The sequence below is a fragment of the Trichosurus vulpecula genome, chromosome 1, assembly GCF_011100635.1.
Source record: "Trichosurus vulpecula isolate mTriVul1 chromosome 1, mTriVul1.pri, whole genome shotgun sequence".
Classification (NCBI taxonomy): Eukaryota; Metazoa; Chordata; class Mammalia; order Diprotodontia; family Phalangeridae; genus Trichosurus; species Trichosurus vulpecula.
Window position 1 is genome coordinate 551,703,454 of NC_050573.1, and position 538,935 is coordinate 552,242,388.

General features: G+C 40.0%; 7 protein-coding genes across 12 annotated transcripts; 3 read left to right on the forward strand and 4 right to left on the reverse strand.

Moving 5' to 3' along the window:
* The first annotated feature begins 10,660 nt into the window (after positions 1–10,660).
* On the forward strand, positions 10,661–113,099 carry GPRC5B (G protein-coupled receptor class C group 5 member B). 3 transcript variants are annotated; one of them, XM_036741680.1, is made up of 4 exons: positions 10,661–10,972; positions 32,657–33,670; positions 39,148–39,260; positions 40,769–44,116. In XM_036741680.1, exons 2-4 carry the CDS (start codon positions 32,665–32,667, stop codon positions 40,811–40,813), a joined length of 1,164 nt encoding a protein of 387 aa, XP_036597575.1. In that variant the 5' UTR covers positions 10,661–10,972; positions 32,657–32,664; the 3' UTR covers positions 40,814–44,116. The 3 variants fall into 3 exon arrangements, with proteins under 3 accessions (XP_036597575.1, XP_036597573.1, XP_036597574.1); XM_036741678.1 differs by lacking the exon at positions 40,769–44,116 and adding an exon at positions 112,882–113,099 and having other exon boundaries at positions 10,901–10,972; XM_036741679.1 differs by having other exon boundaries at positions 10,901–10,972; positions 42,817–44,116.
* Positions 44,046–193,741, reverse strand: IQCK (IQ motif containing K). The gene is made up of 9 exons (XM_036741681.1): positions 193,432–193,741; positions 167,488–167,552; positions 162,295–162,433; positions 156,478–156,575; positions 124,369–124,421; positions 124,150–124,227; positions 105,675–105,759; positions 78,946–79,057; positions 44,046–45,026 (listed from the first exon to the last, which is right to left on the reverse strand). Exons 1-9 carry the CDS (start codon positions 193,709–193,711, stop codon positions 44,944–44,946), a joined length of 993 nt encoding a protein of 330 aa, XP_036597576.1. The 5' UTR covers positions 193,712–193,741; the 3' UTR covers positions 44,046–44,943.
* A 28-nt stretch (positions 193,742–193,769) lies between these two features.
* On the forward strand, positions 193,770–217,018 carry KNOP1 (lysine rich nucleolar protein 1). 2 transcript variants are annotated; one of them, XM_036741676.1, is made up of 5 exons: positions 193,770–193,859; positions 201,808–202,754; positions 207,779–207,847; positions 209,152–209,229; positions 212,153–217,018. In XM_036741676.1, the coding sequence occupies exons 2-5, from the start codon at positions 201,810–201,812 to the stop codon at positions 212,462–212,464; spliced, it is 1,404 nt and encodes a 467-aa protein (XP_036597571.1). In that variant the 5' UTR covers positions 193,770–193,859; positions 201,808–201,809; the 3' UTR covers positions 212,465–217,018. The 2 variants fall into 2 exon arrangements, with proteins under 2 accessions (XP_036597571.1, XP_036597572.1); XM_036741677.1 differs by lacking the exon at positions 207,779–207,847.
* A 4,046-nt stretch (positions 217,019–221,064) lies between these two features.
* On the reverse strand, positions 221,065–343,081 carry VPS35L (VPS35 endosomal protein sorting factor like). Its single transcript, XM_036741682.1, has 31 exons — positions 342,948–343,081; positions 334,471–334,570; positions 333,727–333,894; positions 330,951–331,073; positions 330,431–330,455; positions 329,033–329,109; positions 326,727–326,855; positions 320,879–320,963; positions 315,943–316,002; positions 309,123–309,219; positions 308,199–308,246; positions 305,582–305,675; positions 302,072–302,149; positions 300,979–301,101; positions 295,137–295,183; positions 293,223–293,334; positions 292,367–292,483; positions 287,474–287,527; positions 286,458–286,538; positions 285,276–285,338; positions 279,466–279,551; positions 278,462–278,542; positions 276,589–276,652; positions 270,476–270,574; positions 268,986–269,063; positions 268,357–268,471; positions 260,668–260,807; positions 250,170–250,335; positions 244,422–244,540; positions 222,334–222,480; positions 221,065–221,761 (listed from the first exon to the last, which is right to left on the reverse strand). Exons 1-31 carry the CDS (start codon positions 342,962–342,964, stop codon positions 221,663–221,665), a joined length of 2,892 nt encoding a protein of 963 aa, XP_036597577.1. The 5' UTR covers positions 342,965–343,081; the 3' UTR covers positions 221,065–221,662.
* Positions 343,082–352,443: 9,362 nt separating this feature from the next.
* Positions 352,444–380,308, reverse strand: CCP110 (centriolar coiled-coil protein 110). Of its 3 annotated transcripts, none has more exons than XM_036741684.1 (15): positions 380,087–380,308; positions 376,012–376,167; positions 372,576–372,704; positions 365,906–367,553; positions 364,350–364,480; positions 362,506–362,683; positions 361,818–361,957; positions 361,457–361,573; positions 360,925–361,026; positions 359,764–359,880; positions 358,991–359,064; positions 358,340–358,402; positions 357,525–357,584; positions 356,916–357,001; positions 352,444–354,473 (listed from the first exon to the last, which is right to left on the reverse strand). In XM_036741684.1, the coding sequence occupies exons 2-15, from the start codon at positions 376,150–376,152 to the stop codon at positions 354,421–354,423; spliced, it is 3,039 nt and encodes a 1,012-aa protein (XP_036597579.1). In that variant the 5' UTR covers positions 376,153–376,167; positions 380,087–380,308; the 3' UTR covers positions 352,444–354,420. The 3 variants fall into 3 exon arrangements, with proteins under 3 accessions (XP_036597579.1, XP_036597580.1, XP_036597581.1); XM_036741685.1 differs by having other exon boundaries at positions 380,104–380,303; XM_036741686.1 differs by lacking the exon at positions 356,916–357,001.
* A 1,126-nt stretch (positions 380,309–381,434) lies between these two features.
* Positions 381,435–397,108, forward strand: GDE1 (glycerophosphodiester phosphodiesterase 1). Its single transcript, XM_036741860.1, has 6 exons — positions 381,435–382,019; positions 388,680–388,855; positions 390,681–390,786; positions 393,073–393,165; positions 395,721–395,932; positions 396,431–397,108. The coding sequence occupies exons 1-6, from the start codon at positions 381,759–381,761 to the stop codon at positions 396,576–396,578; spliced, it is 996 nt and encodes a 331-aa protein (XP_036597755.1). The 5' UTR covers positions 381,435–381,758; the 3' UTR covers positions 396,579–397,108.
* A 12,097-nt stretch (positions 397,109–409,205) lies between these two features.
* Positions 409,206–485,743, reverse strand: TMC5 (transmembrane channel like 5). The gene is given in 27 exon segments (XM_036749301.1): positions 409,206–409,336; positions 410,989–411,031; positions 412,364–412,375; positions 416,324–416,377; positions 423,185–423,289; positions 424,020–424,098; positions 433,242–433,415; positions 436,405–436,538; positions 436,744–436,819; positions 437,858–437,953; positions 444,430–444,527; positions 446,927–447,005; positions 448,972–449,123; positions 454,739–454,894; positions 458,051–458,251; positions 459,756–459,776; positions 461,068–461,226; positions 465,169–465,417; positions 466,532–466,619; positions 470,606–470,705; positions 472,573–472,665; positions 477,117–477,182; positions 483,622–483,782; positions 484,513–484,618; positions 484,697–485,053; positions 485,583–485,608; positions 485,610–485,743. Coding segments are annotated over 27 exon segments (3,150 nt in total).
* Positions 485,744–538,935: the final 53,192 nt, after the last annotated feature.

Consider the following 538,935-nt stretch of genomic DNA (forward strand, 5'->3'; position numbering starts at 1 on the left):
CGCTGAGTAATTCTCCTTGACTCCAAAAAGCCATGAATGCTCTTGCTTCATGTGCATTTTCTGGGGCTCTGTGTTGCTTTTGATTGCATTCCTGTGACAGGAGTACCTTGTTTTTTTCTCCTCTCTTCCCTTCTCCCTTTACCCCCTCTCCATCCACTTCCAGTCTCCATTCCCCACTTCTCACTTTATATAATTGTCCACATCCAAGGAGCCCTTATGTAACCACAGTCACTTCAGGCTCCCCTCCCTCCCCCTGGCTGCTTGTCGACAGTAATCTTTCATGCTTGGCTGGGCCATGCCCTCGGCCAGAAATGTAAAAAGGGGGAAAGGCGAGCTGCCCATCCCTAGCTCTTATCACTTGTCCAAGTAGGAGGATTTCTTTCCTGACTGGGATGGCCCCTTAGGATTGCCTCAGTCAGGAAAAATCATTAATAAATCCTAAATCTAGAAAGGGCTTTGGGAGGAGGGTGGGTCATAAAGGTCCCAGCTCATAGCTGTTGTCATAGCCATCCCTAAGGTGTGACAAATCAGGCCATTGATGCTACCCAACACTTTGGGTGGCCTTGCTCCTGTAGTGACTCAGGAAAGTAGAGCAAGAGGAAGAGAAGGGGACATCAATATAATTAGTGTCAGCACTTCATCCCAGCCCCTGTCCCAGTTGGTGGCAGCCTCACCTCGGGCTACCACTACTGTTTCCTTCCCTTTCTTGAATTCACCCCCATATCCATAATGTTTATTTGAACCACATTTTGCTTGCATAAAAATGGAAGCAGAGATGAAGAGGGAAGCGTCCCATCCAGCCCCAGAGATGACTCTAATCACTGACCTGGGCCTTGTCCCAGTTCTTTTGATACTGCTGGCTTCCTGAAGCTGCTCAGTTATATATTACAAATCCAGAATAGATTACAGGTCAGAAAGCCCCAACGGACAGCAAACCAGAAGAACCTGGCTACTATATGGAGAGAGATTTCGGGGGGTCCCTGAATTTGGATGGGGGTCAAGGAGATTAAATCTCTATTTTCATTAACCTCTAGCTGAGATTTAGCATTTCTTCCAATTATGAATTTTTTTAGGAGAATGTCCTTCTGAGAATGCTATACATAGGTTTCACCAGACTGTCAAAGGGATCTCTAACACACAAAAAGGTTACTGACTTCTGATGTAGAATAATCACTCTCATGCTGTAGATGAGGAAGCTTTGACCTGGAAAGGGGATATTGGGGCATTGAGGTACAGTGGGTAAATCACTGGATTTAGAATCAAAAGACCTGGGTCTGGTGAATTACCTATATAACATTAGGCAAGTGAGTCAGTCCATGGCAGCTAGCTGCTTTTTTGAGATTTCCACAGACAAAGGCAATCAGCCAATGAAGCTTTATTACAGGCGCATTGTACTTCACACAAGAGAAGACTTTGCGGCTTAATTTGAGTTATTTACTGAGTGAGGGAGTAGGGGGAAGAAAAAGTAGGGAAGGTGGTGAGAAGGGGGAGGAAAAACACACAGAAAGGATTTATCCTTATCATAGTCACTAGAGAGACAAAGCTACAAATGGATCTCTTGAAAGTCAAGGTATACCTGTGACTTAGAGAACAAGGGAGTACAGGCATAGGTGAGATCATCTTCAGTAAACAGGATGGGAAAGAAGTCTATGACACATCCAGAGCCTCCCTCTGGACTCAGGCTAGACCAGTCTCCCCATCTTGTAGTTTGGAGGGGCTCATCTGAGTTATGCCCATAAAACACAGCTCTTCTGATATATGGAAAAGAACCAGATTTTTCATAAGGTGGGGGCATGATCTCATTCAGGTGCATCTGGTTGGTTTCTTACCTCTGGTGTGACTCCCTGGTGTCAGGGATGCACCAATGAGCTAAGAAGCTGGACATTTTCTGGCAAGAAAAAATTTCAGATGTAGTGGGCTCCAGAGAAGGGACCAGTAAAGGGTTATTAGGCAGCAGGTGGAAACATGTCCAAAGAAGAGACAGCCTGTCACAAAAAAGTTTTAAAACTATAAAATTTTAAAATTTAAAACCATTGTAATGGCAAGCACTTTTGGCTGTTTTTTCTTTAGGAATGCTACTCAGTACTAAGGCAATCAAGTACCTTTGACTGAGTCTTGCCTTTGTTTCAATCAAGCGTCTTTGATTGAATCAAGAGTCTTTGATGACCTGCTTAAGTCACAAGAAAGCCTAAGTCATATGAGCTTGAGTCACATGGTTGTGATGCCCTCTGACCCTGAAGAAGTTTATATATACTCTGAGGTTAGCATTTTACTTTGGGGCTCACTTATTAGAAGAATATTCCTGTGATTTCACCAGAGGAGATTCTGGGTAGCCATTAAGGAGCCTCCCAGTTTTGAAAACTCAGATCTTGGTGCTCCTTTCTCTGGTAACTATGTATGTATTGCTATGGACAGACAATCAGAAACTTTGTCTGCTGATTTGTGTTATTTGCTCTGTTTATATAATTTTTGCTTGTAATTTCTGTTTTTGTTTTCTCTGAAATTCAGAGTGCTGACTTTTTGCCCTGAACTAAGTGAATGATATATGTATGTTTAATTAAAGTGAGATTGTAAACCCCTTAAAGCTGCTTTCCTTAGAAAAGCAGATCAAAGAACCTGTGCTAGCAGCCCTGCTGTGTGCTGGTGTTACTGATCTTACATCTCCACAGCAGCTGCTGGTAACATTGTTGTTACAACCATGAAATTAGAGGAGTTTTTCTGAAGTACTGGAGTAACCTCTCTGGCAATATTTCCCTGTTCTGTAAAAGTAAAGGAGATAGACCAGATAATCTCGATGAGCTCTTTCAGTTTGTAATTCTGGGTGGAACAATGAGAAAGAACACTAGCTCTAGACTCTAATCAGTCAGAGGCCCTCGGTTCAAACCCTACTTCTGATACTCACTACCTGTGTAACCTTGGACCAGTCACTTGACCTCCTCAGACTTTGGGTTCCCTATATCCAAAATGAGGAGGTTGGACTACTTGGCCTCTGTGATCTCTTCCAGCTCTGGTACTATGGTTTAACAAAGGTCACACAGGTAGATACTAGTAAAGGTGAGAACTCTGGACTTACACCAAATTCAATGTTCTTTCTACTATTACCTCATTATGGGTGCACTTTTATGAGAATTAAATGGCAGTAAAGTTTATTGACAGATGGTTCCTGAAAAATGTCTCATAACTAAAATCACCAGCACTTGAGCCAAGTCTTAGAGCATGCAGAGGTGTGCATACTTATAGGTCTCCTCCTTCACAGATCTGCTTCTTTATCAGTCTCCCTCTTCAGCCTAAGATAGGAAGCTTCATAGGCTTGGTTCTGCCATCATGGCCTTGCCAAGAGTTTTTGGTCTAAGAACTCAGCCCCTCACATCAATCAGAACCTTAGAAATCATAGATTTAAAGCTGAATGGGACTTTAAAGGTCACCTGTCCAATTCCCCCATCTTGTAGCTGAGGAAACCCAAAGCCCAAAGACTGTGTAACTTGCCTAAGATCCAGTAGACAACAAGTCAGAGAGCCAGGATTTGGGACAAGGTCCTGAGGCACCAAATCCACTCTTGTCCCTCCCTCTATTGTCTGACCCTGACGAGAAAGACTTCTCCACATGATAAGAATACTGACCACTAACATTAATATGATACTTTAAGGTTTTTAAAGTGCTGCTTACAAGGAACCTGTGAGAGAGACAATGAAACGTTATCATTCTCATTTTATAATGAGCCAACTGAAGCTGAAGAAGGTGGGATTTTCCCAAGGTCACACAGCTAATAGCAGAACAGGAATTTGAGCCTAGGACTAGCAAGTACACAGTCTGGTTTAGTCACTATACCACATCTATGGAGTTTAGATTCAGTCAAAGGGCCACACTCAAGGACGTAGAGGGCCTTCCCAGGAGGAGTCTAAATCTGCAATCAGGATTCTCACTCCAAGTTCAGTCCTCTTTCCACTCTACCAGGAGTGGGGAACCTGTGGCCTCGAGGCTGCAGGTGGCCCTGAAGGGCCTCAAGTGTGGCCTGTGCTGCTTGGAGAAGACTTGGAGGTGGGAGAAAAGGAAGAGAGAAGCAGTGTTGGTGGGCCTCAGAAATCCCACTTCCCATGATCCAATGGCCTAGTATTACATGTATGTGACTGGCCTGCTGGACAGAGCTCCTCTGTCCTTGTCATCTAGGGCCAGAAGAATTACTGGGTCAGAGCTTACAGGGACACAGAAGCAGGCATATTTTTCCCCATTTGTTCCAATTCTTTCCTGCCAGAGGAATGGGAAGATGACATGATGGGAGAGCTGGCGAGCCAATCAGCTTTTACATCCTCAACTCCCTCCCCTTTTGTCTTTTTTCTCTGATCCTCTTCAACCAATTCCGAAATTGCCTTTGTATCCCTCAAAATCCTGTTCTGAATCATCAAATGTGGTTGAGAAAAAGGCGGAGGGACAAGTGGAGAGGAGAGCAGGCTTGTCTTTTGTCCTCAGACTTGATCTCCTATGATTTCCTTTCTATATCAGTCTTAATGATGTCTCTGGCTTGGAGCTATTCATGTCTCAGAAACATTTTCATTTCATTTCACCATGTTAACACCTTAGAAAATTTGTATCATCCTCTTCTTCTCCTTGCCTCTCCCCAGTCCTCTTCTCTGTGCTCTCCCTGGCCCCCAGCACATTAAGAATTGTGCTTAAATCATATGCATTCCTTTCTATCTGGCTTTCATTTCTGCTCTTGTTACATGGATAGCTTTCATTATCTCCCTAGCCTGCCTTTTAGTCTTCCCTGTAATCAGTACTTAGATCTCCCACTCCCCTTGTGAAACTATTTTCTCTCGAAAGACTCAAAGTGGGTTGTTTTGGAAGCATTCTTTGCTCTCACCAGGGTTCAGTAAGAGAATCCTCCAAGTCAATAAGATGGCTTGTTTCAGAACAAGATTCACAGTAAAAATGGTCCTATTGGGGCAGCTAGGTGGGGCAGTGAGTAGCGCACAGGCCTTGGAGTCAGAAGGGACCTGAGTTCAAATCCGACCTCAGACACTTGACACATGTACTAGCTGTGTGACCTTGGGCAAGTCACTTAATCCTAATTGTCCTGCCAAAAACAAAAAAAAAATTATCCTGTTTTTCTTCCTTCTATGTCTGGCACCTTGGAAAACCCCAAGGTTGAAAACACTAAAAGTTTAGAGCCCTAAAGTAGCAATTAACCCAGTGACTGCCACAGCAGCAGGGCCCGATTTTTAATTCCCACTGGATCCAGCACCTACCCCATGAAGTACATGGGACTAAACTCTGGGGGGCATGATCACAAATGACATTGCAAAAGAGTCCCCTGCCTTTGAGACACCTACAGATCTCCTTCCACTTAGGGGCAAACACTGCCCAAACAGCCCTCTCTCTAGGTCAGCTATCTATCCCCAGAAACTGAAGGGACTTCTCAGTGGTGGCTTTGTTTTGGCCTGGTCTGGTTTGGTTGTTGCCTTTTTTTTTTTTTTTTGCATTCCCAGCACTTAGTAAATACTTGTTGACTTTATTTGGTAGTTGATACTCTCCCTAAGCACTGGTCACAGGAGACTTGGAGACCCAGATTTATGTCCTCCTCTTCTTTCCCCCTCCCTTTGTCCTCCCTTCCTCTCCGCTTCCCTCCCTCCTCTCACACACATGCAGAATCACATCTTCCAAGAAAAAGGCTCCTAAAATGAGGCTTGCTGGCTCCCTGCAGTCCGGTATGTGTCAGGAACACCCTTGTGTCTTTCTACTTCATAGAAAACTAAAGAAAAACACACCCCAGAAATACTCTGGCTCATGAGAGTTAGCACTCTTCCTCAGAAGAAAGGTGTCTGGAGTCCGTTCCTGGTCTGTCCGGCGAGTTGGCTTCCATCATCAAGGAGCCGGCTTTCTTCTCCACGTCTCCTCTCCACCTCCATAACTAGCAGCGACAATGATAATAATATGACAGGTGATATTTACATAGTGCTTTACCAACATTATCTCATTCAGGCCCCAAAACAATTCTGTGTTGAAATTACTTCCATATTCTTAGTAGTCCCATTTTACAGATGAGAAAACTGAGCCTCAGAGACATTAAGCAACTTGCCTATTTATCACATAAGTGAGGTTTAAATATAGATTTCTCTACTCCATGAACATCTCTAAATCTATGCTGTTTGGAGAATGGTTCATACACAATCAGTTTCAATTATATGCCAGAACCCCTATCCAAAAATTCTCAGAAAAGAGCCACTTTCCTAGCTAAGTATTATAATTTGGGCCTAGGGAAGTACTTAATTCAGTATCATCTAACCCTAGAGCCAGGGAGCACCTCAGATGGGGGTTGAAACTGCTGCAGAAGCATTTGTATTTGTAAAGTAAAGAAGTATTTTGTAAATTTGTAAAGAAGTATTTGTAAAAATGCTATAAATGCAAGCTGTTATTATAATATGCTAAGACAGAACCTGATGTAGTAGACAAAGAGCTGATCTTGGAGCCAGGAAGACCTGAGCTTAATTAAGTCCTCCTCCTCGCAATCACTGGCTCGGTGACCCTGAGAAAGTCTCCCTTATCCATTCAATCTCTTAGTCAACACTCTAAGGCTCCCAGTTGCAGAGAAGGTCACAATCTGCATTGCTAGAGTTTTCCCAAACAGGAGTTTCCCTATACAAATGAAATCACAGGTCTACTATTAAAATAAACAAAAAATAGCTCCCTCCAGGGCAGAGGTTCTTGGCACAGAGCCCTTTGGCAGGGTAGGGAAGGCTATGTACTCCTCGTAATGTTGGTGTTATTATTTTAATCATAACTGACAGCATTTTTTAAATCATAATTGACAGAGGTTAGTGAAAATAAAGATGCGATTTTTTACCCATGCAAGTTCACTGATCCCCTTAAGTCTATCCATGGACCTTTGGGAAGGGGGCGGCTGCTTCCACAGATCACAGGTTCATACCCTAGAGTTTTTTTTTCAGTTGTGTCCAACTCTCCATGACCCCATTCAGGTTTTTCTTGGCAAAGATAATACAGCAGTTTGCCATTTCCTCTTCCAGCTCATTTTACAGATGAGGAAACTGAGGCACAGGGTTAAGTGAGTTTGCCCATGCTCACATACTCTCGGGCCAGATTTGAACTCAGGAAGATGAGTCTTCCTGACTCTAGACCCAGCACTCTGTCCACTGTATCACCCAGCTGCCGTTAGGTCTGATTTTTAAAAGTTGACCAGACAGGTTAGCTATCGCCAGAATATACAGAACTCTGTAGGACTAGGACAGAGAACAGCTAAGTTTTGATGAGGAATGGGAAAAGAAGGGGTTGGAGTGTTGGGTTTGGTAATAGAGGAGCCTGAGGCTAGACCACAAGGAGGTGGAAAGGGGGTATCATCTCAAGGCCAATGTCATCTGCTTCTCAGTTAGATTCTGCTACCTACATGAACAAGTGAGGAGTTAACCCTGTGCAATCAGAACCAAAGCCTTTTATCTGATGTAGCTGCTGAGGCTACTGGCTGAGGCTATTGTCTGGATGCCACAGCTGTTTCCAAGCACCTCAATCAGCCTCCTCCCACCTCCAGCTGTGGGTAATAAGGCACAGATCTGCATCACACTGTCATATTTTCCTGATGAGTTTCCTCACTGGAAGCTACCAGTTCAGATGAACCGTAAAGAACACAAACCCTGCAGCTCCAATTTTGGTAAAAGAGGGGCAGCAGCCCCACCCTCCCCACTGTCTCACCTCAGGGATTCAGAGGGTGTACAGTTACTCTATGGAGGTCTCAAACTGTGGCTGCTCATTTGGATAATTTTACTGCCCTGGGGCTTCCAGGGTTTCCTTGGGAAATGCACCTACTCCATCACCTTCCCTTAGACTTTGACCACTTTTATTTCTTTTGGGCCTACCCCACTAATGGTCTTGCCTTTTGGAAATCTGCAGGTCACCCCAGAAACCTGCAAAGATCATAGATTTAGAGCTGGAAGGGTGATCTTTAAAGGTGATCTAATCCAACTTTCTCGTTCTACAGATGAAGAAATAAAGTCTTAGGTAAAGTAAGCGATTTGCCAGAGGTCACACAGGCAGTAAGCATTAGAGGCAAAATTTGACCCCATGTCCTCTGACTTTTTCTACCCTGCACCCTGATGCTTGTGAGCAAGAAAGCAAACTCACAGAAACATAGATTTAAAGCTAGAAGGGATCCTCAGGGTCACCTGGTCCACTACCCCTCCTTTTACAGATGAGGAAACTGAGGACCAGAATTATTAAGCAATTTGCCCCAAGGTTGGAAGCAGTTAAGTGGCAGAATGAAGATTCCAACCCATGTCTCTGATTCCAAATCCAGCACAGTTTCCAGTACCCCATGGCGCCCCTTTGGAGCTCAGAGAGGTGCCTAGGTTCAGCCTGTGGCTGGTATCTTTGCCACTTGGGAAGCGAGGACTATAAAAAGTTGGCCTAGATCTAGTCTACTTTTTTCCATTCCTTTTTTGTTGTTGTTTGTTCAGTCGTTTTCAGTCCTGTCTGACTCTCTTTGACCCCATTTGGGGTTTTCTTGGCAAAGATACTGGAGTGGTTTGCCATTTCCTTCTCTAGCGTCACATAGTTAGCAAGTATCTGAGGCCAGATTTCTACCCAACCAAGATGAGTCTTCCTGACTCTAGGCCTGGTGCTCTCTTCACTGTGCCACTGAGCTGCCCTTCCACCCCTTAGGCACTATCATGTCACCCAATCCCATCTGCCTGGCAAAAAAGGACTTTTAGAAACCATCTCAGGAGCCAAATCCCTCTGTCCACCAGGAGGTGGTGGTGTCTATCCATTTACTATTCCAAGTCAGGAAAATTGTTTAATGGAAAACTCTCTTCTCAAAGAATCTTTTCCCTTATTTAAAAAAAAAAGTTTAAGTGAATATATGTAGATAAAGAGACGTGTGTGTGTGTGTGTGTGTGTGTGTGTGTTGTGCAGATATCCCCAGTCTTGCACCCATAAGGGAATAAACTTTAAACCCTTTCCGGGTGAGTTCCCTGAGCTGTAAAACAAGTGGGGGGGGGGATTTGACAACCCCTAAAGTCCTTTTCAGCTCTAACTACAAGCTCTTTCTCACTACTTTAGAGTGGTACCACATACAAGGAGTATGCAGAGCGATAAACAAACAAAGAAGTCACTGAAAAGGAATGGGGGCAGGAGGTGACTAGAAGACTGGAGGACTTAAAAGACAGAGCTGGAAGAGACTTTGTAGCTTGTCTAGTCAACACTCCTCACTTTATAAATGAAGAAACTGAGGTCTGCTGAGGAATGTTCTTTAAAGACCCTCCCCGTGTCCCACAAAAGCTAATCCCAAATTCCCACTTCCCCAGCCCTGAGGGAGGCCTTTTCCAATCCCTCCCAGCGTTTAGGCCTTACCCTTTCGAGAGTACCTCCCCTCTAACTCCACTCGGTTAATATCTAGTTATTCACACGTCGTCTCTCCAAAGGAATGCTCCTTGAGGGCAGGGGCTACTTTTAAGCTTTTCTTCCATGCTCCCTACCCCAAACTTAGCACAGCACCAGGAACACAGGAAGACCTTGATAAATTCTTTTTGCTTGATAGATTGAACAAGAGTATCTCCACCTCATTCAATAGGTTGTTCAGCATCTTTAAACAACTCTAGTTGGGGTGGCAAAGGGAAACCAAGAATTATACTTTTTTTTTTTACCCTTAAAGTCTGCATTGGGAGTAGCAGGAGAAGGCTCAGAAAGAATGTTGGACTGCTAGCTTCTGATTCGAAAAAGGCATTTTCTTTGGATCCGCAGGCATTCTCTTTGATTTCCCATCTCTCATGCCCCTGGCCACTGATCAAAACATATCACTGCCCACTGCTCTCTCCTCCGAAGCCAAAGCCTTCAACTGCGCTGAATTGGTTTAGAACAAGAAATTCTTGGAATTCTGGAGCTACAAATGATTGCAGAAGAACACCTGACCTATCCACCTTGCCTCCAAACAGATGAACTATCCAGGACCGACAGAAGCCTAGTCTAAATAATTCCGGTGACTAAGCTCCCTGACACCTCCTTTCACTTTGGGGTCCTGACACAGAGTGTGAGGTACGGATGGGTATTAGAGCATAGAGCAGGGGCCCTGGTTTCAAATCCTTTCCCCTTGCTTATTACCTGTGTGACCTTGGGCAAGTCATTTTCCTCATTTGTAAAATCGAGAGCAAGGGAAGTGAATTATGAGCTGGCCTGGCCTCTAAGGTCCTGTGGGCACGTGTCTGGACTATGTGCGTTCACGCTTTGTGTAATTCATTCAAATTGTTTTCTCAATCGCTAACGCGTACGAGTACGTGTATTAACACTCGTAGGTGTGTGCTCCGTGTGCCCCCACGCGCGAGTTTCTGGGGATGGGGAGGGGGGAGCGGGGGAAGTGCATAAGGATACTTGTGGGTCGTTGTCCTCTGAGTGTGCCCGTGCGCTGCGAGATCTACATCTACACCCTTTGTGTGTGTCGGTGCCTGTGAGGACGGCGGTTCACGCGCCGAGTGCACACTAGGGGCGGCGAGAGCAACGTGGGGGGAGGGGGTCAGGGAGTTTGCAGCAACATTAGACATCGGGGGACACCCGGACCGCGCTGGGGCTAAAGAAGGGCTGGAGGGGGAAGGGGCGGCCGTGGGGGTGGAGCTGGGGCTGTGGGAGAGCCAGTGAGCGAGCTGGGCTTGGGGCCCGCGGGGCTGAGCTGGGAGGGAGGATCGGGGGTGGGCTGGGTGCAGGGAGGGGACGGGGCTGACGGCGAAATCTGGGACCGCCGCTGGAAAGGAGCTGGAACCGCAGGCAGAGGCAGACCCTAAGCCTGAGCCTGCGAGGGTCCGGGCGGCGCAGGGGGCGCCGTGCGCGGCGATGCAGTGAGGGCACATCTGGGGGAGCCGGAGCAGGGACTAAGGGGGTGGGGGGAGGGGAAGGGGGGACCGTGCTGCAGAAATGTGACTTCGGTGGCGGCTGCTGGAGAAGCGGGAGAATCCGTCCGGCCGTGGGGCTGCCGGTGCGGGTGAGTGCGATGCGGCTGCGGAGAAAGGGTTCAGCCCAGGCGGGAGGACGCGAGTGATGGCGGGGGAGGGGGGGGGCGGCTCTCCAGGCCCCAGAGAAACTTTTCTCCAGCGGGAAGAGCTCTGTGCAGGGTCCCCCATCCCGGGGGGGTGTTGATTTCTCTGTGCGGTCCAGGGACCACCGCAGGGACTGTGGGAGCCAGACGGGGGTGCGGGAAGGATTATTAGGGAGCGGGGAGGAGGCCCCCGAACGGCAGCGTCCGGACAGGAGCCGCAGAGGGCGGAGCGGGGCCAGGCTTGGGGGTGATTGTCTCAGGAAGGGGGGGGGAAGCTCGAGCGGAGGTCAGATCCTTGAAGCTCTAGGAGGAAATCAGTCAGATTGTCCATCCTTGGACATCCCGGAGAGGAGGCATCCTCCGGCCTGCCTGGCCCGCACCTGCAGAAGGAAGGCTGCTGCGGGACGTGTCCGCACTGTCCAGAAGGGAGACGGTGCTGACCCGAGACAAGTGGAGAAGCTGGGGCCGTAGAACAGCAGGAACCCGGGGCTGGAGACGGACTAATGCAGAATTGGAGAAGAAAGCGGGGAAAGCCGAGCTGAAGGCTTTAGGGATTGTCGTGGTTAGAGGAGCACCCTGGGGAGGTGTCGGGGAGAGTTAAGGAAGGAGCTTGTAAGGAGACTGCAGCCTACCGCCCGGGCTTGGGGGCTGGCGGCCTGTCGCCAAAGCCCCGAGCCCAGAAAGACCCCGGGTTAGGAGTGGGGAGGCTAGAATTCAAACACATGTGGCTGTCTTAGGTTGTTTGGTTTGGTTTGGTTTGGTTTTTTTGTGCCTTTCCAGATAGCCTAAGAAGAGGACGATTAATTGTTGGATGGAGGGAGGGAGGAAGTAAGGACTGGGCGGGGGGGAGCGTGGAGATAGAAGAGACGGAGGGAAGAGAGAGGGAAGGTCATTGAATACAATAGTACATCTGGTCAAAGAAAACCGTGGCTGGGAAATGTTTGCCTGCAGTGGGAAGGTCGGGACCTTAATGGGGGAGGGAGGGAGTACTAGCCAACCTCAGCTCTTTAAAAAACCCTGCTCCTTTGTAGGATTGTTGACCCCAGGGACTCCCACCAGCCCCTACCAGCTCAGTTCTGCGTTTCTGTTCAGCTCCCCAGGTTTGGGGTGGGAGGAGATACGTGGGCCAGAGTCCAATGCAGCTTCAGTCCTCCCCATTCCCTTTAAAAGTTCCTTTAACTGGCTCTAAGGAACCTGGCAATATAGCTGAGATTCTCTTTGGATGGACCATAGGGTGCTCAGGTCCTTTGACTCCTTCATGTAGCCATCTCCTTAACATCTCTTTGGAAAGCTGGCTTCTCACAAGGAAATTCTCACATGGAATAAATTGACAAATACTGTTTGATTTCATTTGTGTCCAGCCTCCGGCTAATACTGGGGAACTGGGAGAATCCCTAGAGATGATTATCTCTGAAATGGAGAGGAAACTTGCCTTCCTGCCTGGAAGCACAATATTCCAGATATCCTTTGACAAGGGCAGAGGACAGTGGAACTATCAGCCATGAGATTTTGAAAGAGCCGGCTTTCCTGCTTGTGATCTTAGACATCCTATTCTAGTCAGCCCAAAGCCTTCATTTTGGAGCTCTGAAGCTCTTGAGAAGTTAAATGACACCCAAGGTCACGAAGACACCAAGTAGCTGTGCCAGGGTTTGATCCCATGTCCTGGGACTCCAAATTCCATGCTATTTCCATAACACAAAACTATCTTACTAAGTGTGCTTTGGGATGTAGAGAAAGGGGAAGGATTCAGGTCTGGCACTCATTCCTTAAATTATCTTGAGAGGGACGAAGAAATAAGGAGAGAAAACAGCCATATGTGAGTTCTAATCATCTCCCTACCTAACCTCAGTCCCTTTAAAAAGACCCTCCTTTCAACAAATTTTTATTAGTGTGAAGTAGTGGATGGAGTTGGCTGTATAGCCAGGAAAGGCCCCCTTCAGGTTTATGACCCTGGGCAAATTGCTTAACCTCCTCTCAGTTCAATGGGCCTCTGAACATGACCTGGACCTGTAGCACCAAAGAATCCGAGGGTATTTTTTTTAAATGGGGGAGGGGGGAGGTGTTGGAGAATTTGGGGAGTCTGTGTATTTTGACTGGAGGCAGTCTAGTGTGCAGTGATATGCAAATTTGAGTCTTATTATTGAGTCAACAGTCCCTAACCCATTTTGTATTCTAACCACTGTGCAAATTGTTCTTCCTCTCTATTCATTGCCCTGGGGCTTAAGTCAGAAGGGATGGTTCCGTGTGCTAGAGCCAGATGGAGTGCTGGATGCCCAGGCAGAAGTATGGCACTTAGAGGGGGAGGGGATAAAAAGAAATATCAGCACTTTGAGGCACAGATGTTAAAAAGTGTTTCAGAAACTACGTGCTAAAGATTGTGAGGAATTTTCCATCCGATGGCAGACTATTATTGTATAACTGGAGGACATTTTTTTCTGCAATTTGTCCCCTTGTTCTGGCCTCTGTTAAGACCTGAAGCTCCCTGGGAGTCTTCTATACTTCAAAGCAAGCAATCCTGAGTAGCTGTAGCAGTGCCCTGGGAACCTGGGTACCGGTTTTATACAGACTTGCCCCACTGCCTCCTCACTGCTCTGTGCCAATTGGCGTGCTGTCTGGATGCAAAATTAATGGGCTTAAACCTCCATCATCTGAGGAGGTGCTCAGTTGGCACTAATGGGTGAGGTGCAGACAATGGTTGGGCACCTCTGACTCCAGTCTGGCTGATTCTTGCCCTTCCCAAAGTGTGCTCCTTGCATCTTATAGGAAGCCTGGACCCAGATGCCATGTCAGGAGTTATTTAGAACAAATTAGTGTCCCCTCCCAGAACTGTGTGATTTCATAACCACTGTTCAAAATTGGTAGAATTTTCTCTATCGCAGCCTAGGGAAACCAGCCAGCTCTGAATGGAATGGTCTGGAATATCATTTGCATTTAAATGATTGCTTTTATTTACAGGCTCCAGGCTGTTTTGCATATTCATGGAGACATTCTCACAACTGTATTTACATACCGAAAGGGATTTCTTTGGCGTTAAATCTAGGAGTTGAGTAGGTTAGGCTCTGTCTATGTTTGAGATAAATTGGTTGTGAGGAAGCTAAGCTATGAATGGCAGGAAGGGGTGGAACAAATTCTCGCGATGATTCAGCCCAGCTATTTGGGCCCTAAAGCCTTTGGCTGACTGTTATCTACACTGACAAGTAAAGACTAAAACCACCAGACTGAAGTGATAGATGAAAACACCGGGCCCTCCGGAGGAGAGATGTGCCTTAACTCTTTGTTCTTTCTCTGGAGAGCTGGTGCTTCGGGGTTGGTGGGTTGGGTAGTTTACCATTTGCTACTAAATATTTCAGCCAAGTAAAGTCAACAAGCATTTATTAGGCACCCATTATATATGCCAGGGATTGTGCTAAATGCCGAGGCTCCAAAGAAGGCAAAAGACAACCCTTTGTTCTCTTGGAGCTCAGAATAACAAGGGACACAACATGGAAGCAGCTATGTTCAGGCATGCTATAGATAGGCTAGAAGGGAGGTGATCTTAGAGGGAAGGCACTGGTGTAAAGTGGGATCTGGGAAAGACTTCTTACACAAGGTAGGACTTTTTGCTAGAACCTGAGGGAATTCAGGAGGCAACAAGAACACTCTGGAGTATATAACCTTCTTGGGTGGGGGAACTCTTTTGTATCTCCAACACATAGCCCCTAGGATCATAGATACAGAGCTGGAAAGGACATTGGAGAGCATTTTACAAACGAGAAAACTGAACTGAGAGAAATGAAGTGACTTGGCCAAGGTCCCACAGCTAGTGTCTCAGGAGATTCCAAACTGCTCTCCCTGACTCCAAGTACAGGGCCTGGCATATAATGAGCTATTAACAAATGTTAAGTGAATCAAGGATTTTTATTATTGTTTCCTTGTATCTGACTCTTCCCGTCCTCATGGACCATAGCATGCCCACACTGTCCATGAAGTTTTCTTGGCAAAGATACTGTAGTGGTTTGCCATTTTCTTCTGCAGTGGATTAAGGCAAACAGAGGTTAAATGACTTGGCTGGGGTCACACAGTTATTACTTGTCTGAGGTCAGATTTGAACTCAGGTCTTCCTGACTGCAGGACTAGCTCTCTATCCACTGATCTACCTGGCTGCCTCTAGTCCTTTAATCAAGGCTTAAAATACTTGAATTTTTGAATGGGGCTGAGGTTATCAGGCCTGAATTGTCACATTGACTCCTAGTGAACTAGGAATCAGGAGACTTGGATTTCAATTTCCTCTTTTGTAAAATGAGAAGCATGATATTAATCAGTCAATTGGTAACCAATGAACGTTTATTAAGTATGTGCTGTGTACCAAGCACTGGCACCAGGGATACAAAAAAGAGGCAGAAGACAGTCCCTCCCCTCAAGAAGCTTATAATCTAATGATATCAGCCTTCCCTTACTGGGTTATTGGGAAGATCAATATGATGGAACTTTGAAAAATTTTAAGCACTATAGAGATGCAGGGAATTGTTATTTCTTATTGTTAAGTATCATTTTTCCAAACTAGGCGTTAAAAGTGTGGCTTCAACTCTTTGAAGAATTCGTTTTTTCTAACTTGGAGCAGAAATTCCTGGTCCTAGAAGGACACATGGGTGAGCTAGGAACTATAGCTTTTGCTCCAGGTAAAGAATTCATCAGCCCTGTGGGGGAAAAGCCTCTCTGGAGACACTTCTTTACCTTTGGGCAATATCACTTATGGGGAAGGAGGGAGCCTAGCACATAAACATTTAACCTGGCTCCAATCCTTGTTTCTTAAGGGAAAGCTGATATCTGGCTTCTGTTACTGTTATTCTGGGTGGATTGGTCTAGATCAAGTGTTCTTAACCATTTTTGTGTCCTAGGCCCCTTTGGCAATCTGGGGAAACATACAGGACCCTTTGTTGGAATGTTTTTGTTTTTTAATTGAAAGAACTGATAAATTTCAGATAGAGGTTAGTGAATATAAAGATGCAATTTTTTTTTTCCCCATCCAAGCTCATGGACCCATGAAATCTATCCATAAACCATCTATGAACCTCAGGTTAAGAGGTCCTTCTCTAGGCATGGAGGGCCTGTGTCAACTCAGGATGCCCTGTGTCATCCTAGGATACTACATATTTATCTACATAAAGACATAGCTATGTATTCATCGTAAAGGGGACTTGGAAGTGAGTTTTTGAGGTCCCTCGGCATATAGATCCAGAGCTGAAAGACAACTTAGGGACCATCTAGTTTTTATCTAAGAGGGAAGAAAATGAAGCCTTGGGAGATTAAGAGATTTAGTCTACAGGGTCAAACAGGTAGTAGGCATTAGAGACAAGATTTGATTCCAGATCCAGGACTCTTCCCACTGGACTTGGACTTGGGGAAGCTGAGTTTGAATCCCAGTGTCTGCACTAGTTTTGGGGCCTTGGGCAATTCGTTTAATCTTAGTTTCAGTTTCCCCACTCTGTAAGATGGGTATAAAAATAAATATCTATGCTTCTTAGGGTAAATAAACCTTAAAATATTATGGAATTGTACTTTAATAGCTCATTGAACTAATATCTATAGTGTTTAGCACAGTGCTTGGCAGATAGTGGTTACATATTAAATGTTCCTCTCACCACTTAACCCTGTTTGCCTCAGTTTCCTCATTTGTAAAAATGAGCTGGGGAGGAAATGGCAAGCCACTCCAATATCTTTGCCAAGAAAACTCCAAATGGGGTCACAAAGAGTAGAACACAACTGAAGTGACTAAAACAACTTCTTCCTCTTGCCTTCCCCTTTCCATGAATGTTGGTATTTCAACAAAACCAAAGGTACCACATCCATACCTACCTATCTTTCAGTATTCTAAGATTCCCCAAAGGAATATCACCTTGTTTCCATCCTTCTGCTGGGACTGGTTAGTAGCCATTCTAGGGGAACATGTTCTCTTAAAGCTGGGGTTAACCTTTTTTGTGTCCTGGACCCCTCTGTCAATCTGGTAAAGCCCATAGACTCCTTTTTAGGAGAATATTTTTAAAATTCATAAAAATACACGAGATTACAAAGGAAGTCAGTTATACTGAAATACAGTTATGAAAACAATTTTGTTTTTTAAAGTTCACAATTCTCAGGTTAAGAAACCTCTGCCTTAAAGGGATCTTCTATTTCTATTGGCGAGTCCTTGTTTGCTTTATAATAAGGCGAAGGATTGGAAACAAGAGGTGGACTGACATCCTGGTGGGTTATCCGTATAACACCATCTCCATGGTAACTGGCCAGCCTAGAAGAGCTCAGTCACATGAGGGTTACATGACATGAATGAAATATACTATGTGTGCATGTGTTTGTTGGGGAGGTGGGGGTGGAGATGGGAAGTTCAGAGCCTCAGAACAGGGAGCATTTGCAGAGCCAGCAGGCAACAAAGGTTGTTGTCCTGAAGCCATCTAGCATGCTCAGAGGCATCATTTGGGTGTCTTGACAGGGCAGTTAAAGGAGCCCTCTTCTGAAGGATTGTTTACTGCATTTCTTACAAGCTCAATGAACCACAGCTCACTAGAAAATTGAGTTCTCTCGTGTGTGACCTATCATTTAATTGTGGACCTTTCTTTCCAGTGTGTATGTTTAAATCAGGATGGTTAAAGCAGCTTCAGCTCAGTTCCGGCGTCTAGGAGTTTAGGTCATACCAAAGGTAATTGAATACATTAGCCTGGCTTTCCATTTTAATGTACCACACCTTTTGAAGCTCCATAGGAATACTCAGTTTTGTTGCTTCATTTGCCTTCCATCACCAACTACAATTGCCTGCCATTCAGCTGACTCCAAATCCCTCATTGGGCACAAATATAGGAATTTAGAAGGGGTGGGGAATGGGGGGAGAACTTGTCCCTTCCCCCCCATTTGGGGTAATTCAAATATCTCTTTTGGGATGGTGGGACTTCTGTGGGGGTGGGGAAGCTGTAATTTACACTGCCTCCTGACTTCATTCTCCAGCCTTTGATCTTCAGACCTTCATGGATGGGTGATGGTTATGATTGTTAGTAATGATACTGTAGAATGTGGCTATTCTGTACAGTATTAATAACTGGTATTTGTAGAGCATCTTAAAATGTGCAAAGTGCCTCATCTCATTTGAGCCTCACAGACAGCCCTGTTACTGTCCACATTTTATGGATCAGGCCACTGGGGCACTCAGAGGTTATTTGCCCAGGATCACAGAGCAATTAAATGTCAAAGGTAGTAGTGGACTCTCCAGTCATTGCTTTGATCCTAGGGCTGGTTCTGCCACTGGTGCTGACCATCACCTGGAACAAGCCACTTCATCTCTCTGAGCCATAGTGTCTTGAGAAACATGTGACCAGCCCTCCCTTCCTGTTTTATTGTAAGGTGAAGTAGGACTAGGAAAGTAATAAACACTATAGAATTGGAGTGTATTGTTATATCCCAAAGTTAGGGAAGGGCCCCCCATAACCTTTAGAATCAAACCCAGGATTGGACTTTTGTAACATTGAGCAGTTCTGCAACTCAGCTCCATCCCAAGCTCACAGGTATAACAAAAACACGAACTTCTTGTGTCATAGAAAGAGCGAGGGACTCGGGATCGGATCGCCATAGAATTAGAGCTGGAAAGACTCTAGAGATGTTCTTTTTACAGATGAGGAAAGTGAGTCGGAGGGAAGTTAAGTGACTTGCCCAGTGTCACGCCATCAGAGGTAGGATGTGAACCCACATCTGGGGGGTTTTGTTTGTTCTTTCATATGCAACTCATTGTGACCCCATGGACCATATTGGCAAAGATAACTGGAGTGGTTTGCCATTTCCTTTTTTAGTGGATTAAGGCAAGCAGGTTAAATGACTTGCCCAGGATCACACAGCTAGTAGTAAATGTGTGAGTTCAGGCCCTGGGTGGGTACAGTCTGCCGATCTGGAAGCCTCCCCAAACCCTTCCCAATTCCAGGGGCTTCCTTCTGTTAGTTCTTTGCTATTCTGTCTATAGCTTGCTTTACCCGTGTTTGTTTGCTTGTTGTCTTCCCCATCAGACTGTAAGCTCCTTGAGGGCAGGGTAGGTCTTTTGCCTCCATTATTTGCACGGTGCCTAATACATATTGTTGTACGAGGAGGAGGAGTATTAGGTGGTCTCTAAGACCCCTTCCATCTCTCTATGACCTTGTGATCATCGTTTTACAGATGAGTCAATTGACTTCCAGGAATGGCCCAGATCCTCCGACCCCCAAGTCACTGCTCTTTCCGTCCTGTTCCATGGCTTGAGCTCCCACACTTAGTAGCCTCCTGGCCCTCCCTGAGCTTCCTCACTTTCCTCATCTCTAAAAGGGCATAACATCCTACCTAATTAATCATTTTTGTGAGGCTCAAGTGAGATGATGTAGGCAAAAGTGATTTATTCCAGTGTCCACATAAGTGTTAGTTGTTATTTGTCGTGGATAAGCCAGACCAACAAACAACTGAAAGAAATTAAGGCAATGGTAGCAGCTTCCTGCCTCATCAGACTCTTCTTCTCACCGTTACAAACAAGTAACAGTACATGGACTGACCTGAATTTTATCTGCTGTTTTTGACCCCTGCCAGAACTATAGGGAACTAACACAAGGTAAATTACCTCATGTTTACTTTGTATCCATCTTGTCTACATTGTAATTTACATTTTGTTTACTTTGGTAGAATGTATTTTCCTTGAGAGCACATTTTGTTTTCTTTTTCTTGGTTTTTTCATCCCCAATGCCTAACTCAGTACCTGGCACATAGTAGGTGCTTAATAAATGCAATTTGATGGATTAATAGGGAGGAAAGGTTGTGGCAGGAGGCAGATACGAAAGAAGATGCAGGTAGTACTTTGTTGTTGCTCAGTCTTGTATGACTCTTCATGACCCCATGGACCATACTGGCCATAGGATTTTCTTGGCAAAGATACTGTAGCGGTTTGCCATTTCCAGTGGATTAAGACAGAGGTTAAGTGACTTGACCAGGGTCACACAGCTCGTGTATCTAAGGCTGGATTTGAACTCCGGTCTTCCTGATACCAGGGCCAGCGCTCTATCCACTGAGTCATCCAGCTGCCTCCAAAAGTCAGCGCTTTACACATTGCATATGAGATGCCCTTGCAGCTCTCCCACAAGTGGCTGAACTGCTAGGACACATAAGGGAATCAAACAAGGCTATAGCTGTTGGTGGACCCTTCATTCACATGGGTCTATACTTGGCAGGTGAGGAAGGGAAGGCACAAGAAGAGGTAGTGGAATAATGTTGGGGTTGAGAGTATCCTCGAGAGGTGCATTGTGGCTGTGGTGGCAGTAGGTCCCCCATACAACGATCATCATCGTCATAGCTAATGTTTATATGGCACTTACTCTCTGCCAGGCAATTACTATCTCATTTGAATCTCACAACAACTGCCAACTGCGGGAGGTAGGAGCTATTATCCTCATTTTACAATTGAGGAAATTCAGGAAAACAGAGGGTAAGCAAGTTGCCCAAGGTCATACAAGGAGTAAGGGACTAAAGCAAGATTTGAACTCAGTTTCACCTGCTTCCAAGTCAGTCGTTCTGTCCACTCTGCCACCTGTCTGCTGCAAAGGGTGCTGCATAGAAGACTTTGGACAAGTTTAAGGGAGCAGAGAATTGGCTGCCCCCTGGTGGCAGTGTGGTGCAGTGGAAAGAACCCTGGATTTGGAAGCAAAGGTCAGTGCTTTCCTTGGTTTCCTTGGTTGATTATCTCGTTTGTATACAGTTGTGTGCACATTGTCTCCCCCATTAGATTGTGAGTTCCTTGAGAGCAGGGACTGTCTTATACCTTTCTTTTTATCTATAATGTTTAGCACAGGCACGGAATATACTAGGTACTTAGGTGATTCCAGTGCCTGGCCTGAAGTCAAGAAGTCCTGAGTTCAAATCTGGCCTGTGTGACCCTGAGCAAGTCACTTAACCCTGTTTGCTTCAGTTTCCACAATTGTAAAATAAGCTGGAGGAGATGGCAAACTTCTCTGGTATCTTTGCCAAGAAAACCCCAAATGGAGTCGTGAAAAGTCAGACATGGTACAATAATATTTATTGGGCCTCCCTTTACCACCAACCTTATCTACTGATTATGGAAAGATCTTAGGGTCTTCAATCCTGGAAACAGATCTGTACCCACCTATTTTCTGAGACTAGAGAGTGGACTCGTTAACCTTTCTTGGACTGTGTCCTTTAGTGTTTCCAACCCTGCATTGTAACTCAATTCACCTTTCCTTCCACCCTGACTAGTGGCCTCGGTTATGGGATATTTGTTCTTGGCTGGACTGTGGAGGATCTGAGTGGAAGAAGGAATCCCTGTGGGGCATGATGAATATTTTGTAGAAAGTTTTGGACCCTGTTTAGGAAAGGACCAGAGGTGATGAAGTTTCTATGATTGGTGTGAGGAAGGCAGGGAGCAAAACCACTTGGCAGGATTCTTCTTTTCCGGATAACCTGGGAGGTCTCATAGATAGGTTTGTTTGGCTCAGTGACTGACTGGAATGCCAGAAGAAGGGATGAGCTTTGAAATAAGAGGAGGGAAGAATGTGGACCAACAGGTGCAAATGCCCTGAGCCTATGCAGCTGGGAGACCTTTGCAATGTTAGGGATCTCAGGCACATCCTGGCCCAGAATCATAGTGCATTATCTCAGTTTTATCCACACAACAACCCTGGGAGGTAGGTGCTATCATTATCTTCATTTTACAGAAGAGGAAACTGAGGCAAACAGGCTAAATGACTTGCCCAATGTCATGCAGTACCTGAGACCAGATTTGAACTTGAACACTATTCTACCCACTGTGCCAGCTAGCTGTCCCCTCCAGCATGTGGGGAGAGGCTCATCACTCCAAATCCCCATTCCTGGAAGGTGAGTGTCCAGAACATTGGCACACAGAAATCCCAGGGAGCAAACTCCAAAGCAGTCTGCTTGGCAATTTACAGATTTAGTTGCCTGGGACAAGGGATTTTTCCTGGGGAGATATTGTCAGTCCCTGTCAGAGAAAGCATTTGAACCCACATCTGAGGCCCACTGTACCCCACACTGCCCCTATGAAGGTGATACAGTCATTCTTATAAGGAGGATGGTCCACTGTCTGGAGTAAACATAGTTAAGCCCTGCATGTGGAACTCACAGAAACTTCAGGAAACTGAATCTGGTGGTAACTGGTTGTACCCACAATTCCACAGAAGTATTTTTAGGACACAGAGAAAGGGAAGGTGACTGGTTTATCCTTCCCTAAAACCAGCCTGTACTTGGTTGTGAGAAAGCAAGCACTGAGTCAGTGGAATGTTTGCTGATGAGAAATAGGCAAAAGTTGGGATATACTGTGTAAATCCCTTTTGTTGTTTGATTCTGGGTCTCTTCCCATCATATTATCACCTTGGAGCCATGGTAGGGTTGCATAGGTATCTGTGTCAGACCAAGGAAGGGCATGCATGGCTGCTGCTGCCCATACAGCAAACAACAGAATTAAAGAAGCAAGAAATGTTGAAAGATGTGGTCGGCTCCAGTTGAGAGGAAGCATGAGAGCTGGATCTAGAAGCTGGAAAACTTAGAAGTAAATTCTGCCTCCACGGCTTTACCCGCTGTGTGATTGTATCACTCTGAGCCTCAGTTCCCAAATCTGAAAAATGGTGATTATAATAAGAGTTGTTGTTCGGCTGTTTTCAGTAATGTTTGACTCCTTGTGATCCCATTTGGGGTTTTCTTGGCAAAGATCCTGGAGTGGTTTGTCATTTCCTTCTCCAGCTCATTTTACAGATAAAGAAACTAAAGCCAACAGGGTTAAGTGACTTGCCCAGGGTCACACCACTAATAAGTGTTCGTTTATATGGCTCTTCCTCTGGGCCAAGCACTATACTAAGTGCTTTACAATTATCTCATTTTGATTCCTTTGTAAACTTGGGAAGTAGGTGCTATTATCTGCTTTTTATAGATGGGGAAACTGTGGCAAACAGGCTAAGTGACTTACCCAGGGTCACACAGCTGGTGTGACTCCAGACCCTACACTGTCCACTGAGCCACACAGTTATCGATCAGTCAAGATGTTGTGTATAACTGTGTAAACTTTAAAACTGTGTAAACCTTAAAAGAACTATATAAATGTGAGTTATTATTTACCTCTTGAGAAGTGTGTGCCATACTGGGCACTGACCATAATAATCCCATTGGTCCCAATAAGCACCAATAAAATGGTGGTGCTTTCTCTCTAGAATTCCCAGCAGGCAGTATCTTCTTCCCCAGATGACTGCATTAAACACCTGCCAGAAAAGAAAGAGATTCCCAAGGTGCCTCCTCTTTTTGGATGTAGTTGAAATAAATGCTATTGTTTGATCATTCTGGTCCACCTGGGAAGGTGGTTAAAATGTTAGGTTTTCCTCCCAGCAGCTGTCAGTCAACATTTACTAAGTGCCTGTGCTAAATGCTTTACAATTATTATCTCAAGTACCTACTATGTGCCAGGCACTATGGCAGTGCTGGGGATACAAAAAGAACAAAAAGCCATCCTTGTCCTCAATGAGCTCACAATCCAATTTGTTTGCAACAAGCAAACAAATACAAATAATCAAGCTATATACACAGGAAAAATAGGAAATACCTAACAGAGGGAAGTAACTAGAGTTAAGTTGAGAGTATAAGATAATATTTAGGACTAGAAGTTCAATACCCCTCACTTTCTAGATGGGGACACAGAGGCTCAGAGGTAAAGTGACATCCCCACAGTCCTACTGGCAAGACCGGGGGGTCTATCTCCAGTTGTCCTGGTGAATATCAGGCCACTGGACCCAGATGGCTCTGGAGGAGAAAGTGAGGCTGGTAACCTTGCACAGCCCTCCCTCACTCAAATCAAAGTCAACTGCAAGTCATGTCATCATTTCCCTGATGTCATGGTCCTCTTCGAGAATGAAGGACAAACAACTGGCAAGTCCCTGTTACTTCCAAAGCTAGAGCTCTTTCCACTGCCCTTCCCTGCCTCTCACTTTGTAATAAGCCAGCCCAGAGTCTGTACCCACCATCCACCTTAACTTTCCAGCTTTCCTGAGAAGCTTGGGCTGCCTGTTTACATTAGACTGGCTTAAGTCGTTTGCTTTTTAATGATCTTGTTAAGCTTTAATAGCTTGAAAAATTCCACTAAGACTTTTGGGACACCCTATAGAAGGGATAGGATAATTTCTTTATGTTACATCCCAGAGGCATATCTGAATTAATTTGCTGTAATGTAATTTTGTTCAAATGAATCCATTGTTTGAAATAAAATTCCCATTTAGTTGGACCTAGAAATAGAGTTACTACCCCACCCTGTTCAAATATAAAGGGAACCCAGTAAAAGTAGGGCATTAAGGTTAAGTATGACCAAGCTTTACCTCTGTTGCTTTCCTTCAATCTCTTGGTGGGGGGAGGGGGAGAATGAATTTGAGTGGGTTATTTGGTTGATAGAATATTTGCAGCAAAGAAGGAGAATAGAATGGCAGCTAGTACCTGAGAGCTAGACAAAATAAGTAAACCACAGTCACACCTTCTCTAATCTCTCCTCATAGTATAAACAGTGAACCCTCCAGTTAGCTCATTATAGAAAATGGCTGTCAGAGGAATCAGTCCCAGAGAAAGCATTTGTTTTATGTAATTGTATAATGGATCAGAATTTCCATGAGTGATGCAGATAGATAAAGCTTGAAGAGAACTTTAGCTATTCTAGACCACGTCCAGGGCCACACAGTGGCAGAATTCAGATTAGAACTCCAATCTTTTTATTCCAGATCAGGTGTTCCTTTCACTCCCCCTGAGCGGAGTGGCTCCTTCAGCTGGACTACAGGATTAGTTTTGCCAGGAGGGTTCCTGTGTGATGGGATTGGGCTTGTGAAGCTTCCAGCCTTCCACTTGGTTGTGAGCTTGAACTGGAATTCTCTGAACAGGAGCCAGGTTTGTAAATGTGGTGAATCCTCCTCGGTCCTCTTGCCTTCCCCAAGCTTTCTTTATTCTGCCTTTACCCTATAGCTGGGTGCAGCTCTGTGGCACAGTGCATAGAGTGCTAGGCGGATTCAAGAAGACTCCTTTTCAGGAGTTCAGATCTTGCCTCAGACACTTACTAGCAGTGTGACCCTGGGCACACTCACTGAGCCCCATCTGCCTCAGTTTCCTCACCTACAAAATGAGCTAGAGAAAGAAATGGCAAACCGCTCTAGTATCTTTGCCAAGAAAACCCTAAAAATGGGGTCACCCAACAGCTGGACACTATTGAATGGCAACAAACCCTGTAGCCAGTGGAGGAACCCAAGGTTACTGTAGGAGCAGAGAAAGAAGAATAAAGACAACACTTTAAAGGGGAGCCAAGGGATTATGGACCTTGAAAAATCCAGCTAAGAGTGTTACTGCATGCATTTGTAGGCCTTCTACAGGTTTGGGCAGGAAGGAACCTTAGAGATCTTCTAATCTTTTTCACACAGGAAAGGAAGGCCTAGATTGGGAAGTGACCTCATTCACAGTCACACAGTAAGGTAGTGGTGAGTCTGCTCTAGTCACTCTGACATCCTCAGATGTGCCTCACTTGGGATTAGTGCCATCAGGCAGAGCCCAGAACAGAGGCAGGGCACCCAGGGCTTTGCCCCAGTGGTACATTTACTGCTGAGCTCAGTACCTACAGTAACAAGAACAGTGGGGTGTTTGTCAGCTGTATCCCAAATAAACCCTTTCCCCAATTAGCAGTGTCCTTTAATGATGATAGTGATAATAGCTAACACTTTACATTACCTCATTTGAGCCTCACAACAACCCTGGAAGTCACTGAGGCAAACAGGAGAAGTGACTTTTCCAGGGTCAACAGCTAGTAAGTGTCTAGGCAGGATTTGAACTCAGGTCTTCCAGACCCCAGGCCTAGTGCTGTCTCTGCATTGCCACCCAGCTACAATAGGAAAGTCCTGGGCTCATATCTGACCTTTACTGTATAACAATGGCCAGTCACTGAACCTAGCTGCCTGGGGCATCAACTAGTGGGGGAGGGGGTTCAGTCTTTCCAAATAGAAAAGCTTGCTTTCCAAGGTCTACTATATTTCCCTTCCTCCCTACCTTCCACCCCCACCCTGCACAATAGCTTTTCCTGCTTTCTAGTTTTGGCTCTGCCTTCAGTGAGAATCCCCCAAAGCCCTTGACCCTTTTTAGTCTAGAAATTAAATTCTATAGGAGAGTTGACAAGTCATTTACAATAGGCCCGGCAGAGATGAGAATTATTAAATGGAGTCTGCCCTAGTGACTTCTTCATTTGCTGAGAAAAACTTTAATGGAGTTTCCTCAGTTAGGGACCCTTTCACCATAGATAGTGGAAAACTTGGGAAGAGATTGTGGGAGCATGGACCTAGAGCTGGAAGAACCCCAGAAGCATCTAGCCTAGGAATGGGGAACCTGTGGCCTCGAGGCCACATGTGGTCTTCTAGGGCCTTGGGTCTAGGCCTTTTGACTGAGTCCAAGTTTTACAGAACAAATCCTTTTATTAAGGAGCTTTGTTCTGTGAAGTTTGGATTCAGTCAAAGGGCTGCACTTGAGGACCTAGAAGGCCACATGTGGCCTTGAGGCTACAGGTTCCTCACTCCTGATCTACACTAACTCCCCAACTGAGGCCAAGGAATATTAAATATGTGTCAGATGTCAAATTGGGCAGCTAGGTGGTGCAGTGGATAGAGTTCCAGGCTTGGAGTCAAGAGGACTCATCTTCCTGAGTTCAAATGCATCCTTAGACACATAACTAGCTGTGTGATCCCAGGCAAGTCACTTAACCCTGTTTGCCTCAGTTTCCTCATCTGTAAAATGAGCTGGAGAAGGAAATGGCAAACCCCTCCAGTATCTCTGCCAAGAAAACCCCAAATGGGGTCACAAAGAGTTGGACAGAACTGAAAACGACTGAAAAACAAGTTCAAATGGCTGGTAAGCATCAATGAGTCAGGATTTGAATCCAGGTCCCTTGACTCCAGAGCTACCACTCTTTCCATTGAGCTGCTCTTTTCAAGGTAACTCTTGAGGTCTTTTATACCTCTAACATTCTGTGAATCCCACACATAAGATACTGGCAGAGGGGAAACTCAAGTTTGTGTTTCGGGTAAGGCTAGGGTGGCTCCCAGAGCTGATTTGGTTCTGAATCTGTGATTTCAACATTGGGGGTGGAAACTGCTTCCACCAGTGCACTTCCCCTGCAAAGCAGGGTCTTAATGAGATGCCCGGGGGCACTGAGAAGTGAAGTAAATTGCTCGGGTTCATTGTCTGGGTTCATTGTCTTTTGTCTCTGCTGGAGAAGAACTTGAGATTAGCAGTATTCCTGGTCTCAGGGAGCCATGTGATGAGGTTTGGGGTTGAGGGGTGCTTGAGACCCCAAAATACCGACATGCCGGGTCCTGCCGAATGAATCTGAGTGCCTTCATGGAGGCAAGATGAGACTTATATACAGAAAGATTATGGGAGGGATTGAGGGATGATCTCGAGTAGTCTGGAATGACCAGAGGAGGTGTTTAGAGCAGACTGGGGTAACTGGAGTGAAGTCAGATGGTAGGGTGGGAAAGACTATGTGGAGATGACAGACAATAGAGGGCTAGGCTATTTGAGCATAAAAAGCCAGATCAGGGTGGGAGAGGGGTTCCCACAGTCTAATCCTCATCATTCCCCTCTCAAATGAATGGGACCCAAAGTCTTTTGGGGTCAGGTACAAAGGTCTCAGCTTCTGAAATTGCTTCCTGCTGGCAAGGGGTGTAGAGTTGTCCCTGCCTTGATGGGTCCCATTCAAGGGGTACATAGTCCAAGCAGTCATCTGGAAGTTGATGGTTTGGAGCCTGGAGGAGACAAACCTGGCAAAAAGGTTAAGCAAACAAGAACCAAACAGGCAGTATAGGAGTATAGAGAAAGGACAATTTCCCTGGCATAACCCAGGGGGCCCTCTATGACCTCTTGACCTCTATGGTATGGTGAAGAATGACTATTATGTACCTAGCACCCCTAACCACTTGTTCTGTGTACCACACTACTTCAGGCATCAGGAGTGTGTAGCACACCTGAAGAATTAGGTCAGGGGTATCTAAGAGCAAGGCCTGATATTTGGTGAGCCTGTTGGTTAGCCAGGCACTGGTGGCCCTCTGCTTCCAGGATGCTCTGAACTCCATAGGGAGTCAGAACTTCTAAGGGCTGGCCAACTAGAGGTTTAGAAGCTTCCTCAATTAGAATGACTGTAGCAGCCATGGAGTCTAATTGTTTTGAAAAACAGGCAGCCTGGGTTTAGGTCCTAAGGACTGGGTTAAGACTCCCAAAGCCTGTCCTCTCCTTTCTAGATTAGGTAGAGCTAATGCTGGAGTGGTGGTCAATTTAGTTTTCAAAGTCTCAAAAGCTTTAGCTTGTCAGGGAGTGAGTCAGGGCCTTGAGTGGAGTCATAAAGAGGTTTAGCAATGAGACCAAAATTAAGGATCCAGAGTCTACAAAATTCAGCCATGCCTAGAAAGGTTCGAAGTTGTTTCTTAGTGGCTGGAATAGGAATAGACAGTATTGTCCCCTTCCTCTCCAAGGTTAAGGAGAGGTTAAGGATCGAGAGAAAGGCATTAGTTCGTGGCCCAGATACTTCATGAATTGGCATGCTATCTGGACTTTGTTTGAAGAGACCCCATAGCTTCGAGTACCCAAGAAGTTAAGGGCTTCTGCAGCAGCCAAAGATGCCTCCTGAGTGGGTCTACAAATAAGAATATTATCCACATACTGAATTAAGCTACTGTCAGCTAATTTCAGATCCCTTAAATCTTTTCCCAAAGCCTGGCCAAATAAATGAGGGCTATCTCGAAACCCTTGGGGCAAAACTGTCCATGTTAGCTGACATGAACTTGATTCCCCTAGAAGTATCCGTTCAAAGGCAAAAATAAATTGTTAGTTTGTGTGCAGAGGTAGACAGAAAAAGGCATCTTTGAGGTCCAGGGTGGAAAACCATTGCATACCCCCAGGAATCTGAGTTGGGTTGGGGACTCTACACTGTATAGGAATGACAGCTTCATTAACAGCCCCGAGATCTCGGACCATTCAGTACTCTCCATTAGGCTTTCTTACAGGAAGGATAGCAGTGTTGCAAGGAGATTGACAAGGGACAAGGATTTTATACTTAAGGAACTTTTCAATTAACTGTTGTAGTCCTTCCCAGGCCTTGGACTTAATTAGTTATTGCCAGCCATGGGGGAACTCTTTGGGATCTTGCAGGGGAACTATGGCTGGAGTGGCAGTAGCAGCTCACCCTGGAATTCCCTGATCCCAAACAATTGGCTCAACTCTCTCCCACACTTCTGGGGGAACATGGGGAGGTCTGGTAAACAGAGGGAAAACAGAAATGTGAGGTTTAACTAGAGAAAATTGGCTCCCCAATTTCTCCATCAAGTTCCTTCCAAACAAGGGGGCAGGGCCAGAGGAGAGCATAAGGAAGGAATGTTCAAACAACAGATCCTCAAGTAGGCCAGGGAAGGGGTATGTCTGGAGATATCCCTTAATTTCCCCTTCAATGCCCATGACCCATTGGGTCGAGGGGTGGGTAGGGCCAGAGTAATTGGTTAAAACAAGAAAACGGAGCCATGATAATAAAGTGTGTAACCTTACCTTCAGCCTTGATTTTGCCCAGGGCTCAGCAAGAGAGGTGGAGAAAGTGGGAGTGCTGCTAAACCCCAGGCTCCCTCGTCCTTCCAAGTCTTGAGAAGACTGGAGGACAGGGTACTGGGGGGGGGAGGCTCCACCACTTTTCCAGCCTTGGGGACAATCCTTCCTCCAATGTCTCTCCTGGCCACATGGGCATAGTCCTAGAGGCATAGGTCTTGAGGGCTTCCTCTGGAGGGGCCCTTCTTGGACCAGTGACCCTCCTTGTGGCATTGAAAGCAGGTTTACCCCACTGCCCATGTTTCCAGGCTTCCTCCAAGGGAGCATCCTGGAGGGGTGCTCCTTGGGTCTTTTCCTGGCCATGGAAGCAGCCAAGAATTGAGCGTGTTCTGTCTCTAGCCCTTTCCCTGAGTTTTTTTTCCTCTACTGCAACCAGGTCTCTCTTGTTAAAGACTCCAAAATCTGTCCCCAGTAATTGGGCCGGAGGTATTTGGGGTCCCATTGCCGATTTCTGCAGTTTTCTCCTAATATCTGGGGAAGCCTGATTAATGAAATACATACTAAGGATTGCCATCCCTTCAATAGAGTCAGGATCCAAATTTGTATACTTCTTAATAGCTTCTACTAGCCGATTTTGGAAAAGGGCAGGGTTTTCCTTTTCTCCCTGAGTAGTTTCCCTAATTTTTTTGAAAATTTGCTTTTGAAATGCTGTTCTTAGGCCTTCTAATAGGCAAATTACCATATGATCTCTCTTTTCTCTCTCTTCACTCTTTTGATAATTCCATCCTGGGTCACTATTGGGAATAGCAGCTGTACCTGGGGGATATTTCGTGGGGTCATCCTAGCTAAATGATCCTCGAATTTTTGGGCTTGTTCCCAGATCCTCCTCTTCTCCTCAATGGTACAACTGGTAGAGAAGAGGATATGCAAATCACCCCAAGAATGCTCAAATTGTAGGGACAGATCCCTAAAACCCTCAGTAAACTTAGTGGGATCTTCTGAGTATCTCCCCAGTTTCTCTTTAACCTGAATGAGATCTGAAATGAAGAATGGAACATGCACTCTGTCCCACAGGGTGAGGCAGGCATTTCCCTCGGGGAAAAAACCCTGAAGGTGCTGTGGGGACTGAGGCTTGGGGAGGGTTATAGGTATAGGAAGTCCCACTTCTTGTGAGGGAGGGGCTGGGGAATGCCGACTGAACTAGATTAGACTGCAAGGCCAGGGGATCAGCTGGTACCTGAGGAGGGGGGTGAGGGTCAGAGGGGAAGATACTCCAGAAACTGCCATGGGACCCAAGGCCCAGACCTGAGTAGGGGTCACCTCGGGGGTTGGGCCCATGATACTGTAGATACTGTAGGGCCTGCAGTAGGGGGCAGGCCCGGAGACCAGAACCTGAGTAGGGACTGCCTGGGGGAGAAGGGCTGAAGGGGGAGTTGCCTCAGTGAGACCTGTGGCTGGGACCTGAGCAGGAATTGCTGAGGCGGGAGGGGCCGGAAGCTCTGGGGGTCATAAGAGGGTCATCCAAAATGTCCTGTTGACCCCCATTCCCCCTTTGTGGGGCAGCTTTAGCTACGAGCATCTTACAATCTTTTCTGAGGATGGGGTTCCAAGAAAGCTCCATGAAGGCCATCAACTTCTATCCATTTTCCTTCGTGGTGATAGTACAATTCTAACTGGCAGAGAGTATTATGTTTTAAAGTCCCCAAAATGGGTCAGGCGTCATGGCCCTGTAGGTGATACTGAGGCCAAACAGTGTTGCAAAAGAACACCAGCTTTTTCTTTTTAAGTTCTTTAGAGAAACTAGATTTTTCCCAGAGACAAAGGCCAGCTTGTAGGAATTGAAAAGGATTGACCCATTACAGGTGTTTGGGCTTGAAGTCCCTTCCTTTGTAATAAAGGAGAAGTTAGGAGTAAATATCAAGAGACAAACAAAACAAGACCAAAAAAAACCACCAAAAGTACCTGAAGTCCATGTCCTCCATGCTTCAGAAGCTGTGCCCGGGTCCATGGACTCCAGCATAACGACTGAATCAGGCTGAGTAAGAGACCGGTCTCCTAGCTGTCTGACCTACTAGGACCAAAAAGGACCTCCAAATACTTGGAGAGTGAGAAGGGGATGGGGAGAGGGGGAGGCTTACATATCTTCCAGTCTTGGCTGGAGAAGAATTTGAGATTAACAGTATTCCTGGCCTCGGGGAACCACATGATGAGGTTTGGGGTTGAGGGGTGCTCGAGACCCCAAAATACCGACACACCGGGTCCTCCCAGGTGAATTCGACCCAAGCCTTCTCAGCCAAGGAAAAACAAAGTTTGTTAAAGATTTGCCGTATCAGGTAGACTTAACGAGCCTGAGATCTGTGGCGCTCATGCCAGTGGGCCAGATTAACCTAAACTGAGCTAGGTTGAATCTGAGTGCCTTCGTGAAGGCAAGATGAGACCTATATACGGAAAGATTGTAGGAGGGATTGAAGGGTGGTCAAGTAGTCTGGGGTGACTAGAGGAGGGGTTTAGGGAGGGTCTTGAGGAGGAGTCTAAGGAGGATCTTGATAGGACTGGGGGTGACTAGAGGTCCAGACTCCAGGAGTGAGATTAAGGGTGGGAAATAGCTGAAGGCTACCTGGAGATGAAGGACAATGGCTCAGGGAGACTTCAGAGACAAATAAAGTGGTCGATACTGTATTTACTTATGGAAACTCTTGGGACTGAAGCTATTTGGGTAGCTGGAGGGCAGGCGAGAACTGGGGCAGCTGTTGTAGGGAGCTCAATACAACTGGGGACACAGACACAGGTTGAACAGGCTCACTGTGAAGAGCGATTGGAAATGCTGTTTAAGACAATAAGCTTTGAGGTCCAGCAAAGCTCCCGGCTCCTTGTGGGATGGGCCTTCCTGAAGGAGCAAGGAAAGTTTGAAATAAGTAGGAAACCTCCCTCCCTTTAACATAGTCCAATTGTTGCACTATTTTTAAAGCCGCTTGTTTATTTATAGGATGTAGTCTTTAATTGATTTTTTTCTTTCTTTTAAAAACATTTATGCCATTTCAGAGAGAAAAATGAGAACCCAGGTGGTGCTCTCATTTCTCCTCTTCTTTGTGATCGGCTATGGCTCCTCGGAGAACGCCAGCACCTCTCGAGGCTGCGGCCTTGACCTCCTCCCTCAGTACGTGTCCCTGTGCGACCTGGATGCCATTTGGGGGATCGTGGTGGAGGCCGTGGCAGGGGCAGGGGCCCTCATCACTCTGCTGCTGATCCTGATCCTCCTGGTGAGACTGCCATTCATCAAGGACAAGGAGAAGAAGGGGCCCCTGGGCCTGAACTTTCTGTTCCTTCTGGGGACCCTCGGGTTGTTTGGACTGACTTTTGCATTCATTATCCGAGAGGATGAGACCATATGCTCAGCCCGTAGGTTCCTGTGGGGGGTGCTCTTTGCCCTGTGCTTCTCATGCTTGCTCAGCCAGGCATGGCGAGTCCGAAGGCTGGTTCGCCATGGGAAAAGTCCCTCAGGCTGGCATCTCGCTGGCTTGGCCATATGCCTGATGCTGGTCCAGGTCATCATCGCCACAGAGTGGTTGGTCTTGAACGTGGTCCGGGATAAAAAGCTAGCCTGCAGCTACGAACCCATGGATTTTGCCCTGGCCTTAATTTATGACATGGTTCTGCTGGTGGTGACCCTGGGTTTGTCCCTCTTCACTCTCTGTGGGAAATTTAAGAAGTGGAAGAAGAATGGTGTGTGCCTCATCCTTACCAGCTTCCTCTCCATTCTGATCTGGGTGGCCTGGATGACCATGTACCTTTTTGGCAATGCCGAACTGAGCAAAGGCGACGTGTGGAGCGATCCCACCCTGGCCATCGCCCTGGTGTCCAGCGGGTGGGTGTTTGTCATCTTCCATGCCATTCCTGAGGTACACTGCTCAATCCTTCCGTCACAACAAGAGAACACACCCAACTACTTTGATACATCCCAGCCCCGGATGCGGGAGACAGCCTTTGAAGAGGATGTTCAGCTTCCCCGGAGCTACATGGAAAACAAAGCTTTTTCAATGGATGAACACAACGCAGGTAACTCGAGCCAAGCTTTGTCTATGGCTTCTAGCTTCTATGGGCATCTGTCAGCCAGACAATGAAGAGCTAGGCCCTGCTCCCCATAAAGCCCACTTGCTGACCAATCTGAAGTGGTTCCAAGTCCTTTAGTTAAATAAAAGTAGAAATGAGGTCACCAACTTGTGAATGCAGTTAGACCTCAAATCCTTGCCTGATATTCGATGTATGTTAGCTGGGAATTGCTTCCTGGGCATCCCCGTAGGAAGGAGAATACTCAGAGATGAGTTCTGTCCCACAAGTTGCAGAGGGCTATGCTGAGTCAGCCCATCAGAAAGATCATTTGTTCTTCCCAATGGCAGAGCCCACGTTGTTGGATCTGCTTGGTGAGCATTGGGGAACTGTGTATCCAGTCATGGGAATAGGTTTGTAGGAGAGGGCAGGTTCCTTCCCATCATTCCTCCCCAACCCAGCAAATCTTTAGATTCATTTTAGAATGAGAATGTATTTCCTGGCATCCCTGAGCTCAGTGTGGCATAACTTGTAATCAGGAAGAACTAGGTTAAATCCTGCCCCAGAAATTAGTTTTGGGGGACCTTGTGAAAATCATATAACCCACCTGAACCCCACCTTTTTCACAGCTCCTATTTCTCAGGGCTGATGAGAAAGTCAAATGAAATAATGTGTATAAAGTGCTTGCTTTGCAAACCTAAAAGCACTTCCTAAACATGAGCTGCTACTGCTGTTCTAAGAGTCAGCTTGCATGATGGAGAGAGTGTTGACTTAGGAGTTGGGAAGACCTGGGTTCGAGTCCTGCTTCTGACGCATTTGTACCTGTGTGACTCTTTGAAAGTCACTTAACCAACTTCTCAGTGTATCTCTCAAAGACTAGAAGTTATAATTGCATTGCTGTGTTATTAGTGCAGGCAGAATATGAAGAACTAAAGATCCCCATTCTGTGATTGAGATGGTGGTAGGGACCCTCTCTTCCTTTGCTTTGTTTTCGGTTTGGTTTTTTGGGGGTTTTTTGGGTTTTTTTTTGGAGAAAATGGCTTTATTCTCTTTCATATACTCTGAGAGCTAAGTGATAGATCCCCACAGTGCCCGGCTCGATTCTTCATTGCTCATCCTGCCCGTTCTGTATGAGTCTGATGTGTCAGACTCAATGCTTTAGTTCTCTTAGGGCCATGGGAGACCCAGATCTGCTACTAACTGTCTCATTGTGTCTCCTTGAGCAGTCACGACACATCTGAGCCCTAGTATTCCACTGTAAAAAATGTGCATGATGTCTAAAGTGTGTTCTCAAATTCCATTCCATAAGCCTGTGATTCTGATTTACATGGGGAGCCTCTTCTCATCCAGTATCCATAGTCTTCAGGGGCCAAGCCAGTGAAGGCCACATGTGGCCCTCTAGGTCCTCAAGTGACTGAATTCAAACTTCACAGAACAAATCCCCTTAATAAAAGGATTTGTTCTGTAAAACTTGGACTCAGTCAAAAGGCTGCACCCAATGACCTAGAAGGCCACATGTGGCCCTAAGGCTGCAGGTTCCCCACCCCTGGACTAGACAAAAAAAGGAGTAGATGTCTTGGTATGTGTCCTCCCCTTCCCCTGTCTCGATTCAAGAGCCAAAGAGATTGGATTTTTCATTTATTCTATGTTAAGGATCACCTTGTATCTTTAGCAGTGCAAATGACTGCCAGTTGGCTATGTGCAAAGCTGACTTCCTAAGGTGGAGGGTGCCCCTCAAAGCATGCCCCAAATTGTGTCCTGACCTCTAGCAGAGCAGACTCTCCCTGCAGGCATAAATCCATGAAGCAGAAACTTTATCTCACCGTGGCCAGGGCCCTCCTGCACTTGTCCTCCAGCCACAGTTGAGAACAGCTGTTGGAATTCTTGGCATAAGCCCCAGGGGTCTTGAATTTCAGGGAGCCAGGGCCCAAGTCCTCTCCAGTTGGGCCCTTCTCGGGCCAATGAACTCTGACCTAAGAGAATCATGCAAGGTCTGTTTGATTAAACCTGGTCCTCTCCTGTTTCAATCTTCTTGTTTCACTGACGTGATACAAGTGATAGAGGACCACTTGCCCTCCCTTGTCACCTTCCCCGTTTGACACTTCAGTGTTGTGGTGGAGAGGTTCTCAGGGCAAAGAGTATATTCCCGAGCAGCTTATAGCCTTTTGGGTATGTTTGGTGATGAAGCTGATTCCAGTAGCCTCTGTCTCCTTCCTTTTCCCCGAGAGGTATTTCGTTCAGACTTCTGCTTATTTCATATCAGTGCCAGCATGACAGAAGTGATAAGAAATTAAAATGCATTGAAAAATCTAGCACCTCAAGTCACAACTTCGAAAGCCTTGGAGATGTGTTAAACCTTTTAGAGGAATGAGAAGTGCTTTTTTCAAGAGAGAGTACCTTTTTTAGGGGTCATGGTGGATGGAGTATTGGGCTTGGAGTGAAGAAGTCCTGGGTTAAAAATCCCTAAGATAATGGATATGAAGGTCTTTGCAAATATTAAAACTTTATGAAAAAAATGGGAAAAAAATCCCTCCTGATGCTTACTAGCTGTGTGATTATGGGCTAGACTTGTTTCTTCACCTCTAAAATGGGGATAATACCTTTTGTCTACTTCAGGGGGAGGTTGCTGTGAGCTTCAAATCCAATACTTACATATTTAGTTCCATGAATGTCAATTGATCAGAGGCCAGAGAGATTTGGGGATTAGGGAATGACGATCCCACTGGACCATAGGCTACTTTATGTTTATACTAAGAAACTAGGCAGCGTAGTGGATAGATGGGGCTTGGAAGGACCTGAGTTCCTATCCTGCATCAGATACTTACTAGCTGTTTGACCCTGGATAAGTCACCTAACCTCTTTGCCTCAGTGTCCTCAACTGCAAAAATGAGGATCATAGCAGCTACCTCACAGGGGTAAGGATCAAGTGCTATATAAAATGTGCTATTTTTATCATTAGTCTGTCCGCTCTGCACCTGCCACCTCAGCAAATTCCCTAAAGTGATGCCCAGAGATTCAGCAGTTGCTTTCGAGGGCTCCATCCTTCTGTCATGGATGTGACGTATATATGTATATATATATATCAGTGATGTCTACTCAAATAGAAACAGATCCCTGCAGGCGCCATTGACTTAGAAAACCACAAATTCACATTATCTATGTTGTATTTTTATTTCTTTCGTTAAATATTTCCCAGTTACACTTTAATCTGTTCTAGGCTGCACTTGGGGGTTTTGTGGGCCACTCAGTATCTCTGATGTACATCATTTCGCCTCTGTGGGTCTCACTTTTCTTGTTGTAGTGAGAGGTTTGGACGTAATGACCTCCCACTTCTGCAATACCATTATTCATATCTCTCACTGTAGAGGAAGCCAAGGGTTTGCTCATCTCTGCCATTTAGTCCCTGGGCTAATTCATTCCTTGGAGCTTTGGTTACCAACAAGTTACAAACAAACTCTGGGCCTTGCTCTTTGGGTGTGTCTGGAGAAAAGGTCTCACTCTGTTATTGTTTTAGGCAAAGGCAATACAGGGCTTACTTGATCCAGCTGGGTTTCAGCTCTCTGGTTCCTGTGGGGATAGCACTCCAGTTCTGGAAGGGTTGGCATTTCAGAGCCACCTGGATGGCAGCAGGTGCACCAAGGCACTGGGATCAATTTCAATTCAGCAGTTCCTGAAGAATCCTCTAAATCGAGCCTACACAACTTGTGGCCCAGCGGGCTGCTTACGGCCCTTGGACTGCTTGCCGCATGCCAGTGGATTTTGAGAGGACCGTGAAAAATGTGGAGGGCCGCAAGTGGTGCAGGCATGTTCTGAATGAAAACCACTGGGCTAGGCTCTGGAGACAGGGATAGGAATGACTGTGATTTCATCCGTATGGGGAATATCTAGCCCTGCTTCCCAAGGGTAGGAAGTTTTCAGGTGAGAGCATTCTTTCTGCCAATGTTGCTTTTGGCATGTAGAGAGGTTCAGTGACTTGACCAGGTCTTCCTGGTAGTCAGGCTCTGGAGCTATAGACATACTTCTCCGGTCATTTGATCCAGTAAACAAATAAGAAAAATGCCTGGCTCTCCCTACAGCCCAACAGAGACTACCTTTCTGAATAAGATAAGTGGAAGTAGGGACGGCTAGGTGGCCCAGTGGATAGAGCACTGGCCTTGGAGTCAGGAGGAACCGAGTTCAAATTTGACCTCAGACACTTAGTAGGTAAAAGATAAGTGGAAGTAATTCTTAGGTTCATGTTCCCCAATCAGTTGCCCCCATTTCCTGGTTTAGGGAGCAAAGTAAGAGCCTACCATTTGGCCTTCTGTCTCACACTTAAGAGCAAGCGTGAGACCTGGGTTATGACAGACCACATACATAAGAATTTTTCCATGGGAAGGACATTGGCAATGGCAAAGTACTTTCAAATTTTCCTCTGGCTTGAGCGATGCCTCCAGTGCTGGTTCCCTACCTTCAGAGGTAGTTAGTTTCTCAGCAAATGCTTAGGAAAATCATCAGGTATTTCTTGGGCTGGGTCTCTTTTTCCTCAGCTCCTTGACCCAAACCTAAGTCTGCTCCCTCTGAAGTTCAGGTGCTTCTAGGGATAATTTGGGCCCTGGTAGAAATAACTGCATAGCATTCATTGTGACCCTGAGCTTGTTCCTAGGCTCTCTGGCTGTAGGATAGGATTTCCTTAGCAAAACAATTACCAAATGAGGATGATGATGAGAATTGCTGACATTTCTGCATTTTACAGAAAAAGAAACTGAGACTCAGGTTTGGTGACTTGGCCCATGGTCACATAGACAGCATCAGGTGGGATTTAAATCCAATCCAATCCAACAAGCATTTATTTAGTGCCTACTATGTGCAAGGCAGTATACTAGATACTGAGGATACAAAGGTCACATCAAAATCAGTCCTCTCAAAGAACTTAAGTTTTACATGGAGCCTAGATCAGGCCTTGTGCAGGCCTGGCCTAGATCTTCTTGACTCCAAGCCCAGCATTCTGTCACATGCCCGAGGATGGTGGCAACAGCTCCAGAGCGTCAGCTCCTTCAGGAGGTTGTGAATTCCTTCAACACAGAGAGACTTTAGGGTTCTCTTGTCTTTGCATCCCCAGCTTCTAGGACAGTGGCAGGCACATAGTAGGCACTAAAAGACAGTATCTTTTGTCGACACTATTCGGGAAGAGACATTATCATCTTGCCAAGGCAGAACCAGAATTGAGTAGAGTTGTCAGCAAGTAATGAGGACTGGGAGTTCAAGCTTCTCTCCCACAAACACCAGGCAGTTTACTAACTTAGGGACAAACTTTCCAAACCCCACAAATGCCTGATTAGCTACAAAGGGAGGCTAGGAACAAAGCTCCTTTGTGATTTTTGTTTTTAGCCTGGCATGTGACGAGGGGAGGGCACAGTGTGGGGGCAGGAGCAGGGTGTTGATGCATCAGGAAGAAAACAACCACTAAAAAAAATCTGTATCTCCCTTTTTTCTCTTCCCCTCAGCTCTACGAACTGCAGGATTTCGAAATGGTAGTTTGGCAAACCGCCCCAGTGCTCCGTTTAGAAGCAATGTTTATCAGCCCACTGAGATGGCAGTTGTGCTAAACGGTGGGACTGTAAGTATCAAAATGTGATGCTATGGCAGGAAGCTTACATTGGACAGTTCTGGGGAACAGCTTCATTGGGGATGGACGGCACCGTTTAAACTGCTTGCTCTTCTTAAAAAGACAAAAGCTAAAAATGACCTCACTTGCAGCTAGTATGCATGCACTGCTTACATTTTCTTCTCTCCCTTCGCCCCATAGAGTTAAAATAAAATCACCCGAATTTAGTCAGTTTGTAGTTTAGTTTGAGAATCCTGTTTTCTTGAGACTATTCCGCATCACCAGTGGTCCCTGACAGTATAAGTGAGCCTGTAGGCACCACCTCCCCCGAATTTTTCCTTTACCCTCAGCCATGTCTGCTGATTCACCTTTTGAGAAAGGCCAGCCAATTGAAAACTATAATCTCTTCCAGATTTTGTTGATGTTCAGCCTAGCTCCGATCTCCCCTTTCTTCTCTGTCAACCTGTGTGCCCCAGGGTCAGCCCAGGGAACTCCCTGGAGAGAGATCCCTAAAGGCTTGAGAGCTTGCTCACATGGAGATCACCATTTCCTCCCCTCAGACACGGTTTGGCCTGTCAGTGTGTTAAAGCCTTGCTCTGTTCTCATGGCAAGAATGGGTTAGCTAGCTGGTGCCAAACAATCTTTCAAGAGAATGGTCATAGCCATTTTCCTTTTCTGGAATGGCATTCTTTTTCTGTAGCAATCCAGAGAGGAACTCTTCATCTCCACATTTAATTTCCAAACATGGCTATGTGCTTCTTTAAAAAAAAAAAACAACCATTCATAAGCCTGTTTACACATGTCAAGTACATTTCCATTTTTTATATCATGTGCCGATTCCATAACTCAGCCTGATCACAATGGGTCACCAATAACATGAGCCAATGATTGGGATTCTTGGTGAATGTACATCAGGCACAGGAAACCTTAGATTTTATTTAGATGTTTTGCTCTTTTACTTTTCAGTGGGATGTCACAGATTAGTTGGGCAGGAGATCAGAAATAAACAGTATCATAGATTAGCTTTTATGAGGTGTAGGTCCCTTCCCCACAGTATGCACAGGGCCAAGCTTTGGCCCTCTGCCAAACTAATCTATGTCATGAGTGTTTGGTCTCCATGCTGTCAGGAAATATGATTTGGAATCAGGCCTAGGATACCTTGGTTGGTCGATGACTGTTTTAACCTACCTGTTCCTATCGAGTGTGGGTAAATATGCCACAGAGCAGTAGCTCAGAATAAGGGGAAAGGGTTTGTGGATGTAGAACTAAAAGTCATTTAGGCCATTTTCATGGTGGGGCGGTGAGGTTATGCTTTGTTATTAAAGGATGAAGAAGCTGCACTGAATAAGAAAGTCAGCCGTTCCCACTGTGCTGACATTTATTTCGTGAGCTCTGCTTTGTTTGGCCAATTTGAAAACGACGGCTTATTCTCCTAATAACTTTCTAACAGTGCATATGTTGACATTGACTTTGGAAAAGCAGCGAGTTCCTAGTTATGGATTTGCTATCCTTATTTCCAGATCCCAACCGCTCCTCCAAGTTACACCGGAAGACACCTCTGGTGAAAGGCTTTTCCAAAGTTCCAGAGGATAAGAATCTCTGTTACAGATTTTATTCCCTGGCTGAGTCTTTCTGGGGGAGAAATCACTAACAGTGGCGGAACAAAGTCACCTGGAGCTTTCAGAATCCCAGATAATGGGCTTTCATGTAAATGTGAACACTGGTGAACTGATGAGCTAACCACCCACAAAATACCAAACCAACCAATGAGTTTGCAAACTAAAGCAAAGCTAATTTCCTGTAGAATTAGGCTTACTCTTAAAATGCAACTGGGCAGACTGTACCCTCCAAGTGTAGAAGAGCCAAAGTCACGGTGACTGCTGAGCAGGCCTGATTTGCTTTGAGTGCAGGTTTCCTTGTAGGGCCTCTCCCAATGGGATCCAGGCTGCCTCCCTCATAAGGTTGGCACTTTATGGCTAAAGCCTACAGAGGGGCTTTCCCACTTGGTTGCTTGTTGGTGTACGCTTTGCCAGGGGTCAGAAAGTAATTTGGTTATCAGTTTTGTAAGTGTGTGTCTGCGGACATACTTAGATTATGTGGCGTTTTATTGAGGGTGGGGGCCCTGTTTAACACTGAGAGGAGCATTGCATTGCCTGTGAAAAAGCAAGAAACACTATTAGTGAAGGGCCCCCTCCCATTCTGAAGAAGTGAATGGAATCTGGTTGTGGATTCGTGGATCACATTTAACGTGGTGTTGGACTGGTGTTTGTTTTTTATGCCCCTACCTGTGATATTCCAGTTAGAACAGACGGGCCCAAAAATGGAGCCAGAGGGAGACGTGACCTGTGTCATGTGGTACCAGACTGACGTTCTCAGTGTTATCAAGCTTCTCTCTTCCCATCCCACTTCCCCAGAAGCCCACTGAGGACCTGGTGGTCTAAGGATCTTTCTGATTTATCTAGATTTTATTTCCAAAGGTGCAGATGGGGGCCACCTGCCCAGAAAGCCAGAGGGATGAGCCGTGGCTTTCCCAGAGTCCTATAAGATGGCATATCAAGGGTCCTACTGCTTAGTAATGCAAAGACCTTATCTGTTCCTCATATCAAGGTAGTGGGATCTCTAAGAGGAGGAACATTTTTGTTTGTGGATTTTTTTGTTTTTTGTTTTTTGGGCTTTGGAGTAGAGAAGACAAGTTTGTTAGATGTTTTTATCTTGGTTAACTGCAAGTTCTCTGAAAATAGTAGTTTCCAAACCCATTACTTCTGCCATAGTTTCCATCTGTCTTGAGCAAATCATCCTGTTATTTTAAATTTAACATTTATTCAGTGCATATCCAGCATTAAAAGCATCATGGTCTCCTCATTGTTTAGCCAACATGATCTGCAGCTTTCTTCGACGCCTAAAGCAAGATTTTAACCTGACAGTATTGGATATAGAAAAGAGGATGGGTTCTTTTGCTATATAGCACAAGCTATAAGAAATCTATTTTCTAGTCTTTTAAAAAAAAAGCCACAAAGAACATGGAAAAGGTCAATGGTTGGGGAAAAAATGGTAACTGACTTTACAAATGGAATACATCTATGCCGAATAATTCTAACAAAACCTCTAATTCTTTCTCCACCTGACTTTTGGCTGTGCCCTATATGCCCTCCACCCTCTGCATAGCACTGGGGGAAAAGGAGGTTGATATCGCCATTCTTGCCGTGATCATCTTGCAAGTTATTTTCTTCCCCTCTCTGCAAGTTCATTTCCCTTTCTGCCATGCATGTGAAAAGAAAGCATGGCATGTGAGTGCCTGCCCCCATCATATCTCATCTCCAGTATCAGCCCTGGGAGCATGCGCTTGCTTTTAGAAAACCAGACATCTGACCTTAGCCCTTAGTGTGTGTTCGGGAAGGTGATTGATTATTAGATGGTTTGGAAATTTAAGTATTTGGGGGAGGGGGGATGTTAGGAAAAGGGTGGGGGGTGGGATGTTGCATGCAGAACCCATTATTCTAAAAATAAAGAAATCTCCTAATGCCTCAATCTAATCCAATTAAAAACAAGTTACACATTCTTGTGCCAGGAAATGGTTACTTATCCCAGCTCTCTGAAGTCATTTGGAGTTGTAGAATGCCATCAGTGACATTTGCCTGCAAAAAAAAGTCTCACTTTCTGAAAGGAACCATTAACGATGTAACTTTCCTCTAAGCTGTTATCAGAATGTCTAAGGTGACTGTGGCCTAGATGGCAGGAGTGGTTTCTCTTTGTAAATGCTACTGCTGGAAAGCAATATTCACTACAATAAAAATGACAGTGTTTCTGTTCCTTGGACAATTTTCTTTCAGACAGTTATCAGATGTGTTTTTAAGGTTCTGTTTTTGGCAGGGCTTAAAGATGGGAATGAGCTAATAAACTGTAATTTGGGGTAGAGGAGTGGTAATCCCAGAAAAGAGAGGATCGTTGTTTTCCTAATAACCTCACATGACTCCAAGATCTTTGCCTGGCCATGTCACTTTGCCTGTGACAGTGATTGGCCCAGAGAGCAAAATGTGACAAGGCACCTCCGTTTATTATTTGTGTAAACAAGATGTGTTTACTTTTAACTTTGAGTAAAAAGGCTTACAAGTAGCACATCCGTGATTAAAACACACAGTTGTAAGCACAAATTATCAATCTCTCAGCATTAAGTTATCAGAAGCCATTCTGGGGCCATAAAAGCCACCATGTCCCTTTTTGGTATAAAACTGGATGCATCTCTCCGCAGGTGGGGGGGTGGGGAGGGGACAGGGCAGGGAACAGCAATTGTGAAACCCTACAGTGCTTTCAAACTTTGTATTTAAAAGGTGGCTATTCCATGGTTTAAGTAAGAGAAATCAGATGAAGCAGTGGGTTCTGCGCACACCCCAGGGGCCTCTGGGCACCCCCTTGAAAGGTGCCTTTTTCACTCAGAATTAACCGGGTTGTCTCTTGGTTGGTGACAGCAGAGTTTGGTGCCTCGGGCCTAACCAAAAGCTGGGCAAAAAGGGAACATTGTAGCTTTTATAATCAAATGATTCGACTATTATTATACCAGCTTACAGGATTACCCAGCAGGTGCTTTTTATTAATTGATTAAGAGCAGAAGCTCACTTTTGATAGATAATATATATTTATTAAATGTATTAATGTGTATTTTATAATGTACTTTCCTCCCCCCCCCCACCCTGCTGCTGACCATTGCATACTTAAAAAGAACACCTTTAAAGAACTTTCAAGACAATCAATGTGTACCATAAATGACTGTATATAAGAATACAAATTAAGAAGCTTGTAAAGCATGGGCAGATATGTTTTATTTTCAAAATGCTGTTCTTAACAAAAATAAAGGCTTTACTATTTACGTACAATGTTTGTTGTAACTTGTTAAAATGGCCTAACATTTTCCTTCATAATCTGGCCCTATGGCTATTCTGAGGACTTTAGATTCAGTGACCACAGATACTGCAAATCGGAGAATGAATGTGGACTTGATATTAATTTCAGCAGGAAGCTAAAGACCTCTCTACAATATTTCTGGCCTAAAGGTTTGAGCTGAAAACTCACTCTGGCCTCCCCTTTTTGTTGCTTGCATTCGTACTCCCATGGGTTCTAGTAAATGTTAAGGATTGTTATGACCCAAAAAATACTGTTCTTCTTTGAAATTAACTGCTGCAGTAGCAAAAGAATTTAAAATGAGCAAATACTTGCAAAAGACTGTCTGTAGCTTCAGATAAAGAAAACCCAGAATTCCCAAGTTTGGGATCTCAGTTTAAAAAGGAATCTTTTAAATTGCAACTGAGTAGTTCACAAAAGGTGGGAAAATGGATTTGAATGCTTAGGGAGAACCAGAAAATAGTGCATTACTATTGGGACTAGGGAGTGGGCAGCTAGAGAGCCACTGCCACCCTGCATTTCAGAAGCAGTTTTGTACCACAGGAGGGAAACATCTAGACCAATGACTGAAAGGGAAATGTACTGTTTGCAAGAACTCCAGCCTGGTGCTTTTCTCCCAGGTAGAGTGGATTATTGGGGAAAGCTCCAGAGAATAATGCGAGTAAGCTTGTATATAATCGACTACACCTGCCTATGAAGCTGTTTTTTGATGTGTTGTGCACCAGCGACTCTTTATTTTGCCAGCATACAAAGAACTTTCATCGTCTTAAGACTTAAGAATGCAAGAGGCAGATAGCATTTATTTGCTCGGGGCATCTATGATGGTGCTTGGCTTAGGCTGCAGATTGGGAGGCTGTTCTTCATCCTCTAATGTGCATTTCACTGTAACAGAAAGAAGATTCATTAAAAGAGGGAAAACACTCTAACAAGGACACTACAAATATAATGGATGATTCTTAAGGTATGTTTGTGTATTGGGAATGGGAACTTTATTTTTTACCATCAAAAGTTTAAAACATCACCATATCCCAAAACCCCAAACTGAGTTTGTTTCCCAGATTCATTTCAAGTGAAAGTCAAAAGTGTTATTTTCAGGTTTTGTAGCTTTGAGGAATTTTACTGAAAAACTGGCAGATTTCAGTTTCACAGCTCAACACACCCCACCCCCAAAGAGTCAGAATCAGGATGTTGCTGAGGACAACAGCAAGGTCAATGGAGATTCATTTCTTGTGTGTCACAGTCTGGGCAAGAATATGGTCCAGGTGATTTCCCCTGTTCTGCTAAACAGGAAAGACAGCTAAAGACAGAGCTGGGTTGTCTGTGAAAGTAATCAATCCTAAACAGATAAAAGCCTCCTCCCAACCCCCCAAAACAGGGGGAAAATCTGAGAAAATGAAGCCCATACGAAAATTAACTCATTAGTCTGTACTTCTGGTACCATCTTTGCCTTCCAATTACTGTTAATACACAAAACTTACTGTGTCCCCTTCTTTGTAGATGAGGGCACCATTTATAAAGACAGAGTATTTATTTTCCCCCAGTAAGGAGAAATCATGCTTTAGCTATCCATAGTGTCTGGTTCCCCTGCAGGATGCAAAATTAACCTGGCTTGGGCGAATGGGCCTGGCCCACGGCTACAGAGCATAGGTGAGGGGTACTGATTTTTAGCCTGGCAATAGTGTCAGCCCTCTATGGGGTTCAGACACCTAACATCAGTGTTAACAGCACCATAGGCAAGTCCACTGAGCTAACTGACCTCAACAAATAGCTCTCTGCAGCGCTGCAGGGTTCAGAAAAATCTGCCTTGGAAATAGCCACGCTGAGAGGACAAACCGGGAAGAAAATGAGTGACCCAGGTTCTGAATGCCTTTGTTACTATGATTTATGTGTCATGTAACTGGACATTACCCTGAACTTTTGATCTGCGTCACTTTTATTGAAGTCATTAGGAGTTCCACTCCTAAGTTCCTGCACAGCTTTTTTTTCTGTGAATTTGTTAAAGTTAATAGAGTTAAAACATCATCTTGGACATTTTGGACATTGTTATCCAACATATATTTAAAGACAGTCTGACACAAACACTAATATCCGCTTCTTAGTTCTCTGGTCAGTCATCTTTATACAGTCATGTATAATCACAAGCTTAATCCGCAATGCAACCCTCAGTCCAGCTGGCCTTTCCACATCTGCTTAACCAATCCCTAATTTTCTCAGCTTGTGTACAAGAATACAGGCAGACATCACATTGTCTAGGGTTCTGAAGAATTGATCTGCTTTGGGAAACAAGCAGATAGCAGATAGCATACTTAGGATCACGCTTTATTTCAGAGAGATCTGTATTCAGGTCTTTGCCAAGCCACAGAGTCAGAACAGCAAAGCTATAGGAAACTATAGGAAAGAAGAAGAATGGGGAAAGGGGAGGATAATGAATGTTAAATTGTCATTACACATGGTCAGAAAGAAAATATACCAAGAGAAAGGTAAGAAGCACATTATTACGTAGGATCTCCCAGTGGTGTACCAACGTGCACACATCTATTTTGGCTGATCTTCTCAGACGTGAATATTGCAAAATCAAAACTGAAATGTATTTTAGAGCTTATTTAGTCTGGAGGTGTCAAAATGAGGCTTGAACATTCCGCAATGAAGCCCAAACCAGATGAAAATGTAATTGGGAGATGTTTAACAAAATAAATAAAAATATAAAAAGGCCAGATAATATTACATTTTAAAACTAAGTGTGTGGCCCCCAGGGATTCTTATATTCAGGTTAGTGGCTCTCGTTCCTATTTGAGTTCGATATCACAGATCTAGTTCGACCTGATGCATGCATCCGTTTTACAATGTCCCCTTCAAGTGATCCTCCAGCTTCCACTTGGATACTTCTAATTTCAAGAAATGTAGGCTCTCTGGAAGAAGCCACTGTTGGTATTTTTGTTGTTATATAGCTAGACACACCAGATTTGGAAAAGTCTTGAAGTGTTTGGGTCCTTGGCACTCCTCAGCTAGGCTATTTATCATACCTTTTACTCTAGGAAATAAAAACTGACTGCATCAGGTATGAAAACTAAAAAACAAAACCAACTGTGTGAGCGGGTCAGCAAGTTCCCTGGTTCATCCACGTTAGTCTCTGGAAAGTTTCCCTTCCACACTGGAATCATTTGTGTTGTCTTGAAGGTATCCCAGACTTCTTGGGCCAACTCCACCTCTAGAATTTGGGGCCATGAGTTGCTACTTGTCTTTTCTTTGAACTTTGGAATCTTTCCCCTAAATCTAGAATGTGCAGCAAGCTGACCACTGTTCCCTTTTTCATTTGTAACATAATCTGAAATAGTCACTTTCTCCCAAGGTTCCTGTCCTTTCTATTTTGGTCATTGTGTTCTTCGTATTGAGCAGAACCAGGTCCGGCAGAGCAGTTCCTTTGGCCTCCCGCTCTGCCTTTGAAGTAGGAAATTATTCTTAATGCGTGCTGAGCCTTTATCAGCGGCTCTGGTTCTAACAGAGCACTCCAGCAGAGAAGAAGCTAAAGAACAGAACATGGAGGACAAGCATTTTTAAGAAACAGGAGGAGGATGAGAAGACAGCACGGCAGACGAAGAAAGAGAGAGGTCAGAGAAGCGATGTGGCATAACAGAACAAGTACTGGCTTTGGATTCGGAAGGCTTCCAAGTTCAAGTTCTGTTAGTTTGTTATCACGTGACCTCAGGCAAATCACTTCACCTTTCTAGGCCTCATTTACCTCAAGTGGAGAGCTGGCCTAGCCTAGGACCAGTCCTCCTCCTATACCACAGGCAAGGGTTCTTTCAACCTTAATCTGTTATTCTGTGAAAAAGGAAATGTCAGCACCACATAGGTCTCTCACTATGACACCCAAGAAACAGCTAAATGTTATTATTAAATAATAATTGTTATCATTAAATGTTAGCTATTAAGTGACTGGAGGCAGCTAGATGGCTCAGTGGATTGAATGGTGGGCATGGAGTCAGGAAGACCTGAATTCTAATCCAGCCTCAGATATGTACTAGTTGTGTGACCTGGGCAAGTTCCTGAACCTCTGCTTGCCTAATGCACTGGAGAAGGAAAGGCTACCTACTCCAGTGTCTTTGACAAGGAAACCCCATGGATAGTATTGCGTATTGTCAGGCCCAATGGAGGAGCCATTCTTGATGAATCATGATTGATTCATTCACAATTCACAATTGCAAAGCATTGTGCTAGGCACCAGAGGAGATACACAATTTAGATAAGACAAAGTCTTTGCCCTCATGAAGTTTAGTTAAATCTAGAAATGCTTCTCTATTAGGAGCATGTTTTAACATCTCACTGCAGTTTAGGTGCCAACATCTGGGGAATGGGGTGCTTCTTTCTCTCCCTCCCATGGGTTCCAGTCACATGACTGGCTCACCCCTCACACACCCTTTGTGCTGCCTTGTCCCACCCTAGAACTACCACTCCCCATGTTGCCAAGGCCTGTCTCACTTGGCCTGAGGAAGCAGCAGAGCTAAGAGTGATAGATGTTGGAGGGAGGAAGGGAATCAGCTGTAAAGGCAATATAGTGGTGGCTTTTATTCCTTGGGTCCCCTGGAATCCTCTTCTATTATCATCAGACTCCCCTTCTCCATTTCTTATTCTCACGTTCCTTTCTAGCAATATTTCTCCTGAAGACGCTCTATCTCTTTTCACTCTCCAAGGTTGGCTGCATCTTTTCTCATACCCGCTAACTCACATAGGGCCAGAGAGAGGAGCTGGCATATTCCTTGCCCTTACCTCCACCTCTCATTCAGCAACTACCTTTGCTCCTTTAAATTACGCTCAACATAAAGCTGAGTCCTCAGGACACTCGACTTTCTTCCCCTTGGCCCTTAAAGATTACAGTAGAGAAGAGCAGTGACTTTTCACACCAGACACTCCCATCTCACCGCTTGGAATTTTCACTGGCCATCCCCCCAAGATGGAATCCTCTCCCCATCTCTACCTCTTGATTTCCCTGGCTTCCCTTAAGTCCCAGCTAAAATCTTAACTTCAGGAAGCCCCTCCCAATCTCCCTGAATTTTGGTGCCTTCTTTCTGTTAATGCCAATTTTGCCTGTTTCTTGTCTGCACATAGTTGTTTGCATGGTGTCTCCCCTCATAAGACTGAGCTCCTTAAGAGCCAAATTCGTCTTCTAACTTTCGTTGTGTCCCCAGTGCCTGGCCCATAGTAGGTCCTTAACAAATGTCTATTAGCTGCCTGACTGATTAGATCCTTGTTATTTATCATCTGTGGACTGCTCCTCCCCAACAAGTACGATAACAGTCGTCTCCCAATCCCTGCAACTAGACTTCCAGGTCCTCAGCCTCCTCAATTCCCATGACCTCTATCTTCAAACTACTTTAACCTTCACAAAAGAACCCTTTCCCCCATCCCCAGCTAAATTGGCTTCAAGTGCTGAAATTCCTAGTTATAGACAGGAAGGGACTGATTTGGTCATTCCCTTAGTTTTCTATGAAGCATCTGGAAAAAGGGTTTTTAAACTTTGTCGTGTCATGGACCACCCCCCTTTGGCATTTGGGTGAAGGCTATGGGCCCCTTCTCTCAATGCTTTTAAATGCATAAAATTAAATACATAGAATCACAAAGGAAACCAAAAGTTAGCGAACATAAAAATGCAATTTTGTTCCTATCCAAGTTCACAGAGACCCCTGCTATGGACCCTGGACTACAACACATCATTTTGATGCAAGTGTATTTGTTGCCTTCCAGATGAAAAGCTTCTTTGCCATCAGAGTGAAGCTGTTTTCTTTCCTGGGCACACAACTGCCAGGAGCCACTAGCCATGGCATAACCACATTAATAATTGTGGATGGTGAACACTGAACATTTTTCTTCAATTTTCCAGGTGCTTCCTCCCACCCTGTAGGCTTTCATGTTTACATTTTTTTTTAATTCATGCAATAATCCTTAGGGGACTAAAAATCATTTTGGCCAATAGTCTGTCAGCGTGTAGAACCCCCTACATTTCTTTGTTGCACTGTAGGCTTCGGCAGGACGCTTCACATTTAGAAGGACAGGTGCCATGCTTTCCTTGCTCCATGTCTTGGTGCCATCCTATGGGCAATGACAAAGCCAATTAAAGAAGGGCTGTGATGAGAGGAGAGCTCAGAAACGCTGAAAGAAGAGCCAGATGAACAGCTGAGACTACGGGGATGTGGGGGGACGTGGGGCCTACCACCACGATGCATGACACTAAGATGAGAACAATAACTAAATGATTAAGGCCATTATTTGCTCTCAGCTCAGTGTGTAACCTGTTAATTTCCATTAACTGCCTGCCCCCCCAAAAAAAGCAGAGTCATAAATAAAGGCCACTTCAGTCTAGTGATCAGAGCAGAAATTCAAATGCAGAAGGTTCAAAAGCCAAGATATCAATCGTTTAGAACGGCAGGGAAGACTGACTGAGCATTAAAGATCCAACCCAAATATCCCCTTTCCCTCAGAAAGGTGAGGAACTTGGAAAGCCACATGTTGCATATTTTGGCAGCTACAGTCACTTTTCCTTATTTGTTTCTTCTTTAAAAGGAAGAGTTAATGGGTGTGGGGTGGGGGGGGGGGGGCAGGGAGGAAGGAGGAAGATATCCAAAAATAACTGATAAAAACACAATAGGTCCTAATAAAACTTATTTTCGGAATTTAAAAAGAGATTAAAATACAAAATACTGTCCAGCTAAAGAGCAAAGGGGAGACACTAAAAACAAATCAAAAGAGTGGCTAAAATGATCTCGGTGCAATACGCAGTTAGGTGAAAAGGGAGGGAGTTAATTATATCTAAACTATCAAATCTGTCTGGTAAAAGGTTGGGAGAACCTGTAAGTAGGTCCACCTGAAAGGTGAAGTCAAACAGTTTCGAACAGCAATAATAAGATTTTATACGAGATTATTAGTAAAATGTCTTGCTTCATAAATCCCTGGAATGTGTATTGCCCCAAACGAGAGGGCCAACTATAGATATGTGACTTGTAGTAATATTAGTCTTCTCACCAGGGGTGGGGAACCCTCCAGGCCCCAGGTTCCCCACCCCTGGTTAGCCTAAGGGCCAATGGACTTTTTTTTTTTTTTTGAAACTCCTTCTTTTCCCTGGGCTGGAAGTGCAGCAGCCTCTAAAGGACTGACCCCACTCCCGATTGGCACATGAACTTTGACCTGCTGGTTTCCAACCTCGGACAGGTTGGCTCCTCAGGTGGTGTGGTAGCTCGCCCTTCACAGGCACTTGGGTTTACAGCTGTTACCGCCATCCATGGAAGGCCTCCTTTTTTCTTTCTGCTTGAACTAACCAATCACTCTGTCTTCTATGATTTTTGTGCCCTTTAACAAATTCAGTTCAACAAATATTCCATAAGATGTGACAAAATAAATACTGATATACCGCAGAGACTGGGATTTCCTGACATTAATACGACAGGTATTTATAAAATCATTAAAGAGTACATTGCCTAAATATGTACATCAATAAAAGAGAGAAATAAGCAGATCAATGAATTGGGTATGCAAATAAAAAAGATAAAAAAAGGCAAAAAAAGAACAAATTAAAAATCCCAAATTAAACATCAAAATAGAAATCTTGTGTGAGAAACGTGGTTTTGGGGATCACTGGACTTCCTAGGCAGGGCCAAAGTCCTGAGGAAGAACCCCGTGATAATCCCTAGGGAAGGGTACAGACCACAGGACTCCCAGAGGAAGACCAAGTGGTAGCCATCCCTTAATCCATGGGGATCACAGGGCCTCCTAGGGGTCAGACCCTAAGGAAGACCCAAGCGATGGCCCCTTAGGATGGCGGTAAGATCACAAGGCTCCTGAGACAGGGCCGGAAGTCCTAAGTGAGGTCCCCTTAAGAAGGCCGTGCAGACCACAGGGTTCCCCAAGGGAATCCAGAGTGGTAGCCCTCTTAATACCGCAGTGGGGATCACAGGACACCCCAAGACAAGATCCAGGAGTAAGCCTGGCGAGCTTCCGCCGCCTGTTGCTTCCCTTCACTTGACCCTAGGAAAATCCATGTGATTTGCTCATTCACACCCAAAGAACTCAGGACCAGAGTGGGCAGAGGAAGGCATTTTATTATGCTCCCCGAGAGAGCGGGTGTAGTGCTCACAGGAACACTCACACCAATACAGCTGCAGGAGCAGGGGTAACCATTCCCTCCACTCCTGCTAGAGTCATGGTTAGTTTACAATCTTTGCTTTTTACATAGTTTTCCTAGGTTATACAGTTTATATAAATAGGATAATAAGGATACAGAAGCAAAAGTGAGGTTAATTAGATTTTCCTTGTATTAAACTATATTCTTTTACTTCCCCTACTTTCCCTCTTTAACATATGCAAATGATACAAATCAGTAGGCCTAGATTCTTGACCAAGACCAGACCCTAGATAAGCTTGAACAGGTTCAAGTGGGTTTGGCCTCTCTAATTTCCTAGACTGCCTTCTCAAAAAGTATGCACATGCGTACAAGCCTCTGACCTCTCACCTGACCGACCTTGAGGCCTGGTCTCCGCTAAAGCTGGGGTGGGGGAGGGCAGGAAAGCACACCTTTAGTTCTGTGGAAACAAAACTCCTCCTCCCATTTCTTACATCTTGCAAATCAAAGGTGAGATTAATAAAATTGAAAGTAAAAATAATAGAACTAATAAACTAGGAGCTGGTTTTATGAAAAAAAAAAGCAATAAAATAGATAAACCATTGTTTAATTTAATTTTTTTAAAAAAGGGAAAAAGAAAACCAAATCACCAGTACCAAAAGTGAAAAGGGATGAATGCCCCACTAATAAAGATGAAATTAAAGCAATTATTAGGAGCTATTTTACCTAATTATGCATCAGTAAAACTGACAAAATGAATAGGTGGATATTTACAAAAATATAAATTGCCCAGATTAACAAAAGAAGAAATAGAATACTTAAATAATCTTATTTTAGAAAAAGAAATTGAAAGCCATAAATGAGCTCCCTAAGAAAAAATCCCCAAGACCAGATGGATTCACAAGTGAATTATACCAAACATTTAAAGAATAATAAATCCAATACTATGCAAACTATTTGAAAAAATGGATAAAGGAGTCCTACTAAATTCTTTTTAAGATGCAAATATTGTTTTGATACCTAAATCAGGGAGAGCAAAAACAGAAAGAAAGCTATAGGTCAATTTCCCTAATAAATATTGATGCAAATTTTTTTCACAAAATACTAGAAGGGAGATTACAGCAATTTATCAGAAAGATCATGTACTATGACCAGGTGGGATTTATACCAGGAATACAGGACTGGTTCAATATTAGGAAAACTACAAGCATAACTGACCACGTAAATAACAAAAAACAACCACAAAATCATATATATCAATGGATGCAGAAAAACTTTTACAAAATACAACAGCCATTCCTGTTACAAAACACTATAAGAATAGGAATAAATGGAGCTTTTCTTAAGATGATAAGTAGTATCTAAAGCCAAGAGCAAGCATTAGTTGTAACGGGAATAAACTAAAAGCCTTTCCAATAAGATCAGGAGTGAAGCAAGGATGCCCATTATCACCACTATTATTTAATATTGTATTAGAAATGCAAGCTATAGCAATAAGACAAAAGAAACTGAAGGAACAAAAATAGACAATGAGGAAAGAAAACTATCTTTGCAGATAATATGATGGTATACTTAGAGAACTCTAGAGAATCAACTTAAAAACTAGTTGAAACAATCAGTAACTTTTACAGAGTTGCAGGATATAAAAAAAAACCCATGCCAGCATTTCTGTGTATTACCAACAAAAGCCAGCAAGAAGAGATAGAAAGAGAACTTTTATTTAAAATAACTGTAGGCAATATAAAATACTTGGGAGCCAAGACAAAACCAGGGACTACAAGAACACAATTACAAAACACTTTTCACACAAATACAGATCTAAACAGCTGGAGAAATATTAATTGCTCATGGGTAGGTTGAGTCAATATAACAAAAATGATAATTCTACTCAAATTAATTCACTTATTCAATGCTATGCCAATCGAACTACCAAAGAAGTACAGACATAGAAAAAATTACAAAATTCATCTGTGGAACAAAAGGTCAAGAATATCAAGGGAATCAATGAAAAAAAGAGGTGAAGGAAGGCAATCTACTAGTATCAGATTTCAAAATACATTACAAAGTGGTAATCATCAAAACAATCTGGTGCTGGCTAAGAAATACAGTGTGGATCAGTGGAATAGATTAGGTCCACAATACACAACAGTAAGTTACCATAATCTAGTGTTTCATAAACCCAGAGATCCAAGCTTTGGGTGCAAGAACTTACCATGTGAAAAAAATTGCAGGGAAAACTTAGAAAGCAATTTGGCAGAAATTAGGCATAGATCTCACACCGTGTACCAAGGTAAGGTCAAAATGGGCAGAGGATTTAGATGTAAAGGGTGATGTCATAAGTAAATTAGAGGAGAACGGAAAAATGAATCTGTTGGAAATATGGAGAAGGGAAGAATTTATGACCAAACAAGAGATAGAGAGGATTCACAGGAAATAAAATGGATAATTTTGAGTACATGAAATTAAAAAATTTTTGCACAAAGAAAACCAATGCAGTCAAAATTAAGAGGAAGGTAGAAAACTGGGGGTTGGGGGGAAAGCTTTTCATCAAGTTTCTCTGATAAAGATTCCATTTCTCAAATATATAAAGAAATGATCCAAATTTACGAAAATTAGAGCCACCCTCCAATTGATAAATGGCCAAAGGATAGTTTTCAGAAGGCAGGATGAGGCAGTTTTCAGAAGAAATTAAAGCTATCAATAGTCATATGAAAAAAATACTCTAAATTAGAGAAATACAAGTTAAAAAAACTCTGAGGTAACACCTCACACCTATCAGATAGGCTAACATAACAGAAAAAGAAAATGACAAAATGCTGAAGGGATGTGGAAAAATTGGGACACTAATGCACTGTTGGTAGAGTTGTGATCTGGTCCAGCCATTCTGGAGAACAATTTGGAACTATGCCCAAACAGCTATAAAACCCTGCCTATGACCCATGCCAGCATTTGACCCAGCAATACCACTACTAGGCCTCTATCCCAAAGATATCAAAAAAAGAGAAAAGAATATATTTGTACAAAAATATTTATAGCAGTTCTTTTTGTGGTGACAAAGAATTGGAAATTGAGGGGATACCCATCAGTTGGAGGAAAAGCTGTGGTATATGCTTTTGATGGAATACTACTGTGCTGTAAGAAATGACAAGCAGGATACCTTTAGAAAAAAAATGGGAAGACATATGAACTGACGCAAAGTGAAATAAGTAGAACCAAGAGAACATAGAACTCAGTAACAGCAATATTTAAGGATGATCAACCATGAGAGACTTAGCTACTCTGATCAAGACAAGGGCAATTCCAAAGACCCATAATGTTTGACTCAGCAATACCACTTCTAGGTCTGTATCCCACAGAGATCATAAAAATGGGAAAAGGACCCACACATACAAAAATATTCATAGCAGCTCTTTTTGTGGTGTCCAAGAATTGGAAACTAAGGGGATGCTCATCAATTGGGCAATCACTGAACCAGCTGTGGCATATGAATGTTATGGAATACTATTGTGCTATAAGAAATGCTGAGCAGGTGGATTTCAGAAAAACCTCGAAAGACTTACATGAACGGATGCTAAGTGAAGTGAGCAGAACCATGAGAACACTGTACACAGTAACAGCAACATTGTGCGAGGACCGACTTTAATAGATGATTCTTCTCAGCAATTGAAGCATCTAAGATAATTCCAAAAGAATCATGATGGAAAATGCTATCCACATCCAGAAAAAGAACTCTGGAGTCTGAATACAGATTGAAGCATACTTTCTCTCTCTCTCTCTTTCTTCTTCTTCTTTCTCGTGGTTTCCCCTTTGGTTCTATTTCTTCTTTATAACATGACTAATGTGGAAATATGTTTAATATGATTGTACATGTATAGCCTATATTAGATTGCATGGCATTTTGAGGAGGGGGGATAGAGGGAGGGTGAGAAAATTTAGAACTCAAAATCTTATAGAAGTGAATGTTGAAAACTAAAAACAAATTAATTTTTTAAAAGGAGCTGCTGTAAATATCTTTGCACATGTGGGTCCTTTTCCCTCTTTTATAATCTCTTTGGGATACAGATTTAGTAGTGCTATTCCTGAATCAAAGGATATGTACATACAGAGGTATGCCCTTTGGACACAGTTGCTCTCCAGAATAGATGGATCAGTTCACTACTCCACCAACAATGTTTCCATTTTCCCACATTTTCTCCAACATTCATCATTTTCATTTTTTGTCATATTAGTAAATCCGATAGGCGTGAGGTGGCACCTCAGAGTTATCTTAATTTGCATTTCTCTAATCAGTAGTGATTTAGAGCATTTTTTTCATGTGACTATAGATAGCTTTAATTTCTTCATGTAAAAACTGCCTGTTCATATCCTTTGATCATTTGTCAATTGGAGAATGACTTGTATTCTTACAAACTTGGCTCAGTTTTCTATATATTTTAGAAATGAATCTTTTATCAGAGACATTGGCTATAAAAATTGTTTCCCAGTTTTCTACTTCCCTTCTAATCTTGGTTGCATTGGCTTTGATGCATTTTGTTAAAAAGTTCCACCAATAATGGTTAAAATAAAACAAGTTCTGGTGCTTATGAGATGCAGTATGGCACAGTAGAGGTAGCTAGGTAGCACAGTGGATAAAGTGCTGGGCCTAAAGTCAGGAAAACTCATTTTTCTGAGTTCAAATCTGGCCTTAGACACTTACCAGCTGTGTGTCCCTAAGTCACTTAACCCTTTTTGCCTCAGTTTCCTCATCTGTAAAATGGTCTGGAGAAGAAAATGGCAGACTACTCCAGTATTTTTGCCAAGAAAACCCCAAATGAGGTCATGAAGTGTCAGGCACAACTGAAATGACTAAACAACAACATGGCACAGTAGACTGAGAGCTGGCCTTGAAGCCTAGAAGACTCGAATCCATTTCAGACGCATAGTGACTGTGACCCTGGGCAAGTCATTTACTCTCTGAGTGCTCTAGGCCGGTGGTGTCAACCTCAAATACAAATGGATCTTTGGCCTAAAACTGACCTGGAAAACCAACAAGTTAACATTATGTTGTATTGTATTTTTATTTAGCTTGTTAAGCCAGGACCCATATTAAAATGTAACTAGGAAATGCTTAACAAGCCAGTCCATTGTGGCAGTGGGCCCTGAATTTGACACCCCTGCTCTAGGCAATTCTCAGAGCCTGTAAATTGCAGAGAACTTGCTGACCAACACTGGGGGAGGGAGCTTCCTCATCTGGGAATTCCCTGTCCTGATGAAATCATAGAAGTCCAATTTCTATCTTATCTCTTGGTGTTTATCAAGGAAATCAGAAGTTAACCAGAAAATTCACCTATGTGGAACACCCTATTTCTTGATGTCATATAAACTTACTGTAGTGTTATTTTAGGAAGAAAGTCTCAGTATTAAAAAGCCTTAATAAGTTCCTGGGGAAAATTCTGACCTGACCATTCACTGACAGTCGCCATGTTTAATTAACGTCCAGACAATACTACTAATGTAAACTCTCTGAGAAACATCTTTAAAGGCAACATTACAGTTGTTGCCACTTCCTTTGTTCAGGAAGAGTCAACATCCATAAGGTCAAAAAAAATCATAGAATTCTGGAAGCCTGAGGGCATCTTAGCATTTAGTACAACCTTCTCCTTTTACACAGAAACTGGGGTTCACAGAGGCTGTCACTGGCCAAAGGTCATACAACTAGTTGGCACAGAGCTGGGGCATGAGCCCAGGTCTGCCAACCCCAGAGCTCTTTCAGGAACACAACACTATTACTTGGGATTACATTAATTTGGTTAACCTTGCAGCTCTATTAAGAGGGACTTTAAGGCTGAGGTTTTATAGCTGTGTTTTAAAACAATCACATCTGATGTGTCCCAGTCATTGGCAATATTTAAAAGTTTCATGCCTTCAAAAGATGTGTGAGTCATGGGTGTGAATGAATCCTGCAGAATCACATCAGTAGTGTCTCATGACTTTTATTTATCACTACATTCTCAGCTGTTGGGCTGCCAAGGTTAAACTTTCAAAACATCCAGAGCATTCTGAATTAGCTTGAGGTAAACAGTTCACATCCAATTCTAATTGACAATAGCTTTGGATTTAAATGTTGTTTTTAAGAAAAAATAAAAATTCGGTTCATTTTTGGACTGCTTCTCTTGACCGTTTAATAAATAGGTTTTCATAGTTTTAAAATATGCACTTAAATAACTGATGCAGCACTGACTGGTCACTAAAATGAAGTCAAAACAGTAGAGATAAGCTTCAATTTATGAAAATCCAGTCTACAGAATCCCAAATTTATAGATGGGGTTAAGTGGGGGAGGGGAGATGATGGAGAGAGGAATGTTCACATTCCAGAGGATTTGACCACAGAGTTCCTTTCAATAGCGGCTCCTGTGACACATCTAAAATATATCTCAATCAAAACTACCTCAAGTAAATTGAGATGCTGTATACTAACACAGAAACAAATGGGAGAAAAACAGCCTTTTCAGAGGAGTCTCCTGTATTATCAAGGTCAATATTAAATCTTTTCCATGGTTTTCTTCTGGAAACCTTAAAAACACCCATTAAGCAATACAGGGACAGAGATTAGACCTAGGATAAAGAACTCTCAGGTGAGGAAACTCCCCCTACCAATGCAAACAGACAACTTGCTCTGCACCGATCAACTGTAGCTGATTAGAGCACTGAGTAGATTGCTATTGTTTGTCCTTAGTTCTGGAAGAGGATCATGGGGGTGATGCCTTGCCATGCAAGGGAACTGGATTTAAGTGATTTAAGTGAGGGAGGGCCATGCAAAGTCACCAGCTTCATTTTCTCCTCTGGCGCCATCTGGGTTCAGTGGCTAGATACACATCAGGATGACTGGAGATGGCCCCAGATGGGGTGGAAAACCTTGGCTTTTTAATACTAAGGTCTTTAGCAAGTTTCAATTTGACTGAAGCAATGCCTATTTAGTGATTAAGGGTAGGCCAAAAAATGAGGTTTTAAAGAATGGCAGCTTTTAAGGTAGTCCAGGAAAAAAAAAAAGAAATTCCTCACGGTTTCTGGCCAAAACAGAAACAACTACTATTTACATTCACTCTGAGTGGATCAGGGCCCAAAAAATGAGCAAGTTTGGTTTGGCCTGGAACCTACTGTTGGCCAATCATTGGGAGCCAGAGTGATTTGGGTTTAAGGCATGGTCTTTAAGACAGAAATGTAGCCTGTAAACCTGAAGGAAACGAAAGAGGGAAGGAAGGAAGAAGAAGGAAGGAAGGAAGGAAGGAAGAAAGGAAGGAAGGAAGGAAGGAAGGAAGGGAAGGAGGGAGAGAGATTAGAAGCAAGGAAGGAAGGGAGGAAGGGAGGAAGGAAGGTAGTTCTAGTTGGGTCCCCAGGGTCACTCAGCCAGTATGCATCACACATAGGACTTAAACACAGATCTTCCTGGTTTGGAGATTGGCTTTACATCCACTATGACACACTGCCTAACTTTACAAGTTATCCCTTCCACATTGCAGGGGTCAGGGGTGTGGCAACCCCATGACCTGGAAAATCTGCCTAAGACTTTTTGGTCCTCCCTTCACCCCAGAGAAGAAGTCTGAATTTTTTCTTTTTCTTTCATGGGGTGTCTACAATACCTTACTGTAAAATTTGAGTTGATATGATACAACACTATCCATATATTTTATGCATTTCTGCGTTTCTAAATTTTTTCTGTGCCACCTGCCAGTCTTTGTATATCATCTGTGGCTTCTGCAAAACTCCCTAAAAATTCCTATTTCATTTTTTATGCCGACCTGCGATATATTGAAATCACAATGGGGAAAGTTGAGATATGGAAGGTCGAGCCAAGATGTGGAAGGGACAACTTTACAAGGATACGTCCAATAAGTGTCTCCACTGATGTTGTGGACAACAGCCACATTAATATAGTATACTGAAGCCCTACTGGAGCAAAATAAAACCTCACTGTAAATTAAAGTAGATCTCTAGAGATGAAAACTCCTTCCTCCTTCTGACAGGTATAGAGTCCCCACCCCCCGCCAGGATCCAGTAACGCTTCTGCTAATCAGAAACCTCGATGAGGGGCAGCTAGGTGGTGCAGTGAGGAGAGCACCGGCCCTGGGGTCGGGAGAAACCTCGATGAGCAGGCCCAAGGAAGCGCCAACCAATCAAAGAGTTCTCTCCTCCAACATCATATCAACTCTGTCCCCTGCCCCAACTGAAGAGAATGAGTAAGGTGGCATTCATTACTTGTCTTTGTTCTTGGGGAGAGATGGCAGTGAGCATGAAAATGTGTAGAAGTCAACCCCCTACATCTACCATGACTAGGAGGGGCATGTTTGAGGCAGTTCCCCTTCACCCTGCCTGCCAAACAAGAAACCTCAAGTCTCCACAGCAAAAGGAGGGTGAATTTGTAGAGAGCAGAGTAGGTATGACTGACTGGAGCTATAACTAGAAACTCTGGTGCCTTGAGCCAGCAAAATGGAACACATAGGGACAAGTACAAAACATGTGACTTCAATTAACTTTTAAAATAAAATTCAGATAGACTTGAATGGATGGATGCCTGTGAAGAGATCCTAGGACATAAGTCCCCCTGGGAAGAAAGACTCCAAGACACCACCCCTGTGATGAGGGGAAAAGAGTAGAACAAAACCAAGTCAGGGAGGAATTTTCCTGGGGTTTGCAAAGGCCTCAGAATCCCACCTTAGACAGCAAAGAGCAGCCTTCCCCTTCACTATGCTACAGTAAAGACTGCACTACAGGCTTCTACCTGCCCCAGCTCTTCACTCCAGCCCTGGAATTCACAGATTGGAAGTACCCTCCATCCATGTGGCCTTTCCCTCTGAATGAATGCCTCCTCCCAGAATTTCCCTATCAGGAGAGAGCCCAGGCCATCCTCTTCAGGTTGCACTCTAACACTCTAGATTTTCTCTACAGTGTCTCCACACTGTGTAAAGGAATGCTACCCTCCCCACCTCCACTTTGTAGTTTCATTCTCCATCCTCGCCAGCAATGCCACTTTGAAGGAAGGCACTGGAAAAACAATGTAGTCAAGGCCCACTGAGAAGAATCTGCTCTGGCTGGTCGCAGTCACTTAGAGGAGGGATGGCCTGTCCCCCAGAAAGTCTGGCACACTCCCTCTCCATATGTACAATAATCCCTGCCTATCCAACTCTCAAGAAAAGGTGGGGACGGAAGTGACAGGTAAGGGGCACAAGGATCAGGCAGGGTATGGCCATAGTTATCTTCCTTGAATCCAGGGAACGTCAGAAACATGCTAACTATGGGTTGCAGCAAATGATTGGGCCCCAGGAGCAAAGCCTAACAGGAACAGGACCATCTGAGATGTTGGCCTGAGCAAGGGGCAAGGGCGTCTGGATACAGAGCACAGGGACACAGAATCAACAGAATTTGGAAGCGCCACAGACCAAAGGATCTGCTGGAAGGGAGAAAGAAGGCACTCCCTTGGCTGGGGACTGTCCTGACCTGTGTGCTAGAGTAAAAGTGCTGGCTTTGCTTTGTATATATCAGTACCTTGGAGTAAAGGTCTGGTTGTTCCACCCCAGTTATATCTCTTAGTATTACAATTGCTAATATTGTATGGAGACCAGATTTGAAGTTTTGTTAGTATGAATTTGGGGTTCTCATATGTTCCCAGCACCCCAACCCTTCTCTGTTTTCTAGCACTTGCCCTGGGAGCTATAATTAAGTCAGAATTACCATTGCTACTGGAAAGTACGTGCCAATAAACTTCACTCACCCACTCCTTCTATGTGTGGTCTTCCTCCTTTGGAATGTCAGCTCTTTGAGGGTGGGGACAGGTTCACTTTTCTAAGGATATCCTCAGCGCTCAGCATAATACTTAGCACAAAGGAAAGGCAGCTGGATGGTGCGGTGGATAGAGCACTGAGCTTGGAATCAGAAAAGCTCCTCTTCCTGGGTTCAAATTGGTGCTCAGATACTCACTTATTTGCTGTGTGACCCCGGGCAAATCATTTAACCCTGTCTGCCTCAGTTTCCTCATCTGTAAAATGAGCTGGAGAAGTAAATGGCGAGCCACTCCAGTATCTTTGCCAAGAAATCCCCCAATGGGGTCCCAGAAAGTCAGACACAACTGAAAAATGACTGAACAAGAAGGGCTTAATAAATGCTCTTCCTTTTTTTCTTCCTCCCGCCTTTCCTCTTTCTTCCTTTTTTCTTTCTTCCTTCCTTCCCTTTTTTTCTTTCCTGCCTTTCATTTCTTTCTTTCATTCTGTAATACAGTCTTCCAGATACTTGAAAATAGCAATCACGTCTGCCCAGGCCTCCTATTCTTGAGGCCAAACCTCCCCAGTTCTTTTGGTGAGCCATGCTGCATGATTTTGAGGTTGTTCTCGATGGATGCCATCCAGCTTAACAACATTTGTCCCAAAATATGTCACCCAGAAGAAATCAGAGCAAAACCATTTAAGGCACAAGTCTGTGCCATACAAAACCGAGAGAAGTCTTGCAACAAATGTTGGTATTAATGTTAAAAATCTTTAGTCTGGAGTTGGCTCTTGCTCCATATAGACTATGGCCTCTTGGTGATACCCTTACTTAATACACCTCTGACATGAACCAACCATCTTAAACTAGCAGAAATATCTTAAAAAAGGCAACTGTTTTCTAAAAGTCCAGCATATTTGTAGTAATTATCACAAACAATTTAAAACTTTGGGATGAAAATACTCATCCTGACATCTTAAATGATCCACCTAGTATATCAGAAGAGACTAATGGACTTACAGTCAGGAAACCCTGGCTTCCCACCTTTGACCCTAGTCGTGTGAGCACAGACAAGTCACTCCCTCTGCCTCAGTTTGCTCGCACATAAAATTGGAATAAAAAGACCTGTCATACTTATCTTTTCAGTGACTCACATGAGACAACGGCCATAAAGTGCTCATAAATGTCAGTTATTACTATGCACAAGGCTCTCACTGTGCTAGAGACTAGGAGGGATATGAAGATGAACAGAACTGGGCTCCCTGTCCTTAAGAAGCTTACGATTTAGTAGCAGATATGATGTGAACAAAAAGTAACTATCATACGAGCCACTATATCTGAGTGTATAGAAGAGGCACAGGTGAAATCAATGCTTTAAGAACTCAGATGAAGGAGAAGATGAGGAGAGAGGTGTCCCTTAAGGTGGACAGGATTTCAAGAGGCAAGGATGGAGATAAAGGGCATTTTAGGTAGAAGAGAGTGAAAAAAGGTGCTGAGTCTAGAAAATCCAGAATACATTGATCAGGAAGTTCAGAAGAGGTTTTATGAGATATGCTTGAAAGACAGACTCAGGTTGAGTGCCGGCAGTTCCCACATGTCATGTTCCAGAGTTTACCCTCTATAGCGTAGGCCAGGGCTGTCCAAAATACAGCCTTGGGCCACGGCCGCAGTGCAATTTTATGCGGCCCACCTGTGGGTTTTAATTTTCATGAGCGAAAAAATAAAATAATAATTTGCACGGAATGTGTATTAGATTTTTTAATTCCATCGCTAATAAATAATCTCATTGATGTTCATTTTCTTTGGTGTTTTTAAGCAGTATTACGGGTGGACCATATCGCATGGAATTTTCAGTCAATCTGTGGGATGCGTTCCATCTGTACGATGCATACTAGTCAGTGTTCACCTACCTTTTATGCTGTTGTGTTGTCACTTTGTTGTTTTGTGTTTGCTTCGCGTGATGATGCGGGTTCCCCCACTTCCTATTAGTGTACTGTATTTTTTATTCTGGGTGCGGCCCTCGAATAGTTATTTTATTTTAATGCAGCCCTAAGATAACCTAAGATTGGACAGCCCTGGTGTAGGCAATAAGAAACCATTAAAGGATTTAGATTAGATTGTCAATTCCACTACAGCAAAATTAACTGCTACCTTACAGGGACATTTTATTACCTGAAGCTTCATCTGCATGGATTTCTTGACTTTAATTTTATCCAAGTAACACTCATTCTGATACTTCCCATTAAATCATCCAAGTGACAGCAAATAAGAATGAAAAATGCATGACATATTGAATGCCAGATCTGGCCCCTCATTTCTGAGAAGGTCCTCAAACAAATCAGACTTAATCAAAAGATAAAGCAAATGGGTGTTTAACAATATGAAGAACAACCATATTAGAATATTTCTAATTCTAATTTCCCGGTTACTAGGAAGAGGCACTAGATGTCTGCACAGCACGTTTGGATGCACTCCTCCCCTGGAGAGGCACTTTTCCCTTACTGCTGCCTGTTGGAACTTTCCATAAGGCTACTAATTTTAGCTTCACTTGGTGACTAATGGGATACTCCAGGGTGATAATATCAGGGTTTTAATTAGATGACCACTAGATGGGGGGGGGGGAGGGGGGTAAGGGCTGAGACACTTTCAACCCATAAAAAGTTTTTTAGTATCATCGCAATTAGGAATTGAAGAACTTTCCAAAGTAAACATCCCATACAGAGCTGATTAAACTCTTCACATTTAAGTCATAGCCAGATAAATTAAAACGGGCAATCATTCCACAGGCAAGCAGTAGCCTAACACATTGCCCACCTTGGAATCCTCCAAGCCTCTTAAAACTGAGAGGCTCTGGATAGGTTTACATCAACAAGCTGCCCTAGAGTTCTGAGGATTCCTTATCACTAAGGGAAAAAAATAAAAATGATTCTTTGAAAATGGAAGCACTGAAATACCTGCAAAGACATTCAGCCTCCACTAACTTTGGGGAGAGAGCTTTGAAAATGTCCTTCCAGCAAACCCAGACTTCAGCTACTTGGTTTTATAGCACTAATTTTCTCTCTATTTCCAGTCTAGAAAGAGTCAAATCTGAAAACTGGCAGAAAGCACAGGGCACTCAGGCCCTAAATATAGATCAGGGTGGTGAATTTAATGGAGCAGCAATGTTGGCTTAGTGCTCACGAGTAGAAAACGTGCCAATTAAATGGAATGGCTTCTTCAAACGGAAAGACTTAAAGAAACACATGGTTCCCCCCATCCCCCACCCCTTCCTCATTGTGGGAAAGCCCCTTCTGACTTTAAAAATTCTACCACCATTCTAAAAAGATTAGGTCCTGGTGGACATCAGACAATGCATACAATCTCATTCTTTATGACAGACTTCTATGCAGTCCTGATTGGGCTTATCTACAAAGCATTTATCAGTAACCTAACGATATGGAAAATCTGTCTTAACATCAATTGCATTAAGAATGGGGCCATTGCTATGTTCTACACAATGCCCTCTGTACTTTTGGTGAATAGTAATATTTGGGGTGGACTTTTCTTTGAATGGAATGAAGTTTAAACCCTTATCCTATAGTAACACCAATATAAATGAATCAAAGGGGTGATCCAGGAGAACAATTTATGGTATAATAGCATTGTAAAGACAAACAACTTTGAAAGGCTGAAGAGCTCTGTTCAATATAATGGTGAACCATGATTCCAGTGGACCGATGATAAATAGCCCACCTACCTCCTGACAGAGCACTGATGGGCTAAATACACACAATAAGATACACATTTTTAGACATGACCAATATAGAGATTTGTTTTGGCTATGTATATTTGTTAGAGAAGGATTTTGTTTTTCTTTTGGGGGGTGGTAGGAAGGGTTTGAGGGAGATGAAAAAATACCTGTTTATCGAAAACAATAAAATTTAATTATAAGAGCTGGATGAGCCTCTCCTTCAGGGCTGTACCAAATTCATTTTGGTTGCTAACATTTGCAGAGCACCTTTCTTTATATGAGTATTTGTCCTTTTATCTGCAGGGCTATAAACACTACAGATTCAGGATAATTTGGGATAATTCTCTCTTTTCCTTTGGCTGGCTTAGAAATGTTAAGCCTCAGACCCTGAGGTCTGGTTTACCTGTTCTCTTTGATAAGAAAATAGCTTCAACAGGGCAGAAGTTGGGCCATGGCACATGTGACACACGCCTGAGTCCACTTATTTCTTGTAGTTTTTTAGAAGTCATTGATAATAATCCTAATCATAATTGTAATAGTTAACATTTATGTAACAGCAATGGTGTAGCAGATAGAGTGCTGATCCTGGAGGCATGAAAACCTGAGCTTAAATCCTGCCACTCAGCCCTGTGCAAGTCACTTCACCTCTGTCTACTTCGGTTTCCTAATCTGTAAAATGGGGATAGTAACAGAACCTACCTCCCAACGCTGCTGTGAGGATTAGATATGATAGTACTTGCAGAGGACTTTGCAAAGCTCAAAGCGCTCCGTAAATGCTAGCTATGTGTCAGTACTTGTAGCTATATGTTAGCAGTCTACAAAATGTTAGTGACAGAGCCACGCTTTCCCCCTGGAAATATTCCCAATGTTTGGGCAAAAAGTAGCAAAAATCCTTAGATTTAATAATTCACCAAATCCTTGGATTTCAGAGATGGACCTGAGAGATGATTTTGTAAAAGCCTCTACGTACAAAAATAGATGAAGAAACTGTGTCCCGGGGAGGAGGAAATGATTTACCTAAAATCACATAGCTCACTATTTGTAAACCTAGAATCAGAACACAGCTCTCCTAACTCATAGTCCAAATAAAATTCCATTACAATGAATGATATTTCAAACAAGCGTAGCATCCACTAAGAGATATGTGATGGAGGGGCCCTTCTCCACTATCCCTCTTACACACGCACACACTTCAGTATAAGCACAGATACCTTCTGATTGACCTCCTATGAACCATGATGATAATTTTTTCTGGGTGCTGAGCCAAAACTCCATGGAAATACTAAAGTGGCAATCCTGACCTAAAGGCCTATCTTTCTCAGTGGCTTTTGAGGGGAACAACTGCTGTGGGCTGCTGGGTGAGAAAGTTCCTCACCAAACCAGGTGCCAGGTGGCTGTGAATGCATACCTCCTCTGTTTCTCTGCCTTGGTTGTGTTGATTCTTTCTTGATCTTAGATGAATGAGTACTAGAGACTGAACAGACCAGGTTATGAAGCTTGTCAGCCTTGAATGATTGGACAAGACATCAACAACCAGTGCCAGGGAACAGTCGGAGCTGAATCCAGTGAGAAGTCAGTCCTCAAGAATAACCTGCTTGACTCACCCCAGCAGTGGATTTACCCAACTGCTGAGATGCTGGGCAAAGCAAGCCATACACCCCAAGTGATGCCATGGCATCTAGGAAGCAGAAGATATATAAAGAGTCTAAAGCACTGGGGTGGAGGGAGGGAAGAAGGATCCCTTCATCCTGTATCCCTAAAGGGGTGCTACAGAGGATTTTGTATGCAAAGCTATTCCATCCATGTTTCTGCAAATAATTTACAATGTCAATGATTTTTCTCATATGAGAACAACAAATTCTCCCCAAAGGATAATCCTTAATAAGTGATTTCTCTACTTTTGTTTCTGTTTGTGTGTAAATTCACTTGGTTCTGCTTTGTTATAAGCTCAGTGTTTTACTTAAACTTGACTCCTTTTTTTTTATATGTTTACTTCATTTGTTTTTGCTTGTGGTTATTACTTTTATGTTTTTTTTAAAAACCTGAAGGTTTTTTAAAGCACTCATGATTTCTTAAATTGGATTTCATTTCCATTTGAAGCAAAGGAGCAATGAAAAATACCATCCCCTGACCCTGATATGACATGACATTTTACCATAATTTTTAGTATAAATAAAACATCACTGTTTGACTGGGTGAGTTAAGAGGGTGGAATTTTTAATTAACTTCCCTGAAAAGAAAAAAAAAGTGTTTTGTGGAAGAAACACAGGAGGGTATAAAAAATTTAAAGAAATTTTCATTTTGTGTTCTAGGAGGGAAACTATGCTTTCATTGTAAGATCTGGCCTCTCCCTCCATCATAGGGTGATCACCTGGTTTACGGTCTTCTCAATGCACAAAAGAGAAAGGAGTGGGAAGGAGGATGCTCAAATCTGCATGACTTCTGGAATTCATAGAATGGTAGGGTATACATATAAACAACTGGATTACTTGGCAATGCTAGTCTTGCTGCTCTCATTTTTGGGTTAATTGTTGTGTTGGCGAGGCTGTGATCAATCTAAACACGTCTTTCCATTTCATGTATGCTGCTATTAGCATGCACAGATACAGAAAGCCACAAAGTATGGCCACTTTCTGAGTCATACCACAAGTAACCTTCCTTCCCCAGCTTCCCACATCGACCAGTCTTGTGCACTCAGCAAGGATGGTTCTTATTCCAGAAGAGTGAATGGTAAAGGCCGGCTGTGGATTCACACTCTTGCATGGAAATTTCAGTCATGGAATACAGAAGAATCTTAGAACTGGAAGAGACCTTAGAGATCACGTAACTTCATTTTACATCTTACGGATAAATAACTAAGGCTCAGGGTGGTCATAGAAAGGCTTACGAGACAAAATGTGATGTTACAGGAGTGAGTTCATGGGAACAACAGAAACAGAACAAAAGTCAACATGGAAGCTCAAAAGGGGAGGGGGCCAAGAAGCAAGCACAGACACAAAGAGGGGCAAAGACATGAGGACAGACAGAAAGGTACCCATTAAGAGAGACAGAAATATGCAGAGGATAAAAAATAAAAAAACTAAAATGAACTTGAATAAATTGAGGGCATAGGCCCAGAGTAAACAGCATTGTCTAGTGTGCCTCCTTCTAAATTTTATACAGGCGAGATCTCGTTAAAATTATTATAAGGGGAATACCGGTCAAGATAACTGCCTGAACAGGAGATGAACCACCCAGCTTCCACACACCTACTCTAGCAAAACCCCAAAGTTCACATTAGACCAAAGGAAGATCAAGAAATCCAATGAGAAACTACAGTAAGTGACTTCTACCGCAGAACTGAACAAAAAATCAATGGAAACCTCCTCTCCACCCCCTGCTCCGGCAAGCCAACTGGTGCAGGGTGGCCTCACAAAGTGACCAGGGATGGGGCCAAGGAGATGTAAAGCCTGAAAGGCTCTGTATCTGAAGGCAGCCAGAGCTATGAATGTAATGAAAGATTATTGTGCCATAAGAAGGGACAAAAGATGATTTCGGAGAATCCTGGATAGTGAAATGACCCAGAGTGAAGAGGCAGAACCAGGAGAACAATTTATACAAGGGCAGGAACATTGTGAAGAAAAACAGTTTTGAAAGACTTAAGAAACCTGACTGGCATAATGACCACATCGTCAGAGGACCTATAAGGAAGCCTGTTACCCACCTCCTTACAAAACACTGAAGGACACATGGCACAGAGATATACATACTGTGTGCATTTATTTTGCTTGACTATGTTTATATGTTACAAGGTCTTTTATTTTTTGTTTTTGTTTTTGTTTTTTTTCTCTTGGCTTTTAATTGGGGAGGTAGAAGGGTGGGACCTAAGAAATAAAGATAAAAATTAAGAGATTTGTAACAACTTTTTGTAACAACTTTTTAGAACTTATTATATATTTTTTAAAAAACAAAGCAACATGACATGGATATTTATGGTTCCATACAAAATCCTCTCCTTGTGTTCTGCTGTGCATATAAAATTTCTCTTTTTGTGTTTAAGTTCAATTTTTTTTTAAAAAAGTAAGTATAAAAAGGGCAGCCTAAAAGAAAAAAGGGAAAGGAGAAAGGACTGTTCCAAATTTTGTTGTCTGACAATGTATGGATAGGCGGCTAGGTAGCGCAGTGGACTGGCCTCAGGAAGACTTGAGTTTGAATTTGACCCTAGATGCTTACTAGCTGGGTGACCCTGAGAAAGTCACCTGACCCTGTTTGCCTCAGTTTCTTCATCTGTAAAATGAGTTGAAGAAGGAAATGGTGAACCACTCCAGTATCTTTGCCAAGAAGAAAACCCCAAATGGGGTCACGGCGAGTCGGACACAACTAAAACAAATGAACAACAACAAATATATTTATAATAAGCTTCAAGTTTGGGGATTTTTCAAGGTCCCTTTAACTTCCTTTGGCTGCCTCCCTAAGTTACTGACCATCCACTAGTCATTTCATGGGGCCCAAGATAGTCGTTCCTATTTTCTCTCCCTTAAACTTTTCATAGAAAAACAAGCATATGTGAAGTGAACATAACATTCCTGATGATTTTATCGTTGGGACAGGAAATGGGATGTTTCAAGCTCACACAGATAGGTATAAGAAGAAGAATTAGTATAGTCATTTTAATGTAGAGCAACAAAAAAAGGCCCTCCACAACATCCTCTAAGCATAAGTTAATCATATTTATTAGTCCTTAGCAGCTAAACAATAACAGCAATGAAACATGCACTTCAAAATTAATAATTCATTATAAGGAAAAAGTTCTCTTTCCCAATGAATTGCATGGACTGTTGTGAGCTATCACGATGTTAGTTTCACTTCTTCTGAAAACATTCTTTGATCACTTGTCTATTGGGAAATGGTTCTTGGTATATTTGTATCAGTTTCATATATTACATTTATATACATATGTATATGTATAATCTATCTGTCTTAAATTTATCAGACTTTTATCAGGCAATATTCAATGCAAAGATTTTTTTTCTCTTCTTATGATGACTCTTCAGCTGTTTAGAGATAATTCTCATGTCCCTCCTTTGTCTTTTCTTCACTGTATTAAACATTCTCAGAGTGCTCTATCAAGTGTTAAGTGATGTCATAATCTGTCTGGATGTACTCAGGGTAGCAGATAAACAGACCGATAGTAAGTGGTAATGGATTCAGCAAAGCTAAAACCCTTCTCAGTGAGACCAGCCAAACAGTTTTTCTAGATTGGGTGAAACTAAATTAAAAAAAAGTACAGGGGCAGCAAGTAGGCAGAAGAGAGAGTATAAAAATGAGGGGTTTTGTAGGAAACAGATGGTAATCTCAGGGAAGGAGCAGGATTTGGGAGATTGTTTCCTAAACTCATGTTAAGTGAATATGTCAATTATACACAATTAATATGTGTATTTGCAGTCACGAATGTGAGAGTCAACGCTCCCAGAACAATTTGTAAAACAACAGCAGCGTCCAATTATGGCAAGAACCTTTCCGGGAACAAGCTTATTTGAGTGCATTTTAATAAAACACAGATTTTAGTGAATTTATAGGTGGCCATCTGTATTAACTTAAGCTACTTTGGTTGGTATCATGCAAACCTTTCAGCTAAAATTATAAATTCTGAGGAGCATTTCAACAAACAGACAAAAGAGATGAATTCCTGAAAAGGAAAGCTTTCATTTCTTGTTTTCCCCATTCCTGAGATTTTTCAGACATTTAAACAGAAAATATATTCTGGATATGTAGCCTTTTGTACCCTTTAAGTGAATTCTATTAATGTTTAAATTACTGTCATCAAAGCATCACCATGTTGTGGTGTGTACCTTAACAAAAAATATCTTAGATTAGTATCAGTGGCATGAGGAAGATGAAGAGATGTCAGAAGGCAAACCGGTGTCAGAAGAGAAGTAATGTGTAGAAAGTGTGGGGAAGGGGTCTTGTGTTTTTGGTTAAGGAACTAGAAAGTTCTAGACTTTGGGGAGCCAAGAGTATTAATGAGACAGAAATGAAAGATAAAGAATATCTTCTATTTATAGACATTTTTCTTCTCAAGGACTCAAATCATTTTCACACAATGACTTCATTTATTCTCTTTCATGAGGCAAAATTATCCATATTGTGCAAATTGGGGAAATAGAGGCAGAGAGATTACACTAGTGGTCAAAAGTCACACAATTCATTATCTAAATGGAAGTCGGTAGGTCAGAGTGAGAAGCCAGGAGATATTCACTGGGAAATCCCGCCAGCAAGGTGGGTGTGGACGTAGTACACGCGTAATCAGTAGCATTTCACCCTTGGAAACGTCTGACCCGGATCGGTGAGGGCTGTCAAGGACCCTCTCCCTGTAATCTAGAGAATTTCCAAAGTCTACAGGGAGGTAAATTCACTGTAGTGTCGGTCTGGCTTCCTATGGTTCAAATTGGGACTTCAAATGTTTGGAGGCTAGCATGAAAGCAATGTGGCCAGAAGTTGCAGCTTCTCGACCAATCAGATTAGGTTTGCAATTACACACCTTCATAACTGTGTCAATTGAACAATATGGCTGCAGAGTCAATGGTCCCCATCATCTTTCTCTGTTCACTATTACATATAAATGTTGTTACTATGAGTATATTAATAGTGTAAGAAGCATAAATGAATCTAAATTCCAAAGCTATCAAAGAGCTAAAACATATGGAGTGTGGCTGGGCTGCACATCCAAATTAAAGGACACCCTTAAACTGCAGATAAAGCAGCAGAAGGAGTTAGGGTTTATTTCCAGATACTCCAAATTTAAGACTTTCAAAGTATTTACTTGTTTGGGGAAAAAATCATTTCTCTTAATTTTTTTCCTTTTAAGAATTTTATCTTGTACAAGACTAGTATGTCTCTATCAGTTTCATCTTCCCTTTCAAACAACTATGGTAAATGGTAAGGTCAATGCATTAAAATATATAAAGTACTTTCAGAAAGTAAGCTCTGATGTTACAGAAACACATGAACATTATTGATAGTAAGAACAAAGCATATATAAATATATATATATAATTGAGTTAATTATGCTATCAAAATAGTTTCTTTATCACTCCCTCGATACCCTTCCATACCAGTCTTCACATAAAACATGGGTATTTAACTACCTAATTCATTTGAAAACTGCCCTATCATTAGATCTTAAATAAACTACTGAACTAGAAGGGGCAACTTGAATCATCTTTTCAAGAGATTAGCTAGCTGTGATTCTCAATACCAGCACTTTAAAATTATTAAAATGAAGCATTAATACAGGGTATCCCAAAAGTTCTAGTGCAGTTTGGAGCTTTAATCACTTAAATGTGTATTTTAAATAATTCATACGAAACAGCAAGGCATAGTGAATAGAGAACAAGTCTCAGAACAAAGAAGACCTTGGTTCGAATCCCACCTCTGACATACAGTTCCTTCTACATAATGACTCTCCCCATCAAGATTTCCATATATTGCAGGTCATCATAAGAAATTAGATGAGAATTTTGGAGGAGTTTTGTGGAAGCCTCAAACAACACGCAAAGGCCAACAGACAACACAGAGCCTATGACCAAATACTTAACTGAAACTTTACAGTAAGATACTGTAAACTCCCCATTAAAGAAAAAAAATTCAGATACCTTCTCTGATACAAAGGGAGAGCTAAAAAATTTTACAAGGGTTTTCCAGATTTCATGGGGGGAGGGAGGGGAAGGAATTGGGGGCATAGGGTGGACATCTTGCCCCTAACCTAACCCATCTTTCCCCACCAAGTGGAAGAGATAATTACTAGTTCTGTGTCCCAGGCAATTACAAAGCAGGCTCGACTCAGCTTTAGGAGAGGAAGTTCTATACCAAGAGTACTCTAGGCAGAAACAGAGGTCTTGTAAAAAAAAAAACACAAAGTCTACAAATGAAGGCAGCTAAGACAACTTCACACCATCTGTCTGAGAAGAATTACTACTGGGACAGGTTCTGACTCAGGGTAATTTGAGAATGTCTATACTATACCACAATTCCACTTCAACTGCTAAAAATACTCTTAGGCCTCCTTATGTACAGCAAGGCTACTGGGGTGGGGGTGGGGAGGGAAGAATTTAATTATTTTTTCTACACTATAAATATTTACAAATACCTATAAATAAACAATGCAATTATAATGGTTTCTTTTGATTCTGGAATTTTCCTTTAAAAAATTCCTGTTCAGTGTACTGTGTTTGAACAGGGAAATATTTTACAGAAATGTGGTTGAACAATCATTTTAATTTACAGCCCCTCAACTAATTATTGTTTGCATATTCTCCATCTAACTACAGCACCGGCAGCTGTCTAACCTATTTTCAGATGCCTTTATCACAGATCTTGAATCTAATTGCAGTGTCACCTTGGCCAAAGGATTTCTTGTCAAGACCTTGCATTATACAGATTCATAATGTTTAAAATGAAGAACAATTCTACAAACGTATACATATGATTTAGTGATGATATGTGTGTATATATATATATATATATATATATATATATATATATATATATGTATATACACACACACATACACACACACACACATATATATAATGATTTAGTCCAGTGATACTTGGGGGAAGAAAGCAACAAAACACTTAAGGATTTCAGCTTTGACTTGGCGGGCAGCAGTCATAATTTTGGCACAGGTCTAAAATAGCCTTAATCAATGCAGATCACAAAGGAATTGGGAACTGGGGAAGGGGGATGGAGGGGTGGGAAGTACCCTCTGACACAAGGTGCCTGTGGTCTCTTGGCAGAGAGGCCAAAGGAGTATTCTAGTCTCCACTGAACACCTAGTATAAAAAGTACAGTATAAAAGCTTTCATGTCTTCTGGGTAACACTTACATAACCTTCCCATAAGTCTCCTTTCTAATTAACCTCAAACTTGGCTGGGACAGGCTTAACAGGAGAATTTTCCCTCCCTTGATTGAATTCTCTTTACTTTTAGACTGAGTGTGATAGGCCAAGAAGCTTTACCCAATGTCAAGAATAAGCATTTGAAGAGATAAAGAGAGAAAAGAAGGAAGGAAGGGAGGGAGGGAGCAAGGGAGGAAGGGAGGGAGGGAGAGAGGAAGGGAAGGAAGGAGGGAGGGAAGAAAAGAAGGAAGGAGGAAGGGAGGAAGGAAGGGAAGAAGGAAAGAAGGAAGGAGGAAGTGAGGAAGGGAGGAAGGAAGGAAGGGAGGAAGGAAGGAAAGAAGGCAGGCTATCATGGAGCTGCATTACAAGAGTCCTGGTGAAAACTCAGACCTGTTCAAGACAGAAGAAAACTATAGGGTAGAGGTAGTCAATGCTGTAAAAAAAGACAACCTTATTCTCTAGACCTAGTTCAATATTATCATTATTTTTATTATTAGTGAAAAGAAGGTATTATAAAACTATCTTCTATATATGATACATATATACTATATATTATATTGTACAAATTATATTATATATTGTTTAATAAGAAATAAAAAGGTAATGATAATTAGTAGCACTTTCTTTGGCATTTCAAATGTTAAGGCCTCGCTCTCATATTTGAAACTGTTAGAGAAATGCAGCTGTTCCACAGAAAAGAGACCCGTGCAAAGAAATCACCAGTGACTGAAAAATAAAGGATCACAAAATGTCACAGCTGCAAAGAGCTTTGAAGATCATTGAGTCCAACTCCCTATTATACAATGAGGAAACCAAGGCCCAAGGGATGCGGTGGCTTCTGTCGGGTCGCCTGGCTCCTCGGTCTGCCTCACCAGCACCCACTGCAGATCGTTACACACACCGGACACCAGACACACAAATGTCTGCTTCTGTAAAGAAGCTGAGGTCACGCAGCATTTTGGACTTCTGGGCCTTCTCTATGCCGCCCCTTCATCTCCACCTCCTCCCTACAAGAACACTGAACTCCACACCTGGAACTTGTCTGGCACAAATGTTCTCCTCGTTTTGCCCACTTCCAAGCTTCCAGCTCCATTCCTGACACCTCCACAACATGTCTCCTCCCCTCCCTAAACTTCAAGTATGTTGCTTTGCTTTTAATGCCAAGTGAATAAGGACGTGGTCGTTCAGCAAGCATTTATTAAGCACCTACTATGTGCCAAGAACTGAGAAACAAAGACAAGAATGAAGGAAAAGACAGACAGCAGAGACTATCCCTTTGCTTCCTCTCTTTGTTCTGACTCAATCTGAAATGATGGATTTGCCACAAGTGATAACGAATGCTGTGGGAAGCACATGGCATCTCATGATGCTTGTTATTGCGGGATCTATGGGCAATTCGTTGTACAACAAAGGGATTTGGATTTCTGGACAACAGACACGAGAGTGATTTTCCATTTTCTTTTCCGGCTTATTTTACAGATGAGGAAACTGAAGTCCTCACTCCAACATGCCAAAAATTAGAATAGTGTGGCAAATGGGGCAGCTAGGTGGTGCCGTGGATAGTGTTAGGAGTGAGGAAGACCTGAGTTCAAATCCAGCCTCAGACATTTAGTAGCTGTGTGACTCCAGGCATATCACTTAACCCTGTTTGCCTCAGTTTCTTCATCTGTAAAATGAGCTGGGGAAAGAAATGGCAAATCACTCCAGTATCTTTGCCGAGAAAACCCTAAATGGAGTCACAAAGAGTCGGGCGTGACTGAAAATGACTCAACAACAAGAAAAACCTAAAAGCATATGATGCACACTTTCCAGAGAGCTGGTTATTAAACACGCACCAGCACACCCCTAACCACAAGTCCTGCTGCATGGAGGCAGAATTTTATCACCAAGGCTTGATGGGGTGACACCCCATAACTGACTAGGAGATGGGCATATTTTATTCAAAAGAAACTGGATGGATAAAGGGGAATGGCATTTTCTATTAAGAAGTTATGATCATGTGAGGAAATCCAGGAACCAAAGAGATAAAGCAGGGCGAGAGACCTTGGGTAAATAGTAATGGAAGAAGAAACAAAGATAATTTGGTCATTGGATGCAGTATAGTGACAACCAGGACAGAACGAGGACGTGAATCAGGAATCTGTAAAACAAGTCGTAAGGAATGACATAAAAAGGGTGGGGAATTTCAATTATCCAAATATATTTTGGAGAGCTTCCTCTTCAAAAGAACAAGCGATTGGTAACTTAGTGAATTAATTGCTTTAATGGTAATTCTGTTCCTCAAATGATGAAGGAACCAACAAGGCGAGAGTCGATTCTAGATCTGATGCTCACTAATAGGAAGGAACTGGTCTCTGGAAAATGATGGGAATCCTACTAGAGTTTGTGATAGAGGAGTGGAGGAAAGCCAGAGATAGTCTGGTATGCACCCTGGATTTAGGGGAAGTAAACTTCAAGTAGCTCAGAGAGGGAAGAAATAGGATTGCATGGACTAAAATTTGACAGAGGAAGTCAGCCCAGGAGGAGTGGAGAAACTCTCCAGAATGAAATTCCAAAAGCAAAAAGAGAAACAATTCAGTGAAAAGGAAAAAGAGAGCTGCCTGAAGAGACTGATGCAGATGCCCAGGGAACTCCCTAACCAAATCAGAATTTTAAGACAAGGGAATGGAAACATGGGCCAGTAACAGAGAATGAACATAGAAGGGCAGCACAGCGTTGTAGGGAGAGTGCCAGAAGGGCTAAAGCAGAATAAGAAAAGGCTAGCCAGGCAATTTAGACAATAACAACATAAAAAAAGTATTTTTTTTTAAAACCTATATTGAGAAAATAAGGGGGAACAAGAAGGGATAAAACCCTCACAGTGTAGATAGGGCAATAATAACCAAAAACAGGAAGAAGACTAATACTGCGATTCTTGTTTTGCTTCTGTTTTCTTAGTCAAGGAGAAGAAATGGCCTTTGGACCGAGGAGGTTGAAATGAAACAAAACCACAAAAAAAAGGGTTAATAGTTAATACCCATTACAAACTAGAAGACAATCAGGAAGCAGCTAGCTCCCCTCAATGAATTCAAGTCATGTGGCCCAAATGATCTACATCATGGAGTCCTTGGGGGGAAAAGTACCTTGGTAGATGTGACTGTTGAGCAACTGTTAGCAATAGCTGAAAGACTATGGGAAATCGGAAAGGTACCACAGGACTGGAGTGCAAGTGTTGTCATACCTTAAAATCTCCAATGACACCAATGCATTAAACAGAATAAAATTTATATTCAAATAGATGACCCAGAGATGTATTTTTTTTTAAAAAGGCTAATTAACATTTTGGTTGTTAAAGGTATATGCTTCAGTTGTCTGGAAAATACTGCATTCGGGGCAGCTAGGTGTCTCAGTAAGTACAGCACCGGCCCTGGAGTCAGGAGGACCTGAGTTCAAAAATGGCCTCAGACACTTGACACATGTACTAGCTGTGTGACCTTGGGCAAGTCAGTTAACCCCAACTGCCCGGCCTTCCCCCCTCCCCCCCCCAAAAAACCAGAATACTTTATTCTCTGTTAATACTGAGAAATTGCTATCTGTAAAATCAAGCTGCCAAAATACAGACAGAACTTTTCATTTCTACAATGATGTGAATGGGGCCTTTTTAATTAATTTAGTCTCAGATATTTTTGTATTTTACTTATCCACACAGTTATTAAACACATTATCTCAGGTAACTATTTACTGGCCAGGTGTCATTTAACTACTTTATGTCTTCTCTCCTTATCTTAGAATGGACACTTTCCAAGGTCCCTTTCAGCTCTAACATATGATTTTTTAACAAATATTTCCTGTTTCGTGTTGGCAAATATAACAACTGCTTGTCCATCCTGGGAATTGGAGGAGACATTTTTTTAAAAAGCCAGAATACATTTTCCACATATATTCAATTTATTTTGAAGTATTTTTCATGACATTTAGGGGTTCAGACTGGGATTAGATCAACAACTCATAAAAAGTAACTTCTTATCAAGTTAAGTAGTATTGTCTGTGCTAAATTATAGGCTCCACTGAATGCCTTATCTCACAGCCTGTAAAACTCGCCACAGCTGTCAGCCTAACAGAAACACGGATTCATCTCTGAGCAGGAAAATTGCCAGATTAATTGTAACTCATCACCTTAATCTTTCTGTAGCTGGATTTTCACATTTAGTCATTTCCAAGTTGGAGCATTTGAGGCCCAAGAAGAGTAATGTTGTATGAATGACCCTTTGAATTCCAGAAAGAAAAACAATCTCTCTTGGGGTTGGCAGAGGAGTAATCCTGTTGTTTGAGAATAAACAACTCAGTTCTGAATCAGGTAAGGACTGACCTTTTTTTTCTTGTTTAGCCCAGAATTCTTTCACTCTCTGACGAATGTGATTGTCTTCCCTCAGTTGTTTCTGCCACTGTCGCAATTCTTGGATCTTAGGTTCACAACGAACCTAAAAAAGGCCACAAAAGATTTTATTTAGTTTCTATTTGTTCCCTACACTACTCTACTCATTATTAAAAATTCACTAAAAACCCTTTTCAAACATATATCACTAACCCTTAATGATCAATCAATCGTCTTAATGTATCCTCTCTGTAAGATGTACAGACTCTACAGCAAAGAGTCTAGTATCTGTTAGCTCTAAGTGTTTGGTGGTCCTTCTCATTCTTTTTCTCTTCTATCATTTTTTTCCTACCCATCAACTTCCTAATACAGGTCAGGATTCCCCACCGCCTTTTCAGAAGCTTTTGTTTCTTTGTTTTCATACTGAAGCCCTGCTTCCATTTTTAGTAAGAAGCCCTGATCTCGGTGTATTTGAATTACAATAGATGAGCCAAAGATGAAAGGAAATGTTGTACAGTTGATAAGAGAGTTGACCTCAAAGGCATTAAAATCTGGGTTGTAGTTTTGCCTCTACTCAGCCGTGTGCCCCTGGGCAGATCACTTGAGCTCCCAGTATTCCCGGTAGTGTGGGGTTCAAAATTATCCGATCTGCAATAAAAGAAACTGAGGCAGAGCTCTGAGCCAACAGCACTTTATTTAAGGGTCCACGGTCCTCTCGAGTGAAGTGGGCCTCAGATCTTCTTCATAACGAGATGTCCCTTTTCCTTATAGCGCTTCCTACCCAGATAATACAGAAGAGGCAAAGTAAAAATAGTCTTGTTGGCTGATAGGCCTACGTCTTGACCTTCCGGGGGAACCCTCAGCTCATGCTTGCACACATCAGCCGGTAAAAGTATCCAGATACGGACAGAGATGACGGTCTTTCATTGGCCCCATGCTGGGTCACAGCTTGGGGAACAGATGTGCAGGCAGCTCCTGAAATGGGAAGACAGGGTCACCCGCTGCTGCCGAGTGCCACAGGGCCTGCTGGCCAAGTGAGGGGATAACAAGGGTGGGGGTACAATCAGAAACAGCTAGGGGAATTTCCGTGCCATTGAGTCACTTCTACCACACTGGGTGCCGTCGCTCACTCACCAGGCATTGGTTAAGCAAGTAGATGCACTAGGGGGCCGCTAGGCGGCGCAGCGAGTAGAGCACCGGCCCTGAAGTCAGGAGGACCTGAGTTCACATCCGACCTCAGACGCTTGACATACCTGCTAGCTGTGTGACCTTGGGCAAGTCACTTAACCCCAATTGCCTTGCCTTCCCCCTCCAAAAACAAACAAACAAAAAAAGTAGATGCGCAACAGTAATAATCGCTGTCCATATGGAATCAAACTCAACTGAGTAATACTAACCAAGGGTCTAAATTAGTTATTTCCCACATTTCTTGAAATTTCAAATTGCTGGACAGGTCCCAACTTGGATTGATAGGAGCTTCCTATAGCGATGAATTTACAGGTACAGTGCCTATCTCCTGTAACAGAGGCAACTAATTTGTTTTTTGTTCTTGCAGAAGTTAGGCATTTTAAAATTGGGGCAGCTATGTGGCACGCTGAATAGAGTACCATGCCTGGAATCAGAAAGAACTGAATTCGAATCCAGCCTCAGACACTTACTAACTGTGTGACCCTAGGTGAGTCACTTAACCCTGTTTCCCTCAGTTTCTTATCTCTAAAATGAGCTGGTGAAGGAAATGGCAAACCACTCCAGTGTCTTTGCCAAAACAACTTCAAATGGGGTCACAAAGAGTCAGAGATACGAAACAACTAATTTTAATGAAAATTTAGTGAGCATCCCCATAACTTCCAGTTCTTTGCCACCACAAAAAGTGCTGCTACAAATATTTTAGAACACATAAGTTCTTCTTCTTTTTCCCTAGTCATCTTTGGAAACCAACCTAGTAGTGGCATTACTGGGTCCAAGGGTCTGGGCAGTTTAATAACTCTTTGGGCATAATTCCAGGTCACTCTCCAAAATGGTTGGATCAGTTCACAGTTCCACCAACAGTGAATTCGTGTCCCAATTTTTCTGACATTTGTTGTTTTCCCCTTCAGTCATTTTAGTCAATCTGAGAGGTGTAAAATATCTCAAGGTTGTTTTAATCTGCATTTCTCTGATCAGTAAGGCTGTAGAGCATTTTTTATATGACTATAAACTGCTTTGATTTCTTCATTGGAAAACTGCCTGTTCATATCCTTTGTGCATTTATCAATTGGGGAATGACTCACATTCCTATAGGTCTGATAAAGTTCTTTATACATTTGAAATATGAGACCTTTATGTGAGAAACTCCCTATACAATTTCCTCCCCGATTTTCTGCTTTCCTAATGCTCCCGGCTACATTTGTCTTATTTGTACAAGATCTTTTCAATTTAATGTAATTGAAATTATCCATTTCACACATCACGCTGCTCTCTATCTTTGGTTTATTCATAAATTGCTCACTTATCCATAAGTCTGGTAGGTGATATGTTCCATGTTCTTCAAATTTTCTTGTAATCTCTCTCTTTACACCTGGGTCATGTATCCACTTTGACTTTATCTTGGTAAATGGCATAAGATATCAGTCTATGCCCAATTTTTGCCAGACTACTTTCAAGTTTTCCCAACAATTTTTAACAAATAATGAATTCTTATCCCCAAAACTTGTTTTTACACTTGGCAAAAGAGTAAAAATAGAGAAAGAAAATTATAGACTAATTTTGTTAATGAATATGGATGCAAAAATCCTAAATAAAATTCTAGCTAAAAGATTACAACAATATATTATACAGATTGTACATCATAACCAAGAGGGATTTACACCAGGAATGCAGGGGTGATTAAACATAAGGAAAACTATTAACATAATTGATTATATCAGTAATAAAAGTAACAAAAATCACATGACTATATCAACAGATAAAGAAAAAGCTTGTGATAAAATACAACACACTGTTTTTACTCTTCCTGCTTTAGGCATCAGCATTATGTTTGTTTCCTAAAAGGAGTTTGGTAGGACCCCTTCTTTGCCTATTATTCCAAATGATTTATTTAATTTGTTTCTGTCAATTGGGGAATGGCTGAACAAGTTGTGGTATATGACTGTGATGCAATACTACTCTACTATAAGAAATGATGAGCTCGATGGTCTTAGAAAAGTATGGAGAGACTTGCACAAAATAACAAAGAGTGAAGCGAGCAGAACGAGAGAATGTTCTACACAGTAACAGCAAACAACTTTGAGCGACTAAGTCATTTTTACTATTATAAATATTCAAATTAACTACAAAGGACCTATGAAAGAAGATGTTATCTGCACCAAGAAAGAACTGATAAATAGAAGTATAAAATGATTTTACACACACACACATACACACACACATGTACACACACATACATACACATTTGTGTCTAATAGTAGCCATCTCTAGGGTGGGGAGGAAAAAAGCACACAAAAAAGAAAGTTACATGATAACTATTATATATTTAAAAGGAATAGCAAGTTATACATAATAGATTTGCAGTTTCATGTGCAATCATCTTTTTTTCCTATTCTGCTGATTTATGGAAATGCTTGTTTTATTTCTTAAGTTCAGAATAAAATAAATAAATTTTTTTAATTTAGTGAGAAAGAATTGTTCTGAAATTTTAAAGAAGAAAAGCAAATTAGAAGAAGGCCTACAATCCCCAAAAGAAAAAAAAAATCCAGTTTTGGTTGTTTTTTTTCCCTTTTCTACTTAAAATGTTGTGACTTGTTTTGTTGTTGTTAAAAAGGCGGGGTATTCCCCCTTGGAGATGACCTCCAAGCTGGGAACGATAGCTAACACACTGGATGACAGAGACGGGATCCAATCAGATCTTGACAGATTAGAACACTAAGCTGAATTTAATAGGATGAAATGCACTAGGGATCAATGTGATGTCTTGTATTTGGGTACACTCAGACTAAACGAATCTGCTATCAGCAGAGAGAATTTCGAACTCTCTCATCCCACTTACATGTAGAGTAGCAAGAAGAAGTAGGGGAGGCTTGAATATCAGAAAGCAGACTTAGGATCTGGGTATGGATTTCATAGGTTATAGACAGTTCTGACTATTTGAGGTGTGAGCAAAACACATACTGATGCTTCCACTGAGGTTCTTCTAAAAGATACCCTAAAAATGCTTTCAAAATCCAGCTCAATCAATAACGTACGTATTTTCTAATTTAAAACGATTTCTAATCTTAATTTGACATACTATTAACATGTACAAAGGAAGGCATATTCAGTAAAATGTTCTTATTTTTCTGCTCCTACGCCCTTACTCCACTCAAATGTAGTAGATATATAATACCAGGATCCAGGAAGTTATAGGGACAAACATTATCTAGCAATGAACTTTACTTGGATGACTAATTAATGTAAGGAAGGCTGGTTTGGGGAGAGCAATCTAAAGTGTTTTAGTATAGTGACCTACAATCATTTTCCAGGTTGGGCAATAAACCACACTTTCAAAATTGCCCCTCAGAAGAATTTTCAGATAGCTTTCTGCATCTTCAATCTCCCCTCCCCCTACTTTGGTGCCCATTGCTCCTCCTGCTCCCCAGGGCCCTCAGGCTCTCATCACCCTCTTCCTTATCAAAACTTGCTACTAGGAAAGAATCTGAAATTTTTCCCTACCCAATGAATCAACAAGTATTTGTTAAATACTATGTGTATGGTACTGTGTGGTAGGCAAATGAGGCATCAATTATTGATAAAGTTTTATGTATGGCCCTTTCTAAGGTTCTATGCATTTGAAAACTGAGTACAAAACTTTCAGGCAAAGGAATGAACATAATGTACATAATGCCAGATATCAGTCAGTCAACAGGACAGGTACCCAGGTTGGCCAGCCCACAACACTGACATCATTCAGTCAACGAGCATTTATTAAGTGCCTACTACGTGTCAGGTACTGTGCTAAGTGCTGGAGTTTCAGAAAAAGACAAAAGACAATCCCCGTTCTAAAGGGGCTCTTGGAGTCTAATGGGGGAGACAACATGGGAACAACTATCCACAAACAAAATATGCTGTATGCAGAATTAATTGGAAACAATCAATACATTAAGAGAGATTGAGAAAGGCTTCTTGCAGAAGTAAGGCTGTAGTGGAGACTTGGAGAGAGCCAGGGAAGCCAGGAGTGGGGAGAGAGTTCCAGACATGGGAGACATCCAGTGAAAATGCTTGGAGGCAGGAGATGCAGTGCTGTGTTCAAGGAACAGAAGGCCAACATCAAAGGATCTCAAAATGGGGGTGCTAGAGGAAGCCTGGAAAGGTAGGAAGGGGCCAGGCTATGGAGGGCTTTATAGGCTAAACAAAGGCTTTCATATTTGATCCTAGAGGCCATAGGGGACTACTGGACTTGATTGAATAGGGGATGGTCAATGTTGCACATTAGGAAGCACTCATTGATCTTCATGGAAGGGAGACCTAACTTACTAAGGCAACCAAATGGTGCCCTGTAGTATTTATAATCTCTCCAGAGGAGGGCATTTGGTACACTATAGGTGACAGCAAGATGTTGAGCAGGAATCTTAGGGGCAGTTATGTACTCAACGTTGATGAAAAAGAATTTACTCAGATCTTGACATCAGACATTTCATGTTGTATTCATTAGGATCATAATCATAGGCCTATAGATGCAGACGATGAAAACTACGTAGCGTGTGCTCATGCCTGAGGATTTTTTATAAGAACTTTGGAAAGTTGAATTTAACAGTAATTTAACTCTACATACATTTACAGAATCCCTATTTAATGAACTAATAAAATATTTGGAATAAATTCTTTCACAAATTCCTATTCAGCCTATGCAAATAAATGATTTTTTATATTTCTCTTCCAAATAATTATGGATCTAGGATAAAATATGTTTCAAATTCTAAAGATTAGTTATGTCCACTATGATTTTAATAAAACATTAAGAAATTTCAAGCCATAATATTATATAATACCTTATATTCTTATAGAGTTATGCTATGTATAATATGCAATATTGTTACCGTAAAAGATACTACGTACTTGATAAAAACAATTCCAGTAACCACCATAGAACTCTCCCATTGAAATCACAGCTCAGATGGGCAGAATCGAAATGAGTGATAGCTAAAAGTTAAAAACTATTACTCACGCATTAATATGAGGTCACTACAAGTTATCTGTGTGCCTCTTTTGAGCAGCAGCTAGTTTTTTAGGTTTTGGAGGATCTTTTTTTAAATTACAGGATACATGCAGGCCTTTCTACAATAATAATACCATTTTTATATTGATTTAAGTTTTGCAAAGAGTTTTCACGCATATCTTACTTGCACAAGTAGTCATACCTTATCAATACCCCTTTAGTAAAGGAGACGCATCGCTACTGGTTCAGATGAAAATTGCCCACCTTTTCTCGGTCCAGGCATGCCCAAGCAATCAGGAAATGAACCTCACCAAAGCATCAAGGGTACTTGATGCACTTCCTAAGAGCTTGCTGACTGAAATTAAGGGCGAGTTTTACAATACTAATGACCACTCCCTTTCAGTGGCTTCCCGTCCTTGCTAACAATGAAGGCAGAACTGTTGCTAGTGACCTTATTCCTTGCAGAAATATCAATGCTTGTTGTTGGCTGAGTGCTAACAATTTGAGAATGTGATCTTTGTCAGCTGCCCCGTTAAATCTAAATGTGCTCAAAGGGCAGGAAGCAAATTCTGGTGCATGTTGAAGTGGTGAGCTTAAGAGAAGGTCAACCACAGCAGTCCTAGCTTCCCTACTCAGACTTAGAAACAAGGGCTGGGTCTTTAAACATATGTCCACTTTCTAGTCACACTAGTAGTGCTAGAAATAAAAGTAATGTATAGACTCTACAAGGTTCCTCCAGCTGGCAGAGTATTCATTTGACAGGTTTTCTTCCTCTCTCACTCATTCCTCTCCCTCTAGCCCCAGGAGGATTTAAGGTGCAAATTAGCCAGACACTCAAAGATGTTTTTGTTAAAAATAAAATAGGATATTAAAAAACACAGACTCTGAAAAATAAAGAATTTAAATAAGGATGAAAAATATGATATGTAATATTGGTACCATACTCAAATTTACTAATCATCAGATAAATCTCATTTATGACAAGAATGAAATTTATGGGCTGTTGGTTAGTATAATATTGGTGTGCAAGTCATTTTATTCTTATTTAAATTTCAGTTAAACTATAACTGAAAAGAGGAAGTGGAAGGAATTACTAAAAATTCGGAAGCCTGATAAAACTTTTTTTAAAAATCTGATTAATGAAAACTATTGGCAAATTTAGCCTAAGGAGTATTTAAATATGGCTTTTCCTTACTCAGGAAAAGTCATAAACAGTTCAAAGTAACTCTTTAGAGTACAATTCCTACGTAGTGTGTTATACTAGACATAATAACCCCTCGCTGCTAGGTCATATCAGAAACATCAGTAAAAATTATACTTAAAAATTATTACATAGATCACAATTGGATACTTAATAATTTTCAATGAACTCAAATCGGTTTTAAAGAGCAAGATTTTTATGGCCTCTGGAAAAATAAATGTGTTTAATGAGGAGAAAAACATCAAAGTATGTAGGAAAGTTAATGTCAGTTTTCCTCATGAAAAATAAGGGGGTCAAACTAGATAATGCCAAAGATTCCTTATCTAATACTGTATAATTCTATTGAAAAATTAGCATGAAAAATTCCACAGGATAAAATTAATCATGTCGAGTAACTATTGGGTTGAGAAAAGTGATGCCAAATTAAGTTATGGCCTAAAATCACATTTTATTCATCATTGTCTCTACACTGTCCCATCAAGCATCAGAACTTATCAAACAACATAACACATTCTGTGCCTAAAAAGGGAAGTGTTGTTTGAAATTACACTGGTACACCTTTTTCAGTAGCAGCCCAAAAGGAAAGCAACAAAGATGGCTTATAAAAATGCACAAAGAGAGGAAATGTATCCTCTTTGGCCTGGAACAGCTGCATTGAACAGAAGACTCCATCTCTGGCTCCCAGGTGGAAAATTCCGGAAAAGACGAAAGGAAGCTTCGACAAAATGGATCACAGATAAACAATACTAGGGAAGTTGAAAACCGAGAGAAAGTAGGGAGAGGAAAGATAAATCTGGAACTTATACTACTGTATATCGGAAAGTTAGGAGGTGATAAAAATGAAAAATATCCTTTATAGACCTTGTGCTCTAAAGTGTTCATTTTCACTAAAGCTGAAAATATTTAAAATTAGAAAATACTTGGGCAGTTTCTACCAAGCAAAGTTACAAATACTCAGCTTTTTTTCAGCCATATCTAATAGCCTTCTTTGTAATGCTTTGGTGTTTTTAATATAGCATCAAAATACTAAATAAATCATTTCACATGATGTTTTTCAGTGATAAAAGTAATTTACTTGGGCTTCACCACAAGGTGACCAGGTTCAGTGATGTAATTGCATTCTTGGCTCCTATCCTATGTTCATTTTCTTTTCCCAGTTACATCATTGTTTATTTTTTGCTCATCTATTGTACAAAAGAACCATGGACTGGCTCTAGCCTCCCTTCTGCTGATATCACCACTATTTTCCAAGGGACTTATGTGTCTTCAGAGTTTCCGACTCCCATTTCTCGACTGCATGGGCTTGATAGCATATCAAAGGTATTTGTTACTTCACATATCAAGCAATATGCTCACACTTCAATCATGCAGGGGTCTGTGACTTCAGCATTGTCTGCAGATTCTCCACCGATGCCGATTACAACCTCTCTCTGTTTTAGTAGAGACAGTAATGGTTGCATTGCTCCAGCAACCAAAATAGTCACCAGGTGACCAACCTTCTGATGACCCACTTCTCCAAGCTCAGGTGAGCTGAGTGGTTTCTTTCTAGTATCAGGCCTTGCTGTGGAAGTGGCTTCTTGGAATCCAACTTAAAACTAATGTTGCTCAAGGGTAAACATAAAGATGATTAACAAGGACAGCTGTGAAGTAAGACTCTCTAGAAACACTCTGCTAACAGACATACCATTCTTGGAATTCTACCTGAATCTATTCTAGTTTGGCAGAATCCACCAGAGGTACCTGCCATCTTGATGTCACATAACAGTATGGCACAGAATTGAATGTCTTTTGTGGGGTGGTCTTTAAAACCACATTTATTTATACAGGAGATATTACTCGTTAGTCAGGCTAATTTCCAAATAGACGACACTAACCTACCCGCCTACCATCAGCACTAACCTTTTATCTGTCTCTGTCTATCCATCTATCTTTCTATCTAGACAATGCATACATGTTTACATTAATAGCTTATAAACACTTTCTATATGCTGCAAAATTCTTGAACAGATTTCAAATACGTGGCTTTGATCAATATAATTAGAAATCGAGTCTCATAATATCAAAGTCAGACAAAAATAGAGCTTTTCAAAAATGGAATTTTCTGGTCTGGGAGGAAATTTGGTAGACGGCATGACTGAAATTACATTTATAAAGCAGCATGTGAATGTGACGAGTATTGCACTGCCATTCCTCTACTTATGCATAAAGCTAAATCCTCTATACGCCACTCCATAAAAGGGGCAGTATGACTAGTTTGCTCATAAACTATGCGAAGCATATAACAAATTGCCATGTGACTGCCCAGGGCATGTGCAATATAGACCATGCAACTGGATGTCACTTGATATGATGTCTCGTTTTTAACATTCCTTTTGTGCAATATAACGTCTGACTTTTGTAGGCAAAGTTCATCACTTCAGCACCTGCCAGCACATATCAGTTATATGATAAAGAATAAAAAATTAAGAAAACTTCTGGCATAAAACATGTGATATGGTGCAAAGGTCACTGGACCAGGAGCCAGGAGACTCGGATTCTGGTGTCTGCTTGCCTCTAGCTAAGTGTGAGAGTTTGGGCTCCTTACCCCAAGACTCTTCTCAATTTTAATGTATTCATTTGGGATTGAACTTCATGAATGGTCCCTCTGTGGTCTCTTCTAGTTTCAAGATAAATTTAAATACCTATTCATTGTAAACACCATCAAGCCATGCCTCCCATGTACCCCTAGGGTTATACTTCTCAATTACATGCTCTGTTTCTTTCTAGTATCAGATCTTGTTATGGATGTGGCTCATTGTAACCAAAATTAAAACTAATGTCACTCAAGTGTAAACATAAGGAGAATTAACAAGGATAGCTTTGAAGTAAGATTGTCCAGCTCTAGAAGTTTTTTAAATTAAACTACCTTGAAATATTGCTCAATTTCTCCTATTCTGTGATTCTTTGGCAAAATATTTCACTTACGGGTTGGCTTTGTCCTAATTGTTGAGGCAATTTATAGGATTGACTTTTTGAAGTAGCTGCCTCAATTTGGTAAATGAAATATTTTCTATGTAGTTAAATATTTTTCTATTATTTCATTAATTTCAAGATCAATATAAGATGGTACTGAGAAATCAAAATAGAAAACTAGAACCTTTCTTATAAAGATATAGATTAATATACCTTGTTCCACTGGACAGAGACACAACTGACTGTGCCTCTGACAAAAGCAGTACAATAAGGCGTACTTTTTCAGAGGTGGACAGTGTGTCAATTTGTTTGGCTTGAATATATCTTGTTATAAGGGTAGCGAGGTGATGTGACAGATAGTTCCGCTGGGCCTGGAGTCGGGAAGACTCATCTTCCTGAGTTCAAATCTGGCCTCAGGTACTTACTAGCCATGGGACCCTAGGCAAGTCGCTCAACCCTGTTGGCCTGACCTCTTCTGTAAAATGAGCTGGAGAAGGAAATGGCAAACTGCTCCAGCATCCAGCTAAGACAACCCCAAATGGGGTCACGAAATGCTGGACATGACTTAAAAACAACTGAACAACAAAAAACTTGCTGCAAGCAGTAGGACGTTTCTATTGGAGGGATGAGTTAGTAGGCAGTGATAGAGATGTGGGGGTGGGGTGGAGAAGAGCATCAATGAAACCTTTAAAATGCACAGTGCAGAAGGGGATACATTTATCTCCTTGTTAAATTTCGTATATACTTTTTAAAAAAAAAACTTCCTAAGTTCACACATTCTGATACAATTTTTATTTTTGATCTTTGTGTAATGAAATGTTTGTTGATTGTTGCATTCATAATAGAAAATTTAAATATACAGACAGCACAGTCATATTTGTATATAGTTCAATTGATAACTTAAGACTTGTGATTCTACTCTCTAGCTTTAAAATAATAACTGACACTTATATAGCTCTCTCTCCTCATCTCTGCCTACTGGCTTTCCTGGCTTCCTTTAAGTCCCAGCTAATATCCCATCTTCTACAGGAAGTCTTTCTCCACCGCTCTTAATTCTAATGCCTTCCTTTTCTTAATTATTTCCTATTTACCATGTATATAGCTTGAACATAAATTTTGTTTGTTATCTCCATTAGATTGTGAGTTCCTTGAGGGCAGGACTGTCTTTTGCCTCTTTTTGTATCCCCAAAGTTTGGCAGAGTGCCAGGTACATAACAGGCACTCAATAAATGTTTATTGACTGACTTTAAAAATAAGAAATGTAGCACAGGAAGGGCCTGTAGGTTAAGTAGATGCAAACCCTGATTTTACAGAGAAGGAAGCTGAAGCCAGGGAACATGAAGTGATTTGCCCAAGGTCACACGGGAGACCAAGTGCTATCTTTTCTCCTACTTTCTAGATCTTTGCATTCAGGATCTTAGGCATCGTAATTGGCTGATGAGTAGAATTTGAACTCAGGTCCTATGACTACACGTGCAGTGTTCTTTTCATTATCTCATTTGATCTTCACAACCTTGTGTACTGAGAGACAAATTACCACATAAACAAATAATTGTTAAATCTATCAAGAATTTGGATCATACATGATTGCAGAGTCCACTGCTACACAGGGCATTCTAGTGAAGAAAGTATTTGTATTAAATAGCATACATATATGTGTGTATACATACATACAAATATATGTGCAGAGAGAGTGAGACAGAGATAAGAAAAAGACACAGGAAGACAGAGAGAGAGAGAGAGAGAGAAAGACATACAGTGAAAGAGACAGAAAAAGAGTCTTTTATTTTCTTATTACATTTCTAGACTTGCAAGGGGCTTTGTTGCCAAAGGATCCACACATACTCTGTATATACAACATAGCTGCAAGGCTATGTAAGCAGCAGCCCACCATATTGTGCTGTGTAAGAAAAGTTCGAAGGCCAACCACACTCAAGGCCAACCCTTCTGTATCTTCATCAACCCATTAAGATACCCTTATCACCTACAATCCCAAGTAAAGATTCAGAAGTAGGGATTTGGAGATCGTATTCCATGAGCAGAACCACCAAAGGATAATGGCACAAAAACTGGCCCATTTTGCATTCTGTCATGGATGCCTCATCATCAATGTGGGACAGCATAGGGCTTCTTTCTGGGAAGAATTGGAAAAGCACTTAGGAAGGGTAGAAAACAAAACAGTCAGATTCCTAAGTAGGGGCAAACATCTTTGATGTACATTGATGAATCAAAGGAAAGCCAGGACCCACACAATGCTGAAAGACAGCATTGTCACTGCACATAAACTGAGCAGAGAGGGACTGATCACCCTTATTAACTTTGACAAAAGCTAAGCATTGTAACTGCTCTTTCTGCATGCAGCGGACCAGTTTCTCATCAACCTGGAACAGCTTGTGAGGTCATTACTACAGGCATTATCAGTATCATTAACACCCACATTTTACAGATTGGGAAACTAGTTTAGAGAGATATAGTTACTTGTCCAAGGTCACACAGTAAGTATTAGAGGTGAAACTTAAACCTAGTTCTCCCTGATTCGAAGTCCAGCACTCTTTTCCCAAATCATGCTGCCTCTAAATTCAAGAAGAAAAATTAGTTTAAAGGAAATAGGAAACTTGTCTTGGTTTTATCTGAAAGTCCTTTTTGTTGTTGTTGGGTTTTTTTCTCCCCATCAATGTTTGAATGTTGGTTCTTCCTGCTGACGGCTCAGTTCATGGTTCTGGCCTTCCTGTAATGTAGCTTTATGAGACTACTCATCTACCTAACCACATAGTCCATCTCAGCAAAAGAGGAAAGTGTTGTTAGAACAAAAACAAAGCTAAATCAAATCAAAATAAACCAAAACACCCACCATCCTTCCTCACCCAGAGGCTCGCACACGAAAAGTGCTGGCATTTCAAGCCGTGACATTTAAAACCTGAAGAAACAAACGCTAGTTTTCTAATGAAGCCAGACTAATACATACTGTAAAAGTAGTTAGGCTTTCTGCTTATGAAATCAAACAGTTGTTCACATTCAAGAGCTGCTTGCAGCATGTTATTTCTTGTCTTTCAAAATGTAATAGAAGAAGTAAAAGCAAAGTAATAACCAGCTTCCTCACAATGCAGGCTATCATTTGAACACAAGCCAGTTTTAGTTTAGAAATCAATATTAGCAGACTGCAGGGCAGAAAATAATGGATGTTTTAAATTTCAATTTATTTTTAATATATAAGTAAATGTAGCCAACTCAATAACACATTTTCTGAAAAGTTTTATAATCCTCTCTCAAAAATTTTTTATAAAAATAGAAGAAATGTTTGAATTTTCTTTCAAATTTTCTTTCAAAAAGTTTTTCATAAAAATAGAAGAAATGTTTGAAAACCCTAATACATACACACACATATATTGTAATGAGTCTAATGTTTTGAAAGAAAAAAATAAAAAAAAACTGAATGGACCATGCCATTGTTTTTAGTTAATGTTTGTTTTGACCCAACAATTACTTCCCAATAATTCCCTTCCCCTCGGCCTCTTCTCTTAAAGTTTAATAAAACATCTACTACACTGATTTTAATTGAGAGCACATGGACTTTCTGTTCCTATAGTCTGCCACTCGTAGAAGAAAAGAAGGACATGTATTTTAAGCTTGGCCATCTAGAACCAATATTGACTCCTGTATTTGATCTGATCTGTTGTCTTTGAATGTTGGCACTATTTACATTTACATGATTATAGTCATCATGTAGATTGTCCTTCTGGTTCTATATTTTTCACTCTGAACATGTTTAGAGCTGGCTTCTCATCTTTCTCTGAATGCTGCATACTTATCATTCTTAATAGCAGAATAACATTCCATTCCATTTACATACCACAAATTATTTTTTACTTTTTTGTACTTTAAAATATTTATTCCATGTGTATTGATATATGTTTCCCTTGTTAGAACATAAGATCCTTACAAATAGGGAATGTTTTATTTTTCATTTTTGCCCCCAGCCTCTACAGTACCTGGCACATAGTGAGATGGGGGAAAAAGGGTTGTACACTGCAAATCTCTATTTTGTACAGTTTTTGCTTCTCTTTTAAACTATATAATAAATCCAGCATGTCACTTTCAAAGCTGACCTACTTCTCTGAAATTCTGCTGATTAGCTTGAATTTATTCTTCATATAACTTGGTTAGTACATAGTGATTTGCACTGTGTCTCCCCCATTAGACCCTGAGCTCCTTGAAAGTGGGGACTGTCTTCTGCCTTTCTCTGTATATCTCCCATGCTTGGCACAATGTCTGGCATATAGCAGACTACATTAATAAATAAAATAAATCTTAATTGACTGACACTCTGGACTTCTTTCTGTCTCTGTCTCCTCTATTTTTCCCATCCTTTTACAGCCTCTTACTCAACCTAAATATAACTGTGGTTCTGGAACCTCCACACTCTTCCTTTCTCTACTTCCATTTTGCGAATCCCCAGTCCCAGAAATGTTAATTCACAAATGAAGCAATATGGCATTTTCAAGAGATATCTAGATCCAAAATGCGAGGATCCGGGCCAAATCCAGGGTATTTACCCCCTGTAGCCCTCTATAACACTACCTGAACCTCAGTCCTCATTCCCACACACCCCTGCTAAATATGGGGGGTTGGACCAATTAACCTCAATGGGCCCCTCCCTCACCAAGTTTACACTACTCCTTTCCACCTTTCATTCCTTTCAAACTTTAGAATGACTCCTATTCTCCCTTCATGAGATTTATCCATAAATATTCTTTGTTCTCTTAATGATGCCCAAAGTATGGGATATGATTAGGGGCTGGAACTGTGATTTCATCGATATCGAACACCTTGGAAAGAAAGCACCCTCTATAAAAGTGGCACCTTCTCTGCAAAACTCAAAATTTTAGAGTTGCCTGGGGATAGAAAAGGTTAAGTGACTTACCCAGGGTCAATATGTGTGGGAAGCAAGACTTGAACCCAAAGTTCTAGAAAGAATTCACCCTTCTTAACCTCACTTAAGCTTCTCAAGAAAAGTGAGAGTTCAAAAAATAACAATAGCCACGCCTGTCCTTAAGGAATGTATCTTGCTTGGTCTTTTCTAAACACCTACTATGACCTTGTATAAGTTACTCAATCTCATTGAGATTCAATTACCTCATATTTAAAGGAAGGGGGTAGATTCCATAACTTCCAAGGTCTCTTCCCCATCTAAATCTATATTAAGTGTGCTACGCTCTGAAGATGCAGGACAAAAAACAGGACAGCTCCTGTCATAAAGGTGCTTACAGTCCACAGACTTGTTCTTGATGGCTCTTGGCTTCTTTCATGTCCCAGCTTAAATTTTACCTTCTGAGTCTTTTCCTATCCCCCTCAATGTTAGTGTCTCCCCATTGTTATCTCCAGTTTTTCTCGTATGTATCCTGTGGGTACATCATTCTTTGTATTTTGTCTCCCCTATTATACTATAGGCTCCCTGAGTGCAGGGACTAGGGTTTTTTGGGGATTTGTTTTTGGTCTTGCCTTTCTTTGTATACCTAGAGCTTAGCACAGAACTTGGCAGACAATGTTTTTTTTTTAAATACTCTGTCATCTATTTATCTATCTCCACTTATTTGATCATATTTCTGTGTGAGTTAAACTTGGAGTTCCTTTCTGTCGATGAGAAGCAGATTCTAAGTCTGTAGTCTGCCCTCATTTTTTGTGGGATTTCTTGAAGTATGGTCCTCAGGACGCTCATCCTATATTGTCCCTGGAGACAGTTCTCAGAGTATCTCATCACAGTTTATGCTGAAGGTCAGTTGCTTTGGCTTGCAGAGATTTTTACTATTATCCCAATCTTGTCACTTTATTTTGTTCTGATATTGTCTATTCTGTCTCAGGATTTTTGAAGGCTAAATCCACTTATCTCTTTTTTTCAAAGAATTCACTAGGTTTGAGATTCTCCATTGTTTGTCCTAAATTATTCATTTTTGTCTCTTTGAATTAAGAGTTTTCATTTCTATTCTATTTTTTCCCTTAATCAACTTTCTAACATTTACTCAGTCAGTGGTTTGGAGGTTGGGTTCTTACTGTTAGTGTTCTGCCTCTCTACTATGGTTTTTACTTTATTTTCCCTCTAGTATTTATAATATTTCATTCTTTTTGTGAATATTCGTTCATTCATTTTTTTCCAATTTCCACACTGGCTTTTCAGTGATGTTATTTGTGACTAATTTCTATCCTCTATTTTTGACATTGCTCTTACTTTCCTTCGTTAGCATATTTCTTGCTCTTTCAAGGTGATGAAAGGGAGCTTAGCTTATACATAATCTTTCAATTAGACATAGTACCTTAAGTCTGCCATTAATTATATACCCATTACCCTACTTCCTATCTAGACAAAACTGGAGACTGGAATTTATCTAGAGCTGATCCTCTTTCACACCACCACCATCCTCATTTACAATCATTGCTATCTGGGCTCCTCTTAGCTCTAAATTACCCCATTGCTGGCCAGTACCCTCGCCCTACAAGAACCTAAAGGAAGTACTTCATATGTAAAACGTTTTCTTTCTTTCTCCATCCCATAAAAACTTATTCGGCCTATGGCCCATTCCTTCTGGGCCTCCTCTTTACTAATGAATAAATTCTTGTTCATAATTTAACGTTGTCCCTCCTAGGTAACACAGTTGCCTTTAAAATAGGGCCCATGCCATGAGTTCAACTTCTTTGTTATATGCTTTTGTAGAACTTCTTGATAATTGAATAGTAAAGGATAGAGTAGTAAGATTACCTGCAGCATTTGGGAAACCAGGGTGGGGAGAACAGAAGATCTGATTAATTGAATTTTCCAAATAACTGAGGATAAACCAGGATAAAACCTTTCTTTTCAATTGTTTTAGAACATCTTTCTAAACTGTATTATGTTTTTCTACTTTAACAGAGTTATATGATGTTATACAATTTAAGGTCACTTTTTTAATATCGGTGATCATTGTACTATAGAGTTAAATCCAGAAGGTGGCAGATACCAAATCTCTACCGAAATTTTAAAATTAAACATCTGATAAGAGCTTGTCTTATTATCCCAGACTTCATTCCACACTCCCTTCCTCCCCATAAAGTGAATTGATTCCAATTAATTAAAGATTACAGTTAGATAGCTTAAGGTTATTTGGGGATTTTCTGTATTTTCTCCAATCAATAATATTAGACCCTAATATATATATATTTAAACTGAATTGAAACTGACCAGAGTGGACGTTTCTTTGGTGACAAATGACCTTTCAATATTATGGTAGTTTGCTTACATATCTTTCAGTTTTAAATAAAGCAAGTCAATTAGTTTAAAATGCATAGAAACTGTGAATGTGGTAGGTGCATTGATTAGTTTTCCAGAACTTTTTTTTTTTAACAAGAGATGACTGTCTGAGAGGAGGGATATATTTAGAAATGAAGATGATATGAAAACCAAAAGATATCAATAAAAATGTCTTTTAAAAAAATAGTGCCCACGGAGGCACAATGCCTATATACAAGGGAATGGTCAAAGTGCCTAATAGTTGAATGAGCTACTTTACAAAGTGGTGAGCCAGCCATAACTAAAGACAGAAAATGGATGACTGCTTATGAAAGACATCATAGAGGTAGTTTCTTACTGAGGTATGAGTTACAATAAATTATCCCTGTGATTATGTCCAACTTTGAGATTATCTGACTCTACTAGAGTGAATTTCAAGCAGTGTGGCAGGTCAATGGGGGAGATGTCTTAGACACAGTGGTCCATCCATGCCCCTGTTTCAACAATCCGGCTAGCAGCTGTTGTGGGGGTAAAAGACCAACACAAGCCCAACAACAAGAATGCTACCAGCACGCTGCAAAAGTACAGGTTCTTTTGATCTGCTTTAGTAAGGAAAGCAACATTAAGGGGTTGACAAGCTCATTTTAATTCAGCATACAAATACCATTCACTTAGTTCAGGAGAAAAAGCCAGTATGATGTCACATCATACTGTAGAGATGGATGACTATTCGAACTATGTGAAGTGCAGTAGTCTCCAAGATAGAGGTCATGTATTCAAAGAACCTTTCCTCACCTGGTCTTCATATCCATGGAGAATGATTGTGATAGTGTTTTATACCTGGCACATAGTAGGTACTTAATAAATATTTGTTGAGATAAAATTAATTGAATTGAGGAAAACCTCTTCAAAGTTGAAGCTGTGTCCACTTACCAAAGAGGTAAGTGATTAATTAATCAGTAGGTAGGAAGATTGATCACATTTCAACCTCCTGATGATAGCCAATCATGGGGCTTGTCTCAAACACAATCACATCTATCCTTATTCCTTAACATTTTCCCATTGCACTCCTTCCTTCTATTCTGCAAGCTCCCATGTTTCTCCTTTCTGAGCCAATACTGGCCCTTCAGGACAGTTATATTCTAGCCATAATTGAGGTACCTACAGCAGTAGCTTTGCAGATGTCATTGGGAAAATTCACATCTCCTTCTCCTTCTCCTCCTCCTGCTCCAGCATACCTATCCCGCCTCCCCTAGATTACCTCAAGAATATGGCCAGTGTCCCTTAGGAGGGTGAAGTCTGTTTTCCGAGGTAGTGTTAAAATGTTCCTCCTTATTATAAAGCCAAATGAGACTCTCTGTAACTTCTACCTATTCTACCAATTCCCAGTTCCACCCTTGTAATTATACATAATATCTACTCCCTCTCCCACATGATAAACATTCTCAAGATAGAATCTCCGTCCCTATGTGTATTAGCAAGGCAATAACCACAATATAGACGATAATTGTCAAAATACCTATGTGATTCTGTATCGCAAAATATAAGAGACTCTCCATACAGAAGGCAGAAGTAAACCATTGATTCAGACACCAGAGAACCAGATCCTAAAACCTATAGGCACAATCCTTCACAGCAGCAAAGAATTCAGAGAACCACTCCATCCCATAACCTTCCTGCCCCCTGCTGGGGCCTTGCTACCAACAAACTCACAGCCACCACACGTCTGTTCTCTCACTCAATTTCCTCTGACACATTTCCCTTTTCCTATCAGGAAGCTCCTCCTGCCACATGTGACTTAAGCAGGTCACATGGTCTGTTAATGGGTGGGAAAGATCTTCAAATCTACATTGCTATTACACCATGAGCCTAAAGCTAAGGAAGGAAATGAGGAAGGTAAACATCATGGTTCTGGTTAGGAAATAGCACTGCCTCCTATTTATATAATGCCTTAAGGATTACAGAGCATTTTACACATATTACATCTATCTCAGTGGATCCTCACAAGAGCCCTCCACGAAAGGAACTCTCATTTTCATTTTACAGATGAAGAAACCGACTTTCAGAGAGATTAAGTAGTTGCTCAAGCTGACGTAGGATTCAAACTCAGGTCTTAACTCCAGGTCGGTCCAGCCTTCTAATTGCTAGACCACAGCGAGAGGATATTTTTAGGGATTTGCAGCTAAAGATAAACAGCCTGATGTAGTGGAAAGAACACAACTTCCAGGAAGGAGACTTGGCTCAGGGCTAGCTGTAGAAGATCCTGGGCGAGTCATCCACGTTTGACTCCTGTTTAAAATGGGGACAACAAAACCTGTTTAACTCATAGAGTTATTATGAACAAAGCGTCTTGTAAACCTTAGTGGTACAGAGTGTAAATGCGAGTTATTAGTGTTATTCTCTTTTGTCCAGACCTTCAATTTCATTGATGCAAGAAGTCCATGGGTCTGGGTCTCTAAGAGGTCACATCACTTACCCTGCCTGGGTCACAAAGGCAGTAGCACTTAACCAGGCCTTCCCAGCTCTGAAGACAGCTTTCTCTAATTTAGTTTATCAGCTGCTTTTCATAATAACAGCAAAAGGAAATTCAAACACTCTCAGAATAGCGTTACAAGTAAACCCAAACAAAGTTGCAATGTAAATAAGGGGAAAAATTGCTGGAAAAAAAGCAGAACTGAAAGAACACTGACAACATCAAGGCAGCAAAACAATAGGTTAGAAAAAATAGAAAAGCAAGGATGAATTGCTAGCTACAACCAAACACTTTTTAATATTGTTTTTTCCTTAGCTGTTTATGGTGCTGAAAAAAGGAAAATCCGAATCCTGTGAAATTAAGCCCTAGGCTTAATTGAAAACCCATGGGTTTTCCCTGGCATGAAAGGCGAGGAATAATTCTGTAGTTCTTCTAGGGATGGTATAAAATGTGCTAAACCAACACCTCTGACTAGAAATGAGCTGTCATCTCTCTCCAAATACACACCTAATTAATAATGCTCCAACTAATTAAAGCACAACATGAAAGTTCTTTTCACAAATGGGTAAAAGGTTGATGTATTCAAAAGAAACAATTCAGCATTCTTAGCCTCAAAGTTTTCTCTCTCTCAAACCCTAGCCTACACAAAAATGCATTATTCTAATGCTGCTATAAAACCATTGATGCTTTATTTAGATCCAGTGGAGATTATCATTTTTACAAAAGCAAAATAAAGGTGATGCTATCCCCTCGTGTACAGATAAAGCAGATATCTAAACAAAAAAAGTGTAAGCCTTATTAATCTGTGACCTTGAGGTACAAAGTAGAGAATCCCTGAATAAGAAGGGAACTCAGAGGACCTCAGAGTGTAAATAGGGTAAATCTCTCACTTTACAGACTAGGACGCTGGACACCAGTAAGACATAATGACTTTCATAAGGTCACTTAGACAATAATAATAGCTAATATATATATATATATATATACACATACATACATACATATATATGTGTAAGGTCTGCAAAGAGAACTTTACATACATCATCTCATTTGTTCCTCACAACAACTGTTTGGGTTAAGCAGCAGAGCTGAGATTTGGACCCCATGTCTCTCACTCCCCATTCAGTGCATATGCCAATATAACACACAAGTGACTAGCTGGGTCCTAGAGCTCCAACCCTAGTCCTAGTCCTCTGTCACCTTAAAACTCAAAAAAAATTTAAGTCAGTTTGAAAGTCAATGTGTTCATACAGGGTTCCTCACCAGATAATAATGTAAGCTGAGACCAAGAATTCAAGGAATCAAGGTGGGGCCCGACCAAGAGAATACTTCCTGCCCCAGAGTCCTAGCCTGGCAAGTGGCCCTGTATGAAATACATAGTTTGCCCGGATCACTTACCACTAGTTGGAACCTGAATCATTCTTGGTCTGGAAGACCCCAGAAAAACTGGAGTGCTTCCTCTGAGCTGTTACAATAAAAATGTCCACTCCTGGTTCAGTCTGTGAGCCCCAAATAGGCGAATTAGCTTCGTGCATTTTTACTACTCTATAGTGTGCTCCACATCTCCTAGTTAGTCTTTCAATGAGCAAAGTATATTGAACACCTACCAACCCTTGGGTGAGTTGTTTAATTAATGTCAAACATTGATCTTTTCAATTTTGATACTTCAACAAAGACATCATCTTTTAGACCAATTGGCAAGAGCTGATTAGGTAAGATGGTGTTGGAAAGTCAACATATGAAACTTAATGGAAATCAGTAGTTCTCTGATATTCACAACTCAGAGTGGAGAGGTGGGAAAAATCATTGATCCTAATTAATCTCATTATGAGTGTCCACACTTAGGTCACGGAGAAGGAAAAGCAAGGAGAAACAAAAAGAAAATAAATTTTCAAAGGCATTTGTAACTGGAAATCTACATTCAATGGATTTATTTCTCCTCTTCCTTGGAATTTCAAACCCCTGAGCATCATGAAAATCATATCTGAATTTAATATTTGTTGTTGTTCAGTCACTTTTCAGTCATGTCAGACTCTTCTTGACCACATTGGGGGTTTTCTTGGCAGATACTCGAATGGTTTTGCAATTTCCTTCTCCAGCTCATTTTACAGATGAAGCAACTGAGGCAGACAGGGTTAAGTGACTTGCCCAGGGTCACATGGCTAGTAAGTGTCTTCAGCTCAATTTGAATTCAGGAAGTTGAGTCTTCCTGACACCAGGCCCAGCACTCTATCTACTGTGCCTCCTAGCTGCCCCTTTGAACTTAATATAGAGGCATTGTTTTCCATGCCAATTATTAGGTTAGTTCCCTTCATCTATTTTTAAATACATTTACTAATATCTTTTGTTTTAATATCACCTTCCATACCGCTTCCATATCATCTCTTGTAAAAAAAATAAAGAGGAGAAAAGCAGTTCAGCAATAAGAACCAAGTATGTCAGTATATGCAAAGTTCCCCGTTAAGTCACCCACCTCTGCAAAGAAAGGAGGAAGCTGCTTTTTCTCATCTCTTCTTCATTACAATTACACAGTATTCACTTTAGCTTTCATGTTAGTTCTCATTCTTTCTTTTCACATTGTTATAGTTACTACTGTCAAAGTATTAGGAGACGCTGTGTTTTCCAGAGGTAAGGCCTGGCGAGCAGGCTGTGCCCTGAGCTTGGCATAACAACAATCCTTTGCGCTCACCTTCTGGATGATCTCAGCCACAGAAGAATCCCAGACTTGTTTCTGGTCATGAAGCCCTGCTATCAATCAAACTTGTCACACTGTTGCTGTTACCCTTCATTGTCAGGGCTACTGCTCACTGTGCAGCCATAGGTATAAGTACTGAGATCTCCCCACACTGCCTTGGGCCCCCCTCTAGGGGCAGGGCTCTGACACACGAGTCCCTCACTTTGAAATTAAACTTCTGTTTGATTCCGGACTCACCTGTCTCTAGCCCGCTTTGCTCGGCTCTGGCCACTTCCATCCAATTGATATCATTCATATATGTGTGTGTGTGTGTATGTGTATGTGTGTATGTATATGCGGGTATTATATGTACATGTGCATGTATGTGTGTATGTGCATATGCATATGTACACAAACATACACATTATTTTCCTAATTCTACTTACATCAGTAAATTACTCAAAGTACATCAGTATACTGATACAGTTAGTAAGTGTATCAGTAAGTTAGTCAAAAAGCATTTATTAAGGACTTATTTTGTGCCAAGGACTGGGCTAAGTATCAGGTAAACAAAACAAAAAAAGGCAAAAAGAGTTCCTATCCTCAAGGAGCTTCCATTCTAATGGGGAGGCCAATATGTGAACAGCTAGAGATACTGCAAGATATAGACAGAGTAGATGGAGGGTAATCCAGAGGAGCAGCAGCAGGAGGGCTCCACATGCAGAAAAGGCCTCTTCGATATTCTTCACATTCATTATTCCTTCAAGAGTAGTGATATTCTCTTATATTCATGAACCACAATTGGTTTTGCCTTTCCCCAATCAATGGACATCTGCCACTACAAAGGTGCTACTCTAAATACCTCTTTACTTCATGGCTTTTCTATCTTTAAGGACCCAGTCGGATATCTGGGTCAAAGGGTAATGGATATTTTAGTGATTTTTTTAGCCTAATTCCAAATTACCTTAGAGAATGAGCATCCTTCATTTTAAGTTTCTCCTCATTAGAGACCACTAAGCCTTGGATGCAGTGAAGTGTGATAAACGCACATCACACTACTGAAAAGGTTTTAAAGGAACAGATCTCATTCATATGCTATAAATAGATGGGAACATAAAAATTGATATATTAAGGCAATCTGGGTTTCCAGCAGCTAGTTTAGTACCTGGATAGAAGGAGGAAGCACATGTCTAAGTCCATTATGTACAAATGTCTAGCAACAAATATCTAGAATACACTTACAATACTAGTTATAAAATCAGAGCTGCAATGAAACATTCACTCAAAATAGCCTTTCACATACTGCGATATTTCTGTTAAAATATACTTTGCAATTGGTTTAAATGGTTTCATACCAGACAAGTTAGGACACTGGGTTTCTGGATGCAAAAGCAATCTGATGCTCTCAAGTAATCTCTGAAAGTCTAGAAGAATGGAAAGGTTAAGCAACTGGTTGGTGTAAAGTCACTGTTACGGATAACTGAAAATTACTTGTATCAGGCCAAAAAGAAGAGTGTTTCTATACTTGGAAAAGTACCTTAAAAACATAAAACCTCAAGACCTAGCAGCAGAGACATTAAAGGACCGCAGGTCTTAGAATACAATATATTGAAGAGCAAAAGACCTGGGGCTCCGGCCGAAAATATCATACCCTTCAAATTTCAGTATTATCTTGAAAGAAAAAAAAATGGACATTTGACAAATCCTCAGACTTTCAAGACTTTGTTAAAAAAATCCTCAACTTAATAGAAGATTCGACATACAAGAATCAAGAGAAACATAAGTTACACACCAAAGACTGACACAAGCTGTATTATTTATCATACGGGCTTTCTAGAAATAAAAATTTATTGTTACATATTTTGAATCCTCTCCTATGTTCTGCTATGCACATGACATGCTCTTTTTTCTTTCTTACTTTATATTTAAGTTTATGATATGTTTTTGTTTCTTTTCTCTATTTTGTATTTGTGTTTTGGTAAAATAAAATTAAAAACTTAAAAAAAACCCACAAAACCTCTACTAGAAATAAGAAGAAAAAGGCAAAACACCACTACTGCTGAACAATCTTCCATGTCTTTGCAAAGTGCCTTGATATAACTGCTCTCTAAACCACATTTTACATAGGGGGTGATGGGGAGAGAATGTACAAACCAGGGACCTACCCTGCCCAATAACTAAAGGATAAAGTCTAAATTCCAAAAGTCTGGCATTCAAGACCACATTTGGGTCTCCAAACCATACCTCCAACAACGTCTCCCCCAGCTCCCCTACATAAATTTTCTAGTCCAGACAAATTGTCCTACTGATTGTGCCCCTCAGATCCCACTGTGTTTGTGCCATTCTGATCATGTCACTTTCCTTTCCTGCTAATAAGTCTGCTGTCAGGACCACCCACCCCCTCCCACCTTTTTCATTTATCTAAATCCTCTTCGTTCAAAAGCTTGCCTGTGGTACCACTTGTCCAGTGAAACTTTCCTGTCTACCCCAACACCCAGGAAACAATCCCTTCTCTAGATTCTTTTTTTTCCCTCCCAGACCTGATCTACAATTGTGCTGGTATAGAAAACTCCTCTAGCTATACAGGTGGGCACTTGTTTTACAATTTCTAGTCTTGGAGAGTCACTTGGAGCACCAAGAGGTTAAGTGACATGTCCAGGGTCGCATGGCCAGTATGTGTCAGAAGTGAGCCTTAAATCCAGGGTTCTCAGGCCGACTTTCTACCTACTATTATGTTGTGGTGACTCTGAATTCTTACAGCACTCATCACCTAACAATCACACTGCTGTGTAGCTTAATGGAGAAAGCAGACCTTTATTCCAAGTCCACTTCTGATGGGAATTGCCTGAGCCTCAGAATCCTCTATAAAACAGTGATACTTATCCATGCACAAGTCACATCACTTGCCCAAACTGCAGTTTCTTCTTGTGTAAAATGTGGATGCATTTGATACTTGTACTATCTACTTTATACGTACCCTGTAAACATCAAGGTGCTATCTGACCTGAGTCATAATTATTATTTAAGCTGTTAAGTCATCCTTGTGTCAATATATGTCTTCTTTCCAAATATACTGTGAATTCTTCATGGCCAGGGAGCATGTCTCATATTTCTCTGTATCCCTAATACCTTGCAGAGTACCTCAAACCAAGGATGCAAATCTTCATTGTCTGGGATTATAGAAAGAGTGCTGCATTTGGAGACCAAAGGCCTGGGCTTGAAGCCTCCCACTCTGCTACTTATTATTATCTCTAGGACAAATCATTGACCTCTGGGGCCCATCTTCTTCATCTATAAGATAAGGGAATTGGACTAGATGACCTTAAAGGTTTCTTCCTACTACTCTTAGCCTAATCTATGTTACTATGATTTACTGGTTAGAGCTAGAACTAGAATTCACATCCACTTGATTTCCCCATGCAGTGTGTATGAATGCACTCTCTAAGACAAGAGAGGAAAGAAAATCCTTATCAACCGGTTCTGTGGTGGGACAGCCACATTTGTCCATATCCACTTCTATTCACGGAGGCTTTCTCTATGCTGGTTTATGCCACATTGACTTTTCATCTGTGAACTGGTCTCATGAACATCTGCCAGACTAGAGCAGAGTTCAGCTACTTCTCTAAAAAGATCAGAATAGCAACTAGCATTTACATAGCAAATTGATAGTACTTACCCTTTAATCTGAAAAAATAACCTGCAAGGTAGAAAACTATTATTATACTAATTTTAGCACATGCTACACATTTCAATTGATTCAACTGTAAGTTCAGAAGTACTTTAAATGAAATAAAAACGTATTTCAAAAAAAGTCAGAATTACTCTTAAAGATTTCTTTTATATAGAATTACAGCTACTACCCAGGATCTCTAGAGGTCTGGGTGTTATTTATAGTATCCTCTGTTTATAGAATTTATTTAAAAGTTTTATCATGTGCTTTCTGAGTCACAAAGATTCAACATGAAACCAAATAGGGTAATTGCACATTAGTCTCACCAGATAGCCCCTCCAGAATGACTGGATGATGAGGGTTGCTTCTTCTTCTGATAGCAAGAGAGACAGAGGAATTGGTGGCCTAGGACTAAAAAAATATTAAATGGTTACATTCCCATTTATCCTTCATTTCCTGAAATACCTTTGACAGCGTAATTGTCATTCTCATTAAGTGCCCTTATCCATTTCTTAGAAACTAACAATGCCATTTTTGAAAGAAAATTGTTATGCTTATGTCACTGTTGTGTGTTTTTTAACTCGAAAACAAAAGGTGGAATTTTTGTGACATTTTTAAACCAATATCATATTAGACAGCTGAAAATATAATTTCCTTTAGAGAATTAATGAAGCTAAAATTCTATTTCCTTGCTTTGTTAGCTGAGCAAGAAAATGGCTATTTACACAATACTATGTGGATAAAATTCAATAATCAAATGAAATTGACTTTTCTAGATAGTCTGAAACCAGAAGGACTCTGAACTCATTCTAAATTTCTACTGAAGGAAAATTAATTAAGTAGGCAGTCTCTTTTCTGCCAATACTAAAATAGAACTGTCTATATTATAATAGCTTGGATGTTTTCTGGATGGAGTGATTTAAATTCTTACATATTTATAAGTTAGGATCCATTTCCACATTTTAATAAGCAATAAAGCATCTCAAATGCTGTCTTAGTTAATAGTGTTAACTCACAAGGGGGTATTTATCTTAGCTACTATACCATTAGGTAGCCATAAAATATTTTTAAATCACAGTTTTCTCTTGAGTTTTGTTATAAAAGACTTACAGGAGCATTCATCATTGAAATGCTATTCTACATCTGATTTAATAAGGTATTAAATTAAGATCTGAAATATTAAATTTCATTCATGAATACGACACATATCCACAAGGGCTGAGAGAGAGAAATAAGTGATCCAAGTTCCCAAAGTAAATGGAATTCAGAAGATACAATTAAACACGGGATCTGCTGCAACAGACACACAAGCAAGTTATTTCACTGCATCCTAGTTACAAAGCAGCCTTTGACCAAAGAACAAAACCAAACCAAAACCCAGCTGAATTGGTCAAAGAGATGGACAATTCCTGGGCTGTGCACATTGGAGCAGGTGACTGTTTTCCACTTCACTTTGACTGAAAATTTTTTAAGAATTAAAGAATATGTAATTTGCATATTGAATTTGGTCCATTCTAGAATCACAGAAATCAAAAACAGGAATGATCGAAGAGGCTATCTGCTGTGTGTGTGTGTGTGTGTGTGTGTGTGTGTGTGTTACTAGTCCCTGACGTCTATGACTAGTCAAATTATTTTAAAATGACTGAATGATGGGATTTCTCTGCTTCTTTTAGAAAAGTGCTCCACATCTGAAATAATCTACTATACTTAATTCTTCCCTCTTCCTTTCCCACTTCCACCCACTCACAAAGACAGCCAACTATATACAAACAAGAAGGCTCACTCAACAGACCATTATGGGGAGACGGAGAAGTGAGAGGGCGGGAACAGCAAGCCAAAGAGGAAAAACAGAAGCAATCTATTAAAAGCTTTTTTCCTCATTTAAATGTTGCCATGCACTCCTAGCACTGTGCATATTTTCCTCCACCTCTGCGAAGACACATCAGTTTGGTGGAAGTGGTATGAGGTCCTTCTGAAGTCTAGTAGTAGCCAAAAGGACAAAAGATCCTAGCTTTCCTCTTGCCTCCTCTGCCTTTGCTTTCCTTCATTAAGACCATATTCTTGGCAATGCAGCCTGAGTTCTCCTCAAATATGGGCCCCTGAAAGCTATACCTAAGATAAAGGCACACTTTGAGTTAGCATCTATTCAGAACCATGCTCTCTATCCCACATTCGAGGCTGCTGCTTCATTTTTTGTCATTTAATTTAATTTTAATTTTAACATAAGTTAATGTGTTTTTGTTATACCAAAAATAATGCATTAAAAACTTAAAACACAGATATTTAATTAAACAGAATAGCAAGGTAAATAACAATAAAAATCCCATCTTGTGCACAGAGGGACGCAGTTTCCCCCACAACTACTGGGAAAGAGCATATATTAGGCTGCATAACTCCTAGTGCTGGGCCCAGCTGGAACATCTGGCTATCCCCTAAAACTGCCATTTCTAGCTCCTCTGCCAGGCTGCGGATGTCATCTGCTGACCTCTAGTAGATACCATTTGACGACTCGCTGTCCCCACTGAGCCGTCTTCTTGCTAGTTCTCCCCATCACAGTCAGTCGGTTCTCCCCCAACTGCAGTCGCTGTGTATGACTTCTTCACAGGGTAGTGTTGATGGCTCTGAGTACAGCTCACACCCTCAAGACTATTTCAATTTTTTGGAGTCAAATCGACAGCCACACAAAGCATAGCAAACATCCTTTCACGTCGAAAGTCAAATGGGCACAGTGGGAAGACTGTTGGATTTGGAATTGGGAGACCTCAATTCAATTCTAGCACTTAGTACCTGCGTGACCTTTGTGTCTAAAACTAAAACACAAACAAGACTCTTATTGGAGTATCAAAGTCAGATCTCTCTTTCATGCTTTCCCCTTTTCTGTCATTCTCCTAGAACTGGGAGTCATCCTTGACTTTGTCTTTTCTCTCCAAATCCAGTCTGTCCTTTAGTTTTGCATGCTGTGGTGGGAAAATCACTGGCTTTGGAGTGAAAGTACTTAGGTTCAAATTTCATTTCTCCTAGTCAATTAGTCGGTCGACAAGCATTTATTAAATGACTGCTGTGTGCTAAGCACAGGGGACACAAAAGTAAAAGACAGTCCCTGTTTTCAAGGAGCTCACAGTCTAATGGGGGAGATAATATAGAGGATACATTTGCTGATAAATAGTATAATGTTGGATAAATCATTTGAACTCCCTAGGCACCAATTTCCTCACCTATAAAATGAAGGGATCGGACAAGATGTTCTCCAAGGTCCCTTTCAGCTCTAAATCTATGACATGTGGGAGGCAGAATTTGAAGTCAGCACTTCCCTGTCTCCCACCAATTACATTCACCATTCTGCTTCTCAAAAACAAACAAAAAACCCTAACTGCTATCTATATGAAACCATTCATTATTAACTCTGCTATTAGCTAGTCTATGAACAAGAAAAAAATTTAAGATTGAACAATGAGTCTGAAATAAAGAGAATGTGTTAGTGTTCTTTTTTCCTGAGACTTTCAGTTTTCCTGTTTAAAATGTTTTTTGGTATCTGATCATTCATAGAGGGCAAAAGTATTATTACTTTATATGATTAGAAAGAGAATGGGAACTTCTAAGTGCTTTCACTAGTAATAAAACACTGAAGTCTCTTGCATCATAAGACAAAGCAAAAGACTTTTAGAAGCTCCCACTATTGACAACACTGCTTTCATGGTTAAATAATGGAGAGCTATTTAGTTTATGAACTAAGAATAAATAAGGGAAGACCGATGTAAATCAGGCAAAATAGAAAGGACTCAATCTACAGTACAGTAGCCACTAACAACTATCCATCATTTCAGCAGGCCAGCTTGGAGTAGAAGTCATGCCAGTTCTGGATTTGTCCCTTGGAACATTTGCAACTGGCTTCAGGTCAAATAAAAAAGAGTATAGATAATGTAATTCATTGACAATGAAAGCAATGGGGGTAGGGGGGGTTGGGAATACATCACAATCAAGGCAGAGGGCAGCTATAACTCTAATGACAACTGACAGTTCCAAACCAAAAATACTTGCATGGTCATACAATTTCACAATACTGCTGAGCATGCTTCTACAAAAACTATTTTAGTGGTATCAATCTATTTTTGAACACTTTCACATCTTTAAACCATTTCCAAATGTAATTAAAACAGGAACTGACTAGAAAAATCAATAATATCAAAAAAGATGGGCTTTGATTTTTGAGTGAAAGCACTACTGAGCTAGCTGGTCATGATTGATTTTTAATTTATTTAAATCTTTCAGCACCTGTGGGCATACAGCTGATGCTTAGTAAAAGCTGAATCGATTGGTCTATTTCTATAGTTTTTAGAGGAAAAGTGCCATAGCAAACATGTATTGTATTAGAAAAGAATCAGAGACGTTAGATTAAATCTTCCCTGTCTAGCTCTAAATCAAGTGAAGGATTTCCATTCAAAATCTTATTTAAAGAGAATAAAGAAGAAAAAAAAACTTCTTTCAGGATCCTGATTCTATGCAATTTTGTATACAGTTAAGTAGGTGAGATTGCTTCCTTCCAACTTCTAATCAAAACCAAGATGAAAATCAATAACTGGAAAAAAATAAGCTTCTACAACAACCCAAATCAACAATCAATTAATAAAGTCTTACTCTTGCAAACTTTTACAAAGTTTTTATTTTTACAATTACACTTTGAATATTTACAATTAAAATGAACATTTTCCACCTATCATTTATTATTCACTAATAAAAATGCTGCATAACCATTGTACTCATTCATGACTTGTTTCTCAGTGTAGTATGTCTGAGGTTTTCTATTGTTGTGTTGCATTCTGAGCTATATGAACCAAACATTTGTTGTAAGTATAGTAGAGCCTATCCAAACTTGTCTTTCCAGATATTGTAATAACTGATCACTAGAATACCATAACAGGGATCTTTCAGTTCCAGCTTTCCAGTGCATGCAGTGAGAAGAGAGTAGCTATTAGAGATCTTAGATATGAAGAAGGGATCTTCCCTTTTCCTTTCACTAATCTCCACCCTTGGAGATTGTCAAGCAGTTATTACCCCAGCAGCAAGCTGAATCATTCTCCTAAACAAGAGAATAGAGTACCATTTTATCAATCCTAAAATTGGAAATAGTTTCTGTATCCAGATAATAGTGTTTAGTAAATAATGTACTGCACACCATATGATCTCTCCACAGCCTTCAGGTATTGTGGTCTTACAAGACATGCCTACAAACTTGACAGTTTGAATGAAAAGCCATGTAGGCAGAGCCATGAAGGGGGCAGAGCCACTGAGGTTTTGATGAGTATAGAAAACATCAAATTTAGAGGGCGCTGGCAACACTCGTAGTCCTTTAGCAGCTTAGTTAGCAAGAATAATTAGTTCCGATAGAAAGCTACCAGGTAGTGGGTTGGAAGGAACTCCTTCCCTGACACATCGTCCTTCTCCCACCCTGTACAGCTAGCTGGCATACTAGGATCTCTGTTTCCCACTTGACCCACTTCTCTCAATTGAGGATACATTCCATGCTGCTGGCCCTGGGGCAATAACTACTAGTTACAGCTCAGCACATAAATATCAGAACATTTCCCTTTCTAGTAACTGGTTAGCATATATTTCCTTTAACATTTGACTTAGGAAAACACTGGTAGGATATTGTTACTATGGCTTCATCTAGTTCAATAAATATTGCAAGAAATTATAGGGTCTTCTTGAGAAATATTACCATGTTTTGGGATGTAGAGGCTAATCACACCTAATGTAGAGGCTTTTAATCACATGCAAAAAGCTTTTAAAATGTGTTCTTGAAAATACGGAAATAGGAGCAGCTAGGTAGCACAGTGAACAGAGCACAGGCCCTAGAGTCAGGAGGACCTGAGTTCAAATCCAGCCTCAGATACTAGACACATTTACTAGCTGTGTGACCTTGGGCAAGTCACTTAACCCCAACTGCCTTCCCTTCTCCCCTCAAAAAAAAAAAAGAAAATATGAAAATATACCCTGTTAAAAGGTATTTATAAAAACCTGCATAACTTGTGAAACTGTTGTTTCCCTGAAAATTTTTTTCTTTGTTTATAAAGATGCCACTACTGACCCATGTAACAAAAATGTTACTTGCAGCTACTGTGGTTGTGTAAGGCCAATAACACCAGCACACAGCAGGGGCTGCGAGCACAGGTTCTTTGTTGTGCTTTTCTAAAGGAGAACAACTTTAAGGAGTTAACAATCTTACTTTAACATACAAATACCATTCACTTAGTTCAGGGGAAAAGCCAGCACCCTGAACTTCAGAGCAAATACAAACAGAGAAAATAACACAAATCAACAGACAGGCTTCTAACTGTCCGGCTATAGCAATACATACATAGTTACCAGAGAGAGAGGCACCTACATCTGGGTTTTCAAAGCCAGGGGGCTCCTCAATGGCTACCTGGAGTCTCATCTGGCCAAATCACACAAACACTCTTCCAATGAGTGAGCCCCCAAAGCAAAATGCTAACCTCAGAGCATATATACACTTCTTCAGGGTCAGAGGGCATCACAACCATGTGACTCAAACTCATGGGACTTAGGCTTTCTTGTGACTTAAGCAGGTGATGAAAGGCTCGTGATTCAAAGACTCTTGATTCAAACAAAGGTAAGGCTCAATCAAAGGTACTTGATTGCCTTAGTGCTTCGAAGCACTACAAAAGAAAAAACAGCAAAAAGTCCCATTTTGTTTGCCATTACAATCCAATATAGTAGGACATGCTTAAAGTTGTTTTTTTTTTTTTAAAAAGTAATGGAAATAGGTGTTTTAGAGAGCCATCTATGTTGTATGCTTTAGTTATTAGTTATTTACCCTCCAAAACTCACCCCCTTTCTACTTCTCTGGTTCTTTCCAGGACACCACAATCCTTCTCATCACTCAGGTTTACAATCCACATCATTCCCTGAATTCTCCCAGTAGAATGTAAACTACTTGAGGGCACATACTGTTTTTCCTTTTGTCTTTGTAAACCCAGTATCCAGTACATTACCCTGGGTGGTATTCAATAAATGCTTATTAGATTTTATGAACATCTGTGTGGTGGTCCACAGCATGCTGAATGGAATGAACCAAAAAGCAGGATTGCACGGTAGCTTCTGCAGTATTACCAAGGTAGCTGTGGATCACGTGTGCTAGTTCAATCCTCCGGCACTTTGGGTTTGGTGCAGTCCTTGGCTGCTTCTGGGTAGCCATGTGTGGCTCACAGCTAATGTATTTGGGAGCTCTGAAGAAGAAGAAGCTATTCCCTTATTGGTCACTGAGTAGGTAAATGACTCAGTGGACCTTTAAAAAGGAAATGATTCTGCCCCTCTCTTCTTCCACTGACTTTCTATGGCAGATTGTCAAGCTTGGAGGTGATGAACAAAAGGGGCTGCCCTTCCCACCCACCCCCCCACCCAAGCAAAACAGAAAATGGCGGGTATGTGACAAGTAAAGCTCATGCCCTACCCATGTGGGTTTGACCTGGGTTGTGACCTACTTCTTCTGTATTTGTTCTTTACTGACTATAGGTAACCAAACAGAATCCCAAAATGGCTGAGAGTGGTCTTCGTGGCAACCTTATGAGAGGTTCATAGATCCTGGTTGTTTCTGGCTGCACATTGGGAGTAGTTTCTAACAACTCCAGGGGATGACCACTGGCCAGAGGATGATCCCAATCCCTGGGCCTGGAAATCCAGAAAACATGGACTTTGGAGGAATCAGTTCAGAGTTCTGGAGAAATATAAGATGCTGTTCAACAGTCCTGCAAACTTCTTCATGTTCTGATGTTTATGTCTTGATCCCCCGGGAGAATATAACTGTGGTATTGTTGCTTAAGTCTCTGTCATTGCGCATGTGTGATGGCCTTCTGTATGTAACATTTCTTTTGAATGGAGGAAATAAATAACTTTTCCACACCTAACTTACATTATAAAGTGAGTGCCTTTTTGGGGAAACTTTAGATATGAGCCCAAACTAAGTTTTAAGAGATTGTTCCCTGGAGGTGCTAGGGTAGGGGATATGGAGAGCCAAAGCACGTAAGAAGTTGATGCTGTGCAACTAGAAAATAAGATACACAGGCAATGGGGCACAGAAATTTATCTTGCCCTAAAAGAAAGGAAGGGAAAAGGGGATGGAAGGGGAGTGGGGTGACAGAGGGGAGGGCTGACTGGGGAACAGGGCAACCAGAATATACGCCATCTTGGAGTGGGGGGAGGGTAGAAATGGGGAGAAAATTTGTAATTCAAATTCTTGTGAAAATCAATGCTGAAAACTAAATATGTTAAATAAATAAATTTAAATTAAGAAGTTGATGCTGACCCTTCTTTTAGGTGGCTCAACTTCCCCCAGGACTAAACCCACGAAAGACTGCATGGCTGGGTCCAGAGCAGATAGGCCCCTTAGTGTAAAGACAGAGGGCCATGTCCCCAGCCGCTTGAGCCCAGAAGTGATTACAATGGTTAGATGAGCATATTCCTTCCCAAGAAGATTTCCATGGTCTGCAATGTCCTTAGCAGTATAAGAATGCACCTGTTTCTCCATAAACTCATCCCCAACGAATTCTGCCACTTTTTACTAGAGGTCCCTAGTATTATTTTAAAACGTGTTTTGGTTATGCTGAAGGGAATTTTCTAGGACAAGCATCCTAAATTGGCTCTTAATGGTTGACATCTTTAATATTTTCCTCAGTTCTTACATAGGGTGGGGAGAATGTAAACCAATCCCTCCTCATACAGCATAAGTGGACTAGAAACTGTGGGTGTTACACGAAGATTGATGGAGAGAACTAGAGATAGCCTGGAGAAAAGGAGACTCAGGGGAGATGGTTGTCATTGCAGAGATGACAGAGGACAGAACCAGGAAGCATGCATGGAAGTTGCAGAGACAGATTTAGCTCCATGTTGGTTGGCTGGTTGTTCATTCTTGAAGAGGACCAAAATGACATCACTATGCTACATTCAAGTGACAGTGTGTCTGACTGTGGCTGATCAGACCAATATGAGCTCAGGATGTTCTACCAGAGGTGTGGATTCTCTAAATTTGCACATCTTGCATTTCTTTTGAGCTACTTCAATTCTGTTTTGCTCACAGAGCACAGCACCTTCTCTGATGTGGGCATGCCATGCTGAGTAATCCTGTGCCAGTGTCTCCCATGGCACACAATCAATTCCAAAGTTCTTAAGAGAGACCTTGAGAGTGTCCTTGTATCACTTTTTCTGGTCACACACCTGCCCTGTGTGAGTTCTCCATAAAATAGGCTTTTTGGCAAGTGTACGTTTTGTATTCGAACAACGTGGCCAGCCCATCGGAGTTGCGCTCTCTGAAGTAGAGTATGAACACTTGGCAGTTTAGTTTGAGAAAGGACCTCAGTGTCTGGTACCTCATCCTGCCAGGTGATCTTCAGAGTCTTCCTAAGACAATTCAAATGGAAGTGATTCAGTTTCCTGGCATGGCGCTGGTAGACTGTCCAGGTTTCACAGGCATACAACAATGAGGTCAGCACCACAGCTCTGTACACCTTCAGTATGGTAATCAGTCTAATACCTCTTCTCTCCCATACTTTTCTTCGGAGCTAGCTCTGGCAGTGCATGTGTCAACCTCATCATCAATGTGTACATCCCTGGAAAGTACACTACCAAAGGAAGTGAACTTATCCACAGTATTCAGAACTTCTCCATTTGCTGTAATTGATGGTTCCACATATGGATGTTGTGGTGTTGGCTGATGGAGCACCTGTGTTTTCTTGGTGTTAATTGTTAGGCCAAAATTGTCACAAGTAGCAGAGAATTGATCCATACTTCACTGCATTTTAGCTTCAGAGGCTGCACTGAGTGCAAGATCATTTGCAAACAGAAAATCATGCACCAACACTCCCTCCACTTTGGTCTTGGCTTGGAGTCTTTACAAGTTGAAGAATTTACCACCAGTGTGGTGGCTGGCCTTGATGCTGTGTTAGTCCTCATTGAAAGCATTTGACAACATGGCTGAAAACATCATGCTAAAAAGCATGGGAGCGAGCACACAGCTTTGTTTCACTCCACTGGTGACTGGGAAAGCACAAGCCCATTATCCACAACCCACGCAATATGAAACTGATGCACAATGCTGATGAACTTCTCTGGGAAACCAAATTTTGACATAATTTTCCATAAGCACCCATGACTGACAGTATCAAAGGCCTTAGTCAGATCTACAAATGTATACAGACTTCTGCTCTGCTCCTGGTATTTCTCCTGGAGTTGTAGGGCAGCAAACACATATCAACTATTCCTCAGCCCTTTCTGAAACCACACAGGTTCTCAGGTGGATGACCATTTTCCAGTGAAGGATGAGCCTATTATGGAAGACTCTAGCAAGAATCTTGCCAGCAATGTCTAAGAGAGAGACTCCCCTGTGATTGTCACAGGACAATCTATTCCCTTTACCTTTCTAGAGATGGACAATGGAGGCATTCTGGAACTCCTGGGGGATAACCTCCTCCTGCCACCTAACCTGGAAAATCTCAGTCAGCTTTTATATGAGCCATGGACCCCCTACCTTGTAAATCTCAGCTGGAATAGAATCAGCACCAGGTGCTTTGCCACAAGACAAGAGGCCAATGGCTCAAAACCTCTTATTCAGGTGGAGCTTCAGCTAGGGAGGGACTGACTTCAACCTGAGGTGAACGGTTTAATGGCTTCAGCATTGATTAATGATGTTCTGTTGAGAACGCTATGGAAGTGTTCAGCCCGTCTCTCCAGGATCATGTCCTTATCACTAAGCAATGTGGCTCCATCAGCGCTGAGTAGCTGAGATGCACCAATAGGTCTTTGGCCCATAAATAGCCTTCAGGGCATCATAAAAGTGCTTTGGATTGTTACTATCAGCATAAAACTGAATTTCATCTGCCTCTTTACTGAGCCTTTTAAAAGTCCTGCATTTCTCTAAGCTTTGCTTGTACTTTACTTTTGATGGCGTGAAATGCCTTCTTCGAGATGGATGAGCCATCCTGCTGGTAAACCCTGTGGAGTTCTCATTTTTCATTTAGCAGCTTCCGAATTTCCCCACCATTTTCATCAAACCAGTCTTTGGTGTTCGCATGTGTTCTGACCCAGATGAGCAATTGTAGTGTACAACCTAATCTCTGAAAGCTTCTCACTCCTTTTCTGCTCCAGTGTTGTCAACTGTGTGATGGCTTAATTTTCCCTCCAAGTTAGCAACAAACTGTTCCCACTCAGAGAAATGCTCTAATCTGTTGACATTAATTCTTCTGGTGGTCATTTTGCCTTGGGGGCACCACTTTTGTTGAAAGCAAAATTGTGCCACACATTGCCTTTGTCATTCTCACATCCTGTCTGTCTCATCTCCTTACAATCACATAGTCTGTTAAATGCCAATGTTTGCTGAAAGGGTGCATCCACAAAGTCTTAGTGTGTTTAGGTAAATGGCAGACAGTGTTGGTGATGAGAAGGTCATGAGATGTGCAAGTCTTCAGTAGTAAATGACCATTACTGTTGCTGTTTCCAACTCCATTCCTCCCTAGGACTCCCTGCCATGTCTGATAGTCTAAGCCTACTCTAGCATTAAAGTCACTCAGAATTATAAACTTGTCTTCTTCTGGAACATTGATGATGAGGGTCTCCAGGTCTTCATAAAATTTTTCTTTGACCTCATCAGGGTTCGTCATGATGGGAGCCTAGGCACTGATGAAAGTGGCGTGATGTTTTCCTGCAAGTAGCAATCGCATTGTCATAAGCCTGTTCTTAACTCCTTTTGGTAGCCATACAAGTTTGTTGGCTGGATTAGTTTTGATTGCAAAACCTACGCCAGCTTCATGGTGCTCCCTTCACTGCAGCCATTCCAGAAAAATGTGTATCCAGCTCCCACTTGAGTAAGCTGGCATTTATTTGCCAGCCTTGTTTCACTCAGGGCTTCTATTTGGATGCGATACCTGCTGAGTTCTCTTGCAACAAAAGCTGTTCATCTTTCAGGTATACCAGAATTTGATCTTGTGTTGTCTCTAAGTGTGCGCACATTCCATGTACTGATGGTGAGTAGAATCATCTTTGTAGACATTTTTGTACATTTTTTTGGTGTTTTGACTGCAGGGTAGGATCCCCACCCACCTGCCACATAATCAGGCCAGGGCTGGGTAAGCAGGCATTTTTGGGGGGACTTTTTCTAGCCCCTTCCTCACCACCTATGTGCAGGATTGTGACTAAAGCTCCCAGTATATCCACATCTGCTGCTTTGTCACTTGCCTGTCGCCACAGGAATTTGAGATAGGTAAAAGTGGTAAAATGGTATGGGTGATGACTTTTGATTCGTACAGAAGTTGGATTTAAGTGAGGCAGATTTGCATGAAGTTGTCGGCCTCACTCTGTCCTCCAGAGTCATCACAGTCCAGTGGCAGGACAGAGTCAAGAAGATGGTGATGGCTCAAGATGTAGTGGTATGACCCTGGCATCTGATGTCTAACCAAGTTCTAAGTGCTCCACAGCACCTGCTTCAGTTGCCTTCATGGCCGTTGGAACAGATTATTCTCATCCACTCATTCCACCAGGGGAAGTCTTCACATGCTTGGGGTAGACACCCCCCTAACTCACCAACGGGTTTGAGACCCCTTGGTTACCCTCAACCTGACTTAGCTGTCTGCCGAAATAGTTTCCCAAGTTGTGGCTGCTGAGCATGCTCCAGCTTCTTGGAGCCACAGGTGAGAGAGTTGGGTGGAACAGGTGGACACCAGGAAAGCAGCCCTGAAAAGGGCTTGGCAGCCTTCACACCAGAGGTACTCGTCGTCCCTGAACACATCCTACACCAGGCTCCATGTAAGGAAAGACTGAAGTGCAATCACAGCTGTCCACAAGGCTACTGTTCCCCTTCACTGAAGGTATTTAATCAGAAACTGGGTGGCCATTTTTGAAGGTAGAAGGGATTCCTCTTCAGCTACGTGTGGGCTAGATTGAGGCCCTTTGTAACCAAGGTAATGTGATGTTCAAGGTATATATGCTAGATATGCCTATGCATAGCATAATATCTCAAAAAAGTTTTGGTATTTTCTGTTTAATTTTTAGAGTTTGCATTTTAAAGTTTAGTTGTTACCTTTTTTTAAAAAAAATAAGTTTAGTTATATTTTAGTGTTTTTTAGTTTGGTAAATAAAAAGAATACCCATTATTGAGTATTCCATAAATGTTTGCCTTAAAAAAATAATAAAATTCCCTGGGGGCACGCCCTAATGAAAAGAGTCATACATGCCTATATTGCACACCTGTTTTCAGAGGTTCCTTAAACTAAAACATCAGCAAAAGAAAATACAATGTGAAGTGTACAAGAAGGGACCACCCACATCCAGCTTCTTACATGAATGCGAATGCAGAGGAACTTTACATTTCAGTATATTCTAGTTCTCAAAACAATTTGTTTCTTCTGTTTCATCTCAACATTCCATCTGCTACTTCTGTGCATTCCCATAAGCACTCTCCCAGCCTGGAATATGCTTCCTCCTCATCTTGGCCTTTCATGCTCTCTGCATGAAACTTTCTGAAAAGTTTCTTTCTGAACTTTTCAAGATTCCCCTACTTTTTGATGCTCTTTTCTTCGTCAGATGACTTTATACATTATACTTAGCTGTAAAAGTATTCTTCCCAGAAGAATATGAGCTACTTTACAGGGAAACAGTCTCACTTTTGTCATGCCCAATGACCAACTCACAGGAGGTATTTACTAAATGTTTGCTTAATTGAATTGAATTTTTAAAAGGATGTTCAAATTAAGATATCAAACGTTCGGTCTCCTGAGTCACTCTAACCTCTAAAAAATACAGACAGAAATCCACACACACATACAACACAAGAACTAGATCAATGTTCTGAATTTTTTCATCAACATTGCATGACAATCTAATGTCTTACTCTGAGACTTTTTAATTATGGATTTTAGAGGAAAAAACATTTTTAACACACATGGTTTCATTTGTGATCCTGGAGGCCCAAGATATCTCCCTGCTGTTATAAAACTGAACACAAGGATATTATCATTATGATGGGCTCATCCTAATATACAAGTGCTGTTTTAATTTTTGCCTCTGTATTTTGGTTTTTAAAAAAATGCCACTGAGTGATGCAGAGGACTTGGCTGGAAAGCCATTTCACCATAAGTGATCTTTTCTTCTTTCTTCTAAAATCCAGTTTTTGTTTCATTGAAGTTATTACTTTTAACAATGTCTTTAATGAATCTTATCCCTTGGGACATGAGACTAGAAATCCAGCAGTAGACCTTTGAACTTTGTGCCTGTTTTTCTGCAAGTGAATCTGAACAAATATCAAGTCTGTTGTTTTTAATCCATAAGAAAAACTAAAGTTTACTCAGCCTTAAGATTACAGGCAATGGTTTCAAAACTTCTAACTCCATTTGGAGTACAAAATGAGCTTGGAAGTGGGTTGTGCAATTAGGAGCATAGTATATAGAAGAGATGAAGTAAGTCTCTAGCTATAAGAAATACCACGACTACGTACAAGACATAGAATATAGGGAGTAGAAAATACCACTTAAAGGGAAATAAGTAAGCAAACAATTTCTTCATTTTATAGCTGAAGGCTCAGAGTGGTTTGCTCCACTGCCCATGGTTCCCAAAAGAACTCTCAATCTTTCTTACTAAATAAGCCCTCCTCCAAAGAAAAAGGAACCATCTGAGGAATACTAGCAATATGTTCTCTTCCTAGGGGGAAAAACACCATTTCTTTTCCTTACTGCCTTTTTTAACATGATAAATTATAATCTCCAACAATATGTCCAAGAAGCATCTCAAACTCAACACAGCAAAAACAGAAAACTGCCTCCTCCTCCTAACTTTCCTATTTCTTTTGAGGACATCAACCTCAGAGCCAGCCTTTACTCTTCTCTTCCCTAGCCTTCAAGTCTAGTCAGTTGCCAAGTCTTGTTAATTCCACCACTATAATCTCACTCCCATTTGCTTTTCTGTACCAACATACCTGCCACCCTAGTTTAGACCCTAATCCCTTCTCCCTTGCACTATTACAACACCCCCCCATCTCCCCTCTCCAAATCATTCTCCAAATAGCTGGCAAAGTGATAATCTTTTTAAAGTAATTTTTAAAATGTCTTGGCATTCTGTACTTAATAGACACTAATTAAGATGAGCATTTCCTCATACAAAGAACAACAGAAAGTTTGCATGAGAAACTGTGAATCTCTATTATAAATAGCTTGCCTCTTTAAAAAAAAAAAAGTTAGCTTTAAAGCTATCCTACTTGCTTGTGTCTCCCTCCAAACTTCCTTCTCTTCTGTTCTGTTTTTTAAATGCTTCACTACTATCACTCTTCTCTTTTTCCTCCTAAAACTTTCACTTGACATTAAAAAGAAAATAAAAGTCCTTTTTGTGTCCATTAAGTCCAGTTAAGCAAAGAAGATCTGCATGTAGGTCACATCTAAAAAGTATATCTTATTCTGAATCTCATGTCCATGAGACCTGGTAGAGGTACCTCTAGCAGGAGGTGGGTGGCATGCTTTCTGTTGCTGGTCCTCTGGAGTTAAGGCTGCTCATTGCATTAATCATAATTCTTAAGTCTTTCCACATTATTTTTCCTTCCAGCAAAACAGTCAATGTATAAATTGCTCTCTTTGTTCCAGTCGCTTTGCTCTGTACCATTTCAGACAAGTCTTCCCAAATTTTTCCAAATCCATCCCTCCTTATTTCTTATGGCAAATAACATTCCATTACATTCATGCTCCATAACCATTCCCCAAGTGATGGGCACCTAAGTATTTTCTAGTTCTTTGCTACAACAAAAAGTGTTGCTATAAACAACATTTTTTTTTTAATATATGAGTCCTTTCTCTTTGCATTATACACCCAGGAGTGATATCACTGGGTCAAAGGACATGTGCAATTGGTAACTTTCTGAGTATAATTCCAAATTGTTTTCCACAATGGCTGGACCATTTCACAACTCCACCAACTGGGTATGGGTGTGCCTGCACTCCTCTATCACCTCCAACAATTGTCATTTCCTTCTTTTATAAGGAAAGAAGTATTAGTAAAGCACAGGCCTGTCCATGTCATGATCCTACTCAAGAAACTCCAGTGGGATTTCCTCTTGCCTCTAGGACAAAATGTTACCTCCTGTTTGGCTTTTAAAGCCCTTTGGAATCTAGCTCCAGGCTTTGCAATCTCCTTCATCTTCTCTGCATTCTAGACACCCTAGACACAGCAGGTATGCTGTTCCCTGTAAATGACCTTTGATCTACCTCTAAGTGTGTGTCCAGGCTGTCCTTCACGCCTGACTGAAGTCCTCCCCCATCTATACCTCAGCTCAAGTGCCATTTCCTACATGAGACCCTTCCTTATTCCCCCAGTAGCTACTGCCCTCCCCCCAGAAATGATTTTGTATACATTTTGGATTTAATTTTCTATTAACACTTTTCTTTTCAGTAGACTGTAAGCTCCCTGGGGGTAGGAACTGTTTTTGTCCTTATATCCACAATTCTTAGCACAGTTCACATATAGTAGGCATTTAACAAATGCTTGTTGAATTGAAGTTTTAAGCCCTTCTATTTCATGATGGAAATAAAATTAGGAATATTTGTAGAATCAAAACAGGAAACAAGGATTTTTAACATACTCCATTTGGTATGGTGACACGCAAAGAAAACCACTTTCTTCTGGTTTTCCTCCTACCTATCTGACCGCACCTTCTCCAGATTATACCCTCTAACCACAGATGTGCTTCAGGGTTCTGGCCTGGGGCCTCTTCTCTTCTCCCACTGTACTACTACACTTGATGATCTCATCTGATCCCATGGATTTAATCACCATCTCCATGCTGATAATTCCCAAATCTCAAATATTCTGCCTAATCTTACTCTCTGCTGATATCTAATCTTACATCTCCAGCTGTCTTTCAGACTTATCAAACTGGATGTCCAACATGTCCAAAACCAAACTCATTATGTCTCCCCCCATGCCCTTCCCCCCTCCTACCTCCCCTGTTACTGTAGAGGGCAATGCCATCCTCCCAGTCCCCCAGGCTCACAACCTAGGGGTCATCCTGGACTACTTACTATCTTTCATGCCCCGCCCCCCACACACATCCTAGAGGTTGCCAAGGACAATCAAGTTCACATTTGCAACATCACTTGAATATGCCCTCTCATGTCATAGTCTGCTGGTGGGCCTGCCTACCCCACGTCAGTCCCCACCCCAAACCATCCTCGTTCAGCCACCAAAGTGATTTTCCTAAAGAACAGGTCTGACCATGTCATCCTCTTACTCAATAAACACCAGTGGCTCTATATCACTTCCAAAGTCAAATATGAAATTAGTTTTGGCATTCAAAGCCCTTCATGTCCTAGCCCCCACCTACCTTTCCAGTCCTCTTACACTACACCTTACTTCTGGACACTTACTCTTCACTCTAGTAACACTGCCCACCTTGCTATTCCATGAACAAGACACTTCATCTCTTGGCTTTGGGCATTTTCTCTGGCTGTCCCCCATGCCTGGAATGTTCTCCTTCCTTCTGATTCCTAATCTCCCTGGCTTCCTTTAAGTCCCAACTCAAGTCTCATCTCCTGTGGAAAGTCTTTCCCAACTCCTAGTGCCTTCCTTCTCTTAATTATTCCCTATATATAGCTTGTTTGTACACATTTGTATGCTTGTCATCTCCCTCACTGGGCTGTGAGCTCTTTGAGCACAGGGATTGTCTGCTGCCTCTTTTTGTATCTACAATGCCTGCAACAAAGTAGGTGCTTAATAAATCCTTGTCCACTGACAAACTGTCTGAACACTGGTCTGGGAGCCAGAAGAACCAAGGTAGAATTCTGGTCCCATAGCCCATTCACCGTGTGTCTTTGGATAAATCACTTTGCGTCTGTTTACAAAATAACGTAAGCTCTATAAAATGAGGAAGGCAGAAAAAGACCCTATGTGAAAAATACAGCAAAGCAATGTACTCAGGATTTATCATTTCTCTAGGTTTGTCAATGACCTATCTTTTATGCCACCTATGATTTACATACAGAGGTTGTATACAAAAATATTGAGAAAATGCATCAACTAAGATAAGGCTCAAAAATAGATTTGTATTTCATTTTTAAAAATCTTGCTGATATAATAAATGAGTGAAGCACCTCCAGGATTGTATACAAAAACCCTCTGTTTGGCATTCAAAGCCCTTCATACCCTAGGCCACCCTCCACCTTTCTGGTCTTCTCATCCCTTACACGTCCCCCATGCACCCTTCAATCCAATGATAATGATCTCCTTGCCATTCCATGAAAAAGACACTGCATCTCTCTGCTCCCAGCACTTTCCCTGGGTGTCCCTCATGCCTGGATTGCTCTCCTTCCTGCTCTCTACTTCCTGGCTTCCTTCAAGTCCCAGCTAAAATCCCACATTCCACAGGAGGTCTTTCTCAATCCCTCTTAATTCTAGTACCTTCCCTCTATTAGTTATTTCTGTTTATCTTGTTTCTACCTATTTGTTCACTTGTTGTCTCCCACAATGGACTGTGAGCTCCTCAAGGGCAAAGATTGTCTTTTGCCTTTCTCTGTATCCCCCCCCCACCAGAGGTTGGCACAGTGCCTGGTATGCAGTAGACACTTAATAAATGCTTACTAGCAAGTAGAGATGTGCTTACACTTTACTAAAAATAAACTCAGAGAAGCAAAGAAACAAATACAATTGATTTGGGCACCTAGTTGAATTTCAGCAGCTAGTTCACCTAAATCAGAAAGTTAGTTTTAACACCACTTTACAATTAGGTATAAGTTACTCAAAAAGACATGTGACGGTACTTACTGAACCTTTAGCCAATCTGCCACAAAGGGAATTGAGAAGAATTCTGTGAATGGTTCATCTATCCTCTTTGGATTCTGGCTGATCATTGTGCCATAATATTTGGTTGAAATGAAAAAAAAACAAACAAGTATTCACCTTAATTGTTACAATCCACATTACAGATTAACATTGCAGAAATATTAGTAACTATGATGATATTCAAAAAGATAAAGAACTTACTTGTATAACCACTCGGTCAGATAATCACAGGCAATAAATTTTGTTTTTTTCCGCTGAAGAGAGAAGAGAGTTTCACATTATGTACCTATTGTGATTAATTACATATCCATAAAGTGCAAAGGGAGGAAGGCTGACTGATTGCTTTTGTTAGATGGAATATGCATGACAGCCTACTTTAGCTTTGTAAGTACTAGGCCTCAGGAGAACTGAAACGAAGTATCAAATGTTCAAGATTTGCAGAGCTAGGTCTAAGTCAAAACATCTTCTAAACACAACTGGTATTTTTTTTTTAAAAAATTCAGACTATGAAGCTTTTTACTGAGCAACTGTGCTCAATCCTTTTTTTCCAAAAGTCATTTTAACTTAAAAAAATCAAGGACTTCTAAACAATATATTAGGATAATTCAATTAAATTCAACAAACATTTATTTTGTTAGTTGATTTTTTCAATTATTGAGCATTTATTTTTTTTTCTCTCCCACTTCTTTTTCCCCTGGGAGAAAAAAGAGAAAAACAAAATCCTAGTAACAAATATGCATGGTCAAGCCAAACAAATTCTCATACTGGACATGTCCAAAAATGTATGTCTTACTGGTGCACCATGAGTCTATCAGCCCTCTGTCAGGAGGTAAGTAAAATTCTTTCTTTTGAGTCCTCTAGAACCAAGGTTGATCATGGCTTTGATCAGAGTTTTTAAGTCTTTTAAAACGGTGTGTTTTTACAAGGTTGTGTTATAGCATAGACTGTTCTGTGTCTACTTCACTCTGAATCAGTTCATACAAGTCTTCCCAGGTTTCTCCAAAACCATCTCTTTCATCATTTCTTACAGAGCAATAGTATTCTATTACATTCATAAACCATAATTTGTTCAGACATTCCCCAAATGATAGGCACTCCCCTAGTTTCCACTTCTTTCTCTCTACAAAAACTGCTACTCCAAATGTTTGTATACAAAAAGGACCTCTCTTCTTTCTTTGATCTCTTTGGATGTAGGCCTATTAGTGGTATACCACTCATAATATTCTAGCATCCTCCTTCATTATGTTTTACAATTAATTTTGTATTTTAAGCCAGTGATGCTCTTGACTGCTACTTCTTTCCACTTCGCAAGGAGATGAAATGTTTGCTGCCTAAGGTAGGCGGTTTCTGGATTTGTTTGGCCTCCTCATTCTAGCTATTACTTTACATTGGTTAAAATTTTGTAAGAAATGATGATGAAGCCAAGTTTGGTTTGCTTGCTTTTTGTCTCTTTTTCATTTCTTAATTTTTGGCATTGATAGATTATTTAAATTGGGGAGGCTGAAGCTTTCTGCAATTATTTATGCTGCCTGCTTCTCATTTTATCTTTTCAACTTGATCTTGATTTTGCCTTGCTTTGCAAATAGTTGGTTTTCATGTGACTTCCATATTAGTAACTAAAAATCCTTACGTGTAGGATAATGCTGGCATAGTAGAAAAAACACTGAATTTGGAGTGCTGGACTTGAGAGTCAGAGAACCTGGCTTTAAATTCAGGCTCTGCCACTTAGTACTTGTGTAACTTGGGCAACTTATTTGATCTTTCTGAATGTTTCTCAGTTTCCTTATCTGTAAGTGAGGAAATTGGACTAGATGACCTCTAAGGTCTCTTCTAGCTACAGATCTCTGATCCTATGATCTTATTTTTTTAATTTTTAATAAAATTTTATTTTTCCCAATTATGTGTAGAAAGAATTTTAATATTCAGTTTTCAAAATTTTGAGTTCCAAATCCTCATCCTGAGAGGTAAGCAATTTGATACAGGTTATACATGTGCAATCATGCAAAACATATTTCCATATTAGTTAAGTCAAAAAAAACCAGGAAAAAATTTAGTGAAAAATAGTATACTTCAATCTGCATTCAGACTCTTATCAGTTCTTTCTCTGGAGGTTGATAACACTTTTCATCACAAGTCCTTTGGAACTGTCTTGGATCACTATATGGCTAAGTCATTCACAGCTGATTATCATACAAGGTTGTTGTTACTGTGTACAATGTTCTCCTAGTTCTGCTCATTTCACTTTGTATCAGTTCATGTAAGTCTTTCAAGGTTTTTCTGAAGTCATCCTGCTTGTCATTTCTTATAGCACAACAGCATTTCATTACAATCATATACCACAACTTGTATAGCCATTCCCCAAATCATGGGCATCCCCTCAATTTCCAATTCTTTGCCTCCACAAAAAAGCGCTGCTATAAACATTTTTGTTCAAATACATCCCTTCTCTTTTAAAAAAAAATCTCTTTGGGATATAGACCTAGTAATAGTATTGCTGAGTCAAAGAGTATGCACAGTTTTATAGCCCATTGGGCATAGCTGCAAATTTCTCTCCAGAATGGTGATTCTATGATCTTATACCAAATAAAAGAAATTACCCAAAAAGGATGATCAAGAGAATACCAATTTACAGAAGAAAGGCTTACTTTCTCATATTTATTAAATTTTTATGAAAATTATTTACACATGCTTCAAATGTATCCTTAAAATTATGAGGTGGTTATTGGTAGACTTTCACAAGTGATTTTCTATAGCCAATCACATTTTTAGTGTCATGCAGTGGACAAAAAGATAACGCGAATACAAACACCACTGCAGTTGTTTTCTGTTGTGGTTTTTTCTAAGTATTTAACTTGATAAAACACAATGTAATCTTAAAGGTTCCTTTCTGGCAAGGAGACTCCCATTAATGTATGTGGACAATGGAGACCAGTATCTGCTGGAGAGAAAAAAAAAGTTACAGCCAGAAAAAACCAGTCATGTCATTGCTGTCGCAGTGGTTCAGAGCTGGAACACCTGCCAGGACAGGCAGACAGGGCAGACACCACGGTTCCTCCACCCCTGAGCAGGAGCAGCATGAGAGACACACTAGCCTACAGAGCAAGGAGAAAACACAGAGATGCCCAGAGTATGTGGCTAGGAGAGGACACCAGAGATGGTGATCCTGAGTCTCAGCCTTTGTCTTCCTTCTTATACCTTCCCCTTTTCCCACTCCTGCTCTCTCCAGGGAAAGATGCATCTTTTTCCAGTCCTTGCCTTTTGTGAGTTTGTTGACAATTTTACCATTTGTTTCAAAAGAAACTGGTTTCTCTAAGACAATATTCATTGAAGTACTAGAGGCAGCTAGGTGGTGCAATCTGGACCTGGAGTCAGGAACACCTGAATTCAAATTCAGTCTCTGACACTTGGTAGCTATGTGAGCCTGGACAAGTCACTTAAATGCCATGTGCCTTGGTTTCTTCAGGGATAATAATAGCAACTCCCTCCCAGAGTTGCTGCAAGATCAAATGAGATAATATTTGTATAGTGTTTAGTACAGTGCCTGACACATCATAGGCACTTAATAAATGATTGTTCCCCTGCCCTTCTGATTTATGTGTGTCCCTGGAAGATTAAATATAGCCAAGAAAGAAGTTATGGTCAGTAAGATATAGAGGGAAAGAGATTGACAGATTCCATTACTGCTGAGAGGTATTCCTTGGCACAAGGAGCAAAAGGAAATTTTATTCATATATATTTTTATAGCTTCCCAAAAGTGGGACCATACCTAAATCCACTGAGCTCGAGACAGTACTGGTGAGAAACGGGTTTGTAAATGAGTTGAGTAGCTTTCTGAGGCAACTGTTTCACAACTGTCGTGCATAAAAATCTCACAACAAATGTTGTGGCAAAGCAGAAATATTAAACACATCATTTGCTGACCACAACAAAATAAAAAGTATAATCAAATAAGAGCATTTGAAGAAAGTATTTAATGAAGACTAAAAACTCTTATACTAAAGAATATATCAATCAAAGAACAAATCATAAAAACAATAGATAATTTCATCAAGAAAATAGTAACAATGATAACACATAAAATTTTTGGGATGCTATCAAAGCAGTCCTTAGGAGAAAGTTTATTATTTTTAACAAAAAGAAGGCCTCCTACTAAACTCCAACAGTATGAGACAACTATGGCCCTAATACCTAAACCAGGAGGAAATAAAACACAGAGAGAAAAATTAAAGGTTAATATTTCCAATGAATATTATGATTCAATAATGTTGAATAAATGTTAACAAAGATGGTATAGTGATATATTTAAAAGATTATACACTATGACAAGTTGGATTCATACCAGCAATGCAGAGTTGGTTCAATATTAAGAAACCTATTGGCAAAATAGACCATTTTAATAACTAAAGCAGTAAAATTACACGATTATATCAACAGATGCAGGAAATGCTTTTGACAACATACAGTATCCATTATGTTTTTAAAAATTAAAACACATATAATTAAATGTCCTTTTCTTATTATGATAAACAGTATCTATCTAAAACCAAGATTTCAAGTATTATCTATAATGGAGAAACACTAGAGTTCTTTTCAGAAATACTAGAAATAATGGAAGGATTCCACTGTTACCACTGTTATTTGATACATTTCTAAAAATATTAACTATAGCAATAAGACAAGAAAACACATAGGCAAGAAGGAATAAAGTGACCACTTTTGCAAATGATAAGATGGTTTACTTAGATAACCCTATAAATTCAACTAAAAATGTATTGAAACAATAACTTCAATAAAGTAGCAGGATATGAAATAAACTTACTCAAATCATCAGCCTTTCTGTATACTACCTACAAAACCTAATAGGAAGAGATAGAGAAATAAAGCCCATTCAAAAAAACTGCAGAACGCATAAAATATCAGACATCCTACCAAAACACACGTAGGAATTCCATGACTGTAGCTACAAAAACATTCTTTATAGAAATAAAGGTAAACTTAACTAATTGGATAGTTGTTAATTGTCTATGGTTAAGTGATGCTAATATAATAAAAACTGAAATACTACCTAAGTGATGTATTTCACCACATAATCGTTGCCACCACATAATCACTGCACCCTGTTGTGACTTTTTCTCCCCCAGTCCAAAAATTGGTTTGTAACATTTCATCTCATAATCATCACATGATATAGTTCTGTTAGCTGCTTAAAAGGTAAACAGAGCGGCAATGTATTCACCAGTGGCATATGTACATACCCTAAGGGGATAAAATAAAAGAGGAAAAGGATCCATATGTACAAAAATGTTCACAGTAGGACTTTTGTTTTTGGTATAGCAAGGAGTCAGAAAAATACATGGGATCTCATCAATTGTGCAATGGATGAACAAATTGTTAGATGAATATAATGGAAAACTACGGCAATATAAGAAAAGATCAAAGGGATAGATTATTAGAAACCCAAGAAGCTCGTATGAAACGATTCAGCATTAAGAAAAGCAGAACCAGGAGAACAATTTATGCAACAACAACAATTTTGTAAAGGAAAGCAACTATGAAAGAATTTAAAACTCTGATTAATTCTATGATTAACCGTAACTCCAGAAGACTGAAAGTGAATCATGCTTCCCACCTCTTGGCAGAGAGGTGATGAACTAACTGTAGGCGAAGAATAGGACATGCCTTTTTATATAGATGCCAGGTGGCAGGAGCTCTGGACTTAGAGTCAGGAAGACATGAATTCAAATCTAGACTTAGACATTTACTAGCTATGTGACCCTCAGCAAGCTACTTCATTTCTGTTTGCCTCAATTTCCTCACAGGGAGGAATAATAGCACCTACTTCCCAGGGTTTTTGTGAGATTACAATGAGTAATATTCATAAGGCATTAGCCATGGTGCATGTCACACAGTAGGTGCTCAATAAATGCCTGTTAAATCTAAATGTATATGATCAATAGGCGAATTTGTTTTCCTTATTGATATTTAGTTGTTACAAAGAAGAGCTCTGGGGGGAGGAGAGTACTGACAGGGACACAAAATAAGAGAAAAGAAAGAAAATGTCAACGAAATATTATTAAAATATACAAATAAAAGGAGAAGGAATTATATCCTGTTATATTTAACATATACCTTAAAAACAAGCTAATGTTAATTAGCCTAATGCACAATATTCAGCTTTGTAAATAATCATTTTTTTTATGTAAATAGAAATATTCATTGGGATGATCTGTCAAGTTCATAATCTTTTTTTTTAAATTTATTTATTTAACATATTTAGTTTTCAGCATTGATTTTCACAATAGTTTGAATTACAAATTTTCTCCCCATTTCTACCCTCCCCCCCACTCCAAGATGGCATATATTCTGGTTGCCCTGTTCCCCAGTCAGCCCTCCCCTCTATCACCCCCCTCCCCATCATCCCCTTTTCCCTTCCTTTCTTGTAGGGAAAGATAAATTTCTACGCCCCATTGCCTGTGTATCTTATTTCCTAGTTACATGCAAAAACTTTTTTTTGTTGTTTTTGAACATCTGTTTTTAAAACTTTGAGTTCCAAATTCTCTCCCCCCTTCCCTTCCGACCCACCCTCCCTAAGAAGTCAAGCAATTCAACATAGGCCACATGTTATGTATAACCCTTCCACAATACTCATGTTGTGAAAGACTAACTCTATTTTGCTCCTTCCCAACCCATCCCACTTTATTGAATTTTCTCCCTTGACCCTGTCCCCTTTCGAAAGTGTTTGTTTTTGATTACCTCCACCCCCCATCTGCCCTCCCCTCCATCATCTCTCCCCTTTTATTTTTTTTTTATCTTCCTCCCTCTTCTTTCAGGTGGTGTAAGATACCCAATGAATATGTATGGTATTCCCTCCTCAGGCCAAATCTGATGAGAGCAAGGTTCACTCATTCCCCCCTCACCTGCCCTCTCCCCTCCTCCCACAGAACTGCTTCCTCTTGCCACCTTTATGCGAGATAATCCACCCCATTCTATCTCTCCCTATCTCCCTCTCTCAGTATGTTGCTCTCTCATCCCTTAATTTCATTTTATTTCTTTTAGATATCTTCCCTTCATCTTCAACTCACACTGTGTCTGCTCTCTCTCTTTTATATATAATATATATATACATATATACATACATATATATACACATATATACATACACATAGATATATATATACATACACATTCACCTATATATATATACATAAACATATATATATATATATATATATATATGCATATTCCCTTCAGCTACCCTAATACTGAGGTCTCATGAATCATACACATCATCTCTCCATGTAGGAATGTAAACAAAACAGTTCAAATTTAGTAAGTCCCTTGCGATTTCTGTTTCTTGATTACCTTTTCATGCTTCTCTTGATTCTTGTGTTTGAAAGTCAAATTTTCTATTCAGCTCTGGTCTTTTCACTGAGAAAGCTTGAAAGTCCTCTATTTTATTGAAAAGTCTATATTTTGCCTTGGAGCATAATACTCAGTTTTGCTGGGTAGGATGATTCTAGGTTTTAATCCTAGCTCCATTGACCTCCGGAATATCATATTCCTAAGCCCTTCGATCTCTTAATGTAGAAGCTGCCAGATCTTAGGTTATTCTGATTAGGTTTCCACAGTATTCAAATTGTTTCTTTCTGGCTGCTTGCAGTACTTTCTCCTTGATCTGGGAGCTCTGGAATTTGGCGACAATATTCCTAGGAGATTTCTTTTTGGGATCTATTTGAGGAGGCGATCGATGGGTTCTTTCAATTTCTATTTTTGCCCTGTGGCTCTAGAATATCAGGGCTGTTCTCCTTGATAATTTCTTGAAAGATGATATCTAGGCTCTTTTTTTGATCATGACTTTCAGGTAGTCCAATAATTTTTAAATGATCTCTCCTGGATCTATTTTCCAGGTCAGTGGTTTTTCCAAGGAGATATTTCACATTGTCTTCCATTTTTCATTCCTTTGGTTCTGTTTTATAATATCCTGATTTCTCATCAAGTCACTAGCTTCCACTTGCTCCAGTCTAATTTTTAAAGTAGTATTTTCTTCAGTGGTCTTTTGGACCTCCTTTTCCATTTGGCTAATTCTGCCTTTCAAGGCATTCTTCTCCTCATTGGCTTTTTGGAGCTCTTTTGCCATTTGAGTTAATCTATTTTTTAAGGTGTTGTTTTCTTCAGTGTATTTTTCAGCATTTTTTTGGGTCTCCTTTAGCAAGTCATTGACTTGTTTTTCATGGTTTTCTTGCATCCTTCTCATTTCTCTTCCCAATTTTTCCTCTACTTCTCTAACTTGCTTTTCCAAATCCTTTTTGAGCTCTTCCATGGCCTGGGACCAGTTCATGTTTTTCTTGGAGGCTTTTGGTGTAGGCTCTATGACTATGTTGTCTTCTTTAGGTTGTATGTTTTGGTCTTCTTTGTCACCAAAGAAAGAATCCAAAGTCTGAGACTAAATCTGGGTATGCTTTCGCTGCCTGGCCATATTCCCAACCAACTAACTTGACCCTTGAGTTTTTCAGTGGGGTATGACTGCTTGTAGACTAACGAGTTCTATGTTCCACGTTTGGGGGGGAGGTGCCAGCTCTGTCACACCAGCACTCCTCCTTCCTCAAGAACCCCCAGCCCAGTTTGGGCTTAGATCTTCAGCAGGCTGTGCACTCCTGCTCTGATCTGCCACTTAATTCCTCCCACCAGGTGGGCCTGGGGCCAGAAGCAGCAGCAACTGTAGCTGCCCCACCTCCGCTGCCCCCGGGGCTGGAAGCCGAACCACGAACTCCTTCTACTCCTGAAGCTTTTCCCACTAACCTTCTCCGCAGTCTTTGGTGTTTGTGGGTTGAGGAGTCTGGCAACTGCTGAAGCTCACTGATTCAGGGCGCTAGGGCCCCCTCCTCCCGGCTTCTGGTCTGGATGGTCCATGCCACTCAGGCTGGGTTCTACTCCACTCTGTTGCCTGCTCCCAGCTCCCAACTCCATGTGGGATAGATCTCACCCAGAGACCATCCAGGGTGTCCTGGGCTGGAGCCCTGCTTCCCTCTGCTGTTCTGTGGGTTCTGCCGTTCTAGAATTGGTTCAGAGCCATTTTTTATAGGTTTTTGGAGGGACTTGGCAGGGAGCTCAAGCTGGTCCCTGCTTTCCAGCCGCCCTCAAGTTCATAATCTTAAAAAATAAAGAAAAAAGTAGTCTACATTTGCTGCCTCTACTTCTTCACCACCCACTTCTCACTGCTTTGCAATCTGGTTTCTGACCCAGCCATTCTATTGATACTAACTCTCAAAGGTTACCAATGATTTCCTAATTACTAAATCTGATGATCTCAATCTTCATCCTCATTCATCAGTCTTCAGTTTGTGACACACCCTCTCCATCCATCCCTTAGGAAGTCAATAAACATGTGTTAAGTACCTCATATGTGACACCATTTCCACATGACTTATTTTCTATATATCCAAGTCCATCTTCCTTTCTCAGTCTCTCTTAATGGTTCATCATCTGCCTATCAGCCCCTAATCATGGGGGATCCCCTAAGGACTCTGTTTGGTCCTTTTCTTTCTTTACACTCTCTCCCATAGACTTTTCTCTCTCCCTTACCCCTTTAACTAATCAGTTTTCAAATCCTTTCAATTCTCTCATCTATCCCTTCCAAGTCATTTTACCTAGAGTACTGCAAGTCTCTTAATAACCATCTCCAATCTCTTTCTTCCTCTCTTTCTGTCTCTCACTGTCTGTCTCTCTCATTTATCTTCCACACAGTCACCAAGATAATTTTACTAAAGTACAGGTCTGACCATATTACTATCCAGCTCAAAAACATTTAGGAACAGCTACCAACTGCTTTTGAGGTAAAATACAAACTTTAATTGGGCATGTAAGGACCTCCATAATTTGCTTTCAATCTACTTTCCTAGCCTTCTTTCACATTATTCCTCCTCACATGCACTTACATTCCAGCCAAACAGAACAGCTTGCTGTTCCCCAAATTCAATATCATCTCCTCCCTCTCTGCATTCACATAGGCTGTGTTCTAGAACAATAACAGACCTATTCTTCCTCTCCCCATTTCTGAATTCTTATCGTCCTTTAAGTCTCCAAGCGCCACTTTGTTCAGGTGCTTTGCCTTATTTCTCAACTAAAAGTGTTCCCTTCCTCTTCAAATATTCCTAGGGCATTTTGTCTAGCCTCTTCCTTTGCCCACATTATTCCCTATCTTGTATTGCAATTATCTGTATGTGTATTGTATTATGTAGACACATAATATTCCATGTTTTGGACTCCCAGTGTCTTCAAAATCCTTAAACATGGTTGGCACTTAATAAACATTCATTAAATTTAAATGAATCACCAAAAGTTTTTTGAGGGAAAAAGGGACTTGAAATACTATTTATAAGATAATAAAATCAAAATGTACTGGATCATTAAACATTGCACTGGATTTCAAGATCAGGAGTCACTTCAAAGTTGCATTATTAATCAAAATAAGAAAATACTTGTACAGCAATAAAAATATGTAACCAGAATAAATGGCTCTATTATAACTGAAACAAAACAACAATTGTATGTCTGATGAAAGTATCTCTTTCTTCTTACAAAAGAAGCACTGTTCCTGTTGGCATTTATGGCAACATTTTGTTATAAAGATTCATTCTCCATAGGGAGCAAAGTGCCTGTTAATCTACTATATGCACTTTAAAAATAGTCAAACTGTCTTACATATGAGTGCAGTGCAGACAGACAATCACTGTTGATGCAAAGAAATAAAATGGAAGAAATCATGTTGTCTTTCCGTTCTGGATCAGCTTAAACGTGTTGTGCATGCTTAGGCATGCAGTAACAGTGAGGATACTGTTCAGCTGTTGTTTAGCTTAAAAATCATCTGCTGGGTGGCTGCAAGAGAGAAGTGAAAACAAATGAACAGAGAGAAGAGAGATGGGAGAAGCGGGAGAGAAGAAAAGCAAAAAGATATTAAGGCAGCGCATGCTAAGTGGTTTATGTACATTGGAGAAATATATAGTAATCAAGATCAGTAGAGAAGCTGTCCACAGCCAAGCTGTAAAGAAAAGGAGTAGAATCCTGGATGAAGTACTTAGGAACAAGGGGAGATGAATCAAGGGTGAAAAACAAAGAATAATTGTATATTAAAGAAGGAAAATAGCAATGGTAAAATCCAAGAGTGCAAATAAAGGACGGGTGCCAACTCAGTCAGCATCTGCTGTCAAATAGATGGACTTTTCTGCTGGACATGAATAAAGGAGACAAATGAATAAATGACTCAAGAACAGCGACAGAAGAAACTAGAGAGTGACTAACATAATTCCATGCCAGAAAAAAGGGCAAGAAGCAAAGGTTATAAACTGTTCCAGCTAAAAAATGATAACTAAATGACTGAACCGTGGATATTATCCTAATATAAACAAGAAATATTAAGTTCAAAGATTCTCCTAAATACTTATTACTAATATTTTAGTTTTCATGATCTTTCATGATCACCCATTGTTTAGTTAAGAATTATTACAGCCATCGTGTGAAAAGTACCACCACGCGATGTTGTTCTTTTGTGTTTAGGAAGAGTATCCATTTGGATTCTTAGTACCCTTAGTGCAATAATATCAATATTGACAATTTTACCATAAATAAAACCAGAAGAAAGAAAAGGCTGCAGCTAAAGAGGATAGCTCAGAGTCTCCTCGGAGAGGCAACAAAAGAAGTCGGCAGAGATTTTGTTGTATGCACCAAAGCAATGAAAAATATTATTTCGTGGGTTATTTGGTCAACACCTATTAATGATAAGCATTTGCACAAAGACCAACATTAAAAGAATTGCAGCAACATCCGTTGCTGAGGATGATTAAGTGGTATAGTGGAGAGGGTCCTGAACTTGGAGTCAGGAAGACCTGACTTCAAATGTTGCCTCAGACACTTATTAGCTATTTAAACCTGGACAAAACATTCGATCCCTTTGTGCCTCAGTTTCCTTATCTGTAAAACGAGAGGTTTCGACTCAATGATCTCTATAGTTTCTTCTAGCTCTAAACCAATGGTCTTATAAGACCTTCCAAATTAAAACAGTCTGACACTAGGTGATGTCAATGAAAAGATGGAAAAATATGAAGTAGTGGAGAAATATGTGGCAAAGTATGATTCAGGAGAAAAAAATCAGAGAAGCCAAAGCCTTGTAGTTGATACAGAAAGAAGCCTCACAGATCTATGGTATGAATACTTTCTTCAAAAAAACCTGTTACACATTAGACAGTGACTATAAGGTGAACAACAAATCACATCACAAAGGATGAAACTGACATTTTAACAGATGAAAAAGACTTTTTATGCATTTTAGAGTTACTCCAGAGTCAGTTCTCTGTGCCCAGTAAGACCATACTCATCAGAGTTAAGATCAGAATTTATAATAAGGATAAGGTATTATAATGAGAAAAACTATAATGCCATTCAATTTTAAAAGATTTAGCCCTGAATTATTTAAACAATTTATTGAAATTCAAAAATAGAAAATGAACAACAGAAATTACACTGACAATACATTTTCATCCAGATGTTAAACCACTGGAAATTAATGATCAAAAGAACCTAAAAAGTACATTGTTCAGCAAATATTTGGCTTGACAAATGGAGAAAAATGGCTCCTAATGGCAACACCAAGTTAGATTATAAGCTTTTCTGTAAAATCTTTTGAGAAGGATGATGAACAATTAAGAGCAAAATTTCACAAAGGAAAGGTAAGCTGTGGAGGGCAAAAACAGCATAAAGAAAGTTTAGTAATACAGCCAACTAAGCAAAGTCATCCTATGGGCACTTAAGGAAGAAAATGAAAGGAATACTATGAACAGACTAAACATGTAAATGTTTGCAAAGCCATTTTAACAAACTATATTCTGCAGCAAGAGTTGTGAGGTCACCATCCTTGGATCCCTAACATCACAGTTCTTGAGATGCATACAGCAGAGAGAGAACTGAACTGTACAGCTGAACTGTGGCAGTATAAAGGAGATCCATGCTTGAGGTGACAAAATTATTACAGCACTGAAGACTGACAGGAAGGTATCAGAGAAGAAGATATCAGGCATCAGAAAACCCTCAAATTTTATTAATCACAAAAAAGATGAATGAGAGAATATGAATAACTACTGAATAAGTATACCTACTTTCCCATCAATTAAAAAAATCTTTATGTGCTTCATCTGTATGTGAACTGAGGGCATCTTTGATGAGGATATTAGGAATGAGCAGGCCCTCTCAGGAGCTATCTCACGAGACAGTAGCCAGGTGGTACAGTGGACAAAGCACTGTCACAATAGAGGAGTCACAAAAATCTGAGTTCAAATCCGGCCTCAGACACTTACTAGCTGTGTGGCCCTGGAAAACCCAGTTACCGATCTATCTCAGTTTCCTCACCTATAAAATGGGGATAAGAATAGCACCTACTTCCCAGTGCTGTTGGTGATGATAAAATAATATCATAGCACTTGCAAATGGTAAAGCCATTTATAAATTAACTAGTATTATTTTATTTTAAAATGGACTCCGACTTTATCATCTCACAGCTGCCTGAAAGGTGTGGAGAATATCAGTCCTCATTGTTTGTTGATTCCCAAAACCAAAACAAACAACAACATATCACCTTGCAGGCTCTCTTACAGCCAGGTAACTCCCATTCATTCTTTAAACTTGACTACCAAAGCCCATGGTGGCTCCAAGAGCTTATTTTCCAATTTATTCCATTTTATTTATTTTTATTGGCTCCAGGTCCAATTTTCTGGTGGGGAGGAGGTGGAGAGGGGGTCCTGAGTGGAGACAAGCAGAGACAGTATGAAGATGGTTGGCAAATGTGATGGAGGCCTGGGTCTGGGAAAGATAAGGAGGAAATTCCATTATCAATGAGTACCATTTGGAATTTGTTGTGGCATATGGTAGAAAATGCTACTCTAAACCTATTTTCCACCACGCTGTTTTCCCAGAAGTTCTAGTCAACTATTGAGTCCTTCCCTAAGTAGGGTTCTTGATTTTATCAAACAGTGGGCTAAGTTCAATACTTTCTGAGTCTTTCTTATCTAATCTAATGATCTACTTTCCTATTTATTTTATTTTTGACCACTTTTGCTGATTACCACCTTATAACAGCATTTAACATGTGCTATTTTCACCTTCCTTCCTACTTATTTTTTCCCCATTATTTCTCATTAGATTCTATATTAGGAGTTCTTAGCACAGGGTCAGTATGTTGATTTTAGAAAGACCATAAATTATTTTAAAAATATTTTGATAACTTTATTTCAATATAATTAGGTTTTTAAAAAATAATACTACACCTATTATTCTGTGTGCTTTTGAGAAGGGGTTCATAGGATGGTACTCTGGGAGCAGGGGATATAAAAACCAAAAAAATTAATATTTCTTTTAAAAAACAGGTTGGTACAGGCAGCTAGGTGGTGCAGTGAGTAGAGCGCCGGCCCTGGAGTCAGGAAGACCTTAGTTCAAAACTGGCCTGAGACACCTGACACACTTACTAGCTGTGTGACCTTGGGCAAGCCACTTAACCCCAATTGCCTGCCTTCCCCCCCAAACAAAACAAAACAAAAACAGGTTGGTTGGCTGTTGTCCTTCATTCTTGAAGAGGACCAAAATGACGTCATTATGCTTGAGTCAAGATTCAATGTGTCTGACTGTGGCTGATCAGGCCAACATGAGCTCAGAAGGCTCTACTACAGGTGGGACACATATAGTCCGTGTGAACATTTGGGGTGGATACTCCAAATTGCGCATCCTGCATTTCCTTTGAGCTGTGTTCAGAGAGGACTGCAGAAGACTTCCAAGAAAAAGATTAGGAAAGAAGCCCTGTTCCACACCAGTCGTTCCTCCAAATGAATTTTGTTAGGATTTTGTCTGGCTCTAGAAAGTTATCCTTTAATTGGTATAGCCACAAACCTATAAATTAATTTAGGTAGTTTCATCAACCATGAAAAACGAATATCCTTCCAATTGTTTAAGGCTTCCTTGATTTATACAAAGAGTATTTTGGAACAATATGTTGACACGCTTTTACTGCATATTGGTAGACTGACCCCAAGATACTTTGTATATTTTGTAGGTATTTTGAATAGGATTTTTCCTCTACTTCCTCCAGGTTTTTATTATTACTATATAGAAATTTTGATGACTTCCATGAATTTGTTTTATATTCTGCTACTTTACCGAGACTATTAATCTCCTCAATTAATTTCCTTCCTAATTCTCAGGACTTTTCTACAAAATCATCTCATCTGCAAATAAGAGTAATTTTGTCTCCTTTTTATCAGTATTTGTGCCTTTAATTTCTTTCTCTTGTGAGTTCTAGTTATGTTAGCAATATATCAAATATCATGAAGAAGTGACATCCTTGCTGCATCTCTGTATTTAATCAGAAAACATCTAATATTTCTCCATCACAAATATTACAAGCTTTTGGTTTTAGAGATATATACATACATACATACATACATATATATCTGTATATATATATATACATACATACATATATATCTGTATATATATATATATTTTTTTTCTTTTTAAATTATAGTAGAATTGGTTCCTCTATGCCTGTGCTTTTTAGGACATTTAGCATTAAGGAGTGCTATGTTTGGTCAAAGGCTTTTTCTGCATTTATTGTTAAAATCATGGGATCTGGAGTAATTATATTCATTGTTTTCCTAACACTGAACCATTGTTCACTCCTGGTATAAATCCAATTTGACTATAATAAGTGATTTCTATATTAGAATAATATCTTACCAAAATATTTTTGCCACGTATTAAAAATTTCTTTCAATCAATTTTCATTAGGGATATTGGCCAAAAGTCCTCTTTCTCTGCTTTATCCCTTCCTTTAATGATCAGAACTGTATTTGTTTTTAAAATGGAGTTTTAAAGAATGCTCTCTTCTTTAATTATTTGGAATAACTGTTTAGCATAAATATTAACTTTTCTTTAAACACCTGATAGAATTTTCTATTAAAACCATCTAGACCATAGTTCTCCTTTCCCTTTGGTAGTTCCTTTATGACTTACTCAATTTCAATTTTTGGCAGTGAGTTAGTTAAGATTTATGTTTTTTGTTTTGCTTGTGTTTTTGTAGATAATCTTGTATTTCTCAAATTCTCAAATTCTGATTTTTTTATATGCTGTAAATTTACTTTGCTAATTTTTTATTTGGGGACTTTGATTTCTCATTTTTAAAATTTGGTTAACTAAAGGTTAGTTTTATCATTTCTCTGATGTTTTGTTGTTCGTTTTGTCTATTTCACCTCTAATTTTCAAGAATTCTTCTGTGCTAATTTGGGCTTTATTGTTTTTTAAATTAATCTTTCTGTTTTGATAATTTATGCTTTCAGTGATACAACTTCTAGCAGAATGCTTTAGCTGAACCTCAAAAATTCTGGTATGTTGTCTCAGTGTTATCACTTTCTTTCACCTCGTTGTTACCTGTTTTTTTCTCATCTGCCCATTCCACCAGGGGAAGCCTTCACATGCTTGGGGTAGACACCGCCCCCCCCCAACTCACCAACGGGTTTGAGACCTCTTGGTTACCCTTAACCTGGTTCAGCCTGTCTTCCTAAATGGTTTACCAGTGTGTGGCCACTGAACATGCCACAGCTATTTGGAGCCACAGGAGAGAGCTGAGTGGAACAGGTGGACACTAAAGGTGGAAAGCAGCCCTGAAAAGGGCTTGGCAGACATCACACCAGAGGTACCAGTCCTCCCTGAACTCAACAGCTCAAAGGAAACTCATGATGTACAAATTTGGACTATTCACCTCAAATGTTCACGTGGACTATTTGTGCCCAACCTGTGGTAGAGCATTCTGAGCTCATATTGGCCTGATCAGCCACAGTCAGACAAACTGAATCTTGACTCAAGCATAATGTCATTTTGGTCCTCTTCAAGAATGAAGGACAACAACCAATGAACATGTTTTTGTTTTGTTTTGTTTGAGGGGGGAAGGCAGGCAATTGGGGTTAAGTGGCTTGCCCAAGGTCACACAGCTAGTAAGTGTGTCAAGTGTCTCAGGCCAGTTTTGAACTTAGGTCTTCCTGACTCCAGGGCCGGCGCTCTACTCACTGTACCACCTAGCTGCCCGTACCAACCTGTTAAAAGAAATATTAATTTCTTTTGGTTTTTATATCCCCTCCTCCCAGAGAACCATCCTATATAATAAATGTTACCTTTAAAAAGAAAAATGAAAAAGAAAAGGAGGATAAGACAAAAAAAATCAACAAAACTTATTTTGAATATATTGACATTAAAAAAAGTATGAAAACATAAAATGTACCACACTCACGAACCTCCCACCCGCATAAAGGAGTGGAGGGTGGGGATGTTTCATCGTCACTCTTTTCTGGAGCCATGCTTGTTCTTTGTAATTTTGCAGCCTTCATGGCTGATTTCCTTTGCTGCAATCACTATATATACTGCTTTCTTGGCTTTGCTTACTTCACTCGGCATCAGATCACAGACATCTTTATATGCTTATTTGTATTCATCATACTCATTGTTTCTTACAGCACAGTAAAATTCCACAATTTGTATGTTGTTGTTGTCATTCAGTTTTGTCCAACTCTTCATGACTCCATTTGGGGTTTTCTTGGAAAAAATACCAGTGTTTTACTATTTCCTCCTCCAGATCATTTTAGAGATAAGGAAACTGAGGTAAACAAGGTTAAATGACTTGCTCAGGGACACATAGCTAGTAAGTATCTGAGGCCAGATCTGAACTCAGGAAGAGCAGTCTTCCTGACTCTAGACCCAGAGCTCTATCCACTGCACCACCTGGCTACAATTTGTTTGCCATTCCCCAATCAAAGGGTATTTGTTTCCAATTCTTTGCTACCAAAAAAAAATGCTGCTATAAATATTGGGGCATATATGGGAACTTTATATGACTAGTAGTGGAATCTTTTGGTCTGGGGCCGCTGTTGGAAAAATGGTACCAATAGACTTGATTGACCCAGGGTTGCCACAAACGTTCAATTTGTTAAAAAAAAAAATCAACAACGAATATCTATGAAGCACGATAGAATGAGGTATGCCTCACGTTAGTCACTTTATTTGCATAATTCCAAATTACTTTCCAAAATGGTTATACCAACCTACAGTTCCACCAACAATGAATCAGTTTTAATTTACATTTATCTTATTGGTGATTTGGCGCATTCTTTCATATGGTTGTTTATAATATGCAATTCTTTTTTAAATTATTTGTTCATATCCTTTGACTACGTACTCAGTAATACTTTTTGGTATACATATACATGTATTATACATATATATATACACATGTTATATATTGATATATTTAAATAATATATTTATAAACAGAGAGAAAACAAGAATAGCTGTGAATATATCTTGGATACCAAATCTTTATCTGAGAAATTTAATACAAAGATTTCCCCCCCATTTGACTGCTTCATTTCTTATTCTTGATGCATTAATTTTGTTTTGTTTCCATTTCATTTAACCAAAGTTATTTTTAAAATAACCTTGACCATGTTTGGTCAAGAATAAAATTCTTATCCACACCTGTGGATATATGATCTATTTCTCCTGCAATTTTTTAATAGTATAATCTTTAATATTACAATCAAATATTTATTTTGAATTTATTGTGGAATATAGTATGTTGGTCTAAACCTAATTTCTGTCAGACTGCTTTCCACTTTTCCCAGAATTTTTTTTTTTATCAAACAGGGAATCTTTCCTAAATAATTTGTTTTCTAGTTTATCTAACTCTGAGTGGTTAATTGTTTCTATGATTTAGTCTTTGACCCACTCGTTACTCATGATGTCATTGTCTCCATTCATCTAAATGTTATGCCTATGTTCTCTATTACTTTATTTATTGCTTTATGATCTGTAAATATTTAATGTTTCTGACTTTTATATTTATTTATCATTCTTTCTGCCCTAGTAGATGGTTTATTATTGTAAGGGTGATGCTTTAAAAATATATATTCATTCTTTAATTTTGAAATTAGAAGATACTATGAGTTTCTCAGATCTAACTTTGCCACTACAGGCATACCTCATTTTATAGTGCTTCATAGATATTAGTTTGTTTTTTTTAACAAAGTGAAAGTTTGTGGCAACTCTGCAACAATCTAGTCTATTGGCATCATTTTTCCAACAGCATGTGCTGACATATCTCTGCCTCACATTTTGGTAATCCTCACAATATTTCAAACTTTTTCATTATTATTATATCTGTTATGATGGTCTATGATCAATGATCTTTGATGTTACTATTGTTAATTGTTTTGGGGTATCACAGACCATGAACCCATATAAAAAAAGAACTTGGGGGCGGAGCCAAGATGGTGGCTGGAAAGCAGGGACTAGCGTGAGCTCCCCGCCGAGCCCCTCCAAAAAAACCTATAAAAATGGCTCTGAACCAATTGTAGAACTGCAGAACCCAGAAAATAGCAGAGGGAGGCAGGGCTCCAGCCCAGGACAGCCTGGATGGTCACTGGGTGAAGTCTATCCCACACAGAGCTGGGAGCAGTGGGCAGCGTGGACTAACCAGACCAGGAACTGGACAGAGCGGTGCCTAGCGCCCTGAATCAGTGAGCTGCAGCAGTTACCAGACTTCTCAACCCACAAACACCAAAGACAACAGAGAAGGTTACTGGGAAAAGCTGCGGGAGGGGACAGAGTTCGTGGTTTGGGGGCAGTGGAGGTAGGGCAGCTACAGAACAACAGCTGCAGTTGCTTCCAGCCCCAGGCCCACCCAGTGGGAGGAATTAAGTGGCGCATCAGAGCAGGAGTGAAGAGCCTGCTAAAGATCTAAGTTCAGTCCGGGTTGGGGGTTCTTGGGGAAGGAGAAGTGCTGGTGTGGCAGAGCTAGTGCATCCCCGCAAGCTTGGAACATAGAACTCTTCACTCTACAAGTAGTCATACCCCGCTGAAAAACTCAAGGGTCAAGTAAGTTGGCTGGGAACATGGCCAGGCAGCGAAAACGTACCCAGATTCAGTCTCAGACTCTGGAATCTTTCTTTAGTGACAAAGACCAAAACATACAGCCAGAAGAAGTCAACAAAGTCAAAGGGCCTACAACAAAAGCCTCCAAGAAAAACATGAACTGGTCTCAGGCCATGGAAGAACTCAAAAAGGATTTGGAAAAGCAAGTTAGAGAAGTAGAGGAAGAATTGGGAAGAGAAATGAGAAGGATGTGAGAAAACCATGAAAAACAAGTCAATGACTTGCTAAAGGAGACCCAAAAAAATACTGAAAAATATACTGAAGAGAACAACACCTTAAAAAACAGACTAACTCAAATGACAAAAGAGCTCCAAAAAGCCAATGAGGAGAAGAATGCCTTAAAAGGCAGAATTAGCCAAATGGAAAAGGAGGTCCAAAAGATCACTGAAGAAAATACTACTTTAAAAATTAGACTGGAGCCAGTGGAAGCTAGTGACTTGATGAGAAATCAAGATATTATAAAACAGAACCAAAGGAATGAAAAAATGGAAGACAATGTGAAATATCTCCTTGGAAAAACCACTGACCCAGAAAATAGATCCAGGAGAGATAATTTAAAAATTATTGGACTACCTGAAAGCCATCATCATAAAAAGAGCCTAGATATCATCTTTCAAGAAATTATCAAGGAGAACTGTCCTGATATTCTAGAGCCACAGGGCAAAATAGAAATTGAAAGAATCCACCGATCGCCTCATCAAATACATCCCAAAAAGAAATCTTCTAGGAATATTGTCACCAAATTCCAGAGTTCCCAGATCAAGGAGAAAATACTGAAAACAGCCAGAAAGAAACGATTTGAGTATTGTGGAAACACAATCAGAATAACCTAAGATCTAGCAGCTTCTACATTAAGAGATCAAAAGGCTTGGAATACGATATTCTGGAGGTCAATGGAGCTAGGATTAAAACCAAGAATCACCTACCCAGCAAAACTGAGTATCATGCTCCAAGGCAAAATATGGATTTTTAATAAAATAAAGGACTTTCAAGCTTTCTCAGTGAAAAGACCAGAGCTGAATAGAAAATTTGACTTTCAAACACAAGAATCAAGAGAGGCATGAAAAGGTAAACAAGAAAAAGAACAAGAACAAGAAATTGCAAGGGACTTACTAAAGTCGAACTGTTTTGTTTACATTCCTACATGGAAAGATGATGTGTATGATTCATGAGACCTCAGTATTAGGGTAGCTGAAGGCAATATGCATATATATATACGTTTATGTATATATATGTATATGTGAGTGTGTATGTATACATATGTATGTGTGTGTGTGTGTGTATATATATATATATATATATATATATATATATATATATATATATATATATATATATGGAGAGAGAGAGAGAGAGAGAGAGAGCGGGCACAGGGTGAGTTGAAGATGAAGGGAAGATATCTAAAAGAAATAAAATCAAATTAAGGGATGAGATAGAATATATTGAGAGAGGGAGACAGGGAGAGATAGAATGGGGTAAATTATCTCGCATAAAAGTGGCAAGAAAAAGCAGTTCCGTAGGAAGAGAAGAGAAGGCAGGTGAGGGGGAATGAGTGAATCTTGCTCTCGTCAAATCTGACCTGAGGAGGGAATACCATACATACTCATTTGGGTATCTTACCCCACAGGAAAAAAGGAGGAAGAAAATTTAAAAAAGGGGGATATGATAGAAGGGAGGGCAGATGGGGGTGGAGGTAATCAAAAACAAACACTTTCGAAAAGGGACAGGTTCAAAGGAGAAAATTCAATAAAGGGGGACAGGTTTGGAAGGAGCAAAATATAGTTAGTCTTTCACAACATGAGTATTGCGGAAGGGTTATACATAATGATATGCATCCCTATGTTGAATTGTTTGACTTCTTAGGGAGGGTGGGTGGGAAGGGCAGAGGGGAGAGAATTTGGAACTCACAAGTTTTAAAAACAGATGTTCAAAAACAACAAAAAAAAGTTTTCGCATGTAACTAGGAAATAAGATACACAGGCAATGGGGTGTAAAAATTCATCTTGCCCTACAAGAAAGAAAGGGAAAAGGGGATGGGGAGGGGAGTGGGGTGACAGAAGGGAGGGCTGACTGGGGAACAGGGCAACCAGAATATACGCCATCTTGGAGTGGGGGGGAGGGTAGAAATGGGGAGAAAATTTGTAATTCAAACTCTTGTGAAAATCAATGCTGAAAACTAAATAAAAAAATAGTGAAAAAAAAAAGAACTTAATCAATAAATGTTGTGTGTGTTTTAACTTCTCCACCACCTGGCCATTCCACATCTCTCTCCCTCTCCACCAGCTTCCCTATTCCCTGAGACACAACAATACTGAAATGAATTCAATTCGTAATCCTACAATGGCCTCTAATTGTTGAAGTGAAAGGAAGAATCAATCAACTCAGGAAACTGCATTGTTGTCTTAGTGTAAGACCATTGCCAATGCCACTCCAACCTTTAGTAACCACCAGTATGGTCAGTCAGCAACCATCAATAGCAAGGCAGGACCCTCCACCAGCAAAAAGATTTCAATTCCCTGAAGGCTCAAATACTGGTTAGCTTTTTTTTTTTTTAGCAATAAAGTATTTTTAATTAAGTATGAACATTGTTTTATTAGACATAATAGTACTTCACGCTTAATAGACTACATTATAGTGCATATATGCTCTGGGAAACCAAAAAATTTGGGACTCACTTTATTGCTATATTTGCTTTATTGCAGTGGTCTGGAACCAAACCTGCAGTATCTCCAAGGTATGCCCATACTCTGTTCTTTATTTTCCTTTTTCATAACCTTTTTGCTAGATGTACCCAGTTCTAAAAGGAGGATATTAAAATCCCCTACAATTATTGTGCTATTAGCTAGATCTTTTTACATTGTACTTTTCCTCTATAAATTTGTATGCCATTTGGTGGGTATATGTTTAATAATGATGATATTGTCTTTTTGTTTATAGCACCTTTAAGTATAATGTTATCTTCCTGCTTGTCACTCTTGACATAGTGAAATTCTTACTTTTGCTTTGTCTGATAACGTGGCTTCAATTTTTTCTTGTACTATGTACAATGTACTATCAACTTTGTTCTAGTTTCTCATTTTCATCGGCTGAGAGGTGGTGCCAAGGATAAAGTGCTGGGCCTGGAGTCAGGAAGACCCACCTTCCTGCGGTCAAAACTAGCCTCAGACATTTACAAGCTATGTAACCCTGGGCAAGTCACTTAACCCTGTTTGCCTCAGTTTCTTCATTTGTAAGATGAGCTGGAGAAGGAGATGGCAAACCACTCCAGTATCTTTGCCAAGAAAATCCCAGGTGGGATCACGGAGAGTTGGACATTACTGAAATGACTGAATAACAATAAAACTCATTTGTACCATGTATCTTCATTTTTTACTGTTTCTTATATACATCAGATTGTTGGGTTTAGTTTTCTTATCTAATCTGCTATTTTCTTTCTTTTTATTGGATTCTTTAGTATGTTCACATTTAAAGCAATGATTGTAAGACTTGCCTTCTTTTTATTTCCTTCTTCACCTATTTTCCCAAATAGTTTATATAGTATTTGGATTAATTGTTCTTTAAATGTTTGATAAAATTCACTTGCAAAACCATCTGGCGCTGGAGATTTTTTCTTAGGGAGTTCATTGATGGCTTGTTCCATTTCTTCTTCTGAAATGGGGTTATTTAAGTATTTTATTTTCTTCTCTGTTAATCTGGGCAATTTATATTTTTGTAAATATTCATCCATTTCACTAAGATTGTCGAATTTATTGGCATACCTCTGGGCAAAATAGCTCCTGATTATTGTTTTAATTCCCTCTTCATTGCTGGTGAATTCACCCTTTTCATTTTTGATACTGGTAATTTGGTTTTCTTCTTTCCTATTTTTAAATCAAATTAACCAAAAGTTTATCTATTTTCTTGTATTTTTTTCATAAAGCCAACTCTTAGTTTTATTTATTAGTTCAATAGTTTTCTTAATTTCAATTTTATTAATCTTTCCTTTGGTTTTCAGAATTTCTAATTTGGTATTTAATTGGGGATTTTTAAATTGTTCCTTTTCCAGCTTTTTTAGATGCATGCCCAATTCATCTCTATTTTATTCATGCAAGCATTGAGAGATACAAAATTTCCCCGAAGAACTGCTTTGGCTGTATGCCATAAGTTTTGGTACGTTGTCTCATTATTGTCATTCTCTTGGATGAAGTTATTGATTGTTGCTATCATTTGTTGTTTGACCCACTCATTCTTTAAGATTAGATTATTTAGTTCCCAATTAATTTTTAGTCTGTCTTTCCATGGCACTTTATTACATGTAATTTTTAATGCATCATGATCTGAAAAGGATGCATTTAATATTTCTGCCTTTCTGCATTGGATTGTGAGATTTTTATACCCTAGTACATGGTCAGTTTTTGTGTAGGTGCCATGTACCACTGAGAACAAGTTATATTCCTTTCTATCCCATTCAATTTCCTCTAGAGGTCTACCATATCTAACTTTTCTCAGATTCTATTCACCTCCTTAATTTCTTTCTTGTTTATTTTGTGGTTAGGTTTATCTAGTTTTGAGAGAAGGAGGCTGAGGTCCCCAGTTAGTATAGTTTTGCTGTCTATTTCTTCCTGTTCAGAACTGGAAATTGAGGGGATGCCCATCAATTGGGAATGGCTGAACAAGTTGTGGTATATGACTGTAACGGAATATTATTGTGCCATAAGAAATGATGAGCAGGATGATTTCAGAAAAGACTGGAAAGATTTACATGAATTGATACAGAGTGAAGTGAGCAAAACCAGGAGAACATTGTATACCACAACAGCAGTAAAATGAAGAATTGCAAATGGTTTAGCTATTCTTAGCAACAAAATGATCCAAAACAATCCCAAAGCACTCATGATGAAAAATGCTATCTGCCTCCAGAGAAAAAACTGATGGATATCTGAATGCAGATCTAAACATACTATTTTTCACTTTCTTCTTTTTTTCTGTTTTGTTCATGTTTTTTTTCCAAAAAAAAATGACTAATATGGAAATGTTTTACAGGATTACACATGTATAACCTATATTAGATTGCTTATAGTCTCAGGGAGGAAAGAGTGGAGAGAGGGAGAGAATTTGAAACTCAAAACTTAACAACAAATGCTAAAAATTGTATTTATGTGTAATTTGGGGGTAAATATTTTTTGAAAAAAACCTACTTACACTCTTTGGTTCCACTTTTTCTCCTCTCAGTTCTCAACCCTTTGCAGTTTGGCTTTCAACCTCACAATTCAACTTAAAGTACATTCTACAAAGTTACTAGTGATCTTTAAATAGCCAAATCTTATTATCTTTTCTCAATCCTCATTCTTCTCAATCTATCTGTTGAATTTGACACTACTGACGATCCTCTCCTCCTGGATACTCTCACCTCTCTGAGTTTTTGTAACACTGATTTCTTTCCTACTTCTACCTGACCTCTCCTTCTCAGTCTCCATTGCTCTCTCAACATCAAGGTCATGCCCTTACCTGTGGATGTTTCCCAGTGTTTCTGTCGTAGGCTCTCTTTTCCTCTCCCTCTCTACTTTCTTGGTGACTTCATCAATTCCCAAGAATTTAACTATCATCTTAGGGCAGGTGAATCACAAATCTATACCCTAGTTTCTCCCCAGAGCTTTAGCATCATCAATTGCATATTGGACATTTTAAACCGTATTTCATGAAGATATCTCAAACTTAACATGTCTAAAACTGAATTTCTTATCTTTCCCCCTATACTCTCCCTTCCTCCAAACTCCCCTACTTCAGATGAAAGCACCACCATATTTCCAAACTCCCAGGTTTATGACCTTGGCATTATTCTTAACCCCTTGCTCCCCCACATGCACATACCCCAATGAATTTTTAAATCTTGTTGTTTCTGCCTTTACAACATTTCTTGAATCCAACCTCTTCTCTCTATTTACATGGCTATCACTTTAGGCCTACTCACCTCTAGATTATTGCAACAGCCTCCTAATTTCTCTCCCTGCTTCAGGTCTTTCCACCACTCTATTCTATATACTGCCAAAATAATTTCCCTTATGTGCAGATCTTATCACGTGACTTCCCCACTCAACCAACTTCACTGGCTTCCTATTTCTCCTAGAATAAAACAGAAACTCCTCTGTTCTTAAAGTCCTACATAACACATTCAGCTTCATGGAACAATGTTCCCCATCTCATAATCTGTGATCCAGCCGAACTAGCTTTCTCTCTGATATAACATATGATGCTATGCCATTCTTCTGTCTCCATGCCTTCAGTGGTATCCTAGAATGCCTAGAATGTGATCCCTCCTTATTTCCTGTATCATTGAGTACTTACCTTCCTTTAAGATTCTTCTCAGGCACTACCTTCTCCGTGAAGCCTTTCCTGATCCCTCAATTGCCAGGACCTTTCCTCCTTAACCACCTTGCACTGAACTACTATGCCTGTTTATATTTATTCACTTTCTGTTTATACTGTATATGTTTCATATGCCTTTGTTGTCTCATTTATTAAATGAAAGTTTATTGCAAGTAAGGATTGTTTAATTCTCTGTACTTGTACCCCAAGCATAATGTTGTTTCAACAATCCGGCTAACAGCTTCTGTGGGGGTGTAAGATCCATCCACAGCCAGCACTGGGAAGGCTGCCAACAGCACAGGTTCTTTTGATCCACCTTAATAAGGAAAGCAAGGTGAAGGGGTTGACAAGTTTACTTTAATTCAGCATACAGATGGCATTCACTTAGTTCAGGGGAAAAAACCAGCACCCTGAACTTCAGAACAAAATACAAAGTACAAACATCAACAGACAGACCAAATACAGATTCATAGTTACCAACATCTAGGTTCAGCCTGGGAGCTCAGAACAAGGGCTGGCCCAGAGTCACGCACGCCACCACTGCTGTGGGTAAGAGCTCCAAAGAACAGACAGCCAACCCCTGGTTTTTATATCTTTTTCAGCGTCAGGGGTGAGTCACACGTGTGACTCACCCATGTGACCTAGAATCGTCACAAAGAGGCGGACTTAAACCCACGTGATCTAAAACCCTCTGCTCTCCCAGACGTAAACTAGGCCCTCCCTGGAGTTAGCCCCACCTTGGGCCCCACCTTAGTTGCCAATCCACACCCACTAAGGTTTTACACCTAATAGGGGTTTGGGCCTGGGGCTTAGCACCTAGTAAGACTCAATGAAATACACTGAATTAATCAAAGCAAACAAAAGCCAAACTCTTCAAGGGCACTTGAACTAAGTGCTAAGAAGCCCATGTTGCTTACCAACACAAATGTCTGTATTAATAAATACTCGATTGATATCAAAGATGTTTGCTGGAGCTGGGGCACAATGCTTTATATTTTATAATGATTTTCACACCATTTTGTATGCTACTTTTAGTTGTTTGCTTTGTTCTTGGTTTTTTTTCTTTCCTAATTGTTTTTGGGGAAGGCCTTTATAAGCACCAAGGCACTAGTGACTTATTGGAACTTTTTAAAACTTTGTTGATGGCTGAATTTGACTATGTATTTGAGGGTGACAGGAAGGAAATCAAGAACTTTGTGTGACGGACAACTGCTGGAGCCTCCTTAAGTCCTACAAGAGTCATCCTGACTTAGAGACATGAGCAAATATAACCCCAAAGCACATCATGGAACATCAGGGAACATGAAATATGTGGAACCTCAAATATTTAACTGGAGGGAGAGAGTGTGATAGAAGTTGAACAGGGAAACCCATGATCAGTTTGTTGAATCCTCCCAATCAAATTGAAGAAATTACTGGTCACAGACCTTTGTCAGAAGGGCACTTCCCATGGAAGCAGGTGTGTACCTAACCAACTGCATATTTGGCCTTCAGTAATAAAGACTCTTCCTAATGCTCAGGTCACTGAGAATCAGGAGCTTGGATGCTTGTGGGAGGAGAAGTCAATCCCTTTGTGATCCTCTGGTTTTCTTGCATTCTCTCTCCCTTCAGCTTCTAGACTAGGATGCAGTAAAAGTGGAGGAATGAAAGGAATCTGTCCCTTCTCATCAGGAGAAGAATGGTGACTGGCAGAAGTACATGGCAATGCTTGCCCAAGAGAGACAGAGATGGGGGTTCTTGGATTTCCAATTCCCACCTGCTTTCTTGTGACTTTGTTTCTGTTTCTGGCACAGGTCAGAGGGTGGAGAGACTAAGAATGGACAAGATCCAGCCTTACAGATTCCATTAATTTTAAATTCATCAGTTCCTGATTTTGAAAGTCAGGTATTGCTACCTATAGGGAGATTCCCTTAATATTGTATTTCTCAGAGAAAAGAAGATGGTTCCCAGTGGGATTGCCCTGCATCTGGAAGACTGAAGCCATACCATAAAGGGTCAGAAGATCTAGAACTCATCAAATTTTCATAATGTTGTTGTGAGCTGCTCAAAATGTACAAGTCTGAGAAAAATGGGAAGTGTTTGTTTAGCAGCCCCAAAAAGTGCCTTTACCTTGGAGGGAGAATGAAATCTATTATTTGAGTGTATTATGTTTCTACATTTGTTCATGAGTGCCTAAATCCTTTTGTATTATGCATTTTCTGTGGTAAAGCTGCCCCACACATGAGACCCATATTGTACATTAAGTGCCTTTGTGGGAAGGGGCTCTGGTTATCTATACATATTGGAAAGAGATAAACATAAACTGGTAACAGAAATGGGATAAAATTCCAGGTTGGCAGCAATAAGCCAAGGAGATGAACAGATCCACTTGACATCAGGCACTCCAGAATAAGAATCGGTTCTGTGTGAGTCCTTGGGAGTCCATTTTAGAGCGGAAAGAGGAGTGTGCTCTGAACCACATTTCCTTCCTTTTGACCACAAAACTTCAGAAATAGTCTATATCAGAGATTTTTAACCTGGGGTCCACAGATTTCAAGGGAGTCTGTGAAACTGGGTGGAAAAAAAAATTATATCTTCCACTAAGTAGAATATTTCACTAACTTTATCATTTCTTTCAATTACAATTTTTTTTTAAAAAGACCAACATTATTTGAGAAGAGGTCAACAGGCTTCACCAGACTGCTGAAGTGGTCCATAATACAAAAAAAAAAAGAAAAAGTTAAGATTCCCCCCAGCCTCTGGCTATACCTACTACCTCTATTTTCTTACCAACAGTATTTTTTTCAGTTTATTTTTTCCTTTTCATATTTATGATATTTTAATATTGTTTCATTTTTCCCAATGGCATGTAAAAAGCAATTTCTGATATTCATTTTTTAAAATTTTGAGTTCTCTCGTTTCCTCACCTCACCCCTCTCTGACATGGTAAGTAATAATTTGGTATAGGTTATACATATGCAATCATAAAAACATATTTCTATATTAGTCATGCTGTAAAAGAAAACACAGACCAAAAAAATTAAGTGAGAAATAGTATGCTTCCATCTGTATTCAGACTCCATCAATTCTTTCTCTGGAGGAAAATGGTATTTTTCATCATGGGTCCTTTGGAATTGTCTTGAATCAACATATTGCTGAGAATAGTTAAGCCATTCACAGCTGATCATTACACAATATTGCTGTTACTATGTACAATGTTCTCCTGGTCCTGCTGACTTCACTTCACATCAATTCATGTAAGTCTCCAGTACTTCTTTAATCTGTTATAATCTTTTTTTTTTGCAGGGGGGAAGGCAGGGCAATTGGGGTTAAGTGACTTGCCCAAGGTCACACAGCTAGTAAATGTGTCCAGTATCTGAGGCCAGATTTAAACTCAGGTACCCCTGACTCCCCGGCCGGTGCTCTACTCAGTCTGCCACCTAGCTGCCCCCTGTTATAATCTTCTACCCCAACAATTCCAAAAAAACTACTCTTTGAAAATCACTACTGATCTTCAATTGAATCCAATGGGGTTTTGTTTGTTTGCTTGTTGTTTCAGTCCTAATTCTCTTCACAGGATATTTGACCATTTCATTCTACTTGAAACTCTCTCCTATCTTGGTTTCAATAAGTGAAGCTAAAGCAACATCGCAGCATCTATATTATCATGATTTGCCTTCCATAGTCTGATAAATTTTTACATATAGCATATCTATACACACACACACACACACACACACACACACACATATACACATGCACACGCATATATATTATGTACATGTCGGGTCAACTGGGGTTAAATGACTTCCCCAGGGTCAAACAGCTAGTGAGTAGCTGAGGCTGGGTTTGAACTCCAGGGCCAGTGCTGTATCTGTTACTTAGCATCCCCCTGATAGATATTATATTAACATTTTATATACTTCATGTTATTTATGACTTTCAAATCAATTTTAAACATGAGCTGCTCTTCCAAAATTCTGCACAATTATATAACTTCTGAAGACTAAAAAACTTCCCTTTTCTTCTTTGAATAGAGCTCAGGCATCATGGTTTTCATCAAATTAAGTAGAGGAAAATGAGAAAATATTGCTGTGCTTCCTGTAGAAGATATTAGTAAATTACTTCACAAAGTTAAGTCTATTTACTTAACTACTGTTCAGCAAAAATGCTACATTTCATTAACTGTAAGTCATTTTATCTAAACACACAGAAAATTATGATTTCATCAAGAAACAATCACTTGTTTAGTGACTCAAAGTCATCATTTAAAAAAATTTATTAGAAAGAAAAAATGTCATATTACGACCTTTGGGGTCAATGGATCATAGATTTAGGGCTGCAAGGGACTTTGGAGGGTGAGTCCAATGCCCTCATTTTACAGATGAGGTAACTAGCACAGTGAGGTTGAGTCAGGACAATGGGATTAGACAGACAGACAAGACAGACAGACAGATAGATCAGCTAGTTAAGTATCGGAGGCAGCATTTGAACCCCGTTCTCCCTGCTCCATGCTGACTTCCCTCAAGTTTCAGCCATCACTTTTACAAAGAACTACCTTTTTATTCTTGCTTTCCCATTGTAAATCTATTTTAGTTCATGTTCTACTATTCTGTCTACACTAGAGATCTACGTATCTTTATACAGTAAGTATCCTCCCAGTAGGACAGAAGCTCCTTGAGAGCCGGTACTGTTTTTTTAACTTTGTATCCCTGGTATTTAGGGCTTTGGCATACAGTGGTATGTGAATTACTGAGGTCGAGGTAAATAAAATACTAAATTTATTTCCTTATACAGTAAACCTTACAACTTTTTATATCTTTGAAAAACTTTTCAAATGCACAATGTCCTCCTTTTTGGCAGCCCAGTTTTCCAAGTCTAATCTTGCCTAATGTCTACAGATTTTCAATAGTGTTTAAATCAGGCAAATTTCCAGGCCACTGATATATATTTATCTTCATCTCATGTATAAATTTCTTAAACGTTTGTGATGTTTGGCATGGTACAAGGTCATGTTGATTAGACTTGGGAAAATGGACTGAGTAAATGAACCACCACAGTGGCCCTTATCACAGCCAATATTCAGTTTACTTTATTGAGCACAAGTATCCCATCCCTACTACTCATTGCTCTCAGTTGCCCAGGAAACAACCTTCAAAAGAGTACGATTACCTTTTGCCTGTGTTTCACTTATTACATTTAACAATGTCCAGTGTTCAATATGATGGGGAGAAAACAAACTGAACACATCAAACCAACAACAAAATAAAATGACATCTTCTCCTATTTTAGCAATAAATATAGGAAAATTCATCATAATAAATGGATTATAAACCTTACGTTGAAAGAAACTGAAAACTAAAGGAAAATAACCTACAGTGAAGGATTAAAAATGTTTGTATTTTGGTGACTTCAGGCATATAACAAATAATAATTCACATTCTCTCTGAAACAGTTGTGAAAGAGTCATGGAGAATATGAGGCACTGAGTACTTCCCTAAGCTGAAGTAAAACCTCCACTCATCGCAGTACTCAGATTGCGAGAGTCATAGATAACCTGGATTTGAAAATCAGTATTCTAAGATTACATATTGTAATTATTTTTAAATCAATTTTTTTCTATTTATAGTCTCCTTTAGCTGAGTGCCCTCTAGTGTTAATTAAAAATGTGGAACATGAATTAGTAGAATCAAATTGACAGACATTTTACACTAGATACATTTAAAGATTTCACAACAGTCCTACGGAAAGGACACAATGACTTAGGGTTACTGGAAATTTAAAAATATATTCAGAGAAAAGAAAAAAATCAGTATTCCTCGTAACAGAAGAGATGATAGGCACAAGACTAAAATAAGTAAAATGATCCCCAATATAGTACTTTTTTTGTCATTCTGAAAAAGACAAGTTAATGGCATTTAAATAATTACTTCCAAAGCTGCTATCTCTTAAGGGAAAAAAGCAACTGACCTCAAAACATTTCTCCTTCTTAGCTTGATGGAGTAGGTTAGCCATTCCAGGAAGCAACACTGGAAATATGAAATTTTCTAGATACTCTCTGGGAGAACCTAGAAAAAATCATAATAATGATATGCTATGAACAACAATTAAAAATTCATTTCATCTCTTACTGTCAATTTGAAGAAAGGTGAGATTTTCACTGAGTAAAAATAGATAATAACAACAAATAAAAACTGGACCTGTGATTTTACTGGTATAGGAAACTCCCAGGTGAGGAGACTCCCTACACTAATGCAAGGCAGCACTTTTCTCTCCAAGAGTTACCGAGAGGAGTTGTGTCAAACCCAGATAGAAACAGGGACCATAAACTGTATATAAGGGTTCCTACAGATCACATACATAGTTAGAAAGCCACATATGAACATTATGTATGTTTTACTGTATTTGTATTTATTTTGTTAAGTATTTTCCAATTATATTTTAATCTAATTTGGGCCACACTCAGGACTGCTGTGGGCTACATGTGTCCTCTGGTCTAGAGCAGAGAGTTTAATGACTTTCCCAGAGCCAGGGTATGTGAGAGGTCAAATTTGAAGCCTGGTCTTCCTGGTTTCCAATAAACAACCAAATAATTATGAACCAAATCATCACCATCATCATTGCCATCTTTACATTTTATAACATCTTGTATCAGGGATATGTCATGTTTCTGAAGAAAAGCTAACTATTCCTAAAGCATTTTTTCACTAGGTTTGAGCTTGGTTTATTTGTTTCTTTGGGTTCCCCAGCATTCACTAGGGTTAAATAGTCAAGTAGAAAGGGCACTGATCTGTAAGACAGAGGACCTTTGTCTAAATCCCAGTTCAAATCATTTTACCCTTCTAAATTCAAACTTCCTCATATGTGAATAGGAGTAATACATGTGCACTATCTGCACAATAGTGTTGTTGTGAGAAAAGTACTTCATAAACGTTAAAGTATTATGTAAATATAAACTAAATGTGAACTAGTCAACTGGATAAAAAGCCTTAACCCGATCTTAGGGGGAGTGGAGGACAGGGTTTTTTATAGGAAACTTGTAATGAAGCAATTTTAATCTCTAAAAGATTAAGTCATCTTCAACCTCTCTCCCTATCTATTGGTTTCTTCTCTAGTGCCTTTAAACAGGCCCAAATATGGCCCATCCTAAAAACAAACAAACAAAAAAGAACTTTCTATAAACCTTCAAGCTGTCACCACCCTTTCTCAGCCAAACTCCATGAAAAATCTGTCTACATATGCTGATTCTTTTCCTTTAATTCATTCCTCCACTTGCAATGTGGCTTCCAACCTCATGACTCACCTGAAACTTACCTCTAAAGTTACCCATCACCTCTTAAATGCCAAATCTGATCATCTGGTTTTTTTCAGTTCTGATCCGTCTCAATTTTCTGCTACTGTCTGACCACCCTCTCCTACCAGATACTCTCTTTTCTTTGGGATTTCATAACATTACTCTCTCTCCTGGTTCTCCTACTTGTCTAACTGTGTGTTCTCAGTCTCCTTCGCTGGTTCATTATCCAAATAAAACCAATTACCTAGTTGTGTGTGATCCCCAAGGTTCTGAACTAGGCCCCTACGCCTCTCTATTTACTTTCTTGTTGATCTTATCAGCTCAAATAGATTTAATAATCATTTCCATGTGTAGATATGTGTGTATGTGTATATCCAATTATACACATCCAGATCTACATATCCAATTCCGGTCTCTCCTATGAGCTCCAGTATTATATCACCAATTGCCTCTTGAACATTTAAACTGGATGTCCCAGAGTCATCTCAACTCAACATGTCCAAAACTGAACTCATTATCTTTTCCCTAAAACTCTCTCTTCTTCCAGACTTCTCTATTTCTGTCGAAGGCACTACCACATTTCTAGGCACCTTGGCTTTGTTCCCTTCACTGTCCCTTACCCCACATAACCAATCATTTGCCAAATTTTGAAGTTCTACATCTACAACACTTCTCCTATAGGAACCATTCATTCCGTCCACCCACACAGTCATCACCTCTGTTCAAGCAGGTCTAGCTAAAGTCACAAGGCAACCAGAGGGCCAGGAGGTAGCACAGGCTAGACAAATCAAACCATCTCCACTTTGACTACCACCTTCCCTCAGACACCAATGGAGAAAGCTTGGGATCCTGAACCAAAGCCTTGGAAATAACAATGCCCCCTAGGCCACTAGTCCGGCCAGGGATCCAAAACCATCATTGAGGGGAGTGATCTCTGTGGAGGGGGGACCTACTTTCCTTACCACCAGCAACATTAGTGAATTACCTGCTGTCACTAACAAGAGCCCTAGAAATGACCAGGACCAGTCTTGCCTCCAGCCCAGTCCCCAAAGCCATCATCCTAGGAAGCAGCGCCTGTGGAAATAGGATCTGGCAACTGCTTTGGTGGTCTTGTAACCCTGCTTCCTCAGCAGCGGTACTGAAAACTGGAAAAAGCAAGTTCTCACCACCTTGGCACTCTTAAGTGGTTCATCATCAGAAATACATAGGATCTTAGCAGTGGAAATCATATTAAAGAAGATGCATTACCATATGATTCATCACTCAGAGGACCTTTCCATCTAAACTGTAGATTCTGATGCACTAGCTTCCACTTGCTCCAGTCTAATTTTTAAGGTAGTATTTTCTTCAGTGGTCTTTTCGACCTCCTTTTCCATTTGGCTAATTCTGCCTTTCAAGGCATTCTTCTCCTCATTGGCTTTTTGGAGCTCTTTTGTCATTTGAGTTAGTCTGTTTTTTAAGGTGTTGTTCTCTTCAGTATATTTTTCAGTATTTTTTTGGGTCTCCTTTAGCAAGTCATTGACTTGTTTTTCATGGTTTTCTCACATCCTTCTCATTTCTCTTCCCAATTCTTCCTCTACTTCTCTAACTTGCTTTTCCAAATCCTTTTTGAGTCCTTCCATGGCCTGAGACCAGTTCATGTTTTTCTTGGAGGCTTTTGTTGTAGGCCCTTTGACTTTGTTGACTTCTTCTGGCTGTATGTTTTGGTCTCTGTCACTAAAGAAAGATTCCAGAGTCTGAGACTGAATCTGGGTACGTTTTCGCTGCCTGGCCATGTTCCCAGCCAACTTACTTGACCCTTGAGTTTTTCAGCGGGGTATGACTACTTGTAGAGTGAAGAGTTCTATGTTCCAAGCTTGCGGGGATGCGCTAGCTCTGCCACACCAGCACTCCTCCTTCCCCAAGAACCCCCAACCCGGACTGGACTTAGATCTTCAGCAGGCTGTGCACTCCTGCTCTGATGCGCCACTTAATTCCTCCCACTGGGTGGGCCTGGGGCTGGAAGCAACTGCAGCTGTAGTTCTGTAGCTGCCCCACCTCTGCTGCCCCTGGGGCTGTGGCCGAACGGCAAACTCCTTCTTTCACTCTGTCCCCAGCAGCTTTTCCCACTAACCTTCTCTGTTGTCTTTGGTGTTTGTGGGTTGAGAAGTCTGGTAACTGCTGCAGCTCAATGATTCAGGGTGCTAGGGCATGCTCCGCCCAGCTCCTGGTCTGGTTGGTCCTGCTACCACCCATGCTGGATTTCGCTCCCCTCCACTCCCAGCTCCGTGCGTGATAGACCTCACCCAGTGACCATCCAGGCTGTCCTGGGCTGGAGCCCTGCTTCCCTCTGCTATTTTGTGGGTTCTGCAGTTCTAGAACTGGTTCAAAGCCATTTATATAGGTTTTTGGAGGGACCTGGCAGGGAGCTCACACAAGTCCCTGCTTTCTGGCCGCCATCTTGGCTTGCCCCCCCCCCCTTTAGTTTGTAATGCCCTTCACAAAGGTAATCCCAACCTACTGTTACCGTTTCATGGGACTTCAATCCCCCTTCCTGCCCTCTGTTATCCAACCAAACTGGTCTTCCCTCTGTTCTTCACCCACAACAGGGACATTCCAAGCCTGACCCGACCTTACATGCTTTTGTACTGGCTATCCTCCATGCTTGGAAGGCAACCCCTCCAGTTGGCCTCATAGAACCCCATCTTTTACTTCACTATGCATCTCAAGCACCACCTTCTACACATTCTATCTGATAGACTCAATTGCTCGGGCCCTCTCCTCTCAAACTACCTCGTATTAGCTACTTTGTATTTGTTTGCATTTGTTCTCCTCATGTTTATTCTATATATACTTATACATGTATTTGTTTTTCTTCCCTAGTAGACTGTTAGTCCTCCGTCAGAGGGAATTTATTCACCATATTTATATCCTTAGAGTCTAGCATATGGCTTAATACTTGTTAATGACTAATTATTAAGTAGCTTTTGCTAACAGAGGTTTCAAGGCATAGAGTTAATAAATTGACTAGTAACTGCCAAAATTCTGAAATAAGATTGTAAAAACTAAGTAATAAAATCCAAAGCCTCAGATTTTTTTCATAGGAAAATGGACTTTTGTTTGAAAAATAAATCTTGAATTTTAAAAAGGAAAAAAAGAATTTTCCAGCATAGAAATAATTACATATGTATTACTATATGTACGCTTAAGGACTCAAAGATTCGTGCTTTCAATGGTGTGACTGAGTCCCTCCATTGTCCCAGATCACAATCTTTATGTAACTTCAGAGATGACCTCTGAGAATGGCTGTGGCCAAAAATTTTATTATCCAGCAGCCAACCTGCTGATGAGTCTTTCTACACTTAGCTGCCTGGTCCACAGATAATAGCTATAAAGTACACTGCTGGACCTTGGCACTAAAAAACTTTTCCAATTGTTTGTAGCTGCATAAATTTGATGTGTAAAAGCACAGAAATTGTTAGAAAGTGCAACAATATTTCAAAGCTTAGGATAATAGATAATAACATTGATGACCATGATTAATAAATTCTGATTATTAATTTTGCTTGTGTATTTGTTATAAGGGTTTTCCTTTTTCTTTCTCCAGTAAGGGGTGGGTGGAAGAAAGAAGAAATAAATGCTTGAAAATTGAAAAAAAATTTAATTAAGATAAAAACAAGACAAATCCCCCCCCCGCCCCCGCCGAAAACCACTGATGCCTAGCAACCAAGTGAACAACAGAGAGAAGAAAAGGTACTTATCCTAAAACCTCCTGAGTCACCCAGCCCATGTGTCTCTTTCTCAGGGTCTTTGTACATCTTCTATCATTCTTCCTCTTTGCTTCCCACCTCCCTTACTTATTTAACTGCCTATCATATGCCACTGAAGTATGCATGTGCATACGCACAATCAATTTCGTAAATATTTATAAGGCAGCTATGTGTTATTTGTCATGTTCATTGAGTAAATACAACAAATAAAGAACATCATTTTTTAAGCTAAGCTTTTCTCCACCTAAGAAGCCATCTCTAATGACCTATTCTGCTGCTCTCTCTTGGTATGGATGCGACCCAGGACTCTTAAAGGCTATGCTAGCACAGCACAATTTCTGGTGGGATCTGCCAAGCCGGAAAGTTATAGATGGGCCCAACTGGCTATGGGTATGTCTTCTAAGAACAGTGAAGTTCAGAGAGACTCATTGCCAGAATATATGAATGCATTTTTCAGCCACAGCAGTGCATCAAGAAGTCTGTGAGGATGAGGAGGGGTAAGAATCAATCAGCATGAGTGGACATAAAGTCTGAAACAATAAAATCACGTACCTTTGAAGTACTGAAGTACAACTTTAAAAAGAAGTGAAATATTTTTCCTCTTTAAAAATTAAAAATAATCTAAGTCTCTTTCTTAACTCATGTGACCTTCATTTGATTTTTTTCCCCAAGAGTACCCACCTAATGCTCTATGGTAATGTCAAAAAGAAACCAGAAAGGAGACTTCCTTATTCTCTTACTTACATGTTTTGGGGTCAAAGACGTCTGGAGCTTCAGGTGCTGCACAAGGTATATCTTGGACAATGGCATAATTTGGAGTAACTTGAAAAAAGTGTTCTGGACTTAAACCTGGGAAAACCGTTGCCTCCAAAGGAGCAGAAACCTTTAAAAATCAGTTTACAGAAATGGTATAAATGATTTGGTTTTCCTTTATGAATCACACAGAACTCAAGATTAAAAGTCTTTCTGGTGACCTAGATGCTGCAATATTTTTTGTAATGATTACAATGGTATTTAAATCATAAGCAATTTTATACCTTCCAAAATTAAAAAAGGCCATGTAGTATGAAATTCCTTATATTAATGACACCATAGATACAGTTCCTATCTCATATATGTGCAAAGATGCTACCATTGAGTATGCCATAAAAAGGCCATCAGATACTTATATAAAGAGAGCTGTAATTGCAATCAGAAGATCTGTGTTCCCATCCTGACTCCAATTATATTAGTTGTGTGGTTATGAGCAAGTACTGAATACTAAGAAGGCATACTTATCACAACATCCAGGAAATAGGGTGAGAACACAATGAAGACCAACAGAGGCAGAAAAGGAAAGCAACATTAACACCCAAATAGATTACACATCACCGGAGCAGAAAGAGGGACTAGATACGGAATACGGGGAACAGATCATCAGTTAGCATGCAGACATAATCTAGAGAGATGGGGGACATCAACTATCTCAACACTTGTTGGATTTTTTTCTCTGCCAAAAGCAGAGTAGCTAATTTCTCTTAGCTTTCCTTCAAAAGGTGGAAGAAGTGACAAGGGAAACCACTCTTCTGGAGCTGATTTTTACCAATAAAGAAAAACTGGTTGCTGAAATAGAAATTATGGGAATCTTGCAGCAAAATGTCCACTCCATTTTAGGATTTGTAATAGAGGAGAAAAAAGCCAGGTATCAAAGGGTTTGGAAAAATACAGGGAGAATCCCATAACTTGGAGCTCTAAAGGAAAAGTCACTTCAGAAAAAATGACAAGTTTTCAAGAGGAAAATTCTTTTTAAAACATTTAATGGGTATCTTTTGTTTTTATCACCTTCATCTCCAAATATTTCTCCTCCACAGAGTATCACCCCTTGTAACAAAGAATAAAAGAGGGAAAAAAGCATTCACCAAAACTAATCAACACATGGACAGAGTCGGACAATAGAGACACTGTTCCACTCCTACAATTCCCTGCAGATATGACTAAAACGACTGAATGACAACAATCTTAGCAGAAGGGGCTAGGAGCTGGAGAAGGATGAGGAAAAACTTCATGCAGAAGATGGTTCATGAATGGAGCCTCAAAGAAACTAAGAGTAGGGGGCAGATGGGTGGCACAGTGAGGAGAGCACCAGCCCTGGAGTCAGGAGGACCTGAGTTCAGACACTTGACACATGTACTAGCTGTGTGACCTTGGGCAAGTCACTTAACCCCAATTGCCCTTCCCCCCCCCCACAAAAAGAAGAAGAAAACTAAGCACAACCATAGGAGGAGGTGAGGAGGGGGCTCATGGTGGGGATGAGGTACACTCTGGGCGCAGGCTTAGGGATGGGAGTCCCATGTAGGAAGAGCAAACAGGCCAGATCTGCTGTACAACAGTGCGCATGAAGGGAACTAATGTGATGTACGGCTGGAAGGGTAAATTTAACTGCACTGTAAAGGGCTAGAAGGCATTACTGATATCTGATCCTGGAGACAACCAACTAGGGAAGTGATAGGAAAAGGTGTGGAAGCTGGACTGGAGTGGAGAGACTCAAGGCAGGGAGACAGAGCAGCAGACTACTGCAATAGTCCAAACAGGAGATGAGATAGCACCAAAGTGGGGTGAGAGATGAGGAAAGATGGAATTAAGGGAATGTGTAGAGATGCCACGTCGATTGATTAAAGGAGCAGGAGCTGTCCTATAGGAGAGAGATGTAGAGAGGGATATGCTTAACTCTATGAAAGGCTGACGTGTGGATGCACAACTAGGAGAAATGGGTAGGAGAAGCAGATTAATTTTCAGCATGAGGAAAAATGTAACAATTAAAACTGTCCAAAAGTGGAATAGGCAGCCTCGGGGTAGTAACAAGCTTCTGAAAGCCCTTCGAGCCTTGCTAAAGACCTGATGTGCCCAGCATCCCTATCACTCTGATGAAACTGATGTTATAGTATCACTAATGAATTACTATTTACCAAATTTCACGGCCTCTTCACTATCCTTATTCTCCTTGACTTTCTGCTACATGTGATACACTTAACCTCACCCACTCCCTCTTGAAATTGTCTTTATTTGGCTTCTACAACACCCAGACCATTTGGTCTCTCCCTATGTACCTCACTGACCACTTCCTTCTCTTTTCCTCTGTTAACTCCCCTTTTTCCACCTGCTCTCTTAAGAAGGTTGGCAAGACTTGGCCTTGGCCTTCTCTTCTTGATAAATTCAAAGAGTTCATCTATTTTTGGGGTTTCAGCAGTCACTTATACAGTGATGACTGCCAAATTTACATCTTTCCCAAACACCAATTCCTTATCTTTAACTGTTGGATGTGGATTTATTTTCTAAATTAATTTTTTTAATTACAAAAATCTATCTTCTTTTTCTCCCAATAAAAAAAGAAATACTTATAAAAAATATGTATAAACAAGCAAAACAAATTCCCACATTAGCCATGAATGTATATGTATAAATACACATATATATACACACACACATATGTAAATTTGTACTCTCAGTGCATCACCTATCTACCAGAAGGTAGTTAGCTTGTTGCACATTTCCATTTCCATTTGGATGCCTTGTTACCTCAAACTTAGGTACACATTCCTGACATAGTTTTCTGACCAACCAATAAACCAGGTGACACTGCATGCATTCCCCAAAGACAAATGTATATACATCTACCAAACAAAAGAAAAACAGGTGCATCTGAGGTAAAATACAACCAAGGAAACTTCAGTTAAGTCGTACAAGAAATATGTTGAATAACGTTATCTATAACCTGTGGCCCAGAATTTTCCAAGTGCCTCCTCAAGCTTTCCTTTTCTGGGAGAGCTTTACCTCCAAAGTAATCTTTGAGGGAAAGAGGAAAGGGAAATTGTCTTGACTATTCCTGTTAGCTCTTCTATTTTGAAATTCTGTCAGACTAAAAAGAGCCAGTCTTGTATTCGATGTATTGTTTGGGTGTTTTCATGATCACTGAGAGCCCTTTATACCTTCTGAAGAGACCAAGACACAAGACAAATTCTGATGTTCCCAGTGGAAGAATAAGGCAAAAAAAGAGAATACTTAGAAGCCCCCAAGATTGAACCTAACCCATGTAAATAAACCCAGAACCCATAAACAGAACAATTCCACTTTCCTCTTTGGTGGGGTTCCACAGTCTCCAAAGGATTACCCTAGCTTTACACTCACCTTCCCCCAAAGAAAAAAGCAGTTCAGGTTACTAGAGTCAAACCCCTTCTCAGAGACCTGTACAGTCCACACAACGCAGGACTAATAAAGTGCAAATTTTGCTCTTCTACATCGTGGCTCTCTTCCTTATTGCTCCTAGGCCTCTTTTTATCCAGGAATTCTCCTGATGGCTCTAGGAATTAGCCATTGTCTAGATTTTCACCTCCTCTCTCTAGGAGACTTAGTCCTATAACTCAATATTGTTCAGGAACTCCTTATCTTCTCTAGGAATCTTGGATTAGGAACTCAGTGCTGACTTGGAATTCTTCTGAGGCTTATAAAGTAAGGAATTCCTCTGCTTGTCTGGAATTACTCCACTGTTCTGCCACTACCTCCAATCATTGCCTTTTCTGTGCACGACTCCTCTTGTGGTGCTACATGGCTCTTGGTTGAGGCCTGGAAGATGCATAGGCTTCCCCTCAATGGAAGAGAGTCCAAGTCCCTAGAGCCCTTCTCATATGTGTCTCTCAGCTTGGCTTCTCTCCCTCTCCCTAGTTCCCCTACTTAAAGGCCTAGTATGCCCAGGGAATATAGCTCAAGGGTTCTGAAACTAATAATCTAAATTAGTGTAAAAATCAGTTAGCCTTAATTTGGTGTCCATGGGGTAGCAACGAAAATTCATACACCATCAACGCCAGAACCAAAATCTCAAATGTGGCTGCTTGCCCCTTTGTGTTAGAGGACATCTACCATGCCAAAACAAAGGCCTAGTTAACTTCTTTACCTTGACTATGCTCCTCCTAGACACACCCTCTACATACTCAATAAAGGAGGACTTGGACATTTCTCTTTGAGTACAAAATCTGGCCCAGCTACCACACATGTCTCAATCTACTTTTCTAGGTTTTCTTATTAGACAAAAGTGCAGGGAAAGATAACAAAGCAAGGTAAAGTTTAAATAAAAGACACACTAAGCAAAGTGTGGAACGTTACAGAGCCTTTTATTTTAAAGGGAGTTTATTATTTCAGTTAAACTAAATAAAATCTGCTTACTGGGGATTTGCCTTAGAATGTTAGAGCTGGAAAGAACCTTAGAGATCATCCAGCTCTCTCTTTTTACAGATGTGGAAACTGAGGCCCAGAGGTGTTAAGTAGCACCAAAGTAATACAGCAAATTAGTAACAGAAAGAGATAAAGAGTCAGGTCTCCAAACTTTTGTTCTTTTCCAACTTCAACACACTGCTTTTCCACCGTGAGGACACTATGAAAGGAGAATGTGGGAGGGTAGCTCCAGCAAGGAAGTTAGTTATAATTTATGTAGGTGATGCCTTACATCACCCCTCCTACTTTCTTACTTTCAAAGAGTTATTCATACTGTAAGTTCCTTGAAGGCTTGGGACCATGGTTTACTCATCTTGTATTTCTCACAATATATGCATTACAAACAAACTGTACATGCTCTTGAATGAAGTTGGGTAGATCCGATTCCCCAAAAGAGTCCACTTGCTAAATCGACTTTAATGGCATAGAAGAGTTAAAGCATTTCTAAACATGTCACAAGCCTGTAGTATAAGGTATGTTTTTGTTAATAATTTAGGCTACAAGTATTAAAGAGTAACTTCTTCCTTTGTGATAGAACAATTGTTAAGAGAATTCTCAAATTTCAAGAAAATTCTCAAAAATTCTCAAGTTGCTAGTGTATAATTTTAGTATGATTAGTGCCATAAAAAAGGTCATACTGCCTCTTCAATCAAAAAACTGTTAGTGAAAGTCCGGAGACTGAGTAATACTCACAGTAATCACAGGCTGTTGTTTTACTTTATACCCTTCTGGAAAGGGAGGCTGCTCAGCTTCATATTCTAAAAAGGGAAAACATAACAGCAAAGCCCAAATATGTTTTGGCAAAGGCATTCATACTCTAATGCCCTTTGAGAAGTTATTTCAAACTTTGGTTGGTGATTTTTAAAAAATGACAAAACCTATTTATCACAAATTTGAGCTTAATTAAAGCTACTTTCAATTTACCCCCACAATCTTTTGATCTTTAGCCATGGGGAGGAGGAGTGACAGTGCAGGCAATGAATGTGTGTGGAGGATGGGTGGGGAGCAATGGGGAGTAATGCTGACTGGGAAGCTACGCTCCTCTCCCCTCTGAATGGGAATTTGCAGAAAACAGAGAAAGGCTAGAGGATGGCAGCAGATTCTGAGATGAGTAAGGAGAAGGCTATCACTGGCAAGTGACTGGGAAATCAAAGAACAAACCTCATTTCAAGGAGGCATTATGCTACTTTTTTATTCTTATATCCTCAGTGCATAATATAGTGCCTGGTTCATAAGAGGTATTTAATAAATACTTGATTATTTATTGATGTAGAATCATCTAATACAACCCCACCATCTTACAGATAAGGAAACTGAGGCCCATAGATATCAAAGGACTTGCTAAGGGCCATATAGCTAGTTAACAGCAGGGCCTTGGCTAGAAACCAGGTCTCTTGATTTTCATTCCTTGAAACACACAAGACATCTTTCAAAAAATAATTCCTCTCTAAAAAAATAAATCCTCAGATAAATCCATCAAACAGGTTTATAAGTGCCTACGAGGTGGAGAGCACCATACTTATCCCGGGGACATACTCAGTTTAGCTAAAACACAAACCCTCCCCTACTGCATTTACATTATGGTCTCACTGTTTAGTAGTTCAGTCCTGTCTGACTCTTTGTGACACCCCTCCCCTCCCCCATTTGGAGTAGTAGGGCAATACAAAAAAAAGTAACTATAATGCAAAATAATACATAATAAGTACATAAAAGAAATGCAAAGTCTTATGTAAACTCTGAGAAAATACAGGATAATCCTGCACACATTTTCAGACATGAACAACGCATGAATTTGTTTTGACCATACCTGTTTATTACAAGGGAGGGCTTTTACTTGGGAGGAAGATGAGGAGGACAGTACATGGGTAGGTATTAATAGTGATGAAAAAAAAAAGAGCTTCAACAAAACGTTAAAAATATGCAAGGAAACAGAAGAAAATTTAGAATGGAAGTCAGCCAAGCATGCCTGTTTTGATATTATCATGTTGAAAATAATACACATTTAAAAAAAAAACTGAATGTAATAGGAGCACAGTTTCATATACATCTTCTTCTTATGTTGTTTGTATATATGTTTTATATATATACATATATATGTATATATATACATATATATATGTATATATATATACACACACATATATATGTATATATTTTTTTTATTTGTTAAGTTCATTAAAAAAAAGAATCATACTGATTCCTGGGATCGGAGAAGTCCTCATGGAAGAAGAAGCATTTGCACTGTGCTTTAAGATATGGGTATAATTTAATTTCAATTTAATCCAATTCAACAGTCATTTATGAAGTGTTTACTATATGCAAAATACTGTGCTGGGCATTGAGTGCATAAAAATGAAAAAACAAAGAAACCAGTGTCCTTGCAATTAAGAAGCTTATAATCTAATAAGGGATTAAAATATAAACTCAAATAACTTTTGCACAAGATATAAAATGAATATATGAAAAAGCAATGAACACTCCAAAAATATCATAGAAGTGCATATTAGGTTTCAAGGAGTCTGTAAACTTGGATGGGAAAAAACTGCATCTTTATTTTCAACCTCTAACTTAAATTTAGCATTTTCTTTGATTATGAGTTTTTAAAAATTATTATTCTGAAAGGGGTCCATAGGTTTCCCTAGACTGTTAAATTAGAACCATGACACACAAAAAAAGTTACAAACCTTTGATATAATAAAATATTATTGAGGAAAAATATGGATTTGGAGAAACATGGGATGACATATGAATTGATACAGAGATTAATGAGTAGAAACAAGAAAATAATATATACAGTGACTATGACATTGTAAAGAAAAGCAATTTTGGAAGACTTAAGGACACTGATCAATACAGTAGCCAACAACAACTCAAAATATGCAGAATAATATACACAATTTTGCATAAAGTCTACGTATGGATTTGTTTTGCTTGACTATGCTTATTTGTCACAAAGGAGGCTTTGTTGTTGCTGCTGCTGCTGGTCATGGTGGTGTTTTAATATAAGAGGGAACAGATCTGGAGGAATGAGAAGGAGCAATAAAGATATAAAAGAAAGAACAAAAATATGGTTATTGAAGCATTTAAAAAATACATAGAAGAGTATGGAAGTTCAGAGGAAGACAGCAAAATAACACAGATCTAAAATTAACATGCTGGAATGTATTATATACTTAAAAAAAAGCATGCCAGGATATTCATAGTTTCATATATAATTCTCTTTTCTGTTCTTCTTCATATATGAATCATTCATGTTAATAATGTCTGTGAAGTAAATAATAAAAAAAAATGTTAAATTTATTTTTTTAAAAAAGTAATGGACTGAAAACCGAAAGACCTGAGTTCTAATCTAAACTCTGCCATTAATTAACCATATAATGTTGGTCAAGTCTCTTAACATAGAGAAAGCAAATTATAAAGTGTGGAGGAATAACTTGTAGCTTGCAGGATCAGTAAATATATCAGTGAAGAGGTATTTCTAGAACTGGGCATTGACAGACTATAAATTTATTTCAGGAATGAGAGAAGATGTTCACAGACAGAAGCAAGCGAAGGTGGGATGGGCTCAGCAAACAGCCCAAAACTGGCTAGAGTGTACAATGAGTAAATCAAATTAATCTGGAAAAGGTAGATTGGAGTTGTATTATGGTGGGACTTGAATACCAGGCTAAGTACTGTTCAGGAGACAACAGGTGAAACTAAAAGTCTTTTAGCAAGAGAGTGGCATGGTCAGACCAATGCATGAAGAAGTTTAGATTATGAAGACTGGGGAGAAGAAAGATGGGAGGACCTGGTAGAAAGCTATCATAATAGTATAAGTAAGAGATCTGAATTAGAGCACTGGCAATGAAAGCAAGAAGATGATATTATCAACAGAAACAGGGAAGTGATACAGAGGGCTTATAGGATCATGGACTTTATACCTTACCTAGGCCAAACCCTTCATTTTACTTACGAGAAAACTGAGGTCCAAAGTGGCAAAGAGGACTTGTTCGAAGGCAAAGAGTAGCAGAGTCAGGATTTGAATCCAGTTCCTCTGATTTTAAATTTAGCACAAGTTCTACGTTACCACCTTTAGAAGGGAAATAATGAATTTAATTTGAGACATGCAGGTAGTTGCGTGGCTGGAGATAAGTGAGAGGTCCGAGGCAGAGATATAGGTTTTGGAGTTATTCCTAGAGAGTTGGAAGTATAAGAAGAAAATTTGCCAAAGGAGAAAGCAGAAGGAATAGTGACCTAGAACAAGGCTTTGGTATAACTTAGGAGAACAATGATTAATAAAAGAATCAAAAGGGAAGGCTCAGTGAAGTAGGAGCAGAACAAAGCATATAAAACACGAGAGAATATCAAGATGGAAAAGGTGGTCAACAGTTTAAAGGCCAAGGACATTAAGGAGCAGAAAGAGGAGACTATGAAAGAAAATAGAGATTTTAAGGTCATAGACCTGCAGATCATAGATTTAGAGTTGAGAGGGAGCTTAGAGGTCATCTAATAAAACCCCCTCACTTTACAGATGAGGAAATTGAGGCCAAGAGAGTTTAAAGGACTTGCCTCGGTTCCCACAGATGGCAAGGCAATATGAACCCAGGTGCACTGATTCCAAATCCAATCTTCTTCCACTGTACTGCAAAGCCTTACCAAAGCGGGTTCAACAACCTAAGATGGAGTATTCAATTTTCTCAGTAAAGTTGAGGAAAAGATCACCTGCTAGATAGAAGCGGGTGAAGACACAGGGAGAGAAGAAAGTCTGGAATATATTCCCCATTTAGGGGAATATAAAGACTCAAAGAGACATTAATAATCAACCAATAAGCATTTGTTAAGCACCTTCTCTATAGCAAGAAATGTGCTGGGATATAAAGGATATAAACATAAAAGTAAAGTAAACTAGTCCCTGCCCTCATGAGGCTTACATCCTATTGAGGGAGCAGCATGTACGTATATAAGTATGTGCAAAATACACATAGGGTAACAATGTTAGTGGGGAAGGCACTAGGGAGTGATGGGATCAGGAAAGGCATCAATGGGATAGACAACATGGAAAAAGATTTGGGGAAGATGCCCAGAAATACTTCTAGGGATTTATATGAAGGGTATATTTTGAAAGCTTCTAAGTCAAAATTGAATATTTAATGCTGATTATAAATTACTACTGCTTCAACCAGGAGAACATCGTACACGGTAACACTGTGCGATGACGAACTTTCATAGACTTGGCCCTCTCCGCGATGCAAGGATCCAAGACAGCTCCAAAAGGCCCATGATGGAAGATGCTGCCCACATCCAGAGGAAGAACTCTGGAGTCTGAATGCAGATGGAAGAACGCTGTTTGCTCTCTTTTTTTCTTCTTGTTGTTGTGTCTTCTTTCTCATGGTTCTTCCCATTGGTTCTAATTCTTCTTTAGAAGATGACTAATGTGAAAATACGTTTAATATAAATGTATATGTAGAGCCTATATCAGATTGCAGGCCATCGTGGAGAGAGGGGAGGGAAGGGGGGGAGGGGAAAAATTTAGAACTCAAAATCTTATGGAAGTGAATGTTGAAAACTAAAACTAAATAAACTAAAAAAATGAAAAAAAATATTACTGCTGCTTTCAAAACTAAAAGACATCTATCCTGAGATTGCCTGGGCCTCTCCAAGTCTGTTGCTGCCTTTTCAGCCTGATCTGATGCTATTCATATAACCATACTCTCTGTCGACTCAAACTCAATTATTCCCAAACTTCCTTTTACCCCTCGTCGTTACCTCATGGCTTCGTTGTTTGGCCATCATGCCTTTTACCCTTCTTAAAGGCTGTGACCCTACGCCAAGCCCTTTCTAGGATATTTGTTGTTATTCAGTCATGCCCAACTCTTCGTGACCCCTTTTAGGATGTCTTGGCAAAGATACTGGAGTGGCTTTCCATTTCCTTCTCCAGCTCATTTCACAGATGAGGAGGCTGAGGCAAACAGGGTCACACAGCTACCCTGATGAGTGTCTGAGGAGAGATTTGAACTTAGGGAGATGAGTCTTCCTGATTCTAGGCCCTACTGCATCACTTAGCTGCCCATTTCTATGAAATACATTCTTCTATTAAGCTCCTCATACCTTTTCCAATTACCTGGCTGACCCCAGGTCTTCCTTGTCAACTCCTACTTAAAGGGTGTAAGGGCAAGCAAAGTGGGACTCTTTGTTGTCTTTTGTTTCGGAGTGCTTCTCAGCACTAAGGCAATCAATGCCTTTGAGAGAGTCTTGCCTTTGTTTGTAGAAATGCCCACACCTTTTTGCTAACTAGGTCACAAGAGGTGTGAAGTGCTCTGACCCTGAAGAAATGTATATATACTGTGAGGTTAGCATTTTCTTTGGGGGCTCACTCATTGGAAGAGTGGGGAGACTCTGGGGAGCCATCAAGGAGTCCCCTGGCTTTGGAAACCCAGATGCTGGTGCTTCTCTCTCTGTTTATGTATTGCTTAGACAGACAGCTAGAAGCCTGTCTGCTGATTTGTGTTATTTTGCTGTTTATATAATTTCTGCTTGTGTTTTCTCTGAAGATCAGGGTGCTGACTTTTTCCCCTGAACTAAGTGAATGATATATGTATGCTTAATTAAAGTAAGATTGTAAACCCCTTAAAGTTACTTTCAATAGAAAAGCAGATCAAAGAACCTCTTTTAGACTATTTTTGCTTTTGATTTGTCTGAGATCATGACTGCTACCCCTGCTTTTTTTCTTTTCTTTCACATCAGTTAAAGCATAATAGATTATGCTCCTGCCCTTTATTTTTACTTTGTGTGTGTCTCTCTGTCTTCAAGTGTATTTCTTATAAACAACACATTATTGGATTCTGGTTTTTAAACCATTGTACCATCTGCTTCCATTTTGTGGGTGAGTTCATCCTATTCACATTTACAGTTATAATTGCAAACTGTGTATTTCCCTCCATCCTATATTTCCCACTGTTTCTCTCTTTATGTCTGTCTGTCTCTGTCTCTCTCTCTCTGTCCCTCCTCAAAAATTTGTTTTACTTCTGACCACTGCCTACCCTAATCTACCCTCCCTTCTATCACTTACCCACCTTCTCTTATCCCTCTCCCCTCCTACTTCCCTGTAGGGAAAGATAGATTTCTACACCCAACTGAGTATATATGTTATTCTCTCTTTGAGCTAATTTCAATGAGTAAGGTTTAAATGTTACCCAACACTTCCCCACCCCATCTTCCCTTCCACTGTAAAAACTCTTCCTTTCATGCCTCTTTTAGGTGAAATAATTTACCCCATTTTACTTTGCTTAACTTTACTTCTCTTTGCTCTGAGTACATCTCTTTTTCTCACCTTTAAATTTTTTTAAATCATCCTATCATAGTCAATTTACACCCATACCCTCTGTCTATGTATACTCCTTCTAACCGTCCTAATAATCTTCCCATGGAGGAATGTAAACAGTTTAACCTTATTGAATCTCTTATGATTTCACTTTCATGTTTACCTTTTTATGCTTCTCTTGAGTCTTGTTTTTGAAAGTTATTCTTTCTATTCAGCTCTGATCTTCTCATCGGGAACTCTTGAAAGTCCTCTATTTCACTGAATTTCATCCAGAATATCACATTCCAAGCCCTCTGATCCTTTAATGTAGAAGCTACTAAATCTTGTGTTATCCTGACTACCACAATATTTAATTGTTTTTCTAGACACTTGCAATATTTTCTCCTTGAATTGAGAGCTCTGGAATTTGGCTATAATATTCCTGGGAGTTTTTATTTTGGTATCTCTTTCAGGAAATGATTGGTGGATTCTTTCCATTTTTATTTTACCCTCCGGTTCTAGGATATCAGGCAATTTTTTCTTAATAGTTTCTTAAACTATATTGCCTGGGCTCTTGATCATGGCTTTCAGATATTCCAAAAATTTATAAATTATCTCTCCTAGATCTATTTTCCAGGTCAGGTTTTTTTTTCCAATGAGATGTTTCATATTTTCTTTTTTTCTTTCATTCTTTTGACTTTGATTTATTGTTTCTTTATGTCTCACAAAAAATTATTTTCGTATGACAAATGTTGGAGCTGATGTGGGAAAAATGAGACATTGCTGCATTGTTGGTGGAGTTGTGAACTGATTTAGCCATTCTGTAGAGCACTTTGGAACTATGCCCAAAGGGCTATAAAACCATCCCCTTTGACCTAGTAATACTACTACTAGGTCTGTATCCCAAAAGAGATGGAAAAAAAAAGGAAAAGAACCTATACATACAAAAATATTTATAGCAGCTCTTTTCTGGTGGCAAAGAATTGGAAATAGAATCATCAACTGGGGAATGGCTGAACAAATTGTGGTGTGTGGTTATGATGGAACACTATTATGCTGTAAGAAATAATGAATAGGTTGCTCTCAGAAAAACCTGGAAAGACATGAGCTGATGCAAAGTATACAAAGTAACAGCAATACTGTAAGATGATCAGCTGTGAATGACTTAGCTATTCTCAGCAATACAATGATTCAAGACAACTCTGAAGGATTTATGATGAAAAGTATTATCCATCCCCAGAGAAAGAACTGATGGTCTCTAAATACAGACTGAGGCATAATTTTGAAACTTTATTTTTCCTAAGGGTTTTTTGGGGGGAGGGAGAGGTTCTCTATTTTCTCTCAAAACATGACTATTATGGAAACGTTTTGTGTGACTACACATATATAACCTACCTTATTTCTCCATGTATAAGATGCACCCCTTTTCAAAAAATTTGGGGTCCAAAAACTGGGTGCGTCTTATACAGTGGTTGTAGATTTTTTAACTTGCATTTCCCGCTTTTTCGCACTTGTTTTTGCGCTCCTTGTTGTATGTTCTTTTACTTGCATTTCCCGCTTTTTCACGCTTCTTGTCTTTGCATTTATTGTTTTGCATTTGTTACCGGTATATTAGGTTACGTTTTGCCACGTTCTGCCCAGAAATGGCTCAGAAAAGATTTTCGTACAATGCTGAATTCAAGTTAAAAGTGATCTAGTTTGCAAAAGTGAATGGAAATCGTGCTGCTGAACATGAGTTTGGTCCTCCTCCAACGTAGAAAACAATCTGAGACTGGCTACAGGAAGAAGAAACCCTATTGAAAATGTCACGGCATGAGAGGCAAGTCAGCAAAATGGCTTGATTTAGAGAGGGAATTGAAGATATGGATTGAGGAGCAAAGGGCAATTGGAATTCCTGCGTCCACAAAGATGGTTCAGCATGAGGCGAGAAGACTTGCTGATGAAAAAGGAGTTACTGATTTCAGAGGAGGACACAACTGGTGCTTCAGGTTCATGAAACAGAATGGACTAAGCATGCATATATATGCACCAGACTTGCCCAAAAATTGGGCTATAAGCAGAAGGTCCTTGAATTTCATCATATTATTGTATGAATTTTATGATGAATAAAACTTGAGTTCAATAACTTTATGTAATACATTTTTTATCAAATTTCAGGCCCCAAAATTAAGGTGCGTCTTATACACGGGGAAGTATGGTATATCAAATTGCTTGTCTTCTCGGTTGGGTGGGGGGAGGGAGGAAGGGAAAGAATGTGGAACTCAAAGTTTTTAAAAAGAATGCTAAAAATTGTTTTTACATGTAACTGGGAAAAATAAAATGATAAAGAAAGAACTTATTTTCTTCAGTGAGCTTTTGTACTTCCTTTTCCATTTGGCCAATTCTGCTTTTTAAGGAGTTCTTCAACGAATCTGTGTACCTCTTTTTCCATCTGACTAATTCTTCTTCTTAAGGAGCTCTCTTCAGTGAATTTTTGTGCCTTTTTTACCATATGGGCAATTCTGGTGGTATTTTTTTTCAGGTTTTTTTTTTGTACCTCCTTTGCCAAGCTGTTGAATTTCTTTTCATAGTTTTCTTACATGACCCTCACTTCTTTTCCCAATCTGCCATCTACCTCTCATTTGATTTTTAAAAATCTTTTTTGAGCTCTCTCAGGAATTCTTTTTTGGGCCTAGGACCAATTCACATTTTTCTTTGATGTTTTGCATGTAGTTGTTTTTATGGTCAGGTTCCTCTTTTGTTTTTTGCTCATTTTTTCCACCTATTTCTTGACTAACAATTTTATGTTAAAGTTGGGCTCTGTCCTCAGGATTGAAGGAGCAAGGGCCTTTTTTGTTGCTGTTTTCAAAGCTAAAGTTCTGGGAGTCCGTAGGTTTTCAGTTCCTCTAAAGTGCTATGAACTAAGCAACCACAAGCACTCTTGTCCTCCCTGGAACTGTGACCTCCATTTGCTCCTGTGGGCACAGATGCTAGTGAGCTAGTGCTCCTCTTAGCTCTAGTACCGCAACTTGGAACTGCATGTGGGCCCAGTGACAGCAAAGGGTCCCCTGAATCTCCTTCTGATCAGTTGTCTGACCTCCCCTTACCATCTGTGGGTTGAGAGCTCCCAGAGCTTTAATTGAGTCTTGGAGAAAGCTAGGGGCTCCAAGATGTGGAGATAAAGAGGCAAAGCAATTAAGTCATGGGGAAAAGTAGATGCAAAGGCATGGAGGTGGGAGATGGAGCAATAGGTGTGAGAAACAGCAAGGAAACCAGTACGGCTGGACCACAGAGAACATGGAAGGGTGTAATATATAAGGAGATTGGAAAGATAACAAGGGGCTAGGCTGTGAAGAATTTTAAGTACCGGAGGAATTTATATTTGGTTCTATAAGTAACATGGAGCTACAGAAGTTTATTGAGTGGTGGTGTGGGGAGTGGGGTGGGGTGTGTGACATGATCAGATATTTTCTTTAAGATAATCACTTTTTTGGATGTGTGGATGATGGACTGTAGTGGGGAAAGGCTTGTGGCGAGGAATCCAATTAGGAAGCTATTGTAATAGTCCTCATGAAAGGTGATAAGAACCTGAAACCAGAAAAAGTAGAGCCCAGATCGGGGCACACATAATGGTAGACCTATGCTTCTAGTGGTGACATTAAGATCAGAGAAGGAAGAGGGCAGAGAGATAATACTTAATGCTGATGGCAAGTGGGAGACTGAAACAGTAAGGCACTAATAACGATGTAGATGATAATTATCCAAATGCCTATGCAGTTCTGTATCACAAAGTATACGAGACTCTCCACACAGAAGGTAGAAGTAAAACCTTTATTCAGACACCACAGAACCAGATCCCACAAGCTATTTACCCAATCCATGAGAGCTGTAAAACATTCCACACATAATATCACAACATGGAACCTCACCATCCTAAAACCTCTTCCACCCCCTGTAGTAGAGCTAAGTCAGCCTGTTCAGTTCTAACAATCATGAGGGCGGCCGTTAGCAGCCATTACATCCGCCATAACTGTGTGTGTGCGCGCTCTCTCTCTCTCTCTCTCTCTCTGCATTTCCTGTGATATAACTTCCTTCTCCTGTCAGGAAGCTCCTCCTACCACATATGACTAGGCTTCCTGTGAGTGGGAAAGATCTTCAAATCTAAATTGGTACTACAGAGACTCAGATCCATAATGAAAGAAAAATATGACCACAGAAAAGCAGCATAATAATTTACAATTCCCTATACTTAGAACAAATTCAGGCAACAAAGAAAAAAGGAGTTAGCACCGGCCAAGTTTAGGATATAGAAAGAGAGAAGGTTCCCCTTAACATGGAAGTCCATAAGCCAATGGACAAGTCCATTCACTACCGAGCCATGGAGGGAGAAAAAAAAAAAAGAAGGAACAAAAACAGCAAGTGTTCTTAAGTCAGTTCGATTCCCTGTACTTTATCTCAACATAATCCCAATCTTTCCATCCCATTATTATAACACACTTCCCAGGAGGATTGCACGTTATTCTGGTCTGTGGTGGTTGGATATATTCTCTAGAAACCTCTGCTACATTCTGCTGTCTCTAGACACAAAGCAGTCATCATAGAGGGTTAGCAAGGTTCAGATCTCCTGGCCCTTCATGCCATGGCTTAGTCCAACAACTGTAAGATCTTCCTGTTGGTAATTATTTTCTCCACCAAAATGTGAGTTGTTAAGGGAAATCTTTTTCCTCTGGGCTTCTACTACCTGACTCTAAAACTAAGGAGAACAAAAGATTATCCATGAGGTAATCTCCAAGACTGGACATGTCTATTCTCAGGATTGCTTATGTAACACTTGGGACCTTTCTCTGGTGAGGAAAAGTGCATGCCTGTGTTTGAAGTCTAGCTGGAAAGTACAGGGAACAGAATTCTGCAGCTTGCCATAATCTGTGGATGAAACAGGAGAGAGTGTCTTAAAAGGACAGTGTTCTGTTTTTCCCTTGTCCTGAAAGAGAGGATTTTATAAGAATGGGGATACGCAAAGGCATGGAGGGGTGGATAGGGTTCCTACATTCTGCTGCAGTTTCAGCCTGGCATTTGGTTTTCACTTTAAGTTTGTGAAATACAGGAAAGATGGGGGAATGCTTGTTGCTGCAGAAATTATTACCATTGATCAGGTGGCTAAAGCATGTGGATGCCACTTGGAAGTGAGACAACAGACTGTAGCTCCTTGAGCTGGTCCAAAAGGACAATAGCTTTTTCCTATCCCCTTTTCTCCCTCTCCCCTCCCAAGGATGATGTGGTTCAATTCCAAAGCTGATCTCTAGTTATATTTAGAATTTTAAAGTTATATTTAGAATTTCTCATTAATTAGTGCTAATAGCAATCTAATCTAAATAAAAGTTTGATTGAGCAAAACTGCTCTAGTCTATGTGTTTCCATCCTGAGAATGAAGAGAAAGGAAAATAGTGTCTGACACATTAGGCAGAATAAGAAAACAGGGACAGAAAACATGAACATTGTGTCTGAACTTTACCAAAGAGTTCTGGTTTGGGTTTCTTGAGACATACAAGAAAGAATTTTATTGATTTTTAAAAATATTTTATATCCCAAAGTGAAGCAAAAACTGAATCCATAGTTTTCCCTCAGATGAAAGAGGGGCGATTGTTGGTATGGATTAGAGGAAGGGTATGAGAGGGATCTCTTGATTAGACTTTATGCCTGGTGGGAGGAGGAAAGGAGTAACTGGAAAAGCCTGGTGATGTCTACTCTTTCAAGGGTAGGGGCCAGAGGAAAGGGAATAAGTATCTCCTCCCTTCTTGTAGTAGTCCAGAAAGTAAATTTTTCTACTTTACACAAACAACACTTAGACAAGTTCCAACCTATGTTTATGAAAAGAAACATAAAGGCAGGGCAAAGCAACCAGAAATGGGAAGACCAGGCTACATTCAGGCATATGTGACACATTATCATATGTTTCTTTTGGAATTCTCCATTTCTGCACTTGGGGGGGTGGGGAGGAATAGAGAGATATGCTCTCTGCCAACCTCCCTTGCTGGTCAAAAGCCAGCTATCATTATTGAATAATAAAATATTAGGAATAAATTCTATACTAGTAAATAACTAGTATATTCTATGGTGAAGAAGTGAAAAGTAATAGAAAAATAATTCAAGGGCTGATAAATTACAAGGAATATGAAAAATCTGGAAAGATTTTAATGAGATAATGTAAAACAAATCCAGAACTAGCTGAACAATATTCAGTCCATCTATGACCATAAAAAAGGAAAAGTAAATGAAAATGGACAGAGAATCCTGGTGAAGACTCAGTGGTACTGACTGAAAAAGTGTTATCAGTTCATCAATAAGCATTTATTAAGCACCTACTGTGTGCCAAGAACTGTGCTAGGCCCTGGGGATACAAAGAAAGAAATAATCATTTGTGAGTACAAAAAGCTTACATTCTAACAGTGAAGACATTGAGTACATATATAAAAATATCCAACATAAATGAATAAATACAAATATATACAATAGCTAAATATAAGACAGTTTAGGAAGAAAGGCATTCACAACTAGGGAGACTAGGGTTGGGTACATAAAGGCTTCATACAAAAGACAGTACTTGAATTGCACAGAGAAAGAATCAAGGAGATAGAGATAAGAAGGGACTCCATTCCAGCAGGGGGTGGTTAGTAAAAAGGCCTGGAGAAGGGATGTAGAGTGTTGTGTGAATGGCAGAAACAAGATCAGTTTAACTGTAACGAAGAATTGGGGGGGAGGGGAGTTAGGGAGAGAGAAATGTCCAACTAGGCTGGAAAGACAGGGCTTAAACGTTAAACAGAAGAGGACCTAGAAAGCCACTGGAGTTGACCAAGCAGAGGACATCACATGGTCAGACCTGTGCTTGAGGAAAATTACTTTGGCAGTAATGCATAAGAAGGACTGTAGGGGTAAGAGATCTAAGGCAGAGACTCCACTTAGAAGGCTGTTATAGTGATCTAGGTGAGAGTGATGTAGGCCTGTGTAGTTAATGGGATGGTAGGATTGGACAAAAGGGGTAAGATGTGAGAGGTATCATGGAAGTAAACACAGAAAGATTTGGCAGCTGATTGGCTACACAGGATGATGGACAGTGAGCAGTCAAAGATAATGCTGAGGTTCAGAATCAGGGAAACTGGAAGGATGGTGGTGACTTCAATAGAAACAGGGAAGTCTGGAAGAGAGGAGGGTTTCAGAGGAAAAATATATTCAGTTTTGGAGATACTGAGTTTAAGATGTCTCTGGGACATTCTCTTTGAAATGTCCAATAAGCAACTGGTGATGGGAGACTGAAGTTCAGGGTTGAGACTGGGGCAGACATAGATCTGTGAGTCAACTGCATAGAGACGACAGTTAAAACCAAGAGAGCTGAAGAGGTTTCCAAAGGAGATTGTATATAAGAGAAGAGGTCATATCAGAGAACCCTTTGGAACACCCACAGTTACAGGGCAGGATCTAGTCCTTAAGCCAGCAAAGGAGACTAAGAAGGATCATCAGAATGGCGGGAGGAAAACCAAAAAGGGGCAGGATTAAGAAAACCTGGAGAAGAAACTGGTCTAAAGTTTCATATAGGGGTCTTATCCTTGTTGCATATCCTTGCTAAGTTAGTACAAAGCAAACCTTCTGTTAACTAACCATTCAATGACTTTAAAGGGCCTCATTTTGTCCCAATATTGAACCTGAGTTAACAGAGTGCTAGCATTAGGCCAGCCCCTAACAACTGGTAACTCCAGAGAGAACCATTTGAGTTGGGTGATCGATAATAGTGGAAGCCAGATTGCAAAGGGTTGAGGACTGTTTGAGAAGAGGAAAGATGTTAAGTAATTTTAAAAACTAAAAGAGTTGAGCAGCTGCAGAAACCAGCCAGCAACCCAGGCTGGGAGAAAGCTGGGCGCCCCAAACCGGCAGAGATCCCCAGGCCTCCCAACGCAGGACGGGAGTCTACAGACATCACAAGAGGCAGCAGCACAATGCCACCGGCTGTGAGACATCAACTCCTGAGACTTGCAGCCCAAAGGTTTGAAACATGTCTTCTTGAACTTCCAGGAGGCATAATGTCCAGGTAAATGGCTCTAATCCCTGCTCCGCCCCTCCTCCCCCACCCCCGACCCACAGAATTCCCTGGGAAAAAACGCTGGAATAGAGGAGACAGAAGTGGGGCTTCAGGAGCCAAGCAGTAGGAATTCCTGGGTCCCAGAGGGGCAGAGCCAGCAGGGGTCAACACCAGGAGCCCAGACATACCTTTGCACCCCCAGGGGAAGTGACAGACACCCACACAAACAAAAAACCACTGAGACCATTGCTGAAGAGCAACAGTGCTGGAGAGCAGCCCCAGTGGAAGAGGAGACTTCAAGCAGCCAGACCCCCTACTCCACACCTCAGGAAACTGAAGGCTATCATACACAAAGCCAGTAACAAGACTCACAATCTCCAGAACAAGAAACCTGGGACAGAGAGCCCTGAGCCCCAAAAGCAGACATTCATTGTAAAGCCAGGAAAACACTAACCAACATGAAGAACACAAAAACGAGGACCACTGATTCTTTTTATGGAGACATGCATGATCAAAATACCAATTTGGAAGAGATTACCATATCTGATACCTCAAAAGAAAATGTGAACTGGTCTCAAGCCCAAAAAGCATTACTGGAAGAGCTAAAGCAGGATTTTAAAAACCAAATTAGGGAGGTAAAAGAAAAATAGGAAAAAATGGAAAAAAAAAAAAACCGCTGACGAAATCAAGTCCTTAAAAAATAAGATCGGCGAAATGGCTACGGAGATTCAGAATCTAAATAGAGAAAATGATGCCATCTGGAAATCAACCATCTGGAAAAGGAGACTCAAAAGCAAAATGAAGACAGCAACTCATTAAAAATTAGAATTGAGCAAGTGGAAGCTGATGACTCTATGAGGCATCAAGAAGTAGTAAAACAAAATGTAAAGAATGAAAAAATAGAAGAAAATGTGAAATATCTGATTGGAAAAACAACTGACCTGGAAAACAGATCCAGGAGAGACAATTTAAGAATTATTGGTCTACCGGAAATTCACGATGAAAAAAAGAGCCTTGACAGTATCTTCGAAGAAATTATCAAAGATAACTGCCCAGAGGTCCTAGAACCAGAGGGCAAAATAGTCATTGAGAGAATCCATTGATCACCCCCTGAAAGAGATCCCAAATTGAAAACACCAAGAAATATTATAGCCAAATTTCAGAATTACAAAATCAAGGAGAAAATACTGCAAGCATCCAAAAAGAAACAATTCAAATACCATGGAACTATAGGCAGGATCTCTCAGCTTCTACATTAAATGACAGGAGAAATTGGAATATGATATTCTGAAGGGCAAAGGAGCTGGGACTACAACCAAGGATCAACTATCCAGCAAAATTAAGCATAACTCTTCAGGCAAGAAGATGCACATTCAACAAAATAAGGGAATTAAAGACCTTTCTGATGAAAAGGCCAGAACTCAATGGAAAATTTGATCTTCAAATACAAAACTCAAGAGAGACATAAAAAGGTAAACAGGGGGAAAAAACCCCCATAAGCCTTATTAATCAATAAGGGCAAATTATTTACATCTTTATATAGGATTATATCATCTTATGTATGTTTTATATATATATGTGTGTGTGTGTGTGTGTGTGTGTGTGTGTGTGTCAATCTTGAGAATAGTACAGTTATTATGACAATTGAAAGGGATACACATGGACTGTGGATGTCTGTATAAAATAACTAATATAAGGATATAAAACATAATTAAGAGATGTAAAGGGAAGGTTCTGGGAGAAGAGGTAAGGAGGTAGTAGAAAAGGGTAAATTACATCAAATGAAAAGGCACAAAAACACATTATAGTAGAGGGAAAGAAGGGAGGGAGAAGAGCAGTGTTTGAGCTTTACTCTTATTGGATCAGGTTCAAGAAGAGAATAACATACCCTGATATGTATAGAAATCTAACTTGTCCTACAGGCAGTAGGAGGGGAAAGGGGGAAAAAAAGAGAGGGGGTGGTCAGAAGGGAGGGAAGAAATAGCAAGGGTAAAATGGTAAGATAAGGGAGGGGAATAAAGAGGGAGGGTAAACTGAGGAAGGCGGCAGTCAAAAGCAAAACTTTGTTGAGGAGTGGAAGGGGAATGGGAGAAATAAAAGCATAAACAAAGGGGAAACAGGATGGAGAAAAAGACACAGAGTAATCATAACTGTGAATGTGAGTGGGATGAACTCTCCCATAAAATGGAAGCGGATAGCAGAATGGATTAAAAGCCATAATCCTACAATATCCTGTTTACAAGACACACATTTGAAACAGGGGGATACACACAGGGTAAAGGTAAAAGGCTGGAGTAAAATATATTGCGCTTCAGCTAAAGTAAAAAAAGCAGGTGTAGCAATCCTAATCTCAAAGTAAAAGTAAAGATAGATTTAATTAAAAGAGATAAGGAAGGATACTACACCCTGCTAAAAGGCACCATAAACAATGAAGCAATATCATTGTTTAATATATATGCAGCAAATGGTATGGCATACAAATTCTTAGAGGAGAGGTTAAGGGATTTACAGGAAGAAATAGACAGCAAAACTATAATAATGGGAGACCTCAACCTCCCCCTCTCTGAACTTGATAAATCTAACCTCAAAATAAATAAGAAAGAAGTTAAGGAGGTAAACAGAATTTTAGAAAAGGCAGATATGGTAGGCCTCTGGAGAAAACTGAATGGGGATAAAAAGGAATATACTTTCTTCTCAGAGGTACATGGCACATACTCAAAAATTGACCATGTACTAGGGCATAAAAACCTCACAATCCAGTGCAGAAAGGTAGAAGTACTAAAAGCATATTTTTCAGATCACAATGCAATAAAAATTATTTGTAATAAAGAACCATGGAAAAATAAGCTAAAAATTAATTGGAAACTAAATAATCTAATTCTAAAGAATGAGTGGGCCAAAGAACAAATCACAGAAATAATTAATAACTTCATTCAAGGGAATGACAATAATGAGACGCCATACCAAAACTTATGGGATGCAACAAAAGCAGTTCTTAGGGGAAGTTTTATATCTCTAAATGCTTACATGAATAAAATAGAGAAAAAGGAGATCAATGAACTGGGCAAGCAACTGAAAAAGCTAGAAAAAGAACAAATTGAAAATCCCCAATTAAATACTAAATTAGAAGTACTGAAAATCAAAGGAGAGATTAATAAAACTGAAACCAAGAAAACTATTGAATTAATAAATAAAACAAAGAGCTTGTTTTATGAAAAAAAAACTAATAAAATTGATAAACCTTTGGTCAATTTGATTAAAAAAAGAAAGAAGAAAATCAAATTACCAGTATCAAAATTGAAAAGGGTGAATTCACCTCTAATGAAGAGGAAATCAAAACAATAATTAGGAATTATTTTGCCCAATTGTATGCACATAAATTTGACAACCTTAGGGATATGGATGAATATCTACAAAAATATAAATTGCCCAGATTAACAGAAGAGGAAGTAAAATTTCTAAATAACCCCATCTCAGAAAAAGAAATTGAGCAAGCCAGCAATGAACTCCCTAGGACAAAATCTCCAGGGCCAGATGGTTTTACATGTGAATTCTATCAAACATTTAAAGAACAATTAATTCCTATACTTTAGAGACTATATGGGAAAATAGGGGAAGAAGGAGTCCTACCAAATTCTTTTTATGACCCAAATATGGTACTAATACCCAAACCAGGAAGAATCAAAACATACTTGAAGTAATAAACAACTTTAGCAAAATTGCAGGATATAAAATAAACCCACATAAATCCTCAGCATTCCTATACATTACTAACAAAGCCCAACAGCAAGAGATAGAGAAATTCCATTCAAAGTTACTATAGACACTATAAAATATTTGGGAGTCTATCTGCCAAGACAAATCCAGGGCCTATATGAACATAATTATGAAACACTTTTCACACAAATAAAGTTAGACCTAAATAAATGGAAAAATATCAGTTGCTCATGGTTAGGCCAAGCTAATAGAATGAAAATGACAATTTTACCTAAATTTATCTAATCAGTGCCATACCAATCGAAGAACCAAAGAATTATTCCACAGAGCTGGATAAAATAATAACAAAATTCATCTGGAAGAACAAGAGGTCTAGAATATCTAGGGTATTAATGAAAAGAAATGCTAGGGAAGGTGGCCTAGCCATACCAGATATTAAACTGTACTATAAAGCAGCAGCCATCAAAACTATGTGGTACTGGCTAAGAAATGGAGTCGTGGATCAGTGGAATAGGATAGGTATAGAAGATGCAGAAGTCAATGACTATACCAATCTACTCTTTGATAAGCCCAAAGAATCAAGCTTCTGGGCTAAGAATTCACTATTCCACAAAAACTGCTTGAAAAATTAGAAAATGGCAGGGCAGAAACTGGGCATAGACCAATATCTTACACCATATACCAAAATAAAGTCAAAATGGGTTCATAATTTAGGAATAAAGGCTGATACTATAAGCAATTTGGGAGAGCAAGGAATAGTTTACCTATCAGATTTATGGAAAAGAAAAGAATTCATGTGCAAAATAGATAATTTTGATTATGTTAAATTGAAACGTTTTTGTATTAAAAAAAGACAGCGCAACAAAGATTAGGAGGCAAGCAGAAAATTGGGAGAAAATCTTTACAACCAGTGTCTCTGATAAAGGCCTCATCTCTAAAACATACAGGGAACTGAGCCAAATTTATAGGAAAACAAGTCATTCCCCAATTGAGAAATGATCAAAGGATATGAACAGGCAGTTTTCAGAGGAAGAAATTAAAGATATCTATAGGCACATGAAAAAATGCTTGGAATCACTACTGATTAGAGAAATGCAAATCAAAATAACTCTTAGGTACCACATCTCTCCTGTCAGATTGGCTAAAATGACAAAACAGGAAAATGATAAATGCTGGAGAGGATGTGGGAAAATTGGAACATTGTTACATTGCTGGTGGAGTTGTGAACTGATCCAGCCATTCTGGAGAACAATGTGGAACTATGCCCAAAGAGCTACCCTTTGACCCAGCAATACCACTTCTAGGGTTGTATCCCAAAGAGACCAGACAAGTGGGAAAAGAACCCACATATACAAAAATATTTATAGCAGCTCTTTTTGTAGTAGCAAAGAACTGGAAATCAAGGGGATACGGCTGAACAAGTTGTGATATATCAAGGTAATGGGATACTATTGTGCTATAAGAATTGGGGAAGATACAGACTTCATAATAACCTGGAAAAACCTACACGACATGCTGAGTGAGCAGAGCAGAGCCAGGAGAACGTTACACACAACCACAGATTCTGTGAGGACTAACCAAAGACAACTCCAAAGGACTCACGATGGAGAATGCTATCTACATCCAGAGAAAGAACTATGGAGTCTGAATGCAGATTGAGGCACACTTTATGCTCACCTCTTTTTTCCCTTTGTTTTTTTTTCTCTTTTGTTTTTGTTTTTGGGGTTTTTTTTTTTGGTTCTGTTTCTTTTTTCTCATGATTCATTCCATTGGTCATAATTCTTCTTTACAACTTGACTATTGTATAAATCAGTTCAATCCGAAGTTATATGTAGAAGATATATCAGATTCCATGCCGTCCTGGGGCGGGGGGGGGGGGGGGGAGGGAGGGGAAGAAAATCTGGAACTCAAAATTACGTAGAACCGAGTGTTGTAAACTAAAAATAAAAACTCTCAAAAAAAACTAAAATAGTTACAAAGTGAGTTAAATTAGTTATATTGATGCTCAACATTGAGTTTACAATAAATCATTTAATAAAAAAATTTAAAAGAGCTACAGATAATCAGAACATAGAAATATCAGTCTCCTCAGGTTGTATTCACCAGGGCTAAAAGGAGATAACAATACTCTGAGTGATAAAGGTGGCACTTAGGAATGGGAGTGAAGCAGGCAGAGGCAGGAAGTAGGTCTGAGTCACTAGAAGGTCCCCTCCTTCCCACAGGCAGTCTTCTGGGTGGGAGATCAATTCAAATCCAAATTGCATCGTTTGGAGTTCTCTAGAGTTGTGTATTTCACATTTCTTTCCTATTATCATGGCCTCTGTGATGTTACTATGCTAATTTTGTTAATGGAAATATAACAGAATCACAGCAATCTTAAGAAGTAACATTAGAACTCAAGACTCCAGAGGTGGCATCCTAACTTCTTTGCAAAATGAAATATACAAAGTCAAATATCGCATCATCAGTTTCCTACAAATAGAAAGATAACGTGGAAAAGCTGCTTTTCAAATTCTTTGTTCTAGCTATTAGATCATACTCCCTCTCTTGAATACCCTGATAAAGAAAACGGGATAATATCATGAAAAAGACTACAATGTGGAACAAGGAAATAGTTGGACTCAATGGTTTTGAATCTCATAAATGAGGCCTGCACAAAGAGCGTGCATTTTTCACAGGCTGCCCGAAATCCTTTGGTGTGCTGCAAGCGGTGGCCCATGCCGCAGGTTGTGCAGGCCCATCAAAAATGAAGAAAGCTGAGTCACAAAAGCACTGAGACAATTTCCCCTTCTACTTCATTACAAGTTATTAACATTACTTAATCTGGGTGAAAGGGAACTCTGATTGTAATTCTACCCAAGAATTCACGAGTACTACTTATAAGAAAGAAATATCTTTAAATAACTCAGGCTTAACAACAGGATAACCCATATCAAACCATGACTACAACACTTAGGTTCCAGCTTCCAAGATGGAATCACAGTTTCAGAGAAAATACAAGAGTATTGAGAATTGGCCTTGGAATTAGAAAGACTTGGATTCAAATTTTACCTCTGACACATGTTAGTTTTGTGATTCTCTAAGTCACAACCTCACAATGGCCAGGGCTACTCTGCATTTTCTCATTTGGCATTCCCTATACCATTAAAACTACGCATTTGGACCAAAACAAACAAAACCAAAAAGTTACCTTCTGGCTTATTAATGTCCACTAAAATATACAGTACACTAAAAATTTCAATCAACACAAATTAATTAAATGTTGACTAAGTGCCAGGCACTGTGCTAGGCACTGGGGATACGCAGACAACACTGAAATAGTCCCGGCCCTCAAGGAGCTTATATTCTATCAGGGAGGAGGAAATGTACATATATGAAGTATACACAAGGTAATACATAGAAGGAGGTCCCAAAGTTAGGGGACAGGAGATACAGAATCAGAAAGAGCTACATGTAGAAAGGGGCATTGGAGGTGAGTCTGAAAGAACACAAGGGACTCCAAGATGCAAAAGAGAGTGCATTCTAGGCATGGGGGACAGCAAGACAGGAAATAGAATGTCATATGTGAGGAACAGCAAGGTCAGTTTTCTGTTCTGTAGAGTACTTGAAAAGGGTTTAATGTGCAATGAGCCTGAACCCATAGGTTGGGGGTAGGTTATGGAGGGCTTTAAAAAATAAAAAGAAGAGTTTACATGTGATCCTACAGCTAATAAGAGGCCACTGGAGTTTACTGAGTAGAACGATGTCATAGGCATACCTGCACTAGGTAAATCATTTTGGCAGCTATATGGAGGACAGATTGGGGAGGGAAGAGACTTGCAGCAAGGAAGCTACTACAATAGCCCAGGTGGAAAATGCTAAGTCCCCAAATTAGGGTGATTACATATTAATAGAAAAGGGTCATAAAGGAGATACTGTGATTATAGAAATGGCAAAATATGTCAATTGATTGCATATGTGGGGAGACAGAGAAGAGTCAATACTGATGTCAAGGTTGTGAACCTGGGAGACTGAAAGGATGGAGGAACCCTGGCACAAATAAAGAAGTTCAAAAGAAGGATGGGTTTGGGGGGAAAAAACAATGAGTTCTACTTTGGACATGTTGAATTTGAGAGGTTTACGGGCCATCCAATTTGAAATGTCCAAGAGGGAATGCGGATGCAGGTTTGGCGTTTTGGAGAGTAGGGCTGAATATTTAGTGGATTGGTCTGCACAGAGATGATGATTAAACTCATAGCAGTTAATGAGGTCACCAAGTAAAAGAGTGTAAAGGGGCCCAAGACAGATCATTAGGGTGCTAAATTAAAAGGATTACTGGACTAGGCCCAAGGCAGACTGGTCTAGTGCTTCAGACTGAAGATTAGAATGAAATGAGATATGAAGGCAAAAAAACCCAAGAACTGAAAGAAGAGACAGTAAGGAATGTAATGGCCCTAAAGGAGAGCAGAACCAAGATGGCTATGCAGAGAAAGAAGCGGAGCCCAGCAGTCCCAGGGTTTTCCACTGCCCTTTAGAAGGGATGAGTGCCAGATCTGAATCTGATCTTTTTGGTTGTTGATGCCAGACCTTTGCAGTTCAAAGTCTCCTGATGTAAAATAGTGATTATTAGCAGTAGTGACACCAGAAACAATCAGGGCCACAGTGAAAACGTTGATATTCTGGCACAGGCATCAATTCTCCTCACAGATTAGGTTCATCTGTAGTGCACTAGCTAAGGAGATATAATCCTCTGACATGAAACCAGGATCCTACAGCCAGGGTCACTTCTGAGACTTATATCCATTCAGTGTTCCCTGACCCACCATCCAGAACCTCTCCCACCATGACAGCCCAATGATGGGGGAGGGGGTAGTATTGATGACCAAATTTTGCTCCCTTAGAGGGATATCTTGTGGGGTTCTTCCCTTCTTCCTCTAGGGATGGGTAGCTGTGCTGGTGATGTTCAGTCGTTTCAGTCGAGTCCAACTCTTTGTGACCCCATTTGAGGTTTTCGTGGCAAAGACACTGGAGTGGTTTGCCATTCTTCTTAGAGGAAAGTGAGGCAAACAGAGTTACTGTATTTCCCCATGTATAAGACGTACCCCTTTTTGAAAAATTTGGGGTCCAAAAACTGGGTGCATCTTATACAGTGGTTGTAGATTTTTTACTTGCATTTCCTGTTTTTTCACTCTTGTTGTCTTTGTGCTCATTGTTTCGCATTTGTTACCAGTATATTAGGTTACATTTTGCCACGTTCTGCCCAGAAATGGCTCAGAAAAGATTTTCATACAGTGCTGAATTCAAGTTAAAAGTGATCCAGTTTGCAAACGTGAATGGAAATTGTGCTGCTGAACCTAAGTTTGGTCCTCCTCCAACTTAGAAAACAATCTGAGACTGGCCACAGGAAGAAGAAACCCTACTGAAAACGCCACGGCAGAAGAAGGCCATGAGAGGCAAGTCAGCAGAATGGCCTGATTTAGAGAGGGAATTGAAGATACAGATTGAAGAGCAAAGGGCTCTGCGTGTCCACAAAGATGGTTCAGCATGAGGAAGAAGAATTGCTGATGAAAAAGAAGTTACTGATTTCAGAGGACACAATTGGTGCTTCGGGTTCATGAAACAGAATGGACTAAGCATGTGTAGATGCACCGGACTTGCCTGAAAGCTATGAGTAGATGAATAAAACTTGAGTTCAATAACTTCATGTAATACATTTTTTTTCAAATTTCAAGCCCCAAAATTAAGGTGTGTCTTATACACAGGAACATCTTATACATGGAGAAATACAGTAAGTGACTTACTTGCCCAGCGTCACACAGCTAGTAAGCAGGTCTTCTATTGGAGCCCAAGATGTGGCCAGCTCCACTGGGACCCAGAGGAGACAACTTTGCTCAGGATAATACTATCGACTGTGAGCCACCAGGGGCCATACTCCTTCCCCATCACCCATTCAGGGTCTCTGCACTATTTGAATAACTCCCTCAAAGTCCACATTTCTAACACCACCTCCTGTTGATAGTCACCTTCTCCTCAAAGATGTTCTTTAGCTTGCATAGAGGTACCTCCAGAGTGCTGTCAACACTGACTGAGGAACCCAGAAGCTCTCATGGTAGCCACTCCCAAAAAGCCCATCTCAAAGGTTCCATTCAAACTCCTAATACCAGGCAAAAACTACGGGGCAGAAAAGCCAAGCAGAGGTCTGAGACTGCACCTGGAGAAGCCCCTGCTGTAGCAGCCATCACATACAAAAGGTGGCCATTTTTGCCAAATCAGGGGAAGTGACTATTCTTCCATCCATCACTGGAAAGGGAGAAAGAAGGAGAGAAAATGGATAGAGGGGGAGAGAAAGGGGAGAGAAGAAGAGAAGGAACAGAAGAGGGAGAAGCAGAGAGGGAGAGTAGAGGAAAGGGAGAGACAGAGAGAGACAGAAATAGAGAGGAGTAAGGGGAGGGGAGGAGACATGAGCTGCTCTCTGTCTCAGTGGAAAGAGCTTCCACACAGTCATAGATATGGACCTTAAAATGACAACAATAAAGGGAACGCATTAAATGAAGGTAATTCATGAGATCTTTGATCCTAACATGACCTATGTGCTTAAGAACTTTGAGTTTTCCTCCAGAATTAAATGTGATACAGTGCAAAGAGTGCTGGGATTTGGAGTCCAATGATATACTGAAATTCCAGCTCTGCCGCTTACTACTACTACCTGTGCACTCATGGGTTGGTCGCTCAACTCTCTAGGCTTTCTAGTTCCTCATGTATGAAATAAGGAGGTTAGACTAGATGGCTTCTAAGGGCCTTTGTAGCTCATAGAGTCTAAATATTTCCCATTCCCCTCCCCCAACACTTAAGTTCTTAGAAGGCAAAGATGATTTTGGTTTTTTGTCTCTGCATCCTCAGGCCCTACTACACAGTAGGCGTTTAATAAATCCTAGTTCTTCCTTCACCTGGGGTGGGGGGTGGGGTGGGAGGGGTTATCTAGCTTTTCCATTTGTATCCTCAGCATTTGGCACAGTACCTGACACACAGGAAGCTTTTAGCATATGTTTTTTTCCTTCATTCATTCATTCATACATTCATAAGTATGTACATACATACATTCACTCAATCACACCACTGGCTTCCTTCAGAGATTACCACCCCTTTATCCTGTATGTACATAGTTATTTGCAGGTGGTCTCTGCCATAAGAGTGTAAGCTCCTTGAGGGCAACCTTTCTCAGTATTCCCAGTACCTAGCATCTAAATAACTTAGCCCTAGTTGGTGCCTGGGCACAGAGTAAGCTGCTCAATAAATGCTTGTTGTTGTTTGATCAGGAAGAGGCTTTTAAGAGGCCATTTAGTCCAGCCCCTTCGTTTTACAAAGGAGGAAACTGAGACCCGGAGTAGTCAAGTGACTAAGAGGCAAAACCGAAATTCGAACCCAGAGTCTTTCATTCCAAAACCAAAGTTCTTTCCTCTCCAGAGAACTCTGAGACTCCCGAGAGCAAGGGCTGGCCCCGCCCCCGCAGGCACTGGCCCCGCCCTTAGCCCCGCCCCACCACGGTGGCCCCGCCCCTTCCACACCTCCTCAAGGATGGCTCCTCCCCCCTGCCCCGTCCGGCTCGTACCCTCGCAGATCTGTTCCCAGAGATTCTTCTCCAGCTCCGGTGTAGTCTTAGAGGCTGCGGGGGCTTCACTAACACCCGTGCCCGCGGCTGCGGCGGGGGCGGCCGATGGCCCGACTGCCGGAGACGACAGAGACAATGGAGAGACCGTAGACAAGGTAGACGGAGGAGACACCGTCCCCGCGATCGTCACGCCGGAATCCGCCGCGTCCCCTTCCGGGGTTTGCACGACCTCCGTCACCGGCTGTGGAGCCGGGGTTTTTCGGCCAGTCTTCCCGGCCATGGATGCGGTTACCTAGCAACGGGCCAGCGCGCCGAGTACCGTGACCCGGAAGAATCCGTGTCTAGGAGCACGTTTCAGTGGGGGAGGCTTTTACTTCCGGGGCACGCAAGAATTGGTACACACGTGGAGCCCGGAGAACGGTAATGAGGTAAGCCTGAGAGAAAGGAAGGGGGAGAAGAGAGGTGAAGCTATTGAAAGGAGAGGAGGTGGGAGGAGTAGGGAGCGTCCTATCTATCCTCTCTCGGACCCTCATCTAGCCGCCCCCTGCGGGACCCCACGTCCTTCCCCTTTCACAGCCAAACCCCTTAACACCGCTCGTCTGCCTCCCCCCCGGATCCCTCACTCAGCCCCTGTTGTCTGGCCTCTCACCCCGCCACTCCACTAAGACTGCTCCCCGACATCGCCGACAGTGGCGTAGCCACTAAAAACATTCATTCAGGAAGTGTTTATTAGGCCCCCTTTGGGGCAGGCGTGTGGCGCGGTGGGGGAAAGGACCATGCCCCAACTCTTTTACCTACTGCCCGTGGGACCTTGGAAAAGTCACTTACACTCTCCGGCCCTCAGCTGGACCAGAAGCCCTTCTAGGTTTCGAAGGGGCGCGCTACAAAGCCGAACGTAACAATGTAGGGTGGGCGGGCGTTCCTGTTCGTCACGTGACCGCGGACGGCCAATCACCGTCAGTCTGTCTAGTCTACCCTATCTCAAGCCCGGGCTTAGCCCATTTAACTTCCGCCCCTACCTCCTGCCAGGTCGTGCGGGTCCAGTCGGAATCAATGATAAGGCGTCGAGGATTTATTAAATAAATATGTTCTAGGCCTGAGGCCAAAAGAATAAAGACCAAAGCGCTGAAATTGGTCGTGCCATCAGGCGGAGGGGTGTGCCGGCGCATGACAAGTGTAAGGACACGTGCAGTGGAAATACTTTCACCCAGTAAGGCGGCATCAGGAGGGAAGCCACGGTGAAACTGACTCTTGAACCGCTGCTGGAGGAAGGTCGGGGTGGGAGAAGTCAGTGCGTGCACTCCGGGCACGGGGAATGCCTGTGAAAACCCGTTGTTCTGTGTCGAATCCCCGCAGCTCGTGGCCGCCTCGTGTGTTTTCTGACCCTCCCTGGGTTAGTCTCATCAGTCAGTAAACGGCTGTTAAGACGGCCCTGCTCCCAAAGAGCGCACGGTCTGACCCCGCTTTGTCGAGGGTGCTGTTCCCCAGGACGCTGCCCAGCTTTTACCTCCTGTCCTCTTCACTTCAGCAGCATTTGTTAAGTCTGTTCTGCGGCAGGCGCCCTGCTCAGGGCACAGGCGGAAGGTGAGACAGCGCCTGCCTTCGAGCGGCCTCAGGAGGGGAGCCTCGTGGTCACAGCCGTGCCCAGCCCGAGGGGAGGGGGCAGCAGCTGTAGCGAGTAGCAATGCCGGAGTCAGCCTTCACCCCTCTGCCCCTCTCACCAGCCACATCCAGGCCATCCAGAGGCTCCCTCCTTCCATCTCACATAAGGAAACGATCCAGACCGGACCCGTTGACGCCCTCCCTGCCCTTTGAGGATACTATAAAATGTTAATAGTGCATCATCACGACCCCCTTCTAGGACCCAAATAAACTCACCTTAGAGATGTTTCTGGGCTCCCGTGCTTGTTTTGGAGGCAGCTAGCGAGGTGTTGCGCTGTATAGAGTGTTGGGCCTGGCCTGGACTGAAGAAGACCTGAGTTCACATTTGGCTTCAGACACTTCCTAGCTCACTCTGGACCTTCACTTAATCAGGCTCCAGCTCAGTTCCCTCCTCTATAAAATGGGATTAATGATAGCCCCTCCGGGGTAGTTGGGAGGATAAAATAAATACATTTTGTAAAGCATTCTGGAAAGTGCTCTGTAGATGCCGCCCGATTTCCACCAGGAGCACTCAAAAGTCTCTGTTCCGTTTGAAGGTACACTCTTTTAGGGTAATTTATTCTTGCTTGTCTTTTACCTTTTGGAATATTGTATTCTCAGATCTCTGGGTTTTAATAGAACTTTCCTGGTCTTGCGAGACCCTGACTCTAGCCTCTTGGAATTTGAATTGCTTCTTTCTAGGAGCCTGCAGCTTTTTTTTTTTCCCTTTGAGGTGAGAACTCTGGATTTTACTGTGACATTCCTGTTGCTTTGCCTTTCGAGACTCCTTTTAAGAGATGATTGGTAGATTCTTGCTGCCTTTGCCCTCTGGTTCTACTAGAATCGGACAGTTTTCATTTGTGATTTTTCGGAAACATAGTACTTCACACCGTATGCTGAAGTAAATTTCAAGTGGATACATGACTTAACTGTCAAAGGTGATGTCATAAACAGATTGGAAGAGCAGGAAGAATTACCTTTCAGATCTATAAATAGGAGATTTCATGACCAAACAAAGGTTAGAAAAGGTCACAGATGATTAAAAGGACAATTTTGATTACAGAAGATTTGCACAAGTACTAAATTAAAATTAGAAGGTAAACAGGTAACTGGGGAAAAATATTCTCAGCAAGCTTCTCTGATAAAGGTCTTGCATGCAAAAGATATGAGGGACAGATTCAGATGGATAGGATTAAGAATCATTCCTCATTTGATAAATGACGAACAAGCTATTTTTAAAGGAAGGTTGTCAACGATCATATTTAAAAATGCTCTAAGTGACTGATAATTAGATCAGTGTAAGCTATAGTATCTCTGAGGCTCCGCCTCACACTGTCAGAGTAACAAAGATGCTAACAGGAAAATGGCAAGTGTTTGGGGGCGTATAGGAAAGCCTGATGGAACTGTGAATTGGTCCAGACATCCTGGAAAGTGATTTGGAACCATGCCCCATTCGTTAGTAAACTGGCCACACATTTTGACTCAGAAATATCACTAGTAGGCCTATATTCCAAAGATATCAAAGAAAGAGAAAAAGGACCAATATGTACCCAAAATGTTTATAACAGCTCTTTTTGTAGTTAAAAAAAACCCGCACATGATGGAGTTTCCCACCTACTGGAGGGTGAATTAAGAAAATGTGCTATAGGAATGTGATATAATATCATTATGCCCTAAGAAATGATGAAAATGGACAGTTTTAGAGGAAATCAGAAAGGTCTCTATGAACTGGTACAAAGTGAATTGAATGAAACTTGAAGAACAATTTATGTAATGACAACATTATAAAGACTTTAGATCTCTGACCAATACAATAATAATAAAGTGTGATTCCAGAGAACTAAATATGAATGAAGAAAGGCAATAGAATTAAAATGCAGAATAGAAATAGATTTTTAGACATGGTGAGTGTTAGAGTTTATTTTGCTAAACTTTGCATGTTTATTATGAGTTTTAAATTCTTGAATGAGGTGAAGAGGAAATAAGAGGGGCTAGATAATAACTGGTTCCAAAGAATGTTTCTGAAGGTAGTGTTCTGGCCTGTCCAATAATTCTTAAATCATCTTTCCCTGGCCTCTTTTCCAGATCAGCTGTTTTTGGTATGAGATATCTAATGTTTAATTTTCTGATTTTGTTCTAATATTTCTTGCTGTCTCATAAAGTCATTGGTTTCTGCTTAGTCTATTTGGTTTTCAAAGAGTACATTTCTTGGGAAAGGTTTACTACTTTCTCGTCAGCTACTCATCTCCTTCCAATTCTGTCCTCCAGAGCATTTCTTTCCTTCTTTCTTTTTTAAATTCTTGCTTCATTTCTCCAAGGCATATGCACAGTCTTTGTAGAAAATGTTTTTTTTTTTCCTTTTGAGTCTCTGCTTGATGTTGTCATGGAGTTAGACTTACAGTACTTTTTTATACTGGTCATTGTTTTTTTTTTTTTTACATGTTTGTTCACAGTTTTAGTTTCTGAACTGGAACTTCGTGCTAGGGCTAGGCTTGGCTCCTTGCTTTGCTTTTGGGTGGGGTGGTCAGCCGTGCTTGGTCTCTCCCGGGATCTCCCGTGTTCTTGTGCTGACCTCCAACTCCTGGTTTTGGGTCCCACTTAGATCTTGAGGTTCAAAGTGCATGATCATGTTAGATACCTCAGGTCCCCTGGCTCTGAGTGGTACTGGTCAGTAACGTTCTAGTTGGTTGCTATTTCCAAGGGCTTCCAAAGTATTCACTTGGGGTTTCTCAGAGCGTTTCACTCTTTCTGTCTCTGGACAGAGAATTTTGCAAGCTATGTATCTCATCTCTGAATATGCTGATGCTAGCTTTCTTGAAAGAATACTCTTTTCTGTTGTCTGTAGGTTTCTGAATGACTTTTATTCTAGTTCTGGAGTAAAAGAAGTATTTAATGTAATTTCTTGTGGTATTTCTTCATCATTAGTGAGACTGAAACAAACTTCAGGATTTTGCTGGAGAAGGTATATGGGAGCTTGGGCTGCCTTTCTTTCAGCTAGCTTTTTTAGCAAGAAATTCCCCATAATAATTTCTCCACAGAAATCATACTGGAGATCTCTGCACAAGTTTTTGCTGATTTAATAAAAACAACATGCATTTATATACCATTTTAAGGTTTGCAAAGCACTTCACAAATATGATCTCATTTAATCCTCGTAGCAACCCTGGGAGGTAGATGCTTTTATTATCTTTATTTTACAGATGAGGAAACTACATCAAGAAGCTGTTGGGTGACTTTCCCAGGGTCACACAGCTTCTGTGTATCTAAGGCTAGATTTGAACTCAGATCTTCCTGGCTCCAGGACCTGCCTTCTGTTCACTATGCCACCTACCTGCCCCCTGTTGCTGATTCATTCTGGCCTATAGTTACTTTCTGTTGACTTACCCGTTGTATCCCCAAAGCCGGGCAAAATGAAGCCTACCCAGACTGGAGCCAGGCTATTGGCAGCCCTTTCTGTCCTTTCTGAATTAGACGTGAGCCAGCTGGGCTGGAGACAATAATTGTATGTGTCCATCTGACTCATTTTGCTCTAGAATGCAGTGAAAATGTTTTTGTTGTGGTTGATTGTAATGGTGTTTGAAAATCTTGGAGTCAGTGAATCCAGAATGTGCCCTTTATCTCCCAGTAGAGGTGATGCAGAAAGACATGCGCTTTCGGACATGGCTCATGTGGGAATTCGTTTTGCCAAACTATGCAGCTATGTATTGGATGCTTTTTTAAAAATTTTTTTAGTTTTTATTAATTTGCACATTGGGGAGGAACAGGTTTAATTTTTTTAAATGCTAAATTGAAAAAAGTAAACTATTAAAAAAATATTAGGGGTTTGAGAAATAAGAAGGTCAGGGCCGAAGCCAAAAATTCCAGTCATTTGTGCTGCTGCTTTGTCTTGCTATACCCACTGCTTATTATCAGAAGCCTTTATTAAGTGCCACCTGGCCCCAGAGCCAGGGGTTCCTAACATTCTTGGGGTCATGGACCCCTTTGGCATCCTTTTCCAAAAATGTTTTTAAGTGTAAAAGTAAAATGCAAAGGATTACAAAGAAAACCAATTATATTGAGATAGAGTTATCAAAAATTTTGTTTTTAAAAAACCAAGATCATGAACCCCCAGTTAAAAACCTCAGCTGTGTACGTTCAGAAATAATTATGCATCCCCTACTTTCTGGTATCCTTCAGTCATAGAATTAGAAAATTCCTTAGGTATAAGGAATATACTAATTAAGTATAATCATTATCTAGTCCAACTGGGTCTTTCCAAAGTAAAATACCTCATTATTAGTCACAGAAGTCAAAGGGAACCCAAGTCTCATTCCCAGCCCAGTTTTCTTCCTGTCATACTCTTTCTGTGGCTAAGACCAGCCTAGAAGCAGGTGTTAAAGGAACATGTGAATGAGATAACTTTACAGAATGGTAATCTAGAGGGAGCTCCTCACTGGAGTGCAGTATCTAATGGTTCTTCCGGTTATCTCCTACTTTTCTTCATTGATCATCCATCATAGATGCCAGGCCCCTTTAGAGGATGCCTTAGAAATGTCTTAAGCCTTCTGTGGGCCCATGATCTAGACCTTAATAAGCTAGAAGGTGTTCAGAGGAAGGCATTCAGAATAATATGGGCTTTGGGGTCCATTCCTTAATAAAGACCCCTCGAGGAAGCGGGGCTGTGTAGCCTGGAGAAGAAAAGACCTAGAGGAAACAATAGAATTTTTATTCCTCCCTCTAGCAGTCTTCAAGCTGTTCTCCACTGTGTTCTACCCTTCTTGGATTTTTTTCTCATGAGTTTATCTTCTTAATGTTCATTGCTATTTTGCTGCCCCCCTTTCTTTTCTAGTCATAAATATCATCTTACTTCTTCTTTACTCACTCATACCTTTTTATATTTGCTGAGAGATATCTGAGGTCATGATTGTTAGAATTGGTTCACTTGAACATTGTTTATCCTAAATTACTGGCTCTCCCTTCTCTGATTCATCCCATGTTGTACTTAACATTCCTTGTAGCACCAGGCTTGGCAGAATCCATTTGAATAGTTTTCTACTCTCTCAGTTTTTGTTTCAATTTAGAATTCTTTTGATAAGATTTTTACAAATTTGACAAAAATTCCAGGCAGCTAAGTTGTTGGGGTTTGTTTTTTTGTTTGTTTTTTTTTTTGCCATCCCTTAAAAGGCCCACTTCTCTTCATTCTCCCTCCAATCTGCTGATTTAAATTAGCATTCCCTTCTGTCTCTTCACTTCCTTTTCTTTCTTGAACTCCTTTCAAACACTTCTTTCAAGCAACACTTCGTTCTTCCTAATAACTTGGGAGAGTAGAGATGAGTGCCTTCACACTACTTACTTTTTCCACAGGATGGAGATCAATTTGCACTTCATGTATGCATGGGTATTAGCTTAATATTGAAAGATACAGCCTCTCATTTTACAAAATAAGGAACTGAGGCTCATAAAGATGAAGTGATTTGTCCTAGCTAGTTAGTGGCAGATCTGGATCTTGGTTTTCTGACTCTCGGTATGCTATTTCTTTAAAACTAACCTGGTGCAGTCAGTAATCACTAAGCATTTATTAAGTGCCTGCTATGTGTCAGGCACTGGGCTAAGTGCTGGGGATACAAAAAGAGGCAAAAGAAGGTCCCTGACCCAAGGAGCTCACAGTCTAATGGGGGATACAGAAAGCAAAGAACTATGTACAAACAAGCTATTATACAAGACAAATAGGAGATAATTAATGGAGGGAAAGCACTAGAATTAAAAGGGGTTGGAAAAGCTTCCTGCAAAAGAAGCGATTTTAGCTGGGACTTGAGAGAATCCAGGAGGCAGAAGTGTGGAGGGAGAGTCTTCCAAGCCCAGGAGACAGCCTGAAAAAATGCCCAGAACCTAAATACGGAACGTCTTGTTCACGGAACAGCCAAATAGAATGTAAATCAGAAGTTTAAAAGGCAGGATAAGGAAAGCGGCCTATAATGCATTCTAAAGGCATACAATAAAGATAGTAAAGTCAGACTTTGTTATAGCTTGTTTGTACCAATGCTGTCAAGCTCTAGGATTAGAGCAGTCAACTGCAACCTGAACCAGATGAAGATATAATTGGGAAATGTTTAACAAAATAAATCAAAACGCAATACACTGCAGCATAGATCATCTTAATTCCTGGTTTTCTAAGTCCTTATTCGAGCTGGGTTTGACATCCTTGGGCTACACACCACCTTTCTTTCCATTTGAGGTTGGTCTGCAGTCATTTTTGTAAGTGTGGCTGATACTAGTAGGTGGATAGGTCTCCATCTTGTAGGTAGACTAGCAGTGCTCAGGGCTTGAAAATTTGGCCTTTGTACCATAGTATTATTTGGGAATAATGTACAATTCTTTTTATTGTGTTTGTGTATTTTTTCCCTAGCCTGTGATGGAGAGCTCCTTTATGAAGAAAGCCTTTCTCTTAATGCAAAATCAGCAAGTATTCCCAACTTAGACTCTTAGAGAGTCGTCCAAGGGCACTAAGCGGTGACCTCCTTTGAGTCACTCTTCCACGATGTGTCAGAGGCAGAACACTTGCACCCAGGTTTTCCTGCCTCCTTGCTGGTTCCCACTCTCATATATTCTGTTTGTGACATGTGTAATCTTTCTTCCTTTTCCTCACCAATCTAGTAACCATCAGAGAACCATCATCATGTACTGACATACAATGACATACTGACATACTATGGAAAGATCATGTTGTGAAGTAACTTGCATGATTTCCTTTTTCAGCAATGATCGACAATGCAGACAAATTGGACTTTGGCAAGGAAACAAGAGAGAAGAAGAAAAAGAAGAAAAAGGCCAAGGCTGTGGAGGAGAATGCCTTGGATGTGGAACCCCTTGCTAAAACAAAGCCATCCCAGAAGAGTGTGGCCCCCCCAGACATGGTTCCAGAGCCCCTCCTGAAGAAGAAGAAAAAGAAGAAAACCCAAGAAACAGAGAGCCCAGACAGAGCCCCCCACCCCCATGAGGATAGCATGGAGGCAGAGACCATAGGCAGAACCCACTCTCTGAAGAAGCATCATAGCAGGAAGGAGCTGCTTCCAAATGCACTTGAGGCCCCATGTCAAGGGAAGAAAAAGAAGACAAAACCATCCCTCTCTTATACCCCAGGAGCAGAGACAGGGGTGGGTGTGGACCTGGAAGGGGGCTCTGTCAGAAAACCTAAAAAGCGGAAGAGGGATAAAAGGTCAGATCAGGAAAGCTTTAGGGAGCAGGAGGAGGAGGCCCTTCCTGACCCCATGAAGGAGGAGGAGGAGGAAGAAGAAAAGGAGTGTGAGCCCATAGAACAGGGACAGGGAGAGGAGAAGCAGGATCCTAGTAGTCTCAGGGACCCTGGCACCAAGAAGAAGAAAAAGAAAAAGAAGAAGACTTACAGGGAGGAGGAGAAGGAAGATGAGAAGGATGATAGAACTGATAAAGTGCCCCTCGATGAGGGCCACATAGAAGACCCCAGTGCCTTCAGCAGCTGCAGAAAGAAAGGCCACAAAAAGAAGCAGCCCAAGGCCGAATTGGCAGAAAGTGTCCCCCTAGCAGACAGCCCCAGGAACATGAAAAAGAAAGAAAAAAAATCTAAGACACAGGTAGAGCCACCCTCTGCTGAGGAACCTGCTCGCAAGAAGAAGAAGACATCAGTAGGTAGGAAAGTGAGGCAGGACCCTCAAGGCCCAAGCATGGTAAGTCTTTCCCAGAAGGTGACTCAGTGTGGGCAGAATAAGGCTCTTGGCCTGTGTCCCAATAGAGTCTGGGCCCTTGTTGTCTAAAGAAAGATAAGGGCTCATAGAGACACCTATGCATGCACACACATGCATACACATGCCCCCTTTCCCTGGAGGACGCAAGGTGTGCCCCTGATTGGGCCGACCCTGTGGCACTTATGGCCAGTAGGCGAGTGGTTCAGATCAGAACGTGGGGTTGCCCTCCATGGCTTCATCTTTAGAGTCCTGGAGCTTCTGCTGAGGGACCCCTCTTGGCACACTCGTCCAGTTTATCCTTTCTGCTCCTGTTGGCATTTTCAGCCTGACCACATCCTAGGAGTTTGTGTTGAGGGTCACTTGGTCAAAACATTTCAAATCTTTGGGCTTCATGATAGAAAATGTAATTGGTTTAACTGACCTCTGAGGCCCCTTTCAGCTTTAAAGTTCTGTTAATTTGTGTCCCTCTATTTGTCCTAATACTTTCTGCTTCAGGGTAGGCATGGGGTATGGAGGAAGCTGTTCTGGTGTTCACAGTTTTAGGTGCACAGGCCTTTGCGCTTAATTTGATGGTCCTCAGTCGTGTTCCCCTTCGGCTTTGTTTCGAGAATGATATGGCTTGATCTTTATCTATCTTCCATTGGACACTACTCAGGAACTTCTTCCCTCCTTGTTACCCTTGGCCCCTGTGCTGGTAATGCCAAAAATGCCATCTGGCCCCCAGTAGCAAACACAGGAGGAAGCCACTGTCCCTATATGCCCAGCACCTGCTGGCTTCCTTGGTCAGGGGAATTACCATGAGAATCCACACACAATAAAATAAGAAAAGGCCCACTGTTACACAAAGGCATCAGAAGTTCTGAGGGGCCCAAATACAAAATTCTCCTCTAGTTAAGCAAGGGAAGGCTATGTCTATTTCATGAATAGGGAAAAGAAAGTGAAGTGGCTTAAGTGTCAGTCGGCTTTCCAACATTCATACGTAGCAGGGCCAAAATTAGAACTCAGGGCTTGTGGGTCTAAACCAAAGCTCACCCTTCTGATGTAGAGGGAGAAATTTTTTGAGGAAATGAATGGTATAGAGCAGAGATGGCAAATATGTGGCCAACCACTGAACATCGTGTATGATCTTTATGTCAAGGACCCTGTTCCTGTTTTGAATTTAACACTATGGAAATAGAGGACCAAGTGTATTCCAGGCTTTACTGCTGGGTAGATGTTCCTAGGAATTCCTTCTGGGCCTTTAAAAAAAAATGCATAAGTAGAAATGCACACTTTGGGAAATTTAGAATCTGTAGGTGAGAAAGGGGAACAATGTTAATCTCTTTTTTTCTCTCGGTGTCAGAAGGGGAGGAGTAGGAAATGCAGTATTATGGTTCTGAGAGCACTGTTTATTACATACAGGGGTGTTAGATACAATTTATGGAATTATCATGGTGATCATATTCAAAGAAGTGAAAGCTTGTAAGGAACAGGAGAAAACTATCTCAGGCAGGATAATGTGTGTGTTTGGCTTTTGTTTTTGTTTTTAGTAAGAGACCTCCAAGTAGTTCAGGAGGAAAAGTTGTGGATTCAACCTTGCCACTTGACCTGAATTTTTTTGCTCTGGCTTTTTCACCACCTTGATGCAGAGCATTGAGATGTTACAAAGTTTAGGTAAAATAGTCCCTGCCCTCCCCTCATGGTCAGGGGATAAGATGTAAACAGAGATAAATGGAATCCACAATACGTAGCAAATGTACTAGAGGTTTAATAGTGCTTTGGGACGTCATCACAGTGGGGGGTGGTGTGGTATCCTGGAGAGAGAGATGGCTTTGGAGTTAGAGGACTTAAGTTCGTCTTCATTTCTGCTGTGTAAGCCATTGCTCCTCTCTGAGGCTCGGTTTCCTTAGATAGAAAACGAGAGGACTGTGCTAGGTGATCCCAGATCCTTTCCAGCTCTCCATCCACGGGCCCATGGTTCAGGTCAAGAGAGGTGGGTCAGTATCATGGAAGAGGAGGCCTTTGATTTGAATTTTAGAGATGCTGATAGAGTGTGCAGAACACTGCCCAGGCAGAGGGAACAGCACCAGGAAAGCCCTTCTGGGGAGGAAACATGGGATTTTCAAGGGGTTGAGATGGAGAGTAATCCAGTTTGGCTGAAACATGGCCCAGATGTTAGAGCGACGTGACATAAAACCAGAAAGATAGTGGTGCCCAATCGTGGGGGTCCTCAATGCCAGACGAGGGCGCTTGGACCTTCCTTGGTCAACATCAGTGGCCATGGAAGATTCTGGAGCAGAAGAGGGATGGGACTGGGTACACATATGTGCCCAAGTGAGTTAATAGACACCCCCTGCCCCCTTTGCAGCAGAAGATACAGGGTTTTGGTCCTAAAGATCACCAGTACCTCCTCCCCATTGTTAAGAAACATCGAAATGAAGCCAGATGTTTTAAGACCAGTAGAACAGTGGGGTCCTGTGGCCTTGAATCTAACCCTTTAACTTTACCCCAAGTGGGAACCAGATGACTCAGCACTTTCCTGGGTGGGGTGGGGCAGGATGAATGTGTTATGAGGACAGGTGAATGTGGAAAATCCCTTTGGTTGAAGAGGAACAGCATAAATAATGTTTTGTAAATGTAGTTTAAGGAGGCACCTGCCATTAGTCTCCCCCAGACAAGGAAATTGGCTCTTGGTCTTTTAAATGGAATGATACATAACACTGGATAATTTGTGTGGCCTTTAATGGGGGAGGTTTTTCTTTTTGACTTTGAAGGGCAAGAAAATTTTATCCTGATAAATTTTCTAACTAAATTGTCTATGTTGCAGAGCAGCAGATTGGCACCGGTTATTTGGATTTCTGTAGCTGCTTGTGAGGATGAGATAGTGCAAGACGAATGATGGGCATGACCAGATACTGAGGCCGTCCAGCCTCTACTCTGTGGCCTGGGAAGTAAGAGGAGAACACGGGAACTCCTTCCCGCTGCTGGAGCCCTGACCGTTGGCTATGTCTGATGTGTCCCAAATCATGAAAGCTGTTGAGATAGCTCCAGTTTGTTGTAGTGATTGAGAAGGCCATAATTTCAGTTGGGGGGTGGGGAAAATGGCAGGTTTGGAAAGTAAAGAGGGCATATGGCTCTAGGATATAAGCTGTTTCCTATCCCACTAGAACAGTGAAAGGAGAATAGATTTCCCCTGGGCTGTTTCCCCTGTGGGGTTGGAAATTTGTAATTCCAAGTGGTTTTGTGCACTCAAGCACCTCTCCCACAGCTGGAGACCGTGACTGAAGCTGAGTATGGAGGGGGCTCATGGTTTGTGTTATTTGTTTATTTAAATGATTTCTTAATTACAAACTAGTAAATAATCAATAAATATGAACATTTCTACAGATCCAGAGACCAGAAAAAAGGGTATTCTATATGAAACTGATAATCTATTGCCTAGTTTGATGTTTGTTTTTTTAACATTAAGTTTATCATGGTAATAATACGGCCCTGCTCGTCTCGTCCTCTTTCTGGACTTCCCTCTTCTTGGTATTAAATGTTTCATTGATTTTTATTTTCTCTACTTTTTTTACATCACTATCACTACATCGTGCCCACATTTTTCCTTCCCCCCAAAATAAATGCCTTGTAAGAAATAAGTACAGGTAAGCAAAATAAATGTGTATGAAGATGTTAATGTCTGAAAATGTATGTCTTAACCTATCCTGTTAGTCCATCACTTCTCCCCCAGAAGGCCTAGTGTCGGTTTATGATCCATATTTGGGGAAGGGGAAGGGAGTCTGGATTTCTAAGAATTAACCAGGAAGTGCCGTGACTCCCTTTCCATTTGTAAAACTGTTGGGTTGAGTTTTTACAGCTCTTTGACCTTTACTTTTCTTAATGGAAATGAGGGGAGAGAGGGCTGCCTAGGAGGAAACTAACCATAGCTCCAGATGGTCCTTTGGAGGAAAAGGTCTCAGAACAAGAGGACTTCACATGGTCGCTTGGAGATTAAATTTTCTCCATCTGCTTCCTAAGGGGGTGGTTGTGTAAGTCGTGTTCAGAGGCTCTTTATGTGGGCAGAGGGGGGAAAGCCAACCAAATTTTCAAATTTTTTTATAGATCATTTTTTGTTTTTTAAGAGCTAAAAATAAACCCTCCAGCCAACTTGGCTAAAGGTCATGTCTTATTATGTCCCGTTTGATTTAGGTAATTGTTTAGGAAGGTTCTGTTTTTGCTTCCCTTCTCGTTTGACCTCTTCACGCGACTCTCAAAGTTCCCAGGGACCTCAAAGGCTAGTCCAATCTTAGTGGTTGCTAATATTTAAGAGCTGGAGCTCTACTCCTCTGCCATCATAGGTCTCTAGGGGTTCTTTAATGGATAATCTCAGTTGCTTGGGGCACTGAGAGATTAAGCAACTTCTTCTGGGATAGGGGCCATTATGAGCCTGAGGCCATGTTTGAAGTCAGGCCCACACTGCTTCTTTGCTATTAGTTGTAGATATTTTGATGTTCACAAGGTAGATACTGTGGGTATTAACTCAGTTTTATAGACAAACTGAGGGTCCCAGAGTTTGGGTGACTTGATCATGGTCACAGATGGGAAACAGCAGAAGTAAGATTCAAGCCCAAGGAAGGGTCTCTGTAATCCATTGTTCTTCCATTATAGCACACTGTACTTGAGCAGGAGTGCTCTCAACATCCCTGACAGTGGTCGCCTGGCCTCTGCATGTGGTCGGCCTCCACCCTGGTTCCTGACTGTCAGGGCATTCTGCTGTGCCTCAGGCTGCCTGATGGGCTATGATGGTGGGTCCAGGGCACTGAGCCTCACTGACAGCTCTCCCTGTGTGGTCATTACACTGTCATTCCCTGTCTTGATCCTTGGAGATGGCATGTTTCTGCCATGCTTGTGCTCGTTTCCTGAGGAGGCCAGGTGGAATTTGTACCCATAGCAGCTTTCTGGCTCTCAGTGCTGGGCTGTTGAAGACCTTTGCCTATGTACACAAAGTTGCACTTGTCACATGAGTTTTTGCTTTTGCTCTTCAGGAGCATGAATCAGACTTGGAAGTAGTGTCTGAAAAAAAGGGAAACTTGGATGAAGTCACAATAGATATGGTAGGTACCTGCTAGCCTGTATTGCCGTCCCCCCTTTAACAAGTTAGTGCCAGTTGCTGCCACTGTGTGCACGAGTCACAGTCTTTGTAACAAAAGTCCACAGTTGCCTTACCAAATGACAGGGTGGGAGTCTAGTAGAATTTGGAAAATACCTTGATCTGCTATCGATGAGGCTCCTCTACAGGCACCTTTAAAAAGCATTGGTTTGGGAAAACTTGCCCTACTCTGAGAAGGAAGTGACTGGTGGGTCTGTTCCAGTTAGTCTTTTTTTCTTAAATTGAATTAAATGTTTTTAAATTGAAAGGTGATTGTGGTCCCTGCTCTCTTATTTCAGTGTTTCATAAACTTATAGGATAAGGACCCAAGGCCCTAAGGCGGGGAAAGACTTAGAGACAAGTTGTCTAGAGCCACAGTTGCAAATCATTGGTTTATCTGAGTTTAGGACTTCTCGCCTAAGTTTTTTGGTGCATAGAATAATATCCCAGTTATTTGGATATTTAGTAACCTCACCCATCAGTCAGTTTAACAAGCACTTCATTCATTATTTATTTACTTATTTATTTGGGGGTCTCATTTTATTCTTCTTGAATTTTGAGCTCCAGATTCTCTCCCTTCCTCCTACAAGCATTTTATTAATTGCGAACTACATGCCAGGCACTATGTTAAGCACTAGAGGTGCAGAGAAAAAGCAAGAACAACCTCTGGCCTCAAAGAATAAGGAAAGACTGCTTGTACATATGGAGGTATACAGATTGAATCCGATTATTTGAGAAGCGTAATAGATTTGAGCTCCTGGGAAAATACTATCATGACTGATTTTTAGACCATAAATCAAAGACCACATTTGTCAGAGAGGGACAATAAAGGCAGGATGCTAGATATAAGGGAAAGGCCATCATTACAGCACAGTAGTGTTGTGATGACGACACTGAGTCATTAAAGAAAAGCAACGGTCTGTTCTGTTTGAGAAAGCAAGGGTGTGTGTTTGGCATAGTCCAGAGTGATCAAAATGAAGATTTGTCACTCAAGGTGGGGAGGTTTCTGTTATCTGGGAACCTGACTTACGTGGACTAGCTGATTTCCCTTATGACGTCTGAGGTGTAACTATGAACTTTCCTGCTTTGTGTTGGCAATCACAAAGTCTCAAGACATTAATTCTCCTTTATGTATCCATTAACTGATGAAACACACTGCATGGTGTTATTGTGATGAAGCTAAGGAAGGTTTGTGCCCTTGCTCTCTTCCCTCTCCAAGCCTTGGCCTTCCTTTTATCACCTCTGTTAATTTGCTTTCCTCTCACTTAGGTTAGAAGAAAGGCCTTGCAGGAAGAGATTGATAGAGAATCTGGGAAAACTGAAGCTCTTGAAATCAAAGTGGAAGAGGTATGTAGGAAACTGGGCCTGGTATTTTGCAGGGTCATGTTGGAGAGCAGCCATGGTCTCTTCAGCATGCTAGTCTTGCTCCCTTTTGATATACCAGTCTGTCTTGGGATTGCAGATTTGAGATGATCCCAGAGAACAAATGAGTCCAGTTCCCAGAGATAGCACAAGAAGACTTCCCTGCTCCCTTGGCAGTGGGAATTGTACTTAATTTCCATTGTTAGTTCAGAAAAGTAGCATTTGTCTTGCACTCACCTTGGAGGGGTGGCTGACATAGGTTAGCGACAAAGACCTTGCTGTCTGATTTGTTACTGTAGGACGTTTTGGAATATAAATCACTGTCACTTCCTGCTGAGCGTCAGAAAGGCTGCTGGAAAAGGGGGGAAAGATGGGGCTCTTGGAGGGGGTAGGGGGGGTGGCATCTTTCCACTGGGGCTTTGGCATCTTCTTTCTAAGCACAGTTGTGATGGGAAGTTTGCTAGCAAGGCCAGAAGTACCTAAGGATAAGGTGAAAGGAACCGTCGCACTGTAGCACAGGGCTGGTTTTGACTGAGTGGGAGCTCCTCACGGGGGAAAGCATTTCCTGCAAATGTCAGGAACAGAGAGGAAACACCCAAAGGAACCTGGTGGCTTCAGCATCCTGTTATTGCTGTGGCTGTCATAGGTCTCACCTGTGACACCCACATTCTTGGAATAGAGGAAACTGAGTTTGGCTCTTTTCCCCAGTGCTCCACCTTGATGGCTCAGCTTTGAATTTGGAATCCCTCACATCTGTCCATCCCCCAGTCCTCAGTAGTTACAGGGCCACATCAGCTGCCTTCTTTGTCGGCTTTTGCAAGTACTGGTGTTAGTACCACCATGGATTGGCTTTTTTAGTAGCCAGGCTGAAAGCTGCTGGCATGACTAGCCCAAGCAGTGTCTTAGAAATCACATGGAAAGGAACCAGTGGGCATGTAGTCTCTGCATCCCTTCAGGTAGGTTACGCAGACATAAATGTCCCAATGGCTCTAAAGTCATTCAGAGAGGCTTCTGATAATGTTATTGACCCTGAGGGAAAAAAATCTGGCGTAAGACTCATTGCCGGCTCTCTGAAGAGCAGGCTGGCAACGCTGTCTTAAAAGCCGAATGCAAAGTAATTTCGGTTCACTTCAGAAATTGCAGGGTTTGGAGAGCTGTAATTATCCTTGCATCTGTGCCGCCTGAATTCTCAGCAGCAGGAAAGTGTGTCACACGTTAAACCGAGGCAGCGGTTTGACCAGCCTGCAAATAGAGTTCTCCCCAAGCTGACAGAGAAATGAATAGAGGCTGACATTTGGTTTGTAGGGGGAAATTCTCCTACAGTATGGGAGATCTGAAGTATGTTGGCCAATCTGGCTCAAATCGCAGAGCCCCTTGCCCATTCCATGTATGATATAAAGTGGTTGGGTTGATGTTGGTGTCCCAACTTAGCAAACTTGAAACAGGGATTACTGTTGGTTCTCTGGTTACAGAGGCCAGATGATCTGGTAGAAAGAGCATTGAGCCAGGAGTAGGATACCTGAATGTTCTAAACCCCCTCAGCTGTTTTCTCTATTGGAGGAAGGGCAGAGGGGACAGAGAGGGACCCTCACCCTCCTCTTCTAGGAATTGTTGGAAGTTCAGTGGTCTATAGATTTTAGAGCACTGTATAATGAAGGTGAGAGGCCAAACAAGGAGTCTCCCCTCCAGCTCCTAACAATCAGCCCAGGCTTCACTGCAGTCGGGAATGCGCTGTGGACTTCTGGTAGCTGCATTTCTAAATCCAGTTTCTATTTCTGATTCTTTTCAGTGACTTAGTATATATTCAAATTGTTTGTGGAAGTATGACTGAAAGGATGGAAATAATCCGTTGTCCTAGGTTTTGAAAATTGCCCTTAAGTGACCCTACGTGCCTGAAGAGGAAATGAGGTGGCCAGCATTAAATAGAAATAGTAAGAACCCTCCTTATAGGGTGTCAAATTCCCATTCACTGGGAGCTGATTATCCTTAGGATAAAAGTAGGAACCTCTTACTCTAGAGAGATCTCTTATGTTTAAAATCAGTGGGCCCTAAATGAACATGAGTCCCCTGCATTCAATGCTGGTATCATAACTAAATCTGCCAGGCCAAAACCAAAGGTCCCATTTCCAGGAAAGGATTGTATTAACAGAAAAAAAAGGCAGTTTTCCCAAGTTCTCCAAAGAGTGGTAACTTGGGACTCAGGGCCTTAGGGCACCTTTGCTCTTCTTGAGACACATCCAGCCTTTTCCTGGGACAGGCTTATCTGATTTAAAGACTGGTTCAGAGAAAGCTTTGGAGAACCTTTGAGAAAGGAAGGAGGCTGCCCACTGCAGACAGGACAGACAGCCTTCGGAAGCACCTGGCTATTTCCTGCAAGGGTTGAGGGGCATGGGGTTTGAGGGAAAAGAAAAGCTTGGAAAGGTTTTATTTGCTTTTTTCAGTCAGCTTTGGGGGGCCCAAGGAGCAGAATTTGTACCATCACCTCAAAAGGCAAAGGTTCTTGCTGCTTCGAGGCAAGGGAGCCCTTCCAGCCCAGAGAGTTGGCTGTTCCCAAAACTTTGTGCGTGCAAGTAGTGGTTTTAAGACCTATTCTTTCATTTGTTGCTAAAGCAAGCTTAAAGTCAGAGTTCCAACCCCCAAACAGGTTAGTTTGGCACACAAAACCAATGCTTTACACCCCATTTCTTGGTTATTCGTATCAATTGTATGTCATTGGTCACAAGCACCAGGCAAAACAGGTTAAATGATTCCTGGACAAACTCAAAAGACCCTTGTTGCCCTCCTGTACAGACAAAGGATAGCTTCATGAGGATGTGGACATGTGAGGCAAGGAAAGAAGATTGAGTTCTGAGCCAAGAAAAATAACCTTGTTTGGTTTTTTGTTTGGTTTTGTTTCTCTTTAAAACAGCCTACACAGTTTGGCCAGTGGGATACAGCTACTTTTGAAAATTCGGACCAAAAGATGAAATTTCTCAGACTCATGGGAGGCTTTAAGAATTCTTCCCCGTTGGTCAGCAGTTCTCCGGGCACCCTCAGGAAACCAAACATGGCTCTGAACAAGCAGGCCGCTGCTGCATTACAGCAGAATCTGCAAGTGGAGTTTGACAGAGCACTGAACTGGAAGCATCAGCGTGGAGTTGGACTGGGCTATTCAGCTTCTACAAACAAACTGTTTTATATAGACAGAAATGCATCCAGATCTGTAAAGTTTAATGATTAAGGGCGTCTTGTCCTCCCTTCCCCCAAATCACCAAAGTTGTTTTTAGGTTTTCTATTACATGAGCTAAAAGTTGAGCGGCTTTTTTCAATAATGAGTCATCAGGCGCTTCAGTTGGTTGGGATTTTGAAGCCCCTTGAGGGGCTGGAGGCTAACCTGTGTTATAAAAGCCAGTATAGTATTTCCATTATTAAAGACTCTTCTGTTTAGTGTTTAAAATTATTCTGGACCAATATAGGCCACAGTATGCTAATATCTTTTTAAAGTTGCTTTTTCTCCCCCTTGCCAAGCTAAATTTGTGGCCTGGCTCCTTTTACAACTAGGATTTGATAATGATAAAATTTAATAGCCAAGTAATTCTTGTTTTACCTGGGCACTAGAAGGTAGCTCTGGGAAAATGAGCTGTCATAAAATACTACAGGAGAATTCTATCTAAACTTTGAAATTAAATGTCTGTCTCAGAATTTCTAAAATGAACTTCTTTAAATTTTATTTTTCAATTAACAAAAATCTAATTTGTCTCCCTCTCATCTACCCCTCCTTGGAACAACATGAAAAAACAAAACCCTTGTAATAAATAAGCATCATTAGGTCAAATAAATTCCCAGGCTGGCTACGTGCAGAAATGCACGTTTTATTCTGAGTCCGTCACCTGTCAGAGTGCTTCCTCATTGGCTGGTCATTGTGCTGATCAGAGTTCTTGTGTTTTTCAAAGTTTAGCTTTTTCAACTGCCTTAATTTTAAGTGCTAGGCAACAGTTTTAGAGACATTCAGAAGTCACAAGTTTTAGCGGTTTATTTTGTTTGCTTTTACACATTAGGATATGGCAGGTTTATTATGTTTCAGATCCCTTTTGTACTCTAATCTTTATGGATCAAGCCTTATGATCACAGGTCACAGTCAGTAGGGATCTCGGGGCCATATTGGCCAACCTTTGTCTGAACAAAAATCCCCTCTATAGACAATATCCCCCAAAACATGGCCTTTGCATGAAAACCTCCAGTCAAGAGGAAACCAGTACTTCCTCTAAAGTGACCCTTTCTGCTCGGGATATAGCTCTGACTATAAGGAAAATTTTCCTAACAGACCTCAGGTGAATCCTTTGCAACTTCTACCACAACTCTTAGTTATGGCCTTTGGGACTAATTCCTCTTCCCCTGGGCCAGCCTTTAAGTACTAGAAGACACAGAACCATGTTTCCCATTGTTCAGTCTTAACACGAGAGACTCAAGACCCTTTATCAATGTCCTTCCTGAAAGGTGACTCTCAGGACTGAACACAGCACTCCAGAGGCAGCTGGAGGGCACGGTGATTGGAGCCCTGGGCCTGGGGTTAGAAAGACCTTCTTAGACACTTCCAGCTGGGTGACTCTAGGCAAGTCACTTTCTCTCTGCCTCAGTGCCCTCATCTGTAAAATGGGGATGATAGCCCCTCCCTCGCAGGAGAGTCATGAGAATCAGACAAGGTGTTTGGAATGCACACAGCCCAGCACCTAGCATCTAGTCGGCGCTTACTGCTTTCCATGTAGAGACTCTGCTTTTCACGTTGGCTTTTGGGGCTGCTGTATGCTCTGCTCACTGAATTTGCAGTCCAGTAAAATTCACAGACTTCTTTCAGCATATTAGATTAGGGCCAGTGATCCAGCTTGTCAAGATCTTCTTCCATCCTGTTATCCAATGCCTTAGCTATTCCTCCTTAAATTAGTGTCATTTACAAATCTGATAAGCGTGGTATCTTTGTTTACACACAAGTCACTGCTAAAAATGTTAAAACAGTATGGGGCCAATGGCACACTCTCCCCAGAAAACTTTCTACGGAACCATTAATGCCTAACCTATGGGAACAGCCATTCAACCATTTCCAAATTCACCCAAACACACCACCATCCAATTAATATCTTCATATTTTCCACTAGAATAGTCTAGAAACTTTGCCGCATGCTTTGCAAATGTCTAAATGTAGTATTCCCTTAGTCTGCCAGTCTAGTAACCCCATCAAAAAAACAGGAAATTGTATTGGTGCGGCCACTCTGGAGTTGGGACTGGGTTCAAATTCTGCTTCTAACGTGTCTTGGTTCCCCATCTGTAAAATGAAGGAGTCGGACCAGATGATCTCCAGGGTTTCTTGCAGCTTTAGGATTATATGGTGCCCGTTGTTTTTAATCAAGTCGTTGAGTCTTTGCGGTCACTGCCTCTTGTAGGTGACGTTTGCTAACCATCACTTTAATACATTCTAGGATTTTGCAAGGAAACAAAATAAAGTTCACTAGCCTACGTTTTGTAGGCTTCATTCTCTTCTTTGAAAATCAGAACACTTGCCCGACCCAGATCTTCTGTCCCTAGCTCACTGAAGTCCTTCAGAACTGACTGGTGGGTACTCAGCAATTACATCCGGGGTTTTTCGGGAGCCCCTGGGCTCCGTGTCAAACTCACCAAGGTTAGCTATGTGCTTCCTTACTGTCTTTCTACTTTTCTTGAGTCCCAACTCATTATTAGTCATTGGTTTTAGTAGCTGTTCTATTGTGCAGCTAGTGGGAAAAGTTAAGCAGCTCTGGCACTCTCATTTATCATGGTCCCACCCACCCAGGGCTACTTCCTCTGATAGTTAGAAATCCTTGTTACTTTCTTTAATCTTTCATTTCTAGATTCACTAAGAAAATTCTCATGCCTTACAGATATGACATGGCAAGGATCCTTTTGAAGTGGCTAGATGTCCTAGCATTAACTAACGATTGACTGCAAACGAGAGGCTATCAACTGGCCGCCTCTGCACAGCGTGGAGCTTTCTCTAACTTTTCAGGCTGTATTAACTCTACTAACCCACCTCAGAAGGGTGAGCAGAAAAGGTAGACCTGTTATTTTCCAAACTTACTTCTGAACTAAGCAAAACAGAGGGCATAGCTGTGGAACTAGATCATCGATGGCCACAGATCCGCTAGATTATCAGCGGAGCAGACCGTATGAAAAATACATTTCCCCACCTCTACTGTATGTAAGGTCCTTTGTAAATATTTCTTGGTCATGTACAACAATCCTTCATCTATGCAGATGTAAAATGGATTGATTTATGTAGAATGTATATAATACCTGCCTTTCTAAGACTAAAAGTTTTACTAATTTGCAGTTTCTCAGGGGATAAATATTTTATTGTACTTAATGCATGATTAGCCTTCCCAGCTGTTCTATGTGAGTAGCAAGATGTAATTATAAAAATTAAGAAACACTTATAAAGAGCCAGTTACGTGCCTGCTGGGCACTGTGCTAAACTCTAGGGCCACAAACACGAAAAGGCAGTCCCTGCGCTCACAGCAAAGAGCTTACATCTAATGGGTGGAGACAACACACAAAGAAAGCTGAAAAGGAGGGCTTGCGGGGACAGGACATGGTGCAAGGAGTGCAGCTGGTGGAAAGTGAAGGGTTGGCTGTTCGGAGTCCTCTTTAAATGGCAGCTTCAGAGAACGGCTCTTTGCCCTACCCTCTAGTCAGAGAAGCAGAGGATACTGCTGAGGTGAGAGTCTCAAAGCTGACTCAAATCTCACAGGATGCTGAATTTTCTGGGAGCATGACGATAGTGGAGTCTTGTCCGAGGAGTGCAGTTTGCAGGAAATGAATATTGTGCGTACGCATGATATGTTCCTCCCAACTGATCTTTGGGAGTAGCAAGATCTAACCAGGATTTTTAAAATTCTACTGAGCAGACATGTAAAAGCAATGTAATTAAGGCACATGTAAAGTGACAATGGTTTGGGGGTAGCTTTTTTGTGAACATGATCTTAGCATTTTTCTTCTGGTTCTGGTTGAGTCATTTCAGTCATGTCTGACTGACCCTATTTGAGGTTTTCTTAGCAAAGACACTGGAGTGGTTTGCCCTTTCCCTTTCTAGCTCATTTTACAGACAAGGAAACTGAGGCAAACAGGGTTAAGTGACTTGCCCAGGGACACATAGCTAGTAGGTGTCTGAGACTAGATTTGAAATCAAGTCCTCCTAACTCCAGGACTGGTGCTTTATCCACTGTGCCACCAGGGATGATTGTAAAGTTTCTCCTTAGCTACTCTCCATGTTAGACACCTACTGGCATCTAATATTTCCAAGCTGTCCAGGTCCCCCAGCCTTCAAACAGCTGTCCCCATTTTGTGATGATCTTTATTTTCAAAAACCTTTGGTAAGTACAGTTTATATTAAGTGACAACATAGAACCCCCAAACCCTTCAGATCCCATTTCACCCTCTGAAGGGGGTGTTATAGTAGTAGGACCAACAGTGAGACAGCAGCTGAGCCAGGAATATGTACATCATGCCTTAGACCATGGCTCTGACCTGGGGGAGTCACTTAAATTCTCAGCGATATAACAACTCTTGAGACTATATATACGTTGGTAGAAAGTCTCTTCATCTGGGAACTCCTTACACCATTAAGACAAAGGTCCAATCTTTAGCCCTAAACTCCTTTGGTTAAGAATGGAATAACTTTATACTCATTGTATCCATCATTTTCATGTTAGTCTCCTGTAAGAAACAGCCTTTGGATTATCATTAAAACATGCTTATACTCCTAACACCAACTTGTAATTGTGGTTTCAGAGAATGACTCACTTATCTGGTAAAGGGTTTGGGACACAAAGGCACACAGGTTTGAAAAATCACTTAGTTTTACTCACATTATCACAATGAAAGAAAATCATTCTCCCAGGTAACTGAAAATTTATGAAGCAGGTAAGAAAAAATGATAAAATTTATCAGTTGTTCCTCTAGATTATACAGGGCAACCTGGGATCTTGGTGCCATTTTAAGCTTGAATAACACTATGAATTTAGGAACAAGTCTGGTCATTTCACAGATGAAGAAGTTTAGGCCCAAAATCATACAGGTAATAAATGGCAAAGTTATGTTTAAATTCAAGTCTCCTGATTTCCAGTCTTTCCACATTGAACTAAATAAGTTTACTCCCTTGATTATAACCAACAATATATGCACATGGCACTGGCTCTGGCCTACTCCCACAGAAACTTTCTACCTTGAGGTTCTAAATGTACTCCCTAGGTACCAATTCCTGTGAGTGTAGCTCATAAGCCTCAACTCATGCTTTCCTTAATCCACCAGCAGACATGTAGCTCTTTGCAGAGACATTTACTAGTATGACATAGCTACAAAATATTGTCCCCCAGCCCCTACATAAACCTGGCACACAGGTAACTAGAAATACAACTATGGAAGGGTGGGCACAAACCACAGTAAAGAGGGACATATTTAGACATAAGGCCAAGGCCGCTCAGCTCTATGACTGGGTCCTCACAAAGCTCTTTTGGGTACTTCACAGGTTGCTCAACTGGACTTCCAGGATCTTCTTCCTGTAGCTCAATTTTTTATTGCCAAGGCTTTCTCTTGAATCCATAGCTGGCGCCCTTTTCACACTCCTACAGCTGCTTCTCTGTAGCTGTGTCTGTCAAATGTGCTTTTGCTCCTCCAACTTTGACTCAAACCCATCTAAACTGACTATCCAACTGCTGGATGTGTTTTTCCTACACAAGCAGTCCTGATGCTAGATACCATGTCCCCTGCAAGGGAAAGAGCCCCACAAAGTTCACAGATTTTAGGATGAAAAATTACAATCAAAGGAAGGATTTTAAAATCTAGTTATTAATATATTAGCCTTTTAAAAAATCCTAGAAGGGGTGCAGAGCCAAGATGGCAGCTGGAAAGCAGGCACTTTCGTGAGCTCTCCCCCAAGTCCCTCCAAACATCTATAAAAATGGCTCTGAATAAATTCTAGAACTGCAGAACCCATGACACAGCAAAGGGAAGCAGGGCTCCAGCGACGGACAGCCTGGATGGTTGCAGGGAACGGTCTATCGCACAGAGCTGGGAGCACAGCAGAGCAGAGACTAGCGTGGGCTGCGCCCAGACCATCCAGATGAGGAGCCAGGTGGAACAGGTCTTAGCGCCCTGAATCAGTGAGCTGTGGCAATTGCCAGACTTCTCAACCCACAAACACCAAAGACAACAGAGAAGGTTAGTTGGGTAGAACTGCTAGAACTGAGAGAAAGGAGTGTGCAGTCAGCCCCAGCCCCAGGGGCACATAAGTAGTGCAGCTTTGGGGCTGCTTCCAGCTGCAGTTCCTTCTGGCCCCAGGCCCACCTGGTGGGAGGAATTAAGTGGTAGATCAGAGTGAGAGTGCAGAGGCTGCTTGGATCTGGGTCGTGGTCCAGGTTGGTGGTTCCTGGGGGAGGAACACTGGTGTGGCAGAGCTTGATACGTAGAAATAGCTCTGAAAAAAAACGCACAGCCCCTCAAGTGTGGGACAAGTACTCTCTACAAGCAGTCATACCTTGACAGAAAGCTCAAGGGTCAAGTAATTGGCTGGGAACATGAACAGGCAGAGAAAACATACTCAGATTCAGACTCAGACTTTGGAATCTTTCTTTGGTGACAAAGAAGATCAAAACATACAGCCAGAAGAAGTCAACAAAGTCAAAGAGCCTACATCAAAAGCCTCCAAGAAAAACATTAACTGGTCTCAGGCCATGGAAGAGCTCAAAAAGGATTTGGAAAAGCAAGTAAGAGAAGTAGAGGAAAAATTGGGAAGAAAAATGAGAGTGATGCAAGAAAATCATGAAAAACAAGTCAATGACTGGCTAAAGGAGACTCCCCAAAATATCGAAGAAAATAACACCTTAAAAAATAGACTAACTCAAATGGCAAAAGAGCTCCAAAAAGACAATGAGAAGAATGCCTTGAAAGGCAGAATTAGCCAAATGGAAAAGGAGGTCTAAAAGACCACTGAAGAAAATACTACCTTAAAAATTAGACTGGAGCAAGTGGAAGCTAGTGACTTGATGAGAAATCAAGATATTATAAAACAGAACCAAAGGAATGAAAAAATGGAAGACAATGTCAAATATCTCACTGTAAAAACCACTGACCAGGAAAATACATCCAGGAGAGATAATTTAAAAATTATTGGACTACCTAAAAGCCATGATCAAAAAAAGAGCCTAGACCTCACCTTTCAAGAAATTATCAAGGAGAATTGCTGTGATATTCTAGAGCCAAAGGGTAAAATAGAAATTGAAATAATCCACTGACCACCTCCTGAAAAAGATCCCAAAAAGACAACTCCTAGGAGCTCCCAGACCAAGGAGAAAATACTGCAAGTAGCCAGAAAGAAACAATTTGAGTATTGTGGAAACACAATCAGGATAACACAAGATCTGGCAGCTTCTACATTAAGGGATCTAAGGGCTTGGAATATGATATTCCAGAGGTCAGTGGAGCTAGGATTAAAACCAAGAATCACCTACCCAGCAAAACTGAGTATCATGCTCCAAGGCAAAATATGGACTTTAAATAAAATAGAGGACTTTCAAGCTTTCTCAGTGAAAAGACCAGAGCTGAACAGAAAATCTGACTTTCAAACACAAGAATCAAGAGAAGCATGAGAAGGTAAACAAGAGAAATCATAAGGGACTTACTAAAGTTGAACTGTTTTGTTTACATTCCTACATGGAAAGATGATGTGTGTAATTCAAGAGGGTACCCTATTAGGGTAGCTGAAGGGAATATACATACATACATACATACATATATATATATATATGTATGTGTGTATGTATGTGTGTGTGTATATATATATACATATGTATGTGTGTATATATACACATAGAGGGCACAGGGTGAGTTGAATATGAAGGGATGATATCTAAAAAAGTAAAATCAAATTAAGGGATGAGAGAGGAATATACTGAGAGAAGGAGAAAGGGAGAGATAGAATGGGGTAAATTATCTCACATAAAAGTGGCAAGGAAAAGCAGTTCTGTAGGAAGTGAAGAGGGGGCAGGTGAGGGGGAATGAGTGAATCTTGCTCTCATCAATCGGATTTGACCTGAAGAGGGAATACCATACTCACTCAATTGGGTATCTTACCCCACATGAAAGTAGGGGGAAGGGGATAAAAAAGGAGGACAATAGAAGGGAGAGCAGATACGGGGAAGAAGTAATCAAAAACAAACACTTTTGAAAAGGGACAGGGTCAAGGGAGAAAACTGAATAAAGGGGGACAGGATAGGAGGGAAGAAAATATAGTCAGTCTTTCACAACATGACTATTTATGGGAGTGATTTGCATAATGATACATGTGTGGCCTGTGTTGAATTGCTTGCCTTCTTAGGGAGAGTGGGTGGGGAGGGAGGAGGTGAGAGCCTTTGGAACTCAAAGTTTTAAAAGCAGATACTCAAAAAAAAAAAAAAAAAAGGTTGTTTTACTGAGCAACGGAGAAATAAGATATACAGGCAATGGGGCATAGAAATCTGTCTTGCCCTACAAGAAAGTAAGGGGAAAAGGGGTGACAGAAAGGAGGGCTGACTGGGGAGCCAGGCAACCAGAATATATGCCATCTTGGAGTGGGGGAGAGGGTAGAAATGGGGAGAAAATCTGCCACCCAAAATCTTATTGAAATCAATGCTGAAAACTAAAAAATATCAAATAAAAAAAAAAAATAAAAAAACCCTAGAAGGCTGTTTTATGAAAATTGTTTACAGATCAAAAAACTGAGAATAGGTATAAGTATACTGGAGTGACTTTTTAAATAACAGACATTTTACACACACAAGTTTGCAAAGCCTTTTATGTACATTTCCTCATTTTAGTCTCACAAATCCTGTGAGGTAGGTTCTACAAGTAAGAGCTATTACTAATTAAGAAACTGTGGCTTCAAGAGGTTAAGTAATTTGGAACTGCCACATGAGTAGGAAGCATATGAAGCATAATTTGAACCCAGCTTTTCCTAACTCTCTTCATTACTAACCCAAACTGCCTTTCCAAATAGGATTTTAGGATATTCTTTAAAAAAGCAAAGGTATTAGGGGGCTCTTCACCTTTACATGCACTAAGTTTTTCTTCTTAAAGGGCCTATAGACTTATTAAAGGCTGAGTGCTGAGATCTAAAAGGTTATTTGCAAATAGAAACTAAGATGCCCTTTATTGGCAGATGTGAATTGATGATATAATGAAATCTGATTTTAACATTCCTCTTTTCATTGTCAGAATATTTAAACCAAAGCCAAATAAAAGCCAATCTGCTCTGTGTCAGGGGATTCTTAAAATGAAAGAAGACTAAATTCCAATGAGAGCCTAGGATATAACATATGTATTTCCTGACTTAGCTACAGAACCCTGGGCTCAGGGTTCAGGAGAGAAGCTGTATTGGTTAGGTCCTGGTTTGCAGTGGGAGCCTAAGGGCCAGTTCTGACAAATGACTCATTTCTGGTTGTTTGCTTCTTTTCTTGATATATTCCAGAGTTTTCACCTAAAAGGAAAAATAAAGCAATATTTCCTTCTGGTTCATAATTCTCAGGCCCAACTCCCCAAAGGTACTTGCCAAAGCAGCTGAGTAAGTTTACCCACTCTTGCCTAGAGGCCTACTTCTCAGCCAAACCGCACCCCGCACCCCCCCAAAAAAAACCACATAAGAACTCTGAAGGAAGGAGGAGGAAAGAAAGCCTTTAAACAAAACTCTATATGTGAGTTAGCTGTGTTTTATGTGCACTCAAGAAAGATGCATTATACTTTACAAGGAGTTAGATGTTGCTTTAGATACAGCATTTTCTTCCAAAATTATTAAACTTTTCAACTATAACTGATCTGATTACAAAGAAAGTGACCTCACAAAAATATGTGTCTGTGGCCTTTCTAAAAGGGAAGACTAGGGAGCTGTCAGATATTTATCATCACCTCTCATATTGGAGGGTTCTACTCTGGACCTTCTGAGTTCTTTAGTAAGCCTTCCTCACCAGGAGAATGCTCTGTGATACCCCCTTATATATGGTAAAACCATTTGTGGCTTAAGAGGAAGGCTATTGCTTCCTGTGCCCCCCTTACCATGGTCCGGGTGTCTGCACAGCCATGCCTCTGGGCTAGATTCCACAAGTTGACAGACAGCTGATTAAGTTTGTTGTTTCGAAGATCACCATGAGCTAAGATGCTGTTAAAGAAGGAAAGAGCCAGAATGCTTTGGCGCTTCAGGGTCTAAAATAGAAAAAAAAATCAAGTTATTTATCTTGCCATCCAACCACAAGCAGTCATCTTGGAATCAAGGGACAAAGTGATACTCTTGTCCTGGCGGAAAAGGCGCTGCATCTGTCACACCATTACGCTGGTCACTTATCTTCCCCAGTCTCAGTTTCTTCATCTATAAAGTGAGGGGGTTCTAAAACTATGATTCTATAATCAGAAGTGAAAGCCTAATAGATATAGATATCTAATGAAAATTGGGAAAATCAAATTATTCTGTTATTTTTTAAATTAATGAATTAATAGTTTACTTATCAGATTTATGGAAAAGAAAAGAATTCATGACCCAACAAGAGATAGAGAGCATTACAAAACGCAAAATGGATAATTTTGATTATGTTAAATTGAAATGTTTTTGTACAAAAAAAGCCACTGCAACAAGAATTAGGAGGGAAGCAGAAAATTGGGAGAAAATCTTTACAACTAGTATCTCTGATAAAGGCCTCATTTCTAAAATATACAGGGAACTGAGCCAAATATATAGGAATAAAAGCCATTCCCCAATTGAGAAATGGTCAAAGGATATGAACAGGCAGTTTTCAGAGGAAGAAATTAAAGCTATCTATAGGCATATGAAAAAATGCTCTGGATCACTACTGATTAGAGAAATGCAAATCAAAACAACTCTCAGATACCACATCTCTCCTGTCAGACTGGCTAAAATAACAAAACAGGAAAATGATAAATGCTGGAAAGGATGTGGGAAAATTGGAACATTGTTACATTGCTGGTGGAGTTGTGAGATGATCCAGCCATTTTGGAGAGTAATTTGGAACTATGCCCAAAGGGCCACAGGAATGTTCATCCCCTTGGACCCAGCAATACCACTTCTAGGGTTGTATCCCAAAGAAATCACACAAGAGGGAAAGGGACCCATATGTATAAAAATATTTATAGCGGCTCTTTTTGTGGTAGCTAAGAATTGGAAATCAAAGGGATGCCCATCAATTGGGGAATGGCTGAACAAGCTGTGGTACATGAAGGTAATGGAGTATTATTGTGCCATAAGAAATGGGGATGATACGCACTTCGTAACAATCTGGAAAAACCTACACGACATAATGCTGAGTGAGCGGAGCAGAGCCAGGAGAACGTTGTGCACAGCCACAGATATATGGATTCTGTGAGGACCAACCCTGACATACTTCGCTCTTCTCAGCAACCTAAGGTGCAAGGACAACCCCAGGGGACTCACGATGGAGAATGCTATCTACACCCAGAGAAAGAACTGTGAAGTTTGAATGCAGATTGAGGCACACAACATGCTCGCCTTTTTTCTCCTCTTTTGTTTCTGTTTTTGGGTTTTTTTTTTTGGTTCTGTTTCTTCTTTCTCATGATTCATTCCATTGGTCATAATTCTTCTCCGCAACTTGACTAGTGTATAAATTAATTCAATGCGAAGTTATACATGGTAGTTATATGAGATTCCATGCCATCTTGGGGAGGGAGGGGAGAAAATCTGGAACTCAAAATTATGTAGAACCGTCTGTTGTAAACTAAAAATAAAAATAAATATTAAAAAAATTAATGAATTAATGATTTCAGTTTACAACTCTCAGCTCCACAAGTTTTTGAGTTCCAAATTTTCTCCCCCTCCCTCTCCTGCTCCACCGCCCCCCCCCAAACAGCATGTAGTCTGATATAGGTTCTACATATACCTTCACACTAAACTTATTTTCCCAATAATCAAGTTGTAAAGAAGAATTATAACCAATGAAATGAACTGTGAGAAAGATGTAATGTAACAAAACCAAAAATAAAAATAACAAAGGAAAAAAAGAAGAGAGCCAACAGTTTGCTTCAATCTGCATTCAGATTCTGTAATTCTCTGGATGTGGACAGCCTTTTCCATCATGAGTCTTTTGGAGCTGTCTTAGAAGCTCCTCATTTCTTATCGCACAATGGTATTCCATGACATTCATATACCACAACGTGTTCAGCCATTCCCCAATTGATGGGCATCCCCTTGATTTCCAATTCTTTGCCACCACAAAAAGAGTTGCTATAAATATTTTTGTACATACGGGTCCTTTTTCCCCTTGTGTGATGCTGGGTCAAAGGGAATGTACGTTTTTATAGCCCTTTGGACATAGTTCCAAATTCCTCTCCGGAACGGCTGGATCAGTTCACAACTTCACCAACAATGCAACAGTGTTCCAATTTTCCCACATCTTCTCCAGCATTTATCATTTTCCTGTTTTGACATGTTAGCCAATCTGACAGGAGAGATGTGGTGCCTGAGAGTTGTTCTGACTTGCATTTCTCTAATCAGTAGTGATTTCAAGCATTTTTACATATGACTATAGATAGTTTAATTTCTTCCTCTGAAAACTGCCTGTTCATATCCTTTGACCATTTATCAATGGAGGAATAACTTGTGTCCTTATAAATTTGACTTAGTTCCCTCTATATTTTAGAGATGAGGCCTTTGTCAGAGACACTGGTTGTAAAAATTCTTTCTCAATTTTCTGCTTCCCTCCTAATCTTGGTTGCACTGGCTTTGTTTATACAAAAACTTTTCAATTTAATTTAATCAAAATTACCATTTTGTATTTCATAATGTTCTCTATCTCTTGTTTAGTCATAAATTCTTCCCTCCACTACAAGTCTGACGGGTAAACTAGTCCCTTCTCTCCCAAATTGCTTATAGTATCAGCCTTCAAATTTAAGTCGTGAACCCATTTTGACTTTATTTTGGAATATGGAGTAAGATATCGGTCTATGCCCAATTTCTGCCATACTATTTTCCAGTTTTCCCAGCAGTTTTTGTGAAATAGTGAGTTCTCATCCGAAAAGCTGGACTCTTTGGGTTTCTCTATTTTGTTATTGATTTCATTCTGTATCATTGCTGACATTTTTGTAACTGCCTAAGGCATGTTTCATTTGTCTCAGAGTTGAGTTTGGAAATTCAGCTTTCCTATAAATTGCTCGTTGTCTCTGAGTTAAGTTTAGAAGTTCAGTTCCCCTGCCGATTACTGCTCCATTCTTGCTACGAGGAAATCTGTTGTCCTTGAAGGGTGCAGCTAGATGCCACAGAGTCTAGTCTGTTATCCAGGGAAGCCTGGTCCACTACTGCTAAACTGTTCTTAGTGACAGAATGGAAGGAGGGGTTGTTGCTAGCCCTTTGTTCCCAATTTCCAGCCAATCTCACCTATGATTCTTCACACCGATGATGCTACAGACTTTGCAGGCAGTAACACTGTTTTCCAATCTATGATGCTGCCTTCTATTCCAGATATTTCTCCTTTTGTCTATCAAAGAAAGCTGTCCCCCTCATTCAGAGTCTTAGCTTTCCTGAGCGGGCTGAGACCCTGTTTATTGGCAAATTCATGCCTTGTCAATAAATTGATCATGCTTAGATCTTCGTGCCCCATTTTACCTTTATTTCAATTATAACACTAATAAATCTAAAATAAAGCTCAAGTTTCTGCCTGGAGTCATTAATGTAATTAGTATTAATCAAAATACCAGATTATGCCAATCAGGTGGCTTTATCCTTAACACTAATAACCTACACAGACACTTCTCACTCATAAAAATAAAGTCAAACTCCTTAGCTTGGCATTTAAGGCCCTAATGATTCAACTGTCTAGCTCTATCTTTCACATGACTCCACTCCAGCTAAGTTGGGATTTAAATCATTCCTCAAACAAATCTTTATTTCCCACTGCTGCCTTTGTTCATGCTTTATCCACCACCAGACAAGTGGTTCTTTGCAAAGACATTTACTAAGATTGCACAGCTACAAAATATTGTCCCCCTGCCTCCACATAAACCTGGGACACGGTTAACCAGAAAAACACCCATGGAAAGGTGGGCACAAACCACAGTAAAGAGGGACACATTTAGACACATCCCAGCATCTTTGTCAGTTGAACACCACTGTGCTACCATTTTTTGAATGCCAATGATTTCCCCCCAACTCTTTAGACTCTTCTTTTTATATCACATTCCCAAATCTATCCCACACACTAATCCAGGGGTTTTTTTCTTTCAACAAAGATTCAAAAAGAAATAGTTTTGTAAGACCAACCAAAATATCTGCACCTGACAGTATATTCAATATTCCACAGTCCCCCACCAAGGTAAAGAAGTCACATTTGATTAATTCTTATTATGACCACAGTGCTTCCAGGTTTCAATCTTGATCCGTCCTGCCCCACCCCAAGCTAGAAACGATCCCCCTCTTCTTTCGATTTTCATTACATTTCCTTTGTTCCCCACCCCCCACCTTCATCACATTTGACTTCACATTAATCAGTCCTTATCTGCTCCCTTCCACTTCAGAAGATGGTAAGCTCCATGGAACCAGGGAGGATAGCTTATATTTCATGTATCCCCTTCACTGCCTCTAGTATAGAAGAGGCTCAATAAATATTTATTAAATTGAATTAAAAGGCACATGCTCCCCAGCCATGCCAACAATAGCTTAGGAAATAAGCTCAGGGGCCTTCTCAGAATCTCCTCCCACTCCCTAGAAGGCTCATTGCTTTAATGGCATGAATAACTAACAACTGAACCTTTCTTCAGATGCTCCAAGAGACAGGGATGAATCATGCTTCTTTCTACATAAACCGCAAGGGTCATTTTGCTGAAATGTTGTGCCTAAATCTACCAAAGTCACTGGTTTTCTCCTCAGCTCCCCTGGACTTATTACCATCTCTATGCTGAGGATTCTCCAATCTAACCGTCCTGCTCCAGTCTCTCTGCTGACCTTTGATCTCACATCTCCAACTGCCTTTCAGACACCTTGAGCTGTGTGTCCAGCAGACATCTTAAATTCGATATATCCAAAACAGAACTTATTATGTTTTCCCCTAAATCCTCCTCTGCCCTTCCTACTTCCTCCTATTGCTGTAGAGGGCAATACTGCCCTCCCAGTCCATCCCTCTCCCTCACAAACACCCCATATTTAAGTTGTTGCCAAGGCCTATTGATTTCACCTTTGTAACATTTCTCAAATACGTCCCCTTCTCTCCCCTGACACTGACACCATTCTGGTTTAGGGTCTCATCACTTCACGCCTGGATTACTGTATTAACAGGGTGGTTGGCCAACCTGCCTCAAGTCCTTCCCACTCCAATCCATTCTCTCTTCAGCCACTAAAGTGATTTTCCTAAAATGCAGATCTGATCATGACACTCTATCAACTCCAGTGGCTCATATCACCTTCAGAATCAAACACAAGAATGCTCTATCTGGCATTGAAAATCCTTCATAACCCTGCCCCTTGCTCCCTTTCCAGTCTTCTTATACCTTACTCCCTAGCATGTACTCCTCAATCTAGAGACACTAACTTCCTGACTGTTCCACAAACAAGACACTCCGTTTCTCAACTCCAGATATTTTCTGTACATGTCCTCTATGCCTGGAATGCTCTCCCTCCTCCACTCCTACTACAGATCTCCCTGGCTTCCTTTAAGTCTCAACTAAAATCCCTCCTTCTACTGGCTAAGCCTTCTCCAACCTTCTTAATTCCAGTGCCTCCCCTCTTTTAACTATTTCCAATTTATCCTGTGTAGAGCTTGCTTTATATACATTTGTTTGCATGTTGTATCCCCCATTAGATTGTAAGCTCTTTGAGGAGAAGGTCTATCTTTTGCCTCTTTTTGTAACCCCAACATTTAGCACAATGCCTGGAAGATTGAAGGCACTTAATAAATATTTCCTGAATCAACTGAACCTTATCTAACCCCCATAATATCAAATGTAGGTTCAGAAAATAAAACTGACTAAAAATTGAACAATAAACTCTAATACAGAAAAAAATTAAAGGTGAGTAGAAAACATAAAAAGTACATCCCAAATTGCTGAAGTTACAATCCTCATGCCCATTACTAGCTAATTACATGCAAGGTAGGGCATGTAGGAGGCACAGCAGACAGAGGACCAGGCCTGGAACCAGAAAGACCCGAGTTTAAATCCCGTCTCAGACACTTCCTAGCTGTGTGACCCTGGACAAGTCACTTCACCCTATTTGCCTCAGTTTCCTCATCTGTAAGAAGAGCTAGAGAAGGACATGGTAAACCGCTCTGGTACCTTTGCCAAGAAAATCCAAATGCAGTCATGAAGAGCCGGAAACAACCGAACAGGACCAAACAACGAGGATCCGTGGCAGAGAACATTTTAAGTCAAGCTAGTTGCATATACTGTGAGTGTACTTTAAGTTCTAAGCAGGATGAAATCTTTTCCCCCAAAATAGCAAACGAACTGACGCACTGGAATTTAAAAAATACTAAAACCTGTGATTAATTATGGTGATTTCCTATGGACTGCTTTTGCTCCATAAATACAGAAAATCTGGCAAATTAAGAAGGGGATCTACAGTTGTTAGGGTAGCTCACAGAACCTCCAGAGCCAGCCGCAGAGATGGGAGGAGTCGGGTAGAAGCCCCGCCTCTGACTGGACAAGACCCTTCATTTCTCATTCACTTTTTTAAAATCAAGTTGTAGAGTGGTTGCCAACCTGCACTGGCAGAGGGAGTATCTGACCCTGGAGTTCTCTAAACCAATGAAATCATAAGCCCAATAAAAAAAAAACATAAAGTATTAAAGTTCAAACAAAAGTCAATATAAATGACACTCCAAATTTGGCAACTTTGGATTAAAGCAACCCATGACCCTTTTGTGCAACAGCAAATCCCAATTTTGAAACTGATGACAAAGCTGACCTTTATTTTTTTATAGTTTCTAATTTGGAACTTGTGGCCAAACATTCTGTCACTTCTCTAAGATGATAAAATCCTAACCAAAATGGCAAAGATCATTCAGTATAATAAAATCTAAATCTTCTTTCCCAGGTTCAGATGACAAAGCTTCTAGCAGCAAGGAAACTCTGGAGTAGGAAAAAAGCCCCAAGCAGCAGCCTCCAGGCAGCCCAGGCCAAACCCAGCATCCACACAACTTAGGCCTGCTCCACAGCAGCAGACAAGGCCAAATGATCCCTATAGAAGGTGGGGTCTAGTCTCAGCTACCACCCTCAAAATCAAGCAGGGCCTGCCCACACCATCCAAGAGTACAGCAGTAGAGTATGACCCAAGCAGAAGCCCTCAGTACAGACAAGGATGCTGGTGAAAAAATGGTGAGGTTTCTCTAAGAAGGTGACTAGTGGATTCTTTCTACTTTTACTCTGCCCTCTAGTTTTAAGATTTCTGCAGGGTTTTCACTTAGGATTTTTTAAAGTATGGTGACCAAGTTTTTGGAGGAGTTAATGATTTTTAAGTAGTCTGATTCTTAGATTATCTCTCCTTGAACTTTTTTGATATTCTGTTTGTTACATGCATGAACACTCCCAGAACATCACAACCAAAATCCATAACTTCTAGGCCAAAGGAAAAAGTACTGCAGGCACATAGCCAGAAAGAAACAGTACAAGTACCAAGGAGCCACAATAATGATCATACATGCAAGAACTGGCAGCTGCCACCATAAAGGAGAAGGGCATTTAGAATAAGAAATTCTAAAAGGCAAAAAAGCCAGATTGTGATGGTCTTTACAAGCCAGAGGATTTTCTCTTTGTTCCTCGACATAACAGGGAACCACAGGAGTTTAATGAGTAAAGAGATGACATGATCAGACCCATGCTTTAGGAAAATAAATTTGACAAATGAGTAGAGGATGGAATGTCATCAGTTTCAAAATTGGGATTTGCTGTTGCACAAAGGGGTCATGGGTTGCTTTAATCCAAAGTTGCCCAATTTGGAGTGTCATTTATATTGACTTTTGTTTGAACTTTAATGCTTTATGATTTTTTTTATTGGGCTTGTGATTTCATTCAGTATTTTTTAAATTCCAATGCGTCAGTTCGTTTGCTATTTTGGGGAATAAGATTTCATCCTGCTTAGAATTTAAAGTACACTCACAATATATGCAAATAGCTTGACTTAAAACGTTCTCTGCCACTGATCCTCATTGTTGTTCAGTCCTGTTTGGTTGTTTCCGGCTCTTCATGACTACATCTGGATTTTCTTGGCAAAGGTACCAGAGCGGTTTGCCATGTCCTTCTCTAGCTCTTCTTACAGATGAGGAAACTGAGGCAAACAGGGTGAAGTGGCTTGTCCAGGGTCATATAGCTAGTAAGTGTCTGAGGCAGGATTTAAACTCAGGTCCTTCTCTGTTTTGTTGATGAAAGCATTTAAGGTTATAAATTTTTCTCCAAGGACTGCTTTAGCTATATCCCATGAGTTTTGGTATGTTACCTCATTATTGTTGTTTTATCTGATGAAATTTTCTGTTTCTATTTTTGTGACCCATCAGTTCTTTAGGATTAGGTTATTCAGTCTTCAATTAATTAGTTCTAGTCACCCAATTAATTTTGTGTTCAATTTTCATTTTATTGCACTGTGGTCAATAAATGATGAATTTTGGCTTATATATATATATATGTGTGTGTGTGTGTGTGTGTGTGTGTGTTTACATATATGTATGTATGTATATATATATATATATGTATAGACAGAGAGAGAGAGAGAGAGAGGTTTTTATGTCCCAGTACATTGTCAGTTTTTAAAAAGTACTATGCATGGCTGAAGGCTATGCAAGCTTCTTTTTGTTCCCATTTAGTAATCAGCAGAAATCTAACATCTTTGTTTTCTTCTAAAGTTCTATTTAGTTCTTGAATTTTTTTTCTTATGTACCTTTTGTTTGGATTTTTTAGGTCTGAAAGTGATATATTAAAGTCTCACACTGGTATAATTTTAAAATTTATTTCTCCTTTCAGTTCATTTAATTTTTAGATGCTATGCATATATGGTAAGTATTTATATTGATTCATTGTTTTTGGTGCCTTTAAGTATAATGTTGTTTCTCTTTTTATCCTGTTTACCTGTACTGTACCCTTATCTAAAATCATGATGGCTACCCTTGCTTTTTTGAGTTCACCCTAAACATAACAGATTTTGCCCCAGCCTTTCATTTTAATTCTCTGTAAATCGTATGTTTCAAGTCATCTCTATGCTGAAGTTTCATATCTCATGACTCTTGGACATCTCAGACTGATCGTTCATGGATATTGAAAACTCATCATGTCCGAAATGGAACTCATTATCCACCCAGCCTCTCCCCTCCTCCTAACTTTCCCATTATTATCAAGGACACCACCATCCAATCAGTCACTCAGGCTTGTAATCGTGGTGTCACTCTTCCCCCATATCTAATCAGCTGACACATTCTCTGGATTCTATCTTTGTAACATCTTTCATGTGCATCCTCTTCTCTCCTCCACCACTGCCACCACTCTGGTACATCACCCCACCTTCTGGTCGATCTCCCTGCATCGTCTCTCCCTCCTGAGTGACTGATTGGATGGTCAGTTTTTAAAAAGTACTATGTATGACTGAAGGCTATGCAAGCTTCTTTTTGTTCCCATTTAGTAATTAGCAGAAATCTAACATCTTTGTTTTCTTCTAAAGTTCTATTTAGTTCTTGAATTTTTTTTCCTATGTACCTTTTGTTTGGATTTTTTAGGTCTGAAAGACAGGAAAAAACCAAACAGAAGAAAATGTCAAAGGAAATGAAGAAATACTTTGGACCAAGAGATGTCCAAGAGTAAATAAGTCCAAGTAGAGCCTCAGACAACAAAAAAATCCCTTGCTTACAAAAACCACAAGTGTATCTGGCAGAAATTAAATAAGGCATATAAAATGGAATAGCTCGGGAAGAACGAATGGCAAGAAGAATCAATACTTTAATGTAAACATCAGGAAGCCTTACCCTAAAAACCAAAATGGGTCAAACACAAAACAACTCAATGAGACAACAAGAAATACTGAAACAACTGACCATGTACTGGGACATACAAACCTCACTATATATATATTATATATATACACACACACACACACATATATATGTACACACACACACACACACACACACACACACACACATATAAGCCATTTAATAGAACCCACCCACAAATCTAGCCCAAAAGACGGATGGACATAATTTCTTTTATCTCTTCAGAACTGTCTTGGTCTTTAACATTAAAACTGTAATCCCAAATAACCTAGTTAACAATCTTACGAGTAAGTGCTGGCTGAATTGTTTTAGCTGTGACCTTCCATTAACTACAGGTAAAGTAGAAAATACCTGGTCTTCTAAACGGCAATTAAGGCTGAGGAAGTAACTTAACCAGTTTTACACAATTGTTTTCATATCATTTTTTTTCTTCTTCTCTTCTCTTCGACAAAATTCAGATTAATAATTGCTTTGTCTAACACTATCTTCGGTTACTTAAGTTTTGCAATATAGGACATTTTACTACAATTTAGAAGCACTCTAATAGTACAAATAGAAAGATTTTCAGATGACATTAATTGCATTCCCAAATCATTACATATTTTAGGCTTACCAAGCATAGAGGCTTTTCTTCTCTCCTCATAGTTGCAGAGCCTAGCTGTGGACTGAAGGTGGAAGGGGGAGGAACGGGGGGGGGGGGGGGGAAGGTGCTGGGAAGCTGCAGAGTCCAGCACCTGAATTAAAGGTCTAAGGAGTCATTTAGGAGGGTCTCTGAGAGATCTTTACTTTCTAACAAGGGTTGTCGGGTTTGGAAGACTAGGAGCAAAAATTCCAGGTTCCAGTGGGGGGGGGGGGGCAATTGCCTAGAAGTGTGGGCTTCAGGGTGCCCGGGGTCCAGGGCTGTTGTCAGTGGGGTAATTATTTTTGAAAAGGAGCCAACTCTCTATTGTATATTCGCAGCCGAATCACTTTTTAAACTTTTCAAGTCACAAACTTAGGAAAATCACAGCAAGTTAGAAATACCTATATCTATTGAGCTAATTCCTATTCTAGGAAGTATTTCTGTTTCTCAGGAATGTAATAAGCAACAGTCTTTTGGGTAAAATATGTTCAGATTGGCTCTCATTCTCTGGTCATATTTCTCTATTTTGGAAGCTTTAAGCCATTTTTAAATTCAAATAGGAACAAGGGTCACTAAATTGCCCATAAGGATCTCTGTAGTTCTATGTAAAAAAAAGTACTTACTAACTCTATAGATTTATTTAATACCTTTACGTTATTAAATATTTTCCAATTCTATTTGTAGGATCATTACTTAAAGTTCGTAAGTCTGAAAATTGGGAAACCATAATTACAATGCATCGTAGTACACATTCTAGATTTTTCCTTTTCTCCTCATACTAGGGAGCTCAAAGTGTCTCTTTTTCATATCTATGCATTTTCCGAATTCGCCTTAGTACCAAATAGCATAATAAATTCTGAGCATCAAATTAGAAGTAACACATTTCACTTAAATTTAAGGGAAAAGTTCCCGCTTTCTTTCTTATTTCTCCACATTCCAAATTGGCCAGATCTGGGATGGAGGGAGACATAAAGAGCATATACATATATATATGTGTGTATATATATATAAAAAAAATATATATATATATATCATTTTTTTAAAACAACTTCCCAATATATATATATCATTTTTTTAAAACAACTTCCCAATATATATATATATATATCATTTTTTTAAAACAACTTCCCAAAAGTTTCCACCTTGCACTCTCAAAACCTCTATTCACACTATTTGTACAAATAGATTATGCCTTTTTTAAACTTCCTTCACACGTCTCTTCCCTACATGGTTAAACTTTCTTGCCTTTCCTTTCTGGTGGACTTTGATGAAAGCCCCTGTAAAACTGCACATACTTTATTTCTTTCTAATTCTGACCTGACACTCCTCTTTACCTTGCCTTTTCCATCACATAACTTAAACAAGAAAACATTTTTCTCTCTCTTTCTCTCTCCCCCGCCCTCCCGCTCCTCTGCATGCCAGGAGGAGTCAGGGAGGGAGAGAAAGCCAGATAGTGGACATTACAGGGTGTCAGATTACACACACACAGAAGCACAGATACAGACAGACACAGACACAAAGATACAGAAATCCAAAAGCTTTTTGTTTTTCGTTTTCCCTGGGAGAGCTTTTCTCAAAACACCAGGAAAAATCCATTCCACCCACCTAGGTCAAATATTTTAAGAGCTCTTGTCTATGGCCATTTTCCTTTCTACTTTTGTTGTTCATTCCAATTTTGCAATCGATTGCCTAAAGGTACCTCACATTTGTGCTCCGACTGCACAGACTTAGATTGGTTTTCCCCATAATTTGGTCGGGAGCCGTCGCCGCACTCCCCGAGTCAGAGACTCAACAGAACTTAGCTGAACGAGGAGGGCACACATGCCTCAACTCCCCAGGGGGCAGCTACTCCCCCGAAGTCCCCCGCGAAGCGTTCTTGAGAGCGTCCTTGCGTTGGGGTTATATCCCACCCTAATTTGGTCGGGAGCCGTTGCCGCACTCCCCGAGTCAGAGACTCAACAGACTCACCCCCAGACCTCTGAGTGCTTACCTTTGGAGAGTACACGTACTTGTTTATGACTTCAACACACACCACACCGGCCGGCCGGATTTTTCTCTTATCTCTTACTTTTTGGAATGTCGGAACCTAGCACAGCTTCTGTTCCTCCGAGTCCCTCTCTTCGGGATTTTCCCCCAACTGGGTGGAGCCCCACACCAGGACCAGGAACCCCCAATAAATCTTTGTGGTGCGCGCTGGATCCTGCTCCCTGGTGAGGAGAACCCCCCCCAATCGAGGGGATCCCGGACGAGCCCCCAACTGTGTGGGACAAACCACAGGCTCAAAATAAACAAAAACAGAGGTGTCTCGGTTTTCTCAAGGTAGAAACAAAACAGAAGCTTTATTTGATCAAGTCTCGCGAGAATTGGGCATCTCCCACTACCAGGGTGGGATGGTAGTGCAGAGAGGCAAGGGGGAGAAGGCAAGCAAGGGGATATATAACCTTGTACAAACAATTCTAAGAAATTCCACCCCTAGAGGCTGGACCCCTGTCCCTATTTGCTGGGACAGGTGGCCTCACAATCTATCCCAGAATAAGTTTATCCAATACTAGCACAGAAACTACAGAATTACCTTATAGGGAAATCTCAATGTTAAGATGATGGCATGGGAGTGGGCTAGGGGAGGGGGAGAGGGGGAGACCATCTGATTTCCCTGAAATCATAAGATTTACAGGAAAACGAAACTTAGGCCTAGTGAGGTCTACATCCTAACTAAATTTGTACTATCTGAGTATTACCTTGCTTGATTTATTCATGGGAAGCTTTCACAAACAATCTTGTGTCCCACACAATCAACAAAACAGAGAAAGAACAAATAACAGAATCAGGTATGCAACCAAAAGCCTACGACAATAAGAAATGAAAAACACCCAATTAAACAGAAAAGCAGAAATTCTGATAATTAAAAAAGAGATTAACAAAAATGAAAACAAAAAAATGAATTGATAAAGAAAACTAGCTGCGACAAAATTAGGTCATCTGATTTTTTTTAAAGAGAGGAAAACCAAAATTGTCCCAATCAAAAATGAAAAAGGTGAATTCATAACAACTGAAGAAGAAATAAAGTTAATTGTTAGAAACTATTTTACCTAACGATATACAAAAAAAAAACTCACAACTGATAGGAAATAGCTCCTTACTAAATATAAAATACCCAGATTAACATATGAAACAAATTATTTAAATAACTCAATAACAGAAAAAGAAATTTAGCAAGCATAAAAGAATTCCCAAGGGGGGAAAAACGCCAAGGCTAGATAGATTTACAAGTGAAACCTAACAAATATTCAAATAACAAATAACATCATTATTACATATTTTTTTGAAAAATAGGAAAAGAGAGCCTTCCAATCTCTTTCAGTGATATAAATATGGTCTTGATACCTAACCAGAGAGACAAAAAAGGAGATAAAAGAAGTTTCCATAAATCATTAAAAAAAACAAAACAAAACCAGAAAAGAGAAGATGAAATCAGAAAGACACAAAGAAAAGCAGGGCAGTACTGGAATTACCCTACTAAATTTGGAAAATAGAAAAGCTATATGTAGCATTTTATTAAGTGTTTACTGTGTATCAAGCACTGTGCTATTAGAAATTTTAGCTTTCATACACAGTCCTAATTTTTTCTGTTCCGTAGTATTCAGGCCAAAAACCCGCTAGGTCCTCAATTCCAAATGTTAGGTTGTTTATCATTGATGGTCTAGACCTGGCTTAATTTAATATAGCATCATTGATATTTGCAATTTCATTTTCCCTCTTTTCTGGAGTGTAATTTTTTTGGGGGGGGGGGGGAGTTGGGAGGTAGAGGAGAATAAATTTCTGTTTGTTCATTTGTAAAGGAAAATCCCCACCCAGCTGGGTCAAAAGTTCTACTTTTGCAACAAAGAAACAAGTACCATACCTATTTAATAAGCAGCTGCATAATAACGTCTGATCCACTACATTACAAATTTTACTTGACTTTGACGCCCTCACTGAAAGCAGAAAGGCAAATGACCTATAACTATCAGCTTAATCAAATGCATACTGGCTTTATCAAACTGAGAGAGAGGTCATTTTTGGCAATATCCAAGCTCCTTGAAAACAGAAGAAATGAAGGTGCTTCTACTATAGGGGTGGAAGCAAGACCCCCATTTCATCTGCTAGTGCTAACTGGGTAAAAATGACAAGTTCTGAAGATTCAGCACTATTCAGCTGCAGTGGCCAACATTCAGCTCTTCATGCAACAAGATGACACCATTTTCTACTTTGATCTAAAAGGACACCACCAAAAGAAAATGTCAAAGTAAAGCCAAGTAAAAGAGAGAGACTTTTTAAACTAAAACTCATTGAAGTGGAAAATCTTGTTAAAATCGGAACAAAGAATACAACTACCACCTAGCTGTCCCACTATACCTCTCTTCTGAATAACTATATTATGTACTTTAAACACTACAATTCATTTAAAACAATATCACTGGACATGTTCCTGTAATGAAAAACCATGTTGACCGATACTAAAAAGACAGAAAGGCACTAGAGAGCATTATAACAGTACAGCACAGTTTTCAAAATCCCTCCTTGGAAGCTTTAAATAGAAAATGAGTTTCTTTTAATTCTCCTATGAGAACTGTCACTTGCAGGAAGTGTTAAGAGTCTGGATTGGGATATGTGGAGAAGTGGAGCCAAGATGAGCTTGAGCTATCCCCCAAACCCCTCCAAATATCTGTAAGAAATGACTCTAAACAAATTCTAGAGCAGCAGAACCAACAAAAAGCGAGTGGATGGTCCATGGGAAAGGTCTGTTGTGCTGGGCTAGAAAAGGAGCACAGTACAAACATGGGCTTCACCAGCACAGACTTGGGCCTCAGAAAGACCAGAGCAGGAGTCAGGGTATTGAATAACTGGCAGCTGAGGCAGTTTCCGGACTTCTCAACCTACACATGCCAAGACAACTTAGAAGGTCAGTGGGAAAGGTTGGTTGGGATCTGGGTGAGAGAGAAGTGCAGACCAGCTCCAGCCCCAGGGCAGCCCTGGGGTGGTGGCAGCAGTGGTGGTGGTAGCTGCTGCTTCCAGAGCTCTCAGCCCACAGACGGTAAGGGAATTGAATAACTGATCAGAAGATTACAAGGATGTCTTTGCTGGCACTGAAGCAGGATTCTGTTGCTTTGCTCACACTTGCATCCGGGTGGCAGTCCTGGCTGACAGTTCTGGGGTTAGGAGCAGCACTACCATAGCAGAGCTTGTGGTGGCGGTAGAGAGGGAACCCTCCTCACAGTTCCAGGACAGAAAAAAAATGCTTGTGGTCACTCACTGACCAGAGCACAGAACAGGAGAGGAGTAAACACCTCTCCTTAGATCACACCACTTTGGAAGAACTGAAAACTTATAGGTTCCTAGAAGTATCTCTGAAAACAGCTGCACAAAACCCCTGAAGCTTGAGACATATACCCTCCACAATGGAACCAAAGAACTGCCTTAACAAAGAATTAAGAAGTCAAGTAATTGGCTAGGAAAACAAGCAAGCAGCAGAAAAAGACTCAGACTACAGAATCTTATTCTGATGACAAAGAAGATCAAAACATACACTCAGAAGAAGACAACAAATTTAAAGTTTTTACATTCAAAGCCTTCAAGAAAAATATAAAGGGGTCTCAGCTCAAAAAGGATTTGGAAAAGGAAGTTAGAGAAGTAGAGGAAAAATTGGGAAGAGAAATGAGAGTGATGCGAGAAAACCATGAAAAACAAGCCAATGACTTGCTAAAGGAGACCCAAAAAAATACAGAAGAAAATAACGCCATAAAAAATAGGCTAATGGCAAAAGAGGTCCAAAAAGGCAATGAGGAAAAGAATACCTTAAAAAGCAGAACTGGTCAAATAGAAAAGGAAGTCCAAAAGCTCACTGAAGAAAATTCCTTAAAAATTAGGATGGAGCAAATGGAAGCTAATGACTTTATGAGAAAATCAAGAAATTATAAAACAAAACCAAAAGAATGAAAAGATAGAAGACAATATGAAATATCTCACTGGAAAAACAACTGACCTGGGAAATAGATCCAGGAGAGATAATTTTAAAATTACTGGACTACTTGAAAGCCATGATAATTTCAAGAAATTATCAAGGAAAACTGCCCTAATATTCTAGAACCAGAAGGTAAAATTGAAATTGAAAGAATCCACTGATCACCTCCTGAAAGAGATCCCAAAAGGAAAACTCCCAAGAATATTGTAGCCAAATTCCAGAGTTCCCAGGTCAAGAAGAAAATATTCCAAGCAGCTAGAAATAATTCAACTATTGTGGAAATACAATCAGCATAATCCAAGATTTAGTGGCTTCTGCATTAAGGTATCAGAGAGCTTGGAATATGATATTCTGGAGGTCAAAGTAGCTAGGATTAAAACTAAGAATCACCTACCCAGTAAAACTGAGTATAATACTTCAGGGCAGGGGGAGAAATGGACATTCAATGAAATAGAGGATTTTAAAGCATTCTTGATGAAAATACCACAAATGAATAGAAAATCTGACTTTCAAATACAAGAATCAAGAGAAGCATGAAAAGATAAACAGGAAAGAGAAATTATAAGAGACTTATTAAAGTTGAACTATTTACATTCCTACATGGAAAGATGATATTTGTAACTCATGAGACCTTTCTCAGTATTAGGGTAGTTGGAGGGAATATGTATAGACAGAGGGTACAGGGTGAGCTGAATATGAAAGGATGATATCTAATAAATAACATTAAGGGGTGAGAGAGGAATGTACTGGGAGAAGGAGAAAAGGAGTGGTAGAATGGGGTTAACCATCTCATATAAAAGAGGAAAGAAAAAGCTTTTATAGAGGAGGGTCAGAGGGGGAAGGTGGGAAGGAATGAGTGAACCTCTCATCAGATTTGGCTTAAGCCAAATTAGGGAAGTGGTTTGCATGACTATACATGTATAACCTATATCTAATTGCTTGCCCTCTCAATGAGAGTGAGGGAGGGAGGGAGGAAGGGAGAGAATTTGGAACTCAAGATTTTTTTTAAAAGTGTCAAAAATTGTTTTTACATGTAACTGGGAAATAAGATACACAGGCAATGGGGTATAGAAATCTATCTTACCCTACAGAAAAATAGAAAGGGAAGGGCATAAGAGAAGGGACAGAGGTAAGGGGGGAATGATAAAAGGGAGAAAAGAAGGGGAAGGGGTAATCAGAATGCATGCTATCATAGGATGGGGGCAGGAGAGAGATGGGGAGAAAATTTAGAAGTGAATGTTGAAAACTAAAATAAATAGAAATGCGAAAAAAAATTTAATTTAATTTAAAAAAATTAGTCTGGATTGGTCCCCAGCTTCACCTCAACCCAAACAACTGCATCAAGTTCTTCATTAAAGCACCATGATGATCCCCTTGTGAAGACATCGTGAAGCAGGGTCCCCACAGTGTTCAAGCCAAAAGAAGAGTCACTTGAAACCATCAAGTTCCACATTAAGGTTGTTCTCCATAGCTCTAAATGTCACTCCCTGCTGTGCAGGAAGAAATCTGACACGGCTTTTTCTGCCCTTCTACTGTGGATGAGCAATAGCTCTAATGCTTGCTGAGTTACTACAGGGAGTTGGTCTGTACAGATTTTCACACTGTCCTTTGGTGAAAGATATAAACTTTGAGTTTCAAATCAATCCACATCTTATCTATAATATAAATATCCACATGTTCAGTCATCTCAGATAGGAACACCTGTTGTTCTATAAAATCAAAATGTTCCCAGAAAATACTCCCAAAGTTCCCTATTTTCTCTAGAACTTATTTTTAAATGGTGAGTACGGCACATTCCAAGCTGCATTACCTTTCTCCATCCCCAAAACATTATCATCTACATTTATGCTGCTTAGGATTTATATTTAGTCTGGGTGTTCTAGGGCCAAGAACAAGGTTCCTATTAGTTTACATCACCAGCAGCAATCTTGGTTAAACAGAGAGCTATTGGCAACTGGGTGAAGTTTATTTTCAAACAAATCCTGCACATTTGTTTTGGATCCCTCTCACCAAAATTCTATTACTTCCCTATCTGGCCTCCAAAGTGAAGGTAAGACTAAAGCCTTAGCAAGTAAAGGAAAAGGGCTATGGCTCTCACAACTTTTCATAGGAATAAAACCTAATCTTTAGGAGAAGAATCTAAGGTATTACAAGGATTTACAAAAGGTAAGGATCACTGCGAGAAACCAAAAAGGTCACTCAGACAAGGACACTGAGATTTAGCAGCTAGAAAGGACCTTTGAATGCACTGAATCTAATTCCCACATTTTAGGTCTAAGACCACACAACATTAGCAGCAAAGCACAAAACTCAACCTGGGTCTCCCAACTCCCCTCCCAGGGGTCATTTGCCATACCACATGGTCTCTCCACAAGGGCATAATTCACTGCATCCAAGATTACTGAAGCAGCAGCAGAATTACCATCAGTCAGAGAAGACACAGTGAGAATTACCACATTGGCAGGAAATTTGGACAGTGTCCCCAACTCTTTCCTCAAAATGGTAAGATTCTCCTTCAGACCAAAAACTACCAAACCCATAATCACAAGAAGAGGAAATTCTGACTCTTTTTCCTTGAGCATTTCTGATGCAGCACTAATCTGTAAAAAGAACTGTTATTCCTATTGTAATGCCATTTTTAATTGACATGATGAGTCCCCATTGCCCCTGCTCTCCCCCCACCCTGTTTTTTCAAAACTTCCACTGACATAAATCATTGAACAGAATCCTTAGGGCTGAAAGCTGGATTAATAAGACTCCCCAATAAATAATGTGCAGTGGCAAGCCACACTCCTCAAAAAAAGTGTAAGCTATGTGGAGTTTCAAGAGATCAGAGCTGAGAGATTTCAGTGTCTTTGCTCTTATTAACTATAAATATAGAACTTTTACTCAGGGAAGCAGTACAATACCGGGAAAAGGGAAAAGGGACTTAGCTCAAATCCCACCTCTGATCTGCACTTCTTGTATGACTCTGAGACAAGTCATTTCATCTCCCTCAGTGTCAGTTTCCTCATCGGTATGATTAGGAGGCTGGACATCTTAGATGGGCATTCTTCCGGCTAGATCTATAATCCCTAGATAGCCCCTAGTATTCAGAGAATGGAGAAAGCGTAGGGAATAGGGTTGCCCCCAAAAAGTCTGTTCTCACGCTAGTACTACCTTACATTACCTTTTATCTCCAAAGAGTTTAGATTAAAAAAAAATTTCTTGGGATGTGTGGTGGGAATGGGGGGATGGGCTGGGGGTAAGGGAAGGTGTCATTTTTTCAAAAAGACCTACACTTTATAAATGTGTATGGCAGATCACTCTAATCTTCTTCTTCCCCTCAGGAGATCGTGCCAAGGGTGGAGCAGAGGGGCAGCAGGAGCTGTGTATGAAAAGACCCCCAACAGAAACACTGCGATTCAAGAAGGGGGAACTTGTGAGAAGGGAAGCTGGAGAAGAGCCGACAAGTTCATTTGGGTGAGAGAAATAAAGAGCGGCTAGCTGGGAATGAGTTTAAAGGCTGGGAAGCATCAGAGGAAAGGGATTTTGTTTTTCAAGAGGCCAATTTATATTTGTAAGAACTTCAATGTCCACATTTGTTAAAGGGATCTAATTACTTCACAGAGTCATCGTGAGGAAAGTGAATATTAAAACACTATATTATCAGGAGTTATTGTCATAAATTCAACTCAAATATTGATGAGAATAAACAAAAAACCAGACCATCCTCTTTTTTATGTCAGAGTGAAAAAACATTAGAAATACTCAAAGTTGTTATGTGGTATGGCTCTCTGGTAGCAGCAGAGGGGAGCCACTAAAATCCACTTCATACACACTAAAAACCACCTTACATACAGGAGCACTATTTCTTTTTTCTCCAATTTAAAAATAAACTTTTATTGACGATTTTTGGGTTTTGGTTATTCTTTCTTAGAGTTTAGTTTCCAGGACCCATGGCCATAACGATCTCTAGATCCCAAATGTTAGATAGTATTTCCCAGGCTCATGACTTGTAAACACCACTGCACTTGTGCATCATATTATCATGTTAAATAAGATAAAACATCTGAGTTCAGCTGGTAAATATCCACTGTGACTGCGCAGTGAGATATAGGGATGAGGTAACGTAAAACCTGTGAGCTTATTGTCGGCAATATGCCTTCTTTGTCTGTTGCCCAATAAATCGGGTGGGCACTGGTCAGTAAGTGGGGATTTGGGATGTGGGTAAGGCATAGAAGAATGCATGTACCTGCCTCAACCAGCCCTGCTGAGGCTTGAGGGGATTTAGGGGAACACACAAGCTAGAATGCTGTGCCTGTCTTGATTGACCCCATCGAGACATGGGGGTAGCTGCCCCCACTTCTTGCCGGCCCCTGAAAGAAGGATGACTAGGGAATGCTGTAGGCACTGGTGCTCCCATTATCGGCAAACTCCCGTTGAGAAGATTAGACTAGAATAAACTAAGCTTATTTAACCCCTTATTATGACTCCGTTCCTGTCTTCCTGTCTGCCCGGACCAAGAGTTAGCCTGTGCTAGAACACCGGATAGCAGCCCTCCTGCGTGTCTGACGCCTGCAGCAGTCAGTGTCATCTGTGTGTTTACCTGTGAAACAGCTCATAATCCTCATTTGCCTGAACTGAAAACTTGAATAGGTAAGTAAAGAAAAGCCCCATTGGAAGGAAATCCAAGGGGCATATTAGTCACAAGCAGTAACACTATTATCATGATGATAATATTAACAACTGGAATTTATGTGGGATACACAGTAAGAAGTATTCAAAGGGCTTCCAAGATATGATCACAGGCATAACATGCATCCTATGAGGTAGGTCCCAAATATACGATGATTCCATTTTATATGGAGAAACAGACTAAGGAAGGGTAAGAGACTTGTGCCCCTAGGCACAGAGATACTCTATGTCAGAGGCAAACCCAACATTCTATCCATTACGCTATGCTTGCTGACTCTCTGTCCCTCCATTACTTTCACCGAATAGAACAGAAGGCACTTAACACCTTGGCTGTATTTTGAATTTATGAAACAGGTCAGACCTGAGGAAAGGGTGGAGAGAATTAAATCTGACTGATCAAATAAGGACCAAGGGTCCATCCATAATTTATAACGTTGGAAACTACGGTCAGCATAACCCTAGAACGAAGCAACTATCATCCAGGTGAAGAAGCAAGATCGGACTCCATGCCTCCTGTCAAGAGTAAGTTCTGAATTCACTAAAGCCGACAGGTTTGGCATAAAAAATGCATTTCCCAAATTCTTTGTTAGGGCAAGGATATATGGGAAGACGATAAGTTAATTAAAAGGCAATTCTGGTTTCTTGGATCTGTTTACGTCCATCATAAACAACCACCATATGTAACATCTTAACCATATGTGCAAAAATAGCTCTGAAGTTGAGTAACAAATCGTGGCAGGGAAACCCCAACAATAAAAACCCTCATAGTTTGTCCCATTCTGGAAATATTCCATCTCACACCTGGAAGGCCATATACTCTCACAGCAGTACAGTGCAAATGGTGGTCAAGTCAACGTACCTCATCTTTTCCCAGGGCTTTGAGGTGCTCTAGGATCTGTGTGATCACGGTCTCACAAAGCTTGTTGTTTTCAGCCAGAAATTTTGAGTCTCCCCCATACAGGCTGTCGTTGGAATCAACTAAGTGGACAAACAATGAAACATGAGAAATCTATCCCGAGAAAACTTTTATCTTTTTCCAAGGGAAAGGGAGTCAGGAGAAAAAACAGCATCGACAGATGATGGGGAAATTTGGAAAACAAAATGGAAATGTCCTAACCAAGTTCCTGTTGGGCCTGGGAACTCGGTTACTAAAAAGAAAACATATTATCATCAGAGAGCCTGAGCCGGAGACCCTGCAGTGCTGTACTTTCCCTCCCACTGGCTACTAATGGAACCCATGTTACAAAAAGTGAATCTGCTCAGTAGCTTTTGAAGAAGAATAAAAAAAATCCATTTCATTAGCTATGTTCAAAGTACACATTCCCCATCACCTTAGAGCACTTTATAAACCACAGTCACACCTGAAACGAGAGAGATCAAGGGAATGCTAGCATGGAAGCTGGAGTACCTCTGTGGTCCTCCACTCAGCACAGGGGCCTAAAATAATCCAATGTATGCAAACATCTCAACATTATTTAAAGGCTAAGAAAAAAAAAGTCTTAAGCAGCATCCGCCTCAATTTCTCTCCTATACTTGAAAGTTTACTTTGGCCTGTCTGACAACATTTCATCATACCATCAACGTAATCGACCAGCTTCGGGCACGGGCCAGCGTGAACCCGGACCCAGGCTGAGCCCAGTGAGTGTACCCTGGAGACTGAGAGCTCTGTCATTCATCTGCCTCCCTCTACAAGACCATGGCACCTATGTATCTCCCTAAGCCACTCACACCACATAGGAGCCAATTATTCCCCCATTTCCACTTCCATTCTCTTATTCTCATCCTTCGAAATCCTACACCCCATCCATGTCCCACTCCAACACTGCCCTCCCCTTCTACTGTGCCCTAAGGAATTCCCATTCCATAATGAATAAGCTTCCTTCCATCCTGGTCCTCTTTCTCTCAGACACTTCCATTAACTAAACCTGACAGAGATCCAGCTTCCTTTGATGATGCTGCATCCTTGGCCACCCTATCCAGCACTGGCTGTCTCTTCTCTTATACCCCTGACATACAGGCCCTGGAGGAAAGTCGGATGATTCCTTGCTCCTGTCACTCCCAGAACCTCCCTTTTCCTCTATCACTTAGCAACCTTTCCTCCTTTGAAGTCCATGTAAATTTCCTACCCAATCTAAATTAGGATAGTTGTCCTATACTAACCTCCAGTCTTCCTCCTTCCTCAAGGGCCTCAGCAGCTTCCCCTCCTCCCCAACTCTTGCTCTGATACTAGGGTACTTTACCATCCCCAAAGATGCTTCCGCACCCTCCCTAGCCTCTCATTTCCTAAGCCTCCTTAAAATCTTCACTTCAACCACACCCACACCCCCCCACACCCACCCACCCCCACCCTCACCCACACACCCACACCCCCCCACACACCCACCCACCCACATACCCCCCATACACACACACACACACAAGCTCTCAACATTACCTACAAATATTCTACTCCCTTAAGAAACTCTGAAATTCCCCTTTCTGACCACAGCTCTGTATTACTCCACCTCTCCCTAGACTTTGCTTTTCCTGAACCTACTCTCTGCTCTCATTGAGACTTCAAATCCTGCCAATCCTCAATACCTTCTCAGATCATTATTACTCTTAGTCCTACTTCACTTTCTTCTCTCTCCTATCTTAAGCTAATCATCAAGTGCTTTAATCCCATAGTCCTTTGCTTTTAAATCCCTAAGCCTGTTTAAACCTCTATCAGCATTCAGACTCTGGGTTACTCACACCATCCACCTCCACTGTCCATACTGAGAGAGCTGATGAGTGTAGCGCCATGACCTCTCACCATTATGCCAACTGAGTACATTACAAATTCATGTTATCCACCTGAGCCCCACTTCAGCGAGGCAATACTTTCTTCCTACCTCTCTCTCACTCCTTAGAGAAGCTATCCTAATTCTTCTTTTTCCTCCTCAAGCCTCCTACACATCACCCTCTTCTACCCATCTCAACCAATAAACTTGCCTCTTATTTTACTGAGAAAATTGAATCCATTCGCATGAGTTTCCTTTTCTCCCATTCTCACCTCCAGACCCTTCAACATCATCTCTCTCTCTCCTCCTTCCCACCATTCTCTAAGCGGTGGCCCTCCTCACTAATGCCAAGCCCTCTACATATAGATTTGATCCCGCTCTCTTCAGTCTAATACAGCAGACTGAACTGGCTCCTTCCCTGCCTTCAAACATGCCTATCTTTCAAACAAACGAAAACAAAACCCAGTTTTAAAAAGCTTTTTCTTGCCACTCCAGCCCATCCTAAATACTGCTGCCAGAATAATTTCCCTTAACCCCAGAACTGACTACGCACCTTCCCCTTATTCTGTCAATTCCTGTGGCTTTCTATTGCCTCTAAGAGCAAATGAAAACCATTTTGTTTAGCTTTTAAAGTCCTCTAAGATCTGATCCCAAATTGTCCTTCCAGCCCTGCTGGACTTTATTCCACCTCCTATGTATCTCCAAGTCCCCTATGTAAATGAGGAAGAGGGAGAAGACCTAAGTTCATCAGAGCAGTGTTTCCCAGAGAATACTAGGACACCAGTGTGGGACTTGGAGTCTGAAAAACTGGGATCAGGGCCTAACTCTGATACTTTTTTTTTCCTCTAAGCTCCATATCCTTCACCAATAGATGAAGGTTTCTTCTAACTCTAGGGAGGTCTTTATAATAATAATAATGATATGTGAGTACATTCCAATAAACTGACCAGGAGGCCCAGTTCAGAGGAGCCAACGGCAGTGAGAACATGCGTATGGCCAAGTCATTTAACATCTCTGACCCTCAATTTCTTCATCTATAAAACAGAGATGTTCTTGTCTAACCTCCTTCACAGAGCTGCTTCGAGGAACGTAAAAGTCCAAATAAATATGCAGCATTACGAAAGGCAGACCTGGCCTCAAAGCCAGGAGGACCTGGGTTCAAATCATGCTTCTGTGTGACTAAGCGATGTACTGAACTTCTCAGTCCTCGAGGCTACAATCTAAGACTATAAACTGTACTGGTAGAAGGAGTTCCCTCTCCTAGAAGTCCCCTGTACTAATAAAATGACAGGTTCAATCCTTATACTTATTAACATAAGCTGAAACGGTCCGCTGCTGAAGCCCGCACAACTTCCTTCTTCCTTCCCCATGGCCGGCTTTTTCTCTACTCTACCACTCTGGAGCATGGCTATAGGCGGGCTCAGAATTGTGGAATCCCAGAGTCAGAAGAGAGCACGATAACAGGAACTGCCTTTCTATCGCAGCCGTTACAGGGGGACATTCAGCTGCTGCTCCAACACTTGCAATGACAGGGAGCTTACTACCACATAAAACAAGCCTATGTGACTTCAGGGCAGCTCTAATTGTCAAGAAATCTTTCCTTATACTGAGTCAAAATCTGACTCCCAATGTTCCCTCAATCTCTCGTCTTTGGGGCCAACAGACTCAAACGTTAAAAGCCTTTTATGATTTATAAACCCTCTATAGTGCAAGCATTTTTAGCTGCATTTAATGGTAAAGAAACTGAGGCTTGTCCACGGTAGCTCAGCTGGTGTTACATCTATGACCTGAGTCCAAGTCTCTCAACTCCAGGTAATGTACTTCTCCTCCTCCACCACACTACTTAAAATCAGAAAAGTCTAATTCTTCTTCCACACGACAGTCCTTCAATCATGCGAAGAAGGTAATAATGCCTCTCCCAAGTCTTCTCTCCTTCACCCTAAATGTCCCTGGATAGAAAGAATCTCCCATGACGCCATGCCGTCCCTTAAGGAGCCTGAGGAACCTATGTCTTCTATCTTCATTATTCTTGTCAAATATAGCTTTTCAAAAGGCTGCCATCCACTTCTATCAAGCCCAGTCTTCTCCCATCCCACCCCATAGAACAACCAAAATTTATTTACAGGTGTCATTAAGAATGAAAAAGGCTGGGAAACCATGAGAGAAAATAATTTAAAGCCCAGAAATAAAACACAATCCCTGCACTCGAGGGGCAAAGGGGATGGTTTCATCTTTATGCTTTCACATTTGTTTATTCTCATTTTTTTAAACGATCATTTCTAGACACTTCAAAAAAGGGTCTTTCTTTATACTGTTCAATACAGTTATTAAAACTTTTACACACAGAGTTCTTTACAAATGATATAACATTAAAGCCAAAAGGATACAAAAAAGTCTGAGAAATTTGTGCCATGTTAGTTATACACAGACATACAAAGGATAAGCACAAGTGGCCTGTTTTAATTTTATCATTTCCCTGAGTTACCCCAAACAGAACTAATCACCCAAAGTGTCTCCTATGTAAACCACTGTAGTCTCAGAGTATAAATTTTCAGAAGGACAACCAATCACTTCAGCTGCATAATAGCATTCTGCTCTTTCATCTTGAAGCCACGGATTTTATTTAACCTTTCCCTAGCACAGCAGATCTTTGCTGCCACAATTTATGTAACATACGAACCTGACATTTTAAAGCTCAAAAATTTCCCTTGGCAAAAGCCAGTTATTATGTTCTTTTGTGCTGTCGTCACAACAGAAAAGAAAAAAGAAAGCCTCTCAAGAAAGTTACAGATAATGTCGTCAAAATCACAGCACTAGAGAATGCTAGTAGATGCTTAGCAGTCCACTGTATGAGTATAAATATATAGATGTAGATATAGGGGTGTGTGTGTGTGTGTGTACGTATGTATGCATACATATTTAGAAAATGGGTTGGGAAACTCAAGGCTATTTTAATAATGCTAGAGACAATTTTGGACCTCTCCCAATGAATCTTGAAATAAAGCTAGTAAGGTAATTAGCTGTAAACAGAACAATCATTTAAGCCCTTTCTTGGGAAGATTTAATCAGTATCAAGACTACGACTGCCACAGCATGAAGTCAGCAAACTGGCACTCATCCAACTCATGCAGTCTTTTGCTCCTCCTTGGGAGCTTCCCAGCTACAAGACTGTCAAGGCCCAATTCCTCATCCAATTCAAACACAGCTGTGTTAAGAAAGAAGTTTCTCTAATTTTAAGCGTCTAAAACACTGGACTCTTTCCCTATCAAGTCTACCCTGAAAACCTGACACTGCAATGTACTTTAAAAGTTCTAAGACTTCACTTGAATCTGTTTGAAAAGAAAGAATCCAATCACCTACATTTTGTTTTGTTCTTTGTTATATCTAATGCTCAAAAGTCTGCTTCAGCTACATTTTCCAAATCTTATCTCAATTCTATCATTAGTCTTTATTAATCAGTACCAGTAAGTTGTGTTTACCACCATTACTCAGCACTTCTACCACAATGCTGCTAGTTACTTAAGCAAGTTTCTCTTATTGAGAATTTCCAAGCCTGGGAACACCTTCATAAACCACTATGCTCATAGATAGCTTACGCAATGTTCTGGTCATCCACAACCACAAAGCACTAGCATTGGTAGCATTTATAGAAAAAAAGGCAGTTTCTCAGGAGGTGTTTAAATAGAGGAAAGACCTTAGCCTATAAAGGTTATGTCAAAACATGAGTTCAAAAGCTATCTACTATAAATATTTTCATTTATGACTTTAATGAGATTCACTAAGGTAGGTGGGTAATGCATGCACTCTGGGATATTTACCAGTGAAAAGGAAAAACACATTGGTACCTTTGTCTACATGGTAGAGATATGTTTCTTGGCTCATTGCAGAGAGGAGATGTAAAACGTTGGTGTAGATACGAATTTTGTCATCACTATTGTCTTCCCAAGTGTAGTCCTGGATCACATTTAGTAATCCTCGAACAAGAAACAGGACTCCTTGTTCTGGATGATCCTAAGAGGCAACCACAGTTACATATAAACACACGACTTGGGGAAAATATTCAACAGCTTAGTTATAGCAACAGTAACGAAATGAAATTTCAAATTGCTTTACTTAAAAAAAAAATCACACTAGTAAGTCAAGTTAAATAATAGAGTCAGAGGTCAAATTACTTAGCACTTTTAATCCCCCATTTACAATGTTTTCTATTCTGTTTGAGTAGACAAGCTTTCTAAGTCTGAGAAGCAAAAAGAAAAGTAGCAGCTATCAATTGAATGGCTAAAATCCCAAGATTACATACACATTTTGTGTGTACATAAAATTTTTTTTAAAACCCACTAATTTCTACAAACCACAAAAAAATGAATATTCTTGAAATATTCTATGAAATCCCTGAAACCACCTACAATGAGTAAGTCTCCAAGTCATAGCTGTTATCACTAAAGGCAGATTTAATACTGCATTTCTTTTACATTAAGAGAACTTTCAAAACATAAAACGACAAACTAAAAACAAATGCTTCCTTTAGGTGATTGTTTGAGTTTGCTCAGGGAAGTAAGACTCTTCCTTCTTTGGCCCAACATCAAATGAAGGAAGAGAAGCTGAAGGGAAAGAGGAATGCAGTAAGAGCTGACTAACCATAGTTAACTAAACATTGAATATTCTATAGATACCAAAGTTTAAAATCCCATGTCAGAGAATCTGGCCAGGTATAGAGTACAGAGAGTCGAGGACGAGGCGAAGAAGGGAAACTAGAGCAATCTGTTCTTCCTTAACCTTCAGGGGTGTTTTTTTTTTTTGTTTTTTTTTTTTAATGCAATTTATTTATTTAACATATTTGGTTTTCAGCATTGATTTTCACAACAGTTTGGATTACAAATTTTCTCCCCATTTCTGCCCTCCCCCCCCACTCCAAGATGGCGTATATTCTGGTTGCCCTGTTCCCCAGTCAGCCCTCCCCTCTATCACCCCCCTCCCCTCTCATCCCCTTTTCCCTTCCTTTCTTGTAGGGCAAGATAAATTTCTACGCCCCATTGCCTGTGTATCTTATTTTTTAGTTGCATACAAAAACTTTTTTTGTTTTTGAACATCTGATTTTAAAACTTTGAGTTCCAAATTCCCTTCCCTCTTCCCTTCCCACCCACCCTCCCTAAGAAGTCGGGCACTTCAACCTAGGCCACACATGTATTATTATGTATAACCCTTCCACAATACTCATGTTGTGAAAGGCTAACTACATTTTGCTCCTTCCCAACCCATCCCGCTGTATTGAATTTTCTTCCTTGACCCTGTCCCCTTTCCAAAGTGTTTGTTTTGATTACCTCCACCCCCATCTGCCCTCCCCTCCATCATCCCCCTGCCTTTTATTTTTTTTTTTTTATCTTCCTCCCTCTTCTTTCCTGTGGGGTAAGATACCCAACTGAGTATGTATGGTATTCCCCCTCAGGCCAAATCTGATGAGAGCAAGGTTCACTCATTCCCCCCTCACCTGCCCACTCCCCTCCTCTCCTAGAACTGCTTCCTCTTGCCACCTTTATGGGAGATAATCCACCCCATTCTATCTCTCCCTATCTCCCTCTCTCAGTAAGTTACTCTCTCATCCCTTAATTTCATTTTATTTCTTTTAGCTATCTTCCCTTCATCCTCAACTCACCCTGTGTCTGCTCTCTCTCTTTTACATATATATATATACACATACATACACATACATACATATACACATAGATACATGCATACATACACATTCACTTATATATATGCATATATATATGTTTATGTATATATGCATATTCCCTTCAACTACCCTAATACTGAGGTCTCATGAATCATACTCATCATCTTTCCATGTAGGAATGTAAACAAAACAGTTCAACTTTAGTAAGTCCCTTGCAATTTCCGTTTCTTGATTACCTTTTCATGCTTCTCTTGATTCTTGTGTTTGAAAGTCAAATTTTCTATTCAGTTCTGGTCTTTTCACTGAGAAAGCTTGAAAGTCCTCCATTTTATTGAAAGTCCATATTTTGCCTTGGAACATGATACTTAGTTTTGCTGGGTAGGTGATTCTAGGTTTTAATCCTAGCTCCATTGACCTCCGGAATATCGCATTCCAAGCCCTTCGATCTCTTAATGTAGAAGCTGCCAGATCTTGGGTTATTCTGATTGGGTTTCCACAATATTCAAATTGTTTCTTTCTGGCTGCTTGCAGTATTTTCTCCTTGATCTGGGAGCTCTGGAATTTGGCAACAATATTCCTAGGAGATTTCTTTTTGGGATCTATTTGCGGAGGCGATCGATGGATTCTTTCAATTTCTATTTTGCCCTGTGGCTCTAGAATATCAGGGCAGTTCTCCTTGATAATTTCCTGAAAGATGGTATCTAGGCTCTTTTTTTGATCATGGCTTTCAGGTAGTCCAATAATTTTTAAATTATCTCTCCTGGATCTATTTTCCAGGTCAGTGGTTTTTCCAAGGAGATATTTCACATTGTCTTCCATTTTTTCATTCCTCTGGTTCTGTTTTATAATATCCTGATTTCTCATAAAGTCACTAGCTTCCACTTGCTCCAATCTAATTTTTAAAGTAGTATTTTCTTCAGTGGTCTTTTGGACCTCCTTTTCCATTTGGCTAATTCTGCCTTTCAAGGAATTCTTCTCCTCATTGGCTTTTTGGAGCTCTTTTGCCATTTGAGTTAGTCTATTTTGTAAGGTGTTGTTTTCTTCAGTGTATTTTTCAGTATTTTTTGGGGTCTCCTTTAGCAAGTCATTGACTTGTTTTTCATGGTTTTCTCGCATCCTTCTTATTTCTCTTCCCAATTTTTCCTCTACTTCTCTAACTTGCTTTTCCAAATCCTTTTTGAGTTCTTCTATGGTCTGGGGCCAGTTCATGTTTTTCTTGGAGGCTTTGGTTGTAGGCTCTATGACTTTGCTGTCTTCTTTAGGCTGTATGTTTTGGTCTGCTTTGTCACCAAAGAAAGAATCCAAAGTCTGAGACTGAATCTGGGCGCGTTTTCGCGTCCTGGCCATATTCCCAACCAACTAACTTGACCCTTGAGTTTTTCAGTGGGGTATGACTGCTTGTAGATTACAGAGTTCTATGTTCTACGTTTGGGGGGGAGGTGCCAGCTCTGTCAGAGCCGCACTCCTCCTTCCCCAAGGACCCCCAGTCCAGACTGGGCTCAGATCTTTGGCAGGCTGTGCACCCCTGCTGTGATCCGCCACTTAATTCCTCCCACCAGGTGGGCCTGGAGCCGGAAGTAACAACAGCTGTAGCTGCCCCACCTCCGCTGCCCCCGGGGCTGGAAGCCAAACCGCAAACTCCTTCCACTCCCGCAGCTTTTCCCACTAACCTTCTCCGCAGTCTTTGGTGTTTGTGGGTCGAGGGGTCTGGTAACTGCTCACGTATTCAGGGCGCTAGGGCCCCCTCCGCCCGGCTTCTGGACTGGATCGTCCACGCCGCTCAGGCTGGGCTCTGCTCCACTCCGTTCCCAGCTCCCAGCTCCCAGCTCCCAGCTCCCAGCTCCGTGTGGAATAGAGCTCACCCAGAGACTATCCGGGCTGTCCTGGGCTGGAGCCCTGCTTCCCTCTGCTGTTCTGTGGGTTCTGCCATTCTAGAATTGGTTCAGAGCCATTTTTATAGGTTTTTGGAGGGACTCGGGTACGGAGCTCACTCTAGTCCGTGCTTACCAGCCCCCATCTTGGCTCCGCCCCCCTTCAGGGGTGTTTTTAATATCAGTGGAAATGTCTGTGTAATATTTTCAGTCCTCTGGATAAAGCCATTAAAGTCTAGAAGTTATTGCTACACTTTGTGAGGGTGGGTAAAAAAGGGTCAGAAAGGAGAGAACATTATCTTTAAACATTATCTTTAAAAAGTCTGAACTCAACAACAGTTTGGCAACTCACTACCCCGATTTTGTTGACAATTGCTTCAAACTTTTGTTCCACTGAATAATGAAAACTAAATTTTATTTAAAGAACTGCCTTGAAAACAGATAACAGACTGATACTTTAATTCTAAGAGTTATAATTTCCAAAGAAAACAGTTCAGTACGTTACCACAGAGAGTCAATATTGTATATAACTTTGTAGTAAGCAAACTCTGAATCACAAGACGAGCAGCATGGGTACTTTTAAGCTGCTGTGTAAGAATCAAATTCTTCATTGGGCATTCATGCATCAATGAATATAAAATTTTAAAATAAAATGAATTTGATGATTCAATGCAAAAAACAAGTCACAAAAATTCATAAAACCATCAGTCTGTGATAGAAAAAATCATGGCTAAATTCAGAGAAAGGTGACTTTACAAGTAGGCAGGATAAGACAGAGAGAAAGATCATGGTATGATTAGAGAAACTCCTGAAACTGAACTCCCTGGCTAATCTCTCCTACAAGAGGTCTCTTAAAAGACCTACATTTGGCCACTAAAGATTCATTCTTTCAACCTCTAGTCTTCAAGAGCCCTCTATTTAAAAAGTAGTGAAGAGGAAGTAAGGGGACAACCTTCCACATCACAGTTTTACCCAGTGTTGGCCCTACCCTCAGCACCAGAATTTGAGAATATATTCACCCTTTCGAGGTTTCTCTCAGAGTGCCAAAGAGCTACACAGTTCCAAGGATTTAGAATTAAAAGGCACCTGGGATTACCTCCACAGGTGGGGAACCACATGTGGCCCTCTAGGTCCCCAAGTGTAGCCCTTTAACTGAATCCAAACTTCACAGAACAAATCCCCTTAATAAAAGGATTTGTTCTATAAAACTTGGACTCAGTCAAAAGGCTGCACCCAAGGACCAAAAAGGCCACATGTGGCCTCGAAGCCGCAGGTTCCCTACCCCTGATCCTACGCCAACCTTTTCATTTTATCAATGAGAAAATGAAGGCCCAGAGAGGTTTTGTGACTTGCCTGAGGCAACAAGGGAAGTTGTTATGGTAGATATTTATCTGACCCACTGTCTTAGCAATGAGCCACTACTGGGATTAATTTTCCTACATGTTCTATCATCTAATCAATGAAATAAGCAGAACGAACTTAGTATTGGTTATCTAAGAGTCCATTTAGATGCTGAATAAAATAGTCACTAATTCTGTCTGCTTTAAAACCTTCAATGGAGAAAGGGGCATGGATGTCCCATAAGAATATTTAACACTGAAATTTTAAGTAAGGGTGAAAACATGTTGTTAGACTCTTCACCTAGTCAGAAAGAACCTCCATCTAGTTTTAAATAAATGAAAATGACTGAGGCTTATCAAACCCATTCTCAAAGGCTGCAATATGAAAGGCAACAAACCCAAAACAGTGAAAAACCGATTTATAGCAAATGTGACTCACTTTTGTCTTCCTGTCGCAATTCTTTTACACCCATCTTTTAAAATGAAGCAAAGAACCTAGCACCCCACTTCTGTTTGTACAACTGGCCAAAAGGTACTCACATTGCTTCCAGAAATACTAGTTTTTCCCTGCCCCTGGCCATTTCTAGATAAACTTCTCTAGTTAGTAAAGGACACTGCAAAGTTCTCAAAGGAGGGCACTGAGTTACTGGAGAACCACAGGGTAGTTAAGGATAGAGTTTAAGTATAAGAGGTTGAATTTCCCACCATTGTTTCCTTCTCCCTTAGCCAATTAACTCACCATAAGAAAAACTCTACATGCATTTAAATTATTTAATCAAGAAATAACAACTTCAAGGAACATCCTGCCTCATACTTAGGGCTGATTTTTCCTCCCATTTCACAAATAGATAATCAAGCTAAGAGGAGAGAATAAAAGTGGCTATATTTTATAGTGTCTACAATAACTTTAAATGAAATTTCTCTTTCTATCTCTTGTTGTTGGGCTTTGTTAGTAATATATAGGAATGCTGACGATTTATGTGGGTGTATTTTATACCCTGCAACTTTGCTAAAGTTGTTTATTATTTCAAGTAGTTTTTTACTTGATTCCCTAGGACTCCCTAAGTAAATCATCATATCATCTGAAAAAAGTGATAATTCAGTTTCTTCTTTGCATATTCTAATTCCTTCAATTTCTTTTTCTTCTCTTATTGCTACAGTTAACATTTCTAGTACCAAATTTAATAATATGGGTGATAATGGACATCCTTGTTTCACCCCTGATCTTATTGGCAATGCATCTAGCTTATCCCCACTACAAATAATGCTTGTTGATGGTTTTAGGTAGATGCTATTTCTAATTTTAAGGAAGGCTCCATTTATTCCTATTCTTTCTAGTGTTTTTAATAGCAATGGGTGTTGTATTTTGTCAAAGGCTTTTTCTGCATCTATTGAGATGATCATATGGTTTCTGCTAGTTTTGGTGTTGATATGATCAATTATGCTGACAGTTTTCCTGATACTGAACCAGCCTTGCATTCCTGGAATAAATCTTACCTAGTCGTAGTGTATTGTTCTCGTGATAAGTTGCTGAAATCTTTTTACTAATATTTGATTTAAAATTTTTGCGTCAATATTCATTAGGGAAATTGGTCTATAATTTTCTTTCTCTGTTTTGACTCTTCCTGGTTTGGGTATTACTACCATATTTGTGTCATAAAAAGAATTTAGGGGGCAGCTAGGTGGCGCAGTGAGTAGAGCACCGGCCCTGGAGTCAGGAGGACCTGAGTTCAAATCCAGCCTCAGACACTTGACACATGTACTAGCTGTGTGACCTTGGGCAGGTCACTTAACCCCAATTGCCCTGTCAAAAAAACAAAAACAAAACAACAACAACAAAAAAAGAATTTGGTAGGACTCCTTCTTCACCATTAGTCTATAAAGTATAGGAATTAATTGTTCTTTAAATGTTTTATAGAATTCACATGTAAAACCATCTGGCCCTGGAGATTTTTTCTTAGGGAGTTCACTGATGGCTTGCTCAATTTCTTTTTCTGACATGGGATTATTTAGGTATTTTACTTCCTCTTCTGTTAACCTGGGCAATTTATATTTTTGTAAATATTCATCTATTTCCCTATGGTTGTCAAATTTATGGGCATACAATGAGGCAAAATAATTCCTAATTATTGTTTTAATTTCATCTTCATTGGAGGTGAAGTCACCCTTTTCATTTTTGATACTGGTAATTTGGTTTTCTTCTTTTTTTAGTCAAATTGACCAAAGGTTTATCAATTTTATTAGTTTTTTCATAAAACTAGCTCCTGGTTTTATTTATTAATTTAATAAGTTTCTTGATTTCAATTTTATTAATCTCTCCTTTGGTTTTCAGTATTTCTGATTTGGTATCTAATTGGGGATTTTCAGTTTGTTCTTTTTCTAGCTTTTTCAGTTGCATGCCCACTTCATTGATCTCCTTTTTAGCTATTTTATTCATGTAAGCATTTAGAGATATAAAACTTCCCCTAAGAACTGCTTTTGCTGCATCCCATAAGTTTTGGTATGTTGTCTCATTATTGTCATTCTCTTGAATGAGGTTATTAATTGTTTCTCTGATTTGTTCTTTGGCCCACTCATTCTTTAGAATTAGATTATTTAGTCTCCAATTTTTACTTTATTTTTCCATGGTTCTTTATTACAAATAATTTTTCTTGCATCATGATATGAAAAGGATGCTTTGACTACTTCTGCCTTTCTGCACTGGATTGTGAGGTTTTTATGCTCTAGTACATGGTCAATTTTTGAGTATGTGCCATGTACAGCTGAAAAAAAAGTATATTCCTTTTTATCCCCATTCACTTTTCTCCAGAGGTCTATCATATCTGCCTTTTCTAAAATTCTATTCACCTCCTTAACTTCTTTCTTGTTTATTTTGAAATTAGATTAGATTTATCAAGTTCAGAGATGGGGAGGTTGATGTCCCCCATTATTACAGTTTTGCTGTCTATTTCTTCCTGTAACTCCCTTAACCTCTGCTCTAAGAATCTGCATGCTACACCACTTGGTGCATATATGTTAAATAATGATATTGCTTCATTGTTTATGGTGCCTTTTAGCAGGATATAGTGTGCTTCCTTATCTCTTTTAATTAGATGTATCTTTGCTTTTGCTTTATCTGAGATTAGGATTGCTTCCCCTGCTTTTTTTACTTTAGCTGAAGCACAATATATTCTACTCCAGCCTTTTACCTTTATGCTGTGTGTAACCCCCTGTTTCAAATGTGTTTCTTGTAAACATCATATTGTACAATTATGGGTTTTGGGGAGTCTACCTGCCAAGAGAAACCCAGGGCCTATATGAACATAATTACAAAACACTTTTCACACAAATAAAGTGAGATCTAAATAAATGGAAAAACTTCAATTGCTCATGGTTAGGCAGAGCTAATATAATAAAAATGACAATTTTACCTAAATTAATTTATTTATTCAGCGCCATACCAATTGAACTACCAAAAAATTATTTTACAGAGCTGGATAAAATAATAGTAAAATTCATCTGGAAGAATAAAAGGTCTAGAATATCTAGGAAATTAATGAAAAGAAATGCTAGGGAAGGTGGCCTAGCCATACCAGATATTAAATTGTACTATAAAGCAGCAGTCATCAAAACCCCTTGGTACTGGCTAAGAAACAGAGTGGTAGATCAATGGGATAGGTTAGGTACACAAAATGCAGTAGTCAACGACTACAGCAATCTACTCTTTGATAAACCCAAAGAATCTAGCTTCTGGGCTAATAATTCACTATTTCGCAAAAACTGCTGGGAAAATTGGAAAAGGGTAGGGCAGAAACTGGGCATAGACCAATATCTTACACCATATACCAAAATAAAGTCAAAATGGGTTCATGATTTAGGAATAAAGGCTGACATTATAAGCAATCTGGGAGAGCGAGGAATAGTTTACCTATCAGATTTATGGGAAAGGGAAGAATTCATGACCCAACAAGAGATAGAGAGCATTACAAAATGCAAAATGGATAATTTTGATTATGTTAAATTGAAACGTTTTTGTATAAAAAAATAAATAAAAGTATCACCTCCCAGAAAGCCACCTCATATAATAACAAAAAATGTTAAAGAAAAATAAATAAAGATTAGGAGGGAAGCAGAACATTGGGAGAAAACCTTTACAACTAGTGGCTCTGATAAAGGCCTCATCTCTAAAATATACAGGGAACTGAGCCAAATTTATAGGCATACAAGTCATTCCCCAGTTGAGAAATGGTCAAAGGATATGAACAGGCAGTTTTCAGAGGAAGAAATTAAAGCTATCTATAGGCATATGAAAAAATGCTCAAAATCACTACTGATTAGAGAAATGCAAATCAAGACAACTCTTAGGTACCACATCTCTCCTGTTGGACTGGCTAACATGATAAAACAAGAAAAGGATAAATGCTGGAGAGGATGTGGGAAAACTGGAACATTGTTACATTGCTGGTGGAGTTGTGAACTGATCCAGCCATTCTGGAGAGCAATTGGGAACTATGCCCAAAGGGCTATTTGACCCAGCAATGCCACTTCTAGGTCTGCATCCCAGAGATCACACAAGTAGAAAAAGGACCCGTGTACACAAAAATATTTATAGCGGCTCTTTTTGTAGTAGCAAAGAATTGGAAATCAAGGGGATGCCCATCAATTGGGGAATGGCTGGACAAGCTGTGGTATATGAATGCAATGGCATACTATTGTGCTATAAGAAATGGGGAAGACACAGACTTTCATAATAACCTGGAAAAACCTACATGATAAAACGCTGAGCGAGTGGAGCAGAACCAGGAGAACATTGTACACAACCACAGACACTTTGCTTCTGTTATAATTAACCTTTATAGACTTTGCTCTTCTCAGCAATATGAGTCTCAAAGACAACTCCAAGGATTCATGATAGAGAGAGAACTACATCCAGAGAAAGAACTGTGGGGTCTGAATGAAGATTGAGGCAAACTATTTGTTCTCCTTTTTTGGGGGCTTTTTTTTTTCCTCTTTTGTCTTTTTTTTTTTTGGTTTTGTTTCTTCTTTCTCTTGATTCATTCTATTGGTCATAATTCTTCTTTACTACTTGACTACTGTGTAAATAAGTTTAATGCAAAGTTATATGTAGAAGACACATCAGATTCCATGCCATCTGGTGGAGGAAGAGGAGAGGTGGAGGAAGATAATCGGGAACTCAAAATCATGCAGAACTGAGTGTTGTAAACTAAAAATAAAAAAATCTTAATTTAAGAAAAAAAAAGAAAAAAAGTGGCTTTGTCACTAATACACAAAGAACCAAAAACAAAACCTTGGAAAAGCCAAAAAAGTTTGAAGGGAGATACACATACTACATCAATAAAAAGTAAAGTTATTTGAAATTACAAAATCTGACCATTAGAAGATTCAAGGTCTGATTTCCTGACATACTTAGGGCAAGAAGAAAAAGGCTGCTACTTATGCTCATGTCACAGTTACATACCGGCACTATTAATAAAGTAGAAAATAAATTGCAGAGGAACTCCAGAAGGAATGATTCAGACGGCCGCATCTTTCCATCTATGTTAATCATCTTTGGAACTTCAGGAACAAGGCTTACTGCTGCTCTGAAAAAAGCATCAGCTGCAATAACAAAGAAGAACGGCCATGTTAGCATTCTGCAAACGATGAAATGCACCGTATTCACCAAATGGTTTGTGAGAAACACATGAATTCAAGCAAAAAACAAACAATGCAATGCTAGGTCCAACAGAAACCCCAGGCTCCACAGAGGTGCATGTATTAGAGTAAGCTTCTTGGAGCACCAAGGTGACTTTATTGAACATACTGTACATTCAATGAGGGGTCACCGCAGTTCTTCGAATATTCAAATTTGCTTTGGAAGCTTCCTATTTCACTAAAGTGTTTTTCTAAGCAATCATTCAGGATACACAGGAAACAGACAGTGTGGAACGAAAGGCAAAGCAACCTAACACCTGATTTTGGATCCTGGCTCTGCTACTTACATATGAGGAGTTTGGACTTGATTTCTAAGGTTCCATACATCTCTAAAACTATGTTTTTATCTCTTGTAGAACTCAAGACAAGTTAAAATCTTCCTAGAAGAATGTTCTGGGATGAGTTTACGTTTTTGTTGATGTGATGAACGTCTAGCGCAGAATCCCCATCTACCAACGATGGTCTCTGTAGCATATTAGTCTCTAAAGAGTAGTCTGGGGCACCAAGAAGTTACGTGACTTGCTCATGGTCACACAGCCAAGTTTCCCTGAGCCCTGACTCCAAGGCCAACTCTCCCATCTGCTAGCCGCATGACCCTTCAGAATTCAGGAGGAAGATAATGAGTGTGGGCATATTTTAGAAAGAGCTCCTCTCCCTTCTACAATTCCCAAAGCACAGGCTCTGAGAATGGCTCCAACAACAAAATAACCAAAACATGGACCCAACAACTGACATTTTAGAATATGTCACAAGATCAAAGGCTTTCATGGTCCAAGGACAATTCCATTGAGAAATGACTTCCAATGATGCAAAGAGAGACTGTACCTGTCTATAGCATCATAGATTAAAACTGGAATCCTATCCAATACCAGAAAGGCATCTTCAACAACAAACATTTAATTTCCTGGGAATAAAGCCCACATTTAACAAGAAGAATATGTATACTAAAATCTACATCCTGAAGCAGGGCTTTTTTCCTACCCTTTATTCCTTAAAGAAAAATTAATATCCCTAAAAGATTTGTCTTACAGAACATTCTGAACATTTACTAATAATGGAGCTATATTCTTTTTTCCTTTTCTTGGAAAACACTTTATTCTAGAGACATAAAAGTCTTTTACTTTAGTTAATCCAGAATTTCAGTGCTGCAGGGGACAGCTGAAATTTTTCCTTACATAATCTAAATGAAGTCACTGACTCTGCAGTTGAGAAGAACAAATCAAATTCCTTTTCCACAAGAGAGACCTTTAGATACTTGAACATCAGCTGTCCTTTCCCTATCCCTCTTCTGTTTTTCATGCTAAACATCCCTAGTCTTTTCAAATCAATCATTCGAAAAAAAAACCATTTATTAAGTGCCTACTATGTGCCAGGCACTGTGCTAGGCCCTAGAGATACAAAAAGAGCCAAAAGATAGTCCCTGTGAGGCCATATTCTTACAAGCTCATCTTCCACAAGTTATACCTTATCAATCTAATCCCTTTATACTAAAAAGTTTAGCTACTGACTACTTATGGTGACTACTCCAAGAAGCCAACCAAAGAACTGCATATCTATGTGAAAGGCACTGTGCCAGATTCTGTAAGGGCTATGAGAAAGTATAAGACCTGATTGCTGACCTTTGGGGGTTTACAAATTTACCTAGGGAAAACAAGACATAGATAAGTAGGACAGACTGATTGTTTGCTCTTAATTCCAGCAAACAAATTTCCCACTCACGAGTATCTTTGAAAAAGAAAAGTCTCTCACACACACCAAAGTGCATTTATCTCTACTGATTTTATATGGGAGAAGCCAAGGAGTCCAGAATGGGTATGTCCCACACACCAAAGCGCTAGTATGAACAATGTGTGCTGTAAGCTCAGAGAAGAAAGCTCACTGTGAGTTTGGGAACGTAAGTCATTGAGCAACCAACTGGGTGACCCTGAAACCAAGTTGCTAATCTCTATCCAAAATGTTACTTGTGTCCATTGTACATTCTTAAAAAAAAAACAAAAACAAATGACTTCACCTGTGTCCTAAACCGGGCCATTTTGAAGCTTATGTTGTAATTCTGTTTTTACACCTAACTCCCCCTCCCTTCTCCTCTCGGGCTCCTAAATAAAGGGTACCAAGCATTGCAATTTAGGAGCTGGTAATCATCTGGGAAAAGCAAACCCTCAGAAGTGGCCACAAAGTGGCCTTTCCATTCCATCCATAGCACCAAGTCTGGAGCTTAATTCCTACATTTATCCTTGACTTCTCATAACAGCTTGGTTGTGTTTTAGTGCTACATGAAAATCTTGCAGTCTATTAAGAAGTTCTGCAGTGAAAACATTAAAGGGACACACATGAGAGAGGAGGCTGCCCCTCTTTTGACCTCACTCCAGAGTTGCTGGCTGCACAGAGGAGGGAAAAGAAGATGTTATTTGGAGTCAGAAGACTTGGGTTCAAATCCCAGCTCTGCCACCTACTACAAAGGAGAACTCAGGCAAATCACTTCCCGTATCTGAGTCTCAGTTTCCTCACCTACATAATGAAGAGGTTCAGCTGGACATTCTAAACCTTAATCTATGGCCTCAAGCTGGCAACCCACCTTGTCCCTCTCATCTCATTTGTTATGCTGGAGAGGTATGGGGGTACCTATGGCTGCAGACACTGTTATGTTTCCATCCCTTCTTTATATAGGCAAGGAGGTTTAAAGACTTTAACAATGGTCACATCTAATAAATATATTTAAGAGAGCATATAGTAAATATAATTAATAAATATGGCATTAAGAATAGAAATCAAAGATCTAGTATGTAAATGAAGACATTTCTCCCATTTCATTTAAAATTCTTACCCTCTAGCTCTACTTTTCAGTAGAATATAAAATTCTGTTCTCCTTTATCTCCACTTTCCTACCTCAGAGCCTGCCAGCAACATAATTATAATTATAAAACAATTCCATTGTGTTTCCCTAAGATCAAACCAACATAATAGCTTGGATTAACATTCCTATACACTTAGGACAATATCTGAACCCAATTCATTTTTATTTTTTAGAATACATTTTATTTTTTCCTGTAAAAATAATTTCCCCTAATCTACAGCAGACTCTGGCGTATATTCCTTTAGCTAAACTACTCCTACTGGGCTCTGGAGGATCAATAAATCATGCTCTGTTATAGCTGCTTTTTATAATGCGTATGACCTTCCTACAAGTGTGTCTGTGTGTGTGTGTACACACATACACACACACACAGACACAAAAACATATACATACATATACATGTACACATATATATATAGACACACTAACACATTCTTCTGCTCTGTTTTAGCACAAGCTCAAAAAAAAATCCAGTAGGTCTTATTATGCAAGTTCAACCAAAAAAAATTAATTTTAAAATAAACATTTACCCTATTATGGAAGCCCGAATGCTTTGCATGTACACAAAGAAATAACTGAAATTTACTTTAGAACCATAAAAGCTTCTGTCAATTTTCCTAACACTAATGTGGTACTAGAAGAAGGCTATATGGCTGCTCTTCTGGGCCTTGTATGAGAGGAGCTTTCTGGAGACTGTATATAAATCTTTTATCTTTCTACTGTATTTGTTTATATAAATTAAAATAATAAAAATATAAAACTCAGAACAGATAAGGCTGATATAAGATTTCTTATTAACTAAAAAAGATAAATGGATAAAAGATAACGCATCTAAAAAATTATAGTCTAATATTTTTTAAAAGGCTGTTCTTTCTTAAACAGCTGCCAATCATGATAAAGTCTAACCCTCTTCAGTTCTCAGATGAAGAAAATGAATCCCAGAGATAACAAGAAATTTTCCTATAGACACAAAGCTAGCTAGTGCTGTAGTGTTGCACCAGAAGCGAGCGAGACACACCACAGACTACAAGTTTTAAGTGGAGAATTTATTAGCCGGCGGCCATCGGGGTAAGGCACCACAAATCAATGGCAAATGTGTTGGGGTGATGGCTTGGCTTATATAGGATATGGAGGTACAGAGTGGGTGGGGGAAACAGGAACAAAGGTCCTGGCTGATCAAAAGATTCAGTCAGGTTATCGTACTAGTGGGATAATCTCACTTACATTCCTTGGTGGAGTCACGGAGCCCCAGGGATATCTGCTAGAAAGGATCTGCCAGGTTATCCTTCAGTGGGATGGTCCTATCTATTGAGATTCCTTGGTGGAGTCATGGAGTCCCAGGGGGTTTGCTAAATGCCAAAGATATCTGAGTCCATTCTCTCTGGGGGTGCTTGTCAGTAGCTAGGGGTTTCTCAGGGGTTCCTAATCTTCCTTGTATTACAGTAGGAAGGCTAAGAACTCGGCCCTAATTCTGAAAGATTATCCTCTGAGCTTCTAGAAGGTCTTTTTGGACCTACAATGCCATGATCTGAAACAAAGAAATGCCAAAAGAGCAGAAGAGGAACCACTGATGAGAAAAAGGCATGAGTTCAACATGACTGCTCACAGATTTGGGGGACCTAAAGGACATGTAGCCCAACCCCTTCATTTTAAAGAAAAAGGAAATGAGGTCCAGCAGGGTTAGGTAGCTTGCCCAAGATCACACAGGGAGTAAGGAGCAGAGCTGGGGATCAAACTCAAGTCCCTTAACCTCCAAACCCAGCAAACTTTCTAGCACATCACAGCCAGTGCCTCTCAGCATGTACAGAACAAAGCAAACAAAACAAACAAAACAAACAAAAAAAAAAAGTTAAGAACAGACTTAGATTGAAAACTATTTCAGTTGTCTCCAAGCAAGATGCATGCAACCAAACAACTGATTTAGCAAGTCTTTTGTTTGTCCTAAAGACTTGAGCCTATGAGCCAGCTTTGTTCGAAATCCCAAAAGGCTTATGTCAGGGGCAACACCACTTTCTAACAAAGAGATGGAACTGCTGGTCTCATGCTCCAATCCTTAGTCAGCTTCCTGGGCTGGGCTAGCTGGGAGTCCATCTGTCACAATACGGCTCTGGTAAAAATCACAGGCTGATGAAGGAAGATGAGACAAGGGAATGAATTACCAATAGATGATTCTACTTTGGGACTCTCTGTGCAGCTGGAGCTTTTGGTGGGGCTGACAATGAAGTATATTTATGTGATTTCACTTATGTTTTGCTCTACATTCTCGGCAATTTAATGCATTATTTATTTTGGCTTATAACCACTGTGAGTGGCTTTAAGTACAATAATATGCTTTTAAGGTTTAGTACCACAACACTGAAATACTGAAGTAAAATCATCATATAAATTATTAAGTATAAATACAGTAAAATGCTACACGCCCAGTTACTCCAGTATATTTGGATAATTCTGTGCAAGTTAACAACAACACCTTACATTGACAGCTACCATACATTTTCAGATCCACTCTCTCCTCTGATCAGTCCTTACAATTAAAAAAAGTTGACTAACTGATGCATATCACACACCAAAATTACATGGAGGTGAAAGGTGAGAGTATGTTTTCAAGCCTGTACTTCAGACTAGGAGGCAGGACAAGTGCAGTGGAAGAAACGCACTTTGGGGTCAGAAGTTACAATACTAGTTTCGGCCACTCTGGGTGACCTTAGGCTGAGCCTATGGACCTCAGGGTCCTTATCTGTAAGTCAGGTGGTCAGAGTAGATGACTTTTGAGGTCCCTTACAGCTCTAAATCCATGATCTTCTGATCTTAAAAAGATTTTTTAAAATCATGTTTAAAAGAATCATATATGGAGGGGTAAATATTTTCTTGGTCATATACCTGCATAAAAATAAACCCGAAAGCTATCTTATCTAGTTGGAAAAACAATAGCAGAGGGTGAAAGGTTAATTTTGGCAGACAAAATAAAATTAAGCAGATAAACGATCACATCTTCGCTTTTGTGATCTTAATATGTATTTTCAATACAAATAAGTACTGTTTATATGAAATAATAGCTAGGATTTCTTATAATGGTGGTTTACCTTTTTAATTTTACTTTTTTCATTAAGAAATATCTATTTTCTTTCTCATTTCCCCTTTTTTTGGGGGGAGGGGAGAGATTCTTCTAACAAATATGCAGTAAAAACGAATTTTCATGTTCAAAGAATATAAGCATCAATTTGTCCCTTGAGTCCATCACCTGTCTGTCAGGTGGGTAGAATGTTTCATCTTGAGCCCTCTGCAATCAGGGTCAGTCAATGTATTGGTCAGAGTTCTTAAGTGTTTCCAAATTATTCATTTCTACAATACTGTTTTTATTGCATGAACTCTTCTGGTTCTGCTCACTTCACTTCACCTAAGTTCATACAAGTCTTCTGAGGATTTTCTAAAGCTGCGCCCCCTAGCCATTTTTCACAAAATAGCATTCCATTACTCAAACACAAAAATCGGTCTAACCACTCTGACTGGCGCCCCATTACTTCCAAGTTCTTTTTCACTGCTAGAAGAGCTGAACAACCAGAGAGTTTAAGATCTGCAAAGCATTTTGGAACGCTACCTCATTTGGCCCTCACAACATCCCATGAGGACGGTGCCATTATCCTCTTCATTTTACAGGAAACTGATTCTCTCAAAGCAAAATGACTTGCCCAAGGTCACACAACGTAAGTGACTGAAAGAGGTTTTTAATCCAGGTCTTCTCAACTTCCAGTTCAGGGCTCCATCCCCTACACTATATAACTACCAAAATGGACGGGGTTCATTTAATTCACATTCAGGCAAACAAGAGTTATTATCAGTTTTATACGTGGATTACTAGCTTTCAGAGAACTGAATAGCATGCTTACCACGGCATCTTACATGTTGTAAGCACTCAATAAGCAATCCACTGAAATTAAAACAATACATTTTTAGTAAAAGCCTACTTCAAGTTATTTAATCTTTCTTTAAAGGTTCAAATGGTACCTGAAAAATTTCAAAGCCTTGGAGCCATCAGTGAAATAGCCAACTGTCACTGTACAATATTATAGAAAATTTCTAGTAACTAGAATTCATTCAACTACATTCTAAATAAATAGGCAACGATTGTTCTAAAACCCACAGCATCTGTATCTTTTCTAGAAAGAACTTGTCCAAAGGCCCTCTAGCATCATTCTCAGCCATAACACTAAGCTAGGTGGTTGTGTTTTCATACAAACTTGGGTCCATTTGTGTGTTTTCAAGTTTCCAAAATATGGGATGATGGTTGGCTCTTTTTGATATATAATATTAAATATTCTTAATTGATAGAATCACCAGACACACAAAACCCAGTCTGTCTGAGCCACCTTACCCAGCCTGTCTGTGATAGATTATTTTATAAAGTCCTTACAGGAAAACATTTTAAACAGTGTAGATGTTCAGGTGCCCAAAGCTTCCCTTACGTACAAAATGGATTTAAAACTCATAATTTATTTACTTCTCTTGGATTTTTCTAAAACAAAGAACCCACAGACACATCACAGAGTTCTTTCAGAAACAAAAAAAAAGTCGCCTTAGCAGGAAAAAACATAAACCTACCTTGGGAAAGGCACTGATTTGCCAAGGCAACCTGACCAGAGTGCAGATAGAGATTAAGACGTGTGAAGATACCAGTCAAGGAAGGAATAGTAATGAAACAGAAGGCAACACAGGCCTAAAAGAGAAAAGAAAAGATTATTATTACACCTCAGGACACATCTTTGGTGCCAGCGTGGTAGCCTGATATTTCTACTTTTTAAAGAGAGATTTTTTCAAGCAAATGGTTTTAAATCCACCCCTAAAAGTCTGAATTTAGGTGCTACTCAAAGCTCCATAAAATACACATTTAGAAGAGAAAGTTTCTAAGAGCTCCTCAAATCTGAGTTTCCAAATGAAAAAGACTTTCTTATCAGCTACGATAAGACCATGTGAGAAAGACAATCTTTCAAAATGACCTTTAACATAAGTGACATCAACTTTCTTGTCATTCTCCTTCAGATATTACTGCTAATGAGAAATTAAAGAGAATGTATTTATCTGTGAGTGATTTGAAAAATCAGTATTTAAGCCCACCCTGCTACTTGACAAGTGCTTTACTATTCTTCTACCTTAGTAACTGTTTACTAAGTTAAAACCTGAATAAACAATTAGGATCCTGAGCCTAAGAAGCTTCTCTCTTCAGAACATACCCGGGCAAACGCAGCCGTCTTTCTGGAGTGATTTCCTCTCATTACTCTTCTGGTTTCCATCGTCAACTTGTTCACGCTCTAAAGAGGTTTTTAAGTAAATAAAAAGAAGTCAACTGTCAATGTGGCTCTACGGCTTACCTGACTTACCTGTGAAACACAAGACTACAGACCACTGGCTACAATTCTATGCTCATCCTGTATACAGTTACTATGAGGGACATCTGAATAGTTCCCATCCACACCACGTACCTGCCATTAGGCTGTCAACGTCGAAATAGTAAAAATAACCACACTGGACTGTGACTGAATCGAAAAGCCTCAACAAGAACGACAAAACAAATGAAACTTGTCAAACAAGCGATTCTCACAGAACGGCAAGACCAGTAAATAACTTGGGAGCAGAAATCCAGATTTCCCTATTCCTGCCACTACAGATGATCTCTATGCTTTCTCCCAGCTCAAAATTTTAAAAAATAAAAATAGAAACCCAAGTTTAGTAGGTGCTTCAAGTCTGGCAGCAGACTGCCACCCTGACAGATGTTCATCATTTAATATGTACTAAAACTTAGCCACAGGTCTTTTTTTAATTCTGAATTTAGTAAACACCAAATAAAATGAGCGCTGCCATGTATATTGTAGAACAGAAGGCCTGTGCATGAAAGTCAGGTGTCTTTCAAGAAACTTGAACTTCATTCTAATTTCTATTTCTTGAATAGAGCAACAGTAGTTAAACTATGAACAAATTAAAATGCAAAGCTATCTAAATCTTCAAGGATTATTTCTTGTCAGAAACAAACAAAAGTAACAATCTCCTTTTCAAAAATTGTAGGGGCCTGGCTGCACTAAAATTTGATTCCTGGATTCACTCACTTTAAATCCACATTTGGACTAAGGAATTCTCAAAGACAGCTCGATTTCTTTGCCTATTTTTAACTTTTTACTTCTGCTACAAAAGTTCAATAAGTAAGCCATATGAAATCAGGAAATGTAGGGTCTGTTCCAGTTCTGCCACTAACCGTGTAACCCATACTTTCTGATGGCTTCAGTATCTTCATCTATAAGACACATAAACTGAGATAGCTAGACTAGGGGAATCACTACTTCAAAATTCTTTTGACTTGAAGTCAACCCTGACAACAAAAAATGTTTTAAATACACAAGTGAAACGTTAGAACATATGTAGTCTTTTCATAGAGGTGCTAAAAACCACTATAATATCTCTTCTTTTTATGTTTTAACAAAGGCCTGAGGGCCAACATTTACAATCAATATAAGCCACTTAATTTAATTCCATCTGTATTCTTACTTGGAGATATACTGAAACGGTAGCATTTAAATTTTAAGAGAAAACTTGAATCGATAAAAACTATCAAAACCATTAAACAATGAATGCCTTTGTTAACATTAGTAAACCCTGCTTTTCCTAACCAAGAAAGCAACAGCAACGGCAGGCCATTAAAAGCCCAGATTAGATCTGTGTATGCACTTACATGAATCAACTGGACAAGAACAGGTTCCAGATTGCAGAACATTGACCTGGTCTCCACATAAAAACTCAATTGTTGCTCAAAGTCACGACCAAATGAAACCTATGATCGGGAAGAAAGATGAGGACAAGTGATAATCTATTCTGTTCATTCGGAAGTTCCTGACTGATTGCATTTTGACGAGATAATATAGTAGTTAATACTGCCTTGGTACCTGCCTCATCAGTAAGTGGGAAATAGAAACCACGGAAGTGGAATATGCAAAAGTTAGAATATTATAACACTTTATCAATAAATATTTATCCAGTTACCACAATGTACAAGAGATTGCGCTAGGCACTGTGGCTGATGAAAGAAATATAAAATACTGTTTCTCCAAGGAACTCACAATCAAACTGGGGAGAGAAAATTTAAGTGCCAAAATGAGGGTATTGTCTGGAACAAAAAATCAAGGGAAAGAGAGACAAAGCCTTAAAAAGATGGGTAAGAATTACAAAGGAAGGAGGTGATATACTCTAGACAAGGGGAACTTTTGAGCAAAGGGGCTGAAGGAAAATACTGAGGGAGGAATCTGATTAATGGATGAAGAAAATGTGAGTGGCTCCTAAAAGACTTCAGAGTAATTTTTCACTCTATAAAAATCAATCATTGAATGGCTAGTGCTAATTGTGCTAGGCTATCTGGGAAATGCAAAATTACAAGACACCATTCCCACTTAAGGCATTTTGTAAAATTTAAAAATCTATTGGAGAAATAAGAATAACACACATGAAACAAAAAATACATGAGGCAGCATAACTAGAGGCTAAATTATGTTTAAAGACTTAAGTATAATTAAGAAAAGGAAATTATCTGTGTGGGCTCAAGTACCCAGAAAAGCTGATTTATTAAGTAGAGGAAATAAGGCAGACCCTGAAGGGTGAGTATATAATAAACAGGAGGAAATGAGAGGATAGTCCTAAATAGGTTAGTAATATGCACAAAGATACATACTAAGCCATGGTAGAAATTAAGGAGAACGGCATAACTATGGTATAAGCTTCATACTGAGGAACAACTAAGATATGATAGACAGGGGGACCTAAAAGCAAGGAAGTTCAGACTCAATGGAGAAGATAACAGGGGTTTTCTATAGGTCCCTCAAAAAAGTGACTAACACAATGAAAGCGGTATTTTAGACAATCCAATAAATACTACACAAAAAATAGATGGAAAAAACTGGTAGACCAGGTGGAACTCAGGCTTGTTCACTGGTTCATATTCGAGACACTACCAGGCCATCTAAGAGTTAACAGAAGGAGGTTTACTTAGCCACAGCAAGAGAAAGATACCCAACAAGAATGCAGCACTGTTTCAGATACATACAGTCATCCTCTCCCCCAACCTTTTCTCCATATGGAAATGCACGTGGCCGATTGTTGGTGTTGGATCAGAGGTATGGTGATTTCCATGACAGGGGGGCATCTTCTGCCAGTCTGAGGGGGCACTGTCTCCTAGTGGGCTGAATTTCTATGCTCTAGGTAAGTGCAAAACCATAGCAGCAGCTCAAGCCTTATCCCCTGAATCAATGAAGTCTCAGGGGCAGTTTCTTTGACTGTCAGGGAACAACCAGCCAAATTATGGCATAGTCTTAAGAAAAACTACCCTCGCCAACATGGCGGGGTCTTTCTTGGTATATACTGTCCCTATTATAGGAAAGAGATACTGGCAACAAGGAAGACAAATTAGAAAGTTTTTGCAGCAATCCAGTTGTGAGGTGATGAGCAACTGGACTGTGGGGACAACACAAGGAACAGAGAGTAAAACTCTGGAAATCCTACAAAGGAAGAATCCACAGGATTTGATAAGAATGAATATAAGGGATCAAAGAAAGAGAAGTCAAAGATAAACTAAAGGTTTTGAGCCAAAGAAACTAAAAGAGTAATGGTGCTTTTGACTGAAATAGGGGAACTGGGAACGTTATCCAGATTCTCGATATAAGGAGAACCCTGACACTGACCTATTTTCCATACCATTACTAATTAAAATAAAAATTTCTCTATTTTCCAATGTCCAAGATAGAATGATTCACGTTGCTAGGAAGTTTAATTGCTGAGAGGCTAAGTAAAGTTTCTCATTAGGCAGCATCTAGAACAAGGTATCTGAGATCTAACACGATTCTCTGCACGCCCACCGGGCTTTTTATAATCACAATGAAAATGGTGACTGACTGACATGGTGAGCACTGTAGAAAGAAAACTTCAAAGGCATTAGGAGAGTTAGTCCTGAGGCATATCTGTCAATTGCACAAGATATATCTCCTAGGATGGGACTGACTTTTTTCTATGTTTCTTCTTACTGATGGACAATAAAACTTGAAAAAGTATCATGTTTATATTTTATCTAAAACAAAGGTTCTAAACCTGGGATCCACGAACTTAAAAAAAAAATTGATAGGGGGCAGCTAGGTGGCACAGTCAGTAGAGCGCCGGCCCTGCAGTCAGGAGGACCCGAGTTCAAATCTGGCCTCAGACACTTGACACACTTACTAGCTGTGTAACCTTGGGCAAGGCACTTAACCTCAATTGCCCTGCATTCCCCCCTCCAAAAAATAAAAATTTTTAAAAAAATCAGAAAAAATTGATAAATATATTTCAATAAAATTGGTTTCCTTATGTATTTTATGCATTCAAAAACGTTTTGAATTGGGGGGGAGGGGCACATGACCCGTACTCTCACTGGAATTGGCTCAAACAGGGAATATCGATACACTCAGTTGGGTATAAAAATCTGTCTTACCCTACAGCAAAGCAGGAGTGATTGAGGAGGTGAGGCTGATGATGGAAAGGAGGGCTAATTGGGGGAGGCAGTAGTCAGAAGTAAAATGCTTTTGAGAATGGACAGGGCAAAAGGAAAGCAAGAATAGGATAAAGAGGGGAAAATATGATGGAGGGAAATACAGAATAATCATAATTGTGAAAAAAAATCTTAAAGCAAATTTCTCTGATAAAGGCATCATTTCTCAAAAATATAGAGAACCTAGTCAAATCTATAAAAATAAAAGCCATTCCCCAACTGATAAATGGTCAAAAGATACGAACAGGCAATTTTCAGATGACGTAATCAAACATATCTATAGGCATATGAAAAAATGCCCCCAAAATCAGTATTGATTTGGGAAATGAAAATTAAAATACCTCTGAGGTACCACCCCATACCCGTAAGATTGGCTAATATGACAGAAAAGGAAAATGACAAATGTTGGAGGAGATGTGGGAAAATGGATTCCACCATTCTGTAGAATAATCTGGAACTATGTCCAAAGGGCTGTAAAACCATGCACACCCTCTGACCCACCAATACCACTACTAGGACTGTAGATCTTCATCCCAAAGAGATTAAAAAAAAAAAAAAAGGAAAAGGACCTATATGTACCCAAATATTTATAGCAGCTCTTTTAGCGGTGGAAAAGGATTGTACATTTAGGGAATGTCCATCAATTGGGAATATGGATGTGGTATATGATTGTGATGGAATACTATTGTGCTATAAGAAACGGCAAGCAGGATGCTCTCAGAAAAGCCTGGGAAGACTTACACGAACTGATCCAAAGTTAAATAAACAGAGCCAGGAGGGCATTGTACACAGTAAAAGCAATACTGTATGATGCACAACTGTGAATGCCTTAACTATTCTCAGTGACACAAAAATCCAAGACAATTCTGCAGGACCTATGATGAAAAATGCCATTCATCTCCAGAGAAAGAATTGGTGGAGTCCGGATGACTTACATACATTTTTAAACTTTTTCTTTTTTTTGATTAATGATAGAAATATGATGATTAATATAGAAATATGTTTTGCATGACTACATATATATAACCTATATCAAACTGCTTGCCTTCTCAATGCGGGGGGAGGAGAGGGAGAGAGGGAGAGAATGTTTAAAATTGTTTTTACATTTAATTTGGGAAAAATAAAATATTAAATTTTAAAGCATTCTCAGAAACGGTCCATAGGCTTCACCAGACTGGCAGAGGGATCCATGACACGAGAAGTTTTGTTGTTATTCAGTGACGTCACACTCTTCATGACCCCATTTGGGGTTTTCTTGGCAAAGATAACTGGAGTAGTTTGCCATTTCCTTCTCTGGCTCACTCTACAGATGAAGAAACTGAGGCGTACAGCGTTTAAGTGACTTGCCCAGGGTCACATTGCCACTTTGTCTGAGGCCAGATTTGAACTCAGGTCCTCCTCACTCCGGGCCCAGTGCTCTATTCATGGTGCCACCTAGCTGCCTAACAAAAAAAAGTTAAAGACTCCCTAATCTAAAATGGAGGTGTCCATGACACACAAAAAGTTAAGGATCTAAATGGGTGGCCAGATGGTTCAGTGGATAGAGCACTGGGCTTCAGGTCGGGAAGACCTGAGTCCAGATCCAGCCTCTGACAATGAGTAGCTGGGGGACCCTGGGCAAGTCACTTAACCTTTGTTTGCCTTAATCCACTGACGAAAGAAATGGAAAACCAGTCCAATGTCTTTGCCAAGAAAACCCCATGGACAGTGTGGTCCACAGGGTCACAGCAAGTCAGACATGACTGAAGGACTAAACAACTATCTAAAATGACTTGAAATGTACGTTGGGCTATGAGGCATCCATTGTTCTCTAACTTCTAAGAGATTTCCAAGAGCTCACTGAAAAGAGAATTAAAGGAATTTTACAATGGCCATGGCCTTTTTAAAGGCTCTCTAAAGCCATTCGTCAAGTGTTTTCCTACTAAGAGCCTCCTAACACTAATAGTGCTGCTCTTCTAGGTACTCACAGATAGCCAGTAAAAATGTGAAAAGAAAACTCTCATCCAAGAAGCTTCTCCCTTTCCCCATCTTTAAGCAGGCCTGACTCCCCAGGTGTTATGGTAATTAGAGTGGGACTTTTTTGCAGTTCTCTTTTGGAATGCTAAGGCCATCAAATGCCTTTAATGAGTCTTGTCTTTCAAATGCAATGGCAAACAAAGTGGACTTTTTGTGGTCTGTGTTTTGGGGTGCTTCTCAGCACAAAGGAATCTTTGATTGAATCAGGAGTCTTTGATGACCTGCTTAAGTCAAGGGAAGGCCTACTTCACACGGGTTTGAGTTGCAAGGTTGTGATGTCCTTTGACCCTGAAGAACTGTGCGTATATACTCTGAGGTTAGCATGTCACCTTTGGGGACACACTCATTGATGAGACGCTAGGTAGCTGTTGAAACAGCCTCCCGGCTTTGAAAACCCAGACATTGGTGTTTCTCACTGGTAACTATGTATGTATTGTGATTTGGTAAGACAAATAAAAGCCTGGCTGTTCATCTGTTTGGAATTTCTGTTCGTATTTGCTCTGAAATTCACGGTGCTGACTTTTCTCCCTGAACTAGGTGAATGATATGTATGTTTAATTAAACTGAGATTGATAACCCCTTAAAGTTGCTTTCCTTGGAAAAGCAGATCAAAGAACCTGTGCTGGCAGCCTTCCTGTGTGCTGGGCTCCACAGCAGCTGCAAGGAGCATTGTTGTTACACCAGGAAAGTGAAACATCTCTTCCTCCCCATTCTTATCCAAAGGGAGATTTAACACTGGTATCTTTAGCGTGGTTGTTAGAATCCTTTGACTGCTTCTTGTTCCTTTACATTAGTTTCTGTGACTTTCAGATAAGTAAAACAAAACTACAAGCACCACATTCTAAATGAGTATCTAAATCAAGGGGGTAATAAAATGCACCGTTGCATCTTCTACCATGGGCTCAGGAATCTAGCCTGTTATCAATATCTAATTCTATATTTCATTTCATATAAGCAAGCCAGCTGCTGAGTATGATTCCACTTTCAAAGTTAACTAGTTACTTTAATTCTTGTCTCAAAGTTACCTCAACAAAGAGAGGCACGTGACTCGCATATACGGGAGCTTTGCAAAATATGCATCAAAACGATGACAAGATATTTACATTGATTGAGGCATTTTCTAAATAATTCCAACAACAATATAGAAAAAATTTCCTTTTTTACCAAGTTTACCAGAAAACAAGAAAGTTACATTATTTTTTCTGTGTACATATGTATAGACACTTTTCATATGGACTAAATTTCTACTCCCCACAACCACTTACCATTTTTATAAATCCATTAATTAAAACTGCCAACATTCGCTTTTCATCCTCAAGGGTGAGTGCGCTGTAAACAATGGATTTACATTACTGAAGATGGAAACAACTGGTCTGCTCAAGAGAATATGTTAAAAGTTAAACAACGTGGTTGTAAAAAATGTAACTTGGTTTTTTAATCACAGCAAGCTGGACATTTTTACCTCCTATTTAATTGAAGATCATTTTACTAATGGGTCTTTCATCTTTCTCAGATGACATTATATTCATTGGTATTCCTCTGCAATAGTATAAATTTGGTGCAACAAGAAGCATTCCTTAAAATGTGAATGCTATTGAAAAGTACAATCCAAAAACCTCTAAGTCAGGAGAGGTTCTGACCATTTAGCTCTACAGAAACAGATTATTTTGACTATCTATCTATCTCCCTTCAAGTTTCTATGTTATAGACATATATTTATATTTGTACATATATACTGACCTATAGATCACTCTATAAATATCTATATATCTATATAAAAGCTTGAGGGGAAAGGGGGGAAGATATTTAAATCCTAAACCTGCAGCCTCAAAGCCACATGTGGCCCTCTCAGTCCTCAAGTGTGGCCTTTTGACTTAACAACAAAAGTTCTGTGAAGTCTGGATTCGGTCAAAGGGCTGCACTTGAGGACCCAGAGGGCCACATGTGGCCTAGAGGCTGCAGGTTCCCCACCCCTGTAAATAAAAAGAGAGGGAAGAATTTTTCAAACTTGAAGAAAAGAATTTCTCCTCTCATGAGGTTATTTTGTTGCTTCATCTTTCCCTCCAGCCGCTCACCTCCAACCCCAAGGGCTTCACTATTTCTACTGCTGACTATTAAAGACATTCCCTATTTCTCTTGCTTACCAGACAACTCCTGCACAGTGAATGCTATCAATGTTCTGAAACCTAAATGGTAACACTATTTATGATCTGGAAGATGCTGAAAACCATGAATACACAGCTATCTCTAAAACAACCAAACTTTGATTGATTCATACAATTGGAGGGAAAGAATCTTTTTTTGTTTTTTAATGGAGGTTCTGAGAGGATCTAGTCAGTCAGGGGTGGAGAGGGCCTGCAGGATCACAGGACACTTCCAATGTGTGCAGTTTTTTCTAGCCTTATTTCATATTACATTTCTCATAAACTATCAATTAACCAATTTTCATTCCTGGACTCATAGCAGTTTTCAGTGATTATATTTCTATGATTTAAGAATCTTGGGGAATCAGAACTTTTGATCCCTTCCCCCCTTAAATGGACCTGTAATGTAATACCTGCCAAAAAAAAAAAGGCAAGTGGCAGAAGCAATCACTTGGCCCTTTCCAAAGAATTCTGAAAGGATTCTGACCCCCAAGGGCAATGAAAGCAGCTCTTTCAGACTCCAGTCTAGACAATCTACAGAACAAAGCTGTCCTTCACTTGAACAATTCCAATATTTTGTATGAATCTGAAATAATTAGCTGGTAATGAGTTTTAATTAAAATGATATATTATTGGATAAATGTTCTGCTACTTGCTGTTATGAGAATACTCTCAAAGGCTTTTCGTCTCAGTTCACTGAAAACACAATAGGCTTTTTTTTAAATCACTTAAAAACCATCTGCCGCTTCATTTCTACCTTTCAATTATCAAAAGATTATCCGTTGACTTCCTTCCCATCATTAAAAAGCAACAAAATACCCTCGTTAGCTCTTTGTTAGAGAGAATCTTAGTGGGCTAAACAAAGTTATAACACATGAAGATAGTCAGGGTTGCATTTTAAATCAATAATTTTCTGGTACGAACTCTTGGGATATCCAATCTAACATTTACCACATAAGAATTCAATGGTTCACAGACATGAATGGGACCTTACTTCACAGAGTCATGCATCGTCTTACAAACATGCAGTAAAGCATTCAGGATGACAGGATCCTTGGTAGGCTCTTGCTGATGTCTAAAAAACATTTAAAGATAGAGGGCAAAAGCTACAAAGAGTACTGGAATGTTTTAGGACAATGAAAAAGCATAATGCCAGGCCAAAAAAAAAAAACCCAAAATCTCATATATTTATAAAAGGGGCATTTTTATATAATCTGCATAGATCAGTTCACTAGTTAAGGATGAGGTCTTGTTCTTTTTTGAGGGGGGAGGCAGGGTTCCAAGTGACAAGTAATTTATTACTTTACACATGCTGAAAATTTGAAAACACAGTAAGAATGCATTAAAAATTAGCCCCTTAAATATAATGTCAATATGTTCGGCAGTATCCTCAACATATTTTCTTTGTACATTAACTGCCAAGTAAAAGCACAATTTGGATGTACACAATAAAAAATAAAGACCAAATTATTGTAGCAAAGAGTGACATAAATTTAGAGTACTCATGTTTCTTCCTAATCATATAAAACACATATTTGGTAAATAAGGCACCAAACAATGGTGCAAATTCTGCCACAACCACCAAAAAAGGCATTCAATTTTGAGGACAGGACCTGTTCATAGGATAATCAAAATAATTACTTAAATGTTCTGGGCTTTGCAGGAGCATCTGGAGCTAACAGAAAATAATGAATTTAAGTTCACAATATGAATGGTGCTTCCAAGGTACTAAGGAGAGGCACTTCGTGTTTTAAAAACAAGTTAGTTCAGAACTATATAACTAATAATTATCCAAATGTGTTACCACTACTAATTGTTCCATTTGCTTCATATTTTAAAACTATCATAATGTGAAAACAGCAGGGCTATTAAAAATATTAACTTATTTTATCTTATAATAACTGAATATACAGAACATGTTATAAATGCAAAGAGATCTACAAAGTGAATACATTTTTATCATCAATACATTTGACTCAAGAATGCTTCCATACTTACTTAATAAAAGCTTCCATAATGCACTTGCAAACCTCCACTCGGACATTCTCTTTTTGGAACATATCCAGAAATGGCAAAAATTTCTCCTAAAAATAACCAAGCACATCTAATTAATATGGATTACTGGAAAGAAGTTGTAAAATATTTCTCTGAAAATTTTTTTTAAAAGGAGAGAGAAATTCCTATCTATCTACAGTGGCTCAAGGGTATTCTTGTCTGAAAGGAAAATCTATAAATCACTCTTTCCCAAATTGTGCTGAAGAGAATCCTAATGTTCTACTCAATGCAAATAAAGATTCTGTGTGGAAATTTAACTATTAATGACATTTTTCACTTTACAACAAGGGCTCTCAAATTTGTGTGTGTGTGACTAGCCCCCTTTGTCAGTCCAGTGAAGCCCTTTCTCTGAGGAATATTTTTAAATACATAAAGTACAGTATGTGGGATTAAAAAAGGAAATCAATATATTATGTTGATATACAGTTGTCAAAATATTTTTTAAAACAAGTTCACAGACCCCAGGTTAAGAACCCCTGTTCTAAAGTATTAAATATGAAATTATCTATGTCAAAAATACTTATTAGCACAGCAATTTACCACTATGAAAACAGGCTCTGCCTGTGCTGACTGGATCCTCTACAAACTGACATCACTCAATCACAACCAGGCCCTTAATGCTTGCTGCACGGCCATCCTTTTATTCTTTGATTCACTCTATCACACTCTCCACAGGGGCCATTCCATGACTTCTCTTCTCAAATTACCTTTATTGTGCTATCCCTTCTCCCTCCAAGCAGTAGACCTCACCTCCAACTTCACTGAGAAAAGAAGTGGCCATCAGTCACAAGGTCGCTCTTCTCCCCAATTCTATACCTCCCAACCTTTCAACACCACGTCCCAGTCCTTCCTCCATGGCTCCGGTACTCTGACAATGCTAATCCCTCTGCTAGTGCCCTGGAATCCACTCATTCTTGTCTCCTCCAGGATTCTGCCTGTCAAGCCTTCACATACTCATTCTCAGGCTCTCTTTCTCTATCTTTCCTTATCCACTAGCTCCTTTGCCATTGCCTAAAAACATTCTCCATCATTAAGAAACCTTCCCTTGACTCTGCCATGCCCTTAGGTCCGTATCACTATGTCCTGTCTTTTATTGTACAACTGCCAGAACAAGTCATCTATAGTCATCATCTCTTCTTCCTCTCCTCCCAGCTCACTTCTCATCCTCTAGGAAGGCTTCTTCTCTGGAACCAGTCATGAAACTGCTACAATTGTGAAATCCAATGGCCCTTTCTGTCCTTGGATTTCTTAACGTCACTGCATTCACTGACACTGCCAACAAGCTTTTCCTCTCTTCTCTTGGCTTTCATGATACTGCTCATCCTTGACTTTCCTCTTCCATCTCCGAGGTGGGATCACAGTCCGTGTCCTGTTCACTGTGTGAATGTACCCCAAGGCTCTGCGCTGGCCTTGCTAATTACACGGAACTCCCATGGGTTCATTTTATTGTTGCCACGGTTAATTGTTTTTCAGTCACATCCAATTCTTCATGACCCTCTTTAGGGTTTTTTTTGGCAAAGATACTAAAGTGGTTTGCTGCTTCCTTCTCCAGCTCATTTTGCAGATGAGGAACTAAGGCAAACAGGGTTAAGTGACTTGCCTAGGGTCACGCATGTCGTTAGTCTAAAGACAGATTTAATTTAGGAAGATGTCTTCCTGATTCCAGGCATGGCACCGTATCCACTGCGCCACTGGCTGCCCATGAGTTCACTGACCTTTATTTGGATGATTCTCAAACCTATATATCCAACCCTAATCTCTCCTTGGCTCTCAGATCCACAAACTAACTGCGTGCTGGGCATTTCCAACTACATATCCCACTGCATTTCAAACTCAACACGTATAAAAGAGATGTTAGCATCTTTCCCTTTCCATACATCTTTACCAATTCTACTCATGTTGTATTCAATGGAACAAAAGGAAGTAACATAAATACACCAACAGGGCCAATGACAAATTTAGGTTGTCTAATTTCACCTGGGTGCTCTTCTCACCAATGGCCATTTCAAACCACTCATTTCTTTTCCTCAAGCTTCTCATAGTGCCCTCTCCCCTACGCCTCTCAGCTGAGGCATTTACCTAATGTTTGAAAAGAAAACAAGACATTCACCACTGGCACCCTTTTCTCTCACCCTCATCATCCTCATTCTCATTCTCACCATCATTATCCATTTTTCCCTCCTCTCCTCCAGTCTCTGATGGAAAAGCAGCCCTTCTTTTTCCCAAGACCAATCCCTCTCCATGTGCTGTGGATCCCATCTTCTGCCATATCTTCCAGCAGACTACCCCTACTCACACACCCCAACATTCAACCTCTCCCTCTCTACTGGTGTCTTCTTTGACAACTACACATTCAAGGCTCTCCCCTTCTTAAAAAAGCCCTCCCCAGATGCCACCAACCCCACCACAGCACTAGCACAGAACAACTATTCACCAGGGTTTACACATTAGTTCTCTTCGACTCTTCACTCGCCAGGTCTTACTCGTTCTGCTTCCATAACATCGCTCACACCCAATTCCACTTCTCCGCTCATACTCCCTTAACCTGGCCTTCAATCCTGTTACCTGGGGAACTGCGATATCCTCTGAATGGACATCCTACTTCCAGTGTCTCTTCCCTCAAAGGACCAAAACAGCTTTCTTAAAGCACAGATCCAACCATGTCAGGTCCTTGCTTAAAAAGCTTCAAGGCTCCCTGTTACCTGAGATAACACACAAATGCCTATATTTAGATTTAAAGCCATGCACAATCTAGTTCTAGATGATTTCTATATCTCTCTTTTTGCACTGCACACTCCAGACAACTGTTCGTCTGCTACATAAGACAACCCACAGCTGTATACAAGTCGTCCTCCACTTTTGCCTCTTAGAGGCCCTCCCTGCCATCAAGGCACAGGCAAGCCACCACCTCTCAAGAACTCAAGAGCTTTCTGAATTCCTCAAATAATTAGTGCAGCCCACCAGAAACATTATTTTGTTTTTATTTCGCATAAACTTTCTAACAGTATACATTACACCTGCTCCAGCAGAATGCAAACTCCAGCTCCCTACATACAGCAGGTGCTTAATAAGTGGTTCTTGAATTTAATTGCTCTAATTTGGCCCCATGTTTCCAAGGAGGCTAACTCACAGCCCGGACCGGTATTTGTGCGTTTGGGCAATATTTTCAAGCCTCCAAAAGTTTTAAATGACCAAATTAGCTGGGGAAACGTTGGTCTCCATAAGCCTTCGAGGTTCTTTATGACTCTGTGATCATATGATAAACTTAGTGTGAATCCATTCTGATAATCCAAGACTGACTCCTTCTTCATTCCCAAGCCATTCTTCACACAGATCCATCTTGCTGATGAATAGGTCTAACTCTTTTCCAAAATCCTCAGGGATTCCCTATGATTGTCCAAGTTCCCTTGATTAGCATTGAAAGTCTTGTAGAATTAAGACCCTCTACCTTTCCAGCCTTACATAACGCTACTCACCCTTTGACATAGTAAAGCTAAGCAGAACTACTACATTTTATGGCACGCTTTGCATTTGCACAATACTACAATGTTCTTTCCCCCTGGCTCCAACATTACTTTTCCATCAGTCCTTTAAAACCCAACTCATATGCTCCCTCTTCTGGGAAAAAAAAAGTGCAACTGACCAAACATTAATAAACATTATGAATACACACACTCCAAACCTCTCAACGGTCCTATTTAAGTGGAGTTGTGTAACCTACAGGCTTGCATGGCTGGATTTCTTACTGAGCTCAGAGAAAAGGCATGGTGACAGAAAACAAGGGAGGGACCTTCAGGTCGAGTGAAGTCCCAAGGCATCCAGCCTCCCTGTGGTTCCCTCAACAATAGGAACAGAAATATAAAAAAAAATACTGAAAATTTCTAAGAAAATAAGAAAAGCCGTGATAAAATTTTTAAAAATGATGGAAGTGCAAGAGAAACAAGGGGCAAAAAGTATCAGGAAAAAAAACAAATACTGAAACAGCATCAAAAATTACACAGAAAACAGCACAAGAAATCCCGAAAGATATGCTCAGATAAATAATAAACCACTCAAGGAATAAAACTTATCAAAATTATAACAAGGAATAAAAGAATGAATTGAACAAGACTAAGAAATCTCAGGGGAAAATGATGGAAAAAGTAGAAAAGGTAGAAAAGTTTATAGGATTTAATTTCACTCAACTCAGAGGAAAGTTACTACAGTAGACTAAAGAATGCTAGATAACAGAAGAAATGGAAAAACAAGCTCAGAAAAAAGCTCAAGTGGAAAAAGGTTCGGAGGACAGGCAGAATAAAGGGACCAGTTTGGACAGCAGATCGAAGAGAAGAACGCCAGATTTACCAGTGTCCTGGAAGACATCGAAAAGGAAAAGAATTTGATGGCTACATTTCAGGAAATTATTCAATTTCACTTCCCTGGAGTGCTTTTTGAAATAAGAACAAGGCATGGGTGCCATGGGTGCTGTACTTTGGAGGCTGTAGCCTACAAGCAAACCCCATGCTTCTGTTATTGACACGTAAAATGTCTTTGTCATAGCACAACAACGTAACCGTGGTTGAACAGAAACCTCACATCAGCAATGAGAGCTGAAGTGCCCATTCTTTCTCCTTCAGTTATGAGACCTAGCATCAAATTGAACACAAAGCAGCGTTTGTTAAATGCTTGTTGATTAATGGATTCACTCCATATTCTAGGGTCAGAGTTCTTCGTCTTTGTGTTACTGACACAAAGTTGGTGGTGGTCTTGGTGAAATCGATGGAACTTTTTTGAGAAAGCTGTCATTTTTAAAAATTCATAATTAAGGCCTAAGAACTCTGATCAAGACAAGTGACAAACCACAACTCCAGAGGACGCAAGACGAAACATGCTATCCACCACCTCTAGATAGAATTACAATGGACTCGGAGTGCAGATTTAAAAGCATTTTTTGGACATGGCTAATGTAGGAATTTGTTTTACTTGACTACACATATTTGTAATGGTTTTGTTTTTCTTGCTTTCTCAATGGAGGGGGAGGAAGATAATTCAGAACTACAAATAAAATTCAATTTTTAAAAATCCGTAACTGAAGAAAAAGTTAAATTTTAGTTAAAGGTTTGTAAATATAAAGATAACTTTTTTCACTATCCAAGTTCACACACTGTGCCCCTTTCTTGAAATTTTTAAGAACCCCTGCCCTGGAGGACAGTTAACAGGTTAAAAATCCACACATTAGGGAAAATTCGTTTCAATGAGGGAATTCCCTAGAACAACCAAAGATCAACTGACTCAAAGAAACAACAGTTTGGGGAAAGGTCCTTTAGGAGTTGAGGGAGCATTTCTTCAAGAGTACGAGTTTAGGTCTGATGTCATGGTGAAATTCTAAGCAGAGAGGAAGCAGTATCAATCCACTAGATACCTCTAAGGAAAATGACACAAAAGAAAGAGGAAGATAAGCATAAAACAAAAGGAGGAAGAGATTGAAAACAAACTTTGCTCCTTCACCATTTTGCCTAGTGTCAGTCCTAATTAGGGAAATCCCAATAATGCAGCTTTCCAGCAGATAACATAAAAATTAGGGTTCATTTAGTCAACTATAACCAAAGTAAAGAAGAAAAAATGAAACTACTGTTTGGGAAACTAAGAAGATATTCTAGAGTTTCAAGACACTGCTAGATGGCATCCGTGTGCATACATTCATGAGCATGCACACATGCACACACAAATGCACACATACACGCACACACACATGATTTTAAATTCTCACTTACCACTGAGAAAAGAACTGAAAAATCGTGAAAGTAGGCGATAACTTTCTTAATTATTGAATGAAGCTAAAAAATAAAATGTACACATTTTATTTAATAGACACATATTATATATATAAAACATACACATATATGTATAAAACACACTTTAAATTTGGAAATAAAAAATCAGTTTGGGATATACAAGGATTCAGCTCAAGGAATCAGTTGTTTTGACTATGGTTTCTTCTTCTTTCAACCCTTATCACTGAAAATTCTTGTAAAATAAGCAATGAAAACATTAACATTTTATACTATAGGATGTTACAATGGTTCTCAGGATCAAAATTGTAAATAAGAATTCTGTTTGTATGAGACCATAGACCCAAAAGGCGGCAGAAAACTGGCCTGAATGTGGACTGATCCCAAGACATCTCTGGGAAGCTAATTTTAAAAAATAAATCTGAGCTTTATTTTTCTAATGTGGAGAACAGAGGGTGAGAGGAAGAGAAAATCAATTTTATCCACGGCGGGGAGGGGAACTTAAAATTTAAAATAAATAAATAAATCCTACATAGAAAGGAAAAGTACCACAACAAAACACTGTTATTTGGTTTGGCCTTTTTGACAGTGTAATGGACAATTATCTGAAACAAAAACAGTAACAATCCTTCAATGGGAATCAATCTCGAAGGTAAACTGTGTTAGTGTTCAGTCACTTCAGTCACGTTCAACTCTGTGATTTCATTTGGGATTTTCTTGGCAAAGATACTGCGGTGATTTGCCATTTCCTTCTCCAGCTCCTTTTCTAGATGAGGAAATCGAGACTGAGTGAAGTAAATTGGCCAGGGTCACACAGCTAGTAAGTATCTGGGACCAGCTCTAAACTCAGAAAGATGAGTCTTCCTAATTCCAAGCCCAGCACTCTATCCACTGCATCACCTAGCTGCCCCTCAAAGGTCATTTAGGACAGCCCATAACTGATCTACTCTCTATAGCTTCCATCCAGCCTCTTATTCATTCGAGTTCACAATCAATCTCAGACAACAAATTCTGGGCCATTATATCATTACGTAAACTAACTCTTGACCTACAAAAGTTTCCTAGTTCTGAATAAAACAGTAAGTCGTTTCATGATAACTGATATTTAATTCAGTTGCACAAGACGAAATTTAACAAAGCTGAAATAAGAGAAAACTCTGTTACCTGTGGATATGCATCTTCAAATGCCCGATCAGGAGTCATGTGTTTGATGACATCGGCTAAAACAGTATTGACCTCCCGTTTCTATTTGGGGAAAAATTAAACCCAAAACACTGTGAACAACAGTTTGTGAAAACTTTGCTTTTGAAAGGACACACATCTATGGAACCTATAACTCATTTCCTCCAAAATGTACTTCAAAGCTCAAATTTCGGAGAAGAAATACAAATCAGGTCACTATCTAAGATGAACTTCCTGCAAACAATCTGGAATCCATAACCATATCATATCCATAACCAAACAATATAGCTTCTCTCCCAGAAAACTAATTCTAATCCCACTTTAAATGATTCTGATGGATGTTGTGCCCATTTTCAGGAGTAATATAAAAAAAGACCCTATTCCTCTGCCTTACATTTAAAGCCCTTGACCATTGCACTCTAACCTGTCTTTCTAACTGATTTCACATTCCTCCTCCTCATACACTCCATGAACCAACCAGCCTCCCTGCTGCCCTCCCAATTCAACATTCCATCTCCTGTCTCCATGCAGGGAACAGGGTCTTCCTTGGGTTGGGTATATTTTCTTCCCTCACCCCCACCTCTTGGAATCCCTAATTTCATTCAAGTTTTGGCTTACGTGCCACCTTCTACAGAATGTCTAGCTTCATTCCTCCAGCTTCTGGAACTTCCCTCCAAAACTATTTGCTACCTACTTTATACACATTTCATGTTTGCATGAAAGCACTCATGCTGTTTTTCCCAGTAGAATATAAGCTTCCTGAAGGAAGGGACAAGATTTTCAGTTTTTTGCCAGGGCCCAGCACTAGGACATAGTAAGACGCTCAATAAATGCTTGTCGTTTTGAATTGTCATAAAGTACTACTTATGTTACATTACAATTCCATACAAAAAACAATGAACTCATCTACCTTTTTTTGTTACTATGGAAAAGCATGCATACCTCTTGGTAAAACAGGAAAAAAAAGGTTTTCACAAAATTTCAGAATAACAACATACCGTGAAATGCCTGCACGTGTATTCCACCCATACTTCAGCGCAATTAATATAGTCCTACAAGAAAATGTAAATTATTTTTATAACAAGCACTAGCTACAAACAGTGAGATTCAATTAATTTAATCAGTAGCAATATCCAATCAAGCATGAAGCCAACTTAGGTTTTCTGATACACAAAACAATTTAGAGTGACACAAGGACCGCTAGTTTATGATATATATTTTCCCCCATATGAACTCCTATGACTGTCAACCTACCCATTTCAGCACTTACATGATACCTCGTATTGCTGCCAGTTATCTTTTTATGTGAATGTCTTATTTCCCCCATTTATTTATAAGTAGGCAAAACGTGTATATGGCCTACTGCCAAATTCTATTTTTAGAAGCTTTTATAAAGGGATTTGATTTGTACACATACAAATACATGAATAGCTTTACAGTAATATTTGTTATCTAATACTTTTCAAGACATGATTCTACAAAACCCTAAATGTTTGGGTACTGTCCATTCTTTTCAATAATGAAAGCCTTGATAAAATGTATTTTTTAAAAGAAATTCTTAAAAACATGAACATCTCAGAACATAATTTGGAATTTGGTGCTTTCATTATATGGAACAGATGTGCATCTTGTCGAGAATTGGATGAATCTTCCTCTTAGTCATTGTAGAGAAATCCACATATCTCTGTGATGTATTTAAAATGTGAGAGGAGGCTCTCATACTTTGAGAAGCAGTTTGTGTCACTGGATTTTTGCTCTAAAAGAAGCTCACAGGGCTTAATAAAGAAACTAACTGGAAATCTCAACTCTCCTCTGGGAAGAAGAACTGAACTTAGTAAAGCTGCTTACAAGGAAATGTATGATTAGAAAGACAGTCACAAGAAAACGTGGCATGTAACTTGACACATCTTTCTTTTCTTTCTTTTTTTTTTTAACAGTGGAAGAGAAAGGAAACGCTAAAGAAAAAGGTTTTTAATCTTGATTTTTAAAAAATGAGTAGAGAATATTATATTCCAGGAAATAACTGGAAATGTTAAAAAGACAAATAAACACCTTCTCTCTGATAAGCAGGTAGTTGAAGATTTGTTCTAAAAAGTTGGGAAGCACAGAAATAAAGGCTTAAAATGCAAAGGTCTAATTGAGATAAAAGGCTGGAGGAAGCTGCCAATATGGGACATTGGATGCCACAGCTGTCCCAAAGCCCTAGAGAGCCAGAACCACATACATACCCAGGACTGCTTCTGGCTAAATAAAAAGGAAAATTCAATGAATGTTGTTTTCCTCTACCAGAGACAGAACCAGAACTACAGAGGGGTTTTTAATAGCTGAAGTTTGACAAGAAAAGTACTAAATTATGTGCCAAAGTGTTAAAATTTCTTTAATTTCTTTTTAAAAATATATCTTATTTATGACTTCTGTCTTTACACCATAGTAATTTCCCACACACACACTAAATACTTAACCCCCCCTTGTAACAAAGAAAAACATTTAAGTAAAAATATTCTATGCCGTTTGTCTGAAAATGTATACGATATCTTCCCCTAAAAGCCCCTCAATCCGCCTTAAGGCAAAAGGTGTATTTCATTATCTCTTCTCAGGTAACTTTACTGCTTTTTCTATTACTCAGAATTCAACCTCCTTTACGTACTATTCCCATTTACATATATTGTTCTCTTAGTTCCACCTATTTTGACTTGTATCTGTTCATACAAATCTTCCCAGATTTCTCTCAATTTCTCACTTTCAACATTTCTTCTGTATAATAAATTCCATTATAATAATATACCACAGAATTTTTAGCCATTTTCCTATCAGGGGTACCCACTTATTTTCCAGCTTTTTGCTACCACAAAGAGTGCTGCTACAAATATTTGGGCACATATTTAGACCACAGTTTCTGTCTGACTTCCTTGGGGTATATTTCCAATAGCAGAATTTCTGGGTCAAAGAAGATGGAGAGTTTAGTTACTTTTATTCCATAATTTCAATTTTAAATCTATACCAAGTGCACCCATTTCATAGCCCACCAAGAGGGCAGCAATGTGTGTGTCTACCCATGGCCCCTCTGACACCGTTTTTGTCTTTTTTTTTCATCTTTGACAATTTACATGGAGGGAAGTAAAACCTCAGAGTTGTCTTAATTCACATTTCTTTTATTATGAATGATTTGGAGAATGTTTTTTCAAGGTCATTAGGAAAGCCTGGGTGGTGGTCCTCTGATCCTTTCACCACCTTGTGACCACTGGTGCAGGGAGTGCACTGAAAAAGAAAGACAGCTTCAGGCTCATTCTCTTCCTCCAGGTGGCATCATATAACTCTGAGACTTCCTATGAGGGATAAGACAGGGGTGGCCTTCTCCACCCTGGCATCATGGCAACTGTTCCCCACAATGCAGTAAACCGAGGGCTCAACTAAGTGAGCTAAGCTTGGACCCTCTGAGCCCCTGGCTGCTTTTTCAGCCTTGTGTTTTCTTCCTTAAGTATATGTGAGCACACAGTAATCCTAAGATAGCCATGTCCAGCCTTAAAGGCAATCTTGTAAGTCTGAGAGGTCAGAGTTCCTAGGATCCTCATCTAGTGCTCGATGGACTACGGGAGGTATCCCCCACATTCACTATAGTATTTCTCGAAGAGGAAGACAACCATTGACCTGGCCTGGTTCACCAGAAGACATGGACCTGGAGAAAAATGTTTGAACAGTACTGAAGCTAAGGTAAAATGTAAAATGCCTGTTCACTTGTCCTACAAACAGTGTCATATCTTAATATTTTAAATATCAGTCTCCTGGGAAAGCTAAACAGTTTAAATTTTTATGCCAATGTGCACTGTGGGTCTTAAGTTCATCAAGCATTACCTCTGCGTAGAGAAGATAAATGGTTGTCCTATACCTGATCTACGCTGTAAATTTAAGTACCTTTCTACTCCTCACTTTGGGGAGTCTCTAGAAATGAGCCAAAACCTAAGGTTTGAGTAATTTTCCCCAGAGTGCCACTGTGGAGTGGCAAAGATACAAACTGTGCAACGAAATGAGCCTAACCCTTTTTGTAGATGGTCAGGCTCCCCAAAGACTAAACCTGTGCATGGGTTCAGAGCTGAAAGAGGTCTTGTAATGAAGATGGAAAGGACTCCTGGGCCCAACAGCTGGAGTAAAGTGTCTTTGTAAAAATCCAACAACATAAATCCAAAAAGAACAAATTTTAATACTGTGTAATTACATCTAACCAAGTTTGGCCTCAAAGAGATGAGAAAATGCCTCTCTTCTTTGCACAGGTTGGGGGATATGACTATAGAATATAGTTTTACTGTCAGACTCCACTGGTGTACTGAACTGTTTTTTCCCCTTTATTTTTTATTCCTTGTTATAGGAGATGGATAGGAGAAAGGGAAAGGGAAATAAAGGTGATGTAAAACACAAGGAAGGAAAGAAAAGATGGAAGAAGAGGGAGGAAAAGAAGAAAGGAGGGAAGGAGGAAGAGAAAAGGGAGAGAAAGACGAATTGTATCTTTTCATCACTTATTTATTAAGAAATTAATCTGTGTTAAATATTTGTGTGAATTTCTTATATATTTTATATGTCAGACTTCCTGTGACACAAATACTTTTCCCTCTCTACTATTTTTCATCCAACTCTGTTCTCATTAATTTTTGTTATAAAAAAGCTCTTTACCTTGGTAGTCAAAATCGTCTACTTTATTTTGTGATACCCTCCTTTATCACTTGTTTGCTTAAAAATTCTCTCTCACTTGGCAGGATAGTACAACCCTATAATCCCACCTACTAAGGATGCTGAGGCTGGCAAATCTCATGAGCTAGGAAGTTCTGAACTGCAGCAGCCTAAGTCAATCAGTCCACACTAAGTCTAACACCAATAAGGCGAGCCCCAGAGGCTCACCAGGTTGCTTAAGGAGGCAGCCCAAGTCAGAAATGGAACAGGTCAAAGCTCCAATGCCATTCAGTAGTGGAATCTGGCCTGCACTTCTGGCCTGGATGAAATAGGGAAACCCAGTCTTAAAAAAAACAAAAGTCCTCTTAACCAGCAGTACCAGATCTCATTCTCATCTAATTTTTTAAAGAAAATTTTTATCTATATTATAGAATTCTGAAAATATGTTATATAAATTACAGTTATCAGTAATTTCATATATATATTATATACATATATATACACTTATTACTTTAATAAATGTTTATAGAAAAGTGCAACTGACTATATTGTATACTAATTTATGTTCAGTTACCCACAGGTAGGGAAAGCCTAGCCAGATGGTCCATAAACTCTTAATCTACAGACTGCCATTCACCTAATGGCAGCCATGTAAATTGTAGGGTCAGTGCATAGGAAGAAATAAATATCTTGAAATCTAAACAGCTAAGATTAGCTAACCCAAAAGCATAAAGTAAAAATGAACATCACATATACTCTTCTAGAAATCAATATCAATCTGCCTGTTGTAATGATTCCTTAATTTGAAGTCAGAATTCAGAGATTTTTCTTTCTTTATGTAGGGGCTGGGAAACTGAAATTCCCTGCTGAAAATGGTTTGAACCTGTTTCTATTTGATCTAAATAGCCACTTTCATGTTGGCTTTTTAAAAATTAGTAAACAAAAAAAACGGGTTTTGAAATACTGAAGTTCTTTAAAGCCTTTAATCATACATATTCTTATATTTTTAGTGCTTTCATGGCCTTACAGCATAGCGCATAGGCACAAATCAAATAAACACGTACATATATAATACACCTGCACAATAAACTCAAGAATAATTAAAGGTTTGCATTCTACTAAAAACAGAAGTACGAATAACTTAATGATTAGATCTTTTCATGAAAAAAGTGTACATATGCTGTAGAACGTGGTTAAAAGCAGATGTGATGTCCTGGTCAGTAACCCACCTGTGGATTCTTCAATTTAGTGATAACTTTCCAGGCTTCATTCAATATCTGAAGTCGATCACTCTCAGGGGGATCTGCCAAGGCTAAATTTAATCCCAATGAGCGAAAAAGGAGATGCTGAGGAAACACCAAATCATCCTGTTACTTTTGGTGGATAGTGTGACATAATGGAAGAAATACTGGCTTAGGAGTCAGATGACCTAAGCTCAAATCCCAGCTCTGCTACTCACTTCCTATGAGACCTTAGGAAGTCACCCTCTCTGGACCTGTTTTCTGACCAGTATAAATAAGGAACTAGATGCCAGGGGTCACCTTTCCCCTCTAAATCCTGATTTTTAATCAGACAGGTAAGGTTTTTAAAATAGAAGTAATAAAATTAATAATTAAATAAATTAAATATAAATTATATTAAATAAAATCAAACTCCCAAGTTTTGTTTTGCATGTCCATTTCTAAATCTCTGCCATAGAATCACATGGGTTAAACTGTGAGAAACAAAAAAAAGTCAGCGTCCTATTTCCTTCTGCTTTATTAGACAAAATATTCTACCGGATAGTCTTTCAGAATTACTCCCTGGTAGGACGTTTTTAAAAAATCTAGGACCAAAGTCTATTAAAACTATTCCATGGAGAGTTATTCCAGAAAATTTAGGACTAGAACGCCTGACGTACAGCGGTCACATGGGGCACAGCAATCTCACTCTCCAAATCATCTTTCATCTTCTTCACAGAAATAGACGCTACATTTGTATTCTTCTTGGACTACATTGCCTAAAACACCCGATTCCCTCCCTTGTGAGCTATCAACTAAACACTGCTTATCTATGCTCTCACCGAACATTAAGTCAAAAGCCTACCTTGGGGAATCCAGACTCATCACACTCTTTAATCATGCCAATAAAATCCATAGACCTCGTAGCAATAAACTCAGCTCTGAATGCTGACATCACAGAATTCAATAGCAAAGCACTGCAAGAAACATTACACCAATCAACATTGCTTCCCATCAATGAAAGCCATTTTAATTTACAAATTACAGAGCTTTACTAGATAACTGACAGCAATTTAATGAAAGCCTAAAAAAAAACAACTTAGGAGAAAAACATGCTGTCAGAGGGTCAGTATGCAAATAAAAAAAAGTCTAGTGACAACACTGCCCAAAGCTTGGGGAAAAAAGGCAATTTATTCTCTATATAATATTCAAGATAAGACACAAGTAAACATTACACTAATTTCCATTTCCAATTTCTATTTACTTTACCGTATTGCTGCTAAAAAATAAGATATCTGATTTCTACATATGTAAATAACCAAATAAATCCATGGTGACAAGGAAACTAAATTAATAAATATCTAATAATTTCCCCCACCCCCGTCCCCCACTGGCATATTAGATCCTTCCCATGATGCCAATCAACACATTTCCAAACTTACAAAAATTTTAATCAAAATTATGAAGTACATGGGAGTAAATCTTTCCCTTGAGAGCACCCTATATTCATAGTAGAAATTATCAAAACAATATTATTGAAACGAAAGCAACAAACAATCATACACACAATACATAAAACTGTATACAATAAATTGGTTAGCTTACAAACAGTATTTTTCGTCAAAGTCTTCCTTTGGCCATGACTTCAAACTACCATGTGAACTTGTGTCATTAATTAACTTCCCTCTGCTTCAGTTTATAAAGTAGTAATATTATTTACACGCTTTTCAAAGATTTCAGAGAAATAAAGGTTTCAAAGAGCTATATGACCATGACCCTCAGTCATATTTACTGGCAGCAACAGCAGATTCTGTTTCAGGACTGGCAGAGAAAAAGAACAGGAGTCCCATTTACATTTATTTTGATATCTCCTCACTCTGATGAAAGAAAGCATGGCATGGTGGATAGAGTTAGCCGCAAAGCCAGCAATACCTGGATTCAAATCCCACCTCTGAAACATACAAGCTCTGTGGTTCTGGGCAACTCACTTAATATCTCTGTGCTCTACAGAGCTTTCTAAGACTCTAAGTTGTAGAGAAGGTGCTAGCCTGCATTGATGGAGGGAATTCCCTCATCTGGGACCTATACTAATGAAAATCACCGGCAGTCTCAATCCCTTTCCCTGGTCTAATCTAGAGCGCTTACTGTTTTTAGACCACACAGTCTGGCATTTAATCTTATACTGTATTATATACTATTTTTTGTTTAACAAGTTTAACCCTTGTGTCCTCAACCGGACAGTCAGCTCCTGGAGGTCAAGGCTCATGTCTAACACTTCTCTCATCTTCCCAACAGCATCTAGCAGCAGGATAGCGGGTGCTCACTGAATGACTATTGAACTAGACTGTACAGCTACGTAAAACTGAGCAAAAGGCTTTTCTATCAGATATCAAATAACCAAAACACAAGACAGAGTGTAGGAGACATACTTTCTTATTCCCTCTACTGGCCATGAAAAAGCAGTTGCCTCTATGCGTCTCTCTTGATCAAGTAGGAAGAAAAGGCTAAGTTTCTGAATTGATGATTTCCCTTTCCAGCTAAGTTAAGTAAGAATGATTGCTTATTCTCTCTAAATTAGCAATGAGGAAAAAAAGAAATAAAGTCTGATATCTTCCAAGGACAACCAAAAAACTGTTAATGGTTTGGAAAATTGCTTCTGGTGGACCAGATGAAAGAGTTTAAACGGCCCTTCCATGAGCATGTGCACAAACAGGCCTGACTGTCTCAGAACAAAAGATTCAGTCTTCAATTTATGCTCTAGGAATGACAGAATACTTACTTGTTCCCTAGTTTCTTACACCTTTCCATCATCTCAGTAAGCAGAACCTAGGTGAATATTTAATAAAAGTTTAGAGGAGAGTTAGCCAAATGCACCATTCTTTACAGTAAAGTCCTAGTGTAATTAAACCACGAAATCCTAAGTCTCTTTTTCAGAAAAATAATTACTTCACTTCTCTCATTTGATGCTTCCTCTTTTCCCACCCCAGCCCTCCCAATGACCTTCTCCCACAATTCTCCCCATCACCTTAAACGAAGGGGAAAATTAACTGGATGCCAATTCCACATAGCACTCAGTGGGAAAACTTCTTCTGTGTACACTTTGATAATTAATGGTTTTGAAGTGTGCCTAACTCACAGGAGACCCCTAACAAATACCTGTTGATTACTAAATAATTGAAGAAGCTCTTAAGACAATCGACCTCAAAACAGTCACTTTAAAAAAAAAAAAGAGAAAGGAAAGCATCTTCTAAGGGAAAGGTCTAAGGGAAGCCACCAGGTGAACGGAAAAAAATCTTGAATGGTGTTGCCAAGACTCACCCTAGGCAAATATGAAGTAAGCAAAGTTGTCTATAATGATGTCCTACCTCTCCTACAAATACTCAATAGATATTTATTGAACTAGATTGAAAAGGAGTACATATCTTTATATAAGTCATAGATCAAAAGGTTTACCTCCTTCCTAGTATAACTCCCTAAATCCTGTTTCAGCTGACTCTTAAATAACACCAAATAATCTGGTCTTATCTGGGATTAACTAAGGCTAAGGCTCTAAAACAGGGGTGGGGAATTTGTGGCCTCAGGACCACAAAGGGCCTGCTAGGTCCATGAGTGCAGTCTTTTGACTGAGTCCAAGTTTTACAGAACAAATCCTTTTATTAAGGGGATTTATTCCGTGAAGTTTGGATTCAGTCAAAGGGCCATACTTGAGGACCCAGAGGGCCACATGTGGCCTCAAGGCTGCAGGTTCCCCACCCCTGCTCTAAAATGTGACTTCTAGACTTCTGGGAGCCAAGATGCAGGAGTAAGCAGTAAGTCTCTCTCATCCTCCCTTATTGACCTTGCAAAACCCAAAAAATACCACCCCAGGAAAAATCCTGGAACAGAGGAGCCAGCAGAAAGACGAGGTGCTTTTAGCTTTTAGTCTTTTAGCTCGTGAGGTCAGGGGGATTAACAGGAAAGGTCCCCCTTGCTGTGGCTGAAGAAGACCTGTACAGAACAGGAGGCGTCCTGGCAAGCCAGCAGCAAGCCTCACCTCAGGGGCAGTGGGAGATCCTGAGCCCCAGGATGGTGTAGCAGAAAATCGCCAACACCAGGCCTCCACCCTCCCCTCCAGGTGCCTTGGCACAGTCAGCGGAACCAGCAGACACCAGTGCAGAGAACCACTTCTGCCAGTGGATGGGTGTCCACCAGTGGCTGACCCTACCCATGCTCTGGTGCAGCCTGGGGTGAGGAGACGACCTCCAGTGGCCAGACCACCCCCCACCCCTAAACTCCACCCTGTGAACTTCAGTATAATTCTGGGGAAACCCACTGTGCCCCAGAAACACAGATCAACTTTAAACTGTGACTTCTACTAGAAGTATCTGAATTTGAATCAAGCACTCCAGAAGGTACCAACTAGCTTCTGGGGAGCTCCGATTAGGAATGGAAGGTAGTATCCAGTAAGTTTCTTTGCTGTCCCATAAGAGGAAGTGAATAAATGAAGACTTGGCACACCACTTCTAAATGGGCATACTGGACAATTCAAATCATTTTGGCCACAAAGAGAAGATGCTTTCCAAATTCTGAATAAGATGTGGATGTATTTAGAATATATCCCACTAAAGGGTTGTGAAAGCATTTGAATTCTTTCTGGAAATACAAATATTTCTAAGTATAAATGTAGCCAAAAAGCTATGTCTGGATCATAGGCATATTTGCCAAAAGTTTTTCATCTGAAAAGATGATAAAGTTAATTGTCTTTGGCAAAAACAAGACGAATACTAGCTTAATACAGACTATAATTTAAGGAAGTCTTTTGGCAGTGATAAGCAACTGCAAAACTTGCACTTTGGCTAATTTGTCCTATATACTACATATGTGGATAGGCTCAGAAGGGGCATAAAGCATGTGAAAACAAACCCCAAAATATGAGGGGTGAGGGTAGTTATTGCCACTGTCTTGTAACATTTCATTGTGAACTTTAACTTCCTAAATATTGTACATAATGTTAATAGACTTGTAGTGACCCTTTACAATACCTTCACAAATATGACTTCATGAAAAATAAATTTAACAAGTAAGATAATGTCACTTATATCTCTGCAGCTGAGACAAAGAGGTTAAGGGCAAAGTCATACAATAACCTAAAGACAAGAGACAGTGTCATTTCTACGAATCTAGAGTTAATGCATCAAGAATTTCACAAAATTTGGTATTTTCAACATAAATTATAAACACAGTATGTAAAATGATGACTCTTAATTTCTTATATTTCACTTTTACTAGTAAGTTTCTTGTCTTATTTTTTAAAGCACAAAGAACTGTGGGCCTAAGAGAAAAATAAAAGTTATGTATGCGGTAACAATCCAAGCTAATTCTTTGTCAAAAATATGCTTTGATTTGCTTTTACATGAATTTAAAAATCAAATTTACAACATGACTTCAACATAACAGATTCCATTGGTCAATTCACTAAAGTTCTTATCTCTTCAAGACTGGGCAGACACATCTAAAGAAGGAAAAAGATTTCATGAATTAAATCTTTTGGTATCAGAGTTAACTTTACAAAGACCTTGAAATCAATCTAGAATTGTTCTCTGTCCTTTGTTCCATATATTGCCCAATTTTCCTAAGAAATGTCTTTATTTGTTTCCAACAACAATACCTCAAGTCCTTGTCACTGCACACCTACATTGCTACTCCAGCTTTTTTCTGAATGGATGAGTAGGCTTTTTTCTTTCTACTACATCTGCCATATTATTATAAGATTAATATTCTTTTCTATATATCTCCATACCTTCCTCAAAAATCTCTAATGACTACCTGTTCCCAACCACACCAGGTCTGAGCTTCTCTTCCCAGCTCTTCATGTCTTAGCTCCACTCTCTCGACAAAGGCTTATTTCCCATTAATCCTCAATATATACCCTTATGTTTAGTTAGGTCGGTCTCCTCGATGTTTTACAAATAAAAAGGCCAGGCTCACTCCTCAAACTGTACTCTTCACATACTGTTTATGAACCTTGACACAGAACAACCTCCACTTATTTAAATCCAGGCTGTCCTTAAAGGCACAAATAAAATCCTACCTCCTCCATGAGGAGTGTCTTGCCTGTTCCCTCTCATGCCCATGAACATATGCTATCATGTCATCATTACTGTTTTATTTTTTATTGCTTCTCTCCATCTAGATGGTAAGCTTCTTGACGTAGGGAATCACTTCACATACTGATTTTCTATCCCTCCATAGCATCTAGCATGATGTCAAGCAGAAAGCAGGTATGCAAATGCCTGCTACTAATAAACAAAAACCTCCCAATTAGCTAAAAAACACATTTAATGAAAAAGTTTTATTATTTAATTTACATAAGTATACATGTACAATTATATATGAGTATATATAATTATTTAATCTATAATTATAAATTAATATAACAAAAAATATTGACCTTAGAGTTGTAAAGGACTTTGCAAAGTTCAGTTAACCTCACTAAGCCTCAATTTCTTCATTGGTAAAATGGGGATAATATCTATAGTAGCTATCTTGCAGGGCTATCATGAGGATCAAATAAGTTAAGATATACAAAGTGTTCAGAGGGTTGGATAAATGTCAGCTATTATTCCCAAAATACTGTGTGTGCACAAATAGGTTTGGGTTGGTTTTTTTTTTTCTGTATAATTAATTCTATTTTAAATAGAAGAATTGGGGAACCTTTCATGAAGCCAGAACAAATGTTTCATCATGTGAATAATTCCCTCCTGGTTTATTTGTTTTATAAATTCAAATCTGGGGGATCATATTTTTCTTCAAGCGGAGGCATATCTACATTATTTAGATATACTCAGCTTTAACTTGAGCTACTTCTCCTTTTCGGCATTAAATTAAATTCAATAAATATTTATTAAGTGCCTGCTATGTACACAGTACTGTGCTAAGTCGGAAGACCCAGAGGCAAAAAATAGGCCCTGTCTTTAAGCCAGCAAGGTGGCATAGTGGATAAAGTTCTAGTCTTGGAGTCATGCAAGACATGAGTTCAAATCCTCCCTCAGACCACTAGTATCTGCACGACCTTTGGCAAGGCACTTAGTCTCTCAACTTCAGTCTCTCCATCTCCAAGACTGGAATCATGATAACAGCAGCACTGGACCCTCAGGACGTCCTAATTCTACCTGCACTATTCCTGTGATTTGTAACATGTGACCAATTTTTTTACAAGATGCTATGTCACATTCAGAGTCAAATGACCCTAAAAATCACAGTTTATTATGATTCAAAAATGTAATTTTTAATCACTCTAGAATATGAATGATTCCTAGACAACTCTTTCCCAAGAAAGATTTCTATTCCCACTGACGTCCTTTGAGAGTACTCAGGCTTAAGGTAAAAGTTAGAATACCTTGTGATATCATTCTTTCTAGTACTCCAACAAGTCTTCTTTTTATCCCCCCCAACCAAAAGTGACTTCTTTCTACCTACGTACTAACCTAACCCTGTGTACCTCTTTCACTTTATATTCACAATTTACCATGTAACATAAATTTTTGTATTTACATATGTTTCCTTAAAAAAAGGAAAAAGCCATGCCAGGGCAATGACTAAGTTCTGTATGTCCTCCACCAATGCTTTATAAGTAGTAGATGCTGAAATATTCATAGACTAAATTATGCCAATTTGTTTTTCCTTAAAACATATGGGAAACAAAATTCCCTGGTTTTCAAAAACACCTACCACTATTCCTAGATCTTAAGTGCCCTACTGAATATACAAGACTGCCATCTTTCTCCATAGTAAAATCCTCAAAAACCTAAGATTCTATTAAAATTCAAAGAGTGAAAACTGAATATGAGTGAGAATGTATACAATACTCTAAAACAATCTTCAGTCCAGAATGACCAAATATAATAATTCAATTAAACAAATAATTATTGGCATCTCTATGAGCAAGGCTGGATACTATATACTATGCTACATGCTGCGGGTAATAAGAAGTCGAAGATACATTCTACTCACAAGGGATTCATTGCTAAGTTGGCAAAATAAGACCAGCACATGAAAAGTTAAATAACTGTTCAAGACAACAGCGGAAATGCCACGAGACTCTACATAACTGTCACCCTGGTGGCAGTGATGGTAAATACTTTGGGTATTCAAGGGGAGGAGAAAGCACTTCAGAGTGAGGTAGCTGGGGAAGGCTGGGTACCAAGGAACCTTTCCTCACAAAGGTCTACGACCTGATTTTTCTCAGTCACCAGAGATTTCTTCAATTAGACTCTTGTCAGTTCTACTCAGCATTAAATAAGAAAGAAACTGAGGGAAGTTTAGTTCTTGAAACTTACTGCATTTTTAACTTCATTTACCCCAGAATTAGGGAAAACTCGCCATTTCAATATAGCAACATCTTCATTTAAATTATTTAAATTTAAATATTAAAGTATTTAAATTACTTTCAATTGTCATATCATTCTTGTGACAAATACAACCCTAATTCCTGAATCCTGTGCAAAGTATTAAAAATATTTCAAGGATGTGTCAGAGTTATTTTGACAATATACCTTCTTCAGATAAAAAAATCCAGTTAAAAAAATTAAAGTGTATTACCTTTGAACTTTCACTTTAAAGTATTTGTGTAAGGAAATTACCTCAGGAGCATGGTAAGCAATGCACTGCAAAATCCAATCAATAGCAGGAGAGTACAAGGTAAGATACAAAGGAATCTCCACGCCTTGCACCACCAACTGATTCTGAACTGTATCGCCATGAATCTAAAGGAGACACATACACAGAAAAAATTATAAATTCTTTTATATGTATATGTATTTTTCATATTAATTAAACTGATATAAATGGTAGTATAAAGATAAATTTATTTGTGTACATTAATATGCATATGGGGCAGCTCGATAGCCCAGTGGATACAGGCTAAGCCTGGAGTCAGAAGACCTAAGTTCAAATCCAACCTCAGCTATGTCCTAGCTGTGTGACCCTGGGCAAGTCACTTAACCTCTGCCTTAATTCACTAGAGAAGGAAGTAGCAAACCAGTCTAGTATCTTTGCCAAGAAAACCCAATGGACAGAGTCAGACATGACTGAACAACTGGACAACAACATAAATGTGTATGTTTGTGTATACATACACATGGTCACACAAGTTATTTTTCTGAATAGAAACGTGATAACACCGAAGAGAAAAATTAACCAATGAACAATGCATACTTATATGGACATTTTTTGCATATTCCTCAGGTTGTTAAAGCTAGAAAAAATATGCCCAAAGCATATACGTGTGTATATGTGTGTGTGTGTATATATATATATACACACATATATATATATATGTGTGTGTGTGTGTGTGTGTATATATATATGTATATGTGTGTATATATATATATATATATAATATATATATATATATATATATATAATATATATATATATATATATATAGCAAGGCTAGTAAACTGATAAAACAGACAGAAGACACTAAGAAAAACTAGTCAGGTGGAGATCTTTCTTGTTAACATACATATTTTTAATGATCTATACTTGGCCAGTATAAGCCATACATTTTAATTGCCAATAAAGGTGGCTGCATAATTTCTCAGCATAAACTCAATTTAAAGGCTATAAAGAATTTTCATCTTGAAAGACAAAATTGGATTGATGAATAAGATAAGTTTGTCATGTAACTGACCCATTAAGCAGTGTTTGTTTGGTTTTTTAAAGTTTTCTTACCTGTTTAAATGTAAGAAGGAAATCAAAAAAGTTCTTGTTTAGACTTTCTTTAAGATGTGGAGCTACTTCCATCCCAACCTACAGACAAATCAAAGCAAAATCATCTTCGGGCTTCCCAGCAGTTGATATTTACAGACAGATGTCTAAGGAACCAATCACAAAAGAGAGAACTCCGAAGTAGAATACATTGCTTAATTTGTCTATGACATTCTCTCCCTCTACAGAAAGTACAACAAATGTCTCTCATTTGTGAGAAGATGACCAACAAATCAAGAGAGATCTTCATTACAAGTTCTACTTTAATGTTTCATTGCTGTGGTTTCTTCCTCCACAGACATAGACTACAACACTTGGTAGGCCTTAGCAGCCCGTCTTAGTGGATTGCCATGGCAGTCCCTCCCTTCTCTCTCCCCCACCCCCCAAAAAAATCTAACCACCTCCTAGAGGCCAAACTTCTGAGATTAATTCTGAACTGGTCTTCTAACAGTCAATACCCAGTCTCACAATCAAAGTTTTTCTTGCTTCAAACCATCAGCCAGAGCTTGCACTTGAATGGTACAGGCTTTGTGAACTCAGGGTTCCCTCCATGCTAAGGCAAGACATTGTAATGTTTTGGTAGAGCTTAAGATCACTTTAAATATTAAATTAATTCTTTCTGTTACTCCAAATTAGCTCCTTGCAGAATCATCATTGAAGAAGTAAATTTTTACTTTTTAAAAAATAATGTTCAGCATAAAACACATTATGAAGCATATTACAATATAAACCCAGTAATTACAAGTATCATTTACTCAAAACAGCCGTTTCGCATTTGTAGTTGGAGCGATAAACTAGGTAATTATAGGGTATGTAATAAATGTGTGCTAGAATATATGTGAAAAGGTGTGTGATAAAAGAGTAGGAGTGGCATATTGAAAAACTCATATGAAACTGAGATCATGCCACATAAAAGTAGCTGATAAAGCTGGAAATCAAAACAATCTGAAAATTCCAGCTTTATCACCAAAATGCAACAAAAGAAATAACTTCTGTGAAGCAAGGGATGTTCACTAGAAACAACAGAAAGCTAAGAAGCTGAGTGAGACAAAGTCTGTAAATCCCTTTGAATCCACCTGAGAAAGACTAAGCCACTACGAATAACATACATAAAAAGTGAAATGCTAACGGGCAGGAATGTTGAATAAAAGCATCTAAAGAGAAACGTGACATTAACTTGCAGTGTTTGACTGCCTCGAATTCGACTTAATCATACCATAGAAAAGGGAATAATTATCTGTTAGGCACTATCGGCAGCAAAGAAAGCAACTGCACGAGAAAAGGAGGAGATTGACTCAAGGAGAAAAGTTAATCATACTTTCCTTTTATAAATAGCCTCCCAGTCCCGTCCCCACACCCACCCCCCACGCTACCCACTCAAATCTTTTGTTTGTTTCTTCCCAAGAAAAGCAAATGAGTAGCTTGAACTCTGCTTTGGGTGAGGATCACTTTCCCCCAGTGCAGCACTGTCAGCGTGTTCATCTCCCAAACTAGGGCTTTCTACATTTGTCTCAGATTATTCCCCAGTTAATTAAGGGGCTATCATTTACACTCTTAATATTAAAAAGCCTTTATATCCACACAATGTGGGGAATTAATACATGTCCTAGATTTATTAGGGCATTATCAAAGGCAGGATCTATCTTATCACCATTTAAGTCTCTCACTCCTGAGAGGCAACATTTTAAAGTTACAGCCACTACTGACTGATATTTTGTACATAACATTATCACCTCACCTCCTCGCTTTACTCATTTCTTTCTTTAAGATAATATAAATCTAGAAGAACAAGGTGTTCCCCCATCTAGTTGATTTTTTCATAAGTGAGAAACAGCATTAAGGTATAAGAGTCATTTTAAATATATTAGCTTATTGTGATAAACCACCTAATACAATTCTTTACACATAAGTGCTAAGTAAATGTTGACCGATTAAAGGATTGTTTGAGTCTTAATAAATTCAAAACTCGGCAGCCTTGGGGAAAACATTGTGTATACATGACATTCCTGAGTAGGTTATGAAAACATAAGTGTGTGGAGATATAAGGATATATTATAAAGGGGGAAAAAATCCCAGCCTTAAAATGACCATGTGTCTTCTATTGGCAGTGTTAAAAAAATTGTTTTAAAGGTCTCCTTTAAAGTGGGCATCTCGTTTATCCTGAGGGCAATTGTTGTGATTATCTGATTTCTTTTGCGATCAGTTAAGAGACTACACTTACTCCAGCATTGCTATATATCCTGGAAAAAGACAAAATCAAGACCTCTTGATTTAAATCTATTTGATTTAATAATATGCTTTGTTCTCAAAGTATTTTAATGTTCACCAGGATCTCATCAATCATTACGTTTGTTTTAAAAACTAATTATGTTGATATCACCATTACTGTGATGTCTCTACTTGGCTTGGCAGTGCCTCTGGGTTTTCAAAGGCTATGCCAACAAAATACAAGTTGGGGCAGGTCCTATCAAGCTTAGAATGGTTTGGAACATGGCCTTGATAGACTAGTATCCAAAACCCAGCCAACCTAAATTCTAAAAGGCTCATCACTAAAAGATTAACTACCAGGTGATGAATATATTTAGCCAAAGAAACCAATGAAACAGTCTCTCTACCAAAGCAACACGGGGCTACCATCTCCTTCAGTAGAACATCAACTTGGAGGGCAGGGACCGTTTCATTTTTGTCTTTGTACCCTGGGTAGCCAACACTGAGCCTTTCCAGAGTAGATACTTGTTAAACTAGAGGGATACCCGCACCATGAAATCACAAACCTTTAGACCTATTAGAGTGATAATGATGCTGATAAACCAGCAGCCATTGTTCACTGAACTACAAGAGGAACCTGGCAGAGGCTAACCAAAAACATTGTTTCCAAATAGAAACTGAAATATTTAAATACTTCAAGAACTAGAGGGTTTTCAAGTACTTTACAATCGACATAGCCCATAACCAAGGGGCAAACTGAAACCCTAGGCTGATTCGCAAGTAAAGCACACAGTCAATTCCATGACAGATTTTGCAACTTGTCCCATTGTTCTAAAAGAAGTCTCCACACTTTGCAAGTAGCAATGATGTTGTTCCCAAGTCCCTACCTTGACATGAACACAAAAGCACCAAATAAAAGTCAATGGGTTTTTAAAATGTCTTTCGTGTCAATGAAAACCAACCTAATGATGATACGTAGTCTTTAGGATTTTATTTTTGCCTTCCATCTTGGGAAGAACTGAGAAAAATTAACCCTGAAAAAAGTTGATTTTTATGATCTTATTTAATCAGCCAATCAAGTTAGACTATTGTGACATTAATTTTTTAAACAACACACATGGCCTAAGGAGTGCTTCATTCACTAGAATCAACAGCTAAGAAAGTCATTCTTTCAGTAACTTATGAGGTGGCAGAGGAGAAATGTTAGCATTTCAGGAAACATTGCATACATACATTTTAAATAGCACTCATTAAATCAAAGCCTACCCTGCACAGATATGCCCTGGCATATACTGAAACCAAAGGGTCGCCAATTCCTCTAATCATACATGTCAGCCGTGGGAGACATTCTGAAATTCCTCTGTTAGAAGTAAAGGAACAAAAAAGTCAGTATCACACACAGACATTTAAGAATGATAGCAATTTTTATGTAAATCTAAGAATTCTTATTTAAATTTTAGACACCAACCAAGGTCAATATCTTGAGACGTTTAAAAGCTATTGTTTTTGTTTCTTGGTACACTTTCCCCGCCTCCCTCATGGCTACTGTAATCCTTCACCCTCTTCAAGCCCCCAGGAGATGACACTTTTATTTTGCTGAGATTTTCTTCCCTCCCTCCATACCTCAAAATTTGATCTATCTTTTCTCCTTCTTTCCTCCTTGGCAGTCTCTGAGGGTAAGGTGGGACTCCTCCATGCCCTGGCTCAAGCTTCCACTTGTATTTTTAATCCCGCCCCCAACCATCTCCTCCAAGATCTTGCTTTGTCAATCATTCCTCCTCTCTCTTCAGTCTATGCCAATCTACTGACTTTTTCTCCTTGTGGCCAAGAGCGGGAAAAAACACCTTCCCCTTAACCCTGTTATCTCCCTCAAGTTATCATCTTCTTTCCTCCCCTCTCCTTTACTAAATTAAAAAAAAAAAAGGATTGGTCTATACTCACTTGCCTCCATCCACTCCTTCAACTCACTCGAACTCCCAGTAAATCTGGCTTTCATCTGCACCACTCAAAGGACACAAATGACCTCTTAATTACAAATTCCAGTGCTCTTTTCCTCAGTATCCCCATTTGACACTACTAATTACTCCTCCTCTTTCAGCTTCTATAACATAACTCTTCCTTGGTTCTCTTCCTGCCGCCTCAATTATTCCTTCTCAGTTTCATTCATTCATTCATGTTCCTTTTCCCATTCACTAAGTTAACTCTCAGTGCTCTATCCACTCTTCTCTATTTAGGGACTCTATTCCCTCCTTTGGCAATATTATGCATCCCTCTTGTCAGCACAGCGCTCAGAACATAGTAGGTACTGAAGAAATGCTTATTGATTCAATGATCACCTCTCTATGCAAATGACTCACCTCCATACATCTAGCCCTCATCTCTCCAGGACTCCAAGCCCGCATTTCCAACTCCCTCTTTAGATGTTCATTTACTGTTCCAACAACCAACACCTCAAACTCAACATGTCCAAGTATCCTCCACCAACAATAATTATCTATTTCTATTCATGGCACCATTAAAATTCCCACACACTTAAACTGGAAAGCTCTAGGCCACTGTTAAGAGTCACATGTGACTCTTCTCTCCTTCCTAATCCCCAGCATCCAATAGATTGCCAAGTCTTACTGATTCTACCTCAACATTTTCTCCTATCTATCCATTTCCCTCTATTTACACTGACACCAACTGAGTCCAGACCTCTGGTAGAGAGCTTTCAGTTGTATTCTGGTATTAGCCTTCAGTTGCTTCCTTATCCAACCCACACTTCATACAGCTGCCAAATTAATTTTCCTGATGCACAGATCTGACCGTGTCACTTTGTAGTTTAAAGTCCTTTAACTGCTCCCCCCAGAATAAAGGAAAAAATATAAATTCATTAGCCTGGCACTTAGAGCCCTTCATAATTTGGCCCCAGGCTACTTTTCCAGCCTTTCATGCTATTTCATTTCAGGAGTTGCTTTTCCACACTCCTGTCTTGCATTCTTCTAACTTGTCCGGAAATAACACTTCCTCCTAGCTCTACATGATGAAATACCTCATTTCATTCAAGACCCAGATCTGATACCCGGTCCTCCATACAATCTTGCTTAATCACCCACCTACCTAAATGAAAGAGATCTCTCTCTCTCTCTACACAATTTTATAGCGTTTTGCACAGACCTTTCTTCTGCCATCATTATATTCTAACTTCTATCAAACATTTTGGGTCCCATTTTTAATCGCTTCTGTCACTTATCTCCAACAGGAAATATAATTTTACTGTTTGATGAACTACTTATGTAAAAGATTTATTTCTATACTATCTTAATTGGGTCCTGATCTCACTTTCTTTCCCTCTGGCGCTCTACTTCCTTTCTCTTTACACGCTTTTTTTTTCCCATTCTCTTCTTTCAAACGAGTCGACGTCTTTTTGCTACCTTCCACTCTCATGCAGAATACACTATCAACACGCTTAGCTCACAGGGTAGTCCAAACCAGTTTTACTTGATGATGCCTTTATTCTATAGTTCTGGTGTAGTTCCCTGGTACCCAGGGAAGGTATCATCCATCATAAATGCTTCTTGAGCACCACCATCACCCAAAAAATTCATACCAGACATACCACGATCCAACTTCAACCCAGTGAGGCTAAATAACAAATAAAATCAGTAAAAATTTCTTGGAAACCTATGCTATGCATGGTATTGTGCTAGGTACTTTGGGGATAGAAAGTGGTACAAAACACAGTTCCTGCACTCAATTTATAATCCATTTAGTATTTGGCAATGTTACTAAGATATTTTACTGTCACTATAGCCAACATAACAGCCTCAACAAATATTATGAAATGAAATTATTATGCTTCAGAACTTTTGCTGTTCCGCACATTTGGCACTATGCTTACGTTTTGGACAAAAACTTGTTGCAGTTCAGGATGGCTGCTTCCACATAGCTACAACAAAAATTTTTAAGGAAAAAATATTTATGGGATATTCCCCTTGGTAGGGAAACAGGAAAGAACTGTTTATGAATTAAAATGATGCTGCCACTCCCCTACTCTAGTACCTATAACTCCTAGAAATAGTGTAATTTAGTTGGCCGACATCTTCTGTATTTTGTTTTTCTTGCTGTTCAGTTGTTTTCAGTCATGCCTGACTCTTTCTGACCCCATTTAGGGTTTTCTTGGCAAAGGTACTGGAGTGGTTTGCCATTTCCTTCTCCAGTTATTTTACCAATGAGGAAACTGAGGCAAACATGGTTAAGTGACTTGACCAGAGTCACACAGTGTCTGAATGTCTGAGGCCAGATTTGAGCTCAGGAAGATGAGTCTTCCTGACTCCAAGCCCAGCAGTCTAACTACTGCACCACCTAGCTGCCCAATTTTACATTCACTTCACAAGATTGTTGTAAGAATCAAATCAGATAATAAATGTAAAGTGTATGACAAACTCAAAGTGCTATACAAATATTAGCAATTACTATCATTACATTTTGTTTTCTAATTTGCAAAGTTATATTTTAAATAAACTTTGGAAAATCATGTTATCTCGTTACATTCTGAAATAAAATGGAAATAGGGGGTTTTATAATTAAAACTTTATCAGGGCATAAGCAATACACTATGCAATTAAGATTCAGGTAGTACAAGAGTCATATTCTTCATTAGAAGGCAAAGAGCTTCTAATTTGGTGTGTTCTCCTATTTTCAAACTAACAAACCACTGAGTAAGCCACAATGACTAAATTTTCCACAGAATGTTCATCACATGACTTCTGTTAACAGAAAAGATCTTTCAGCCAACTTTAAAATGATCAGGAAAAAAGGATACAATCTGGGAATAAGTTCCCTGATTGAGGCAATCTTGAAAAACCAATTTAAGCAAGTTTCTTTGGCCGTGTCATTTACATTCTCTGGAGAAAAGTGATCTGTAACACAAAAGTGAACATCCATAAGAATTTTCCTTCCTACATAAGGGATCTCTGCTTCTGCACGCTGTGTAACAGTGAAATCTTTGCTACGAAACATAGAACTGAGATACAAGAATCCTAATCTTCTGGCTTCCTCTTCTCTCTTCTTCCTCCAATGACGTAGATGTGTTCTACACCCACAAATAATTGATTTCTACAATGCAAACTAGGAAGCATACATCTTGAGAGGCTGAAATATTTAAGAAATCTATAATGTATTTAACTGCTTAAAATAAAATCTCAACTTCTGAAAGTATCACATTAGCCAAAAATGCTACGGCCTTGTGGAATTAAACCTGGAGAGGGAATTCCAAAACTGGTGCACTAATATTTTACTCACCTGTAATGTTATTCACTCAGTAACGTCACCACAAGACCATTACAGAAAGATTTCTCAGCAAGAGAACAAATAATGTGTAGTTGTTTATTTTAAATTACCTTCCAAAACATAATAGCACAATTTCTAAAACTGACCCAAAAGGGAGATATTTAATTAGCTTTTAGAGTAGCAAATTAATTCTAGCAGGGGGTTTTCTACCCATATCCCTAGCATTTAGTGACAGAAGATCAGAGGTTCAGATTTAGACATATTCATCACTAAGAAAAACTCCTAGTGTATTGACTGTGAGTCAATGAGAGAACAACAGCTAATCACAGCTGCCTGGAATGAAAAGATATGACATTGAGCATCTTTCCACACTGAACTCTTTGGATAGGCTTCATTCATCCAACATTAAGTACCACACATGCCATGCTCCAAAAGTAGTGAAAACATCCCAGCAAATATACAGAAAGATGTGATCACTTTTGAAAGCACTTATTTCTCTCCAGAAAGAATGGACAAAGAGGCTTGGGGGCATTTTTTGAAGTCTTTGTGACCTGTCAGTACTGAATTGTTTGTTATTTCCCTTCATATAATTAAAGCATGTAGTTTGGAATCACAAGGCCTTGGATATCATCTAGACCAACTCTCATTTAACAGAAAGGAAACTGAGGCTTCAAGATGCTGAATGCTTTGCTCAAGGTAACAAGGAAAGTTTACGGCAGAGCAAGAACTAGCACCCAAGTCTCCAGCACCCTACTCTAGGGTTCTTTCCATTACATCATCCTCTATTAACACAATTTGAATATACTGGAAATTACACTATGGATATGTTGCATTAAGTCCAAAGATTAGATGCTAAGTGTATATCTGCAGTCAATCAATAATAAAATTTGACACTGAGCTTGAAAATAGCCCACTGGACCATTTTAGAAAAAAAAGTTATGTTGTGTAAGATCAGAATTTTTTTTAAGAGAGACAGAAATTCCTATTTCTTAAATTACATCCAGAAAAACCCTTGAGTAACAAAGAGCAGAGATATTTCCTTTCCTGCTCTAATTACTCTGATGCTATGTTTGTTTTTCCATCAGGACACTGAGCTTATGTGGAAATATGGGGGGAAGAAAAATGTAATTTATTATATCTGCCAATTTCCACCTCCAATAGCTAAAGGTCTATTACATAACAGTGCTACAGAGTGTGAGGTCATCTTAGTTAAAATTTGCCCTGACTGCCAAGTCAGTTAAAGATACTGCTAAAACAAACAGAGCAAAAATCAGTTTCAGGGGAAAATGAGTTCTAACAACTTAAGGTAATGCAACAAAAGGCCATTCGATTCTGAAAAATTAGAAGTAAAGTAACTTTATCAGAGTAAAAAGGCTTTTCAAACATGTTTCATTAGAAGAGGCTAAACAAACTAACACCGATGTCATCAAGCTTCATACTTTTCATGGACCAAAAAGATTCTGGTATCTTTCACAGCTCATAGGAGTCAAGCTAGATTAACATTTCTTGGAGGCATAGAACTGAAATATTAGATCGTCTGTCAAAATTTTATTGAAACACAAAGAATGGGGATAAATACTACCAAATTTCTTCTCATTACACTTAATTCCTCAAGGCAATACTAATCTCAAAAGCTTTCTTCATCACTGATAAAATTCAATCCCAAGATCACTGAGCACAGGAATTCTTGTGTAACATTTTACTGTCTTGATTTCAGTTCTTGGAACAAGTAAAAACACATAACAAATGAAGTCTTTTTATTTATTAAAAAAAAAAAAAGAAAATGTTCACAACAACGAAAACAAACATTTATTAAGTCCATACCAGCATGGCACTGGCTAAGCGCTAGGAATACAAAGACAAAAAACTCAAGTATCTGCCTAGCCTCGAAGAGACTTCATTCTACTCTTAGTAGAACATAGAAGCCCAAATAAAATGAAAGCTACAGTGCAATACACCAAAAATCAAGGAATGAAATATTTGTTTGGCATAGCATACATTTTTGTCTTAAAATTTTTTTACATGTTAATTATATTTGATAAATTTGATAAATGATATTTGTCTGGAACACAAAAAGTTACAGCTTGCAAAACTGAATAAGTTTAATAATATAGCTGGATATATATATGTGTATATATATGGGGGTATATAGTTTAATAATAAGCTGGGAAAACTGAAATGAAATTTGGAAGAAATTATGTTTAACACAGCATCTTAGGCCATGTAATAATTAATAACTAGCATTCATACAGCACTTTAAGATTTGCAAAGCACTTTTACATGTTATCTCATTTGATCCTAATGCCAACCCCAAGAGATAAGCACTATTACTATTATGACCATAAGATAAAGGTAGATAGAGAAAGCAAAGAGGGAATCCCACAACTAGAACTTTGAGGGGAGGGAGGTTCTTAACCAAACAAGAGTTAATCATAAAAAAGAAAGACAATTTCAATTGTGAAAAAATTTTAAAACTCTAGAATAAACAAAATTAATGTAGCTAGGATGAAGAGCAACTGTTAAGTGAGAAAAAAGAAATCCTGCATAAAATATCATTGATAAGTCTAATATCCAAAACATAAAGGAAACTGACACAAACATAAGACCAGTATTTATTTCCCAAGGTATAAGTGGTCTAAAGATTGTAACAATTTTCACAGGAAGAGATGCAAAGTAGTAACAAACATGAAAGACTAGTCTAATCACTAATAGGAGAAATTAAAATCAAAATCCCTCTGAAATTAGCAAAGATAATAGTCAATAGTGATGAGACTGTAAGTTGGTCCAATCACTTTAAAAACAAATTCGGAATTTTGTGGGAACAGCTATTCAACTACTCATGTACCTTCTGGCCAAGCAATTCTCCTATTGATCATCTACCTCAATGAAGGCAGAAGCAGAAACAAAAATCCTATATATGTATTCATGTATATAGATAAGGAGGTATGTAAGTGTGTGTGTGTGTGTGCGTGTGCGTGTGTGTGTGTGTGTGTGTGTGTGTGTGTGTGTATGATAACAAACATTGGGAACAAAGTAAGAATGCATGGCTGGGCAAACTGTAATATATGAATCTAATGGAATGGTACTGTGCCATAACAAACGCTGACTGTTAGGAATTAGGACTGTTAGGAAGCCACGGGAAAATCTGTATGAACTGATACAAAGTAAAGCAAGCAGAATAAGAAAAACAATATATCTCACTCCAATAATGTAAATTAAAACAAAAACTAAAAGGCATCTGAAAGTTAATTAATTGTAGCAAGCAATCTTGTTCAGGAAAACAGATGATGAAACACAGCACCCTCTACAACTTAACCTCATTTGTGTCATGGACACTCCCACTCAACCCCAGCAATCAGGAAAAGCCTATGGACCCCTTCTCAGAATAATTTTCTCAAATGCACAAAATAAAATACATACAAGGGAAACCAAGCATAGTTACAGTTATCAAAATATTTTTTTAAGGTCCAAAAACCCCAGATTAAAAACCCTGCTCTACAGAGTAGAAAAGCAGGCATTTGTAGATACTAGAATGAGACATATGTTGTCAGACATGGTCACTGTGCCAGCTATTTTTACTTAACTGGTTTTCTGGTTAAAAGGAAGAGTTCAATGGAATGACAAGGGGAATACCAGAAAATTTCAAAATCAATGAGATAACATACAGCTACTCTTTCAGGAAAACCCCAGCAAACTCAGCTGAACATGAAATAACCTTGCAGTCAAGAGGCTAAATGAACTAGGAGAAGAAAAATGTCTTTAAAGACTATCGGAGAAGTGCGACGCTATTTATTCCCAAGAGTTCTTTTCCCCACTGTACTCTGCCAACCATTCTAATCTGGGAATTAGATCTGAGAACAATCTGCTAAGTAAAATAATGCACAATCAGCAATCTGCAAAAACTCATTTCATATTCAGCACTGGAAGGAATGTGAAGCCAAAATGTGGACTGCGTGTTACCAACCTCATGGGGCCAAAATCATAAAATACTGGAACCAAGTAGGTGCTTAACAAATGTTTGTGAAAGTGAGGTCAACTCTCTCAAATGACAAATGAAGAAACAGAATCCAAGAGGCAAAATGACTTGTCTGCAATTGCATCACCGGGCTTAGAACCCAGGATGCTCGACTCCTCTTCTAATGCTCTTTCACTAAAACATATTGCCTCAATTTTGGACTAACACTGTCAAAGAAAGACTACTAGGATTTGCAAATTAAGTGAAATCAAGAAGAGCAAGAACAAAGATGAATAAAGGGAAAAGGGCCTTACTACCAGGCTAATTTAGTTACACATACAGAATCTCATCATCTCCCCATACAGTCCTCTTTCAAGATGTAAAAATAAAGAAGAAGCACTGCCCCTACCTTTCATTCATTCATTCAGTAAATATTTATTAAGCACCTACATGTGCCGGGCAGGCACTGTGCTAAGACAGGGATACAAAAAGATGCAAAAGACAATCTCTGCCCTCAAGGAGCTTACAATCTAATTGGGAGAAAAGATGAAACAAATAAATACAGAGCAAGCTATATACAGGACAAGTGGGAAATAATCAAAAGAGGGGAGGCACTAAAATTAAGAGACATTGGAGAAGGTTTCCTGTAGAAGGTGGGATTTTAGTTGGAACTTAAAGGAAGACAAGGAGGTCAGTAGTCAGAACAGGGGAGGGAGAGCATTCCAAGCACAGTGAACAGCCAGGGAAAATGAAATGCCTGGAGCTGAGAGATGAAATGTCTTGTTCATGGAACAGCTGAAAGTAAGTGTCACTGGATGGAAGACTGTGTCAGAGAGTAAGGTGTAAGGAGAGTGGAAAGGTAGGAGGGGGGCTAGGTTATGAAGGGCTTTGAATGCCAAACAGAGCATTTGGTATTTCCTCCTGAAGGTGATAGGAAGCCACTGGAGTTTATGCAGTAGAGGAGAGACAAGATCAGACTTGCATTTTAGGAAAGTGCTTTAGTGATTGAAAGCAGGATTGACTGGAGTAGGGAGGGAATTGAAGCAAGGAGACCAACCAGCCGTCCACTGCAATAATCAAGGTGTGAGGTAATGAGGACCAGCATTAGAGTGGTAAACTGTTTCAGAGGTGAAAAGGGGACATATTTGAGAGATGTGGCAAAAGGTGGAATCAATAAGCCTTCACAACAGCTTGGATACGGTAACAGTGAAAGTAAAGAAATAGTAAAGTCCTGGACAGCTCCTAGGTTACAAGCCTGAGAGACTGAGAGGACAGTGTTATCTCCTACAGTAATAGGGAAGGTAGGGAGGGTTTAGGGGGAAAGATGAGTTCTATTTTGGACCTGTCTACTGGACATCTAGTCTGAGAAGTCTGAAAGGCAGTCCAAGATGCAAGATTGGAAGCCAGAGGAGAGATTGGGGCAGGATAGGTAGATTTGAGAATCATCGGCATAGAGATGGTAACTAAATCCATGGGAACTGATGAGAAGAAAAGAGGGCCCAGAACAGAACCCTATTTAAGGATTTTATAATATAGCAATGCGGTGAGAAAAAAAAAAAAAGGCAAGGGAAAAATGGAAGAAGTAACTTCTTAAATTCCATGCTATCAAATGCCTAGTCATTATAATTTATAACATTAAAGAAGATCATCAAAGAAACTGATGTTCCAAAAAGAAGGGCTAGTCAGGCAGTAACACTGAAGGATCACCAAAGGACAACCAACGTACTTCACTGGCATCTTTGAAAATGTCAAGAAAAATGAAGGAAGACAACCCCAGAAAAGTATACAGACAAGACAAGGAGACAGAGATGTACCAGGACCTTCCATCTGCATTGATGGAGGAAATATCCACTTCAATAAAATCATAGATTCATTTGAGTAAAAAGTAAGAAGTGATAGCTTAGGGGTACCTGTTGAGATAGATAGATCTTCCTAAGAATGTAGGATATATAAACATACATATTAGCCACTATTATTAAGCCTATTTGAATTATTATATATTAAGCACATATTAAAATATACATTAAGCAAAAAAATGTTCTCAGGAATCGAGAAGGATTTTAGAAATGTCAAGCGGAGAAAAGATAAACTGGTATAAAATAAAATCTAGTTCCATTTAACTCTCTTGTGTTCAAAAAAACGTGAAGCAAATTCAAATTACTTTCCCTATTAACCTGACCCATTTAAAAATCTCTAGGGTTCTTATAAGATAGAATCTATTCAGAAATCTGTTAATGATGTGTTTTTCTGAACACACAAAGAAAGTAGATAGAAGTAGAACAGGTCTATATGTTTTACATATAAAACATATGTTCAAGAGACTAACTGTACACCCCAAAATTAATGCAACCATGAAAGCAGTAGAATTACAAAAGTAGCAGGCTATCTATGAAATTACCTGGTAAGACACTGCGGTTGTCCACACACATGGAAAAGATTCGCTCGTACACTAATTTTCCTGTTGCGGGGGGAGGAGAAAATGACACAGCATTAAGACATTATACAACTGAGAAACAAATAATAAAAACAAAGTTTCCTTTCATCATCATCTCCCTGAATGTTTTCTTGTTATATCATGCTGCCACCTAGTGAGTCTAAAATCTAAAGTAAATTTTTTACTTTATCTCAGACAACATGTGACACATAAAACAGCACACTGACTTTTCTATGGGACAGAGGTCAGAAAACATCCAGGCTGAAAGGAGCTTCGGTACTCTTCATTAACTCAATGGATGTTCTGTATTGTACTTGAAGATGGCAACAGCAGGGAGATAAAAAGGATACTAAAATTTGGGGTGTGGTGGGGGAGAGAGATAAACAGAAAAGCTCAAATACACATGTGAAGGTTAGAGACAAAGAAAAAAATTGCATTACTTAAAAAACTGGTTTTTAATAGTCTCAAAAAGATAAGAATGCCAATAACTTACTATAATCAAACCAAGACAAGAAAATATATTCAATAGCTTCTTAACTACTTAATAACAAATTGGTAGTTCATTTTTAGAAGATCTCATGTACACCAAAATATTTTTAAGCAGCACTATTTGTGGTAGAAAGGAACAGGAAACAAAGTAGATGGTCATCAACTGGGGGGATAGCTAAACAAACTGTGAGTTATTAATGTAATGGAATGTGACTGGAAAAAATGATGAATGAAATGATGATGAAAAGTATGAAGAGAAGATGGAAAGACCTATAAACCTGATGGGGTGCTTGTGATTGGACCCTAATTCTAACATCACATTTCCCCATAGCTTCTGCTTGGGTGCCTGTGCCTGAACTCCAGTTCTAAAATCACATCTCTCTCTAGCTTCAAACCATTGGCCCTAGCAGACTCTCTCTCTAGCTAAAGGGCAGCATGCCCCAACTAACTTATCTCTGCTTCTTCCTCAGTAAGCAGCTATGCCCAATTATAGACTGATTCCGGATAATACGCTGAGTCTAACACACATCCTAGACATAGTCAAATGTATACTCCCTTACATTAATCTTGTCTAACAAGACACGTGATGGAGTCCACCTGGATATTCCCAGTCAGCCATTAACTTTTGGTGACTTAGTGACATTTCACAGTCAAAACCACACCCCCTCCTAGCCTCTCCTTGGGCTATTTCCAAGTGAACTCTGGGTAAGATACCTGTGCAGTAGATACAAAAAGAGCATGTTCCTTTAAGAACTGACCACTCCTTAACCATGCCTTAAATACTCCCTAATCCCACCCCAAAACACCTAATTGATAGGCTTCACCTCTAAATCTTGTACTTAAACTTTCCCTGTAGCACTGTATGGTTGCAGGTTCCCTAAGAACTCTTGCCTGCTGAAAAGCGTAATACATGTTTGCCTGCTTGACGACTAGAATGCTTGGGTCAGCGAATTCATTCCAAGCAACCTGGGAACTTTGGTTTGAGATCCCTACAGCCCTGGATTTCATTTCTCCCTCAACAAACTGATACACAGTAAAGTAAGCACAACCAGAAAAACAATATTACACTACCACAGGAAGGAATAATACAATGGAAAGACTAACTATAAAACAACCAACAATAAAAGTAGCAAAATCACAAAGAACAAGCTTATATTCAGAGATATGAGAAGACCCTTCCTCCCACTTCTTTTCAGAGGTTCGAGGTCAATGAGTGTGGAACATTGCATATATTTTCAGATTTTTTTTCAATGCATTCATTTGTTTTGCTGACTTTTTCTTTTTCTTATTTTTTCTTTGAATCTGTTGTTCTTGTTGTTACATGGGCAGGTTTCTTTGAGCAGGGGAAAGATAAGGATATGGGGGAAATGTAGGCAATGTTAAAAACAAAAATACTGATAAAAATTTCATTTAAGAAAAAAAAGAATGTGAATGCATTGGGAACAGGGAACATTATGTTTATCTACATGTATCTCCAGAACTTAGCAAAGACATGGCACACAGTAAACTCTAAATAAATGCTCTTATCATTCATTCATTGATTCTAGTTGGTACGGGATAAATTTTCAACTCCTTTCCACTCCTGGCAGTTACACCTCCAGGCAAACAAGTTACCATAGCTTCAGAGCAGGAAAAATCTGAGAAGTCATCTTACCCAACCTGTTCATTTTAGAGGTAAGAAAACTGAGGCCCAGAGAGGTTAAAGAAGTGGCCTAGATCACAGAGACAGTAAGTAGAACCCAAGATTCAAACCTATGTTCTCAGACTCAAAGACCAGTTTTATTCTTTCTGCTGTAGGGTCAGGTCCTTATAGAGCCCTGATGTGAGACCTTTATTTTAATATATTTCAACAAATATTTTTTCTTAATCTTTTAATTTTATTTTTAAATTCAATTTCATTTTCAGTTCTGAATCCTCTCCCTTCCATCTCCCCTTCCTCCACTCACTGAGAAATCAAGAAAAACAAAACTAGTTACAGTTATGGACAGTCAAGCAAAATAAATTCCCAAATGAGCCAAATCAAAAAGAAAAAGAAAAAAGAAAAAAACCGCTTTGATCTACACTCTGAGTCCCTCAAGTCTCTACCTGAAAGTGGGATTGCAGCTGATCGTTGTGTTGATTGGAGTTCCTAAGTCTTTCAAAGTTGTTTATCTTTACAATGTTGTTACTGTGGCTACTGTATAAGTCTTTCTCCCAGTTCTGCTTCCTTCACTTTACATACTCCAGTATAATATTATTCTATCACATTCATACACCATAATTTATTCAGCCATTCCCCAACTGATGAGCATACCCTTAATGTACAGATTAAAAACAGAAACAAAGTGGTGAAAAAATGTTTGCAATTAATTTTTTTTAAGTCTAAAACCCCAAATCCGTAAGGATTTAACACAATTTTATAAGAATAAGAGCCAATCTCCAAAAAAAAAAAGTCAAATATGAACAGGCAGTTTCCAAAAGAAGAAACACAAATTATCAACAACCACCTGAAAAAGGATTCACATGCTCTAGAACTCATAGAAATGTACATTGAAACAGCTAAGATAGCACCTTCCAGGCCTCAAAATGGAAAACCAGGCATGCTTATCACTGCTGGAAGAACTGTGAATTTGTTGGATTTTTTTTTTTAGAAAGGTAATGTGGAATGCTGAAATTCAGAACACAATAAGAGCTACCAAAATATTGTCACTCTTTGAAACCTAAAAATCCCTCTATATAAAGTATACTTTAAGAAAACTAATGACAGGGGAAAAAAATTATCCTAAAAGAAATATTCCTAGCAGTACTACTTATGATAACAACAAATTCTAAATGAATGAATAAAAAAATAACATAAAAAACTACATGTCCAACACTTGGGACAGGGCCAAAGACATTACTGATATATGAGTGTGACAGAATATTACTGTATCATAAGAAGTTATGTCTATAGAGAACACAAGGAAATATAGTAAGACTCATGACTTCATACACTGAAGAATCAAAAAAAAATACGTTAAGATTATGAAAGGACAACAAAACTCCAATAAATTCATGGAAAGAAGTTCAAAGGAACCATGGAAAGCGCACAGAGCAACTATTTCAAACCTGCTGAATTTCATGCATAGACTTTAAAGCAACCTGTAAATAACAATCATGTGCACGTACAATAATTCACAATCATTTTTTCTATTTTATTTTCTCTCATTCATATTTATGTATTTGAATATATACAGCTGCTGAAGGAAAAGAAAACGTATTAATCAGAGGAAAAGAGGCTAATCTCTTGTTTCATCAATACATCCATTACAGCATTCTACTTTGAATTACAAGTTGTAAAAGAGCTGTCCTAAAACACACTACTATGGGCCATTTCAACAGATTTTCAGAACTCAACTCCTCATAGATTTGCTTATTTTTTTTCTAGCTCTACAGAACAATCCCATGGCAAGGTGCTGAGTACCAATGATAATGATAAAAATAATAGCAATAATACTGGCATATATACAGTGCGAGTGCTTGAAAAGTATCATCTCATTTTAGCCTCACAATGATCCTCAGACACAGATGCTATCAGGATCCCCATTTCACAGTGGATAAGAAAACAGAGGCAGAAAGAGTTTAAGTGACTTGCCCAGGGTCACAGGACTAGTAAGTGTCTGAGACAAAATCTGACCTCCAGGCTTCTTGACTCCCAGTCTTCTTCTCTATCCACTACACCACCCTGCTGCCTATGAAATCACAGCTACTGGATTGAATAAGTAGGCAGTATTGTCATTTGTACTATACTCACCTACCCATTAGGAACTAATTATTTAGGCTAGTTTTATTACCGTTAAGAGTGTTTTGTAGTTGCAGTCATATAACTCCTGTGCAATCCACGGATATGGTAAAAGTTCACAACCGAACAAGGAACACAGAGGATCACAGAGATAAAACAGACAATTTTGATTACGTAAAATTTTAAATTTTACACAAACAAAATCAATGCAGGCAGGATAAGGAAGGAAACAGTTAACCAAGAAGAAGAAGAAGTCATTGGCCAGGCATGGTGGTGTATGCTGGTGATCTCACATATCGGTGAGGCTGAGACTAGCAGATCTGACATTCTGAGTTGCAGTGTTTCTCCATCACACTCCACCCATCGTTCTTCTTTTCTTCATGTTTTTATACACAATTAATCAAGTGGCACTTGTGAAATATGAAATGTCTATTAAGTGCCAGGCACCACATCAAGCTCTCTACTCTCTAAAAGTTAAGTTTCCAAAAGGCAAAATTAAAGGATGGGAACAAGGGAGAATTATCTGGGAAAACAGGACTCTAAATGAAACGCAAAAAGGAACAGGCAATAGGAATGACATCTTTTTGAGCAAATCCACTTTACCTACAATATGATTAAAAAAAAAATTTCCTAGATCTTGCCAGCACTTACCAAATGTATCAAGTATATCAGTAATGAGGACGAATTTGCTTGGGTAGAACTGGATTACTGACGTGTCAGAAAGAAGTTTAGAACACTAGGAAAGCAAAAAGAATAACATATTTCATTGTAAAGAATCTGGCTTAGAATTCTTCAGCACTGGAAAACATCACAACCACTTAGGCAAGGGATGTCAACATTGTACAATGTAGACTTCAAAATGAATGAATAAAAAAATTACATATGTCATGAGCCAAGCACTTCACTGAGTGATGAGGACACAAACAGAAAAACAAGGCAATCCCTACTCTCAAGGAGCTCATACTCTAATTGGGAGAGACAACACATATAGCAGGGCTGTCCAAAATGCGGCCCGCAGGCAGCAAGATTTATGTGGCTGGCCTACAAGCGTAGACATTTACATAAATGCTTTGGTAAACGAAGCTGAACCACTGCAGAGCTCTCACTAAAATGGCAAATCAAAATATATTGTCTATTGTTTCAATAAAAACCTAAGTTTGGACAGCCCTGATATATATGATAGGATGGCTCATCTGCAGGATGGATGTAAAGTCCCAGAGAATTACAGTGGAGATGGCAAGGCCCAGGAGTCTTTAGGGCATACTGAAGCATTAGCTCCACAGGACAAGGAATCTAAGCGGCTGACCACCATGGGAAAGGAGGGAATGGACCTAAGGGTCAAAATGGAATGAAGGTTCCAAGTTGCCTCCAGCAGAAGCAGGGATGGAGTGGAGAGAGTCAATGTCCAGAAGGGAAAATTTTTTTAAAAAATTGCAGGGAGATCACAAGGGAGGCCTACAAGCCCTGGAGTAGTAAAATGTCTCTCCCCCTAGAAACAGTTCCAGTTGGGCCGTTCCAAGCACCGTTCACAGGCTCCAGGGCAATTAGAGGAAAGGCAGACTCACTCAGTGCCAGTTCCAGATGAAGCCCTGAAGTTGCCCCTATGGTCTCTGGCAGAAGAAATATGATGAATTATAAAGCTAAACTGGAAGTCAGGAGACCTGCCTTCTACCACTAACTCCAGTATGTCTTTGGGCACACTTAGCCTCTGTAAGCCTCAATTTCCTCATCAATAAAATGAGGATGTTGGACTAGATAACTTCTAAAGTCTTTTCCAAAAACATATGAATTCTCTTCTAACAGAGGATAAACAATAATCATACAACACAGAATAATATTGCTAAAGCACATCCACAAAACTGACTCCTTTTTACGAGAGAATTATAGTGATACCCTAGAGCAGTGGTGTCAAATTCCAATAGATACAGATTCTTGTAAGCTACATACTGGCTGAGAAAACAACAAATTAACATTATCTATGTTTTACTGTATTTTAATTTATTTTGTCAAACATTTCCCAATTATGTTTTAATCTGGACTTTACTCAAGAGTTTTCCTGAACACAAGTTTGACATCTCTACCCAAGAGAAATATTTTCCAAGTTAGGGACAGGAGATTCAGAAGCATACAGAGAAACTAAGGGGAAGGTGATATCAAAGAGATAAATTTCAGATTTCCAAAATTCTGTTTGGTGACAGTAGCACCTGAAGGATAAAGTGAATTAGGCTTTTGGGGTTGTTTGCATGAATGACTCATAGAGTTAACTGATGCAAGTTCTTAGGGAATTATGAGATTTAAAACATTTGAGAATCTCTCTCCTACAATATTACCCCTTCGAGGCAGATTACCAAGTTGATCTGGCAGAAAACTGCAGAGGGGGAATGCCAAAAACTCCCAAGCAAAGTCTCAAATCCAAAATGAGGGCAGTATGAAATCGCCATGCTCACGTGTCTACTAGAGATTCAGTCAGCTTGGAGTACACAATTTCTGCCATATACGCCCACTATCTTTGCCACTATGATTTGGTCTAGAGAAATTGATTTATATTCTTTCCAAAGAAATCACCTGTTAAGTCCTTGGGGCTTTTTCTACCAACATCTTCCTACTACTTCTTTGAAAAGCTTGACTTTCTTCTAAGCCTAAACCATTAGGGTTTCTCAAAGAGTGCATAGATAGATTTTAATGGGCCCATGAACTTGGAGAGAGAAAAAATTGCATTTTTATTTCAATATAATTGGATTCCTTTGTAATTCTACATAACTTATTCTGGGCATGTAAAAGTATTATTCAGAGAAAAGGTGCACCGGCTGTACCAGACTGCCCAAGGTGACCCTGTCACAAGTTAAGAAAATACTTCTAAACAGATCCACTTAAAACTTCAAAGAGACATGTCTCTGGAAAACACCACGGCAGTCACTACTGACAGCATTTTCACTTTCCTTTGAGTTTCACAAAACCTCCTAAAATTCTTCTTCAGTTGTGCATGTCTTAAATAATTGAGCTGATCCAAAAGATTCATGATGGAAAAGGCTGTCCACATCCAGAGAAAGAATCACAGAATCTGAAGGCAGACCGACACAGACTATTGACTCTCTCTTTTTTTTCTTTATTTTCTTTTATTTTATCTTTGGCTTTGTTACATCTTTCTCACGGTTCATTTCACTGATTATAATTCTTCTTTACAACTTGATTATTGGCAAAATAAGTTTAACTTAAAGGTATATGTAGAACTTTCATCAGATTACACGCCACCTTGGGGGGAGGGGGAGGAAAGGGAGGGTGAGAAAATTTGGAACTCAAAAACTTGTGGAACTGAGTGTTGCAAACTAAAAAAATTAATTAATTAAAAGAATAATTGAGCTGATAAATCAGTTTTGTAAAGCCTTCTCAAGTTAATTTGGATTCTCAATATTATTATTATGCGTGCTCTATTTCCTATTAGTTGGTGTTTCATTTTTATCATCATCTTTATAAATGTTTCAACTTAAAGTTTTTCCAAGAACATTCAGGCAAGCAAAACCAAACCTCTCTCTCTTTTTTCTAGTAACTCTTTGCACTACAACAACTTGCCAGTTCTAAAATATGGCACCCAGATCCTTCTGCTGTTATCCTTTTAAAGGGCTACTCAGAATAAATCATTACACTTTAGTCAGAGTCGCATGAAAATAACTTACAGTGCAGCTGAAATTTCTCCAATACTTATCCTCAGGCACTTTGACTCCAAACTAATAACAAAGAATATAATTAAGGCCAATAGGAACTAGACTTCTACTAATAAAAATTCTCTCATCTCATCTGTTCAGTAATAAACATCAGGCTCTTAAGCTTAAGTTTGTGTCCGAACTTCATGCTGGGGGTTTTTTGTGTGAAAGGCAGCATGGAATACATAGTAGGAGAAGGATATATAGTAGATACATACTAGAGTGCTTAGCATGATGCCTGATACACAGTAAACGCTTAAAAATGCTAATTAACTTGCAGGAAATGGTCCAAATGTGGAACTGGTAAAAATGAATAAACTTTCTTGATGACTTTTCTTGACCTGATTCTGTTTTAAGCTTACTTACTTCAGATCTACTGTGTACATGTTAACTAAAAAACTGGTAAAAAGAGTACTAATGTCTAAGAGAACATACTAAGTAAGCATTCTACCTTGAATATATCTTCAGCTAAAGAAAGAAACACTTAAAATACAACAAGAGTGAACAAAGTCTGCACTCTTACTAATCAGGTGTTTAGCTAACAGAAGCTTCTATGTTATTCTTTTATTGGGGCAAAAAAAGAGATGAAATAAAATTTCCCTGGAATAAAGCTGAAGAAGTCACAGTTTTAGAATAGGGGCAGAACTTAAATCTATGGGGAGTTCTTGCCAATAAAAATATTGTGGAGAAACATTTGCTGATTCAGATATTTCTTCACCTTAACTACACAGCAAGCAATTCATATCATATATCTTTGGAATGAGATGATCTTCCTTCAATAATACTTACTTTGTAAAATAGTAACAGTCTTTGAAAGAATATAAGCTAGTTTTCCACGTGTCCTAGAAACCTCCAAAAATATAAGTAGGATTCAAAGATTCATCTTAATAAGATTTTAAACATCTAAACCAAAGAGCCTCAGACTCTATTAAATCTCCTCTCCAAAGAAACAGGTGAGAAAAAAAAAAGTCACCATTACTGTGGTACTGATTAATGGTGAAAACTGACATTATTATAAAATAAAAACAAAAGCAACTTGGAAATGTTTTTTAACATCTATAAAAATAACGTTCCTTAAATTACCAGTGTAAATCACAAAGATTGTTTTGACAAGGCACTATCATACTAGTGTAAATCACAAAGATTGTTTTGACAAGGCACTATCATTCCTAGGTCCATTTATGCCTATGAATCAGTCTGGTTTTTTTCTATTTACAGGAACGCATGTTATTATCCAAAGATTTCTTTCAATTCAAACAAAATATATCTCCCAAAACTTGAAACAAAATTAAAAAATGTAGAACATACTACAAAATTGCATTCAGCCACCAAAGTGATTTTTCTAAAGCATGTCCCACCCCCTCCCAGCCCACCCCACCCCAAATAAACTCCAAAGGCTCTCTATTGCCTCTAGGAGCAAATACCAAATGCTCTGTTTGGCAGTCAAAGCCCTTCACAACCTAACCCCCTACTACCTTTCCAATCGTCTTATACCTTACTCCCCGATGTGTACTCTTTGATCCACAAACGACACCCCATCTCTCCGTTCCAGGCATTCTCTCTGGCTATTCCCCGTGCCTAGAACACTTTCCCTCCTCTGCTCCAACTACTGACCTCCCTGGCTTCCTTTGGGTTCCAAATAAAATCTTTTCTTCCCCAACCCCTCTTGATTACGTATCTTCCCTCTGTTAACTACTTCCTATTTTTCCTGTATAGAGCTTGCTCTTTATATATTTGTTTGCATGTTGTCTCCCCCATTAGACTGTAAGCTCTTTGAAGGCAGAAACTCTCTTTTGCCTCTTTTTACATCCCCAGTACTTAGCATAGTACCTAGCACATAGTAAGTGTTTAATAAATGTTTATTACTTGATGTTGCCTGGGATATATACCTTTTGGCTACAAATAACCAACAAAAGCCAATGTAGCCTCAGGAAAAATAAAAGATAAGTTGGACAGAAAATCAAAGCTATTGAATACTCAACCCATACTTATCGTATAAATGTGAAGTCTGGGGAGTGGGGGAATGCAATGTTTTACGAGAGTCAATACCTGTCTTATATAACTAATATTTTTAAATGACAACTGAGAAAATAACCCTCATGTAAAAAACTATACACTGAAAGGCTTATTATCCAGAGAGGATTTACCATACATTCTTTGTGTTTATTAGTATGCCCTACAGAGCATTTTGAAAAGAGCAACTCAAATTCTTGGAAAAACAGAGAGAGGTGGTAAAAGAAGGAACTTATCTACAGACAATAGGAAATGCCTCAGTGACTTACTCCTTTCTATATCTAATTTCATTCTAACTTTGAATTTATTAATTCCATATTGGAAGAAGAATTGAACAGCAAGTGATCTGGGCATTACTTTGTTGCCAGAAGCTCCAGCATTTTCTTGACACCACAAGCTGTACCCAACACTCTACTTATCTGCTGCTTCTCTTCCTCACCCAATAATATACCCTGCAATGGATAACGGAGTCTCCTTAGGCATCACAGAAGCATTAGCTTTCAGAAACAAAGGATTTATTAAATGGTATCTTCGTGGTTTTAATGAGTTTATCTCCCCACAGTGTCCAATTATGCCCTAGAAGTAGTTTATTCACTATCTGACTTGTCTCTCTTTTTCAAGGGAAAAGACATTGTAATAAGATATACATATGGGAGTAGGTTTTCTTACTGACAAAGGAGAAGGTAATGGACATTTTTAAAAGTCTCCTTTAGCCCTATTATTCATTTCAGCAATTTTGCATTTTGATCAGTTTTACACAAGACTTTGAGGATTATAGTCCTGACCTGGATAACAATTTTGAGTGCTTTCACTTTCTGGTCCGAGGCCCAGGCATCCTTCAGCGATTGATTGAGCTCTTCAATTCGGCTCATGTAATCCTGTTGAGTCAAATTCAGCAGCTCCCTTTGGGATCCCTGGGAATAAATCATAGGGGAAATGTAACCAAGAAAAGCCAAATTCAATCTAGCTTAATCATCCAAGCCAAGGAATGTCACTTCTTAGCTACACTTCACTCTGAGGTTCTCTCTTCCTTCCCATCCCTATGTGCCCTCCCCATTAAACAGCATTTATTCATTCTTCACCAACACGGTTTCTTTCCATTTTCTTCAAAGAGCACACCGAACTACACTGGTTATATGAGTGAAGAATGTGCTCAAAACGATAATACCACCACAAGACCAGAAGACGAACCTTCTCATAGAAAGTTACAGAAATTGAAAAGGATGTTGACATTCCTAAGTGACAGGGGTAGGATAAGAAAAAAATTCAAAATTCTTCACTAGCCACTCGGGTTCTATTAAATAGGGAGAATGCACAGTTACTATTAAAAACATGCATTTCATATTAGTTTTATTTTGGTGCTTCACAGTACAGCAAGGTTGTTGAGTAAGCAGTGGAGAGTAGTGGATTTATCTACTAACACATAATCTGGAGGCTTTCTACAAGAATCTAATAAAGGACAACACCTCTTGCCTTCCTGATCTCAACTTTAGCAACACAAGGGACATTTGAGACTACTTAGTCTAACCCCGGGATGGGGAACCTGCGGCCTCAAGGCCACATGTGGCCTTTGAGGTCTTTGGGTGCACTCTGTTGACTGCATCCAAATTGTACAGAGCAAATCCTTTTATTAAGGAGATTGGTTCTGTGAAGTTTGGATTCAGGCAAAGGGCTACACTTGAGGACCAAGAGGGCCACATGTGGCCTGGAGGCTGCAGGTTCCCCATCCCTGGTCTAACCCCTTCATTTTACTGAAGAGGATACTGAGGTCCACAGGGGCAAAGTGACCTGCCTAAGGCCATGCCACACACTACCAGGGGGGGCGCCAGGATTCAAGCACAAATACAGAGCTCTCTCCACCACACCATGCTGCTCATATGTTCACAGGAGTCATCAGACACAGCAATTCCGTGCCAAAAATCCCTGAACATACTGCCCCACAAAGAAATGTCTTCTCCCATGTGTGCCTGTCTTTAGTTGCTATGGCAGACTGCAAAAAGTGACAAAGACATTGCACATGTGATTTTATAGCCAAGTAGAAGAGATTACTGACAAAGGACAACAACAAACACATAACAAAAATAAAATCAAACCACTGAGAGAAAAGTTAATTTAGAACGATTCGTTCCATGAAAAAGGTAAGGTTGTTAGGCACTGCACAAAATTCTGCGATAGAACTTACATACAAAAAATATATTTGGGCAGAACTTACCGCCATTTAATGAACTGTGAACATTAAACTAAATTGAAATTAACATGAACAAATAAATCTGACTTGACAACAGGCCAGAACCTATGCATTCTCAAAAATAATTAACAGTTGATATTTATAAAAATACTTTAATGCTGACAAAGCACATCCTATATTTCTATGATCTCATTTGTTCTTCATAACCCTGTAAGTTAGGTTCTACAAACAGTATTATTTTCATCTTACAGCTGAGGAACCTGACTCACAGGAGGTAAGAGGCTTTGCTAAAGGTCCCAAGTAAATCTCCAAGGTCAAACTGCCTTGAGAGCATAAAAACTAGGTTAAAACTAAGTTTAACTAAGTTAAACTTAAAGTTTAACTTTAACTAAGTTAAAAACTAAGTTTTCTCTTTGAGAGAAAAGCTATGTAGCTCCTCTTAAGCGCCTTCTTCTAGACTTCTAATTTCTACGTTAGAATACTGCATTATACTCTTCCAAAAGCCATATGGTGGCCATGTTCTGGTTAATGGTAACCATAAACATGGCCACATCAATGGGCATGTGACCTCCACATAAAATGCAGGGCCATTATCAAGTAACTTCCTCCTAACTGCCAGGCTGTATCACAGATTACTGTATACAGATGCATTACAATGAGGACAGAACACCACCCTTAAAGAAAACTTAAGTTCGAGGTCTCAGGAGCTTCTAAATGCAGCTCTGGCATCTCTTTTACTGGTCAGTATCAATGCTAGAGAAGAACCTGCACACTCTTTACACAGAGCTCCTTAGGTGACATCAGGAAGAAAGCAAAAGATGAAAAATGAAACTGTTCTTAGATGGAGAAAATCAACACAATGTCTTTCCTCTCCTCATGGCCAGCCCTCCAGAACCAGCTCACCTCCTCCAGATCATCCAGCTCCTCCAGCCTCGTCCTGACTTTCTCAGACACGGCGGATGTGGAGGTTGCAGTCTTGCCTAGACATACAGTGTTCAGTGTTTTAGGATCTCAAGATTTTCATAAATTTATATTATTTAGTATTCTTTCCTACTAAGATCACACCTATAATAGAAGAATTTCTTCTGTATTATGATTAAACATAATGGAATTTCTGAATGTTTACAAAAAACAAAAAAACTTAATAGTCCAGGGGCAATTTACCTAAGTAATCAATTTCCTACCTACCTGATTTCATTCCATCCAGACATTTTCATTGAATTAAATTATTTATAAAACTTTGCACTCCATCATTTGCTCACCCACCGCGTAGAAAAGCCAAACTAAACAATGATATAAATCACAGACTGGGTGACTTCCAGGAATCAAAGTGAATTAAAATGTCCCCTTTGGAGCACGCGCAAAAATTGCTACCTAGTGAAACTACCATTTCATTGATTGATTTATTCATTTGACAAGAATTTATTAAGCTCCTTCTAGGCTTAAGGCCTAGTACTTTCTCCACAAGGCACAAAGCCCATTCAGTTACATTACTTGAAAACAAAGAGTAAGCTTTCAAACATCGTCAGCCCAGCAATACTAGATCTAGTAGCTTTCAGTCTCCCTGAATGGTGAAAAGCGATGGTACCTGCAGGCTCAGCCCACGCCAGACCTCCTCTTCAATGCCTAATGCCTCCTTGTTATGCCTTCCCAGGGTGCCCAACCTCTCCCTCAACTCAGGAATTCAATGGTCTCATCAAACGTGCCCTAACGAGTTTATCAGATTCTAAGAGGCAAATGACACAATCTGGAAAGTTAGCACTCATACGGTTACTGGCATTTTTTAAAAGGAAAAAAAGACTCAAACCAAAAAGAATCTCTCCCCTCTCCCCTTGAGGTTGGTGGCTATGTTTATATACCTAGGGCCAAGCAACGTGTCAGGTATCTAGTAGGTGCCTAATAAATGCTTGTAGAATTGAATTAAATGGTAGAATTTCAGGATTAAACAAGTAAATTGGGGAGCTGTTCCTTCACGCATAGTCTATGAAATAATTTAAAATTCAAATAGCATCTTATATTTTCTTTATTTTTTTCCCAGGGGTAAGGGTCATGAAAGAGGGTGAAGAGGAATGCTTGTTTATTTTTTAAAAACAGAATTTTACTTAAAATATTTGATAAGTCAACAACGAGCATTTATTAAGTACCTAAGCATTCATTCAATCAGTAATTACTATATGTAGAGTGATCTAACAAATTAAGGGAGCGTACAAGTCCGGGCAGAAAGTTTGTTTCTTTTGTGATACTGTCCCTCGATCCAACAGAATAACAGTTCACCAATCAAGAAATTTGTAACTAACTTACCTTTCTCAGATCCCATAAACAGGTTCTGTAGAGAAATAACATCAGTCGTTATAAAGAAGACCAGACGTTTATGGACCATAGAATCTGAGTCAGAAGGCATGTCTAAAGCCACACAGTAAGTATCTGACCAAGCGCCCCCTTTACAACACCCTCAAGCAGAAATCACAAAAGACTGAAACCAACGAGCAAGTTAGTTTGAAGGAGCAATATCATACATTTAAATAAAGTATCATCGACATTTATTCAAAGGAAAAAAAAATTTTAGCTGCCAAAAGAGCAAATTTCAAGACCACTCAGGAGTCAAAGTCAGTCAATAAATGGACAAATTCTACATTACAACTGTTTTCTATACTCTGCCACTGCTTTGTGATAATGAGGTTCTAGAAGACCTAGCCCACACCTTTTCTCCAAAATTCTAACACTAACGACACAACAAACTTAGAAGAGCCTGAACATAAAAAGGAAAAAGAAGCCTAAAGTCCCAAGACTACATTGAGACAAAAAAGATCGGACAACTTACAATAGAGAGCTTTTCTGTTGTTGTGTATCTGGCGAGGATATCACCACGTTTGCTTGACCAAGGTTCAAAATCAGGTCCTACTATGGAAGTATCATCTCTATCCCGTTTCTTCCTTGAGCTATCCTATAGATAAGAAAGGAACAAACAAAGGACTTAATAGCAACAGACAAAACTCAAAAACAACCCAAACCACCCCCCCCAAAAAACAACCCCACAACCTTTCAAGAATCCTACACCAAGCAGGAAGTTCACGCCTTGTTCTGCAAAAGAATACTCCTAGACTTCCATGAACTGATGCAGAGAGAAGTGCGCAGAACTAGAACATCGTACATAGCAACAGCAATACTGGGACAATGATAAACTGTGAAAGACTGGGCTACTCTGATCAACATTATGATCCATGACGATTCCAAAGGACTCACGGTGAAAAATACTACCCAGCTCCAGGGAGAGAACCGATGAGTTCTGAATACAGACTGAAGCATTTTTTTTCTACTTTATTTTTCTTTCTTTTTTTTTTTTTGGTGTTTGCAACATGGCTAATCTGAAAATATGTCTTGTATGACTTCATGCATACAATGGATATTGTATTTATTGCCTTCTCAATGGGTAAGGGAAGGAGGGAGGGAAAAGAATTTGAAATTTAAAATAAATTTTTTTAAAGTAATTACTCTGAATAATATAAAAATGTTAATTGGCTTGTGACCTATTTTTTATTGTTCTCTTGTGTATCTTTCAATAAATTGGCTTTAAAAAAAAAAAAAGAATATTCCTATTTACCCGCTACTGAAGAGAGCTGGGGAAAAATCTTATGAAACCATGTTGATTGGGTCCACTACAAATTTATGTTACATAATCTCAACTGAGCCCCCACTGCAGCAATCTTTTTATACCACCTGAATTGTTTCACTATCCCACTCACCAAAGTAATTATTCCAAACCTTTTCCTCCTTTCTCAGACCTCCTATAATATCCCCTCCCCCATCAGCTTAGAACCTTAACTCATACTTAACTGAAACAATTAGTGCCATCAGTTTGACCTCCCTCTTTGCCCATCCTCCTCAACTCACATCTCTCCTCCCCCTGCCTCAAATGAAGAAGGCACTGCCCTTCTTGCCAAAGCCAACCCTCCTCTACATGCCCAAATGAACCCATTCCATCCTATTTTCTCCAGACGATTACCTCCTTTACCATCCCCCACTCTAACCAATCTTCACTGTCTCCCTGTCTACTAGCTGCTTCCCACAAACATACCCATGTCTCTCCCATCCTTAAAAAAAGGCCTCACTCGATCCATCCATCCTTACTCACTATCCTCCTATCTTTCTTCCCTTTCACAGCTAAAGCCCTTGCAAAAGCCAGCTATCATCAGTGCCTCCACCTCTTCTAAATTCTCTCTGATCTGGTTTCCAACCTCAGCATTCAACTGAAACTAATCTTTCCAAAATGACCTTTTGGTTGCCAACGACATTCCCTTCTCTCTAAGCTTTCCTAACACTGCCCTCTCCTGGTTCTTCTCCTACTCTCTTCTCAGGTCACACCCTCCAACTATGGGTGTCCCCCAAGGCTCTGTCCTCGGCCCTCCTCTCTTTTCGTTCTGTGCTACCCTGATTAGTGGTCTCATCAGCTCCCCTGGATTCAATTATCATCTCCACACAGATAATTCTCAGATACAGATCCGGCCCTAACCTCTCTGTTGTTCTCTTGTCTTGCATCTAAACTATCTATTGAAGGCCTTCATTCGGATGCCCCACAGACATCCCAAACTTGACATGCCCCAAACAGGACTTATCTTCTTCCAAAGCCCTCCTCTCTTCTTAACTCCCTATGACTATTGAGGGTGCCACAATCTCCCCAGTCGCTCAGGCTTACGAGCTAGGTATTACTGATAACAATGCACTCTCCCTTACCCCCATATCCAATTCGTTATGAATTCTTGTTCTTCTACCTTCACAACCCCTCTCCCATGCATCCCCTTCCCTCTTCTGACACAGCTGCCACTCTGATAAAGGCTTCATCACTTTACACCTGGCTGGTCTCACTGACTCAAGTTTCTCCCCTCTTTGGTACCTCCTCCACTCTGCTACCAAAGTGACTGTTCTAAAATTCAGGTCTGACTATATCAAGGCGCCCCCTGTTACCTCCAGGATCAAATATAAAATCCTTTGGTTTGGAGCCCCTTCCTACATTTCCCAATCTTTTTATGCTGCACTAGTTTCCCTGTGCTCTACAGTTCAGCAACAGTGACGTGTTCTCTGCACAAGTCACTCTATCTCCTTACTCTGTGCCTTTTCATTGGCGGGCCCTCACACTACAAATGTTCTTCTTCCTCATCACCATCCCCAGGTTCCTTCAAGTCTTAGCTCAAACCACTCTCTACAAAAAGTGTTTCCCAGGCCCCCTCAGTGCCAGCCCTTTCTCTCTGAGATTATCTGTAGTTTGCCTTCTCCATATCTTGTACACACACAGCTGTGCACTTCAAATGTCCTCCCCATTTAACCATGAGTTCCTGGAGGGCAGGGACTGTGTTTTACCTTTCTCTGTATGCCAAGCACTTAGCAAAGTGCCAGACACGCAGCAGGTACTTCGTAATTGTTTGTTGTCTTGCTTGCTGAATTTACACGGTGCCTTAAGGTTTACAAAAGCACTTTCTCTGATTTGACACCACAGTGTTAAGGCAATAACTACATTTTTCACATAAAGGCATTTCCTAAAAATGGAGAAATGACAACAAAGAAGAACTCCTTCCTCAACTGAAAAAAGAACATTCCATTACCGTATTAGATGTGGCAGTCACTAGATCCGCTGTTGCTGCAAACATGGAGAGTGGGTCAGTACCATCAAGAACACTGCTCAAGGGGTCCACCATTGAGCTTGAGGAAGAAGAAGAAGTAGAAGAAGTGCTTCCTTTCCTCCCCATTTTCTTGGTCTTTGATTCTGTGACCTGTGGGGAAAATTTAAAGAGACTGTATACTATTCTTCCTAATCAAACAACAAAACGACTGTAGAATTTTCCCTTGTGAACAGATGACTTGATTGTACTAGCTTACTTATTATAAGGCTGACACTGTTTTTGTTAACAATGAACACCCTGCTCAGAGCGTGCTAGAACAGCTATTCCTTCATAGTCACTCGTACCATGATCATATTCTCACGGACATTTTTAAAGCACCGTGTCCATGTGAGACAAACAATAGTTAGGTGAGGTTCCCTTTTGAAAACAGCCACAGAAAAAGTTCCTTACTTGAGACAAGGCCTTAACCATGATCTTTCTTTTCTAACTGGAGAAAGCAAGAAGAAACTAGATTCATCCCTCCTCCACCCCTGCAATAAATCAAATGTTCAAGTCAATTCTAATAATATGAAAGGAAATAATAGTTCTAGGCAATGTAAGCAACAAAATAAAGGTCAAAGAACACAGAGATACCAGTGACAATACCCAATAACAAATAGGAAAAAACAAGGGAAGATAGCAACCAGTAATTTCAGTCAGTGAGAATATCATGCATAACAAACTTACAGTTATGGGTTTCAGGGGATGATAATCTCCAAAGTCCAAGGGTACAGCCTCTAAGCTACATGATTCAAATTCAGTTTTGTAGTTTCTCTGCCTTGAATGCCTGTTAAAGACATATATGCATAAACCAAGCAGTTAATAAAAGTCCATGTAAAATAACACTTCTCGCCAGGCTAATTAGAATCACAAGATGTTACACCTGGAAGAGACCTTAGAGACTGTCTATTGTAATCCCTTCATTTTATAAAGAGGGGAAGTGAAACCAGAGGAGAAATGTCCTCTTCATGACCAAAAAGCTGATTATCAGCTTGTCTAAAACAGTACCTACCTTACAAGGTTTTTACCTCTCTAGCCTAATCTATCAGATGATCTTATTCTTATAAATTTCCCATTTACCAAAAATAGTTTAAAGAAAGAAGAGCAGCAAATGAATTCCTTACAATAGCACGAATTATATAATATCCTTAAATAAAAAAGATAGTTTATTTTTTTTAAACTATAGCAGGTTTCTAAGAATAGAAAGGTACTCTTCTGGGCTTAAATATAAAACAACAAGTTATTTTGCAGAGAATTTTCATAACACCAAACACTGTATTTAATAGTGATTAAAAGATAAACTCATATGTCACTTATAAGATGCAAGACCACAGAACCACAAACTCAAGTTTTTCCATAAGCACTTTTATTTTTGAATCTGGTTCATTCTTTTTTATAAGGCAGCACAGTGTAGTAAAGAGAATGCTGAACTTGGGGCACAGAACACCAAGATAGAAAAATCACTTCTAACGCTTAGTGACAGTGGGCAAGTCACTTAACGTCCGTATACCTCACGCCATTCTCTAAGACTCCATGATGAAGATGGAGGAAGTACACAGAACCTGTGCTTATGTACTTTCTTTAATAATAGGAAAAGGCACAAGATTAAAAAGTAATGTAGATTAAATACTCAGAAATGCCTCATCAAAATAATGAAAGCCGCTCATTCCAACAGTCCCAAAGAAACCAGGGTTTGATTTCTACTTTTTTTCCCCTAGTGTTTTTAAAAGTATTTTATTTTTTCCAATTATATGTAAAGACAATTTTTAACATTCATTTCTAAACACTGAGTTCCAGATTTTTCTCTCTTCCCCCTCCCTAAAACGGTAAGAAGCAATTTGATATAGGTTATATATGTGTAAACATGTAAAACATATTTCCATATTAGTCATGTTGTGAAAGAAGAAGCAGACCAAAAAGAAAAAAATAAACCAAAAAATAAAGAAAGTGAAATTAGTATACTTCGATCTGCATCCAGACTCCATCCGTTCTTTCTCTGGATGTAGATAGCATTTTCCATCATGAATCCTTTGGAATGGTCTTGGATGATTGTGTTGCTGAGAAAAGCTGAGTCATTCATAGGTGATGTTCTCCTGGTTCTGTTCACTTCCCTTTGCATCGGAGCATGTAAGTCTTTACAGGTTTTTCTGAAGTCCACCTGCCCATCATTTCTTATAGCACAACAGTACCACATCTTAGGTAGCCATTCCCCAACTGATGGGCATTCCCTCAATTTTCCAATTCTTTGTCACCACAAAAATTGCAGCTATAAATATTTTTTGTGCATGTGAATCCCTTTCCCTTTCTTATGATCTTTTTGGGATACAGACTTAGTAGTGGCATTGCTGGATCAGAGGGTATGCAGTTTGATTGTCCTGTGGGCACAGTTCTATATTGCTCTCCAGAACGGTTGGATCAGTTCACAATTTCACCAAGCCTGCATTAGTATCCCGATTTTCCCACATCCTCTCCAACATTTACCATTTTCCTTTTCTGTCTGTCATATTCACCAATCTGATAGGTGTGAGGTGGTACGTCAGAATTGTTTTAATTTGCATTTCTGTAATCAATAGTGATTTAGAGCATTTTTTTCATATGACTATAGCTTTGATTTCTTCATCTGAAAACTGCCTGCTCATATCCTTTGACCATTTCTGATATCTACTTCTTGACGATAAAGCTATTAAACTGTCTTCCTTTTTCACTGGGAACATAGTCATACATGTACATACACTCCTATCTCCTACTCAATGGATTTGTACTCGGGAGGAGACAAAAAATAAAATAGGTGACTCATGACAGGGAAATCTTAACGTGTTATTTTTGACCACCTCTCCTACCAACTCAACAGCCTTCTTTAAAATTAGAAACTATCATACATATGCTTAATGGCTAAATGTCAAAACAAGTATAAAACTATACAGAAACTGAAAATCTAACTATAGTCACAGAATCATCAGGTGATCTTGACAGAGTCTATACAGCTTTGACTTTAGGCTAACACCTAAGCCAACAGAGAAGTCTATTTCTTTTCATCTAAGTACTAGGGAGAAGCAAAATCCTCTGACATCAAGTCCCACATTTAACAACTGGAGAGTTCCTGAAACACCTGGAGCCAGAGAAAGAGAATAAAACCCAACAGGCACAGCAACCCGTCCTTTTGGTTTTCTTAATCTCTACCTTCCTGCTTTCCCCCTAAAGCTGTAGCCCTGAGAATGCTGTCATGGTCCACTCTCCTCTCCCTTCAATCTACCATCTTCTTCATTGGTTTATTCATTGGCTTTTGGATGAAACACTCATACCCAAATTCTTCAACAGGCGACCATCATTTTCCCCACTGTGTCCTTCATCACTGCACAGAGATTATGCTATTTATTCTCCTGGATGAAATGGCGCATAGAATAATTCCCTTACATAGCACGTTTATGTTATTTCTAAAGAAATTTAATAGGAAAAGAGAGGCAAGGTCACTAGTATATGGAACTCCCTGCTGAGGAAATTCTCTCTACCAACTCTTTATGACTTTAAAATGAAGAGAAGGTGCCAACCAGCATTGGCACTATGAATCACTTTAAAAACAAGCTGGAGAGAAAAAGACAGGGAAAAAAAGGCAAATATGAGAATCTGCTTGCCAAAAAGCCCAAGATAAATGCATTCTGGTTAGTGTATCACGGTGCACTTGCTTGACCTGGAACTCACACTAGAAAAAGAGAGCTTGCAAAAGCAAGCAGCAGAGCTAGACTGGGCAACAAACAGTGCAAGGGAGAAGGAAAGGCTTAAAAATAGAATGTAATTCAGTAGAAGAGAAGCAGTATGATGTGACAGACTGACTAGTGGCCTTGGAGTAAGAAGATCTGGATTCAAATCCCACCTCAAAGACGTAGTAGCTGTGTGACTCTGGATAAATTACTAAACTTCTGGGCCTCAGTTTCTTCATGTGCAAAACGAGGATAAAAACAGCACCTACTTTACAGGGTTTTTGTGAGGACTGGGCACAGAGACCCAATTGGTGATTTTATTGGTATAGATAAGGTCTTAGAGAGTTTCCTACAGCAATGAGAGATCACAGCTATCACCACAAAAGTAGAACTAGAACCCAGGTCTTCCTGGTACTCAGGCCAGGTTCTCTATCACATTGCCTCTATGACGATTAAATGAGATAGTACACATGTAAAGTGCTATATAAATGTGAGCTAGTATTTGGTAGTCCTTATATAGCACACATTATTACACTTTGGAAAATGTCTACTCACTGACTATTTCTACAGACATAAAATAATCCCCAAGGTAAGGAAAATACAGAAACAATAAACAGGCTTAGCACATTGCTCTGCACACAGTAGGAGTTTTTAAAGTTTCATACTGGCCAATCAACTCAACAACTATTCAACGAAACATCTGGTGACAAGTTTTCCCCCAAAGGCTGACTGCTCTTTAATTACTCGACGCATTCTGTGTTATTTCATCAGGGTACAGAACTCCTGGTGAGAAGCATCCTGCAGCAATGCAGAATGCACCCTTCTATGCGATTTCTCTGGTGTCCGGAAGTTCCCTCGGTCACTGAGAGGCCAAGGAGTTTGTCCCTGGAGTCACACAGAAAATGGGTGACCAAAGGGGCACTTGGACCGAGGTCTTTCTTGGCTCTAACTCTGACGCCAGCTCTCCACCTACAACCCCAAGCTGCACTTCTAAAGCACTAGACTATACAATACTCAGTCGGCAATTCGGGACATCGACTATAAAAGCAGAAAGGCATGTCTGACCTAAAGCTCAATTCATGTTCTTTCCTCCCTCAGATTTTTTTCTACAATCAATACCTGTGTAAACATTATATTAAAACAGCAGCACTGTGTGGGGAGTGATTTCACACACAATCTGGGGTCCACAATGAAACACAGCTGCTTTGCATCAGGAGGAAAAAAGAGCAATCTTCTAAATATATCCAAGAGAGGCTACAACGTTCCCAAATCATCGTCGCCTCCTCTTGGATACATTTCTTCCAGTAAGTCTTCAAAGTTCTGTGTCCTTTTGAGAGTCATAAAAGCTAAGTTTCTTCTTTAAAAAAAAAAGCCAATATAACAATTGAAGAGGATGATTTCAGGAAAACATGGACTTAGATGAACCAACTGAACAGGGAAGTGAGCAGAACCAGGGGAACGTTGTACGCAGTAACAGCAATATTGTACAGAGAACAACTGTGAATGACTTAGCTCTTCTCAGCAACATAACGATCTAAGACAACCCCAGAGGACTCATGATGAAAAATGCTATCTGCCTCCAGAGAAAGAACTGATAGAGTGTGAATACAGACCAGAGCATACTATTTTTCTCTTTCTTTTCTTTCTTTCTTTTTTCTTTTTTTGGTTCAAGTTTTCTTCCATAAAATACCTAAGAGGGAAATGTTTTACATGATTGCACGTGTATAACCTATATTAAATTGCTTACCCTCTCAGGGAGAGGGGGACGGAGGAAGGGAGAGAATTTGGAACTCAAAATTTTTTAAAAAGTGAATGTTAAAAAATTGTTTTTACACGAATTAGGGAAAAAATAAAATGTTATTTTTTAAAAGCCCAGATCGAACTTCCAGAAGTATTTTATGAAATACTACTTTTCTGGGAAAGAGCTTTCAGAGGCAGAATGTGGCTGGTGGTGTTTGCCTTATGTCTCATATGAGAGTATGTTCTGGAATTGTCACCCACAGCTTTCACTACTGGCTGTCATGTCTTTGCTTGTTTTCTCAGTTTTGCTCTACTAAAGCAGTATTCCTACTAACGGAAAATATAAACATTTCTTACTATTGCAGAGGTTAGCTTGCTTTTTGTAAATTAAACAGTGCCCTCTACGGGGTACCTGAATATATAAAAGTTTGCACAGGTGCCAGGTAGCTGATAAAAGAAATGCTACTTCACCTATCAACGTCTCCTGTTAAAAAGCTGGCTTCCTATTTTAAATTGCTGTTTACATAAGAAACAATGGACGCACAGGCTCTATTGGCTTATTCAGTTTACTCTTTTATTTACTCAAAATTGAGCTATTTAAATCTACTAACAAACAGTAGTAGTTGTTAGAAAAATATCTCAAATGGCCTTTTTATCCATTCCCTCCTACTGTTGAGATCTTAGGGTTTTGTGGGCTTTATTTTAAAGATAGCCATGTAACAGTATCCTTAAGAGTCTAGTCTTTCCTTTTTTAAGGGGGGGGCAGAAGTGGGAAAGGGGAAAAAATATAAATGGTTTGAGTGGATCTTTGAAGGAAGCTCAGATATTAAGAGAATGAGGAAGTATATTTTAAATAAAAGGAAGCCTGTGCAAAAGCATGGAGATGGAATACCAAGTTTGAGAAACAATAAGAAGGCCAGTTCAGCTACCTTAGAGTGGGTGAAATTGAGTAGTCTGGAAGGAATAAAGGCTGCAGGCGGATTGGGAAGGGCTTTAGGGGTTTATATTGGATCCTGGGGGTAATTTGGGGCAACTGGATTTTACTGAGCAGGAAGTCACGTGGTCAAACCTGTGCTTTAGGAATAACTATAAATAAATGTAAAACCATATTTATTTGTAAAATTAATATAAAAAAGTACAAATAACAATAATCTCCTGTTAAAAAATATATACACTTGTGCGTATGTACATGTATGTATATATAATTTTTTTAAAAGTCTAATCTTTCTATAGTTCTCCCTGATTTATTTGAGCTAATGATTTGACTACAAAAAAGTTTTGGTAACAATGGACGAGATTTTCACCTGTGATTCAGATAGTACTCAGGGTACATCTGCTCCTGTATCATGTCATAATAGCAAGCATTTACATAACATGTTAAGGTTTGCAAAGTATTTTGCATTTGATTGTTACAACCATCATGTGAGGCAGGTGCTGTTATACTCACTTTACAATAAGGAAACTGAGACAAACAGAAGTAACTTGCCTAGGGTCACGTAGCTAGTAAGTGTCTGAGGCATGATTCAAGCTCAGGTCTTCCTAACTCCAAATCCACCTCTCTACATAGTGTGCCAACTAAGACAGACAACATATGGCAAAATGTTAATAGGGTTAAAAAAAATTAGGGAGAAAATGTTTCAGATCAGAAATGTCCTTACCCACATGCCATTTCATATGACAAACAACGGAATGGGCTATTTAAACCAAGCACAGGGTCACAGAAATTTTTAACCTACAGTGCCCCAACAGCTAACAAAGGTTAGAAAAACCACCTCTGATTTGCCAAAAAGAGCCACCCCCCCAAAAAAAAAAATCCTATTGCCATTACTAATTGACACTTGTCTCCCTAACCCAAGGAAAACAAGTCAACAGGCATTTATTTAGTGCTTACTGTGTGGCAGTATCAATAATAACAATCAATTGACATTTATTATGTGCCAGGCACAGTACTAAAACCCAAGCTCTTTCAGGGCCGGGGCTATTACTAGTTTATTTTTTTCCCTTTCTCCTCAGCGGCCGACACAGTGCCTGGCACATAGTGGATGCTCAGGCATGACAAAAGGAACACTATTCCCCTTCCCAAACCCTTATGGGCATCCCCAGGCCAAGCCCTACAAAAGCTAGCCCTCTGAGGGCTTCATAGAATGTTTCATCATACTCAAAAAATGGTGATAAAGGTGTATCAGTGTGAAACTCCATTTGTTTCCCTGTGCCAGGTTTTGGTTAAGAGATAGAAAACATAACGTTTCAATGCCACGTAACCGGAAGGGATTGCTAATGTGCTGGAGGAGAATATCAGGATCCAGAAAGAACTTTACAGACCAAGCTAGATTCAAAGTAAAGAGATAAAATGAATTTGACATAAATGTGAAGTCTAGCTCTTAGCTTCCCAGTAATCAGCTACCTAAACAGAGCTTGGATGAGATGAGGCTAACCGCCAGGTAAACTGACGACTTGGGGGTTTAGTCAATTACAAGGAGCATGGAAATCAACTATGTGACATTGACACGATGATTAAAAAGTCCAAGTAGCATCGTTGGTGCCGGTAACAAAAGTACAGTCACGGACACCCATTACACGAGGGTGAGTCCGCATCCAGGGCACTGGATTCCATCTCGTTCACAGCGTTGTAAGAAGCACACGGGCACACTGGACTACGTGTAAAGTAGGCGGAGGGGGCAAGCGTGATAAAGGCCGAAACACCCGAGGAAACAATGAAGGTTTTGGGTCGGAGAAGGGAAAACAGGAAAACGGCCTTCACCGTAACAGGGAGCGGGATGAGGCTCGTTTTGTTTGGTCCCGGACGGCCACGCTCGCTGTGAGAAGTCGTGAGACGAGGGATTTTAAAGCAACGCGGGGCAAAAATAAACACATTAGCTACCCCCTGATTCCGTAATAACCAGCGTGTCTAGAATGGAACAGGCGGCCTTTTTGGGTGGAAGTTCTATCGGAAACGCGTTCCGGGGGGCTGAGCTTGACAACTTGTACAAACGTTAAAACGGATTTCTCCGGGAGATCAGACTGGACTAGAACCTCTCTGAAGCCTCCTCGATCCAAAGGCTGAAAGGAGCACTGAATGGCGGAACCTCGAATCTGGAGCCCAGGCCTGCGCGGGACTTTGGGGTCCTAATCCCAGGCCAGTCCTTACAGTCCGGGACTCTGGTGTATTTCAAAGCTGACATCCTCCGAGTTGGGTGTATAACTAAGGCAGGGTCACAAAAACAAACCAACAACCACAAAACCCTAGCCCTGACAACCCGGCCACTCCGGCCCAAGAAGCCTTGAACCGACGTGTCCCTCCGGATGAAGAAGAACAGGAGTCGGCGTAATATAACGCGGGGAAAATGGTCGGCTTTGGAGGAGGGAGGCCTGGCCTCAAAACCTGACTCGGGCCGCGCGTCCTCGGTCGAGTCACTAGACCTCTGTGGGCCTCACCTTCCTAATCTGTAAAGGGGGCGTTATCCTTCTCAGGGTACTTCCAAGACAGAAATCTCGGGGCTTCGGAGGACGCAGAGGGGGCGGGGATGGGGGATGAGAGGGGTGGGGAGGATTCTGTCCCGGAGGCAACAAAGAGGGAGAGGGCAAAGGAAGAGCTCCCCCTCCCGCAGCGTCGCCCTCCCCCAGCCCAGACCCCACGACTTAAGATCTCCCCACATCTGGAGGACAAGAGGCTACCGGTTCACTCTAACCTCCCGACAACCGAGCCCGGGGGAGCGTCCAGCTTACCACGGAAAGGCAGCCATCTTCCCCCATCACATGACCGGCCCCGCCCCGCGCCGCCGCGCCCATTTAACTTCCCTCTGCCGCCATCTTTGTAAAGGGCAGAGCCGCCTCCGGGCGCGTCTGCGTGGGGCGCGTCTGCGTGAGGCGCTCCGCGGGCGGGCGGCTGCGCCCTCTAGAGGACGGGACAGGGATCCCCGGAAGGAAAATGCACAAGCGAGGAAAACGGCGCCGGGATTTCCAATGACTGGCGTGCCGCAGTCCCTGAAAGAGGCAGCCGGGCGAGCCGGGAGATGGAGAAGGGTCGGAAGACGGGAGGCCCGTGTTATCGGATCGTAGCTGCTGTTTAGTCGTGGACGACTGAACCCATTGGGGTTCCTTCTCCTGCTCATTTTACAGACAAGAAAACTGAGGCCAACGGGGTTAAATGACTTGCCCAGGGACACACAGCTAAGATGCGCCTGAGGCTGGATTCGAACTCGCCGTCTGCCCGATTCCAGGCCCAGAGCTCTAGCCACTGCACCACCCAGCCGCCCCGGATCGTGTAGTGGTTAGCCTTAACCAGGAGAAGGGCCACGTTATTATCTTAGAAGGAGAGACTGGGGGTTGATGTCAGGGGCAGGGATGGGGGAGAAGAGGAAGCTCCTGGTGAAGGGCCTGTTTCCTTGGTGAGATGAGGGTGAGGGTCCTTAGGGGAAGGATGGGTGTGGGATACTTGAACCGAGAAGAGCTTCCGTGAGGAGGGAGGCAGGGATAAATCAGGCAGAGAAAACAGCGCGGCCCGGCCAAGGGGAGAGGACCAAATGCTCCGCCGCTCGTCTAGCCTTGCTTTCCCCCGTGCTCTCACCTAAGGACCCTAGCTCTTCTCTTACCAAGAAAACAGACCATTCACCGGGAGCTTCCTCTTCTCCCCCTTCTCTTCTTTATCTGAACCCCCTTGACATTTGAAACAGCTGACCACTCTCTTCTCCTGGATCTCTCTGCGTTTTCATTTTATGGCTCTCTGCTGATTCCCCTCCTACTTAGTAGCTGTGTGACCCTGGGCAAGTCACTTAAGCCTATTTGCTTCAAATTCCTCACCTAAAATGAGTAAAATGTGCTGGAGAAAGAAATGGCAGACCACTCTAGCATCTTTACCAAGAAAACTCCAAATGGGGTCACAAAGAGTCAGACACAACTGAAACGACTGAACAAAAATATATTTCTATTTCCAATTCTATCTGCAAAGGTTCAGTACCACATTACAAATTGCCTATTGGGCACTCCAAACTGGATGTCTTTTAGATATCTCAAACTCAACACGTTCAAAACAAAACTCATACCTTTTTCTAAAAAAATAAAAAAATAAAAAATAAACACCCCTCTCCCAAACTTCTCTGTTTCTGTCAAAGTCACCACCATTCTTTCAATGTCCCCGGGTTTGTTACCATAGTGTCCACAATTTCTCATTCACCCTCATATTAAATATCCTATCAGTTTTCCAATTTTGTTTCTGCCTGCCCGATTTCTTCTTTCAGTCCCTTGACTCCACTCACACAGCCACTGCCTCATTGCAGACCCTTAAGACTTACCTTACAAGAACCCCATTGCCAGTCCATCTTCCACATGGCTGTCAAGGTGATTTTCGTTATGTGCAGATCCAGCTGTGTCACTCTTCCTGCTCTACAAATCCCAGGGCCTCCCTATTGCATCTAGGATCACATATAAACCCTTTATGTGGCTTTTAAAGCCCTTCACATTAGCCCCAACCTGTTTTTTTTTTTTTTTTTTGCAGCGGGGACGGCAGGGCAATTGGGGTTGTGACTTGCCCAAGGTCACACAGCTAGTGTGTCAAGTGTCTGAGGTCACATTTGAACTCAGGTCCTCCTGACTCCAGAAGTGCTCTACTCACTTGGCCACCTAGCTCCCCCCTATTTTTACAGCATCATTATATATTACTCCCCTTCCTTCCCTCTGTGGTTCAGACAAATTGGTCTTGTATCTGTTCCTTTTACACAATACTATGCCTTTAGAATGCCTGTCCACCTTGCCTGGAATGTATTATCTTCTCTCTCTGACCCTCTAGGAATACTTAGTTTTTTATTCAAAACTAATTTGGAGCAGCATCTTCTAAAAGAAGTCATGCTTAATCCTTCCACTTTCCAACTGCTAATGCCCTCCTTCCCTAACTACTCTGCATTTAACTAATGTATTTCTTCTCTTGATGTTCTGTTAAGTCGTTTCTGTTGTATGTGACTCTTCATGACCCCATTTGGGATTTTCTTGGCAGAGATCCTGGAGTGGTTTGCCATTTCCTTCTCCAGTTCATTTTGCGGATAAGGAACTGAGGCAAACAGCATTAAATGACTTGCCAAGGGTCACACAGCTAGTAAGTGTCTGAGGCCAGATTTGAACTCAGGAAGATAAGTCTTGCTGATTTCTGGCCTGGCATTCTCTCCACTGTGCTACCTAGCTGCCCATTCTGTATATATTCATGTATACATGCTATTTCCAATAGGATGCAGGCTCCTTGAGAGTGAGGACTGATGCATTCTTTGTGTTCATATCTTCAGTACCTAGCACAGTGTTGTTTGTCCTTTGTTCTCAAAGATCATGAGGTCAGCAAGGCAAAGTCATGACTTGCAAGGAAACTAGATTCAAGTAAGGCAGGGCTGACCTAGCACAGTACCTGGTACATAAAACGCTTGCTGATTATTTGATTGCTCCATTGAAATATTGAAGTGTAAGAGACTGGCTATAGGAAAGAGAATCCCTCATCCTTGGCTAGGTACTCCTTCCCTTTCTCCCTCTTCCAGATGAAATTCACATTTGGTTCCTTAGCCATTTTATTATCATGGGCATATGCTGCTGTCTCGCTTTGGAAAATGAAAATTTGGACTATGAAAGAGGAAATGGTATTGAAGGATTGTAGTGATTGAATGATATAGGAAACTAGTGAAGAGAATACATCTACTCCTCCTCCTAGTCCTTTGAGTCCAAAGAAGAGACAAAAGTTGGGACAAATGGAAGGCTCATATTTTTCTCAGGACAGTCAGGTGGTACTTCAAGTGGTACCAGAAAAGTTGATCAGAAAACGAGGTTGAGGAGGTTCAGCACACTAAAACACTGTAGGGCTCTGAATTGATCCAGTTTTTCTGAACAAAGAACTTGGAATTGTATACGGTACTAAAACACACATTTGAGCTAATGTATCATACCTCAGCGTGTACTCCAGTGAGACCAAAGACCGAGGCAAAGGTTCCGTATGTACCAAAAATATTCACAGTATTTTTGTGGTAGTGGGAAAAAATGGCAGCCTTGATATCAACCGGAGAATGGCTGGACAAATCATCATACGTGAATGTGGGAGAATGTTATTGCACTGTTTAGAAATGATCAAGGAAATTCAGAAAACCTAGAAGCAAATTTCATGAACTGAAGCAGAGGGGAAAAAAAAACCACATCGATTGGGAAATGGCTGAATAAATTATGGCATACAAATGTAATGGAATTTTATTGTGTCATAAGAAATTGAGAGGTATGGTATCAAATAAACTTGGGAAGAGGTGCATGAACTGACAGAAGTGAACAGTGCTAGGAAAACAATTTACACAATGATTACACTATGATTACACTAATGCAAAGGAAAACAATTTTGAAAGATTTAATAATTCTGACCATTGCAACTACTAATCTGAATTCCAGAATCCTGATGAAGACTACTTTCCTCCTGGTGGCACAGAGGTGATAGACGAGAGGGTCGTAATGAAACACACATTTTCAGACACAGGCAACATGTGAATTTATTTTGCTTGGCTATACTTATTTGGCACAAGGGAAGGCTTTTATTTTTGTGGGGAGAGTCCTACGGAGGGCAATTCATGTAAATATTGTCAAAAATAAAAGTATAAGTAAAACATCTTTAAAAACAGAGCAGAAGGAAACTCAGGAGGAAGCAGACTAAGGGAGTTTTGGTATATCATAGTAAGCTTAATATATACTTTACAAAACAGACTATATAATGTAAGTTGAGTTTCACGTGTAATTCTCTTTTTTTCTGTTCTTTGTATATCGAAATGTTCCTACTTGGTTATATTTGGTAATTTCAAAGTCAATTTTTTAAAAAGTGGAACTAAGAGAATAATCTGAACAGTCACCATATAACGTAAAGGAAACAACACTGAAATTTATCAGAACGCACATTAACACAAGGAGCAATCTTGATTTCCAGGATGATGAAATCTATTTTTTCCCTTCATCAGAGGTACAGTGGACTACAGGAGAAAAGTGCCTCATACTCTGTCAGACATGGTCACTATGTCAGCTTATTTTATTTAACTGTTTCTCATTATTACTATGGAGGGTTCTACGGAGAAACGAGTCATAGGTGAGAAGTAATGAAACAAAAAAGTATCAATAATTTTTTTTTAAAGAAAAACAGTCCCTCAATTAGGAATGTAAAGCTCTCACAGGACGAAAGTGGGCCAGGGGTTAGGTACCTCAGGCACAGGTAACTGAAGGAAAAAAACTGTCGAAGGTTTCTCTGCCAAGGGTCCTGTTTCCAAAATATATAACTATTCAAATGTAGAAGAGCCATTCCACAATTAACAAATGGTCAAAATATATGAACAGGCATTATTCTAAAGAAGAAATCCAAGTTATCTAAAGCCCTATTATTATAATGCTCCAAATCACTAATTAGAAAAATTCAAATTAAAGCAACTCTAAGGTTCCACTTTTAACCCATATGATTGGCTAAATTGGTAAAAGAAAAAAAAATATATATATAATATACATATATGAATTATTAATGTAGGAAGAACTGGGGGAAACTAGTTTGGTAGAATTGTAAATCGAATGTTTAGCCATTCTGGAAAACAGTTTTTGATCCAGTGACACCACTAATAGATCTATCCCTATATCCTACCAAAGAGATCAGAGAAAGCTGAAAAGGATCCAAATGTATAATAGCAGTTCTTTTTTGAGGTGCCAAAGAACTAGAGCTGGAGTTGGGGAGGGGACACCCATCAACTGAGAAAGGGCTGGACAAATTATGGTATATAAGTACAAGAGAATCCTATTGTGCTGTAAAAAAATAATGAAAGGGAGTTTCTGAGAAACCTGGGAAGACTTGTATGAACTATTGAGCAGAACCAGGAAAACAATTTATACAATAACACTGTAAAGACAAACGGATTTGAAAGACTTAAGAACTTTGATGAGCACAGTGACCAACTAGGATTCCAGAGGCCTGATGGTGAAGTTACTCGCCTCCTGATACAGAGGTGAAGATGGACTCGGGATGAAGAATGAGACATATTTTTTTGGACTTAGCCAATGCGGGAATTTGTTTTGCTTTACTATGCACATTTGTGACAAGAGTTTTGTTTTTCCTTTTTTTTTTTTTAAGTGCAAGGGGAGGAAAGAAATATTTTTTGTTAATTGAAAAAAGTTAATTTTTCCCTCTCTAGTTTTCTTCTTTCCCTTTCTTCCTTTTTCCTTTCTTTTCTTCCTTTCTCTTTTCTTTCCTTCTTCCTTTCTCCTCATTTCTTCCAGGTATTTTTGTAACACTGGTAGTCAACCCATTTTTTTCTCTGAGGCAATTTTTTGTGCTTGCTATGGATTTACTTTCATTTTCTGGGCATATCCCTTGTATTTCCCTCAAGTATTTCTCTTGTATATCCCTCAAAAGGTTGTTACTTCTTTCTGTTTTACTCATATCCCTAGACTCAGTTCTTAGTTTGCAGCTTCTGCCAGGGCCAGGTTGCACTCCCTCTCATTCTCTTGGATGGGGTGGTCAGGGCCTGATTTTCCTGTGTTTTTCACTGCTGGCTTCCACTGCCCCTCGTAGCATTAGTCAATCCCCTGTGCACAGCCAGGGCCTTTGGTTCATCCTGAGAATGCCAGCTGATTTTCAGGCCTCGCTGGAAGGTGTCCTCTCAGTGTTACTCTTTTCAGGTGTTCCTGAAGCAACCCTGATCAGGATTCTGGAAGATTTCATACCTGTTACCCTGAGCTCACTCTGGCTTTCCTAATGGGATCCCTTTCTCAGGGCCTTCAGGCTTCTGGATGTCTTTTCGTCATCCTGGGCTGAATAAAGGAGCTTATACTTATAGATCACTGTATTTGGAGTCAGCAGACCTAGTTTCAAACCCTGACTCTAACACTACATACATGACCTTCACCTCTAGACCTGAATTTTCTACTCTGTAGAATGAGAGGAAACCAAATGATCTCTAAGTTCTCTTCCAACTTCAAATCCTAAGCCTTCCCAGATGACCCTAACTGAAAAATGATCCCTTTTTCCTTGAAGTCTCTTAGATCAGTAGTGTCAAACTCAAGGAAAAATGGAGACTATTGTTCATTTCTCAACTGTATAGGGAACTGAGCCAAATTTATTTAAAAAAAAAAAGAGCCATTCCCCAGTTGAGAAACGATCAAAGGATATAACAGGCAATTTTTAGAAGATATCAAAGCTTTCAACAGTCCTATGAAAAAATATTCTAAATTAGAGAAATGCAAATTAAAACAGCTCTAAGGTAGTACCTCACACCCATCAGATTGTCTAACATGTCAGAAGAGGAAAATGACAAATTTAAAGAAGGGATGTAGAAAAATTGGGACACTAATGCACTGTTGGTGGAGTTGTGAAGTAGTCCAACCACTCTGGAGAACAATTTGGAACTACACTTAAAGGGCTATAAAACTGGGCATCCCCTTTGATCCAGCAATACCACTAGTAGGTCTATATCCCAAAGAGACCAAAGAAAAGGGAAAAGGATGTATGTGTACAAAAATACTTACAGCAGCTCTTTTTGCGGTGGCAAAGAATTGGAAATTGAGGGGGTGCCCATTAACTGAGGAAAGGCTGATCAAGTTGTGGTATATGATCGTGATGGAATGCTATTGTGTTATAAATGACCAGTAAGGTTTCAGTAAAGCCAGGGAAGACTTACGTGAACTGATGCAAATTTAAGTAAGAACGACAACACTTTACACAGCAATAGCAATATTGTAAGGATGATAAGTCATGAAAGACTTAGTTACTCTGATCAAGAAAATGATTCAAGGCAATCCCAAAGGACCCATGATGAAAAATGCTATCCACCTCCAGAGAGAGAACTGGTTAACAATGAACGCAGATTGAGGCATACTTTTTAAAGTTTTGTTTTCTTTTGCAACATGGCTGATGTGGAAATGTTTTACATGATTTCACATATATAATTAAAAACAAACTGCTTGCCTTCTCAAGGAGGGAGGAGGGATAGGAGGAAAGAATTTGGAACGCACCGTTTGAAAATGATTGTTAAAAAATTTTTTTTTAATGTAATTGGGAAATATTTAACAAAATAATTTTGAAAAAACAGGATTCATTAAACCATACATTCCTGTGGGCTGCATCTTGACTTTCAAAATGTAATATCTGTTTTGTTGAATTTTTTTTTCAAGTAGTTCCAATTCCATTTTAATCTTGCTTGGGCTACACTGAGGAATATTTGTGGGCTGCATGCAAGCTGGTGGACTGCGTGTTTGACACCTATCTTATAACACTCTTTGGGATTCTCATTCTCCTGTCACATTTTAATTTGTATCACATTTGTATGTGTTGTATCCTCTCTGCTAGGACAGGTTGTATCCCCATGGCTTGTGCATGATAAGACACATTTTTGTTGAATCAAACAAGACAAAAAACAAAACCCCAAACCTACCCCATAATTTGGAAAATTACAAGTAGTCTAAAGTACAATGGAACAGAGAATGGTGGGTACAATAGACTGCACCATATTAACGATAGTGACTTAAATATAAAAGGAATAAAAGACATTAATGAGGTGTGAAAAGACAAAAGGCGGGCAGCCCAAGTGATAAATTGTGACCCTAGGGATATAAAAAATTACAACATATTGAGTCAAATTGTCATGGACAATTAATGGAAAAACACAAGAAACTTATTGGACTAGACACCATAGAGGGGTTCCAGATTACAGTGCAGAAATTTTACCTACACTGATAAAATATAGCCACAAAGCACCTAATTCCCTGTGAATGGTTATTCTATAGTTAGTGGCCCAAAAGAGGAAAAAAAAATTCTTTAGTCAACAAGCAACAAGCATTGTTCTGTGCTTAACAGTACTGCTTAATAGCACTGTGCTAAGTGATGGAAAGCACAATTAGGCGGCACAGTGGAGAGAGTGCTGGGCCCAGAATCAGGAAGATTCATCTTCCGAAATTCAAATCTGGTCTTAGACATACTGGCTATGTTACCTTGGGCAGGTCATTTAACCTGTCTGACTCAGTTTCCTCATTGGGAAAATGAACTGGAAAGAGAAATAGCAAACCACTCCAGTATCTTTGCCAAGAAAACCCTAAATAGCATCACAGATCTGGACACAATTGAAAAATGATTTAACAAGTGCTGGAGATACAAATAAAAGCAAAAAAAAATAGTCGCTTTTCTCAAGGAGTTCAGTCTAATGAGATAATATGCAAACAGCTATGTATATGAGAAAATAATAAGACTGGGAAAATCTTTTTGAGGAAGGTGGGGAGATTTTCAAATCAGAAAAAAAAAAAAGCCTCAGTGGGCAGTCCCCAACGTAGGATGAGTAAATAAGAGATAACCAAGTAGTTTCAATAGCATCACATATGATAATATAGCAATAAACATTTTCAGAACTCTGCAAGCTACCACTTAAACTGACTGCAGACAAGGGAAACTTTCTAGGTTTTAGTGTGTATTTTATTCTTACCTCAATTTCTTTTCCCCTCACTTATACTTCAAAAGATATGATACGATGAGTATATTCCTTCCACTAATGTTGATCATAACCCCTCCACATTTTAATAATGATCTGTGATTTAAAAAAAAAATCACCTGCTGGGCAAACCTTTTGGTAGATGAGTTTTTCTTTTTAAACTTAACTAGACTGATATTAGGACTAATAAAGGCAAATTTGACCCCTCCCTGAAGCTCTTCTGGCTTGGTATGCTCTCTGCATTGCCTTTAAGAACCAGGTTTCACCACCAAACTATCATGAAACACTTGAGCATGCTAATATTCCTTAATGTTTCTCTTACTGGTTGGATAAAATTTTATGATGCGGTTGTGGCAGTTTTAACTGATGGGACCAATAACAATTCCTGGGAAGTCCAATTAATCCAAGCTCAAATTCCATAGCACACTTTGGCATTAACTTCCAGCTGGCAAGGACCTCAGAGGGCATCTAGTCCAACCTTCTCCTTTTATAGAAGAAACCAAGGCCCAGAGAATTGAAGAGATATGCTCAAGGTAACAAAGGGAAGTAGCAAAACCAAGAACAGAACCCAGGTCCTTGGACTCCAAAACATATCCTTTCCCACTGTGCATGGCCGATTAAAAAAAAGTATACTTCTTACTGTATATTTAGTTGCATTTTGATGATTTCAAAAGTTTTGACAAATTTAAGTGTTTACAGTGACCCCTTAAAGTGGCATCTTCTTTTCTCATTTTCCCCCCAAATAATAATAAAGAACAAACTAGAGCTTTAATGATGAAAAGTTTATTTTGCTGCTTGCCTAGAAGCAAAGCTGGTGAAAATTACTATAAGTAAAAAAATAAATATAATTTAAATCAATGGGCATTCCACTCAAAATAAAAAAAAAACTGAATAAAAAATAGTATACATAAATAAAAATCCATCCAAAGCACAAAAATGCTATCTGGCACATTTTAAGAGAAAATCCATGGAAAATAAAATTTGTAGATGACAGTAATATAACACACAAACTTTTTAAAATTAAAAGATAATACACGTTTTCAACTTTATTCTAAGACTACTTAAGTTTCTCTAAAACATATTGCTTATCTTGCTAATTAGCACTGCTACACACAAACCAATGAATCCAACTTTATCAATGGAGAGACCTACAGTGATAAGTACGGAAATATCCTGAGGTTTTGATTTTTATAAAACAAGGTTTCTCATATTTAAGTAGTAAACAATTTGATATGTTTCACTTATTAATAAGAAATCTAACTAGGGCATTCTGCTGGCTCTCCTATAATTTTCTGGTTCACTCAGGCAATAAATTATGTAAAAATCCCAAGAATTATTATCAAGTTTATTCCCAGAGTAGTTGTTTTCTGTCTATAGTTGGAGGCAAAAAGTGATTTTTAAATGGAGCAGAAAATTGGAGAAAACCAGCATTCACTTAAGTAGACTCTGCTTTACAAAATTAACAGTACTCTCTCTAAAATTCAACATCATCTCTCTTTAAAATTCTAGTTTGAAAGATTAAAGGTCCACATTTATATATAAGAGAAGCACAAAGCCTTTTCCTTAGGATGCCAAAATGTCTTGATAAACAACAAATGAAATTCTCTCTAAAAGAAAAAATTAAGTTTTCTTGGCTCCTGTTATTCTGGGTCATGTTTTTAATTTCACTTTTATGTGTATATAAAAGCACACAGGTATTTGTGTATATATAATAATGCGTGTGTTGTATGTGTATATATACACACATATATACACATAGTAATCCATACATTAAAAATAAACCCCTATTTGAAAATTTGGATTAGATACAGCCCTTTATTCTCTCCAAAATTAAGCATCCTAGAAAAAGCAGAATGTCATAAAGGAGCAAAACTGCTGGAAAAAATTGTTCTACTCAAATAGAAAATATAATTGCATGCAATAACTTGTGTTTTTTTAAACTACAGTAGATTTAGTACATTCCTAAATATGATATATTCAAGAAGATTGTGCTATCTTCTCAAAAAATTCTCTTTCCATGAGATGAAGTGACAATCCTATGAAAATGCTTTAACAAATATTAGTAACATACATGGAAATTTGATATTCCTGTTGGCATACAGGTATCCAGAAGAAGAATAATTAGGCAGAAGTGACCAAAAACAATATTCCAAACTTTCACTCTATGTTAATTTTCATCCAATTTATGCTCCCTAAACCACAGTTTCAGTTTATATAAGTGCCTGTTAGTCCATAGCAAAATTTACAAATTGGGACTTAATTCCATTGAGAGTCTACTGAAAATTGTTTTAAAAAGTTAAAAAACCAACAAAATATGCTTCTACATTATTCTCTCTTGGAACAAGGTATCATGAAATTTGTTTACCAGATGCAATAGTACAGTTACAAGTTTCTAATAAGTAAAATGTGTGTGTTTTCTGAACTGATAAACATTTTGCCACATCTTTTCAATCTTCTTTCACAAGAACAGTTCAAATGTCCTTAAAATCTGGAAAATATACATCTTTTGCAAACCTATACACAGAAATATCAAAATTGTGACTACACAGTTAAAGCACAGACTTAAAGTATTTTTCTCTGTATTAAGTTTTTCCCCACCTAAACCTATTATTAATGAAAAAATGGATTTACAGTAGGATTTCTCTACATTAGTGAATAATCCTCAACCTTCCACTTCACTTTCTTGGGCAAAAAAAAATACATGAGCATGACCACATTGTTTTATCCTAGTGAATGCTGTCTTCTTAAATTGTCGCAACATTTGGCTGCTTTCTTTGGGTTTTTCCTGCATATGCTCCTAAAAACAAAGTAAAACCAGTTATTTATTTCTATATGTTATGACTGTCTGAATTACATTATATGTCATATACCATCAAATTAAGTATAAATAACTAAAAAGATTCTTTGACAATATTTTGAGACCTTAGAACACTGGGAGAAACAGCCTGCCATAGTAACTAGTGTTGGCTATGGAGTCAGGAAGACCAGAGTTCAAATCCCACCTCTAACAGTTAACAGCTTTGTGATTATGGGCAAGTTAGGTAAGCTCTCAGCCTCAGCTCCTTCTCTATGACAGTAAGTTATATGGATTGCAAGCCACATGCATGGAGGGAATTTTCCCAATGATAATTCCGACAGTGATGAAATCACAGGTCTTTGACGTGTATGAAGTAACTGATATCAATTTGAATGATGAAGATAATTAACAAGCCTCCATAAACTTCATAACTTTTACTACAGAGCTTAAATTTTCCATTTGAGATTTCAATTTCTGCCTTTTTTGTGAACATATAATAAATATAGTATAACACACATAAAGTTATATACTATTGTTTATAGAACATGATACTGAGAACAGTAAGGAAAACAGCTAAAAGTTAATTTTAGTATATGATCAGCTGCATATTAATTTTACATTTCAAGGGTGAAACTCATCTGTAATTCAGTCGTGATACAAATCCATATGATTGTAAATATTTTATATATAAGCCCAGTGACTATATATATTTCAAAATATATACTGTTGAGTATTGACTGATATGCACTTAAGTAATTAGGTTATTAAATAAGTGCAGATCATACAAATATGATGAATCAGAAGTGACAGTCAAACATGTGGAAATGAAATGAGAGGGAAGATACAACATAGGAAAAATTCATTGTAGTCAAGTGGAGTATTTGATTAAAAAAAAAAAACCACACAAATTATATACTACAATGAGGAAATATCTAGAAATCTTCCAGTACTTCCCTATTTCTAAGAATTCTAAATGGCCAGGAAATTTATCAAAATTTTTGCCTCTTAGATCCTAGAAAGAACTATAATGTTTAGAGGGATTCCAACTAGTGCCATGGTCTTTAAAAACAGCAGAAGATGCATTAGTCATTTTGTGAAATTTTTCCTGATTTTGGCCATCATTTAAACTACTAGATTCTGAATGCACTTGAAGGTAAAGTAACATTCAATATGTAATTCCCTTTAAAGTAACCCCACTTACTATAAATCATGATTTTAAATGGCTCGGTTTTAAAATGGATTATACTACATATGCACTATTAACAGTTATACTCACAGAGTATGGTACAATAGAGTCAACAGGCCTGGGTTTGAGGCCTGACTCTGCTGCAAACTACCTGTGTGACTTTGGATGTCATCTCCCCTCTCTGGATCTCAGTATCCTCATCTGAAAAATGAGGGGGTTGGACTAGATGATCTCTCTAAGATCCCTTCCAAAAGTAATATTCCATGATCGGTTACATATTTAGCATTCATCTCACAAAGCTCTGATCTCTTAAAATACTTAACGTTAAACTCTTATTTAACAATGTAACATGAAAAAAATCCTTACAGTGCTCATTTTTTCTTAACTCTGAAAACAGATTTTATTCCTAAGTAATGAAAATTCTGTGACTGTTAAATCTGGTATTTGTTGGTATTAATCTAAAGATCTGTTCCACCTTACAAGTTAGAATTAACTTTTTTATGTGTTAATAAAGGTATTTTCGTTAGTAACACATAAATAATTTTAGTGAATAGTTCCCAAATATTCTGTTAGTAAGAACTAAATATCTAACAAAAACAGGTTTTATAAGCTCTTTGGATTTATTTGAATATTGTATTTGTCTTCTTGCCACCATTTAAAAATTAAGCTCTGAAACAAGTCCTCTGTAATAAACTGGAGTTTCTGTTTTGTATTAAGCAAGAAACCAAGGAGAAAAGAAAAAAAACTTTCCTAAAAAAAATTCTCCTCCTAAATGATCTTGTGGTTGGGGGAGGTGGGGAAGAGAACAAATGATTATTTCCTTATTTGCCGTTACCATACCATAACTACCAAACTACAAGGTCATACACTTCCCCATAGCAAAACAAGAGACATGCATAGATTTAGGGCAGCTCAGGCACAACACCATCATTGCTTGGTATTCATTTTTTAAAAGGGAGACATAATTCACATTTCATACTTTTTTTCTGAACTGCAAAGTTTACATGGCAGTCTATGGATAGAGATGTTTCTAGAAACCAAGACTATAATCATGTATTTCCTTAATTCTCCACCAACCTCTCAACCTCGCTAAATTGCAAACACATTCCTTTGATGAGGAACGATTTAATATACATGCTGAAGTTATAGTGGCAAGAAAAAGAAAACAATATGTTCCACTTAAATGATGTGGATTTGAGAATCTTACTCACTTTTTTGTAAATGAAATGAGATTCAGAAACTCATTTTCTACACACCTGAAACACGCACTCTGTTACGCATTCTGTTGTCTGAGGACTTCTCTCTATTTTGCTCAACCCCCTTCACTGATGTCTTAGGGGTTCTAATTAAATATAGAAAAGTTAATAAGCCACACAGTACAGTCTAAATGCCATAACTTACAAAGAAAACAAGCATCATACTGTTCAGTAGGAGTAGCTGAAAAAGGAACACAGTAGCAGTCAGAAACCCTGCAGGGAAGCTACACTTGTTCTCGATGACAGAATACAATCCACATTCCACAACCTCATCATTCTGGTTACACTGACCTATACCCCTGTGCAGTCTCAATGCTGTTTATATGTTGTTAATGGAACCAAAATTGTACGAAGTGAATGCAAAAAACATGGCAAAACATGATGATAATGAAAACACAATACACAACAGTATGCCCAATTTACTTTCAAACTGTTTTCTAAGACAAAAAGAAATCTGAAAAAATTTAAATATATTTTTAACTAAAAAAAGTGACCACATTTTTTTAAAAGTATTTGCAATATTTATCATGAATATGAATAATTTACACTCAAAATTGCCTTTTATTTTACATATTTTCAAATATAAACTAATGTATATCATACTCTTACCCTTGTCTACAAAGTGGCCTATGAATAGGGGCATTCTGTCCTTGACTTGGCTGAAGTACTCTGTTAACAAAGAAAATAAGTTAGTTTACCAAAAAATAAACAAATTAAATTAGGCTTTTTTACATTACCTTTCTTAAAGGAAAATATTAAGTTAGGAGCTAACTGTGTAATAGGTTTTCCTTAGATATGTCCAAAGTTTTTACTGAATTTTTAAACAGGAGCACCTGTGTCAAATATGGCACCCAGTATTTGTCTACTAATAGACTAGGCCTATAGAAAACTGTATGACGAAAAACAATGTGGTCTAAAATTAGCTTTAATCCCTTGTTCTTCTGCGTGACTAACACAATGATTTTTTAAAAAAGCCAAATCTTCTCAAATCTCATAGAATATATTATTCTCATATTAAAATAAGGGGAAAAAAGTTAAAAACTTTAAGTAACTTTCCCAAGGCAGTAGAAAAAGGCCATATAGGAGTAAGCCTGGATCCTGGATTTAAATCACGACTAAAATTTCCCACAGAAGCAGCATTTCCCAAGCATATCCTCATTATGTTCTTGCTGTTATCTGGTAGCTCTGCTTGGTAGCCTTATTACATTCTTATGTAATCCCAAGGTCTATCATCTTTTATGTAAACAGGTAATATTTTGCTAATGGAAGGCAGGAAGACAGCAGGAAAATAGGGAGAGCAGGAAGGAAGGGAAAGAAAGAGAGAGAAAGAAAAGAAAGCAGGTACAGGACTTAGTAGAAAACAATGCCTTCTCATAGGAGAAAAATAATTTCCTATAGGAATAGCTTCAGTTACTTTCATTTACCTTGTTTCAGAAGGCTTTTGTCTGATGAGAATTTTCTTATTTGGCATTCCCATTTCAGCAGCCCTAAAGAAGAAAATTAGGACACAAGAGTGTACTTGAAGGGGAAAAAATATGCTTATAAATATCACAGATAAAGTACATTACTTCAGGCCAAAACTATGTAAGCTGAAGAGATAATATTTTTCTTAAGAGAAAAACTTTAAAAAGATCGTCTATTTACATTTTCCTAAATACGGTCTTTTCTCAGTAACTTTTGTTAATTCTGGGAAGCCACAAGCAGAATGTGTCTAAAAGCTGAGGCACTCAATGTAGAAGCAATCACTTGAATATTACGCTGATACTGAATACTAAGAATAATGGTCTGGGCTCCCAATTAACAGCATAATAGGTAAAAGTCATAAGGCAAAGACAAAGAAAATCAGACAAACACAAGCCAGAAATAAATATAGACCATTTAAAGATGGATTCAGATCTCACAACTTTATTTTAATGGACATACTTTCTATGAATGAAAATTAGTCAACTGGGGAAAACTATTGGTCCTTAATCCCATAAGTAGAAAGAACAAAGGAGAATAATGGAGGACCAAAAGTAAAGATTACTTCTTTCAATTGAAGAAGAAAAAAAGAGAGAGATTATGTCAATACTCACTTCATGTACTTCTTCCTATCCAGAGATTTCTGTGTTGCAGTTGAAAGAGATGCTCGTGGGTTCTTCATTTTATCCTTTACGTAAGAAAAAAAAAGTATGTATGTATGTACATGTGTGTGTATGTGCATGTACTGTGATAGGACCAACTGAGCATTTGTGTTACTTTATCTAGGAATCTATCAATTTTCATTGAAAAATCTTTTTTTAAATAGAATTTATACGTCTCTGACATGATCTTTCTTGGGAATTAATCTGCTGGTTAATTATTTTGGTAAATGGTTTCTAAAATTTTTATTTTCTATATGCATACTACAAAAAAATGTGATTTCACATTTTTGGTTGTCTCCTGTCAACCATCAATAGACAAATTCATTCACAATCAGACAATGAAATGTTACTTTAAAATGATGCCTTTTCAGATTTACTTGGGCCAGACTTTCTGCTCTGCTCTATGAATTAGTTGCAAGGGTAAGAATTATATGGCAAGCAATGATTAGAAAACTCAATGAAAGTTCGGCAGACTTTTCCAGGTGTCATAAAAGGAAGCCTATCAAAATCAAGTTAAAAATCTTGCCAATCCTGATAGGTGGGAGGGTTATACTGTGTATTCTTCTGCATCTCTACAGGTACCCATGGAGCTGCATTCTTGACTGCAACCTATGCCTGAAAAGCTCTGAGAATAGCTTAGATGCCATTCAATGAGAAATGAAGTCATGCTAAAATCCAGAGTGATTTCATTACATAAAATGTTACATTAATTGCATTAAACGTACCATTTGTCTAAGCATTTTTTCTTTACGCACTTCTCGATCATGATGTAAAATGGACATTCTTTCTGTTGCATCCATTATGAAGAATATGTCATGAATATCAAATAAGGCAGCTCGAAGCTAATTTTGAAACAAAAAAGAAATTGTACCTTCTATAAAAAAAGCTAAACAATAACTTGGTAGCACATGTTTTAAGAATATTTTAAAATTTTCCAATGTTAGTAATACACATTCTTCATTCACAGAAATACTTCAGATAAAGATGTGGAAGTAAACTGAAATTCTAACTTATTCAACAAAGCAAACTGCAGAGAAATAAACAGAACACAAGGTAACTTTCCTAGGCTGATGACTGGTTCCATGAAAACATGTATTGTAGACACTTAAGAGAAATAAGTTATAAGTGAATTACATTTTTGGCAGGTAGAATTTAGATTATAAAAGCTACAGAGATCTAAGACTACATAACCTTTATGAAGGTAAAACTTAGTTGCCCTGCCTCACAACTTTCTTCTTTCTCCACTCCAGAAATCTGTAGCGGTTTTTCTTTTTTTTAATACCTGGCAAACAGAATGGCATATGTGGCCTTCTGCAGCAAAAATATCTGGCTAGGTGGGGGCCGCTAGGTGGTGCAATGAGTACAGCACCAGCCCTGAAGTCAAGAGGACCTGAGTTCAAATCCGAACTCAGACACTTGACACACACACTAGCTGTATGACCTTGGGCAAGTCACTTAACCCCAATTGCCCTGCCGAAAAGAAAAAATATTTAGCTAGGCATATGGGAAAAGGGGAGAAAGGAGAGGGGATTCCCATAATGGTCCTCCTGCCCCCAAACTTCGTACCATTGTTCTCTACATTCTCTCGGTACTTACCAGCTATCTTCTTTCATTTTGGAGCAGGAGTCCCACAGAAGATTGGGGGACAGGAAAGGCCAGTGTTCCTGTGTAGCTGCCCCACGGTCCCAGAATTAAAGATTTAAGCACGCTCTCACCATTTAGAGGAAAGCTAGGAGTTGTGCTCCTAGAATCAGCTACTGTAAGATTTTGCTATGTTGTTGTAAGGTTTGATTATAACATATTAATCATACTATTGTAAAACAGCCCTGATCATGTAATATGGGCTATACTTAGAAGTTATGCCTAATACATGCACACACAATTACCTGAGCTAACACTCTTTCTTGGAGAGAAGCGTCTTGTGCTGAAACAGATCCTCTTTTTAATGGAGCTTCTGACTGAAAACTTCTTATGAACTCCATAGTATCCTGTAAAAATTTAAGCAATTTTTGAAAAGGAATCTTTACGAATATTCATAGGATTTCGGAAGTTCCCCCTTCTTTTCCTATTCCTTCCATCTATAGTATTTAAACCATTCACGTTTCATTTTACCATATGAAGAATTATACCTTGATTTGCCCCAAATTTGTCAAGAAAACCATCATTATAGGTCAAATTATGTTTATCTTGAAAAATTATAAAGAACAGAACACACCATCTAATTTTAGGTTGTAGAATCAATGCATTCTCTTAGCGACAGCACACAAATAGTTGCCTATCTTACTTCATAAATTATTTCATCTGAGTTCTAATCTTATCCTCGAACTTGCAGAAGTCTACAGAAGATTAAGGGTAGGAGGAAAGGAAAAGGGAAAAATACTTACATAAAATAAAAAAATCTTAGACCAATGCTCTTACTTTTACTGTTTGCCGGAGATGTTTCACTTTTTCTGTCTGCAGGAGCCTACGAGTAAGAAATCCTTTTGCCACTGCAGTTATTTTCTCAAATTTTGCTTGTACTTCTAGACTAAAAAGCTTTAAAAAAAAAAGACAAGGACAAACTTTTTAAGATTTTGTATTATAGAATTGCTGCTTAGTTTGTAAGGAGGTACTGAAACAAATTCTTGTTTATTACATTTTAAAATAATTTTAAATATTTAAAACTGGTACTGTCAAAGTATGCATGTTCATTTGCAGAGCTTGACAGAATAATGCAGCTTTAAAAAATATATATATATATATATATATATATATATATGTAAAATTAAATTTTACTAACCTGAGACCATCTAGGTTTGCCCCTTCCAAGAGGTCTTGTTACTGGAATTTTGGGCAAACCACTAGTTGACGATCCCCAGAGGTAGAATGGTACTTCACTGGTAGAACCAAAGCTATGTTGTAGGGCAGAATTTGTAAAACCTAGAGAAAAGGTTAAAAAACATAGACCACACCCAATACTACATAAGCAGTATACATCTATCAGCACTGATCAGTATAGATTACTGTGGGTAATAATCACACTTGTACAAGCTGTGCTCTTGCCAGGATAATAATCCCCTAAATCCTGAGCCACCTGTAGGGTTTTTATTGTACTTCTCTTATAAGTTGATACAACAGATGGAACTTTAAAATAGGCACAGCATCACTATGAAAATAAAAGATGTGAAAAAGCAATCAAAGGGGCCAGATACAGTGTAAGAGCACTCTGAAGATGATGATTTTTTTTTATTTGCCATATGTCACCTGCCACATGAATGAACACAGGCTGGGATACTTCCTCCCTAAAGTGATTACTCTCTTTTCAAACACCTGCTTACAAGGACCTGCACCGTTGCCAGCATTTCATTTCTCACTGGTTACCAAGCAGCTGGCAGATGGAGGTGACCTGCGAAAGCCATCATCTAATAATATTTCTTAAAGACTTATCTACCACTTTCTGTATCAAGGGAAAGACTTTAAATATTTACCAGAACTATCTGAATTTGCAACATGGAGAGTGTCCACTTGGGATAGCATTGTTTCCAGCAAGTCACTGTCACTTATTTTTCTCCATTCTAATTCCACTGCATTGTTAAGGTTCGCTTCAGGCGTTTCTGCTGTAATTTCCTTCTTGTCTTTGAACATTCTCTCCTGTTCTTCTATTTCCTGCAGATTAATGGTCTATTAAAATATGCCAGCTCTCATGTTCAAACACATCTACTTGATAAACAAAGCAATCTATTCGTACCATGAGGTCTACTTCTCCTCTGATACAGATCTGACAATTTCAGCGCATTTAAAGTAAATTAAATCCAACAAGCATTTATTAGGCACTTCTGTTTGAAGCACTGTTCTAGGAGCTGGGGACAGAAGGGCAAAAGCCCATTCACCCAAGAACCTTACATTTTTTGGGGGGAGGGGAATAAAAAAATGGACACAGGTAAGTAAATACAAAAGTCATTTGAGGAGAGAAAAATACTAGAAAGTGGGTATGAAGGGGAAGGGGCAGAAAAAGCTTCTTAGGGAGTGGTACCTGTGCTGAGCCTTGAAAGAAAATAAGAACTCTGAGAGATGGAGATGAGGAGGAGGCAGAAACCTACTTGTGCAGATTTACTGAGATACAATGTTGAGGACAGGAAACGGTCAAAACCAAAAAACAAGTAATAGGAAATAAGACTGGAAAGACAGGCTGAAGTCAGAATGTGGTGGATTTCGAATTCCAGGCTGAGAGGCTTTTATTTTATCCTAGAAGGAACAGGGACACATTCGATGTTTTGGAACAAGGCAGGGACATAGTCATACTTGTCCCGTGGAAGATTATCTTGGCAGCTGTGTGAACTGGAGAGGAGACACTGGAAGCAGAGAGATCTGTTAGGAAGCTATTACAACAGCCTAAGTGGAAGAGAGACAGCTTGGACGACAATGGTAGCTACACAGATGGAGACTCCAGACAGACGTCAGAGATGATGTGGAGGTATAACTATTTGTATGCATTTTTTTAAAACTCTCATAACAAATACACAGTCAAGCAAAACAAATTCCCAAAAGGCCATGTCCAAAAATGCATGTTTCATTCTAGATTTTAAGGTGTAGAAGTAGAATTGACAGGACTTAGGAAGTGATTAGATATTGGGGAGAGGAGGGACCGGAGCAAGATGTGACAAGGAAAAGAGAAGGGTGAGCAGGAGTAACTGGTGACGCCCCCAAGAGAAATGAGGAAATCGATGAGTTCTACTTTGGACACACTGAATTTAAGATGCTGAAGAACAGAAATGTTCACAAACTTGTAGAGATATAGCACCCGAGTTAAGGGAGACATTAGGGACAAAGATTTGAAAGTTGCCTCATTACAAACAAAAATTAGACCCATGAAAAAGGACGACTTAGCAGATGATTTTTAGAGTTTCCACAGCTAAAACAATTCATCACCTTGTAGTGATAAGTTTCTTTGATATTAGCTAGGCTGTTTCTTGGACAATGGATACAGTCAAGAGGCCTGTACCCCAAAGCTGTAATAGCTTCTTTTCTACTAGCCTTGACATCCCAGGTTCTCTTCCACACCGTACTGACGTATCAGAGCCAAGGACTTTCCTTATTTAACAATGGCAGAAATAAAGGTTTGGATTAAGCACTATGCTTTTGACATGTTATACAATTCCCTTTCATCCTCAGATATCAAATCATTTCATATGCAGCCATCTTTCCACAAAAATGCTACATATGTACCAAAATCAACTAGGACTCTTGCAATTAAATTTTATGAAACACCAGAAGCTATAAACATGCCAAATCTTACTTAATACCTCTACATCCCTGTATTATAATTCCTCACCTTTTGTAATTTCTCTTGCTCTTTCTCCTGCTCAGCTATAAGTATTGATAACTGCTGAGCATGCTGTTCTTCAAGTCTCTTTCTCATTTCTTCGAAAGCCAACATCTTATTTTTTAGCATCTCTCCTCCTTCTGCAAAGAAACATGCTCTTTTTGGAAAACTTCTTGCATTTTTAAAATATGACATTTTACAGCATTGATTTTATTTGCATTATCGCACCAGCTCTTCCCAAATTACAGAAAAAGGATGTTCCAAATAGATGTAATCTCCACCTTCCACCACTTTGTATTTCACCACTGCACTCCATGTTGATGCTACATAATAAAGATCCATAATACTTTATTTATGTTCACTTGATATTTTCTACCAATGTCAGAATTAAAGCAAAACATGTGCCACCATAAATCTGTCTTACATTAGTCCACTAGAAACAAAGATTCCATAAATGCGTTACACATAAAAGGTGGAACCACCTGAACTTATTCTATCATCTCTTCTCTCTCCCCTCTGGGTTCTCTATTTTTTTTTCCGGTTCATTATTTCAAAGGTGCAAACACTTGAGTTTAGGGTTCTAAGGAAGAACATTATACATTAAGTTCCAAACATGTGAAAAAAGGGGGTGAATATATAAGAAACTTGAAGATAAACCCACTAAATGTCAGGATCATGAGATGCTACTAAATTTAAATGTAGCATATATACATTGAAGCACTCCTCTTATTGTTTGATTAAACCCAAAGAAATGTTCTTCTCTAACTGTGGATATAGAGAAAGATTTTCATGATAGATAAGTATTTATTGAACTATTATAATGGTTCTCTCACAATTTGTTCTGAATATTGACATACGATGGCCTAATTTATTCTATTCCTATTAAGCTTTTTTGTTAGTGATGACAATTATAAGTATCAAGCATCAAAAACTTTGATGTAGCATACTTTATGTTGTGAGACTGAGTAAGAAGAAAAGGAACATGAGGATAAGAGTTCTGATAATACGGAACAGGACAGGGGAGAGAAAAACAATTAGAAAAGCTATTCCATTTAAAAACGCTTCACCAGATGTTTCTGGATGTGTTACACACATTCCTACTTATAATTTCTTTCTCTAATAACTTGATGTCCAAGTGTTTACTGAAGCAGCCAACGCCTTGTGATTTGCAGTGAACATCACAGAAAACAAATAGCAACTATAGCCAAAACAGATGATCATATATCAGTGTACCAGATTCAAATCAGTAGGAGATGGATTCTACAAGAACTTTATCCCTACGAATATCTCGACTCATTATGGTATGAGGGATAGGACATGGACCTCAAACAAGCACCTAAAGTTTCGTAATCTAAATGAAAAAGTCCGTATGAATAAAGAAAAACTCATTAAATTACAATGTTGCTAATTATAGACTGTCTTGCCAAGTGGGTTCAGTCCTACATATCATGTCACAGATTAAAACAACTGCTTCCTTCGCAACGTAAACTAAAGCTATCTATGACAAAACTGCCATTTGGTATGTGGTTAGCACCACCTAAACGAAAGCTCTAGAGCACCCTTACCTCTGGAACTAATTTCTAGCATCTCATTCTTGTTAATGTAGACGGATCCCTTAGGAAATCTTTTTTCCTGTATCCATCGTCTCTCCTGTTCAGCTGTTCCAGCTGTTAGGATATAAGCGCTGTTTTCTTTTTGCAAGCCATCAACATCCAAATCAAGTCTCCGCTTAACCTTCTCAAGACTGTTTTCCACAAACTGTTCATTTCCACAGGGCCTATTTGGCATATCCACCTGCTGCCTTTTATTCTGGCACTGCATCAGTAGCGGAGATGGGTTTTGTACATCATAAGATTTATTCAGTTCCACTTGAGAATTACAGGTTTTTTCTAACACACTCGTTGGCTTGATTACATTCATTATTCCATACTTTTGACTTACCATGCACTCACTTGTTGCATATGGCTCATGCAATTTTGGAACTATGGTACAATTATTGTCTGTTTTGTGTAGTTCTCTCCCATCAGATGCTATTTGACCCTCCATTGTAGCCATCACATGAATGACTTTGTTTTCTAACTGCTGACACATTTCATTTGATTTACCTAAGATTGATTCTTCACCTCCAGTTTCAGAAGCATTTTTACTGACAACATGAACTTCGCTAGAACAAACTTCATTTAATTCAATAGCAAATTTTGGCACAGACTCATGTACATTTGTTTTTTCATTGACATCTTGTATGATTAAATCCATGGCCCTTCCTTTTTCTTTGGGACTCAATTCATAGGCATTTACTGGGTTATTTATAAGTATGTGACCTGTTGAAGAAGACTTAGGTCGTCTCCGATGCATTTTAGGACTCACACTTGGCTCTGGACTAGGTAACTTGGCATAGGAACCCATAAAACTCTTGACAATGCTACTTTCGGGATCAAAAGTGGAAGTGACTTTAAAATCTTCATCTTCATCTGAATCCAGAAGAGTGGGTGTGCCCACTCGAATGGGTATATCCACTTTGGAGAAGCTGGCTAAAGCTAAAGCATTCATGCTGCTCATCTGGGTGGTAGCACTTTGGAGAAGAATGTTTGATTTATTAAGGCTTGGTTTATCAAGTGAAACTGAACTACAACTTTTGCTTATAAACCTTGCATTCTCTTTCCCAGAGTCACTCATCTTAACAGCATCATTCTCTTTGTCTGAGTGGCTCTCAGTGATGCTCTTCTTGGAGTTATTTCTCAGGTTGCGTCGAGTTTGTTCTCGTTCTATGTATTCCTTTGACTTTTTCATAAGGTTCTGAAGGCTCATCATATAAGGATCTGAGGTGGCTTCCTCAACCGGGGAGGGCTCCAACTCTTCTCTTTTGGGGATATCCTCTATAATAAGAGTCTCCTGTGAGGTACCTAAAGATGTCTCTGGAGAAGTTTCCTTTCCTAAAGGGTCAGGATTGGGGCTGTTACTTTGTTGGACAGAAATGCATGCTCCTATACCTTTATCTGAATCTGTCCCATTCAGTTTTACATGAGCAGTGGTATCAGACGGCAAAATTTCCATAGTCTCTTCAACCTTCATTGAGGCAGACTGTTCAGTAAGACTTGGCAAACTATCATTTGGAAGCATTGTGGGAACATCCGAGTCTCTGACTTCTGAATTAAGATAAACTGCCTCAGGTTCCCACTGATCAAAATCACTTATATTTGGCGCTTTTCTGACCTGCAAAGAAAAATTTGGAAACCGATTATTCTAGTTATTGTAACGCCATTTAAGTTTTATAAAAATTATCCGACTGAAACGGGCCAGCATAGATTTCTTAAGTACCTACTGTAGGTACTGTACTAACATAGTTCAAGAAGCTGGGGTCACAAATAAAAGGAAACAATCCCTACTCACAAGAAGCTTATGTTCTAATGGGAAACAGAAAAGTACACACACCCACACACACACACACACACACACACACACACACACAGCATAAATATAATGTGGTTAAATACAAGGACGTTTGAGAGGGAGGGCACCAGTAGTTGGGTGGATAAGAAAAGGCTTTATGCAAAAGATAGGGCTTAAGTTGTACTTTAAAGGAAGAAGGACTCTAGGAAGTACAGATAAGGAGGGGGTACATTTCAGGATGTGGGAGAGCATCATGGGAATGCAAAAGAAAGGCTAGTGTAGTGTGGCTGGATGGCAGACTGTGGAAGGGAGAACAACTTGCAATGAGGTAAAAAGACAGAGAGGGGCCAGTTTGTGAAGGGCTCTTAAAGCTAAACAGTAGAGTTTATGTTTGATCCTAGAGGCAACAGGAAGGCACTGCAATTTTCTGAGTAGGGGAGCCACACTGTCATATCTAAGGTTAAGGAAAATTACTTTGTCAGCAGTGTGTGGACTGGAGTAGGGAAAGACTTGAGGCAGGAGACTAATAAGGGTGACAGTGCAATAACTTAGGTGAAGGCCTGGAGTAAGGTCGTAGCTATGTGAGCAGAGGGCAGAGGGCAGATGTGATAGATGTTGTAAAGGTAGAAATGGCAAGATTTGGTAAATGACTGGATGGGGTAAAGGAGAGTGAGAACTCTAGGATTATGCCAAGGTTATAAACCAAGACTAGAAGGATTGTGGGGCCTTTGACAGAAAAAAGGAAGTCTCAAAGAGGGGAAGGTTTGGAAGGAAAGAAAACGAGCCCAGTTTTAGAAATGTTGTTTAAGATGACTCTGGGACACACAGTTTAAAATGTCTAATAAACATTTAGTGATGTAGAACTAAAGCTCAGAGAAGACACTTGAGCTGAATATACAGATCTGGGATAGAGATGACAGTCAAACTCGTGTGCTGATGAGGTTATAGAGAGAGAGAAAGCATTGAGGGAGAGGTCTAGGGCAGAACCTTGAGGAACACTCGTAGTTGAAAAGATTACCTGAAGTACCTGGATCTTAAACCTCTAATACATATCAGGCTAGATTGTTTAAAGAAATTATGAAAAGTCTTGTCTAAGTCTACATATGGATACATATATAATGTATAATTAAATTGCTCTTTGTAAGGAAAAAAAATCAGTGTGACCAAAGATAAATGTTACTAATGTCAAGAGAATTTTTTCAAGTTTGTGATGGCTATGTCATCATACTAATATTTCCTACCAAAGTGTAATGTAACTTACCAGTCATACAAAAGTGATGCCCTAGAAGAAACTCTTATTGTAAAGTAACTTGATGTTGAAAGTAGGGATCGCTGACTCTTAGTTCTTTACAACAAACCTGACTATGAGCATTCTATAAATTGTGATTGAGGCAGCTAGGTAATACAGTGGATATAGAGCACCAGAGCTGCAGCCAGGAAGACCTGAGTGCAAATCCTGCCATAGAAACTTACTGAATGACCCTAAGGAAGTCACTTAAAACTCTATCTGCCTCAAGCTTTCTCATCTGTAAAATGAGGGCAAATAACAGCCCTGAACTCCAGGGCTGTTGTGAGAGTCAAATGGGACAATATTCTTAAAGTGCCACATAAATGTTATTGTTTTCGGTTTTAATTAAGCAGATTTAACAGATGCTTATTCAAAGTTTAATAACATCCCAGTATTAACAATGACTTAAGCACAAATTTACTTAAGGCAAACTGTCCTAAACAATAATCTAGTGGCCTTTAAAAATAACTACTAACAACAAAGCAGAAAATTGGGAGAAAATCTTTACAACCAGTGTCTTTGATAAAGGCCTCATCTCTAAAATATACAGGGAACTGATCCAAATTTATAAGAATACAAGTCATTCCCCAATTGAGAAATGGTCAAAGGATATGAACAGGCAGTTTTCAGAGGAAGAAATTAAAGATATCTATAGGCACATGAAAAAATGCTCTACATCACTATTGATTAGAGAAATGCAACTCAAAACAACTCTTAGGTACCACATCTCTCCTGTCAGATTGGCTAACATGACAAAACAGGAAAATGATAAATGCTGGAGAGGATGTGGGAAAATTGCAACATTGTTATATTGCTGGTGGAGTTGTGAACTGATCCAGCCATTCTGGGGAGCAATGTGGAACTATGCCCAAAGGGTTATAAAACTGTGCATACCTTTTGACCCAGCACTCCTAGGGCTACATCCCAAAGAGATCACACAAGTGGAAAAGGGGCCTGTATGTACAAAAATATTTATAGCTGCTCTTGTTGTGGTGGCAAAGAACTGGAAATCAAGGGGATGCCCATCGATTGGGGAATGGCTGAACAAGCTGTGGTATATAAATGTAATGGAATACTGTTGTGCTATAAGAAATAGGGATGACACGGACTTGATAACAACCTGGAAAAACCTACACGATAACAATGCTGAGTGAGCAGAGCAGAACCAGGAGAACACTGTACACAACCACAGACATATTGATTCTGTGATGACTAACTCTGATAGACTTGGCTCTCCTCAATGATACAAGGCTCAAAGACAGCTCCGAAGAACTCATGATGGAAAAAGCTAGCTACATCCAGAGAAAGAACTGTGGAGTCTAAATGCAGACTGAGGCAGACTATTTGCTTTCTCTCTTTTTATTTTTGGTTTCGTTTCTTCTCTCTCATGATTCATTCCATTGGTCATAATTCTTCTTTGCAATTTGATTATTGTGTAAATAAGTTTAATGTGAAGGTTTATGTAGAATCTATATCAGACTGCATGCTGCCTTGGTGGGGAGGGAGAGGAAGAAAATCTGAAACTCAAGAACATGTAAAACTAAGTGCTGTAAACAAAAAATAAAAAATCTAATTAAAAAAATAAATATAAACAACTACTAAGGCCGGTGTTCTGAAGCTTTTTTGTGTCATACACCCCTTTAGCATGCTAATGAATCCCATGACCCTTCTCAGAATGTTTTTAAATACACAGTGGTTTTAAAATAATTTTTAAATACATGATATTAAAAAGATATACAATACATAATATTTAAAAATAAGTTCATGGACCCCAGGTTAGGAACCCTCATATTAAAGAATGTATTTGTGGATAAGGAGATACGTAGAGATCATATGCAAATAAATAATAAACTATAATAAAAATGAGTAAAATATAAATGCAAGAAAACTTTCACAGAACTCATTAAAATAACATCTTGAGTCCTAGATATTTCCCTCTGAAAAAATGCAAATGCATAACTGGCAAATATAACTCAAATTAGAATGTTTTCTGATACTAAGCAAGTCTGACTATAAAAAGGGTGCTGCCATCAACGTCTCCTAATGGCAGTATGTCTCAAACAGGACAACACACACTCCCCTCTTACCTTACAAATCCCCAGACACGACGGTTTCCAGGCAGTGAGTAATAAACAGTACAACAATACCACCTTGTTTCCATACATAGAAAGCAAAATAGCTATATCCATACTTAGCACAACAGAGCTAGAAGGGACTTAGGGAGCTTCTTTTATTTAACACCGCTCCCCCCGCCATTCTCCTGATGAGGAAACACAGAAGTGAATGGATTTTGTTCCAGGCACCAAAGTTAAAGGCTGGAAAGAACCCGGGTCTTCCGGCTCCCGGTCCAGTCCTCTCTGACTACATTACACCACAATAAAAGCAAATCCTCTGCCTGCTCACTGAAGTCATGGATTGTAGTTCTAAACAATATAGATTATTTGGACAGAGTAACCACAACGGCCAATAGTTTGATTCCAAATGATATATTACTAAAGCTGACATGAAGTTTTGATTATAATAGATAACACTTTAAAAAATTGTGCATTTTCTATAAAATATCTAGATCTGCATGATTCATACATAAAAATAATCTGCAAAGAGATTATTCTCTAATAACCCTGTTTCTATTGTATAATTTATTTTGGTAATCTTTTTAAAATAATAACATTCAATTTTCTTTTTAATTATATAAAATATTAACTACGTAGCCTCCATGACCATTGAATATACACATACGTGTACGTTTTATGGTTCTAGCATTTGTGATGTGCACTGACTGGGTTAATTACTAATGTTACGAAACTTAGCTCAGATAAACAACAGTGAGTTTAGCAGTTACCCGGTAATGTCCTAAAGCATGATGCTAATATCAGCTGGAGTGTGTAATTACACAGGACCCACCACAAACCCCGGGGATTAAGAAAACAACAAAACACGTAACCAGCGGCGTTGTGGCACTGAATATGCCGGCGGCTGCTGGGTTTGTGCCTTATTTCATTTTTAGTACTTGTTTACACAGCCTTTCAAAAGAAACTCAAAACTATTCAAGTTTTAAATGAAAGAGTTTTCACGGCAAACGGTAAGCAAAGCAAATAAAACAGCCCCACAGCCAAACCTAGAGAATTCTATCTTCTATTTCACTTATATCAATGAAAACTGCCCACGGGCACTCAAGAGCATGATTTTAACTAAAGTGAATTTCCAGAGATTAGTTACTTTATCAGAGAATGAAAATGAGGCTGCTGGCCGACTTCAGCAAATACATCCAGGACTTTCTAACTAACAATTGAGCATTTTTAAATAGTAACAAGACCCAAACAATAGCTGTTACATTCATGTGTGGGCCCCTTGTTTAAACATCCACTGATCTAAGTACTAGTCATCACTCATCACTTACAAACAACCACATTTTTTGTGCAGACTTAAAAAAAAAAGGCAAACTGTGACTTCTCAAACATAACAGTAAACATAGTGGATCATGAACAACCTAGGAATTATAAATAAATGTCTTGGGGAATGAACTTCTTTATCAAAACTAATGGGGCTAGACACACCTGCACGTTTTCCAAGATCTCCTGGACACGATTCAGTAAGGCTTTCTTCCTACTACTCTGTTTGCGTGCTTCTATATCAAGTGCTTTCTGCTTCTCTTGCTGCATTTCCTTTCTTCTTTCAACACCAAGCTGTGGAATACATGGAGAATTATGTAGCAAATTATTTTTTTCTAGTAGCAAAACACTATATGACCAATAAGAAACTTCCAAACCAGTCAGTAACCAATCCAGTGGTTAAGTGATCAAATCTGTAAAAATTTGTTTACTTTTAGCAAAGGCTCTTAAATAAACCAGATATTAGTCATTTTTCCATCACAGAAATGACAGTAAGTTTCTCAGTTAAATAGCAGTTAAATCCAGAAGCTTTTATTCCCTCATCCAAATGTTTTATTCATTTTTGCCTTAAAAATAAACTACAAATAGTTCTGATAAAAAAAGATACAAGATTCTATTTGTCATCATTCCAAGAGAAAGTGTATTTACTGAAATAAAATTAAAAGCCACACATCTTTAAATTAAAACAACCATGAGGCTTCACTAGACACCCAGCAAATTAGTAAAAATGACAAAAGATGTAAATAGTCAATGCTGGAAGGGAAGTAGAAAGAAAGGCACACCTTTTATGGAATTGTAAATTAACCCAACCATTCCAGACAGCAATTTGTAATTATGTTAAAAATGAAAGTTCCCAAACGCCCAAACCCTTCAGCCCAGAGATCCCACCACTAAGGCATATATTTCCAGGAAGTCAAAGACAGAAAGTTCGATAAACATAGCAATGTTTCATCTGTTTTGTTGTAGCAAAGAATTAGAAATTGAGTAGGCACCTAACGAATGGGGAATGGCTAACCAAACTGTAGTACATGAATTTAGTAGAATATTATTGTATAATAAGAAGTGACAAATATTAAGAATTCAGAGAATTCTTATAGAAAGAAAACTTATATACTTATATAAAAGTGATACACCATGAAGCATGCAGAGCAAAAACAAAACACAAATACAATGTATAGAGAAAAGATCAACAAAATGAACAAGAAAGCATTTATTGTGGGCTTATTATATGCAAAACACTGAGGATAAAATGAAATTAAATGGAATACTGTGTAATTATAATGATAAAGTTGGCCTTACAGGGGAGCTAAGATGTCCCTCCCTCCCCCTTCATTTCAGAGGGAGGAACTGCAGAGTAGGAAATATTGTACATACTGTCAGATACAGTCAATATGAAGATTGGTTTAAAGGCCTAAAAAGCCTCATAAAGGACGACTTTGACTTTGCATTTCATCCTAGACATAACAGGGGCCCAGTGAAATTTACTGGAGCAAGGGAGAGCAGCTTACATTTAATAATTCTTTAGGGTCTGCAAAGTGATTTATATACATGATCTCATCTGAACATGCTAAGGTCAGATTTCATGCATTAGGACTGTCACTTTGGCAGGTGTGGATAGGAGGGAGACACTTGAGGCAGGGGCACCAATCAAGGGGATATTGTAATAGTCCAGGCAAAAGATGATGTGGACCCAGCTAAGGTAGTACTACTTAGTGGAAAGAAGGGAAGAGACACACAAGATGTTGTTAAGGCAGAACTGACAAGTCTTGGCAACAAAATGCACATGTTGGTAAGGAGTAATGAGAAGCTGAGGCTGACTGAGGTTGCAAACTTGCATGACTCAGAGGAAAGTAGTACTGACATCATTTTCTCTTGGACACCCTCTCCTCTCTAAGTTTTTCAAACAGTTCTTTCTTCTGGTTTTCCTCTTACCTGTTTGACCACCTCTCAAGTCTCCTTCGCTGGTTCTTCATCCAGGTCATGACTACTAACCATGGGGATCCCCAAGGTTCTGCCCTAGGCCTTCTTCTTTTCTGTCTACCATCTTGCTTGCTGACCTTATTAGCTCTAATGGGTTAATAATGTAAAGAATTCCCAGATCCTTATACCCAGTCCTAGCTTCTCTCCTAAGCTCCAACCAATTGCCTTTTGTACATCTCAAACTGCATGCTCTATAGACATCACAAACTTGATACATCTAAAATAAGACTCATCTTTCCCCACAAACCCTGTCCTCTTCCCTATTACTGTCAAGACCACCACCCAGGCCTATAATGTCAGTACTATCTTTAACTCCTCCCTCACACTCATTTTACCTTCACAACATCTCTTGTACATATTCCCCTTTCTCTCCACTCAAACAACAACATGCTGATGCAGGTCCTCATCACCTCACAACTGTACTACTGCAATAGCCTGCTGATGAGTCTGCCTGCCAAGTTACTGCACTCATCCGTACTTAACCTGGACTGCAAAAATGATATTACTAAAGAACAAGACTTGACTGTGTCACCCCCTACCCAATAAATTCCACTGAATCCCTATCACCTCCAGGATCAACTATAAAATACTCTGGCTTTTAAAAGTCTCTCACAACCTATCTCCTTCCTAGCTCCCAAGGGTTCTTATTCTTTCTTTCCCCCAGTTCATGTACTCTAGCAACACTGGTCTTCTTATTCCTCCCACATGACCCTTGGTCCTTAGACTCTGTGCCTTTTCCCTGTCACTAGCACCTCTTGGCTTCCTTCGAGACTCAGCTCAAGTGTCACCTTTTTTTTTTTTGAGGGGGTAAGGCAGGGCAATTAGGGTTAAGTGACTTGCCCAAGATCACACAGCTAATAAGTGTCAAGTGTCTGAGACTGGATTTGAACTTGGGTCCTCCTGACTCCAGGGCTGGTGCTCTACTCACTTTGCCACCTACCTGCCCCAAGTGCCACCTTTTTAAAGAAGACTTTCCTAATCCCACTCAACTCCCAAAGCCAGTCTCTTCCTTCTGAGAATACCTTCTCTCTACCTGTCTGTCTTGTCTATCTATTATGTATACTTTCTTTTATGTTCTTTCCTCCATTAGAATTCAAGTTTCTTGGGCAGAGCATATTTTTGCCTTTCTTTATATCTCCAACACTAAGTCCAATGGCTAGAACAAAATAAGAGCTTAATAAATGCTTGCTGACTGAGCACCGACATAGCTAGCATGAGTCAGAGGCAGGAAACGAACCTAGATTTTCCTGACTCCAAGGCCATCTATCTAAGTACAATACCAAACTGCCACCACAAGAATGAATTAACAGGTTAAAAACAGATTTCAATGACCCTGATTAGTACGAAAGGGTGGAACTAAGCATGAGTCAGAGGCAGGAAACGAACCTAGATTTTCCTGACTCCAAGGCCATCTATCTAAGTACAATACCAAACTGCCACCACAAGAATGAATTAACAGGTTAAAAACAGATTTCAATGACCCTGATTAGTATGAAAGGGTGGAACTAAGAGGAACAAGCAAATTGACATCATTTATCTAAAACATTAATACTACCAACAGACAGTTTTTTAAGTGGGAAAAATATAACCTAACCACCAAGTGGAAATAAAGAAACTTTACCAAAGGAGAAAGCACAGCAACTCCATGGAAACGAATGAGTGAAATGTTCTCAGGCTGAACAGGTGCAAAAGTTTCTCGAGATAATGACTCTCCTTGGATTCTGACAAGGCTTTTCTCACAAAACTTCTCATATTCCTCCATTATCACACAATTAAGCTGCAAGAATAAAAATAATATTAATACTTTCTAAAATAAAAACTAAAAACACCTGGAAATGTAATTTAAGGTATTTGGAAAATGATTTAACATATAATAAATATTTCCCAAATTTAAAGTGCTTGCTACTCAACTTATCTATTCAGAAAACTAAATACCTAATTTTGATACTTAAACAGTAGCAAACTCAGATAGATGAAGGCATCCAACATACTACACAGGCAAACTTCACTTTGTGTAACTAACATGTTTATGGCTATCTATATGAAACTGAATTTTTAAAAATCAAAGTGATTTTAAGTACAAAAGGAATCTAGCATTAAATGGGCAAAAAGAAAAAATCTCCTGTTATCCACATAATCAGACCTCTCAGATATGAAAAAAGATTTATAAACGCATAAATTTTGATGTTCCCTCTAATGACACAAATTGCAATACATCCATGTACAAATCATGTCTATGTGTTTACTCCCTTGAGTTCATCCACCCAAATCCACCCAGTATGCTAGAGGCCTTCCTCAATTTCTCCAGATTTGCAAAGAAACTCTCTATTACCCATTTAATAAGTTTATATTTATAGTACTAGGCTTTCATAAATGGGGCACAATACTGAAGAAAAACTATACCTAACCATGCCAATAAATCTTTCCCTTCTAAAAATAATAGCCAGAGAAGCTAACATCAGTTAGATAAGATTTTACTTATTTTAAGAGCTATTCCATGGCTGTGGTCAGGCCCTTTCTAATGTATGAATATAAGAAATGCAAATACTCTATGATCGTATATTAATGCATTTTTATTACTGAAAATTTAACAATAACAAAAATAATAATTCTTCTAGTAATTCTACTGCATTTTTGTAATGGTATCTGTAAATGTAACCTGGAAGAAACCAGCTCTTGTATTACTTTACTCATTTACACCAATCAATCAAGAATTTATTGGATGCCCATGGAGTATGAAAATTTTTTTTAAAGCATGCTAAGTTGAAAAGAAATGGAAATATTTTTTTAAATGTAAATATTCTTAGTATAGATATATTCCATTATAAGGAAACCCAATAAAACCATGTCTCTTTAAGTATTGATTTATAAGTTAACTTTTTAACAAAGAAACTCCAGACCAGAGAAACTTAACAGTTTAATGGAATTTTATGACTGAAGAAATCTTAGAGATCATCTAGAAAGTCCCTCATTATGTAGGTGAAGAAACTGAGGCCCAAAGAAGGAAAGTGATTTTTCCAGAGGTCACACAGCTAATTATTTAAAGCTAAGGCATTGGGAGTTCTAGCTAACTAATGTTCAGCTGGAAATAAAAATAAAGAATTTCTGAAATTAAAATGAAATTAATGGGAAAATAAGATTTAGTTTCCCTCTTACCTAAATTTCTCCCTTGCTCACAACACTAAGATTTCTTCTGTCAGCCTAATTTTTAACATGAGTTTGCCTATGAAAAATTTCCCGAGTACTTCCAATGGTATCATAAAAATCTGATGTCATTTTTTTTCACTGAGTTTTGCTGCATCAAGGCAGTATGTATACTTAGGTACACTCATTTCAAAGCTGGACACTTTCAAGTTCTCATTAAAACATCAGGTAACAAGAGCTAACCTTTATATAGTGCTTTAAGGTTTGCAAAACGCTTTATATTCCATTTGCTTCTCCTAACAACTCTATGAGGTATTTATGACCATTTTACAAATGAGGAAAAAGGTGCCAATCCAAATCGTTTAAGTGACTTGCCAAGCAGTAGGATGTAACTTGTATTTGTAATCCCTTGCCTAGCACAAAGTAAATGTTTAGTAAATGTTGCTGATTCATTGATTTGAACCCAGGTTCTCCTGACTCCACTTACAGAGCTCTTCTCTTCACAGAACAAAAGAAAACTTACATGAACCTTGTTTCAGGGTGAATACTGAAAAATAGTTCTAACTCAATCCACCAAAACATCTACTTTTACAGATATTTTATCATACACAATATATAGAATAAATGCACCTCCTGAAACAACAAAGGTAAACCTGACATTCCATTTGGACTCTACCCACTAACTGCCAAGTTTTACAAGTTTATCTCATGAGGATCTTGGAAACAAATGCCCCAGAATGTTACAACAATACTACATAACGAACATATAGTTTCAAGTTCTATTCACAAAGGGCCATTTGCAAAATGCAAAGGGGATTTAGAAATGGAAATCTTGTATCTACCAGTAGAAACTAATCAACTTGATCTGAAGAAAGCATCTATCAACTATTCCTATTTCCCAGCCCTTCAAAAAAGAAACTCAAACATCCATCCAGGAACTGAAGAATTTAGAGAAGAATGGTTTCATCAGCAATCCTCCTCTCACGGGCAAATGAGTACCTCTAAATGATGTCAACCATTTAAAAAGTGAGTGATCTATGTTACATATGATTAGACAGGTGGATGCTGAATTACTCATATCACAATCCACTGTTAATAAGTTTCAAACTTAAAGGGTGCCTCTGGCCACAAAGGCACCCCAACTGTAACTCTACTGTACCATGTATTCCCTCTGTATCGCTGTTCCCGATTTGGACATAATTGGGTGGTCAGCCCTTTCTTAGAAATGCTTGAGCAATCCCCTAAGTTTAGGACCCTATTCAATATTAATTCAGCACTCTAGAAATCTAACATTCCCTTTCTACCAGAAATTTCAGAAAAGGTAAGATAGAACTATGCAAAATGAGAGTTACTGTGGTAACCTAGCAATAAAGACCAACAAAATTTACTCTCTATTCATTGGGTTCACAACTTCAGAGAGCTCATTTTTATTCTTCTCTCCCCTGTACCCCATATTTAATCGGTCGCCAAATCTTGTGAATTCTACTAACTCCACAACAGCCCTTCACATCTGTTCCCTTCCACTCAAATGAATCAGCTCATCACCTGTTACCTGAACTACAATAGCCTAACTGGTTTCCATGATTCCAGTTTCTCCCCCTTCCAATTCATCTTCCACACAGTAGCAAAATTAATATTCCTAGAACATAAGTCTGATTACATCAACCTCCTCCTCAAACATCTTCAGTTGGCTCCCTATTGCCTCCAGAATCAAATATAAACTTCTCAGCCTGGCATTTTTGAAACTCTTCACAACCTGGTTCCAGCCTACCAGCCAAACTAGCCTATTTGCTATTTCCTAACCTCAGCATTCCAATCCCTCCCCCAATTCACCACCGCACCCCAGCCTAAGGAAATCCTATCATCCCCTTTCAGCTCCAGCACTTCCTAGACCGATCGACCCATTGGCCTCCTCGAATGACCATACATTTGCACATCTGTTTACCTATTGCTGTACCCGATAGAAATTAAACTTCCTGAGGACGGGGCCACTTTTTTTTTAATGCCTAAAGTCTACAAGCTTTACAACACTAGGGACTCGGCAAACACTAGCTGAACAGAAGAGACGAGCTTGCGGATGAAGGGTGGTCCCAGGGCCTGCTCAGCAGGAGGAGGACTCTTCAGAAAAGCAAAGGGAGGCACCATGGAAGACGGGGCAGTCCCCAGCACTGGAAAGAACTGGCTATCGGTTTTTGTGGTCATTTTTTTTTTTTAATCAGGCGTGTACAGACTCCCCACCCCATGCTTCCCACAGGCACAAGAGTCTTCCTCTTACCCCACCCAACCCCACCTACCCCCAAAGAGCACAGGGCGACGCCCGCTGTTGCATCAACCCCGCACCATCCTCCTCACCATCCTCTTCCCACGACGTACCACAAATGCAGCCCAGCCTCTCCCTCCCCTGCCTAGCCAGGCAATACAGACGAGGGCTCGCCGGGCTGTCAGGAGCCGGGACCAAAGCCCCAGCGATCCAGGCACCGCCCCATCCCCGCCCCCAGCCACGGGGCGAAGCCCCCAGCGCGGCCCCCTCCCCCCGCCCGCCATGCACCCACCTACTTCCCTTCCGCACCCCTTCGGACTCTCTCTCCCTCCACGACTCGGGAGGAGACAAAGGGATCAGGCTATCTCCGCAGAGCGCAGCCCGCTCCGCCGCCGTCTCCTCCTTCTCCTCCCCGCCATATTACGGGTCTCAAGGCGGCAACGCCGGCACCTGGCAACCGCTGTTGCCGTGGCCCGCCACCGCCGCCGCCCTCAGTCCGCCTCCCAGCCAGAGCACTTCCGGTGCCGGAGGGCGGGAGTAAAGGGACTGCCTCCGCTATGGGGCTACCCACCTGAAACTACAACTCCCGAAGGGCTCCGCGCGTCGCCGGTCTGGCCTCCAGGATTGGATGCGCAGCGTTGCATCCTGGGATATGTGGTTCTCACCAGAGGCAAGCTTCTGTCCTCCCTCCCCTCCAAAAAAGGAGGTTGGGAAAAGCGCGAAAGCTACGTTCTTGACTAAGTCTTTTGATATACCAGACCAAGTGGAAGGGACCTTACGATGCTGTCTATCAGACTAATCTGGCTACGCATCACCGGGGCTTTACAAACATCGACATGGCCATGAACCTTGGTCCAAGGCGCCCGGGTGGATGAACCACTCCCTGCTTCCCAGAAGGGTCCAAAGTGTTTAAGTGGTTTGCTCAAGGCCACATAGCGGACAAGCAGAGCGTAGTTATTTTACTAATAATGAGGAAACGGCTTCAGAGAATTCCATTTGATCAAGGTTATACACCGAACGAATGAATGGAAGAGCCAGAACGAGAACCAAGTTCTGTTCCATGAACGAATGAATTGATGTGACAAATGGCACTTTAAAACAAGTTCTCTTAGACTATCTGATCTCTCCTAAGGAAATGACTTTATATTCACCAGGGGAGTTTCTCTGTAAGCAAACTGCTTCATAGATAAGATCCAAAGCCTTACAACATCCTTAGACTTGCAGGATGGAAGAGGATTTTATTTTAAAATGGAAGGCAAAGCAGCCCTTGAACCCAGATCTCTTAGCTGTTCTGTGATAGCCCGCTTCCGGAGAACCCGCCTTCCAAAACTCTTCCACTTGCTTCATTCCGCTATGAAGTTTAAGTGCCTTACAATACATGTGATTGCAGCGTTCTTTAATCAGATCGTTGATATAGGGTGCTCTAATGTTTGCGAAGTGGTTTACGAATATTATTTCACTTGACCCTCACAACAACTCTGGGAGGTAGGTGCTTTTATTATCGTCCCTTTTTGCAGATGGGGAAACTGAGGCAGCGGCTAAGTAACTTGCACACACGAGCTGTCTGAGGCTTCCTTTGACCTGCAGGGCCTGCAACGCAGCCGCTGCGCCCCTTAGCGGCCGTCCTGCAGATCGCCGCTGACTGTAGCCAAGATTTTGAGAGCCAGCCTCTGTGGAGTCCGATCCAAGTTTCCCTGGAACTCGGGCCTCCAAACTAGGTCCGGTTGCTATAGCAGCGGCCCCGCCTTGAATGCCCGGCAGCTCCGAGGTGCTGATTGGTCGGAGCCGAGGCTACCTTTCCGGATGTGCCCGGGCCCGCCATTGTGCGCGCCGGGGCCCTGGGCGGGTGACGGCTCGGATCGTGCCGCTGGGCTGCGCCTCTCTGTCTTCGTGGAGCCCGGCGGGTCCGGGACTCTGTCCCGCAGGCCGCGGGTGCCGGCGCCGGCGCCGGCCCCGACCCCGACATGTGGTTGTGGGAGGAGCAGGGGGGCCTGCTGGCCTCCTTCTCCTTCCTGTTCGTGCTGCTGCTGATCCTGACCCGCAGCCCCTTCAACTCGTGCCTCTTCACCTTCAGCTTCTACCTGCTGCTGCGCTTCTTCAGCTTCGAGCCGGTGCCCAACCGCCGGGCCCTGCAGGTGCTCCGGCCCCGCGGCCGCATCTCCGCCATCGCTCACCGCGGCGGCGGCCACGATGCCCCTGAGAACACGCTGGCTGCGATCCGGGAGGTAGGAGAGGGGCGCCCCTCCCCCACCCCAGCGTCTCCGCTCGCCCCTTTCCAGCCCCGAAGAAATTGGGTCTCTCTGTGCCCCCTTGCTGAACTCGCTGCACCTCTCCGAGCCTCAGTTTCTTCCTCTGTAAAACGGGAGGGGGGAGTGTGTGTGATAAGATAGCAGCCCCCCGTGACGATCAAGGTATGAGGAACGCTTTGCAAATCCTACCGTGCTATGCGATGTGCATTATTATTTGTCATTAAAAGCAGGTAGGTGGAGAGCCGGACCTGAAAGACCAGAATTCAGACGTGGCCTTGGTTTTCAATATTCATTTCCACAAGATTTTGAGTTACAAATTTTCTCCATATTTCTCTCCTCCCCTCCACCCCAAAATGGCATCTATTCTGATTGCCCCTTTCCCCAATTTGCTCTCCCTTCTATCACCCCACTCCCCACCACCCCCGCATCCTCTTTCCCTTACTTTCTTGTAGGGCAGGATAGATTTCTATACCACTGTTGCCTGTATATCTTGTTTCCCAGTTGCATGTAAAAACAATTTTTAGCATTTGTTTTTAGAATATTGAGTTCCAAACTCTCTCCCTTCTTCCCCCACCCTCATTGAGAAGGCAAGCAATTCAGTATAGGTTATATATGTGTCATTATGCGAAACACTTCCATAATAGTCATATTATAAAAGACTAACTATATTTCCTTCCATCCTATCCCATCCCCTATTTATTTATTTTTCTCCTTTGACCCTGTCCCTTTTCAAAAGTGTTTGCTTCTGACTATCTCCTCCCCTAATCTTTCCTCCCTTCTGTCATTCCCCCTCTTTATCCCCTTCCTCCCTCCTTTCCTCTAGGATAAGATTCCCAATTGAGTGGGTATGTTATTTCCTCCTTAAGCCAAATACTATGAGAATAAGGTTCACTCATTCCCTTTCACCTACCCCCTCTTCCCTTCCATTATATCACCTTTTTCTTGCCTCTTTTATGTGAGATAATTTACCCCATTCTATTTCTTCCTTTCTGTTCCCAATATATTCCTCTCTCACTCCTTAATTTTATTTTTTAGATATCATCACTTCATATTCAGCTCACCCTGTGCCCTCTGTCTATATATATATGTATATTCTGTTCAACTACCCTAATACTGAGAAAGGTCTCATGAGTTACAAGTATCATCCTTCCATGTAGGAATGTAAACAGTTCAGCTTTAATAAGTCCCTTATGATTTCTCTTCACTGTTTACCCTTTCATGCTTCTCTTGATTCTTATATTTGAAAGTCAGATTTTTCTATTCAGCTCTGGTCATTTCGTCAAGAATGCTTGAAAGTCCTCTGTTTCATTGAAAATCTATTTTTTCCCCTGAAGTATTCAGTTTTGCTGGGTAGGTGAAGATATTTTTTTAAAAAAGGTTTAGGGACCCCAGGTTAAGGACCTCTGCCCCAGACAAATAGGCGATATCACCTCTGTGGTAGTTCTTTGGCCACCCTACTTCCTCTTCTCCCTGTTCAGAAGTCCTGTGACCCTTGAAACTATGAAGTTGGATGATGTGACTCAAGGTATCATAAGTGAAATATTTAGATAAGGCATGAGACTTTGCCATTCAGGTGATCTGGTGGGGCTCTGCTAAACATTAGCTGTATGTCCTTGTGCAAATAATCATTTAAATATTCCAGGCCTCTGTTATTTTAATGTAGGGAACTAGACTAGATCAGGGGTAGGGAACCCATGGCCCTGAGGCCACATTGTGACTCTCTAGGTCCTCAAGTGCTACCCTTAGACTGAACCAAACTTCACAGAACAAATCCCCATAATAAAAGAATTTGTTCTGTAAAACTTGGACTCAGTCAAAAGGCCACACCCAAGGACTTAGAAAGCCACATGTCTTTGAGGTGGCAGGTTCCCCTCCTCTGGACTAGGTAATGGTTGACCTTTGTATAGCTTTTTAAGGTTTGAAAAACACTTTACAAATCTTATCTCATTTTATCCTCAAAACAACCCAGGGAGGAATTGTTGTTATCCTGATTTTACAATTGTGGGAACTAAGACAAAGATTAGTTGACTTGCCCAGGATCACACAACTAGTAAGGTGTGTGGCAGGATTTGAATTCAGGTCTTCTGAGTCTAGGTCCACCTATTCTACCACCTGCCCTGAGCTCCTCCTAAAGAAAGCTTCTAGAAGGTGGACCTGAGGAGTGCAGGGCCCCAGGCAGGCCTTCTGAGGTGGAGATAGAATGCTAGAATGTAGAGTCCATGCACTGGAGTGATCAGAAAGAAATCTAGAAAGATAGGCAAGAACTATATTTCGAAAGGCTTTAAATGCCAAACAGTGTAGGAGTTTTTTCTTATTTGTTTTATCTTATCCTAAAGGCAACAACATTTTAAAGCAGGGAAGTACCCTGGGCAGACCTGTCCTGCATGGTGGCTTCAAACTGCATGTTAACTCCCATTCCCAAGCCTAGTTAAAAAACAACAAAGGTGCACAGTGTATCTTAAGTATTTTTTCCAGAGTTTTTAGGTGGTAATAAGCGCCCGAGTGCAATATAGTCTTCCTTCATTTGAAGATTTATTGAGTGGTTACTGTGTGTACAGTACTGAACTAGTTTGTTGTGAGAAGGGTTTTTGAAAAGATTTTTCTGATAAGGTGAAAACAGTGCGGTATCATTGGAGAAGCACTGGATTTGAAGCCCGACTGTCTGACTTCAAATCAAAACTTTGTCACTTACAACCTCGGAAATAGTCACATAGTTTCCTCTTCACTCCAAAATGAAGAGGTTGGTCTAGGCTCTAGTAAGGTCTTTTCTGGCTCTGAATCCAAGATCTTAAGTAGGCTGTGAAAATAGATGTTACAGTGTAGCTGTAGCAAACATTAAAAGAAAATTGCAACGTGTATGTAAAACATTATTTACCTTTTTGAAAGACAGTGGGAAAAGGAGTTCCTTAAAAATACTAAATACAAATAATAAAATTGATAATGAAATATGAATGGAATTTATGCATTTCTGTTTCTTTAACTGGGCTTCAGTGCAAGTAAATGTTAATTTCTGTTGGTCTTATAAATTCTTAATGTTGAAACTTGGACTTTTCCGCTTTCTGTTATTTTCTGTGTTGTAGATAAATTAAGATGACCTTAATGAGGAAAAATGAATAAAAGTACAGTAGCACCTCATTTTTCTGATACCGGGTAATAAGGATCTATTCTGTGATGGGAAAGAGACACTATGTACCACAGCTGTTGATAAGTTATTGAATCATTAAAATGACTCAACTTTGTGAAATGTGCCTTTTAGGGTAACTAATAATTACATCATTTATGCAAAATATTTTATTAAGTTCTAAATATAATTGTGTTGGAGAAAAATGATTATAGAAAAAAAATTCAATCATAAAGTTCTTAAGAAATAAATAAAAGGTTGGTATGGAAATCTTAAGAGAGGCTTCTGATAACCCAGAGGAGTATGGCCTATGATAAATCATAATATTGAAAGCTTCTCAAGACAATTAGCTATTATATTTATGCCCTACCATGTTTAAGCTATTGACCAAAATTCAGTATAACTAATAAACAAAATTCAAAACTGTCACCTAGAAACATCTGGGTGTTAAAGCTAATGAGGTAAACAAAAGAAAATTGGCTCATCCTGGATGTGCAAATAGAGTGAGCTGTCTAACTAGTTATCAGACCTTGGGAATTAAGCAGAGCTACTACATTAAGCAAAGAGGATAAACAAAACTGATATATAAACATTTGTGAGTCATTAGTGACAAACATAATCACCAGCCATTTTAAAAGGATCAACTGAGAAAAATTAAGTCCTATATGCCGTTTTTCTGTCTTACTAGTCATTATAGTCTATAGCTATTCCAATCCAAATTTTCTGCTTTTACCAAATTCACACTGACTAGGGACTCCCCACTTCTTCACGTTTGTTCTTTCTATATGATAATTAATCTTTTAAAATTTAAAACATCTGACTAAACTGTTAGCCTTGTAGTAGACATTTTCCTCAGAGTTGGCTAATTTTCATTGTGAAGACTTTGTTTCTTTGTTGTTGAATTGGCAGCCTCTTATTTTACAAATAGAGTTGACTAATAAAACTTTGAAATGAAGATAAATCTTCTTTATCTAGAGGATATGCTACCATCCTGAAGAACCTGATTTAATTTGAATGAATAAAATGTTCCTTAGATTTACAACCTCAAGTCAGTATACTGTAGACTAAGATTCAGTATCCAGTTTTAATCTTTAACTAAAAGTTCTTGGCTTAATTCAACCAACAGCTCCTTCCTTCTCCTGAGACTACTGAGAAACAATTATTCTTATCTCACAGGAGTTACTAGTCTGTTAGCCTCCAATGGTCATTTTCGTGTTTGTATTTATAAGTAATGTATTATCTCCTTACCTCTACTACTTCATGTTATCGTCAGCAAAATTTGAGGTTCTTTGTGTTCCGAATGAGAACATGTAGATTTTAGAGTTTTCAGGAACAGCATCTTGGATGAGTCTGTTTTCTTTTGTACCTTGTGGCTTTTAATTACCACTGTTAGCAAAGTAGCAATTCATCTAACATTACAATTTTCAAATCCCTCTCCTTTGCCCAATTATATACTATACTCAGTGGTAGTTAGCATAGAGTACAGAGGTATAAGGATAGAAATGTTGGTCTCTTTTGATGTCAACTAAGAAGTTACAGCATTTTGCACAACTGGATAGTAAGAAATTGGACTGTTTTTAAATAGATTTTTTTTAAGTGTTGAACATACTTTTGATTCAGGCCCACCAGGTGTTCTAGGATACATCCCATCCTTGTCGCCAAATGTAGTATGAGGGCAGAGTTTATAATTTCAAAGAGGATCATATATATGTCTGAAAGTTTCGGAACTGCAAGATATAAGGAATCTTCGAAGTAGGAGGCAGAAGAATCAAAGCATATATTTAGGCTCCACAGTAACCAACCCACAAACCAGCATCCCCATTTTGATATATTGATCAAAAGCTTCCAGGCCCAATAAGTCCGCCTCACAAGAGTAACCAGGAGGCCACAGAGAAGCATGATGGTATAAAGCAAAACCATATACATGCTTCCCTTCTATGGTAAAAAGATTACCCACTGGCCTCAAGTCCTTGTTCAGCACTCCTCAGTCCTCAAGTAGGTCAGCTCTGCTACCGGGAGCTCCTGCTTCAGCTTTGGCTGTGGCTGTAGCTGTAGCAGCTTCTGGCTCCAACGGAAGCTGTTTTTAACCATCCGGCTTCTGCGGGGGGTGGGGGGGGTAAGGTACGCCAGGGAAAGCACAGGTTCTTTCGATCTGCTTAAGCAAGGGAAGCAAGGTGAAGGGGCCGACAAGCTTACTCCAATCCAACATACAAACAGCATTCAGTTCAGGGGAAAAAGCCAAACTAGTCAAGGGCACTTGTTGACTAAGTGCTAAGGAGCCCATTTTTGGTTACCAACACACCAGGGTCATAAAGATATGAGGTACAATTGCCCATTAGATTATATGCCCCATCTTCCATTTGGCTTCAAGACTGCACAGAATTCTCTGCCCTGGTATTAAATCATAATGTAGTGTGATTAACCCCACTAGTTAAGGTGGAAGAGAATATTGCTTTATTGTGCAATTTGCTTTGTCATGGAAGGTTACCAAAAGGACTTTTTAGCTAGACATTTCCTTTGCTTAATATATTCTTGATTGAGAGTGTACTATCTTGGGGCAGTTGGGGATTGTGGCCAAGGTTCTAAGTGCAGGAGTTAGGAGAAACCTGGATTCAAATCCCAGGTGTAATGCTATTTCCAAAAAAGTAGCATAGTGACTCCAGATGGTGACGACACACACAATCTTCATCTCTTTGACCCTCAGTTCTGTCATCTGTAAAATGAGGATAATACTTAACACACGACTGAGTAGCTCATTGGGATTATTTTGAGGAAACCACTTGTGTAAACCTTAAAGTGCTATATAATTAAATTGTTATCACTGCCTCTTGAGGTCACTCATTCTACTTTTAGACAGATCTAATAATTAGAGAATTCGTCCTTACAGAAAGCCTAAATTGCCATTTATCCAGCAAGTTCTGCCCCATGGGGTCACACAGAAAAAGCCTGACCCTTCCTCTAACTGACACGTTTTCAAATATTTTAAGACCACCATCATGTCTACATGGAAGTCTTCTTTGCTAGGCTAAATATCCACAGTCCTTGAAACAGAATTCCTACAGCAGGGTCATGATGTCAGGTCCCTTCACCTGGTTACCTCCTTAGGGACAATCCTCCAGCTTGTCAAACCTTTCCTAAAATGTAGTGCCAAGAAAGGAACCCAGTACTGCCCTCAACTGTTGTTGGACCAAAGCCTGGACTGTCCTGCTCAAGGCTCTACATTGTGGTGACCTACCTACGTTGGCAGTGCCTCACCCAATCTTACCTCTCCCAGACCAGATATTAGTATGTTGTTGCCCTGTGTCCTACTCCGTCTTCCTCGTGGGGCTGCTAGTTATTCTGTTTAACATTTTAGAATGGATTAGGTTCTGTGACAGAGATGTCCTCTGAATTTCCTCCCCACAAATGCCTACCTGAGCCTGTGTGAGCTCAGCCCTGTTAATCTGGTTTAGTGATTAGACTGAAAAATGACAATTACGGCCATTTGACATTAATATTGTTATGTTTTTGTTAAGGCAGCTAAGAATGGAGCAACAGGTGTGGAGCTGGATGTTGAATTTACGGCAGATGGTGTTCCTGTCCTAATGCATGATGAGACGGTAGATAGGACTACTGATGGAACGGGTCGTTTGAGTGACTTGACATTTGCTGAAGTTAGGAAGCTTAATCCAGCAGCAAACCACAGATTGAAGTAAGTCCATCACCTTCCCTTTTAGCTATCTTTTTATTGGTTTGGAGATTGATGGGAGGTGCCCTATGTAGATAACTGTCATAAATTTGGAAGTGACCCTAAAAGTCTCTCTGGTGTATGTACCCTGCTGCTTTCAGGCATTTCAGCAAAGATGGAAGTGGGGCATGGTGGCAGTCATTTGTAAGTATTTGCTGACTGTCACTTGTGTCATATAATTGCATCACTTCCTTTAAACTTTCTATATATTTCTGTTTCACAACATTTTGGTAATTTTGGTTAACTCCTATTTTTAAAAAATTATTCTTTCAAAACTCTAAATTATCCATATTTTTCAGGTGAATAATTGCATCTAGGACATTTATATAGACCAGATCAGTGCTAGGCATATATGGTATTCATATATGTTCTTAGTTATTTTTTCCCAAAGCATACTTTTTTTAACATTTAAATTTACTGCTGGTGTTTAGTATGTATTGTAAGACCTTTATATTCTTTTATGTTGCACTTGCACTAAAACAGTGGTTGTTTTTTTTTTTTTAATTTGTGTAGGTTGTTTTTACCTCCTTGGTCCCAAATTACTTGGTACTTTACATTGGTCCCAAAGTAACATCATTACATTCCTTCTCACTTCTCCATATAATAAAATATAATTAAAATATTTCTAAAACATCACCCATTCTTCTTAACTTATCTTCAGTGGTAAACTTAATAAACATGTTTCATCAATATTCAAGTTAAAAGTCATGAAAGTATTAAAACAGGCCTGATACCTTAAGCCAAGTCTTGCTGGTTGTTTCTTGTGTTTGCACAGAACACCCTGAACACATACTCCTAGCATACACAGAGCCCATTAACCCAATTGTCGAGATCCATCTGTGCTCTTAAGATGAATGTCCCCTTATTTTCCCAGAACAATCAAAATGAATGCATAAAAAAGAATTTTGATAAGAATAGGAAAGTACAATTCTTACACTGGCTACTTCTGTTCCCTCTTCTGACCACCGCTGCTCGCTGTAGTCAACTATATTGTTGCTTTGTTATGAGTGTAAAAAGGGCTGGGGAACCCCTTAGAGGTGAAGTGTTGGGTTTTTGGTTTTTTTTTAATGTATTGGAAAAACTTTTTCCCCCGTTTTACCTAGGGGAAGATAAGATCGTGATTGGCCTTCATTTTCTTTATTAGTCCATCTCTGAAAGAAGTACTGTTGGCCTTTCTACGCTGAAATCTTATACATCATGGTGTAGCGATGCTAAGACTGTAGACCGTCTAGCCCCAGAGACTTGAGTGTGCCAGCCTTATTTCTTTCATGTGATGGCCAGACTAGACAGTTCTGGAGAGGCTCATTATCAGGTTGGTGGCAGTGACGTCACAGCAGTTCTTAAAGTCTGCCCCCTAAATACAGAGAGTTTACAATGTGCGTTTGACAGAGTGAGTGCCCATGTAATGAAATGATCAATTATTAAAGAATTGAAAAGCTGAAGCTGTTCTTGAACGGCTGAAAGCCGCCTCTTAGGCTTTCCGAAGGGACTTAATTCCTGCTTCTTGGGACGTTGGGTCCGAAGCCGCAGCCTCGCAGTTCTTTGGAGATAACACATACTCCTTTCTTTGTAGACTCGCTGCACATAGCTTCACAAAGCTAGAATTACGTCACAGATGTTAGCTCGGCTGCTGCGTGGTCGTAATTTGGTTCGTTTGGTTGAGCAGAATAAACCAGGGTTGATAGTGTTTCCTTGAACTGCAAGATAAAGGGGAGGTCTGTTCACGTGAACTTTTCGTTTTCTCTTCATTTCCTGTGATCTTCTACCTTATTTTCCTTCCATTTTATAGGAATAATTTCCCTGGTGAAAAAATACCTACTCTGAAGGAAGCCATTATGGAATGCCTAGATCATAACCTCACAATCTACTTTGATGTCAAGAGCCATGCAACTATGGTACAGTTTTATGCTGTGGACCTTCACTTTAAAAAAAATCCTATTTAGCCACCCATCATTTCAAAATTAATCATTTTAGGTGTGATTTTTGTCATAAATGTATTTTTAATACGGGTATATTCTGCTTAAATCTCATCATAAAGAAGTATAAATTCATAGGATAAGGTAGAAAATGTATTGTTCAGTAGTTCTTAATTACCTCCTGATGGGGAAATCCAAATATTTTAGCATATCAGAGGAACAGAGAGGAGAAAAGGTCAGGCTATTTTTATTAGCAAAAACCAGAAAAGAATGCTGATCACATTTATATCTCTTAAGAATGATCATTTTATCCAGAGACCTAGTGAAGTAAACAATTTTAAAGCCTAGAAAAAATTGCTTAAATAAACCACTTTAAACCTAAAAACTGTAAGCTTTGGAAGCACAGTGTGTGAGCAGTTGCTTTTGGCTGATAAATTTAAGATTTCAGAATCAATACTATTTAGGATGTTTATATAGGCAGTTTAGAGGATACATTTTCCTTTCACATGGATCTTATCCCAAGGAAACATGGTTTCTGGTACAGTGTTTTCTGACATATCTAAGGGCATTCTTTTATCAGGAAGTCACTGTATGTTTTTTAAATGTCTTCTCAGAAGATTTGCTATATTCTTAAGTTTTATATCCTAAAACCAAAATTTTTTTCCCATGAAAACATAGGCACATTATTATAATGAAAATCACTGGGAAAACATGACTCAGTTTATAGACAACTTTTCAAAAATCTATTTTGTAAAATAAGATACATTCATACTTAAAGTGGGATATAGGAGTGATGATTTTGCTTTCCCTTCCCCCGCGCCCCCCCCCCCCTTCATTGAACAGAGAAGGCAGGAGCTTGTTCTGTCTCAGTAACATTTCATTTGTCTAGTTAGAGATTCCTGATCATGTTATATAACAATATATTCAGTCAATAGACAAACCCAGAGGAAAGCCTAAGTTTATTCGCACATACTAGAGAGGCCCACTTGCTTCTGTGCGGGGGTTGCAAATGGAAATAAGATTCCTGATGAGTTCCTAATGTGCCGGGAATAGAGAGGTTTGGGCAACCTATGCAGGATCCACTTGGCTCTCCTCCTCTTTCTTCCTTTATCCTCCAAAATGCAGAGTTATAATAGGATGTCTCTAGTTCCAGTAGTAAGCACTAGAATAGTAATATCCAGAGTTAAATGTTGGGGTTGTATTTGATTTAGTTTTTTAAAAAGGTTTTACGGTAGTAAAAAAATAACATAAAAAGTTGTATGTATACCAAAGTGTACCAAGTCTGATTTTTGTACCAAGGAGTACCAAGTTTTAAATGTGTCAAAGTACCAAGCATTTCAATGACTTGGACATGACTTGGACATACATAAAAATTGAGCTATTAAAGGAAAATAAAACAGCATACAGAATTTAAACTCATACTATCAAGGGATTAAAAAAAACTTTTATCCATATGAAGTCAGTTTTCATTCACTGACGACAGGAAGAGGCTTGGATCATTTCTACTTCATTTATATGAATCTCATTGCTTATATTTAAATGTTCCTGGAATGTCCAGGAATGTCCAGTATTTCAAATAAAATAATGAAACCATGCAGTATCTGTATGCCAAGCTATTCATCTCTAATTCACTTGGTCTTCTTACAGTTCATTAGAACTAGAACTAGAGATAATCAAGTCTCGTTTTGTAGGTGAGGAGAAGGGGCCCAGAGAGATGACGTGATTTCCTCAAGGTCACAGAGCAGAATTCAGAGCCTGATTCTCCTGACCCTGCCCAGGGTTCTTTATACTGTGCCATCTGTACTTTCCTTTATATACCTGGGCTCTGGCCTGTGGAGAGCACCCTGTTCTCTGAGCTCCCTATTTTCCTAGTTGGTGACTATTCTAGAATTATGGAAATGTTTATCAAATATTTTAGCTTAAAGGAACTTTCCTGAAAGCTAAGCCAGGATATGGGGGAAGGAATTTCAAACCTTTCCTTCTAGGAGCATCCCACCTGTACAGTGAAGAGGTGAGACTACCAACAGAGAAGTAGAAAACAAAAGTAGCAATGCTACAGCTTCTGTCCTATGTGATGTGAGTTTAAACACTTGAGATCTTACTGTATTGCTTTTAGCATCTCACTCTGGTGCCCTCCCTCCCGTCCCGTGCAATAACCTCTTTGAATTATTTGGCATTGCTATAGACAGTACATGATTAATCCTTGTTGACTGACATATTTTAAATGGCTTTGTACATATGAATCTCTCATTTTCTTCTCTATAGGCTGCTGATGCTCTAAAACATATGTATATGGAATTTCCTAAGTTATACAACATCAGTATTGTCTGCTCGTTCATGCCAGAAGTTATCTATAAGGTGAAATGTAATCTTTTTTTCAAGTACTTATGATCTGTGATGATAATATTGATGTGTCAGTATAGATACCAATTTGAAATGAAGTAGTAACATTTGATAATCTATATACATGTTAGCACCAACCATCTGCCTCCTTTGTCATAAAAGTCATGAGTTGGATGCTTTATTAGCCTTTGACAGTGAAATGAGGCCTCACCAACCAGGCCCTATGTGGGTATTAACTTTCACATTTTTGGTACTGGACTTTACCCAGATGAATCAGTCAATCAGTAAGGATTCATTAAGCTCCTACCATGTGCCAGTCACTTTGCTAGGTGATAGGGGTATGCTTATAGCAACTTAAATAATCCTGACTTTCAAGAAGCTTGTATTCTAATGAGTCAAACAGCAAGTACATGTGTAAGTTGACATAGAACAAATACAAAGATTATAAATGCAAACGAAAGGCTTCATTTTTAGTACTTGAGCTGAAAGAAGAGGAATTCTGTGAGGTAGAGATAAGGAGTAAATACTTTCCAAAGACAACCAGTGCAAAGGCTGGGAGGTGGGAGATGGAGAGTCATGTGTGAGGAGCAGAAAACCATTTTAGCTGGATCAGCCTGCAGGGTGCAGGAAGGGAGTAATCTCCATTGAGGTTATAAAGATAGATCGGAGCCAGGTTTTGAAGAGCTTTTAAAGGTAAATTGGAGTTTATATTTGGTCGCAGGAGCAGTAGAAACCACTGGAATTTATTAAGTATAGGATTGAAAGGGTCAGAACTGTGTTTAAGAAAAATCACTTTAATGGTAGTGTGGAGCAAAGATTGGAATGGGGAGAGCCTTCAAGGTACAGAGACCGATTAGGAGGTCATTTCAGTAATCTTGTTAAGAGGTGATGAGAGCCTGAATTAAGGTAGTGACTGTGTCAGATTAGAGGAATTAAATGTGTGAAATGTTATGGAGGTAGAAACAGCAAGATGCATATGGTGGTGGTGGAGAGTGAAAAACCAAGGATAACACTGAGATTATGAACCTGGGAGACTGGAAGGATGGTGGTGCCTTTCATAGAAATAGATTAGTTTAGAAGAAGGGTGGGTTTAGGGAGAAGGAAAATCGAGTTCTGCCTTGGCTGTGTTGAATTTGAGATGTTTCTGGGATGGCCAGTTTGAAATGTCCACTAAATGAAGTGGGATAAAAGCTCAGGAGAGAGACTAGAGCTGAATATATTGATCTGATAGTCTTCGGCAGAGAGATGATAAATCCATGGTTGAGCTGATGAGGTCACCAAGAGTGCATAGAAAGAGAAGAGGGCCCAGGACAGAATCTTAGGGAAATGTACAGAACCCATAGTTAGGGGGAATGAGATGAATGATAAACCAGCAAAGTAGATGGAGAAAAAGTGGTCATCCAGCTAGGAGGAGGATCAGAAAAGAGTAATGTTATAAAAACCCTGAGAGGAAAGAGTTGTCTAGTAGGAAAGGATGGTCAACAGTGTCAAGTACAGCAGATGGGGAGAGGGAGGAGTAAGCATTTAAGTGCTTACTATATGTGCCAGGCACTGTGCTAAGACTGCAAATCATCTGTTTTGATCATAGGTTGAGAAAGGATGGGGATTAAAAAAAAAAGACCAGTAGATTTGGCAATTAAGAGATTGCTAGAAATTTTGGAAAGAGAAGTTTCAGTTGCCTTAACAAGTTGTAAGCCAGCCTGCAAAGATTTGAGGAGAATGGTTGGAGCAGAAGTCTGCTGGTGAAGATGAGAGGCAGTAGGTTCTAGGACACTGTAGAGAGACCGACCTTAGGAGATAGAGGATCAGTTAGGGAATCTGGCCAGAATCGACCTTAGCTTACATTAAACACTTCAATCTTCAATATTAGAAAATACTGAAATTGCCTTATAATCATTTAAAATTTTTCTGTTTTTTTTTTTAAAAAAAGGATTCTTTGTAACTAGTAGTATTTCATACAATGTGCTGAAAAAGTCTCAACCACAGACTTTGAGTACTAGTACTTTCAAGTACTAAATAGAAGGGATTCTCAAGAGGATCTATCCCACCAGAAGTGTCAAATATACAGCAGGCTCACATGTGGCCTGCGAGACTCCTGAGTGCAGCCTGAAGCAGATTAAGATGTATTTGGGAAATATTTAACAAGATAAAAATACAGTCGAACATAGGTAATATTTCAGTTTGAAACAATTCAAGACGAGTCCCACAGGGATCCTTATATACAGCTTAATGGCACTCATTTCTGTTTGAATTTGATAGCATTGGTTTATCATCCCCTTCCCCTCCCATTTTACATTGAGGAAACTGAGGTCCAAAGAAGTGATAAGGCCTTCACAAAGTCATAACACAACTAAGAATTTGTGATTTATTTGCTCAATAGAAAAGGAGCGGGGAGGGAGATCAGGAAGAGTAAGTTGGGTTCAGACAATCTTGAGGTTCTTTTAAGCAAAAAGTTGCAATCCACCCTTCACATTATAATTTCTATTGAGTACATTCACCAAATCTAAAGGCGTAATTTAAAACTTTGTCCTTTGTAACTTCACTCATTATTCTCCAAAATTCTCTTTCAGATGAGGCAGGCAGATCGTAATGTTGTGACAGCTTTAACCCATAGACCTTGGAGCCTTAGCTATTTTGGAGATGGGAAACGACGCTTTGACTCTCTTTGGAAGCATTTTTTATATATGCTGCTGGATATTCTCCTGGATTGGAGTTTGCATAATATCTTGTGGTACCTTTGTGGAATTTCAGCTTTCCTTATGCAGAAGGATTTTGTATCTACGTAAGTTGAAAATTTTTATCATTTTCCCTCACCCTATTCTGATGCTTTTAAGGAATAAGTTAGGTTTTTTCAATGAAAGTTTCATCAACATGGTAGCTCACTAGCTCTTCTTAAAAACTGGGGGAAAGTGAAGAAATTGCAGTTGTGATGTGGGTTGTATCTTCCTTTTCCCTGTATTCTTCCTTCCATTAAATCCCAACCTTCCCCCATTGAACCTTCTGTTCTTGAATCTCTCAACCTCTGAACCACCCTTTTTGACAATTATGAAATTATATATTTCTGTTGATTAATGTTTATCAGTCTTATTGTTCTTAAGAGATTATAAACCCTTTGAGGGTATAGTCTGTTTTATCTTTATTCTGTATTCGCAAGCATTTCTCTGTACTCTGCTTATTGTAGGTTGCCTACTATTGCCTAGTAACTGTTGTAGTTACAAAGGATAGTTGTTCAGTATCCTAATTGGCTATCTGTGCGTCTCTCCCTCTCCCTTTCTCCCAGAGCTTATTTGAAGAGATGGTCAGCTAAAGGGATTCATGTTGTTGCTTGGACTGTGAATACCTATGAAGAGAAAAAATTCTACGAAAGCCATCTTCACTCCAGCTATATAACTGACAGCATGTTAGAAGACTGTAACCCTCATTTCTAGACCACTGCCCTTTTGCAGGGACTATGGTTTCAGAAACCTCTGCTATCCTTATTCAGGGAAATCCAAATACCCAGATATAGCCCTGAGTTCTTGAGGATCAGGTGGTTCACTGAAGTATTAGTCAGAAGTTGCATTTTAACTTGAATCAGAGCAGAATGGTGTGGTTGACACCAGACTCCGTAGTGTGCTTGAGTTCGTCATGGCTGATCTTGGGGAATTGGGTCTGTGAGGAGGTTTGCCACTGCTTGCCCCTAATCCAACTGAGTTGTATAAAGATACTCAGTAGTGATAAGCACAGATTCATGTGATTTGTACGTGTGAAAAAAAAAAATGACTGCAAATGCATGTTGACTCGGACCCGGCCTTTTCTTACTTTTCACACTTAACGCGTTCTTCCACTGTTTCGTATTTGGCCATGTTGAACAATGTATTATGGAAGTCAGGTTTGGGAACCATACTAATAAAATTGTTAAAATGTATATTAAACATACAGCACCCTAAGTAATAAACAATTGGAGAAAGAAATGGTATGTAACGTAGTGGAAAGAGTTTACTTTTTCATGTTAATATAAGGCCCCATCAAGTGTGTTGGGCATGCTGATTATTAACACTTATAGCAATTTAAACACAAATCATGGGAAAGTACACTTGCTGGTAAGATTATTTTAAAGCAGTTGAGATAGATAGATAGAATTGTACTACCTAGTGACTACAGCAAATGACAATCTTTTAGACCCTCATGAATTTCTTCCATAAAACTTCCATTGCTACTTCAAATGAAATTAAATTGTATAATACCTCTCTAACAGATTAAGGGTAAACATCTTGGGAATTCTTCATAATGGCCTCTCTTAGCCCTTCCACTGAATCTCCCTACCAAAAAAGAAATGAACTATTCTTTTTAGTGAAAGCCATTCTTTTCTAAAGCTTTATTCCAAGCTGAAGAATATAGTAAGATAGCTAGAAATAACCTCCTAAAGCCAGTCCTAATTGACCTACTGACTACATTGCTCTTAAATCATTCCAGATTTTCTCTTTGACTTCATTCTATATATCTGCCAGGCCCAGCTCTTAATACTGTCTCTGGCACTTAAGTTGAAAATGCTTTTGAGGATCATAGGCCTATAGAAAAAAATATTTGAAATATACTTCAGTGTATCAGTGATTTCATCAGTGGGGTGCTCTCTCCAGTGATGTACATCACAACCTTATGCACTTTATTAGATCATTTTCGTAAGTGACTGTCCAAAAATATTCATCATGTAGTGACTAAGCCTCTCATGATTTACTTAGCTAGACTGGTGCTTGGACATTAGGTACATTACCTTTTTTTTTTCAAGGTGCTAGAGTGTTTGCCGTTTCCTCCTTCAGCTCATTTTACAGATGAGAAACTAAGGCAAACAGGGCCAAGTGACCTGCCCAGGGTCACACAGCTAGTAAGTGTCCGAGGCCGGATTTGAACTCAGGAAGCTGAGTCATCCTGACTCCAGGTCCACTGTGCCACCTAGCTGTCCAGATGCACACTACCTTCTGAGCTCAAATACCTGAAACCCTCTCTAGGTCAATAATACTGTCCACTATTGGCACACAAGCTTCTATAAGCAGGTTAATCTTGCTTGCCAATATTTCCTCTACTTACTTGATTTTCAGAATCCTTTTTGAGCTCTTCCAATGTCCTGAGACCAATTCATATTTTTCTTGGAGGCTTTGGATGTAGGAGCTTTGACTTTGCTGCCTTCTTCTGGTTGTGTGTTTTGATCTTCTTTGTCACCAAAATAAGATTCTATAGTCTGAGTCTTTTTACTCTGTTTGCTCATTTTCCCAGCCAATTACTTCACTTTTGAACTCTTTGTTAAGGTAGGGTTCTGCTTCCAGTGTGGAGGATGTACTGTCCCAAGCTTCAGTGGTTTTGTGTAGCTGTTTTCAGAGATACTTCTAGGGAGACTGTAAATTTTCTGTTTTTCCAGGGTGGTATGATCAAAGGAAAGGTGTTTACTCCTCCCCTGGCCTGTGCTCTGGTCTGAGTGGTCTCAAGCACTCTTTTCTGCCTTGGAACTGTGAGGAGGACTCCCTCTTCACAGCCACCACAGGCTTTACCACCCCAGCGCTCCTCACCCCAGGACTGTGACCCAGATCCAAGCAGGGCAAAGCAAGAGAATCCTGCCTCAGTGCCAGCAAAAAGATACCTGCAATCCCCCTTTGATCAGCCACTTGATTCCCCCACCATCAATGGACCAAGGGCTCTGGAAGCAGCCACCCCTACTGCCTCCACAGCAGGCCAATCTCACTGCAGTCTGCCCCAGGGCTGGCACTGGACCATGCGCCTCTCTCACCTAGGTCCAACAAACCTTTCCTACCAACCTTCTGTGTTGTCTTTGGTGTCTGTGGGTTGAGAAGTCTGGAAACCACCACAGTTGCCGGTGGTTCAATCCCCTGATCCCTGCTCCAGGTTTGCTGGGGCTTGATCTGTGCCAGTGCAGCCCATGCTGGGTTGCACTTCTCTCCCAGCCTGGTACAACAGACCTTTCCTATCAATCTTCCAGGTTATCTTGGGCTGGACATTTGTTTTACTCTGTCATTTTTGGGTTCTGCTGCTTTAGAATTTATTTAGAGCCACTTTTTACAGGTATTTGGATGGACTCGGGGGGAGAGCTTAATCAGGTCTCTGCTTTTACTCTGCCATCTTGGCTCTGCCCCCAAGCAGGTTAATCTCATCTCCAGGATGAGGCATTATTAGTAGAACTTTAGCAGAGGAGTAGATGAAAGAAAAAGTAAGAATTAGTTTTGGTGGGCTTTCTTCCACATCTTTGGCACCAGTCTGTCCCTTCGGATAGGTTGGAAATCAACTCTTCCTTGCCTTCACAGTTGTTCTGCCTCCAGCACCAGTCTTACTTGTTCTAATCCAGCTCCTTTTACTATTTGTTGTCTTTATTCCTATTTCTACCTCCCGTAAGCACATCCAATAGTGTAAAGGCAGAATCCAAGTGTGGTGGGTCAACTGTCATCGATAGTAAAGTAATATAAAAATATTTGTGGATTGTTTTCATTTCTGTTTGGCGCCCTTCCATTTTCATCCTTAACGGCCCATTGCCATTGTGATAGAAATTAAAGTTCCCTATGGATGAGGAGATCCTCTGGAGGTTCCTGGTTTTGGAACACAGGAGCTTGCATCGAGCCCCCAGAACATTAATTACAGAGCCTCCCATATCCAGAATTACTCACACATTTGGTCTAATTCTTCTGCACAGGAAAAAACCAACTGAATGGAGAATGAATGTGTGTCTGGATGTCTGTGTATACCATAGCACCTGGCACATAGTAAGCACTTAATGTTTATTATTTACTGACCTGAAAGTAAACAAGTTAGGTCCAGAATTAAACAAAAGAGGAGGCTCCTTTAATTATGCCAAACCTCTCCCACCAGCAAGGGCCCATCTGTTTTATACCAATAATATACCAATGTTACATGGCTGTGTGACATAGGACCGAACAATCTCTGGAAAACAGTATTACACAAGGACAACAGACAAGTGCATGGTGAGTATATACCTGCTGCAACATATCACAAAACTCTGAAGAAGTGGAGTCGAGATGTTATAAGTGAAGTGTTTGTTTGAAAAAAGGTGAGCAGGTCATTTGGCAGGAGAGAATACTTCACTGCCTCCTGATGTCAGAAGAAATCGAAGAAGCCCCTCCGGCAGATTAGGTGGATCCCCTATATTTCATGTATGGGAGGACGTGGGACAATAGAGGGCTAGGCTAAATGGGTATTTGAGATATGGTAAGGATTATGGCCTTAGGCGATGGCCAGATCTAGTTGGAAGATTCAAGGAGAGTTCAAGGGGGCTCCCAGAGACCGTATTCCAGGTTCAAGGGGGTTCCCAGAGTCTGTACCCTCATCAGAAGCAATTCAATTTCCCGGCATGGTGTTGGTAGACTGTCCAGGTTTCACAGGCATACAACAATGAGGTCAGCATAATAACTTCTCTCCCACACTTTCCTTTGGAGCCTCCCAAACACTGAGCCAACTCTGGCAATGCATGTGCCAACCTTATTATCAATATGTGCATCCCTGGAAAGTACACTACCAAGGTAAGTGAACTTATCCACAGCATTCAAGACTTCTCCATTTGCTGTAACCAATGGTTCCACATATGGATGGTGTGGTGCTGGCTGATGGAGCACCTGTGTTTTCTTGGTGTTAATTGTTAGGCCAAAATTAGCATAAGCAGCAGAGAATTGATCCATACTTTGTTGCATCTCAGCTTCAGAGGCTGCATTGAATGCACAATCATCTGCAAACAAAATCACACCAGCACTCTCTCTACTTTGGTCTGGGCTTGTAGCCTTTTCAAGTTGAATTTACCATCAGTGCAGTGGCTGACCTTGATGCTGTGTTCATCCTCATTGAAAGCATTTGATAACATGCAAGCACACAGCCTTGTTTCACTCTATCGGTGATTAGGAAAGCACGAGAGCATTGTCCATTACCTAGAACCCAGCCAAGCAGCCGTCATAAAATTGACATACAATGATGACGAATTTCTCCAAGCTACCAAATTTTGACATAATTTTTCCTTAAGTCCTCATGACTAACAATATCAACGGCCTTGGTCATGTTATACCAAAAGCGAGTGAGACACACCACAGAGTATAAGTTTTAAATGGAGAATTTATTAGCCGGCGGCCATTTGGGGTTCAACTCAAATCAAAATGACCAAGAGTTTGGGGTGGAGAAATCAAATTTATGCAATAGATCAAGGAGCAGTGGTTAATTATCTCCTGAAACTTACTTATGTTATTTTAGCAGGCTTGGAAAGCCTTTTCCACCTTTGTGATCATGATTCATGAAGAGGAACCTCCTAAACAGACTGCAAGTACAGCATATCATACTGCTGACAAAGTGTCAACTGAATTACAACCCAGGATCTCTCCATCCAATTTGCCATTTACATCCCACCCCACAACACAAGATAAGAATAAGGATTTCAAGAGAATGTCTGGGGCTGAACCCTTCATCCTTAGAGGCCATAGGCAGACCAAGGGACGCTCCAGCTGGGTTTGTAGATACAAGATAGAGGCATCTCTCAGCCCGCTCAGGAAAGAAACAGAGATTGCAGAGCATCAGGCCCTTCCCCTGGCCAGTTAGTCCATACTCTCAGAACAGGGGGGGCGGGGGGGGTGGGGGGCAAGGACACCGGCTGAACGCCAAAGGGCAGGAACTAAGTCTGTTTTTCTTACGCAAACTGGGGTTTTTTTAGTTAGGGGCTGGGGGCAGGGTTTTTTACCAATAGCTGGCTGCTCAGGTATCACAGTCAGATCTACAAATGTGATATGCAGACCTCTGTTCTGCTCCTGGAATTTTTTCTGGAGTTGTGGGGCAGCAAACACCATATCGACTGTACTTCGGCCCTTTCTGAAGCCACATTGGCTCTCAGGTAGATGACTGTTGTCCAGGTGAAGGATGAGCCTATTAAAGAGGACTCTGGCAAGAATCTTGCCAGCAATGACTAAGAGGGAGACTCCCCTGTGATTGTCACAGTGTGGTACTGGAAAAATCAGTTATTGCTAAGGAGAACCCTGCCCCCAACCCCTAACTAAAACCCCAGTTTGCATAATAAAGAATGGACTCAGACCTTTTTCAGTTTAGCAAACTTCCTTGGGGCTCCGGGACTCCTCCAAGGAATGTCAATAGATAAGATGATTCCACTTAATGATAACCAGTCAGAATCTGTGATCTGTCAGGACCTTTGTTCCTGTACCCCAGACCACCTTGTGACCTGGCATGTAAATTTCAAGAGATAATTAACCACTGCACCCTGTATTTTCTATATAAACTACTTCTTTACCCCAACCCAGGGCCATTCTGATCTGGGTTGATCCCCGAATGGACGCTGGCTAATAAATTCTCCATTTAAAACTTATACTCTGTGGAGCGTCTCACTCGCTCTTGGTATAACAACAGGGCAATCTATTTCCTTTACCTTTCTAGAGATGGACAGTGGAGGCATTCTGGAACTCCTGGGGGATGACCTCCTCCTGCCATACAACGTGGAAAATCTCAGTCAGCTTTTGTAGGAGTGATGGACCCCCTACCTTGTAAAGGAGCTCAAGTTGCGATAAGACCTGGTATTTTTATTTAAAAGTCATCAGCGCTTCAGTTTTCAGCCTGTGGAAATCCACTTAATCCAGAATGTTCTTCGGATCACAAGTCAAGGTTCACATTTTTATCCTCTAATTCTCTTAGCACAGGCCTGTCTGTGGCACCACCTTTTTGTCCTTGTTTTATCTAAGCACTTTAATTACAGCCATTGTCTTGCATTTTCTCAATAGTCTGTTGACTTTTTCATCTTTTATTTAGAGATGAGCTTGCAGTCAGGAAGACTTGAGTTCAAATCCCACCTGCCACAGGTGATAGCTGTATTACACTGGGCAAGTCACTTGCACTGTTTGCCTCAGTTTCTTCATTTGCAAAATGGGGATCATAATAGCACGTGGGTCCCATGGTTGTGAGGATCAAAAGAGAGCTTTGTAAAGCATTTAACAAACAGTGCCTGGTGTGGAGTTTAAAACTGTCCAATAAAGGAAACTGAAACAGAGCTCTGAGCCAATGACACTTTATTAAAGGGTGCATGGTCTCCTCTAATGAAATGGACCTCAGATCTTCCTCACGATCTGAAGCGCCCCCTTCCTCCAGACCTTAGTTTTACAGTGAGTGATGCCTAAACAATATAGGTACAGGTGGGGCAGACCAAAAATATAGAATATCATTAGTTGATGACCTTGCCCTTGACCCTCGACCCTCCAGGAGAGTCTACACAAAATACAGAATCCCACTATTGGACAAAAGGCTAAATGGGCAGACCTTGACAAACCTACCTTGACCTTTCCAGAGGTACTCATGAGTACACCCATGGGCTAGTGGGAAGATAGTCTTCAAGCCAGCAGTCAGGGCCACTTGTTGGTCAAGTGCTCATGGTCATGTCCCCATGTTGGGCATTAAAGGGATGACAGAGGACAGAGGAGTGACAAAAATAGCTGGTGGACTTTCCATGTAATTAAGTCACCTGCCATATGCTGGGCTTGGTCACCATAACAAGGAAAAATAAAGGTGGAGGTCCTCTGGTTGGCTTCCTATGAATTTGCAACAAAAGTTTATAGCCCTGGGGCCTAATATAACAGAACTTATAATCACTACCCCTATAGAATCATATCAAACTGATTAATACTGATTGAAATAAAACAGGGGTTCCATTATCATCCCTATTGTTCAATTTGGTGCTAGAAACGTTAGCTGTAGCAATAAGAGAAGAAAAAGAAATTGAAGGAATTAGAATAGGAAAAGAAGAAACTAAATTATCACTTTTTGCAGATGATATGATGATTTATCTAGAGAATCCTAGAGAATCAAGTAAAAAACTACTCGAAATAATAAACAACTTTAGCAAAGTGGCAGGATATAAAATAAACCCACATAAATCCTCAGCATTCCTATACATTACTGACAAAGCCCAACAGCAAGAGATAGAAAGAGAAATTCCATTCAAAGTTACTGTAGACACTATAAAATATTTGGGAGTCTATTTGCCAAGACAAACCCAGGGCCTATATGAACATAACTATGAAACACTTTGCACGTGAATAAAGTCAGATCTGAATAAATGGAAAAATATCAGTTGCTCATGGTTAGGCCGAGCTAATATAATAAAAATGACAATTTTGCCTAAATTAATCTATCTATTCAGTGCCATACCAATCGAACTAACAAAAACTTATTTTACTGAGCTGGACAAAATTATAACAAAATTCATCTGGAAAAACAAGAGGTCTAGAATATCTAGGGTATTAAGGAAATGCTAGAGAAGGGGGCCTAGCCATACCAGATATTAAACTGTACTACAGAGCAGCAGTCATCAAAACTACCTGGTACTGGCTAAGAAACAGAGGTGTGGATCAATGGAATAGGATAGGAATACAAGATGGAGAAGTCAACAACTATAGCAGTCTACTCTTTGATAAACCCAAAGAGGCCACCTTCTGGGCTAAGAATTCACTATTTCACAAAAACTGTTGGGAAAATTGGAAAATGGTAGGACAGAAGCTGGGCATAGACCAATATCTTACACCATATACCAAAATGAAGTCAAAATGGGTTCATGATTTAGGAGTAAAGGCTGATACTATAATTTGGGAAAGCAAGGAATGGTTTACTTATCAGATTTATGGAAAAGAAAAGAATTCAAGACCCAACAAGAGATAGAGAGCATTACAAAATGCAAAATGGATAATTTTGATTATGTTAAATTGAAATGTTTTTGTACAAAAAAAGCCAATGCAACAAAAATTAGGAAGGAAGCAGAAAATTGGGAGAAAATCTTTACAACTAGTATCTCTGATAAAGGCCTCATTTCTAAAATATACAGGGAACTGAGCCAAATATATAGGAATACAAGCCATTCCCCAATAGAGAAATGGTCAAAGGATATGAACAGGCAGTTTTGAGAGGAAGAAATTAAAGCTATCTATAGGCATATGAAAAAATGCTCTGGATCACTACTGATTAGAGAAATGCAAATCAAAACAACTCTTAGATACCACATCTCTCCTGTCAGATTGGCTAAAATAACAAAACAGGAAAATGATAAATGCTGGAGAGGATGTGGGAAAATTGGAACATTGTTGCATTGCTGGTGGAGTTGTGAGATGATCCAGACATTTTGGAGAGCAGTTTGGAACTATGCCCAAAGGGCTATAGAAATGTTCATACCCTTTGACCCAGCAATACCACTTCTAGGGTTGAATCCCAAAGAAATCACACAAGTGGGAAAAGGTCCCATATGTACAAGGATATTTATAGCGGCTCTCTTTGTGGTAGCCAAGAATTGGAAATCAAAGGGATGCCCATCAATTGGGGAATGGCTGAACAAGCTGTGGTATATGAAGGTAATGGAGTATTATTGTGCCATAAGAAATGGGGAAGATACGGACTTCATAACAACCTGGAAAAACCTACACGACATAATGCTGAGTGAGCGGAGCAAAGCCAGGAGAACACTGTACACAACCACAGATACATGGATTCCGTGAGGAACAACCCTGACGTACTTCGCTCTTCTCAGCAACCTAAGGTGCAGGGACAACTCCAGGGGACTCACGATGGAGAATGCTATCTCCATCCAGAGAAAGAACTATGAAGTTTGAATGCAGATTGAGGCACACTTCATGCTCGCCTTTTTCTCTTCTCTTTTGTTTTTGTTTTTGGGTAGTTTTTTTTTTTTGGTTCTGTTTCTTCTTTCTCTTGATTCATTCCATTGGTCATAATTCTTCTCCCCAACTTGACTAGTGTATAAATTAATTCAATGCGAAGTCATTCATGGTAGTTATATGAGATTCCATGCCGTCTTGGGGAGGGAGGGGGGAGGGAGGGGAGAAAATCTGGAACTCAAAATTATGTAGAACCGTCTGTTGTAAACTAAAAATAAAAATAAATATTTAAAAAAAAAAGAAAGCAAACAGGGGTCCAATTAATCATCTATCACACTGGCACATAGTAGACACTAAATGAGTGGTAGTTATAATTCAGATGATGAGATTCAAATAGAGGGTCTATGAGAAGCCCACTGTCTCAAGTATCAAGCCACTTTAGAAGACAATGAGATTCAAGTAGACTGGTCAAAGAAATGCAAAACTAAGGGCCCCCCTGCCCTTCTACCTTGGGCAGAAAAATTGAATAATGATCTGCATAGATAAAGCTCTGAACACCGCCCCCACCCCCCCCCTTTGCCTACAGTGTCCCTCCTTACCAAGTTTTCCTCTATAAGAATCTCTAGCCTCTCCTGCCTAGGGGATGTCTCCCTTAATCAGGTGTCCCCCTTAAGCTACATCTACCTTAAGGGGCAGAGGAGCCTGCTTGGTGTGTCGTGTTATCCAGAATAAATGCCTTTACTTGATTTGGGGACAGCCTAAGCAAATTCTTTCAGACAACCTTGCACCCCAACATTTTGGGATGTCCCTGAGCCTAACTTTATTATTATTGTTATTATGTGAGATTTGGTTTTGTGCCCAAAGATTTTTTTTCCAACCTTTGTGTAACCAGAATGCCCTTTGTTTTCTTTGAGTGACTCAATTTATCTCAGTGAGCTTTACTAGGTGCTAAGCCCCAGGCCCAAACCCCATTAGGTGTTAAGTAATCCATGTGGATGTGAACCTCCCAGGGTCCTAAGGGGAGGGGCCAACTCAAGAACCAATCACCAGAGCCTGAGCTCTGGTGATTCAGATGATGTTTGATGTCTGAAGCCCTATAAGAAGGGAGGACAGAGCCATTTGTGCGGGGCTCTAGAGATGGTGTTGATGAGGAGACTCCGGGCAGCTGTAGCTAAGGAGCCCTCCAGCTCATAAACCCAGATGTTGAGATTTTGTTGAACTCTGGTAACTATGTGTTGGGATTGAATCAGACAGTCTGTTGATGTTTGTAATTTGTTTGCATTTTGTTTTGAAGTTCAGGATGCTGGTTTTTTCCCCTGAACTAACTGAATGATATTTGAATGCTGAATTAAAAGTAAGCTTGTCAACCCCTTCACCTTGCTTTCCTTAATTAAGCAGATCAGAAGAACCTGTGCAGTTGGCAGCTTTCTGGGTGCTGGCTGTGGGTGAATCTTATACCCCCACAGAAGCTGCTAGCCAGATTGTTGAAACACTTTGTCCAGTGTTAGTTTTATACCAAACATCTTATTGAGATGAATGTCCACTTAGTTGTGAATGATTAAGGGAGATAACATTGTAAATCTGAGCTACCTTTCCAGCTTGACCTTTGTAATGCTCTTGAATGGCTTAGACTTCATCTTGAAGGAAGAACTCCACTCCCAAAGACTGGAGAAGGGATGATGAAGTCAAAGAACCATGTTTTCAGGGGTGCTCAAGACCCCAAAATACCAACACACTGGGTCCTGCCTGAATGAATTTGATGCCAGCCTTCTCACAGCCAGAGAAAGTTAAAATTTATTACAGATTTGCCATATTGGGTTGTCTTAAGAAATCTCACCATTTGTAACACTGGTTTTCACAAGCAGGTCAGATTTCATATGAGGTAAATGGAATCTGAGCTTCTTTGTGGAGGCAAGATGAAACTTATATACACAAAGATTGTGAGAGGGATCTAGGGTAGTCCTAGGGTGATGGGAGGAGGGGTTTAAGGAGGGTCTTGAGGAAAAGTCTAAGGAGGAGCTTGATGGGACTGGGGTTTGGTCAGACTTAAGGAACCAAGAGAATGGGATTAAAGTAGTTTAAGGCTACCTGGAGATAACAGACAATGTAGGGCTAGGCTTGTTTAGGGGTAACAGATTTTGATAGGATCAAGGGTGGAAACTAACCAGACAATGGAGGGCTAGGCTAGGTTAACCTAGCCTAGAGATTTGGGCCTAGCAATAATGAAAGGCTTATGGCCTCAGGCAAACACCTCATCTAGTGGGAAGATTCAAGGGGAGTTCAAGGGGGCTCCCGCAGTCTAAACCCCATCAATTAGAATAGAGCCACCTTCTCCATGAGGCCTCTTTAGTTTCCTCCTACTTTTCCAGCTTCTGGTGTCTTCTCCCACAAGCTTTGTCTTTGTTGTATATTCCTATAGATATGCTATGTTCTTTCCCCTTTTAGAATGTAAATTCCATGAGGACCTGACTTACTTTTGCTGTGGTCTCCCCAGGGCCTAGGCCACCTGAGGCATGTTATTGGTATGATTGTGTGCGTTTGTGTGCACGTGTGTGTGTTGGGGGTGGGAGTAGGGGCAGGGAATTACTTTCCCTGGAGGGACAGACTAGAGTTGGCCCTACTAAGAACCAATAATTGGTAATTATAGTTCTGGCAAATACATTTGACTGCCTGGTTTTGGTTCCCTGGGCCAATAAATTGCCTGGGGCTTTGATTATTTTGTAAATCTCCCAAACTCTCCCATTCCAAGATTGTGCAAAACCATGTATCTGGTGAAACTGAGATAACTCATCCCACCTGCAGCCTAGTCTTCTCTCTGCCTTAGTACTCTATGTCGGGGCTGTCCAAAATGCGGCTGCTGGCCCCATGTGGCCTGCAGTGTGATTTATGGGGCCAGCCTAGAAATTTAGCGTAGAAATTTACATAAATGCTTTAGTAACCCAAGCTGAGCCACTGCAAAGCTCTCATTAAAATGGCAAGTCAAAATATATTGTCTATTGTTTCAATAAAAACCTAAGGTTGGACAGCCTTGCTCCATGTAAACCCTGTTCCCACCCCTCCTCCTGGGAAAACCCAGCACTTGCTTCATTGGTTCTCTGAGCTGCAACTCACTTGCCCCATTAGGTTACAGACTCCCATTTGTTGTACTGACTGTTTTCATTAAAATTCAGATTGACAGTTTCCACTGACATTTTTGAGGCCCAGATACATGATTTTCAAATTGTTTTATCACTTGCTATGCAGTGCAAGTTTAAATATGACAATAGTCTTTACCAGAAAACCAAAACATGGTTTGTTTCATTTAAAAGTGAACGAAGAGTCAGAAGAAACTGGTAGAACTTTCCAAGTTGACTTTGGACAATCCCAACCTTCCAATATGTACACTTCCAGCAAGTGGCTGATATCCTTCTTCTGCCAGGAAGCTCAGGATGGGGATCGTAAAGATTTTTCAACTTCCCTCATCTGCTCCATTTCTGCCTGTCGTCTAGCAGCCATGGCAAGCCTGAGGGCTTCAGAAGAATCTTCATCTATTATTCCAGTGTGTTGTCTTGTATCTGGGTTTAACAAAAGTATTGGTTTTTCTTTTTGAAAGTTTTACGGCTACCTTTTGCTTTTGTACCACACTTGTTTTTCCTAAATTGTTTCTCCCTTTTCCAGCATTTGAATCCTTCCCTGGCTACAAAGGAAAACATTTAAGGAAAGCCAGGAATGCTAGAACAATGGCCGACATGATTGATCCATTTCTGCCAGAAATGGTCTTGATCGCTTCACCGAGAGGGAACGTGCATCCTGTTTAGTTGTCCAGGACCATAGCCGTTCACTCGTCACAGTTCCACTGCTGTTTAGTGCTATTGACTGTTTTTGTAATCAGTGTCTCTCCATGTTTCTCAGAATTTTTCCTATTTTTATTTCTCGTGGCATAATAAAACCCCATAATTAATAACCATAATTTGTTCCACTAGTCTCCAATTGATGAGTACCTATTTTCTTTCAAGTTTTTTCCTACCTCAAAAAATGCTGCTATGAACAATAATTTGTCTGGATGTGACAGGAATGTGATATTTACTTCTCTGTCAAAAGGTCATACCGACAGCAAGAAAGCCCCTCCCTCTGAACAACCTTAGGAAAGTCACTGATTCCTGCTCTTGCCCCTAACTTATATGGCCACATGACCCTGGGCACGTCTCCTAATGTCTCAATACTGTAGGCAGTTCTAAGACCATAAGTTGGAGAGAAGATGCTGACCTACATTGGTAGAGGGAGCTTCTTCACTTGGTACTTCTCTATACTATTCAAATCATAAGTCCCGTGACCATCCCTATCCCTGTCTTTCTGTCACTGATGTCCTTGGGGCTTCTGTCTAGTAGTGGAAAGACTAGGACCAAAAGTTACTAACAGTTCAGTGTCTTCCATAATCACAAATTGTTTTCCAGAACAATGAGACGAATTCACAATATATTGGTGTGTCTGTCTTCCCGTAGTCCTCTCAATACTGTTCACAATTTTTTATCATTTTTGTCAATTTGACAGGTTTCAAGTGAAAGCAACATTAATCCATCACTCATAATGAGAAGCACTAAGACAAAAAGCTGATGAGAAGGTCTAGGTGAAGCCCTCGAGCCTGAATCGAAACCCAAGGATTGGACTTGAACCATTCCTTGGGCCTACCTTTTCTCCTATTCTTCTGCACTTCAAAGTGAAAAATAAAAACTCTCTTTTGGCTAGACCCAAGCACTTGGGTCACTTGAAATTCACACGTGGTACTGCCCCCAAGAAACGAGGCAAAGGAAAGAAGATTACAGATTTAGAACGGGAAGGGACCTTTATGACCTCATTTAGGGTTTTCTTGGCAGAGATACTGGAGTGGTTTGCCATTTCCTTCTCTAGTTCCTTTTACTGATGAGGAAACTGAGGCAAATGGGGTGAAGTGACTTGCCCAGGGTCACGCAGCTAGTGTCTGAGGCTGAATTTGAACTCAGGAAGGTGAGTCTTCCTGACTTCAGACCTAGCATTATATCTGCTTTGCTGCCTTGCTTCCCTAAGGGACCTTAGCAGTCATCTAGTCCAACCCCCTCATTTTACTGATGAAAAAACTGAAGTCTAGAAAGGTCGTATGACTTTCTCTGTGCAAGTGACCTTAGAGTCACACAGAACTCATACTTGTCCTCGGAAGTATTTGTGACAGACTGGAAGTTCAGTCACTCACCATGGTTAGCGTAATGTTGTTCCATAGTCACAGGATTTTGATTCTGAAAAGAGAGTAAAAGTCAATGATGTCATAAGACTATCAGTTTGGTGGAGAAGAAGAGAGCCTAGGCCCTTCCTCCTGGGGCATTATTTATATTCAATACTTCTTAAGTGCTATTCCCACTGCCTAAACAAAAAAAATCAGGAAAGATACAGCAAGGAGAGGACATTATCATAAATGTCTCCCTAAGGTCTCAGGGACCATAATTTGATAGTCCTTATTATACTGATAAGAGAATTCCGTAGCCTTGTACTGTAAAAGTAACTGCTCATATTTATATAATAGCTTTGTGAGGTAGACTGTGTAAATATTATTACCACCACTTTTCAGATAATCTGACAGCCTTAGTGGGGCTAAGTGAGCTCCACATCACACTCCTACACTGAGAAAGCCTAATTGACAGCAATCAAACTAAAGGCAAGGTCCAGAAAGTGGGCCTTCAGCTGGGTGGTCTTTGGATGTTACTTGAATATTCTGTCCAGGCCAGTTTAGCCTCTAAAAGTGGCTGACTAGGCTGCATAGTATTAATGATTGAAAGAGCCTTTGTAGCCCTTAGTTATGAAATTGAAAATGGTAATAAATATACTGAGGTCCACTTTGTCACAAATCCTATATAAGTGAGCTCTTTGGACTTTTCATTCCTGTGCAGTCTGTTGTTATCGACCTGGTTTTGTTCCCATGTGCAAGGATCTGGAGAACCATACCTGTCTGTGTATCATTGTTGAGTGTTTAATTGTTTTTAGTAAAAGAAGATTGAAAAAAAATTATGTCTCAATGATAAATCTTGGTATACCCTGACCTTTCATTTGGACTTAGTATGAATCTAGTCTACAATATTTGGTATAGTTGGCAGAATTTGGTGACACGGATGATGATTTCCTGGCTCCTTAGGAGGAGAGATTAGTGTGAGAAGGAATTTGATGCTACAATGAATGTGATGCCCCCAAACTGAGCTGGAAGCATTACTACTTCAAAAACTCTTGAGTTCAGAGTCTTAAGACTGACTTCATTAGGATCTAATGGGAGATGATGATGGTGCTGGTGGTTTGACTTGTCTGGCATACATTGCCTCTTGTCTTTCCCTCTTGGTACCTTGATGCTTTAGCTAATCAGACTTGCCTACTGTGTGGGTTGCTGTTGGTTGATAGTTGGTGGGGATAGCTGACGCCTTTTCCAAAGGAGTTGCTTCCCAGTTTAACAGCCGTGAGGTTGGTCTGGGAGATGAGGTTATCCTTAGGGCTCTTGTTCTTTTATGCCTGTTGGTGGCAGCTGCTCACCAGCTGTTGCTGGTGGTGATAGGGAAACTGAGCCCTTTCTCCACAATGATTTCTACCCTCAAAGATGGCTATGGGGGCTGGGCTGAAAACAAATCTAGTGGTCAGTGAGACACCGCTAATCTCAAAGCTCTTGGCTTCTAAGGAGAGATGGTAGTCAAGGTCATAATGCTAGTTTGACTTGCCTGGCTGCCTTGTTAGTCTACTCAAAGGGGTCCTGTTGGCTCACTTGTTCAGTGAATAGCACTTAATTGGAAGCTGGTAGTGATGGCTGGCCCCTTTTCTAGAGGAGTTGCTTACCAGGATGATGACCATATGGTGTATGAATGTGTCATTACGTTCCAATTCTAAACCAGAACCACTACACTTGCCTGGAAAGGATCTAGGAGTTGACAAGTAGTCTGGGGTGACTGGGAGGTAACAGAGAAGGACCAGGTGCCCTAGGTGAACAGCAGGGACCTGGACCACCTGGCCAAGGAAGAATGCGGTCTAGATGGGATGAAGAGTGGCAAGTAGTTGGGGTGATCCAGAGGTAACAGACAATAAAGGACTGGAATAGGTTAGAGGCAACAGAATTGGAAGATTGGGCATAGGTCACAATGAAAGACCAGTGGAGAGGATTATCGGGATGGGTCGATGCCTCAGGTTAATGCCAGAGACTTGACCATGTGGGAGAGTTCAGGGGAAGTTGGCAGGGGAAGAGTTTCCAGGGCCTATACCTCATCAAGGTGAATTGGTATAAAGTGCTAACCCCTTCATACTTTAAAGAAATTACAGGATTCCTTGAAGGAAATGTGCTTTTAACAACTTTCATATTCCCATTGTACCATGGAGGCCAATATGGTCTCAGCAAGTGGAGGACTATAATAGCCCTTGGCCCACCTACTCTGGGGTGCCCTATATGAGGTTAAAAGAACCCCAGCCCCTTTGCTATTGGGATCTTTCATATGATCTTGCCTATCAGGATCTGGGCCTTGCACCCCTTAGGTACCTTCTCCACTCTTCCCTCGGCCATGCCCAACTGCCTGGACTGAGAGTTGGGGGGAGAAAGGAAATGCCCTTGACCCCATTCAATCATCCATATAATTCTCCTCAGCCATAGACAAAACTCTGGTGCCACTTGCCACCTAAGGAGGATACATTGTCTTTCCCTGTCCAACGTATTTCTGGCGAGCAATGTGTGCTTGAATGAACCTGCTAGCTTGACCTGCTGCTTCCTGTCCCATAGTCCTAGGAGCTTCCTAAGACTCTTGGGAATTCCCCTTGACATACCCAACCTCTGACTCTGTGTGAGGGGGTTTTCCCCTTCCCTGACATTCTAAATAGAGTCATGTGAAAAATGAATATCTCTCTCTTGTATTTAATGACTAATTATTGAATCAGGATCATGTGCCCCCTTTTCTACTTGCTCATCCAGAAATCAACCAGTATGGGAAATCTCAAGGATTTACCCAGGCCAAGATCTAATCAGACAGTAAAAGAAATTCTAATTTTAGGCTAAAGGGTCCATTCTGGTTCATTGTGTTTGAGATCCAGTGTTGAGTCTCCCTTTTGTCAGACAGATGATATGAAAATTGATGAGTCTCTGCCCCAAGATCCCCATTATAATATTTATTCTTTTGTTGACCAATCAGACTTGATTTTCACCCTCCGGTGCACCCGTTTTGCAAAAAAGCCTTTATAAATACCGAAGGTTCTACAGGTTTGGTCTCTTTGGCTACCGAGGGGACAATTAGCATGTTTTTGTTGACTGCTTTTAATTTATCCAGAAGCTTGGTCTCTTGGAAATTTTAATAGACACAGTCAACAGAGGGTGGGACAAAGATCTACCATACCGCTCTAAGAAAGAGAGAAGATTGATTTCTAATTAGCACCCATTTTTTTTTTTAATGCAGAGAACTCCTAGAGGGTTTGGACCACATTCTGAGTAACAGGCTCAACTTTCCTACCTTCCCATCTCTCCCAACTTGCCAGCAATTATGCTTACCGTATGGGTTTGCAAAGCAAGCCCTTGTTGCTGGGATAGTGGCTGAATATACGTCACCCTCACATTTCCCGAAATACTCACAAATTCCAAATTCATTGGATCTGAATAAATGAATCTTTACTGTGAACCAATACAGGGTAACATTTCTGTTCCTTCCAGCCCGGGGATGTCACAAAAATGAACTCACTGTCTCTTCAAAGCTTCAGCTTCCTTTTCCTCTGCCAGGCCCACATACTCACCCAGTCTGCTTTTGTCATAAGACTTCATGTCAGGTTGACTGTATCTAGTACCGGTACCAAATTCCCCAAAGGTTCACACACTGAATGATGGACCAGAATGAATCAGGAGTGAAGATAGTTGGGCTTTCAAGCTGGCCCTGTCCTTTGTTCTGTGGCTTTAATTAAGTATCTTACCCTAAGAGAACTGTTATTTCTTTTTGTTATTTTCTTATTTCACTAACAGTCCAGTCATTCTAGAGTTCTATAGAAATGAGAAAATTCGTGAGAGTACTGGATGTGAGTACTTTTGCCGCTCATCCAAGAAGCAGCTGCATCACTGACTTGCTCTGTGACTTTAAGAAGACAGCTTACCCTAACAGAAACATGGCTTCTGTCTGGTATGTCTGCCAACCAATTCAGGTCTATCCCTGGATCTCCCTGAAGGGAGGAATAAAGTCACATTCGAACTGCAGAAACTAGCCTGTGACCTCTACCTTCTGACACCGAATGCAACAGCCCTAGCACTTAACTCGCTTCGTAACTTAGGGCAAGAGATTTTAACATAAAAAACCTTTGAGTGGAAAGGCATCTCAGAGGCCTTCCAGCCTGAGAGTCCCCTTGACAACATCCATAACTAGTTATCCAGTCTTTGGTTTTAACACATCAAGTAAGGGGGAACTCATTTGCAGCTATGCAGCCCCAATGGAAAAAGCACTAAGCCTGAAGCCAGGAAGGCCTGAATACAAATCCAGATTGGGACACTAGTTATCGTGACCCTGTGCAAATCATTTAACTTCTGTCTGCCTCCATTTCTTCACCTGTAAAATGGGGATCATAATAGGGCCTACCTCACGGTGCCTATCACATAGTGGCCCTTAAAGATTTTTTTCTTTCCTTCTTTCCTTCCTTCCTTCCTCCCTCTCCCTATCTTCCTTCTTTTCTTCCTCCCTCCTTCCCTTCTTCCCTTGCTTCCTTCCTCTCTCTCTCCCTTCCTTACTTTCTTCTTCCCACCCTTGCTCCCTTTTTCCTTTCTTCCTCCCTTCCCTCCTTTCCTGCCTTCCTAAATCCCAAAGCAATCTACTGCCCTTTGCGATGGCTCTCATTACTAGTGAATTTCTCTCTACGGCACACTTACATTTTCCTTTCTATAACTTCCACTCATTGCTCTTAGTCCTGTAGCTTCATGTGCAGTCATCTCATTCTGTTCTACTATACATATGGAAGTGTCCATTTTATTCAGTGTTTGTTAAGTTCAGAATAAAAATATAATAAGAAAAAAAGAATTAACCCTCTTGGACAAGTATGCTTAACTTTTCACAGTATAATGCTAGGCAGCATTCTCCAGGACCTAGTGGCCTCCTCCCAAGCCCTGCAGAACCTGTGAGTTCTATTTAGATATACCGATCTCCTATAATAATAATTATTATAAATAATAGCTAACATTTGCATAGCACTTACTACGTGCTAAGCACTTTACATTTACTATCTTATTTAAGTGACTTGCCTAGGATCACATGGCTACTAAGTATCAGAGGTAACATTTGAATTCACCTCTTCCGGACCTCAGGGCAGTCACTCTACCCAATGCACCGCTTAGTTGACTCTGGCCCCCCTTTTAAGAGGTGAGAGGTAGTTCTAGTGGCTTAAGTTTGTCCATTTAGCCTCTTACCCTAAGAGGAATTCTGCTTCTGCTTGTCAGATCTGTTCTATCCAGGCCTGTTCCAGATTCCCTCTAGAAACAGAAGAATATTCATATTAGATTCCAAATGACAGAGCCTGGAACCTTGCTTTGTGACTGGGGGCAAATATCTTACCCTGTTTCTTCTTGACAGATCTGTTGGTTTATCCGGGTTGGTCCTAGACTCCACCTGCAGAGGACCAAAAAGTCACATCAAAACCCAAGTCTCCTACCACTAAAATTATTTTTAATACTCGTGATTTATTTCACGGGAATAAGGCTGACCATGATTTTAAGCCCTTGACTTATAAGAAGCAATTTCACTGATATCTTTGTTTTTGTATCATCATATCCCTTCCCCTCTTCCACCCAGGGAGCCAGCCTTAGAAAAAAGAATAAGGAGAGAGAGGAACAAAAAAGCGATTCAGCTAAATTAAACAACACATCAACCCAGTCTGATTCTATAGGCAACATTGGATAGCCATAGTCCCCTGGAGTATGGAGGTATCTTCTTGTGATAATAATAAATATATTAAGGCATAAACAGGCAAAAAGAAGACAAAACTAGATCTGAGGATGAAATAATGGTTTACTTAGAAAATTCTAGAGAATCTATCAAAAAAAGAGAGTTCATTCAGTAAAGTGGTACCGTATAAAACAAACATAAAAATCAATAACATTTCTATATAGCAAATAACAAAACCCAAGAGGAAGTAATAAAAGTTCTTCAGAAGGACATTACTGATAATGAGATTGCATTGACTCTTTTTAAGTTGGTCTCACCTGACCCAAGCCTGAAGTGATTTTATCCAACTCAGGCTTGGAGGGAGACAGATTCTCATGGGATAGAATGATAGCAGGATGATACCAGCCCCAGTTGAACAAGATTAAGTGACCTAAGTCACATACTCAAGACCTCATTTTAATATAACCCACCTCCCAGTTATGTCAACCAATCAGGGTTGATTGGCACCCATTAGGAACACCTCACCTACTCTTCAAAGGGTATATAACCCTGTACCTCCAAATCCCAAACTGAGCCGGTTTTGGACTGAACTTTCATGCGATGCATGTCAAGCCAGCTTGAGAGGAATTAAACCATGGACACACATCCACTAATTTTGTTTGTCTCTTTCTTAGAAGAGACTGTAATTTATTGGGGTTTGACAAGGGCCACGTGTGGCCTCGAGGATGCAGGTTCCCTTGAAAGAGTGAACTTGTGTTGTTTCCATTTTTCCCATTTTTGTCCGAAGAAGCAAAAGCTTAATTTATTTTACCAAGTTTTTGGCTTCCTTTCTGGCTGTTGGTGGTCCTTTGGAATTTAGTCTGTAAGCCAGGTGATCTATTGTTTGTTCACCATCCTTACTACTTAGCATTGCTCCTACCTCCTGATCCTCAGCTACTTGACAGATATTCTCAAGAGTTTTTAATTCATCATGTGATTCTCTAAGTTTCTGCATACGCTTGTTGTCTTGTGTATAAACCACAGCAATATTCTGCCCTTCATTCCTTATTGTGGACCAACATTCCAATGTGCAAATTGCTACAGGCGGCACTGGCATCTTGAACATATCTGCTTTGCTCTTCATGGACATCTCATTGGTCAGTCTTATGTAGATAATTTATTTTTCGTCTTTTGGCACACTCTCCATTCAAGTCAAGACTTACCGTATTATCTCCTCAAACACCCACACACACCATACCTTGCAGTCAATTTTTGTTGCAAATCCATTTTGTTTTGTAGATATTCTTTTCTAAAACTTGGGACTTCCTCTAGTATGCTAAAGAAGTCTCCTCACCTTGGAAGTTCACTCCACTTCTGGACATCTCAAACTAGACATTAAACTCCTTCCCTGTGGCTTCTTCCCCTGATTGTCTGGTTCCTTGAATCTCCCTTTTAAGGAAAATACCCAGGTCAGCCACATCCTCATTTCTCTCTAGACTCCACTCCTGACGTTCTGGACTTTCTCTACCGTCCCTCCACCTAACTACCCTCCCTCCACCCTGAGCCCCTTTTCAGCTTCCTTTTATTTGTGTATTGTCTTCCCTCATTAGAATGTAAGCTCCTTGAGTTCAGGGATTGACTTTTAGCTTATATTTGTATTCTTGGTGCTTAGTAAAGTGCCTGGTACATAGTAAATACTTAATAAATGCTTCTCAACTAGACTTGTACCCTCTGGAATTTTCAGTTTTATGTTTGGACTTTTTTTTTTTTACAATCTGTGACAAAATTGTCAAACAAAACACAGTCATCTACAAAAAGCAAATGAGTGAGTTGTTGCCAACAACATTGGTTTCACTTTTGTAATCCAGGGGCTAGGACCATGGCTCAAAAGTAGCCCCAGATCATTTTCAAGATATTTCATCTCCTTGTCTATATCCCTTTCTGGATATTGATTTTTTGAAGTTCTACGATGATGCTTTTCATCGATGCATCTGGTGTTGCTTTCATCAGTATATCCCTTTTATACAGGGCTTTACCTGGTTTTCTCCTCATAACAATTCTGTGAAATAGGGAGCGTGGCTCTTAATACCCCTGCTTTGCAAATAAGGATCCTAGAGTTAGAGCTAAAAGGAACCTCAGAAGTTATCTGAAGCTTCAGGAAATTAAGTGACCTGCCTTGCTATTATGTGACAGAGCTGAAACTCAGGTCATATGATTTCAGGGTTCTACCCATCATGCCATGCTTTTAACAATATGAGCATCAGTTAAAGAAACTGGAGATTTTTAGACTGGAGAAAGGAAAACTCAGGGAAGGCGCAGGTAATATCTCCAAATATGAAAAAGGCTATCACATGGAAGATTAAACTTGTTCCATTCAATCCTACAGAGAGGAAAGGGCAATGGGTTCAAGGTGCAAAAGGCAAATAAATGTGGACTTGACATAAAGAAACAAACTTCCTGACAAGCAGAGCCATTTAAAAATGGAATGGGCTGTTTGGAGAAGTGGTCGGCTTCCCTTCTTTGGAGGTCTTGAAGCAAAGGTTAGATAACTACTTGTGTTGCTGTTGAGTTGTTTTTCAGTCATGTCTGACTCTTTGTGACTCCCTCTGGGATTTTCTTGGCAAATATACTAGGATAATTTGCTATTTCCTTCTTCAGCTCATGTTACAGATGAGGACAGGGAGGCAAATAGGGTGAAGTGACTTGCGCAGGGTCACACAGCTAGTAAGTATCTAAGGCCATATTTGAACTCAGGTCTTCCTGATGTGAGGCCTGGTGCTTTATCCAGTATGCCACCTACCTGCCCCACTACTTGTAGGGTTTGTTATGATGAGGATTCCTTTTTAGGTAGGCTTTGGACTCTATGGCAGCTGAGATCTCTTCCTGAATCTGAAAGTCTATGATTCTGTGATTGAGTGGACACATCCTGGATCGGCTTCAATGATGTGCAAGGCCTTTTTATAATGCACAAATACAGCCTGTGAGATCTGGATAGTCTTTGCATTTCTCTTGTAATCACTGTGGTGGGCAGCCATGTTTGGTGTCATGCTGTGGAACGAGCACCCGCTTGTTGGAATCAAATTCCTCCTCTCTTGCTTCATGCTGACATGACCTTGGGCAGTTCGATTCACTTCTTTAGGCTTCAATCTTTCCATCTGTGAAATGAAGGGGCTGCACCAGACGGCTTCTGAAGTCTCTTAGATCTATGATCTTATGACCTCCCTTCTTCACAACTGGCAGTCCTACACGTCCCTCTTAATGTGGTAAAGAATGATGTGTAGGACAATTTGTAGATTCACAAAAGGACAGTGATGGTGACATAACTTCTTAGTGCCAATTTCTTAGAAGCAAGAGAGATATCAGTGTTCAATGTTTTCCATGTTTGAAGGCTCACTTAAAGATTCTTGCAATAGTTTTCTAATTGGTTTTCTTGGATCAAGTCACTCCCCATTCCAACCCATCCCCCACACATCTGCCCAAGTGAACTTACCAAACAGGTCTGACTGCATCGCTCCCTCTCTCCCACCCCCCCAATAAACTCCAGTGGTCCCATCTTACCTCTAAGATCAAATACAAACTCTTAGGTTTGGCTTTTAAATACACCCTGGGCAAATCTTAACCTCTGTTTGTTTCGGATTTGGGTTGGTTTTTTTTAAGTGTGAACCTATCCACACTTTTTTAAAAAGTGTGAGTACCCAAGAGTACCTTGTACAACATAGCTTCATCTGCCTTAAAACGCTAAGGACAAGTGACGTCATTTCTTTGGCATTTTCTATTTTTATATCCATTTTGAAATAACCCTAAAGGGTTCTTATAGAAGCAGCTCCATAAAAAGGTTAGAAAGGGATCTTCAACAGAATTAGAAGATATTACCACTGCCTTTTCATACAATCCCATTAGACAAACATTGATCCATGCCTACTAGATGTAACACATCATGTCAGATTCTATTGATACAGAGACAAAACAGAAACAATCCCTCATCGTTTTGCCCAAAGATTCTTGCAATAGTCTTCCAAATGGTTTCTTTGACTCAAGCTACTCCCCATTCCAATCCACTCTCCACACAGCTGCCCAAATGATTTTCCTAAAGATCCTTGAACCCAGGTCCTCTGATTCCAGAACCAGTACTTGTTCCCCAACATTATACCAAATGTGGCTGCCCATCACAGTGACTACAAAAGAAATGCCCTCTTTCCCCACCCCCACCCCCCATAAACTTCAGTTGCTCCATCTAACCTCTAAGATCAAATACAAACTCCTATGTTTCATTTTTAAACAACCTGGCCCCAAACTACCTTTTGCAGCCTTATTTGTACATTACTCCACCTTCCTATATTCTGTATTCCAGCTAACCGGTCTTCTCGCTGTTTCTCGCACATAGTTCTACATTCTTAGTATCTATGCCTTTATGTTAGTCAATAAACATTTATTAAATGCTTACTATGTGCCAGGTGCTGTCCTAAGCACTGGAGATTCAAATATGGGTTAGGGGAGTCCCTGCCCTCAAGAAACTCATAATCTAACAGGGGGAAGACAACACATAAAGGAAGCTGAAAAGTGCATTTGGGGGGAGGAGGAGGAGGTATCCAATCTTGGGACATAGTGGAGAAGTCAGTAGGAGAAGACCCAAAGTAGTGCAGCCAGGTGAGAAATGAGGAGATGTCTGAGCTGAGCCTTTTCCTTAAGTGGAAGTTTGGAGTTCAAGGCCCTACTCTCTAATCAGAGGCAAAGGGTAGTGATAAGATGGAGGACCAAGGTTGATGCAATCTTGTAGGATGGTTATCCCAATAGATGTCCTCTGCGTCTGGAATGCACTCCTTCCTCATCTGTACTTCCTGAAAACAGTGTTTTAAAACAGCTCAAGTGCCACCTTCCTCAGATGGCTTTTCCTAATCCTCTCAGCAACCAGAGCCCTCCCCTCCAAGGTTTCCTTATATCACCACTGTACAAGCCCATCGATATGCGTGTTTCTTCTCTGTTAGAATGGGAACTCCTTGAAACCTGAGACTTTCACTTTTGTCTTTGTACTGCCAGAGCCCAGCAAAGTTCCTGACACAGAGCAGACGCTTCTCTGGTGAGCATTCAATGCGACATTCTCAGAAAAATCCTCACTCTTGACCTTTCCAGGAATCAGCTCTATTTAGTTAGCATAAGTGATGCTCATCCCTTCCATTTATGTAGCCTTTTAGAGTTTACCTATGAGAGAAATGATCACTTCTCTCTTGTAGTTAAGAACTAATTGTTGAATCAGGACCGAGGTTTTTCCCCTTTTCTACTTCCTCATCCAGAAATCGGCCAGCGTGGGAAATCTTGGAGAAAGACATACCCAGGCTAAGATCTAATCCATAGAAAAAGAGATTCTAAGTTTAGGTGAATGGATGGATTCCTGCTCCTGTTCACTCAGACAAGTCTGGGAAAATGGAGATTCCCCCTTTTGTCAGACAGGTCGTATGGGAATTGATAAGTCCCTTTGACCAAGACTTGGGTGACCCAAGTCACGTACCTCAAGATGTTCATTGTAATTGAGAAAGTTGATTCACTGAGACCCCCTACTCTATTCCAATTCAGTATTAATCAATTTGATAGGATAAGGGTAGTGATTATGAGTTCTGTATATTTGGCCCTAGAGCTGTGAGCTATAGGTGGTAAGATTACTTACGTAATCATGGGAAGCTACCCCAGAGGGCCTTCACCCTTATTTTTCCTTGTCATGGTGACCGAGCCAAGTGTAGCAGAGGTGACTCCCCTAAATTTATTGTTGTACTTCTGGGCCATTCTCTTTTGTCCAACATGAGCAGGTGTCCATCTTAGGACAATCTTATGACCACCTAGCCAGTGGAAATATTCTTTGCTTCACCCAATTTGTGACCCTGATGCCCAATCTCTGACCCTGCTGATATATTGTTTGGCTTATTTAAGTATCTGAGGTCTGCTTCATCAGAGGGGACCATGGATCCTTTAATAAAGTGCCACTGGCTCAGATCTCTGCCTCAGTCTCTCTTACTGTAGGATGGATAATTTTTATCCCCACATAATATAGCCAGCCTCTCACTATAATATTCATTCTCTCATTAATTGTTAAGCAGTTGATAGGCACCCTCAGGAACACCCACTCTTTCAAGGGGTATATAAACTGTGAACCCACCTTGAGGGGTCTTTGGCCCCCTTTGGCACTTGAGAGTGCCACTGACCTCTATTATTAATGAACATGCTAGCTTTATTAATAAAATGATTAAATTACCCAGAAATTATGTCTCTTGAACTTTTAAAAGGTCACACCAATATTATTTCATTTATCAGTATCATAATATCCCTTGATGGAATCAGGACGAGAAAAGTCATCCACTTCTTTTTTAAAAAACAGATCAGGGAGATGGGGTTCAGAAAGTATAAGTGGTTTGCACTTCAGACCACCCGGGCATTTTGTGACCCAGCTGGGACTAGAATCCATGCCTTCTGATTCTTTGGCCAGGACTCTTTGCATTACTACACCTCAGGGAAGGACGCCTCAGTAGAAGCCGGGACTCTGCATTAGGACTTGGGACTCACCTCCTGTTCTCTCATTTCTTGAGCCAGTGGGAAGGTATTTAGTTTCTTCTGGGTCTCCTGGAGCTTTAAAATCTTCTCCACAAGAAACATCTTGTCTTTTCCCTCCTGTCCAAAACAAGAGTGGACGAAGGTATAGGGAACAGGTGGCAAAAGTGAGAGAAGACTCTTGGAAAGAGGAAGTTCTTTGATTTTCATATCTCATTAGAACATTCAGTTTAGAGAGAAGGTCAGAAGAATTGGATGAAGAATGGTCACCATGTTTTTTCTTGACATGAAATGAAATTGTTACAGATTTTGACTAAACCACCAACACCTCATTTTCTCTTCCTTCTCTAATGGGCCATGCATGGTGATGCACCCCTCTGAATCTAAAAAATTGGGAGTGCTTTTGGCCTTGGTGCCAGAAGGAGACTTACATTTCCTAGACCTCTTGGGCAAAATGATGACAAATATGAAATTGTCTTCTGCACCCTTCCTTTTTTTTTTCTTGGCATCTCTCTTCATATCTCCCTCCCCACTCTGGTAGCCACTCTATGTGCCCTAGTAAATCCTAGATCTCCCCTTCCTGACTCATTTTCATCCAATGCCTTTCCTCCAACCACTCCCCAAAGAATTTGTCCCAGTCTTGCATTAGGTGCAATTATACGTACGCACATACATATGTATATATGCAGAAGTACGCACGTCTACACATACACGCACACTCCAAGTTCATAGACTCCAGGTTAAGAACCCCTGTTTTAGCAGGACCCAGTAAAGAAATGGGACCCAAAGAATACTTCTGCGGTTATTCTCAAGTTTAAAGAGAAAAAGAGAATGGTAGTAAGAAACTTGCATTGATGATCTGTTCATGGAGGAGCTTAATCATGATCTTCCTTCCTTCGATTATCTGCCAGTAAAGATAGGTGATCATCCTTAAAAGAAAGAAGAAGAAAACAAAAACAAAACAATTCTGGGTGGGATCTATGGTGTTGTGCTACAGAGCAAACCTGGAAGTACAACTGGGCTCAGGAGGCAAGGCAGCTATGCAGCTAAGATCCCCGAGGAATACAATATCTTCTCTCTCCTACTGGGATCGCTACTCGATTGTAGATATGAACAGGGGAGAATAGGACTTCGGCAGGTGTTCCTGTCATCCTAGCTAGCATCTACACAGCACTTTAAGGTTTGCAAAGCACTTTATATGCATTATCTTTTTAATCCTCACAACAATCCTGGGAGGTAGGGGTTATTATTAACCCTATTTACAGTTGAGGAAAGTGAGGTAAACAAGGTTAAGCAACTTGCCCAGGGTCGCACAGTTAGCTAGCAAGCGTCTGAGGCCAGACTTGGACTCAAGTCATCCTGACACCAAGTCCAACACTCTATCCCCTGCACTTTTATGACATCAGATCATGACACCAAGATGCTTATAATTTGGACCACAAAGAACACTGAGGGGATTTGGCTGTAATGAATCAGGGTCTCTATGATATCAGAGCCCTCCAATCTCTGCTCCTGTTGTGGTCATTCAGTCATTTCAGATTCTTCATGGTCCCACTTGGGGTTTTCTTGGCAAAGATGCTGGAGTGGTTTGCCATTTCCTTCTCCAGCTTATTTTACAGATGAGGCAAACAGGGCTAAGGGCTTTGCCCAGGGTCACACAGTTAGCTAGTAAGTGTCTGAGGCCAGAGGTGAACTCAGGTCTTCCTGACTCCAGGCTGGATGCTCTATCCACTGTGACACCCAGTGGCTCCATCTGCTTTTGACTTCTGGAATTTGAACCCATGCCTCAGCTGCTGTTTAATCCTGGAACTTCCCTCAGCACCTGGGCTCCCTTGCCCTAGAACATCCAACAATACTGTGACCTTCTCACCCTGGAATATCCTTCTGCCAGATCAGCCCCCTTCTCCCATTGGTAAGTTTCTCTTGGGGCCTCTATTTTGTTGAGGGGCCTAGTCTGGCCAGCCTTTATTCCCCTCCTGGCTCTGATCTTGACTTCTAGACCTCAAAACCATGCCCCTGCACCTGGTACCTTTACCCCACTTTTTAAAGCTCTCTTTCCTATGTTGTCTCTTTGAGGCAGGGGTTCTCTTTCTTTCTGTTTGTATTTGTTTCTTCAGTATTTGGCACAGTGCCTGGTACACAGTAAGTACTTAATAAATACTTGTTTCTTGAGGCCAGTGATATTACATTCTGAGTCACCCCCTTCGGGTCACAGACTTTTTTGATTTTTGGTTGACTTGAAAGTAACTGAGTTTTCTGCTTTCTGATGGTTTAGGAAAGTTAATCATGCTTTGTTGGACGCCTCAGGTGTGGTCCCCAATAGCTGTGTGTATAGGAGGTAGATCAAGAAAAGCTGCTTCATCATCTAGAAAAGTCCACAGCTCTTTGGTCCGCAGTTGATGATGATGGTGGTGGTGATGGCGATGGCTGACATTTATATAACACTATTAGGTTTGCGAAGCACTTTACAAAAGTTGTCTTATTTGATTCTCACAACTCTGGGAGCTAGGTGCTATTATCTCTATTTTGCAGAGGAGGAAACTGAGGCAAATGAGGTTAGGGAACTTACATGGGGCCACAAAGCTAGAATATGTCTGAAGCCAAAATTTGAACTAACTTCTTTCTGACTCCAGGGCCAGTGCTATATCTACTAGGCCACTAAGCTGTCTGAGCCTACATCTTTTTCTAGTAGGGTGCCACTGGCAACCTCCTGGAGGAGATTAAAAATACCACCTGGGCAACAGAGCTGATTTGATTGAATCAGTTTATTGAGTCAGAATGCTGCCTTCTGGCTGAACTCATTTCAGAGTATAGTAAAGCTAAAAAAGCTGAGGGCACGAGGGGTGGGGGTAGGGAAATTTCCTCTGCCAGAAGCTGATAATGGTTACTTTAGGGCAGAGGTACAAAAGTTGTGTATATGTTCATCTGAGAAGGCAAGTCCCTGGACTTCTAATTCCTGGCCCCAATCTCGAAGAGGTTGCGACTTAACTTCCCCGACCAAGAGCTGGCAGCTATGGAGAGTGGTATCATGTGGTACAAGTGGTGGGAGTTACTGAATCCCAGCCTCAACAATAAAGAAGACATTTCTTGGACAGCATGATTCCACAATCCAAGCTTCTAGCATGAGAAAGATGAGCTTCAGGAGCGATAGCCACAGAGTAACCTTGTGAAACACCCCCAAGTTTGAGAGTTCCAAAATCCGATCTTCCGGAGAGCTCTTTGGGCATCACTAGCCTTTTTAGGAGAACAAATAATTAGTAAGAGGCCCTTGGAGCATTAAGAACACCAAAGGACTAAAGTCACAGTGTGAAGGAACAAAAGATGCCAACTTTGCTCTCTGCTCTTGCTGTGAGGTGGTATGAGGTTGCATGTGTGTATGGTAAGAGTGCCACTTTCTGGAATGTTACGAAGATGCTCTTCCAGCCATCTGAAATGCATTTCTCCTCCAAGAAAGAATCCAAGTCCTTAGGGTGGCACCATAAGGCTTGATACTAAATGGGTCTCACTGGGAAAGGACTCATGGAATGTTGGCGGGGGGGTCTTTCTTAGGAACTTCAAATTTGTTTCCCTTCCCAGAGCATTTTAAACCACAGGGTGGCACTATGAATTCAGTGTCTACACAGACCCTTGAAGGGTAGGTGGGACTTGCTGAAAAGGGAAGGAGAATCACATGTACTATTTATGTGCTCCTCTGAGTCCTTTATAGGGTAGCTAGGGGACACAGTGGATAGAGCACTTGACCTGGAGTCAGGAAGACCTGAGTTCAAATCTCAGCTCAGGCACTTATTAACTATGATCTGGGCAAGTCACTTCACCCTGTTTGCCTTGGTTTCCTCATCTGTGAAATGAGCTGGAGAAGGAAATGGCAAACCAGTCCAGTATCTTTGCCAAGAAAATCTTAAATGAGGTCATGAAGAATCAGACATTACTGAAAACCAACTGAACAACTGAATCTTTTCTGTTGTCTTTGCTTTTTCTGTGGGGTAGAATAAAGGCTGCTCTGTATCTGTAGCTGATGGTTTTATCCACATCTGTGGAGACCTAGATCTGAACTATATCTGGATATCACCTCGAGGGAACTTTGCCTGGGAGCAAAGCAAGTCAAAGAATTCTGGGTTGGGGGGAGGGGCTTCCCCCAGGACCTGGCGTATGTGAGCCCTGAGCTCAGATCCTGGACTGTTCTTCGAATACGTGGGGTAACTCAATAGCTTGAGGAATCTAATGTCAGGGCAGTATAGTAAACATAAAAGACCGCACTAGGAGTTAGAAGAGCAGGATTCTAACCCTAGCTCTGCCAGTGGCCTTAGTCAAGTAAACTTACTTCTCTGGACCTCGGTTACCTCATCTGTAAAATGAAGTGGTTGGACTAGACGATGTCTAAGATACTGCCCAGCTTCACCTCTCCACGCAGTAAATAACCACGCTCTGTATTTTGTTTAAATTCAGATTTTTATACAGCAACTTTGTTTTAAATGGGGAAAGGGCTACAACTCTCAAAGAAAACGTTTAGCCCTGTGATTCGGAATCATTGGTTTGACAAATGCCAGCCAAACAGCCTGTCTAGCCATACTGTAAGAAATCTGAGCGAGCGCTCAGGCCTTGCACTGTACACCGCAGAGGGGCCGCCTCTTGTTTTTTTTTTGGGGGGGGGCAGGGTAATTGGGGTTAAGTGAGTCGCCCAAGGTCACACAGCTAGTACGTGTCAAGTGTCTGAGGCCGGATTTGAACTCAGGTCCTCCCGACTCCAGGGCTCACTGCACCACCTAGCTGCCCCTGGGGCCGCCTCTTAATATGCAGTATCACACAGGCACAGCACCATAGCATCTGCCAAAATCTACAGCCACAGTGACACACGGTCACCATTGTAAAGAATCCAATTTTGTGCTGAAACACTATCATTTCACCAAAGCCTAATGCTGCCTCGTTTTAGAGGTGGCTGATGGTGCAGTGGATAGAACAACGAGTTCAGAAGAACTGAATTCAAATCCAACCTCAGATATATTTTGTGTGACCCTGGGTAAGTGACTTACCATGTTTGCCTCAGTTTCCTCCCTTGTAAATTGTGGACAATAAGAGCACCTACCTTGGGGGTTGTTGTGAGAATCACATGAGATAATATTTGGAAAACCACTTAGAACAGTGCCTAGCACATAGTAGGTGCTGTATAAAGATGCTCACTCCCTTCCCCTGTTCCCTTCCCGGTTTTCCCTGAATTACCTTACCCTACTTTGCCTACTCTCTCCCCCCACTTTGTGCTGCTGCTAAGAACTCCTTCAGGACTCCTGCCTGACTGATTTGCACTTGTAGCTATGATAGAGCAGAAAAAAGAGAGCTAAATATGGTATCAAAAGACATGGGTTCAAATTCTGACTGTCACTTTCTACTTAAGTAACTTCTGTGGAGTCTCTGAACTTTTCTGGGCTTCAGCTGCCTCACTTGCAAAATGAAGAATTGGAATTTGTGACCTCTAGTACTTTTCAACTTTAAATCTATGATCCTAAGAACTCTTCCTTATCCTTGAAAGACTTTCTGTTTGTCTCCTTGAACCCTTTAGGGGACTCCTTGCACTAGCGGGAGGGTGCATAGACAAAAATCAATAATATTACTACCATCTGCCACTGATGAAACCACTGGAAATGTGCATGTCATTTGACCCTCGCACCAGCCCTGTGAGCAGTATCTCAGCCATCAAAGCTAATTCACTGCACAGATCTCCCCTACAACATTCCTTGACAGCCGCGTGGCCATCCTTGCATCGATGGGAAGCTCACTACTACGCACGAGGCCGGCATTATTAGTATCCCGCTTTACAGGTGAGGAAACTGAAGCTCAGAGAAGCTAACCAACCCTCCCGGGATGACTCAAGAAAGTACATTTCTGAAGGACGATTTAAACCTAAGTCTCTGTGATCCCGACTCTACTGCGGTGTCCAGTATTACTTTGCTATCTGCCCAAGGAAAACAACAAAAGAAAGAGGAGGAGTCATAAGATAGGTGGACAGGACTTGATCAATAATCCTAGTCTAGTGACTATGGGGAAAGCTCCTATACTGCCTTGCTCTAAAAGGGGAGCCAATAAGAGGCCAAGGTATGACTGACTGAGAATAAGAATGTTAACAGCATAGACTCGAATCATGGCACTGCCATTAGAGTGCTTTTCAGAAATTGCTTTATTTTTTTTGAAGGGGGGAAGGGGTTAAGTGACTTATCCAAGGTCACACACCTAGTAAGTATGTCAAGTGTCTGAGGCCGGATTTGAACTCAGGCCTTCCTGACTCCAGGGCCAGGGCTCTACTCACTGTGTCACCTAGCTGCCCCTGCCATTAGAGTTCTTAATAGTAATGCTGTTGGTTTGAAAGTCCTAGGCAGTCTTATTAACACAGTGACAAACAAGGGTTCTAGAGTATTCATGAGGAAAAATGCAACCCACCCCCAGGTAGACAGGTAATGGAGATAATGGATTCAGAATAGAGACTGAAGTGTGTGTGTGTGTGTGTGTGTGTGTGTTTGTGTGTGTGTGTATGTGTATAAATATATAAACACACACGCACACACACACACATATATTTGGACAGGGTAATTGGGAATTTGTTTTCTTTGACTATACATATTTGTAATGGTTATATTTTTCTTGCCTTCTTGAAGGTAAGGGAGAAGGAGAGAATTTATAGCTAAAAATAAAATGGAATTTAAATTTTAAAAATTTTAGATAGTAATACTGTTAGAATGAGAGAAAACATAGAGGGAAAAGCAGCTTTGAAGTCAGAAAGTCCTGCCTCTAACACATATGGGCTGTGTGACCATGAGGTAGTTATTAACCTTCCTAGACAACTCTCTAAGACTGTAAGTTGCAGAGAACTTTCTGATGTGTGTGGTTGGGGAAGTTTCTTCTCCTCACAATTTCCTAGTCCCGATCCCTAATGCTGTTAGAAAGCAGCAAAAAGGGTCTTCCATTAGAGCCAACATGGTTTGGTAGAAGGTGTATGAAACTCATAGCAGTGAAGGACAAAAGACGGGTTTTATTACCTTGGACATTTATTCTCAGAGGGACACTGAATAATTAAAAAAAAATCATAGAATCTTGGATTTGGAAGGGCTTTGGTCATTAAAACTAACCTCCCAATGCATACATATCTACAACATTCCCCACTGGCCTCTTACTTCAACCTTTCCAGTGATAGAAAACTCACTATTTACTTTATTCCAGTGTTGGTTTTTCCCCACAACAGCAGGTTGACTTCATTTACAAAGAGCCTCACCTACAACAACATCGGATCTTCACAACAGACCACGACACAGTAAGGGAAGGATTCTCATGACACTTTACAATTCAGGCCATCAGCTCAGGATGGCAGAGTAACAGATCCAAAATCATCCAAGCAAAGGAGCAAGGAGGGAAGTCTTTACCTTCCCTGCAGCAATCACCAGACCTCCTGGAACATCTCCAGGGTCATGATGACCCGCTTTTCCTGGCTTCACACCTCAGGCCAGGACCTCAGAATGGCTGAGGGCTGACCCAAATCCCCACAGCTGGAACTAGGACTCAATCCCTGTGACTAAGGGGGCTCTACTTCATTCCACTGTTGTTCTAATTTTTAGAAAGTTCTTTATTTGAGATAGGATACACCTCCCAGTGACCTCCACTGTTTGGTCCTCATTCTATCCTTGGGGCAGCAAAAAAAATAAATCAATCGATTTCTCTTTCCAACATTTGAAGAGTTATCATGCTATCCCTAAGTCTCTTTCCTATCAGGTGAATTCTCAGAGTTCCTTCACTTGCTGCTCCCATGGCACAGTTTTCAGATGCCTCATCAAACATATATCAGTGACCTCTAAAAATCCAGAAGGCAGAACCTAAGCCTGTTAAACTTAAGAACATTGTTCAGATATTATCTGACCACAGAACTGGAGGACACAGTGGACAGAGTACTGGGCTTGTAATTAGAAAAAATTGATTTCAAATCTGACCTCAGATACTTACTAGTTGTGTGACCCTGGGCAAGTCACTTAAACACTGTCTGTCTCAACTACTCCACTGTAAAATGGGGATAATACTAGTACCTACCGCCCAGAGCTGTTCGGAGGAGCAAATGAGATAATATTTCTAAAGCACTTTGCAAACTTTAAAGGGCTGTATAAATGCTAGCCATGATGGTGGTGATGGTAACATCATTAATTTAAGCCAATTAATCTTTGGAACTCAGCATTCACATCTGTAAAACAGAGATCCATCTGCTTTATCAATCTTGCAGAGTGTCATGTGCTTAGAAAGGTGTGAAAGGTCTGATACTGTCATCCACGTCATCACAATGTGAGCACGTCTATCAATGAACACTGTCTCCCACTGACGTGCCTGTGCACTGGCCATCTTCTCCCTCCTCACCTCCTAATCTTAGAGTCTCTGGCTTCCTTCAAGATTCAGCTCAAACACCACCCAGAAGCTGTCACCTAGAAGACCCCAACGCTGGTAGAACTTTCCCCTCTAAAGCTATTTCCTGTGTATTTTATATTACCTATTCATATACATGTTGTCTCCTCCATTAGAATGGGAGCTTTTTGAGGGTGGGGACTGTTTTTTTTTTTTGCTTTTTCTTTGTATCCCCTGCACTTAACACGGCAAGTGCTTATTAAGTGCTTGTTGAATAGCTGATTGGTAGCTAAAAAGTAATGAATGCCCAGACCTTTTAACCCAGCTATCTCACCACTGGATACACATTCTAAGGAGATCAGAGACAGAGAGAAATGTGTCAAACACACCCAACTACTAGGGGCAGTTAGGTGGCACCGTGGAGTACCTGCCCTGGAGTCAGGAAGACCTGAGTTCAAATCCAGCCTCAGACACTTATTAGCTGTGTGACCCTGGGCAAGTCACTAAACTCTGATTGCCTCAATACCAAAATATTCAAAACAATGGTTTTTTTTTGTTGTAGGAAAAAAAAACCCCACAAAACTACAAAATGAGAAACAGACTGGTGTAGGGGAAATACTAGTTAATACTGACTGGGTCATTTGTGTTCCTAGCTCTGATATTCACTGCGTGGGTTACCTTGAACCTCAGTTTCTTCGCTTCCAAAATAAGGAAGGCAGACTCCGTGACCCGTCAGGCTGATTCTAGCTCTGTATCCGGGCTCTAAGTCCTTCCTGGGGAGCAGGAGTTGTTTCGTTCATTGCATTTGTATCCCCGGTGTCTTGCCCATAATAGGTGACTAATAAATGCTTGTTGATTAGTGATTCTGCGGTCCTAGGAGCATCCATCAATTAGGGAATAGCTGAACAAACTATGGAATAAGACATTTTAAAAAAGCAATGGCCCCTTAAAGGGGACTGCATATAAATAATAATACCTGATATCTATATAGCACTTGAAAGTTTGCAAAGCGCTTCACATATATTATCTGATTCGAGTTGATTGATATGATGACAAAGCCATAAGAACCCTTTATTAATAATGAAAAAAAAGCCAGCTGGGATTTGTGTCTCATGTTTAACTTTTCAAAGCGCCTTCCAAGAAATCTAGGCTCTCATTTTGTCCATCCTTTAACTAGTCAGATAGGACAGGCGGTATTATTTCCATCTGCCTGAGTCACAGAGGCAGCTACGTGGCTCAGTGAATAGAGTACTAGCCCTGGAACTAGGAAACCCTGCGTCCAAATCTGGCCTCAGACACTTCCTAGCTATGTGACCCTTAGCAAGTGACTTAACCTCCGTCTGTCTTAATCCACTGGAGAAGGAAATGGCAAACCACTCTAGCGTCCCACGGACAGTGCTGCCACGCACTGGGTTCAAGAAGATCAGACGTGACTGAACAACAGTAAGAAACAGCCAATATTTTCATTTTCGAGATATGGAAACGTTGAATAGTTTGCTTAAGGTCCTGGAGTGTGTCAGAGGCATAGTTCAGATGAGAAGTCCCTTCTCCTAACACTCCCTTACTCTCCCACTAAACTCAAGGTGACCAGGGCTTTATGTGCCGATCTTTAGTAAGCTGTTCCTTCTACCCTCCCTCCCACCCACAGTCCTAGCCCCAAAGTCTTAATTTTCTCCCCCTTATTTTATTTTGTTGTTCTACTTACAGGACGATGAGGGTGAGGATGAAGAAGAAATGCACACTCCCGATGAGATTCCGATAAATCCATACGACCCATAAGTAACTCGGTCTGCTGCTGAGTATCTCAATCCATCCATAGATGGCGTGGATGATGGAAGGCAGGCCTTGAAAAGGACCACACTGAGCTGAAGGCTTCAACCTGAGCAGGAAAGGAAAAGGAGGTCGGCTGGGTTCTAAAATGATTGTTTTCCCTCATCTCCCTCTCGTCATTATTTTACTCGTATTTGACTCATTCTGTAAATCTGAAATTAAAGAGATTTCTCAGCCATGGACTCGGACAGCTAGCTGCTGCAAAGTTAAGCGTTCTCCTAATATGGTAATAATATTAATAATGCTATTATTAATAATAAATAACATCTAATATTTATGTAGCATTTTACCCCTTACAAAGCACTCCCTTCTTCTCTACTGAGGACTACTCAGCTAGGCGGCGCAGTGGATAGGGTACTGGGCCTAGAGTCAAGAAGCTCTGATGACTGATGTGGAAATATGTCTAATATGGATTGCTCGCCATCTGGAGGAGGGGGGAAGAGAAGGAGGGAGGAAGAAAAAAATTTGGAACTCTAAATCTTATAAAAGTGAATGTTGGAAACTGAAAAAAGAAGAGATTTGAGTTTAAGTGTGGCCTTGGACATTACTAGAGGTGTGCTGTGTTACCCTGGACAAGTCACTTAACCTCTGCCTTCTCAGTTTCCTCATCTGTAAAATGGATCTCATAATAGCACATCCCCTCCCCCAGGGTTCATGTGAGAATCAGAAGAGATAATATTTGCAAAGTGCTTAGTGCCTGTCACATGTGGGTGCTCAATAAATGTGTGTTCCTTTTCCCCCTTGCCTCTTAGGAGAGACAGTACAAGTATTATTATTAATTATTATCATTTTAGAAAGTGACTTTTACGTGCCAGGCAGACAAAGCTCAAGTGATTTTCCCAAGGTCACACAGCTCGTAAATGGCTGAGATGGGATTTGAACTCACCCTTCCCAGTAATGTGCTGGATGCGGCCAGCCTGTTTGGGCTTAGGTGAGCTGATAGTTCAATTTTCAGTGTGAACATTTTCTGGTACAAGTATATTAACCCCAACTTTACAGATAAGGAATTTCTGACAGTTAAGGGGCACAGACAGCCACCTTCTGAGTCAGGTCTTAGAAACCTTCAAGTTCAATGCTCTTTTCACTACACCATGCTGACCATACCTTTTTTGGGGGTCACTTTAGTTTTATTGATGTTTTCTTTTTACATTACATATATTTGCAGATTATCCCCACTTTGTGTGAGGTCTTTTACAACAAAGTAAAAGTTAAGTAAAACTAGTAACATAGTGACCTCATCTGAAAGTACATGCAACCTTTCACATCTATAGCTCCCTCCTTATCTCTTTATTTTTTTTTTTCAAGCTGCTGTCTTGGCTCTGCCCCCTCTTTATTTTTTTTTTTTAATTAACGGAAGTCTACTTCCTCTCCTTCCCACCTCCCACCCCACTAGGGCAGGGGGAGGGGGGGAAACAAATTTCTTGCAATCAGTATACATAGTCAAGCAAAATAAGTTCCCCCAATGGCTGTACCCCCAAATATCCTCAATCGGCATCCTAAATGACTCTCTGTAATAGCGTATTTCGTTGTCACTCCTCCGGAACCATAGATGGCCACTGCAGTGCTTATGGTTCTAATAGCTTCCGAACTGGTTTGTTTTTACGATGTTGTCATTGTATAAATTGTTCTCCTAGTTTTGCTCTTTTCATTGGTCATTAGTTTATAAATGACCATAAAACTATTCATTTTTGTTCCAGTGTGAATTGCTTTATTTAAAGGTCTATGAAGGGTAAACCTATAGATATGCCCCTACTCTAAGTACTTTCCCTACAATAACCCCTTCCCCCCCAGCTTCTATTTTACAAAATTATGCTAATCCAGTGTGAATAAACTACTAGGGTACTAGGGACTTGACTGAAAGGAATTTGGTTCTAGGATTGCCAATTACCCTGGATTCCCAAAACCCATCTCTTTTTCAACTTATAATTATTATTGTGAATACTCACATGTATATAGCACTTTATAGGTTAAACAGCTTTCACTTCACATTGCTGTGAGACAGGTAGTAATAGTAATTTTATCCCCCTTTTATAGATGAAATAACTGAGGCTCAGGGAAGTAAATACAGTAACTTGCTTAAGGTCACACAACCAGTAAGCTAGATCCTGTCTAGCCTGATCCATTGGCCTTTTTCTTGAGTATATTGCATCCATTCTTGGGAGCACAGGGAACAGAAAATATAAAACATTCCCTGACTTGGTGACAGAGAAGAGATGAAGGATCTGGTACCATCTGGGCTAAAAAGGGGCTCAGACTTAGATGCTGAAAGTTAATGGGGGTCATTTTAGTTTTATTTGTTAACTAATAGATGAGGTAGGTTTCTCTTTCCTTCTCTGTCCTTTAAAAAAAGTTATGAACCTAGATCAAAGTGCTTAACATCTTAAGGAAGGGGAAGGGAGAGAGAAAGGGAGAAAATTTGGAACTCAAGTTTTTTTTTTTTAAATTGAATGTTAAAAATTGTCTACATATGTAACTGGGAAAAAATAAAATATTTTTTAAAAAAATGTTATGAGGTGTATAACCTATATTGGATTACTTACCATCTCCAAGAGGGGAAAGGGGAGGTGAGGGAGGGAGGGATAGAATTTGGAACTCAAAACTTAAAAAAAAAGTTTAAAAATTGTTTTAACATATACTTGGGAGGAAAAAATAAAACATAACAAAAATGATAGGAGAAGAAACTTGATGTAGTGTACAGAGAGCTGTCCTCCGAGGCAGGAAAATTTGGGTTCAAATCCTGTTTCTGACACTTCCTGTCAAATCACTTAACCTCTTGATATTCTAGACCATTCTCTAAGGCTTCAAGCTGAAATGTTGGGTGCCCATCTGCACCCACAGCTAGAAGTTTCCTCCCTGACAGTTATCTAAATGAATGAAATCATGGGCCTTATTTTTAAAAAGCCACAACTGTTAACTGAAATATTTCAATGTTAGTTAATAAGGAAATAGTAGCATTGCTTAGATTCTCTCCCCTCTCTCTCTCCCCAACTCTTCCCCAAATGGTTGAAACCATCCATAATTGCAGAGTCATCTCTTACCTCCAGACGGTGATGGCTAGGACACATAGCACCCCAGTAAAAGATGGGAAAAACAGCAGGAAAATAAATAGAGTCATCATCTGAGAAGCACGCCACGCTTTGCTTGGAGGCTGGCAGTTCATCATTAGGCTGATCTAAAGGAACAGTGGTGCAATCTCCCATCAATTTCTTTATGTGCCTTTCAAACCTCAACTTCTGGTGCTCGATTGCCTCCCCTTCCCTCTGCCTTCTTCTCTCTAATGCGCAAGTAGATGTAGTGCTAAGAGGAGCTTTTCCCTCCTTCATCCACAACCCTAAACCATGTTGGGTTTCACTGGTGGGTTCCAAGATATCACTCACTTTTTTGATGTAGAATGTGATGAACAGCATGATCATGTGGATGAAGGGCAGCAGGGGAGAGAAGAAGATGCCAATCCTGCAAAGAGAAAAATGGTCATTACTTTCCCAATAGTAGTAGTCAACATTTATATAGCACGTTAGAGTTTGCAAAATGCTTTATATATATTATTTCGTCTAAGCCTCATAATACGTTTTTTTTTATTATTTCCACTATACAAATAGGGAAACAGATCTAAGAGTTCGAATGACTTGCTCAGAGTCATGCAGCTACTTAGTATCTGAGTTGGAATTTGAACCCAGGTCTTCCTAACTTTCTCAAAGCCAGAAACAAAATTAGTAGGCAATTCCCATTTAGTAGAGAGTGTCTAAAATATCATACTAAAAGACATTAAAAAGTGGGGTGGGAGGAAGCCACTCCTAAGTGGTTCAAGACATCTAGGAGCAGTTCCACTTCATCTAAGAGACAATGCCTCCTCCCAAAAAAAACACCAAACAACCCAACACCTAGACTGTCAAGAATTAGAATGTACGGGAAGCCTAGAGATGAGAAGATTTAGGGGAAACATGGTACCTGTCATTCTCAAGTATCTGAAAAGCTGTCATGTGGAAGAAGCACTAAATTTGTACTTTTAGTGTAGTGCCTGGGAATATAATAGGTGCTTAATTAATGCTTGTTGATTGATATTGGGGGGGGGGGTTGGGGAGTTCTGGCCTCAGAGGGCAGGACTAGGAAGAATGAACAGAAAGTTGCTCAAAGGAAGATTCTGATTTGGTACGAGGAAAAAAAATCTCAACCATTAATGGGCCCAAGATAGATTGGGACTATCTTCGGAAATGACTTATCTCCAGGAGTTATTCAAATGGAGATTGGTTGAATATTTGTCAGAAATATTGTAAACAAAGTTCCAACTTCAGTTTGTACTAGATGACCTTTTGATTCCGAGAAGTTGGGACCCATAGGTTACTCAGTAGAGATGCTATGATCTAATTTTGACATCACATTCCTCTAAGGCAAATATGGTGATGTGAATTCCACAGGGTCTGATAAAGAAGAGAGCCTGTTCTTGATCTAAGAGGTGGCTTCTTCTAACACTACCCTCCCCCTCGTACTTACCACAGTAGGGTTTGTGTGTAGATGAGCTCCAAAACATTCCTGGCAATATCAAATTCGGGCACACCAAGGCTTTTAATGAATTTAGTCCCAATGATTCTGTAAAATGACAAAGCTGAGAATCTACAAGTGTCCAGAAATCCCGAGAGGAAAAAAAAAGACACCCAACTAATTTGGAATACAGGTGAAAAGTCCAGTGCAAATTAGTTAAACATGTATGATGGGGCGTGTGGAAGATATCAAATTTTGCTCTTTTCTCATGTTAGAGCAACATAGTGATAGAATGTTGGACTTAAAAATCAAGAAGATGTGGATTTAAAATCCTGCCTCAGACACTTATTACTATGACATCAGCAGCTGGATGGTGCAGTGGTTGGGAAGATCTGAGTTCAAATCCTACCTCAGACACATACTCGCCGTATGATCCTGAACGAAGTTACTTAACCTCTGTCTCTCTCAGCTATAAAATGAGGATAACAATAGCGCCTACCTCCCAGGGTTGTTGTGTGGACCAAATGAGATCATATTTGTAAAGCACTTAGCACCTAGTAGGTGCTTAATAAATGTTTATTTGCTTCCTTTCCTGGAAAAGTCACTTAACCTCTCCGTGCCTCAGTTTCCTCATCTGTAAAATGAGGGAATTGGATTAGAAGGCCTCTGATGTCCCTCCAAGCTCTAAAGCTAGGCTTATAAACACAGTGAAAGTGTGACATTATTTTAAGGAAACGGCCTTCTCAATTGCTAAGGCAAAGTGCTAAATAAAATGCTTTTTTTTTGAGGGGGTAAGGCAGGGCAACTGGGGTTCAGTGACTTGCCCAAGGTCACACAGCTAGTAAGTAAAATGCTTTTTTAAAAAGTTTATTTTCCTAAGTTGACTAAACATTTTCCTATTTTCTTGGTAAATTCTTCCTCCCACCTCCAAACTTTCAGCCCCAAAACAGGCCACTTTTTCCATCAGTTCAGAGTAAGTGGCATTGTGTTCAATAGAATTTTCCTACATTGGACATCTTAAAAATTTGTCACCAAGACCTCAAAAAAATCAGAGTTTAGAATTTGGCAAGAATGTGCACTTAGGAAGCTAAATAGATCTCTAGCTTTTTAATGAAGCTCTAAGGGTCTTGGAGAAGGGCAAAGAGCTATTTTTAAAAAAAATCTCTTTCATAGTACCTCTGTACTATGCACTGTGTACTTTCCACATAACGAACCGAGACATTTTATCTGACCTTCATATACGTAATGGATCAATATGCAACACAGAGGCGAGTCTGGGTAGAGTTAGGCAAAGAAAATAATGCCAGGAGTATATATAATAGGTATATATGTACATATGTATAGATATGGTCTTTATATGTATATATAATTTATATGTATAACATATTATATATGTGTATATAAAGAGTTACAGCTAATAGATGAATATTTACAAAAATATAAATTGCCCAGATTAACAGAAGAGGAAAAATACTTAAATAACCCATTTCAGACAAAGAAATTGAACAAGCCATCGATAAACTCCCTAAGAAAACATCTCCAGGGCCAGATGGATTTATAAGGGAATTCTATCAAACATTTAAAGAACAAGTAATTTCAATACTATATAAACTATTTGGGAAGACAGACAAAGAAGAGTCCCACCAAATACTTTTTATGATACAACTACGGTACTGACACCTAAACTGGGAAGAACCAAAATAGAGAAAGAAAATTGTAGACCAATTTCCCTAATGAATATAAATGAAAAAATTTAAATAAAATATTAGCAAAGAGTTTACAGCAACTTATCTCGAGGATAATACACTATGACCAGGTAGAATTTATACCAGGAATGCAGGACTGATTCAATATTGGAAAAACTATCAGCATAATTGATCATATCAACAACAAAACTAACAGAAATCATACAATTATCTCAATAGATGCAGAAAAAGCTTTTGACAAAATACAACATCCATTCCTATTAAAAATACTAGAGAGCCTAGGAATAAATGGAGTCTTCCTTAAAATAATAGATAACATTTATCTAAAACCATCAGTAAGCATTATATGTAATGGGGATAAGCTAGAAGCATTTCCAATAAGATCGGGGGTGAAACAAGGATGTCCATTATCACTACTGTTATTCAATATTGTACTAGAGATGTGAGTTTTAGCATTAAGAAGAAAGGCATTAGAATAGGTTAAGAAGAAACAAAGCTATCACTCTTTGTAGATGATATGATGGTATACTTAGAAAATCCTAGAGAATTAAGTAAAAAACTACTTGAAATAATAAACACCTTTAGCAAAGTTACAGGATATAAAATGAACCCACATAAATCACTGTCATTTCTATATATTATTAACAAAGACCAACAGCAAGAGACAGAAAGAAAAATTCTATTTAAAGTTATTGTAGACATTATAAAACATTTGGGAGTCTATCTGCTAAAACAAACCCAGGAACTATATGACACAATTAAAAAACACTTTTTGCACAAATAAAAGTCAGAACTAAATAACTGGAAAAACATCAGCTTGCTCATGGGTAGGCCAAGTTAATATAATAAAAATGACAATTCTACCTAAATTAATTTACTTATTCAGTGCCATGCTGATCAAACTACCAAAACATTATTTTATAGAGCTAGAAAAAAAAATAACAAAATTCATCTGGAAGAACAAAAGGTCCAGAACATCAAGGGAATTAATGAAAAGAAATGCAAGGGAAAGTGGCCTAGCCATACCAGAGCTTAAATTGTATTATAAAGCAGCAATCATCAAAACTACTTGGTATTGGCTAAGAAATAGAGTGGTTGATCAGTGGAATAGGTTAGGTACACAAGATACAACAGTCAACGACTATAGTAATCAACATCTGATAAATCCAAAGACTCCAGCTTCTGGGATAAGAACTCACTATTTAACAAAAATTGCTGGGAAAACAGAAAAATAGAATAGCAAAAACTAGGCATAGACCAACATCTTACACAGTATACCAAGATAAAGTCAAATGAGTACATGATTTAGATATGAAGGCTGATACTATAAGCAAAGGAGAGCAAGAAATAATCTACCTCTCAGATCTATGGAGAAGGGAAGAATTTATGACCAAATAAGAATTAGAGGACATTATGAAAAATAAAATGGATAATTTGATGACATTAAATTGAAAAGTTTTTGCACAAAGTCAATGCACCCAAGATTAGAATGAGAAGCAGAAAGCTGGGAAACAATTTTTATAGCCAGTATCTCTGACAAAGGCCTCATTTCTAAAATATATAGAGAAGTGAGTCAAATTTATAAGAATATGTCATTCCCCAATTGAAAAATGGTTAAAGGATATGAACAGGCAGTTTTCAGATAAAGAAATGAAAGCTATTTATAGTCATATGAAAAGATGTTCTAAATCACTATTGATTAGAGAAATGCAAATAAAAACAATTTGAGGTACCACATCACATCTATCAGATTGGCTAACATGACAAAAAAAGGAAAATGCTAAATGTTGGAGAAGATGTGGGAAAATTGGAACACTAATGCATTGTTGGTGGAGTTGTGAACTGATCCAACCATTCTGGAGGGCAATTTGAAATTATGCCCAAAGGGCTATAAAACTGTGCATACCCTTTGACCCAGCAATACCACTTCTAGGGTTATATCCCAAAAAGATCATAAAAATGGTAAAAGGACCCACATGCACAAAAATATTTATAGCAGCTCTTTTTATGGTGGCCAAGAGTTGGAAATTGAGGGGATGTCCATCAATTGGGGAATGGCTGGACAAGTTGTGGTATATGAATGTAATGATTGTTATTGTGCTACAAGAAATGATGAGCGGGTGGAGTTCAGAAAAACCTGGAAAGATTTATATGAACTGATGCTGAGTGAAGTGAGCAGAACCAGAACATTGTACACAGTAACATCAACATTGTGGGATGACTGACTTTGATAGACTTAGATCTTCTCAGCAATGCAAGGACCTGAGACCACTCCAAAAGACTCATGATGGAAAATGCTGTCCACATCCAGAGAAAAAACTATGGAGTCTGAATGCAGATCAAAGCAGACTGTTTGCTCTCTCTCTCTTTCTCTCTTTTGTTTCTTCTTTCTTGTGGTTTCTCCCATGGGTTCTAATTCTTCTTTACAACATGACTAATGGGAAAATACATTTAATATGAATGTATATATAGAGCCTATGTCAGATTGCATGCCATCTTAGGGAGGGGGGTGAGGAAGGAGGGGGAGAAAATTTAAAACTCAAAAGCTTATACAAGTGAATGTTGAAAACAAAAAATTAATTGATTAATTAAAAAAAGAATAGAAAAAAGGAGTTATATCTTCCTATTTTACCTACCAAAAGAACCTAAATTAGCATCTTTTGAAAGTGGACATGCTAATTTTGGCCCAATTACAAAGTTGGGATCACGACTTTCCATTTGTAGCATCATTCCAAAGAGCTTTCCTTATCTATAATCTTATTTGAGCCTCATGTTAAACCTGTACAGTAAGCAGGTGGGCATAATTATTTCCCATCAAGCCTAGAACTAAAATCGGGTCTCCTGACTGCCAGTCCCCCACAATTCCACGTTCTAGACTGGGATATTCTTCTTCTTTATCATAAGCAGATGGACAAGTGACCTTTCATGAGCCCTTTCAGAAACAAAATAAATCCAGCATCTGACCTCCAGAGGTTGTCTTGGCCAAAGGTAGCAACCATTTGGGGTAATACTCCCGAGTTGGGTAGAACCAGATTAAAGTGTAAATGAGAAATATTTAACAAAATAAATAAAAATGCAATAGAACATAGATAATGTTAATAGGTGGTTTTCTAAGTTGATATGTGGTTTGCAGGGATCCTTATGTTAATGGCCTGCATTTCTATTTGAGCTTGATACCACTGGTCTAGGCCAGTCCTTTACTGTAAGCTCTAAGCCCTCTCCAGTTATACAGGATGTCTAGTAAAGGAGACAGTTCTTAATCTCCAAACTACAAACCTATTTGATAAGTGGAGTGTAATGGCAATGAGGCTAGCAGCAGCTGTTGAGGTGTAAGACCCAATAAGAGCTGCCAGCACGGGTTCTTTGGTATGCTTTTCTAAGGAAAGTAACTGCAAGGGGTTAACAATCTCACTTTAATCCCACATACATATATCATTCACTTGGTTCAGGGGAAAAAGCCAGCACCCTGAACTTCAGAGCAAATATTACAAACATACATTATATAAACAGAGCAAACAAACACGAATCAACAGATAGACCTCCTATCTGTCTGGCCAAATCACAATAATTACCAGAGAAGAACCAATGGGTCTGGGTTAGCAAAGCTGAGGGTGGGAGGTGGGGGGTGGGGGGGAGAGCGGAGAATGGGTGGTGGTGGTTACAATGGCTTGCCCAGGGTCTCAACACTCCTTCCATGAGTGAGCCCCAAAGGGAAAATGCCAACCTCTGAGTTTATATACCCTGTTCAGGGTCAAAGGGCGTCACAACATGCAACTCAAAGCCATGTGACCTAAAAGCTTCTGGCATCACAATCATGGCACTCAAACCCATGTAAACTAGGCTTTCCCTTATTTCTTAAGCAGGTCACTCCTGGAATTAATCAAAGAAACAAAGACCAGACTCACCAAAGGCACTTGATTACCTAAGTGCTCCAAAAGAGAAAACAGTAAAAATGTCCCACCCTAATTACTGTAATATGGAGGCAGAACATTGATTCTGGCTTCAAATCCCATCCATGATGCTTATACATTGTGTAACCTTGGGTCAGTCAATTTACCTCCTGGGATAAATCAGTTTCCCCATCAATAAAATGAAAGGGTAAGACTGAAGGTTTCTGAGGTCGCTGCCAGCCCTGGATCTATGATCCTAATTCAGCTTAACTCAGGACTATGTTTTCTCAGATGACTATCATTCCACCCCTTTCCCCCCTTTCCCCCCTTCCCCTGCCCCTGCCCTACTCTGCTGCGATCCTTGGGCATTGTTCTACATTAATGAAACAGATCTCCTAGGAAGACTGGTAAAATAGTCCTAGAAGCAGTTCCAACCAAGAATTTCTAAAGATGCTTTTTGAGCACGGCAGCTTTGTTGACATAACCATACAGCCTATCTATGTATCTAACTATGTATCTATGTATCTAACATTGATTGAAACCAGAATAATATCTAACAACTAGGCTCTCTTGGGGGGAAAAATGCACGTATACTTCTAAATTTGATCTGCATTATTAACACTTTCTTAATTCTGGATGATTAACAAAACAATAAATCAAGCCCTGATTTGTAGCAGCTGCTGATTTCTAAGGTGTAAATGTTCACACTGAAAATTTAACAATTGAATCTGAAAGTCAGTCAGAGCTGGTCCGAGCATTCCAGTGACTGAAACAAACTTCTTGTGGTGATGCACAAGGTTATGAAACAGTAGGAACAAATAAGCAAATGTGTTTAACTAACCAGGGAGGGAGAAAAAACAAAGGGAAATGTAAAGATTTCAAACAGTATGTGATTTTAGGAGTATAAGGAAGAATTTGCTTCCTGATACATTTCCGTACAAAGGTTTCCATTTCCATCCCCCATTTCCAACAAAAGACACAGATTTACCTTCTCAAAAACTCTCCCAAAACGGAGTCAAATAAAGTAAACAAAAATTCCATCACGAGGAGACGGTAGATATCCTGGCCAACAAGGGTTTCCCAGCACTAGAAAGCAAACAAAGAGTCAGTATGCTCAGTAAGGGTCTTCCAAATCGCCCTTTTCTGACACAAATGGAATCACTACATCTGGTCTTCACAGCCTTTCAGTGCTCCAATCTTCAGAAAACTGAGGAGAAAGCCAGGTTTGTTTTTAGTGGCCTTCCACTCTCGTCTGGTCTCTTTCCAATTCTCCGTGTACTGTTCTTCCCCAGCCCAGGTCGGCTTTCCTCAGCAGTGCCCCGTTCTCCAAAATGATCTCTGCTCTCCTCTGCCCCTAATCATACATACCATGCCTGTTTAATGTCCTATCAATCCCCTTTGGGCCTTGCTTTCTGTAACTAAATGGATCTGAGGTGTTCAGATAAAAGCTCCCAGATGTTCTGACATGAGCCCTTTGTCATGTCAACTCAGAGTAAGGTGAGAACTTCAGGAAGGTCTTTCCAGGGAGCTTCCATCCATACCTTCCCTACCTGCCTTCTATATCTACCCTTACAGTCCTTCCAGTAAATGAAGGCTTCTCTTCTTTCAGGACAATATGACAACAAATACAGACTATACACCTTTTGCAATAGTCACCTTGACAGAATATGCACTTATTCCAATGCTTAAAATCCATGAGGAACAAGGTACCTCCTTAGGACCTGTCTTGAGAGTCTGTGTCTTATTATTTTGAAAAATCTTCAATCCTGGCAAATCTGTGTCTTTCAAGGTTTTATTAACTATTTTTTTTAACAGCCAAAAGCTCTCAGGAGCTAAATCCGGTAAATGCTCTAGAATAGAGGCCAGAAGTCACATAGAGTTTACCACTGCAGCAAACAGAATATCTAGCCCTACAAGACTTCTGACCTACATAATTTGCATTTAGTGAGAGTTTGCCTTGGACTTATTTTGGCTTATATGTTAAGCCAACTCTCTCACTTCCTTATGATTTCAGGCACTGGTTCCTTCTGCCTTCCTATAACCATTCCCCTTATTGACCCAAGTACTCTGATTCAGCTTGACTCAGTCTTCTCAGATGACTATCATTCCACCCCTTTCCTCCCTCCTCCCACCCCTGCCCCACTTTGCTGCAATCCTTGGGCATTGGTCTAATGAAATAGATCTCCTAGGAAGACTTGTAAAATAGTCCTAGAAGCAGTTCCAACCAAGAATTTCTAAAGATGTTTTTGGAGCATGGCAGCTTTGTTGACATAACCATCTATCTATCCATCTATCTATCTATCTATCTATCTATCTATCTGTCTGTCTGTCTATCTATCTATCTGTGTGTCTCTCTATCTGTAGATATGTAATGTATAGCTATAAATACTATATATATGTCTACTTTGAAGGGGACAGCTCTCATTTGGGTATACAAGTCCTAATGTGTTTGTTTTAAAAAAAAATCCTGTCATTAATTTATAGTCATCTCATATTTTGAGATGAAGATGAAGATAGAGGGAAAATTCACTTGATAAACTAGTTCAATGACACAGTTCAGTACAGGGAGCTCCAAAATGGCCTGGGGTAGATTATCTACTTTGTAAAATTCTACAGGTCCCCGAGCTCACTTTTTTCCTCCAGACGGGCCAAAATGCCTGATTCAATAATACCCCTCCAAAAGAAGGGAAACCAAAAATGAAACTCCAATCGATTGGGAGCAGCTCCGGGGTAAGGTGTGGAAAGAATATTGTTATGTGGTTCAAATTAATGTGGGGGAGTATGAGTAAATTATCTATGCTGTTTTTAGCTTGAGTTAGGGTGGATTATTGAAAATTGGTGGCGATCCAATGAGAAAAGTCTAAATAAAAATATTTCCTTGAGTCGACTTGAAATGAGGAGATTAGAGGAAAGAAGAGAAAAGAGGTCTCTTTCAAAGGGGTGATCATCTTATCAGGGCTGTTGGTTGAGGCAACTCACCTTCTTTTTAGAACTGTGCTGACCTCCTGCCACATTCTGCATTATCCGTTCTCTTCCCTGATAATGTTACATTTGCTTCTAGAAACTCATTTTCAAAGGGAAGACTAAGAAATATAACAGCATACTCTATCTATTCCTTTTCCCTTCCTGACTTTCCTGGATCCCTTCGCAGCTAAAGTCCCACCTCCTACAAGAAGTCTTTCTCTGTGTCTCAACGTTAATGCCTTCGTTCCCTCTCAGGTGATCTCCAATTTATCTTGTGTATAACTTTTTTCTACATAGTTCTTTGCATGTTATCTTCTCCATTAGACTGTGAACTCCCTGAGAGCAAAGACTTTTTTTTGCCTTTTTTTGTATTCTCAGCTCATAGCACAGTGTCTGCCACTTAGTTGGTGCTTAATAAATGCTTATTGATTTATGTAACTGCTGGGAGGCTCATTTCCTGTCTAGTCATCAAAGGCTTAAGAGCAAGACACAAAATCAGTCAAGAGAGTCTGCAATCTCACCTCTTGATTGGACACTGCTACGGAGTTGAGCCAATAATAACAAAGAATCCCGATGATGGATATTTTCAGAAAGATATTCCTAAATAACAAAAGAGAAAGCAGTCACTTTATCCCTTTTGAAACATGCTCATTTACCCTTTCTACACCTGGCAGGGGTGATCCAATACTCTAAAGGTTCATTGATCTCACTGTTCCTTCTAATTAGAGAGTTCACCTACCTCTTTGCACAAAGTAGGTGCTTAATCAGTGCTGGTTGGCTATTAGCCTAAAGCACAGAGGACTCTTCCAACAAATAGATAAATTGTAAATGTGTCAGATGACACGTACAATCACAATAACTCTTTTGGGTTCTCTGGCTTAACTGTTTTTTTTAGAATCATATTTTGCTTTGGGTTTGCATGTTGACATTTGTCTGCTGCGTTAAAATAAAACTTACCAATACAAATTTGTCAAGTCTTTAAAAAAAGAGAGAGAGAGAGAGTTCTGAGAACTTTAGGAAGAAGGGCACCTTGCAAATTATTTTTGACCTAAGAAAGCCACTGAATTTTGGCAAACAGCTAACAGAAATGGAACTAAAGTAAAGTAAATAAACTAAAGTAAAGTAGAATTAAGTAAACAGAAGGAGTTAAACCCTTGGGTCATACCCATGATTTCACCTAGGTACTCTGGGTCTGGACGCTCCATTCTTCCACAGTTCTAACAGGACAGTGGCCATTGTATTGTACCAATGGCCTAAAGTAGCAATGTTAGGAAGCCAGTTTTGACAGACAGGGCAATGCCTAGTTCCTCTTCCCTTGGAGAGATGAAAGGAACAAGACACTGGGGTCTTATGGGTAAGGAAGAAAGACTACACAGTCTGAAAACCACTATCAATGAATGAAAGGCAGCATGGAACACCACAGATCCCACCTCTAACACTTAGTGGCTTTGACCCAGTAATTCAATCTCTCAGGGTCTTACGCAAAATTCTAAGCCTTATATAAGCTGCTGAACAGATGTTGGTCTTTATTGATAGCAGGAATTTCTTTATGAAGAGTTCCTTATATCACAAAAATCACAGGTCCAGTAAAAAAAGAAAGATGGAACAATCGTGAAACTTTAATGGTTAGGAAGAAAGGAGAACGATCCTAGGACTTCTCAATTCCCACCCTGATTGTTCAGTCAGTCATGACTGACTCCCCATGGACACATTTGAGGTTTTCTTGTCAAAGATACTGGAGTGGTTTGCCATTTCCTTCTCCAGCTTATTTTACAGATGAGGAAACTGAGGCAAATGGAATTAAGGGACTTGCCCAGGGTCACACTGGTAGTAAATGTCTGGGGCCACGTTTGAACTCAAGAAGATGAGTCTCCCTGACTCCAGGCTGGGAACTCTATCCACTGCATCATATAGCTGCCTCTGTTCCTAAAAGATTGTGATCTAGATGGGGCCTGCTCTATCAATATGATTCAAGGCAAATCAATTCCAGTATGTCTACAGCTACATAATAATATTAATTAATAATAACAGCTCGTCCAATACCCCCAGCAAATTCTTCATTTTCTTTCTATTAGGAAGAAAGGAAACAAGTACTTATTAAGCACCTAATATGTGCCAAGCACTAAGTGATTTACAAATATTACATCATTCAATCCTCAAAACTCTGGGAGGTAGTTGAGGAAGCTGAGGCACCAGAGATTAAGTGATGTACTTGTCCAGCACGGCTAAATATCTGAGACTGGACTTGAATTCAGATCTCCACTTCCTATTCGCTGCCTCATTTAGAGATCAGAGCCAGGTGGTTAGGTAGTTAGCCTAAGAGGTCTTCTCTTTAGTACAGAAGAGGAGAGCAAATATCTCTGTAGCCTAAGGAGTCTAGGGGCCTATTCTAGAAAAATGGGGTGGGAGTGGGGTTCATCATTGTTCACCCAGGCTCCTTTCTCCATCTTTCAAGAAAAGCCAGATCATAGTGGATGATAGGCCTGAGATCATCCCCTAGTCCTCCCCTCCACCCCTTCAATGTAAGCAGCGTCTTTAAGCAGGAAGGGAGGAAGTTATGACTTACCTGGTGATGATAACTAAGACCTGATGCCGGGGAATTTCAAACTTTTCCACCAACCCAAAGGAGGAGTAAAACAGCGGTATAAAGAGATTGATGCAACATACCAGGAAAGGCAGCAGTAAGGTGGCCGCTTGGCTTTTGTGTTCTCTCAGAAACTGTGGCCAGAGAAGAAGGGGAAAAAATTTAAGAATGAGCATTGAGGCAAACTACTTGTTCTTCTTTGTGTGTTTTTTTTCGGTTTTGTTTCTTCTTTCTCATGATTCCTTCCATTGGTCACAATTCTTCTTTACAAACTGACTATTGTGTAAATAAGTTCACTGTGAAGTTATATGTAGGAGATATGTTGGATTCCATGCCATCTTGGGGAGGAGGGGGGCGGGGGGGAAGAAAATCTGGACTCAGAATCATGCAGCACTGAGCGTTGTAAACTAAAAATAAAAAATCTTAATTTAAAAAAGAAAGAAAGGGATCATTATTCAGAGGCTCAATCAGTTGAGTCTTATCATGGCAAAACGACAAGAAAAAGCAGCCAAGTCAATCTATGCTACCCTCTCATTGGTCTGGGGTAAGAAGTGCCCCTCCACCCCAGCTAAATCCTAGGAAATGCTAGCATGGATATAACTGTTCAAGGTTTACAAAGCACTTAATTTATTTTATCTCATTTGATCCCCATAACAACCTTGGGAGGTAAGAGCTATAATTATCCTCAGTTTTACAGACGAGGAAAGGGAAGCAAGTCATTAGACTCACCTCCTTCTTCCCCCACCAGAGCTTTCAGTGAAGTATGTGGAGAAGAGAGCACGAATCAGGAGGAGGAAACCAGAGCCTGGGAAAGATGCCCCCGACCATCATGGTAAGCATCACCACTGTGGAAGGGCAGCTGGGGTAGCCCATCTAAGAGGTGCCCGGCCCCACCCTAGACACACACTGTACCTGTAGCTGTGATTGATGACTCATACCTACAGGCCTGCTTGTTATTGTCTGTCCTTCATTTCAAAGAGGACCAATGACATCACGAGTGACATCTTGATTTGACTTGCATGTGAATTGGATTTAAGTGAGGCAGGTTGCACAAAGTCCTCAGCCTCACTCTCTTCTCCTGAATCACCCAATCCAAAAGTGGGACAAAAGTCATACTGACTGGTGGGGAGGTAGTAGATGATCTTGGAGTGGTTTGCCATTTCTTTCTCCAGCTCATTTTACAGATGAGGAAACTGAGGCAAACAGAGTTGGGTGACTTGCCTAGGGTCACACAGCTAGAATGTATTTGAGGCTAGATTTGAACTCATGAAGAGGAGTCTTCCTAGCTCCGAGCACAGTACTCTATCCTGTGCCACCTAGCTGCCCCATTCTACTTTTAGGGAGTATCGAAGTTAAGTCCTTCCTGACATCAAACCAAAATGTACCTCTCTGCAAACATCACCCATCGTTCACAGTTCTGCCCTCTGGGAGCCACAGAAGTCGTAGAGCTAGAAGGAACCTCAGAGTTCACCAAGTCCCATCTCCTCACATGAGCAGAACCAGGAGAACATTGTACACAGCAAATACAGTAGTGTTCAATGATCAATTGAGAACCATTCAGCAACCCTTAGCAGTACAGTGGCGCGGACGATTCTGATGGACTCGCCATGAGAAACACTCTCCACCTCCACAGACAGCATATGAAGGCAGATCGAAGCATACTTGGAAAATTTTCTTTATTATCCTTTTTTGGTCTGTTTTCTTTTGCAACATTGCTAATATGGAAATGTTTTGCGTGACTACACATGCATGATCTCTATAAAGTTGTCTTCTCAAGGAAGGGGAGGGAGGAAGGGTGGGAGAGAATTTGGAAGTCAAAATTTTTTTTAAAATGTTAAAATTTTTAGTTTATATGTAATTGAGAAAAAAATACAATGAAGATTTTAGTTCCACCTCATTTTATAGAAGAGGAAACTGAGGCACAGAGATGTTAAATGAGTTATTCAGGGTCACAAAGCTAATAGGTGTCTGAAGCAGGATATGAACCCAGCTGTTCCTGATTCCCCAGAGGCATAGATGGATGGAGCACTGGGCTTGGAATCAGGAAGACCAGAGTTTGAATCCAGCCTCTAACACTTACTGACCCCGGGCAAGTCACTTAACCTCTGTTTGTCTTAATCCACTGGAAAAGGAAACGACAAACCATTCCAGTATCTTTGCCAAGAAAACCCTATGGACAGTATTGGCATCCACGGGCTCATGAGCCGTTGGACAGGACTGAAAGACTGAACAAAAGCTTCCTGACTCCCAGTTCCGAACCCCATCCCCCACAGCAGTGGTTCTTGAACTTTTCCATGATGGTTGGACTCTTCAGTTTAAATGAAACTTTGGCAGAAGTCTTGTGGTAAAAATCCCCTAAAATTATTGTTTTAATGCCTATTAACAAACTATATAAGATTCATCTAAAAAAATAACAGGGTGTTTCAGGGTTCCTTGCAGTACCTTTGGAGAAACACTGCACTAAAGTAAGCTGGGAAATCATGAATAGCATCAGAGGGCAGTAGCAGATAAGTTTGCCTTATTTACACACACATACTCATAAAATCCAAGGTCCTCAGGGCCATAGGCTGTTCGAGCTAGAAAGGAAAGGACTTTGGCAATCATCTAGTTCAACCCCCTTCTTTTTACATAGAAGGAAGGAAACTGAGGCCCAAAAGTTGCCTGAAGTGGCATAGCGAGTTAGCAGCAAAACAGGGACTAGAAGTCACATCTCCTGATTTAATTTTTAATTCAATTCACATTCACCAGTACATTCTTGGTACAAAGCACTATATTCTTTCATGCTGTTTATTCCTTTTCAAGAAAACATTCTACCCAGCAGCAAAAATATAGAGGCTGCTAATTGGGGCAGTGAATAGAGTCCTGGGCCTGGAGTCAGGAAGACCTGAGTTCAAATCCAGTCTCAGACACTTACTTTCAGTGTGACTTTGGGCAAGTCACTTAATTTCTATCTGCCTCAGTTTCCTTACCTGTAAAATGGGGATCATGATAGCACCTACTCCCAGAGTTGTTGTGAGAAGGAAATGATGTGACATTTATAATAATAAAGTGCTTAGTACAGTGCCCGACACATAGTAGGCACTATATAGATGCTTATTTCCTTCCATTCCCCCTCTTTAAACATACCCATGACTCTTACCAGTGGCCAGAACCAACAATAGGATTGGCAAGCTTCTCCTCTCCTTTCCTGACACCTTTGCCCTTTCCAGAGGATACCATTACAAAATATGTTTTCTTTCGGCCCTGTTAAAGAACATTCTTGGTTCTCCCGTCAATACCTCCCTGTGATTTCTATGCTGTACAGTGAGTGAGCAAATAGATCCTGTTTCAAGCTTTGCCTTTTAAAGAGCTTCTGAATGTTGCCTGAATGAATTCATTGTTAAACTGACCTCTACCGTGGCTGACTGATGGATGGCTGGTTTTGTAAGGCATATACGTCAGGCAATGGAGGGGCTGTGGCGGTCTTTGGATCTTGAGAATCGGTAATAAATTACTCCCGGGATCACTTGAGTAGAAGAGTTTTGTGCTGTATCTGTTGCTTTTCTAGATAGATCCTTAAGGGCAGAGACTGTTGCAGTTCTTTGCATTTGCAATATCATCGCTTAGCACTGTGCCTGGCATATGTGCTTTAGTAAATGCTTATTAATTGATGGTGAGTGGGTTAATAACCCATTTGAACCCACTCATCAATGATTACAGAAATCCCATTCAGTCATACCCTCCCCCTCCCAGTGATCCCCCTTGTAATTATTCAAATTTTGTTCTCCATCTCCCCTTCCTATTCCTCACAACACAACCCTAAAACATCCCACTCTAAAGCTAAACATCCCATCCTCTGTGCTCTCTGGAATGCTTGGTCTGTAGGGAGCAGATTTGCTTTCATCTTCAAGCTCTTCCTTTCCCACTCTCTTCATCTTCTGCCTCTCACAGAGACCTGGGTTCTTTCCTGATGACACAGCTTCCCTGGCCACCCTTTCCAGCAATGGCCTGCATTTTCCTTCATTCTCTCACTCGCCAGTCAAGGTAGGGGAGTTGAAATATGCCTTGTTCCTCATGCCACTTTGGTGCTCTTCCTCTACCCTCCGTCATCTAGCAACTGCTCCTCCTTCGAGGTTTACACCATCCATATCTACTACCCGATCAAAATCCCAGGAACCATTATCTGCTGACCTTCTTTCTTCAGTAAGTTCAGTGCTACCCTTGCAGTCTTTCTCTCCTCCCCAACTCCTGTTCTCATACTAGGGGACTTCAACATACATATGGTTGCTCCCTCACACCCCTAACCTACCAGTTCTTCCACTTGTTAACACCTCCATGCCACCTCAACTATAGAGATGGTCATACTCTTGATCTTGCCACCACCCTCAAATGATCCACTTCCATGTTTATGAGTTCTGAAATTCTCTTATCTGGTCCAATCTGTCATCATTCCACCTCTCCCTCTGCCTTATAATCTTAAATCCTACCCTTCTTCACCATGACCTTCAATTCCCTCGAACCCTTAGTTCTTTTGCAGACTATCACCACTGCATTGGCTACACCCTTCTCCCCTTGCCCATCTTAGTGAGCCACATCTAGCCTTTCAAATCCCTCTTCCTCTTATCCTATCAGAGATCTTGCCCTGCCGTGCCTCAGTTCTGATTACCCCGATTATGCTGCCTTTACTCTTTACAGGCTACTAATTGAAGGCAGAGAAAATCATAAAACCATGTTGATTGACTCCACTGCAACTTATGGTACATAATCTTGATTTGGCCCTCACCAGACAAGGCAATCTTTTTACACCTCCCTAACTGATTGATCTACTCTCCACAGCTGCTTTTCCAAACTTTTTTTTAACTCTCCTCAAACCTCCCTCAGCTCCCTCTCCTCCTCACCTCTCAGTTGAGAACCTTGGCTCATATTTAATTAAAAATATTGAAACCATTGATTGTGAGCTTCCTCTTCTCTCCTCTTCTTCATTTTATGGCACACAGCTGCCTTCTGCCAGTATCTCCTCATTCACTTCTGTCTCACGTCATAAGGTGGTATTTCTCCTTTTCAAGGCAAACTCCTCCACAAGTGTAAGTGATCTCGTTCTACCCCAAATTTTCCTACAGACTGCCCCCTCTATCATCCCCACTCTTTCATTTATCTTCAACCTCTCATTGTCTACTGACCACTTTCCTATTCTCTCTCTCTCTCTCTCTCTCTCTTTCTCCCTCCCTCCCTCTTTCCCTCCTATTGGATCCTTACAACAGCTCTGTGAATTTGGTAGGGCAGGTATTTATTATTAATCCTGATTGCTTGGTGTTTTTGAGACTGGATCCGCCTATCCCATCCCAGTTGAGAGTGCAGCAGGTACTCACTAATCTACCCTACTGCTGATCCAAATGGGAGCTTTGACCCCTCCTTAGGCGATCAGGTGCCTAAGGGGCTCCTCCCTCCACTCAAAAGGGCCCAAAATATTGGTGCTGGGGTTAGTGTAGACACCCAATTGGTTTAGCCCACTGCAGCTCAGAACTCCTGAGCTGATGCAGTCCCCCATTCTCAGTCCTACCATAAGCAAGGATTACAAGTGTGCGCCACATGCTTGACCTCGTTATCCCCATTTAACAAGCTGTGAAACTGAAACACAAAGAAATTAAGAGACTTGTAAAGCTCACTTAGCTAGCTAGAGATAGTTAGTATTAGAACAGGAACTGCTTCATCTCTAGACTGGCATTCTTCCCTGTACCTTGTGCTGTCTTTCCCCCCTCTCAGGAGTTACCTTCAGGTTATCAAAAGCCAGGTAATAAACAGCCGAACAACAGGCAACAGCCACCCCTGTGGAAACTATCCAGGCTGCCAGGTGGATGCAAAAGTGAGATAACCTTTGCTTGAGAGGTGCAATCACATTCTCGTGCCGGATTTCTGACAGATTCTCCTGCAACCAGAAGGAATTTTGGGTGATCCATCAATGCTTCTATCATGTTAGCAACAAACATGCCGCCACCCCTGCCCCCAACCCTCCCATGAGACGAGTCATCCCCACATCCAGAGGCAGGACAAGAGGGGACAGTTTTCCAGAAACCACATAAGCTAAGGGGAGCAAAAGAGTCAGATGCAGTGGTGAGCTTCAGCCAGTTTGCATGGGTTCAGCAAACTGGTTGTTAGCAGGGATGGGGCCTGTGCTTGCCACATCAGCAGTGGCAGCGGTGGCAGGAATGCCTTGGCTCGGTTCTGTGGAGAGCCAGTTGTTAATTTATTTGAATCCCACCACTGGTCAGATGTCGTGCCCAGAAAACAAAGATTGGGAAGGCAATGGTTAGATTACATCACAGGACAGAAGGGGAGAGGAAGAAAAAAGAATGATTCCTTAAAATTTTTTTTTTAAATTTTAAAGTAACATTTAAAAAAATCAATCTGTCCCTTGCAATTCTGCATGCCCCACCCCATGCCCCACCACATACATTATTTTTTTCATTCTTTAAGACATCTCTACATAGTCTGACAAAACAAAATTCCATATAGCTATGTTTGAAAACTCACGTGAAAATAAATGAAAAGGTTATTAACTGTGGTGATATAAGAAACAAAAAAAATGTCAATAAAACCTTATAAAAAATGAAAAACATCTATGAAACATTGTGCTTGAAAGTACTGTGCTAAGTGCTAGGGATGCAAATAGAAAAAACACAACACGCTTCCTGAGACAGAGAGGCGATGTATTCAAGAGGCGGAAGAAGACAAGCATCTTTGGACGTGCCAATGTGGGAATTTGTTCAGCTTGACTATGCATATTTGTTAAAGGTTTTTTTTTTTCTTTTTTTATTGGTGTGGGGGAGATGGGAGGGAGTGAAAATAAATGCTTATTAATTGAAAAAAATAGAAGGGGTTGTAAGATAAAATAAGGGAATTTGCATCAGGCGATCTCTAATATTCTTTCCAGTTCTAAGAATCTAAGAAGGGGATTAGGGATGGGATGAAAGCACAACAGATGTTCCCAAGCTTCTTTTTAATTTTTCTTTTAAAAAATTTTGTCTGAACTTTAAAAAAAATTTAGAGATTTCCATATTAATAGTAGAGCAGAAAAAAAGAAGACTGTACATGAAACTATAGGTCCATTTTATACATAGTTTGTTTTCCTTTTATAGTATACAATAAATTCCATCTGTAGGTTTTTTTTTAAGTTTAAGAAACAAAAAGTCGCAATTCCTGCTCCTAAAAGGAGCTAACGATCTAAGTAGGAGAAGATAATTCATAAAAGAAAGTTTGGCTACAAGGTCAAAGGAAAGACCTGGCAATCCCAAGGATCCAGCCAGTGGGCAGTGACTGAACAAATGACTAGGCTAGGGAGTTCTTAACAGTGCTGGGGTCCAGAGGGCAGAGAGGCAGGGTATATAGTAAGTCCTAGAAGACCCTGGAATTCAATGGCAGGAAAGAAGATGAGGCTTGGTGGTCTTCCATCATTCCATCAGAAGGAATACAATTGGTGACTCCAATCTCATAGAAGAGGTATGAGTGGTCAAATAGCTTGGAGGCCAAGGGTCATGGGGCAAAAGGAAGGCAGGGTGGGAAGAAAACCCCCATTGGTGGTATATATGAAGAAAATAAGCATGAAAATATAAAGTGATGCATAGAGAAGAAGGAATCATAGCAATATACATATTAAATTGATATGAAAATAACAACAAAATCTAATAAGTACACAGATGAAAAAGATACTGGAAGAAACCTTAGAAGCACTTATGATATTAGTCATTTAAAAATATTATAAGTATATTATCTTCCTTTTGGATTATTATGTATATTTTGGAGTTTATATTCCCACATATTTTTTATTCCTTATGTTATTATTTGATCATTTTTGGTAATGGTTATTAAGCTTAAATAATTTTTTAAAAAAGAAATCATTTTTATTCTCATGCCAATCACTTCCCAGCCTGTCTAAACCACTTCTGCTATAATCTAAAATCATATGTAGGGTATCCTAGGGCAATATTCCCAGATATCACCCCCAAATCCACCTTTTGTTCCATCACCCAAACCCAATCCAGGGTTGGAAACTTCAACTATAGACATCTAAGTCTAAAATTTAGGCAGGGCAAAGTAAATAGAGGAGGAATGCAGATGTCTCCATTAATGGAATCCCCTGTGATAAAGGGGCTGCTTGGGCAGCAGCTCCAGATGTGAATTGGGATGATCAAATGAAAGGACAGCCTTTGTGTAAGATTTGCACAAGAGTTTTGGAATATAGACCCATTCCAAGTGTGGGTTCCTTTGGTTTGCTCCTTTAAAGAGATATTCTATACTCTCATCCCCATCTCTGAATGTAAAGAACAGATAAGTGGAGCAGTTCTAAACTTAAATATCTGAATCAAATATGAAGATGCTGAGGTGCATTTCAGTTTGTAGAGTCAGTGCGTATAACAGAATTTCACAGTCTCTTTTTTAAGTCTCTTGTTTTAGTCCATAGTAGACTGCTACCTCTTATGGATAAGCTATTTTTCTTCTACAATTTGGTTAAGCGGGCATGGATGTGTTGCTATCTGTTTTGGGGGGCAGATAAATCTAAATCAGCATCTTTCACACAATTGAGTATTTGAGACCTAGTCAGAAGATAGGATAGACATCTTAAATAATGGGTTTTTTTTGGTCTTCCTGATCACAAGAAAATGAGTTAGTAGATATCTGGGCCTTAGTTCATAGGCAGTATAGAGAATTAAAGGTGTTTTAAACTGTGCTAGGTAGTGCAGTGGAATTGGGTGGTCTTGGAACCAGAAAGACTCATCTTCATGAGTTCAAATCTGGCCCTAGATTACTTACTAACCGTGAGACCCTGGGCAAGTCACTTAAACTTGTTTGCCTCCGTTTCTCATCTATAAAATTAGCTGGAGAAAGAAATGGCAAAACACTCTAATATCTTTGCCAAGAAAACCCAAGAAAACATGAGAATGGAGCAGATTGGTTGTAAAGCTACTGGTAACCCATCAATACCATGGAGCCCAAGTGTGAGAGGCTGACTCATAAGACATCACAGAGGAAAAGTTAGATGAGAGGTGGAAGGAGGGAAGATGTGCTTGGCAGGTCTTAACTATACCTTGAGTTCAGTGGTAAGGTTTCTTTGCTTTAGCTTCACGGCTTTCTCATGAGTGATGGTGAAGTCCCAGGAAAAGACAAGCTTAGCAGTCCCTCTGGAGTAGATGTGGGGGTTAATGAAATTATTCCGGAAAGAACAGGCCATGCTATGAGAGGCAAAAGCAACAACACACCCAGTGTCATTTTCATCCAAATTCTGGAGCTTAGTGTAAGGTTGACTACTTTTTATTCAATTCTAAAAGGTTTCCTGGGAAGCCACTTTGATTAGCAGAACTCCCAGGGTAATTGCTTTACATATATAAGTGAAGTCACAAATAGACATGTACCTCTATTAGGGGAAAGGAAGTGTACCAAGTGCCATTACATTTGGTTCAAATTTGGTTCAATCCAATTCAATATTTATTGAAAAACCTATGTAAAGATCACTGGTCTAGAAGCTGAGGGTTTTGCAATGATGAGTAAATCATAGTCCTTGTCTTCAAGGAGTTTACAGTCTAATGAGTGAGATGACAGGTATGTGGGCAACTATAATACAAAGCAGAGGGTATCTAAATTCATAATGGATATAAACAAAGTGCCATGAGAATTTAGAGGAAGTACCTCTGGTACTGGATTCCCCTAACAATTTTGTCATACTACCTTGTAAGGTAGTACCATGGTATGTGTGGGAGAAGAGGACAAAATTTCTCTCCCCCAGATGAATGCGGTGGCTGACTTCAGCAAGTTTCCTGAGGTTGGCAGCTTCCAGAGAGCCTCCTCACCTCCCTTGCCTTACTCTTTCTTCCCAAATCCCTGCTATCACACCATGAACTTCCATGGCATGTTTGTATAACACATGGATCTTTCCTTAGAAAGGGTCCTGCTCCAAGGTATATTGACTCTACCTAGTTCTATACCAGTCATCTTCCTGTAAATGACCCCAATGTCCTTTAGTGTTTCCTCTTTTTACCTTTCAGCGGCACAAAAAAGAGAACTCCTGAAGGGGAAGGATTCCAGAGTCCTAGGAAAGCTCTCTTCCCTGTCTGGCCCTGTCTGGCAGATTTCTTTGATTTAGTGAAATTAGCTATATACTCAGATGATAACTCCCTCATCTATCTCCTGTAGCTAAGAATACACATTTTTCTCCAACAAGCATACTATTCTTTTTGTATTGTAAAATACCTGGTATTTTTGAATAGTTATCTTTCTTTTCTTTGTTTCATGGAATGTTACTTTGAATAATGTTCAATTTATGAATGCTGCCTTAAAAATTCAGAAACTCTTGTTGGGCTCAAGGTAGGTGTTCTCCATCTTGACATTTACCCCGACCAGCCAGAATAAATAGCTGCTTGCTTCACTTTTAAGTGACACCTTACTGCTATTATCTGACCCTGACTTGATAAATCACAACCCTCTTGGGTTCCCGTAAAATTCTACTACACATGCATTCCCAAGACAGCCTTATAACAGATCTCCAGTGGCAATGTATTGTAGAGGAAAGAACATTGCTTGGTTTGAGTTTGAGTTCTCGATTCTCTCATTTAATAGCTGTGGAATGCTGGGTATGTCACAACCTCTCTGAGCCTTCTATTTCCTCACGTGTAAAACAGAGATAATTATGCTTGTACTTCCTACCTCGTAGTGCCACTGTGGCTTAGTAAATATAGCACTGAGTTTGGAGTCGGGAAGAAGGGTTTAAATCCCAATTTAGACACTAGCTATATGACCCTGGTCAAGTCACTTAGCCTCTACATGCCTGAAGAAATTCTCTAGGCTTGACTCAGTAAATCATGGAGAAAGCTCCCATAGCAGGAATTTACCACACTGATGAAATCACAATTCACCTTGGTATATCTACTTTCTAGGATTATAAGTTAGTAGGGACATCAGAGATCATTTAGTCCAAACCCCTCATTATGTAGATCAGAAATCTCACAAAATACACCTCCTCCTTGTATATCCCCACCCTGCTGCCCTAAAGCAAATAAAGTGGTGAAACAAGTGGTGAATCTTTACTCCAAAGAGATAAAAGAAAAAAGACAAGCATCCACATGGGCAAACATTTATAGCAGCAATTTTTGTAGTGGCAAAGGATTACAAGTTGTGGCATACAGTTGTGGTGGAACAAGTTGTGATGGAATGTGCTGTAAGAAATGAAGGGGATGGTTTCAGAAAAACCTAGGAAGATTTACATGAACTAATGTAAATTGAAGCGAGCAGAATCAGAACAACTTACAAGCACCAGCAATATTGTAATGATAATCAAAGTCTTAGCTATTCTGATCCATACGATGATCCACAGCAATGCCAAAAGACTCATGATGAAAAATGCTATCTAACTCTACTTAGAAAACTGTTGGACTCTAAGTGCAGATTGAAGCATGTTTTCTTTAATTTTGTTTATATTTCAGGATTTTTTTTGCAATATGGACAACATAGAAATACGTGCTGCATTACTTCATATGTATAAATGGGTACTGTATTTCTTGCCGCCTTAATAGGTGAGGGAAGGACTGAAGGGAAGGGAGGAATTTGGAACTGAAAATAAAAAGAAAACAATTAAAAAAAACAACTGGTGAAATCTGATAGACAAATATACAGAATAAGAACCACTTTGGAAACGACTGATAAGAAATTGTTTGCTTGACTGAGCTTATGTGATACAAAGGTTCTATATTTCTTTCTTTTTACCTCTTTTTCTTTTCAGCAGGAAGTGAGATTAAAAAAATAATGCTTGAAATCTGTTGGAATAGTTTTTCTGTACTACTTTTTTTTTCTTTGAAAATCTTTGTATTGATATTTTAAAATAGGAAGAGGGGTAGGAGGAATATATTAAAAATGAATAAAATATTTTTAAAAACTCAAAGGGTATGAAATTAAAAACAAGAGGTGAAAAAATAGTGAAACCTTTTATTTCTTTACCCTGAACTTGCATTTTAATTTAGGCTATCGAGAGTGATTCCCAGGACACATCTTAGACATCCTACTTAATGGTGAGCTGTTGAATTTTGTCTAAGTGTGAAGACAAAGAGGTGGAACTCCATACCTATAGAGTAAGGAAAAGAAGCAGACGACCAGGTACAATCCAATTGTGAAAATATATGCCAGCTGCATGTTGTAAGAGGTATTGCTTCCTTTGTGCTTGATAGTTGAATTGGTATAAAAGCCGTAATACAACACTGTTTGTTGAAAATAACCCTGAAATGAAAGAAAAGAACCCTGAAATGAAACGGTGAACTCTGGGTGGAACCATTTCTTTGGAGAATAAACAAATGACTGAGGAGTTCAGATCGGTTACTTTTCAGTTTGGTAGGAAATTGGGCAACTGAGTTTTTTAAATGTCCAGTCTCTCCCACCCTCCATTGCTCCCAAATCTAGAGATACCTTTGTCAATATAAAACGTTGGCTGGAAAGGAATCCACTCATCTCTGAAGATAAAAACCTTTAAGTTTTATGGTGAACAAACTTTGAGAACTTGATCTCCTGATTCTATCCCACATGAAGAAAGTTACTTAGGTCAAGTATAATTAAGTCAAGCCAAGTCCCCATTAAACTGTGACCTCCCTGAGACCAGGGATTATTTTTTGCCATTCTTTTTCTCCCCAACATTTTGCATAGTGCCTGGCACATAGTAGGCATTTAATGAATGCTTGTTTACCTGACTTGACTATGGACTAAGTTAGAGAATAGGCTAAGAAATTTTCACCTAATAGATGTTGAGTGCATTGGGCTATCACTTGGTTCATGTTGGTTACGAAGCTCCTGTTTCATGGTAGCGATAGAGCAGAAACTTCTGTACTGAAGTAAGGAAAGCAATTTTCTCTAAGAAGTCCTTCCTAAGTATTTCTTTATTGCTTTGTTCTTTATTATCCCGACACTTCTATATTAAACCTGTGCCCTATGATCACTTTTTTCTATTTCTTTGTAATTATCTTTAAATTGCTTCTGATGTATATCTTGTGGTCTTTAAAGACAAAGACTGCATCTTTTATTTTTCTTATATTTCCCCACCCAACCACTCCCATAGCACTTAATATAGGACTAGACACTTAGTAAGTGCTCAAAATGTAGACCTTTGTCAAAAACAAGTGGGGCATTTGGAACTATGCCCTCTGAAGTCATTAAACTGTGAATATTCTTTGACCTGACTATATCCCAAAGAGATCAAAGAAAGAGAAAAGGAACTCTCTCTGTCTCTTCCTTGTTAGGATAGTTATAGATATAGATATATACATATTTGTGTGTATATCTGTCTATCTATCTATCTATCTATCTATCTGTCTATCTATCTATCTATCTATCTTATCTATCTGAATATTTCTAGCAGCTGAAAGATGGAGACCCAGAGAATGTGTCCCTTTGGGGAACAGATAAACAAATTGTGGCATATGAATGTAATAGAATTAATGTGCCCTAAGAAATGATTAAATGGACAGTTGCAGAAAAAACTGGGGAGATTTCTATGAACTGACTGCAGAGTGAAATGAGCAGAACCAGGAAAAATAATATACTGTAACAATAGAATAGAGTAAAACAACTTTGAAAGACTTTAGAACTCTGCTCAATGCGATGATAAACCACCAGTCCAGAAACCAGAAGGTGAAACATGCCATTCGTCTTCTGTCAGAGAGGTGATGAACTTAAAAATGAAGAGATTTACATTTTGGGGTATGGTCAATGTGAGAGTTTGTTCTGCCAGATAATGAATGTTTATGATGAGGGCTTTTTTCTTTTTTTTTTTTCTTTTCTTTTTTGGTTGTTTCATTTCGGAGAGGCAGTGGGTGGAATAGATTATAAATTCATGAAAAATAAATAAATACATTTATTTGACAAGTTTTCACGTGAAGGATCTAACACATTTTGAGGAATTAGTTATATTACCAAAAGTTCATGATCTTGTTTTATGATGAGAAGTTATAATGAGAAATATGCCTTTAAATAATATGTCTAAGTCTCTCTTGGGGAAGATTAGTGAGGGGGGTCACTATCTCTTTCTCTGGTAACTCCTTCTACTGTTAAACATTGGTAGAGCCTTAGGCACTTAGTCATGTCACCCTAGGCAAGTCGGTTAACCCTCTTTGCCTCAGTTTCCTCATCTGTAAAATGAGCCGGAAAAAGAAATGACAAATCATTCCAATATCTCTGCCAAGAAAACCCCAAACGGAGTCACAAAGAGTTAGACATAACTGAACAACAACAACAAAAAGGGCCTCAGCACCGCACACAACAGGAATTTGTTAAGTGCCCACCATGTGCCCAAGCACCGTGCTAAGCACTTTACAAATATCATCTCATCTGAACCTCACAAAAACCCTGCAAGGTCATTGCTGTTATAATTCCCCAATTTACAGTTTAGGAAGCCAAATTTAAGGGAGACTAAGAGATTGCCCAGAGTCACAGAGCTGGGAGGGTGTAAACTCAGGGCTTCCTTACTACCGGCCCAGCGTTCAGTCCACTGTGTCACGGAGCTGAGCCTGATTCTCATCAGCGGTCACTCACTACCCCCAGATAACTTGATGAACTCTTTACTCACATCCAAGTAGTTCTTGTCCTCTCACAAACACACACAAGCTAGTGGGTATCCATATACACCCAGCCACTCAAAGTAGGAAACGTACCTCCCCTGGACCCACTGGCAAGGAAGGAAAGATAGACATTCACAACAAAGGAGAAAACAGGGTTAGGCACTGGCCATTAGTGTGGAATACATCAGGCAGAATGCATCCTAACATGTGTCTTTTTAAAAATTTTTCTTATAACTCCCTTTATACTCTCATAAGAAGTTGATGCTTAATCAAAATGTCAGGCATTTGATGGAATTGTGGAATTACCTCCCCCTAGGCTCTGCCTACACTCTGTTTAAGCAGCCCTTGTACTTTTTAAAAAAATTAATTTATTTATTTTTAGTTTTCACCATTCACTTCCATAAGTTTTAAATTTTCTCCCCTTCCCTCCCCCAAATGGCAGGCAATCTGATCTGGGCTCTGCCCATGTATCCCTATTAAATGCATTTTCACATCTGTCAAACATATGTCTTAAACAGCTTTCTCAGAAAAATGGGAAGGAGCTGAGTCGTGAAGAGCTAGCAAAGAAGGGCCTTCCGTGTGAGGTTTTCATCTCTAAGCATAGGAGTTTCTCTGGCTTAGCTGGTTCCATCCTAACATTGATTTCTTTTATCTATTTATTTTACCTGCTTGATAATTGAATTTTATTTTGCTTAAATTGTGTTTTCATTTATTCGCCATCAATTTGTTTTCAGCTTTTAAAATTATCCAAAAAATATGTTGAAATACTGGAAGACATAATATTGTATTGGCCTTTTTTCATATCCCTGAGACCTACTTATTTCAACATCTATTTATTGAACTTCTCTTCTATCCTAGGTAGGTGAGGAATACAAAGAAGTATAATGAGTAGTCCCTGGTCTCAAGGCATTTATAATTTAGTGGAGGAAACAATACATACATATGGAAAAAATTTAAAAAAATTTAAACTCCCCCAAAAGTAATGCAGACAAAAAGTGTCAAAGGAGGAAGAATTTGATAACTATAGACTGGAGAGATTAAGAACAGTTTCATGGTGGGAGGCGGAGCTTCAGCTGAGCCTTGATAAAATAGCAAGAAAAAAAGGAGAAAAGAAGGCATTTCTTCAATAGCACTACCCCAAAATAGAATACAAATAAATATACACAATAATACATGAACATACAAGTATGAGCACATAGGTTTATATCTATATGTCTATCCCTATATTTGATTTCCCTCTCACTCTGCACGATAGTCTAACATTGCTTTTAGAAGAAAAGCAGAAAGGCGAATGTAAGAAGAGACTCCCCCTAATTCAGCCAATGACTCAAACTGGGAAAAAGGACTACTACAAAGTTACTATTTCTCAATAATTCCTATGAAAAAAACAGAGCTGCTTAGGGAAGGTGAAACCAATTGGAATTCCTATTCTATTTATTCCCTGCCACATACCCTTCCATGTGCATTTCTCTGGGGAGTTACCCAGTTGTTATATTTAGAATCACAAATGTCACGTTTGTTTGGGTTTAGACCCATGGAATAAAAATGTATAATGTCTAGGTTTGGCCACCCCACCAAACACAGCTTAGAAATCAGAATTCTGTCAAATACATACTGCTCCAGTGAGAAGCTCCAGACCGGTGAAGGAAAGATTGTTTGGCTTTGACTCCGTAAGCTGAGGAATGATAATGAAGCCAAAGTTCACTATAAATGAAAAAATGTTAAACTTGAGGAGCCATGTCAGGAAGCTGAAGTAGGAAAGTACGCTCGTTCCAAATTTGCTGCCAATGATCTTGAGGGTCCTCTGCCACACATACAGAGACTGGAAAAATTCTGACATGCTGCTACTAAAACGCCGATAATACTAGAATTAAAAAAAGAAAAGAAAAGCAAGCAATAAGATAGCCAGATAGTGGTTTGTCTAGAAAAGAGTTGGGGGTTTTGGTGGACTACAAGCTCAGCATGAGTCAACACTGTGACACGATGGTCAGAAAAGTGAATTTAGTCCTGGGCTGCGTTAAAAGAGAGACACGGTAACTATACTTGGCAGTGAATGATCCCAAGGCCTTCTGCCCCAAGAAGGCCAGAATTCTGATGCTGCTACTTGCTACCTATTTGACTTTGGCCAAATCTCTTCCTTTACCTAGCCTCAATTTCTTCATCTATAGAAAGAGATTTGAACTCGATTTCTAAGACCCCTTCTAAATTCAAATTATACCAACCCCAAAGTCTGTTCAAGTTCTGTGATTTTAGGTAGATCAAGTTACATCCCAGAAATTACACTCCAATCCCTCAAATCCCAAAGTTCTTCCACTTAACCATTTTTGTGTGACTTCAGGTAAGGCATAACTTATCTGGACCTCAGCTTCCTCATCTGCCAAATTGGCAAGAATAATGCCTTTGGAACCCTCTGTCATGGGGATAGTTTGGGGGAACAAATGATACGGATAGGACAATCGAGACCAAGAGAGATAAAGCGACTTGCCTAATATCATACAACTAATTCATTGGTAGAACTGAAACTAGAACCCACTTTTCCTGAATCCAAGCCCAGTGATCTTTCCACCACCCAGTGATGCTTCTCTGTTCTTATTTCGTTATCTTCATATAATCTATATGGAATTGCTTGCCTTCTCAATGAGGGGGCATGGGGAGGGAGGAAGGGAGAGAATTTGGAACTCCAAGTTTTAAAAACAAATATTAAAAATTGTTGTTTTCATGTAACTGGGGAAAAATTAAATAATAAATAAATAAATGAAAATCCGAATCTGTGTCTCACCTGCCTCAAAGTGACTAATCTTTCTGCTATAGCCCACTGGCTCTCAGAGGTAAATCAGGATGGTTTTTCTTTCGCACCTCCCCAGTTCTTACTTGGCATCTCTACCCACTTGTCCCTTTTATTCATCAGCCTCTTCCCCTCCTCCTCCTAAACTCTCTCCTCCCCAATAAATAGACTAGTAAGGCAAAAGCCAGCTTACCAGCGCTGTTGCAGCCAGACACTGGGTACAGTAATTTAACTGAACTGAGTGGATGGCAGATTTCCGTTTCTCAGCATTAACTTTATTCCTGTGTGGAATGGAAGAAGAGAGTGACAAATACAACCATTACTCACGTTCCCCTTCTCTCCTGTACCATGAGATGTATTTCAAATGTCTCGATGCTTTGGTAAACCTTCCTTTGAGTAAGAGAACTCTGTCATTCGTGTGTGTACTAGACCAGATCTGAATGGTGGTATTGCCAAAAATCTTTTACAGATGTGGGACAATCGAGACCAAGAGAGATAAAGCGACTTGCCTAATATCATACAACTAATTAATTCTTATTAATTAATTGGTAGAACTGAAACTAGAACCCACTTTTCCTGAATCCAAGCCCAGTGATCTTTCCACCACCCAGTGATGTCTCTCTGTTCTTATTTTATCATTCTTCTTTCTCTAGGCCAGGGAAGGGGAACCTGAGGCCTTGAAGCCACGTGTGGCCCTTTCAGGCACTGGATCTGTTCTGTGAAGTTTGGATTTAGTCAAAGAGCTGCACTTGAGGACCTAGAGGGCTGCATGTGGCCTCAAGGCTGCGGGTCCCCCCTCCTGCCTAGGCCATGAATATCACACCAATAGCAGCCTACTAACTTTCTTCTAACAACTTGCTCCTAATTAGTTAATCTCTGTAAAACCAGTGTCTTTGGCCAAGTCATTCAACCTCTACATTTTTGGGTTGCCTCACCTACATAATGGGGCTGCATTTATGCACTTCTTTGTATCGCTAAGTACTTAGCCCAGTGCCTGGCACATAGTAGGTGGTTAACAAATTCTTTTTTTTTTTTGGAGGGGGAAGGCAGGGCAATTGGGGTCAAGTGACTTGCCCAAGGTCACACGGCTAGTAAGTGTGTCAAGTGTCTGAGGCTGGATTTGACCTCAGGTCGTCCTGACTCCAGGGCCACCTAGCTGCCCCTTGCTTAATAAATTCTTGTTGCTTGCTTGTTAATAATGTTAACTGCTTGAAAGTAAGGGGTGAAACTAGATGAGCTAAAGAGATCCATGCCATCTCTTAAGATCTATGATTCCAGCATACTGTTTCCAAGCTTTAGATGAAATGATTGCTTTTTATAGGTTTGTTTATTCTCCAGTACTTTACTAATTCCATCATCTCACTGCTCTGGATAAACCAATCATAGGGGGAGACAACAAACCCATCCTTTTTGTCCTCCTGTTATTTTTCCCATGTCCTTTTAGAAATCCTCTATAAATGAGCCACACAACACGCTGAGGGCTTTCCTCATTCTGTAGGTACCTTGGCATCTCTCAGCCTGTCCATATGTAGCTCTCTCTTATATGTTCATATCGAGCTCTCACTACTTGACCATTCCCCTCTGTTTTGATTATACATATCTTGGATATCTTTTTGTGCCACTTCTTGCATGGAAGCCATCTTTAGTAACATGCTGTAGCCAAATGAAATTCATCATTCCAAGCTCCATAGGTTTCTACAGAAATCGCAGTTTTATCATTTGCCTATTCATTATACTTCTCTCACTATCATCTATAAATGCTCTTGAAGCAACCTAGCTTAGCTGAGTCTCACACCAAGTTTTTCAAAGACTGTTTTTCCCTCCAAAGTTCTTCATGCTTTTGTGAGGTAATATTGACTTTTATCTCCAATGTCTTTTTCTGCAACATTTTTATTATGAATTTAAATATGTGACAATTAAGTTTATGTTATAAAGTGATATTACCTTTGGCTGTTATGTCCTTCCACTTTGCAAGGAGATCAGATATTTTCTGGCTGAGATAATTTTTGGAAAATTTATCTCCTTATTGTGGAAATTGTCTTATATCAGTTAAACTTCTATAAGAAATTGTGATAATCAGAGTCAATGTCTTTTTCTTTGTCCATTTCCCATTTTGGAGTATCAATCACTTATTTGAGTAAGTAGTGTTGGAGCTGTTATAATTCTTATCTTTACCTGTCTTCTAGATCTAACTAGCTCTTAGTCAGACTGCAAGCTAACAGCTAATTATCACACTGACTACCAGTCATTTCTTGTCTAGTTACATATGCTTTTATTTTTTGTTGTGTTGGGAGCTTACCATATAGAATGCCTCCTAACACTCTTTTTAAAATAAAGTATTCATAAAAAAGAGGCATGGAACTTTAGTATAGTCTACCAGTCTTTGACTGCTTTCATTTCTTAATCTCACAATTTACTTTCCAACATACTTTTCATTCTTTTCTTCTGTGTCTACTGTCACATTAATGTCAACGTAAATGTATATGTTAAAAAGATTAGAGAGATATCGAGTTTTTCAAAAAACGTCTCTGTTTCTTCATTCTCTATTAACATATTAATTATATTGTTATATAATTAATATATCATATGTCATATTATATATAATATATTGATATATAAACTCCAATTATCTTTCTTTTGGTCTTTTTGGTTTATGATTTTCACAAGAACCTCAAGCGGAGATAGTCAAGTGTCTCATGATATGTCGTGTCTCGTTGCATTTGTGTATACAATGAAACCTTTATTTGTTCTTTCAAGGTACCCTTTTTTCATTTAGTTGCAACTTCCTTGTGTATTTTGGTTTCACTGATTTTGAGAATGCAAATATTGACAAGGTTCAGTTCCCCCAGCAGTCCATCCATTCCCTGATGAGTGAACAAAGATCCTAGGACACCAATGAATAAATTAATACTGCTAGTCTAAAAACTATGTGAATTTCTGCCCTTTCTGCATCCTTTGGTATTGTTCTGCCTCAGTCGTTGCAGAAGCAAAGCAGACTCCACAGAACTAAGAGCTGTTTTGTATCTTTCTTTGTTTCACAGGTCAGACTGGTCATCTCATCAGCCTCTTGGCAACTGCAGGAAAACCATGTGCTCACTAATTCTAATGATCAGGCCATGACAACCGGATGTGGATTAAATGCAATGCTCAATATTGCTTCTGAAAGATACGTGTCTCCACTTGGTAAAGAATTTTGATTCACTAACAGATGCCTTTAGGAGAGCCGGCTGGTTTGCGTATACTAAAGATGCTTTCATTGTGCTGGTTGGACTGACTTAACCGTTTTCCTTTGTTACAAGGAGAGGTTCTATTTTGGGGGCAAGAAGGCTGCAGTGTATGGGGCAACAACTGTAGCTGAAAAAAGCAAAAAGCATTTGAAATGACTGAATTAAGAAAAAAAATCAGGATATAAAAAAGCTGCTACTTAGCAGTTTACTAACGCCTCAACACCTGACAATTCAGGGTATGATACAGTACAATTTCCAGCACAGATAGGAGCTTCACCTTATCCCAGTCCCATGGTATACACCATTATATATTCTAAGGAGGGAGAATCCTGTAGCTAGACTGTAGTCTTCACCAAAAAAAATACTCTAAGTCATTCTCTTTGAATTGTGTTACCAGTCTTAGTGTTAAGTTCAGAAAGGAACTTGTGCTAACTAGGGTTTGTCCCCAAAAAAGTTTGTATCAGTGGGTACAAAAATTAAAAATGAAACAAGAAATAAAAATTCTATGATCTTTTTTTTTAATCTATAACATCACTGCAAAAAGAATTCATGCTAACAATGCTTTAAATATCTCTGGGAACCTGAAACTAAAAGTCTTGCTCATCTCAGTGATGTTATCTTGTTGCAGGAATGGAATGTTAGACCTGGAAAGAACTTGAGAAATCCTATAAATAAAATCCTATAAGTACTTATTTTATTTAAGTTCAGAATAAAAAAAAATTCTACAGATCATCTTTATTATTTTAAAGATGAGGCAACCAAGGTCACAAAAAGTGAAATGATTTACTCTAAGCCACCCAATAGCAGAGACTGGACTGTGAAGTTGGCATTCTCTTGAATTCTAAAATGGACACCTAACATACGAGAAAAATATGACACCAAACGTGAGAATTTCAGTGTAAAATATAGATATCTTTTTTTCTCTGTTTGTTATAGAATTCCTGGACTAGAAGTTTCTCTTACCCTCTAAAGATGTATCTGAAATAGATCATGGATATTCATATTCAGCTCAGGATAAAAGAAAAAGTCTCAGTACTTACTTAATTTTCCTCTTTTCCTGTATGGTCAATGGCTGATTCCTTATGATTTTGTTTCTGTCTCTAGCTGTTAAGTTTATGAGAGATGCAACCAACTTTTCCTCTGTATAAGGGTCATAAAAAAAAAGAAATGACTCTTGGTTTACAAAAACAAGCAACCTCCTATAAAACAACCACAAGAACCACATTATAGGAGAGTTGTGAGAAATGAGAATGGCTCCAAATGGATTGGAGCTAAGTACTCAAACAGAACTCAGAACCATACAACAAAATACATCATACTCAATTACCAAACCCAGAAATTGAATTTAATATTAATTCTGAACTCAGAGCATTGTATTCATACCCCTCTCAGGTAGTTAGCACATTTTAATTTATAGTAAATTATTTGCATACGTTTTGTGCCTCTATTAGACTATAAACTTTATGGTGGTAGTCATTGAGTCTTATTTCTCTCTGTCTCCCTTCTAGCCCCTTGTTTTTTATAATTAATGTATTAATCGTTTTTTTTTACCAAGCTACTAATTAAAAATTATTCTTCCATAACAAAAAAGTCTATTCAATTCACCTGAACTGAAACTCAGTTTATGTATTTTCTAAAATGATTGAATTAGAACATCAGAATGTTTCTCCAAACCGAACCTGAGATGGTTTTACATTTCGTCCAGTTGGAATCGCCAAGCAGAACAAAAGTAGACAACTTTTTGGGTTAAATTTCTCATCTCTTTCAAGGGCCCGACCTCTTCTGCTGAGGGGGACCGATCAGAATTGTTTGAAAGTTCCCTATATGTGCTGTTCACGCCTTGAAGCCATTGCTGATATTCAATGATCAGCTTGTCAACGTGTTGCTACCTTGATGTAGCAACAATAAAATCCTTTTAATTCTCAAAAAAAAATTCTTATCTCCATACTTTTAGTCTTTGTCTTCTGCTGAATTACATTCTCTTATTCCAAGTCACATGCCACAAAACTGGAAGAGATTTAGAGGAGTCATCTATTTTACCCAACAGGGACAGAATTAGGGATTTGCACCAGGGAAAATGTATAGGGGACAACATTGAAAAAGATCATTTTGAAGGATCATGCAAACTTTGCTACATTTATATTTCGACTGCACCTATACTCCTTCAACAGCTAGCAACAACTGAGCTTAGCATCTATTAGGCAAGAATAATGAACAAAACTAACAAGTTGCCAGATATCCTTGTTTACTTCCTCCCCAGAGGAACTACATAGTAGGTGAGCTTCTTTCCAGCCTGGCTCTGCTCTTCCTGGGTGGCAAAATTCTTAGCGGTGACTTCAGATTGCACCCAGAACTCTGCCTCTCTTATTAGATAAAGCCCTACAGTGGCATCTGCCCCTCAGATTGAGGGTTGGTGTCTCCCAGTCTCCTCACCTGATCCATTGAATTGGAAAGTTGATTTTAGGGTACTCAGTGTTGTTTGCCTCGGACTTGTTTCATGCCGTTTGCTCCAGTCACCAAAACTGGTAGTTATGGCTCTGCTAGGCGACCCTTTAAATCAAGCTCTATCATTCAACTAGCATTTATAAAGCATCTACTATGTGCCAGGGGCTGTGTCATAATAAAATAAAACCTTTCCAAACAGATCCTGTTTTTCATAGCATCTAACCCACAACACAAGCTTAACTTCTAGACCCACGGAATGACCTCTAAAGCCATTGACAAAACAGCACTTGGAGCAATATGAATTCCAAAATGCCTTCCTCCAGCATCTATCTTGGGCCTAGGGCATAAATACCTCAGAAAGACAAGTCAGAGACCATCCTGGCAATAAACTTAAGCTATCCAGACATTTGGATTTTAGTGGTAAGTCCCTTGCCTTAGAAAAAGATATCTATAAAGGCACACCAGGAGAAAGGACTCTTTAGAACTTTGACGCATTGTTCACGAAATCATTTTCTACATGCCCCATCACTGCACCCCAATGAATCAGCTCACAGGAACCTACCATGCTTGGTTTTGTCTGCAATAGTCACAAAAGTAGGATCATATGCCTGCAGGGCATCTTCATGCCAGTTCCTTCTCCATCCAAAAGAATTAACTGTAAAAAAAGATGTAAATAACTATCCTGCTCATTGACTACAGTTAATGAATAGCTTGTTGTCGAGCTTGATGCCTTCAATTTAACATTGTATTATCTTATATGTAATATTAAATTGTATAATTTTATCAATGGAAAAATATAATTTCTGATTTTAAAAAAATCTACTATTTTGCTATTTATCAGCATTTTGGAATTGTTAAGCCCCCCCTTCAAAAAAAAATCAGTCAGTAGTAATGCGATGAGAACATTTTTCTCAAAATACAGGTTTTGCACATGTGGCTTCTACCAGGGAAATACTGACTACCTGGATCTATGCTGGCTTATAGACTTTGAAGAACCGGGAAAGACGGAGAATCAGAGTGTAGAACTGGCCTTTTCCTCTTTCCTCAACTAAGCTGACCCTTAAATGCTCTTCCAAATTTAGCTTCTGCAATTCCTTCTGCTCATCTTAAGTCCAACCCTATCCTATTCTCTTATTGTTGGCTATGAGGAAACCCAAAACCGTTCCTCAACTAGAGGTGGGGAACCTGTGGCCTCAAGGCCATGTGTGGCATCCTAGATTCTTAAGTGCAGCCCTTTGACTGAATCCCAACTTCATAGAACAAATCCCCTTAATAAAGGCATTTGTTGTACAAAATTTATTCTGTAAAACTTGGACTCAGGGACCTAGCAGGCCACATGCGGCCTCAAGGTTGCAGGTCCCCCACCCCTGCCAGTCTCTATCCTAATAAAGCTTTGACTGGCCCCAATACTGCCCTGGATAGAACCCATAACATCTAGCGGAATGCTTCTTAGGAACTGAGGTGTCATTAGCGAGACTGGTCTATCAACAGCTCATCCCTCTACAAGCCATCAACTACACTTTGTTTCATAGTTTATTACTTACATATCTTGGTCATGGTATCATAGAATGTTAGAGCTAGACCAAACCTTAGAGATCGTCCCCTCTAGTCTTCTCTTTTAGCAAAAAAAAACAAAGGACTAGAGAGACTAAAGGAATTGTCCCAGGGTGTCACAGATAGGGAACGGTGGAGCCTGGGGTAGGACTCACGGCCTTTTGACTTCTAGGCCAGTGGTCTTCCCCTTCACCACACTGCCTCTGCAACTGCCTAGTTTTCTGAGATTAACGATGGATTCCTATGGCAGCAGAGGTTTGGAGTTCAACAGCTTTTAAGCCTGCAGTGGAATAAACAAAGCAAAAATACTCAGCTTTGAAACAAAGAAAATATATGTACATGTGTACATGTAGATGGGATTCAATAATAAATTATACCTAAAACCCCACATAACATATACAATTTTCTCTATAGAGTACTTATCTGAAAAAATCAAGTTCCATTCTGCTAATGATTTTTAAAACTGTAAGTAACACTATATGGGACAGATATTGTATATATATGTATGTGTACATATATGTGTGTGTATACTTGTGTGTGTTTCTTCCACTTTTAAAATTGAATTTAAATTAATTTTGAGATTAAGAAAAAAATCTAATGTCACCCTTTGAAGTAAGTCAGAATAGCCCAGAGGGTATGTACTCACACAGAAGTATATACATGTCTATACACATATATGTGTGTATGTGTGTGTAGCTATCTCTCTATCTATGCACGCATATGTGGGTGTATCTATAGACAGACATATAGCTATATCTATAGATATCTGTAGACACAGATATATTTGTTTTTATATATGTATAGATAAAGTCTATATATGTTTCTTTAGATATACAGATTCTATACCTATAGATATATTTATTTCTTTGTTTAGATAGACAGACAGACACACGTACACATTTATGGCCAGGTTGGCAATACATATGTGTGTGTGTGTGTGTGTGTGTGTGTATGTGTATATATATATATATATATATATATATATATACAGAGAGAGATATAGACAGACAGAGACAGAGAAAGAAAGAAAGAGGGGGGTAAGGGGAGAGACAGAGAAAGAAAGAGAAGAGAGAGGGAAATAGAGACAGAGTCAGAGACAGAGAGGGAGGGATAGACAGATTCCAAGACAGAAAGCGAGAGACAGAGACAGAGAGAGAGAAGACAGAGAGACAGAGACAGAGAGAGAGAGGACAGGGAGAGATATAGAGACAGAGAGAGAGAACAGAGAGAGAGAACAGAGAGAGAGAGAGAGAGAGAGAGAGAGATTGAGAGAAGACAGAGAGAGAGGGAGGGGTCGGAAATTAAGATCATAGATTTGAAGCAGGAAGGGATCTTGTATGTCATTTAGTTAAATGACATAAATGATGAAACTGAGGCCTAGAAAGGTGAAGTACCAGGATTTGAACTCAAGTCCTCTTACTCTAAATCCAACGGTCTTTCTATTGCATTACAATAGAGAAAATTAATTGCTGTACCCAAAGCTATCAAGAACCTTCATCTTTACTCTCTTGTTTCGTGTTCCTTGCTTTGAGGATTCTTATGGAATTCACAACTCTATGGTCTCATGAATTTGTATAAACCAAAGGAGCACAGGCACCTTGTAAGAAAGGTTTCCCTCCATTCTCAGGCCCTCCCTTCAGGCCCTCCAGGGTAGCATTACCTAGAGGATTTGTACAACAATCATTTGAATGATCACGGATGTGAAAAGCCTGAGAAAAAGATACCGAGATGGAATTTGAAATCCGGCTTAACCGATTCCCCTTTCTGGAGGCTGGAACCTTTGGAGGCACAGCCTCTGTCATTTCAACGTCCATATCCTCAAGATCAATAATTTTTTGCTGCCATTTTTTTTGGGATGAACTGGGCAACAGAGATCTTGACATACTGGATGCTGGTCTAAGATCTTCGACATTTATGAGGACCTCCACCACATGATCATTATGTTTTCTTTTCTTAGGTCTTTTCTCAACAACCTTCTGCTCTTTCCTCTGTCCCAAAAACTCAGAAAACATTCTTTTTCCTGGGCTCTGATCCTCTGCTCTATTAGGACTAGCACTCCATTCTTACAACTTCACTCTCAGGTAAAGTTACAGTGCCAAGGAAGCTTAAATCATCTCTATTTTCCCAAACACTGAAAAGTAATTTTAAAAACAATTCAGAAAATTAAAACGGCTCCTAGGACCAACATCCACAAGCCGGCCTGCTTTCAGGGAGATGGCTGTATCACAGTATCTAGGGGAAAAAGATGAAACAGAATTCTTCATTGTAGACTAAAGGATTCTAGAAACAGAAGATAGAGTTTCTAAGCTATTTCTAATAGTCAACTCGCATTTATTAAGCGCCCACTATGTGGTTGGAACTGTGCTAAAAGATGTGAGCACAAAGGAAGGCAAAAAGATAGTCTAGGCTCTCGAGCACATGGTTGAAGGGGAGAGACAACATACAAACAGCTATGTACAAATAGAATCTGTACAGGGGAAGTTGGAGATAGTCACAGAGGGACAGCACTAAGATTTAGAATGACTAACACATGGTTATTGTGGAAAGCACATTTGGCATGTATAATTTGTATCATATTTCTTGCCTTCTGGATGGCTGGGGGATGGGGTGGAGGGAGGTAGAGAATTTGGAACTGAAAATAAAAATTAAATTAAAAAATAAAGACTGAGAAAGGCTTCTTGTAGAAGGTGGGACTTTAGGTGAAATTTGAAGGAAGCCAAGAAAACTAGGAGAGAAGGTACAAAGGTTATGTTATCAAAAAGATATATCAAAAGTTATAATATCTGCAGTAAGACTTGGAGGCGCATCTTATAATGATAGTTTTAAAGGGACATATTGATGCACTCTGTCTCTTGGTCTCTGATATACTGTCTTCTAAAGAATTTATCAGATAACTTACTTCAAGATGAGTAACTAATTATAATCTTTTTAAAGGTAATATGATGTCTTAACTCAGCTAAAAATCTCTATTTATTCAATATGGTTCTTAAGAAGTAAAGCTTTATTGCTTCAGTTGTAGTGGGCAGATGAATGAGATGTTTTTGATCAAAGGAAGGTGGGGTAGACCTTTGGGTTACCTCAAGTCATACAGCATAGGTTTATGCCATTATGACCAATTTTTATGACCACCTGTGATCACAGATTTATGAATTATGACCAATTCAAAGTCAAGCCTTCCTATCAATGCACCCCTTCTGATCATTCTTCACCATCTTGTGTATGCCTGTCTTTGAGGCTCAATATTCTCTGTCTCCTACGTAAAAAAACGCTAAGCTGAACTGAGTGTTGCATCAGCACCTGCACCTCTCCAGAGGTTTCAAATTGTTATTGCTGGTTGTCCTTCGTCCTTGATGAGGATCGATGACATCATGCGTATGAGGCAGAGTTGTCATCTGTCTCACTCTCTCCTCCAGAGTCATCGAAGGCCAGTGTCGAGACAAAAGTCAAGATAACTGGTAATAGCCCAATGAAATCAGTTTAAAATTCAACCCCAGTTTTGAATTGATTGGTTGTTTTCTATTTGAGTCATGTTTATATCTCCCATATGCTCACCTTCTCTTCCGGAGTGCTGATTTCTATAATCTCCATCTAGACTGCTTTCATCATAGGCAGGGTTTCCTATTAGTACGGAGAATAAAGAAAAAAAATAGGAGGAAGGAATGGCATTTACTATCAAATGAATAATATTTATAGAGAGAAAAAGACACTTTTCTAGGCACAATTCTTTTAAATAAGTAATTGATGTCAATGGGTAATGGGACAAAAGAAAAAACTATCGATGTTAAATATAAAAATACATGAATAATTTTCAAACTCAATGGTAGTCTTTTAGGAACTGAATTCTCTCTCAGATTCAGATTCTAATGAATGCCTTAGCATTTATCTTAATTCTTCTGGACTTCAGTTCCTCCCTTAATAAAGCAAAGGAATTGGACTAGATCTAGAATAGTTAACCTTTTTTGTGTGTCATGAAACCTTGTGACAACCTGGTGAAGCCTATGGATCCCTTTCCAGAACAATATTTTTAAAACATAAAACAAAATTCACAGGATTGCAAAGAAAACCAATTACGTAGAAATATAACTAACTACATTTTTTAAAATTCATAGGCTTAGAACCTTTAGGCTAGATGATCTCTTTTGAGGTGCCCTTTCAGTTCTAACATTTTATTTTTTTCCCAGCATTAACTGGTAATAGTAAATGCCAGTCTTTCAATAGAGAAAAGGAAGGAAAATAGGGCTCTGTCAGAGGCAACCTGGCAATGGGCATAATAAACTCAGAGGTGAAAAGAACCTCCCAAGTTTTCCTTTCAAAAACATTCATCTTAAGTATCTTCATTTTCAAGGAAAAAAAATGCTATGACAACTCATATTTCTATAGCACTTGTATGTATGCTTTCTCATTTAAGGCTCATAAATTGGATCCTGACAGGGAGGAAGTATATTACTGCCTCCACTTTACAGATGAATAAACTGAAGCTCAGGCAGGTAACTCACCTGCACGAGGCGACGTGTCTAGAGTAGGTGTTCCAACCAAGGTCCTTATGGACCCAAGTTCAGTGTTCTTTTTACCATACGACACTGACGTTCAAATGCTTTCACGGAGGCTAAGGCTCCTGGGCAATCTGCCCTATTTGCATTTATGTTCATTTTACGCTAGAGGCAAACAATGGTAAAAATCTAAACTTGCAAAGGAGCAAATGATTTGGGGCAACATAGCTAGTCCTCCCTGGGACAGCAGGTTGTGCTGGAAAAAACACTGACCTTGGAATCAGAGAGACAGACGTAGCTTTGAGAAACTCCCAGCTGTGAGAAACTGAACCCTCAAGTACTCAATTCTACAGAACTTCCCCTTTCTTCTCTGTTAAACATGAATAAGAACACTTGATCCACCTAAGATATAGAACTGATGCAGAGACCAAATGAGATGGTTTATACATTTGGACTTATAAAATGCTATGCAAATGTGAATTAATATGAGATCAATAAGCAAATTCTGCATACTCAAAGGAGCTTTCTGTGCAGGTACTATTTGGATAGCTAGACAGCTGAAGGTCAAATGAGAAAAGCATCTGCCCCACTAGAAATGTAAAATGAAGAATAGAAAGAAATATGGAAAGTTGCCAAATAATGTGAAGAATGCCAAAACAAAAATTTGGTACATACACTGACAATGACTAAATCAGTCAATAGATGTTAAGTGCCTATTATGTGCCAGGTACAGTGCTAAGAGCTGGGAACACAAAGAAAGGGAAAAGAGAGTTCCTGCCCTCCATGAGCTCACAGTCTAATGAGATGATATGTGACCAACTAGGTACAAACACCCTCAAAACAGGCTAAATTGGAAATAATAAACAGAGGGAAGGCACTAGAATTAAGGGGAATATGGAAAGGTTTCTTGTAAAAGGTGGAGATTTTAGCTGAGACTCTCAAAAGAAGCTAGGGGAAGCGAGGGGGGCGGAGCCAGGATGGCGGCTAGAAAGCAGGGACTAGCATGAGCTCCCCGCCGAGTCCCTCCAAAAACCTATAAAAAATGGCTCTGAACCAATTCTAGAACTGCAGAACTCACAAAATAGCAGAGGGAAGCAGGGCTCCAGCCCAGGATGGCCTGGATGGTCTCTGGGTAAGGTCTATCCCGCACGGAGCTGGGAGCAGAGCGGAGCAGAGCCCAGCGTGGGCGGTGCAGACCAACCAGACCAGGAGCCGGGTGGAGCATGCTCTAGCACCCTGAATCAGTGAGCTGCAGCAGTTACCAGACTTCTCAACCCACAAAGACCAAAGACAAAAGAGTAGGTTAGTGGGAAAAGCTGCGGGAGTGGAATGAGTTCACAGTTTGGCTACCACCCCGGGGGGCAGCGGAGGTGGGGCAGCTACAGAACTACAGCTGCAGTTGTTTCCGGCCCCAGGTCCACCTGGTGGGAGGAATTAAGTGGCAGATCAGAGCAGGAGTGAAGAGCCTGCTGAAGATCTAAGTCCAGTCCCGGTTGGGGGTTCTTGGGGAAGGAGGAATGCTGGTGCGGCAGAGCTGGCGCATCCCCCCAAGCGTGCAACATAGTTCTCTTAACTCTACAAGCAGTCATACCCTGCTGAAAAACTCAAGGGTCAAGTAAGTTGGCTGGGAACATGGCCAGGCAGCGAAAACACACTCAGATTCAGTCTCAGACTCTGGAATCTTTCTTTGGTGACAAAGAAGACCAAAACATACAGCCAGAAGAAGTTAACAAAGTCAAAGAGCCTACAACAAAAGCCTCCAAGAAAAACATGAACTGGTCTCAGGCCATGGAAGAGTTCAAAAAGGATATGGAAAAGCAAGTTAGAGAAGTAGAGGAAAAATTGGGAAGAGAAATGAGAAGGTTGCGAGAAAACCATGAAAAACAAGTCAATGACTTGCTAAAGGAGACCCAAAAAAATACTGAAAAAATACACTGAAGAAAACAACACCCTAAAAAATAGACTAACACAAATGGCAAAAGAGCTCCAAAAAGCCAATGAGGAGAAGAATGCCTTGAAAGGAAGAATTAGCCAAATGGAAAAGGAGGTCCAAAAGACCACTGAAGGAAAATACTACCTTAAAAATTAGATTGGAGCAAGTGGAAGCTAGTGACTTTACGAGAAATCAAGATATTATAAAACAGAACCAAAGGAATGAAAAAGTGGAAGACAATGTGAAATATCTCATTAGAAAAATCACTGACCTGGAAAATAGATCCAGGAGAGATAATTTAAAAATTATTGGACTACCTGAAAGCCATGATCAAAAGAAGAGCCTAGATACCATCTTTCAAGAAATTATCAAGGAGAACTGCCCTGATATTCTAGAGCCACAGGGCAAAATAGAAATCGAAAGAATCCACAGATTGCCTCCTCAAATAGATCCCAAAAAGAAATCTCCTAGGAATATTGTCACCAAATTCCAGAGCTCCCAGATCAAGGAGAAAATACTGCAAGCAGCCAGAAAGAAACAATTTGAGTATGTGGAAACATAATCAGAATAATCCAAGATCTAGCAGCTTCTACATTAAGAGATCGAAGGGCTTGGAATATGATATTCCGGAGGTCAATGGAGCTAGGATTAAAACCAAGAATCACCTACCCAGCAAAACTGAGTATAATCCTTTAAGGGAAAAAATGGATTTTCAAGCTTTCTCAATGAAAAGACCAGAGCCAAATAGAAAATTTGACTTTCAAATACAAGACCCAAGAGAAGCATGAAAAGGTAAACAGGAAAGAGAAGTCATAAATGACTTGTTGAAGTGTTTACATTCCTACATGGAAAGATGATATTTGTAACTCATGAGACCTTTCTCAGTATTAGGGTAGTTGGAGGGAATACATACATACATACAAACATATATATATACACACACATACACACACACACATACATACACACATATATACAGGGTGCCCATGAATTTAAAATAGTTGTAACTTGTGTATATATGTATGTATATATATATGTATGTATATGCATATATATGTGTGTATATATAGTATGTATACACACACACATATACAGAGGGCATAGAGTGAGTTGAATATGAAAGGATGATATCTAAAAAATTAAGGGGTGAGAGAGAGGAATGTACTGGGAGAAGGAGAAAGGGAGAGGTAGAATGGGGTAAACCATCTCACATAAAATAGGGAAGAAAAAGCTTTTACACTGGAGGGGAAGAAAAGAGAGGTGAAAGGGAATGAGTGAACTTAACTCTCATAGGATTCGGCTTAAGGGAGGAGTAACATACACACTCAATTGGGTATGGAAATATATATTACCCTATAGGAAAGTAGGAGAGAAGGGGATAAGAGAGCAGAAGATGACAGAAGGGAGAGCAGACTGGGGGAGGGGAGCAAATGCTTTTGAGGAGGAACAGGGTCAAAGGAGAGAACAGAATAAATGGGGGGCAGGATAGGATGGAGGGAAATATAGTTAGTCTTTCACAACATGACTATTATGGAAATATTTTGCATAACTACATATGTATAACCTATATCGAATTGCTTGCCTTTTCAATGAGAGTGGGTAAGGAAGAAGGAAGGGAGAGAATGTGGAACTCAGAGCTTTAAAAACAAATGTTAAAAATTGTTTTTACATGCAACTGGGAAATAAGATATACAGGTAATGGGGTATAGAAATCTATTTTGCCCTACAGGAAAATAAAAGGGAATGGGATAAGAATGGGGGGAGGGCAGATTGGGGGAAGGGGTAATAAGAATGCACACTCTCTTGGGGTGGGGGGAGGGGAGAGATGGGGAAAAAATTTGGAACTCAAAATCTTGTGGAAGTGAATGTTGAAAACTAAAAATAAATTAATAATTTTTTTTTTAAAAAAGAAAGATGATAATGATGTATGCACTATGCTATTTTGCAATTCCTTGGACAAATATCTTGTTGAATATAATTATTGCAATCCTCCTTTAAAATGTTTTTAATTCTTTTTCAAGGTGTATCTGTTTCATCTTCCCATCTAGACTACAATAGCTAGCTAGTACTTTATACAATGGTCCTCAATTTCTTTGGTCTCAAATCCCCTTTATACCCTTAAAATTATTCAGGGCCCCAAAAAACTTTTGTTTGTGTAGATAATACCTATCAACATTTACTGTATTAAAAATGAAAGCTGATAAGGTTAAAAACCAATAATAAATGCATTATATGTCAACTTAAATGACATTTTAGTGAAAAAAACCTATATTTTCCAAAATAAAAGAAATTTAGCAAGAAGAGTGGCATTGTTTTATTTTTATTTTTTGCAAATCTCTAATGTCTGGTTTAATGGAAGACTGTTGGATTTTCATATCTGATTCTGCACTCAATCTGTTGCAATATCTTACAATATGTCGTTTTGGTTGAATTAATCAAGAAAATCTGGCCTCACACAGGCATGTAGTTGAAAAGGGGAGTGTTTTAATAAGCAAATAACACCTCAGTATTGTCATAAAAATGGTTTTGATCTCATGCAACCCTGGTTGGAACTGTTGCTTTAAGGTTTGTACAGCACCTTATAAATATTCTTATTTTATCCTCACAACAACCCTGGGAGGTGGGTACCATTACTCTATTTTACAGATGAAAAAAAACTGAGGCAGAACAAGCTAATATGACCTTCTCAGGGTCATGCAGCTAGTAAGTGTTTAAGGTCATATTTGAACTCTGGTTTCCAAAACCAGTACTCTATCTATTGCATCACACAGCTGTCTTTCAAGCTCCTAGGGGACATGGGCTAGATCTTGTATCATTTGTATCCCACTGCAGTGCCTAGTACTGCACTCATCACAGTGAAGGTACTCAATGATACATGCTTGTTGGCTGGGGCTTTTTGCTGTTCTTCTCTTAAATGCCTTTAATGATTCTGGCCTTTCTTTGAATGGGGCTGGTAAAGTGGGATCTTGTCTTGGAACATTTCTCAGCACTAAGACAATTGGGAGTCATTGACTTGTATATGATGTGATACTGGGGATGGGGAACTTTCACCCACCCAGCCTGGGTGAGGTCAGAGTCCGCAGGGCTCCGAGAGGGGAGCTTGGTGTTTGACTTTGGGGGCTTACTCATGGAAGGAGTGTTGAGACTCTGAGCAAGCCGTAACTGCCCCCTGGCTTTGATAACCCAGACAGATAGATATTGGTGCTTCTCTAGTAACTATGAATTGTGATTTGAATCAGACAAGGTCTGTCTGTTGATGTTGGTAATTTCTATTTGTATTTGCCTCGAAGCTCAGGGGGCTGATCTTTTTCCCTTGAACTAAGTGAATGATATATGTATGTTTGATTAAACTGAGATTGTTAACCCCTTAAAGTTGCTTTCCTTAGAAAAGTAGATCAAAAAACCTGTGTTAGTGGCCTTCTGTGTGCTGGTTGTTGTTGGTTTTATGTAGCCACAGTAGCTGCTAGCAGATTGTTGCTATAGCTGACTGATCACTAAATTATGTTAAACTGAGATGATGAAAAATCATAATGCATAAGTTACTAGTATTCAACAGTGCACTCTCCCTGAAGATACCATGTTTAATTTCTTAGCAAGTCACAATCTTATAAATATGGTCTTGGAAAATACTTACTGTATCCACCACCATCAGGATCTGGCATTGGGTGCTTGCTGTACAGAGATGTGGGCTGCCTTGAGATCATTTGGAAGGATTCTGGGTGATCTTGATTCCCTCTCCCAGGAGAACCTGAGGTCCGGTGGAAAAGCCCAGAATGAGGACTCTCGTTACCTGCCCTATAGTATGATTTGACAAAATTAATAAAATTTCAAACATTTAAACAGTGGAATTTACTGAAAAAGGGCTTTCTTCAGAAGCACATTTACTTCCTACCCACCACTTCGGGGAGTGGGGGAAGGGTCCATCTGCCTTCCTGGCAGATTGTACAGCATGATTGACAATAAATTTTAGATGCTCTCTCTGAGGAAAAGGGCCCTGAGCCTAATTTAGGTCCATCTTGTGGGGTCAAAAGTGACCACAATATATGGCCCTTTAGGGTTAGGGTTAGGTGTATTTGACCCAAGCTAAATAATTTCTTTCAGTCCCACAGACTTTATTGTCAGTTTTATTGGCAGATAGTTGGGGAAAATGGCTCCTAATAATTGCTTTTATTTCTTCTTCATTGGTTGTAAATTAACCTTTTTTTCATTTTTGATACTGGTAATTTAGTATTCTTCTTTGTATTTTCTAAATCAAATTAGGCAACAATTTATCTATTTTATTGTTTTCTAGTTTCTAGTTTTATTTATTAAACTTTTTGAAACTTTCAATTTTGTTCATCTGTCCTTTGATTTTTAGAATTTCTATTTTTGGTGTTTACTTGGACATTTTAAATTTGTTGTTTTTCTAGATTCTTTTTAGATGTATGCCCATTTTGTTGATCTGCTCTTTCTCTCATTTATTGATATGTGTTTTCCAATGACTTTCCAAACCAAATCTCTTGGAGGTCAGGCTCTTGACACTTACCCTCTGTCCATTCCCAGTTTCTCTGAATAGGAGTAGTCATGATTGTTCTGAGTCTCTTGGTTATATGCGTTTCCCCAATTATTTGGATCACCATTGTCTTCAGCACCTGGATAGTCTGGAACTCCCAGGAAGCCTGGATAGTTCTGATTATTTCTGGTCCTGGAGCCTCGATACTCCTTGGCACCCATATGATCTGGAATTCCCAGGGAACCTGGGCGGTCTGGATAGTTCTTGGAACTTGCACTGTAAGCATTGTTCCCAGAACCTGGATCACCTAGATGCTCTCTGGAGTCTTGATAGTCCTCAGCCCCAGGATAGTCGGGAATCATCTCAAAGCTGAAGGAGTCTGGGTTGTGCCTGGACCTTGAATGGTGGGAACTCTTTCTAGAACCTGGATAGTCAGGAGTCCTTTGGGATCTTGAAAAGGCTGGATTTGTATGGAAGCCTGGATACTCCTGATGATTCCTGAAGCCTCGATTGTCTAGGTAGTCCTCAGTTCCAGGATAATCTGGACTGTTCAGTGCCTCGGAATGATAGGGATGGGATCCGAACCCCTAAAAGGAAAAGACCATGTCTTTGGGATCTGGAGCCCCAAAAGGAAAAGCCCCTGGACTTTCCCACACAGCCCAGGGCCCTGAAGTTTGCCTGGGACACCTGGCCCTTCCCAGTTAATAATCCCTTCATTGTGGCCCCAATGTGGACTGCCACTCCTGTTGATCCAGGTCCCTGGCTTTCCCTGGGGCACCCAGCCTTTCCCAGACCTCCTCTGTTATCTCCCAGTCACCCTAGACTACTTGGCCACTCCTAGATCACATCCAGACCTTCCCAGTCTTCTGTATAAAAGGTCCATCTTTGCTCCATTAAAGAGCTCAATGCTCAGATTCAGCCTTGCTTTTCAATACAAGTTTAACAATAGTGTGGATTCTTAAAATCTCACCCACCTCAACTGCTGTTCTAATAAAACTTATCTCTGGCTGAAAGAAGGCTTGAGTTGAATTCATTTGAGGCAGGACCTGTGCCACTTGCCCTTGAATTTCAGGGTTCAAGCACCCCTAGACCTCAACAGGCATAATTATGAGTGCTTGAATACTTTGGACTTCAGGTTGTTGGAATTATTCCAGGAATATGGATAGTCTGGACTGTCTGGGGAGCCCAGACTTACCCTGGAGTTGGAGAAGTCTGGGTAATCGGGTTCTTCTTCATATCTTTGGTTCCTATGGAAGGCAGTCATGTTGAAGAAAGATTCTTCACAATGATGTATTAGCACTTCCCTTATTCCAAGGTCTTTTCTCAGTCAGCAATTACTGAATCTTTGCAGAGAGAGAGAGAGAGAGAGAGAGAGAGAGAGAGAGAGAGAACCCAACTTTATTTCCTCTCACTGACAACAGGCTATGTATGAATCAGACAAACCAAAGTGTTCTCCATAAAATAGGAAATGATTCAACAGAGCCCCATTAGAGGGATCACTATATCAAAATGATGGGGTATAGCTCTGGGCACCCTGCAATTGGGGTCACTCTCCAAGCACCTAGGAAGGCTTAGAGGTGTTTTTCAGGCCTGACCTCTCAGATTCCATTAGGTCAAATGGTTACAAGGCTGTCTTGTACTGGGTCTCAGGCTCTTGGTCCAGTGGTTCCGTTTGGGGCCACAAACCTGGGCACACCTGCAGCATAGAGGACATAAAGGACACCCTAACCAGAAGCCCATGGCCAATTCTGTAGATTATCTCAATACTAGGGAATTGGGAAAACCTCATGCATTTTTTTTTCATTTTTTCGGGTGTTTTTTGTTTCTTTTTTTGTTTTGTTTTCCCTAGGTCTACTCCAGGATCCTCCTTTACAGAGGGAAGGAACTCCCAGCCCCCACATCCCTTAATGGGTCAATCCTTTTCAATTCCCAAAAATTCACGTTTGGGTTGTCTTTTACAAAAAATTTAGTTTCTCTGAAGAACTTAAAAGGAAAAGACTTGTGCTCTTTTGTAACACAGCTTGGCCTCAGTATCACCTGGAGGACCATCAAGCATGGTCCGTTTTGAGGTCTTTACAATACAATATTCCCTTACAATTAGATTTATAGCCAAGAAGGGAAATGGATGGAAATATCCTACATAATGGCCTTCATCGAGCTATCTCGGGATCCCATTCTCAGAAAAGATTGTAAGATGCTCATAGTTAGAGTCGCTCCACAAAAGGGAAATGGGGTTCAACTGGACATTTTGGATGACCCTCTTATGGCCCCCAGGGCTTTGCCTCCCCGCTTCCCTGCCTCCATTCTAACCACCATCCCTACCTTATTATTCCTTGTCCCCTCCTGTTTCCCATGCCCCCCCTTAGCCACTCCCTCTTTCCCTTGGTCTTCCTCCCCTTCTTCTCTACCCCCCCCCTCACCTTGTTTCCTGCCTCCTTCACCTTCCACATACCCTATGCTGCACCTCCTCCCTTGGTCCCTCCCCCTCCTCCAGTGCCAGCCGATCTTTTCCCTTGCCAGTCCATCCAATGTAGTTCAGCCAGCATTGCCCAGCTCCTCCCTCACAAGAAGTGGGACTTCTTATTTCCCTTCCCTCAACCCTCCCCCCACCCCTTTCCACAGTGCCTTCAGGGCTTTTTCATCTAAGAGAAGTAGCTGCTTTGCCCAGCGGGACAATTACAGTGCCTATCCCATTTTCTGTCTCAGACCTCACTCAGGGCCAATACTCTGAAGATCCCACTAAGTTTGCCGAGGGCTTTAGGGATGTGTCTGTACAATTTGAGCTTTCTGGGGGTGATTTGCATATCCCCTTCTTCACCTGTTGTACCACTGAGAAAAAGAGGAGAAGCTGAGAACAAGTCCCAAAATTTGGGGATTGTTTGGCTAGCAATGACCCCACAAAATACCCTCCTGGAATGGCTGCTATTCCTACCAGTGACCTGGGATGGGACTATCAGAAGAGTGAGGATAGGGGAAAGAGAGACCATGTGGTAATTTGCCTGTTAGAAGGCCTAAGAACAGGATTTCAAAAGCAAAAAATATTTCAAAAAATTAAAGAAATAACTCAGGGCAAAGATGACAACCCTGCCCTCTTCCAGGACTATCTTGTCGTCGCTATTAAGAAGTATATGGATTTAGACCCTGACTCTATAGAAAGGGCAGCAATCTGGGTGAGACAGTGAGAGCCTCTCATGAAATCTAAAACTCAGCTTTCTACATAAGTTTTTCTGTAAGACAAGTTAGTGACCATGGGATCCCCTGAGAATAAGAATAGGACACGTGGTGCTTACATCCTGTGTATTACCTAAGGGCGAGGGGCCGGAAAGAAAGGAGGATAGATGCAAACATCTGGCTGGAAGGCCAGATGTGAGAAATGTTTGGGAAAGACCAGGAAGATGTAAGAATGGTGGGAGAATAGGTTCATCATCTGTTACAGATGTAAGAATAGTGGGAAGGTTGGATTTGTCACCTGCTTGTTAAAAATAACCACACCAGGGGGCAGAGCCAAGATGGCAGCTGGAAAGCAGGGACTAGCATGAACTCCCCGCCAAATCCCTCCAAAAACCTATAAAAAATGGCTCTGAACCAATTCTAGAACTGCAGAGCATCACAAATGGTGAGATTTCTTAAGAGTCAACCCAATATGGCGAATCTGTAATAAACTTTGTCTTTCTTTGGCTGTGAGAAGGCTGGAGTCGAATTCATTCGATCAGGACCCAGTGTGTCGGTCTCTTGGGGTCTCAAGGATCCCTAAAAACATATGGTTCCCTGATCTCATCATTAGGTTGTACAAAGACTAGAGGGACTTGGAGTCAGGGAGTCCTGAGTTCAAATCCTACCTCAGACACACTAGTCATGTGACTTTGGGCAAGTCACTTCACCTCTCTCATTTGTAAAATGGGGATTATAACTGTATTTATCCCCCAGGGTGGCTGTGGGAGATGAAATAACATATATAATGCACTTTGCAAACTTTAAAGATCTATATAAATGTTATATTATTACTATTACATATTTTAGATATATTTACACATTTTATGTACCTATATGTTATTACTATCACATTATTATGTATTATTGTTACTATGACAGCCCAGTTCCCAGAATCATTATCAGTCTTAACGGGACTCCTGAAAAACCGGGAAACCTCAGCAGGCTGAAGAAGCACGGGCTCACCAGCACCCCTGAGAGCAAAGACACAAGTCGCAGGAGAAAGTGCCACCCCACCCCCCAACGTCCCCACTCTCGTTTCCAGCAGCAACAAGGTTTGCAGGACTCAAGCACAAAAAGTTCAAGAACTGGCACAACGGATACCCTTCTGGGGATCTGGAGGAAAATAAATGAAAAGGAGAGCGTTGAAAATCAAGGAAAAAAGCAGGCGTGCCAATGTTCCAAGCCAGCTATTCTCTCCTAAGAACAAAAGAAACGGTTCAGTCTGCCCTATCTCTGCACCCAACAATTGCTTACGAAGACCGAGCCGCAGATCGAGCGGGGCAGGCAGCGGCCAGCATGTCTGTTTAGGAAAAGAAGAAATAATTGACTTTCCCTGCTGTTAAACTTTGCTATGTCTAGGCAAAAAACAATTAGGTTAATTTAGAGGGGAAAGAGAGAGAGAGAGCCAGGAGGTGGTAGATGTGAACCTCTTCGAATATGCCCAGTTCTGCCTACTCAGACCTCCACACAGAGGAAAGTAACATCCAGAGAAGTAAAACTGTAAGCAACCTGAGGGCAGGGATTGCTTCTTACACAGCTTAATAGTTCCCATCCACTTTGCCTGGTACAATGCTGAATACACCCATGGAGATGCCCCAACCTCCTCTTTCTCTCCTAGAATAAATTAATCTCCCTGGGAGAGTGGTGGATGGAGAAGTAGCTATCTATTTATGTCTCCCTGTGAGCCACACCTAGACAGACTCATCGGCAAAACACAGCATGAATGAGGAAGGGAAGTCGCAGAGATAGACTGAAAGCTAGACCACCACCCTTATCAGTCAGCAGCCGTTAGCAATGAGGCCAGACCCTCCACCAACAAAAAGATTATGACTCTCTGAAGGCTCAGATAAAGATTAGGATTTTTTTTTTTAGCAATAAAGTATTTTTAATTAAAGTATGTAAATATTTTTAGACATAATTACACACTTAATAGACTACAGTATAATGCAAATATACCTTTTATATGTAGTGGCAAACAAAAAATTCCTGTGACTTGCTTTATTGCAGTGGTCTGGAACCAAGCCTGCAATATCTCCCAGGTAAGCCTGTATCAAGATAAACTGTAAAAGTTCAATAAAGATGGCATGCCAAGAGATGTGGCCTTTCTCTGACTAATCTGAGGGCACCTTAGCGGGGACCAGTAAGCAGTTTGATACCCTCGTCTCCTCCCTTTTGAATCTCTTAAAGAATAGCTTAGAGAGTTGGGAGATGGAACAATAAATGGAAAAACGGAATGAGGAGTGCTTCCTGGTGTGTGCTGGTAAATGTTTAAAGACTGGCTCTCCAGATGGGGGAATGTTCACAAGTCTCAGTTTTCAGTGTAATTGGCATTATTAATGCTTTCTAAAGTTTACACAATCAACAAAACCAAATCAAGGCTTGATTTGTATGGCGTTTGCTAATTTCTGAAGTATAAATGCTCACACATTCTCATCATAAACATTTACACTTAGAAAATGGGGAGACACTACAAATTAGGATTTGATTTACTGTTTTGTTGATTGTCTAAACTTCAAAAAGTGTTGATTATGAAGATTAAACTTAAAAGTGAGTTCCTTCATACGTCCCTTCCTCCTCCTCAGCTGGGCTTACCAGTGCACACTGGACACCAGCAGTCAGGTGAGCTATGGAGGCACTATGTGTGTGGGGGGGGGTGGGCAGAAGATTGGCTATAAACTCACCAGGAAATGACCTGAAATGTAAAACAAACCAAACATCTGAGTGTAAAATAGAGTGAAGTACCTGTTCTAGCAGCCACACAGATATTCTTTGTGTGGAGGATGAGCCCTTGGGACTGACTCGTATATAAACAGCAGAAGGTTTATACAGACAGGCAAGGCCATAACTAGGGTGAGGCAAGCAGTGCTTTGCCTTCAAGCACTGACTTTCAAGGGCACTGACAGCCCTTCAGCAGCTTCGTTGGCAAGGAAGCTCCTCTGTCTCTATCCCTACATCTGAGGAGGTTCTTCATGCTTCTTATCTTGAGGCCAGCCACAAAAAATTTCTGTCAGCCAGAGGCTCTCAATGCCCTAAGTTCATAAAAATTGCAAAAGAAGAGCTAAGCTTCCAATATTTTTCCATGGGCCAGACCCATGAGATCTAGCAACTAGCACCATCTGCTGGTGGAGAATCAAACAGCAATTGGAGCTAAGGACAGCTTTGAGGACTGGGTGCTTGCTGGGAGCAGAAGACAATCAATTGAGATTTATTAAGCACCTACTTTGTCTACTATGCCTACTGTGTGCCTGGCTAAGCACAGGGGATACAAAGACAGGCAAAAGATGGTTCCTGCTACCAAAGAGCTCACTAAATGGGTGAGACAACAAATAAATATGTACAAACAAGCTATTTACAGCCTAAATAGGAAATAATTAGGAATCAGAAGGCACTAGGATTGAGAGAGGTTGGAAAAGGCTTTATGTAGAAACTGAAATTTTAGGTGGGACTTGAGGCCAGGGAAGGCAGTAGGCAGAGATGAAGAGGGAGTGCATTCCAGGCATGAGGGACAGCCAAAGAATTCCCAGAGCCCAGAGATGAGAGTATCTAGATTGTGGAACTGCCCAGAGGCCAATTGTTATTGGATAGAAGAGTATGTGGTGGAGAGTAAGGTGTAGGGAGACTGGAAATGTAAGAGGGGGCTAGGTTATGAAGGACTTTGAATGCTAAGCAGAGGATTTTGTATTTGATCCTAGAGGTGATAGGAAGCCACTGGAGTTTATTGAGCAGGAGGGTGACATGATCAGATCTGTGTTTTAAGAAAATCACCAGTTTCTTAAAGGAGATATACTTGAAGGCACTTCCAGGAGCCCAGATGGCAGAGTAAGAAGTAAGTTGATCTCACTCTCCCTTATTGACCTTTAAAAACTCAGAAAATATTGCCCCAGGAAAAACCCTGGAACAACTGAGCCAGCAGAAAGACAGGGTGAAGCAGACTTGTAGTCTGCAAAGTCTGTGAAATTAATGGGAAAGTTACTTATTGCTCTGGTGGAATGGGAGCAATACAGGATGGGAGGCAGAGGCAAGCCCCATCTTAGCAAACCAGGGGGAGATCCTGAGTCCCAGGGTGGTGGAGCAGGTTAAGTGGCAACACCAGGAACCTTGAGTACCTTGGCACAGGCAGGGAAACTGGTAGACTCCAGTGTGGAAACCCACCACATGCAGGCAGGCATGCTCCAGCAGCCAAACCTCCCTGTACCTTAGCACAACTCCAGGAAGCACAACTCCAGGAGGGCAGGCATCCTTCAGGAGCCAAATCTTCCAGTGCTTCACAGCAGCCTGGGTGAACAGGTCCTCCAGGGGCCAGACCCTCTCTGCCCCCTCACCACAAAAGCTTCAGTGTTGCTGACCCCAGCTCGGCACCAGGTTGCCAGACGCTTATAACCTCCAGCTGCCAGCACCTGAGGCCCCAGCACACAAAGCCAGTGACCAGGTCCTTGGTCCCCAGCACAAGAAGCTTGGGTCAGTGCCCCTGGTGCTCCAGTAGGAGAGCTCAACTTTAAAAGCCAGGAAATAGGCAAACACCATGAGCAAAAAGCAGAAACAGATGATGACCATAGATTCTTACTTTGGGGACAGGGAAGATCAAAACACATATTCAGAAGAGAACAACATTGTCAATATATCCACATCCAAAACTTCAAAGGGAATATGAACTGATTTCAAGTCCAAAAAGCCTTCTTGGAAGAACTCAAGAAGGATTTTAAAAGTCAAGTAGGAGAGGTAGAAGAAAAATTGAGAAAAGAAATGAGAGGTATGCAAGAAAGAGTCAATAGCTTGGAAAAGGAAGGACAGAAATTGACTGTAGAAAACAATTCCTTAAAAAGTAGAATTAGCCAAATGGAAAAGGAGGCACAAAACCTCACTGAAGGGAAGAACTCCTTAAAAATAAAATGGGTCAAATGGAAAAGGAGGTACAAAATCTAATTGAAGAAAACAATTCATTAAAAATTGGAATCGGGCAAGTGGAAGCTAAAGATTCTACAAGACAGCAAGAATCAGTCAAACAAAATCAAAAGAATTAAAAAATAGAAGAAAACATAAAATACCTCATTGGAAAAATGACAGACCTGGAAAATAGATCCAGGAGAGATAATTTCAAAATTATTGATCTACCTGAAGGCCATGATGAAAAAAGAGCCTAGCCAGCATTTTTCAAGAAATCAAAGAAAATTGCCCTGAGGTCCTAGAACCAGAGGGTAAAGTAATCATTGAAAGAATCCACTGATCACCTCATGAAAGAGATCCCAAATTGAAAATGCCAAATAATATCATAGCCAAATTCCAAAATTGTCAGGCCAAAGAGAAAATACTGCAAGCAGCCAGAAAGAAATAATTTAAATATTGTGGATTACACAGGACTTTGCAGATTTTACATTAAAAGATTGGAGGGCTTGGAATATGATACTCTATAAGGCAAAGGATCTTGGATTACAACCAAAGATTAACTACCCAGAGAAATTGAACATAATCTTTTCAGGGGAGGAGATGAACATTCAATGAAATAGTGGACTTCCAAACCTTCCTGATGAAAAGACCTGAGCTAAAGGGAAAATTTGATCTCAAATACAAAACTCAAGAGAGGCATTAAAAGATAAACAGAAAAGAAAACAACACGTTATTCAATAAGGGCAAACTGCTTACATCCATATAAGGGAAGATGATACTTGTAACTCTTCAGAATTGCATATTTATTATAACATTTGAAAGGGGTATACATAGATAGAGGCATGGGCATAAGTTGACTTTGACGTGATGATAAAAAATCTAAGTGGTGGAAAGGGATTGTACTGGGAGAAGAGGAAAGGAGGAGGCACACAAGGGTAAATTACATCACATAAAGAGGCACAAAGACCTATTCCAGTGAAAGGAAAGAATGGAGGGAGATGAGCATTGTTTGAACCTTACTCTCATCAGATTTGGCTCAAAGGGGGAGTAACATAATCAGTTAAGTACAGAAATCCAACTTACCCTATAGGAAGTAGGAGGGGAAAGGGGAAAGAAAAAGGAGGGGGTGGATAGAAGGGAGGGAAGAAGTAGTAAGAGTAAAGAAGAAGAAAAGGGAGGGGCCTGATAGAAAAGAGGGCAGATTGAGGGAGGCATGGTCAAAAGCAAAAGGGAAAAGGAGAAAGGAGAGAGAAAAGCATAAACGGGGGGGAAAGCAGGATGGTGAGAAACACACAGATAGTAATCATAATCGAATGTGAATGGGATGGACTCTCTCATAAAATAGAAGCAGATAGACAAATGGACTAAAAACCACAATCCTATAATATGTTGTTTACAAGAAACACATTTGAAGCAGAGGAATACACACAGAGTAAAGATAAAAGGCTGGAGCAGAATATATTATGCTTCAGCTGAAGTGAAAAAATCAGGGGTAGCAATCCTGATCTGAGACAAAGCAAAAGGAAAAATAGATCTAATTAAAAGCGATAAGAGAGGAAACTACATCCTGCTAAAAGGTACCATAGACAATGAAGTAATAGCAGTACTAAACATATATGCACCAAGTGACATAGCATCTAAATTCTTAGAGGAGAAGTTAAGGGAGTTACAGGAAGAAATAGACCACTAGTATACTAGTGGACACCTCAACCTCCCCCTCTCAGAAACAGGTAAATCTAACCACAAAATAAACAAGAAAGAAGTTAAGGAGATGAATAGAATTTTAGAAAAGTTAGATATGGTAGACCTCTGGAGAAAATTGGATGAAGTTAAAAAGGAATATACCTTTTTCTTGGTGGTACATGGCACCTGCACCAAAACTGACCATATATTAGGGCATAAAAATCTCACAATGTAATGCAGAAAGGCAAAAATATTAAATGCATCCTTTTCAGATCATGATGCAATAAAAATTACATGTAATTAAGGGATATGGAAAGACAAATGAAAAATAAATTGGAAAATAAATAATCTAATCCTAAAGAATGGGTCAAACAACAAATCGTAGAAACAAATCAGTAACTTCATCTAAAAGAATGACAATAATGAGACAACATACGAAAACTTATGGGATACAGCTAAAGTGGTTCTTAGGGGAAGTTTTATATCTCTTAATGCTTACATGAATAAGATAGGGAAAGAGGAGATCAATTAATTGGACATGCATCTAAAAAAGCTAGAAAAAGAACAAATTAAAAATCCCCAATTAAATACCAAATTAGAAATTCTGAAAACCAAAGGAAAGATTAATAAATTTGAAATTAAGACAACTATTGAGCTAATGAATAAAACTAAGAGTTAGTTTTATTAAAAAAAACCAATAAAATGCATAAACCTTTGGTTAATTTGGTTAAAAAAAGAAAGAAGTAAACCAAATTACCAGTATCAAAAAAGAAAAGGGTGAATTCACCACTAATGAAGAAGAAATTAAAACAATAATTAGGAGCTATTTTGCCCAAGTGTACGCCAGTAAATTTGACAGTCTTAGTGAAATGGATGAATATTTACAAAAATATAAATTGCCCAGATTAATGGAAGAGGAAATAAAGTACTTAAAAAACCCCATTTCGGAGAAGAAATTGAACAAGCTATCAATGAACTCCCTAAGAAAAAATCTCCAGGACCAGATGTATTTACAAGTGAATTCTATTAAATATTTAAAGGACAATTAATTCCAATACTATATAAACTATCTGGGAAAATAACCAAAGAAGAGTCCTACCAGATTCCTTTTATGATACAATTATGGTTCTGATACCTAAACCGGGAAGAGCCAAAACAGAGAAAGAAAATTATAGACCAATTTCCCTAATGAATATAGATGAAAAAAATTAAATAAAATATTAGCAAAGAGATTACAGCAACTTATCTCAAGGATAATACACTATGATTACATAGATTTCATACCAGGAATGCAGGGCTGATTAAATATTAGGCAAACTATCAGCATAATTGACCATATCAATAACAAAACTAACAGAAATCATATGATTATCTCAATAGGTGCAGAAAAAGCATTTGAGAAAATACAACACCCATTCCTATTAAAAACACTAGAGAGCATAGAAATAAATGGAGTCTTCCTTAAAATGATAGATAGCACGTATCTAAAACCTAAATTAATTTACTTATTTAGTGTCATATCAATCAAACTACTGAAACATTATTTTGTAGAGCTAGAAAAAATAACAGCAAAATTCATTTGGAAGACAAAAGGTCCAAAATATCAAGGGAATTGATGAAAAGAAATGCTAAAAAAGGTGGCTTAGCTATACCAAATCTTAAATTATATTATAAAGCAGCAATCATCAAAACTCCTTGGTATTGGCTAAGAAATGGGAATGGTGGATCACTGGAATAGGTTAGGTACCGAAGAAACAGTAGTCAATTGCTGTAGTAATCTATGTTTGATAATGCCAAAGACTTCAACTTCTGGGATAAGAACTCATTATTTAACAAAAACTGCTGGGAAAACTAGAAAATAGTATGGCAGAAACTAGGCATAGACCAACATCTTACATCCTATACCAAGACAAAGTCAAAATGGGTACATAATTTAAATATAAAGGCTGATACTATAAGCAAACTAGGAGAGCAAGAAATGGTTTACCTATCAGATCTATGGAGAAGAGAAGAGTTTATGACCAAATAAGAGATAGAGAACATCATGAAATGCAAAATGGATGATTTTGATTATGTTAAATTGAAAAGTTTTTGCACAAAGCCAATGTAGCCAAGATTAGAAGGGATACAAAAAGCTGGGAAACAATTTTTTTATAGCCAATATCTCTGATAAAGACCTCATTTCTAAAATATATAGAGAACTGATTCAAATTTATAAGAATGTAAGTCATTCCCTACTTGATAAATGGTGAAAGGATATGAAGAGGCAGTTTTCAGAGGAAGAAATTAAAGCTAACTATAGGCATATGAAAAAATGCTCTAAATCACTATTGATTAGAGAAATACAAATTAAAACAACTCTGAGGCACCACATCACACTTATCAGATGGGCTAACATGATAAAACAAGAAAATGATAAATTTTGGAGAAGATGTGGGAAAATTGGAACATTAATGCATTGTTGGTGGAGTTGTGAACTGATCCAACCATTCTAGAGAGCAATTTGGAACTATGCCCAAAGGGCTATAAAACTGTGCATACCCTCTGGCCCAGAAATACCACCTGTAGGTCTGTATCCCAAAGAGATCATAAAAATGGGAAAAAGACCCACCTACAAAAATATTTATAGCAGCTTTTTTTGTGGTGGCCAAGAATTGGAAGATTAAGGGGATACCCATTAGTTGGAGAATGGTTGAAAAAGTTGTGGCATATGAATATAGTGGAATACTATTGTGCTATGAGAAATGATAAGCAAGATGCTCTCAGAAAAACCTGGAAAGACTTATATGAACTGATGATGAGTAAAGTGAGCAGAACCAGGAGAACATTGTGCACAGTAGCAGCCACATTGTGCATTTACTGACTTTCATTAACTTGGCTCTTCTCAGCAATGCAAGGACCTAAGACAGCTCCAAAAGACTCAGGATGGAAAATGCTGTCCACATCCAGAGAAAGAACTATGGAGTCTGAATGCAGCTCAAAGCAGACCATTTGCTCTCTTTTTTTCTTTTGTTATTTTGTTTTCTTTCTTCTTTCTCATGGTTCCTCCCATTGATTCTAATTCTTTTTTTACAACATGACTGATATGAAAATATGTTTAATATGAATGTATATGTAGAGCCTATATCAGATTGCATGCCATCTTGCAGAGGGGGGAGGGGAGAGAAGGGGAGAAAAATTGAAAACTCAAAAGCTTATGGAACAGAATGTTGAAAATGAAAAATAAATAAATAAATTTATAAAAAGAAAATCACTTAAGTGGCTGAATGAAAAACAGATTGGAGAGGGAGAGACTTGAAGCAGGCCGACCCACAAAAATGTTTTTGCAATAATCAAGGTGATGAGGGCCTATATGTGTTGGTAAGCAAAATGGGCTCTTAGCACTTAGTTCAACCAAGTGCCCTTGAAGAGTTTGGCTGTTGTTTCCTTTGAGTAATTCAGTGTATTTCATTGAGCCTTACTAGGTGCTAAGCCCCAGGCCCAAACCCCAATTAGGTGCTAAACCTATGTGGGTGTGACTTGGTAATCAAGGTGGGGCCCCAGGTGGGGCTAATTAAGGGAGGGCCTAGTTTACACATGAGTTTGAGTGACATGTTTGGGACATCAGAGGCTCTTAGACCACGTGTGTTTAAGTCGCCTCTTTGTGACTATTCTAGGTCACATGGGTGAGTTGCATGTGTGACTCACCCCTGACCCTGAAAAAGATATAAAACGAGGGGTGGGCCTTCTCTTCTTTTGAGCTCTTACCCACAGCAGTGGTGGTGCCAGTGACTCTGGGCCAGCCCACGTTATGAGCTCCCGGGCTGAACCTAGATGTTGGTAACTATGAATCTGTATTGGGTCTGTCTGTCGATGTTTGTAATTTGTTTAGGGCTCTCACCCGTGCTGGTGCGCTGATGCAGAGACTCCGGGCAGCTGTAGCTAAGGGCCCTCCAGCTTGTAACCCAGATGCTGGGACTTTGTTAAACTCTGGTAACTATGTATTGGGATTTGAATCAAAGTCTGTCTGTCCATGTTTGTACTTTGTTTGTATTTTGCTCTGAAGTTCAGGGTGCTGGTTTTTTCCCCTGAACTAAGTGAATGATATTTGTATGCTGAATTAAAGTAAGCTTGTCAACCCCTTAACATTGCTTTCCTTAGTTAAGCAGAACAAAAGAACCTGTGCTTTTGCAACATGCTTGTTGTTGGGGTTGTGTTGGTCTTTCACCCCCACAATGGCTGCTAGCCGGATTGTTGAAACACTATATCAGAGAGAAAGAGGGTATTTTCTAGAGATGTTACATAGATGAAATCAACAGGTTTGGCAATAGTTGGATATGGGGGGTGAGAGATAGTGAGGAGTCCAGAATGACTCGTAGGTTGTGAACCTGAGAGCCTGGGAAGATAATTGCCCTCTAGAATAACGAGGGAGAAAGGAGGGAGGGTTTAGGGGGAAAGATAATAAGTTTTGTTAATATATATTGATTTTAAGATGTCTGCTGAACATCCGTTCTGAGATATCTGAAAGGTAGTAGGAGATTCAAGATCAGAGGTTAGAAGACACATTGAGGAAGCAAAAGTATATGGAGGGCAATTAGTGAGACAACGAGGAGGACTAACAAAGGCTCTCTCAAATGGAGTAGCTAGCAATAGCAAACGGTGAAGAATCATGGAAAAACAATCAGAGAGAGAATGACATGGGCGAGTAAACCTTGCCCTCCCCCTCGCTGAGGACCCACACAAAGAAGTACTTAATGTTATAGTAACTGAATAGGTATGTGGGGGAGCTTAAATGTCCGGATGAATGTCTTTTGACTCTATGGACTTGGATATGAATCTTGTCTATGCCCTTTATTATGTAAATAAAATCATTCTAAGTTCATTTTTTCTTATGAGTCTTCTTGTACAAAATGACTCATATGGAAATGTTTCACATAATTGTATAAGTGTAACTTATATCTGATTGTTTACTGTCTTAGGGGAGAGGGAAGGGATAAAATGTGGAACTCAAAACTTTAAATAAAAATGTTTTTAAAAATTGGGGGGAAAAAGAATGCCGCACATGAGTGTGATGATCCCGAGAAGTGGGAAGAGAACCTCTAGCACAAGGGTCACTGCTATAAAACACCATGCAAGTTAAGAGGAGGGAGAAATCACAGTACAGTAGGAAAAGTAATAGAATTATTGTGTGATCCCGGGCACGTCGTTTCATCTGCCCCTCAGCTTGTTTCTCTGTAAAATGGGCATAATAATGTATACAGCCTCCTTCACAGAGGCAGGAGGATTAATAAATCAACCAACAAGCATTCATCAAGCATCCACTACTAGGGATTGTTCAAGGCACCGGGAGATTCAAAGGTGAAATGGTTCCTGTCCTCAGGAAGCCTACAAAAGAAATACATATATGTAAAATGTTTGTAGACCTTAATTAATAATAAATTGTGCTTTACTACTACTACTATTATTTCTACTACTACTACCACTGCTACTACTACTGTATTTTCCTCAGGAGATTAGGAAAGGCTTCACTGAAAAGCTGGCATCGGAGTTGAGCCTTGAAAGAACGATAGGAATTGATCAGGTACAGGTTTGGAGTAAAGGGCACTCCAGGGAAAAGCAACATAATAAGGAAGGCACTAAAGAGTGCTCAACAGGGCCAGCCAGGTGGTCACGTTTCCTCAGGCACCCACATGGGAGTGGTACCTCTCTCCCCTCAGCTTTCTTCCCTAACCAGTCAAAATATTTTCCACCACGGGGAATCCTCTCCTCCTTCACCTCTTCTTCCTGCTTCCTCTTCCCCTCCCCCCACAACCCCTAGTGGAGGTAGAGGCAAAGTAGACCTTGGGAGCGGAGGAAAAGGAAGTAAGGAGAGGGGCAGAATCAAGAAAAGGCAGCGATGTTCTCTCCCTAAAGCCCCTCCTTTGAACAATGCCAACTGTGCAGACCCTTTGACCCAGCAATACCACCGCCAGGTCTGTATCCCAAAGAGATCATAAAAAAGGGAAAAGGACCCACATGTACAAAAATATTTATAGCAGCTCTTTGTGTGGTGGCAAAGATTTGGAGTTTGAGGGGATGCCCATGAATCGGGGAATGGCTGAACAAGTTGTGGCATATGAATATAATGGAATACTATTGTACTATAAGAATTATGAGTAGGCGGATTTCAGAAAAACCTGGAAAGACTTACATGAACTGATGAGACAATGCACTATTGGTGGAGTTGTGAACTGATTCAACTATTCTTTTTTTTTTTAATATTCATTTAGTGTTTATTTTCTTTTTTTCTCCACTAAATAGTATTTTATTTCTTCCAATTACATGTAAAGGTAGTTTTTAACATTTACTTTTACAAGATTTTGAGTTCCAAATTTTTTTCTTCCTCCCTCCCCTCCCCTCCCTGCTCCCCAAGATGGCAAGCAATCTGATATAGGCTATACATGCACAATGATATTAAACATATTTCCACATTAGGAAGTGTGGAAAATATTATACTATTTTATATCATTTTTAATTTCAACTAGACCCAAAGCCTGTATTAATGAGTAACTGGATGAAGATCCAGGACCTGGGCTTCTTTGTTCTCTCTAAAAGTTTGCTCAGGGAATACCCTTATCTCTGTCAACAAAGCCAGACTAGGCTGACCCTCGTTAGTCATCAAGGATGAGACCCTAATCCCAAGAGAGATCACCTTGCTTAATATTCTACAGGTATATACTATGTTATGGAATGTAATGAGACACAGAGACGCTGGGTTGTAGTTTCAACTGACTTTTGTCAACATCCTTTACAACTCTATTCAATTAAGAGAAATCCTTGTCTTATGGTCAAACATACCTGAGAATCATAAATTTAAGTAACATGCTGAATTGTGATTGTTCTAAAGAATATAAAACCTGTTCATGTTTCCGTACAAGTCAGTCAGACATTCTCTGGCTCAATCTCATACATGCATGTCTGTTGGCTATGCTTATGGGAATTAATATATATAAATAATACAATTTTTTTTATTATCTAGTCCGTTGTTTCCTTTAACCAACATTCAGGTTCACAGTGGTGAAAGAAGAATCAGAACAAAAGGGAAAAACCATGAAAAAGAAAAAAAAGAGAGAAAACAGTATTCTTTAATCTGCATGCAGCCCCCATAGTTCTTTCTCTGGATGTGAATTGTATTTTCCATCATGAGTCTTTTGGAATTGTCTTAGATCATTGTATTGCTGAGAAGAGCTAAGTCTATCGAAATTGGTCATCGTCGCTGTTACTGTGTACAATGTTCTCCTGGTTCTGCTCACTTCACTCGGCATCAGGTCATGTAAGTCTTTCCAGGTTTTTCTGAAATCTACCTGCTCATCGTTTCTTATGGAATATGGAGCTGTATTCCATTACATTCATATACCACACCTTGTTCAGGCATTCCCCAATTGATGGGCATCCCCTCAATTTCCAGTTCTTGGCCACCGCAAAAATTGCTGCTGTAAATATTTTTGTACATGTGGGTCTTTTCCCCTTTTTTATGCTCTCTTTGGGATACAGACCTGGTGGTGGTATTGCTAGATCAAAGGGTATGCACAGTTTTACTTATTCAGTTCCACACCAATCAAACCACCAAAAAATTCTTTATAGAGCTAGAAAAAATAATAAAATTTATCTGGAAGAACTAAAGGTTAAGAATATCAAGGAAATTAATGTAAAGAAATGCAAGGGAAGGTGGCTTTGTCATATCAGATCTAAAACTACATTATAAAGCAGCAATCGTCAAAGTTATTTGGTACTGGCTAAGAAATAGAGTAGTATATCGGTGGAATAGGTGAGGTACACAAGACACAGCAGTCAATGACTAGTAATTTACTGTTTGATAAACCCAAAGACTCCAGCTTCTGGGATAAGAACTCATTACTTAACAAAAACTGCTGGGAAAACTGGAAAATGGTATGGCAGAAACTAGGCACACACCAACATCTCACACTATATACCAAGATATGGTCAAAATGGGTACGTGATTTAGACATAAAGGGTGATAGCATAAGCAAATTAGGAGAGCAAGGAATAACCTGTCAGATCTATGGAGAAGGGAAGAATTTGTAACTAAACAAGAGATAGAGAGCATTATAAAACGCAAAATGGGTAATTTTGATTACATTAAATTAAAAAGGGTTTGCACAAATCCAATGCAGCTAAGATTAGAAGGAAATCAGAAAGCTAAGTAGGAAACAATTTTTGCAGGTGGTGTCTCTGATAAAGGCCTCATTTATAAAATATAGAGAGAATTGAGTCGAATCTATAAGAATACAAGTCATTCCCCAATTAAAAACAGAAAGGAAAGGGACATATACATACAAAAGTATTTATAACAGCTTTTTTTTCTGGTGGCAAATTGGAAATTGAGAGGATATCCATCAATTGGGGAATGGCCGAACAAATGGTGGTGTGTGATTATGATGGAATACTATTGTGCTATAAAAAATGATGAGCAGGATGTTCTCAGAAAAACCTGGAAGGACTTGCATGGGTCGATGCCAAGTGAAATGTCCTGTGTACTAAATAACAGCCACATTGTGGGATGATCAGCTGTGAATGACATAGCTATTCTCAGCAATACAATGATTCAAGACAACTCTGAAGGACTCACGATGAAAAATGCTGTCCATTCCCAGAGAAAGAACTGATGCATGCTCTTTTTTACTTTATTTTTCTGGAGGGTTTTTTTTGGGGGGAGGGTCCCTATTTTCTTTCACAAAGTGGCTAATTAGGAGATGTTTTGCATGACTACACATGTATATCCTATACCTAATTGCTTGCTTTCTCAATAGTGGGGCGGTACGGAGGGAGGAAGGGAGAGAATTTGGTTAAAAATTGTTTTTAACATGTAACTGGGGAAAAATGAAATACTGAATAAATTTTTTAAAAAAGGAAGTAAGGCAGCAGGCTGGGAGAGGACTGCAGTTGGAATGGGAGAATGGTCATCCCCAACCCCACAGGCTCGCTGCCACTGAGAAACCAGTAACAGTTAAGGATGTAATACCCTAGAGACCTTGCTGGGCTTTGACAGCCCCTAGCAAATTGAGGTTTGTTAGCCCCTGGCCAAATGAAGCCCCTCTTCCCTCCCTAGACCAGCTAGTGGCCTATCCCCAGAGTTCCCCATTCAATGAAATACGCTGTTTCTTCAGGTAATGCCCTTGATCATAAAAAGCAATTCCTCCTACCTAGAAAAGCTTGAACTTTGTTCCTGGGGGTCCCCTTTAGGGCCATCTCTCTCCAGCACTAACATGTGTTAGGGGCGAGTTAGAGCCGAGCCCTGCCCCCCTCGGACTTCCACGCCCAGGGCCTGCTGAGATAAACTCAGGGCTCTGAGATTTGGGTGGAGCCGGGAGGAGGGGTCTCGCCTTTGTTGCCTCCATAGCAATTCCAGGTCTTTGCTCAGACCTGCTTGACCACATGGCACTTCCGGCTCTCTGTCTGGGCTTGCCAGAGCACATGGAACTTCCAGTTCTTTGCCTGGACTGCCTGACCGCAGGGAGCTTCGGGTTAGCGCAGGAAGAGAAGGGGAGGAGAGTAGGCGGAACCAGGGCGGCCCTAATGTCTACGTAAACAAAGATATAAAAATGCTGCTTGCTGAAACAATAAACGGAGTCACTCACCACCTTCGGCTCCCACCCCATTCATTGTTCGAGAGATCAGGCCCTTTGCTAGGCAAAGGCCTGGGTGTGGGGGATAACAGACCCCCACAATTTGGTTGTTGAGGCAGAGGACCTCAACAAACATGGTTCATAGAAGTACATCTCAGCCTAGCGGTTATCCCCAAAGGATCCTGACCTAGTGTCCTAACTCAATCTCTGCTACCCCTGCCCCCCAGACTATCCTCTCTGTCACAAAATGTTGCCCCCAAATGTGAAACTAAAAAAACCAAACCTCTGTTTTTGCCCCAAGTAAAAAAATATGTTTCTAACACTAAGTCCACTCAGGAAATGAGCCAGTAATACTGTTTTGCTGGAGCAAAGAGGGGCACATCACGCTCCCCAAAGAAACAGGGAGAGGAAGACCTGGCACAGCCTCACATGGGCTCCACATTTTGAGGGAATGGATTTCAAAGAACTCAGGGAAAGAATCAAAAGGAGAATCCAGTGGTCTAGAAATTCTATGGGGGAAGACAGTGTGAAGAACGTGGAAGGTTCACGGAGTAACACTCGGCAGTTCGAAGAGGGTTCCCAAGTTACCAAATTGAATCCATACGTGAAGAGCAGCCCTTTCTACCTCGAAGCCTCCAAGGTAGGGAACCCTACCACCTGTGGAGTTCGCCCATTCCCTATATGAAAAGCTCCAACCCCTAGGAAATTTTTCCCAATATGTAGCCTCAATTTACCTCTTTGCAGCACCCATCCATTGCTTCTGGTTCTTCCCTCTGAAGCCAAACAGAATACGCCTAGTCCTTCTATATCACAGCAAATGTTTGAACACAGTGATCATATCCTCCCAGAGTCTCCCCTTTTCCAGACTAAGCCTTCCCAGTTCCTTCAACCGATTGTCACATGACGTGAACTAAAGGCTCTTTGCATATTAATTGCTCTTTTCTGCGTGCTTTCCAGTTTATCAGTCTTTCTATAGGCCAGATTAGATCCCATGAGGGCAGAGTACAGTGGGATTGCCACCTCCCTATTCCTGGAATCTATGCCTCTTTTAATACAGCCCAAGATTATATTAGCTTTTGTGACCTCCATCTCAGCCTTGCTGACTAATACTGAGTTTTCAGTCCATTACAGCAACCAGGTCTTTATCACAAACTACTCAAGCTTCCCCCAGCGTGTACTAGAGAAATTGATCTTTTCATAGCCACGTGCAAGCCTTAAAACGTATCCCTATCGAATTTCAACTTATTCAATTCTGCGTCATTTGCAAATTCGATGGACGTGTCTTTGATGCCTTCATCCAAGTCAATGAAAAAAAATAGTTTTTTACGAGTCGGTCTTCCTGTCTTACACAGGCTGGATCCACTACTGATCAGCAAGTGTACAAAGATGGATTTTGTTATACCTTTTTAGAACTTAGTTTCCCAGGATCCATGATCAGTAATGTCTAGTCTCCAAGTGTTAGATAGTAACTCCTAGAATAGCTTCAAAGATCCTAGATAGTAATTCTTAGAATCATAGTGACAGACGGTCCTACTGCAACTGCTCTGTAAGATATGGGGGTGACGTAACTGATATTTACTATGTTTGTGCAGAATGACGATATTGCTAAAGTTAACTTGTGAGCTTCATTGTTAGCAAGATGCCTTGTTTGTTACCCTTTAAATCAGGTAAGCACTGGCTAAGGAGTGTGGGTGTCTTTCCTCACCCCCTCTTTGCTGGCCGCTGCTTGGAGTAATAAACTGGAATGAAACCCCTGTCTGTTGCTTCTTTGTCTTGCTTCGGTTTGGCTGAATCTGATATGAACTTGCCAGGAGTGGAGCTCCTGCGACACAGCAGGGAAGCTTTGATCTGCCCTCTTTCCAACTTGGGCCAGTTGTCCCCTCCTTAGGTGACAAGATGGTGCCTCCTCTATCAGATCACATGCAGTCTTGGGGAAGGGGAGGGGAGGGAGAGGAAAATTTAGAACTCAAAATCTTATGGAAGTCAATGTTGTAAACTAAAACTTAATTAATTAATTAAAAACAGTATGATGGTTCCTCATTCCTGGAGACTACTCATTCAGTGATGGACATCGTGTGGGTTTATAGCTTGCTGCAGTTCAGGACTCCAGAGCTCAAGAGCTCTGTTGGCTTCAATCTTCCTGGTTAGCAGAAATTCCAGTCACAGGCCATCATACCCTTCCACTGACCAAAATATTAAATAACACAGGGCCAAGAAGAGACCCCTTGGAGTACTCCTTTGGATACCTCCTGACACACTCATATTGAACTATTAACAACCACTAAGCCCAGCCATCCAACCAGTTCTGAACCTATTTGTTTATTGTCTAGCTCACAGCTCTCCACCTTCTCTACAAGAATAGTATGAAAAACTTTACCAAGAGCTGATCTCTAAGGAATAAAATCCCAAGGACACAAACAGGAAAAAAATCCAATTATTATAACTAGACAATAATCAAAGTGTAAATTGAAGTAAGAAAGAACAGATAAAGGAAGATAAATACAGCAAACACACAGCATGATCACATACTAAAAATAGTATCAAGGGTGGCAAAGATCAGATTCAGCCAATATTGAGGTGGAATGCTAAAGGCAATAAAAAAGGGCATGGCAGGATATGGTAAGTTTTTTGCTTTTTTAAAGATAAAGAAATTTGAATATTTTTGTAGGTAGCAGGGAAGACACTAATAGATACAGAGATAATGAGGTGGTGTGTGTGTGTGTGTGTGTGTGTGTGTGTGTGATAGAAAGGCAGACACAAAGACAGAGAAAGAAGATACTAATAATGGTCAAATAGGTTACACATTAATTAATTAATCACACATTAATGTAATGGTAATCTATAATACAATTAAAATGGACAAGTATATTTAAAAAAGAAATCCTTAGGACTTATTATAAAATAATATAAAGTGAAAAAAGCAGAAGTAAAAGAATACAGTCTACACCCATGACCATATAAGAGGAAAAATGAATGAAAATGAATGGACAAAGAATCCTGGTAAGGATTTCGAGGGAGTGACTAAAAAATTACTGATTCTTTAAGCATTGACATTAATCATACTGAATTAAAGCAGTCACTAAGCTTGTTTAGTTGACTGTCTTAATGTTTAATGTTCAACACTTAATAAAAGACTACGAATGACTAGAAGAAAATAAATAACAAATCATAAATACAGAGGTTGTAATAATCTCCTTATAATAGGGGCAATTAAGTGACACAGCGCACAGAGCACCAGGCCTGGAGTCAGGAAGACTCATCTTCCTGAGTTCAAATCTGGCCTAAGACACTTTTTAGCTTGTAACTTTGGGCAGGTCCCTTAACCCTGTTTTCCTCAGTTTCCTCAACTGTAAAATGAGCTGGAGAAGGCAACCACTCCAGTATTTCTACCAAGAATACCTCAAATGCCAAGAGTCAGACATGACTAAAAATGACTGAACAACACACTAGAAATCGTAAAAATGTCCATTAATAGAATTAAAAGCAGAATGAATATGGTAGAAGGCAAAATGATTTTTTAAAAGTAGTAGAAACAAGAAAACAAGCCCAGCAAATAACTCAGGAGGAAGGAGATTTGGAAACAATGCAGCCAAAACTCATAGTTTTAGATGCTAGATCAGATGAAGACTGGGATAGTCAGTAAGGTCAGTCAGTAAACATTTATCAGGTGCCTACTATGTGCAGGCACTATGCTAAGCCCTGGGGATACAAAAAGAGGCAAAAGATAATTCCTAACTTCAAGGAGCTAACAATCTAATGTAGGAGACAAGCAAACAGGTATGTACAAGCAAGCTACATACAGGATAAAGGGAAATAATTAAAAGAGAGAAATTATTAAAGTTAAGAGGAGTTCCTGGAAGACATTGAAGAATAAATGAAATTGTTCCAAAAAAAATTTTTTTACAAAGTTATAAAAGGTTCAACTTCAGCTTAAAATTAAATTGTCTTAGGCACATTATCATTAAATTTTAAAAAGTCAGTGACAAAGAAAAAAATTATTCAGTCTTTCACAAGGAAAAAGATATCATATAACAAGAAAGTGCCAATGAGGCTCACATAAGATTTTTTTAAAATGAAAACTAGAAACCACTGAAGAAGTAGGAAAATGATATTTTAAAAAACATGGACCACCTCTTGATTGGAGAATGACTAAACAAACTGCGGTGCAATATTACTGTGCTGTAAGAAATGACAAATATGATGAATGCAAAGAAGCATGGAAAGATCTACATGAACTGATGCAGAATTAAGTAAGAAGAACCAAGAACACAATATACACGACAACCACAATGCAAACAGAAAGAACAAGCATGAAGCGGGCACACGCACAGACAGATAAAAAATGAATGTAGAGAAGTTCTAAAGGACAAACATGGCTTGAAAGAAGAAATATAAGAAGACATCCCTGCCCTACCCCTTTACAGAGGTAGGAGATCCACAAATGCTTTACATTGAACTTATTTTGGAAACTTTTTCTATGCATTAATTAATTATGCTAATTTACCTCTTTTTCTTTTTTTAATATTAAAAAACTTTTTGTCATATAGGATGGCTCTGTGGGAGGGGGAGATTATAGTGATTGAAAATTTATTAAAGAAAAAATGAGCCAATAATCCAGAATAGTTTCTGAGAAATCACAATATGTCATTTTGAAGGATCGAAATGAATATTTGAGGATCAAAAGTTCTTTATAAAATTAGTGGATATTTGAGAATCAAAAGTTTTTTATAGAATTTGCAAGAAATAAAAAACCCTACAAATCTCAAAAGTCTTTGAAAGGGAATAGGAACTTTCAAAGCTGATAATATTAAGTATTCAGAACAATATTGTGTTGGTAACCAAAAATGGGCTCCTTAGCACTTAGTTCAACAAGTGCCCTTGAATAGTTTGGCTTTTGTTCCCTCTGAGTAATCCATTGAGCCTTGCTAGGTGCTAAGCCCCAGGCCCAAACCCCTATTAGATGTAAAACCTTAATGGGTGTGGATTGGCAGCTAAGGTGGGGCCCAAGGTGGGGCTAACTCCAGGGAGGGCCTAGTTTACATGTCTGGGAGAGCAGAGGCTTTTAGACCACATGGGTTTAAGTCCGCCTCTTTGTGAGGATTCTAGGTCCTGCGGGTGAGTCGCATGTGTGACTCACCCCTGATGCTGAAAAAGATATAAAAACCAGGGGTTGGCTATCTGTTCTTTGGAGCTCTTTGGTGCAGCAGTGGTGGCGCGCATGACTCTGGGCCAGCCCTTGTTCCAAGCTTCCAGGCTGGACCTAGATGTTGGTAACTATGAATTGTATTGGGTCTGTCTGTTGATATTTGTAATTTGTTTGTATTTTGTTCTGAAGTTCAGGGTGCTGGCTTTTCCCCCTGAACTAAGTGAATGATATTTGTATGCTGAATTAAAGTAAGTTTGCCAACCCCTTCACCTTGCTTTCCTTAGTTAAGCAGATCAAAAGAACCTGTGCTGTTAGCAGCTTTCTGGGTGCTGGCTGTGGGTGGATCTCACACCCCCACAGAAGCTGCTAGCCAGATTGTTGAAACAAATATATACTCTCACATTGGAATAAACTAATTAATTAAATGTGAGACCTTTCATAATATTTTGTTAGCTAAATTATTGAATTATTACAGAGAGGATTTTATATAAGAAAAGCCTAGAGAAAAAAGGTCAGGAAGTAAAGCAATCCCAAGGGATGAGGCAACTACAGGTTAAGCCATTATCAGGGGGGCCTAGGTGATTTTTTTTTGGACTTAGCTTTCCCCTTCTTCTTGCCTCTAACCTATCCCAATCCACTGCCTCGAAGTTTATCACCTCCCTCCCTACACTACAACAAAACTACAGCATTCCACGAGTGTTCCTGACTCCAGGCCCAGCACTTTATCGATTGTGCCACCTAGCTAACCTACACTTTCTTTATTTTGCTTCTGCTTTAGTAAAATATACTCTACCGTACGTAAATAAATTGAAAGATTGAATCAAAATTTATCAAACCATGGTTAGTTCATGAAAAACAGACACTTCACTGATGACATTTGACAAAGTTGATTTGAATCTTAAAGCACTTAAATTTAAAAGAATTTTAAATGAGATCGTGTAGTTTTCAAACGTGTGCCAAATAAAGTAACAGTTATATTTATAAAGGAAAAGCTCACAGACTTACAAAATAAATAGAAAATCGATAGTTATGAGAGATATTGATTATGTTACACTCAAAATATTTCAAATCAAAGACAAAGAAGATGAAAGTCACTGGTCTGAAAAGATATTGAACAAAATGAGCTTTAAGCTTTTAAAGATATACACAGGGACTATAATAAGAAAAATGAGGAATATACTATTTGTAATATACATGCATATATACACACATTTATATCTGTATCTATCTAGCTATACACACACAGAAGGTATATAAAAATTGTTCACTCCTATGATGCTGTGTCCCGGGTCTCACACTTCCCTCCCTTCTTATGGAACATTCTTTACCAATAACCCCAGAAGAGCTCAGATGCTTTGTATTAGACAAAATCTGATTTTAAAATCCTTCAGCACTGTTCACTGTGCACTAGTAAACAGTCAATACCAGAATGTTAAGGGGGTGTGGCAGGTAACGTTGGCCTCTAAATGATCAGCCCAGGCCCAGTGAAAACATCTGTATCTCCCTTCTATCCCAGGAAGGAGATTCCCAAGTTTAACAGTTCTAAAGTTTCTTTACCTATTCCTACTTTCCCCAGTAAGAGTGAACTCTAATTAATTCTCTCTCCCAAAATAATCCCAAACTCAAACTCACTGAGACCACTCTCACTTGGCATCTTCACCCAGAATACTTCACTCACAGCTCTCAGGTCGGTTTCTCAAACCACCAGTTGACACGTGCTACTTCTGAAACTACTTCCTAACGTCTTAAATATTCCTTGAAGAATTGCAGACATTTGTTTCTTGTCAGATGAAAAAGGAGAGGGGCAGAATTAAAGGATTAATTAGCAAATAAGAGATTCAAATATTTCTGTTTGCAGGTGACAAGGGTGTGTATAATAGAGACAGGATCCTGACAAAGCAGCAGTACTGCCTCTAGTAGGGGCAGCATTCCATTTTATCACTTTTTTGAGGTTCAAAGGTGCCAGAAGTGGAGTTGATGGAAGAGGGAAAGGCCAATGGAGAGGAATGAGTGAATAAATGAAAAAGTGTTTTATCAGGTGCTTACTATGTTCTGAACACTGAGCTAAGCATGAAGGACACAAATAGAAAAAAATGAAACAATCCCGCAGTTTAAGCAGTTCACATTCTGATTGGGAGATACCACACATAGAAATCTGCTAATTCCCAGATCTAAGTGGTATAAACAACCATATTGCTTTCCCTGCTCCTCCCATGGGATCTTTACAAACTTGTCAAATGGAGAAGAGTCCCTCTCCCTTCTTCCCAAAGGCTGTCCTGGGTAGAAAGGGAAAGGTCCTGGGGAAGGAGTGAAGAGAAGGCAAGGGGGAAGGCCACAGATAAACACCATAAATTCCAGGGATTAAAAATTTCAGGAGCTCAAGAAAAGCAAAGGAGAGAAAGAGTCAGAAAAGTCACAGAGAATGTTACAAGTTAATATCTCAAAAATATGTGAAAATATTTATCACAGAACTTTTTTGTGGTAGCAAATAACTGGAAGCAAAATAGATGCTCAGAATGGCTAAACAAATTGTATATAAATATAAAGTAACAATACACTGTATTACATAATTAGGTAATGTTGTAGGAAATGACTATGATGACTAAAGAGAAATTAGAAAATGTATATGAACGAATGTGAAGTAAGCAGAATCAGGAAAACAATATACACAATGACTGCAACAATATAAATATGAAGTGAATTCTGTGAAATTATAACCAAGTCTGGTCCCAAAGAAGTGATATGAGATACCTCTCCCACTTCTTTGCAAAGGGGAGGAATCGTGAGTCTGGAATACTACATATAACTTCAGACCTTTTTGATATGTTGATCAGTTTTTTGTAATTTTTTTTCCTTCTTTCTTCCTCTTTAAAAAACTTATCTCAAATGATGACTTTCTGGAAAGCATAGAGGGAAGGATACAGTGGGAAATGTAGGTGATGTAAAAACAAAAGAGATTAGGAAAACAAATTTTTGAATATTTTAAAATTTATTTCTTTTTCCCCAGTTTATTTTTATATATGAATTTTTCATAAGTTCTCGAACTGTCTACCTGTTTATCTTTTTTTATCTAGTTAATAATCTACACTATTATATACCTTTGTCTAATTCCTTTCTGTGCTAAATCCAAATTTAAAATTTTTTATCATCCACCTGTTTGTAGGAAACCAAAGGATGAAGTTGGGATTTTAATTGAGAATCTTGGAAACAGAAATTCTTATAGGGCTATTGACACGCTGCTACCTCTTGTGATCTTGAGGTGGTTACTTGGCAAATTTGATTTCATATTCTCTAGTCTCTCAAACAGAGATACTGGTACCTTTTACCCCCTAGTGCTAAGGAGAGTGATTAAGTGAGAAAGAGGTGCCAATCACATTACAATGTCTTTCACAATAGAGAAATAAAACCCCCTCTCTTTAAGTTACAGCTCAAACCGGAACAGCAGCAAGGGAACACAACCCTTTTTAATCTCTAAGGTAAGAACTGGATATTAATATGTTTAAGACTCTTTGAGAACCCACACCAACCTGAGCTATTGATTCACACACCTAAGCTGACAGATCCTTAGTTCAAAATTGCTGTATGCCAGGAATGAAAAATCACTCGCATCTGTAGCATCAGCAAACACCCACACTTTCTAAGGTCCATGAGAAAATGAGGCTCCTTGCTCACTATTCTCTCGTTTTCTTACAAACTTATCAACGTTGAAGCTAAGAAGTAGGCGCTGCTTGAGGATAGCTAAAGCTACTTGAACCCATCCAGGGTGGCTGGGTCTAGGCAAGAGTAAATGTTGGGAGGGGGTAATAACTATCCAAAAAGGAAGTTGCAGGAATTGTGCTTGGGCTCACAGTGCATAGGGCGATGGGCCTGGAGGCGGGAAGATTCATCTTCATGAGTTCAAATTCAGCCTCAGACACTTCTTAGCTATGTGACCCTGCTTAAGTCACTTAACCCTGTTTGCCTCAGTTTCCTCATTTATAAAATAAAAAACCCCAAAGGGGTCACGGAGAGTCTGACATAACTGAAGAAAGCATTAAGGGTGGGAATTGGGGGGTTAGCTCCATTCAGAGAGGTAAAGTCATGAAGCCTCAAAGCAACTAGAGCAAACATTTGGTGCTTAGAGAGTTTTCTATTTAATGTTATTTCTGCCAACAGACTCCACACAATCTTTTGTCTGTAAGATCAAGTCTATGGACGTTTTTTGTCTGTCACCCATCACCAGGGATTTGGCCCCAGGTGACCTATAAAACAAGACAACAAGAAAGCAAAAGTTTGTCTAGTACTTTAAGGTTCCCAAAGTCTCTTCCTCACATTCCTCAAAGCTGCTCAGCTCTATTTTCCCCATTTTATTTAGAGGCAGTTTGGGCTAGTGGATTTACTGAGAGTCAAGAACACTTGAATTCAAAGCCTACCTCTTTCACCTACTAGCTGTGTGACCCTGAGTAGTTCTTTTAACCACTACCCAGCCTGTATGTCTTCATTTGCAAAGTGGGGATAATGATAGTGCTTACTTCACAGGCTTGTTGTGAGGGTCAAATGAAATATGTAAAGCATTTTGAAAACCTTCATGAACTACATAAATGTTAGCTACGGTCATTACTGTTTTTCAGAGGAAAAAAACTGAGGCTCAGAAAAAAAGTGACACCCCCAGGGTTACACAGCTAAATGATAGAGGCAGGATAAGTATTCAGCTTCTAATGACTCTAATTAGTGCCTTTTCTGTTCTACCACTGTCCGTTGGCCAACATATCCCAGAATAAACCCTTTGCTTCACTTAGGTGTCATTGGCTCCTTGATAGGGTTTTTTTCCCACTTAGATAACATCTGTTATTTATAAATGGTGTCTTACGGTTGTGGGATATGTCATATGCTGTCAGAAATGGTGAATGCATTAGTAAGTTTTGATAAGTCGATTTTTTTCTTTCTTTTAGGACCTTTATTACAAGACATGTTCCACTAGGTATCCCAAAATGGATGTGAAATAAAAATAAAAGACACATTTTCAGAGAAATGAATGTTTGTTGAATTGAGTGTCTTGTTTTCTGATTATTAATATGTGCATAAGCCTTATCTTCCTAATGAGATTATAGATTTTCCAAAGGTAGAGAACACATACCTCATGCCTCATCTCCAGTTTTCCCTAGAATAGTGCTGGACACCCAATAAATATTTTGTTGATAATTGATAATAGTGCACCCTTATATAGGGTTTTGAAGTTTGCAAAAGCACTTTCCTCACAGCGCAGAGGTTGTGCTGAATTCAGCTGGAACCAGCTCCAGAGAGCTGGTTGTTAAAATTTTAGTGCGAGGATTTATGTCAGAAACCAAAAATGCTACAAATCAGGGCTTGATTTATTGCTTTGTTGATTGTCTAGACTTCAGAAAGTGATAGAATGAAGGCTGAACTCAAAAGTGTGTCCTGTGTGTGTTTTTCCCCTAGCGAGCCAGATGTTAAATATTACTGATGCCCCTCCTCTCAGTGAGGTAGGTAGGGCAAGTATTCTTTTCTCCATTTCACAGAAGGGGTAAATTGAGGCTGAGAAATTTATTGACTTCCCACAGTCACACAGCTGCTAGTGTCTGCGGCCAGAGTGGAACACAGGAATCCCAGCATCAAGCCCAACGCTCTTCTTCCTGTTCCACGTTCTCCATAAGCACTTGCTTTATTAATGTTATGCTTATATTTAAATATCTCACTCCACTTGTGTGCCAACATAGGATGCCACAGAGTTGGGATTCCAAACCAGGTCCTCTGATTCCAAAGATAGTGTTCCTCCACCTTCCCAAAGACCTCAAGTTATATGATGTTAATAAAGCTCACCCCGTGCATGATGGTCCACTTCAGCCTTCATTTGCATTAATGTCAGCGTGCACACTGGCAAATTCATTGTCAGTGATCAGGTTTAATAACAAACTCTTTTTATGGTTAGTCTAATAGACTTTTAATGGTAATAGCTATAGTTAACACATTGTACTCGTTACATACCGTACATTATTGTATAATTTGGTGTTCACGACAACCCTGGAGAGAGGTGCTACCCCCATTTTACAGATAAGAAAACTGAAGCAAATAGAGGTTAAGTGATTCACCCAGTGATTCACTGCTAGTAAGAATCTAAGGCTGGATTTGAACTCAAACTTCCTTATTCTAAGCGCAGCATTTTATTGCACCATCTAGCTGCGACTAGATGATTCTCAGTTTTGCTAAAAGCAAATATTTATATAGGTTTGAAGGTTATTAAAGGACTTTTATCCTCACTAGAACCCTGTGTATTAGCTTCATTTAAGTGGGGGTGGGAGCGAAAGAGCTCTGCAGGTATTTTCACAGTATAGACACAAAGAGTGCTGTAACTACTACCACCACTGGCTTCACAACAAATTTTCCAACAAAACAAAAAATCCAACACACAATGGCTGTATAGAAGAAAATTGGAGCTGATAAGGCAAGAAGACATAGAGAAAAAACAACCAACTTCTCCACACCGCCTAAAGAAAGGAGAAGGATCTCTCAAAACAATTAGCCTTAGTCTCTGACAGCGCAACAGGATTAAATATCAGGTGCTTATAAAATAATCCGTATTTTGTGTCATTTCCTGAACAAAGGCATTAAACAAAAATATTTCTTCCCTTTAATTGTACCTACCTAATCAGAAAATTTGTGTTTTCCTTTAGGATGTGCTCTGAGAGTTAGAATTCTTTTGATGGCCAGGTTAAGGTTACCCAGTTCCTTATACTTACCATCTCCAAACAAGTTTCCCAAGTAGTTAAATTTGATATCTTCTAAATCTGTTCATCAAAGATTCTCCATGTCTAGCTCTGTATGTTACCCAGTTTAATTCAATAGTGAGAAAAATTTATTTTTTAATTCAAGTAATTAAGAGTATTCAAAGGACAAAATATATAATATCTTCTGGATCTTATGTTACCTGAACTTTGTGAACCTGGAGTACCTTGGCTTTAAGCCAAAACAAAAGAAGACACTGTCCCTTACCAAGTCTCTTGTACTGTTTCTCCAGTGATTTCATAAAATGGTACGTTCCCAAGGGATACGAATGAGCTGCAATTAAAAGCCATCCGAGAGAACAGTCAAAAGGAGAACCAAAACTGTTGGTGGAGTTGTGAATTGCTCCTCTGTTGCAGATGTTTGGAAATATCCTAGGAAAGAATTTAAATGTCTTTGTTCTTGGATCCAGAGATCCCACTGATGAGTACATACTCCCAAGAAAGGCAGTGATAAAGAAAAAGAGCCCATATAAACCAAAATATTTATAGCAGTACTTTTTGTGGTAGCAAAGAACTATAAAATAAATACCCATTGACTGAGGAATTGTGGCACAGGAATATAATGGAATATTATTGTGCTGAAAAAAATTATGATCATGAATACAGAGAAGCATAGGAAGACTTTTAAGAACTAATGAAAAGTGAAGTAAGCAAACTCAGGAAAACAATAAACACGATGACTCTAAAAATGTAAATGGAATCTACAACAAAACAGAATGATATGACAATTTTGATTTATTCATTTGCTGGTTCTGATATTTTATTGAGCCCTACTCTGGGCAAAGGTACTGGTCTAGGTACTATGGAAGATGTAGGACAATGGTCTATGTCCATAGGGACCTGCAATCTAGTAATGGAACAGACATGTACAAAACCTCATCACAAAGCAGTATATGAAAAGTAATACAAATAACAAGCTATAAAAATTCTTAAGAGAAAAAGAACTGTCTTGAAAAACCCCACAGCAAAACTAGACCTTGAGGATTTTCAAATGTTTGGGAGGAATGGGGGTAGTGATGAAAAGAACACCATGAGTAAAAGTAGGAAAGCCCAAAGTATATTACACTTCATTGGAGCCTGTGGTTATTGTAGGGAAGTGGTGGGACATAAGAATGGAGAAGAAAGTTGGGTCCAAATTTTGGAAATCCATGAGTTCCAGGCTAAAGTGTTTGAATGTGATTTAGTTGGCATTCTGAAGACTTCTGATCCCATAGTGATATTACCTACTATGTCACTAACTGCCTATTGTCCATTTTCAACTGGATGTCTCATTGGATTTTCAAATCGAACATATCAAATACCTCTTCCAAACTTCCTTATTTCTATCGTGGACAGTACCCATCCTTCTAGTCTTCCAGATTTGTAATCTTGGAGTCTTCCTCAAATCTTCACTTTCCCTCACCCACATTTTCTTTCTTTTTTATATTTATTTAATATATTTAGTTTTCAGCATTGATTTTCACAAGAGTTTGAATTACAAATTTTCTGCCCATTTCTACCCTCCTGCCCACTCCAAGATGGTGTATATTCTGGTTCTCCTGTTCCCCAGTCAGCCCTCCCATCTGTCACCCCACTACCCTCCCAACCCCCTTTTCCCTTCCTTTCTTGTAGGGCAAGATAAATTTCTACGCCCCATTGCCTGTGTATCTTATTTTCTAGTTGCATGAAAAAACTTTCTTTTTTGTTGTTGTTTTTGAATGTCAGCTTTTTAAAACTTTGTGTTCCAAATTCTCTCCCCTCTTCCCTCCCCATCCACCCTCCCTAAGAAGGCAAGCAATCCAACATAGACCACATGAGTATCATTATGTAAAACCCTTCCACAATACTCATGTTGTGAAAGATTAACTATGTTTTGCTCCTTCCTAAGTTATCCCCCTTTATTGAATTTTCTCCCTTGACCCTGTACCTTTTCGAAAGTGATTGTTTTTGATTACCTCCTCCTCCTGTCTGCCCTCCCTTCTATCATCCCCCCTTTTTTATCTTCTTCCTCCTTCTTTCCTGTGGGGTAAGATACTCAACTGAGTGTGCATGGTATTCCCTCCTCAGGTCAAATCCAATGAGAGCAAGATTTACTCATTCCTCCTCACCTGTCCCCTCTTCCCTTCCTAGAGAACCACTTTTTCTTGCCACTTTTATGCGAGATAATTTACCACATTCTATCTCTCCCTTTCTCCCTTTCTCAATATATTCCTCTCTCATCCCTTAATTTGATTTTACTTTTTTAGATATCATCCCTTCATATTCAACTCACCCTGTGCCCTCTGTCTATATATATATATATGCATATATATGTATGTATATATATATACATACCTATATATACATACATAGACACATACATATGTATATATATATATGCATACACATATAAATATGCATATTCTTTTCAGTTACTATGATCCTGAGGTCTCATGAATCATACACATCATCTTTCCATGTAGGAATGTAAACAAAACAGTTCGACTTTAGTAAGTCCCTTATGATTTCTCTTTCTTGTTTACCTTTTCATGCTTCTCTTGATTCTTGTGTTTGAAAGTCAAATTTCTATTCAGCTATGGTCTCTTCACTGAGAAAGCTTGAAAGTCCTCTATTTTATTGAAAATCCATATTTTGCCTTGGAGCATGATACTCAGTTTTGCTGGATAGGTGATTCTTGGTTTTAATCCTAGCTCCATTGACCTCCGGAATATTGTATTCCAAGCCCTTCGGTCCCTTAATGTGGAAGCTGCTAGATCCTGTGTTATCCTGATTGTTTTTCCACAATACTCAAATTGTTTCTTTCTGGCTGCTTGCAGTATTTTCTCCTTGATCTGGGAGCTCTGGAATTTGGTGACAATATTCCTAGGAGTTTTCTTTTTGGGATCTTTTTGAGGAGCCTATCTGTGGATTCTTTCAATTTCTATTTTACCCTCTGGCTCTAGAATATCAGGGCAGTTCTCCTTGATAATTTCTTGAAAGATGATATCTAGGCTCTTTTTTGATCATGGCTTTCAGGTAGTCCAATAATTTTTCAATTATCTCTCCTGGATCTATTTTCCATGTCAGTAGTTTTTCCAATGAGATATTTCACATTGTCTTCCATTTTTTCATACCTTTGGTTCTGTTTTATAATATCTTGATTTCTCATCAAGTCACTAGCTTCCACTTGCTCCAATCTAATTTTTAAGGTAGTATTTTCTTCAGTGGTCTTTTGGATCTCCTTTTCCATTTGGGTAATTCTGCCTTTCAAGACATTCTTCTCCTCATTGGCTTTTGGGGGCTCTTTTGCCATTTGAGTTAGTCTATTTTTTAAGGTGTTGTTTTCTTCAATGTTTTTTTCAGTATTTTTTTGGGTCTCCTTTAGCAAGTTCTTGACTTGTTTTTCATGGTTTTCTTGTATCATTCTCATTTCTCGTCCCAATTTTTCCTCTACTTCTCTAACTTGCTCTTCCAAATCCTTTTTAAGCTTTTCCGTGGCCTGAGACCAGTTCATGTTTTTATTGGAGGCTTTTGATGTAGGCTCTTTGACTTTGTTGATTTCTTCTGGCTGTATGTTTTGGTCTTCTTTGTCACCAAAGAAAGATTACAAAGTCTGAGACTGAATCTGAGTGCGTTTTCGCTGCCTGGCCATGTTCCTAGCCAACTTACTTGACCCTTGAGTTTTTCGTTGGGGTATGACTGCTTGTAGAGCAAAGAGCACTTTGTTCCAAGCTTGAGGGGATGAGCCGTTGATTTCAGAGCTATTTCTATACAGCAGCTCTGCCACGGCAGCACTGCTCCTTCCCCAAGAACCACCAACTCAGACCGGATGCAAAAGCAGTCTTTGCACTCCTGCCCTGATCTGCCACTTAATTCCTCCCATCAGGTGGGCCTGGGGCCGGAAGTAACTGCAGCTGTAGTTCTGTAGCTGCACCACCCACGCTGCCCCTGGGGCGGTGGCTGAACCACGCACTCTGTCCCCGGCAGCTTTTCCCACTAACCTTCTCTGTTGTCTTTGGTGTTTGTGGGTTGAGAAGTCTGGTAACTGCCACAGCTCACTGATTCAGGGCACTGGGGCCTGTTCCGCCCGGCTCCTGGTCTGGTTGGTCCTGCTGCCGCCCACGCTGAGCTCCGCTCCCCTCCACTCCACGCATGATAGACCTCATCCAGTGACCATCCAGGCTGTCCTGGGCTGGATCCCTGCTTCCCTCTGCTATTTTGTGGGTTCTGCAGTTCTAGAATTTGTTCAGAGCTATTTTTATAGGTTTTTGGAGGGACCTGGTGGTGAGCTCACACAAGTCCCTGCTTTCCAGCTGCCATCTTGGCTCCGTCCCCAATACTCTGTCACCCCACATTTTCATTCAGTTTCCAAATGTTGTCCATTCTTCCTTCATGACCTCATATCTTTTCCCTTCTCTTAATTTAAACCACTCCCACCCTAATTCAGGACCATGTCAACTCTCACTTAATCTATTGCAATGACCTCCTTAATAATTTCCCTGGGTCTGTACCCTGACGCTCCTCTTTATCTTCCTCTTCCCCTTTTCATGAGAGCCCACTATCCCTGTGTTTGTTGTTATGTTTGTCCTTCGTTTTCGAAGAGGACCATGACATCAGGGAAATGATGACATGACTTGCAACTGACTTTGATTTGAGTGAGGGAGGGCTGTGTGAGGTCACCAGCCTCACTTTCTCCTCCAGAGACATCTGCATCCAATGACCAGATATTCATCAGGATGACTGGAGATGACCCAGGATAGAATGGGAGACCCTGGCACTTTCAAGCTAAGACCTTTTCATGTACTCATTCAGAGTGAAGTACTGCCCATTCAGTGAATAGGCCTCTTTAAGAGCTTGATTTTTTTTTATCCCTGTGACTTCCCAGACCAAAATACCTTTCCTGGTCACCATTTTCTTATAGCTTTATCTCCCCCTATGAGAAAGTAAGCTCCTTCAGGGCAAGGACTCTCACTTTTGTTTTTGTATCCCCAGACTTTAGCCCAGTGCCTAGCATATGACAAGCGCTTACTACATTTTCTTCCTTCCTTCCTTCTTTCGTTGCTTTCTTTCATTCATTCCAGTTATATCATGAAATAGAACAACAGAGGTAAACATTCCAGTGAACACGTATCTACCTATTTTATGCTTTCCTAAAAATTAAAAATCAAAGGGTTAAACAACGTTATTTCTACAAGAACATAACTCAAATACACTTGCATGATATTAACATACGTGCAGCAAGCATCTAAGTTGAAACTGATTATAGATTTAGAGCTAAAAGGAGTCCATCAATTACTACTCTTTAGGTTTGGCCATTCAACCAGCTCAGAACCTACCTAACTGTACTTACCATCTAGCTCACAGCTCTCTATCTTGTCAATAATAACTGGTGATATACGATGGAGAGTCCTTCCTGTCACTCATGAGGACTCAATGAATCGAATGCTGGACCAGAACTCTATGGATTCACTAAAAAAGCAATGCCCAGTTCTCAGAGCTCCCCTTCCTACTGGCCTCCAGATTTTAAAAAGACTCTGAGCTCCAGAGGAGCGTTGAGGCAAAACCTTCACCATACTGATGAAGCAGCATCAGCTGACAGCCAGGGACAGAAAGCATTGCTCACACAAAGAGAATCCATAGGCAAGAAAAGAGCCCCTTTAAGGTTGATCAAGCTCAGGAGAGGTGAAATGTGAAATATCTAATGAGCAGCCCTGCTGCAAAAGTCCCAAGGAGGCTTGCATGGTAGTCTCTCAACATAATCTGAAACCTTTCTATGATTCTTCCTTACTTAGCTCTCTTTCGGTGTAGGATTAAAACTGCCTGTTATGGTGGGGGTGGTGCCAAGATTGGGCTGGAAAGCAGGGACTGGCCTAAAGCTCTCCCCCACGACCCTGCAAACACCTATACAAATGGCTCTGAACAAATTCTAGAACTGCGGAACCCACAAAATAGCAGAGGGAAGCAGGGCTCCAGCCCAGGACAGCCTGGATGGTTGCTGGGTAAGGTCAATCGCATGGATCTGGAAGTGCAGTGGAACAGAGCCCAAGGTGGGCTGCACCTGGACCAACCAGACCAGGAGCCAGGTGGAACAGGCCCCAGTGCCCTGAATCAGTGAGCTGTGGCAGTTACCAGACTTCTCAACCCACAAACACCAAAGACAACAGAAAAGGTTAGTGGAAAAAAGCTGTGGGGACAGAGTGAAAGGAGTTTGCGGTTTGTCCACCACCCTGGGGGCAGCAGAGGTGGTGCAGCTACAGAACTACAGCTACAGTTGCTTCTGGCCCCAGGCCCACCTGGTGGAAGGAACTAAGTGGTGGATCAGAGCAGGAGTGCAGAGCCTGCTCAAATCTGAGTCACAGTTTGGGTTGGTGGTTCTTGGGGGAGGAGGAACTCTGGTGTGGCAGAGCTGGCTGTACAGAAATAGCTCTGAAAACAACAGTGCAGCCCCTCAGGCTTGGGACAAAGTACTCTCCACTCTACAAGCAGTCATACCCCAATGAAAAACTCAAGGGTCAAGTAAGTTGGCTGGGAACATGGCCAGGCAATGAAAATGGATGCAGACTCAGACTCAGACTTCGGGATCTTTCTTTGGTGACAAAGAAGACCAAAACATACAGCCAGAAGAAGTCAACAAAGTCAAAGAGCCTACATCAAAAGCCTTCAATAAAAACATGAACTGGTCTCAGGCCATGGAAAAGCTTAAAAAGGATTTGGAAGAGCAAGTTAGAGAAGTAGAGGAAAAATTGGGACGAGAAATGAGAATGATACAAGAAAACCATGAAAAACAAGTCAAGAACTTGCTAAAGGAGACCCAAAAAAATACTGAAGAAAATATTGAAGAAAGCAACACCTTAAAAAATAGACTAATTCAAATAGCAAAAGAGCTCCAAAAAGCCGATGAGGAGAAGAATTCCTTGAAAGGCAGAATTACCCAAATGGAAAAGGAGATCCAAAAGACCACTGAAGAAAATACTACCTTAAAAATTAGATTGGAGCAAGTGGAAGCTAGTGACTTGATGAGAAATCAAGATATTATAAAACAGAACCAAAGGAATGAAAAAATGGAAGACAATGTGAAATATCTCATTGGAAAAACCACTGACATGGAAAATAGATCCAGGAGAGATAATTGAAAAATTATTGGACTACCTGGAAGCCATGATCAAAAAAGAGCCTAGATGTCATCTTTCAAGAAATTATCAAGGAGAACTGCCCTGATATTCTAGAGCCAGAGGGTAAAATAGAAATTGAAAGAATCCACAGATAGGCTCCTCAAAAAGATCCCAAAAAGAAATCTCCTAGGAATATTGTCACCAAATTCCAGAGCTCCCAGATCAAGGAGAAAATATTGCAAGCAGTCAGAAAGAAACAATTTGAGTATTGTGGAAACACAATCAGGATAATACAAGATCTGGCAGCTTCTACATTAAGGGATTGAAGGACTTGGAATATGATATTCCAGAGGTCCATGGAGCTAGGATTAAAACCAAGAATCACCTATCCAGCAAAACTGAGTATCATGCTCCAAGGCAAAATATGGATTTTCAATAAAATAGAGGACTTTCAAGCTTTCTCAGTGAAGAGACCAGAGCTGAATAGAAATTTGACTTTCAAACACAAGAATCAAGAGAAGCATGAAAAGGTAAACAAGAAAGAGAAATCATAAGGGACTTACTAAAGTCGAACTGTTTTGTTTACATTCCTACGTGGAAAGATGACGTGTATAATACAGGAGACCTCAGTATTAGGTAGCTGAAGGGAATGTACATACATATACATGTATATATATATATATATATATATATATATATATATATATATATATATGTATAGACAGAGGGCACAGGGTAAGTTGAATATGAAGGGATGATATCTAAAAAAGTAAAATCAAATTAAGGGATGAGAGAGGAATATATTGAGAAAGGGAGAAAGGGAGAGATAGAATGGGGTAAATTATCTTGCATAAAAGTGACAAGAAGAAGCAGTTCTGTAGGAAGGGAAGAGGAGGCTGGTGAGGGGGAGTGAGTGGATCTTGCTCTTCTTGGATTTGACCTGAGGAGGGAATACCATACACACTCAATTGGGTACCTTACCCTACAGGAAAGAAGGAAGGAGATAAAAAAGGGGGGACCATAGAAAGGAGGGCAGATGGGGGAGGAGGTAATCAAAAGCAAACACTTTCAAAAAGGGACAGGGTCAAGGGAGAAAATTCAATAAAGGGGGATAGGTTAGGAAGGAGCAAAACATAGTTCATCTTTCACGACATGAGTATTGTGGAAGGGTTTTACATAATGATCCGCAGGTGGTCTATTGCTTGCCTTCTTAGGGAGGGTGGGTGGGGAGGGAAGAGGGGAGAGAATTTGGAACTCAAAATTTTAAAAGCAGATGTTCAAAAAAAAAGTTTTTGCATGCAACTAGGAAATAAGACATATAAGCAATGGGGCATAAAAATCTATCTTGCCCTACAAGAAATTAAGGGAAAAGTGGATAGGGGGAGTGGGGTGACAGAAGGGAGGGCTGACTGGGAAATGGGGCAATTAGAATATATGCCATCTTGGAGTGGGGGGATGGTAGAAATGGGGAGAAAATTTGTAATTCAAACTCTTGTGAAAATCAATGCTGAAAACTAAAAATCTTAAATAAGTAAATTAATTTTTTAAAAAAACTGCCTGTTATCTATACCTGAATCATGTTCTGGGTACTTTTTGTACAGCCTACTTTCTTGCTTGAAAGGACATCATAGATTAAAGCAAAAATAGAATTGTTCCTCAGTAATCTAAGTGGGACATGAAAATGGAGCCCTGGAGTGCAACCCCAGAGTAATAAACCTAGGGCAAACTGTGAAGCAGTGGTATATTGGAGCTAGCTTTTACTGGCTCCCACAATATCTGATTGTTAAATTTCCACTGTGAGAATTTACACCTCAGAAATGGACCAAATTTAACAAGTTAGGGTTAGATTTATTGTTTTGTCTTTAAGAAAGTGATGGAAAAAACATTAGTAAATTAATAACTTGAATTGTCTAGACTTAAAAAAGTAATGGAGAAAAATTAATCCAATTAAACTTAGAAGTAAGACACATGTACTATTTTTTCCCCAGAGAGTCAGTTGTTGAAAATTTACCAGTGTACCACCAGAAAAGTCAGAGTAGCCAGACCCTGTGGCATAGAGGTCCTCAACTGTGCTAGAACAACAGACAGATACCATTTCACAGACCAATAGTAACATAACAGCTGACAGTAACTATGCATCATAAAATTTGTTAAATGTAAATTAAATTGATTTAGCTCAAGATGAAGCCTACAAAATGGGCTATGAAATATGAATTGAAATATGAAACGTCCTCTATGACCACATGACTTCAACCCTCGATCAGTTAAAAACAAAGACTCTTCAAAGAAGTGGAATTATATAGATTTGTTTATCGGACAGGAGGTATTTATGGTAGCAATTCATGACGCGGGTTACTGCCACCAGAAATTATAGAAGGTTATTCTTTAGTACTCTGGGAGTATTACGTAATGAAGATAAGCAAAGAAAGGGTAGATACTATGCAATATATAATTGCAGATTGCAAAGATCTAGCACCTATTGAATGAATTCCTAGGAAGACACAAGCAGGTGGCCAGAACCACGTATCAGAAATCTACCATCTTAATTTAACAAATCATCAGACAACAAATGCCCACATGACAAACACAGACTTTAAATTATTGCAGAGAACTCAACAAATAAACTGGAACTGGAACCAATGCATTCTCACAGATAAGACTGTTGCTCACAAAAATATAACAACTTTTTAAAAATAGGTGTCACCTTATAGAATATGCATCATTTCCAAGTTTCTCCACTATACAGAATGAAAAGCAGAGTGAAAGACATCAAAACCATACGGTCATAGGGTGAGCTAGATGGTGCAGTGGATAGAGCACTGGGCCTGGAGTCAGGAAGATCTGAGTTCAAAGCCACTCTCAGATGCTTACTACCTATGTGACCTTGGGCAACTCACTTAACCCTCTCTGTCTCTAGTTTTCTCCTGTGTAAAATGAGTTGGAGAAGGAAGTGGCAAACCGCTCTAGTATCTTTGCCAGCAATACCTCCGATGGAGGCATGAAGAGTTGGACATGACTGAACAACAACAACATCATCCCAGTCATCCTGTCTATTTACTAGAGTTGTTCTGAATATGCTTTCATTGAGCCTTTGGAAAACGAGCTTACATTCAAATACTTTTGTTCAATCACGTAAAGAGGTTATTTCTTCCACCCAGACAACAGTCTGTAGAGCACCGACTATAAAAGACCAAAAGCAAGAGGTCAACCTGTCCCAAGGCCACTTCTCTGTGAACTCCATCAAACTAGATGAGACCAAGATGATTGCAATAATAACAATGTTAGTGTTATGTTTATACATGTACATATTCCTATGTGTCATACATGCATGTATATGGTAACGTTATTATGTTAATAACAAAAACTACAAAAACACCTTACATTTGAGAAGCAATGCTAAAGTAGTGGATAGAGAACTGGTCTTTGAACCAGGAAGACCTGGGTTCAAATCCACCCTTTGATGTGTACTGGCTATTTGACACCAGGTAGGTAGTTTAACTTCTCAGTGCTCCTGGACATCTCTTTCAAACTATAAATTTCAGTGGAAATACAGATCATTGGTAGAAGAAAATATCAATGCCACTGAAATCTCAAATTCAAACCCTCTACCCCTGCATCGTTTCTACTCCAACAATCAGTTCTTCCTCGTTCACAAGAAGCTTTTGGAGGATGAAATTATCATTAAATCAAGTGAATAAATTATTAGCTGCCCTGCTCTGGGAAGGGGGGAGGGGAGAGGAGCAGGAGAAGAGAGAGAGAGAGAGAGAGAGAGAGAGAGAGAGAGAGAGAGATTGAGAGAGAGAGAGAGAGAGAGAGAGAGAGGAGAGAGAGAGAGAGAGAGAGATGGAAGGAAGCAAGGTAGCAGAGACAAAGTGCTCTAGCAGACGTCTGGATAACTGAAAACTGGCATCTCTCATATATCATGCCTCTGTGTCAAGCTTGTGTCCTGTTTCCTAAGTCTATTTCCTCTTTCTGTTTGGATGATCCATAGTATTCGGTGATGACAATATTGCCTTCATTTCTGCTTGCACTGATCTTTACACAAATGAGCTCCATCGTGCTTCTCACATTTCCTCACAAGTCTAACTTTTAAATATACAGTACTACTCCATTTCTTACCGTACCCTGTCCTATTCCTTACTGCCTGTTTGACCTTGCTTGTCATTTCACTTCTATGGTCCTCAGTTTACTCAACTGTAAAATGAGGGGGCTGATCTAGATGACTTCTGAGGTCCCTTACAGTTCTAAATCTAGAATCTTTTTATGACCTGTCTAGTGCTTCCCTAATGTCTCTCATAAACAAGACAGATTTTAAGCTGGTTTTCTAGGACCAGTTTTGCAAATACAGATGGGAAGAAGTTAAGGACCTGAAAAAGGGCACTGATTTAGCATCAAATTGGCGAAGAAATATTTTAAAAAGTCAACGTCAAGGAAGATTATGAAGAAGGTATGAGGTGATACTCTGATCAGTAATGACATTGAGCAGTTTTTCACTTTAAAATTTGCATTTCTTTTTTGTAAATAAACTTCCTACTCCTTGACCATTTATCCAGAGAGGCCAGATATTGGTTGCTCCTACGTATTTTCGTCAATTCTTTGTATATTCTTGATGTTTGAGTTGCATGTAGAGGCTTCATAGCCTTCTATTCTTTTTTAAACCAAAAGGTTAATCACTTAAGTGGTTTGCTAAATGCGAGCTACGCACATTTAGAGACATCTCTGCTCCAAATATTCATACGGATTACTCGTGCCCAATCTGTGCTAGAGTCTTCTGAGCTCGACTAGTATGATCAGCCACAGTCAGACACACTGTACCTTGACCCCAACATAGTGGTGTCATTTGGGTTCTCTTTGAGAATGAAGCACAGCAACTACTACTACTCAGGTAAGTAATCAAACCTCTCCTGTTCCAAAAGCAAACACAAATGGTCTTGGATTTCTAGATAGCCGGCCATTTTTACTATCAAGGAAAGAAAGCAGGGAAATGAGCATTTGTTAGACACCCACCGTGTATCAGGCACCGTGCTAAACACTTGAAATTGGTTCACTTAATCCCTGCAACAACCTTGAAAGGCAGTTCTTTATTATTAATCCTATTTTACAGCTTACATTCCTGGGGAAACTGAGGCAGACAGAAGTTAAATGATTTGTCCGGAGTCACACGGTTAGTTAAGTATCTGAGGCTGGATTTGAACTCAAGTCTTTCTGACTCCAGAGCCAGCACTCTGTCCAATGCGCTATTCTGGCTGCCAAGGACACATTTTTATCTATTTTCTTGATCCATATTAACACAGGTTTCCAGTTCCTTCCTGCCGTGCTTAATCCAGTTTTACAAGGCAGTGGAAGTTCCAAGGTTAGATGTGCATCTACCAAGGGTGTACAAGCCAGCTCATACCAGCTTGGAGCTGAGCCGATTGTTAAATTTTCAGTGTGCACATTTCCAACTCAGAAATGCTACAAATTAAAATTTGATTGATTTTTCTTTGTTGAAACTTAAGAAAGTGATACAGGATGTTAATTATTCAGATTAAACTTAAAAGCACGTCCCATGGAGAGCTGGTACATCTGAATGCCTCCTAACAGAACAGTGGTCTGTGGGCTCTGTTCATAATGGTACTATGAACAAGAAGGCTCTTCTTCCACTCCCCATCCCCTTTTTAAGTTGTAGGTTGTATTTGATTACAACATTAAACTATTATTTAATTTATTATTTGGGTTTGGCCATATTATATGATTATTTTCATACAATCAAAAATAATCAGCAGCAACATTGATCACATCCCACAAATGCATCTTAAGAGCATAATTACCCCCAATGGCCTTCAAATCCAAACATAACACAGCTCGACTACTGTAGTTTGATTAGGGATGAAAATAAATGATACAAGAATGCAGGGGGGAAAGGTATAGAGTACGAAAAATTAGAACGTGCACTGACCAAAAAGCAAAGACAGCTTGATTAATTTCTTTTTCATATTAATTTCTATAGGATGTCCTTAGCTACTCTGTAACACTGCTTGAAACTGACTGGTCCTGATGTAACTCGTTGGGAATTGTTACCTGGAAAATAAACTACCTAAATGGAGTTGGCATTTTGAACAGATTCCATCCTTTAAAAACATTAGAAATATTTAAGAGATTCACTTAATGCCAAAGGATGCCAGCAGCAGGTGAACTAGTAGCCTGGTTTGGGTTCCATGGCCCCAAGGTAGGACAATTCGTCCCACAGATCAATGAGACATTTATCCAGGGGAAGTATGGCTGCCAAGTTTTGACACCATCCTTACTGACATTAAAAATCTCCAGCATCCCTACCACCTCAATTTCTGTCCAACAGAAAGGATACATCCAAACTGCCTTTACCTGAGTAGAGCTCACCACTGTACCCAAGTCTATCTTTAAACATGAGCTAACATTAGCCCATTGATCTTAGCCTATGACGTATGGATAGCTGTTTCCTTATCTCCCTTTTCCAACTCTTTCATTGGGAGCTGGCAAGAACATTGAGAACCATAAAGTGAAAAAAAGGTGAACAAAAGTTAATTTTGCTAATCAAGATTATTCTTTACCAGAAAGACAGTAAAATACAATAGCCTTATAAAGCAATAAACCTTTCTACCCACTAAATCAAGGGTCAACTAAACAAGATTAAAAATGAGTCCATAATTTCTCATTTTGCCTGTAGGTTACATAGGACAAGAGAATTAATATATTTAAAAAATAATACACTATGGGGCAAAATGCACATTATTTTCAATTCATATAAATAATAAAAATGAGCAAAATCAAAGTTCTAGTGTTGGCTACAAAGACATATGAAGCATCTGTACATGCTTTCGTAGCAAAAGCATGAAAACAATTTTCTAAAAATTGCCAGGACTTGGAGACTCGTCCTATGACCAGAGATCATGATCCAGGGGTCCAAGCTTTGTACGAAGCAGGAAAATCAACCAATAATTCAACAAGAATACAGAGAAGCGTAGAAAGACTGACATGGACTGATGCAGAGGGAAGTAAGCAGGGACAGGAAAATACTGCACACAGTGACTACAACAATCTAAATGGGGGAAAGCAATAACCTTGAAATGATAAAAAATGGATTGTGCAAAATTAGGAAGAACAAGTTTGGACCCAAAAAAGAGATTTAAGAAGATATCTCCCCTGACTCCTTTGCAGTTGTGGGGTGTCCTTGGTTGTGGATTGGTTATACTATCAGATTTAAATATAGATAGACATAGATTGGTTTTCAGTGAGTAGAGCACCGGCCCTGGAGTCAGGAGGACCTGAGTTCAAATCCAGCCTCAGACACTTGACACACGTACTAGCTGTGTGACCTTGGGCAAGTCACTTAACCCCAATTGCCCCACCCCCCCCCCAAAAGATACAGATTGGTTTTACCAATTTTTTTCTTTTTTAGAAAATTCTTAGTTATAAGGGATAGATCTCTGGAAATGAGGCAGGAGAGGGATACAAAGGGAAATTTAGGTGATTTAAAAACAAAGAAAAATCAATAATTTTTTCTTTATAAAAAGCATTAATTAAGCACTTCCTGGTGCTAGACACTGTGCTAAGCACCCAGAATACAGAGACAAAAGTGAAAATGTTCTTCCTTTCAAAGAGCTTACATTCCATCAGAGGAAATAGTATGCATATTTATCAGTGTATATGGAATAAACATAAAATAAATATAAGGGAAGGAGGGCACTAGCACTTGGGGGATCACAAAGACAATGGTGCTTGAGGAAGTCAGGCATTTTATAGGAAGGAGTATACTCCAGGCAGGGAGCACAGCTAATACAAAGGCCCAGAGACAGGCGATGGAACATTTCCTGTGGGAAGCAGAGAGCCCAGTTTGCTGGGAGTGTGGCAAGGGGTACATTGTATACTGAGTTTAGGAAGATAAACTGGGCCCAGGTTGTGAAGGTCTATAAAAGGAAACAAAAAAGAGGAGATGATACTTGATCCTAGAGATGGTAGGGAAGTATTAGAGTTAGCTAAATGACATAATCAGAACTATGCTTAAAGAAAATGATTTTGAGAGCTGTGTGGAGGACAGATTGGAGAAGGGAGAGAGTTGCGGCACAGAGTCAGGAGCCTATTGTAATGGTCCATGAGAATGGTGATAAGGGGCTGAACTAAGGTGGTAGCTTTGTGAGCATTTATTAAACAAAGAGAAAAGGGGTCACATACAAGAGGAAGTAGGAGGTAACTGATTGGATACATGGGATGAGTTAACCATAAAGGTCCTAATGCCAAGGTTAATAGCATGGATGATTGGAAGAATAGCAGTGCCTTCAAAAGAAAGAGGGATGTTTAGAAGAGTAAAGCTCTTGGTTGGGGGAGGGTAGAGAATGAGTTCTGTTTTGGACAACAAAACATATTATTTCACAATCAAGACATTATCCCTGAAGAACACATATTGGAATCTTCTGAAAACAAATGGGTCTATCTATTCCTTAGATTCTACCCAACCATGCTAGCATACACCTACTTAAAAGTACAAGAAACTGGTCTGGGGATATAAGAAACAGAGTTTAGGCTAGACTGAGGCATATCAAAGACAACCTATATAGAAATTATAAGACGGCAAAGAAAGGAACACAATGTCATTCAATGAGAAGGGACAAAAATGTTAGCTGAAAGCAACACCAAAATTAGTGAAGCAGACTGGGAGATAAGAAAGGAATATTCTTTAATAATAGGGAAGCCCAAAATAGGAAAAGAAAAGGTTAAGGAACTGAATTTGTATTAAAAAACCAAAACCAAAACCTAGAGAATCAACAGATAAAGAATCTAAGATAAGCACGAAAGAGGAGATATTAAAAATTAGAGAGAAAATAGATAAACTGGAAACAAAAAACCATAGAAATGATAAGACTAAAACTTAATTTTTAAAAAATGCTAATACAATTGATAAACTCTCAGCTAATTTGATTAAAAAGAAGAGAGCATAAAATCAAATCAATAAAATAGCAAGTGAGCAAGGCAGAATCTCAGGAAAATTAAAGGAAATAAAAATGAATAATCAGAACTTATTGCACAGTTATATGCTAACAAAACAGAGAACATAAAGGAAATTGAGGAATGCCAGCAAAAATATAAAATCCCCAGACTATCAGAAGACCAGTTACAGATGCTAGATAACTCAATCTCAGAAAAGAAAGTCAATCTAGCTGTAGAAGAACTACCAAAGAAATAAAAACAAAAGAAAACAAAAAACCCTGGACTGGATGGATTCACAGGAGAATTCTATCAAATTTTGAAAGAACAGTTAGTATCCTTAATTTTGCTCAAAAACTAAAAAAGAAAGAACCCTACCAGTATCTTTTTATCAGACAAATACAATCCTAATACCTAAAGCAAGGAAAGATAAAACACAGAAAGAGAACTATAGGTGAATATCATTAAGAAATACTAACTTAGGGGGTGGAGCCAAGATGGCGGCTGGAAAGCAGGGACTTGCGTGAGCTCCCTGCCAGGTCCCTCCAAAAACCTATAAAAAATGGCTCTGAACAAGTTCTAGAACTGCAGAACCCACAAAATAGCAGAGGGAAGCAGGGCTCCAGCCCAGGACAGCCTGGATGTTTGCTGGGTGAGGTTTATTGGGCACGGAGCTGGGAGCAGAAAGGAGCAGAGCCCAAGGTGGGCTGCACCTGGACCAACCAGACCAGGAGCTGGGCAGAACAGGCCCTAGCACCCTGAATCAGTGAGCTGTGGCAGGTACCAGACTTCTCAACCCACAAACATCAAAGAAAGACAACAGAGAAGGTTAGTGGGAAAAGCTGCGGGGGACAGAGTGAAAAGAGTTTGCAGTTCGGCCATCGCTCTGGGGCAGTGGGGGTGTTGCAGCTACAGAACTATAGCTGCAGATGCTTCTGGCCCCAGGCCCACCTGGTGGGAGGAATTAAGGGGTAGATCAGAGCAGGAGTGCAGAGCCTGCTTAAGATCTGAGTCAGGTCCAGGCTGGTGGTTCTTGGGGAAGGAGGAGTGCTGGTGTGGCAGAGCTGGCTGTATAGAAATAGCTCTGAAATCAACGGCGCAACCCCTCAAGCTTGGAACAAATTACTCTTTACTCTACAAGCAGTCATACCCTGCTGAAAAACTCAAGGGTCAAGTAAGTTGTCTGGGAACATGGCCAGGCAGCGAAAACACACTCATATTCAGTCTCAGACTTTGGAGTCTTTCTTTGGTGACAAAGAAGACCAAAACATACAGCCAGAAGAAGTCAACAAAGTCAAAGAGCCTACAACAAAAGCCTCCAAGAAAAACATGAACTGGTCTCAGGCCATGGAAAAGCTCCAAAAGGATTTGGAAAAGCAAGTTAGAGAAGTAGAGGAAAAATTGGGAAGAGAAATGAGAATGATACAAGAAAACCATGAAAAACAAGTCAAGGACTTGCTAAAGGAGACCCAAAAAATATTTTAAAAAATTGAAGAAAACAACACCTTAAAAAATAGACTAACTCAAATGGCAAAAGAGCTCCAAAAAGCCAATGAGGAGAAGAAAGCCTTGAAAGGCAGAATTAGCCAAATGGAAAAGGAGGTCCAAAAGACCACTGAAGAAAATACTACCTTAAAAATTAGATTGGAGCAAGTGGAAGCTAGTGACTTGATGAGAAATCAAGATATTATAAAACAGAACCAAAAGAATGAAAAAGTGGAAGACAATGTCAAATATCTCATTGGAAAAACCACTGACCTGGAAAATAGATCCAGGAGAGATAATTTAAAAATTATTGGACTACCTGAAAGCCATGATCAAAAAAAGAGCCTAGATATCATCTTTCAAGAAATTATCAAGGAGAACTGCCCTGATATTCTAGAACCAGAGGGTAAAACAGAAATGGAAAGAATCCACTGATCACCTCCTCAAATAGATCCCAAAAAGAAAACTTCTAGGAATATTGTTGCCAAATTCCAGAGCTCCCAGATCAAGGAGAAAATACTGCAAGGAGCCAGAAAGAAACAATTTGAATATTGTGGAAACACAACCAGGATAACACAGGATCTAGCAGCTTCCCCATTAAGGGATCAAAGGGCTTGGAATACAGTATTCCGGAGGTCAATGGAGCTAGGATTAAAACCAAGAATCACCTACCCAGCAAAACTGAGTATCACGCTCCAAGGCCTCAGAAAAGTTGCAGGTTACAAAATAAATCCTCAAACATCAACAGCATTTCTATACAATAATAACAAAAGGGAAGAATCAGTAATAGAAAGGGAAATCCCATTCCAAGTAACTACAAAATGCATAAAATATCTGGAGATTGACTCTCCAAAGCACATAAAAGACTTGCATAGATTCAACTACAAAGTGCTCCTTCCAGGATTATGCAACAACCCAAATAACCAGAGGAATATTCAGGGCTCCTGGATGGGCAGCATGAAGATAACAAAAGTGACAAAGCTACCAAAATTAATTTACACTTTTACTTCTATGCCGATCAAATTACCGAAGGGATCCTTTTTGTTCTTGCTTAGTTAATTAGCTGTGTCTAACTCTTCGTGACCCCGTTTGGGGTTTTCTTGGCAAAGATACTTGTCATTTTCTTCTCTGGCTCATTTTACAGATGAGGAAACTGAGGCAAACAGGGACAAATGATTTGCCGAAGGTCATGCAGCCGGTAAGTGTCTGAGGCCGGATTTATCCTCACTCCAGGGCTGGCACTCTATCCGCCGTACCACCTAGCAGGGGTGTAGGGTGTGTTCAGGGAGGATCGGCACCTTTGGTGTGATAGCTGCCGAGCTGTGCTGCTTTCTACCTTCGGCGTCCGCCTGTTCCACCTAACTCTCACCTGTGGATCCAAGAAACCGAAGCATGCGCAGTGGCCGCACAAACTGTTCTGGCAGACTGGCTAAAGCAGGTTGAGGATCATCGAGGGGTCTCAAACCCATCGGTGAGTTAGGGGGGTGTCTACCTCAAGCATGTGAAGACTTCCCCTGGTGGGATGGGCGGATGAGAACAATTTGTTCCAACGGCCATGAAGCCAGCTGAAGCAGGCACTGTGGAGTGCTTAGAGCTTGGTTGTACATCGAAGATGCCGAGGTCACCCACTGCATCTTGAGCCATCACCAGTTGTGTTGACTCTGTCCTGCCGCTGGGCTGCGATGGCTATGGAGGACAGAGTGAGGCCGATGACTTCGTGCTATTCTGCCTCACTTAAATCCAATTTATGCACGAATCAAAAGCCATCGCCCATACCATTTTACCATTGTATCTACCTCAAAGTCCTGTGGCAACAGGCAAGTGATGAAGCAGGAGGTGTGGATACATTGGTAGCTGTAGTCACAATCTTGCTCACAGGTGGCAGCCCAGGCCTTAGAGTCCTTTCTCACTGGAAGCAGCGGAGGGATTCAGCAGCCCCCTGGGTGTCTGAGCAGCCTTTTAAGAATTGCACGGCTCGCCTCCTGGTGTGAGGAAGGGGCTAGAAAAGGTGCCCTAAAAATTTTCTGCTTACCCAAACCAGGCCTGATTACTGTGGTGGGCGGGGATCCCACCCTACAGTAAAAACACCAAAAAAATGTACAAAAACGTCTGCAAAGATGATTCCACTCACCATTGGCACATGGAATGTGTTCACACTTACCACACAAAATCCAGTAGATCTGAAAGATGAACAGCTCTTGTTGCAAGAGAACTCAGTAGGCATTGCATACAAATAGCAGCCCTGAGTGAAACAAGGCTGGCAAAAGAAGGCCAGCTTAGTGAAGTTGGAGCTGGATATATGATTTTCTGGAGTGGCCCCAGTGAAGGGGAGTGCCGTGAAGCTGGTGAAGGTTTTCTGATCTAAACTAATCTAGTCAGCAAGCTTGTATGCCTACCAAAAGGAGTGAATGACAGGCTCATGACAATGCGATTGCCACTTGCAGGAAAATGTCATGCCACCATCATCAGTGCCTATGCTCCCACCATGAGGAACTCTGATGAGGTCAAAGAAAAAAATTATGAAGACCTGGAGACCCTTATCATCAATGTGCCAAAAGATATAATAATTCTTATAATTATTATATAATTATAATTCTTATAATTCTGGGTGACTTTAATGCTACCAGACTTGGCAGGGAGTCCTAGGGAGGAATGGAGTTGGAAATAGCAACAGCAGTGGTTACTTACTACCAAAGACTTGTGCATCTTATGGCCTTCTCATCACCAACACTGACCTAAATGCAATAAAACTTCATGGATGCAACCTCACAGCAAACATTGGCATTTAATAGACTATGTGATCATAAGGAGAAGAGACATATGGGAAGTGAGAGTGATGAAGACAATGTGTGGCACAGAGTGCTGGACTGATCACTGACTTACCCTTTCCAAGCTAAATATTTGAATTCAGCAAAAGCAGCATCCCCAAGGCAAAATAACCACCAGAAGAATTAATGTCAACAAATTAGAGATCTTCTCTGAGAGGGAACAGTTTGTTCCTAACTTGGAGAAAAAATTAAGCCAGCACACAGTTGCCAACAGTGCAGCGGAAAAGGACTGGACAGCCTTCAGAGATTTGATGTATAGCACTGCATTTGCTCACCTAGGTCAGAACACTCGTAAACACCAAGACTGGTTTGATGAAAACAATAGGGAAATTCAGAAGCTGCTAAATGAAAAATGGGAACTCTACAGGGTTTACTAGCAGGATAGCTCACCATCTCTAAGAAAACAGCATTTAATTCCATCAGAAGTAAAGCACAAGCAAAGCTTAGAGAGATGCAGGATTCTTGGCCCAGTAAGAAGGCAGATGAAATTCTGTTTTATGCTGATGGTAATAATCCAAAGCACTTTTATGATGCCCTGAAGGCTATTTATGGGTAAAAGACCTATGGTGCATCTCAACTACTCAGTGCTGATGGAGCCACATTGATTAGGGATAAGGAAATGATCCTGGAGATCATTTGAACTGAACACTTCCATAATGTTCTCAACAGACCATCATAATCAATGTTGAATCCATTGACTGTTTATCTCAGGTTGAAGTCAATCCCTCCCTAGCTGAAGCTCCAACTGAAGGAGTGGTTTTGAATGCCATTAAGCTCCTTTTGTGCAAGCAAAGCATCTAGTGCTGATCTATTCCAGCTGATATTTACAAGGTAGGGGTCCATTGCTCATACAAAAGCTGGCTGAAATTTTCCAGGTTGTATGGCAAGAGGAGATTATCCCCCAGGAGTTCAAGGATGCCTCCACTGTCCATCTCCATAAAGGTAAAGGAAATAGATTGCCCTGTGACAATCACACTTAGTCACTGCTGGCAAGATTCTTGCTGGAGTCCTCCTTAACAGGCTGGAAGATGGTCATCTACCTGAGAGCCAGTGTGACTTCAGAAAGGGCTGAGGAACAGTCGATATGGTGTTTGCTGCCTGATAACTCCAGTTGAAATGCCAGGAGCAGAACAGAGGTCTGTACACAATGTTTGTAGATCTGACCAAGGCCTTTGATACTGTTAGTCATGAGGGCTTATGGAAAATTATGTCAAAATTTGGTTTCCCGGAGAAGTTCATTGGCGTCGTGCATCAATTTCATGATGGCCTGCTTGCCCAAGTTCTACATAATGGACAATGCTCTCATGCCTTCCCAGTCACCAATGGAGGAAAACAAGGCTGTGTGCTTGCTTCCATGCTTCTTAGCCTGATGTTTTCAGCCATGTTGTCAATGCTTTCAATGAGGATGAACACGACATCAAGGTCAGCTACTGCATTGATGGTAAATTCTTCAACAGGAAAAGGCTAAGACCAAAGTGGAGGGAATGTTGGTGCATGATTTTCTGTTTGCAGATGATTGTGCACTCAGTGCAGCCTCTGAAGCTGAGATGCAACAAAGTATGGATCAATTTTCTGCTGCTTGTGCTGATTTTGGCTTAGCAATGAACACCAAGAAAACACAGGTGCTCCATCAGCCACCACCACACCATCCACATGGAACCATCAGTCACAGCAAATGGAAAAGTTTCGAATGCTGTGGATAAGTTCAGTTACCTTGGTAGTGTACTGTCCAGGGGTGTACCCATTGATAATGAGTTTGACACATGCATTGCCAGAGCTAGCTCTGAAGAAAAGAATGGAAGAGAAGAGGCATTAGACTGATTCCCAAACTGAAGGTCTACGGAGCCATGGTGCTGACCTCCTTGTAGTATGCCTATGAAATCTGGACAGTCTACCAACACCATGCCAGGAAACTGAATCACTTCCACTTGAATTGTCTTAGGAAGACTCTGAAGATCACCTGGCAGGACAAGGTACCAGATACTGAGGCCCTTACTTGAACTAAACTGCCAAGCATTCAAACTCTGCTTCAGAGAGCACAACTCCTATGGGCTGGCCACATTGTTCAGATGCAAAATGTTTGCCAAAAAGACTGTTTTATGGAGAACTCACACAGGGCAAGCGTTCACATGGTGGTCGGAAGAAGCTATACAAGGACACTCTCAATGTCTCTCTCAAGAACTTTGGAATTGATTGTGTGACATGGGAGACATTAGCATAGGATTGCTCAGCATGTCATGCCCACGCCAGAGAAGGTGCTGTGCTCTATGAGCTAAGCAGAATTGAAACAGTTCAAAGCAAATGCAGGATGCATAAGTTTGGAGCATCCACCCCAAATGTTCACATGGACTACTTGTACCTGGCCTGTGGTAGAGCATTCTGAGCTTATATTGGCCTCATCAGCCACAGTTGGAGACACTGAAACTTGAGAATGAAGGACAACCAACCAACCATGTAGCTGCCCTTATGATACTTTACAGAGCTTGATAAAATAATAAAATTCATTTGGAAAAACAAAAGATCCAAAATATCAAAAAGAAGGATGAAGGAGGAATAACACTTCAAACTATATTATAAATCAGCAATCATCAAAACCATCTGTATTGGTTAAGAAATGGAGAGATAGGTCAATGGAGCAGATTAGACTTGGGAGATTCAGAAACAACAGAACTTAATAACCCAGGGTTTGATAAAGTGGAAAATGTAAGTTCCAGAAGGAAAAATTCTCTATATAATAAAGACCAAAAATTAGAAAGCAATCTGGCAGAAATGAGGCTTTTCTCTACACCTTTTACCACACTCCCCAATATATTCTAAATG

Bases quoted from the DNA above. Each gene is read 5' to 3' on its own strand.
- CCP110 (XM_036741684.1), bottom strand. From the start codon at position 376,152: ATGGAGGAATATGAGAAGTTTTGTGAGAAAAGCCTTGTCAGAATCCAA. The intron at 361,027-361,456 runs GTAAGAGCATTG...AAATTTTTACAG, and splicing joins ATCTCCGGCAAACAGTAAAA to GATACTATGGAGTTCATAAG. The intron at 354,474-356,915 runs GTGTGTAGAAAA...CTTTGTTTTTAG, and splicing joins TAACAGAGTGCGTGTTTCAG to GAGCATATGCAGGAAAAACC.
- GPRC5B (XM_036741678.1), top strand. From the start codon at position 32,665: ATGAGAACCCAGGTGGTGCTCTCATTTCTCCTCTTCTTTGTGATCGGC. The intron at 33,671-39,147 runs GTAACTCGAGCC...TCTTCCCCTCAG, and splicing joins AATGGATGAACACAACGCAG to CTCTACGAACTGCAGGATTT. The intron at 39,261-112,881 runs GTAAGTATCAAA...TACTGACTATAG, and splicing joins TTGTGCTAAACGGTGGGACT to GTAACCAAACAGAATCCCAA.
- GDE1 (XM_036741860.1), top strand. From the start codon at position 381,759: ATGTGGTTGTGGGAGGAGCAGGGGGGCCTGCTGGCCTCCTTCTCCTTC. The intron at 390,787-393,072 runs GTACAGTTTTAT...TCTTCTCTATAG, and splicing joins TCAAGAGCCATGCAACTATG to GCTGCTGATGCTCTAAAACA. The intron at 395,933-396,430 runs GTAAGTTGAAAA...CCTTTCTCCCAG, and splicing joins CAGAAGGATTTTGTATCTAC to AGCTTATTTGAAGAGATGGT.
- VPS35L (XM_036741682.1), bottom strand. The intron at 330,456-330,950 runs GTAAGTTGTCCG...ATTTCTCTACAG, and splicing joins CAACAGAAAAGCTCTCTATT to AACCTGTTTATGGGATCTGA. The intron at 270,575-276,588 runs GTAAGTGGTTGT...TCCCGATCATAG, and splicing joins TTAATGGATTTATAAAAATG to GTTTCATTTGGTCGTGACTT.
- IQCK (XM_036741681.1), bottom strand. From the start codon at position 193,711: ATGGCCGGGAAGACTGGCCGAAAAACCCCGGCTCCACAGCCGGTGACG. The intron at 105,760-124,149 runs GTAAGTACCGTC...ATATTTTTTTAG, and splicing joins GCAGATTGGCTAAAGGTTCA to TCCTAGGCCACCAATTCCTC. The intron at 79,058-105,674 runs GTGAGACTAATG...GGCCTTTTTTAG, and splicing joins CATTCTGGAGGGGCTATCTG to GTTCGTTGTGAACCTAAGAT.
- KNOP1 (XM_036741676.1), top strand. From the start codon at position 201,810: ATGATCGACAATGCAGACAAATTGGACTTTGGCAAGGAAACAAGAGAG. The intron at 202,755-207,778 runs GTAAGTCTTTCC...TTTGCTCTTCAG, and splicing joins ACCCTCAAGGCCCAAGCATG to GAGCATGAATCAGACTTGGA. The intron at 209,230-212,152 runs GTATGTAGGAAA...TCTTTAAAACAG, and splicing joins TTGAAATCAAAGTGGAAGAG to CCTACACAGTTTGGCCAGTG.